The 576,716-nt window shown below is 43.0% G+C and overlaps 2 protein-coding genes, 2 long non-coding RNA genes and 2 other non-coding genes across 6 annotated transcripts; 2 read left to right on the top strand and 4 right to left on the bottom strand.

The window, feature by feature from the left end:
- Positions 1–85: 85 nt before the first annotated feature.
- On the bottom strand, positions 86–1,133 carry LOC126108689 (uncharacterized). Its single transcript, XR_007523592.1, has 3 exons — positions 670–1,133; positions 420–530; positions 86–311 (listed from the first exon to the last, which is right to left on the bottom strand). It is a non-coding gene; the product is annotated as an uncharacterized LOC126108689 (long non-coding RNA).
- Positions 1,134–41,471: 40,338 nt separating this feature from the next.
- On the bottom strand, positions 41,472–43,312 carry LOC126108688 (uncharacterized). Its single transcript, XR_007523591.1, has 3 exons — positions 43,152–43,312; positions 42,556–42,666; positions 41,472–42,448 (listed from the first exon to the last, which is right to left on the bottom strand). It is a non-coding gene; the product is annotated as an uncharacterized LOC126108688 (long non-coding RNA).
- A 59,809-nt stretch (positions 43,313–103,121) lies between these two features.
- Positions 103,122–103,196, bottom strand: Trnat-ugu (transfer RNA threonine (anticodon UGU)). The gene has a single exon. It is a non-coding gene; the product is annotated as a tRNA-Thr (tRNA).
- Positions 103,197–136,492: 33,296 nt separating this feature from the next.
- On the top strand, positions 136,493–157,163 carry LOC126108758 (peroxynitrite isomerase THAP4-like). Its single transcript, XM_049914106.1, has 3 exons — positions 136,493–136,746; positions 152,551–152,719; positions 155,281–157,163. Exons 1-3 carry the CDS (start codon positions 136,693–136,695, stop codon positions 155,343–155,345), a joined length of 288 nt encoding a protein of 95 aa, XP_049770063.1. The 5' UTR covers positions 136,493–136,692; the 3' UTR covers positions 155,346–157,163.
- Positions 157,164–207,476: 50,313 nt separating this feature from the next.
- On the top strand, positions 207,477–547,446 carry LOC126108819 (neuralized-like protein 4). The gene is made up of 34 exons (XM_049914183.1): positions 207,477–207,680; positions 239,986–240,087; positions 272,173–272,286; positions 290,600–290,753; positions 300,730–300,940; positions 303,997–304,132; positions 307,462–307,662; positions 312,247–312,387; positions 327,629–327,725; positions 334,377–334,476; positions 344,453–344,629; positions 348,535–348,625; positions 351,206–351,468; positions 361,397–361,590; positions 371,409–371,573; positions 376,026–376,225; positions 385,256–385,356; positions 399,975–400,101; positions 413,531–413,699; positions 423,997–424,163; positions 432,374–432,495; positions 432,586–432,702; positions 440,509–440,689; positions 453,465–453,629; positions 467,063–467,155; positions 467,231–467,350; positions 475,164–475,343; positions 480,109–480,387; positions 493,062–493,331; positions 503,952–504,213; positions 512,094–512,388; positions 528,531–528,688; positions 544,044–544,161; positions 544,820–547,446. Exons 1-34 carry the CDS (start codon positions 207,522–207,524, stop codon positions 545,046–545,048), a joined length of 5,658 nt encoding a protein of 1,885 aa, XP_049770140.1. The 5' UTR covers positions 207,477–207,521; the 3' UTR covers positions 545,049–547,446.
- Positions 524,368–524,442, bottom strand: Trnas-cga (transfer RNA serine (anticodon CGA)). The gene has a single exon. It is a non-coding gene; the product is annotated as a tRNA-Ser (tRNA).
- Positions 547,447–576,716: the final 29,270 nt, after the last annotated feature.

Raw genomic sequence — 576,716 nt, 5'->3', positions numbered from 1 at the left:
TTAGCTAACTGTGTTTTGGTACTTACGGTTACTAGAAACTTTATGTTCCCTATTTGACCAAGCTGTTAATCATTGACATGGACAGTGAAAGTGAGACTTGCGTTAATTGTAACATACCACAGAACTCTCAAAAATGGCATTTCACTAATTAAAAGAAAATACACACCACTCAGCTTATTGACACAGGTCCACTCATTCGAATGGCTACTATTAATTTTATCACATAATACCTTCAACGAAAAGAAAGATATTGCCTTCTTATGGTGTAGATAAATAATCAGGACATGCTGGCAATAGTGCTGGTATTGCACCTATAAACAAATATTAATTCTCAGTACCTTACCATATAAACCAAGAGTGTAAGAGATTCATCCAATAATTATATAACCTAACTCAAAGTCCGTAAACGACCAACTAACCTTTCCTTAAACGTGGACGATCAAGAGGCGTGTAATTAATCTTCCAGTCTTAGCATCATATGACGATGTACTTCTTTCTATTTCGTGTGCATGGAAATGCAGCTCACAAATCTGTTAAAAATAATGGATTACGTTACGTTAATATGAGAAAAGTTTGGCCTATGTATACAGGTTATGTTTACAAATCACAATTAACACTCAGACTAAACAGAACCATTTCATAGGTTTATTTACTAAAGCTGCTACTTACCACAGAGTGATCTGAAGGGATGAAATTATCACAGTGAACTGCTCTTATCCATTCTCTCCATGCATCTTCATCACGAGGGAAATGGAATGTACTGACTCTTTCCCGAGCAGTGTAATTGCCTCTACAAGCAGGCATAAAGTCTTCTTTTTTCCTTTACTGCATTTCGATTGCCCCCCCCCCCCCTTCACCATCGTACGCTGCTCTGCAGCCTACAGACGTTAAAAACGTAAGAAGAAAAGAAACAAGAAAAACAGGTGATAAAATGGTGACTTAAATTGTAAAACGGCGGAAAATTGTGGAAAGTAGGCATACAGCATCTACGTGGCACGTTTATATGTTGAACTACTATGAACACTATTACACTAACATTTCAATTCACAATCATATAACGTCTACACAGGCGAATCAACCACGACAGCACATGTGGCCTTGTGTTTGTTATGACCCGAGTGCTTACATCACGAGCGTCTCCAAAGACAGTGTAGCGGCCTTGTCCCTAGATGGCCATGCTAAAAGGAAAGCCATATCTTCTGTAGCAGCGTCTTGGGCTGACATCTGTTGGCGACACCGAGCAACACTGCAGTATTCAAGCGCTGCTAATTTTACTTCGCATTGGCAAGTTTAGCAGGAAAATATTGGAAGTAACATATATTATCGCAGGTATATCATTTAGTTATTTTTAATTTTCTAACAGAATTGCAATAAGTGGCCACATCTTTTGATTATATGTAAATGATATACTTCATACCCATCAATTTTTGTGGTAAGGTGCTCTTTAGATATGGTAACGTTACATATGTAATTGCTATAGCGGCACTCACGGCGTTATCGTGAAATTTTTGGAGGGCTCGGATACATTAATTCGTGCCTAAGAATTGGTGGAGAGATGTACTCGTAGTTTTCTGTATTTTCAACTACAGCCAGGAACTTTCTAGGTCGATCTATCGACCACGGCTTGGCTACACACACATATCCTTCTTGCAACGCATCTCCATCACAGCCGCAAATTGCGTCTTTCCCTTGTTGCATCTTGTTTATTTTTTTGTATCGAATTTCAAGCATACTTTCAAACTTACTATTTTAGATCCTTACTTCGACTATTCTCCAGGTTTAGGTGGACTATATGTAAACAGCACGATGCTGTCAGCCCAAGCAGGGGGATTCACTCAAAAATTATTCCCGCATTTCGTCTCATCCAGTGGAACTATCGAATTATGACGCAAAATTCCGCGGAAATGCCAAGAATATCAGCTTTCGTACCAACTGGGTCCGTACTAGTCTTCCCTCGCTCCTGTACTGAAATGACAATTTTTTCTTTCGCCTACGGCGCCAGTCTGTTCGTTGAGCTCAGCTTTGGAAATCCAGCCAGGCAGAAGACTGTGATTCTAACTCGGCCAGCTGCACGTAGTGTAGAGGAGTGACGCGAGAGAGCAGCAGCCGCCTGCTATGGAGAAAAGCCAGACTCGAGTCTTTTTCTTTACTCTACCAATATTTTGGTTAAATATGGTAACATCATTATTTATGTTCCTGTTGTGAGAATTTTGTGTGTTTTGGACCTCTTTAGCACCTGCCTGCCTGAACTTCTCATTGACACATTAGTCTAAAAAAGAGGTACATCCATGAGTACTAGTGTCCCCCCTTATGGATTTTGCAAACAACCCTGCCAGTTTACTCTTCCCTTTCCTATTGAGGTGTAGGCCATGCCTCGAGGAATCCCCCCTTATCGATAGCCTCGACAGGAACCGATCCGATGTCTGACAGAGTGGCCACCCTACGCAACTGATCCGACTCCATATTTACCCTCCTGACGGAGCGGTTCAACTGGGGCCGATCGTGCCGCACAAAAGCAGGCACCAGCCCAACATTGGTACGGGTCGTTGCCGAGGCTGTTTTCACCAGGTCACACTCGATACTGTAGCTCTGATCCCTATCGACACTGTTTCCCACTCCACCCACTATCATCACACGATCCTGCTTTGTGAATCCCTTGCACAAGGAACCTATATCCTCTACCACCTGGCTAAGACTTACACTTGGCTTGAAAAGTTTGTGGCCTGGTACCTGTCACCTAATTTTTCCTGCAAAATCTGGCCCACACCTCTTCCATGGCTGCTACCTAGCAACAGAACTTTCCTATTACTTTGTACTCTTTTTTTCTTAGTGAGATTCTGTTGCATCCTAACTACATCTACTTCTACTGGAGCCTCTTCCTTACTTAACTGTGGCAGCAAGGCAAATCTATCCGTTGTGCCAATTGGGAAACTGTCAGACACTCTCCTCTTTCTGTAGCCCCTGTTCCCAGCTACCACTTGCCACCGCTGTTTACCCTCCTCCCCCCTTAACCTCTTCAGTTCCAGCCCTCGCTCTGTCCAAATCAGCCTGAAGGGCTCTAATTTATCCTCCTGTTCAGCTATAAGCCTATCTCTTGAGCAAACGCTGCAAAAGAATGGAAGAGTCTCGTTTGCTTCCCCAATTCCCACGCCGCTACAATTTCCCCAATGAAACCAACAATACTCGGTGCGGAATCTTAAATTTTCTAATCCACGTTAATGCTTGAAAATTGCACTTACTTTACATAAAAGCAGTTGCTTTTCTATTCTGCCAGTTTGCTCTGCAGATGTTCATCAGCCGTATTATTCTTCATGGTGCATCCCTCTCTTCTTGCCTTCAAAAGTACAACTAAAAGCACAGCATTGTTGGTTCATTCAAGACGAAAATACCCAATATCTCCTACTTTAAATGAACATGTCACGAACTGCAGTCAGCTCTAACCTGTGCAGATGTGATGACGGCCATACTTTTGCTGGCAGCGACTCGACCTGCCATCTGTCTGCGGCAGTTGGTACTGCGGCCGGCAACTCCTGCCATCTCGCGCCTCTCCGGTACACTACGTGCAGCCGGCCAAGTGTCTTTTCCGCCATTACACCTCGTGCCGTCTTCTCCAGACATGGTCCCGCAACGTACCAAATTCGGAAGATTAACTTATCATAAGACCAATTAAAGGATGTTGATTGTTAGAACTGTTTCCAAAATCAATTACACATCAAAATGTGCTTCAGATTCAAATAGAGCAACTCTACAGTTATGCACAAGCAACAAACAAATAAAACTCATTGAACCTAAGGATGTGTTTTTTCATTTGTGGGATTTGAAGATAATGACTATCGACTGGATGGGCGGGACCGCCTCCGACTCCTCAAACTCCTCTCTGGCCGGACATGGGGGTTTCCATCCTCCACACCTACAAATCCTTAATCCGTCCCATCCTCTGTCATGCCAGTCCTGCCTGGATATCTGCCCCCCCCCCCCCCCCCAAATTCTATAAGTCCCTCCAGATCCTTGAGCGTCATGCACTCCACCTCGCCTTCCGTATACACCTCACGTCCCCCACGACAACAACAACAACAGGCTGTAGAGCAGCGTACTAAGCTGCTGCCAGCCCACCCCCTTCGGGAGGAATTGAAAATCAATAAAGGAAAAAAAAATATGCGTGGGGAACGAAATAAATAGGAGAGCGAAAATAACCTGGCCTACTCGGCAGTGTTTCCATCACTAATCGAATATACTGTGCCTCCGATTTGTACGAAAAAGTAAGTTAGGAGGCACTACGATTACCGCTTATGACTTTTAGTATCGAGATATGCCGGTCAACGTTAACTGCGAGAACTGGTCAGGAGCTGAAAGTTGGCCTCACAGCAATGTGGAGATGCGCACTGTCAGATGCTGTACTAAGACAGGGAGCTGCAGGAATTACGCATAGCTTCACATCCAAATCCAATAAGCTAGATGTTTCGCGCATTCACAAACATATCTGCATTGTGCTACTGAGTTCAGTGTGCCAAGTTTCCGCTACATCGTTTGACGCGGTTTCATAAACCACGCCATTCAAAAATTTCGAATTAGAACAATATCGTAGGGTATACGAACATTATTGGAGTTGACCGAATATGTAGAATACACTACCAAACTTGTACCTGGGTGTAAGAAATTCTTGCTACAAACCTTGTACAGACAGGGGCACGTACAGCAGTTTCATTAGTAAAAAAGCTATAACTAAACATTAGGACACACCAAGCGATTGTTTATTACCTCTAAGAGTTTCCTGTCAAAGTTGTAAATTGGAAATGAGGTGAAGTGACATGAGTGATGCTCCCGAGTGCTCTGTTGCTCATCGTCGCCGATAGATGGCACGCCGGCATGCTGCCCTGGTAAACACACCGCAAACGCAGCGCCGCAGAGCGGAGAGCATCTCAACTCACTGTGCTGGCAACACGGCTGCTTCACGGAAAACGAATAAACGAATTTTTAACACTAAACTTTTAGGCGTGAGCCATTACACACTGTGGTTAATATTCATAAGGCATTGCATGCTGTGCGAATTCTTTGTCCAAGTATGCTGATGTGTTAACACCATTTTAATAGTTGATCGACGTGGATACCTCAGAATTATGTGCCAGCTACACAGTCTATGGTTTCACCACATTCTTTAAGTTTTGTTATATTATCTTTTGTGTTTGTGTAGAAGTTTATTGTTATCTGACCAGTTACACAACGACTTAATTCCTTTTCATTTTTTACTTCTAATATTTCTTGTGTCCTATCTGTAATTACTATAATGCTATCAGCAGCAAGTAACACAGTTTATCCTGGTGTGACCAACAGTGGGAAGTCATAATGGAAATGAGAAACAGTGTTTGGCCTGACACACTCTGTTGTTGACATATTGGTGATCTGAAAGGTGTTTCACCATATAATTAGGGCCACTTGAGATCTGGGATATCTCTGCACTCTGTCTGCTAGGTAAGACCAAATCATTCATTAATCGCTAGTGTTTCAATTTTACCTTGAAGTATTTCATGATCAATCGTGTCAAATGCTTCACTGAGGTCTAGGAAAATATCTGTTACTTGTTCTCCTTTACCTAGAGCTAGCTATCACTTTTGTAAATTTTGCTATAACTTCTAGTGTTCACTTTCCAGACCTCAAGCCAAATTGTTCTTTGCACCCAAGTTACCACTTATGAAAATAACCCATAAGTCTGTTTTTCATAATAATTTCTATCACTTTCTTGAAAAGTAAGACAGCAATAAAACTGGTCTCTTGTCACCTATGTTTTCTGTATCACCTTTTTTATGCACGGGAAGGACTTTTGCTTACGTCAGGCAATCGGGGAGACAACCTGATGAGAACTCATTTATGATGTCTGTTAAGGGTGTTTTTGTGCTTCTAATGCAGGGGGACACCAAGAGTCTCCTTTCTGTGCCATATACATCACAATTAACTAGCAATGAGTTATCTAATTGTTCAGCACCCCACATAAAGGTATTAAGTTCACAGTTGAGGACAAAGTAGGCACCATTGTAAACTTACTAGACCTGACCATTAGAATAACAAGTAGTAGACATAAAATTGAAATTTATTGGAAGTCTACAACAGCATTCCGCCATCCACAACTCCTCTTGTCATCCCACAGCCCCAGAATGGCAGCATTCTGGTATGTTGTCAAGAGGAACAGCAACCCAACTGCAACACTCTGAAGATAAATGTAAACAAGAGATTGAAATAAACACCGGAGTAGCGGAATACCTGAAAAACACAAATAGTTGCAAAAGAATCGCAGCACACAAAACAAACGTAAAATAAGACCACCTAAACAGTACAATTTGTGGGTAGTATTTGGTATCAGACTGCCAATGTCGTGATACGTAAAGGCATAAACATGTCACATGCAACGCGATTGGGCAGAAAATAGTGCATCCTTGAACCACCGCAGATGTACAAATATCAAAGAAAACAGACTGAGTCCATCCTAATTGACAACATGGTACCAAAGCGTTTGTCATCTCTGGTCTTAACAGCAGCCTGCACCATTAGATTTGCAATACACATGTCCAATCTCTCTCTCTCTCTCTCTCTCTCTTGTATCACATACACTACGTTTTTGCCCCACTTCATATTTACTACGAATTTCGTAATTTGTGTTTCATTAATATTTTCTAAATGAACACTTGACTAGCGTACTCCCAGTACTCATTAGATCTACTTAAAATGACAGCACAGTTTGGATCATTGTCAATATAGTTGGCTATAACATGCTACAGGTGGAAGCCTAGCAAACCCATAGCTCTGGGATGACCAATATTTCGCTCTTCTTCTGTCACTCCTTTCATCCTCTATCTCTGAGTCCCAAACTGAATTGTTATTTATGTATAATTATATCATTTCTAGCAATATAATTACCACATTTCATGTTTTCAACAGGTCACCTGAACACACAAATGAATACAACGTTTGAGTTATGTAAACTTAAAAGAAGTCATGTTCAATTTTAAATACTTAATATCTATTCATGTGCTCAACCACAGATATGCACAATACTTTAAGACTTACTCAGACATAATGGTCTGTTTCACTATATGTTCTTAGTATTTTGAAGTAGTGTTTCTGCTGTATGTTGTTTGTATCTACCACTTTCCAAATATCGTCTTTGTTTAGAAAGTGTGTCAGTTTATTGTGCTGTATATGATGCACAAACTAGCCTGTGAAGACCAGAGGTATTCTATTGTAACTGTTTTATTTGTACATTTAGATTTACGTCCACGTTTTAGCCGGAGATCTCCACAGAGCCGTGTTCCAAAAAGTGATTTGTTTCCCTACAGGCAGTGCCTCAGGTTAGCCAAAAATCATAACATAATACAAACATCATATTAATACAAGTAACCCACCTGGTAATGGAGGTTTAAATCTTTGAAACATGGCGAGGAAATAAATTAAACAGTGACTGGTAACAGTAAACACATTGCTTCAGTTGAATTAACATAGTTACTTGAAGTGTCTTCAGAAGTATTGGGGTGAAGGGCTTAACTGAATCACTCAGCATGTCTTGTAGGACTCCGAATGCAAGTAAACAGAAACCACAGGAAAATGTAAAACAAGGGAAAGGGTTGTAGTCAAATTACAGCAGATAATGCGCGAGGGATTAAGAGTGGGAAATGGCACACTTCTAGGACTGGACGAATTTTGCTATTTTGGCAGAAATGCCCAAACTAGAGAGCATGAAAACTGCAGTGCGGCAGTGAAAAAACTGAGATGTTTACATCACGTAATTGTAAATATGAGTAGTGGAAAGTAATTTTTTAAAGAATTTTTGTGGAGTTTTACTAGGTATGGAAGTTAACTGTGGACAACAAATACCATAGACAGGAGGAGAAAGGTAGTTGCTTAAATGTGGTGCTACAGAAGAAAGCTGAAGATCAGATGAGTAGACTGGATAACCCATGAAGAGGTATTTGTTTTTGAATACGAGTCCCACAGGAAGTCCTCATATCCATATTTTCACCATGTGTCTTCGAATGCGAGGGAACCTTCCCTGATAAATCAACCGTTGATTCCCTTGGGTACATACCCTGCCCATCTGTAACACATTCCCATTATAGCTGTAATTATGTCCATCCCGCCGGTATGCTTCCTCGCCCATTTTTACTCTTCTGTATATTCAAGCTGTACTCTGAGGTCCAATAGTCCAGAAATAATACACCCAAAAACTTTCCATCTCAGAGATTGGAAATATATTTTGTACTCACTTAACTTGAAAGAATTCAGAAGACATGATGGTTATATGAGGTGCCTACAGCACTGAGTGATATTTTAATTAACAAAACACACAATGCTCGTTTAACTACTATTTAGGTTAGATTCTCTGCATGCTATTCAAAACTGCACATGCTCAACCGTAGGATGCTTACAACTAGTATAAAGACCTCACTTATCTGTACAAATATATCGAGAGGCAAAAATTTGTTTCTTTCAGAGTCTGGGAAGAAATTTTGTTTGTTATGACTGTAACTTACAAATGATTCACTGAAATGTTTATATTGTTATAAATATTTGTAGCTACAAATTGTAAACTCGGTCTCTCCGTGTCTCCACACATGACAACTCATCAGTCATGTATACAATGAAGTGGATGATGATAGATGAAATGTTTTGAAATCGCTACTTATATTTACCACAAATATGTCATTGTACCTATAACTACAGATATCACATGCTAATATATCTGAATCACAAACACATCCTTAAGGATGGCAACTGTTTGCAGCAAATTTGGAGGCCACAGTTCAAAATCCAGAGTTGTCTTGGCTTTATAAAAAGATAAACCTCTTGACTGGCAGGTTTTACTCAATTAATGAATAATAAAATTGTCAACCACCTCGAGTCACACATATAGGTAATAAACATAGTTATGTATCGACTGCTCACATATGCCCACACACCGGCACACACCGTCCCGACACGTAACTGACTGCTCACATATTCCCACACACAGGCACACACCGTCGCGACACGTAACCGACTGCTCACATATTCCCAAACACCGGCACACACCGTCCCGACACGTAACGGACTGCTCACATATTCCCACACACAGGCACACACAGTCCCGACACTTAACCGACTGCTCACATATTCCCACACACAGGCACACACCGTCCCGACACGTAGCCGACTGCTCACATATTCCCACACACAGGCACACACCGACCTGACACGTAACCGACTGCTCACATATTCCCACACACAGGCACACACCGTCCCGATACGTAACCGACTGCTCACATATTCCCACACACAGGCACACACCATCGCGACACGTAACCGACTGCTCACATATTCCCAAACACCGGCACACACCGTCCCGACACGTAACGGACTGCTCACATATTCCCACACACAGGCACACACAGTCCCGACACTTAACCGACTGCTCACATATTCCCACACACAGGCACACACCGTCCCGACACGTAGCCGACTGCTCACATATTCCCACACACAGGCACACACCGACCTGACACGTAACCGACTGCTCACATATTCCCACACGCAGGCACACACCGTCCCGATACGTAACCGACTGCTCACATATTCCCACACACAGGCACACACCGTCCCGACACGTAACGGACTGCTCACATATTCCCACACACAGGCACAAAAGGTCCTGACACGTAACCAACTGCTCACATATTCCCACACACAGGCACACACCGACCTGACACGTAACCGACTGCTCACATATTCCCACACACAGGCACACACCGTCCCGATACGTAACCGACTGCTCACATATTCCCACACACAGGCACACACCGTCCCGACACGTAACCGACTGCTCACATATTCCCACACACAGGCACACACTGTCCCGACACGTAACCGACTGCTCACATATTCCCACACACCGGCACACACCGTCCCGACACGTAACCGACTGCTCACTTATTCCCACACACCGGCACACACTGTCCCGACACGTAACCGACTGCTCACATATTCCCACACACCGGCACACATCGTCCCGACACGTAACCGACTGCTCACATATTCCCACACACAGGCACACACCGTCACGACACGTAACCGACAGCTCACATATTCCCACACACCGGCACACACCATCCCGACACGTAACCGACTGCTCACATATTCCCACACACAGGCACACACGGTCCCGACACGTAACCGATTGCTCACATATTCCCACACACCGGCACACACCATCCTGACACGTAACCGACTGCTCACATACTCCCACACACCGGCACACACCATCTCGACACGTAACCGACTGCTCACATATTCCCACACACTGGCACACACTGTCCCGACACATAACCGACTGCTCACATATTCCCACACACCGGCACACACCGTCCCGACACGTAACCGACTGCTGACATATTCTTACACACAGGCACATACCGTCCTGACACAAAACCGACTGCTCACATATTCCCACACACAGGCACACACCGTCCCAACACATAACCGACATCTCACATATTCCCACACACAGGAACACACCGTCCCGACACGTAACCGACTGCTCACACATTCCCACATACAGACACACACCGTTCCGACATGTAACTGACTGCTCTAATATTCCCACACACTGGCACACACCGTACCGACACATAACCGACTGCTCACATATTCCCACACTCAGGCACACACCGTCCCGACAAGTAACCGACTGCTCACATATTCCCACACCCAGGCACACACCGTCCCGACACGTAACCGACTGCTCATATATACCCACACACCGTCCCGACACGTAACTGACTGCTCACATATTCCCACACACCGGAACACACCGTCCCGGCACGTAACCGACTGGTCACATATTCCCACACACAGGCACACAAGGTCCTCACACGTAACCGACTGCTCACATATTCCAACACACAGGCACACACCGTCCTGACACGTATCTGACTGCTCACATATTCCCAAACACACTGGCACACACCGTCCCGACACGTAACCGACTGCTCACATATTCCCACACACAGGCACACACCGTCCCGACACGTAACCGACTGCTCACATATTCCCACACACATGCACACACCGTCCCGACACGTAATGGACTGCTCACATATTCCCACACACAGGCACACACTGTCCCGACACTTAACCGACTGCTCACATATTCCTAAACACAGGCACACACCGTCCCGACACGTAGCCGACTGCTCACATATTCCCACACACAGGCACACAATGTCCCGACATGTAACCGACTGCTCACATATTCCCACACACTGGCACACACCGACCTGACACGTAACCGACTGCTCACATATTCCCACACACAGGCACACACCGTCCCGACACGTAACCGACTGCTCACATATTCCCACACACAGGCACACACCGTCCCGACACGTAACCGATTGCTCACATATTCCCACACACAGGCACGCACTGTCCCGACACGTAACCGTCTGCTCACATATTCCCACACACCGGCACACACCGTCCCGACACGTAACCGACTGCTCACTTATTCCCACACACCGGCTCACACTGTCCTGACACGTAACCGACTGCTCACATATTCCCACACACCGGCACACATCGTCCCGACACGTAACTGACTGCTCACATATTCCCACACACTGGCACACACCGTCACGACACGTAACCGACAGCTCACATATTCCCACACACCGGCACACACCATCCCGACACGGAACCGACTGCTCACATATTCCCACACACAGGCACACACGGTCCCGACACGTAACCGATTGCTCACATATTCCCACACACCGGCACACACCGTCCTGACACGTAACCGACTGCTCACATATTCCAACACACCGGCACACACCATCTCGACACGTAACCGACTGCTCACATATTCCCACACACCGGCACACACCGTCCCGACACATAACCGACTGCTCACATATTCCCACACACCGGCACACACCATCCCGACACATAACCGACTGCTCACATATTCCCACACACAGGCACACACCATCCCGGGACGTAACCGACTGCTCACATATTGCCACAAACCGTCCCGACACATAACCGACTGCCCACATATTCCTACACACCGGCACACACCATCCCGACACGTAACCGACTGCTCAAATATTCCCACACACATGCACACACCGCCCCAGCACGTAACCGACTGCTCACATATTCCCACACACCGTCCCGACACGTAACTGACTGCTCTATTATTCCCACACACCGGCACACACCGTCCCGACAAGTAACCGACTGCTCACATATTCCCACACACCGGCACAAAAGGTCCCAACACGTAACCGACTGCTCACATATTCCCACACACAGGCACACACCGTCCCGACACATAACTGACTGCTCACATATTCCCACACACATGCCCACACCGTCCCGACACGTAACCGACTGCTCACATATTCCCACACACAAGCACACACCGTCCCGACATGTAACCGTCTGCTCAGATATTCCCACACACAGGCACACACCGTCCCGACACATAACCGACTGCTCACATATTCACACACACAGGAACACAACGTCCCGACACGTAACCGACTGCTCACATATTCCCACACACAGGCACACACCGTCCCGACATGTTACTGACTGCTCAAATATTCCCACAAACTAGCACACACCGTCCTGACACGTACCCGACTGCTCACATATTCCCACACACAGGCACACAGGGTCACGACACGTAACCGACTGCTCGCATATTCCCACACACAGGCACACACCGTCCCGACACGTAACTGACTGCTCACATATTCCCAAACACACTGGCACACACCGTCCCGACACGTAATGGACTGCTCACATATTCCCACACACAGGCACACACCGTCCCGACACTTAACCGACTGCTCACATATTCCTAAACACAGGCACACACTGTCCCGACACGTAGCCGACTGCTCACATATTCCCACACACAGGCACACAATGTCCCGACATGTAACCGACTGCTCACATATTCCCACACACTGGCACACACCGACCTGACACGTAACCGACTGCTCACACATTCCCACACACAGGCACACACCGTCCCGACACGTAACCGACTGCTCACATATTCCCACACACAGGCACACACCGTCCCGACACGTAACCGATTGCTCACATATTCCCACACACAGGCACGCACTGTCCCGACACGTAACCGTCTGCTCACATATTCCCACACACCGGCACACACCGTCCCGACACGTAACCGACTGCTCACTTATTCCCACACACCGGCACACACTGTCCCGACACGTAACCGACTGCTCACATATTCCCACACACCGGCACACATCGTCCCGACACGTAACTGACTGCTCACATATTCCCACACACTGGCACACACCGTCACGACACGTAACCGACAGCTCACATATTCCCACACACCGGCACACACCATCCCGACACGTAACCGACTGCTCACATATTCCCACACACAGGCACACACGGTCCCGACACGTAACCGATTGCTCACATATTCCCACACACCGGCACACACCGTCCTGACACGTAACCGACAGCTCACATATTCCCACACACCGGCACACACCATCCCGACACGTAACCGACTGCTCACATATTCCCACACACAGGCACACACCGTCCCGACACGTAACCGACAGCTCACATATTCCCACACACTGGCACACACCGTCATGACATGTAACCGACTGCTCACATATTCACACACACACAGGCACAGACCGTCCCGACACGTAACCGACTGCTCACATATTCCCACACACAGGCACACACCATCCCGACATGTAACCGACTGCTCACATATTCCCACACACAGGCACACACAATCCCGACACGTAACCGACTGCTCACATATTCCCACACACCGTCCGGACACGTAACTGACTGCTCACATACTCCCACACACCGGCACACACCGTCCCGACACGTAACCGACTGCTCACATATTCCCACACACAGGCACACTAGGTCCCGACACATAACCGACTGCTCACATATTCCCACACACAGGCACACACCGTCCCAACACGTAACCGAAATCTCACATATTCCCACACACAGGAACACACCGTCCCGACACGTAACCGACTGCTCACATATTCCCACATACAGACACACACCGTTCCGACATGTAACTGACTGCTCTAATATTCCCACACACTGGCACACACCGTACCGACACGTAACCGACTGGTCACATATTCCCACACACAGGCACACAAGGTCCTCACACGTAACCGACTGTTCACATATTCCCACATACTGGCACACACCGTCCCGACATGTAACCGACTGCTCACATATTCCCACACACAGGCACACACCGTCCCGACACGTAACCGACTGCTGACATATTCTTACACACAGGCACATACCGTCCTGACACAAAACCGACTGCTCACATATTCCCACACACAGGCACACACCGTCCCAACACATAACCGACATCTCACATATTCCCACACACAGGAACACACCGTCCCGACACGTAACCGACTGCTCACATATTCCCACATACAGACACACACCGTTCCGACATGTAACTGACTGCTCTAATATTCCCACACACTGGCACACACTGTACCGACACATAACCGACTGCTCACATATTCCCACACTCAGGCACACACCGTCCCGACAAGTAACCGACTGCTCACATATTCCCACACCCAGGCACACACCGTCCCGACACGTAACCGACTGCTCATATATACCCACACACCGTCCCGACACGTAACTGACTGCTCACATATTCCCACACACCGGAACACACCGTCCCGGCACGTAACCGACTGGTCACATATTCCCACACACAGGCACACAAGGTCCTCACACGTAACCGACTGCTCACATATTCCAACACACAGGCACACACCGTCCTGACACGTATCTGACTGCTCACATATTCCCAAACACACTGGCACACACCGTCCCGACACGTAACCGACTGCTCACATATTCCCACACACAGGCACACACCGTCCCGACACGTAACGGACTGCTCACATATTCCCACAATCAGGCACACACAGTCCCGACACTTAACCGACTGCTCACATATTCCCACACACAGGCACACACCGTCCCGACACGTAGCCGACTGCTCACATATTCCCACACACAGGCACACACCGACCTGACACGTAACCGACTGCTCACATATTCCCACACACAGGCACACACCGTCCCGATACGTAACCGACTGCTCACATATTCCCACACACAGGCACACACCATCGCGACACGTAACCGACTGCTCACATATTCCCAAACACCGGCACACACCGTCCCGACACGTAACGGACTGCTCACATATTCCCACACACAGGCACACACAGTCCCGACACTTAACCGACTGCTCACATATTCCCACACACAGGCACACACCGTCCCGACACGTAGCCGACTGCTCACATATTCCCACACACAGGCACACACCGACCTGACACGTAACCGACTGCTCACATATTCCCACACGCAGGCACACACCGTCCCGATACGTAACCGACTGCTCACATATTCCCACACACAGGCACACACCGTCCCGACACGTAACCGACTGCTCACATATTCCCACACACAGGCACACACTGTCCCGACACGTAACCGACTGCTCACATATTCCCAAACACCGGCACACACCGTCCCGACACGTAACGGACTGCTCACATATTCCCACACACAGGCACAAAAGGTCCTGACACGTAACCAACTGCTCACATATTCCCACACACAGGCACACACCGACCTGACACGTAACCGACTGCTCACATATTCCCACACACAGGCACACACCGTCCCGATACGTAACCGACTGCTCACATATTCCCACACACAGGCACACACCGTCCCGACACGTAACCGACTGCTCACATATTCCCACACACAGGCACACACTGTCCCGACACGTAACCGACTGCTCACATATTCCCACACACCGGCACACACCGTCCCGACACGTAACCGACTGCTCACTTATTCCCACACACCGGCACACACTGTCCCGACACGTAACCGACTGCTCACATATTCCCACACACCGGCACACATCGTCCCGACACGTAACCGACTGCTCACATATTCCCACACACAGGCACACACCGTCACGACACGTAACCGACAGCTCACATATTCCCACACACCGGCACACACCATCCCGACACGTAACCGACTGCTCACATATTCCCACACACAGGCACACACGGTCCCGACACGTAACCGATTGCTCACATATTCCCACACACCGGCACACACCATCCTGACACGTAACCGACTGCTCACATACTCCCACACACCGGCACACACCATCTCGACACGTAACCGACTGCTCACATATTCCCACACACTGGCACACACTGTCCCGACACATAACCGACTGCTCACATATTCCCACACACCGGCACACACCGTCCCGACACGTAACCGACTGCTGACATATTCTTACACACAGGCACATACCGTCCTGACACAAAACCGACTGCTCACATATTCCCACACACAGGCACACACCGTCCCAACACATAACCGACATCTCACATATTCCCACACACAGGAACACACCGTCCCGACACGTAACCGACTGCTCACACATTCCCACATACAGACACACACCGTTCCGACATGTAACTGACTGCTCTAATATTCCCACACACTGGCACACACCGTACCGACACATAACCGACTGCTCACATATTCCCACACTCAGGCACACACCGTCCCGACAAGTAACCGACTGCTCACATATTCCCACACCCAGGCACACACCGTCCCGACACGTAACCGACTGCTCATATATACCCACACACCGTCCCGACACGTAACTGACTGCTCACATATTCCCACACACCGGAACACACCGTCCCGGCACGTAACCGACTGGTCACATATTCCCACACACAGGCACACAAGGTCCTCACACGTAACCGACTGCTCACATATTCCAACACACAGGCACACACCGTCCTGACACGTATCTGACTGCTCACATATTCCCAAACACACTGGCACACACCGTCCCGACACGTAACCGACTGCTCACATATTCCCACACACAGGCACACACCGTCCCGACACGTAACCGACTGCTCACATATTCCCACACACATGCACACACCGTCCCGACACGTAATGGACTGCTCACATATTCCCACACACAGGCACACACCGTCCCGACACTTAACCGACTGCTCACATATTCCTAAACACAGGCACACACCGTCCCGACACGTAGCCGACTGCTCACATATTCCCACACACAGGCACACAATGTCCCGACATGTAACCGACTGCTCACATATTCCCACACACTGGCACACACCGACCTGACACGTAACCGACTGCTCACATATTCCCACACACAGGCACACACCGTCCCGACACGTAACCGACTGCTCACATATTCCCACACACAGGCACACACCGTCCCGACACGTAACCGATTGCTCACATATTCCCACACACAGGCACGCACTGTCCCGACACGTAACCGTCTGCTCACATATTCCCACACACCGGCACACACCGTCCCGACACGTAACCGACTGCTCACTTATTCCCACACACCGGCTCACACTGTCCTGACACGTAACCGACTGCTCACATATTCCCACACACCGGCACACATCGTCCCGACACGTAACTGACTGCTCACATATTCCCACACACTGGCACACACCGTCACGACACGTAACCGACAGCTCACATATTCCCACACACCGGCACACACCATCCCGACACGGAACCGACTGCTCACATATTCCCACACACAGGCACACACGGTCCCGACACGTAACCGATTGCTCACATATTCCCACACACCGGCACACACCGTCCTGACACGTAACCGACTGCTCACATATTCCAACACACCGGCACACACCATCTCGACACGTAACCGACTGCTCACATATTCCCACACACCGGCACACACCGTCCCGACACATAACCGACTGCTCACATATTCCCACACACCGGCACACACCATCCCGACACATAACCGACTGCTCACATATTCCCACACACAGGCACACACCGTCCCGGGACGTAACCGACTGCTCACATATTGCCACACACAGGCACACACCGCCCCAGCACGTAACCGACTGCTCACATATTCCCACACACCGTCCCGACACGTAACTGACTGCTCTATTATTCCCACACACCGGCACACACCGTCCCGACAAGTAACCGACTGCTCACATATTCCCACACACCGGCACAAAAGGTCCCAACACGTAACCGACTGCTCACATATTCCCACACACAGGCACACACCGTCCCGACACATAACTGACTGCTCACATATTCCCACACACATGCCCACACCGTCCCGACACGTAACCGACTGCTCACATATTCCCACACACAAGCACACACCGTCCCGACATGTAACCGTCTGCTCAGATATTCCCACACACAGGCACACACCGTCCCGACACATAACCGACTGCTCACATATTCACACACACAGGAACACAACGTCCCGACACGTAACCGACTGCTCACATATTCCCACACACAGGCACACACCGTCCCGACATGTTACTGACTGCTCAAATATTCCCACAAACTAGCACACACCGTCCTGACACGTACCCGACTGCTCACATATTCCCACACACAGGCACACAGGGTCACGACACGTAACCGACTGCTCGCATATTCCCACACACAGGCACACACCGTCCCGACACGTAATGGACTGCTCACATATTCCCACACACAGGCACACACCGTCCCGACACTTAACCGACTGCTCACATATTCCTAAACACAGGCACACACCGTCCCGACACGTAGCCGACTGCTCACATATTCCCACACACAGGCACACAATGTCCCGACATGTAACCGACTGCTCACATATTCCCACACACTGGCACACACCGACCTGACACGTAACCGACTGCTCACACATTCCCACACACAGGCACACACCGTCCCGACACGTAACCGACTGCTCACATATTCCCACACACAGGCACACACCGTCCCGACACGTAACCGATTGCTCACATATTCCCACACACAGGCACGCACTGTCCCGACACGTAACCGTCTGCTCACATATTCCCACACACCGGCACACACCGTCCCGACACGTAACCGACTGCTCACTTATTCCCACACACCGGCACACACTGTCCCGACACGTAACCGACTGCTCACATATTCCCACACACCGGCACACGTCGTCCCGACACGTAACTGACTGCTCACATATTCCCACACACTGGCACACACCGTCACGACACGTAACCGACAGCTCACATATTCCCACACACCGGCACACACCATCCCGACACGTAACCGACTGCTCACATATTCCCACACACAGGCACACACGGTCCCGACACGTAACCGATTGCTCACATATTCCCACACACCGGCACACACCGTCCTGACACGTAACCGACAGCTCACATATTCCCACACACCGGCACACACCATCCCGACACGTAACCGACTGCTCACATATTCCCACACACAGGCACACACCGTCCCGACACGTAACCGACAGCTCACATATTCCCACACACTGGCACACACCGTCATGACATGTAACCGACTGCTCACATATTCACACACACACAGGCACAGACCATCCCGACACGTAACCGACTGCTCACATATTCCCACACACAGGCACACACCATCCCGACATGTAACCGACTGCTCACATATTCCCACACACAGGCACACACAATCCCGACACGTAACCGACTGCTCACATATTCCCACACACCGTCCGGACACGTAACTGACTGCTCACATACTCCCACACACCGGCACACACCGTCCCGACACGTAACCGACTGCTCACATATTCCCACACACAGGCACACTAGGTCCCGACACATAACCGACTGCTCACATATTCCCACACACAGGCACACACCGTCCCAACACGTAACCGAAATCTCACATATTCCCACACACAGGAACACACCGTCCCGACACGTAACCGACTGCTCACATATTCCCACATACAGACACACACCGTTCCGACATGTAACTGACTGCTCTAATATTCCCACACACTGGCACACACCGTACCGACACGTAACCGACTGATCACATATTCCCACACACAGGCACACAAGGTCCTCACACGTAACCGACTGTTCACATATTCCCACATACTGGCACACACCGTCCCGACATGTAACCGACTGCTCACATATTCCCACACACAGGCACACACCGTCCCGACACGTAACCGACTGCTGACATATTCTTACACACAGGCACATACCGTCCTGACACAAAACCGACTGCTCACATATTCCCACACACAGGCACACACCGTCCCAACACATAACCGACATCTCACATATTCCCACACACAGGAACACACCGTCCCGACACGTAACCGACTGCTCATATATACCCACACACCGTCCCGACACGTAACTGACTGCTCACATATTCCCACACACCGGAACACACCGTCCCGGCACGTAACCGACTGGTCACATATTCCCACACACAGGCACACAAGGTCCTCACACGTAACCGACTGCTCACATATTCCAACACACAGGCACACACCGTCCTGACACGTATCTGACTGCTCACATATTCCCAAACACACTGGCACACACCGTCCCGACACGTAACCGACTGCTCACATATTCCCACACACAGGCACACACCGTCCCGACACGTAACCGACTGCTCACATATTCCCACACACATGCACACACCGTCCCGACACGTAATGGACTGCTCACATATTCCCACACACAGGCACACACCGTCCCGACACTTAACCGACTGCTCACATATTCCTAAACACAGGCACACACCGTCCCGACACGTAGCCGACTGCTCACATATTCCCACACACAGGCACACAATGTCCCGACATGTAACCGACTGCTCACATATTCCCACACACTGGCACACACCGACCTGACACGTAACCGACTGCTCACATATTCCCACACACAGGCACACACCGTCCCGACACGTAACCGACTGCTCACATATTCCCACACACAGGCACACACCGTCCCGACACGTAACCGATTGCTCACATATTCCCACACACAGGCACGCACTGTCCCGACACGTAACCGTCTGCTCACATATTCCCACACACCGGAACACACCGTCCCGACACGTAACCGACTGCTCACTTATTCCCACACACCGGCACACACTGTCCCGACACGTAACCGACTGCTCACATATTCCCACACACCGGCACACATCGTCCCGACACGTAACTGACTGCTCACATATTCCCACACACTGGCACACACCGTCACGACACGTAACCGACAGCTCACATATTCCCACACACCGGCACACACCATCCCGACACGTAACCGACTGCTCACATATTCCCACACACAGGCACACACGGTCCCGACACGTAACCGATTGCTCACATATTCCCACACACCGGCACACACCGTCCTGACACGTAACCGACTGCTCACATATTCCAACACACCGGCACACACCATCTCGACACGTAACCGACTGCTCACATATTCCCACACACCGGCACACACCGTCCCGACACATAACCGACTGCTCACATATTCCCACACACCGGCACACACCATCCCGACACATAACCGACTGCTCACATATTCCCACACACAGGCACACACCGTCCCGGGACGTAACCGACTGCTCACATATTGCCACAAACCGTCCCGACACATAACCGACTGCCCACATATTCCTACACACCGGCACACACCATCCCGACACGTAACCGACTGCTCACATATTCCCACACACAGGCACACACCGCCCCAGCACGTAACCGACTGCTCACATATTCCCACACACCGTCCCGACATGTAACTGACTGCTCTATTATTCCCACACACCGGCACACACCGTCCCGACAAGTAACCGACTGCTCACATATTCCCACACACCGGCACAAAAGGTCCCAACACGTAACCGACTGCTCACATATTCCCACACACAGGCACACACCGTCCGACACATAACTGACTGCTCACATATTCCCACACACATGCCCACACCGTCCCGACACGTAACCCACTGCTCACATATTCCCACACACAAGCACACACCGTCCCGACATGTAACCGTCTGCTCAGATATTCCCACACACAGGCACACACCGTCCCAACACATAACCGACTGCTCACATATTCACACACACAGGAACACAACGTCCCGACACGTAACCGACTGCTCACATATTCCCACACACAGGCACACACCGTCCCGACATGTTACTGACTGCTCAAATATTCCCACAAACTAGCACACACCGTCCTGACACGTACCCGACTGCTCACATATTCCCACACACAGGCACACAGGGTCACGACACGTAACCGACTGCTCGCATATTCCCACACACAGGCACACACCGTCCCAACACGTAACTGACTGCTCACATATTCCCAAACACACTGGCACACACCGTCCCGACACGTAATGGACTGCTCACATATTCCCACACACAGGCACACACCGTCCCGACACTTAACCGACTGCTCACATATTCCTAAACACAGGCACACACCGTCCCGACACGTAGCCGACTGCTCACATATTCCCACACACAGGCACACAATGTCCCGACATGTAACCGACTGCTCACATATTCCCACACACTGGCACACACCGACCTGACACGTAACCGACTGCTCACACATTCCCACACACAGGCACACACCGTCCCGACACGTAACCGACTGCTCACATATTCCCACACACAGGCACACACCGTCCCGACACGTAACCGATTGCTCACATATTCCCACACACAGGCACGCACTGTCCCGACACGTAACCGTCTGCTCACATATTCCCACACACCGGCACACACCGTCCCGACACGTAGCCGACTGCTCACTTATTCCCACACACCGGCACACACTGTCCCGACACGTAACCGACTGCTCACATATTCCCACACACCGGCACACATCGTCCCGACACGTAACTGACTGCTCACATATTCCCACACACTGGCACACACCGTCACGACACGTAACCGACAGCTCACATATTCCCACACACCGGCACACACCATCCCGACACGTAACCGACTGCTCACATATTCCCACACACAGGCACACACGGTCCCGACACGTAACCGATTGCTCACATATTCCCACACACCGGCACACACCGTCCTGACACGTAACCGACTGCTCACATATTCCAACACACCGGCACACACCATCTCGACACGTAACCGACTGCTCACATATTCCCACACACCGGCACACACCGTCCCGACACATAACCGACTGCTCACATATTCCCACACACCGGCACACACCATCCCGACACATTACCGACTGCTCACATATTCCCACACACAGGCACACACCGTCCCGGGACGTAACCGACTGCTCACATATTGCCACACACCGTCCCGACACATAACCGACTGCCCACATATTCCCACACACCGGCACACACCATCCCGACACGTAACCGACTGCTCACATATTCCCACACACAGGCACACACCGCCCCAGCACGTAACCGACTGCTCACATATTCCCACACACCGTCCCGACACGTAACTGACTGCTCTATTATTCCCACACACCGGCACACACCGTCCCGACAAGTAACCGACTGCTCACGTATTCCCACACACAGGCACAAAAGGTCCCAACACGTAACCGACTGCTCACATATTCCCACACACAGGCACACACCGTCCCGACACGTAACCGACTGCTCACATATTCCCACACACAAGCACACACCGTCCCGACATGTAACCGACTGCTCAGATATTCCCACACACAGGCACACACCGTCCCGACACATAACCGACTGCTCACATATTCACACACACAGGAACACAACGTCCCGACACGTAACCGACTGCTCACATATTCCCACACACAGGCACACACCGTCCCGACATGTTACTGACTGCTCAAATATTCCCACAAACTAGCACACACCGTCCTGACACGTAACCGACTGCTCACATATTCCCACACACAGGCACACACCATCCCGACACGTACCCGACTGCTCACATATTCCCACACACAGGCACACAGGGTCACGACACGTAACCGACTGCTCGCATATTCCCACACACAGGCACACACCGTCCCGACATGTAACTGACTGCTCACATATTCCCAAACACACTGGCACACACCGTCCCGACATGTAACTGACTGCTCACATATTCCCCCACACAGGCACACACCGTCTCAACACGTAACCGACTGCTCACATATTCCCACACACAGGCACACACAGTCCCGATACGTAACCGACTGCTCACATATTCCCACACACCTGCACACACCATCCCGACACGTAATGGACTGCTCACATATTCGCACACACAGGCACACATCATCCCGACACTTAACCGACTGCTCACATATTCCCACACACAGGCACACACCGTCCCGACACGTAACCGACTGCTCACATATTCCCACACACAGGCACACAAGGTCCCGACACGTAACCGACTGCTCACATATTCCCACACACAGGCACATACCGTCCCGACACGTAACCGACTGCTCACATATTCCCACACACAGGCACACACCGTCCCGACACGTAACCGACTGCTCAGATATTCCCACACAGCAGCACACACCGTCCCGACACGTAACCGACTGCTCACTTATTCCCACACACTGGCACACACCGTCAGGACACGTAACCGACTGCTCACATATTCCCACACACAGGCACACACCATCCCGACACGTAACCGACTGCTCACATATTCCCACACACAGGCACACACCATCCCGACACGTATTCGACTGCTCACATATTCCAAAACACAGGCACAGAAGGTCCCGACACGTAACCGACTGCTCACATATTCCCACACACAGGCACACACCGTCCCGACACGTAACCGACAGCTCACATATTCCCACACACTGGCACACACCGTCATGACATGTAACCGACTGCTCACATATTCACACACACACAGGCACACACCGTCCCGACACGTAACCGACTGCTCACATATTTCCACACACAGGCACACACCATCCCGACACGTAACCGACTGCTCACATATTCCCACACACAGGCACACACCATCCCGACACGTAACCGACTGCTCACATATTCCCACACACCGTCCGGACACGTAACTGACTGCTCACATATTCCCACACACTAGCTGTAGTTGCCGGTGGCGTCGTAGGGTGTCCGGGTCACGCGTGCGGAGGAAGGCACGGTAGAGACGACGGGATTCACGGAGGAGGAGGACGGCCTGTGGTGGTAAGGTAGGACGGTGGGGGTGGATGGCAACAGTAGGGACGTGGGCCTCCACGGCCTCAGACAAGGTCTGCTGGAGAAAGAAGGCGGCATGGGTGACATCATCGGGACGGCGGTAGGCGAGTGGGTGGCTATCGACCTGAGTGGAGTGGGTATCCCGGTAGGCATTCCAGTTGGCACGGGAATAGTCATGGATGTACTTAGGGGGAGGGTCATGACGAGGGTCGGGGCGGGGGCGACGACCGTCTGAAACGTTGAGGAGGACAGGGAGATGGTCGCTACCAATAGGCTCCAGGACATCCACCGTAATGCAACCAAGGAGGTTGGGGGAGGAGAGAATAACATCGGGAGTGGAGTTGGATTCGGGACGGGTGTGCTGGGGGATGGGGATGAGGTCGCCTTGAAGGGAGGAGAGGAACCGATGCCACCGCCGTAACTGGGCAGCGGAGCGACTATGGATGTTGAGGTCGGCGGCGATCACATAGGAGGAGAAGGTACGGTCGATGTGGGAGAGGAAGTCGAAAGGAGGAGGGGCGTTGGGGCGGACATAGATGGTGGCACAGGTAATGGTAAGGCCGGGGAAGAAGAGACTAAGGATCACGTGTTCGGTGGGGTCGGGAAGGAGAGGTTGGAGCCGAACGGGGATCTGGCGGTGGTGGCCAATGGCAACTCCGCCACGCGCAACTGGGAGGGGATTATCGGAGTGGTGGAGGAGATAGGGGGAGGTGGGGATGGAGTGGTGGGGTTGGAGGAATGTATCATTGAGGAGGAATGCATCCACACGGTGGGTAGCAAGGGTGTGCAGGAAGAGGTTCTTGTTGGCGGGAAGGGAGCGGATATTGTTGAAAAGGATACGATGCTGTCGCGCCATGATAAGGATTTAGACGAGGGTGTCAAGGCGGGAGAAGGTGAAATGGGGCTGGTTATTGGAATAGGTGGCGTACATTTTAAGGTGGAATATGGAACGGGTGGCGAGGGAGATCTGTTGTAGGGTGTGGGGGCGCTGAAAGGGATGAACGTTTTGGAGGACAATGGTGAGGAACCTGATGATGTCCTCAGCGGTGGGGGGGGGGACGAAGGGAATTGCCAGGAGGGGTGGGGGCGTCCAGGGTACGGACAGGTACGGTGAGTTCAGGAGTGGTGGGAGGGGGTCGGGCTTTACACTTTTGGGAGTAGGTGGGGTGGGGGAGGCTGCAGGTATTACAGGAGGGAGGGGATTGGAGGTTGGGGCACTGCCGGAGGAAGTGCGCTTGCCGACAATGTGGGCAGGTGGGGGCCTCGCGGCACTCTGCTGTTGGATGTGCATTATAGCGCAGACATCTCTGGCAGCGCAGGGATTGAGGAGGGGAACGGGAGGGGTCGACCTTGTACCGCTGATTGAAGAGGAGGGCACCCTCCTTCAGGAGACGGTCAATGGAGGGGGCGTCCTCAGAGAAAACCCGCATAAGGCGGGTGGGGCCGGTCGCGTTGAAAATGCGGCGGACTGCCCGCACCTCCAGCGTGGGATGGGCCTTGAGCTCCGCCAACACCTCCTCCTCCGTGATCGACGGGCTGAGCCGAGTGATCACGGCGGTGAGGGTCGGTGGGCGACGCTGGGGGTTGGGGTTGGCGGGTAGGAGATGGGGAGGGAGCAGGGGTAAGGGAGGCGTTAGGACCAAAACGGGTGATGGGGAGGCGGGAGAGGATGTCAGTATGGAGGGTTGGGCTGGGGGAGGAGATAAGAACAGAATCCCGTCTGGGAGTAAGGAGAGAGATGGGGTCGCCAGGGAAATGTTGGCGGAGGAGGAGGGATAGATTCCGGGCCTCGAGAAAGGAAGGATCGGGATGGGACAGGAGATATTTGTAGAAACTGGGTGGGGAGGAGGAGGAGGAGGGAGCAGGGCCTGGTGGGGAGACATCCATGGCATTTTGGGGTGGGGATGGGGGGCGGGGTGGAGCCTTTTTGGGAGCAGAGGAAGTGGGGGCGCCACTAGGGCGTTTGACGGCGGCAGATGGGCGGGTGGTGATATGAGGGACGGGAACGATGGGGAGGTGGTGGGAAGGGACAGGTCCTGGCACGGACGCAGCAGTCAGCGCCGGAGATGGTGACTGTGACGGTGCAGGCGAAGGTGTCAGTGATGGTGATGGTGACGGCGACGATGATGACGGTGGTGGCGGTGGTGGCGGTGGCGGCGGTGATGGCGACGGCGACGGGGAGAGCTGGGCGTGGGCAGTGGCCCGACGGGCCACCACCCTAGCCGGAGCTGCAGTGACAGGCTGGGGGAGTGGGGGGAAAGGTTCAGAACGAGAGGAAGAAGCGGGAGAGGGGGCGACAAAGAGTGAGGGCGAAGGGATAGAGAGGAGGGGAGGGATGGAAGGAGGGGGGTGGGACTGGGCACACCAAGTGATAGTGGTGGAGGCGGCGGAAGGGGATGTATACACGATGGCGGTGGTGGTAGTAGTGACGGTGGTGGTGGGGGCGGACATGACGACAAGAAGAAGAAAGAAAAAACACAGCACTAAAAGGACAGGACACACACTGGGAGACGACGGACGGCAACGGCGACGGCGACAGGCAGGAACGCTGCTGCCGCAGACGGGGCCGTGGCGGCGGCTGCTGCTGCTGCCGCTGCTGCTGCTGCTGGGCTGGCTGGCTGGCTGGCTGTGGCTTATTAAACTGATAGTTCGGTAATTTTCACATCTGTCAACACATGCTTTCTTTGGGATTGGAATTATTATATTCTTCTTGAAGTCTGAGGGTATTTCGCCTGTCTCATACATCTTGCTCACCAGATGGTAGAGTTTTGTCATGACTGGCTCTCCCAAGGCCATCAGTAGTTCTAATGGAATGTTGTCTACTCCCGGGGCCTTGTTTTGACTCAGGTCTTTCAATGCTCTGTCAAACTCTTCACGCAGTATCATGTCTCCCATTTCGTCTTCATCTACATCCTCTTCCATTTCCATAATATTGTCCTCGAGTACATCGCCCTTGTATAAACCCTCTATATACTCCTTCCACCTTTCTGCCTTCCCTTCTTTGCTTAGAACTGGGTTGCCATCTGAGCTCTTGATATTCATACAAGTGGTTCTCTTTTCTCCAAAGGTCTCTCTAATTTTCCTGTAGGCAGTATCTATCTTACCCCTAGTGAGATAAGCCTCTACATCCTTACATTTGTCCTCTAGCCATCCCTGCTTAGCCATTTTGCACTTCCTGTCGATCTCATTTTTGAGACTTTTGTATTCCTTTTTGCCTGCTTCATTTACTGAATTTTTATATTTTCTCCTTTTATCAATTAAATTCAATATTTCGTCTGTTACCCAAGGATTTCTATTAGCCCTCGTCTTTTTACCTACTTGATCGTCTGCTGCTTTCACTACTTCATCCCTCAGAGCTACCCATTCTTCTTCTACTGTATTTCTTTCCCCCACTCCTGTCAATTGTTCCATTATGCTCTCCCTGAAACACTCTACAACCTCTGGTTCCTTCAGTTTATCCAGGTCTCATCTCCTTAAATTCCCACCTTTTTGCAGTTTCTTCAGTTTTAATCTACAGTTCAGGACCAATAAATTGTGGTCAGAGTCCACATCTGCCCCTGGAAATGTCTTGCAATTTAAGACCTGGTTCCTAAATCTCTGTCTTACCATTATATACTCTGTCTGATACCTTTTAGTATCTCCAGGATTCTTCCAGGTATACAACCTTCTTTTATGATTCTTGAACCAAGTGTTAGCTATGATTAAATTATGCTCTGTGCAAAATTCTACAAGTTGGCTTCCTCTTTCATTTCTTCCCCCCAATCCATATTCACCTACTATGTTTCCTTCTCTCCCTTTTCCTACTGACGAATTTCAGTCACCCATGACTATTAAATTTTCGCCTCCCTTCACTACCTGAATAATTTCTTTTATCTCGTCATACATTTCATCTATTTCTTCATCATCTGCAGAGCTAGTTGGCATATAAACCTGTACTACTGTAGTAGGCATGGGCTTTGTGTCTATCTTGGCCGCAGTAATGCGTTCACTATGCTGTTTGTAGTAGCTAACCCGCACACCTATTTTTTTATTCATTATTAAACCTACTCCTGCATTACCCCTATTTGATTTTGTATTTATAACCCTGTAATCACCAGACCAAAAGTCTTGTTCCTCCTGCCACCGAACTTCACTAATTCCCACTATATCTCACTTTAACCTATCCATTTCCCTTTTTAAATTTTCTAATCTACCTGCCCGATTAAGGGATCCGACATTCCACGCTCCGATCCGTAGAACGCCAGTTTTCTTTCTCCTGATAACGACGTCCTCTTGAGTAGTCCCCGCCTTCAGATCCGAATGGGGAACTATTTTACCTTCGGAATATTTTACCCAAGAGGACGCCATCATCATTTAATCATACAGTAAAGCTGCATGTCCTCGGGAAGAAATGCAGCTGTAGTTTCCCCCTGCTTTCAGCTGTTCGCAGTACCAGCACAGCAAGGCTGTTTTGGTTAATGTTACAAGGCCAGATCAGTCAATCATCCAGACTGTTGCCCCTGCCACTACTGTAAAGGCTGCTGCCCCTCTTCAGGAACCACACGTTTGTCTGGCCTCTCAACAGATATCCCTCCGTTGTGGTTGCACCTACGGTACGGCCATCTGTATCCCTGAGGCACGCAAGCCTCCCCACCAACGGCAAGGTCCATGGTTCATGGGCCTCGTCTGTTTACCTCTTGGTTCAAGAATCATGAAAGAAGGTTGTATACCTGGAAGAATCCTGGAGATACTAAAAGGTATCAGATAGATTATATAATGGTAATACAGAGATTTAGGAACCAGGTCTTAAATTGTAAGACATTTCCAGGGGGAGATGTGGACACTGACCACAATTTATTGGTCATGAACTGTAGATTAACTGTATAGTACTGCTTTAAAGAGTGTGCAAGGCTTCTTGAAAGTTAACTCTCATTTAAACATTCTGACTTGTTAAGCCAGTTCTTGAACTTCATTTACAAAGTATTTAACGATGAAACTCGCCAACAGCAGAAGGAGACATGCGGCAGAACTGGAGATACTGTGAAGAAATAGCAGGTAAGTCTTCATGCGAATGTCTCGACTGACATTATGAAAATTCGTAAATCAAATCAGTGTGTACTAAATGCACCCCTTATTATTAATCACAATTACGATTAGGGAGTAAATGGTTTAGGGTGTAAGTATGACAATTTCAGTGTTATAATGTACAATTTTATATCCTAGCTGTGGCACATAAAGAGAAAATGCTGCAGGACAGATTGAATAAAATTATGCTGTGAGTCCTGTTTGTGGGCCAGTACAGTGAGAAAGATTTCCAAGTGCAAAGCAGCCAGTACTGATATTCTTGGATTGTACCAAAAGACTCACACTCTGAAGAAAAAGTTCCAACAGCATTTAAGCTTCATGTTAGATAATTTGTTCCTGTTTTCTTGCCAATTGGCAGTCATTGTCACCATTTACTATGTGGGGATAACGTAAGGTTATTTGCACTCGGTCGGGTCTGATGCTACACCCATCTGCTTAGGCCCGTGACATAACTGTGATGTGGTGTGTGATGTCATGGTGGGGTTTGATGTTTTTGTCTCTGTGTTTGTAGATGGTGTGCTGTAACATTTGGTGGCCCTCTCTTGAGTTGGATGTTGGTTAGTGAATTGGTTGACATGAATTGAATGTTTCAGGCTGCTATTGGAAGAGTTTGTGCTGGTTTACTGGTGAGACACTTTGAATTTACATATTATAGCCGATGGATTAACTTTTATGTTTGGAACAATCAGTGATATGTGTTTCTTATGGTCGGAGATTTAATATTAATTTTCTTTGTGTTTATGGCTACATACTAGCTACTTACAGATTACTGGCTGAAAAGTAATAATAATGAACATATTGATCTGTCACTGCTCATGTAACATTTACATCTACTTCTCAATAGCACAAGTAATCATTGTAGTGTTTTGTGCCACAAGATTTTTGTTAAATATCTATCTTCAGGGCAGATGTTGCCAGAAGAAGGAATTTCAGTTCAGATTTAATGTTGTGTAATGGTTTCCAGCAGCCAGTAGCCTTTAGTTTTATTATTCAGTTTATATTTATTATTTTCCCTTAATGTGTAATGTTCTGGTGGTCTAAGGATCTGCCACTGGAATTTCTCCCAGCATTGCCCAGGGTACGCCTGAGCGCTGACGACGACATTGTGTGTCGTATCTTCTTCATGTTGTGATCTTCACTGAGGCATCTTCCATGTACCCCCCTGTTTACCGTGTCTGGTTTTGAACCGACAAGCGATTTATCATCAGGTGGTACATATTTATTGCATATTTGCAGCATTGTTGTGGCTCATGTAGCTATGGCAAGAAAACGAAACATGTACGCATGTAATGTGGTGAGTAGTATGTACAGTTCACGCTGGGCCACAGCTGGGCAACTCCAACAATGCTGCAAACATGCAATAAATATGTACCATGTGATTATAAAGATTCAAAACTGGTCACGGTAAACAAAGATTGAAAAATAGAAAAGGTGGCTGGTAACTGTAATTTCTAGAGAGATTGATCCACGACAGTTACCATGCCCCACACATATAATGGACAGATACTAAAGGTTTTTAAATTTTTTGGCACCTGTCAGATTATATTAGTGGGAAAACAATACAAAACTTTTGTGGCTATTGTTGGACGCTTTCATGAGCCTTTGGCGATTTAGTGATAAAGGATTATTATGTTTTCTTCTAAATTTCGATTAAAACTATTTCGTGGCTGGCAGTCACCTGTGGTGGTGAACGGTTGCTGGTTGTATACATCATTCCACATACTTGGAACGAACAAGAGCTGCACGTGCAACACAAACAGAGCAAACATGTATTCAGATTACTTTTATTGTTATCGTTGTGAGCAGCACCACTTGATAACTTGGTATTTGATCGAATGCAGGAGTTCTTACTCCTAGGTACTTCATTTGAGATTGATTTGCACCTCACTGGCGACAGAGTGGTGTACTCTACATACAGAAATCGTGTTACTAATCAGTGTAGACTTAATTCTTTTCTGATTTGACAGAATGATGTTATTCTGCTTATGTTTGTCCTTTCCATTACTGCCATGTTCTATCAGAAACTATTCAATAATTCATTCAATATACCTTTGATTTGTTTTCAGAGACACGTCGCAAACTCAGCACAATAACAAAACGTCTACAGGATTGCACAACCAAACGTTTTCTGCCACCGCCCTTTATTTTCTGGGGTGGTTGCCAGGGATAGGCCGTGGCCAATACCCAAGAACATTATTTTATGTTTTACCATCTGTGGCAAATTAGTGTGTCTGGTATTATAGTAACATTATGGCACTGTCAATAGTAGTATGATAGATAGCTCTTGGATCAAACATAGTTCCCTTCTTTTGACAAAGTGGTACAGTGTACATAGAATAATATTTCTTTGGGTTGGTACACACAGTAACAAAACACTGTTGTAAAAGAGTGCACAAACACTTGCATCAGATCTACATTCATGAAGTAGTAATCCAGCATTAATATTTTATGATAATTACCTAAGACAAAGAGCTACAAAAAAGAACTCTTGGTTAAGTAGTTGTAAGCTTGTTTAGGAAGGACCTCATTTCAGGACAAGATACAAGAAAACGTAATAAAAGATATTTATTTTCACAGTTACATTTTATTTCCTGTACACCATTAAGGATAACATGTGTAATAAGTTGCATGAGCACAGTACCATTACTTCAGACTAAGAAACATTTATGAATATACACAAGTGGTACAACAGCCTGCCAAAATATTTTAAGAGCAGTAACTGAAATTTGTTTTAAGTAAAATTACAACATACATGTAGTGAATAAGCAACATGGATTTAGAACTTCTCAGTACCTTATGGCATAGTACAAAATAAAAGAACTGTGATTTTACAATTGAGAGGTAGCAGAACCCAAAAACTGAATTTTACAATACATCAAATGGCAACATTTGCACACCTATTGCAGTAAACAATATATTAAATCATGATACCACTATGAGTGATCAATATTTACACTGAAAAACAAATTTGTGCATTTTATGTACTCATGTAGAACCGAGAAAAATTGTTTGTGTAAACATATTGAAATTTTGCTTGTGAAATGTGAAGAGCAATGTTTTAGGGTCATTGACAAATCTAGAAAATTCGAGCATATCCTGTTGGGTGGCATGCTGAGCAGCTGGGTGGTCCAGCTGTCTCTCGGCCAGTTTGGCGGTGGCCATTCGTGTGGACACACAACTTGTTAGTGGTCGTGACCGTGTAGAATGCCAGAAAGTGGTTGCAGGTAACTTGCTAGAGCACACGACTGCTTTCACATCTGTCCCTTGCTTTGATGGGATGGGAGATGCCCGGGACAGGACTGGAGTGTGTTGTGGTATGGATCAGGTTTTGCATCTATTGCAGCATAAGCCCCATGGGGCAATTGATTCGGAATAGGGGCAGGGAAGGATGTCGCGTAAGTTGGGTAAGCAGTTGAATACCTTAGTTAGGGGGGGGGGGCGGCGGCGAGATATTTTTCATTTCATGACATATGATGAGAGGTTGTCAAGTTGCTGTCATTCTCCGAAGTATCACTAATGAACACTGATGATGACAGAAAAATTGTTATGAAGTATCATTAATGCAGTACAAGTCATCCAGTCGTACGATTTTAACAAAACTAAATTGTGTGGTTCCCTTAGTCTTGGATCAGTATTTATGTCTCCATGAATACATATTCTGTCCTTAGATCATTTTGCAAAAAAATAAAAAATAAATAAAAATAAAGGTCAATTTTCTTCAAGGACTGAGCAAATGCTTCAATATTAGTGTCTGGCATACAGTACAAAAATTTAGTTATCATTTTTAACATGGGTCGTAATGGTGCAGCTGCCTCCATTGCATTTTCTATGCTTGTATCACCCACAGTAAGGACACTGTAAGCCCACCAACGTGATTTATGTTTTCTCCTCTGTGGAGCCTCTTCAGTAACACATCAGTCTGAAGTCATAAAGCTGAAAATCTTAATGAGTACAGGATGGTGTTTGCTAAAAAAATATATGCCCCACCACAATTTTGGTTTCGTTTTTTCACATATTGCTTTCAACGTTTCATTGTTGGAAAAAAAATTTGCTTATAACTGTCAATATTAATTTGGTTTGTAAAAAGTGTAGTGATCTAGGACTTTGGAAAAGTATATGGAATCATTTTATGCATTTGCAGTGGCACTGATCCGTTTGTGGGTACAAGCATAATACTGAGCATCGTGGCAGATTGTGCAAAATTTATAACTAATGGCTCAGTCAGTTAATGAAGCAAGCCAGTTTGCGCATCCTTACCAAAAGTAGCTCAAAATATATTTCTCTGTTATTTGCTATAGTAAAATTTTTAATCAGACATAACTTTTAATTAACATGGTTTGAAACAAAAGTAATTGTATTTTTGCTGTCAGATCCTTAGGCTACAATTGTAACAATGATATCTGACCTAAATAACAAATGGGCAGATTTATGCCTACCTCTCATATGGATATCACTGAAAATCAGAACCAAAAGATGTCCATAGACAGAAAAAGACAGAAAAGAATTATTGGTAGTAGTTGGGGTGTAGTCGGAGCAGGCAGAGGGAGCCAGCTTCATCTGCCACAGTATGCCATGACTGACATGTATCAGAGGTCCATCCCCTGTGATACATGGCAGTTGCAGCTGATCTTCACTAAGCCATAGTTTATTAACACGTAATGCAGTTTTCTTGCCTATGCCTGACAGAATACTAGGATTACGAATATGACCTGACATTTATATTAAAGAATAATAATGAGTCATGACCACAAAGGGGTGAAGGTGGATTCGTAGCCAGTGGCACATCATTGTCCTCACATTGTGTACATTCAACAGAAGCTAGTTGCTTGATTGCATTGAATCCAGACACTCCCAGCAAAGTGATTTGCTCAGAACCACCCATAAAATAATCGCTGTTCGTTTCTTGTTCTGGCAGACTCTCGTAGAATGACTTCTTTGTGATAATCCAAATTCTCTACATTTGTTTGTTTTGCAATTTATTACTAATATAATTGTACATTTGTAATACTTTCCTATGAAAAAAAATGTGATTCTTTACTTTTTCGTGGATTTGTCTATGCATTTATAGTGGTAACAGTAAATATGACAAGACAGCAAAATAATATAATACTTAAATTCTTATATTAAGCATAAAATGTAAACAAGAACTGACATATTAAACTCATGTAATAATACCAGTTAGATGTTCTCAACTATTTATCATGAAACAAAGTAGAATTATTTATTGTATGTGGTTAAAAGGCAGTATACCATTCGACCACTGCATTTTTTGTAGTTACGTACAATATATGTTATGCACAAATGAGGTACAAGTCTTTTATCCTGTATGTGCTTTCTGAATTTACCTTGCAGTTCGTTTTTGTAACAAAAAGTGCACTAAATAGGGCACGAACATAGACATCGTGCTACTCTAGACATCACTACGTTACATCTAGCTCAAAATAACTTGGCACCCACGTACGACCAGTCTTGTTCTCAGCTCCAGGTGTGTCTATCTTTTTGTTCCAAAGGAGTGACCATCTCAGTCTGCAGTAATCTGCTGATCAGTGTACTGCATCCACTGTCAGCAGTTGCGTTAATTGTTAATGCGGTGATTTCCTTATTAGGCACTCCGGTTGTAACACCAAAAATGCAGGATGCATGGCACCTGATACCGTTATATAATTTTGCGGAATTGTGTGTAAATATTTGTAATTTAAATGCTTTCTTTTAATCACTAAGAAAGTATGGTTCATCTGTAAAGGAGACCACATATAGGACACTGGCGCGACCAGGATTAGTTAAAAACTATGGAACTGTATACAAAGAAACACATCAAAATTACTGGGTCAGAAGATATGAAATTTTACTTTTCCCATACATTATTGTAGCTGGTTCTAAAGTTTCGGTTAATCTTTACGTGTTTCGTTGTGTGTTGTCTACCCGATGTTTCACACTGTGTTGTTAATCACATACGCATGTTATTTTACGCAAGTGCTCTGGTTGACAGAAAGAGTCATCCAGTTTGTGTGCAATTTTTCAAGGATTAACAATAAATGACATATGATATGATAGAGGAGACAATTAGCTTCTACAGTGCGAGAAAAGAAACTGTGTGAGTGAGAAATCATATAGTCCAAAATTACAAGTCCTGATGTATAAAATATATTTTTATTCACAGAATACATGTGGCAGTAAGATGCTGATTACCAGGTAACTGTGTAGGCAGTACAGTTTACTATGTATCTTCAGTATTCGCTTACGCTCAGGAAACCTTATTTTTTACCTTTATATTTATTCTCATTACCAGTTCTCCATTTCGTGAATAGCCTGGTGACACACAATAATATTTGAAAGTGTTGATGTGTAAGAGAAAACATTAGAAAGGGTATCACGCAGATTGATACCACAACTCTCTGCTCATTTGTGGCAAGATTCCAATTTACAAAATAATTATTATGTTAGGAACAGTAATCTTTCACTCTAGATGATATAATATCTAAATGATTATGAAACAGTAACACATCAAACACATAAAAATCGATAAAATAGTAGAAGCATCTGAAACTGTTACATTGTCTTGTAATTAGCATATACTAAAACTGCATTGTAGCACATTGCTCTGTTTTGCTGTAACCCAAAACTGAATGTCTGAAAATAATAAGAGGGAAAATTGACTTTTGATCATTTTTAATTGTAATATCTAAATAGAGCAATACTATCAAACAACTGTTTGAAAACATATATAACAGGTGGGGTTGAGGTTCGCACTGTTCACTGTTGATCTGACATTTGCAAAGGACCGTCTGTGTATCTTTGAGTAGTAAAAATTTGATATCTATAAAAGCATATACTGTTTATTCACTTACTATGCTGACTGGACCTTAGATTCATATCCTATTCTTGTCAAAAATTTCGGGAAAATGAGGAAGAAAAGACAATTACTTGAGTTGCACCAGATATCTGCCAGCCAGCCATCTGAAGTGTTTACATTTCATCGAATTATAAATTCAGTAAGCTTACATCATTTTCACAGTCAAGAAATAAAAAGCATTTAGTACCAAGAATTTCTTTGTATCGTCAATAGATGGCTTAATGTGTAGAGTGGCCCCGCACCAGCAGTCCATGAGAAATGTGGGACTGGAGCAGTGCAAAATAGGTCAATCTTAAATATTCTATAGTACATAAATCTCTCAGTATCCATTATAGATGTGATACCTTTGACAATTTTTTACAGATGTGACTAATGTGTTCTTCCCAGGTCAACTTGGAGTCAATATGGACTCCTAAAAGTTTAACTGTTCAATTTCCTATATCTTTAGATAGTTCTGACAGAAAATGCTGGTTCTTGTCAGGTTTAGACAGAAGTTTGTTAGAGGAGAACCGTTTTACTGCAGCATTTGTTGTACTACTGAAGTGTCTTGATGAGTTGCAATAGCACATTACAGATTGGGGAATATGATGCGGCAATTGATATGCCAATTCAAAAAAGCTGTACAGAAAAGAAATCATTTCTGCAAAGAAAAAAGCTAATGATAACTATATTTATCACTCCAGCAGCAAATATAAAGCAGCATGGAAAATAGTTAAAGCAGAAACAGGGCTATTTGCAGAAAATTTACTTGTTCCTCTAAGTGCAGTTGAACTAAATAATAGTTTCATAAATTCTGGAGAATTAGCTATGACAGATGAAAGTAATTTAGATGATAGTGAAGACAGACTTCCGAAATTGCAGGAAACAGAGTTGACAGGTGACTTGCCAAAATTTGAATGGAGAACAATTTATCTTAAGGATATGCTGGATGTAGTCAGATCACTAAGCAACTCCACAACTGAGGACATCCATGGTTTTTCTAATTTTACCATAAAGAAAATATGACACTATATGCATTCCACTGTCTTACTTAATCAATAGGATGTTTACAGAGGGAACATTTCCAGACTGCCTTAAACTGACAATTGTATTGCCCATATACAAAAAGGGAGACAGAAATTCACACCAAAATTACAGGCCTATAGCAATAGTACCAATATTATCTAAAATTATTGAAAGTCCAATTAAACGATTTTTTTTAGTGTCACAACCGTCTCAATAAGGCTCAGTATGGATTCCGAACTGGGCTATCAACAATAAAAGCAGTTCAGGAAGTTGTCTTATCAATATTACAAGGTTTTGAAGAAAGGGAACATACCTATACAACTTTATTTGATTTAACTGTATATGACGGTAGTATCTGTTCCCGAAAGAACAGTTACCGTGGATGACCATGCAGCTTTGCTAGAAATGAAATGATAATTAAATGGACACCCTAGCTGCAAACAGGCGTTGATGTACTTCATTGGGGACATGTTGCAGCTAGGGTGTCCATTTAATTATCATTTCATTTCTAGCAAAGCTGCATGGTCATCCACGGTAACTGTTCTTTCGGGAACAGATACTACTGTCATATATAGTTAAAAAAAATATGGCTTCCCGGCCATTGACCTTCTTGTGCGAATGCACACGCTATGCCCGAACTCGTACGGGACTTGGTGGATTAATCTGCCACGAGTAATGAGAATGATGGGCAAACATCTATTAGGCGCACTACGAATGTAGTGGTGTGGACATGTTGGGAATGTGGATCTCACGGGGAGCGTGCAAGGGATAAGTCCCTGCAGACGCACTATCCTCTGTGTCCGCGGTGGCTCAGATGGATAGAGTGTCTGCCATGTAAGCGGGAGATCCCGGGTTCGAGTCCCGGTCGGGGCACACAATTTCAACATGACCCCAATGAAGTACATCAACGCCTGTTTGCAGCTAGGGTGTCCATTTAATTATCATTTTATTTGATTTAACCAAGGCATTTGACACTGCCTCACATAGCATTTTAATTAAGAAATTAGAAAAATATGGAATAACTGAAACAGAACTATTACTGCTGAAATCATATTTGACAAACAGAAACCAAATGATCTATATAAATTCAAACAACAAATCTGACCTTCTCAAGGTAAAATATGGAGTCCCACAAGGGTCTGTACTGGGACCTTTTTTATTCATTGTGTATGTGAATGACCTGCCCAACACATTACCATATAAATCTGTAATGTATGCTGATGACACAACTTTTATCACGTCACATAATGATGTGGATGTTGTCAAACAAATGAACAAATCCATGAAGGAAATGGCAGCAGTTCCACGAAAATAGGCTGTCGTTAAACAAAAATAAAACTGAACACATCCTGTCTTCCCTTAGAGATATTAATGATGGACCTAATGAAATCAGACATTCAGTAAAATTGCTAAGCATTTATCTTGATACCAAATTGTGCTGGAATACTCACACAGAAAAGCTGTGCAGTAGGTTGGAAAGATTTCTATATCTCCTTAGGAAACTGAAGCATTGTGTCAGTAAGGAGTGCATACTTATGGTATACCATGCCTATTTTCATACTCATCTGCATTACGGAATACTTCTTTGGGGAAACTCTGCTGGGGCAAAAGATGTTTTCCTCTGGCAGAAGAAAGCCATTAGATATATTTTTGGTGTGAGCAATTTAACTTCTTGCGGACAGTGCTTCATTGAGCACAAAATTCTTACAGTTCCCAGTCTATACATACTTAAAGCACTTATGCATGCCAAAGAGAATTCCCACATGTAGGAAAGCAGGTCAGACGTGCGCTCATATGAAACCAGACATAGGAACTTATTATACATCCTTGGACACGTTTGAGTAAAATCCAAAATAATTTTTTACATGCTGGCAAAACATTTTACAAAAATACATCACGTGGAACGAGGGAATTGCATGAGAATAGATTTAAAATGGTAGTAGAGACATGGTTGAAAGAGAAAGCATTCTATAGCATAGGTGAATTCCTACATGATGAAAAAATATGATTCTCTATTATTATAAATGTGATTGTGGTCAAAGGAACTGTAATTTATGTCATACAACCATACTGACCTTTTGTATAATCATATACCATATGTTATCTTTTGTGTAATCATTTGTACCACAATCTGTATAACTATGTAACTACTGACCTTATGTATAATCATTTGTATAACCATCTGACTGTGCCTACACAACACAACAGTTGTCTACAGGCAAATAAATAAAATAAATAATCACATTTAAGTTTCTTAATGACTGCATATGAGCAGTAACGACTTATGTAGTGGAGTACAGGCCACACATACTCATCCAATTCCTGTATATCAACATCTTCCACAACTACATTTAACTCTTCATTATATGTCACTCCTGGGAGGTCATTTATATCTGTCTCAGTAGAAAAAATGTCATCCTTGGCAATTACAACACCACCCATTTTTGGGACTTTAATATTAATGATACATAGCTTCATACCCTCAGAGTCTTTCTGTCTCAAAAATCTGTCTAATTGACACATGGTAATTACCACCACTCATCTGACAAAATTTACCAAACCTGCTTTCCAGGTCATCAGTTTGAACCTTGCCTGTTAGAAAGTATTGCCTCTTTTTCTCATTGTCGCAATACCTAGCCAGATCCACCAATGTGAGAGTGGTATGCCTAAGAGCTAAATGTGTTTATCTGCTAAGACCAATTAAACCCTGAGAATTTTCCTTTATTAACCAATTTGCAAACTGAAGTAGGAACTCCAGTATGTGCTTAGAATTCCTGGTTATTGGCTGCTGAATCCTATTTAATAACCTTTGACCTTTTAATAATGTTTTTACATTAACTGCATCCACCACTTGCAAATGATCTCAATGAAAGTTGCAGTATTCAGTATTGTGTTTAGAGCCTAATTCTCTCAGAGCAATAGCTGTTGTATGGTCAAAAATATGAAGAGCAAGTTTTACATTCTGCCTTTCTATGGTTCAGGGATACAGTGATTTAAGACATAGCTTGTTTGCAAATGTCAATAAATTTGCCTTTTACAGCAAATGAAGAGATTTCAAGCTGTTGAAAGACGCAAAACCATCACCCAGCTCATAATTAAAATCCGGAAGCTCTATAATCTCTTCTTTCTGATTCAGCCAGTTGTTTTTTATGCATTTTGATAGGTGCACACTATCGATAAGAAAATAAAATAGCCTACTTCCAGCACCTGGAGAAGGGTGTCGGTATTTAATTTTAAGTTCAGGTGGATCACTGAAGTAAGATACAGCTTTCTTATTAATGTTATTATTATGAGATACAATACCAACAACTTCAAACTCTATGCTTTCTAACTTCAATACAATATCTTTAAGGAAGGTGAAAAGAGCAGGAGCCTGCAAGACTTTGACCGGCAGAATATGAGCTACATCAGTGTACTGTGTATCCAAACCACGCACCACGAATACGTAGGCTGCAGATGCAAATTCACTACTATTGTAGGCCTGGCCAACTACGTTTCCCCCTTTGTAGCCCATTTGTGACTTTAAATGGATTTCATGCATCGAGAGGAGACCGCCCGGTCTTCTTCAGTTAAAAATATTACTGTCCTAGTTATGTATCCCAGAAAATGTGCAGGAACTTGTTCAAGAGCAGTATTACTAGCAAATCCACCACATATTCTAGTCAGAGTGGCAGGGCTAGACATAGTTATTATACCACTGCTTCTTAAAAACTTGTAACACTGAGGAGAAATAGAATGAACTAATGACCACAAAACTAAAATATCCCACGAATATCTTGCAATTTTCTTCTTGCATTTTAGCAATGGAATCTGTTCTTCCATAACGTTTATAATTTCATGTTTATCTGGCAAGTTTTCAGATAAATTATTCAAAATAGTGGTTATGAAATCAATACTCTCATTAGGTTCCTGATCTTCTCTGTTGCTAAATTTTAACTCGACAATATTAAGAATATTAGCCAACTGTGTTTTGGTACTTACGGTTACTAGAAACTTTATGTTCCCTATTTGACCAAGCTGTTAATCATTGACATGGACAGTGAAAGTGAGACTTGCGTTAATTGTAACATACCACAGAACTCTCAAAAATGGCATTTCACTAATTAAAAGAAAATACACACCATTCAACTTTTTGACACAGGTCCACTCATTCAAATGACTACTATTAATTTTATCACATAATACCTTCAACGAAAAGAAAGATATTGCCTTCTTATGGTGTAGATAAATAATCAGGACATGCTGGCAATAGTGCTGGTATTGCACCTATAAACAAATATTAATTCTCAGTACCTTACCATATAAACCAGGAGTGTAAGAGATTCATCCAATAATTATATAACCTAACTTAAGTCCGTAAACGACCAACTTACCTTTCCTTAAACGTGGACGATCAAGAGGCGTGTAATTAATCTTCCAGTCTTAGCATCATATGACGATGTACTTCTTTCTATTTCGTGTGCATGGAAATGCAGCTCACAAATCTGTTAAAAATAATGGATTACGTTACGTTAATATGAGAAAAGTTTGGCCTATGTATACAGAAGAATGCTGAAGATAAGGTGGGTAGATCACGTAACTAATGAGGAGGTATTGAATAGGATTGGGGAGAAGAGAAGTTTGTGGCACAACTTGACTAGAAGAAGGGATCGGTTGGTAGGACATGTTTTGAGGCATCAAGGGATCACAAATTTAGCATTGGAGGGCAGTGTGGAGGGTAAAAATCGTAGAGGGAGACCAAGAGATGAATACACTAAGCAGATTCAGAAGGATGTAGGTTGCAGTAGATACTGGGAGATGAAGAAGCTTGCACAGGATAGAGTAGCATGGAGAGCTGCATCAAACCAGTCTCAGGACTGAAGACCACAACAACAACAACAATGTATACAGGTTATGTTTACAAATCACAATTAACACTCAGACTAAACAGAACCATTTCATAGGTTTATTTACTAAAGCTGCTACTTACCACAGAGTGATCTGAAGGGATGAAATTATCACGGTGAACTGCTCTTATCCATTCTCTCCATGCATCTTCATCACGAGGGAAATGGAATGTACTGACTCTTTCCCGAGCAGTTTAATAGCCTCTACAAGCATGCATAAAGTCTTCTTTTTTTCCTTTACTGCATTTCGATCCCCCCCCCCCCCCCCCCGCTGTACGCTGCTCTGCAGCCTACAGACGTTAAAAACGTAAGAAGAAAAGAAACAAGAAAAACAGGTGATAAAATGGTGCTTAAATTGTAAAACGGTGGAAAATTGTGGAAAGTAGGCATACAGCATCTACGTGGCATGTTTATATGTTGAAGTACTATGAACACTATTACACTAACATTTCAATTCACAATCATATAACGGCTACACATGCGAATCAACCACGACAGCACATGTTGCCTTGTGTTTGTTATGACCCGAGTACTTACATCACGAGCGACTCCAAAGACAGTGTAGCGGCCTTGTTCCTAGATGTCCATGCTAAAAGCAAAGCCATATCTTCTGTAACAGCGTCTTGAGCTGACATCTGTTGGCGACACCGAGCAGCACTGCAGTATTCAAGCGCTGCTTATTTTACTTCGCATTGACAAGTTTAGCAGGAAAATATTGGAAGTAACATACATTATCGCAGGAATATCATTTAGTTATTTTTAATTTTCTAACAGAATTGCAATAAGTGGCCACATCTTTTGATTATATGTAAATGATGTACTTCATACCCATAAAGTTTTGTGGTAAGGTGCTCGTTAGATATGGTAACGTTACAGTGTTAGCTGCGTTCGGCATCAGCGATGATCGTATTTAATAATTTTTGGAGGGCTCGGATACATTAATTCGTGCCTCAGAATTGTTCATTTCAAATAATTTCGTCATGTGATTGAGTGACTGCGGGTGAAGTACACTGCGTGGAGACATGTACTCATAATTTTCCGTATTTTCAACTACAGCTAGGAACTTTCTTGGTCGATCTATCGACCACGGCTTGGCTACACATACATATCCTTCTTGCAACACATCTCCAGCACAGCCGCAAATTGCGTCTTTTTCCCTTGTTGCATCTTGTTTATTTTTTTGTATCGAATTTCTAGCATACTTTCAAACTTCCTATTTTAGATCCCTACTTCGACTATTCTCCAGGTTTCGGTGGACTGTATGTAAACAGCACGATGCTGTCAGCCCAAGCAGGGGGATTCACTCAAAAATTCTTCCTGCGTTTCGTCTCATCCAGTGGAACTATCGAATTATGACGCAAAATTCCGCTGAAATGCCAAGAATATCAGCTTTCGTACCAACTGGCTCGGGATTAGTCTTCCCTCGCTCCTGTACTGAAATGACAATTTTTTTCTTTCGCCTACGGCGCCAGTCTGTTCGTTGAGCTCAGCTTTGGAAATCCAGCCAGGCAGAAGACTGTGATTCTAACTCGGCCAGCTGCACGTAGTGTAGAGGAGTGACGCGAGAGAGCAGCAGCCGCCCGCTATGGAGAAAAGCCGGACTCGAGTAGTACGGATTGTCGCCGACAGATGGCAGGCGAGAGCTGCAGAGAATAAATCTCTGTGTAGGTAGAGTAAAGCCAAATTTCGGCCCACTGTGAGCTGATAATGCATTGACTTCCGCTGTACATTTACCGTGTCTAATAAAGAAGTACACTCAACCGTCTAATGCACTGCTAAAACTGATCAGTGGCTTCATACGGAACATGCAACAAAGAATTCTTTTTTCCTTTATTGTTATTTTAAACACCTTGTACAAAGGTGGGTTGACAGCAGCATAGTACGCTGCTCTTCAGCCGTGAGTGGTACAATATATGACATAAAGGAGGTACAGATAATACAATAAAAATGGCGGACAAAAACTGTAGACACGGAAAACAATATACTCGAAGCCATTCACGCTGGACAAGAAAAAACACTAAAACCTGTTGACACGGCGCACGAAACACAGACGACTGCGACGGCACAGGTGAACGGTGGTGGCGTGACGGCGAAAGAACACTAAACACAAACACAAAGGCACACAAACGAGATGATCTACGGCGCGCGAATGTCCACTGAGCGTGTACGAGTCCGAGGACCTGCCAAGAGAGGTGGAGGGGGGTTGGAGAGGGAGAGGGGAGAGCAGAGATGCCAAGGGCAGTGGAGATGGGGGGGAGGAAACAAGGGAGGAAGGGGGAGGGGAAGCCCGGGGGAAGAGGGGTGGGGGATCTGTATCCGTTCGAGGAAAAGGAGGAGGTGGGGAACGGAATTAGGTCGTACAGGATCCGTGTGGGGGAGGGGAGACGGATGCGATAGGCAAGGCGGAGAGCATGGTGTTCAAGGATCTGAAGGGATTTGTGAAAGGTAGTCAGGGTGGAGATCCAGGCCGGGTGGGCGTAACAGAGGATAGGGCGATTTATAGGTGTGGAGGATGGTGGAGGGGTCCAGACCCCACGTATAGCCGGAGAGGAGCTTGAGGAGACGGAATCGGGAGCGTGCCTTGGCATTGATTGTCCGGAGACGGGGGGGGGGGGGGGGGGGGGTCCAGGAGAGGCGACGGTCGAGGGTGACGCCAAGGTACTTAAAGGTGGGGGTGAGGGCGATATGACCGCCATAGATGGTTAGATATAAACCGAGGAGGCGGAAGGAAGGGGTGGTTTTGCCTACAATGATCGCCTGGGATTTGGAGGGATTGGCCTTAAGCAACCACTGGGTTGACCAAGCGGTGAACCAGTCAAGATGGGATTGGAGAAGGTGTTGAAACACTGCAGTGTGGGGTCGAGGGCAAGGAAGGCAGTTTCATCGGCAAACTGGAGAAGGTGTAGGGGGGTGTTGGCTGCGGCATGTCCGCCATATACAAAAGGTACGGTAGGGGGGAGAGGACGGAGCCTTGGGGCACACCGGCAGAGGGAGAAAAGGTGTAGGAATATGTGTTATGGATGGTGACATAGGAAGGACAGTGGGAGAGAAAGGAGCCGATCAGACGGACATAGTTAATGGGAAGGGTGAAGGTTTGGAGCTTGAAGAGGAGACTGGAATGCCATACGCGGTCAAAGGCACGTTCGAGGTCCAGGGAGAGGAAGATTGTGGAGGGACGGGAATTAAGCTGTTCGGAAAGGAGACGAGTGAGGTGAAGGAGAAGGTCATCGGAAGAAAAGGACGGCCGAAAGCCACACTGGGTAAAGGGAAGGAGGCGGTACTGGCGGAGATGCTGGTGGATGTGTCGGGTGAGGATAGATTCCAGGACCTTGCTGAAGACCGAGGTAAGGCTGATGGGACGGTAGGAGGAGATGGCGGACGGCGGTTTGTCAGGTTTAAGGAACATCAGGATACAGGAGGTTTTCCACAGGTCGCGGTAGTAACCGGTGGACAGGAGTAAGGAGTACATTGTAGAGCCTGGCCAGGGTGGAGAGAAAAGAGACAGGAGCTTCACAAAGGTGGAGGAAGGTGACACGACCGTGACCAGGAGCGGTGTTGCATTTTGTGCGGAGTGTAGCAATGAGATCCTGTGTAGTGATAGGGGTATTGAGATCCGTGTGTGCAATGTTGTCCAAGTAGAAACCAGGTGCAAGGGGAGGGACACAGGTGTCACTTCGATCGCAGACATCTAGGAAGAGGGAGTAATCGAACTGGGGATCATCGGGGATGGGAAAGACTTTGGGGAGGTAGGAGGCAAAGTGATTGGCCTTACTAAGGGTGTCAGGGAAGGTGTGATCATCATGGAGAAGAGGATAGTAGGGGGAGGGTTTAGTTCTGGTAAGGCGACGGAAGGCTGACCAGAACCTGGATGACTTTATAGGAAGGGTAGCATTTAAACAGGTGCATGTCTGTCGCCAGTCCCGGCATTTCTTAGCCGCGAGAAGGTTACGGATGTGTCGCTGGAGTTGCCGGTGGCTGCGTAGTGTGTCCGGGTCACGTGTGTGGCCGAAGGCACGGTAGAGATGGCGGGATTCACGGAGGAGGAGGACAGCCTGTGGGGGTAAGGTAGGATGGTGGGGGTGGATGGGGACAGTAGGGACGTGGGCCTCCATGGCCTGAGACAAGGTCTGCTGGAGAAAGGAGGCAGCATCGGTAACATCGTCAGGGTGGTGGTAGGTGAAAGGGTGGCTATCGACCTGGGTGGAGAGGGTATCCCGGTAGACATTACAGTCGGCATGGGAATAATCATTGACGTACTTCGGGGGAGGGTCATTACGAGGGTTGGGGCAGGGGCGACGACTGTCTGAAACGGTGAGGAGGACAGGGAGATGGTCACTACCAATGGGGTCCAGGACATCCACCGCTATGCAGCCAAGGAGGTTAGGGGAGGATTGGAGTTGGATTTGGGGCGGGTGTGCTGGGGAATGGGGATGACGTCGCCTTGGAGGGAGGAGAGGAACCGATGCCACCGCCGTAACTGGGCGGTGGAACGACTATGGATGTTGAGGTCAGCGGCGATCACGTAGGAGGAGAAGGTACGGTCAATGTGGGAGAGGAAATCGAAAGGAATAGGGGCGTTAGGGCGGACATAGATGGTGGCGCAGGAGACGGTAAGGCCGGGGAAGAAGAGACTAAGGATCAGGTGTTCGGTGAGGTCGGGAAGGAGAGGTTGGAGCCGAACGGGGATCTGGCGGTGGTGACCAATGGCAACTCCGCCACGCGCAATCGGGAGGGGATTATCGGAGCATTGAAGGAGGTAGGGCGAAGTGTGGATGGTGTGGTGGGGTTGGAGGAAGGTTTCATTTAGGAGGAAGGCATCCACGTGGTGGGTGGCAAGGGTGTGCAGGAAGAGGTTCTTGTTGGGAGGAAGGGAGCGGATGTTGTCGAACAGGATACGGTGCTGTCACGCTATGACAAGGATTTAAACGAGGGTGTCGAGACGGGAAAAGGTGAAATGGGCCTGGTTGTGGGAGTAGGTGGCATACATTTTTAGGTGGAAGACGGAACAGGCGGCGAGGGATATCTGTTGGAGGGTGTGGGGGTGCTGGAAAGGGTGAACGTTTCGGAGGACGATGGTAAGGAATCTGATGATGTCCTCAGAGGTAGGGGGGGGGTGAAGGGAATTGCCAGGAGGGGTGAGGGCGTCCAGAGGGCAGACAGAGACTGTGAGTTCAGGAGTGGCAGGAGGGGGTCGGGCCTTACATTTTTGGGAGTACGTAGGATGAGGGAGGTTACAGGTGTTACAGGAGGGAGGGGACTGAAGGTTAGGGCACTGCCGTAGGAAGTGTGCTTGCTTACAGTGCAGGCAGGTGGGGGCATGGCGGCACTCAGATGTCGGTTGTGCATTATACCACAAGCACCTCTGGCAGCAGAGGGATCGAGAAGGGGAACGGGAGGGGCCAACTTTGTAATGTTGGTTAAAGAGGAGGGCACCCTCCTTCAGGAGATGGTCTATGGAGGGGGCGTGTTTGGAAAAAAACCCGCATAAGGCAGGTGGGGCCAACAGATTTGTGAATGCGCCGAAGTGCACCCACATCCACATGGGGATGCGCCTCGAGCTCCGCGAACATCTCCTCCTCTGTGATCGTCGGACGGAGCCGAGTGATCACGGCGGTGAGGGTCGGCGGGAGGAAGGTGGGGAAGGGGCAGGGGTGAGGGAGGCATTAGGGCCAAAGCGGGTGACGGGGATGCGGGAAAGGATATCGGTGTGAAGGGTAGAGCTGGAGGAGGAGATAAGGACCGAGTCACGGTGAGGAGTGAGGCGGGAGATGGGGCCACCAAGAAAATGTTGTTGAATGAATAAGGTGAGGTTCCGGGCCTCAAGAAGGGAGGGATCAGGACGGGAGAGGAGATAGTGGTAGGAGGAGGGGGTAGAGGAGGAGGAGGAGGAGGAGGAGGAGGGGGCAGGGACAGGTGGGGAGACACGCATGGCATCATGGGCTCGGGACGGGGACGGGGCGGAGCCTTTTTAGGTGCAGAGGAGACAGGGGTGGCACTGGGGCGTTTGACGGCGGCAGAGGCGGTGTGGGGGCCTGGAGCAACTGGAAGGTAGCGTGGAGTGGCAGCTCCCGGTGCTGGAGTCGGCGCCGGATATGGTGAGGGCGAAAGCGATGGCGATGACGATGACGTAGATGACGATGAGGGCGAAGGGGAGAGTGGAGCACGGGCTGTAGCCCACCGGGCGACCACCCTGGCGGGGGCCGCAGAAACGGAAGGAGCAGAGGGAGGGAGTGGAGGGGTGGGATCAGAGGGGGCGCGGGAGGGAGGAGCCGGGGATGGGGGGACAAAAAGTGAGGGTGATGGGAGAGTGAGGAGTGGGGGGATGGACTGAGGGGGGAGTGATGCGGCACAACGTGATAGTGGCGGCGGTGGCGGAGGGGGTTGCGTAGATGATGGCAGTGGTGGTGGCTGACTGGAACAAACTGTCGAACATTAATTCACGAATACAGACGGCACTCAGAACTGTCGAGCCTCGGGTGGAATGGTGGCGTATTAAAGTAAATGTCGACAAGTGGGAAGCAGTTGTGTTTATGAGCGGACCAAAAATACTGTGCAAACATCAACACAGTAGACAGATAACACTACATACACACCCAATGCATTTCCAAGAGAAAGTCAGATATCTCGGTGTCTGGCTGGACCGGAAACTTACACGGGGGGACCACATCGAATATGTTGCCAACAGAGCGAGGCTCAAAAAACTCTACCCAATGCTCGACAGGGGAAAGCACACTGAATAGGACGGTGTCGAGGTCCGTATATGTGACACATTAGACCTCTGATGACGTACACAGCTCCCATCTGGGGATATGCAGCTCCTACACGACTGCGCCACCTGCAGATCATACAGAAGAAAGTGCTGCAAATCATTAGCAACACTCCACGCTACACACACACCGTGAACCTTCACAATGAATACCGCCTTGAAACCCTCAAGGAAGTATTCAAAAAACATGCCTCATGACTATACAGGAAATCGAGACACTCGAACAATCCTTTCATTCTTACTCTGGGACACAACGATCACAACCATAGGTGGGAGCATAAGCGGCCAAACACGCTACCAGCTAGGGCATGACCACCTACGGCAAGCTAACATACACCGACAAGCGACAAACGTCGGCAAGCCCCTGCGTCTCAGCGACGTTGACTGGAAATTACCAGCTGCCTTCAGAGCCGACCGACAGTCCACGGCAGGCAAACCGACGAGCTCGCCCACTGACGCACAAACCAAACGCCAACATCACCCTACACTGTGCATCCGATATATGCCCTATCGGATCCAAAACGATGACAAACCTAACTGTTGTAGGTTGCCGACGCTGATCGAGATATCAACACCGGCCCGCACGAGGCCGAAGGTATCGCCGTGCACGATGCCCCCTTGCAACAGTACGGGTCAAGATAGATGTAATGGAACTTGAATAGCGTATTTGCCTCAATCGGTTGCGGTAGAGAGATCGAGCTTTCAGTCCTGTCTGTATATTTACATAATATTCTGCATGAATAGTGGATGGGAGAGAGTAAAGCTATCGTTAAAAACGCACGCCACGCGATTTGCTACGATTTGGTCGGTCATAATAATAATAACATGCTTTTGAATACAATTAAAATATAACGGCGATACCTGTTTGGTGTAATTGGAAATAATATGTAGTAAATTAATGAGTAAGGTAGCCGATCCTATAAGAAGAGGTAAAATTGGGCATATTGAGCTGTTTTGCTCTATATCGACGAAGCCGATGATACGGCGTCATTTTTTTGGTTTACTCTTAGAAATAAACAAGTAAAGAAGTGCTAATTCTGCGTAGTGAAAAAATGTAGGGACGAGTTTAAAATAACTACGGTATACAATCAGAGTAACAAAAGGGCATTTAGTTACACGAAATTGCGGATAGCGAAGTGTGGTCATTAAATTGAGTACACCTACAGGGCGGTCAATTCTGGGATAAATCTATTCGCATCCCACGAGGGACGCCGGTATTAAGACCTTTTTTTTTTTTTTTAAATATATCGCGGAGAGCGGGCTCCAATTTATGAAAAGGACAAAAACGTCAACTTTTACGCGACCTCTTAATAATTGCAGCTCGGAAAGAGAAGTGTGTAATTGTCTTACGCCCAACAAACATTCGTGGAGGCGGTGGCTTAACTATAAGAGTCAATTACAAAATACTGTATCATTATCATTGACTGTTGGTGTCTAGCAACCAGCGCTGTTCATCAAAGGGTTTCCATGGAACTCGGGAGTTTGGGTTCAGGCATCAGAGTGTGAATGAGTGGTGAATGCGAAATAAAACTGTGAACAAAGTTACGTTAAATAAAACAGAAGACACAAGACAGTTTGGTCGTATCTGTTATTATTCCATAAACTGTAACATTTCTCATCGTTGTTCGGAGCCTTTATGGATGATCTTTATGACAATCTCGTTACGAGTTACGTTTTGGAGACCTGGTCAAGAGGGGGTAGTTGGCAGATCCTAACTACTGCAGCTATTCTGGAATCAGGTGCTACCGTGACCGTTGTGTGTTGTCAGTGACTTAAGGTTACCATATCTTGTGCTCTAAGATCGGCGCGGCTTTCCACTTGGTGTAACGGTGACTCACAGTAACAATGACAACGCCGACGACGAAGGAAGATACGGTAGACTACTCTACAATACATTACTTTTTCAAGAATTTTGGACAAGGCAGTCAGAAGAGAGATTGGGCGGTAGTTGTTGACATCAGACATAGCCCCCTTTTTTTTATGCAGTCGCATACTTCAGTCTATCTGGGAAAATACCCTGCTTCAGAGAGCTGTTACATATGTGGCTAAGAATCCCACTTATTTCTTGGGAACGAGCTTTTATTATCCTGCTGGAAATGCCATCAATTCCATGTGAACTTTTATTCCTGAGAAAGTTTATTATCTTCCTAATTTCAGAAGGAGAGGTTGGTTTAATTTCAATTGTATCAAATGGTGTGGGTAAGACCTCTTTTCTCTACAACATTTAAAAAATGAATATTCAAAATGTTTTCGGCTTCCAGCTTGTTGTTTATCAAGTTTCCATTCTCTTTGATGGTGATGCCATCATCCTGTACTCTTGGATGCCCTGTCTCCCTTGTAATAATATTCCAAATTTTTTTGATTTTGTTATCAGAGGTATTAATCTCAGACATGAAGCACATGCTTCTGTACTTTTCAATAACCTTTCTTGATGTAGCACAGTAGTTTTTATAATATTAGGCTGTTTCTGGGTCATTACTCTTTCTTGTTGTTAGATACAGTTCCCTTTTGTGGTTACAAGATATTTTTATTCCTTTAGTAAGCCAAGGTTTTTTGCATGGTTTCTTATAATTACATTTAACTACTTACTTGGGGAAACAGTTTTCAAATCCTCTTACAAGCGTATCATGAAATAAGTTATATTTTAAATTAGCATCGGGTTCCTTGTACACCTCATCCCAGTCTAACTGCTGAAGATTTTGTCTGAAATTTCTAATTGTTGAGTCATTCATTGAACGCGCAACTTTGGAGGGTAGTTTTGAATTACTGAATGGAGCTATGTCATATACTGTAGCTAGCTGAGCATCAAGATCAGAAAGGCCATTCTCAACACGACAATAATTTATGTTTTTAAACATATCTTGGTCTATAAAATTGTTATCTATCAATGTGCTGCTGTCCTTTACTACCCGAGTGGGAAAATTAATGACAGATGTCAAATTGAAAGAACCGAGCAAGACTACCAGGTCATTCTTCCTATTACACTCTTTCAGTGAATCAACATTGAAGTTCCCACAAATAATAATTTACTTTCCCGTACCTGATTGATAGCATGACAAGGCATCCAAGTTTTCCAGGAATAAATGAAAGTTTCCTGAATGGGGCCTATATACTGTTACAATTATAAAAGAGCCCTCCTTCAGTTTAAGTTGACAGGCACATGCTTCTATATGTTGCTCTAGACAAAACTTTTTTGTATCTAAGCTTTCTACACAGTGATAACTTTTGACATATGTGGCCAATCCTCCTCCCACCTGGTTCTCTCTACTCATATGTGCAGCTAGTTTATAACCACTGATATTTAACTTTTCCATATCAGACACAATGTGATGCTCAGACAGGCATTGTATAACTACTACATTATCAGATCGAATGTTGTCTCAACAAACCAGGAGCTCATCTACTTTATTCTTCAATCCCGGGTTATTTTGGTGAAAAATGGTAACATTACTGTTTACTTTACTTTTGTGAGAATCTACTTTTTTCTTTAATCTACCAATATTTTGGTTAAATATGGTAACATCATTATTTACTTTACTGTTGTGAGAATTTTGTGTGTTTTGGACCTCTTTTGCACCTGCCTGCCAGAACTTCTCATTGGACACTGATATTAGTCTAAAACAGAGGTACATCCATGAGTACTAGTGTCCCCCCTCATGGATTTCGCAAACAACCCTGCCAGTTTACCGTTCCCTTTCCTATTGAGGTGTCGGCCATGCCTCGAGAAATCCCCCCTTATCGATAGCCTCGACAGTAACCGATCCAATGTCTGACAGAGTGGCCACCCTACGCAAATGATCCGACTCCATATTTACCCTCCTGACGGAGCGGTTCAACTGGGGCCGATCGTGCCGCACGAAAGCAGGCACCAGCCCAACATTGGTACGGGTCGTTGCCGAGGCTGTTTTCACCAGGTCACACTCGATACTGTAGCTCTGATCCCTATCGACACTGTTTCCCACTCCACCCACTATCATCACACGATCCTGCGTTGTGAATCCCTTGCACAAGGAACCTATATCCTCTACCACCTGGGTAAGACTTACACTTGGCTTGAAAAAGTTTGTGACCTGGTACCTGTCACCTAATTTTTCCTGAAAAAGCTGGCCCACACCTCTTCCAAGGCTGCTACCTAGCAACAGAACTTTCCTCTTACTTTCTACTTTTTTTGAAACAGTTAGTTTCCTAGTGAGATTCTGTTGCATCCTAACTACATCTACTTCTACTGGAGCCTCTTCCTTACTTAACTGTGGCAGCAAGGCAAATCTATCGGTTGTGCCAATTGGGAAACTGTCAGACACTCTCCTCTTTCCGAAGCCCCTGTTCCCAGCTACCACTTCCCACCGCTGTTTACCCTCCTCCCCCCTTAACCTCTTCAGTTCCCCCCTCGCTCTGTCCAAATCAGCCTGAAGGGCTCTAATTTTCTCCTCCTGTTCAGCTATAATCCTATCTCTTGAGCAAACGCAGCAAAAGAATGGAAGAGTCTCGTTTGCTTCCCCAATTTCCATGCCGCTACAATTTCCCAAATGAAACCACCAATACTCGGTGCGGGATATTAAATTTTCTAATCCACATTAATGCTTGAAAATTGCACTTACTTTACATAAAAGCAGTTGCTTTTCTATTCTGCCAGTTTGCTCTGCAGATGTTCATCAGCCGTATTATTCTTCATGCTGCATCCCTCTCTTCTTGCCTTCAAAAGTACAACTAAAAGCACAGCATTGTTGGTTCATTCAAGACTAAAATACCCAATATCTCCTACTTTAAATGAACATGTCACGAACTGCAGTCAGCTCTAACCTGTGCAGATGTGCTGACGGCCATACTTTTGCTGGCAGGGACTCGACCTGCCATCTGTCTGCGGCAGTTGGTACTGCGGCCGGCAACTCCTGCCCTCTCGAGCCTCTCCGGTACACTACGTACAGCCGGCCAAGTGTCTTTTCCGCCATTACACCTCGTGCCGTCTTCTCCAGACCTGGTCCCGCAACGTACCAAAGTCGGAAGATTAACTTATCATAAGACCAATAAAAAAGGATATTGATTGTTAGAACTGTTTCCCAAATCAATTACACATCAAAATGTGCTTCAGATTCAAATAGAGCAACTCTACAGTTATGCACATGCAACAAACAAATAAAACTCATTGAACCTAAGGATGAGTTCTTTCATTTGTGGGATTTGAAGATAATGACTATCGACTGGATGGGCGGGACCGCCTCCGACTCCTCAAACTCCTCTCTGGCTGGACATGGGGGTTGCCCGCCTCTACCATCCTCCACACCTACAAATCCTTAATCCGTCCCATCCTCTGTTATGCCAGTCCTGCCTGTATAACGTCCCCCCCCCCCAAATTCTATAAGTCCTTCCAGATCCTTGAGCGTCATGCACTCCGCCTTGCCTTCCGTATACGCCTCCCGCCCCCCACGAGGATCCTCTATGACATCATTCCTTTCCCCCATCTGCTCCTATTCCTCGAACATATCCGCATCCTCTAAACCTCCCGCCACCTTGATCCCCCTCACCCCCTGGTTGCTCCTCTCCTCTCCCATCCCCGCCCCCTGCCACGTCTTCACTGTTGTGTCCCCCCTACCCTCCATCTCTACACCCTTCATCTCCTTTCCCAACGTGGGTCCCATCAACTACCCCTCCTGGATGATGTCCTCTCTCCCTCCATTTATCCCTCCTATCAACTCTGATCCTCACTCCCCCTCCTTTCCTCTGTCCTTTTCCCGGGATCCCTCTCCCCCCCTTCCATCGTCTTTCGTCCCCATCTCCCTTCTCTCTGCCCCCTTCTTCTCTCCCCCGAGTCCTTTTGCATTTCCCTCCTCTGCCTCCTCTCATTCCCTCTCGCGTCTGCCCTGCCCCTCCCCCCCTTTATTAGTCCTCTCCCTCCTTGGTTCCCCCCCCTTTTCGTTTTTTTTCCCTTCCTCCCTCCTTGTTCTTCCCCCTCCTCCAGGTCCCCCCCTCCCATCTACCTTTGGCTCGGGAGTGTCATCTTTGTGCCGCCCTTTTCGTGCAGTGTTTTACAGTGAGTGTTCCGTGTTGTGTTTTTTTTGGGAAGTGTTGCGAACGGCCATCATACTGTCGCTGGGTGTGCTTTTTATCTCTTGCGAACAGAAACCAGACTGTCGCCGTGTTTCTTTTTTTTTTTTTAATTGCGTATGTACTATGTTACTTGTCTGATTCCTGTGTCTTTTATTAACATTGCCAACCCCTTTTGGTTTCTGTTTTAACTTTCCGCATTTTACACTTTATGTCACCGTTTTATCGCCTGTTTTTCTTGTTTCTTTTCTTCTTCCATTTTTTAAAATAAAAGTCTGTAGAGCAGCGTACTAAGCTGCTGCCAGCCCACCCGCTTCGGGGGGGAATTGAGAATCAATAAAGGAAAAAATATATGGGCGGGGAACGAAATAAATAGGAGAGTGAAAATAACCTGGCCTACTCGGTAGTGTTTCCAACACTAGGCGAGTATACTGAGCCTCCGATTTGTGCGAAAAAGTAAGTTGGGAAGCACTACGATTACCGCTTATGACTTTTAGTATCGAGGTATGCTGGTCAACGTTAACTGGTCAGGAGCTGAAGGTTGGTCTCACAGCAATGTGGAAATGCGCACTGTCAGCTGCTGCATTAAGACAGGGGACTGCGGGAATTACGCACAGCTCCACATCCTAATCCAATAAGCAAGATGTTTCGCGTATTCACAAATAAATCTGCATCGTCCTACCAAGTGCAGCATGCCAAGTTTCTGCTACAACGTTTGACGCGGTTTCATAAATCACGTCGTTCAAAAATTGACAACATTAAAATATCCTTGACAAACGTTGCTGGAGTTGACCGAATATGAAGAATACACGGAGTTGACCGAATATGTAGAATACACTACCAAACTTATGCCTGGGTGTAAGAAATTCTCGCCACAAACCTTGTACAGACAGGGGCACGTACAGCAGTTTTATTAGTAAAAAAGCTATAACTAAACATTAAGACACACCAAGCAATTGTTTATTACCTCTAAGAGTTTCCTGTCAAAGTTGTAAATTGGAAATGAGGTGAAGTGACATGAGTGATGCTCCCGAGAGCACTGTTGCTCATCGTCGCCGATAGATGGCACGCCGGCATGCTGCCCTGGTAAACACACCGCAAACGCAGCGCCGCAGAGCGGAGAGCATCTCAACTCACTGTGCTGGCAACACGGCTGCTTCACGGAAAACGAATAAACGAATTTTTAACACTAAACTTTTAGGCGTGAGCCATTACACACTGTGGTTAATATTCATAAGGCATTGCATGCTGTGCGAATTCATGGTCCAAGTATGCTGATGTGTTAACACCATTTTAATAGTTGTTCGACATGGATACCTAAGAATTATGTGCCAGCTACACAGTCTATGGTTTCACCACATTCTTTAAGTTTTGTTATATTATCTTTCGTATTTGTGTAGAAGTTTATTGTTATCTGACCAGTTACCCAACGACTCAAGTCCTTTTCGTTTTTTACTTCTAGTATTTCTGGTGTCCTATCTGTAATTACTATAATGCTATCAGCAGCAAGTAACACAGTTTATCCTAGTGTGACCAACAGTGGGAAGTCATAATGGAAATGAGAAACAGTGTTTGGCCTGACACACTCTGTTGTTGACATATTGGTGATCTGAAGGATGTTTCACCATATAATTAGGGCCACTTGAAATCTGGGATATCTCTGTACTCTGTCTGCTAGGTAAGACCAAATCATTCATTAATCACTAGTGTTTCAATTTTACCTTGAAGTATTTCATGATCAATCGTGTCAAATGCTTCACTGAGGTCTAGGAAAATATCTGTTACTTGTTCTCCTTTACCTTGAGCTGCTAAAACTACTTTTGTAAATTTTGCTTTAGCTTCTACTGTTCACTCTCCAGACCTCAAGCCAAATTGTTCTTTGCACCCAAGTTACCATTTATTAGAATAACCCGTAAGTCTGTTTTTCATAATAATTTCTATCATTTTCTTGAAAAGTAAGACAGCAATAAAACTGGTCTGTTGTCACCTGTGTTTTCTGTATCACGTTTTTTATGCATGGGAAGGACTTTTGCTTACGTCAGGCAATCGGCGAGACAACCTGATGAGAACTCATTTATGATGTCTGTTAAGGGTGTTTTTGTGCTTCTAGGGGGAGACCAAGAGATCAATACACTAAGCAGATTCAGAAGGTTGTAGGTTGCAGTAGGTACTGGGAGATGAAGAAGCTTGCACAGGATAGAGTAGCATGGAGAGCTGCATCAAACCAGTCTCAGGACTGAAGACCACAACAACAACAATGCAGTTCCTTAGTAGACACATTGGAAGGTGATCAACATCTGCGGAAACTTTATTCTTAAATGCCTATACAATCGTACCGACTTCCTCCCCAGTGGCACTGTGTGTGGCAAGTAATTATTTGTTGCTGTATGTTGCATTTTTGTTAGCTTCTCTTGCAGTCTGGCTGCTATATAGCTGAAGTTTTATGTTCCTCTGATTTCGCTTTGTGATACAAATTTCTTGGTTTGCTACATTCCAAATTGCTTTCCTTTTATTGGTTGAGTTGTGTAGCGTCTTATCATGTTGGATTCGTTTGGTCCCTGCAGCAGTTTTCTGTATGTCCTTTCATATCTCAGAAAGAACTGTAAGAACGCTGGATCACTCTTATTTTCCTTAATAGATCTGAGATACAGGGTGGCACACACAAAACTGGCCCCTACGCTGGAAGGAATACGAATGGAAAAAATCAACGTACATCATCGCTTTCTTACATTTTTATTATATAGTTTCGTTATTAACCATGTAATTAACAGTATAAGTAACAGATTTAATTTTATTAGTACAATAAACATATTTTAGAAAGGAATTTAAAGTCTGTGTTCAAAACGTTCTCCTCCAACATCCGAGCAAGTTGTGCACGTCAAAGTGTGTTAAGGAAAACACTTTTCAGTAGTCTTTGAAGAATGTTCGAAATTTCTTCACATATGTCATTTTTTAATGTGTCAAGTGTTCTGGGACTGTTGCAGTAGGCTCTATCCTTTAGAAACCACCAGAGGTAGAAGTCACACGGTGACAAGTCGGGAGAGCGGGGTGGCCACAAGCCCTTACTAATGGTCCTCTCTTCTGTAAAACCAGTATGTCTTTCCTTGATGAGTCTTAATGTCTTTTGATCAAGTCCTCGTTCTTCCAAGATGTTACAGAGGGTCTGTCGATCAGCTGAATCGTACGCCTTCTCGAAGTCGACGAACGTACAGGTGATTGGAGAGCTTCGGGTTGCTCCATGTTTCGATAGCATCTTCGAATTAAAAATTTGGTCGACACAAGAACACCCTGGTCGGGAACTGGCTTGATAGTCACCAGGTTTGTTTTCAAGCTGTTTTTGTGGTCTTTGAAGAAGGCACATGGATAGACTTGTGTAGGTGACTTCAAGGAGAGAAATACCTACGTGGTTATTGAAATCTCTTCTGTCACCTTTCTTGTGTAACGGATGGATGAGTGCATATTTCCATTCTTCAGGTACCTTTTCCGTTTTCCAGATATCTATGATGATTTGTGTGAGCTCCTCAAGTGTATTTGGGGCTGTGCTCTTCACTAGTTCTGCAACTGTACCATCTTCTCCAGATGTCCTATTATTCTTGAGTCAGAAGATGTGTCTACTTATTTTTTCTTTAGTAGGTGATAAAGACTCGGGGTTTACTTGTGCGGGAATCTCTTTGGGCCACCTCGATGTGGGCTCCTGGCAACTGACTACCTCTGAGAAATATCGAGCCAATTCTCTACAATTATCTCGGATGGTCGGTGCGAGTTTGCCGTCTGGTTTTCGGAAACATAAGTTCTGAGGGGTGGATCCTCAAATCCTCCCTGCAAACGTCCTGTAAAAGTCTCGAGTATTGTGACCTCGGAAGTGTTTTTCTATCGAGTCCAACTGGTCCTTCGTGTGCGTCCTCTTTGTTTGTCTGATAATTTTCGGGACTTCCTTTCTGGTCTGAAGATAATGTTGTTGAGTCTCCAGTGACTTCTTAGGGTTATATTTCTGGAAAGCACTCTTTCGTTTTTCCAGTACTTCTTCAGATGCCGAGTCCCACCACAGGTGTTTTGTATTCTTCTTCAACGGTACTGCCTCTTTGGCTCTCTTGATTATCTACTGCCTGGCTTTTCATTTTCCAATTCTTCTTTTATGTTGCTTTCTTTGATCTTTTTGGTGTCGAATTTTTGAAGATAAGTTTTTTTGTGGTGGATTCTTTTCAGAATAAATTACACTTTGATCCGCCCTAGATAGTGGTCAGAGTGAATGTCGGCTCCACTTCGGACTTGCACGTCCTGAATTTCCTTCAGTGAAGGGTGTGTGATGGCCACGTGGTCGATCTGATATTATCTGAAAGACTCTACAGCAGAGCTACATCTCTGGAAATCAAAAGCTCTATATCATGAGAAACAAATAGATAATTCTAATAATAAAATAAAAACAATTTCGAGCATTGTAAAAAAAGAAACAGGAAGAGATACAACAAGCAAAGAAGATGTAAATAAAATCAGATATGAAGGTACCCCTAGTAGATAACCCAAAACTGTGGCTGACATTATTAATAAACACTTCCTATCAGTAACTCAACAGATTCGTTGAAAGCCCAATGTTTATGAGGCTTTAACTCTTTGTCAAGCAGTATACTGAAACACAATTTCAAAAATTCACCGTAATCCTGTCACTGTAGAAGAAATTCAAAAAATGGTCATGTCTCTAAAAAGTAAGAACTCTGCAGTGGTTGACAATATATCTAGTATTTTATTGAAATATTCTTCTGTGTGGATAAGGGACATTCTCTGTTATATTTTCAATGCTTCCCTTCAGAAAGGTGTTGTTCCCAATAGACTTAAGTAAGCCATTGTGAAGCCCCTGTACCAAAAGGGCGATAAAGCTGAACTAACTAATTATCGACCTATCTCTTTGCTGACAGACTTCTACAAAATTCTAGAAAAGCTAATACATGTAAGAATTACTGATCATCTCATGAAGAATGGAGTTCTCAGCAAGAGCCAATTTGGCTCTCAAAATGGCGCAGTCTTTGCACTTGTAAATGAAGTCCTAGAAACCCTTAATGGAAAAATACTTGCACTTGGTGTCTTCTGTGATTTGTCCAAAGAGTTTGACCTTGTTGATCACCAGATTCTCTTGCAAAAAGCAAAATTAGTAGGAATAAGTGGTGTTGCAGCCAATTGGCTACAGTAATACCTCCGAGACAGGAAACAAAAAGTTGTCTCGAATAGCTCGGGTGGAGTATGTGACGTTTCCTCACATTCTGAGTGGAGTTCCATTACATGCGGAGTGCCTCAGGGCTCAGCTCTTTTGCCACTATTATTCCTGATTTTTATAAATGATCTACCATCACGTACAAGTCTGCCGTGTAAATTTACATTATTTACTGACGATACCACAATTTTTATGGGCAGTAGAACATACAGTAATCTTGAGGAACTCATTAATCACATACTCTCAGATGTGGTTAAATGGTTCAAGGTGAATGGTCTCTCATTAAATTCCAGTAAGACCAGCTTTATTCAAGTCTGCATAAGAACAGAAAAAGTGAGAGAGATAAGAGTGACATGTGGTAATCAGCCAATAGAAAGAATGGAGACAACGAAATTTCTTGGAGTGCACATTGGCAAGAAAATGAACTGGCCTCCACATATTATAGACCTCTGTAACAGGCTCAGCTCTGCTATGGATTGTCACTACATGTGTTGAACCTAAAACTGCAAAGGTGGCATACTATGGCTATTTTCACTCACTCATTGAATATGGCGTTATTTTTTGGGGCAACCAGCCGTTAGCAAGGAAAGTGTTCATTGCACAGAAGCGAGCTTTAAGAATTATATGTGGATTGCGCCCAAGAGACTCGTGTAGAGACAGCTTTAGGAAATTTAAATATACACAACTACATGCAAATATATTTTTTCTCTCATGTGTTTTCTTTGTAAAAATATAGAGATATTTCAACCAAACAGTAATTATCACGATTCATAACAAGAGTAAGTTTAAGAAAGCACTAAAAATATTTCTGCTAGAAAAAGCTTTTTACAGTCTAGATAAATTTTTAACTAAATAAATTGTAAAATTTTACTATTATATAATACAAGTCGACATAATGCCACTAAGAATGTTATTTAACTTGAGCTCTGTATCTGTTTTCTGTAGTACTTTAATGTATTTTCTTTTTACTGTATTGCTGCTCAAAGAATTCACTGTATAAATTTTCATATAATCATGTACTCAAATGTCTGTATATGCTATAAGATTATCATACTGTACTTGTGAAAAACTGACTCGTTCCACGTCCTTGTGAACCCAACACAGTTCGACCTATGGAACACGAAATAAATCAAATCAAATCAAATCCGAGTGTTCGGTTTTCGAGGATGTTTCCTCAGGGAGGTGGATATTATTTTCGGATTCTTCTGTTGGCAATGTTTAATGAGTCTCATGCCATTGTTGTTGACGAATTTATGCGCCAGGAAATTGCCTGCAGTCTTTTGGTATTCCTTTTCTCTGCCAATCTGGGCACTGAAGTCGCCTAGTAATATGTTTGTGTCTTCAGAATGAGATTTTCACTCTGCAGCAGAGTGTGCGCCGATATGAAACTTCCTGGCAGATTAAAACTGTGCTCTGCCAACTGAGCTACCCAAGTTCGACTCACACCCGTCCTCACAGCTTTACTCGCAGGAGAGCTTCTGTAAAGTTTGGAAGGTAGGGGACGAGGTACTGGCAGAAGTAAAGCTGTGAAGAGGGGACATGAGTCGTGCTTGGGTAGCTCATTTGGTAGAGCACTTACCTGCGAAAGGCAAAGGTCCCGAGTTCGAGTCTCGGTCCGGCACGTAGTTTTAATCTGGCAGGAAGTTTCATCTTTGTGTCTTCTTTGGGGACTATTCCTATAATCTTCTCCAATTTACACTAAAACTGCTTTACCTTCTGCAGATCTCTTATTTTCAATGTTCGTGGTTTCATGTACATTAATTAGTGTAAATTTTTTGTTTACACCCTGTATGCACATTGTCATTAGTCTATTACTTGTGGGGTGACTTCTTTAATCGAATCAACTATGCTCTTGTGAGTTACTTCGTTACTATTTGCACGTGAAATGGATGAATTTTAACTTGTAAATTCTTCCAATCTCGTCCCTGCACATTATAGATGAGATTAATTTAGGGACTACAAAGAATTATGGCTGTTGCTGTGTGATATGTTAGTATCCTATGTGCTGACCCAAGCACCTCAGGGAAATAGTCTTCTGCCATAATTTGTAGTGTCTGTTGTCAACCAGGAACTGTATGCAATAACTGACATTCAAACCCGTTGTTTGCTTGTCCCAGTGTGGGCTTGCACGAAATAAGCGCTACACTGTTTCATAAGTGTAATGTATGTTCTCCAACGTAAACTACTCCTAACCGCCCCTCCCCCCCCCCTTTTAACTCCTCAGCAGAACTGCTCACTGAATAACATACAAAAAAAGTTTGTATTGATCTAGCAAGAACAGAGTAATACGGTATTTGTTTCACACATACTGTTTGAATTCTGAACTTAGGTTTCAACTATGCTGTGGTTCCACTTTCTCAGAGTTCAAATTATTCTCTGAGGGTACGCTTTTTGGTTTTACCTTTGGGTGACATTTCTCACTCTGAAGTCTGTTTCTTCATAGGATATTCACCTAAATACTGAGTAAAGAATTCAGTGCTACGCTGTGGAAGCACACAGCACAGCTGAGACCAATTCAGCAGGTGCTTAGTAATGTGTCTTGCAAATTTGTAGTAAAATTTAACACCAGCCTAGATACTAATCAAACATTCACTCCAAAAAGTATTAAAATGCTTCTGTACACTCGCATTGCTTTTAAATGTATTGTAATTTTTTATTGTTTGTTGTAATATGTTAGCCATTGCCTCTGTGTCTTCTGTCATTGGATATTCCACAACTTAAACATTAATTTAGTTTCATGGACCAAGTGCTGATGACAGGGTGTGACGGGGAATTAGGTGGTATTATTTTAAATTACTACAGTATATATATACAAAAACAAAGATGATGTGACTTACCAAACGAAAGCGCTGGCAGGTTGATAGACACACAAACAAACACAAACACACACACAAAATTCAAGCTTTCGCAATCAACCGTTGCTTCATCAGGAAAGAGGGAAGGAGAGGGAAAGACGAAAGGATGTGGGTTTTAAGGGAGAGGGTAAGGAGTCATTCCAATCCCGGGAGCGGAAAGACTTACCTTATGGGGAAAAAAGGACAGGTATACACAAAAAAGGACAGGTATACACTCGCGCGCACACACACACACACACACATATGCAGAGATCTCTGTCCAAACTCTTTGCCTTTACAAATGCCTGCTTGTGTCTGTGTATGTGCGGATGGATATGTGTATGTGGGCGAGTGTATGTATATATTTGTTTTTATGGACATAAGATATGTAAAATTGAAAGAGAGGGATTAACTCGAAAATAAAATCTTGAAGCTACTAATTTTTCTAGGACAGACCTTAATGTGAACAAAATACAATCAAGATTTGATGAAGCAGCCTGTATTCATTTTCCATCAAACAAATTAAAAGTTTGTGTTAAAACCTTTTGTTTGAGTAGCAATACAGTAAAAAGAAAATACATATTTTCTTAGAATCATTAAAGCACTACAGAAAACAGAGACAGAGGACCTACTGCTCATTAAAAAGTGAAAAGTTTCACTACTGCAACAGACAATGAAAGAATTTGATTGTTGCTTCTCTGGTTTGAATTATGTACAAACTGGAAGTGTGTGCTATTTCCATGCAACAATATTATTTAAGCTGGATATTCCCCAACGATGTAGAGAATGTGAACTTGAATGTTTGAAGGGATCTGGTATTACTCCAGCACAGCTGTACCTTGACAGCATGGCGTTGTCACTTCCTGCACTGGAGCGTCTGTTACAATAATTTTCAGTGAGGGATTTTGTACATTGCAGAAAAGATGTGCAATCAGTAATGAGAGTTTTTCTAGCTTTCACTTACTACCGAACATGATATTTTGGTTCCATCAGAACATTTCCACCTCGTTATGATTATGTTAATCAGATACTGAAAACGGAGTGGTAACTGCTGTGTGATGAGCGATTTGTACTTTGCTTCGGTGTGCACTACTCACCTCACCCTGACAAACAATAAAAATCTCACTGAAATTCATCTGGAGAGAATAGTAATGTTTCTTTCATAACACACTGAATGCAAAATGTGCATCGATGGGTTTTCACCACCACACTGGCGGGCAAGCAGCATCACGCTCTGCTGTGGCCGTTGGCAGTCAGAGTGTTAAATATAAAATTATGGGAGTAAACAAGTTAAACGAAGTACTTCATTCTATTGTGTCTAAAATGTAAAGAGATGTTTCCAAATATTGTATGAAATGTTTTGCAGGTCTCTAAATGATTCACTGAAACAGCGAAATAGCAAGCTAACATTTCGTACCAAATACAATGTACCAAAAGTCGTGGTTTGTTATCCACTCTGGGTAAACCTTCATCAGTCCATTGTCAATGAAAATATAAATTATATGTCATTATGATGTGAAATGTTTTACAGCGTCAGAAATTGTACATTATGACTTTTGCATTGATATACAAGAAGACAAAGTCTATTGCATTTCAAAATTCAGCATTTTGATTTGAATTTTCATGGGACTACATGTGCAAATTAACATTGAAACCACACTAATGGGTAGCTGTATCGTTTATATATTTAAGAAAATAAATTAATGAAAAGACAATTATTTACTGTACTGATGAAAATGGAAGAGAAATGTACACGCACTCTTACATGTTATTCTGTTAAAGGAAACCAGAGGACAAGAAACTGGAATTAACACAGCTTCCACTGCACCCTTGGCCATCTCGATTGTTGACTGGTAATGGTGTGAGCAGGGAGGGAAAACTGGACTAGGTGAGGCCATGTATAAAGCCCTGCAAACTTATTTTTCTAGTAGAAGTACCATTGCTGTGCACAGGTTAGAATAATAATAGTTAATTATCCTGAGATGTGTTAATATGTTTCCAGACGTTGCAGACTTGTAAGTTTCCTCTACAGTCTTTTGGTTTGTCATCTCTAACCATCATCACTGAGTGTAGCAAATGTGAAAGAAATCAGATGTTTCAATTGAAAATGTATAACTTTTGTCTTGTTTATTTAGAATTAATCATTGACATGTGTGTTCATCACATCCCTCACAGAACTGACCAAATACCCACTTCCAACGCGTCTGATCTGAAATAGTTTTCTGGAACTTAAATAAGTTGTTTCAACATTTGCTCTCATTGAATCTACCACTTGGAATAGCTGCTGACTTTCAAGGTGTTAATGAATTATTGGAAGGTTCTCTGTCGTGATATACATGCACCAGTAAATGCACGAGTGAATACATACAAAAGGAATAAACCCTTCCTCTAATATGCACATTGCAACTGGGGGGTTAAAAGTGTCTTACACAGACCGATAACTTCAAAGAGTGGTTGCCAATTTACGACTTTAGCTTTGTTTTAAATGTATGTAGATTCAAAAATCTAATATTTGTGTGTGCTGCAAGTTTATTGCGACACAATACAAATACCATTCAGGAATTTGAATATGAGTGGGAAGTCTATGTGAAACACATATAGTAATCTGTCATCATTATATATATAACAATTTATTGAAATTTACTGTAGCTACCAGATACAAACATCACAAGTATTGCCACCAACCTTCAAAGGACTTCTTCACGATCTTCCAAGTGCCGACAGAGTATTGCCTTTTAGTGCCAAAGTAAAAGGTTTGTATATTTTAGTACATTCTTGTAAATGCACAGAATGGTATCAGAAAAGGCAAATATACACAAACGGCTCTCTTCAATTTTTTAAACTTGTTTACAAAGCTGTTGAGGACAAGAAACTGATCTGTGGGTTGTTTATGGAGACTTCCAAAGCACATGATCTTATAACTCATAATCTATTGCTGTTAAAACTACACTCCTGGAAATGGAAAAAAGAACACATTGACACCGGTGTGTCAGACCCACCATACTTGCTCCGGACACTGCGAGAGGGCTGTACATGCAATGATCACACGCACGGCACAGCGGACACACCAGGAACCGCGGTGTTGGCCGTCGAATGGCGCTAGCTTCGCAGCATTTGTGCACCGCCGCCGTCAGTGTCAGCCAGTTTGCCGTGGCATACGGAGCTCCATCGCAGTCTTTAACACTGGTAGCATGCCGCGACAGCGTGGACGTGAACTGTATGTGCAGTTGACGGACTTTGAGTGAGGGCGTATAGTGGGCATGCGGGAGGCCGGGTGGACGTACCGCCGAATTGCTCAACACGTGGGGCGTGAGGTCTCCACAGTACATCAATGTTGTCGCCAGTGGTCGGCGGAAGGTGCACGTGCCCGTCGACCTGGGACCGGACCGCAGCGACGCACGGATGCACGCCAAGACCGTAGGATCCTACGCAGTGCCGTAGGGGACCGCACCGCCAGTTTCCAGCAAATTAGGGACACTGTTGCTCCTGGGGTATCGGCGAGGACCATTCGCAACTGTCTCCATGAAGCTGGGCTACGGTCCCGCACACCGTTAGGCCGTCTTCCGCTCACGCCCCAACATCGTGCAGCCCGCCTCCAGTGGTGTCGCGACAGGCGTGAATGGAGGGACGAATGGAGACGTGTCGTCTTCAGCGATGAGAGTCGCTTCTGCCTCGGTGCCAATGATGGTCGTATGCGTGTTTGGCGCCGTGCAGGTGAGCGCCACAATCAGGACTGCATACGACCGAGGCACACAGGGCCAACACCCGGCATCATGGTGTGGGGAGCGATCTCCTACACTGGCCGTACACCACTGGTGATCGTCGAGGGGACACTGAATAGTGCACGGTACATCCAAACCGTCCTCGAACCCATTGTTCTACCATTCCTAGACCGGCAAGGGAACTTGCTGTTCCAACAGAACAATGCACGTCCGCATGTATCCCGTGCCACCCAACGTGCTCTAGAAGGTGTAAGTCAACTACCCTGGCCAGCAAGATCTCCGGATCTGTCCGCCATTGAGCATGTTTGGGACTGTATGAAGCGTCGTCTCACGCGGTCTGCACGTCCAGCACGAACGCTGGTCCAGCTGAGGCGCCAGGTGGAAATGGCATGGCAAGCCGTTCCACAGGACTACATCCAGCATCTCTACGATCGTCTCCATGGGAGAATAGCAGCCTGCATTGCTGCGAAAGGTGGATATACACTGTACTAGTGCCGACATTGTGCATGCTCTGTTGCCTGTGTCTATGTGCCTGTGGTTGTGTCAGTGTGATCATGTGATGTATCTGACCCCAGGAATGTGTCAATAAAGTTTCCCCTTCCTGGGACAATGAATTCACGGTGTTCTTATTTCAGTTTCCAGGAGTGTATATGATTATGGTACCCCTGCTGTTTCCTATGAGTGGTTCAAGTCATAAGTAACTGATAGGAAACAAAGAGTACACATTTCTCGGGATGGTAATGTGTACCATTCTGAATATAAAAGAGTAAATTATGGGGTGCCCCAGGGCTCGGTATTGGGACCATTGTTATATTCTTGGTTGAAGGGCAAACAATCGATACGACACGGTATCCGAGCTGGAGTACCCCAGGGAAGCATGCTAGGGCCCATGTTGTTCGACCTGTACAATAACGACTTCCCAGCAACACAAAACACTACAATAGCCATCTAAGCAGATGATGCAGCCATCCTCGTGCAAGATTGGAAACCGTCGAACATTAATTCACGAATACAGACAGCACTTAGAACTGCCGAGCCTTGGGTGGAATGGTGGCGTATTAAAGTAAATGTTGACAAGTGCGAAGCAGTTGTGTTTACGAGCAGACCAAAAGTACTGTGCAAACATCAACACAGTAGACAGATAACACTACATACACACCCAATACGTTTCCGAGAGTAAGTCAGATATCTCGGTGTCTGGCTGGACCGGAAACTTACACGGGGGGACCACATCGAATATGTTGCCAACAGAGCGAGGCTCAAAAAACTCTACCCAATGCTCGACAGGGGAAAGCACACTGAATAGGAGGGTGTCGAGGTCCGTATATGTGACACATTAGACACATTAGACACATTAGACACAGCTCCCATCTGGGGATATGCAGCTCCTACACGACTGCGCCACCTGCAGATCATACAGAAGAAAGTGCTGCAAATCATTAGCAACACTCCACGCTACACACACCGTGAACCTTCACAATGAATGCCGCCTTGAAACCCTCAAGGAAGTATTCAAAAAACATGCCTCATGACTATACAGGAAATCGAGACACTCGAACAATCCTTTCATTCTTACTCTGGGAAACTACGATCACAACCATAGGTGGGAGCATAAGCGGCCAAACACACTACCAGCTAGGGCATGACCACCTACGGCAAGCTAACATACACCGACAAGCGACAAACGTCGGCAAGCCCCTGCGTCTCAGCGACGTTGACTGGAAATTACCAGCTGCCTTCAGAGCCGACCGACAGCCCATGGCAGGCAAACCGACGAGCTCGCCCACTGACGCACAAACCAATCGCCAACATCACCCTACACTGTGCATCCGATGTATGCCCTATCGGATCCAAAACGATGACAAACCTAACTGTTGTAGGTTGCCGACGCTGATCGAGATATCAACACCGGCCCGCACGAGGCCGAAGGTATCGGCATGCACGATGCCCCCTTGTAACAGTACGGGTCAAGATAGATGTAATGGAACTTGAATAGCGTATTTGCCTCAATCGGTTGCGGTAGAGAGATCGATCTTTCAGTCCTGTCTCTATATTTACATAATATACTGCATGAATAGAGGATGGGCGAGTATAAAGCTATCGTTAAAAACGCGATTTGTTACGATTTGGTCGGTCATAATAATAATAACATGCTTTTGAATACAATTAAAATATAACGGCGATACCTGTTTGGTGTTATTGGAAATAATATGTAGTAAATTAATGAGTAAGGTAGCCGATCCTATAAGAAGAGGTAAAATTGGGCATATTGAGCTGTTTTGCTCTATATCGACGAAGCCGATGATACGGCGTCATTTTTTTGGTTTACTCTTAGAAATAAACAAGTAAAGAAGTGCTAATTCTGCGTAGTGAAAAAATGTAGGGACGAGTTTAAAATAACTACGGTATACAATCAGAGTAACAAAAGGGCATTTAGTCACACGAAATTGCGGATAGCGAAGTGTGGTCATTAAATTGAGTACACCTACAGGGCGGTCAATTCTGGGATAAATCTATTCGCATCCCACGAGGGACGCGGTATTAAGACCTTTTTTTTTTTTTTTAAATATATCGCGGAGAGCGGGCTCCAATTTATGAAAAGGACAAAAACGTCAACTTTTACGCGACCTCTTAATAATTGCAGATCGGAAAGAGAAGTGTGTAATTGTCTTACGCCCAACAAACATTCGTGGAGGCGGTGGCTTAACTATAAGAGTCAATTACAAAATACTGTATCATTATCATTGACTGTTGGTGTCTAGCAACCAGCACTGTTCATCAAAGGGTTTCCATGGAACTCGGGAGTTTGGGTTCAGGCATCAGAGTGTGAATGAGTGGTGAATGCGAAATAAAACTGTGAACAAAGTTACGTTAAATAAAACAGAAGACACAAGACAGTTTGGTCGTATCTGTTATTATTCCATAAACTGTAACATTTCTCATCGTTGTTCGAAGCCTTTATGGATGATCTTTATGACAATCTCGTTACAAGTTAATTTTTGGAGACCTGGTCAAGAGCGGGTAGTTGGTAGATCCTAATTACTGCAGCTATTCTGGAATCAGGTGCTACCGTGACCGTTGTGTGTTGTCAGTGACTTAAGGTTACCATATCTCGTGCTCTAAGATCGGCGCGCCTTTCCACTTGGTGTAACGGTGCCTCACAGTAACAATGACAACGCCGACGACGAAGGAAGATACGGTAGACTACTCTACAATACATTACTTTTTCAAGAATTTTGGACAAGGCAGTCAGAAGAGAGATTGGGCGGTAGTTGTTGACATCAGACATAGCCCCCTTTTTTTTATGCAGTCGCATACTTCAGTCTATCTGGGAAAATACCCTGCTTCAGAGAGCTGTTACATATGTGGCTAAGAATCCCACTTATTTCTTGGGAACGAGCTTTTATTATCCTGCTGGAAATTCCATCAATTCCATGTGAACTTTTATTCCTGAGAAAGTTTATTATCTTCCTAATTTCAGAAGGAGAGGTTGGTTTAATTTCAATTGTATCAAATGGTGTGGGTAAGACCTCTTTTCTCTACAACATTTAAAAAATGAATATTCAAAATGTTTTCGGCTTCCAGCTTGTTGTTTATCAAGTTTCCATTCTCTTTGATGGTGATGCCATCATCCTGTACTCTTGGTTGCCCTGTCTCCCTTGTAATAATATTCCAAATTTTTTTGATTTTGTTATCAGAGGTATTAATCTCAGACATGAAGCACATGCTTCTGTACTTTTCAATAACCTTTCTTGATGTAGCACAGTAGTTTTTATAATATTAGGCTGTTTCTGGGTCATTACTCTTTCTTGTTGTTAGATACAGTTCCCTTTTGTGGTTACAAGATACTTTTATTCCTTTAGTAAGCAAAGGTTTTTTGCATGGTTTCTTATAATTACATCTAACTACTTACTTGGGGAAACAGTTTTCAAATCCTCTTACAAGCGTATCATGAAATAAGTTATATTTTAAATTAGCATCGGGTTCCTTGTACACCTCATCCCAGTCTAACTGCTGAAGATTTTGTCTGAAATTTCTAATTGTTGAGTCATTCATTGAACGCGCAACTTTGGAGGGTAGTTTTGAATTACTGAATGGAGCTATGTCATATACTGTAGCTAGCTGAGCATCAAGATCAGAAAGGCCATTCTCAACACGACAATAATTTATGTTTTTAAACATATCTTGGTCTATAAAATTGTTATCTATCAATGTGCTGCTGTCCTTTAGTACCCAAGTGGGAAAATTAATGACAGATGTCAAATTGAAAGAACCGAGCAAGACTACCAGGTCATTCTTCCTATTACACTCTTTCAGTGAATCAACATTGAAGTCCCCACAAATAATAATTTACTTTCCCGTACCTGATTGATAGCATGACAAGGCATCCAAGTTTTCCAGGAATAAATGATAGTTTCGTGAATGGGATCTCTATACTGTTACAATTATAAAAGAGCCCTCCTTCAGTTTAAGTTGACAGGCACATGCTTCTATATGTTGCTCTAGACAAAACTTTTTTGTATCTAAGCTTTCTACACAGTGATAACTTTTGACATATGTGGCCAATCCTCCTCCCACCTGGTTCTCTCTACTCATATGTGCAGCTAGTTTATAACCACTGATATTTAACTTTTCCATATCAGACACAATGTGATGCTCAGACAGGCATTGTATATCTATTACATTATCAGATCGAATGTTGCCTCAACAAACCAGGAGCTCATCTACTTTATTCTTCAATCCCGGGTTATTTTGGTGAAAAATGGTAACATTACTGTTTACTTTACTTTTGTGAGAATCTACTTTTTTCTTTAATCTACCAATATTTTGGTTAAATATGGTAACATCATTATTTACTTTACTGTTGTGAGAATTTTGTGTGTTTTGGACCTCTTTTGCACCTGCCTGCCAGAACTTCTCATTGGACACTGATATTAGTCTAAAACAGAGGTACATCCATGAGTACTAGTGTCCCCCCTCATGGATTTCGCAAACAACCCTGCCAGTTTACCCTTCCCTTTCCTATTGAGGTGTCGGCCATGCCTCGAGAAATCCCCCCTTATCGGTAGCCTCGACAGTAACCGATCCAATGTCTGACAGAGTGGCCACCCTACGCAACTGATCCGACTCCATATTTACCCTCCTGACGGAGCGGTTCAACTGGGGCCGATCGTGCCGCACGAAAGCAGGCACCAGCCCAACATTGGTACGGGTCGTTGCCGAGGCTGTTTTCACCAGGTCACACTCGATACTGTAGCTCTGATCCCTATCGACACTGTTTCCCACTCCACCCACTATCATCACACGATCCTGCTTTGTGAATCCCTTGCGTAAGGAACCTACATCCTCTACCACCTGGCTAAGACTTACACTTGGCTTGAAAAAGTTTGTGACCTGGTACCTGTCACCTAATTTTTCCTGAAAAAGCTGGCCCACACCTCTTCCAAGGCTGCTACCTAGCAACAGAACTTTCCTCTTACTTTCTACTTTTTTTGAAACAGTTAGTTTCCTAGTGAGATTCTGTTGCATCCTAACTACATCTACTTCTACTGGAGCCTCTTCCTTACTTAACTGTGGCAGCAAGGCAAATCTATCGGTTGTGCCAATTGGGAAACTGTCAGACACTCTCCTCTTTCTGAAGCCCCTGTTCCCAGCTACCACTTCCCACCGCTGTTTACCCTCCTCCCCCCTTAACCTCTTCAGTTCCCCCCTCGCTCTGTCCAAATCAGCCTGAAGGGCTCTAATTTTCTCCTCCTGTTCAGCTATAATCCTATCTCTTGAGCAAACGCAGCAAAAGAATGGAAGAGTCTCGTTTGCTTCCCCAATTCCCACGCCGCTACAATTTCCCCAATGAAACCACCAATACTCGGTGCGGGATATTAAATTTTCTAATCCACATTAATGCTTGAAAATTGCACTTACTTTACATAAAAGCAGTTGCTTTTCTATTCTGCCAGTTTGCTCTGCAGATGTTCATCAGCCATGTTATTCTTCATGCTGCATCCCTCTCTTCTTGCCTTCAAAAGTACAACTAAAAGCACAGCATTGTTGGTTCATTCAAGACGAAAATACCCAATATCTCCTACTTTAAATGAACATGTCACGAACTGCAGTCAGCTCTAACCTGTGCAGATGTGATGACGGCCATACTTTTGCTGGCAGGGACTCGACCTGCCATCTGTCTGCGGCAGTTGGTACTGCGGCCGGCAACTCCTGCCCTCTCGCGCCTCTCCGGTACACTACGTGCAGCCGGCCGAGTGTCTTTTCCGCCATTACACCTCGTGCCGTCTTCTCCAGACCTGGTCCCGCAACGTACCAAAGTCAGAAGATTAACTTATCATAAGACCAATTAAAGGATATTGATTGTTAGAACTGTTTCCCAAATCAATTACACATCAAAATGTGCTTCAGATTCAAATAGAGCAACTCTACAGTTATGCACAAGCAACAAACAAATAAAACTCATTGAACCTAAGGATGAGTTCTTTCATTTGTGGGATTTGAAGATAATGACTATCGACTGGATGGGCGGGACCGCCTCCGACTCCTCAAACTCCTCTCTGGCTGGACATGGGGGTTGCCCGCCTCTACCATCCTCCACACCTACAAATCCTTAATCCGTCCCATCCTCTGTTATGCCAGTCCTGCCTGGATATCTGCCCCCCCAAATTCTATAAGTCCCTCCAGATCCTTGAGCGTCATGCACTCCACCTCGCCTTCCGTATACGCCTCCCGCCCCCCACGAGGATCCTCTATGACATCATTCCTTTCCCCCATCTGCTCCTATTCCTCGAACATATCCGCATCCTCTAAACCTCCCGCCACCTTGATCCCCCTCACCCCCTGGTTGCTCCTCTCCTCTCCCATCCCCGCCCCCTGCCACGTCTTCACTGTTGTGTCCCCCCTACCCTCCATCTCTACACCCTTCATCTCCTTTCCCAACGTGGCTCCCATCAACTACCCCTCCTGGATGATGTCCTCTCTCCCTCCATTTATCCCTCCTATCAACTCTGATCCTCACTCCCCCTCCTTTCCTCTGTCCTTTTCCCGGGCTCCCTCTCCCCCCCTTCCATCGTCTTTCGTCCCCATCTCCCTTCTGTCTGCCCCCTTCTTCTCTCCCCCGAGTCCTTTTGCATTTCCCTCCTCTGCCTCCTCTCATTCCCTCTCGCGTCTGCCCTGCCCCTCCCCCCCTTTATTAGTCCTCTCCCTCCTTGGTTCCCCACCCCTTTTCGTTTTTTTCCTTCCTCCCTCCTTGTTCTTCCCCCTCCTCCAGGTCCCCCCCTCCCATCTACCTTTGGCTCGGGAGTGTCATCTTTGTGCCGCTCTTTTCGTGCAGTGTTTTACAGTGAGTGTTCCGTGTTGCGTTTTTTTTGGGAAGTGTTGCGAACGGCCATCATACTGTCGCTGGGTGTGCTTTTTATCTCTTGCGAACAGAAACCAGACTGTCGCCGTGTTTCTTTTTTTTTTTTTAATTGCGTCTGTACTATGTTACTTGTCTGATTCCTGTGTCTTTTATTAACATTGCCAACCCCTTTTGGTTTCTGTTTTAACTTTCCGCATTTTACGCTTTATGTCACCGTTTTATCGCCTGTTTTTCTTGTTTCTTTTCTTCTTCCATTTTTTAAAATAAAAGTCTGTAGAGCAGCGTACTAAGCTGCTGCCAGCCCACCCGCTTCGGGGGGGAATTGAGAATCAATAAAGGAAAAAATATATGGGCGGGGAACGAAATAAATAGGAGAGTGAAAATAACCTGGCCTACTCGGTAGTGTTTCCAACACTAGGCGAGTATACTGAGCCTCCGATTTGTGCGAAAGAGTAAGTTGGGAAGCACTACGATTACCGCTTATGACTTTTAGTATCGAGGTATGCTGGTCAACGTTAACTGGTCAGGAGCTGAAGGTTGGTCTCACAGCAATGTGGAAATGCGCACTGTCAGCTGCTGCATTAAAACAGGGGACTGCGGGAATTACGCACAGCTCCACATCCTAATCCAATAAGCAAGATGTTTCGCGTATTCACAAATAAATCTGCATTGCCCTACCAAGTGCAGCATGCCAAGTTACGGTTACAACGTTTGACGCGGTTTCATAAACCACGTCGTTCAAAAATTGACAACATTAAAATATCCCTGACAACCGTTACTGGAGTTGACCGAATATGTAGAATACACTACCAAACTTATGCCTGGGTGTAAGAAATTCTCGCCACAAACCTTGTACAGACAGGGGCACGTACAGCAGTTTTATTAGTAAAAAAGCTATAACTAAACATTAAGACACACCAAGCAATTGTTTATTACCTCTAAGAGTTTCCTGTCAAAGTTCTAAATTAGAAATGAGGTGAAGAAATACGAGTGATGCGCCCGAGTGCACTGTTGCTGATCGCCGCCGATAGATGGCACGCCGGCATGCTGCCCTGGTAAACACACCGCAAACGCAGCGCCGCAGAGCGGAGAGCATCTCAACTCACTGTGCTGGCAACACGGCTGCTTCACGGAAAACGAATAAACGAGCTTTTTAACTCTAAACTTTTAGGCGTGAGCCATTACACACTGTGATTAATATTCATAAGGCATTGCATGCTGTGCGAATTCTTTGTCCAAGTATGCTGATGTGTTAACACCATTTTAATAGTTGATCGACATGGATTCCTAAGAATTATTTGCCAGCTACACAGTCTATGGTTTCACCACATTCTTTAAGTTTTGTTATATTATCTTTCGTATTTGTGTAGAAGTTTATTGTTATCTGACCAGTTACCCAACGACTCAAGTCCTTTTCGTTTTTTACTTCTAGTATTTCTGGTGTCCTATCTGTAATTACTATAATGCTATCAGCAGCAAGTAACACAGTTTATCCTAGTGTGACCAACAGTGGGAAGTCATAATGGAAATGAGAAGCAGTGTTTGGCCTGACACACTCTGTTGTTGACATATTGGTGATCTGAAGGATGTTTCACCATATAATTAGGGCCACTTGAAATCTGGGATATCTCTGTACTCTGTCTGCTAGGTAAGACCAAATCATTCATTAATCACTAGTGTTTCAATTTTACCTTGAAGTATTTCATGATCAATCGTGTCAAATGCTTCACTGAGGTCTAGGAAAATATCTGTTACTTGTTCTCCTTTACCTTGAGCTGCTAAAACTACTTTTGTAAATTTTGCTTTAGCTTCTACTGTTCACTCTCCAGACCTCAAGCCAAATTGTTCTTTGCACCCAAGTTACCATTTATTAGAATAACCCGTAAGTCTGTTTTTCATAATAATTTCTATCATTTTTTTGAAAAGTAAGACAGCAATAAAACTGGTCTGTTGTCACCTGTGTTTTCTGTATCACGTTTTTTATGCATGGGAAGGACTTTTGCTTACGTCAGGCAATCGGCGAGACAACCTGATGAGAACTCATTTATGATGTCTGTTAAGGGTGTTTTTGTGCTTCTAGGGGGAGACCAAGAGATCAATACACTAAGCAGATTCAGAAGGTTGTAGGTTGCAGTAGGTACTGGGAGATGAAGAAGCTTGCACAGGATAGAGTAGCATGGAGAGCTGCATCAAACCAGTCTCAGGACTGAAGACCACAACAACAACAATGCAGTTCCTTAGTAGACACATTGGAAGGTGATCAACATCTGCGGAAACTTTATTCTTAAATGCCTATACAATCGTACCGACTTCCTCCCCAGTGGCACTGTGTGTGGCAAGTAATTATTTGTTGCTGTATGTTGCATTTTTGTTAGCTTCTCTTGCAGTCTGGCTGCTATATAGCTGAAGTTTTATGTTCCTCTGATTTCGCTTTGTGATACAAATTTCTTGGTTTGCTACATTCCAAATTGCTTTCCTTTTATTGGTTGAGTTGTGTAGCGTCTTATCATGTTGGATTCGTTTGGTCCATGCAGCAGTTTTCTGTATGTCCTTTCATATCTCAGAAAGAACTGTAAGAACGCTGGATCACTCTTATTTTCCTTAATAGATCTGAGATACAGGGTGGCACACATAAAACTGGCCCCTACGCTGGAAGGAATACGAATGGAAAAAATCAACGTACATCATCGCTTTCTTACATTTTTATTATATAGTTTCGTTATTAACCATGTAATTAACAGTATAAGTAACAGATTTAATTTTATTAGTACAATAAACATATTTTAGAAAGGAATTTAAAGTCTGTGTTCAAAACGTTCTCCTCCAACATCCGAGCAAGTTGTGCACGTCAAAGTGTGTTAAGGAAAACACTTTTCAGTAGTCTTTGAAGAATGTTCGAAATTTCTTCACATATGTCATTTTTTAATGTGTCAAGTGTTCTGGGACTGTTGCAGTAGGCTCTATCCTTTAGAAACCACCAGAGGTAGAAGTCACACGGTGACAAGTCGGGAGAGCGGGGTGGCCACAAGCCCTTACTAATGGTCCTCTCTTCTGTAAAACCAGTATGTCTTTCCTTGATGAGTCTTAATGTCTTTTGATCAAGTCCTCGTTCTTCCAAGATGTTACAGAGGGTCTGTCGATCAGCTGAATCGTACGCCTTCTCGAAGTCGACGAACGTACAGGTGATTGGAGAGCTTCGGGTTGCTCCATGTTTCGATAGCATCTTCGAATTAAAAATTTGTTCGACACAAGAACACCCTGGTCGGGAACTGGCTTGATAGTCACCAGGTTTGTTTTCAAGCTGTTTTTGTGGTCTTTGAAGAAGGCACATGGATAGACTTGTGTAGGTGACTTCAAGGAGAGAAATACCTACGTGGTTATTGAAATCTCTTCTGTCACCTTTCTTGTGTAACGGATGGATGAGTGCATATTTCCATTCTTCAGGTACCTTTTCCGTTTTCCAGATATCTATGATGATTTGTGTGAGCTCCTCAAGTGTATTTGGGGCTGTGCTCTTCACTAGTTCTGCAACTGTACCATCTTCTCCAGATGTCCTATTATTCTTGAGTCAGAAGATGTGTCTACTTATTTTTTCTTTAGTAGGTGATAAAGACTCGGGGTTTACTTGTGCGGGAATCTCTTTGGGCCACCTCGATGTGGGCTCCTGGCAACTGACTACCTCTGAGAAATATCGAGCCAATTCTCTACAATTATCTCGGTTGGTCGGTGCGAGTTTGCCGTCTGGTTTTCGGAAACATAAGTTCTGAGGGGTGGATCCTCAAATCCTCCCTGCAAACGTCCTGTAAAAGTCTCGAGTATTGTGACCTCGGAAGTGTTTTTCTATCGAGTCCAACTGGTCCTTCGTGTGCGTCCTCTTTGTTTGTCTGATAATTTTCGGGACTTCCTTTCTGGTCTGAAGATAATGTTGTTGAGTCTCCAGTGACTTCTTAGGGTTATATTTCTGGAAAGCACTCTTTCGTTTTTCCAGTACTTCTTCAGATGCCGAGTCCCACCACAGGTGTTTTGTATTCTTCTTCAACGGTACTGCCTCTTTGGCTCTCTTGATTATCTACTGCCTGGCTTTTCATTTTCCAATTCTTCTTTTATGTTGCTTTCTTTGATCTTTTTGGTGTCGAATTTTTGAAGATAAGTTTTTTTGTGGTGGATTCTTTTCAGAATAAATTACACTTTGATCCGCCCTAGATAGTGGTCAGAGTGAATGTCGGCTCCACTTCGGACTTGCACGTCCTGAATTTCCTTCAGTGAAGGGTGTGTGATGGCCACGTGGTCGATCTGATATTATCTGAAAGACTCTACAGCAGAGCTACATCTCTGGAAATCAAAAGCTCTATATCATGAGAAACAAATAGATAATTCTAATAATAAAATAAAAACAATTTCGAGCATTGTAAAAAAAGAAACAGGAAGAGATACAACAAGCAAAGAAGATGTAAATAAAATCAGATATGAAGGTACCCCTAGTAGATAACCCAAAACTGTGGCTGACATTATTAATAAACACTTCCTATCAGTAACTCAACAGATTCGTTGAAAGCCCAATGTTTATGAGGCTTTAACTCTTTGTCAAGCAGTATACTGAAACACAATTTCAAAAATTCACCGTAATCCTGTCACTGCAGAAGAAATTCAAAAAATGGTCATGTCTCTAAAAAGTAAGAACTCTGCAGTGGTTGACAATATATCTAGTATTTTATTGAAATATTCTTCTGTGTGGATAAGGGACATTCTCTGTTATATTTTCAATGCTTCCCTTCAGAAAGGTGTTGTTCCCAGTAGACTTAAGTAAGCCATTGTGAAGCCCCTGTACCAAAAGGGCGATAAAGCTGAACTAACTAATTATCGACCTATCTCTTTGCTGACAGACTTCTACAAAATTCTAGAAAAGCTAATACATGTAAGAATTACTGATCATCTCATGAAGAATGGAGTTCTCAGCAAGAGCCAATTTGGCTCTCAAAATGGCGCAGTCTTTGCACTTGTAAATGAAGTCCTAGAAACCCTTAATGGAAAAGTACTTGCACTTGGTGTCTTCTGTGATTTGTCCAAAGTGTTTGACCTTGTTGATCACCAGATTCTCTTGCAAAAAGCAAAATTAGTAGGAATAAGTGGTGTTGCAGCCAATTGGCTACAGTAATACCTCCGAGACAGGAAACAAAAAGTTGTCTCGAATAGCTCGGGTGGAGTATGTGACGTTTCCTCACATTCTGAGTGGAGTTCCATTACATGCGGAGTGCCTCAGGGCTCAGCTCTTTTGCCACTATTATTCCTGATTTTTATAAATGATCTACCATCACGTACAAGTCTGCCGTGTAAATTTACATTATTTACTGACGATACCACAATTTTTATGGGCAGTAGAACATACAGTAATCTTGAGGAACTCATTAATCACATACTCTCAGATGTGGTTAAATGGTTCAAGGTGAATGGTCTCTCATTAAATTCCAGTAAGACCAGCTTTATTCAATTCTGCATAAGAACAGAAAAAGTGAGAGAGATAAGAGTGACATGTGGTGATCAGCCAATAGAAAGAATGGAGACAACGAAATTTCTTGGAGTGCACATTGGCAAGAAAATGAACTGGTCTTCACATATTATAGATCTCTCTAAAAGGCTCAGCTCTGCTATGGATTGTCACTACATGTGTTGAACCTAAAACTGCAAAGGTGGCATACTATGGCTATTTTCACTCACTCATTGAATATGGCGTTATTTTTTGGGGCAACCAGCCGTTAGCAAGGAAAGTGTTCATTGCACAGAAGCGAGCTTTAAGAATTATATGTGGATTGCGCCCAAGAGACTCGTGTAGAGACAGCTTTAGGAAATTTAAATATACACAACTACATGCAAATATATTTTTTCTCTCATGTGTTTTCTTTGTAAAAATATAGAGATATTTCAACCAAACAGTAATTATCACGATTCATAACAAGAGTAAGTTTAAGAAAGCACTAAAAATATTTCTGCTAGAAAAAGCTTTTTACAGTCTAGATAAATTTTTAACTAAATAAATTGTAAAATTTTACTATTATATAATACAAGTCGACATAATGCCACTAAGAATGTTATTTAACTTGAGCTCTGTATCTGTTTTCTGTAGTACTTTAATGTATTTTCTTTTTACTGTATTGCTGCTCAAAGAATTCACTGTATAAATTTTCATATAATCATGTACTCAAATGTCTGTATATGCTATAAGATTATCATACTGTACTTGTGAAAAACTGACTCGTTCCACGTCCTTGTGAACCCAACACAGTTGGACCTATGGAACACGAAATAAATCAAATCAAATCAAATCCGAGTGTTCGGTTTTCGAGGATGTTTCCTCAGGGAGGTGGATATTATTTTCGGATTCTTCTGTTGGCAATGTTTAACGAGTCTCATGCCATTGTTGTTGACGAATTTATGGGCCAGGAAATTGCCTGCAGTCTTTTGGTATTCCTTTTCTCTGCCAATCTGGGCACTGAAGTCGCCTAGTAATATGTTTGTGTCTTCAGAATGAGATTTTCACTCTGCAGCAGAGTGTGCGCCGATATGAAACTGCCTGGCAGATTAAAACTGTGCTCTGCCAACTGAGCTACCCAAGTTCGACTCACACCCGTCCTCACAGCTTTACTCGCAGGAGAGCTTCTGTAAAGTTTGGAAGGTAGGGGACGAGGTACTGGCAGAAGTAAAGCTGTGAAGAGGGGACATGAGTCGTGCTTGGGTAGCTCATTTGGTAGAGCACTTACCTGCGAAAGGCAAAGGTCCCGAGTTCGAGTCTCGGTCCGGCACGTAGTTTTAATCTGGCAGGAAGTTTCATCTTTGTGTCTTCTTTGGGGACTATTCCTATAATCTTCTCCAATTTACACTAAAACTGCTTTACCTTCTGCAGATCTCTTATTTTCAATGTTCGTGGTTTCATGTACATTAATTAGTGTATATTTTTTGTTTGCACCCTGTATGCACATTGTCATTAGTCTATTACTTGTGGGGGTGACTTCTTTAATCGAATCAACTATGCTCTTGTGAGTTACTTCGTTACTATTTGCACGTGAAATGGATGAATTTTAACTTGTAAATTCTTCCAATCTCGTCCCTGCACATTATAGATGAGATTAATTTAGGGACTACAAAGAATTATGGCTGTTGCTGTGTGATATGTTAGTATCCTATGTGCTGACCGAAGCACCTCAGGGAAATAGTCTTCTGCCATAATTTGTAGTGTCTGTTGTCAACCAGGAACTGTATGCAATAACTGACATTCAAACCCGTTGTTTGCTTGTCCCAGTGTGGGCTTGCACGAAATAAGCGCTACACTGTTTCATAAGTGTAATGTATGTTCTCCAACGTAAACTACTCCTAACCGCCCCTCCCCCCCCCCTTTTAACTCCTCAGCAGAACTGCTCACTGAATAACATACAAAAACAGTTTGTATTGATCTAGCAAGAACAGAGTAATACGGTATTTGTTTCACACATACTGTTTGAATTCTGAACTTAGGTTTCAACTATGCTGTGGTTCCACTTTCTCAGAGTTCAAATTATTCTCTGAGGGTACGCTTTTTGGTTTTACCTTTGGGTGACATTTCTCACTCTGAAGTCTGTTTCTTCATAGGATATTCACCTAAATACTGAGTAAAGAATTCAGTGCTACGCTGTGGAAGCACACAGCACAGCTGAGACCAATTCAGCAGGTGCTTAGTAATGTGTCTTGCAAATTTGTAGCAAAATTTAACACCAGCCTAGATACTAATCAAACATTCACTCCAAAAAGTATTAAAATGCTTCTGTACACTCGCATTGCTTTTAAATGTATTGTAATTTTTTATTGTTTGTTGTAATATGTTAGCCATTGCCTCTGTGTCTTCTGTCATTGGATATTCCACAACTTAAACATTAAATTAGTTTCATGGACCAAGTGCTGATGACAGGGTGTGAGGGGGAATTAGGTGGTATTATTTTAAATTACTACAGTATATATATACAAAAACAAAGATGATGTGACTTACCAAACGAAAGCGCTGGCAGGTTGATAGACACACAAACAAACACAAACACACACACAAAATTCAAGCTTTCGCAATCAACCGTTGCTTCATCAGGAAAGAGGGAAGGAGAGGGAAAGACGAAAGGATGTGGGTTTTAAGAGAGAGGGTAAGGAGTCATTCCAATCCCGGGAGCGGAAAGACTTACCTTATGGGGAAAAAAGGACAGGTATACACAAAAAAGGACAGGTATACACTCGCGCGCGCACACACACACACACACACATATGCAGAGATCTCTGTCCAAACTCTTTGCCTTTACAAATGCCTGCTTGTGTCTGTGTATGTGCGGATGGATATGTGTATGTGGGCGAGTGTATGTATATATTTGTTTTTATGGACATAAGATATGTAAAATTGAAAGAGAGGGATTAACTCCAAAATAAAATCTTGAAGCTACTAATTTTTCTAGGACAGACCTTAATGTGAACAAAATACAATCAAGATTTGATGAAGCAGCCTGTATTCATTTTCCATCAAACAAATTAAAAGTTTGTGTTAAAACCTTTTGTTTGAGTAGCAATACAGTAAAAAGAAAATACATATTTTCTTAGAATCATTAAAGCACTACAGAAAACAGAGACAGAGGACCTACTGCTCATTAAACAGTGAAAAGTTTCACTACTGCAACAGACAATGAAAGAATTTGATTGTTGCTTCTCTGGTTTGAATTATGTACAAACTGGAAGTGTGTGCTATTTCCATGCAACAATATTATTTAAGCTGGATATTCCCCAACGATGTAGAGAATGTGAACTTGAATGTTTGAAGGGATCTGGTATTACTCCAGCACAGCTGTACCTTGACAGCTAGGCATTGTCACTTCCTGCACTGGAGCGTCTGTTACAGTAATTTTCAGTGAGGGATTTTGTATATTATAGAAAAGATGTGCAATCAGTAATGAGAGTTTTTCTAGCTTTCACTTACTGCCAAACATGATATTTTGGTTCTATCAGAACATTTCCACCTCGTTATGATTATGTTAATCAGATACTGAAAACGGAGTGGTAACTGCTGTGTGATGAGCGATTTGTACTTTGCTTCGGTGTGCACTCCTCACCTCACCCTGAAAAACAATAAAAATCTCTCTGAAATTCATCTGGAGAGAATAGTAATGTTGCTTTCATAACACACTGAATGCAAAATGTGCATCGATGGGTTTTCACCACCACACTGGCGGGCAAACAGCATCACGCTCTGCTGTGGCCGTTGGCAGTCAGAGTGTTAAAAATAAAATTATGGGAGTAAACAAGTTAAATGATGTACTTCATTCTATTGTGTCTAAAATGTAAAGAGATGTTTCCAAATATTGTATGAAATGTTTTGCAGGTCTCTAAATGATTCACTGAAACAGCGAAATAGCAAGCTAACATTTCGTTCCAAATACAATGTACCAAAAGTCGTGGTTTGTTATCCACTCTGGGTAAACCTTCATCAGTCCATTGTCAATGAAAATATAAATTATATGTCATTATGATGTGAAATGTTTTACAGCGTCAGAAATTGTACATTATGACTTTTGCATTGATATACAAGAAGACAAAGTCTATTGCATTTCAAAATTCAGCATTTTGATTTGAATTTTCATGGGACTACATGTGCAAATTAACATTGAAACCACACTAATGGGTAGCTGTATCGTTTATATATTTAAGAAAATAAATTAATGAAAAGACAATTATTTACTGTACTGATGAAAATGGAAGAGAAATGTACACGCACTCTTACATGTTATTCTGTTAAAGGAAACCAGAGGACAAGAAACTGGAATTAACACAGCTTCCACTGCACCCTTGGCCATCTCGATTGTTGACTGGTAATGGTGTGAGCAGGGAGGGAAAACTGGACAAGGTGAGGCCATGTATAAAGCCCTGCAAACTTATTTTTCTAGTAGAAGTACCATTGCTGTGCACAGGTTAGAATAATAATAGTTAATTATCCTGAGATGTGTTAATATGTTTCCAGACGTTGCAGACTTGTAAGTTTCTTCTACAGTCTTTTGGTTTGTCATCTCTAACCATCATCACTGAGTGTAGCAAATGTGAAAGAAATCAGATGTTTCAATTGAAAATGTATAACTTTTGTCTTGTTTATTTAGAATTAATCATTGACATGTGTGTTCATCACATCCCTCACAGAACTGACCAAATACCCACTTCCAACGCGTCTGATCTGAAATAGTTTTCTGGAACTTAAATAAGTTGTTTCAACATTTGCTCTCATTGAATCTACCACTTGGAATAGCTGCTGACTTTCAAGGTGTTAATGAATTATTGGAAGGTTCTCTGTCGTGATATACATGCACCAGTAAATGCACGAGTGAATACATACAAAAGGAATAAACCCTTCCTCTAATATGCACATTGCAACTGGGGGGTTAAAAGTGTCTTACACAGACCGATAACTTCAAAGAGTGGTTGCCAATTTACGACTTTAGCTTTGTTTTAAATGTATGTAGATTCAAAAATCTAATATTTGTGTGTGCTGCAAGTTTATTGCGACACAATACAAATACCATTCAGGAATTTGAATATGAGTGGGAAGTCTATGTGAAACACATATAGTAATCTGTCATCATTATATATATAACAATTTATTGAAATTTACTGTAGCTACCAGATACAAACATCACAAGTATTGCCACCAACCTTCAAAGGACTTCTTCACGATCTTCCAAGTGCCGACAGAGTATTGCCTTTTAGTGCCAAAGTAGAAGGTTTGTATATTTTAGTACATTCTTGTAAATGCACAGAATGGTATCAGAAAAGGCAAATATACACAAACGGCTCTCTTCAATTTTCTAAAACTTATTTACAAAGCTGTTGAGGACAAGAAACTGATCTGTGGGTTGTTTATGGAGACTTCCAAAGCACACGATCTTATAACTCATAATCTATTGCTGTTAAAACTACACTCCTGGAAATGGAAAAAAGAACACATTGACACCGGTGTGTCAGACCCACCATACTTGCTCCGGACACTGCGAGAGGGCTGTACAAGCAATGATCACACGCACGGCACAGCGGACACACCAGGAACCGCGGTGTTGGCCGTCGAATGGCGCTAGCTTCGCAGCATTTGTGCACCGCCGCCGTCAGTGTCAGCCAGTTTGCCGTGGCATACGGAGCTCCATCGCAGTCTTTAACACTGGTAGCATGCCGCGACAGCGTGGACGTGAACTGTATGTGCAGTTGACGGACTTTGAGTGAGGGCGTATAGTGGGCATGCGGGAGGCCGGGTGGACGTACCGCCGAATTGCTCAACACGTGGGGCGTGAGGTCTCCACAGTACATCAATGTTGTCGCCAGTGGTCGGCGGAAGGTGCACGTGCCCGTCGACCTGGGACCGGACCGCAGCGACGCACGGATGCACGCCAAGACCGTAGGATCCTACGCAGTGCCGTAGGGGACCGCACCGCCACTTTCCAGCAAATTAGGGACACTGTTGCTCCTGGGGTATCGGCGAGGACCATTCGCAACTGTCTCCATGAAGCTGGGCTACGGTCCCGCACACCGTTAGGCCGTCTTCCGCTCACGCCCCAACATCGTGCAGCCCGCCTCCAGTGGTGTCGCGACAGGCGTGAATGGAGGGACGAATGGAGACGTGTCGTCTTCAGCGATGAGAGTCGCTTCTGCCTCGGTGCCAATGATGGTCGTATGCGTGTTTGGCGCCGTGCAGGTGAGCGCCACAATCAGGACTGCATACGACCGAGGCACACAGGGCCAACACCCGGCATCATGGTGTGGGGAGCGATCTCCTACACTGGCCGTACACCACTGGTGATCGTCGAGGGGACACTGAATAGTGCACGGTACATCCAAACCGTCCTCGAACCCATCGTTCTACCATTCCTAGACCGGCAAGGGAACTTGCTGTTCCAACAGGACAATGCACGTCCGCATGTATCCCGTGCCACCCAACGTGCTCTAGAAGGTGTAAGTCAACTACCCTGGCCAGCAAGATCTCCGGATCTGTCCCCCATTGAGCATGTTTGGGACTGGATGAAGCGTCGTCTCACGCGGTCTGCACGTCCAGCACGAACGCTGGTCCAACTGAGGCGCCAGGTGGAAATGGCATGGCAAGCCATTCCACAGGACTACATCCAGCATCTCTACGATCGTCTCCATGGGAGAATAGCAGCCTGCATTGCTGCGAAAGGTGGATATACACTGTACTAGTGCCGACATTGTGCATGCTCTGTTGCCTGTGTCTATGTGCCTGTGGTTCTGTCAGTGTGATCATGTGATGTATCTGACCCCAGGAATGTGTCAATAAAGTTTCCCCTTCCTGGGACAATGAATTCACGGTGTTCTTATTTCAATTTCCAGGAGTGTATATGATTATGGTACCCCTGCTGTTTCCTATGAGTGGTTCAAGTCATAAGTAACTGATAGGAAACGAAGAGTACACATTTCTCGGGATGGTAATGTATACCATTCTGAATATAAAAGAGTAAATTATGGGGTGCCCCAGGGCTCGGTATTGGGACCATTGTTATATTCTTGGTTGCAGGGCAAACAATCGATACGACACGGTATCCGAGCTGGAGTACCCCAGGGAAGCATGCTAGGGCCCATGTTGTTCGACCTGTACATTAACGACTTCCCAGCAACACAAAACACTACAATAGCCATCTAAGCAGATGATGCAGCCATCCTCGTGCAAGATTGGAAACCGTCGAACATTAATTCACGAATACAGACAGCACTTAGAACTGCCGAGCCTTGGGTGGAATGGTGGCGTATTAAAGTAAATGTCGACAAGTGCGAAGCAGTTGTGTTTACGAGCAGACCAAAAGTACTGTGCAAACATCAACACAGTAGACAGATAACACTACATACACACCCAATACGTTTCCGAGAGTAAGTCAGATATCTCGGTGTCTGGCTGGACCGGAAACTTACATGGGGGGACCACATCGAATATGTTGCCAACAGAGCGAGGCTCAAAAAACTCTACCCAATGCTCGACAGGGGAAAGCACACTGAATAGGACGGTGTCGAGGTCCGAATATGTGACACATTAGACCTCTGATGACGTACACAGCTCCCATCTGGGGATATGCAGCTCCTACACGACTGCGCCACCTGCAGATCATACAGAAGAAAGTGCTGCAATTCATTAGCAACACTCCACGCTACACACACCGTGAACCTTCACAATGAATACCGCCTTGAAACCCTCAAGGAAGTATTCAAAAAACATGCCTCATGACTATACAGGAAATCGAGACACTCGAACAATCCTTTCATTCTTACTCTGGGAAACTACGATCACAACCATAGGTGGGAGCATAAGCGGCCAAACACGCTACCAGCTAGGGCATGACCACCTACGCAAGCTAACATACACCGACAAGCGACAAACGTCGGCAAGCCCCTGCGTCTCAGCGACGTTGACTGGAAATTGCCAGCTGCCTTCAGAGCCGACCGACAGCCCATGGCAGGCAAACCGACGAGCTCGCCCACTGACGCACAAACCAATCGCCAACATCACCCTACACTGTGCATCCGATATATGCCCTATCGGATCCAAAACGATGACAAACCTAACTGTTGTAGGTTGCCGACGCTGATCGAGATATCAACACCGGCCCGCACGAGGCCGAAGGTATCGGCATGCACGATGCCCCCTTGTAACAGTACGGGTCAAGATAGATGTAATGAGACTTGAATAGCGTATTTGCCTCAATCGGTTGCGGTAGAGAGATCGATCTTTCAGTCCTGTCTCTATATTTACATAATATACTGCATGAATAGAGGATGGGCGAGTGTAAAGCTATCGTTAAAAACGCGATTTGTTACGATTTGGTCGGTCATAATAATAATAACATGCTTTTGAATACAATTAAAATATAACGGCGATACCTGTTTGGTGTTATTGGAAATAATATGTAGTAAATTAATGAGTAAGGTAGCCGATCCTATAAGAAGAGGTAAAATTGGGCATATTGAGCTGTTTTGCTCTATATCGACGAAGCCGATGATACGGCGTCATTTTTTTGGTTTACTCTTAGAAATAAACAAGTAAAGAAGTGCTAATTCTGCGTAGTGAAAAAATGTAGGGACGAGTTTAAAATAACTATGGTATACAATCAGAGTAACAAAAGGTCATTTAGTTACACGAAATTGCGGATACCGAAGTGTGGTCATTAAATTGAGTACACCTACAGGGCGGTCAATTCTGGGATAAATCTATTCGCATCCCACGAGGGACGCCGGTATTAAGACCTTTTATTTTTTTTTTTAAATATATCGCGGAGAGCAGGCTCCAATTTATGAAAAGGACAAAAACGTCAACTTTTACGCGACCTCTTAATAATTGCAGATCGGAAAGAGAAGTGTGTAATTGTCTTACGCCCAACAAACATTCGTGGAGGCGGTGGCTTAACTAGAAGAGTCAATTACAAAATACTGTATCATTAGCATTGACTGTTGGTGTCGAGCAACCAGAGCTGTTCCTCAAAGGGTTTCCATGGAACTCGGGAGTTAGGGTTCAGGCACTCGGATATAGTCCGCATCAGAGTGTGAACGAGTGGTGAATGCGAAATAAATCTGTGAACAAAGTTACGTTAAATAAAACAGAAGACACAAGACAGTTTGGTCGTATCTGTTATTATTCCATAAACTGTAACATTTCTCGTCGTTGTTCGAAGCCTTTATGGATGATCTTTATGACAATCTCGTTACAAGTTAAGTTTTGGAGACCTGGTCAAGAGCGGGTAGTTGGTAGATCCTAACTACTGCAGCTATTCTGGAATCAGGTGCTACCGTGACCGTTGTGTGTTGTCAGTGACTTAAGGTTACCATATCTCGTGCTCTAAGATCGGCGCGCCTTTCCACTTGGTGTAACGGTGCCTCACAGTAACAATGACAACGCCGACGACGAAGGAAGATACGGTAGACTACTCTACAATACATTACTTTTTCAAGAATTTTGGACAAGGCAGTCAGAAGAGAGATTGGGCGGTAGTTGTTGACATCAGACATAGCCCCCTTTTTTTTATGCAGTCGCATACTTCAGTCTATCTGGGAAAATACCCTACTTCAGAGAGCTGTTACATATGTGGCTAAGAATCCCACTTATTTCTTGGGAACGAGCTTTTATTATCCTGCTGGAAATGCCATCAATTCCATGTGAACTTTTATTCCTGAGAAAGTTTATCTTCCTAATTTCAGAAGGAGAGGTTGGTTTAATTTCAATTGTATCAAATGGTGTAGGTAAGACCTCTTTTCTCTACAACATTTAAAAAATGAATATTCAAAATGTTTTCGGCTTCCAGCTTGTTGTTTATCAAGTTTCCATTCTCTTTGATGGTGATGCCATCATCCTGTACTCTTGGTTGCCCTGTCTCCCTTGTAATAATATTCCAAATTTTTTTGATTTTGTTATCAGAGGTATTAATCTCAGACATGAAGCACATGCTTCTGTACTTTTCAATAACCTTTCTTGATGTAGCACAGTAGTTTTTATAATATTAGGCTGTTTCTGGGTCATTACTCTTTCTTGTTGTTAGATACAGTTCCCTTTTGTGGTTACAAGATATTTTTATTCCTTTAGTAAGCCAAGGTTTTTTGCATGGTTTCTTATAATTACATTTAACTACTTCCTTGGGGAAACAGTTTTCAAATCCTCTTACAAGTGTATCATGAAATAAGTTATATTTTAAATTAGCATCAGGTTCCTTGTACACCTCATCCCAGTCTAACTGCTGAAGATTTTGTCTGAAATTTCTAATTGTTGAGTCATTCATTGAACGCGCAACTTTGGAGGGTAGTTTTGAATTACTGAATGGAGTTATGTCATATACTGTAACTAGCTGAGCATCAAGATCACAAAAGCCATTCTCAACACGACAATAATTTATGTTTTTAAACATATCTTGATCTATAAAATTGTTATCTATCAATGTGCTGCTGTCCTTTACTACCCGAGTGGAAAAATTAATGACAGATGTCAAATTGAAAGAACCGAGCAAGACTACCAGGTCATTCTTCCTATTACAGTCTTTCAGTGAATCAACATTGAAGTTCCCACAAATAATAATTTACTTTCCCGTACCTGATTGATAGCACGACAAGGCATCCAAGTTTTCCAGGAATAAATGAAAGTTTCGTGAATGGGATCTCTATAATGTTACAATTATAAAAGAGCCCTCCTTCAGTTTAAGTTGACAGGCACGTGCTTCTATATGTTGCTCTAGACAAAACTTTTTTGCATCCAAGCTTTTTACATAGTGATAACTTTTGACATATGTGGCCAACCCTCCTCGCACCTGGTTCTCCCTACTGATATGTGCAGCTAGTTTACAACCACTGATATTTACCTTTTCCATATCAGACACAATGTGATGCTCAGACAGGCATTGTATATCTATTACATTATCAGATCGAATGTCGTCTCAACAAACCAGAAGCCCATCTACTTTATTCTTCAATCCCGGGCTATTTTCGTGAAAAGTGGTAACGTTAGTGTTTACTTTACTTTTGTGAGAATCTACTTTTTTCTTTACTCTACCAATATTTTGGTTAAATATGGTAACATCATTATTTATGTTCCTGTTGTGAGAATTTTGTGTGTTTTGGGCCTCTTTAGCATCTGCCTGCCAGAACTTCTCATTGGACACTGATATTAGTCTAAAACACAGGTACATCCGTGAGTACTAGTGTCCCCCCTCATGGATTTCGCAAACAACCCTGCCAGTTTACCCTTCCCTTTCCTATTGAGGTGTAGGCCATGCCTCGAGAAATCCCCCCTTATCGATAGCCTCGACAGTAACCGATCCGATGTCTGACAGAGTGGCCGCCCTACGCAACTGATCCGACTCCATATTTACCCTCCTGACGGAGCGGTTCAACTGGGGCCGATCGTGCCGCACAAAAGCAGGCACCAGCCCAACATTGGTACGGGTCATTGCCGAGGCTGTTTTCACCAGGTCACACTCGATACTGTAGCTCTGATCCCCATCGACACTGTTTCCCACTCCACCCACTATCATCACACGATCCTGCTTTGTGAATCCCTTTCCTATTACTTTCTACTTTTTTTGAAACAGTTAGTTTCCTAGTGAGATTCTGTTGCATCCTAACTACATCTACTTCTACTGGAGCCTCTTCCTTACTTAACTGTGGCAGCAAGGCAAATCTATAGGTTGTGCCAATTGGGAAACTGTCAGACACTCTCCTCTTTCTGTAGCCCCTGTTCCCAGCTACCACTCCCCACCGCTGTTTACCCTCCTCCCCCCTTAGCCTCTTCAGTTCCAGCCCTCGCTCTGTCCAAATCAGCCTGAAGGGCTCTAATTTTCTCCTCCTGTTCAGCTATAATCCTATCTCTTGAGCAAACGCTGCAAAAGAATGGAAGAGTCTCGTTTGCTTCCCCAATTCCCACGCCGCTACAATTTCCCCAATGAAACCACCAATACTCGGTGCGGGATATTAAATTTTCTAATCCACATTAATGTTTGAAAATTGCACTTACTTTCCATAAAAGCAGTTGCTTTTCTATTCTGCCAGTTTGCTCTGCAGATGTTCATCAGCCGTATTATTCTTCATGCTGCATCCCTCTCTTCTTGCCTTCAAAAGTACAACTAAAAGCACAGCATTGTCGGTTCATTCAAGACGAAAATACCCAATACCTCCTACTTTAAAGGAACGTGTCACGAACTGCAGTCAGCTGTAACCTGTGCAGATGTGATGACGGCCATACTTTTGCTGGCAGGGACTCGACCTGCCATCTGTCTGCGGCAGTTGGTACTGCGGCCGGCAACTCCTGCCCTCTCGCGCCTCTCCGGTACACTACGTGCAGCCGGCCGAGTGTCTTTTCCGCCATTACACTTCGTGCCGTCTTCTCCAGACCTGGTCCCGCAACGTACCAAATTCGGAAGATTAACTTATCATAACACCAATTAAAGGATGTTGATTGTTAGAACTGTTTCCCAAATCAATTACACATCAAAATGTGCTTCAGATTCAAATAGAGAAACTCTACAGTTATGCACAAGCAGCAAACAAATAAAACTCATTGAACCTAAGGATGTGTTTTTTCATTTGTGGGATTTGAAGATAAGGACTATCGACTGGATGGGCGGGACCGCCTCCGACTCCTCAAACTCCTCTCTGGCCGGACATGGGGGTTGCCCGCCTCTACCATCCTCCACACCTACAAATCCTTAATCCGTCCCATCCTCTGTTATGCCAGTCCTGCCTGGATATCTGCCCCCCCCCCAAATTCTATAAGTCCCTCCAGATCCTTGAGCGTCACGCACTGCGCCTCGCCTTCTGTATACGCCTCCCGTCCCCCACGAGGATCCTCTATGACCTCATTCCTTTCCCCCATCTGCTCCTATTCCTCGAACATATCCGCATCCTCTACACCTCCCGCCGCCTCGATCCCCTCACCCCCTGGTTGCTCCCCTCCTCTCCCACCCCCGCCCCCTGCCACGTCTTCACTGTTGTGTCGCCCCTACCCTCCATATTTACACCCTTCATCTCCTTTCCCAAGGTGGCTTCCATCAACTTCCCCTCCTGGATGATGTCCTCTCTCCCTCCTTTTATCCCTCCTATCAACTCTGATCCTTCGCCCCCTACTCTGTCCTTTTCCCGAGCTCCCTCTCCCCCCCTTCCATCCTCTTTCTTCCCCACCTCCCTTCTCTCTGCCCCCTTCTTCTCTCCCCCGAGTCCTTTTGCATTTCCCTCCTGTGCCTCCTCTCATTCCCTCTCGCGTCTGCCCTGCCCCTCCCCTCCCTTTAATAGTCCCCTCCCTCCTTGGTTTCCCCCCTTTTCGTTTTTTTCCTTCCTCCCTCCTTGTTCTTCCCCCTCCTCCAGGTCCCCCCCCCCATCTGCCTTTGGCTCGGGAGTGTCATCTTTGTGCCGCCCTTTTTGTGCAGTGTTTTACAGTGAGTGTTCCCTGTTGTGTTTTTTTTGGGAAGTGTTGCGAACGGCCATCATACTGTCACTGGGTGTGCTTTTTATCTCTTGCGAACGGAAACCAGACTGTCACCGTGTTTCTTATTTTTTTTTTAATTGCGTATGTACTATATTACTTGTCTGATTCCTGTGTCTTTTATTAAGATTGCCAACCCCTTTTGCTTTCTGTTTTAACTTTCCGCATTTTTCCGCCATTTTATACTTTATATCACCGTTTTATCGCCTGTTTTTCTTGTTTCTTTTCTTCTTCCATTTTTTAAAATAAAAGTCTGTAGGCTGTAGAGCAGCGTTCTAAGCTGCTGCCAGCCCAACCCCTTCGGGGGGGGAATTGAAAATCAATAAAGGAAAAAAATATATGGGCGGGGAACGAAATAAACAGGAGAGCGAAAATAACATGGCCTACTTGGCAGTGTTTCCATCACTAAGCGAATATACTGAGCCTCCGATGTGTGTGAAAAAGTAGACAATTCCCAACATTCTCCACTGAAAAGAACAACCTGCATCCGAAAATCTTTATCAATAATTTCAAAAGAATGTTTCCACGTAGCTGGTCTGAACACGACCGACTTCAATTTATAGTATCGAATATTACCGGAGAAGCCGCATTATGGGCCGCCGAAGTAAGTGAAAGATGCCATACTTGCGCTGAGTTTCAACAACTTTTTTTGGCTAAATACTGGTCGTCGAGTAAACAAGAGAAATTAAGAAAAGAGGTTTACCAACCCGAGTATTTTAACAGTAAAAGGAGTACTTTAAGGCAATATTTCGAAAAGTACATAAAGAAGACACGTTATTGGATTGATCCGATTTCTCACAAGGAAGTAATCAGAATTTTGAAGGGAAGGTTGCCCATAAATATACGTGAAAAGTTAATAAATGTTCCCGACCACGATGTAGAACAATTCCTGCCGCTGATTGACTCTATAGATATGATTATGGAAGACGCAAGACAAATGAGTAGTAATCAAATGTCGACTTGTAGGGACGCAGCCTACTCACGCCTTATAAAATTCACATCAGTCTTTCCATTGTGTGCCAGCCTAGTCCGCTATAGCTCTGACGTCATAAATATTGCGCAGTACTTTAAAATGAAGTAAATAACCTGAAACGTTTCTAGCATGTAAGGAGTAATACAAAATCAATATGTGTTGGATATCAATTCAATAACTTTAACCATTTTCGAAATTTGCACGTTTTTCTGTAAAAATCATTGGCGCAACAGAATGAGCTAGAAACCTAAAAATTTATATTTAGATTCCTTTTGCATAATAATTTAGTAGAAACAATATTCTGGATCTCACAAATTAAAATTTTAGTTGAAATTCATGATTTTCTGGTTTTTGTCTTAGAAATTAAGGAAGCAATGTAGATTAAGTAGGCGAATAAATAAAGCTAGGATGTTTAAATTTAAGTAGAAGAGAGATCCGCTATAATCATAAAAATGTGAGAAGTTTCAACAGAATAACTATAAAACTATAGCTACAGCGTATCTCCAAAAAGCAATTTCAGAGCTCGTCTACTGCGTGTAGTGTAATTAAATTAATTCTCTCGCCCAAAATATTTGACTTCGCCACGTCAGACTTTTATTATGATTACTTACCTGTGTGCTGGTTGCACATTTAAATTGAGAGATTCATCGGCCATCAGCAAAGGAAGCAATGATTTATTCGATAACTTAAAGTGGTGCATTACTAGCCCAGCGGCAGGTCGGGAGAGCAGATTTGATCAGGCGTTCCTCTAGCCGTCCGCACCGCGGCTTTATATGTAAGAACGCTGCGCGAGAAGGAAGGCCCCAGTTCTCTCCAGACGCTGATTAGCGCACCACCTGTGCCGGGAGTCGCGTCGCGTCGGTACCGTTGATATAAACAGCCTCGGATGCAGTAATAAGTTACTGGGGATATGCGTAACCGTGAAATCGTTTTCGAGTGAAGTGTTAATTTTAGGATGACGTTAATGATCTATCTTTAGTTTGCGTATGTCGTATTTTCACGTGCCGCCGCAGGACAGACATTCTACCATTATTAGCGTGCCGTTTGATGAACATTATCATCAAATTATGACGAGCATTCACTTAAACATTTAATTTGAACAGTTATAGTTGCTTCAGCGCATTAGACTCAGAACTGCTCTTGTAGTTGGATTGTGTGGATCCTTTTTGGTCTGTGACTTTCAGAATATAGTGAACATTTTAGAGAGAATGGCTTTTGATTATGAATCCCAGACAATCTCCTAATTCCTCAGAGCTATAAGCTGTAGCTATAAATGTATTTCTCAGATGAAGTGGGCACTAGGAATTCTAATTACAGGCTTCACGTTTTGCTAACCCCTGGTTGCCAATATTGTAGTTAGAGAGCCAGTGTTGAGAACGGCAAACAACAGCATTAAATAAATAATAGGAACATTATTCTATTATTCCACCCGCCGCCCCACAGACTCACACTCATAGTAATACGAATAATTACAATAATAATTTAACTTCTGATAATAATAATACTGGAAACCAGGTCAAACCCGCATCACAGGAGCATGGACAACCTTCGTCCTATGGTTACAATAAAAACAATGATTATAATAAATATAGAAGAGATACTTACTGCACTAGAGGTATTTATGGGGGTAAAGTCAACCCAGTAAATCAGATTAATGCTGTACAACTTAATCGTAAACATCGATATGGCGACGCGAATGTGCATAGTAGTGATATTAATAAGAGTAACAGGTACCCAAGTGATGAACCCAATTGTATTCCACCTTGGGAAGATAATTCGAAGCATAATGTTCATCGGCAGGATGGAACAAATGCCTCGAGTCCTTATCCAGTTATACCAATGGGTGAAGGAGCCTCCAATGTGCGACGGGGTGAATACCATAGCTCGGATCATACTGTACGGATTGTGGAAGTTCATGAACCCCCACCGATGACTCAACGAGATAGATTGAACTAATACCAGTCACCAAATGCCTTCCTAGGATGACTGGAATGGAGAAGGAAGGCAGGCATCAATTTGAACTGGGAGTATTAAGGTACAATAATGATCAGGATATAAGGAATGAATTAATTGAAGAAAAACCTGAAGTTTCTAATAAATGCGGACAAATTTTCCAGGCAATAATTCCAACAAGTATAAATAATGATGTTGAAATATTAATTGATACTGGAGCGACTATTAGTGTCATGACCCTGGACTGTTTAAAACAGATAAGCCAAGGGGTAAAAATGCCCACTTTTCCTATCACAGGATGTACTGTGTCTGGCGCGTTCAGCGCCAAAATGCAAAGAGTTGTGAAACAGGTACGTGTCGACGTTACAATACGGGGGGCTCAAATAGAAGGTACATTCCTGGTTGTTCCTAAAATGACAGCACCATGTATCTGCGGTTTGGATTTTTTATGTGAGACCGGTGCAATCATTAATTTAGAGAAAGGTTTTGACAGCCACCTTGAGAAAGAGCCGAGTAATTCCAAATCAACTGTGTATGAATCTAATGGTAAAATATGTCAGTATTGATGATGAAATTGTGTATGATATCTGCCTTATTGAATGTTCTAAAGAAATGATGGATAAAATGTCATTGCAGGAAAAGGTGTTAGAATCAGAATATTTATATGTTATCCAAAGGGACGAATTGTACTACTTGTTGGAAGCATATCAGTCGACTTTTAGTAAATGTCCGGGTATAATAAAAGACTTTGAATACCATATAAAGACGTACGAGCATAAACCCTTTTGTCGTACTTCCTATTCTATCCCATGGACAAAGAAAGAAGTAGTCAGAAAGGAAATCAATAAAATGTTAGAATGGGGTATTATTGGATCCCCAGATTCCGAATATTGTAACCCTCTTGTGGCGGTAATTAAACCCAATGGTGACATCAGATTGGTGTTGGATGCCAGAGAGATCAATAAGATCATTATACCTGTACAAACGCGACCGGAGAACCTAGAACAGTTAGTACAAGCGTTTTATGGTGGCCGCTTCTTAACTTCTTTGGATATGCATAGTTCATATTGGCAAACTAGAATATCGAAAGAATCTCGAAATTATACTGCATACGTTTTTCTAGGCCAAACCGTCATGCCATTTGGGTTGAAAATAAGCGGTGGTGTTTTCATATCGGCATTAGATACCGTACTGGGCAGAGACGTTTTGAATGAAGTTACTTTATATGTGGTTTATTTGATAATTGTTTCTGAAACTTGGGGAGGAACATTTGGACTTATTAGGAAGAGGTTTTGCGAAATTTTTGGAATACAGAGTTACTGTAAATTTGAGTAAATCCAAGTTTGCTCATAACCAATTGAAATTTCTTGGCATATAATTACTCCTGAAGGGATAAAACCAAATCCTAAAAAGATGGATGCAATTAACAGACGTGCTTATCCAAACAATAGAACGGAATTAAAGTCGTTTATCGCCTTAGTTTATTTTTTTCGACGATTTTTACCAAATCAGTTAGGAAGCCAAGACTGCTTGTACGGTTGTTAAGAAAAAATGTCATGTGGGAGTGCAATACTGAATGCACGCAAGCTTTTGATAACATCCGCAATGCTTTGACTAATGCTCCACTGTTACATCATCCGAGACTCGATCAAGAGTTTTATATTGCTGCGGATGCTTCTGAAACAAGATTGGGTGCCACTCTTTTCTAGATGGACAATCCAGAAGATATCAGTACCATCAAAATAATTGGGTTTGCCAGCAGAACACTCTCTAGCTGTGAACGTGCATATTGTACTACTGAATTAGAAGTACTGGCCGTGGTCTGGTCCCTTAGAAAGTTTCGCTATTTTGTATATGGAAAGAAGATCATTGTATTCTGCGACCACAAAGCTTTATCTTTTATTTTAACGGGAAGGATGTTCCATTCACGTTTAACCTGGTGGGCCTTGTTATTGCAAGAATATGATATTACACTCAAATACATCAGAGGGAACGACAACATCATAGCCGATGCTCTTTCAAGACTACCGAAAAGAAAGAATGACGACGAGTGTGAAGAACGGACTATTGACTTTAAAGTCATGAATTTATCAAGGCAATATTGTGAGAGGCAGATTTCACAGCTATGTCGAGGTCTCCCACAACTGCAAGAAGATGATAAGTTGTGGAAAGCCATTAGACGTGCTGTTGAAAGCAAAACGCTAAGTCACTCTCAAGAACAGTATCAATTAAAATCCGGAATATTGTATTGGAGGAAGGATGAAGATGTTTGGAAAGTTTGTGTTCCAAATAAATATTTAGAATCACTCACTTGAATTGAGATCATTTTGGTGCCGCTAAATGTACAGCCAAAATAGCAAAATACTGCTATCATCCAAATTTGGGACGTCCAGCTACAAATATTCTTGTTGTTGTTGTTGTTGTTGTGGTCTTCAGTCCTGAGACTGGTTTGATGCAGCTCTCCGTGCTACTCTATCCTGTGCAAGCTTCTTCATCTACCAGTATCTACTGCAGCCTACATCCTTCTGAATCTGCTTAGTGTGTTCATCTCTTGGTCTCCCTCTACGATTTTTACCCTCCACGCTGCCCTCCAATACTACATTGGTGATCCCTTGATGCCTCAGAACATGTCCTACCAACCGATCCCTTCTTCTGGTCAAGTTGTGCCACAAACTTCTCTTCTCCCCAATCCTATTCAATACTTCCTCATTAGTTATATGATCTACCCATCTAATCTTCAGCATTCTTCTGTAGCACCACATTTCGAGAGCTTCTATTCTCTTCTTGTCCAAAGTATTTATCGTCCATGTTTCACATCCATACATGGCTACACTCCATAAAAATACTTTCAGAAATGACTTCCTGACACTTAAATCTATACTCGATGTTAACAAATTTCTCTTCTTCAGAAACGCTTTTCTTGCCATTGCCAGTCTACATTTTATGTCCTCTCTACTTCGACCATCATCAGTTATTTTGCTCCCCAAATAGCAAAACTCCTTCACTACTTTAAGTGTCTCATTTCCTAATCTAATTCCCTCAGCATCACCCGACTTAATTCGACTACATTCCATTATCCTCGTTTTGCTTTTCTTGATGTTCATCTTATATAATCCTTTCAAGACGCTATCCATTCCATTCAACTGCTCTTCCAAGTCCTTTGCTGTCACTGACAGAATTACAATGTCGTCGGCGAACCTCAAAGTTTTTATTTCTTCTCCATGGATTTTAATACCTACTCCGAAGTTTTCTTTTGTTTCCTTTACTGCTTGCTCAATATACAGATTGAATAACATCAGGGAGAGGCTACAACCCTGTCTCACTCCCTTCCCAACCACTGCTTCCCTTTCATGTCCCTCGATTCTTATAGCTGCCATCTGGTTTCTGTACAAATTGTAAATGGCCTTTCGCTCCCTGTATTTTACCCCTGCCACCTTTAGAATTTGAAAGAGAGTATTCCAGTCAACATTGTCAAAAGCTTTCTCTAAGTCTACAAACGCTAGAAACGTAGGTTTGCCTTTCCTTAATCTTTCTTCTAAGATAAAGTCGTAAGGTCAGTATTGCCTCACGTGTTCCAGTATTTCTACGGAATCCAAACTGATCTTCCCCGAGATCGGCTTCTACTAGTTTTTCCATTTGTCTGTAAAGAATTCGTGTTAGTATTTTGCAGCTGTGGCTTATTAAACTGATTGTTCGGTAATTTTCACATCTGTCAACACACGCTTTCTTTGGGATTGGAATTATTATATTCTTCTTGAAGTCTGAGGGTATTTCGCCTGTTTCATACATCTTGCTCACCAAATGGTATAGTATTTTCAGGACTGGCTCTCCCAAGGCCGTCAGTAGTTCCAATGGAATGTTGTCTACTCCTGGGGACTTGTTTCGACTCAGGTCTTTCAGTGCTCTGTCAAACTCTTCACGCAGTATCGTATCTCCCATTTCATCTTCATCTACATCCTCTTCCATTTCCATAATGTTGTCCTCAAGTACATCGCCCTTGTATAGACCATCTATATACTCCTTCCACCTTTCTGCTTTCCCTTCTTTGCTTAGAACTGGGTTTCCATCTGAGCTCTTGATGTTCATACAAGTGGTTCTCTTATCTCCAAAGGTCTCTCTAATTTTCCTGTAGGAAGTATCTATCTTACCCCTACTGAGATAAGCCTCTACATCCTTACATTGCAAAATATGTCAGAAGGCAAAACCCATAAACTATTGTCAGAAGATAGAATTACATCCTATCATGCCACAACAACCTTTAATGTTGGTGTCATGTGATGTCTGTGGGCCATGTCCCATGACATGTAGACGGTTCAAATATGTTTTGGCTTTTTATGATCTCTTTTCAAAATATGTGAACTTATATCCACGTTTGACCCACGTTACGCAAATTTATCAACAACTATATAACTGAGCTTGGCAAACCTATAATGATTTTGACAGACAACGCTGCTTATTATACAAGCAAAGTATGGAGAGACACTATGAAAGATCAAGGAATCCAGCACATTTACATCTCAAGATTTTACCCTTGTGGAAATCCGGTTGGGAGAATCTTCCGAAAGTTGAACTGATTTTTACGGACGTACATACCCAAACAACATTATAAATGGATCGATTGGATTTATGAATCTGAGAAAGTGTATAGTGACTTACCACACTTATCGACAGGTTATTCACCTAATCAAATAGTATTTGGTGAAAGTATTGTGCCAGAATGGATGAAGAAATTACCTGCGATAGAACAAAAGATTATCAAGAAAAAAAATAAGGTGAAGAAGGTCTACAAAAACCTCAAGCATCAAGCACAATTGAGAAAAACCCGGTTTGATAAAAACGTGAAGAAAGTAGTCACATATGATGTAGGGGAAGAAATTTTATTGAGAAATCACCCAAAAGCATCAGCCAGGAAAAGACTGAATAAGAAATGGCAATATTTATATACAGGTCCATACAAAATAATGAAAATACCTCATGAAGGGAGCTACCTTCTGGCAGATTGTGATACTGATGTAATTAAGGGCTTGTTCCCTCACAAAGACCTGAAGAAGTATTATCAATAATTAGCGAAATATAAATTCAAGAAACACTGAATGATACCAAGACTACACTCAGAGTGGACTAAATAAAAGCACCAGTGGATAAATACATACTTATATTAACTTACAAAGAAAATTAAAGAAAGTACCGAAGATTTCCATGAGATACCTTCTTGGTATCAACAACAGAGACGACGCTGAAAAACGATTTATCCTCTCACCGAACAACGAGGGTGGATGGTTTAAAAGTGGAATTAAGAGGAAAAGAAAAGGACCAAATCCTCTCTGGTTAAACATGACCGAGGACGCCAATCGTCTAACCCGGCTGTGATCCCTGCCTTGCACAGTCGGTTGAAGAACTGAGGACTTCATCCAAGAAAAAAAAAATGTGGTGTGAATATGAAGTGATTAGTGCGAAGTGTTTCTAAGACAACCTATAAACAAATGTGGAATTTAGTTAAGGGCATTTTGTCTAGGCCCATTAACTCAACTTAAATATTGTACAATGTATGTACTGACTTGTTGAGTGAATCTGAGAGTGAGTGTATTCGCCGAAACAAATACCCTCTCCTGTCACAGTACACAAAATATAAGCCTGTTGTGTCTGGAAACCTCTTCAAGACATCACAGTCTGGGGGGCCGTGTAACATTACGAGTCAAGATACTGTAACGGAACTTGAATAGCGTATTCGCCTCTATTGGTTACGGTAGAGAGATCGATCTTTCGGTCCTGTCTGTATATTTATATATAATATTGCACGAATAAAGGCTGGGCGAGTGTAAAGCTATCGTTAAAAACGCACGCCGCGTGATTTGTTACGATTTGGTCGGTCATAATAATAATAACATGCTTTTGAATACAATTAAAATACAACGGCGATACCTGTTTAATGTTATTGGAAATAATTGTAGTAAATTAATGAGTAACGTAGCCGATCCTATAAGAAGAGGCAAAATTGGGCATATTGAGCTGTTTTGCTCTATATCGACGAAGCCGATGATACGGCGTCATTTTTTTGGTTTACTCTTAGAAATAAACAAGTAAAGAAGTTATTTAACTATATATGACCATGCAGCTTTGCAAGAAATGAAATGATAATTAAATAGACACCCTAGCTGCAAGCAGGCGTTGATACACTTCGTTGGGGACATGTTGAAAATGTGTGCCCCGACCGGGACTCGAACCCGGGATCTCCTGCTTACATGGCAGACGCTCTATCCATCGGAGCCACCGCGGGCACAGAGGATTGTGCATCTGCAGGGACTTATCCCTTGCACGCTCCCCGTGAGATCCACATTCCCAACATGTCCACAACACTACATTCGTAGTGCGTCTAATAGATGTTTGCCCATCATACTCATTACTCGTGGCAGATTAATCTACCAAGTCCCGTACGAATTCGGGCATAGCGTGCTCTAAGATCGACGCTCCTTTCCACTTGGTGTAACGGTGCCTCACAGTAACAATGACAACGCCGACGAAGAAGGAAGATACGGTAGACTACTCTACAGTACATTACTTTTTGAAGAATTTTGGATAAGGCAGTCAGAAGATAGATTGGGCGGTAGTTGTTGACATCAGACGTAGCTCCTTTTTTTTATGCAGTCGCATATCTCAGTCTATCTGGGAAAATACCCTGCTTCAGAGAGCTGTTACATATGTTGCTAAGAATCCCACTTATTTCTTGGGAACAAGCTTTTATTATCCTGCCGGAAATGCCATCAATTCCATGTGAGCTTTTGTTCCTGAGAAAGTTTATTATCTCCCTAATTTCAGAAGGAGAGGTTGGTTTAATTTCAATTGTATCAAATGGTGTGGGTAAGACCTCTTTTCTCTACAACATTTAAAAAATGAATATTCAAAATGTTTTCGGCTTCCAGCTTGTTGTTTATCAAGTTTCCATTCTCTTTGATGGTGATGCCATCATCCTGTACTCTTGGTTGCCCTGTCTCCCTTGTAATAATATTCCAATTTTTTTTTGATTTTGTTATCAGAGGTATTAATCTCAGACATGAAGCACATGCTTCTGTACTTTTCAATAACCTTTCTTGATGTAGCACAGTAGTTTTTATAATATTTGGCTGTTTCTGGGTCATTACTCTTTCTTGTTGTTAGATACAGTTCCCTTTTGTGGTTACAAGATATTTTTATTCCTTTAGTAAGCCAAGGTTTTTTGCATGGTTTCTTATAATTACATTTAACTACTTCCTTGGGGAAACAGTTTTCAAATCCTCTTACAAGTGTATCATGAAATAAGTTATATTTTAAATTAGCATCAGGTTCCTTGTACACCTCATCCCAGTCTAACTGCTGAAGATTTTGTCTGAAATTTCTAATTGTTGAGTCATTCATTGAACGCACAACTTTGGAGGGTAGTTTTGAATTACTGAATGGTGCTGTGTCATATACTGTAACTAGCTGACCATCAAGATCAGAAAGGCCATTCTCAACACGACAATAATTTATGTTTTTAAACATATCTTGGTCTATAAAATTGTTATCTATCAATGTGCTGCTGTCCTTTACTACCCGAGTGGAAAAATTAATGACAGATGTCAAATTGAAAGAACCGAGCAACACTACCAGGTCATTCTTCCTATTACACTCTTTCAGTGAATCAACACTGATGTCCCCACAAATAATAATTTACTTTCCCGTACCTGATTGATAGCACGACAAGGCATCCAAGTTTTCCAGGAATAAATGAAAGTTTCCTGAATGGGACCTATATACTGTTACAATTATAAAAGAGCCCTCCTTCAGTTTAAGTTGACAGGCACGTGCTTCTATATGTTGCTCTAGACAAAACTTTTTTGCATCTAAGCTTTCTACACAGTGATAACTTTTGACATATGTGGCCAACCCTCCTCGCACCTGGTTCTCCCTACTGATATGTGCAGCTAGTTTACAACCACTGATATTTACCTTTCCCATATCAGACACAATGTGATGCTCAGACAGGCATTGTATATCTATTACATTATCAGATCGAATGTCATCTCAACAAACCAGGAGCTCATCTACTTTATTCTTCAATCCCGGGTTATTTTCGTGAAAAATGGTAACATTACTGTTTACTTTACTTTTGTGAGAATCTACTTTTTTCTTTACTCTACCAATATTTTGGTTAAATATGGTAACATCATTATTTATGTTCCTGTTGTGAGAATTTTGTGTGTTTTCGACCTCTTTAGCACCTGCCTGCCAGAACTTCTCATTGGACACTGATATTAGTCTAAAAAAGAGGTACATCCATGAGTACTAGTGTCCCCCCTCAAGGATTTCGCAAACAACCCTGCCAGTTTACCCTTCCCTTTCCTATTGAGGTGTAGGACATGCCTCGAGAAATCCCCCCTTATCGATAGCCTCGACAGGAACCGATCCGATGTCTGACAGAGTGGCTGCCCTACGCAACTGATCCGACTCCATATTTACCCTCCTGGCAGAGCGGTTCAACTGGGTCCCATCGTGCCGCACAAAAGCAGCCACCGGCCCAACACTGGTACGGGTCGTTGCCGAGGCTGTTTTCACCAGGTCACACTCGATACTGCAGCCCTGATCCCCATCGACACTGTTTCCCACTCCACCCACTATCATCACACGATCCTGCGTTGTGAATCCCTTGCACAAGGAACCTATATCCTCTACCACCTGGCTAAGACTTACACTTGGCTTGAAAAAGTTTGTGACCTGGTACCTGTCACCTAATTTTTCCTGAAAAAGCTGGCCCACACCTCTTCCAAGGCTGCTACCTAGCAACAGAACTTTCCTCTTACTTTCTACTTTTTTTGAAACAGTTGGTTTCCTAGTGAGATTCTGTTGCATCTTAACTACATCTACTTCTACTGAAGCCTCTTCCTTACTTAACTGTGGCAGCAAGGCAAATCTATCGGTTGTGCCAATTGGGAAACTGTCAGACACTCTCCTCATTCTGTAGCCCCTGTTCCCAGCTACCACTCCCCACCGCTGTTTACCCTCCTCCCCCCTTAACCTCTTCAGTTCCCCCCTCGCTCTGTCCAAATCAGCCTGAAGGGCTCTAATTTTCTCCTCCTGTTCAGCTATAATCCTATCTCTTGAGCAAACGCAGCAAAAGAATGGAAGAGTCTCGTATGCTTCCCCAATTCCCACGCCGCTACAATTTCCCCAATGAAACCACCAATACTCGGTGCGGAATATTAATTTTTCTAATCCACGTTAATGCTTGAAAATTGCACTTACTTTACATAAAAGCAGTTGCTTTTCTATTCTGCCAGTTTGCTCTGCAGATGTTCATCAGCCGTATTATTCTTCATGCTGCATCCCTCTCTTCTTGCCTTCAAAAGTACAACTAAAAGCACAGCATTGTCGGTTCATTCAAGACGAAAATACCCAATACCTCCTACTTTAAAGGAACGTGTCACGAACTGCAGTCAGCTGTAACCTGTGCGGATGTGATGACGGCCATACTTTTGCTGGCAGGGACTCGACCTGCCATCTGTCTGCGGCAGTTGGTACTGCGGCCGGCAACTCCTGCCCTCTCGCGCCTCTCCGGTACACTACGTGCAGCCGGCCGAGTGTCTTTTCCGCCATTACACCTTGTGCCGTCTTCTCCAGACCTGGTCCCACAACGTACCAAATTCGGAAGATTAACTTATCATAACACCAATTAAAGGACGTTGATTGTTAGAACTGTTTCCCAAATCAATTACACATCAAAATGTGCTTCAGATTCAAATAGAGCAACTCTACAGTTATGCACAAGCAACAAACAAATAAAACTCATTGAACCTAAGGATGAGTTCTTTCATTTGTGGGATTTGAAGATAATGACTATCGACTGGATGGGCGGGACCGCCTCCGACTCCTCAAACTCCTCTCTGGCCGGACATGGGGGTTGCCCACCTCTACCATCCTCCACACCTACAAATCCTTAATCCGTCCCATCCTCTGTTATGCCAGTCCTGCCTGGATATCTGCCCCCCCCCCCCCAAATTCTATAAGTCCCGCCAGATCCTTGAGCGTCACGCACTGCGCCTCGCCTTCTGTATACGCCTCCCGTCCCCCACGAGGATCCTCTATGACCTCATTCCTTTCCCCCATCTGCTCCTATTCCTCGAACATATCCGCATCCTCTACACCTCCCGCCGCCTTGATCCCCCTCACCCCCTGGTTGCTCCTCTCCTCTCCAACACCGCCCCCTGCCACGTCTTCACTGTTGTGTCCCCCCTACCCTCCATTTCTACACCCTTCATCTCCTTTCCCAAGGTGGCTTCCATCAACTCCTGCTCCCGGATGATGCCCTCTCTCCCTCCATTTATCCCTCCTATCAACTCTGATCCTTCGCCCCCTACTCTGTCCTTTTCCCGGGCTCCCTCTCCCCCCCTTCCATCCTCTTTCTTCCCCACCTCCCTTCTCTCTGCCCCCTTCTTCTCTCCCCCGAGTCCTTTTGCATTTCCCTCCTGTGCCTCCTCTCATTCCCTCTCGCATCTGTCCTGCCCCTCCCCCCCTTTATAAGTCCTCTCCCTCCTTGGTTCCCCCCTTTTCGTTTTTTTCCCTTCCTCCCTCCTTGTTCTTCCCACTCCTCCAGGTCCCCCCACCCCCCATCTGCCTTTGGCCTGGGAGTGTCATCTTTGTGCCGCCCTTTTCGTGCAGTGTTTTACAGTGAGTGTTCCCTGTTGTGTTTTTTTTGGGAAGTGTTGCGAACGGCCATCATACTGTCGCTGGGTGTGCCTTTTATCTCTTGCGAACAGAAACCAGACTGTCGCCGTGTTTCTTTTTTTTTTTTTTTTAATTGCGTTTGTACTATGTTACTTGTCTGATTCCTGTGTCTTTTATTAACATTGCCAACCCCTTTTGGTTTATGTTTTAACTTTCCGCATTTTACACTTTATGTCACCGTTTTATCGCCTGTTTTTCTTGTTTCTTTTCTTCTTCCATTTTTTAAAATAAAAGTCTGTAGAGCAGCGTACTATGCTGCTGCCAGCCCACCCCCTTCGGGAGGAGCTGAAAGTTGGTCCCACAGCAATGTGGAGATGCGCACTGTCAGCTGCTGTACTAAGACAGGGAGCTGCAGGAATTACGCATAGCTGCACATTCAAATCCAATAATCTAGAGGTTTCGCGCATTCACAAACATATCTGCATTGTGTTATTGAGTGCAGTGTGCCAAGTTTCGGCTACATCGTTTGACGCGGTTTCATAGACCACGCCATTCAAAAATTTTAATTAGAACAATATTGTAGGGTATACGAACATTATTTTTTTTTTTTTTTTTCCTTTATTGAATTTCAATTCCCCCCGAAGGGGGCGGGCTGGCAGCAGCTTAGGACGCCGCTCTGCAGCCTACAGATTTTCTGATAAAAAGCAGGAGAATAAACAATAATAAAAAACAGGCGATAAAATCGGGGACTTAGTGAGTAAACAGGTGAAAAGAAAATGGGGAAATTAAAACAAACAACAGAGGGAGGATGAAGCGAATAAAAATACAGACGGAGCAGACAGGGGAAACAATAGACAATTAAAAAACACGGCGACAGTCTGGATTCTGTTCGCAAAGTATATAAAAATGCACACCCAGCGACAGCATGGTTTCTGTTCGCAACACAACACTGAATAGTCACTAGAACACAGCACGAAAAGTCGGCAAAGGTGACACCACAGTCGAGAGCAGGTGGGGGGAAACTGGACAGGAGATGGGAAAACAAAAAAGGGGGGGGAAAGGAGAGGAAAAGCGAAGGGGGGGGGGGGGAAACCGGGAAAGGAGCTGATGGAGGATGAGAACCCATAGGAGGGGTGGGGGGCAGACGCGACAGGGAGGGGGGGTAGGCAGAGGAGGGGAATACAAAAGGACTGGGGGGGAGAAGGGAGGTAGGGAGAGGTGTAGTGGGGAGGAAACAGGACGGAAGGGGGGGGGGGAAGAGGGAGCCCAGGGAAAGGACAGAGGAAAGGAGGGGGAGGGAGGATCAGAGTTGATAGGAAGGATAAATGGAGGGAGAGAGGGCATCATCCGGGAGGGGGAGTTGACGGAAGCCACCTTGGGAAAGGAGATGGAGGGTGTAGAGATGGAGGGTAGGGGGGACACAACAGTGAAGACGGGGCAGGGGGCGAGGATGGGAGAGGAGAGGAGCAACCAGGGGGTGAGGGGGGTCAAGACGGCGGGAGGTGTAGAGGATGCGGATATGTTCGAGGAAGAGGAGCAGATGGGGGAAAGGAATGAGATCATAGAGGATCCGCGTGGGGGACGGGAGGCGGATACGGAAGGCGAGGCGGAGTGCATGACGCTCAAGGATCTGGACGAACATTATTGGAGTTGACCGAATATGTAGAATACACTACCAAACTTGTACCTGGGTGTAAGAAATTCTCGCCACAAACCTTGTACAGACAGGGGCACGTACAGCAGTTTTATTAGTAAAAAAGCTATAACTAAACATTAGGACACACCAAGCAATTATTTATTACCTCTAAGAGTTTCCTGTCAAAGTTCTAAATTGGAAATGAGGTGAAGAAATACGAGTGATGCTCCCGAGTGCTCTGTTGCTCATCGCCGCCGATAGATGGCACGCCGGCATGCTGCCCTGGTAAACACACCGCAAACGCAGCGCCGCAGAGCGGAGAGCATCTCAACTCACTGTGCTGGCAACACGGCTGCTTCACGGAAAACGAATAAACGAGCTTTTTAACACTAAACTTTTAGGCGTGAGCCATTACACACTGTGGTTAATATTCATAAGGCATTGCATGCTGTGCTAATTCTTTGTCCAAGTATGCTGATGTGTTAACACCATTTTAATAGTTGATCGACACGGATACCTAAGAATTATGTGCCAGCTACACAGTCTATGGTTTCACCACATTCTTTAAGTTTTGTTATGTTATCATTTGTGTAGAAGTTTATTGTTATCTGACCAGTTACACAACGACTTAAGTCCTTTTCAGTTTTTTACTTCAAATATTTCTGGTGTCCTATCTGTACACTGGCAATGGCAAGGAAAGCGTTTCTCAAGAAGAGAAATTTGTTAACATCGAGTATAGATTTAAGTGTCAGGAAGTCGTTTCTGAAAGTATTTGTATGGAGTGTAGCCATGTATGGAAGTGAAACATGGACGATAACTAGTTTGGACAAGAAGAGAATAGAAGCTTTCGAAATGTGGTGCTACAGAAGAATGCTGAAGATAAGTTGGATAGATCACGTAACTAATGAGGAGGTATTGAATAGGATTGGGGAGAAGAGAAGTTTGTGGCACAACTTAACTAGAAGAAGGGATCGGTTGGTAGGACATGTTTTGAGGCATCAAGGGATCACAAATTTAGCATTGGAGTGCAGTGTGGAGGGTAAAAATCGTAGAGGGACACCAAGAGGTGAATACACTAAGGAGATTCAGAAGGATGTAGGTTGCAGTAGATACTGGGAGATGAAGGAGCTTGCACAGGATAGAGTAGCATGGAGAGCTGCATCAAACCAGTCTCAGGACTGAAGACCACAACAACAACATCTGTAATTACTATAATGCTATCAGCAGCAAATAACACAGTTTATCCTAGTGTGACCAACAGTGGGAAGTCATAATGGAAATGAGAAACAGTGTTTGGCCTGACATACTCTGTTGTTGACATATTGGTGATCTGAAAGATGTTTCACCATATAATTAGGGTCACTTGAAATCTGCGATATCTCTGTGCTCTGTCTGCTATGTAAGACCAAATCATTCTTTAATCACTAGTGTTTCAATTTTACCTTGAAGTATTTCATGATCAATCGTGTCAAATGCTTCACTGAGGTCTAGGAAAATAACTGTTACTTGTTCTCCTTTACCTAGAGCTACTAAAACTACTTTTGTAAATTTTGCTGTAGCTTCTACTGTTCACTCTCCAGACCTCAAGCCAAATTGTTCTTTGCACCCAAGTTACCATTTATTAAAATAACCCGTAAGTCTGTTTTTCATAATAATTTATATCATTTTTTTGAAAAGTAAGACAGCAATAAAGCTGGTCTGTTGTCACCTGTGTTTTCTGTATCACCTTTTTTATGCACAGGAAGGACTTTTGCTTACGTCAGACAATCGGGGAGACAACCTGATGAGAACTCATTTATGATGTCTGTTAAGGGTGTTTTTGTGCTTCTAATGCAGTTCTTTAGTAGACACATTGGAAGTTGATCTACATCTGCGGAAACTTTATTCTTAAATGTCTGTACAATCGTACTGACTTCCTCCCCAGTGGCACAGTGTATGGCAAGTAATTATTTGTTGCTGTATGTTGCATTTTTGCTAGCTTCTTTTGCAGTCTGGCTGCTATATAGCTGAAGTTTTATGTTCCTCTGATTTCGCTTTGTGATACAAATTTCTTGGTTTGCTACATTCCAAATGGCTTTCCTTTTATTGTTTTAGTTGTGTAGGGTCTTATCATGTTGGATTCGTTTTGCTTCCTGCAGCAGTTTTCTGTATGTCCTTTCATATCTCAGAAAGAACTGTAAGAACGCTGGATCACTCTTATTTTGCTTAATAGATCTGAGATACAGGGTGGCACACATAAAACTGGCCCCTACGCTGGAAGGAATACGAATGGAAAAAATCAACGTACATCATCGCTTTCTTACATTTTTATTGTATAGTTTCGTTATTAACTATGTAATTAACAGTATAAGTAACAGGTTTCATTTTATTAGTATAATAAACATATTTTAGAAAGGAATTTAAAGTCTTTGTTCAAAACGTTCTCCACCAACATCCGAGCAAAGTTGTGCACGTCAAAGCGTGTTAAGGAAAACACTTTTTAGTACTCTTTGAAGAATGTTCGAAATTTCTTCACATATGTTTCCTTTTTTTTTCTCCTCAGGGAGTCACACCTAGTGATACGTGACTGGCGACCACGGGGCCCCGAGCTGAGTCCTGGCATTGCTTCCACTTACTTATGCCAGGCTCCTCACTTTTATCTTTCCTGTCTGGCCACCCTCGGCCAGCTCTTGTTCTTTTCCGACCCTGACGCTGTTAGCTTTCGAGGGCTAGGGGTCATTCATTTTCCAACCTATACTTCTCATGCAGCGTCTGCCCCGGAGCGGGCGGCTGCAAAAGGCGTCTGTATCCCAAGTTAGGGGCGGCCTCCAGAACTCCGGAAGGCGACGGAATACCACCGCAGATTATCTTCCCTGCATAATGCAGTCTCCATTTTATGCACAAAAAATGGCTTCCTCTCATGTTAAATCAGTGTCCGGAGGTAAAATAGCCCCCCGTTCGGATCTCCGGGTGGGACAACTTGAAAGGAGGCAAAAAATCAAAACGAGAATTGGTACCTGGAATGTCAGAACTCTGCTACAAGCAGGAAAACTAGAAAACCTTAAAAGAGAGATGGAAAAGAATCGTATGGACCTCGTAGGAGTTGCTGAGGTAAGATGGAATGGACATGGAGAGTTGCAGTCAGATGAATATGTATTCTACTACTCAGGAGGAGAAGTAAAAGGAATTAATGGAATAGGAATGATTACGACAAAGGAATTGGCTAAATGTGTGGAATATGTAGACTATGCAAATGACCGGGTTATTGGTGTAAGGCTGAAAGGAGCACAAAAAGATTTACTGATTGTCCAGGTGTATATGCCAACTTCAGAACATGATGACCAAATTGTAGAGGAAACGTACAATGTAATAGAGAGAATAATGGACGAAAATAAAAAATGCTGCAAAATAGTAATGGGAGACTGGAACGCCATTGTGGGAGAAGGGAAAGAGGGAAACATAGTAGGCAGTCATGGTCTTGGAAAGAGAAATGACAGAGGTGAATGGTTAATTGACTTCAGCAGGGAAAGGCAGCTGATAGCGGCAAACACATGGTTCAAGAACCATAAGAGGAGGCTCTACACTTGGAAATCACCAGGGGATAAATACAGAAACCAAATCGATTTTATACTGGTAGAAGAAAGATACAGTAATGGAATTAAGAAGGTGCACACATTACCAGGTGCAGATATTAATAGTGACCACAACTTATTTATGGCAGAAATAGAAATAAGAATGAAAAAACTGAAAAAGGCGACAATGGTGAAAAAGTGGGATTTAGAGAAGATAAAGTCTAACAAAGAACAAATTACAGAAATACTGTCTCGGGACTTTCTAAACACATTATGAGACAAAGAAGCACCTGATAATGCCAACGAGTACTGGAATGTGCTGAAAGAAGGAATCATTAAAGCAGGACAGCAAAATGTAGGATATGTAAAAGGGAAAAGGTAAAAAAAAAACATGGGTCACACACGAAATGATTTTCAAAATGGAGGAGAGAAGAAAATTGAAAAACAGGAACACTGAAGATGCAAGAAAGATATACCGAAGGTTAAATAACGAACTGCGAAGAGAAACAGAGCAGGCTAGGAAAAAACGGCTAAAAGAGGAATGTGATGAAATTGAAGAACTGGACAGGAAGGGAAGATACGACTTACTATACAACAGAGTAAAGACTATGACATGGGAACAAAACAGAGCAGGAAGTGCTACTATGGAAATTTTGAGTAAAGACGAAGAGGTAGTGTACAAAGATCGTGACGATGTCCTCCAGAGATGGGAAGAATATATAAAAGAGCTATATGACACAAATAGCAAACCAGAAACTCTGGAACTTGAATCACACAACAGTGTAAGTGATGAAGAGAAAGGACCGACCATCATAATGGAAGAAGTAAAGTCTGCCATTGCTGCAATGAAAAATGGCAAAGCAGTAGGTACAGATACAATACCGGGAGAAATACTAAAATGCTTGAACCACAATAGAATAAGAGAAATATTGAGGTTATGTAACAAAATATATAACAGTGGTGAATGGCCTGAGGACTTTTTGACAACAGTAATGATTCCATTACCGAAAAAACAAGGAACCAAGAAATGCAGCGAGCACAGGACAATCAGCCTCATTTCCCATGCAGCCAAAGTGACGTTAAGAATAATTAATAAAAGACTTGAAAAAGTAATAGTGGAGAATCTCGGCGACGAGCAGTTTGGCTTTAGACGGAATACAGGCACCAGAGATGCAATAGGGCTTCTACGAATCTTGGGAGAAAGGTTTATTGAAAAAGGAAGAGACCTATATACACTCCTGGAAATGGAAAAAAGAACACATTGACACCGGTGTGTCAGACCCACCATACTTGCTCCGGACACTGCGAGAGGGCTGTACAAGCAATGATCACACGCACGGCACAGCGGACACACCAGGAACCGCGGTGTTGGCCGTCGAATGGCGCTAGCTGCGCAGCATTTGTGCACCGCCGCCGTCAGTGTCAGCCAGTTTGCCGTGGCATACGGAGCTCCATCGCAGTCTTTAACACTGGTAGCATGCCGCGACAGCGTGGACGTGAACCGTATGTGCAGTTGACGGACTTTGAGCGAGGGCGTATAGTGGGCATGCGGGAGGCCGGGTGGACGTACCGCCGAATTGCTCAACACGTGGGGCGTGAGGTCTCCACAGTACATCGATGTTGTCGCCAGTGGTCGGCGGAAGGTGCACGTGCCCGTCGACCTGGGACCGGACCGCAGCGACGCACGGATGCACGCCAGGACCGTAGGATCCTACGCAGTGCCGTAGGGGACCGCACCGCCACTTCCCAGCAAATTAGGGACACTGTTGCTCCTGGGGTATCGGCGAGGACCATTCGCAACCGTCTCCATGAAGCTGGGCTACGGTCCCGCACACCGTTAGGCCGTCTTCCGCTCACGCCCCAACATCGTGCAGCCCGCCTCCAGTGGTGTCGCGACAGGCGTGAATGGAGGGACGAATGGAGACGTGTCGTCTTCAGCGATGAGAGTCGCTTCTGCCTCGGTGCCAATGATGGTCGTATGCGTGTTTGGCGCCGTGCAGGTGAGCGCCACAATCAGGACTGCATACGACCGAGGCACACAGGGCCAACACCCGGCATCATGGTGTGGGGAGCGATCTCCTACACTGGCCGTACACCACTGGTGATCGTCGAGGGGACACTGAATAGTGCACGGTACATCCAAACCGTCATCGAACCCATCGTTCTACCATTCCTAGACCGGCAAGGGAACTTGCTGTTCCAACAGGACAATGCACGTCCGCATGTATCCCGTGCCACCCAACGTGCTCTAGAAGGTGTAAGTCAACTACCCTGGCCAGCAAGATCTCCGGATCTGTCCCCCATTGAGCATGTTTGGGACTGGATGAAGCGTCGTCTCACGCGGTCTGCACGTCCAGCACGAACGCTGGTCCAACTGAGGCGCCAGGTGGAAATGGCATGGCAAGCCGTTCCACAGGACTACATCCAGCATCTCTACGATCGTCTCCATGGCAGAATAGCAGCCTGCATTGCTGCGAAAGGTGGATATACACTGTACTAGTGCCGACATTGTGCATGCTCTGTTGCCTGTGTCTATGTGCCTGTGGTTCTGTCAGTGTGATCATGTGATGTATCTGACCCCAGGAATGTGTCAATAAAGTTTCCCCTTCCTGGGACAATGAATTCATGGTGTTCTTATTTCAATTTCCAGGAGTGTATGTGCTTCATCGATTTAGAAAAGGCATTTGACAATGTGGTTTGGGACAAGCTGGCGACTATTATGAGGGAAAAGAGAGTGGACTGGAAAACCAGAAGACTTATAAACTCATTATACCTTAATCAAAAAGTTTCAGTTAAAGTGAGAGGAGAAAGTACAAACTGGATCAGACTAGGGAAAGGAGTAAGACAAGGATGCTGTTTATCACCTACCCTTTCAATCTGTACTTGGAAAATATGATTGACCAATGCTCATTAGATGACAAAGGAGTAGAAATTGGAGGAAGAAGAGTAGGGTGCTTGAGATTTGCTGATGACATGGTTCTTCTAGCCACAGGGGAAAAAGAATTACAGGATTTGGTGGACACCATTGCAACTGACGGAAAAAATATGGAAAGAAAATTAACATAAATAAAACAAAAGTATTGACAATAGGAGGAAATAAGGAAATAAAAATTGTGCTGAATGGAGAAACACTAGAACAGGTGCAAAATTTTAAGTATCTTGGAAGCAGGATAGAAACCGACTGGAAGTGCACCACAGAAATTAAAACAAGGATAGCAATGGCAAAAGAGGCGTTTTATAAGAAAAGGAGAATCTTCTGCAGCAGTCTGGACAGAGAACTCAGAAAGAGACTCATAAAATGTCTCGTATGGAGTGTTCTTCTATATGGCGCTGAAACATGGACTATGAGGAAAAAAGACAGAGAAAGGCTGGAGGCTTTTGAGATCTGGACATGGCGGAAGATGGAAAGAATAAGTTCGATGGACAGAGTAAAAAATGAAGAGGTACTGAGAAGAGTGGGAGAGAAAAGACAGTTACTAGATGTAATAAAGAGAAGAAAAAGAAATTGGATTGGGCATATATTAAGAAAGAATGACAGACTGATGAAAACAGTTTTAGAAGGTTATGTAGAAGGGAAAAGGAAGCGAGGAAGGAAGAGATTCCAGATACTGGATGACATGATGGGCGGTACAACATACAGCAGCCTTAAGAAGGAAGCAATGGATCGCAGAAAATGGAGAGGCAAAGGACCTGCTAATATAGCAGATAACTGATGATAACTGATGATGACGATGTCATTTTTAATGTGTCAAGTGTTCTGGGACTGTTGCAGTAGGCTCTAGCCTTTAGAAACCACCAGGGGAAAAAGTCACACGGTGACAAGTCGGGAGAGCGGGCTGGCCACAAGCCCTTACTAAGGGTCCTCTCTTCTGTAAAATCAGTATGTGTGTCCTTGATGAGTCTTAATGTCTTTTGATCAAGTCCTCGTTCTTCTAAGGTGTTAAAATAGGGTCTGTCCATCGGCCGAATCGTACGCCTTCTCGAAGTCGACGAACGTACAGGTGATCGGAGAGCTTCGGGTTGCTCCATGTTTCGATGGCATCTTCGAATTGAAAATTTGTTCGACACGAGAACACCCTGGTGGGAAACAGGCTTGATAGTCACCAGGTTTGTTTTCGAGCTGTTTTTGTGTTCTTTGAAGAAGGCACAGGGATAGACTTTTGTAGGTGACTTCAAGGAGAGAAATACCTACGTAGTTATTGAAATCTCTTCTGTCATCTTTCTTGTGTATGGATGGATGAGTGCATATTTCCATTCTTCAGGTACCTTTTCCGTTTTCCAGATATCTATGATGATTTGTGTGAGCTTCTCAAGTGTATTTGGGCCTGTGCTCTTCACTAGTTCTGCAACTGTACCATCTTCTCCAGACGTCCTGTTATTCTTGAGTCAGAAGATGTGTCTACTTATTTTTTCTTTAGTAGGCCATAAAGACTCGGGGTTTACTTGTGCGGGAATCTCTTTGGGCCACCTCGATGTGGGCTCCTGGCAACTGAGTACCTCTGGGAAATATCGAGCCAATTCTCTACAATTATCTCGGTTGGTCAGTGCGAGTTTGCCGTCTGGTTTTCGGAAACATAAGTTCTGAGGGGTGGATCCTCAAATCCTCCCTGCGAACGTCCTGTAAAAGTCTCGAGTATTGTGACCTCGGAAGTGTTTTTCTATCGAGTCCAACTGGTCCTTCGTGTGCCTGCTCTTTGTTTGTCTGATAATTTTCGGGGCTTCCTTCTGGTCTGAAGATAATGTTGTTGAGTCTCGAGTGACTTCTTAGAGTTATATTTCTGGAAAGCACTCTTTCGTTCTTCCAGTACTTCTTCACATGCCGGTACTGCCTCTTTGGCTCTCTCGATTATCTAGTGCCTGGCTTTTCATTTTCCAATTCTTCTTTTATGTTGCTTTCTTTGATCTTTTTGGTATCGAATTTTTGAAGATAAGTTTTTTTTGTGGTGGATTCTTTTCAGAGTAAATTTCACTCTGATCCGCCCTAGATAGTGGTCAGAGTCAATGTCGGCTCCACTTCGGACTTGCACGTCCTGAATTTCCTTCTGTGGAGGGTGTGTGATGGCCACGTGGTCGATCTGATATTATCTGAAAGACTCTACAGCAGAGCTCCATCTCTGTAAATCAAAAGCTCTATATCATGAGAAGAAAACAGATAATTCTAATAATAAAATAAAAACAATTTGGAGCATTGTAAAAAAAGAATCAGGAAGAGATACAACAAGCAAAGAAGATGTAAATAAAATCAGATATGAAGCTACCCCTAGTAGATAACCCAAAACTGTGGCTGAGATTGTTAATAAACACTTCCTATCAGTAACTCAACAGATTCGTTGAAAGCCCAATGTTGAAGAGGCTTTAACTCTTTGTCAAGCAGTATACTGAAACACAATTTCAGAAATTTACCTTAATCCTGTCACTGTAGAAGAAATTCAAAAAATGGTCATGTCTCTAAAACGTAAGAACTCTGCAGGGGTTGACAATATATTTTGGAATTTATTGAAATATTCTTGTGTGTGGATAAGGGACATTCTCTGTTATATTTTCAATGTTTCCCTTCAGAAAGGTGTTGTTCCCAGTAGACTTAAGTATGCCATTGTGAAGCCCCTGTACCAAAAGGGCGATAAAGCTGAACTAACTAATTATCGACCTATCTCTTTGCTGACAGACTTCCACAAAATTCTAGAAAAGCTAATACCTGTAAGAATTACTGACCATCTCATGAAGAATGGAGTTCTCAGCAAGAGCCAATTTGGCTCTCAAAATGGCGCAGTCTTTGCACTTGCAAATGAAGTCCAAGAAACCCTTAATGAAAAATGCTTGCACTTGGTGTCTTCTGTGATTTGTCCAAAGAGTTTGACTGTGTTGATCACCAGATTCTCTTGCAAAAAGCAAAATTAGTAGGAATAAGTGTTGTTGCAGCCAATTGGCTACAGTAATACCTCCGAGACAGAAAACAAAAAGTTGTCTCGAATAGCTCGGGTGGAGTATGTGACGTTTCCTCACATTCTGAGTGGAGTTCCATTACATGTGGAGCGCCTCAGGGCTCAGCTCTTGGGCCACTATTATTCCTGATTTTTATAAATGATCTACCATCACGTATAAGCCTGCCGTGTAAATTTACATTATTTGCTGACGATACCACAGTTTTTATGGGCAGTAGAACAGACAGTAATCTTGAGGAACTCATTAATCACATACTCTCAGATGTGGTTAAATGGTTCAAGGTGAATGGTCTCCATTAAATTCCAGTAAGACCAGCTTTATTCAGTTCTGCATAAGAACAGAAAAAGAGAGAGAGAGATAAGAGTGACATGTGGTAATCAGCCAATAGAAAGAATGGAGACAACAAAATTTCTTGGAGTGCACATTGGCAAGAAAATGAACTGGCCTCCACATATTATAGACCTCTGTGACAGGCTCAGCTCTGCTACGGGTTGTCACTACATGTGTTGAACCTAAAACTGCAAAGGTGGCATACTATGGCTATTTTCACTCACTCATTGAATATGGCGTTATTTTTTGGGGCAACAGCCATTAGCAAGGAAAGTGTTCATTGCACAGAAGCGAGCTTTAAGAATTATATGTGGATTGCGCCCAAGAGACTCGTGTAGAGACAGCTTTAGAAAATTTGAATGTACACAACTACATGCCAAAATCTTATTTCTCTAATGTGTCTTGTTTGTAAAAATATAGAGATATTTCAACCAAACAGTAATTATCACGAGCATAACACACGGAGGAAGAATGACATACACAGCGAGCATAGAAATTTGAGCTTGGCGCAAAAGGGGGTCCACTACACTGGAACAAAACTCTTCAATGCTCTTCCTTCTGAAATAAACACAGAGATTCATAACGAGAGTAAGTTTAAGAAATCACTAAAAATATTTCTGCTAGAAAAAGCTTTTTACAGCCTAGATGAATTTTTAACTAAATAAATTGCAATATTTTAATATTATATAATAGAAGTTGACACAATGCCACTAAGAATGTTATTTAACTTGAGCTCTGTATCTGTTTTCTGTAGTACTGTAATGTATTTTCTTTTTACTGTATTGCTGCACAAAGAATTCACTGTATAAATTTTTATATAATCATGTACTCAAATGTCTGTATATGCTATAAGATTATCATATGGTACTTGTGAAAAACTGACTCGTTCCACGTCCTTGTGAACCCAACACAGTTGGACCTATGGAACACGAAATCAAATCAAATCAAATCAAATTAAATCAAATCCAAGTCTTCGGTTTTCGAGGATGTTTCCTCAGGGAGGTGGATATTATTTTCGGATTCTTCTGTTGGCACGGTTTAATGAGTCTCATGCCACTGTTGTTGACGAATTTATGGGCCAGGAAATTGCCTACAGTCTTTTGGTATTCCTTTTCTCTGCCAATCTGGGCACTGAAGTCGCCTAGTAATATGTTTGTGTCTTCAGAATGAGATTTTCAATCTGCAGCGGAGTGTGCGCTGATATGAAACTTCCTCGCAGATTAAAACTGTGTGCCTGACGGAGACTCGAACTCGGGACCTTTGCCTTTCGCGGGCAAGTACTCTGCCAACTGAGCTAGCCAAGTTTGATTCACACCCATCCTCACAGCTGTACTCGCAGGAGAGCTTCTGTAAAGTTTGGAAGATCGGAGACGAGGTACTGGCAGAAGTAAACCTGTGAAGACGGGGCGTGAGTTGTGCTCAGGTAGCTCAGTTGGTAGAGCACTTACCTGCGAAAGGCAAAGGTCCCGAGTTCGAGTCTCGGTCCGGCATGTAGTTTTAATCTGCCAGGAAGTTTCATCTTTGTGTCTTCTTTGGGGACTATTGCTATAGTCTTCTCGAATTTACACTAAAACTGCTTTAGCTTCTGCATTCTTATTTTCAATGTTCGTGGTTTCATGTAAATTAATTAGTGTTGTTGCACCCTGTATGCGAATTGTCAAGAGTCTATTACTTATTGGGGTGACTTCTTTAATCGAATCAACTATGCTCTTGTGAGTTACTTCTTTACTATTTGCACGTGAAATGGTTGAATTTTAACTTGTAAATTCTTCCAATCTCGTCCCTGCACATTATAGATGAGATTAATTTAGGGACTATAAAGAATTATGGCTGTTGCTGTGTGATAAGTTAGTATCCTACGTGCTGACCCAAGCACCTCAGGGAAATAGTCTTTTGCCATAATTTGTAGTGTCTTTTGTCAACCAGGAACTGTATGCAATAACTGACATTCAAACCTGTTGTTTGCTTGTCCCAGTGTGGGCTTGCACGAAATAAGCGCTACAGTGTTTCGTAAGTGTAATGTATGTTCTCCAAGGTAAGCTACTCCTAATCCCCCCCCTTCAAACTCCTCAGCAGAACTGCTCACTGAATAACATACAAAAACAGTTTGTATCGATCTAGTAAGAACAAAGTAATATGGCTTCTTTTTGGAATTACAGTCAAAACTGGTATTTGTTTCACACATACTGTTTGAATTCTGAAGTTAGGTTTCGACTATGCTGTGGTTCCACTTTCTCAGAGTTTAAATTATTCTCTGAGGGTACGCTTTTTGTTTTTACCTTTGGGTGACGTTTCTTCATAGGATATTCACCTAAATACTGAGTAAAGATTTCAGTGCTAAGCTGTCTTCACCGACGTTTGCTGTGGAAGCACACAGCACAGCTGAGGCCAATTCAGCAGGTGCTTGGTAATGTGTCTAGCTAATTTGTAGCAAAATTTACCACCAGCCTAGATATTAATTTAACATTCACTCCAAAAAGTATTAAAATTCTTCTGTACACTCGCATTGCTTTTAAATGTATTGTAATTTTTTATTGTTTGTTGTAATATGTTAGTCATTGCCACTGTGTCTTCTGTCATTGGATATTCCACAACTTAAACATTAAATTAGTTTCACTGACCAAGTGCTGATGACAGGGTGTGAGGGGGCATTAGGTGGTATTATTTTAAATTTTACAGTATATATATTTTATGGACATAACATATGTAAAATTGAAAGAGAGGAATTAACTCGAAAATAAAATCTTGAACCTACTAATTTTTCTAGGTCAGACCTTAATGTGAACAAAATACAATCAAAATAGAAAATCTGAATGCGTTTTGAATTTTGATGGAATAAGTTACGGATAAGGCGGACTGATTGAGATCATGCTGTAATTTGACCGTGCATGGCAGACCGGGTCGGCAACACTACAAAAAGCGACTGTACGGAAATAGCATCAGAAACTAGTGGAAATTTACCTTATAACCTTGCTAGAAACGCAGTACTAATTACAATATAGTCTTCATGGCTGTCCTCCTAATTCTCTTGTAGGACGACCCGTCTTTCACTTTTCTCCGTCTGTTGAAAACTTCTTCAAGTTGTCACCGTCACGGTCAATTTACAAATTCGGCGATAACCATTTCGAATCATTATTGAAACAACTTCGTTTCGTAATATAATTTTAATTTCCACCCAAAAGCATATTTAACACAGCGCCGAAAAATACACGTCTTTCGTATGAAGACAAGAGAGAGAGTGTAATCAATTAGTTGTTAAAAACAAAACCCCTACGCAAAAGTAAAAAAAAAAGATCAAAATTATTTATAAAAATCGGTCGCTGGCGCAGCGCTCTTTTGCATGCGCGATGGTAAATTATATCTTTGTATGGGCGGAGGCGCGGTAATCAAAGCACCGTTACACGGTTAATGATTTGATTTATGTTCCATAGGTCCAACTGTGTTGGGTTCACAAGGACATGGAATGAGTCAGTTTTTTACAAATGCAATATGGTAATCTTATAGCATATACAGGCATTTGAGTACATAATTATACAAAAATTTATACAGTGAATTCTTCGAGTAGCAATACAGTAAAAAGAAAATACATATTTGCTTAGAATCATTAAAGCACTACAGAAAACAGACACAGAGGACCTACTGCTAATTAAACAGTGAAAAGTTTCACTACTGCAACAGACAATAAAAGAATTTGAATGTTGCTTCTCTGGTTTGAATTATGTACAAACTGGAAGTGTGTGCTATTTCCATGCAACAATATTATTTAAACTGGATATTCCCCAACGGTGTAGAGAATGTGAACTTGAATGTTTGAAGGGATCTGGTATTACTCCAGCGGAGCAGTACCTTGACAGCATGGCGTTGTCACTTCCTGCACTGGAGCGTCTGTTACAATAATTTTCAGTGAGGGATTTTGTACATTGCAGAAAAGATGTGCAATCAGTAATGAGAGTTTTTCTAGCTTTCACTTACTGCCAAACATGATGTTTTGGTTCCATCAGAACATTTCCACCTCGTTATGATTGTGTTAATCAGATACTGAAAACGGAGTGGTAACTGCTGTGTGATGAGCGATTTGTTCTTTGCTTCAGTGTGCGCTCCTCACCTTATCCTGACAAACAATACAAATCTCACTGTAATTCATATGGAGAGAATAAAAATGTTTCTTTCATAACACACTGAATGCAAAATGTGCATCGAAGGGTTTTCACCACCACACTGGCGGGCAAACAGCATTACGCTCTGCTGTGACCATTGGCAGTCACAGTGTTAAATATAAAATTGTGGGAGTAAATAAGTTAAATGGACTACTTCATTCTTTTGTTTCTAAAATGTAAAGAGGTGCTTCCCAATATTGTATGAAATGTTTTGCAGGTCTCTAAGTGATTTACTGAAACAATGAAATAGCAAGCTAACATTTCATACCAAATACAATGTACCAACAGTCGTGGTATGTTATCCACTCTGAGTAAACCTTCATCAGTCCATTTTCAATGAAAATATAAATTATATCTCATTATGATGTGAAATGTTTTACAGCTTCAGATATTGTACATTATGACTTTTGCATTGATATACAAGAAGACAAAGTCTATTGCATTTCAAAATTCAGCATTTTGATTTGAATTTTCATGGGACAACATGTGCAAATTAATATTGAAACCACACTAATGGGTAGCTGTATCCTTTATATATTTAAGAAAATAAATTAATGAAAAAACAATTACATACTGTACTGATGAAAGTGGAAGAGAAATATACATGCACTCTTACATGTTATTCTGTTAAAGAAAACCAGAGGACAAGAAACTGGAATTAACACAGGTTCCACTGCACCCCTGGCCATCTCGATTGTTGACTGGTAATGGTGTGAGCAGGGAGGGAAAACCGGACAAAGTGAGGCCATGTATAAAGCCCTGCAAACTTATTTTTCTAGTAGAAGTACCATTGCTGTGCACAGGTTAGAATAATAATAGTTATTTATCCTGAGATGTGTTAATATGTTTCCAGACGTTGCAGACTTGTAAGTTCCCTCTACAGTCTTTTGGTTTGTCATCTCTAACCATCAACACTGAGTGTAGCAAATGTGAAAGAAATCAGATGTTTCAATTGAAAATGTATAACTTTTGTCTTGTTTATTTAGAATTAATCATTGACATGTGTGTTCATCACATCCCTCACAGAACTGACCAAATACCCACTTCCAACGCATCTGATCTAAAATAGTTTTCTGGAACTTATATAAGTTGTTTCAACATTTGCTCTCATGGAATCTACCACTTGGAATAGCTGCTGACTTTCAAGGCGTTAATGAATTATTGGAAGGTTCTCTATCGTGATATACATGCACCAGTAAATGCACAAGTGAATACATACAAAAGGAATATACCCTTCCTCTAATATGCACATTGCAAATGGGGGGTTAAAAGTGTCTTACACAGACCGATAACTTCAAAGAGTGGTTACCAATTTACGACTTTAGCTTTGTTTTAAATGTATGTAGATTCATAAATCTAATATTTGTGTGTGCTGCAAGTTTATTGCGACACAATACAAATACCATTCAGGAATTTGAATATGAGTGAGAAGTCTATGTGAAACACATATAGTAATTTGTCATCATTATACATATAACAATTTATTTAAATTTACTGTAGCTACCAGATACAAACATCACAAGTATTGCCATCAACCTTCAAGGACTTCTTCACGATCTTCCAAGTGCCGACAGAGTATTGCCTTTTAGTGCCAAAGTAAAAGACTTGTATATTTTAGTACATTCTTGTAAATGCACAGAATGGTATCAGAAAAGGCAAATATACACAAACGGCTCTCTTCAATTTCCTAAAACTTGTTTACAAAGCTGTTGAGGACAAGAAACTGATCTGTGGGTTGTTTATGGAGACTTCCAAAGCATATGATCTTATAACTCATAATCTATTGCTGTTAAAACTATATGATTATGGTACCACTGCTGTTTCCTATGAGTGGTTCAAGTCATAAGTAACTGATAGGAAACGAAGAGTACGCATTGCTCGGGATGGTAATGTGTACCATTCTGAATATAAAAGGGTAAATTATGGGGTGCCCCAGGGCTCGGTATTGGGACCATTGTTATATTCTTGGTTGCTATTAATGACCTACCACAACAGTTTTAGACAGCTGATACTATATTATTTGCTGATGATAAAAAATTCATTATGAAAGGGAGGAATGATAATGTGATGCAGCCAAAAATCAACAAAACAGTAGAAGTGGGAGAAAAATGGTTTAAAGGTAACTGTTTCGTTGTCAATGACAAGAAAACTGTATGGAATCAACTTAAACGAAGAAACAAAAATAGGACCAATGCAAAATTCACATTATCGAAAAGCCAAATTCAGAAAGTGAATCACATAAATTTTTTAGGCTAATGGGTGGATGAGCATCTAAGATGGGAAAAACATGAAGAAATACTTGACAAAATATTAATCAAATACTGTTACATATTAAGAATGCCTAAAGATTGCTGAAAAACCGAAACAGTATTACGTGCTCATTACACGTAGATGCACAGTCTACTGAAGTATGGTATACTGTTCTGGGGAAATACTTCTTTTGCAAAGCAGACTTAGAGCACCAAAAGAAAGCTGTAAGATTAATAAGTAATACAGCTTACAGAGCATCACGAAGAGGTATCTTCAAGGGATTAAAAATCATGACCCTACCATTTATATTTATATTTTGAAGTTTCTGCTTCATTAAAAACCATCGAGTTTCAGCTTTGAATAGTGTAATCCGCAATTACCAAACAAGATACAGCGATGGCTCTCATAGGGATGTGCGCCTAAATCAATATGTCAGGACAGTGCTGTTTACAAACCTAAAATTCTTTACAGTGCATTGCCAGATAACATCAAAACATACCAAACATTCAAAAAAAATCAAAAATTCTACCAATATACAACAGCTTCTACAGCATTAATGAATACCTGAAATTTTGCTCAAACCTGTAGGTCTGCTTCAAAACTGTCTAAACAGAAATTGATTATTATCAATCATTTCCTAGATAAAACAAAATTTCTTTTATCTATGTGTGTATCTAATTATGTACCTGGAACACACGAGGCAATACTGACCCTACGACTTATCTTAGAAAATAGATTAAGGAAAGGTAAACCTACGTTTCTAGCATTTGTAGGCTTAGAGAAAGCTTTTGACATTGTTGATTGGAATACTCTCTTTCAAATTCTTAAGGTGCCAGGGGTAAAATACAGGGAGCGAAAGGCTATTTAAAATTTGTACAGAAACCAGATGGCAGTTATAAGAGTCGAGGGGTATGAAAGGGAAGCAGTGGTTGGGAAGGGAGTGAGACAGGATTGTAGCCTATCCCCGAGGTTATTCAATCTGTATATTGAGCAAGCAATAAAGGAAACAAAAGAAAAGTTCGGACTAGGTTTTAAAAGTCCACAGAGAAGAAATAAAAACTTTGAGGTTCGCCGATGACATTGTGATTCTGTCAGAGTCAGCAAAGGACTTGGAAGAAAAGTTGAACGGAATGGACGGTGTCTTGAAAGAGGATATAAGATGAACATCAACAAAAGCAAAACAAGGATATTGGAATGTAGTCGAATTAAGTCGGGTGATGCTGAGGGAATTAGATTGGGAAATGAGCCACTTAAAGTAGTAAACGAGTTTTGCTAATTGGGGAACAAAATAACTGATGATGTTCGAAGTAGAGAGGATATAAAATGTAGACTGGCAATGGCAAGAAAAGCGTAAGAATCGAAGCTTTCGAAATGTGGTGCTACAGAAGAATGCTGAAGATTAGATGGGTATATCACATAACTAATGAGGAGGTATTGAATAGAATTGGGGAGAAGAGGAGCTTGTGGCACTACTTGACTAGAAGAAGGTATCAGTTGGTAGGACATGTTCTGAGACACTGAGGGATCACTAATTTAGTATTGGAGGGCAGCGTGGAGGGTAAAAATCGTAGAGGGAGACCAAGAGATGAATACACTGAGCAGATTCAGAAGGATGTAGGCTGCAGTAGGTACTGGGAGATGAAGAAGCTTACACAGGATAGAGCAGCATGGAGAGCTGCATCAAACCAGTCTCAGGACTGAAGACCACAACAACAACAACAACAACCTGACTTTTGTGCCATAAATTACTATCCCTAGTTAACTAAAGTACTGGTATTTAATAGTTTTAGTGAAATCAACCAAGGCTTTTAACTAGCTTTTATTTTATCTATATGCACAAATATAATCTTTTAATCTAACCAAGCAGAGTAATGTTTCTGTTATAAAGGTGTGTTGATACCAATGATAAGCTTTTATACATGATGCAAATATGTAATATTTTATACTGTTCTCTACTTTGACAAGTCCAATATCATGAATGTGATAAGAAGGGCAGTAAATAAATAAAAATACTAGAATATTTGCAGTTATTAAAATATTTCGAGAATATCCAAAAGTTTAGTAACCCGGATTACATGAAGCACCACCAAGCCCATGCCAACAGGTTCTTATGTAGCACTTCCATTTCCTCATAGCTAATGAGACTGCCATGGGGATGAGTATTTGGAAAGCAAATATTTAATTCTTTATAGCAGTAAACTTCAGGTGCAATATACATATGTCCCATAATTCATGAGTACACGGACAAAAACTTTCACACCAGTTTAATATTTTGTGTGTGTGTGTGTGTGTGTGTGTGTGTGTGTGTGTGTTTTTGGCCAAGGCTATTATATATGAACATACTTTGTTTTCAAGAGCCCTAAAAGCAATTCCTTTCCAACATTTTAAAAATTAATTCTAAGAAAGCAAGCAAAATAAAATTTACAATAAAACAAATAGTAACAGAATAAGCAATTTTCACTTACGTTTACCAAGCTAACATACACGAAGAAGTGACAGACGTCGGCAAGCCCCTGCGTCTCAGCGACGTTGACTGGAAATTACCAGCTGCCATTAGAGACGACCGACAGTCCACGGCAGGGAAACCGACGAGCTCCCCCACTGACGCACAAACAAATCGCCAGCATCACCCTACACCGTGCATCTGATATATGACCTATCGGACACAAAACGATGATAAACCCAACTAACTGTTGTAGGTTGCTGACACTGATCGAGAGATCAACACCGGCACCCAGCAGTAGCCACCGAGCAACTGCACCGCACGACGTCAAAGGTATCGACACGCACGACACCCCCTACTGAGAAAGCCCACCCTCGCACGACCTATCGCAGGCATCGAGACATCTGCTCTTACCACCCGACCCGACTATCGCAGAGGTTTTTCTCCCTTGGCTCTTCCCTTGGCACTTTTTTTTCCTCTGTCCTTTAAACCGCTGCTCTCCGTTCGACTTTGAGTCAATCTATCTGCAGATGAGCTCGAATTAATGGTTAACCTTAACCAGACGTACGCGAAAATTGCAGTACCCACATGCTGCGACACCTCACTCTAGTGAAAACTAACCCTTATGCAGAGATGGCAGTGCACCTTTTGATTTGACCATCAAGACGGTGTGGGCACGGAGGGTCTCCACATTTGAAAAAAAATCGTATGGGACCTGTGCAGGGGCAATGTACCCAGTCACCGAGGAATAGAGGAAGGGGTGGAAGTGAGCAGCGTGGAGGATGGAGAAGTGGAGTCAGTAGAGGTGGACAAGCGTTAAATGGCAGAGGGAGTCCAAGACCCACCTAAGAGAGCTCCCGTTTAATTTAAGTGCAACAAATACGTATGCAGAGGTGGAATGTTCAGTGACAGGATCCATAGAATCTAAAAAGTAAGATTTTGTTGGACACAGGGGCGCAAGTGTCGGTGGCTACTAAGAGTTTAATGGGATGAAGGAAGTTAGACCCACCACATTCTAGGTTGCGTGGAGTGAGCGATAAGGAGGTCACGCCTTTGGGGTCAGCGACAGTTGACTTTCGCGTAGGGAAGTCCGATTTGATGCATCCGTGGAGGTAGTACCGTGGGTAAGCGAGGGCTACGACATGATCCTAGAAGTAGGTTTCTTGCATCAACGCCACGCCAAAATTGGCCTTCGACAACGAACTGTGGAATTTGGTGAAATGCTATTTCAGCTAGGGGAAACTGTTGTCGACGCAGGGCTGTCACGAGGGGTGTTCAACGTAATGAACAAACCAATTGAACTGCGTACATTAGCATTAAGGCTTAATTCGCACGAGTTTGTGTCTAGTGACACCAGGAACTCGCTTTGGGTAAGTGTGGAGTCGAATCTACCCGTGGGTGCAGTATGTGTCATTGAACCATTGGAGGATGATGAAGTTTTGGGTCCACTTGGTTGTTTTTTGCAACATAGTGTTGTACGCGTACAGGAGGGGAACGACAGGCGAGTAGTCCACGTGAACGTGGATAATTTTATCGCTGTAGACGCGAATTTGAGAAAAGCTTGGATGTATCAGATGACGAAGACTGGTGTTCGAGAGGTAGGCGATGCGATAAGCCACTAACTGCTGGTAGACTGCATTGCGTAACAAAATAAAGTATTTTAAAGCAGGAGAAAAAGAGCACATGGAAGAGTTGCTGTGGGAATTTAAGGATTTGTTTTTTCTGTGAGGGCCGTCACCAGCAACTCCATTAGTTCAACAAAGGATACCAACAGGGAAGGAACGAAGCACCTGTTTATCATAAACCATACAGAATACCGAGGCATCTGCAGCCGATTGTGGAGGATTTCATTGATCAGCAGCTTGCGGACGGTATTGTAGAGCGTAGCAATAGCTGCTGGGGAACCGGCACTGTCGTTGTGCCAAAAAAAATCTACGGATGGAACTAAGAAATACAGGTTCTATTGTGGCTACCGATACCACAATAATAAGACAGTAATGGACGCATACCCCATTCCAAACATATCAGAGACTTTGGATCACTTACTACAGTTCCACTACTTTCCTATGATGGATTTGACAAGTGTTTATGATCAGTTAGGTGTGGCTCCAGAGGATCGTCCAAAAACTGCTTTCTCTACTCCAGGAGGCCATTACCAGTACATCAGAATGCCATTCGGTTTGAAAACACTCCAGCAACGTTCCAGATGTTGCTAGACAGTGTGTTGAGGTGTTTGAAACCACGGCAGTGTCTCGTCTATTTGGATGACATTACAGTGTTTTCAAGTAGTATGGAGCAACATAGACAGCGGTTGAGGGAAGTCTTCATGAGATTTGAAATATTTAGGTCATATCATCAGTAAGGACGGAGAGCAAACAGATCTGAGGTTGGTAAAGGCTGTAAGGGATTTTCGGGAACCGGAAACAGTTAAGGAAGTGCAGTCATTCATCGGAATTCTCAGTTTCTATCGAAAGTTCCTGAAGGGTTTTGCAGATTTAACACAGCTGTTGGTGCGATTGTTACGGAAGGGTGTGAAGTTTGAGTGGACAGAAGTGTGTCAGAAAGCGTTTGACAAACTGAAAGAAGTGTTAACATCAAGTCCGGTTCTTGTGCTTCCAGATCTTGAAAAGGAATTTATTCTACCATGTGATGCATCGAATCAAGCATTAGGGTGCGTTCTTAGTCAGGAAATTGATGGGAAAGAACATCCGGCAGCCGAGTGCATCTAGGCAGTTGTATGCAGCAGAGAGGAATTACTCAACAACAGAGAGGGAGATGGCTAGCATAATCTATTATTATTATTATTAAGCATTACAATCCATGAAGGCTTTTTGCTGCAGAATGGACAATGTTGAACCACTTTGCTCTGTCTTTACAAGTAATTTGCCACTGTCTGTCATGTCCTAGTTTTCTGAGATCGTCTTGAATATTGTCCAAGTATCTCATGCGTGGGCGTCCAAGAGGTCGTCTTCCGGTGGGAATCTCTTCAGTCACTTTCTTGATGGTCCTGTTTGGTGGTGCTCTGATGACATGCCCTATCCATTTCAGTCTTTTATCTATGGAATCAAATATTTTAAATGTTATTTATATGGGAGAAGATTTCGGGTAGTGACAGATCATGCTGCGTTGAAGCGGTTGTTGGGGTGGAAGGACCTGTCCACTAGACTCGCTAGATGGGCTGTGAGGCTTATGTAAAATGTATCAGATAGCCGCAATTTAATGTGTACGACGGTCTTCTGTGCAGGGAAACGAATTCAGGACCAAGGGTAGCAGTGCCAACAAAGCTGAGAGGTGAGGCTTTAAAGGAAGCACGTGATCACGTGTTATCTGGTCATGGCGGGTGTTGAGTGACGAATAGGAGAGTGGTGGAGAGGTACTGGTGGAGAGGTAGAAAATTAGATGTGGAACAGTATGTCAAGAATTGTATACTATGTGCGCAGAGAGCAGATTTGAGTCGGAAACAGATACAGCTACAACGATTGCTGGATGCGACATGTCCATTCTCTGTGTTGGGGTTTGATGTCTTAGGACCTTTCAGGTGAACACTGTCGGGGAACAGATTCGTTCTGACAATAATAGACCATTTTGGAGGTATGTGGAGATAGTGGCTATGCCAAATAACCAGGCAGCAATGGTCGCGCAAGTGTTAGTAAACAAATTGATTTTGAAGTTTGGTGTACCAGAGACAATAATTACTGACCAAGGGACCAACTTCATGTCGGATTTAGTGAAGGAACTGTGTAAATTATTGAACGTAAGGAAATTGAGGACGAGAGCATTGCATCCACAGGCCAACGGAAGGACAGAACGGGTACACAGAACAATCGGGAAGCTGCTGAGTTTTTATGTGGATTCTCAACACAATCAATGGGATGAATATTTGAAGCATATTGTATGCGCATACAATGCAGAAGTCCATATAAATACCGGTTTGCCTCCGTATGAGGTAGTGTACGGGCGAAAAATGCCGTCACCGCCTGATTTAGTGAGGCTACAGAAAGGAAGGACCGGTGAATCTGTACGTCAATTTGCAAGGACAGTTCGGGATGTTTGGAAACGGGTAAAAAAGGCGAATGCAAATGCTTTGGAAGGGCAGGAAGACGCAGTAAGGCGGACAGGAAGTTTACCGTAGTATAGAGTGGGCAATGGGTAATGCCCCTACACACAAAAAGCTGAACCAGTTTTCGATTTAGTCAACCCAGTCGTTATTTCTCTTCACTTTAGTATTACTGTAGACAGGTTCCTACTCTGTCAAAAATTTCTGCTTCTTCTTTGCTGTACAATAAGTCCGTAATAACCAAATAGTCTGAAAACAAGATGTAACTTGATAATTCAATCGCATTTCAAAACCACTTCCGTTTACACGGGAGCCAAAATCGATTGCGGAGTTGGAAAACTGGAAATTAGGGGCGGATTTCCAGACTCGAGTTTGAAGTGTTACATGACTGCCCAGAAGTGGTATTGGTAAAATGGTAAAACGCTTAACGAAATCCGGTTTTGGGAGCCCCATGTAAATGGAGTGATGGAGGTTACAGTAAAACTGATCCGACATGGGGGAAGAACAGTTTAGGTTTCGGAGAAATGTAGGAACATGCATACCGCCTCTATGACTTGTCTCTGAAGATGATAGACTAAGGACAGACAAACCTATGTTTGTAACATTGGTAGACATAGTGAAAGCTTTTGACAATGTTGACTGGAATACATTCTTTGAAACTCAGAAAGTGACAGGGTAAAATACAGCAAGTAAAAGGCTGTTAACAAGTTGTGCAGAAACCGTACTCAGTTATGTGTCGAGGAGCATGGAAGGGTAGCAGTGGTCGAGAAGGGGGTGAGACAAGGCACGCGGACTGGCTGCGTGGTCAGAGGCGCCATGTCACGGATTGTGCAGTGCCTCCCACCAGAGGTGCTAGTCCTCCCCCAAGCACGGGTGTGTGTGCTGTTCTTAGCATAAGTTAGTTTAAGTAGTTTGTAAGTCCAGGGACCGACGACCTCAGTAGTTTGGTCCCTTAGTACAGGGTTATTACAAATGATTGAAGCGTTTTCACAGCTCTACAATAACTGTATTATTTGAGATATTTTCACAATGCTTTGCACACACATACAAAAACTCAAAAAGTTTTTTTAGCCATTCACAAATGTTCGATATGTACCCCTTTAGTGATTCGGCAGACATCAAGCCGATAATCAAGTTCCTCCCACACTCGGCGCAGCATGTCCCCGTCAATGAGTTCGAAAGCATCGTTCATGCGAGCTCGCAGTTCTGGCACGTTTCTTGGTAGAGGAGGTTTAAACACTGAATTTTTCACATAACCCCACAGAAAGAAATCGCATGGGGTTAAGTCGGGAGAGCATGGAGGCCATGACACGAATTGCTGATTGTGATCTCCACCACGACCGATCCATCGGTTTTCCAATCTCCTGTTTAAGAAATGCCGAACATCATGATGAAAGTGCGGTGGAGCACCATCCTGTTGAAAGATGAAGTCGGCGCTGTCGGTCTCCAGTTCTGGCATGAGCCAATTTTCCTCGGGCTACGCGTGAAACTTGCCCGCACGCGTTCAACCGTTTCTTCGCTCACTGCAGGCCGACCCGTCGATTTCCCCTTACAGAGGCATCCAGAAGCTTTAAACTGCGCATACCGTCGCCGAATGGAGTTAGCAGTTGGTGGATCTTTGTTGAACTTCGTCCTGAAGTGTCGTTGCACTGTTATGACTGACCGATGTGAGTGCATTTCAAGCACGACATACGCTTTCTCGGCTCCTGTCGCCATTTTGTCTCACTGCGCTCTCGAGCGCTCTGACGGCAGAAACCTGAAGTGCGGCTTCAGCCGAACCAAACTTTATGAGTTTTTCTACGTATCTGTAGTGTGTCGTGACCATATGTCAATGAATGGAGCTACAGTGAATTTATGAAATCGCTTCAATCATTTGTAATAGCCCTGTAATTCACACACATTTGAACATTTGGAGTGAGACAGGGTTGTATTCTAACACTGATGTTCTTCAGTCTGTACATTGAAGCAGCAGTAAAGGAAACCAATAAATATTAGGAGTAGGAATTAAAGTTCAGGGAGAAGAAATGAAAACTTTGTAGTTTGTCAGTGATGTTGTATTTCTGTGAGAGACAGCGGAGCATTTAGAAGAATAGTTGAACGGAATGGACAGCATCTTGAAAGGAGGATATAAGCTGAACATCAACAAAAGCATGACAACGATAATGGGATATGGTCGAATTAGATCATGTGATCCTGAGGGATTTAGATCCAGAAACGAAACACTTAAAATAACAGAAGAATTTTGCTATTTGCGCAGTAAAATAATTTGTGATGGCCAAAACAGAGAGAATATAAAATGTACACTGGCAATGGCAAGCAAAGCACTTCTGGAGGAGAGAAATTTGTTAACATTGAATGTGTTTCTCCCTTACCGTCTGCGCCCGTCCTGTCCGCCTCACCCCCACCCTCACCCACCACAATTTTCCGCTGTTTACAATTTCAGTCACCGATTTATCGCCTGCTTTTATTGTTTCTTATCTTCTTTCTTACGTTTTAAACAGTCTGTAGGCCGCAGAGCAGCGTAATAAGCTGCTGCCAGCCCGCCCCCTTCGGGGCGAATGGAAATACAATAAAGGAAAAAATAAATAAATTAGTTGTAGAAGTAAATAAGTTGTGGTAGTAGTAGTACTAGCAAATGCACAAGTTGCATTTCTATCAGTTGTCTTTAGCCAGAAATACCCAAACAACAGCAAATTAAGGCATAGAGACTATCAGTTGCATCAAATAATCCGTACACTCCTGCTGCTGATGATTTTCAAAAATCGCTGCTCAGATGTACTGGAATCGATTAACAATTGTTTCACTTAACTGGTCACAAAGAGATGTACACAAATATGAAAACTTACCTGGGAAATACAGAAACTGTGGCAGCAGAAGTGAAGAGGCATATAAAGTTTCCACTTTCACACAATAAGTACCGAGTCACATAGCAAGGCCGGATGAAATTTGTGGATGAAGTTCTGTTCCCATCGTAAGTATAGCACTTAAAGACACTGTCAACTTGAATTAGAATCACAAAATTATTCAACTATATGTTATATACAACGCTGTTGAATGCAATTCGACATAAACTACAAGGTCTACAGCTTTGCTTCTGCTATTTGAACTTAATTCAGAGTTAACACCATCTAAACTCTCACTTGCCGCCATTTTTAATGAACATTCAATGTGTTTCGCCACCACTGTTAACAGATGCTGATATTAAACTCTGCCAATCCTATGGGTTGCAAAGCTCAGTGTTCAAAATTCGTTTATTCTTTTTCCACGAGGCAGCCGTGTTGCCAGCACAGTGAGTTGAGATGCTCTCCGCTTTGCGGCGCTGCAGTTGTGGTGTGCCATCTATCGGCGACGACGAGCAACAGTGCGTTTGTGAGCATCTCTCATATTACTTCACGTCATTTCCAATTTAGAATTTTGACAGGAAACTCTTAGAGGTAATAAACAACTGCTTCGCGAACCAAATGTTTACAAATAGCTTTTTTACTAATAAAATTGTTGTACCTGCCCCTATCTGTATTATGTTAGTGGCGAGAATTTTTCATACCCAGGTACAAGTTTGGTCATGTATTCTACATATCTGGTCATCGCAAATTTAGTGACATAGATCAGCATAATTTCTACCATTCAATTTTTGTAAGGTGTGGTTGATGGAACCACACTCTGTGTTGTACCTGCTATTTGTTCCATGATGGGGTGTGCCATGGCCAGTAGTGTTTCGGGAATGTGACATAGGGTTTGCTGCTCTGCATCATTCCAGTTGTTCTCTGTACCAATACATCAGCTCGCTGTACGCACCTCCACATTGCTAAGAGACCAACCTTCAGCTGCTGAATAGCTATCGCAGCAGTTAACGTTCACCGGCATATCTCATACATAACTGGTAATCGTACAGTCTGAGGCGCTGGACTGTGCGGCTGATCTCGGCGGAGGTTCGAGTCCCGACTCGGGCATGGGTGTGCGTGCTTGTCCTTAGGATAATTTAGGTTAAGTAGTGTGTAAACTTGGGGACTCATGACCTTAGCCGTTAAGTCCCATAAGATTTCACACACATTTGGAAATCGTAGTGCTTCCTTTTTCGCACAAATCGGAGGCTCAGTATACTCGCTTTGTGTTCGAAACACTGCCGAGTAGGACAGATTATTTTCACTCTCCTAATTATTTCAGTCCTTGCGCATTCAGTCGATAATCATTATCTTCAATTCCCACAAATGAACAAAACTCATCCTTAGGTTAAATGAGTTTTGTTTGTTTGCTTGTAGCATAACTGTAGAGTTGCTCTATTTGAATCTTAATCACATTTTGATATGTAATTGATTTGGGAAACAGTTCTAAGAATGAACATCTTTTAATTGGTCTTATGATAAGTTAATCTTCCGAATTCAGTACGTTGCGCGACTAAGGCTGGAGAAGACGGCACGAGGTGTAATGGCGGAAAAAACACTTGGCCGGCTGCACGTAGTGCACCGGAGAGGCGCGAGAGGGCAGGAGTTTCTGGCCGCAGTACCAACTGCCGCAGACAGATGGCAGGTCGAGTCGCTGCCTTCAGTGCGGAAGTACGGATGGCCGTATTTACATCAGCGCAGGTTACAGTTGACTGTAATTCGTGACATGTCCGTTTAAAATAGGAAATATTGGGTATTTTCGTCTTGAATAAACCAGCAATGTTGTGCTTTTAGTTGTACTTACAAAGAGAAGAAGAGAGGGATGCAGCAAGAAGAATAATACGACTGATGAACTTCTGCAGAGCAAACTGGCAGAATACAAAAGCAACTGCGGTGTGTCAAGTAAGTGCAATTTTCACGCATTAACGTGGATTAGAAAATGTAGGATTCCGCAACGAGTATATCACATAGCAGAGACCTGCAGTATTTTAACTTATTGAAGCTCTTGACGTAATTAGTAGTAGATTGTTGAGGTTAAATTCAGACGTGCAGTATCGGTGCTTTCACAAGTGTAGAGTTGTTGGAAACAGAAAAATGTCATAACTGAGCCCCAAGACAGTCGCGTTTCAATTAGTGGTGTGCAAATCCTGAAGCATGGTTTTCTAATTTTACTTTATTTTTTTTTTTTTACTTGTGTTCAATTTATCGACACGGGACGTGACGTTTCAAAACGAAACAAGACAAACGCAAAAGGAAAGCAAACGGAATGAGGATAGCATAATTGATTTAATTTCTCGTTATTTTACTACTCTTTGTGTAAGATGTTACTGCAGTAAACAATCTCAAGTGCAACTACAGCTTCAGCATGTGTGTAAAATATTGCGATACATTAAACCGAACGGAAATTACGTACCAAGGAGTGAATGTTACTAAAGAGGAGATGCTAAGTTTTTAAATTAAAAATTAAATTGCTTACAAGCAATTCTGTAAGTGGAATGCCACAGATGAGAAGGTATTATTGTGTATTACTCGAACGTGTGTGTTGTCATTATCAGTAATATTTCTACACTTGTGTTGTTTTGCAGATGAACATCTTTTTCATTTTTAAATATAATTGTAACAGACAGTTACTAATTTTTTGCACCTTTAATACACAGCATACGTAATGAGATCAGCCAATTATAATTTCACCGATAAATCAAATCACATTATTCCAGAGCCATTTAAAACTGCGGAACAGATGGATTTGTGATACTTAAACCAGTGCTGCCCCCAACCTCTTTTTGTCAATGTGAACCACTATAGGTACGCAAGGCCATTGCAGAGAGGAAGATGTTTTTGAAATATGCCCCTAGGAAACATGTAAAATAGAAAAATTTTAGTTTTATAACTTAAATAACTTAAGTAACCTACACATCTTGTTAAATTATCTTTTGCTGCTGAATGACAACTGCCTCAAATACTATAGGAACACTTATGATTTATGGTTTCATTAACAGGATGTTAAACATTCTGGGCCACAAGCCTGATATTCTAATTGCAGACGTGAACAGATTTACCTGCCATATGCTGTGGGGGGAAAAACTAGTTTCGCTAACTATTTAAACAAAAATCAGTTATTATTGTACTGTAAATTTTAAGTGGGACAAAAGGTATAAAATATTTTCATCCAGCCCCGTACAGATAACCATGAAAATGAGTGGTGATGGATCATTAATAGCTCCAGAAATGCTTGTGAAACTTAAAACCATTAACATGGAGCACATTCAGTAGATAATTGATGTCTGAATAGTTCACCTGTTTGCTACTAAATTTAGGTTGCGATATTTCCATAATACGTTAATGTGCGGAAATATGTAAAAGATGTCTGCATTATTAATTCATCATGATATGCATATTTCTGGAAATACCGTGGACTTCTTTGATTCTAGTACTTTTTACCTCTCACTATCTTCTAAGAAATGTGCATTCAGGTCCTCACAAACTACCAACTGATTCAGCTTATTTGAGAGATAGCTCAGTAATGCATCTACACTTCTCCAAAATCACGGGAAGTCTTGTAGACCCCTGAAGAGTGTTATAATTAGATGTGTTTTATTCTGCAGTAATAACTAACAAGCTTTTACATTCCAGTCTACACAAACATTGTTTCTTTCTATATTTTTGCTTTTGTATTGCAACTCCTTCTCCTTTGAAGTTAACTGTACACATACATAATGCATGTAATCCATTATATTTAACTTCTCCACCACTGTGAGTTCACGGTGTTGAGAGAGGCACAAAGGGTCACACATCAGAATTTCGCACACCTAGACATAAAAAAGCTCATCTACCTCTCCACGGAGCATCCTAATGTTTTGACAGAACAAACGTTTAACTTAGGTGCAAACTGTACCATATTTTATGGTGCACTGCAGTTCTACTTCCTGTCAAAGCTGACTGTCTGTAATCCGATTCTAACCAAAAGATGTGTTGCATTACGCTTCCTGTAAGATGCTCGGGAAATACGGAATCGTCCGATCCCACCCGTCTACTTTGACCCATGACGTCACAAATATGGCGGAAACGACCATAAACCACGATACCAATATGGTGCATATAAAGTCGTTGCGTACACATTATGAGGACGAAAATACATCGAAAAACAAACACACACAGTTTCCACAAAAGGCCTAAATGACACTAACGGGACAAGCGCGGGAAATGGGGTGCTTTTGGGTAGGGGCAAACGAAATATAAACAAATTTAGGGATCCACCTCCATACAAAACCACACAAAACGACAAAAAAAAACCGACATCACAAAACTCTCCAAATACCACTAACCACAAAATCATCTGGAATCGGACACTTCCCTTGACCTATATAGCTCAACAGCAGCTCCCGATCCCATAAATTAGGATCAAACACTTCCCTTGGCCTATATAACTCAAAAACATCTCCCGATACCAATACCAACATACACAGCCATACATTAGGATCGAACACTTCCATTGACCTGCGCACTGTTAATTTTACCCCTCATATCCATTCCTGAACAAAAACAACAACCGATTACTTTTACTAAAATTACCACACGACGTACAGCGAACAACACTAAATTAACCTTCACGTAAAATCGTTAACTCACTGAAACGAATTCCACTACAAACATAGCCTACACTCGAACAATTCTGGATAATAAGCAAAAGCGAACTGAGCCCATTACAGCACACAAATGAAAACCCTGAACATACCACCAGAGAGCACAGCAAACCACAACACGACGACATCTACAAACACGCCAAAGTCACAAACCAAACTCCATGATGTCACACACGACAACACCCTTATGTTATGTCACGGGTCAAAACCGACGCGTGGGATCAGACGCTTCTGTCGACCCGATGCTCGTCTATTTTCACTCTCTACGCGTCACACTATTCAGATGCATGCTGTGATTAGTGTATCCACTTCTGCCAATTGGAGCGACAGTAACGTCACACACGAGACATTGTTCCAGTCGACAGCAGTTCACTCAGCACCCCGATGACGCGGCTGACAGCTGCGTTTACTCACGGCTGGCTGTGGCACTGCAAAACCTCCGCATTAGAGTGCGCTGTTACTGCTTCTATTTCTTCCACATCAGCTTCCGTACTCTGCTGTAACTTGTTATAACTACTTAAGTTAACCAAGTCCAAAAATCATTCTAGACTCTCTGATCCTCTCTCAGTGGCTTTGTGCATTTGTGACTTCTGTATAAGCTTTGTTATTTGAAGGAATGTAACAGCTGTTGAAGTTTTTTGAGGCATAGTAGATGTATGTGAATTTAGTGGCCTCAAAGGCTGACTGACTCCTGACTGATGATCAGAAAAGGAAAATAAGACACAAACTGGACAAGAACAAACACATGGTTGGAATTCCAAGAGGGTCAGCCAGCTTGCAGGTTTTCTTGCCTGTGATCAGTCTGACTGCTTTTCGTAGCGTCATAACTGCTGCACGGATGTTGTTGTGGTCGTGACCCTCGAGACTGGTTTCGTACGTATCTCCGATCTAGTCTCTCATGTACAAGCCTCTTCATGTCTGAATAACTGCTGCAACCTACATACGTGTCAACCTACCTACTGCATTTGAGGCTTTGTCTCTCTACAAAATTTTTACTGCCAACACTCCCCTCCGTTATCCAATTAACTGTTACTTTATGCCTCATGATATTTCCTGTTACCCTGATTGTACTTTTAGACAGGTGGTGCCATAAATTTTTCTCCACCGAAATTATATACCTCTTTATCGATTATGACCTCCTCCATAATTTTCACGGGATAATTCTATTTGTGGGTCTGCAAGTGATAAACTAATTGTTATAGTGTAGAAGTGCCACATCTATCCCTCATTGTTTTTATTTCATTTGTAGCGAATAGTTTTGGGATCCGCCACACTATTGAACTGGAATGAGACATGTTGCTGGTCAGAGTTGGCAGATCTTCATGAACATCAAGCTGGTAATAGAAAACAATATTGTATGTGTGGGATTTTGTTCAAATGCAAATACCTCCTCATTGGTGAGTGTCTACCCGTCTAATCTTCAGCATTCTTCTGCAGCACTACATTTAAACAGCTACTATTCTCCTCTTGTCTATGCTGCTTATTGTCCATGTTTCACTTCCACATCACGCTATAGTCCAGACAAATATTTCAGTCATCAGTTGGATTTATTTGTATTAATACGAGGTATGTCTTGTGTTAGGATTCTAGGGTAACTTGAGTAACTCCATGTGAAGTAACAAATCACTATTTAGAACTCATCCGTGTGGAGGTCACTGACTAAAACCTGAACATAAATCCAAATGTGCAAAATAAAATAACTAAAACGTAATGCCTCAAGTGGTCGCAGGCTCCTTTCTGTGTCATATACGTCACAATAAGCTGGCAATGAGTTACCTAATTATTCAGCACCTCCCATGAAAGTATAAATTTCACAGCTGAGACCCAAGTAGGTGACATTGTAAACTTACTAGACCTGACCATTAGAATAATGAATAATAGAAATCAGACTGAAATTTATTGTAAATCTACAACACCCACAACTCCTTTCGTCATCCCACAGCCTGAAAATCGCAGCATTCTGGTATGTTGTCAGCAGGAACAGCAATCCAACTACAGCACTCTGAAGATATATGTAAAAAAGAAATTGAAATAATAAATCACTGGTGTAGTAGAGCCCCTGAAAAACTCAAATGATTGCAAAAGAATCACAGCACAAAAAAAACAAACATAAAATAAGATCTCCCATGCAGCACCATGTCAGACTGCCAATGTCTTAATAGGAAAAAGACATAAACATATAATTCAACACACACCACAATATTGGGCAGAAAATCGGGCACCCTTCAAACACTGCAGACCCAGAAGTACCTAAGAAAACAGACTGACTCTATCCCAATTAACAACATATACGACGACATCTGTCATCTTCGTTATATTCTCTCTCTCTCTCTCTCTCTCTCTCTCTCTCTCTCTCTCTCTCTCTGTCTCTCTCTCTCTCTCATATACCACCTAATATTTACCACAAATTTAGTAATTTGTGTGTTTCATTGGTATTTTCTAAATGAGTATTTCACTCATTAGATCCAGTTAAAATGACAGAACAGTTTGGCCCTCATCACAACCTAGTTGGTTATAACATGCAACAGATGGTAACCTGACAAACGTTTAGCTCTGGCATAACCAAAATTCCGCTCTTCTTCTGTCACTCCTTTCATCCTCCATCTCTGGATCCCCAAACCAATTTGTTACTTATGTAAAATTTTAGCAATTTAATTATCACACATCCTGCTTTCGAGGCTGAGTGGAAGCATCGGCACCTGGTTTGATCGCTGGCATAAGGGTGTGGCTGTGTGCAGAGTCATTACAGCGCAGTGTTTGTGTCGGTTGTGTTTGTGTCGGTTGTGTTTGTGTCGGTTGTGTTTGTGTCGGTTGTGTTTGTGTCGGTTGTGTTTGTGTCGGTTGTGTTTGTGTCGGTTGTGTTTGTGTCGGTTGTGTTTGTGTCGGTTGTGTTTGTGTCGGTTGTGTTTGTGTCGGTTGTGTTTGTGTCGGTTGTGTTTGTGTCGGTTGTGTTTGTGTCGGTTGTGTTTGTGTCGGTTGTGTTTGTGTCGGTTGTGTTTGTGTCGGTTGTGTTTGTGTCGGTTGTGTTTGTGTCGGTGTCGTCTTGTTGCGTTTGGCGGTGGGTGTGGTGGAAGGTGTGTGAAGTCGTTGGCAGTGTTTGTAGTTCACGATGTAAGGTTTCGAAGATTTTTCACTGTGTTATCAATTAATTTTTTTTGTTTGTGTGTTTGGCATTTTCGTTAGGCGTTTTTGGTTTGCTGTTTGTGGTGCGGTAAGATGTTTAAGTTATTGTGTGGCTTTTGTTATTAGGTATGGACATGATGTGTGTGTGCGTGCATGTTGTAAGTAATTTTTTTATTTTTTTGTCTGCTCTTTACGAGTTGTGATGTTTTGTGTATTCGTAGTGTGTTGAATGTGTTTTAATTTATGTAGAGATGTTTGATACTTAGATTTTTGAGGTATTGTGCTTTTGGTTTTGGTTTTAGTTTTTGTAGTTGTAGGCATTGGTTTTTTGGTATCAATAGTTGTGGTTGACGTGAGGGAAATGATTGATTCCAATTTTTGTAGTTTTAGCTGTAGATGTTGGGGTTTTGGTATCATCAACTGCGGTTGATGATACCACCGCTGCCACCACCACCACCACTTCTGTACTACCATCTCACAAAAAATCTGGCCAGTCCGAAGACTTTGAGATATGGTGTACACAGAATTATCATGTTCTGATTTTATATCCTCTCTACTTTGATCATCATTATTCTGCTGCCCAAACAGCAAAACTCCTCTACTCCTTTAAGTGTGTCATCTAATCTAATTACCTCAGCATCACCTGATTTAATTCCATTACATTCCATTTTCCTCGTTGTGCTTTTGTTGATGTTTATCTCATATCCTCGTTTCAAGACACAGTCCATTCCCTTCAACTGTTCTTACAAGTTCTTTGAGTCTTTGCCAAAATTGCAATGTCATCGGCAAACCTCAAGTTTTTTATTTCTTTTCACTGTATTTTAATGTCTTCTCTAAATTTTTCTTTTGTTTCCTTTACTGCTTTCACAATGTACAGATTCAATTACATTGAAGATCGGCTACAACACTGTCACACTTGCTTCCCAATCACTGCTTCCCATTTGTGCCCCTTGACTCTTGTAACTGCCATCCTGTTTAAGTAAAATTTGTAAATAGCCTTATGCTTCCTGTATCTTATGCCTGCCACCTTCAGAATATGAAGGAACATGTTCCAGTCAACATTGCCAAAAGCTTCCTCTGAGTCTACAGTTGCTATAAACGTAGGTTTGCTTTTTCTTGACCTAGCTTCTAAGATAAGTCGTAGGATCAGCAATGGCTTGCATGTTCCTACATTTCTACAGAATCCAAACTGATTTTCTCTGAGGTCATCTTCTTCAGTTTTCCCCTACGTCTGTTTTGCAACAGTGTCTTATTAAACTGATAGTTTGATATTTTCACACCTGTGAGCACCTGCTTTCTTTGGAATTGGAATTATTATTTTCTCCTTGATGTCTGAGGGTATTTCGGGTGTGTCATAAATCTTGCCCACGAGGTGAAAGAGTTTTGTCATGGCTGGCTCTCCCAAGGCCGTCAGTAGTTCTAATGGAATTTTGTCTACTCCCGGGACCATGTTTGGACTTGCGTCTTTCAGTGCTATGTCGACCTCTTCACACAGTATCGTATCTGCCTTCTCATCTTCATCTATGCCCTTTCCCATTTCCATAATACTGCCCTAAAGTACATCGCCCTTGTACAGACCCTCTATACTCCTTCCACCTTCCCCTTCTTTGCCTAGAACTAATTTTCCATCTGAGCTCTTGACATTCATACAAGTGGTTCTGTTTTCTCCAAAAGCCTCTTTAATTTTCCCGTAGGTGACATCCATCTTATCACCATTGATTTATGCTTCTACGGCCTTACAGTTGTCCTCTAGCCATTCTTGCTTAGCAGTGTTGCACTGTTGATCTCATTTTTGAAATGTTTGTGTTCCTTTTTGCCTGCTTCATTTGCTGAATTTTTATATTTTCTCCTTTCATCAGTTAAATTCAATATTTCTTGTGTTACCCCAAGATTTCTACTAGCCCTCATATTTCAACCTACTTGATTCTCTGCTTGCTATGCTATTTCATCTCTGAGCCACCCATTCTTCATCTACTGTATTCCTTTCTTGTGTTCTTGTCAATTGTTCTCTAATGCTGTCTCTCAAAGTCTCTACAACGTCTGGTTCTTTCAGTTTATCCAGGTCCCACTTCCTTAAATTCCTACCTTTTGCAGTTTTTGTAGTTTTAACCTATAGTTCATAACCATTAAATTGTGGTCAGAGTCCACATCTGCCCCTGGAAATGTCGTACAATTTAAATCCTGGTTCCCAAATCTGCTTTACCGTTACATAATCAATCTGAAACCTTCCAGTGTCACCAACTCTCTTCAACATGGACAGCCTTCTTCCATGATTAAACCAAGTGTTAGCAATGACTAAGTAATGCTCTGTACAAAATTCTACCAGGTGGCTTCCTCTTTCATTTCTTAGCCACAATCCATATTCACCTACTACATTTCCTTCGCTTCCTTTGCCTTCTACCATATTCCAGTCCCCATGGACTATAAAATTTTGGTCTCCCTTAACTGTCTGAGTAATTTCTTTCCGCTTGTGCTAGATTTCTTCAATCGCTTCATCTGCAGAGCTAGTTGGCATATAAACTTGTTCTACTGTGGTAGACCTTCACTATACTGTTTGTAGTAGCTTATCCACGTTCCAATTTTTTTATTCATTATTAAACCTACTGCTGCATTACCCCTATTTGATTTTGTATTTATAACCCTGTATTCACATCACCAGAAGACCTGTTTCTTGTGCCACCGAACTTCACTAATTTCCACTATATGTAACTTCAACCCATCCATTTCCCTTTTCAAATTTTCTAACGTATCTGCCCAATTCAGGGATCTGACATTCAACGCTCCTAAATGTAGAACCCCAGTTTTGTTTCTCCTGATACTGACACCTTCCTGAGTAGTCCCTGTCCGGAGATCCAGATGAGGAAATATTTTGCATCTATAATATTTTAACCAAGAGGACACCATCGTTATTTAACCATACAGTAAAGCTGCATGCCCTGAGGAAAACTTACAGTTGTAGTTACCCTTTGCTTTCAGCTGTTTGCAGTACAAGCACAGCAAGGCCATTTAGCTTGATGTCACAAGGCTGGTTCAGTCAATCATCCAGACTGTTGGCCCTGAAACTACTGAAAAGGCTGCTGCCCCTCTTCAGGAACCACACGTTTGTCTGGCCTCTCAACAGATACCCCTCGGTTGTGGTTGCACCTGCGGTACCGCTATCTGTATCACTGAGCCATTCGAGCCTTCCCACTGACGGCAAGGTCCGTGGTTCGTGGGGGAGCGAGTACAGAGCTACACAATTACAGTCGCTGACAGCAGTCATTTCGAACACAGTCAAGAGTCGTGAAAACGTACACATTCAGTTCTCGCAGGAAGTAATGAGGATTTAGTTTCTTTCCAGGATAGAAATTAATATTTCTTTAAATAGCGTGCGCACATGTAACATATACCAAATTTATTGATATGCTACAGTGTTCTTACTCTGTGCCTTTTAAGTGCTTTCAAAAAATGTTGTCAGATATTTTATGAAACTGCCGACAACAACACCTTTATCGTTTTGTTTCAGGGTAGCGTCAAGTAATTGCACTGCACTAAAATAGCCGACTTCAGTCTTGTTCTATTTTGTTGATGTCGAAGACCAGGGTGTAGCATATCCTCCCAGTTCCACGTGGTTTGTGGTGACAATAGCTTTTCCACTGTTCAGTCTGATTCGCCCAGAAGTCAACAATGGAGTCTCTATTGATGGACTAAAAGCTCAGATTAGCAAAAGATGGTGAAGGAAATAAGGCCACGCATTTTGAAAGGAACTATCCCAGCATTTTGCTGAAGTGATTTAGGGGAATGATAAATCAGGATGGCTGGACGTGGCTCTGAACCGTTGTCTTCTGAATAAGATTCCAGTGTTCCAGCCACTGCTCCTCCTCACTCGGTACGATTTAGACATAGTAGCCTGTTCGGTGTTCTGGGTGATGTAGACAAAAAATTAATTACCTATTATCTCCATGTCAATAAATGCACACATGAAATTCTGATAGCTATCATTCTATAACTCGGAGCTGCAGCAGTACTAGCAGATGGAAAAATTGCATTTCTATAAATTATGTGTAGTCTGAAATATCCAAACAGCAATAAACAAAGAGGTGGAGAAGATTAATTGAATCGAGTAATCTTTACATTCCTACTGCTGGCGATTATTAAAATCACTGCTCAGTCTTACTGCTATGAGTTACAGGTTGTTTCACTTAATAGGTCAAAAGATAGCTATGAAAATATGGAAACTTATCTGAGAAATAAAGATACTGTGGCACCAGAAGTGAAGAGGCATATGAAGTTTTCACTTTGACACAATAAATGCTGAGTCACATAGCAAGGTTGGATGACATTTCTGGATGAAATGCTGTTCCCATCTTCACTACTTTTACGGACACTTCCATCTCGAATTAAGATCACAAAATATCTCAGTTATGTGTTACAAGCCTACTGTATACATACACTCACCAACGGCCGGATGCCAGAATGCATATCGACATGTACTACATGCGAGACACTTATTTCGGAATGCCACAAAGAATCCGCAATCTAAATGGTACATAAATGTCTGAACAGTACATGCATGCAGTTAACTTATACAAAATGTAGGGGCAAAAACCGTTTTAGTAATTTGAAAATAGTAACTGATAAACTGGGATTACGTTCAATAGAGTTAATGAAGTTGCCTTGATATTTAGAGTTACCTGACACTCTTATAGAAATTCGTGTTCTGATGGTAGCATACAGCCGGCACAAACAGTTGAAAATGATTAGCACCTAACTGTGCAAGTTCGAGAATTTATTTCGAGGTTGCTGTGGGATATACGTGTGTTGTTTATAATGCAAAATGTGAACATTGAATCCTTACAGAATCTGTCCCACCTACAAGTCTCATACCATCTTCCGATTTGTGAAACTTCACCGATCCACCTGCTCGTATAGTTGAGGGTTTAAAACATACCTATTTGTTCTTCCACGAGGAAGTCGTTTTGCTAGAAAGTCCGAAGTTGGCAGCAAGGTGAGTTTAGGTGCACTCCACTTTGCTGCTCTGCATTTGTGGCATGTTTACAGAAGTAGTAAAGCTCTGTATAAAGGAAAGCACGGCCGTCCTACATCCCTGCATTGGTCGCCGTTTGCAGCTCAGGATTGGCAGAGACCGCATCACGTGACATTAGAAGCCATCGTCGGCCCGAGCATTCTACATCTACATCCATACTCCTCAAGCCACCTGACGGTGTGTGGCGGAGGGTACCTTGAGTACCTCTATCGGTTCTCCCTTCTATTCCAGTCTCGTATTGTTCGTGGAAAGAAGGATTGTCGGTATGCTTCTGTGTGGGCTCTAATCTCTCTGATTTTATCCTCACGGTCTCTTCGTGAGATATACGTAGGAGGGAGCAATATACTGCTCGACTCCTCGGTGAAGGTATGTTCTCGAAACTTTAACAAAAGACCGTACCGAGCTACTGAGCGTCTCTCCTGCAGAGTCTTCCACTGGAGTTTATCTATCATCTCCGTAACGCTTTCGCAATTACTAAACGATCCTGTAACGAAGCGCGCTGCTCTCCGTTGGATCTTCTCTATATCTTCTATCGACCCTATCTGGTATGGATCCCACACTGCTGAGCAGTATTCAAGCAGTGGGCGAACAAGCGTACTGTAACCTACTTCCTTTGTTTTCGGATTGCATTTCCTTAGGATTCTTCCAATGAATTTCAGTCTGGCATCTGCTTTACCGACGATCAACATTATATGGTCATTCCATTTTAAATCACTCCTAATGCGTACTCCCAGATAATTTATGGTATTAACTGCTTCCAGTTGCTGACCTGCTATTTTGTAGCTAAATGATAAGGGATCTATCTTTCTGTGTATTCACAGCACATTACACTTATCTACATTGAGATTCAATTGCCATTCCCTGCACCATGTGTCAATTCGCTGCAGATCCTCCTGCATTTCAGTACAATTTTCCATTGTTACAACCTCTCGATACACCACAGCATCATCTGCAAAAAGCCTCAGTGAACTTCCGATGTCATCCACCAGGTCATTTATGTATATTGTGAATAGCAACGGTCCTATGACACTCCCCTGCGGCACACCTGAAATCACTCTTACTTCGGAAGACTTCTCTCCATTGAGAATGACATGCTGCGTCCTGTTGTCTAGGAACTCCTCAATCCAATCACACAATTGGTCTGATAGTCCATATGCTCTTACTTTGTTCATTAAACGACTGTGGGGAACTGTATCGAACGCCTTGCGGAAGCCGAGAAACACGGCATCTACCTGGGAACCCGTGTCTATGGCCCTCTGAGTCTCGTGGACGAATAGCGCGAGCTGGGTTTCACACGACCGTCTTTTTCGAAACCCGTGCTGATTCCTACAGAGTAGATTTCTAGTCTCCAGAAAAGTCATTATACTCGAACACAATACGTGTTCCAAAATTCTACAACTGATCGACGTTAGAGATATAGGTCTATAGTTCTGCACATCTGTTCGACGTCCCTTCTTGAAAACGGGGATGACCTGTGCCCTTTTCCAATCCTTTGGAACGCTGCGCTCTTCTAGAGACATACGGTACACCGCTGCAAGAAGGGGGGCAAGTTCCTTCGCGTACTGTGTGTAAAATCGAACTGGTATCCCATCAGGTCCAGCGGCCTTTCCTCTTTTGAGCGATTTTGATTGTTTCTCTATCCCTCTGTCGTCTATTTCGATATCTACCATTTTGTCATCTGTACGACAATCTAGAGAAGGAACTACAGTGCAGTCTTCCTCTGTGAAACAGCTTTGGAAAAAGACATTTAGTATTTCGGCCTTTAGTCTGTCATCCTCTGTTTCAGTACCGTTTTGGTCACAGAGTGTCTGGACATTTTGTTTTGATCCACCTACTGCTTTGACATAAGGCCAAAATTTCTTAGGATTTTCTGCCAAGTCAGTACGTAGAACTTTACTTTCGAATTCATTGAACGCCTCTCGCATAGCCCTCCTCACACTACATTTCGCTTCGCGTAATTTTTTTTTTTTTTGTCGGCAAGGCTTTGGCTATGTTTATGTTTGCTGTGAAGTTCCCTTTGCTTCCGCAGCAGTTTTCTAACTCTGTTGTTGTACCACGGTGGCCCTCTTCCATCTCTTACGATCTTGCTTGGCACGTACTCATCTAACGCATAATGTACGATGGTTTTGAATTTTGTCCACTGATCCTCAACACTATCTGTGCTTGAGACAAAACTTTTGTGTTGAGCCAACAGGTACTCTGAAATCTGCTTTTTGTCACTTTTTCTAAACAGAAAAATCTTCGTACCCTTCTTAATATTTCTATTTATGGCTGAAATCATCGATGCTGTAACCGCTTTATGATCGCTGATTCCCTGTTCTGCGTTAACTTTTTCAAATAGTTCGGGTCTGTTTGTCACCAGAAGGTCTAATACGTTATCGCCACGAGTCGGTTCTCTGTTTAACTGCTCAAGGTAGTTTTCAGATAAAGCACTTAAAAAAATTTCACTGGATTCTTTGTCCCTGCCACCCGTTATGAATGTTTGAGTCTCCCTGTCCACATCTGGCAAATTAAAATCTCCACCCAGAACTATAAAATGGTGGGGAAATCTACTCGAAATATTTTGCAAATTATCCTTCAGGTGCTCAGCCACAGCAGCTGTTGAGCCAGGGGGCCTATAGAGACATCCAATTACCATCCCGTGACCTTCACCCAAATCATTTCACATTTCGGATCTCCGTCAATTTCCTTCGATACTATTGCACTTCTTGTCGCTATAAACACGCCTCCCCCTTCACTGTCAAGCCTGTCTCTGCGGTATATATTCCAATCTGAGTTCAGGATTTCATTACTGTTTACGTCTGGTTTCAGCCAACTTTCTGTCCCTAGTACTATATGGGTGTTGTGACCGTTTATTAATGAGAGCAGTTCTGGGACCTTTCTATAGACGCTCCTGCAGTTTACTATTAGCACATTAATATTGTTATTCCCTGTTGCATTTTGCCTACTCCTGCCTTGCCACGTTTCAGGAGGCGTCTTGTCGGGCCTAGGGAGGGAATTCTCTAACCTAAAAAACCCCCATGTGCACTCCACACGTACTCCGCTACCCTTGTAGCCGCTTCCGGCGTGTAGCGCACGCCTGACCTATTCAGGGGAACCCTACATTTCTCCACCCGATAGCGGAGGTCTAGAAATTTGCACCCCAGATCTCCGCAGAATCATCTGAGCCTCTGGTTTAAGCCTTCCACTCGGCTCCAAACCAGAGGACCGCGATCGGTTCTGGGAACGATACTACAAATACTTAGCTCTGATTCCACCCCGCGAGCGAGGCTTTCCGCCTTCACCAATTCCGCCAACCGCCTGGACGAACTGAGGATGACCTCTGAACCCAGGCGGCAGGAGTCATTGGTGCCGACATGAGCAACAATTTGCAGTCGGGTGCACCCAGTGCTCTCTATCGCCACCGGCAGGGCCTCCTCCACATCTCGGATGAGACCCCCGGCAAGCAGACAGAGTGAACACTGGCCTTCTTCCCCGACCTTCCCGCTATTTCCCTAAGGGGCTCCATCACCCGCCTAACGTTGGAGCTCCCAATAACTAATAAACCCCTCCCCCCGTGTGCCTGCTCGGACCTTGGTGAAGGAGCAGCCACATGTCCACTCACAGGAAGAGCGGGCGATTGTGTGTGAAGCATGGGACGTGTTGTGTATTTTCGGAGTTTTAAGTAGAATAATGCCTCAGTGCTGTGCTTTCGGCTGTTTGTTTCGAGGCGAAAAGGGAGGAGAACTGTACAGGATTCCTTCGGAAGGGAGAGATGCGACAAGGAGGAGAATATGGCTGATGAAACTCAGCAGAACCTGATGAAAATCAGCAGAACCAACTGGCAACCCACAAGAGACTCTAGCTGGTGTGCAGTAAGCACAGTTTGTATTGATTAGCACAAATCATCTTAGGGCTTAAGACTCACTGTGTAATAAACTTGCTGTTTTTTGACTTACTTCGCGATCAGATTTGGTTCATCATTATACGTGGTTAGCCTAAAGCCGCCAACGTTGTTTTTAAAAGGTATGTCGATTTCAAGCCTTTTTTTTTGCCAAAAGTAGTGAAAATTGTGCGTTTCTAGTAGACCTGTAATGTACAGACTGCTGTAAGGGTGTATTTTTTGCAGCACAAAAGATGAAATAGCTAAACGTTGTTTTTTTGTTGCATATTCAGTGTGTAGGCCTAACTGTTGAAGATGAAAAATGCAACATTTGGATGTTTTAGAGTACGTTGTTGCATCCTCCGAAAATTAAGCTACTATGGCTAACTGTTTTTTAAAGACGAATTAACAATGTATTGTTTCCAGTAAGTTTCGTGAAAATAATTGGTGTGATAGTGATGTTCTTTGTCAAATTGCCTATTATTTGCTTTTAACAGTGTAAGTCTACCGTTTTAACAATCATTGAAATAAATGAAAAGAAAAGCATAGCTGAATTGCAACGTCAATCTTAACAGTACAGGATATTTTAATTACTTCTTTTAATACAGCTTCTTGTACAATCGGCAGTCTCAGATGGCAATACTAGGTAGGCCTACAATATGCGCATCACACAATACTTGTTGTTACACAGCAAACCTAAACCTACACAGGAAATATGAATCTTATGAAAAATAAACTTGAATGAATATACAATACATTGCCTGAAAGATGTTAGTTATCTCATGTAAAATGAAATTTTTTTCAATTACTTTGCAGGTAGAAGCTGAGAGACTGATCAATGTTGCAGTGTTTCTGTACAGCTACCGTACCTAATTCATGTTCCTCTGAGCTTCTTGCACTGCATGTAGTTGAGTAGTGTGTGCTCAGTTCTATCGATATTGCTGATTCGTATATTTCATATTATAAACTACTGCTATAATGAATAGTTTTGAAATTTTTATATCACAATGTTTGTATTTAAATTGGCTGATAGTACTGTTTCTGTTTACCAGACTCACTTCACTCCAGACCAGTTTGAAGCCAACAGAGCTGATGGAGTGGAAAAACTTAAACCAAATGCTGTGCCAACCATATTCTGTCACCGTAAGCCACCAGTGGTACGTAAAGCTACTGCTGAGAGGAAACCTGTGGGCCTACTAGAGAAACGTACTGAGGTTACGGGTAACTGGAAAATAACATTCAGTGCATCAGTAGCTTTTTACACATGTCATGCTGTCACTTGCTGCTGAATTGTGATGACACTCTGAAAATCCTGTGTGACTGCTAACAGTTCACATTAGTTGCTTTAATCCGAAGGACACACAAAATTTCCCTTTACAACATTGTGCTTGCAGACACTAGGCTTACTTCTATCGTAGAACTTGTCATAGGAATACTTTGTCAGTTGAGTACAATAAGCATATACCTTTCTAAAAGTTGTAGTAAATACGTGGCCCAGAGTTTCATCTTCAGAAATTATGTTTCCTACTCTCATTTTAATCCTGAGTTGTGTACAGGAACATACTCAAATATTTCATTCACAACAGCTGTATATTTTTCAAACTGGCATGTCCAGGGTCTGTTGATGGAGGGAACAAAATACTTTGCCACAAGGTAATTTAGTGAACAGGACCACATATCTTACATACACAGTCCACTTGTATTGGTATCTGATGAAAGAAACGGTAATGTCTTTCCTCAGTCCTTTCTGCTATATCATTCTACTGCTTGCCACTGAATACAGTATATACTGTATTTCTAATGTACAGTTAAACATTATACCTAAATGAGAAAATAGAAGCTTTGATTTGTTACCATAGCTGGTTAAAGTTTACTTAAGAGTTTCCCCTTGTCATTCATGTTTTTAAAACTTTGTAATCAGAGTTTTGCGTTTATTGGCAATATGTGCCACAACAGGTGCTAAGATATCTAATCTTGTGGTTAGGTTTGGCCGTGATAAATCATTTATTGCAAATAATGTTTACTTGCACTTAACTGTAATCCCCACTACAACCCACATCAGAAAGTACAACTGGTCACACAGCTAGTATAGTTTTTATATTCAAGCCTCACATGCTCTATTATGATTGAAGTGTTGTTGTGAATTCAGTATAATTGGTCATCTACAATTTCACTTTTTTTTTTTTTTTTGTCATCAGTCTACTGACTGGTTTGATGCGGCCCGCCACGAATTCCTTTCCTGTGCTAACCTCTTCATCTCAGAGTAGCACTTGCAATCTACGTCCTCAATTATTTGCTTGACGTATTCCAATCTCTGTCTTCCTCTACAGTTTCTGCCTTCTACAGCTCCCTCTAGTACCATGGAAGTCACTCCCTCATGTCTTAGCAGATGTCCTATCATCCTGTCCCTTCTCCTTATCAGTGTTTTCCACATATTCCTTTCCTCTCCGATTCTGCGTAGAACCTCCTCATTCCTTACCTTATCAGTCCACCTAATTTTCAACATTCGTCTATAGCACCACATCTCAAATGCTTCGATTCTCTTCTGTTCCGGTTTTCCCACAGTCCATGTTTCACTACCGTACAGTGCTGTACTCCAGACGTACATCCTCAGAAATATCTTCCTCACATTAAGGCCGGTATTTGATACTAGTAGACTTCTCTTGGCCAAAAATGCCTTTTTTTGCCATAGCAAGTCTGCTTTTGATGTCCTCCTTGCTCCGTCCGTCATTGGTTATTTTACTGCCTAGGTAGCAGAATTCCTTAACTTCATTGACTTCGTGACCATCAATCCTGATGTTAAGTTTCTCGCTGTTCTCATTTCTACTACTTCTCATTACCTTTGTCTTTCTCAGATTTACTCTCAAACCATACTGTGTACTCATTAGACTGTTCATTCCATTCAGCAGATCATTTAATTCTTCTTCACTTTCACTCAGGATAGCAATGTCATCAGCGAATCGTATCATTGATATCCTTTCACCTTGCATTTTAATTCCACTCCTGAACCTTTCTTTTATTTCCATCATTGCTTCCTCGATGTACAGATTGAAGAGTAGGGGCGAAAGGCTACAGCCTTGTCTTACACCCTTCTTAATACGAGCACTTCGCTCTTGATCGTCCACTCTTATTATTCCCTCTTGGTTGTTGTACATATTGTATATGACCCGTCTCTCCCTATAGCTTACCCCTACTTTTTTCAGAATCTCGAACAGCTCGCACCATTTTATATTGTCGAATGCTTTTCCAGGTCGACAAATCCTATGAAAGTGTCTTGATTTTTCTTTAGTCTTGCTTCCATTATTAGCCGTAGCGTCGGAATTGCCTCTCTCGTCCCTTTACTTTTCCTAAAGCCAAACTGGTCGTCACCTAGCGCATTCTCAGTTTTCTTTTCCATTCTTCTGCATATTATTCTTGTAAGCAGCTTCGATGCATGAGCTGTTAAGCTGATTGTGCAATAATTCTCGCACTTGTCAGCTCTTGCCGTCTTCGGAATTGTGTGGATGATGCTTTTCCAAAAGTCAGATTGTATATCGCCAGACTCACTTTAGTATATGGCATTAATTTTGCATTTCATAGTAGTAAGCGCACACCTGGAATAATACCACTCAGATTGTCATAATTTGCTTCTGTGCTTCGAAACTAACATTTTGTCACCTTATGTATCCTTAAATCGCATACGATAGTATATTGAGAAACAATCCCTGGCCACTTAAAAACATATTATAATGTTAAATGCTTTTTATTTTTGAATATTGTAATATTGCAAATTTGTGTTCCAGAGGCTGGACAGCCTTCAAATGTGACCACAATGGCATCAATCCTGCAGAGAACTTGGACCCAATAGAAGATGAAGTCACCACCCTGAAGAACGGAGTAAAACAGCTTCATGCTGAAATTGAAGTTTTAAACTGAAAACTCAACCTCTCTTCTTTTGTGCCTTTTACTAAAGACAACCTCCTCGCCGGTGTGCATGGTTTATTCGGCGCAGATTAGTTTGCAATATTAACAAAGGGGAAACACTGCAGTAAGGGCTGAAAGTTAGACTAACTTGTGGTGGTATAGGGTACAAAGTACTGCTGGAAAATAAACTTCCATTTCCTTCAGACAGAACCGTGAGATGTTCGCTACAGAATGTAAAATTTAGACCTGGTGTGCTGAAGGAGCTAATGAGTTCCCTGAAAGTCAAGCTTGCCCTCTTGTTACCAGGGGAGAAACACCGTGTTCTCGTGATGGATGAAGTTAGTATGACTCCATCATTCGAATATGATCGAAGCAATGGCTGCATCATTGGTAATGATACGACACACCTCCATCAAATCTTGCCCTTGCAACAACTACAGCTTCTCGTGCATTAGTTTTTATGCTGGGTCTACCTCAAGGTGGAAACAAATAATAGATTACCATTACAGAGGGCCATCTTTTCCCAGTTCTCATGTCAGTGCTTTAACCACAGCTTGGTTTGTAAAGACGTTCGTAAGTGGTCTTGCCTCATGACATCCAGAGCTCCAGTTGTGGCTCTGAGTTGTTCTGATGAACAAACATACAGTGAGGCTCTCTGTCATCTTTAGGACACTCTGTGATTATTTAAAAACTTGGAAATTGGCCTGAACAGTGCCTGGAAACCAATTCAGTCCGGCGTAGTTTTGATAACTGCCAGTATTTTGGAATTTTAGGACACATTCCTGAATGAGAAGAAATATAAATTTTTGCTGTCGAGTAGATTTACAAAAGATCCTTAGAAAATCTGTTTTCAATGGTCAGGTTCAAAAGTCCCATACCAGCACCACAAGAGTAGAAATTGGCACTGAGGGTTATTGCTCTTTCTCTGATCTTTATTACTGTCACAGATAATAATGAAAATAAAATTAATGGGGGAATCGCTAAGTGAAGATGAGGATAAGTGTTCTGAGGAAGTTGATGACCCCCTTTGTAACGCTGTGTGTGGTGATGAGCACCAGTCCCTCTACTATTTATGTGGTCACACTGTTAGGCAAGCTAAGAAGCGTCATGAACTTTGCAAATTTTTCGAGGGGAGCCCAATAGCGTCCAGAGAAAATGTCTGTATGTCTGTGAACGTGCTTTTACAACTAAAATCCTTTACAGAGACCTCACTTATTGAGCCACCAAGTGAGGTTTTGTGTGTATTTCAAAAGGCAGAGGTGTAGTTGAGAAGCAAACAACAAGATGTTACTCTCAGGTGAATTGTTGCTCTCTGATGTAGCCACTTCCGTGTTTTCCCAGCCTGCCACAGTGTACAGGAGAAAATAATTCAGTTTCCTGGCAACAAGAATTCATCTGCTTCTAAGGGAGGCAAATAAGATATAAGGTTTAGTAACACAAGGCAGTAGAAGCAGGCCATGAGGAAAGGAAAGTTGTGCAGAAACTGACTTCCAAAATCACTTTTTACTAGATGATTTGAAAAATTGACATACATTATTAGCATGTTGAGACATAAAATCTGTGTTAACGATTTTTCTTCAAATGTTCTCATTTTTCTTTTACGTACAGTTACTTTTATATTTTTGTTTTACGTTTCTTTCTCAGAGTGTGGAGTGCTTTTATTATCTCGTGTAATACTTGCTACATTCTGCAAGTAGAGTATACCCCTGTCAAGGGTTCAGAATGATGCATATATAAATAAAAACTTCATCTTTCAACCTGTGTACATATTTGACTTTTGTGATTTGCCATCACTTTTGTTTTTCTTGTAATTCATTTGCTTTCTTTAGTTTTTGTTTCTCTGAATTTCAATAGCCTTTTATACGTACGGTGTATCTACATCAATCAATACAGAAGGAAGTCTGTAAAGTTTCCCTCCCTTCTCAGCTCAAAAAGTACAGCCAAAGCCACAGCACGTAACATAACTGGAAGTGAAACTTTCGAAACTACAACACTTCTGCTGCATATGCAAACTAAGTTGACCATATGTGGGAAATGACTCTGACTCTACGTTTGCAGCCATTGCACTGTGTCAGCTTAGTTTGTGGAAATGGAGAGGTTGCCTGGGAGCGGCAGAAAACAGGCGTTACTGCGCACACGCAGCTGGGATGACGTGCACGGTGCTTGCTCAGCACGTACGCTTTTCCTCGCATTTGTGTTTGAAATTTCTTGCGTATTAAGGCGTCGTGTGAAGCACTGCGTCATGTTGTTCAGAGGGGACATAGGGAGTTATTGTACTTAGGGCAATTGTTTTACCATTTCCTATCCGGATAAGGAGTGCAAAAATAAGGAAGCAGGTCTGGCGTAATATTCAATTTACAACTAGAGTATTCAGCTCAAAGTACCCCAATATTTTTCTATGTGATGACTTGAACATAGATTTTATTTGTTTGTACCCTGCAATACTGCTATGTAGTATTTCTGATCAGGTTTCTGTCTTCACACACTGGAAAAAGCTAGTAAAAAAGGATATAAATTTCTTGCAAAAAAAGTGAATGAACTAGAAAGAAAGAACTAGTTACTTGTACACACTGGAACCATGGATAATAAGTTATTTCAAGACTATTTTAAAGTGTATAAAAAGTGTAAAAAGTTATCTGTGAAGTGCCGAGAAACTGTACAGTTGGCAGTGTATGTTGTGCTCTAGGAACAAATAGAAAGCCATGTGTGGAGTTACAGTAATGAGGCAATGTGCTGCCAGTCTATAATTTACCACAGAACGGCATTCTGTAAATTTAAGATGAAGACGACATAAATTATTAAATAACCACAAGTATAGAGGAGGTAACGGACAAGTGCTGAAACACGTCTCGATCGAAACACATTGTTTCACCGAAGGAAGACTTGTAAAATTCTGCTAAAGCTGTTAATATATTTGAAATGAAATACTTTATGCATAACTGCTTACCAAATTTGCCTGCTTAGTCATCTTCAAATGAATGTTTATGTATGCTGGTACACAGATAGTGTTAAGAGATATTATTATATCATAAAAGAAACAGGACATCGGAGAATGTTCCAAGTGCATGTGAAGTTCGTAAACCATACTAAAATACACTCCTGGAAATTGAAATAAGAACACCGTGAATTCATCGTCCCAGGAAGGGGAAACTTTATTGACACATTCCTGGGGTCAGATACATCACATGATCACACTGACAGAACCACAGGCACATAGACACAGGCAACAGAGCATGCACAATGTCGGCACTAGTACAGTGTATATCCACCTTTCGCAGCAATGCAGGCTGCTATTCTCCCATGGAGACGATCGTAGAGATGCTGAATGTAGTCCTGTGGAACGGCTTGCCATGCCATTTCCACCTGGCGCCTCAGTTGGACCAGCGTTCGTGCTGGACGTGCAGACTGCGTGAGACGACGCTTCATCCAGTCCCAAACATGCTCAATGGAGGACAGATCCGGAGATCTTGCTGGCCAGGGTAGTTGACTTACACCTTCTAGAGCACGTTGGGTGGCACGGGATACATGCGGACGTGCATTGTCCTGTTGGAACAGCAAGTTCCCTTGCCGGTCTAGGAATGGTAGAACGATGGGTTCGATGACGGTTTGGATGTACCGTGCACTATTCAATGTCCCCTCGACGATCACCAGTGGTGTACGGCCAGTGTAGGAGATCGCTCCCCACACCATGATGCCGGGTGTTGGCCCTGTGTGACTCGGTCGTATGCAGTCCTGATTGTGGCGCTCACCTGCACGGTGCCAAACACGCATACGACCATCATTGGCACCGAGGCAGAAGCGACTCTCATCGCTGAAGACGACACGTCTCCATTCGTCCCTCCATTCACGCCTGTCGCGACACCACTGGAGGCGGGCTGCACGATGTTGGGGCGTGAGCGGAAGACGGCCTAACGGTGTGCGGGACCGTAGCCCAGCTTCATGGAGACGGTTGCGAATGGTCCTCGCCGATACCCCAGGAGCAACAATGTCCCTAATTTGCTGGGAAGTGGCGGTGCGGTCCCCTACGGCACTGCGTAGGATCCTACGGTCCTGGCGTGCATCCGTGCGTCGCTGCGGTCCGGTCCCAGGTCGACGGGCACGTGCACCTTCCGCCGACCACTGGCGACAACATCGATGTACTGTGGAGACCTCACGCCCCACGTGTTGAGCAATTCGGCGGTACGTCCACCCGGCCTCCCGCATGCCCACTATACGCCCTCGCTCAAAGTCCGTCAACTGCACATACGGTTCACGTCCACGCTGTCGCGGCATGCTACCAGTGTTAAAGACTGCGATGGAGCTCCGTATGCCACGGCAAACTGGCTGACACTGACGGCGGCGGTGCACAAATGCTGCGCAGCTAGCGCCATTCGACGGCCAACACCGGGGTTCCTGGTGTGTCCGCTGTGCCGTGCGTGTGATCATTGCTTGTACAGCCCTCTCGCAGTGTCCGGAGCAAGTATGGTGGGTCTGACACACCGGTGTCAATGTGTTCTTTTTTCCATTTCCAGGAGTGTACATAATTTGGCTTAAAGTGCGCATTCATACTTTGATTCACAGTCGAGGACCTAGTATTAAGCTTTTCCGAGTAGTATTTGGGATGCTAGTTTTCTTGGAGTACCAGTACTGAGGTATCTCACGCCCGGTTCTTTATTACGGCATAATGCTATATACGACAGAAAATGAAAGTGTGCACTTGAAACTGAGCAAAAAGTTGAAATTAGCTAGCAGTGTGGAATGAAACACTTTGTTAAATAAAAAAAATAAAAAAAACTGCTTCTGCAGATAAGATCAATAAAAACCAAATTTCTTTAGCAAACTGATAGAAATAACTTCACTGTTCGTAAAGACGTATAAAGCTTGGTTGCCAATAACGTCGAAATAAAATCAGAAAACAGAAACTAATAAAATATTTTAGTCTACATGACTATGTGAATGTATTTTAATTCACTTCATAGCTCCCAGCCACAGAAATCCATTTTGTTTTCATTTGACGCAAGTCCTGTAAATGAGGGGAGAAAAGCAAAATCACTAAACATAAACATGGCTAACCTGGAGAGTATCCCTCACTACTCAGACTTTGTTACTCAGACTGCTGTGCACTTGCACAAATCTGGAAGCTCGGGTGTACCAGAATAATTTTTCTCTGCAGCAAATGGCTGGCTGCTCACTGCTGCTGCTCGTACAGCCAGCAGCCATGCACCGAGTACCCAGAAGTGGGAGAGGGCGCTACTCGTATGTGCGTGACCCCGCTCGCGACTGCCCAAAGAGACACCGTCTAGAAACGAGACTCACAGCGTGCGTCGTGACGTCACAGCGGTGGCCGTATGAATAATACAGGGGCGATTCTATAAGTCGGTCGAGGGGGGATGGCTAATTGTTGGGGGAATGGAATATTGTTTAACAAAAGGAGAGCTGGGGTCCTCCAATGACAAAATGGTAAAATTTAGTGTTGCTTAAAGTAGGTTTTGGTAATTGTTTTGGAGTTAAGGGTAAAAAATGTGTATTAATAAATAATAAGATCCAGAATGAGATTTTCACTCTGCAGCGGAGTGTGCGCTGATATGAAACTTCCTGGCAGATTAAAACTGTGTGCCCGACCGAGACTCGAACTCGGGACCTTTGCCTTTCGCGGGCAAGTGCTCTACCATCTGAGCTACCGAAGCAGGACTCACGCCCGGCCTCACAGCTTTACTTCTGCCAGTATCTCGTCTCCTACCTTCCAAACTTTACAGAAGCTCTCCTGCGAACCTTGCAGAACTAGCACTCCTGAAAGAAAGGATATTGCGGAGACATGGCTTAGCCACAGCCTGGGGGATGTTTCCAGAATGAGATTTTCACTCTGCAGCGGAGTGTGCGCTGATATGAAACTTCCTGGCAGATTAAAACTGTGTGCCCGACCGAGACTCGAACTCGGGACCTTTGCCTTTCGCAGGCAAGTGCTCTACCATCTGAGCTACCGAAGCACGACTCACGCCCGGCCTCACAGCTTTACTTCTGCCAGTATCTCGTCTCCTACCTTCCAAACTTTACAGAAGCTCTCCTGCGAACCTTGCAGAACTAGTTTTTCTCTTCGGCGGCCTCAGCTCCAAGGAAGTTTGCACCCTTCAGTTTTCCATGTTTCGGTGGCTAGGTGATCGGCTGGAGCTTCTAAACGGCGATGGAGACCTCGATCGGCGTGTTGGGGAGCGTCCTCTCCAGCGGCTAGCTTGCGGCGATGGTGACCTACGTCGTCCTGCACCCACATCTTCTTGTTCATCTTCGTCGTCCCGGAGTTGGCATCGGCTAAGATCGGTCTGATGTCTTCTGGCGCGGGCATCATCAAATATCTTTCACATTTCTCGACAATAGCGCACCACATGTCTCGGTCGTCCACAGTGGAAACATACTGGTCGGTTATCCCCAGACATCAGTCTTCCTCGGTGCCCGAACAGGTTCCTCGGTGCGACATTGTAGGAACGTAACTCCACCTGGGTCTCGACTTTTTCACCATTTTAAAGGGAAATGAAGAAGGAGAGATTGGGTTCAATGCATGTTCCACTTCCTCCCTTACGACCTCTTGAAGCGTCTCGGTTTTTTGCCCGCTGTGCAATCCAAGTGCCTTCTGAACTTCCTCTCTCACTATCTGATGAAGAACTCTTGTGAACTCAGTTGCTTCCTTCATCACATGCATCGATACGACGTTTGGAAGCCGTTCAAACTTCATGCGTGTAATTCTTTTTTGATGCATTGTCTCGATATACTGAAACCATTTTATGAAGTCGTCTGCTGTCCAAACTTCCTTCAGGAGTAGGGCTTGATACATGTCCTCAGCAACACCTTTCATGAGATGTGCAACCTTAACTGCCTCCTTCATTCTAGCATGCAGTATTTTACACAACCCCAAGACGTCTTGAATGTAGCATACTGTAGTTTCTCCAGGACGCTGTGCCCTGCACTTGATCTTCAGCCTCGCACTTCTGTCGTCGTGTGTCGCCGAAATACTCGCGCAGTTCTGCCTGGAATACTTCCCAGCTTGTGAGCGTCTCCTCGTTGTTCTCATACCATTGCTTGGCAGTGCCCTCCAAGTAGAAAAAATACGTTAGCCAAACACAATGTCATCCCGTTTGTTCAATTTGGCTATACGCTCATATACCTTCAGCCACTAGTTTGGATCTTGGCCGGAAGAATGTCTCATGTGGTGGCACACAGCTGCCGTCACCTTAACGCCCTCTTCTTCTTCTGTCTCCGGTAGACGGCGATCTGTTGAACATGGCTGGAACTCGGGTTTCTCGCCACGCAAACAGTGGTTCTGTCGTGGCCTGATGGGGGCCACTGTGTCGTCGATAATGTGCGCCGTCACAAGTTCCTATACCCGGCACCTCCACCAGAATAACGTCACCTAGGAGGATGAGTAATTAGCTGAATGACGAACACTAACTTCACATAACGAAGGTTTATTCAGCACTTGCAAATACAACAGGGCGGAGCGAACTGCCTCTGGCCAGAACACATACAGTATATATACAGGGTGTTACAAAAAGGTACAGCCAAACTTTCAGGAAACACTCCTCACACACAAAGAAAGAAAATATGTTATCTGGACATGTGTCCGGAAACGCTTACTTTCCATGTTAGAGCTCATTTTATTACTTCTCTTCAAATCACATTAATCATGGAATGGAAACACACAGCAACATAACGTACCAGCGTGACTTCAAACACTTTGTTAAAGGAAATGTTCAAAATGTCCTCCGTTAGCGAGGATACGTGCATCCACCCTCCGTCGCACGGAATCCCTGATGCGCTGATGCAGCCCTGGAGAATTGCGTATTGTATCACAGCCGTCCACAATACGAGCACGAAGAGTCTCTACATTTGGTACCGGGGTTGCGTAGACGAGAGTTTCCAAATGCCTCCATAAATGAAAGTCGAGAGGGTTGAGGTCAGGAGAGCGTGGAGGCCACGGAATTGGTCCGCCTCTACCAATCCGTCGGTCACCGAATCTGTTGTCGAGAAGCCTACGAACACTTGGACTGAAGTGTGCAGGAGCTCCATCGTGCACGAACCACGTGTTGTGCCGTACTTGTAAGGGCACATGTTCTAGCAGCACAGGTAGAGTATCCCGTATGAAATCGTGATAACGTGCTCCATTGAGCGTAGGTGGAAGAGCGTGGGGCCCAATCGAGACATCACCAACAATGCCTGCCCAAACGTTCACAGAAAATCTGTGTCGATGACGCGATTGCACAGTTGTGTGCGGATTCTCGTCAGCCCACACATGTCGATTGTGAAAATTTACAATTTGATCACGTCGGAATGAAGCCTCATCCGTAAAGAGAACATTTGCACTGAAATGAGGATTGACACATTGTCGGATGAACCGTTCGCAGAAGTGTACCCGTGGAGGCCAATCAGCTGCCGATAGTGCCTGCACACGCTGTACATGGTACGGAAACAACTGGTTCTTCCGTAGCACTCTCCATACAGTGACGTGGTCAATGTTACCTTGTACAGCAGCAACTTCTCTGACGCTGACATTAGGGTTGTCGTCAACTGCACGAAGAATTGCCTCATCCGTTGCAGGTGTCCTCGTCGTTCTACGTCTTCCCCAGTCGCGAGTCGTAGGCTGGAATGTTCCGTGCTCCCTAAGACGCCGATCAATTGCTTCGAACGTCTTCCTGTTGGGACACCTTCGTTCTGGAAATCTGTCTCGATACAAACGCCACGGCAATTGCCCCGTGCTAATCCGTACATCAAATGGGCATCTGCCAACTCCGCATTTGTAAACACTGCACTGACTGCAAAACCACGTTCGTGATGAACACTAACCTGTTGATGCTACGTACTGATGTGCTTGATGCTAGTACTGTAGTGCAACGAGTCGGATGTCAACACAAGCACCGAAGTCAACATTACCTTCCTTCGTTTGGGCCAGCTGGCGGTGAATCGAGGAAGTACAGTACATGCTGACGAAACTAAAACGAGCTCTAACATGGAAATTAAACGTTTCCGGACACATGTCCACATAACATCTTTTCTTTATTTGTGTGTGAGGAATGTTTCCTGAAAGTTTGGCTGTACCTTTTTGTAACACCCTGTATGCATAGCTACAGAACAACTAGTACAATGATTCTTGACAGTTGTGGATACCTCTAGAATGTACTCGAGCCGAATATAGAAATTAAAATTGTACATTCCAGGTGCGTTTTGAACCCAGGACCCTCCATGCAACAGTTTTGTATCATATCCACTACACCACATTGCTTCTCAGCTTCTGGTGTGAATATAGATATCTAAAGTGTTATGATATTTAGTAATAAATAAAAGATATTTTGTAATAAGTAAGAGATTTGCGTTTATCAATGCAAATGCACATTATTACGAAAATGAAAATATGTATAGTGAATTGAAGACATTACAAGCAATACAAAAAAAAGTATTATGATGGTTAATGTCGATAAGTAATTCACTTAGTTTAAGATGTTCCTTTAGGAAAACAGCAGAGCCAACATACACCCCACTTACATGGAACTCCCAAAACTGCATTTCATAAACCGATTTCCCCATACCTCTTTTGGTTGGTAATGTCAACACTTCAAAATCGATTCTGGAAATCCGCAAAAATTTTCGGCTAATATGGATGGAGTGGCTTTTCGATCAGTGAGGAATAAGTAGAAATATTAAACTAGCTGTTTACAAATTGTCTAATTGAAGATAAACAGCGACTGTGCTGAGTAAATCAGAAATTGTTACAACTGTTTTCCAGGTGCCGTATTTAACTGGGCTAGCAAATTGGCTCCAGATCTTTACAACTAAACACCATAGCGAAAAACAGTTCCCGAAATTCGGTTTTCGTTTCTCGAAAGATGTGTCGCAAATAAACGTAATGATACAGTTCCAAAAAATGTATATATTTGGATGTATGAGTTACTTGGATGCTATTTGCACGTGTAATGGATGAATTTTAACTTGTAAATTCTTCCAATCTGGTCCCTGTGCATTATAAATGAGATTAATTTAGGGACTATAAAGAATTGTGGCTGTTGCTGTGTGATAACTTAGCGTCCTAACGTGCAGTTGCAAACATCTCAGGAAAACAGCCAGTTTTGCTGCAGTTTGTAGTGTCTGTTATCAAACAGGAATTGTATGAAATTTAGTAAGTGTCATTCAAAACCGTTGTATGTTTCTCCCAGTTGTGGGCTTGCACTAAATAATTGCTAGTGTTTCATAACTGTATTGTATGTTCTTCAAGCTATGCTAGTTCTTTCGCCCCTCCCCCTCAACACTCTTCAGCAGAACTGCTCAGTGAATAACATACAAAAAAAGCTTGTATCGATATAGCAAGAACAAAGTAATTTGTCTGCTTTTTGGTATTACAGTAAGGGTACGTTTTTTGGTTTTAACTTTGGATGACTTTTCTCACTCTGAAGTCTGTTTCTTCCTAGGATATTCACCTAAATACTGCGTAATTAATTGGGCTAAGCTGCCTTCGCCTACCTTTGCTGTAGACATGCCGGCCGGGGTGGCCGAGCGGTTCTAGGCGCTTCAGTCTGGAACCGCGCGACTGCTACGGTCGCAGGTTCGAATCCTGCCTCGGGCATGGATGTGTGTGGTGTCCTTAGGTTAGTTAGGTTTAAGTAGTTCTAAGTTCTAGGGGACTGATGACCTCAGAAGTTAGTGTTCAGAGCCATTTTTTTTAAGACTTTAATTTTTTCATCTCTAACCATGATCATGGAATATAGGAAGAAATCAAATGTTTCATGAACCATGGACCTTGCCGTTGGTGGGGAGGCTTGCGTGCCTCAGCGATACAGATAGCCGTACCGTAGGTGCAACCAGTACAAAATGGCTAAGCAGGGATGGCTAGAGGACAAATGTAAGGATTTAGAGGCTTATCTCACTAGGGATAAGATAGATACTGCCTACAGGAAAATTAAAGAGACCTTTGGAGAAAAGAGAACCACTTGTATGAATATCAAGAGCTCAGATGGAAACCCAGTTCTAAGCAAAGAAGGGAAAGCAGAAAGGTGGAAGGAGTATATAGTGGGTCTATACAAGGGCGATGTACTTGAGGACAATATTTTGGAAATGGAAGAGAATGTAGATGACGATGAAATGGGAGATACGATACTGCGTGAAGAGTTTGACAGAGCACTCAAAGACCTGAGCCGAAACAAGGCCCCCGGAGTAGACAACATTCCATTGGAACTACTGACGGCCTTGGGAGAGCCAGTCCTGACTAAACTCTACCATCTGGTGAGCAAGATGTATGAGGCAGGCGAAATACCCTCGGATTTGAAGAGGAATATAATAATTCCAATCCCAAAGAAAGCAGGTGTTGACAGATGTGAAAATTACCGAACTATCAGTTTAATAAGTCACGGCTGCAAAATACTAACGCGAGTTCTTTACAGACGAATGGAAAAACTAGTAGAAGCCGACCTAGGGGAAGATCAGTTCGAATTCCGTAGAAATATTGGAACACATGAGGCAATACTGACCTTATGACTTATCTTAGAAAATACATTAAGGAAAGGCAAACCTACGTTTCTAGCATTTGTAGACTTAGAGAAAGCTATTGACAATGTTGACTGGAATACTCTCTTTCAAATTCTGAAGGTGGCAGGGGTAAAATATAGGGAGCGAAAGGCTATTTACAATTTGTATAGAAACCAAATGACAGTTATAAGAGTTGACGGGCATGAAAGGGAAGCAGTGGTTGGGAAGGGAGTGAGACAGGGTTGTAGCCTGTCCCCGATGTTATTCAATCTGTATATTGAGCAAGCAGTAAAGGAAACAAAAGAAAAATTCGGAGTAGGTATTAAAATCCATGGAGAACAAATAAAAACTTCGAGGTTCGCCGATGACATTGTAATTCTGTCAGAGACAGCAAAGGACTTGGAAGAGTAGTTGAACGGAATGGACAGTGCCTTGAAAGGAGGGTATAAGATGAACATCAACAAAAGCAAAGCGAGGATAATGGAATGTAGTCGAATTAAGTCGATTGATGCTGAAGGTATTAGATTAGGAAATGAGACACTTAAAGTAGTAAAGGAGTTTTGCTATTTGGGGAGCAAAATAACTGATGATGGTCGAAGTACAGAGGATATAAAATGTAGACTGGCAATGGGAAGGAAAGCGTTTCTGAAGAAAAGAAATTTGTTAACATCAAGTATAGATTTAAGTGTCAGGAAGTCGTTTCTAAAAGTATTTGTATGGAGTGTAGCCATGTATGGAAGTGAAACACGGACGATAAATAGTTTAGACAAGAAGAGAATAGAAGCTTTCGAAATGTGGTGCTACAGAAGAATGCTGAAGATTAGATGGGTAGATCACATAACTAATGAGGAGGTACTGAATAGAATTGGGGAGAAGAGGAGTTTGTGGCACAACTTGACTATAAGAAGGGATCGGTTGGTAGGACATGTTCTGAGGCATCAAGGGATCACCAATTTAGTACTGGAGGGCAGTGTGGAGGGTAAAAATCGTAGAGGGAGACCAAGAGATGAATATACTAAGCAGATCCAGAAGGATGTAGGATGCAGTAGGTACTGGGAGATGAAGTTGCACAGGACAGAGTAGCATGGAGAGCTGCATCAAACCAGTCTCAGGACTGAAGACAACAACAACAACAGTTGAAAATGTATACCTTTAGTATTGTTCATATAGAATGAATCATTAATATGCGTGTTCAACGTATCCTTCACATAATTGACCAAATAGACCAAATACCCACTTCCAACCCATCTGATCTAAAATACTCCTATGTAAGTTAAATAAGCTATCATCTTTCGCTCTCATGCAAGCTACAGCCACTGACTTTCAAGATATTAATGAATTATTGGCAGGTGCTCTATTGGGATATACGTATACCAGTAAATGTACAAGTGAATACATACAAAAAGAATATACCCTTTCTATTATATGTATATTGCAACTGGAGGTTAACAAAGTCTTCTACAGACCGATAACTTTAAAGAGTGGGTACCAAGTTATGTCATTAGATTTTGCTAAATGTACATGGGCGCGAAATTCTAATTGTTATGTGTGCTGGGTGTTTATTGCGACACTATATAAACACCATACTGGAATTTGAACATGGGTGGTTGGACATATGTGTGATTCATATATAGTAGTTGTCATGATAATATATTTCACAATTTATCTGAAATTTATACTAGCTAACAGACAAACATCACAGGTATTGCCACTTTCCTTCAAAGGCTTTCATCGTGATGTTCCTTGTTATTGCCACAGTGAAAGGTATGTATATTTTAGTACATACTAGAATATTTGCCGTTAGTAAAACATTTCGTGAACATCCAAATGTTTAGTAATACGGATTACGTCAAGGACTACCTGGACCATATAAACAAAGTCTTGTGCAGCACTACCATTTCTTCATAGCTAATGAGACTACCATGGGGTTAAGTATTTGGAAATCAAATATTTAATTCTTTATAGGAGTATACTTCAGGTGCAATACAAATATATCTCATAATTCATGAGTACACAGACAATAGCTTTCACATCAGTTTAATTTTTTTGAATGCACCTTGCATTATGCCAATCATATGAAAACCACTGACAGAAAGAAATGGTTATGTAATTATTTGTTTCCTAGAACAACAATACTTACCAAAATAGCAGTGTCTTCATCTACTACTGTCTTTCGTGCAAAATAAAATCACAAAGCTGTTATATTACGGCAGCAGTAGTCATTTGCATCCAAGATGTCTCTCTCACATGGCAACATATTAAAACATGTCTGCATCTGTGTAACTTTAAACTGTGCAGTGTAAGTTTTGTGTGAGGATCATTAATATTACATTTCAATATGAATAGGTTATGAAGAGACTAGTAAGCATACAGTTAAGTGTTGCCATGGTCCGCATGATTTTACTTTGATTATTAACACAAAACTAAATTGAAACTTCAATGACCCCACCTCAGATCTCCAGCACAGTGATTAATTTGGAAGTATGTGAAATGAGCAAGATGATAAGTACAACAAATTCTATAATGACATACTTTTATTAACTCAGTAAAATTCTCATAACTGCTTAACATATTAGAATAAAACGAATGTGGGAACATGTTGTAGGTGACACACAATTTGATGTCTGGTAGTTCAAATTGTCAGTTGGCTTCAGTAATGTGGCATGCACAACAGTAATATAAAGTTCAGTGGTTGTGAGTGATTTCATTCTGTTAACTCTGTGGCATCGGTAGGTCATATAGACCATAAACAACATAATCTTTGACTTAGATCACTCATCTGAACCGCCATATTAATTCTGTCAGTCTGCAGTTATATCTCGTGCAGTGTACATGTGTACGTCTACTGTAAATACGTATATTTATGCACAGACATTTGTGGAACAGTTTGTTCAGTACGGGAGGTCACTTCGACCCCCGACTCAGCCGTCATCTGGGACGTTCGCGACTCCAGTTGCAGTCGGGGACGGAAGGTTTCCCTCGACACGAGGTGGACTGCTTCTGTCTCCGTGTGGAGCACCGTCCAGGATTGGGTTTCCACTTCTTCTGGGACAGTGTCGATGTCTGTCTGCAGGACGTCTTCACTTCCTAGTGGTGTGCCTCCTTCTGCCACTGTGGCGACTTTGGCGGTCACGGGTCGTCTGCCGCCATCCATCCGTACTGAGCCAGCCTGACCCCCCTCCCCCTCCCCGCCACTGTCAAAGCTCGTGGGCCAGGTGGCCACACAGGAGATGGGGCTACCGGCAGACTGCTGTCGTTCGGTTCAGGACACGCGGCTACGTCACACCAATCTCCCCCTTTACCCCATCTTCTAGGCTGTCTTCTCCTCGGTATCGGACGAATATTGGCGGCGTCGGGGTTTCCTCCTCTGCCATCGTCTCTGCGAACCCTCGCCCTGCAATGAGACGGACCCTCCAGTCCTGACGCCTAATCCAAAGAGCCCTTCTATTTCCCAACCATTGTGCTCCCGCGATCCTCATTTCCGTCTTTTCTGAAGAACCCTCAACTGTAAATCACCTCTTTCGGGACGGAGCGTTCCTCTACCACCGCGAACACAAAGTAGAGCCTTCCCAATCCCGAGCCTGCAAATGCCTCGTCTACAACGATCGTTCAATTCGTGACTACAAAAACCCTCCTATCACTCCCCACTGCAAAGCTAACTACTCTTACCGGTACTGTTCCAGTCTTCGGTCCCCACACACCTGCAACACTCGCAACCAGTCCCATCCCAATTACTCTTACAAGTCTACAGCCAAACCTGCTCCCACCGAGCCCGACCAAGTGTCGCAATCGGACCTACTGAGTGACCACACCACACAAACAACTCTGTACCTCCTACTCCTACTGACAGGCCACCCCATGCAAACAACTCCGTACCTCCTACTCCTACTGGCAGACCACCCCACACAAACAACTCTGTACCTCCTACTCCTACTGACAGACCACCCCACACAAACAACTCCGTATCTAGTACTCCTACTGACAGACCACCCCATACAAACAACTCCATACCTCCTACTCCTACTGACAGACCACCCCACACAAACAACTCCATACCTCCTACTCCTACTGACAGACCACCCCACGCAAACAACTCCCTACCTCCTACTCCTACTGACAGACCACCCCACACAAACGACACCATACCTCCTACTCCTACTGACAGACCACCCCACGCAAACAACTCCTTACCTCCTACTCCTACTGACAGACCACCCCACACAAACAACTCCATACCTACTACTCCTACTGACAGACCACCCCACGCAAACAACTCCCTACCTCCTACTCCTACTGACAGACCACCCCACACAAACGACACCATACCTCCTACTCCTACTGACAGACGACCCCACGCAAACAACTCTGTACCTACTACTCCTACTGACAGACCACCCCACGCAAACAACTCCTTACCTCCTACTCCTACTGACAGACCACCCCACACAAACAACTCCGTACCTCCTACTCCTACTGACAGACCACCCCACGCAAACAACTCCGTACCTCCTACTCCTACTGACAGACCACCCCACGCAAACAACTCCGTACCTCCTACTCCGACTGACAGACCACCCTATGCAAACAACTCCGTACCTCCTACTCCGACTGACAGACCACCCACACAAACAACTCCGTACCTCTTACTCCTACTGACGGACCTCCCCACACAAACAACTCCGTACCTCCTACTCCTACTGACAGACCACCCCATGCAAACAACTCCGTACCTCCTACTCCTACTGACAGACCACCCCACACAAACAACTCATACCTCCTACTCCTACTGACAGACCACCCCACACAAACAACTCCGCACCTCCTACTCCTACTGACAGACCACCCCACACAAACAACTCCGTACCTCCTACTCCTACTGACAGACCACCCCACACAAACAGCTCCGTACCTCCTACACTTACTTACAGACCACCCCACACAAACAACTCCGTATCTCCTACTCCTACTTACAGACCACCCCACACAAGCAACTCCGTACCTCCTACTCCTACTGACAGACCACACCACGCAAACAACTCAGTACCTCCTACTCCTACTGACAGACCACCCCACACAAACATGTCTTTACCTCCAACTCCTACTGACAGACCACCCAACACTAACAACTCTGTACCTCCTACTCCTACTGACAGACAACCCCACACAAACAACTCTGTACCTCCTACTCCTACTGACAGACCACCCCACGCAAACAACTCCGTACCTCCTACTCCTACTGCCAGACCACCCCACACAAACAACTCCGTACCTCCTACTCCTACTGACAGACCACCCAAACAACTCCGTACCTCCTACTCCTACCAACAGACCAAACAACACAAACAACTCTGTACCTCCTACTCCTACTGACAGTCCACCCCACGCAAATAACTCCGTACCTCCTACTCCTTCTGACAGACCACACCACGCAAACAACTCCATACCTCCTACTCCTATTGCTGCAGGATCATCCACTTTGTCACCACTATTCTTCTAAACATCTGTGCATTTGAGCTCCCACATATCCTCTGTCTGGTCATCTCGGCAGTTCGTTCTGTATTTCATTTGCATTCCTCTGCTACATATTCCCAAAACCACACCCCCTTCTGTTTTCCCTGATTTCACATAAACAATTTCGACTTAATACAGGAATTGTAGACAAAAGGTGAGTGACTCTTCTTGAGAACAGCTTCGTTTCTGATATTACTGATGTGACAAAATTTTTGCTCTTCTATGTTTGTTAGAAAAGTACTTTCAGGCCTCATTTTAAGCCTGTTGAAGAACTAACAAATTTTTACAAACTTTTCTGATTGAAGACGCCAAAGCTTATTAGTCATTATTCCTGTACATATCAGTATGGCATTCTCATCTATGTGGTGTTAAACTTCCCAGTAGTAATAGTTGTTCATTGACAATAACAACAGTTTGTTGCTGCTGGTTACAGAGATGACAACTGAACCTTACATGTTAACTCTGGGTACTGATGTTTCACATGTCTAGCAGTGTTTTCGAAATGTAGGTTATTTGTTTTGTGCTCTACAGTTATCACCAATCAATCCAAACCTTCTCATTTGCAGCTGTGCTGCTCTAACAGTGAAGTGGCAACTAACAAGACCACTGAACCGCCTTTCAAAATCTGCACTGCAAGGCAGAGCTGTGCTGCATGACACACGAATCATGGGCAAGGAGTTCTTTTGTGAGTTTCATTATTGGAAATTACTACTGTTGAAATACACTACTGGGCATGAAAATTGCTACACCAAGAAGAAATGCAGATGATAAACAGGTATTCATTGGACAAATATATTATATTAGAACAGACATGTGATTACATTTTCACGCAATTTGGGTGCATATATCCTGAGAAATCAGTACCCAGAACAACCACCTCTGGTCGCAATAACGGCCTCTATACGCCTCGGCATTGAGTCAAACAGAGCTCGTATGGCATGTACAGGTATAGCTACCCATGCAGCTTCAACACGATACCACAGTTCATCGAGAGTAGTGACTGGCGTATAGTGACGAGCCAGTTGCTCGGCCACCATTGACCAGACGTTTTCAATTGGTGAGAGACCTGGAGAATGTGCTGGCCAGGGCAGCAGTCGGACATTTTCTGTATCCAGAAAGGCACGTACAGGACCAGTAACATGCAGTCGTGCATTGTCCTGCTGAAATGTAGGGTTTCGCAGGGATCGAATGGAGGGTAGAGCCACACGTCATAACATTTCTGAAATGTAACGTCCACTGTTCAAAGTGCCGTCAATGCCAACAAGAGGTGACCGAGATGTGTAACCGATGGCACGCCATAGCATCACGTTGGGTTCGCCAGTATGGCGACGACGAATACACGCTCCCAATGTGCGTTCACCGCGATGTCGCCAAGTACGGATGTGACCATTATTATGCAGTAAACAGAACCTGGAATCATCCGAAAAAATGACGTTTCGCCATTCGTGCACCCAGGTTCGTCGTCGAGTACACTATCGCAGGTGCTCCTGTCTGTGATGCAGTGTCAAGGGTAACCGCAGCCACGGTCTCCGAGCTGATAGTCCGTGCTACTACAAACGTCGGCGAACTGTTCGTGCAGATGGTTGTCGTCTCGCAAACGTCCCCATCTGCTGACTCAGGGATCGAGACGTGGCTGCACGATCTGTTACAGCCGTGCGGATAAGATGCCTGTCATCTCGACTGCCAGTGATAAGAGGCCGTCGGGATCCAGCACGGCGTTCCGTATTACCCTCCTGAACCCACCGATTCCATATTCTGCTAACAGTCATTGGATCTCGACCGATGCGAGCAGCAATGTCGCGATACGATAAACCGCAATCGCTATAGGCTACAATCCGACCTTTATCAAAGTCGGAAACGTGATGGTACGCATTTCTCCTCCTTACACAAGGCATCACAACAACGTATCACCAGGCAACGCCGGAAAACTGCTGTTTGTGTGTGAGAAATCGGTTGGAAACTTTCCTTATGTCAGCACGTTGTAGGTGTCGCCACCGGCGCGAACCTTGTGTGAATGCTCTGAAAAGATAATCATTTGCATATCACAGCATCTTCTTCCTGTCGGTTAAATTTCGCGCCTGTGGCACGTCATGTTCGTGGTGTAGCAATTTTAATGGCCAGTTGTGTCTTATGAAGTAAGTACAAATCACACAGCTGTCTTCTATATCACTTGCGCTCTTTTAAAATCTGGTTCCCAGGGAGTTACTCTGATCTACAAAAAAATACATTTCTGAACACCAATGTAGCATGTAGAACTTCAATTTGGACTAACACAAGAGAGTATAACCTGATACAGTTGTAGCCATAAATGTTAAATAAAATATCATAACTCTATGCACACCCTATCACACAGTCTCCAGAATAACCAGACTTAAAGTGATTTGGTAGCACACAACTACAGCTGCCGACAGTAGTCATTCTGATGACAGGCAAGCATCATATTAATACACACAGGAGGTAACAAGGATTTAGTTTATCTGCATGACAGAAATCAAATTTTTGTTTAACCCTTTGTTTCCTGACATAAGAAAAAAATTACTTTTTAACATTTTCTTTGCAGAATTTATGCTATTGTGGCCTCAAATGACGGTAGGATTTTTTGTAAAATTTTATTTTTCACAACATTTTTCTCTCCTGGTACTTAGAAGTACCGTCAGACTCCATGTACAGAATCACAACATGCGCAGAAAAATGCTCCAATTTTTATAACTTGTACCTTATTCCACATAAATATTAAATATTTTTACATTAGAAAATTAATTAACCGAAATATGATATTTCTGAATTTTTTTTAAATTTTGCATAAATTTATTCTAGAGCAACTTCACAATACATAGTAACTTAGCTATACATTTTTGACAGTATATACATATCACATATTTAGTGTTAGTGATACCTCATGAAATTGTAGGAAACAGTTCTTTTTCTCATTGCAGCACAAATACACTTTACATGTACTACATTGTGAATGTGGTCGCGACTGAATTTTATTTTTCGCACACATTTCGCATCGTCCTCTTTTACAACTGAACACTACAAAATGGTTTCCTCGTTTGCCAAGACGTACATCCTTCGGAACAGAAAAGTTATCCTTCCTTCTCTTTGGGAGAGTTATTTCATCTTTACCAGAGTTTCTCTTTTTGAGATTTGGCACTTGCTGTTCATTCATTAGCCCTAGTGCCACAGCACACCTGAATTCCAGCAGTGGCAGTGCCACATGTAGATAACTGAAAATGACGTAAGGATTGACAAAAGCAATATCTATTGCTCCCCAGAAGAGACGGTGCCACCATTTCTTTGATGGCTTGTCAAGACCATAAGTTGAATGTAATCTGTCTGCATGATCCACACCACCCATGTTTTTATTGTAATCACATACAATAACTGGACATGGTATAGTCCTACTAGTTCCATCTTTCTGTTTTCTTGTCACTATGCTCTGTTCAATGCCATTGAAGTTTGACGCAAAATATACTACTTTATTTTCCTTCCATTGAAATACTGTTAGGTCTAAAGATGACTCTCTGTGATTTGATTTAGACATTTTTCTTTAGGTAAATTCCCTGGCAAACCTTTCCTGTTTGTTCTAATTGTTCCACAGGCAAATGTATTTACCGATTTCTGTGTGAGAAAAAGTGGACAGAACAACTAGTGAGAGGTAACGCATTGTTGCTACAATAGTGTTTGCACAACCTGACGGTACTAATAAATCCGCTTTATATTTTCCACTTTATCTCATTCACTTGTAACGTAATGCTTCAAACTATTATAAAAAAACAAAGAAGGTAAATACGTACAATGGAAAACTCAACGGAAGTTTCAATAAATTGCGCACAAATTCAGGCAACACCATGGAAACAAGCACATACAATCTTCTGTTTTCACAGCAGCGCGCGAAAAACAATTTCAAGCTCTGACCGCCAGAGAGGTCTATGTATTGCACAATAACATCTATGAAACAGTAGAGCAGAGTTACTGTTACGACCGACAGGCTCTCAGATCACGAAACTTCACCACGAGAAAATAATTAGAGTCCAAACTTACTGGTACTTTTAAGTACCGTCAGGCAACAAAGGGTTAAATAATATGCACACATGTAACTGACTCAAAATCTATTTGATGTGTTACAGTGGTCTTGCTTTATGTCTTCTAATTGCTTTCAAAAACTGTTGTCAGATTGTCGATAAAACTGCCCACATCACCATTATCATTTTGTTTCAGGGTATCTGCGAGTAATTGCACTGCACTAAAATAGTCGATTTCAGTATCGTTCCATTTTGTTGATGTCGAAGACCTGAGTGTAGCACGTCCTCCTGATTCCAAGTGGGTTGTGCTGAACATAGCTGTTCCACTGTTCAGTCTGGTTCACGCAGAAGCTCCATGTCATTTCCTTCTGCAGGCTCTGCAGCACTATTGGTCGAAGCTGCTACAGCATCACTTTCATGACATGTGTTTCCATCTCTCTGAAATGTAACGGGTGATCAGAAAGTCAGTATAAATTTGAAAACTTAATAAACCACGGAATAATGTAGATAGAGAGGTAAAAATTGACACACATGCTTGGAATGACATGGGGTTTTATTAGAACAAAAAAAAAAGTGTTGCTAGACGCGTGAAAGATCTCTTGCGCGCGTCGTTTGGTGACGATCGTGTGCTCAGCCGCCACTTTCGTCACGCTCGGCCTCCCAGGTCCCCAGACCTCAGTCCGTGCGATTATTGGCTTTGGGGTTACCTGAAGTCGCAAGTGTATCGTGATCGACCGACATCTCTAGGGATGCTGAAAGACAACATCCGACGCCAATGCCTCACCGTAACTCCGGACATGCTCTACATTGCTGTTCACAACATTATTCCTCGACTGCAGCTATTATTGGGGAATGATGGTGGACATATTGAGAATTTCCTGTAAAGAACATCATCTTTGCTTTGTCTTACTTTGTTATGCTAATTATTGCTATTCTGATCAGATGAAGCGCCATCTGTTGGACATTTTTTTAACGTTTGTATTTTTTTGGTTCTAATAAAACCCCATGTCATTCCAAGCATGTGTGTCAATATGTGATTTATTAAGTTTTCAAATTTATACTGACTATTTGATCACCCTGAACAAAATAATGATTTAGACATAGATCACTGTTAAAAATCTCGTCAACAATGAAGTCGTTAGAGACGGACCAGAAGCTCAGATTCGCAAAGGATGGTGAAGGAAATAAGGTCATACACTTTGAAATGAACCATCCCAGCATTCTGCTGAAGTGATTTGGGGAATAATAGGACACCTAAAGCAGGACGGCGAACGCGGATTTGAACCGTTGTCCTTCTGAATACTCGAAATGATTCCAGTGTGCTGTTCACTGCCCCGCCTCATTCGGTATGTTTTTGACATAGTAGCCTGTTTGGTGTTCTGGGTGGTGTAAACAAAAAAAAATTAATTACCTAGTATCTGCATGTCACTATAAATGCGCTCATGGCGTTCTGATAGCTATCGTTCTACAACTTTCAGCTGCAGCAGTGCTAGCATATGGAAGAATTGCGTTTCTACAAATTATATTTAGTGTGAAATATGTAACCAGCAATAAACTAAGATTAGTTGAATCAGGTAATCTGTACAGTACTGCAGCTCGTGATTATGAAAATCACTGCTCAGACTTACTGCTATAAGTTAGAGGTTGTTTCACTTAAGAGGTCACAAAGAGACCTACACAAATATGAAAACTTATCTGAGAAATACAGATACTGTGGTAGCAGAAGTGAAGAGACGTATGAAGTTTTCACTTTGACACAATAAATGCTGATTCACATAACAAAGTTGAATGAAATTTATGGATGAAGTACTGTTCCCATCTTCACTACTTTTATGCACACTCTGATCTTGAATTCAGATCACAAAATATCTCACTTATGTGTAACATACAAGCATACTGTATGAATACACTGACCAATGGCTGACTAATGGTGGGGCGCCAGAATGCATATCGACACATACTACACGCAAGATACTTATTTCCAAAAGCCACAAAGAATCTGCAACCTAAATGTAACAAAGATAATCGAACAGTACATGCATGCAATTAACTTATACCAAACGCAAGGGCAAGTAGATTAAACGTAGAAACTTATAAACTGGAATTACGTTCACTAGATGTTAATGAATTTGCCTTGCTGTTTATTGTTGAGTAATGCTCTTTTAGAAATTCAAGTTCTAATGAGTCCATAAAGCCGACACATACAGTTAAAAGTGATTAGCACCTAGTTCCAGCAAGCGCGAGAATTTATTTCGAGACTGCTGTAGGATATACTATGAAGCACTGTACGTGTGTTGTTTAACATGCAAAAGGTGAACGTTCAGTCCTTACTGAATCTGTCCCGCCTACACGTCTCATGCTATCTTCCCATTTGTGAAATTTTGCCAGTCTCCCCGGTTGCATAATTGAGGGTTTAAAACACACCTGTTGGTTCTCCCACGAGGTAGCTATTTTGCTAGAACGTCCGAAATTGGCAGCATAGTGAGTCGATATGCACTCCGATTTGCGGCGCTGGAGCTGTGGCGTATTTATCAAGACAGCGTTTCGGTCTGCCATCTGTTGGCGACGGCAAGCAACATGTGCGTTGTGGAGCCTCTCGCATGTTTCTTGTCCATTTCGCATTTGGAAGCTGCACAGGAAAATCTTACAAATAACAAAACTCTCCTGCACGAAATCAGCTACTTACGCAGCTTTCATTAGTACAATTGCTACAAGCGCCCATGTCTCTACATTATTTTGGGTGAAAATATTTCATATTCATCAATTTTCGTAGCAACGTATTCTACATATTGATGAAGAGTAGTATCATAAATCGACTAATGCAATCAACAGACAAGCAAGCAAAGAAATAATTTTTGATTGGCTCGATGATGATGATGATTCGAGCCACGTAGTCAAAGATATAAATGCACGATCGGCTCGTAGGTGTTATATCGAGCCCCCTTGGAAACCTCGCTTATGGCAATGTTATACAATGTCGCAGAGAGAGGAGTTCGTTAGGACGGGGAAACGCATTCTTGCCCTAATGTTAGACACAAATGTAGCTATGTATGATGTGCTAACGGTCGTAGAGACAGGCAGTATATTTGAATGCCGTAAAGATAATGCTCATTCGATTCGTTGAATTGCCGTCCAGCCTTGAATGTCTCTCCATGTATCATCCTTGTACGCAGTAGTTCAGTGTACATCTCCACATTGCTGTCGCACGAACTTTCAGCTCCTGAACAGTTCTCGCAGGTAACGTCCACCGGCATATCTCGTTACTAAAAGTCATAACTGGTAATTGTAGTCCTTCCTAACATTGTTTTTCGGACAGTCGGATTCAATATACTCGTTTAGTGTTGGAAACACTGCCGAATAGCCCAGATCATTTTCACTCTCCTAATTATTTCCTTCCCTGCCCATCCAGTCGATAATCATTATCTCCAATTCCCGTAAGTGTAAAAAATCATCCTTAGCTTGCACGAGTTTTACCTGTTCGTTGCTTGTGCGTTACTATAGTGTTACTCTATTTGAATCTCAAGCATACGTTGATATGTAATTGATTTGGGAAACAGTGCCGAGAATCCAAATCTTTAACTTTTTTTTAGTAAAAATGAAACTCCTCCATCTATAATTAAGATTTTATATTTACTTGGCTACTAGATTCGACGTTGCATCGACGCCATCTTCAGGCCCGTACACTTCCATGAAATAAATTGTGTGTGGCTGAGTACTAGAAGTCTGCCATTCGTTTGGAGCACGTGTCGGTCTTACGGCGGCCTTCTATTACTGAGCCACACGTCGAAGTGTATGAGCCTGAAAATCGTGTTGCTGCAATTTTTTTTTCTTTATTGTGATTTCATTCCCCTGCCCCATATGGGCAGGGGAGGGCTGTCAGCGGCACAGTCCGCCGCTCTTCGGCCGAGTGACATGCCAAGTAAAATAAGAATAAAATGTTACATACGTAAGGCGATAAAAAAGGGGAACATAAAACAGAGTAGAGGGACAAAATGGAGGTAAAAACAGACTGATATGCAGACGCTCATGGGGGACAGTTAAAAAAGTCACCAGAGAGTTAAAAAATACAGTTGGCGATTCTTAAAACGCAGAGAAGACACTGAATGCGCATGCACAGGTTAAAAGTTGGCCACAGCATTAAAAACACTCCAGAACAACACACTTAAAACCCACTCGGAGCACACACGACGAAGAATAAAACTGCCAGGTGGGACCTGCCGAGGGAAAGGTCAGAGAGGATGGAAAAGGAGGGGAGAGCAAGGGGCAGCAGGGGAGGGTGTGGGACGGAGAGAGTAGGGGCGTCAGCAGGAGACAGGTGAGGCAGGAGATGAAGAGGGAAGAAAAATCAGGAGGGAGTGCAGAGACACTGGAGGGGAGCACAAGAGAGGGAGGGGGAAGCCGCTCAGGAGGAGGGAGGGGGAGGAGAGGGAGCCCTGAGGATTAGGCAGGGGGAAGGTGGGGTTAGAGTTGGTAGGAAGGGTAGATGTCAGGGCGAAGCTCATCATCCGGGAGTGGTAGACGGTGGAGGTTGCATTGGGAAAGGAGATGGAGGGTTGATGCAACGTCGAAACTAGTAGCCGAGTAAATATAAAATCGTAAGTACAGCTGGAGGAGTTTCATTTTTAATGAAAAAAAATATATCAGCTGTGTCCCACCTTCATCCAGTTTAAATATGGATGTACGAAGAAATCTTTAACTGGTCCTATGGTAAACGAATTTCCTGAATTTAGTTCGTTGCGGTAAGCTGTGGAGGACCAGGACTGGAGAAAACGGTACGAGGTATAATGGCAGAGAACCCACACCCAGCTGGCTGCACGCGAGAGGGCAGCAACGCCACGACTAAAACAAAAATTAGGGTACTCACAACTCTCCCACTATAAACACAGCCACTCTGTCCGAGAGGTACTGAGACGGCAATGCTGCACTGTGGCAAACGTTCAAACTAAATGAAAGGCACAAAATTCCCTGTGCCGCACATAACCCCAGCGTGCCGGTTAAATGTTAAATAGGTTAGGACTAATTACCTGGGACTCATTTGCAACACTATAAAATGCAAGGAATTTGATTGGGGTGACGAAATAAATTAGCCAAGCGGAAGTAAAAAGTAAATATAGCTGAAGTAAATATGCACTTGAAAATTCACCAACTCTACATTCATCTTTTCTGATTGCAAATTTCAACAACTGTTTTACATTACTTCAAATGACAAAACTTCTACACAAATGTACATAGACACAGAGAGAGCCTTGGACTTGTTTAACTTCAACAGTTCTATAAACTCGAGCAGAGTACGGAAGGTGATCCGGATGTGGGGCCTGCTGAGGTTTTGCCGCACTGTGGCCGGCCCCGAGTCGGCACTGCTTTCAGCTGTGTAAATAAAGTGCTGAGTGGGTTGTTTGTGACCAAAACAAAGTCTCATATCTGTTGCGCCAATTGGGAGCTGTGGTAACACTAGCTATGGCCCACACCTGGATAGCAGGGGGAGGGGCAGATCAGATGAGCACCTCACTGGAAGTGTAAGGGGGCCCATCTTTACATTACAGTCAGGTTACAGACAGACACGTTTGCAAGTAGTTAGAACTGAACAGGACCGTAATGTATCAAACATTTTACAGGAAAGTAAAATTAGTTTGTTTCATTAGAACATAAGGAAGGTGTGTGAAATTCCTGCACGTGTCTCAACACTGTGTAACCACAGGGAGGGAGAAATTTTCATGTAGAGTTAACTTGGAAAATCAGGGAGTTTCAGCACATGCAAAACTGGACACAAAGTCAAAAATATTGAAACAAGTACTTTTTGTGTGGATCACAACCTAGAAGCAAATGTTTGTGAGTTACTACTGCAGAATACTGACTATAACAGTGTACAGGGGTCTAGGAAACTTTCAGGAATTCAGGAGGAATCTATATGAATTATTGAGATACGCATTTCAGACAAAAAAAAACATTTAGTAGTTTCTGGATATTTCAGTACAGATTTTTGAAAAAGATTACAACAGTAAAAATGAATTGGTATCATTCTTTCGGTGTTTCAATCTGAATTTTGCACCTTGTGAGCAGCGATGTAGTAGGATCCAGATTGACAACATTTTCTGACAGTGCTCAGGCTAAAGCAGTGAGCACCACATTCTTAATGGACTATGTGATGATGATGATGATGATGATGATGATGATGATGATGATGATGCATAATTAATGAAAATAAAGAACATATCACTTTACGAATTCGAGATATGATCACACAAAGCAGAGAGGCTTGTTAATGACAACACGATACACTGTGTTAAGATTAACAGAGGTAGTATGGGATGAGGTATACAAAGGAAGTGATACTAATGTGAAATTCAATACAACTTACAGTGTGAGTCAAAACGGATTTTAAAACCTGATAGAGAATAACTTACAGAATCAGTAGATGCGTCATTTTGTAGAAAACAACGTCAAACTTCACTTGCATAGTGCATCAGTACCGGTACTCCATTTTGCCAGCGTAGTGCACAGTTAGAGTGGCTTCTTTCACTGGTCCAGAGATTTCTTGCTGTGTGTTACGGTTTAGGGAAACGAATTCTGCAGCAACTGTTTGCCATAAATTTTTCATTCTAAAGGAACTGCAAGCAGGCCTACAATTTACTCTCGGCACAAGACGGATTGTTCACTGTGACATAAAAAACCCTCGCTCACTTGCATGTCGGTGATTACGTCAAAGAGGTTAGGGAGAGCTTTGCCCGCAGTCCACAAAAATCAGTATGACATGTGTCTCACAAAAGTGGCATTCCACAAAAGAGTCTTTGGTGTGTACTGCATAGATGTATTCACAGCGGCACAGCACCATAGTAATATGGATACGGTCGCCCGTGGAGAATTCCTTGTGTAAACGTTGAAGTGGATTGAAGACAATGAGACATTCCTGAACACAATAATCTTCAGCAGTGTGTCAACATTTCATATAGTGGCATGGTGAACACCTACAACTGTAGTTTAGAATATGGGGCAGCGAAAATCCACATGCAGCCTTGGAACGCGGTCACGACGGTCCAGAGTTAATTGTTTTGCTCCCTTAGCAGATAGAAAGTCTATCTTCATCGTGGAGTATGTGTTGTGGTGTGTATGTGGATATACTTGAAAACGTCTCAGTTCCACAGGTTTATGACGATGATCGAGATGTGATGAAGTACTACCATCAAATAGGTGTAGCACCTCATTTCCTCACGGGAGTTCGAGATTTTCTTGTTAACTGCTTGCAGGTCGGCGAACCGGCCGTGAAGGGTCAGACTCAAGACGACCTTGCTCCCCAGACTTGACACCACTGGATTTCTTTCTCTGGTGTTTCATTAAAGGCCGTGAGTATGTTCCTCCCACACTAAACAGTTTTGTTTCTCCTGAAAAATCTAATCTACGCTGCTGTCGCACAAGTTACACCCAATTTGCTGCAATGGGCGTGGGAAGAAATTTATTACCGGTGGGATGTTTGGAACGGCACAGATGGTAGTCGTACCCAGCCAAAATGACACTTGATACTTTTGTGCAAAACTTGAGATTGCTTGCTTCAGAATGTTACATCTACCAAAAAAATGTGTGTGAAATCTTATGGGACTTAACTGCTAAGGTCATCAGTCCCTAAGCTTACACACTATTTAACCTAAATTATCCTAAGGACAAACACACACACCCATGCCCGAGGGAGGACTCGAACCTCCGCAGAGACCAGCAGCACAGTCTGTGACTCCAGTGCCTTAGACCGCTCGGGACATCTACCAATTCTGTAAGATATTTTAATACATTTCTGTATCATTCCAAAACTATAAAATCCTGTCTGACTCATCCTATATTCAACAGTAAATTTGCATCAATATTTGAAAGTAGCTTTCCTAAAAAAGTTATCCAGAAAGATAGTTCAAATAAACCCTGAGTTATTGCTAACTAAAGAGATTAAAACCTCATTTAAGATGAAGAGGGAAATTTCTTTGAAGCCCATGGTAAGTTAAGATCTGATGATACTCGTAGTCACAAAAAAAAAAAACTAATATTTGAAGGAAAGTCATAAAAAAGCCCAGAAATATTCATACCCTGACAAAAATTAATAATGCCAGTATATTTTGCATATTTCTGCTCAGTAATGTACATATTATGAAATAATTGTGTATAATAGTTAATATTAAAGAGGTGAACTATTCATGTATATCAATTATCTACTGCATGTGCACCATGTTTCACGTTTTAAATCTCAAAACCATGTCTATCGCTATTAAAGATTCACAATCACTCGCTTTCATGACTATCTGTATGGGGCAGGGAGATGATGTTTAATACATTTTGCCCCAGTTAAAAACGTATTAGAAATTGATTTTTATTGAAATAATTATTGAAGCTTGTGTTCCCCAGAACACATATCAGGTAATTAAGCTCGCTTCTTTAATACAAACACTTCAGTGTTAGTTTATGACCACCAGGCTGCTGGGCCAAAATGTTCAACAACCTATTGAGTAAACCATAAAACCGTAAGTGTTCTTATAGCATATCAGACATTTGTGATTTAGCAGCCAACGTTAGTATGGCTATGGCGATGTTATTCAGTCTTTATACTGAGCAAGCAGTAAAGGAAACAAAAGAAAATTTTGGAGTAGGAATTAAAATCCATGGGGAAGAAATAAAAACTTTAAAGTTTGCTGATGACATTTTAATTCTGTCAAGGACAGCAAAGGACCTGGAAGAGCAGTTGAATGGAATGGACAGTGTCTTCAAAAGAGGATATAAGATAAACATCAACAAAAGCAAAACGAGGATAATGGAATGTAGTCGAATTAAATCATGTGATGCAGAGGGAACTAGATCAGACAATGAGACACTTAAAGTAGTAGATGAGTTTTGCTATTTAGGGAGCAAAATAACTGATGATGGTCGAAATATAGAGGATGTAAAATGTAGACTGGCAATGAGTATAGAGTATAGATTTAAGTGTCAGGAAGTACTAGTATGGAGAGTAGCCATGTATGTATGCCAAACAAGGACAATAAATAGTTTAGACAAGAAGAGAATAGAAGCTTTTGTAATGTGGTTCTGCAGAGGAATACTGAAGACTAGATGGGTAGATCCCCCTAACTAATGAGGAGGTACTGAATAGAATTGGGGAGAAGAGGAATTTGTGGCACAAGTTAACTAGAAGAAGGGATCAGTTGGTAAGACATATTCCTAGGCATCAAGGGGTCACCAGTTTAATATTGTAGGACAGTGTGGAGGGTAAAAATTGTAGAGGGAGACCAAGAGATGAATACACTAAGCAGATTCAGAAGGATGTAGGATGCTGTAGTTACTTGGAGACAAAAAAGCTTGCACACGATAGAGTACTGTGGAGAGCTGCATTAAACCACTCTCTGGACTGAAGAGCAAAACAAAAACAACAGCATTTCAGACATTTGTGATTTAGCAGCCAATGATAGTATGGCTATGACATAAAAGTTACTGAAGTTGTCAAATTTTTCTACAGTATGTTAAATGTTTCCTCAGGAGAGATTTCAAACACATGTTTGTCTTAGCATGGGCCTTGTGTCCCAGTAGTGGCAGGTGACAAAGGTGGTTGGTGCAGCACTGGTTTAAGTTTTACTAATCCATCATTTCCCTTGGTTTCAAGTGGGTATGGAGTAAAATAATTCGACTAATCCGTAAAATCAATATTGGTTGATCTCATTATGGCTGTTGTGTATTAAAAGTGCCCATGAGAATTATATTTAGAAATGAAAAAGACGTTCATATGCAAAAGAACAAAACTTAAGAAATATTGATAATGACAATGCACGGTGTGCACATTTTAGAGTGATAAACAATGATATCTTCTCATCTGTGACATACTGCTTACTGAATTTCTCGAAATAGTTTTCCCCCATGAACCATGGACCTTGCCGTTGGTGGGGAGGCTTGCGAGCCTCAGCGATACAGATAGCCGTACCGTAGGTACAACCACAACGGAGGGGTATCTGTTGAGAGGCCAGACAAACGTGTGGTTCCTGAAGAGGGGCAGCAGCCTTTTCAGTAGTTGCAAGGGCAACAGTCTGGATGATTGACTGATCTGGCCTTGTAACAATAACCAAAACGGCCTTGCTGTACTGGTACTGCGAACGGCTGAAAGCAAGGGGAAACTACGGCCGTAATTTTTCCCGAGGGCATGCAGCTTTACTGTATGATTAAATGATGATGGCGTCCTCTTGGGTAAAATATTCCGGTGGTAAAATAGTCCCCCATTCGGATCTCCGGGCGGGGACTACTCAAGAGGATGTCGTTATCAGCAGAAAGAAAACTGGCGTTCTACGGATCGGAGCGTGGAATGTCAGATCCCTTAATCGGGCAGGTACGTTAGAAAATTTAAAAACGGAAATGGATAGGTTAAAGTTAGATATAGTCGGAATTAGTGAAGTTCGGTGGCAGGAGGAACAAGACTTCTGGTCAGGTCACTACAGGGTTATAAACACGAAGTCAAATAGGGGTAATGCAGGAGTAGGTTTAATAATGAATAGTAAAATAGGAATGCGGGTAAGCTACTACAAACAGCATAGTGAACGCATTATTGTGACCAAGATAGATACGAAGCCCACACCTACTACAGTAGCACAAGCTTATATGCCAACTAGCTCTGCAGATGACGAAGAAATTGAAGAAATGTATGATGAAATAAAAGAAATTATTCAGACGGTGAAGGGAGACGAAAATTTAATAGTCATTGGTGACCGGAATTCGAGTGTAGGAAAAGGGAGAGAAGGAAACGTAGTAGGTGAATATGGATTGGGGCTAAGAAATGAAAGAGGAAGCCGCCTGGTAGAATTTAGCACAGAGCACAACTTAATCATAGGTAACACTTGGTTTAAGAATCATGATAGAAGGTTGTATACATGGAAGAACCCTGGAGACACTAACACGTATCAGACAGATTATATAATGGTAAGACAGAGATTTAGGAACCAGGCTTTAAATTGTAAGACATTTCCAGGGGCAGATGTGGACTCTGACCACAATCTATTGGTTATGACCTGTAGATTAAAACTGAGAAACTGCAAAAAGGTGGGAACTTAAGGAGATGGGACCTGGCTAAACTGAAAGAACCAGAGGTTTTACAGAGTTTCAGGGAGAGCATAAGGGAAAAATTGACAGGAATGGGGGAAAGAAATACAGTAGAAGAAGAATGGTTAGCTTTGAGGGAGGAAGTAGTGAAGGCAGCAGAGGATCAAGTAGGTAAAAAGACCAGGGCTCTTAGAAATCCTTGGGTAACAGAAGAAATATTGAATTTAATTGATGAAAGGAGAAAATATAAAAATGCAGTAAATGAAGCAGGCAAAAAGGAATACAAACGTCTCAAAAATGAGATCGACAGGAAGTGCAAAATGGCTAAGCAGGGATGGCTAGAGGACAAATGTAAGGATGTAGAGGTGTATCTCACTAGGGATAAGATAGATACTGCCTACAGGAAAATTAAAGAGACCTTTGGAGATAAGAGAACCACTTGTATGAACATCAAGAGCTCAGATGGAAACCCAGTTCTAAGCAAAGAAGGGAAAGCAGAAAGGTGGACGGAGTATATAGAAGGTCTATACAAGGGCGATGCACTTGAGGACAATATTATGGAAATGGAAGAGGATGTAGATGAAGATGAAATGGGAGATACGATACTGCGTGAAGAGTTTGAGAGAGCACTGAAATCCCTGAGTCGAAACAAGGCCCCCGGAGTAGACAACATTCCATTGGAACTACTGACGGCCTTGGGAGAGCCAGTCGTGACAAAACTCTACCATCTGGTGAGCAAGATGTATGAGACAGGTGAAATACCCTCAGACTTCAAGAAGAATATAATAATTCCAATACCAAAGAAAGCAGGTGTTGACAGATGTGAAAATTACCGAACAATCAGTTTAATAAGCCACAGCTGCAAAATACTAACACGAATTCTTTACAGACGAATGGAAAAACTAGTAGAAGCCGAACTCGGGGAAGATCAGTTTGGATTCCGTAGAAATACTGGAACACGTGAGGCAATACTGACCTTACGACTTATCTTAGAAGAAAGATTAAGGAAAGGCAAACCTACGTTTCTAGCATTTGTAGACTTAGAGAAAGCGTTTGACAATGTTGACTGGAATACTCTCTTTCAAATTCTAAAGGTGGCAGGGGTAAAATACAGGGAGCGAAAGGCTATTTACAATTTGTACAGAAACCAGATGGCAGTTATAAGAGTCGAGGGACATGAAAGGGAAGCAGTGGTTGGGAAGGGAGTAAGACAGGGTTGTAGCCGCTCCCCGATGTTATTCAATCTGTATATTGAGCAAGCAGTAAAGGAAACAAAAGAAAAATTCGGGGTAGGTATTAAAATCCATGGAGAAGAAATAAAAACTTTGAGGTTCGCCGATGACATTGTAATTCTGTCAGAGACAGCAAATGACTTGGAAGAGCAGTTGAACGGAATGGATGGTATCTTGAAGGGAGGATATAAGATGAACATCAACAAAAACAAAACGAGAATAATGGAATGTAGTCGAATTAAGTCAGGTGATGTTGAGGGTATTAGATTAGGAAATGAGACACTGAAAGTAGTAAAGGAGTTTTGCTATTTGGGGAGCAAAATAACTGATGATGGTCGAAGTAGAGAGGATATAAAATGTAGACTGGCAATGGCAAGGAAAGCGTTTCTGAAGAAGAGAAATTTGTTAACATCGAGTATAGATTTAAGTGTCAGGAAGTCATTTCTGAAAGTATTTGTATGGAGTGTAGCCTTGTATGGAAGTGAAACATGGACGGTAAATAGTTTGGACAAGAAGAGAATAGAAGCTTTCGAAATGTGGTGCTACAGAAGAATGCTGAAGATTAGATGGGTAGATCACATAACTAATGAGGAAGTATTGAATAGGATTGGTGAGAAGAGACGTTTGTGGCACAACTTGACCAGAAGAAGGGATCGGTTGGTAGGACATGTTCTGAGGCATCAAGGGATCACCAATTTAGTATTGGAGGGCAGCGTGGAGGGTAAAAATCGTAGGGGGAGATCAAGAGATGAATACACTAAGCAGATTCAGAAGGATGTAGGTTGCAGTAGGTACTGGGAGATGAAGAAGGTTGCACAGGATAGAATAGCATGGAGAGCTGCATCAAACCAGTCTCAGGACTGAAGACCACAACAACAACAACAACATTTAAAAACTTAACATCTCGTCTTAAGTAACATTCATTCACTTTATTTTACAAGTTCGTTCTGATCACACAAATTTTTGCACTTCGCTATTACCAGTTTCGGCTACTGCCATCTTCAGATGTGTTACGAACAAAAATAGTGTGTAACCAACTAACCATTAAATTTGTGATACTGGTTAATCATGTACCCTAGCTGTAGTGCCATCTGCTGGCATCAGTTTCCTTGTATAAATACCAGACACATTCTGATCATCACCAGCACTTACTATGTACCTACATGTTTGTTTCGACGTTGATACTACATCACAATATTTCATAATGTGTATGGTTGCTGTACATGACTGTTAATCATATAAACACTTTTTACCTTGTTTTGTAAATAAAACTATCTGCCTTTTCCTGCTGCTAGTTACTTTTTTTCATCCCATATGCGTTTAGAAGGCGAAACACGTATGGGATAAATAAAATAACTAGCAGCAGGAAAAGGCAAATTTATTTACAAATCAAGTAATTATATGGTTGCTGTGGAGGATGGCCACACAAACAAACTTGTTACTTTTTATCTTTCTTATGAAGCATCAGGACTTGTGTACATTTAGTGTTAGCTAATTGAACTTAGTTGGTTACTAACTATTTTTGTTTGTAACAGATCTGCAGATGGCAGTAGCCAAAACCAGCAATAGCGAAGTGTTATAAATTGTGTAATCGAGACGGACCTGCAAAATAAACTGCCAAAAATATGATCACGGACTCATTTTGAGACTTTGTCTTCAATTGATAACATTCATTCCCTGACATGCAATTTCCGATAAGTCCCATGTACAGCAGTATTTTTCACACGTGTTTAAACTTCTATTTGAACTTCAGATCGTTTACTGTAATGGCCTCTTACAGAGACAGCTGTAAAATAACGAGAAATTGGGAAATACCGGTAGTGTGCTTTTCTTTTAAGTTTGTCTCGCTCTGTTTCGGTTCGTCACTTCCTGTATTGATGCACTGAACACAAGTAAACAAAAGAGAAAAGCATACTTCAGCATTTGCATACTACAAGTTGAAACGAGGCTCTACTTTGTTGTCTCAGATACACATTTTTTACTTTCCAACAAGTGTACGCCGATACTGCACGTTAAGAATTTAACCTCAACATTCTACAGCTAGTTGCGTCACAAACTTATACAAGGTAGAATACTACAGATCTTTGCTAGGTGATATACTCGGTGGGAAATGTCAAATTTTGTAATTCACATTAATGAGCAAAAATTGCACGTAAGGCAGCTGCTTTTGTGTTACGCTAGTGTGCTCTGCAGATATTCATAGTTGAAGTGAAATGTTTATATTAATCTCTCTGCTGTGTACTATATCTATGTCTTTGGTTGGTGCCATAAAATAAAATATATGTGTATTGTAGTGATGGGCTAAACTGCGATTTTCCGATATCAGTGATTTCTGTGAATGCTACTTTTGAGTATCTGTGATTCTTGACTGTGATTTGTCGCAGTTAAGAGTCGCAGTTAAGGAACATAGGTCGTGTATCCCTCCGCCACTGCTATTTCTGCTACTTCCGCGATTTCTGCTACTTCTGCGATTTCTGTGACTTCTGCTACTTCTGCGATTTCTGCTACTTCTGCGATTTCTGCGACTTCTGCTACTTCTGCGATTTCTGTGACTTCTGCTACTTCTGCGATTTCTGTGATTCCTGCGATTTCTGCGACTTACCACCAAATGAGAAAGTTACATCTGTCAACACAGAAAATTGCATCTCAACAAACCTGTCTTTGGCAAGTATGTTTTACGTTTTTTCTTCCGTTGGCTTTAATTTTGTATTAAAGAAACAACTGTGAAAATATTAATAGTGTAATTAATATGTAAGTAGCCGTACAGTACCGTAATAGTTTGTATTTAGAAAATGAATTCTAACATATTGTTATGTTCACAGGTACCTGAACTACATCTCAGTCACTCAGTAAAGTGATAACTCAAAATATTATTGTCAACAGATCTGAAGAAATTGCCACTGCGTCTTTAGACCGTTATCGTCAGACGAGAGGTTAGTTTCTAAGCGTTTCGATGGACTTAATTACTTCAGTGTGATCGTTCTTGCAAATGTGATATTCATTATAGCAAATATTAGCAATCTACTCTGTCAATTATATTGCTAGTAATTAATGACAGCAAAAATTGTTTAATAATCTTTGTGTTTTTGCAGACACAGTTCTGACTCTGATTACTGGTTGCTGTACGTATCTATCCACATCAAGGCTGTTTTTGAGAGAGACTCGTGAAGATTCAAGACAGTTCTTAGAGGATTTGCAGTTTAAAAGTGAAATAATTGTGAAATAAGTGTGTGAATGATTAAACTGTGTTTTATTGAAGTTGTTGTGCGATTTTAAAGGAATAATAAATGTCAAATGCAGTGAGTGAATAATAAAAATCTCATTTTCCACATGTTTAAGCCGCCCTATACCCATAATTTTCCGCCACTTACTTATTGGTAAACACTTGTTGGAGAGTGACATGCCGCCCCCCCCCCTTTCTCCACAATCTTGGTGTGACACTGACCTGTAACTTATCCCGAAGTCTACAATATCCATTTTGAGGCTGTTGATATGAAAGTGGGAAGTACAGATCTTCCAGTTAAATCAGGAATAGCTTAAGTGCATTACTTGAAAGTAACACAGGAAAAGCTTGCTTATGTAGGTGGTAGTAGTGTCGGCAAAAAGTTCTTGTGTGTGAAGTTGCCATGTAGAACACCAGGTGTAAAACTTTTCTCCCGAGTCTTGAACTGTGTCGGAACAAAAGTGAGGCATTCATATGACTGTTTTCATTTCTCTACACTTATACAGATGTCTGAGTTCTGCTGTGTTAACACTACAAAGTCCTGTAGGCATGTGGAGTATTAACCAAAACTGTCATATTGGAAGCAGAATCAAACACATTTGTTACGTTACTTGATATTTTCAGGAGAAAAAGGCAATGTTGTTTCTTATTAATATAATACATTCAGAGTCACTGCAGTATTTGACCAACCATAACTGATGCTGAATGTGCATGTCGTCATATAATATGAAGGGCTTATTTCAATAGTGGTACAAGTCCATTACCTCCACTTTTCTGTCTATAATGCTTCTGAAATTAGTGATCCAAACAAACATAAATAAAGGTTCATCTCTAGCAAGAAGCCATATGCTTGAATATTTCTGGTATCTCAAATGCAGATTTGTCAGCGCTCGTTTAACTTTAGGACTCTGTATCTCAAAATGAACAAAAATGGACTTGTACCACTATTGAAATAAGCCCTTCATATGCACACACAGCACATCGAACTCGTGAGGCACAAGGCTCTCATAACGAAGTACGTACGTCGGTCAACAGATGACACTAGGAAAAGTATGTTAACTGCGCTTTTTAGTTGCTACTTGCGACTCTTACTTGCGATTTGTCACAGAAATCGCAGTTTGACTCGGTAGCGAATAGCGTAGTATGAACTTTGCTCAATAGATGGCAGTGCTAACTGCGCTTTTTAGTTGCTACTTGCGACTCTTAGTTGCGACTTGTCACGGAAATCGCAGTTAGGCTTGATACCTCATAGCAGAGATGGACGTAGTACGAACTTTGGCCAAAAGATGGCACTGTTAACCGCGCTTTCTAGTTGCTACTTGCGACTCTTAGTTGCGACTTGTCACGGAAATCGCAGTTAGACCCGATACCGTATCGAAGAGATGGACGTAGTACGAACTTTGGCCAACAGATGCCACTGTTAACCGCGCTTTTTAGTTGCTACTTGCGACTCTTATTTGGGACTTGTCACTGAAATCGCAGAAAGCAGTGCTAAATTCGAGCAATAGATGGCTCACGTCTTTGAATATGAAATACTACTTGCGACTGCTAACTGTGACTGAAATCGCAGTTAGATTCTGTAAAGTTCCTACTGTGATATCTGTGACTTCTCAGTCACTGTGATTTCTAACAGATACGCGATTTCCTGCCCACCACTAGTGTATTGTTATAGCAGCTACGTCATGTGTATACTTTATGTTGTGCCTTTTAGTTGTTTCTTGAACTTTCTGCATGAGGTTATGGGCCCAGTACACGATTCAAGAAAGGAACTGGGTATTGCAATTTTGCATTTCGTGACGCCAGAAACGAGTTAGTGTGTGTTGTGTGCCATGCGCGGTTCGTATTGTATATCTGTGAACAATTGCTGCACGTTTCTCTTGTGGAATTTTTTCGGTTGTAAATCTGAACTGTTTTACGGGACTGCAATGGATTCTCGTGGTATAGAGAAGGTTTGTGGGGCCGAAAATTGGACTGTTTGGAAGTTCGCAGTACGAAATTTATTACGTGCGTCAGACGGTGCATACGAAGTGTATATTGGCGACGTAGAAAAACCGGCGGTTTTGCCAGCGGATGCAACATCGGCACAAATAGATGTGTTTAATGCTGCGCTAAAAACATGGGACGAAACTGATCGTGCAGCGAGTCAGATTATTGTTAGAACTGTAGACGGAAGAGTCATGGCGTTGTTAGTTGCATGTGAGAGTGCAAGAGATATATGGGACAAGCTAGATGCCGCGTTTAAACAGAAAACAAAGTAAGCTGCACATTCTGTTCAGTCAGAATTCTTCAATTTTTGCATGAGTTCAGGCGATGACATGGTGACACATCTCGCTCGTTTTGAAAACTTGGTTCTTCGAATGCAGCAACTCAGTGTGAAACCTGATGAATCATCGTTAGTGGCGCGACTACTTGACACAGTGCCTGACAGTTACGAAAGTCTGCGACAGTCGTGGTGGACAAGATCTGAAGATTGACAAACACTGAAACATTTAATGGACGTGTTAACTTCTGATGACACTCTTTGTGCTTCTCAGAGGGAGAAACGAGACGAGGTAGTTACACATTTTGCTACCAAAGCAAACATTAAAAATGCAGACGGCACCACTATGGGGAATATTACTTCCTCAAACCAATACGAAAAGTCTACAAACAAAAAGAAGCTCAAATGTTTCGGTTGTGGTCGATTTGGCCGCATTAAAAAAATATGTCCGAATGTGAAACACAAACAAAAAAAGTCCTCAACCAGAATAAAGTGATTTGCCTGACCACGCTTTCATTGGTGAAGTAATAAGTGCAGAATTGGATGAGGACTCGCGGATGGCTGATTGTGGAGTGCCGAATTATGTGGCTAAGAAAATTGAATGGTATACATCATTTACTAAGGTTGCAACACCACTGCAGATATGCATGGGCAATTATTCGACTAAGAATGGTTTTATTTATTTTGAAGCTTTTGTCGATGGAAAATGGAAGTTATGCCATATGGATAAACTTTTATATACTCCAGAAAGGTGAAGAAATCTCTTTTCTGTATCATCTGCTATGGACGAGAGATTATACTTTTATTCATAGTGAGCATTATGAAGAATTTTTGTGGTCAACTACCAAAAGCATTTCAGTATGTTGGTGGACAGGAATTTGTCAATACTGAAGTTAGAGATTTGATGAAATGAAATGGCATAGAACTCGTCATCACAAACCCTTATACTCCAGATCAGAATGGATGTGCTGAGTACACTAACAGAACAGTTGTGGAAATAATTCTAACCATATTGCTAGCTCAGTGCCTGCCTATGTTTTTGTGGGCAGAAGCAGTAAACACAGCTGTTTATGTGTTAAACAGAACTGATACAAGTCGTGTGGATGGTAAAACACCATATGAGGTATTCATCAGAAAGACGATATAGCTAAACAAACTTCATATTTTTGGGGTGAAGAGTTTTGTTCATATTGCGAAGAAAAAGCGAAGGAAATGGGATCCAAAAGGAAAACCAGGAATCTTTTTTGGTTATTCTGATGGCTTCCGAGTGTGGATTGAATCAGAAAAATGGATTATTCGGAGTAAGGATGTTGTTTTCGAGCCTGAGAAAACAAGTAGGACAATGGTGTTACTCCTAAGTGAAACAGGCAATGAAGAATTGAAGAATCGTGAAGATGCAAGTGTGTTTAAGGAACCTACAAAAGAAAGTTCTAGTGAAAGAGAAATAGGCAACAGCTGTAGAAACCAGAGCACCTTATTGAAATTATGCTGGCTGAAATAAATGAGGCAAAGAATTATAAAGAGGCTATTAATTCTGTAGACCATGAACACTGCAGAAGAGCAATGCAGGAAGAAATGACTTCATTGAAAGAAAATGTTATGTGGACTTTGGAACCTCTGCCACCAGACCATACGTCCATTACAAACTGTTTGGTTTATAGAATTAAGCGTAAGGCTGATGGTAAAGTTGATTACTGTAAAGCAAGACTAGTGGTTCTTGGATTTTGCCAACAAAAATGTATTGACTATAATGAAACGTTCAGTCCTGTTGCTAGATACGATACCATTCGAACAATTTTGAGTGTTTCTGCTAGTGAGCAACTTCAGTTGGCACAATTCGATGTAAAATCTGCTTTCTTGAATGGCTTCTTAAAAGAAGGGATATATACGGAGCAGCCTGAGGGATTTAGTGATGGAACTGACTGGGTATGCAAACTTCATAAAAGTTTATATGGGCTAAAACAATCTCCAGGGTGCTGTAAGCAATGGTTCATGGACTTCCTAATAAATTTTGGGCTTGTGGAAGGCGAGGCAGATCTGTGTTTGTTCCATCGAGAAAACTGCAATGACAAGTTGGTGGTAGTTCTGTGTACAGGATGGGAGTATGGGCAGCCGGTGGGCATTATGGAATGAATAGGATAATATTTAGATAAAGGCCATTTATTGGCGAAAGCATCTTAAAAAAGGGGTCACATAGCTAGGAGGCGAGGGTGAGCCAGATTGTAGAGTTTGGCAAAACATAGTTCGCGATGCTAATGAAAGTTGGAGTCAGCCAATCGGGCCAGTCCGAGCAGCATACTGTCTGCGAAAACTAAGTCCCCAGTGCCGCAGCATGAGGAGAAGCGGGAGATGTTCATTGCTATAGGGTGCCCATCCAAGAAAGCGGGAAGACAAGAGTACAAGAGAGCAGTCCCAGTGACGGGTGGCTGGGTATATTCGACACATCATGCAGCTTGCTCCAGCCTGATTGGTTGGGATCGAGAAAACAGTGCAGGCAGCACGGAATTTTCCAGAGCGATGCCTGGGGGGACGTTACCTTATCAGCATGTGAGGGAGGCTCTTGGCCCAGGTGCCCTTCCGCAGTGCTGGCTTCCTGTTACTAGACCGTGGGATGGAAGAATTTACAGGCAGCTAACACTGCCAGCCATGGATTGGCCGTAATGGAAAAATGGAAAGCTCATATAATAAAGTAAAACCTCCTACTGTCTGGCTCATCCTTTGCATCTGTATATTGATGATGGATTAATATCTGAAAGTAAGAAGAAGGATATTGAAGTTTTCCTAAAGGAAATTCAAGATGAGTTTAAAATTACTGTTGATCCAGTAGGATATTTCTTAAACACCTATATTGTATGTCATGATAATGGATCAGTAGAGATTAATCAAGAAAGTTATGCTAAAGATATTATTCGACGGCTTAACATGACAGAGGCAAATCCTGAGTCAACTCCAGTTGAGCAGTCAGTATCTGCAGCCAAACGAGTTAAGCAGTGATAAACCAACTAATGCTGGCTAGCTTCATCCTAATCCACAACTTTTTCACTTTTGAAGGCCAGACATACCAACAATTAAAGGGAGCAGTCATGGGTACCAGGATGGCCCCCTCGTACGCCAACCTATTCATGGGTCGCTTAGAGGAAGCCTTCTTGGATACCCAGGCCTGCCAACCCAAAGTTTGGTACAGATTTATTGATGACATCTTCATGATCTGGACTCACAGTGAAGAAGAACTCCAGAATTTCCCCTCCAACCTCAACTCCTTTGGTTCCATCACATTCACCTGGTCGTACTCCAAATCCCGTGCCACTTTCCTTGACGTTGACCTCCATCTGTCCAATGGCCAGCTTCACACGTCCATCCACATCAAACCCACCAACAAGCACCTCCATTTGACAGCTGCCACCCATTCCACATCAAACAGGCCCTTCCCTACAGCCTAGGTCTTCGTGGCAAACGAATCTGCTCCAGTCCGGAATCCCTGAACCATTACACCGACAACCTGAAAACAGCTTTCGCATCCCGCAACTACCCTCCTGACCTGGTACAGAAGCAAATAACCAGAGCCACTTCCTCAGCCCCTCAAACCCAGAACCTCTCACAGAAGAACCACAAAAGTGCCCCACTTGTGACAGGATACTTTCCGGGACTGGATCAGACTCTGAATGTGGCTCTCCAGCAGGGATACGACTTCCTCAAATCCTGCCCTGAAATGAGATCCATCCTTCACGAAATTCTCGCCACTCCACCAAGAGTGTCTTTCCGCCATCCACCTAACCTTCGTAAACTCTTAGTTCGTCCCTATGAAATCCCCAAACCACCTTCCCTACCCTCTGGCTCCTACCCTTGTAACCTGTCCCGTGCACCCTCCCACCACCATATACTCCAGTCCTGTAACCCGGAAGATGTACACGATCAAAGGCAGAGCCACGTGTGAAAGCACCCACGTGATTTACCAACTGACCTGCCTACACTGTGAAGCTTTCTATGTGGGAATGACCAGCAACTAACTGTCCATTCACATGAATGCACACAGGCAGACAGTGTTTGTTGGTAATGAGGATCACCTTGTGGCTAAACATGCCTCGGTGCACGGCCAGCACATCTTGGCACAGTGTTACACCGTCCGGGTTATCTGGATACTTCCCACTAACACCAACCTGTCAGAACTCCGGAGATGGGAACTTGCCCTTCAGTATATCTTCTCTTCTTGTTATCCGCCAGGCCTCAACCTCCGCTAATTTCAAGTTGCCGCCGCTGATAGCTCCTCACCTGTCTTTCAACAACATCTTTGCCTCTTTACTTCCGCCTTGGCTGACATCTCTGCCCAAACTCTATGCCTTTACAAATGTCTGCTTGTGTCTGTGTATGTGCGGATGGATATGTGTGTGTGTGCGAGTGTATACACATCCTTTTTTCCCCCTGAGGTAAGTCTTTCCACTCCCGGGATTGGAATGACTCCTTACCCTCTCCCTTAAAACCCACATCCTTTCGTCTTTCCCTCTCCTTCCCTCTTTCCTGATGAAGCAACCATTGGTTGCGAAAGCTTGTATTTTGTGTGTATGTTTGTGTGTCTATTGACCTGCCAGCGCTTTTGTTTGGTAAGTCACATCATCTTTGTTTTCAGATATATTTTTCCAACGTGGAATGTTTCCCTCTCTTATATATATATATATATTTCCCACGTGGAATGTTTCCCTATATATATATATATATATATATATATATAAGAGAGGGAAACATTCCATTTCCTAATGTTTCCCTATATATATATATATATATATATATATATATATATATATATATATATATATAGAGAGGGAAACATTCCACGTTGGAAAAATATATCTAAAAACAAAGAAGATGTGACTTACCAAACAAAAGCGCTGGTAGGTTGATAGACACACAAAAAAACACAGACACACAAATTTCAAGCTTTCGCAACCCAAGTTTGCTTCGTCAGGAAAGAGGGAAGGAGAAGGAAAGACGAAAGGATGTGGGTTTTAAGGGAGAGGTTAAGGAGTCATTCCAATCCCGGGAGCGGAAGGACTTACCTTAGGGTTTGAATTTTGTGTGTGTGTGTCTATCAGCATACGTTTGATATTTTGCATTGTTTGATTCATTAGTAATTTCTCTGTGCTTTCTTGATGCTTGGAGTTTATGACTCGACTTCACTGACCACGGTATCTTAACAGGACTAACCCCTACCTCTGTAGTTGACAGTGCAGTGTTACGTGGCTTTGTGCTTAATTACAGACTTACTATTTTATCAGTTGATTTGTTTTCCCCACGTAAAGCCCACGGTTTACATCCTTCTTCGTTGCTGAGCGATGTATCACTTTTCGTTCTGACGCTGCAACTCTTCCTTTCCTATATCTTTACTACTTTTTACCTATATAAATGATGAACTATTGGTTTTGCCGTTTAACAACTTTTTAGTAACTGTGGAAGTATTACAGGCACCGGGTCCCACCTAATGTGTCACCCGCCTATACGTTTTACAAGAACCTTTTTAAGACTCGATCGATCTGTTTACAAAGAGAAACCAGCATATCTCTTCTTTTGATGGCGTCCGACGTCGACCCAGGAAGCTCGACGCCCTCGTGGCCCGGGCTCTTCCGTGGCTCATGGTAGTTTGCAGCATTCGTTTCATTCCTTGCCCACTTGTCGCTAAGTCGGACTTTTGTGGTGATCATGGGGCAAAGTCTTCCACATTATCTGCAACATAAATAAACTTTCTTCCCACAATATTTCTGAAAACCCAAAAACAAACTTGAAGAACATAATAATAATAACTGTTCTTACAATTATTCGTATAAGTCTTGGTCGATTTAATGAGGGGTGGGACAGGCCTAAGCCTTGTGACACCACAACTGATTCAGGGTATTTAATTCTGCCTCTATTGATGCAAAATCTGCATCATCTGTACCATGGAGGCTTCACCTTGTTCAGATACTATCACTGCTGTTATTCTGTCAAAACATTTAGAGCACAAGAAGTCATCACTGGAAACAACTTCACTTTGAAACAGGGTCTTAAAATGAGAACACTGATACCCAATCTGAATAAAATCTGTTTTTTTTTGTCAGTCTTATATATCATTCTTTTATGGATATGCAAATAGTCAGCACACTTCACTCTCCTGTGGCCCCAGTCTGAAGACATTTCAAACAGGTCTTTTCACAAAACACAATGCAACTGTGTCAACTGGCAAATTTCTCACAAAAACACGGAACTCACTGGATGGCCTCAGATTTCTTAAAAAAAAAGAAGAAGAAGAAGAAGAAGAAGAAGAAGAAGAGAGAGAGTTAGTACTGAACAACTACAATACAGATACCAGCAATGAACAACCACGACAAAGAAACTGACAAGAAACTACAACAAAGTGTAAGAAATATCTGCAAAAATGAAAGTGAAAAGAAATAACTGCAACAATGAAAGTGATAAGAAATAACTGCAACAAATGCAATAGAAATAAACATTGTAGCAAAGAAATTAGTAAGAAACAACTCCAGTGACGACATACATTACCCTTGAAAATTAAAAAAAAAAAAAATTTTTTAAATAAAATCTGCCCAATTTAAAAGTGGAAGCTCTCCTTTACAGAGAATATAGTACTACATGGTACTAATCAACAGAAAAAATCTAACTTTTCTGGACTAGCATTTGTGAAAAACAAATTTTTTTCTGTAAATTATAAATAAATTCAAAAGGTGACAGTAAAAGAACTTTGAGAAATATGTATAAACGGAGGATACCACTGTAATCCTAAAGCAATTATCTTTCAAATAAAGAAACTCTAACAAAATATCTAGAACTGTTACAGAGATGCAGCATTTTAAAAATTTTCCGAAATTCGCATCTTCAAAATGTTGTTCGCAGTGTCGAGATGACCTGGAGGCCTGTATCTCGGGGCAGGAAGTTTTTTGGAGAAAACTAAAAAATACGGGTTTCTTACTTACTCCTCAATATTAACATATGCTAAATTCAATAACATCCGAGACTATGAAGGTAACCCCCCCTGCATGAAGTGATACGTATTATGCCGGTAGTGAAACACGGACTGCGGGAAAACTGGAACAGAAGGAACCGAAGCATTTGAGATGTGGTGCTACAGAAGAATATTGAAAATTAGGTGGCCTTATAAGGTAATGAGTGAGAAGGATCAGTGAGGAACGGAAGACACTGAAAACACTGACAAGAAGAAGGGATAAAATGATAGGACATCTGTTAAGATGTCAGGGAAAACTGTAGAGGATGGCCGAGATTGAAATACATCCGGCACATAATTGAGCACTCAGGTTGTAAGTGCTGCTCTGAGATGAAAAGGTTGGCGCAGGAGAGATCTGTTGCGACAAGTTCAAATACAGCTCGCACAGGAGCATTCGAACCCCCCATTTTTTCCACGCTCCTTATGGGAATGGATCAGGAATAAATTGTTATAACTGGTACAAAGGAACATACCCTCTGCCGTGTGCTTCACAGTGGTTTGCAGAGTATAGGTGCAGATGGGAAATGAAGCGTTTCCAATGATTACATTATACTCGGTGCAAAATTCTACCAGGCTGTTCGTACTATCAAATTCCAATCTCCAGCACAATTAACTTATCGTAGACCTGAAATGCCTGAATAATTTCTTTCACCTGATGATACACTGTTTCAATCTCTTCACAATCTGCAGAGCTAAGAGGCATATTAACTTGAACCACTGTGACAGATGTTACCTGCATACCTACTTCGGTTACAATAATGTGCTCACCACATTGGTCGTACTAGCTTACCTGCATTGCCATTGCCTTATTCAGTACTGGATCTACTCCTGCATTATCCCTCTTTGATTTTGTATTTATAATTGTGTACCCACACAAGCCAATTTCATTAATACACCCCAAGCTATCCATCAATCATTTTAAATTCTTTTAACTTAACTACTCGACTGAGACATCTAACCTTTCTCGCTACAAGCTGTACGACACCACATTTGTTGCTCCTGATGACAACATCCTCCACAGTAGTTTCCATCTGAAGATCTGAATAGGGACATATTCTTTCGGTCAATAGGAAAGACCGTCATGACGTCAGCGATAGTGCCACATTCTTTCGGGAAAAGTAATGGCTTTAGTTTCTCCTCACTTTCCTGAGTTCACAGTAACAGAAGAGTGAGCCCACACTGGCTGATGTCACAAGGCTAGATCCACATCTACATCTACGTTCTGCAAACTACTGTGAGGTGCATGGCAAAGGGTATGTGCCATTGTAACAGTTGTACATCTACGTAGATACTCTGCGACGCATCATACAGCACGTGGCGGAAATTACCCCATACCACTATTAAGTCTTTTCCTTTCCTGTTCCACTCTCAAACACAGCGGAGAAAAAACAACTGCCTATATGCCTCCATATTAGCCCTAATTTCTTGTATCTTATCTTTGTGGCCCTCGAACGCAATGTATGTTGGCGGCAGTAGAATCGTTTGGCAGTCAGCTTCAAATGCGGTTTCTCTAAATTTTCTCAATAGTGTTTCTCGAAAAGAATGTCACCTTCCCTCCAGGAATTCCCATTTCAGTTCCCAAAGCATCTGCATAACACTTACGTGTTGCTCAAACCTAACAGATCTAGCAGCCTACCTCCGACGTGCTTTGATGTCTTTCTTTAATTCGACCTGGTACGGATCCCAAACACTCTAGTAGTACTCAAGAATAGGTTGCACCAGCATCGTACATGCGGTCTCCTTTCCAAATTTCTCTCAATAAACCAAAGTTGACCATTACCTCCCCTACCACAGTCCTCAGACACTCGTTTCATTTCATATCGCTCTGCGACGTTACACCCAGATATTTCTAAGACTTCACCGTGTCAAGCAGGACACTAGTAATAACACTGAATCAGATCATAACAGGTTGGTTCTTCCTACTCCTCGACATTAACTCACTTTTCTCCCCACATTTACAGCTAGCTGGATCGTATTTCTGTATTCCTGAATTTCCCTGAACGTTTTTATACTTCCTTCTTTGATTGATCTACTGGAGTATTCCATCTGTTACCCACAGTTTCTTCACAGTTACCTCCTTTGTTCTTACATTTTTCCTTCCAAATGGACCGACGACCTTGCTGTTTGGTCCCATCCCCCCAAATTGACCGACCAATTGACCGTCCTTTCAACTTTTGTGATTTCATTTTTCAGAGATGTCCTCCTCTTCAACTCAATTGCCTACAGAGCTATTCATTATCACAGTATCTATAGCCTCAGAGAACTTCATTCCTTAATACTTCTGTATCCCACTTCTTTGTACATTGATGCTTCCGTGTGATTCTCTTAAACTTCAGCATAGTCTTGATTATTACTAAATTGTGATCTGAGTCTATAACAGCCCTTGGGTATGCCTTACCATCCAAGATCTGATTTCAAAATCTCAGCTTGGCCATTATGAAGTCTAATTGAAACTCTCTGTATTTCCCAGTTATTTCCTAGTATACCTCCTCCTTTTGATATTCTTGGACAGAGTATTCATTATTGTTAACTGATATTTATGCAGAACTTAGTTAGTCTTTCTTCTCCCTAATTCCTACTACTAAGCCCTTATTTTCCTGTAACCTTTTCTTCTATTCATTCCCCTACAACCACATTTCAGTCACCGTGGGTATTAGATTTTCATCTCCTTTTACATACTGGTATCCCTAGTCATCATTTAAGGCCGGTTCTTGAAACTTTGTTAGCAGACTTTCTCAGGATAGTTTACATCTACCTTCAAGATTCTGCCAGTTCAATTTCTTCAGCATCTCCCAGATGTCAACTAAACATGCAACCATTCATGCTGTCCTCCTCTCTATACATTCAGTATCCCCTGTTAGACCTATCTGGTACGGGTCCCACACACCTGAGCAATATTCTAGGCTGTGTCGCACGAGTGATTTGTAAGCAATCTCAACTTTGTCGACTGATTGCACTTCTGCAGTATTCTACGAATGAACCGAAGTCTACCGTCTGTTTTAGCCGTGACTGAACCTATATGATCATTCCATTTCATATCCCTACATAGTTTTACACCCAGGTATTGAGTTGTTTGATTCCAACTGGTACATTGATATTATAGTCATAGGCTACTATGTTTTTTGTTTTGTGAAATGCACAATTTGACATTTCTAAACACTTAAAGCAAGTTGCCAATTTTTTCACCACTTTGAAATCTTATCAAGATTTGACTGAATGTTGATGCTGTGGCTTTCAGACAGTACATCATTATAGATAACTGCATCATCTGCAAAAAGTCTTTGATTACTTTTAATATTGTCTACAAGGTCATTAATATACATGTACAGTATGGGTCCAAACACACTTCACTTTGATACACCTGAAGTTACTTCTACATCTCGTCTCATGATGGCTCTCCACCTTAGATAACATGCTGCTTCCTCCCTACTAAAAAGTTCTGTCACAAATTTCACTTGATACCCCATGTGATCAAACCTTTGACAATGAGTGTAGGTGTGGTAGTTGTGAGTCAAATGCTTGTCAGAAATCCTCTCTAACTGACTTGCTTGGCGCAAAACTTTCAGTACGTCATGTGAGAAAAGTGTGAGTTGGGTTTAACATGACCAATATTTTCAGAATCCGTGCTGACTGGCATTGAAGAGGTCATTCTGCTCACGATACATGATTATGTTTGAGCTCAGAAGCTGTTCTAATATTCTACAACAAATCAATGTCAAGGATATCATAAAGTAGTATTGTGGATCACTTCTACTACCCTTCTTGTAGACGGGTGTGGCCTGCGCTCTTTTCAAAGAACTGGGCACAGTTTTTTGTGTGAGGGATGGATGATAAACTATAGTTAGAAGAGGCACTAACTCAGCTGCAAATTCAGTATAGAATCTGACAAGAATTTTACTGGACTCTGGAGCTTTGTTCAGTTTTAATTATTTTAGCTGTTTCTCAACACCAATGACGCTAATATTTGTTTCATTCATCATTACAGTGGCATGAGGATTAAATTGGGGCAATTCACCTGGGTTTTCCTCTGTAAAGGAACATTTGAAAGTGGGGTTAAGCATTACATCTTTTGCTCTGTTACTGTCAATTTCAGTTCCAGTCTCATTCACTAGGCACTGGACACTAACCTTGGTGCTGTTGACAGCCTTTACAAATGACCAGAATTTCTTTGGGTTTTGCAAAATATCATTTGACTATATTCTGCTACGGTCGTCTTTGAAGGCATTGTGCATTGCTCTCTTGACAGCCCTATACTTCATTTTACATCTATTATGTAGTAATCTCTGTTTCTTTAGAATTTTCTTTATAGTGACTGTATACCTCAGTGGTTCCATCCCATTATGATCGTTCGGTTATCCACACTGTTGCTTGTGAAAGTACGGAATAGGCTGCCCCTCTTCAGGAATGACAGTTTTGTGTGGCCTCTACACAGATATTGCTCCATTGTGGTTGCACCAGCAGTATAGCCCTCTGCTTCATTGAGGCATCCACGTTGCTTCACCTCAGTAAGGCCCATTGTTCATATGGGGAAAAGGTTTTCATAAAACAATAATAGAACTTCACTATACTAGATCTTCAGTATTTACAATATGTACTGAAGACCTAATAATATTTTACTAAAAAAAATAATGGGGGCTTTGACAATGGCCTAAGTCAGAATCTGGACAGTAGCATGAAATAAATAAATAAATAAAAATAAATGTTAACTTTTGGATTCATTATGAAGTTGTTCAAAGAGTAAAGGGGCTGTGGACCCAAGGTCAAAGAAAATCATTGCAGTTTCCATGAACGTCTTCAGGACAGTGAGAGTAAATAGAATTTGGGTTTGTATGTTAGAGATTTTGAGTAAGCGGGTGTGGTGACAGGATGAGCGGTAAGATCATTGAGCCACGTGGATTGATTGATTAATTGATTCATCTGTAGAACAATATACATTGCATGGATGTCATCATATATTTCTTATAAAATAAACATATCTCTTTACAGTACATACAGCTCCTATACTTAGTTCTACTTTTTTAAGCATGTCAAGTATATGAATGCTGTTTTTTTCTGTGTTAGGCACTGGTGTGGTCAGTGGTGCTTGATGCATGTTGTGAGGCTATTTTAGGCTGGGTTGGATTTTGTTATGTGGATGGTAGTTTCTAATATTGTTAGCCTACTGTTTCTTTACAGTTTCAACTTCTCACGCTGAAGCTGCTTACTTTGTGTGGTGAGATCCTGGTATTTTCATACATTTTATGTTTTGTAAATTCTGGTTTAATAGCCTTTTCATGTTATATGCGAGCTTTTTCATGTGTTAATTGGTAGTATAAATTGTAGGTGTGAGTTGCCAGTATAATGTTTCTCATACAGTTATCGCGTATGTTGTGATGGTATCCGGCAATTCAGTTACCCTTTCTAGGTTAAGTGAAAGCGTCTATACTGGTTTTCGATTCTGATTCTGTTATGGCTTTGATATTGTGAGCTCATAGTCAGAAATCGTTACAACCAGTTGCAGTGTTCCACAACCATAACTAATAAAACAACCAGTTGCAATGTTCTACATCCGTAACTAATAAAAGCAATGTAGTCGTTTTCGCTAGTTGTCATAGTTCTCCCGTCTTTTCTTCTCCTTAGGAACCGAAATGATTTCGTAATCGACAATATGTTCGTTTTTCTCTCGAGGCATTCGAACATTGTGGCTGATAGTTTTATCCCTGATTTTTGCATCAGAATGTATAACTTCATTCTGGGCCCTAGATTAGGCTGCGCAGTTTATATGCGTCTATTTTTACTATATTGGCTGTGAAGTGCAGAGTTCATTCTAAATTCACCCTTATGCAGCTATAAGATCGTCATGTAAGTACCCTACCATTTTTGTCGGTAGCTAGATGAATCATTGTAAAGAGACACGTATTATACCTCACAATGTCCAAAATGTTGGTGATAGTTTCTGTGTACTTCCAAATGTGGTTAATGCACCGTGACGAACTCTTCGCAGATTACCTCTCGGTTCTCATTGCAGTAGCACATCAAACTACATACAGCACTTTAACTTTTAAAGCTAAAGCAGAATCTAAAAATTGTTAAAACTGTAGCAGCACCAGTACAAATTCCGCTTTATCTGTCGTTCAAGAGTTTTATTTGTGTTGACGAAACAGGAGAAATGAGCAATAACGACAACTTTCAAAGGTCATTTTACCACTGCGTGGCTGTGACAACGCAGGATTCATTTGTCACTACCTGCAGTACGCAGTTTGATATCGACCAAACTCGAGCAAAATAGCCCAGCAAATCACGAGCGAGCATTCAGGCCGGCATAAAATGGCCGCCGCGTAGGAGTTTGTGTGTTGACAGATCAGAGTAAGCATGGCTGTAGCGTTCCATAGCCGGTGCGGCGATAGAGTGACGCTGATAAATAGTAATAGAACAGCAGTCAGAAACTTTTCAGAGTTTAATAACGGGTTGGTGCTGAGCAGTCAGCCTCTTGCAGACAATCAGCTTTTTCAAGTTCGCATTGATAAGAAGGTCTGTTGAGCATTGTGAAAACCAATTTTTATGGCTTTTTAAAAATGTTTCTGCTGCAGTAGCTTATTCTGTCCATAAAACCTCATACATTAAAAAAAAATCATGTAGTTTCTTCCGACGGGCCGATTTTACTGGTTTGTTTTGTTCAATGTTCACTTGCCAATCGGTGCCGTGCGTTTATTTCTTTGTTGGCTTTTGCGATGTGTACAGAAAATCAATACTAATGCAAATTTATGTAAATTGTCAACACCTTGCCATATATGTCATTGAGAACGAAACTGTAAAACTGACACGTTGAACATCATATCGAGAAGCCGCATTTATGATTCAATAAACATGCAAATAAGTAAACATTACATCTTGAACAATAAGAATACTTAGATGTTACCTACTTTTGTGTTACGCAGCAGTTTTTCACCCAAGACCCGCAGTGATTCGTATAATTTATTAAACTTATTCGTTGTGCAGAATGCATTCTATCCTATTGCACATTCATTTGTGTGACATGGTATCTGTCGTTTCGGTACTGTCCATCACATCAAAATTTTCGTGACAGTGTATACGGCAGCTGAGCCCTAGAACGTAAAATAATGGATTTATATACAAAACATCCAATGCATTCCCGCGCAATAAAAACTTCTTTAGCTGCTGTACGATTTAGCATCGTACAAATTATTATTGCTATGTACAAATAATGGTTTATATAATTTCGAAACTAATTGAAATGTTTGTTATTCCAATTATCAAGAAAGACTTCTTTCATTAACAATGTTTTGACCTCATTGCCACTCACATATACAAACTACGAAACGTATATTTTGTTCAGACATCCGTTAGTGAAATTAGAGATTATCGACGTAGCAGTTTTATTTATTTATTTTTTTGACAAGGGCTATCAGAAGAGAGTAAACGTTTAGTTTTTATTTTAGGTTTTTTTTTTGTACAGCATAATTCCTGCCCTTTTTCCAGCACGTAGTCACAATCTTTGTGACAGCACAGCTGTAAATTACACTTCTAATAAGATAAATAGATGCATAAGATAAGGCACCCATTTGAGTCACAAATTTAAAACTGTTTTGTCTGTCAGATTAGTTTGTCTTTTCAGTAGAGTTCTCATTTAGGCCCAGTTCTAGGAATATACCTCAGGATAGTAACCACAGTGTGAGTTAAAGTATCTTCTAATGTAAAAGAAATAAAAATGTATTTGTCGGCTTTTGAATTCATCTTGGCCAGTTCTGCAAGTATTGTATATTCACAGTTTCATAACCCATTTGTGAAGTATTCCTGCTGCATCTATGAATCCAATTGTTTCTAACATACAATTTGCCAGCCAGTAGGTTGTGCTTTGGTTTGGATAGAACATCGCAGTATTGCCATTCTAATTTGACCTGTGACATTTATTGCTATTGATTTCCCTTCCCAGCAGTTTTTAATATCTATGTGGATGAGCTCATAGTAAGCCGGAACAAACTTTGTGTGTGGTATAATGCTCTCACCACAGTATAGATTAAGTAATATCTTAAATGCAGACAATGTTGTTATTGCACAATAGACAGGAGATAATTTACAAAGGAGGCTACACAGCTTAAGAAATGTAGTAGAAGGGTATGGACTGAAAATACCTCTACATAATTGTAAAATAGCATTTCTGGTGAAAAACATAACAAAATCAAAAATTGGAACCAGTGGCAAAATATTGGACTAGGTATTCATCTTAAGCTATCTTGGGTGTGAAATATCCCCATGTTATTGCCATTTGCAAACAAAACTTTGCAAATCTAAACTTGTATGTGAAACAATTTGTAGAACACTGAAACAGAAAACTGAAACTTTATAAAACAGTGACAGTTCTGATAGTACCATATTACATGCAAGTGACACGTGTACTCTCAAAGAAAAAGAGAAGGAAAATTGAGTTGAGTTGAAATATCTCAGGTTCATTGAAGACTGCATACTGGGCTACAAAAGACGAAACACAGAAATAGGACGAGCAACAGATTTTTGAATTGGAAAGTAAAATTAAAAAATTGTCAGCTGTTGTAACCATTTAGAAAGAACGCAGCAAAATCATCTGCCTAGAATTTGGTTTCCGGAACCATCTGTGTAGCATACTCGTGAAATGAAGGTGATGATGATGATGATCATCATTATTATCACACACATATAGGCCTCAAGAGAACCTTGCAAAGTGCCTACTTGACATAAGTTTTTATCAGGTGCCACACTTCTTACTTTATTACTTTTTCTGACCAATTTGTTCCTGTCTTGAATTTCTTGGCTCACTTTCCATGCTGTGGTTGAATGTTTGTGTGTCTTGTATATCAGAGTCTGTTATGGCAGTGTCCTTCTGGTCTTTTCTGAGATTGGTGAGCTATGTCATGTTCTTAATGCTTTCTTTGTACTCCAATATTTTAGTTTGTTGGGTGTCTGGGACTCTCTTGATGTAATCTTAAAGTTGACATGATATGTTTCCAGTCTCTTACGTGCTGTGCAGTGTTTAGCCATCTTCTGTCTTACTGCCCACTAGGATTTTGCTGACGATTCTTTTCTGATGAGTGACCAACATTTTTTTATGCCTATAAGTTTTCTGGCTTGGCTGTGTATTATTATTATTTATTATTATTAATTATAATCAGTTTTCTGTGTGCGTGCAAACACACACACACACACACACACACACACACACACACACACACACACACACACTCTTCATGGGCATAGCACATGCGGTTAGTCATCATTTGCCTGAAATGATTTAGGAAAACCTAAATTAGGGTGGCCTGACACACTGTCACCATTGGTGGTGCCAAAATGAGTGCTTGAGACTAGGTCTGTGAACCCGAAACTAGTCACAAAGAAATTAAATATAAATAAATTAAAAACAGTAAAAGCATGGCTGTAGAGCTTCTATTTCCAAAACAACAGTTTTCCATAACAAGTGTTTTCCATGTCTCCTGTCATGTGAAGTATGTGAGTTTTGCTCTCATACAGGGCAGCTGGTTTCGTAACAGCCTTGTACTGAGTTTTTCATTTGCGGTGAGGGAACATTTATTGATATTGTGAGTTTTTGTGTAGGCCTTAAAGAGTTTCTCTAGACAAATTCGTTGTGCTATTGTTTCCTTCCACAACACATACATATTTTTATTTAGGTTCTTGTGAAAGTATGATCTGCAGTCTAATGCAAGGTCTGAGTGAGGTTGAAAGGCACAGTTAGATTCTGAGTTGTGAAAACTGCCAATTGTGACAGTACATTTCTTTACACATTGCTTTCCTCAGCTAAACTATAATTAAAGTGTACTGCAGCTCTTTTGCTGCATGCTGCTGTTAACAATTCTTTATCATTGTTCATAGGCAATGAGAATTAATGAATCTGATGACTTACTTCAGCTGAATATACAAATCGATTAGTCTAGTGGAGAGTGCGCGATTGATGACTATTGACGTGGCTATTACGGGTTCTAAGGTTGGTTACTGGTTTTCATATTATTTTCCTGTGTTGTATTTTTCTCAGAATGTGACAGGATTTCTAGTTATAATGTTTTATATTACAGTGTTAGTATTGTTGCCAGTTGGTGAAGGCAACAAATGTGACTGGAGGAAAATTGGCTGTCGTGACAGACTGATCTGCAGTGTAACCTGATGATTGTTTCAAAAACTTTGAGGTACTTTCAGAACCTCAAGATTTCAGAGGTGACGGTTAGGCAGAAACCTGAGAGTACAACAACAAAAACAACCAATTATTGATGAAATTATTTAAATGGACAGATAAAAAATCTACTCACCAAGTGGCAGCAGAACACACACATAAGACTGTTGTGATTGGCAAGCTTTTGGGGCCAGTGACCCCTTCTTAAGGCAGAAGGGTTGAAGGGGAAGGAAGAAGGGTGAAGGAAAAGGACTGGAGATGTCTAGGGAAAGGGGTAGATTCCGGTAAAGTCACCCTGAATTACAGGTCGGGAGAGACTTAACATACAGGATGAGAAGGAAAGACCGATTGTCGGGGACTCCATCGGACGAGATGTGAAAACATGAGAGCTTAAAGGTGGAAGCAGGATAATGTGCAAGACAGAGATTACTACTAAAACATCGTGCACGAGTAAATAAGAGTGAAAAGCTAAGTGCATTGCATGTAACAGAGGTGGGAGGCAGGTGGTGAAAAATACATGGAAACGAAATGAAAGATGTATAAAATTAAAACGGAGTGAAGCAAAGAGTAATTACAGTGACAAAAAGCTGAGATGGAAGAAATTAACATAAATTAAGGTCAGGTGGGTGGTGAGAACCAAGGACACTTTGTAGTTCTACTTCCCACCTGCGGAGTTCTGAGAAACTCGTGTCTGGGGGAAGAATCCAGATGGCGCATTTGGTGGTCAACACGTGCAACCCGTAGTACAAACACTCCCCTTGTACATCGAGGTACCGAGCATTTCCTAGATTGTCTGAAATCCATGCCCGCCCCACTTGATTGTCAGCATTGATGCCACCTCCCACTATACCAACATCCCCCATGTACATTATCTGTCTGCTGCTGAACATTCCCTCAGTCAATGCCCACCTGATTCCAAACCCATGACATCCTACCTACTCACCTTAATCAACTTTATGCTTACCAACTACTACTTAACCTTTGAGGGGCAGACATGCGAACAGATCAGGAGTATGGTCATGGGAACCAGGCTGGCTCCTTCCTATGCCAATTTTTTCATGGCTCACTTGGAGGGGGCTTTCCTGGGATCCATAAGCCCCCCTGGTTTGGTTTAGACACATTTATGACATCTTTACGGTATGGACTCATCGTGAGGTTGACCTGCAAAAATTCCTGGAATCTCTGAATACCTGCTCCCAATTAATTTCACGTGCTCCTACTCCGAATCCCGTGCCACTTTCCGCAATGTTCGTCTTGTCCTCGCTGAAGACCAGCTACAAACTTTCGTCCACATTAGACCTACCGACAAACGGTACACACATTTTGACATTTGCCATCCTTCCCGTGTTAGACATTCCCTCCCATACAGCCTCGGCATCCGAGGCAAATGTATTTGTTCGGATGCAGACTCTATAGCAATACACCACCATTCTCATCACAGCCTTCACTGCATGTAATTACACCACCAGCCTAGTTAAAAAGCAGTTTTTCCAGGGCATCACATCCAATCCCGACACTGCTGATCCCTCCACAAAAGACCTTCAGAGCACACTGTTAGTGACTCAGTATTATCCTGGTCTGGAATGCATTAATCAGCTACTTCGACTGGGCCGTGACTTCCTGAAATTGTGCCCTGAAGTGAGATCCATTCCGTCTGAAGTTTCGCCCACCACACCTAGAATAGCTTTCCATCACCCTCCCAGTCTCCGCAATATTCTTGTCAGACCCTATGCTCCTTCTGCATCCATCTCCCTACCCTATGGCTCCTACCCCTGTGACCGTCCCCACTGAAAGACTTGCCCTATGATCCCTTTCACCACCACCACCACCACCACCTATACCAGCCCTGTAACTGGCAAAACATATACTATCAAAGGGAGAGCACCTGCAAAACGACATGTCATGTATGATCTATTACGTAAACACTGTTCAGCCTTCTACATCGGCGCGGCTACCACCAAATTATCAATTAGGGTGAATGGGCATAGGCAGAGGATGTATACTGGCGACACATGATGTCCTGTTGCAGAGCGTGCTCTACAATATGACATTCGTGACCTCGGCACCTGTTTCACCACACGCGCCATCTGGATTCTTTCCCCGGACACCAGTTTCTCAGAACTACAAAGGTAGGAACTAGAATTACAACACGTCCTCAGTTCTTACCACCCACCTGGCCTTAATTTGTGTTAATTTCTTCTGTCTCAACAGTTATTCACATTAACTACCCTTTTCTTTACTCTGTTTTGGTTTTCTACATCTTTCATTTCTTTCCCATCTATTTTTCACCGCCCCCTACCACCTCTGTTATGTACAATGCACTTAGCTTTCCACTCTTATTAACTCGTGCGTGACGTTTCATCAGTAATCTCTCTCTTGCATATTACCATGTCTTCCACCTCTAAGCTCTCAGGTTTTCAAAGCTCGTCTGACGCAGTCCCCGACAATCAGTTTTTCCTTCTCATTCTGTACAGTAAGTCTCCCGTGACCCGCAGTTCTAGGTGACTTTCCTGAAATCTACCCCTTTCCTTAGACCTCTCCAGTCCTTTTCCTTTACCCTTCTTCCTTCTTCTCCAACCCTTATGCCTGAAGAAGCAGCCACTGGCTCCGAAAACTTGCCAATCACAACAGTCTTTTATGTGTGTCATGCCGTTGCTTGACGAGTAGACTTTTTATTTATCCAGATTAAATTTTATGATATTTTATTTATATGACAGCATTGTGCACAGTGGGTCATTATGCAGCCAGAAATGGGGGGAGGGGGGGAGGGGTGGAAAAATAATATGTCCAATTTTTTTTATTCAGTTCTCAATATCAGTTGATGTATTATATGCCACGCATATTAATCCCATGGCTTTCTCACTTCACTGGCACCAGTTGCAACCCTCTGCCACTAGAGAGCTCTGAATTATAGCGTGTTAGTGTAATGCGACTTTGTCTGTGGGTGAGAAGCAGCGTGCTGTAATAGTGTTTCTAACTTAGAACACATGAAGCGCCCCCTCTTTAAGGGGAGGTTTACTATCTTTGGCCCCAAAAAAGTGTGTTCTTGGAGAATCAATGTCAAATTTGGCCAAAATGTTTAATGATATTTCCTCTACAAACAGGAATTTTTTCGACCTGAAATGTCGAAGAGCAAAGGTGGAGGTGCTGTCAGAATGAAACAAAATTTCGATGTAGACCTCCACGCGCAGTATGTCACAGGTCAGCCGGCTCGTCAAAAATCAAAATTGAATTGACGTTAGCGAAGAATATAAGATTTGTAGGAGTTGTACGTCGCTTCAGTTATTTGGACCGTAGGAAACAAAATGGTGGCCATTTGAAAGAATTTGGGTTTTTTCATCGATTTTTTTACTTCGTCGGCCAAATAAAAATATTTATAGTTGGTGGATCGGAATAAAAGTAGTACAACTCCTAGACAATTTAGTTAGCTTCGATGGAAACAAAGAATCATGCCAATTGTTTCAGTAGATTTGAAGTTACCAAGTTGTTGTTGTTGTTGTTGTTGTTGTTGTTGTGGTCTGCAGTCCAGAGACTGGTTTGATGCAGCTCTCCATGCTACTCTATCCTGTGCAAGCTTCTTCATCTCCCAGTACCTACTGCAGCCTACATCCTTCTGAATCTGCTTAGTGTATTCATCTCTTGCTCTCCCTCTACGATTTTTACCCCCACATTTCCCTCAGATACTAAACTTGTGATCTCTTGATGCCTCGGAACGTGTCCTACCAACTGATCCCTTCTTCTAGTCAAGTTGTGCCACAAACTTCTCTTCTCCCCAATCCTATTCAGTACCTCCTCATTAGTTATGCGATCTACCCATCTAATCTTCAGCATTCTTCTGTAGCACCACATTTCAAAAGCTGCTTCTATTCTCTTCTTGTCCAAACTAGTTATCGTCCATGTTTCACTTCCATACGTGGCTACACTCCATACAAATACTTTCAGAAACGACTTCCTGCCACTTAAATCTATACTCGATGTTAACAAATTTCTCTTCTTCAGAAAAGATTTCCTTGCCATTGCCAGTCTACATTTTAAATCCTCTCTCCTTTGACCATCATCCGTTATTTTAGTCTCCAATTAGCAAAACTCCTTTACTACTTTAAGCGTCTCATTTCCTAATCTAATTCCCTCAGCATCACCTGACTTAATTTGACAACATTCCATTATCCTTGTTTTGCTTTTGTTGATGTTCATCTTATACCCTCCTTTCAAGATACTGTCCATTCCGTTCAACTGCTCTTCCAGGTCCTGTGCTGTGTCTGACAGAATTACAGTGTCATCGGCGAACCTCAAAGTTTTTATTTCTTCTCCATGGATTTTAATTCCTACTCCAAATTTTTCTTTTGTTTCCTTTACTGCTTGCTCAATATAGAGATTGAATAACATCGGGGATAGGCTACAACCCTGTCTCACTCCCTTCCCAACCACTGCTTCCCTTTCATGCCCCTCGACTCTTGTAAGTGCCGTCTGGTTTCTGTACAAATTGTAAATAGGCTTTTGCTCCCTGTATTTTACCCCTGCCACCTTTACAATTTGACTTGAGTACTCCAGTCAACATTGTCAAAAGCGTTCTCCAAGTCTACAGATGCTTTCCTTAATCTTTCTTCTAAGATACGTCGTAGGGTCAGTATTGCCTCACGTGTTCCAACATTTCTACGGAATCCAAACTGGTCTTCCCCAAGGTCGGCTTCTACCAGTTTTTCCATTCATCTGTAAAGAATTTGTGTTAGTATTTTGCAGCCGTGATGTATTAAACCGTACCGTGTGATAAAAAAAGGTCATTTCGAGAAAAACGCGTCTGAAGTTTTGACTTCATATAAAGGCAATATTATGCAACTTACGTTCAATCTGCTATTCCGGGTCCATAAACTAGTCCTTCCTCTTCCTCACTGAGGGCGTTCTGCCTGATCTGCTCCATGCTATGCTGTTCCAGAGCTGCTTCTATGGCTGGTGACAAACGGTTTTTGGCTGCTCGAATCTGGTGGTCACCTGAATACTTGGCGAACTGCGTCAAATAGAGTCCCAGGGTGAAGTCCATCATTGTCACGGTCTTCAGAATTGCTGAATACCCTTCGTTGAAGCTGCTCACTGCCAGGAAAGTCACAGTCTTCGCACCAGAATGCAAATGCTTGGGGGCTAACTTCCAAACACACGTGTTCAAACTTTCATTTGAAATTTGTGTGTTTCCTCCCAAGCACCGGTACAATAACTCGTACTCCGAAAGAAATAAAAAACTGGTGCATTAAAAAGGCTGATTTCAGGCAGGTGCATTTTTTTGTTGAACCGCAAATAACAAACATTTCTGTTCCGTATTCAGAAAAACCATTTCAGGAGTGGATTCTAAACACTTTTATGGATCCAAAAATGCAATTAAAAAAAATATAGATTTTTGGGCCAGAAGACAGTAAACATCCCCTTAAGTGTGATAATGCTGGACCACACAAGAGCTCAGCGACATTTGCATTCATAGATTCTCCTCCGTCCAGTCCTGACTTTGCCCCATCCGATTTTCATCATTTCCAAAACTCGGAGGATTTCTCGTCGATAGTGAGCTGGCTGGTGTGACCGATAGGTTCTAGGCGCTCTAGTCCGGAACCACGCGGCTGCTACGGTCGCAGATTCGAGTACTGCCTAGGGCACGGATGTGTGTGATGGCCTTAGGTCAGATAGGTTTAAGTAGTTCTGAGACTAGGGGACTGACTACCTCCTTGATTGTGACGAAGTGGTGGGGTTGTGGTTTTGTCAACACAGTGAATTGAATTGAATTGAATTTTATTTGATCCTGTAAGATTACATTGTGTACAGTAAATGTACGTGTAATATAGGACATGTCAAAGTATTAACATTCTTTATCACTTATTTTTCTACACCTTTAGCTTACATTTTTACATCACTGATAATGAGTAACAATATATACAAATTTAATGGCATAAGTATTCTGCAACACTGTAAAACTCTTTTTCAATGAGATAGCCTTTAAGTTTCTTCGGAAAGTTGTCAAGTTCACTACGTTGCACGTTTTCAGGCAGACTTCTTAGCAGTCTGATACCAGAGTACTGGGGTCCTTTTTCTAGCATTTCCAGTCGGTGGGGTATGCTCCGTACTTCATTCTTCCTTCTTGTATTGTGGGTGTGTAAACTAGCATTTGTAATCCAGTCCTCACAACCTTTTGTGATGTACATTATTGTTTTGTATATATACAATGATGAAAAAGTTAAGATACCTAAATTCTTGAAACAGTTTCTGCATGTTTCAGAGGTCTTTCTTCTTAAGATGGTCCTAATTGCTTTTTTTTGTAATGTGAACACTCGTTTTGTCTCTTGTTTGTTTGAGTTTCCCCACACAGTCACTCCATACTGTAAGTACAGTTCGAAAAGTCCACGATACACTGTACACAGAAGGTTCTTGTCTGAATACTGTGATAGCTGCATCATTAAGAATATGACAGAGCTCAGTTTCTTACAGACATTATTAATGTTTTTTTTCCATTTCAGTTCATTATCCACAAGAATACCTAAGAATCTAGCAGATTCTACTTCTTCCAGCCTTGTTCCATCAACCTCTAAATCCATGTCTACAGCCTTTTCCTTGTTTTTAAACACTGCATACATAGTCTTTTTTAGGTTTATAACCAGTTCATTTTCCAACAGCCATTGAGCTGTGACATTTGCAGATATGTATGCTCTTCTCTCAAGCTGTTCCATATTTTGGTCACTATTTAGTATTGTCATGTCATCAGCATACAATATTTTCTTTTCTTCCTCCTCAACACCTATATCATTAACAAATACATTAAATAACAGTGGCCCCATTACCGAACCCTGCGGCACTCCATATTTGAACGGATTTGGTTTCTGATTGGTACGAGTTTCCTAATGATACATATTGCTTGCGGTTGCACAAATATGATTTTATCCATTCACCTGGTTGCCCCCGAATGCCATAGTTGCTTAATTTTTGTATCAGCATTTCATGGTCAATGGTGTCAAATGCCTTTGAAAGATCCAGAAACATTGCAGAGACAACCTTTTTCTCATCTAAGGACTGTAAAATGTATTCTGTTAGACACAATTGCTGATTCTGTAGATTTACCCTTTCTGAAACCATGTTGTGAGGTCATGAGAATGTTATGTTTGCCCAAATAGTTAACTAATCTGGTATACATAAGCATTTCTAGGATTTTTGAGAAACCTGATATCAGTGAAACTGGTCTGTAGTTGTTGGGATCATCCTTATACTCTTTCTTGTACACTGGCACTACCTTCGTTATCTTCAGTTTTTCTGGAAAAATTGCATCTCTGAAAGAACCGTTTGCTATGTTCAGCAGTGGTGTTATTATCTCCTCACATACCAGCTTTGTTACAAGATTTGATATTTCATCACCAGCTGATTTCTTGGACTTCAGTTTCTGCATAGTTTTCCGCAATTTGTCTTCCGTGACTGGTCTTCAGAACATAGTACTGCATGATCGTTTTGGTACCTTAATACCCTTCTGTTTTTGACTATTTCTTTCCAATTTTAGGTTTTCTACTACACTGATATAGTTATTATTCAGTATGTTTGCTATTTCCATACCATCTGTGACCACTATGTTGTCTACTTTAATTGACCTAATACCTTCTTCTTTGTTTGACCCATCTTTTTCCTTTCTTTCAGCATTGATTGCATTCCAAGCTGCCTTTGCCTTGTTTTTTGAGTTCGCTATAGTGGTGTCAATTGCTCTTGCTTTCGCTTCCCTTATTGTTTTTCTATACTTCTTTTTTAACATTTTATATTTTTCAGCTTCGCCCATCCGTCTCACATCCTGAAGTTTCCTGCGCTGTTCTAGTATTTCACTGGTAATGCACTGTGTTTGATCTTGCTGCCTTTATTGTCTCTTTACTTTGGGAAATGCTACATTAAAATGGTACTTAATTGTTGAAATAAATGCATCATATTTTTCATTCTACAGTGAATGAATCAGCAAATTGGTCTCTTGTTGGGAGAAATGTGTTTGTTGCCAGTGTGTGACTTTTGAGAAATAAATATGTGAACATGGAGGATAAAGTTACAGAATGTTAATAAAGTTTAAAAAGCTTTAATAATTTTTACGTAAAAATTTTGGAGGCATCGGTTGGTTCGTCAGAAGTGTCTGATTCCACCTGTCTGCTTTGAATCGTGATGTAATGGTGTGGTGTTTGTGTGTCGGTTGTGTTTGTAGATGTCATGTTGTATCAGATGGCGCGCTCAGGTGGTGGTTATTGATGTGCTAAGTTTAACGTATGGTATTGGATTTGCTCGAGTTTTGGTTGTCATCGTGCTAAAGTGGTTTTGCATTTAGGTTGTCGGTGTGGTAACGTGGGTTGTAGAAGTGTTTTCGATGGTTGTTAAGTTTTTTTTTTATTTGCTGTTTTTGTTAGGTCTGATTAATTTGATGTTTGTTGTGTGAAAAGAAGTATAATTATTTTCATTGCTTTTTAGTTAAGTATCGGTACGGCAGTGGAGTTTGTGAGTGAGTGTTGTAGGAGACATTTCTGTGCATGCGTGCCTGTGGCCGCGAACATTGGTGACGTTGCCAGAGGTTTTGTTGGCAAGTAATTTTTATTTATGTTTTATTCTGTAGTAATTGTGGTGTTTTGTCTGTTGCATATTTATGGTAGGTCAGTTGTACTTTAACTCATTTAGTGAATATGGGGTATTCGTTTTTTTGAGTTGTTGGCGTTTTGGTTTGATGTTCTAGGTGTTGAGTTTTTGGTATTAGTAGATGCAGTTGATCTATATGGTCAAGAGAAATGTCTGATTCCTGTGGTATTGTTGGTGTAGTGGAATGTTGTAATTTAATTTTTTTTTACATTAATTGTTTTAGGATGGAGCAACGTTTTTTTTAAATACGTGTAGTTGTATATTTAGCTTGTCCCTACCCTAAACCCCAGTTTTCCATGGGTGTCCCGTTACTTTCATTTTATTTTTGGTGCGAGATGTTATTATGTCATTTTTATTTTTGTTTGAGTTTGCTGACGTGTGTACGTAGTGATGTCGTCACCGTATTGTATATGATGGAAGTAGCTGTTTCCACCTTACTCTTGACGTCGTGGGTCAAAGCAGACTGTGGAATCGGCTACTCCTTTGATGCCCTTCAGTTTCCGGCATGCCTCGTAATTTGATACACTTGAAATCGTGACATTTACCGAAAGCTCTTTCCTCGTCAGTCTGATCTGACTCGTTTTGTCGTGTTCGTTTCCCACAGTTCATCTTGCAAACAGTCCACCGATTGCAGAATGCAAAAGAAGAGTCATAAGTAAACTTTTACCACATCCTCACTTAAAACCTGTATTTTCCCAATGTAGTTTGATATATTCAAGTCTTTAATAGGTTTGAAGTCATTAATAACTTTAACATCTGCTCTCAAAAACACCAATCGTATTTACATTTGTTGGTGGTTACGTACGATTGTATTAATTCACAGTCGTACTGATTCTTAGTGTCACTAGTCAAAGATGAATTTGTCGTGTTTCTCAATATTTTCCTTCTGTGAAGTAAGCCAGAGCCTGGATGCTCTCAGATTTGGAGCACCTAGACTGACTGATCCCCTGTTTGGAGGACTGTATCAAATACGTGTGCCTTATGCTGTTCCAGATATGCGAGGATTGATCTCCGTGGCCTGCAAACTAGCGTGTGTGAGGGACAGGTCACAAAGGTGTCAATTGTCACTTCAAAAACATAAAGTTATGTAATTACTCTTTTGTTTCTTTTTAGTTACTTGTCTGCAGTCCTTGTGCACACTGAAATCTCCTGACTACAATACTGTAGCGTGTCGGTAGAGTAGCTAAAGAAAATGGCCCAGTCTGTCAAAGTGGAGACTGGTTCGACAGTCCAGTTAATTTCGGCTCGTGTGGTGGCATGCGACTGTCTTGTCACGTGAGGGTTTCAGTTTGTAGTAGAACTACAGAATTCTTCCTAAAAGAAACAAAAAATAATAATTTTGTAACATTAGTTTTTCGACTAGGTAATTAAGACTTGACAACCACTTGTACACTGACAAGTAGAAGTAAAATCATCTAAAAGTTAATTAAATTTACCTGTATTAACAGAAACAGGAAGACTAGGCAACGTAAATCATTAAAATAGGCAGGCAAAAAGTATTGTAATCACCTAAAATAGGCAATAAAAGTCAATATATATAAACTGTGGAAACTCCAGGATGGAAAACAATAATATTAGGAAAAGGATAGATTGGTACTCACCAAATAACGGAGTCAATGAGTCGCAGACAGGCGCAGTTGCTGCCGTGCCTTTACCGCACGGCACCCCGCTCGTCACAGTCGCCACCACCTCCCTCTACACCGACATCCCCAGTGCCCGCGGTTTTGCGCTATTCGGCACTAAGTTTTCCGTCGATCCGACCGACTCCGAACCTCCGGCCTCGTTCCCGACTGTATTGTCGCTCACAATTACTTCCCTGAAGGCACCGTGTACAAACGAGTCTGTGGTACAGCAGTGGACTGTTGCGTGTTACCGGCCTATTTGTGAGCCGTCCAGAGCAATCCTCTGTAACTACCTAGAATAAACTGCTCCCTCGGTAAAGATTCATTGACGGTAACTTCGAGATCTGTGCAGAAGGTGAAGACACCTTCTACACATTCCTGCAGAACCTCCCCCATTCAGTTCAGCTGTTCCTGTCAACCCGTGAAGCCAGTTTCCTCAATGTCGACCTCCGTTTCGAGGACACCTACGTCGGTACCTCTGTTTGCATCGAGCCTGCCTACTGTCAGTAATACCTCCACTTCGACAGCTGCCACCCACCGTATTCCGAGAAGTCCCGTACGTACAGCCTAACCACCGGTGGCCGTCGCACCCGTAGTGTCGAGCATTTCTTCTCGGGACATGCCGTGGGTCTCACCGGAGCCTTTGCAGATCAAAATTACCCTCCGGACACGGATCGGAAACACGTCTCCTGTGCCCGGCCTCTCCGGTCACCCTCCACCTACCGACGCCCCACCGTCCGCTTACAGAAGAGCGTTCCCCTCGTGACTCGGTGCCGTTCGGGACTGTAGAAACCGAAACACACTCTCCTCCATTGTTTCGACTATCTCTCGTGGTGCCCTGAAATCGAGAATGTCCCGCCCACTATCCTTCCCACCTCTCCGACGGTATTATTCGGGTGTCCACCGAGCCTACGCGATACCCTAGTCCGTCGCCACTCGACCCCACCTGCCGACCCGTCGCCTCGTGGCTCGTATCCCTGTAATAGACGTAGATGCGAGGCCAGTCCCGTGCTTCCTCCCGCACCACCTACTCCAGTCCGCTCACCGGCACCACCGAGGCAGGCCTATCTGCGAAACTGACCACGTGATTCACAAACTGAGCTGCAACCACTGTGTCGCATTCTACGTGGGCACGACAATTGACGAGCTGTCTGTCCGCAGGAATGTCCGTGGGCATACTGCAGCCGAGGAACGGTCGGGTAACCCGGTCGACGAGTGAGCTGCCCGACACGACATTCTTCATTTTAATGACAACTTCACAGTGTGTGTGTGCTGTCTGGTTCCCTCCTACAGACGCCAGCTTTTCTGAATTGTGCCGGTCAGGTGTTGGAAATATAACATACTGCGTATAAAATTGTATGAAAGTTTTCAGAAAAGCAACTGACATAATACTGCCCTGTCCAGAATTTGAAAAATAATACTGGTATCGATAACTACTGTTGAGGAAAAGTAATGCTAGAGGAGGATGCCCCGTTGCAGCCTCCATTTGGACAGCTGGTCAAATAGTGAAATATCCAGATTTTTTCAGCAATCACATGTGGCAGTGTCGGGCTGTACTGTAAAGAGAGGGCAGGCGTATTAGTCCGGGAGGTTCCGCTCGACCACATCCGACCGCCACGAGGGAGTGCCGCCGTATCGTGCACTGAGCACACCGTAACCTGGCTTCACACCTCTGCCTGCCGTACGATAAAAAGTAACAAAGCCCCGGAGACATTCCGTGTCGTCCCGCACTAATTCTCGGATGCGAGTGGCATCCGGACCGGGGAGTTACCGTCCGATTAGTGTGCTGCCATTAACACCTCAGTTGTGTTTAGAGTATTGCCACGAGTGGGGAGTACGGGTGGCTGACTGTTTCGAGTTTCGTTCGGCACCGAATTGCGGTTCTCCACAGTCCCGGAGGTCCGCGTCCGACGAGAATGTTGGCGACTGGGGGAGAGGCGGTGCGGTTACTCTTGGCGCCGCGGCGTGGTCAGCTGCCGGGTGTGACTCGAGGTCACAGCTGGCAGCGAACGAGGGAGCTCTGAGGTGACACAGTACGTGACGTATATCCCGCACTCTCACACGTTACCTGTCGTGCGACAGTATACGTTCTCGACATTTTTCCGGCGTGACTATACCGGTCCACACGTTCCACACTCACCTGTGGACTGTCAGAGTTATACTGGGGTACTCCGACGGCCGGACATCTCCCCAGATGTGCCACCTGTAGAATGCTTGTGGATCGGCTCGGATGTCGTCTCCGGAGAAGAGAATTTGTGGTGCCTTTCCCAGTTGAATCGGTGCCCGTATCCGAGCCAAACTCTCGACCCGAGAAATTTCATTTCCTTTCTCCGTCTGCAAAGATACTCTGCAAGCCACTGTACGGTGTTTGGGGAGGGTACCCTTTACCGCTACTATAGTTCAATTCTTTTATCTTGGAAGTTCGCGCATGCCCGCCCAGATGTGGGAGATTGCTGCGTTGCCAGTTGCCTGCGCCAAGCAAACTTACGTTTAAGGGGGAACGCGCAGTTCGTGAAGTAAAGCCACCACGGCCGCATTAACCCTTTCGCTGCTACAGAGATGTGCTCCCCGCATTCCGCGCTGTGCGCGATTTTGTCATCACTGCACTGCTCGCCTGTTCAGACACTGGTGTTCTGACTGCTTTGTCACACTTATCATTCGATTTCACAGAAACTATTTGGCCCAAAAATTTGATTTTTACACATGTTCTTGACTGATACCTTCCCCCCATAAATGACTTAATTTTGTTTCGATGTTCAACACAGTTATTGTGCAGCATTAAATGTAGTAAACCACTGCACGAAATTTTGAAGAGTTTGCAGAGGTTAAAGTCCATAGCATCTACTTTCCGTATGGTCGATTTCAGTTGCCACTAGAAATTTCAAAAAATTACACTCAAACGAATAAAATTCGTGAAGTAAGACACTTTGATATTGTTTTTAAATAAAGGAAATATTAAACACAAAACAAGGTTTGAACTTGGAACCTTTCACTTAGCAGCCAAACAGTTTAACCATTGTGCTAACACAGCTCATTATTCAATGTAGTTCCTGGAGGAGTTTAAACTAGGACGCAAAATACCGACAGACACTGTTGGTACGACTGTGAATTACTCACGTTTTGTCGAAGTACAATAGGAAATAAACAATTACCGCTGTTCTTTATTGCCAAAAAGCGGTTAGTGAGAATGATACAAACACCTTACCTTGCTATCGCCTGAATTAGGAGGCTTATTGCTTGTTTGGTTTAATTAATTAATAGAATATGAAGCAATTGGTATAAAGAATGTTTTTTTCCAAACTTTCTATAAAAGAAATTTGGCTATCAACACACTGCTTTCGTTCAGTTACTTTATTTATGACTAAGCGTTTCTAAAACTGAAGACAGAGTGTCCATGGTCTGCACTGCAGTCGAACTCTGGCAACATCGTTCTCAGTCCATTGGCTGATTGTGTTTTGAGGCGTCAGATGCGCAGAACGAACCTAAACTCGGCCGCCGTCGTAAATGACGCACACTTTAGTAATTCCCTCCCCTGCTCCACGCGCAAATAGGGCGAGGGAAAAACAACCATCTACATGCCTCCATACGAGCCCTTAATCTCGTACCTTACCTTCGCAGACCTTACGGGCGATGTACGACGGCAGTAGAATCGTTAGGCAGTCGACTTCGAATGCCAGTTCTCTAATTTTTCTCAGTAGTTTTCCCCCAAAAGAACGTCACCCTCCATCTGGGGGTTCCCATTTGAGTTCCCGAAGCACCTCCGTATAACTTACGTGTTTTTGAACCTACTGTTAACGAATCTAGCAGGTCACCTCTGAATTGCTTCGATGTCTTCCTCCGGTTCGACCCGGTACGGGTACCGAACGCTCGAGCAGTACTCTAGAATATGTCACACCCGCTTCCTGTGTGCGGTCTCCTGTACGCGAGACCCTCTCTTACCGTAAACTCTCCCCCTAAACCGGTGCTACCGTTCACCTCCCCCCACCACAATTCTCACACGACCGTTCCATTTTGTATCGATCTGCAGTGTTACGTCCAGATATTTAAATGACTGGACTGTGTGTAGCGGGATACTAGCAATACTGTATCCGAGCATTACAGGTTTGTTCTTCCTACTCGTCGGCATTAACTTTCATTTTTTCCACATTTACCGCTAGCTGCAATTCTCTCGCATCTTCCTACAGTCACTCGACTTCGACACCTTGCTGCACACCACAGCAAATGAGCGCACGTTGCTGCCTACCCTGTCCGCCAAATCTTATACGTTTTCGGAGAACGGTGGCAGACTTACTACACTTCCCTGGACCACTCCTCGTCTCTGACGAGCACTTGTCGTCGCAGACCGCGTACCGGGTTCTGTGACGTAAGAAGTCTTCGGGCCACTCACGTATCTGACAATGTCACGTGTATGTCCGTACCTTTGTTAACGACTTGCAGCGGGGCACTGTGTCAAATGCTTCCCGCAAGTCTAGAAATATGGAATCTGCCTGTTGCCCGTCATCCGTATGTAGTGGTTAATAAAAAAATAAATGGGGAAGAGAGACCGTGAAAAAGGGAAAGAATGAAAAGCAAATTGGACTTCGTATTACAGAAAAGCTATCGGACTTCGTGATTCGGAAAAGCTACTGTTGGGGTGGTCCTTGTGGCGTTTTTGAGCAAAAATTAAACAAATTTCCACTACAAAAATTATTGAAAAAGAACAGAGAATAACAAAATGTAACTGACAGGGGGAAATGGCGTAGATAAGAGTTCATCCTTTACCACGTTAACACGTCTTCTTTCGTGCGGCGTCCAGGTCTTCAAAAATTTCCTACTTCATTTCTGCGTGAAAAGTCTGCTCCGAAATCTTGCAATCGTCCAGGAATCACTAATTTATACAAATGAAAATAATCTCGATACTGAATGCAATTTAATTTACTTTGCTACTTCTATCCTCCGAAGTTCATAACTTCCACAATATGTCTACACATTAAAGTCAGATCGAGACTAGCTAATAAGTTTTTTTTACGTCTTCATCAGATCACGTCTGCCTTGAGCTTCCGCTATCAAGAGACAAACCAGAAACGGATAGAAAAACAAAAAAAGAGTTACAATTTTAGTATTTTCTCTGCCATCGAGCGTTCGTACTGCTGCGACGGCACAATTCGTGTCTGAGGGAACGAGTGTAGCGCGGCAAAATTCAAAGTTCCGCTACACGTAGTTTGCAGAATATCGAGTGACGGAGGGGCGAGCCGAGATTCACACGAGTGGTGCTTCCTACAACTGTGCCGATTTGTGGACATAAGCTTCTCAGTTTCGAGAAAGTTTATTATATTCGAATTGAGAATATGTTCGAGGATTCTGCAGCAAAACTGAAGTAAGTGATATTGCTGTGTAATTGTGTGGGTCCATTCTCTTACCCTTCTTATAGACAGGAGTCACCTTCTTCGTTTCACTATTTTTGACGAGACAGTATATTTCTGTCCCCCCTCCCTGTCTCTGCTAGTGGTTCTCAGCCTGTGTCTACTCGTTAAGCAACCCTTCAGACTAAAATAGTTTTAACACTGAACTGCTGCCTAAAAGCGCTATTTAGTTTACCGAAATTCTGCCGGCGTGTATTTCGACTTTCGTTTTCCCATTGCCGTCCGTACACACTACCGTCTTCGGCAGCCCTAAGTTCTACTGTATAATCCGGGCAGCACGCGTCTGTGAAGAATACCGATTCGCTCCTCAGCTTTATTTAAGTCACACGCAGAATTAAGAAACTGTTCTTCCGTCGTGTTTGATTGAAAGAAGAGTAAAATCCTTCAATCAGTTTGTCTGCACCACCAAGTCATCTCAGAACTGCAGTCTCATAATTTATTTTCTGACGTAAATGCCCAGTGAACAGAAACACGATAGTTGCCCTTAAATCGGGGGTGGTGTAGAATTTGGCTGACGAGGTGTGCCGTTGCGCTCGATCTGGCTGGCGCATTTCCCACACCACCACGCTGCGCTGTGTGACTGTAAGGAGGGTGAAGACTGGGAAGCTGCATATGTGCCACATTTAAATCAGATTGCAGTCATATTGCATATGACCCAGATTTATATTTCACACTTCTTAAAGAAGGTTCAGTATTATGTAATTATTTTTGGAGCACTGCAGATGTAATACTTTTTTTCTAATACAGACTGTCAGTATAGGGAGACACTCAGATAATTTCACGCTTAAGTTGCCACATAATCATAACTTGTTTAGTTTTGTAACTGAAAAAAGTCTCTAACACACATGTATCAGTTGAAATATTATAGCGTGGACACGTGGCAACTATCTGAGGAAAGCAGTGTAGATGTACTAGACAGTTTTAATGCCAAATGCATTTGTCTTTCAAATGGGAATTACCTTGCAGGTCTAACATTTACATCTGCACGTGCACAAGGGCACTCTCAACTGACACGCCCAGCAGTCCTGAAAACAGTTTGAAAACAAATGTAAGATTTGCAGTGTGCTCAAAACGTTTAGGAAACAGTCCTCGTAATTCTTTTACGGCGACAGTGAATTCTTCAAACTTCACGCTTTCTTTAACGCCAGTGACCGTAGGAAACTGTACTGTCTGTCAGAATGTGTCCCTTTTATAATGCAATTTCTTTTAAATGCATCGCTGTCGAACCAGAAAGATGTTGCACTGCAGTATCTCAATGTGGGCGGTGAGCAGTAAGGTCCATTTAAAGTACGAAGTCTGCAATCCGTGCCAAATGTTCTAATTTTTGTCCCCGCACTAGTTTCAGTTCATAAATACAACAGCAGTGGTTTTAAATTGAAAAATTGTTCCGGGCATACAACTCGACTTAACCGACATACTTTTCATTAATACCCGAAGTCTATGTATTCTTTGTTCAATTCCACTGAAAACTGTTGCAGCTGACAGAGGAGTAACGTGTCCGACTTCGGAAATTTTACTGTTTGTACAACCAATTTCTTAACTTGCTCTAAGTCTCCAAACTTAGTACAAATTGCTTTTTGATGTAGAGAGCAATGAATCTCATCTGCCCATTGTAAATTTTTGCTCCTTCACTGTCAACAAAATCTTTAAATTCTTTCTGCACGGTATTATAATGTCGTTTCGTAGCAAATACGCAGTACCGGTCGCATACGTTTGTGGAGAATTCTCCTCCCTCTCATCTGTCACTGCCATTCATTTTAAAGGATCGTGACGATAGATCGCTAGAGTTCCCCTTTTTTTGTGCAGACAGCCACTTCACCTGTGAACGTCTTTACTACCGGGAGCAAATAAGGACGGGCAGATAGCACCGTATAAACATTGCCGATGCTGTGATTCTGCAGAACTTAGTCGTGATGACCGAAAAATGCGGCACCGCTATACCGAACGAAATGTCGTGCAGTTCCGGGCGCTTCGGAGGAGGACCGAGAGGAGCCGAGTGACGGGCCGGGAAGCTCGATCCGCACGTACTGCGTGCGTGAAATTTGGCACACCGTGGCCGCCTCTGCGTTAAATGGTACTTCCCAAATGTGTCCTCCAAGTGTCTGCATTGCAATTGAAAAGTTTTATATTAAAGGTTTGGATTCTGAGCTCAGTATTCTCGCACACTGTGGGAGATTTAATTAGTGTCGCTATCAGATTTTAGTGAGCTCCCTTAATCGATAATGGTATTAACTGGATTACCTTACCACAAATTCACGAGCAAACGATCACCTGCCAACTTAACCTAGACGTCACACTACACTACAGATCAGTCTGTCCCTACACCTAAGATTTAATAACTCACATTTGTAGGCTTCGCCTAATCGTAATCGAACTGTCATTTTCTGACCTAACAGAGATCTCGGGCTCTGTCCACTGCAGTCGCATTCTAAAAAGTAGTCAAATCGTTAACCCTTTCAGTTATAAATATATAAATATGAGTCATCCTGTGGTGCAGTTCTACTAGTCGTGTCTGTGCTTGCTAAGAAAATGGGATGAGAAGTTCCGTCTTATGCGAGACACCTTTTTTGTTTTGTTTCACCCGACCACGTTTCAGCACGTTCGTGTTATCGTCAGTGGGTTCAGTTTTTATTTTTAACTGTAAAATTGTTGTTACGTATTGTTGTGGTGCGTTCTCCTGCCTATTTACTTCGCCAACAACACAGGAGAACGCACCACAACTTCAAAACTGTAAGTTACAGACAGAAAAAGTGATACAGTCCTATTTCCGTTCGTAAATGCATAACAGACAGAAAATAAATTACGTTTTGCTGTTTGCAGATGACAAGTTGTATATTGTGTAGCAGAATAGCTACAAAAATAAATGGACAATAACATCGTGTAAGGTATGTTGACTAATGTTTACACCCACTTTTTGCCAATTAAGTTATAAATGCAACTTCTACATAATGTTGTAAACAACACAATTGTTTATATGTAACAACAGTTTTACAGCAAAAAAAAAAAAAAAAAAACCCACTGACGCTAGCACAAAAGTGCTGAAACGTGTGGGTGAAACAAAACAAAAAAGGTGTCTTGCGTAAGACGGAACTTCTCATCCCGTATAAATTTTTGCCCATTTGTATTCCAGGTTTGTTTATTGGCTGTTATTTTTATTTGTAGTTCACTGTTGCTGTTTCAGTTTACGTTTTGTCATTGGAGGCAGTGCGTAGACATGTGAAAACTACAAAATGAAGTATCGAGTGGAGAAATTGGAACATTTTGGAAGTATTCTCTTGTTTGAATCCAGTGGAGGGGTGACAGCAGCAGAGATGGACAGAAATATTTGCACTGCATTTGAGGATAATCCTGTCGGGCAGAGCACGACAAAGTACTAATTTTTTACGTTAGTGACACTCTTTATTCGGAAAGACCTATAGGGTTTGATAAATATCATTTAAACACCTTAAACCGTGTCATTGCACTTGAGAAGAGTCAAATGTGATGAACTATGATCATTCCACCATAATGTGACATTTGCACGCTACGGGGAAGGTTAAAAAATCAGGTGTGTGGGTTCTGCGTGCTCAGAGCCAAAACCGCAGTGTGTGACCGTATGAGCATCTCTGTTTTCTCGTCGTCAGTTGGCTTGTGAACGACACCGACCGTTCCTATCCTGTATCGTTACTGGTGACGAAAAATGCTGCTCTTAAGCTAACGTAAGAAAAGAAAATAAATGCTGAGCCCATACAAAGCAACGACTCCCTGTACAAACACCCGTGTAGCCACTCATTAACCGGGCACCACTTTTCCTATTTTCAGAGACCTGCTCCTCGCTAATGAATTGACGTACAGATCTAAATTTCTTATGCATCTGGTATGTAGACCACTTAAGTTGATATAATGTACAAAAAGTAGGATAAACCATTCAGATTTTTTATGAAAAATTTTGAAAAACGTGTTTTTCATGCTGTGCTTCAAAATTGACAGTAGACACTTCATCTTTTGCACTGTAATTCCTCAGTCCTAGTATCAAGTCTAAATAACAGTGAAAATATATATATATATATATATATATATATATATATATATATATATATATATATATATATATATATATATATATATATATATATATAATAGAGGGAAACATTCCACGTGGGAAAAATATATCTAAAAAGAAAGATGATGAAACTTACCAAACAAAAGCGCTGGCAGGTTGATAGACACACAAACAAACACAAACATACACACAAAATTCTAGCTTTCGCAACCAATGGTTGCCTCGTCAGGAAAGAGGGAAGGAGAAGGAAAGACAAAAGGATATGGGTTTTAAGGGAGAGGGTAAGGAGTCATTCCAATCCCGGGAGCGGAAAGACTTACCTTAGGGGGAAAAAAGGACAGGTATACACTCGCGCACACACACACACACATATCCATCCACACATACACAGACACAAGCAGACATTTGTTTGCCTTTACAAATGTCTGCTTGTGTCTGTGTATGTGTGGATGGATATGTGTGTGTGTGTGTGTGTGCGAGTGTATACCTGTCCTTTTTTCCCCCTAAGGTAAGTCTTTCCGCTCCCGGGATTGGAATGACTCCTTACCCTCTCCCTTAAAACCCATATCCTTTTGTCTTTCCTTCTCCTTCCCTCTTTCCTGACGAGGCAACCATTGGTTGCGAAAGCTAGAATTTTGTGTGTATGTTTGTGTTTGTTTGTGTGTCTATCGACCTGCCAGCACTTTTGTTTGGTAAGTTTCATCATCTTTCTTTTTATATATACCCCCCTGCGGGTTCGGGGGTTAGAATATTCCTGCCTGTCGTAAGAGGCGACTAAAAGGAGTCCCACATGTTTTGGCCTTATGTGATGGTCCCCTCTCGTGTTTGACCTCCATCTTTCTAAATTATTCCGAAGAGCGAGCCAATTGGGGAAGGGCGCCTTACATGGTGCACTGTATCCGTCGTGCAATTAGACCTTTCGCCGTCTTTCTCGTCGTTGCAATGGTGTCCCGCTCGTTTTCGATCTCTCGGGCGATTACCACACTGCACTCTGCAGTGTTTCTTTTAACTGCGACGACGACCTTGGCCATTTTTGCACCTAAGATCCAGCACGGTAGCCAGTCCGTTGTGGTGGGGCCGCCATGTACCCTCTTGGTTGTAGCCCCCTGACAACACAGGGATCGCTCTACTGATGCCTGCGCCGTTAACTCCCCATGTATGCCAAGGAGTAGATGCCTATCCTCCTGGGGTATCAGGACTCCCGGCAACGGCCATCCTGCCAGGTGGCCTTTGCTGTGGCTGGGTGGCGCCCGTGGGGAGGGCCCTTGGTCGGAGTAGGTGGCATCAGGGCGGATGACCCGCAATGAAGCGTGGTACATCATCTCTCGCTGGCGGCCAGCCACCAGCAGTCTCTAAGCGTTCTCGGGCTCAATTTAATGCTCAGAAGTACGATCCGAAAACGTTCCCCTCCCTGGCCACGCCGTGGGAAGAGCGTAAGTCCCAGGATGGAGGTAACAGTTATTCGCCCCGATTCTTAGTTTGCACGAGAGCTGATGGGGAGTCTTTTCTCTCCACAAAGCCTCAGTTCTTCGTCGAGCATTTAGAGGACAAGTTTGGGGAGGTGGAGGGCTTGTCTAAAATGCGCTCTGGCTCAGTACTGATACAAACGGCATCCTCCGCCCAGTCACGCAGGTTACTTGCTTGTGACAAGTTGGGGGATGTTAACGTTACTATTACTCCACATAAGAGTTTAAATATGGTCCAGGGTGTTATTTTCCATAGGGACCTCCTTTTGCAGTCTGATGACGAGCTGCGCGCCAATTTAGAACGTAGAGGTGTTCATTTCGTCCGGCGCGTTCATCGGGGTCCGAGGGACAATCAGGTTGCTACCGGTGCCTTCATCTTGGCCTTCGAGGGTGATACGTTACCGGAAAAGGTCAAGGTGATGGTCTACCGATGTGACGTCAAGCCCTATATCCCTCCCCCGATGCGGTGCTTCAAGTGCTGGAAGTTCGGCCATATGTCTTCCCGCTGCACTTCCAGCCTCACATGTCGAGATTGCGGACGCCCATCTCATCCCGATACTCCATGTGCCCCGCCTCCCATCTGCGTCAACTGCGGGGAGCACCATTCACCTTGCTCGCCGGACTGCAGAATATTCCAGAAAGAGCGCAAAATCATGGAATATAAGACCCTGGACCGACTGACTTATACTGAGGCCAAACGGAAATACGACCGATTACATCCAGTGCGAATGACAACTTCCTACGCCGCTGCTACAACACCTGTGCTAGCCCCAACAGTTTCGCGCCTTCCGGCCGGATCGACGAGTGGTACAACTCCTCCTGCCCCCTTGCCAGTGGGGGGCTCTACCCACCAGGTTGCTCCTGTGCCACCTACCTCAGGAGCAACACCATCCCCCCCCCATCGGGGACATCGGTCCCCACTACTAAGCCGGAGAAGTGTCCAACTTCTTCGGCTTCTCACGCTCGCAAGGGGTCCCTTGGGTCCCTCCCTTCCCAGGTTTCCACCGGCGGGAAGGCTGACGATCGACAGTGGCGTAAGTGCCCACAATCTGCAGGTCGAAGGGCTTCCCGATCCTCCTCAGTCCCGGAGACTGAATCGGTGAAGCCCTCCCAGCCAGTTAAACCCAAGGAGCAGCGTGAGAAATCAAAGAAGAGCAGCTCTAAGCCCAAGGAACGCGCGGTGGTAGCCACCCCATCGCAACCTTCTAGCTCTGCGTCTGGGCACGAGGTGGAGATTCTGGCGTCCGCTGAGGACCTCGATCTCGCCGGTCCCTCAGACGCCGTGAATAGCAATAGCACTAGCACGGGTGCTCAATCGGAGGCAGCAGGTGACCCAGCGGCGTAATCTGCCGTCCCAGTCCCGGCACGCCTTTCTCAGCCATGGACAAAACCATCCTCCAGTGTAACTGCAGCGGTTTCTTCCACCATCTAGCTGAGCTCCGCCAACTTATCAGCCTTCACCCTTTCCTCTGCATTGATCTGCAGGAAACTTGGTTTCCAGCAATGCGCACCCCCGCCCTCCGTGGCTATCGGGGTTATTATAAGAACCGAGCAGCTTATGAAAGGGTGTCTGGTGGCGTCTGCATCTATGTCCTTAACTCTCTTCACAGCGAGTCTGTCCCTCTACAAACAGCTTTAGAGGCTGTCGCTGTTAGGGTGTGGACACCGCAGGCTCTTACCGTCTGCAGTCTTTACCTTCCACCGGAGGGTGATGTCGCGCAGCATGTCCTGGCTGCGCTGATAGCCCAATTGCCGCCACCTTTCTTATTACTGGGCGACTTTAACGCCCATAACCCTCTGTGGGGTGGGTCAGTGGCAACAGGTCGAGGCGCCACCGTTGAGCATTTATTGTCGCAGCTCGATCTCTCGATTTTGAATGATGGTGCCTCCACTCACTTCAGTGTGGCGCATGGCACCTACTCCGCCATTGACCTTTCAATCTGTAGCCCTAGCCTCTTACCATCTGTCCACTGGAGTGTGCATGACGACCTGTGTGGTAGTGACCACTTTCCGATTTTTCTGTCACTACCACAGCGTCACTCTTCTGGGCGCCCTAGCAGATGGGCTATGAATAAGGCTGACTGGGACTTGTTCTCCTCCACTGCCGCTATTGCGCCTCTCTCAACTGATGCCATTGATGCGATGGTTACATCGGTCACCGCCGGCATCGTCACTGCCGCCGAGTCTGCCATTCCCCGTTCTTCTGGGTCCCCTCGGCGGAGGGCTGTGCCTTGGTGGTCGCCTGAGATCGCTGAAGTGATTAAAGATCGCCGGCGGGCGCTCCAGCGTCACAAGCGACATCCCTCCATGGACCACCTTATCGCCTTCAAACGGCTGCGTGCACGGGCCCGCCTCCTTATCCGCCAAGGCAAGGAGGAGTGCTGGGAGCGGTATGTGTCCACCATTGGACTCCATGTCACTCCATCGCAGGTCTGGGCCAAGATTCGACGGGTCTTCGGCTATCGGACCCCTGCCAGCATCCCTGCGCTCTCACTGAATGGAGCAGTTTGTACTGACTCCGACGTCATTGCAAACCGCTTAGCAGTGCATTTTGCTATGAGTTCCGCTTCTGCGAATTACCCCCAGGCCTTCCGCTCCATTAAAGAGCGGATGGAACGTCGGAGCCTTTCTTTTCTCACCACCGCTTCTGAACCCTACAACGCTCCATTCAGTGAGTGGGAATTTCAGAGTGTCCTTGCCGCTTGCCCTGATACCGCTCCCGGGCCAGATCGCATCCACTGTCAGATGCTGAAACACCTTTCAGTGGACTGCAAGCGACGCCTCCTCGACCTTTGCAACCGTCTCTGGGTCGAGGGTGAGTTTCCGTCGCAATGGCGGGAAAGTATTGTCATCCCCATTTTGAAACCTGGAAAGAACCCTCTGGAGGTGGACAGCTACCATCCCATTAGTCTCACCAACGTTCTTTGCAAGTTGCTTGAACGGATGGTGAGCCGGCGCTTAAATTGGGTGCGGAGTCTCGGGGCCTTCTGGCTCCGTCTCAGGGTGGGTTCCGTAAAGGCCGCTCCGTCACCGACAATCTGGTGAGCCTTGAGTCGGCCATCCGTACAGCCTTTGCCCGCCGTCAGCACCTGGTCGCTGTCTTTTTCGACATGCGGAAGGCGTACGATACGACATGGCGTCATCACATCCTTTCTACGCTTCATGGATGGGGTCTTCGGGGCCCTCTGCCGATCTTTATCAGAAATTTTCTGTCGTATCGTACCTTCCGCGTGCAAGTCGCGGCCCCGTATAGTTCCTCCCTCGTCCAGGAGAACGGGGTACCCCAGGGCTCTGTCCTCAGTGTCTGCCTGTTTTTAATTGCAATAAACGGTCTCGCTGCGGCAGTAGGAAATTCTGTCTCCGCTTCCCTGTATGCTGACGACTTCTGTCTTTACTATAGTTCTATTAGCATTGCAGCAGCTGAACGTCAGCTACAGGGCGCAATCCGCAAGGCGCAGTCTTGGGCTGTAGCGCGTGGTTTTCAGTTTTCGGCTGCCAAGACCCGTGTTATGCATTTCTGCCGGCGCCGAACGGTCCATCCTGAGCCGCGGCTTTATCTTGCCGACGAACTTCTTGCTGTGGTGGAGACCCACAGGTTTTTGGGTGTCCTTTTTGATGCCCGGTTGACTTGGCTGCCTCATATCCGGCAGCTTACACAAGCGTGTCGGCGGCATCTCAACGCCCTGCGTTGTTTGAGCCACACCCGCTGGGGCGCCGACCGATCTACCCTGTTGCGGCTCTACCAGGCGTTAATCCAGTCTCGCCTGGATTATGGGTGCCTAGCTTATGGCTCAGCATCCCCATCTGCGTTGCGGGTGCTGGACCCAATTCTCCACAGCGGGATACGCCTTGCCACTGGTGCTTTCCGCACCAGCCCTGTGGACAGCGTCCTAGTGGAGGCAGGTGTACCTCCACTGCGGTTCCGACGCCAACGTTTGCTGGCCGCTTATGCTGCCCATGTTTTTAGCTTGCCCGGGCATCCAAATTATCGTGTCCTGTTCCCGCAGTCAGTCGTCCATCTGCCAGACCGTCGGCCCCGGTCGGGTTGTCCGATCACCGTACGCATCAAGGAGCTTCTCTGCGGGCTTGGGTTTTTCCCAGTTCCACCTCCTTTCCGGGCGCCTCTGCGTACACCCCCGTGGTGTGTTCCTCGCCCTTGCCTTCGGCTCGACTTGGCACAGGGCTCGAAGGACTCGGTCCCTCCAGAGGCCTTCCGCCGCCGCTTTTATTCCATCCTGGCCACGTATCAGGGCTCTGGAATTGTTTACACCGACGGTTCGATGGTTGCTGGTCGTGTCGGGTATGCGCCAACTCTAGGGGACCATTCCGAACAACGGTCCTTGGCGGCTGGCTGCAGCGTTTACACTGCTGAGCTAGTCGCCATCTTTCGTGCCCTAGAGTATATCCGCTCCTGCTCAGGTGAGTCCTTCGTTATCTGTAGCGATTCCCTGAGCGGTTTACGAGCTCTCGACCAGTGTTTTCCTCGTTCTCGTCTGGTGATGGCTATCCATGAGTCCCTGCATACTCTTGCGCGTTGCGGCCGCTCTGTGGTCTTTGTGTGGACCCCCGGTCATGTCGGTATCCCGGGCAATGAACATGTTGACCGCCTGGCGAAAGAGGCCACGAGTAAACAGTCTCTGGACGTTGGCCTCCCAGAGACTGATTTGCGGGCAGTCCTCCGCCGAAAAGTTTTTGCGCTTTGGGATGCTGAATGGCGCAATCGGATCATGCCCAATAAACTCCGTGCCATCAAGGAGACGACGACTGTGTGGCGGTCATCCCTGCGAGCCAACCGCAGGGACTCACAACAGCACCTCCATTACGACAGCTGCCACCCATTCCACATCAAACGGTCTCTTCCCTACAGCCTAGGTCTTCGTGGCAAACGAATCTGCTCCAGTCCGGAATCCCTGAAGCATTACAGCAACAACCTGACAACAGCCTTCGCATCCCGCAACTACCCTCCCGACCTGGTACAGAAGCAAATAACCAGAGCCACTTCCTCATCCTCTCAAACCCAGAACCTCCCACAGAAGAACCACAAAAGTGCCCCACTTGTGACAGGATACTTTCCGGGACTGGATCAGATTCTGAATGTGGCTCTCCAGCAGGGATACGACTTCCTCAAATCCTGCCCTGAAATGAGATCCATCCTTCATGAAATCCTCCCCACTCCACCAAGAGTGTCTTTCCGCCGTCCACCTAACCTTCGTAACCTCTTAGTTCATCCCTATGAAATCCCCAAACCACCTTCCCTACCCTCTGGCTCCTACCCTTGTAACCGCCCCCGGTGTAAAACCTGTCCCATGCACCCTCCCACCGCCACCTACTCCAGTCCTGTAACCCGGAAGGTGTACACAATCAAAGGCAGAGCCACGTGTGAAAGCACCCATGTGATCTACCAACTGACCTGCCTACACTGTGATGCATTCTATGTGGGAATGACCAGCAACTGCACAGGCAGACAGTGTTTGTTGGTAATGAGGATCACCCTGTGGCTAAACATGCCTTGGTGCACGACCAGCACATCTTGGCGCAGTGTTACACCGTCCGGGTTATCTGGATACTTCCTACTAACACCAACCTATCCGAACTCCGGAGATGGGAACTTGCTCTTCAATATATCCTCTCTTCCCGTTATCCACCAGGCCTCAATCTCCGCTAATTTCAAGTTGCCGCCACTCGTACTTCACCTGTCATTCAACAACATCTTTGCCTCTGCTCTTCTGCCTCGACTGACATCTCTGCCCAAACTCTTTGTCTTTAAATATGTCTGCTTGTGTCTGTATATGTGTGGATGGATATGTGTGTGTGTGCGAGTGTGTACCCGTCCTTTTTTCCCCCTAAGGTAAGTCTTTCCGCTCCCGGGACTGGAATGACTCCTTACCCTCTCCCTTACAACTCACATCCTTTCGTCTTTCCCTCTCCTTCCCTCTTTCCTGATGAGGCAACAGTTTGTAGCGAAAGCTTGAATTTTGTGTGTATGTTTGTGTTCGTTTGTGCGTCTGTCGACCTGCCAGCACTTTCATTTGGTAAGTCACATCTACTTTGTTTTTAGATATATTTTTCCTTCGTGGAATGTTTCCTTCTATTATAACCATATTATATATATATATATAAAAAACATGCTGTGACTTACCAAACGAGAAAGGGCTGGTAGATAGACACGAAAACACACACACACACACACACACACACACACACACACACACACACACATCCTGACACAGGCCTGTTGTACTGTGATAATGCTATGGTACAATGTGGGTGCGCCCCTCTGAGTAGTGTTTTTAGGATGCCCCTGCTCTCCCTGTTTCCACACACCCCGTCCTGTTCTTTCCCCCTTCCTGCTGCCCTGATGTCCTTTTTTCCTATTTGTTTGCAAGTTACCCCTTCCCCACGACTAACGACTGGAGTATACTGTTCGTGTTGTGCCTCACTCGATTTCTGCCGTCCTAGATCGTGTGACTGATGACCTTGCCGTTGTGTGTGGTTTTTTAAAAGTTCGATGGTTGAGCCTTCCACTCAGTTTTTTATTACAGCTGAGCTACTGTGCTGGCAGATATTAAGCATCGCACAAGGTTTGAACTCGTAACCTTCCGCTTAGCAGCCCAACACCTTTACCATTACGCTAACACAGCTCACCGTGCTGTTTGGTGGCGGCCCACTGCTACGCCCCCTACTCCCTCCCGCCCCCCTTTCTTCCGCACCCCTCGCCCCCTTCCTCCCAATTGACCGACCGACCGAAACTTGAATCTATTCACTGCGAGTTGAACTACTATGTTTTCTGAGTGAGGAGCTCTGTTACGTTGGAAATGTGGTAGCACTGTTCAGAGGGGCAGTCCACAGAGTACAGCGCGTTAATATATGTTCTTTGTTTTTTCGCAGGACGACAGATCGTGTGAACGTTTCTCGAAACACAGATGCAGTACAACGAAGACAGTTCAAATTGTGCCATTCTACTCACTGTCGTTAATACCTTTCTCATTAAGAGACTTCCGACAGATGGAAATGGGAGCAGTGTTGCTACGGAAGCTCGTGCAAATGCTTTTTGAGAACAGTTGCAAGTAGTGCAGTACGTAGCTTTCAAACACAATAAAAATTGGTACACAGGATACACTTCTCAGACATCACACGAATTTAAGAATGTCGATACTGACTGCACACTACCTCTCCTCCGACGTCACGTGCAAGGTGGATGTCCCGTCATTACGAAGACACGGTGCACGGTTGTGTGAACTTGACAATATGTGCCGTGAAAAAAATCGTATCCCTCCACTTTAAGTGAACACATTTTGTTGTCGTCCTAGTTTTGGCAGATTGTTGTAAATAGTGGAGGAGAACGTTAGGGAAAAATGCTAGGAACTTGTGCACTAGTCTGATATTACTCTGGTCCTATTACATTTACTCTTTTGTGGTTTTCGATGCTGACGGTGTAGATCAGTTTCGACAGTCTTCAGCATTATAGATTTGGCAATTTTAAATTAATCTGTGCCCATTTTCAGATAAACTCCTGGAGCGGAAGTATCGAAATTGGTGTAACATGCTTGAACCCCGAGACAATGGAATTCCCATCTACTGCGTCGGAGCTTCGAGGAGGATCTTGGGTAAGTGAAATAAACTGTCGTGTAATGTCGGGCAAATTAAAACTTGGGGATTCTCGGATACCGTTTAGTAATAATACTGTTTGTTGTGGCAGTTTCACTATTCCAGAGGCGCTCTGCGTTCGGGACTCGAATCGCCGGTGCTCTGCTTTATTTTACTCACTTCTCATTAAATTGTGAAAGAAATATGCAACTTCTACTCTCTCTTATTTTTATCTACTTATTTAAAGCCATAAACACTTAATTTGCAGATGTGTACTGGTCCTGCTTTATAGTGTACGTTTGTCGGCTAAATAAAATTGTGCCCCCACGGTCAGGAGCATACGAAAACATCCTTTCCATTAGTCTTCATTCACTTCAGACGTTAATGATTTTCCCTACGTGTCAGAGAGAGTACTGAGGAATATTACAATACAAACTTTGTGGTGTATCACCATATTTAAAACCAATTTTGATATAACTATTTGGATTTCCCTGATTTAATTAATTTTGCTAATTTATGAATGTGATAGTTAAACAATTTTATTTCAATTTGTATGTTGCATAAGTTTCCTTGTCATTATTTTAACCTCTCAGATAGCTGTATTGCACTGTGTAGATTTTCCCAGCACGTTAACTATTAATATTCTTGTCAGGTCTGCAGGCAGACAGTACAGTCATTTAAACAGAATATTTCAGATGCAGGCTGGCCTCCATCTTTCAGTGCGATCGGTAATATTGCCGGAACTAATTTCGCGGTGAACCCAGTTAAAAGTTATTTGTCTGTGGACAACTTGGGGATGTCCTGCTCTTCCTCTGACATTAAGACGGTGACGAGACAACTTCAGCTGACCGTAACGAGGGTGGAAACTCGGCGCGATGTGGCCGGTGACCGTATTTACTCGAATCTGAGCTGCACTTTTTTTTCCAATTTTTGTAATCCAAAAAACAGCCTGCGGCTTAGAATCGAGTGCAAAGCAAGTGGAAGTTCTGAAAAATGTTGGTAGGTGCCGCCACAACTAACTTCTGCTGTCGAATATATGTAGCGCTACACAGGCATGCTTTTCAGGCACAAAGATAAATACTGGCGCAAAAACCTCTGCGTCAGTAAATAAATTAAAAAAAAAAAAAGTGGAAGACGTGCTTTTTTCTCCGCCCCGAGTTTCGACCACTGCATTTTCATACATTGTCCAACGAAGTAAATACAAATTCCGTATTGTTCACCTTCGAATGTAGCAGCATTTCAGTGTACTTTGAAAATTCGACTGCAAAGACTGTTTGGGATGTTTGTCAATATGGCCAACTCTACGTTCTGAATTTTTTACTACCTGTGACAAGAGATGGTTGCTAATAGGAACTTTTATGAATTGTGAATCGCATGCAGTAGACCTATTCTCTTCACCATAAGAATAGTACGAATATAAACATTTTTCCATGTATTTTTTCGTGTTTGCTGCTATCTCATTTAAATCTTGTCTGCCCAATAAACTACGAAACTAGAGTGAGACAACAGCAAACGCGGAAGAATATACATATCGTGTCATGTTTATATTCGTATTATTCTTATGCCTAATAGTAATACAGTCAGAAATGAAGCACGGCAGTTGACTAGATTTTTAAATCTAAGATGACTGTAATTTCTGTGCAGAATGTAATGTACTAAAGAGGCATCTGCAAAGATTTTCAAACAGAGAAAAATTTTCGCTAAACTCTTGTTCAGAACATCTTCTATCTTACGCAGTCTATTATTTGGTTCTTGTTGATCATTATCAAAGAAAGCAGCAGTGTAACTAACAACAAATATCAGTCTCTTGCCATTGTTTCGCTAATGAGAAGATTCCTCTCTCTCTCTCTCTCTCTCTCTCTCTCTCTCTCTCTCTTTTTTTTTATTAAAGAGCAGCGTTAGTGTGCACAAAAGAAACCCATGCTGCGAGCAGCAACATATCGTTAACACGCATTATTAGTATGCAACAAATGCATTACGCAGTACAGTAATGCCTTTTCAGCTTAGATTGATGTAAACACCTATAACAAAGAGAACGGCACTGATCAGATCCAAGAAAAATAGGCAATGAATTCAAACTAGATGAAGCATGTGAAAAAGGAAGGGTACCCGTATAAATAGGGACGGAGTGCGTGACGCATAGCAATGGCTACCTGGTAAATCTTAACTGCTAAGCTTACGACTCGAACCAAACTACTGTAGTTGTATCATCATTCATTCGACCTAAATTGTGTCTCGTATTACAATGGACCAACTTTGTTTCAATTTCGAGGTGGGGCCTAAAACTGTTCTCTCCCCTCAAATTTAGAGTCTCAAATTTCAGGTGTGGCTTAGATTTGGGAAAATTTTTTTTTCCTCGATTTTGAGTCTCATTTTTCAGTTGCAGCTTAGATTCGAGTGCGGCTTAGATTAGAGTAAATACGGTACGGTTCTCACTCGATAAAACTACTTGTGTCAGCTGTAACCGTGTTTGTTGCAGTTTGCACTTACAGGAGCTCACAACGGGGACACTATTTTAAGTTGTAATGACAGTGTGCACGTTTGAGCCGACTATTGTACTGGCTCCTGTACCTGGCAGGCCTGCAAATGAAATGCTTCAAATTGTCGAATATCTCGAAAAACCTCCGCGGGTAGGTGTGGGGAGCTGACAGGTCCTGCTACCTGCAGTTTTATAGACCATTCTCGAATCACTGCAGTGTGGTTTACAGATCGGCCCGTATTTCCTACCCAAAGGGGTTAGTTGCTACACACCCTGAGGCTGTTCCAGGTACTGCCTTGCAGTGTTACGTGGCTTTATGCTTAATTACAGACTTACAATTTTATCAGTCGATTTGTTTTCACCACGTAACGCCCGCTGCTTACATCCTCCTTCGTTGCTGAGCGATGTATCACTTTTCATTCTGACGCCGCGACTCTCCTTCCCTATATCTTTACTACTTTTTACCTATATAAATGATGAACTATTGGTTTTGCCGTTTAGCGACTTTTTAGTAACTGTGGAAGTATTACAGGCATCGGATCCCACCTAATGTGTCACCCACCTATACGTTTTACAAGAACCTTTCAAGACTCGATCGATCTGTTTACAGAGAGAAACCAGCATATCTCTTCTTTTGATGGCGTCCGACGACGACCTAGGAAGCTCGACGCCCTCGCGGCCCGGGCTCTTCCACGGCTCGCGGTAGTTTGCAGCTTTCGTTTTATTCTGCGCCCACTTGTCGCTAAGTCGGACATTTGTGGTGATCGTCGGGCGACGTCTTGCACGTTATCTGCAACGTAAATAAACTTTCTTCCCATAGTATTTCAGTAAACTCGAAAACAAACTTAAAGAACATAATAATAATAATAATAATAATAATAATAATAATAATAACTGTTCTTACAATTTTTCGTATAAGTCTTGGTCGATTTAATGAGGGGTGGGACAGGCCTAAGCCTCGAGACACCACAGCGTGCAGTGGCTGGTGATTCTGCCACGCCTCCTCGTTTCTCAACAGGCCCCGCAGATCTCCGTGTTCTGTCGTCGCCATTTAGTGCTGCAATCCACTCCAACTTTGAGCAGCTCTTCGGGAATTGACACCCGTGCAACCGAGCCAGTTCCCGGGTACGTGCTACCGATTGTCTCGAGGATCCAGACGTGTCGGACCTCCGAATACGGAGCCGGCGGTGGAAGTAATTGCTGCCTCAGTGTCTTCGGAGGTCCGAAGCGATTTCGGGTCTGACACACTGTGATAAAACTAGTACTCCAGACTACATTTCTTCAACTCTTTTTCTCTTCAGTATATACTACAGTTTCAGTGTTGTGTCTACATCTACACTACGCAGAGGGTACATTCCATTGTACATGTTATTCTTGTGAAGTATGGAGTGCAGGAAAAATATTGGAATGTCTCTGTGAGTACAATAATTGTTTTGACCCCATCCTCACAATCTCCCATGTGATCGATACGTGTAACGGTACGACACGGGTCGTGTTCGGTTAGTTTGGACGGTACGACATTTGTGAGGTACAGGTATGAAGTTTGACTCCCGGTCGAGCACAAACTTATAATCTGGTGGGAAGTTCTGAAGATGCAGATGATTACCTAATGGAAGGCGAGTAGATGACATCAGGTGATGTGCAGGTGTACCACAGATTGTGGGGTGTCGGATTAACGAGAAAATAAGAAATGTTGCCCGAAAACTATTTTTGTGGTCAGCCAGAAAGTGATGGAGAACATACTGACCATAATTTGCTGTCTGCAAGTCCGCATTATTCTTGTACTCACTGAAACAAATGTTTCCACACTCTTATTTACTCAACGGGATTTAGAAACTGTGATTATCATAAAAGTTTTGAATTGTAACTGATTCAATTATATTCAGAAAAAGTTCACATGCGAAACATAATAATATTCCTGACAACAATAATAATACAAAACACTAGTAGCAGCTCAAAGGGGACCTCCACGGTAAGTTCCAATTAAACGGTCTTTTGCCCTGACTTCTAGTAACCGAAATTAATTGCTCACCACAAAAGTGGAAAATAATCTCATCCATTGCCACGCGTTTTTGTTAACATCGTGGGTGGCACACAAACAGTTACTTCCGTGAATTATAAGTGGGGTACAGAGTACAGTCTTCAAGAGTTCACTTCCTATTTGTACCGAAAATGTGGGTTCAGTTGCAGCTCGTCTGTGACATCATCCGAGGCAGCGCGTGAGCCGGCGTTCGAGTCACGCGGACCGATCGGTAGCTGGGTGCTTCTCGGGCTGTATTTGTATACGGGCACAGCGGGCGGCCGGAGGGAACACTTGCCGTCATCCGCTCTGCCCCAGAGTTGCGACGTCTAAGTGGCCGCTTTCTCGGACACGAATTATTTTATAACACTGTCGTAAATCAATTTAGAATCTTTTTGATTTTTGTACGAATGGAGTTAAGTTGGCTTTAATCATAGAAAAAGTTTTAACTCGACTACATTTAAACTGTGCCAGCTAGAATTTTGAGAATGGAACTCGCAGTAGAGCATGGCCTCTGAACTACATCTTTAAGAGACCTTGTATTGATTGTTATTTACATCAAATTTGTGAAACTTGTTATATCTTCATTATATAATCGATGTAATCAAGTGATCTAATTAGAACCTTCTGTCATGAATATAAATGGCACATAATCTATTACAAATAAGTACATTTTTTTTCCAAATTTAGTTTTCAGGAATTAGTTGAAAACTATGAGAGGTAGCATAATGGGTCTCACAGTTAATGTTTTTATATCAAACTAAAGTTTCATATCGATTTTCATATTTCCAAGTCTATTATTCAACACCTTCAGTTTTTCGTAAAAATGCCGATTTTGACCAAATAATTGCTCGAATAGAGTTGAGACTTGTAAGAGTTTGTTTTGACATGTGTTTGCACATCTTGACCGATTTTTGGTTTTCTGGCTTTATTACTTAGTACCACTTGTTTTTCTCTTAAAACAATATACTTAGAGAAAATATACTGAAGCACATATTGACAAAGTTTGGAAAAGTTAGTTTAATTTTAAATTTCGTCTTAGATTACGGAGTGATATTTTGTGTGCTACACACGGGCACGTTACGGTGACGTGGCACTACTGCCAGTGAACTGGGGTGAGTCCCGGAACTCTTGCTCACCTCTGTATCTCTCAAACGATACAGCGCTCGTTTTGCCGTGCCGTTACAAATTTTTCAACCCCACCTCCCTTCCCTCCCTCCCGAATCTCTTGAAGCTTGGTCGAGTCTACTATCCACAAACTAATCGTCTTCTTGCTGTGTTCGATGGATAATCGTTTGGGTTTATTGTCCCCCCAAAAAGTAAATTTAAGTAATTAATGTTTTATTTGCCCCCAGGTATACGTTCATCCAGACGTCGATGGAAAAATTGGGAAAAAGATTTGTGTAGTTGCAGATTTTTGTACAACAGTAGAGGAGAGTGTAATGAACGACTTACTAAAAATCCTGACTGGTGAAGGGGGAGGTCATTTAAAAGTCACATTTTTATGTTTTTCTCGGCTATATCAAAAACTGCAGCACCCGGTGAGAATGTTTCCTAGTGCAAAATTAAATTGTGGGAGTGGATCGGAGAGTAGAGGTGAGAGGGATAGTGGGTGCCGGACAAAGACTGTGTATTTTCCTCCTTCGTAGGTCTGTAACTAAAGAATGAGCAGCAAGGCCGAGAGGGTCACTGCACTCAACTTGTAGTGTTTAATAAAAAAGAAAAAAAGAGAAGAAAAGAAAAGAAAGGGTTGAAAATGTGCGAAGAAATGGTGAATAAAAAGGGGGTTTTAAAATCGTAACTGACCGTGATAAAGGGAAAGAATGAAATGCAAATTGGACTTCGTATTAGAGATAAGTTATCGGACTTCGTGATTTGGGAAAGCTATTGTTGGGGTGGTCCTTGTGGCGTTTCTCAGCAAAAGTCAAACCAATTTCAACTACAAAAATTATTTGAAGGAGAACAGAGAATAACAAAATATGATTAACGGGGGAAATGGCGTAGATAAGAGTTCGTCCTTTACCATGTTAACACGTCTTCTCTCATGTGGTGTCCAGGTCTTGTTCTCCAAAAATCTCCTGCTTCATTTCTGCTTGAAAAGTCTAGCTGCTCCGAAATTTTGCAATGAATTTCATTGTCCAGGAATTACTAATGTATACAAATTAAAACCATCTTGATATTGAATGCAATGTATTTTACGTTGCTGCTTCCATCCTCCAAATTTCAGACAAACTTCCACAATACGTCTGCACATCAATAAGTTTTTTCGTCTTAATGCGACCAAGACTATTTGATAAGTAAGCTAAGCTTCCGCTCTCAAGAGACAAAAGATGGATAGAAAACAAAAAGAATTGCAATTGTAGTACCTTCATTTTCTTACATATTTTCTCTGCCGTCGAGCGCTCATATAGCTATGATGGTATAATTTATATCTGAGGGAACAAGTGTAGCGCGGCGAAATTCAAAGTCCCGCTACAAACTGCATCACTGCAAGGTGTCTCGCAAAGTCGTACCGACCCTCCGTTCCATGCCGTACGGATCACTGGTGACCCGGTGTGCAGACCTGTCCAGGTGGTGTTTATTTTCCACAAATTGCATTTAGATTACGCGGATGTGAATTACTAATATTACCAACGCAAGAAAGACGTATGGGCAGAATGGTAATATTAGCATGTGAACAGGAAAATTAAAGGACCTGTTTTTAATATTAATTCTACAAAGAGGCCAGTGAAATTTATATAATTGGAAAGGTATTTTGCCATAGATGTGCATGTGTGTACATAGCCAGTAACACCATGCCATTCGGCGACACCACAGCGGTGTCATCGGCATTGAATCGGGCAGTGGCCGGCGACAGCACTTTAGTAGCTTTTGCATTCTGTTGGTGTTTTGCTTAGGTGACAAAAAGTTACACACGTCAACAACTTTTTTGTTTCTATAAGTACTTGTGCACTTTCATCGTGGCAGACGAAAGAGACAGTAGGATTATTTACGATGAAGGTGCGGGCATCTTGTCTGTTTCAGACGACTTTCCCGATTGGGAAGAAGACATTGGATATAAAAAAAGTAGAAGTGAAGCAGAATCGTAGGAAGATAGCGAAATACGTCCCACAAGAATTCAGCGAACGCTACAGTTACCCACTGATTTGTCTGAAGCAGACGAAGGAGACAGTGAACAGTGGTCAGACTTAGATTTACCGAAGACCGATAATAAATTTGAAGGATTTCCGGGTCCAAACATATTTTCCAAAGAATGTATTAGCGATGATACCAACAAGTACTATAGTCGAAATTGCAATAGAAGGAAACTGGATGTAAAAAAAAAAAATGCCGAATCTGTCGACATTACGGGACCCGAACTTAGAAAATGGTTTGGGCTTGCTATCCGTATGGGAATTGTAAAAAAAAAAGGAAGGATCGATGATTATTGGCCAATAAATCCGTTGATTCACACACCGATGTTTCACAAAACGATGTCCCGCAACTGATTCGGACAAATATTATCATTTTTACATTTTTTCGACAGCAAAAATAAACTGGGTAATGCCGACCAGCTTGTCAAAGTGCAATTCATAATTGACTGTTTTTCCAAAACGTTTAAACAGACGTTTAACAAGTCAAAACATCTCAGTTGAGGGAATGATACCGTGGCATGGACGGTTAAATTTTAAAGTTTACAATCCGGCGAAAATTATGAAATATGGCATAGTTATTCGGATGCTATGTAATTCGAGTACGGGATACATTTCCTCATTCTAGATATATTCCTGCGCTGGACAGCCTTTAGCAAAAACAGTGATGTAACTGTTTACACCTTCTGATGGAAAGTGGCATCACCTCTGCGCGGATAATTATTACAACAGTGTAGAACTTGCAGAGTAGTCACTCGAAAAGGAAATTAGATTCTGTGGAACGACACGGCAAAATAGAGGATTTCCAGAAAATTAAACCGTGCAAAAGTCAATGCGTTCGAAGTTTGTCATCAACGGAAAGGTGACAAGCAGTGGGCGACGAGCCCAGTAATGCGAATTAGCCATGCCGGCGCCGAGCGAGTAAATTTGTGCGAGACCTGCGGACTGCAAAATGTTAAGAGTGATAAAAGGAAGTAGATGCTTTCGTATTCGTAACTCTGATGCTACCTTCTCAGTCACACATTAAAGTCTCCGATATGTGAACACGAGAAACAGGAGAGCTGTGAACATTTGCCGTGACTACCGATCGGGTGTTGTGGTAGTAATGATACACTAAGGTAAACGTGTTTCGTAAAATCTCATTCTGTGGAAGTTAGTGTTTACGTTGTTCATTTGCAGTGTAGCAGGTCAGTGTTGAGTGCACTAGATGTCGAGCGTCAGTGACAGACTGGAGCAAAGGTCATTATTTTGTCAGGGACGGTGGGAGAGAAAGCGACACTTTGGGGGCATCGGATGGGCTCCGTCCGTGGCTCAGTCGGTGAGGTGTGAGCGAAACATCGGTGGTTCCACTATCAGTCATTTATTGAGACATAAGATCCTTTAAACAAACAGAGTAATAGAGTGAGTTTCAATTTGCTCAATTCCTCGTCGCTGTGGAGCGGAGCGGGGTCGTAGCGTGCAGATTCTGGTGACCGTCGTATCGCAGTGGAGCGCCAGGCGGCGTATCTTCCATCAGTACTGCACCTGTGACCCTCCGTCTTCCCCACGTGAATTCGCTCACTGTGGTATTAACGAGTGGCTACGGCGTGGCACGGAGTGCACTGTCCCAGAATGGAACTGGCGACGTTCAGGTTCGGCTTCTTCCGGCGGGGTTTGTCAGCCCGTAGGTTCACAGGTGAGCCATTCGGTCCTCACCAGCCACCCGGGGAAGTACCACGCCAACTTTTTTCTGGTAACGTCTGGGACGGCATCTCCTGCGTCGACCTATTGGCCCGGTACTGACATCTGTCGAGCAGCATAGTGGCAGAGTCGATGCGACAGAGTCCGGTGTCCACTGACTGACGGTCAGACCGTCCATCCGGGCGACGTTTCTTCATCTCTTCTTTCTCCCCTCGAAGGACCTCCTGACTCTAGTTGGTCGTCGGTATTTATTAGGTGTCTTCGCCAATGTCGCAAAATTTCTACGGCAGTGACTCGTGAGCTAACAGGCGAGTTGTGGCGCCCTGAAAATATTCCAACTTGAGAGTCGGCGTGGCGACACGGTCCGCTCGGCGAGCCGGGGATCGTCGGCAGTCGCGTGGTGCGGGACGTTAGCCGGAGCGAGAGGGGCAGCCCCAGCGCGTGGCCCGGGAAACCGCGTGGCTGGGAAATTCCACTTCGACACTGTGTTGAGGGCTGTGCTTTGTGTAGGCGGAGGAGATTTGTATGCCGGGACTGCCGAAGGTGGCGGACTTTGTGAAACTGTAATGGCAGACATTTCATAGTTCACATAGAAATTAATAATAGCTGTAGGAATCGTGATACCTTAAAAAGAAACGTGGACATCACCATTATTTGTACGATGATTCTGGTGGTGTGATCAGATTTTTTCAGTATCTTTATTAGTTTAAAGTGTAGTGTCTGACTGTAAATTATACAAGTAATACCCAGCAATGATTTTCAAAAATCTAAACGGTTCATCCAATGTTGTTCAGCGATGTGTCTTTAGAAAGCTACTTGTGTAAACCTAAGTTGGTACGAATTACAGGCATGTAACTTGAATAGTACACGAGTTATTGGAGGTCAAAGTGGCCAATTACTGTTGATCGCGTCAGGTCATAAGTACTCCACAGTTACATGAAAAAAATGGTAGCAGCATGCTTGTAAATATATTTATTTGTCTGTTTCTTTGTTTATATCCTATATGTACTATTCGTGAAGAAATTGGTCAAATATTTAATGTGTTTTAGAAAGCACAGAGGCATTAGGCTACTGGCCTAATTTCGATTCTATTCCTTTGATATACATTTATTTAATCTGTTTATGTATTTAATAATCTGTGTCGGAGGGTGTTCATGGTCCAGCTGTAGGAATATTTATTTAATTTCACGTTATTTAAATGTAAATCCAGTATTTCGTACGTGTTTCAATATGTTTGTACTGTGCGTCGGCTCGGAGACACAGTGCTCATTACTACGGTAGGCAACTACCGAAGTCGATGGAGAGACTGTACGGGGGCGGGGGAGGCACAGGGCAGGAGAGTGACGGACGGTCGTGGGAAATACTTGGGAAGTGTTGGGCAGGTTGCGCGTGGTCGCGGGAGACTGGTGCAATAGTGAGATTTCCGTGGCTTTTGCAGCGAAGACGTAGTACGCGTTTAGAAGTGAATATTTCGCGAGCTGTGTTGTTCCTCGTAACTAATTACGTGCAGTAGGAATCTATTGTTTCCCTGTTATTCAACTTATATTTTATTGAAGTGCTGGACCATCGACACCAGTAAGTGTTTTGCAGTAATAAATGGCATACTTAAAGGTACTTCTGCTATCGTACTCATCATTTAAAGTCGTTAAAATAGTACCTGCAGATTTTATTTAATTGCAGTTGTAGTGTTATGTGGCTTTATGCTTAATTAAGGGCTTACTGTTTCATCAGTTGATTTGTTTTCACCACGTAATGCCCGCAGTTTTCTTCCTCCTCCTTGCTGAGCGATGTATCACTTTTCGTTCTGACACCGCGACTCTTCCTTCCCTATATCTTTACTGCTTTTTATCTATGTAAGTGATGAACTATTGGTTTTGCCGTTTAACAACTTTTTAGTAACTGTGGAAGTATTACAGGCACCGGGTCCCACCTAATGTGTCACCCGCCTATACGTTTTACAAGAACCTTTTTAAGACTCGATCGATCTGTTTACAAAGAGAAACCAGCATATCTCTTCTTTTGATGGCGTGCGACGACGACCTAGGAAGCTGGACGCCCTCGCTGCCCGGGCTCTTCCGTGGCTCGCGGTAGTTTGCAGCATTCGTTTTATTCCTCGCCCACTTGCCACAAGTTGGACTTTTGTGGTGATCATGGGGCAACGTCTTCCACAATATCTGCAACATAAATAAACTTTCTTCCCACAGTATTTCTGAAAACCCAAAAACAAACTTGAAGAACATATTAATTCTTACAATTTTTCGTATAAGTCTTGGTCGAATTAATGAGGGGTGGGACAAGCCTAAGCCATGTGACACCACACAGTCTTTCATTAATAAATTTCAGTGTTGCATTCAAAATTTGCAATTGCCGAGTGATAGGAACGTTTGACCATTCGATTCGTGTGTGTATTCATATTGTGTACTGTAGACGCGGCAGTATTTGGCACGTAATGCGGCATCTACGTATCCCAGCCCCTAGACAAGGAAACCGGCCAAAACTTTTAATATTTCAACTCCGAGTCTGAGGGTACGTAGTCGAGGGTCACACTTTTTTTTTTTTTGAAAGCCCGCTGAATTCCTCTTCGTCCGTCGATCTGTCGTTCTCACATCAGCAGAAATGTTACCGATGTCGACACGCGTGCCGGCTTTCCCCGTATTACCTCTAGGCAGGCATCATCTGCATCACCCCGCCGTCCTCCTCTGCATCGCCAGATACGTCACGCGCACCCGAGTTCGGTACACCGACGTGCGAACTGTGCCGGTCGTCCTTCTCCTCGGAAGTGTAGCCCGTCTGCTCTGTCGTCGATCTGTCGAAGTGCCGACTGCTGCCGCGCAAACTCCGCCGGTAATCGGCCTCCTCGTTTGACTGCTGCCACTTCTGAATATTGTGGCTTAATGTGTTACTTTCTGAAATGTTCACTTAATCTATAATAATTGCTTACGTATTTTTCTGCCGGATCTCCGCTTCGAACGACCGCACGTAACACACAGTCAGTATATGTAATTATTATACACTCTACAGCAGTAACGCGCGTACATCGGGCCGCTACAGTGCAACAGTTGCTAGGTGGACGATGGCGTCAGCAGCGGCAATCGGAATATCGTAGTAAATAAGTCTGTAAATGACACCGTATATTGACATCGTTATTCTACCTACTTTTATGTAAGAGTAACTTCGTAGTCATTTGCTACCGTTACCTGTTAATTTGCAGTAGGTTCCTAATTTTTGATTTCTTCATTTTGAGTAACTAAGATTTCTAACATCCTTTATTATATGGAAACTACATTTGTTTTAGGCTCTGCCTGAAGAACACTAATGGACGAGAGTGAAAGACACGGCACTATACGAACACAATTTTTAAATAGAGAAGGTAACAGGAATGTGGATATTTAAAATTATAATGCAGCCCTTTTTGGTGAACAGTTCAATTAAAAGTGCACTTGAGGTAGTTCGACATAATTTTGACAGCTACAATTTCAGTCTGCCGAATTTACAGTGCAGGTTTCAAAATGCAGAATGTTTCACGTCGTAGGTTGCCGTACGTGATAACGGCAGCAGTAATACGGTGTCGTCATCGGAAGTTAATTTGCCGGCGTTAATATAAAATTTGTTTTTCGAAGCACTTTATCGCGGATGCAATTTGAATGATTCAAAAATTCTAGATAAATCAAAGAATTATTTGAATAATAACCGTAGCTGCAATGCAACATCTGATAGGGTCAGTTCTGATCTTTGATTTTCTACATGTAGTCTTCGACCATGGTGGTGGTGGTGGTGGTGGTGGTGGTGGTGGTGGTGGTGGTGGTGGTGGTGATGATGATGATGATGACTGGGCTAGTACGCATCTGCAGTCACGGTAGCCACATCTGTGTCGAGCCAATCCATCAGCACAGTTGGTCCAATTTCGGCCACAGGCAACACTAATCTGTGCGCACTATTCTGCACAGTTAGAGGGGTCACGCTGTACAGCAGCTGTCACTTTCCCTGCTGAGAGCACTGCTCACCCTTCATTTTGCAGGCTGACTGTATCTCCCAAGCATTTCCTGTCCAGTTCTCTTAATGTGAGTAGACAAAGTACCTTCACTCAAATCACGTCTATGTAGCAGAGTTATTTTTAGTATGTTAAATGATTATTAATATACTGTTTATTACAATCCCTCACGGTACTGTAGAATACACGATTTTCCCCCTATTTGACTTTTTTTCTTTCTCTTCGTCGACCGGGTTAGTCGTGCAGTGTATACGAAGTCTGGGGTATGAAAGGAAGGGAGAAACGCAAAGTACGAGCTAGTGAGACGAGATGAAATTCTTGAGGAATAGTATTGGAGTCACAAAGATAGACAGGTTAAGAAATGAGAGGATCAGAGAGTTAATGACGGTGGAACCATTACGGGAGGAGATAGAGAAATCGAGGCCGAGATGGTACGGGCACGTTAAGAGAATGGAGGAGAAGAGCATACCGAGGAGGATACGCGAGATGAAACGGGAAGGAAAAAGACCGAGAGGAAGACAGTGTGTCAGATGGCTGAAAGGAGTAAAGGAATGTGGCCGAAAGAAAGGAGAAGACGGGACCGACGTGAAGATGGATAGGACTGTGTTCCAAACAGACCGTGCCAGAGGCTGGAAACTGCCAGAGCAGATGACTGGGCTACTACACATCTGCAGTCACGGTAGCCACATCTGTGTCGAGCCAATCCGTACGATTTCGTCGGTCTTCCAGATTGGCGTGACACGATTACGACATTCCTGCTGCCGAAAACGAATTGTAGTTGGCAATCGAAAAGTTTCCCGTGTATAAGCAATGTAGTGCAACTCCGGTGCAGGTATATAAGCACCGACACGTAGGCGAGGGATCGGTGTGCCGTCGGCGTCTTTATGACGTGGGTGTGCTAAATGCGGAAATGGGTTCTGTGGCGACACCGTTACCGAGTGTGTCCGAATGGGACCGATGTTCCGTTATTCTTTTCTCGGCTACTAAAGGCCGAACACCAGCAGCGACCGTCGGGGACCGGAGACACTGTACGAGCGGCACGTAAGCGGAAAACTGCTGATAGGGAACGGTAGGACGAGGTCCGCACCGGTCGCAATTCGACGAGAGGTGCCGGCCGCTCTCGTCTTCCTCACTGTGGAATGCTACCGTACGACACCGGAGAAATTACGGCGTGCAGTCGAGGTAAAACTTAGGAGAAAACTGCAACGAGGGTCGCAGCTTCTTCGTGACGCCTGTTCCCGTATCACAAATGTCCGGTGTTGCCACAGGTTCTGGAAGTTGGGGAATGTCGGGGAATTTCAAATCTGTTAGGGAAATGTCAGGGAATTATGAAAAAAACACTGTAAAAGTCTCATTTTTGTCTCAGTAGATGAAATGGTTTGTTTATTGAGACTTCACGCATCGTTGCTGGCTGGGCACAGCTTTAGTACGTGCGCCACTTCCCTGCTCCCTCATTCCCACTGCTTCTCCCCTTCCTACCACCCCCCTCAGCTTGCGGCCACTGCTGCGACCACTCCTCGCCACTAGCATGGCAGCTGCCGACGAGAGGGAGGGAGGCGTGAGGAGCGGTTTGTTTGGATCCGATTTTGCAGACGGCAGTCATCTGCCAGGGTGGATACGACCCGGAACAACCGGGAGATCTGGGAAAAACCCGGGAATTTTTTCATCCGGAAGAAAACCGGGATAAACCCGGGAATTCTTTTGGAATTCCGGGAATTTTTCATTGTTTTAGTTTTCAGTTAAATTTTTGGAATTTTGATTGGCAAGAACCAGTACTCTATATTACTGTATCCTGCTCCTGTAGAATAATACTGCAGGAACAAAACATGAACGAGAGGGAAAAAAAACGAAAATAAAACTTAAGTCGCAAAGGGAATGCGCTGTATACAACAAAACACTGTGCTCGTACAAGCGTGTGCCAACAGCAAATTGTGTCAAAGGCTTTAGGAAGACAATGCAATGCTTCTCGACAAGAGATTGCCTCCGATGAGCGTGAGGTGACAGCTGTTTGCGTTATTTTTGTTTTAATGCAAGATCTTTTAATGTTTTACACTTACGTACATACGGCCTTCCTGCGTCCTCGTAGCTGCGCAAGTGCGGTGACACCTGTTATCTGGCGCTCTCTGACAACTGCTGAGCCGAACCTATTTCTAACAGGTCACAGGAAAATATTGCGAATGGTGGTTTGAAAAGCAGTACTTTGAAAGTTAATTTCCTTTTATGCAAGATGAACTATGTGTGAGAATGTACGACGAATTTCTTAAATCGCAGAGCATTTGACTCTCATTTAAAAATCAACTCTTTGGGGACGACCATCTAGTAGAATTTCTAGCCCGTAAGATCAGACATTTATGTCGTTATTAAAAATTTTACTGGCAGATTTATGTGATATATCATAAAGTGTAACACGCGGAAAAGAAATCGACATTATATGTTGAAGTTTAGCTTCTCTTGCAGCTTATTAATATTAGAGACCAATATTATATATGAAAGCTTTGCTTTTCTTGTAGCAACAATATGTATATTAATTTAAACCATTAACTTTCCTTATTTGTGTGTTCGCTCTACTGAAGACCGATCATGCTATCGGTTGACTTCATCACGTGTCCTACGGGTCGTCAGCTGGCGAGATCACGTGACATGCGCTACAACTGGGTTACGAATGCACATCGCAATCTCGATTTCAATGCTTCGGAAAGTAACATGCGGTGTTTGGTGGAATTCGAATTTATACTTTCGTAACACGAAAATATGAAGCGTACATGTTGCTGCACATCAAAGATCTTTCCGAAACGTGTTTTGTTCCCCGAGTTTCATTTTCTAAAGTGCCGGGTAATTCTACATCAGTGTATAACACCATAAAGGATCAAAGGATTGATTAGTTTTACAGTGCCGAGGAAAAGTAAACTGTCACTTAACACGGAAAAAGTGTATTTTCATCTGGGAGGAAATGTATTTTCAACCGGGAAATCAAGGAAAAATATGGGAATTTCTTTTCCTTGTCCATGTATACCCCCTGTCTGTGCACGAGTTGTCTGTGAGTGATTTTGTGTGTGTGTGTGTGTGTGTGTGTGTGTGTGTGTGTGTGTGTGCGTGTGTGTGCTCTTATTTCCTCACAAATGCTGTGACCAAAAATTAGATTGAGAGAGTGCGATTGTCTTTTCTGTGTGCCTGTCTGTGGCTCAGTGATCATCTTTAAGGTGAGTCGCTACCTATCCTCATTATTATTGATTCTCAGAGTATTTCGACAAGTTATCTGTTACACAGCTCGATCAGTGGTGTCTCATTTCGCCGACACGCTGTGTGTGGCTTCTGAATAGCTGGCCAGACGAGTCGATTTCCACGACGGGCCAAAACCGCGTGCCGTTTCTGCCCGCGTCTCTTAACGGGTACGGCCTGGCGATCTGAAGCCCGTCGTTACCCGACAGTGTGTGGGCCCTGCCTGTCGGATGCAGTCTCACCGATCTACCGGCATGTCGGTTCCGTTCGTGTGCGGCATAATGTGGCAGGTTTTCGTGCTTTATCCCCAGACCCGGGACCGTGGTGCTCCTCCGCAGGCCGGAGGCCGCGGGTAATTTGATTTCGGGAATTGCGAGTGTCTCGCCGCAAGTGCATTGTACGGTGCAGAGTTTTATTGACATTTTATTTATTCTGGTTTGTTTTGGCATCTCAAAAGTGGTTTATATATTAAGAAGTACGGACGATAAGAAGAAGAAAACTGTATCGGTCACTGGCAGTTCGTACGCTATGTAATCGTTTTTCTTGAAAGAAAAATCTCACAATATCTGTAAAAATAATAGGTATGACACAGTGGGTAATAACTGACAATAACGAACACAGTAGAACCAAAGTTTTATTTACGGTCACCTACAGTGTCAGTTTACACAATTCTTCACCGCCTTATACACTTCTTTCGAAAGGCCTACTTTTTTCTGAGGTTATTTCTGAATTCGGTGAAGGTATTTTAAATCAGTGTTGCGACTTGATGGAAATGCTTATTTTTGTCACCAAATATGTTTAATTTCCTTCATACAAAATGACATCAGAAGTCTTAATGAAACACACATACGATTTGGCTCACTTTTTCCATCTAAAAACAGTTCATTACAAAAGATGTTGATGTTGGTACTTAAAATTTTTGCTCGCATCTGAAAATGCCATCTGATTGCAAGTGTTTTTAGATGTTTCCTCAATTTGCACCATTATTTCTTGTACCGTAGCTGCAAAGACAGATTGTCAACTTACGTCTTAACTTATCCTTGAGATCTCAAAATTTTTCAGGGAAAAATGCTAAAACTTGTCTAGAAATTGGGGAAATATCAGGGAACTTCACTTGGGGAAACTTGTGGCAACCCTGATGTTATAACTCGAAAGTTACGCCACCTCTAGTGGGGACACTAGTGTGTCCACCCCGTACTCCCTCTCTCTCCCCGTGTTATTACGGCGCCTCGGGTCCCTCAGAAAAGGCCTCTAAGGGTCGACGGTTCCCGTCGTGAGAGGTCTCTTCGACCTAGTGTGTCGGTGGGACGATACGCGTTGACAATATCGGTGTTTTTGTCCTGTTGACATTCCAATTTTGGACTGTGCAGCTTTCGAACAGAAATTTTTTGATCGCCCCTTATACAGTGTGATACCCTGCTTTATCAGTGAGCTGTGCCAATTTTCTTTGACGATGTGCTGCGATACTGTGGTGTGCGGACTTTCACGTGAATCGGAACTCTAGGGATATGCGTGCAATGAAACAAAACATTAGTTACTTAACTTCTTTTCAAGGAGGTGGTAATTAAAACCTCGTAGCCTGCCAGGAATGAAAGCGAAGCATCCAGATGTGGAATAGAAAATGAAGTTATATTTCACTTGTTAAGAGATAGCGTTGTGTGACAATACTTCTGTGATCACAGTATCATGTTAGATTAAGAAACGACTCAGCAGCTTCAGCCCACTTACCAGGCAGACTTCCACCCCTTCTTAGGGTTACCAGACGTCCACATTTATGCAGACTTGTCCTGATTTTCAACGTGAAATGTAACGCCCACATACATATTTGTGATTTCTGTTAACGTCCGCATTTCTTTGTTTTGGGAATGAAGATCTTTTGATTTTGGTTTTTGTGATGTATCGTCAACAATTTATGAATTTTTTACCACGGTCATTGAATTACATCATTTGTTATTAGCTTAAATTCAATCTGTTACTCACAAAATCGAAAATACCGATTCGTATCGCATACAAATTATGTACCTTTTACCTTCGAGATAGCTGCTTCGACCGTAGGTAGTATCTATGGTCAAAGCATAGCTGCAATTGTCTATGTGCTGTTTGTTTTTGTGTGACACACATGTTTTTAGCGAATTTGTCGATCATCCAGCTGCATCTCTACTTTCCGTATTCATCTTATTGGGTAAGTTTCGTGAATTTCAAAATACAGCTTATGGCACAGAGTTATAGTTAAGTTTAGTAAGTGAAGACGTTTTCATGGTTTAGCTGAACAGTACGTTTTGATCATTCTTTGTTTAACTTTTGTTTAAGATAATTTCTAATTGTGCTAAAGAGGAAGTGTGCATTTACGGATAAAGTCCGAGAAAAATATCCACGCTTTTGTCCTGGAAGAGTTCAGTGGGAAGCAGAATGTTTGGTTTGTTGCTCAGAGACCTACGTATCTATAGCAAATCACGGCACCAGCAATCTGGAAGTGCACGTGAAAACAGAAAAACGTATGAAGTGTGTTAGAGGTGCAAGTTCGTCAGGTAAAGTGAGTAATTTTTTTTTTTTTTTTTCAAAACCCTGTGCTGAACTGGACACTAGCATGAGTACTGCTGAAGGAACTCTTGCGTACCATACCACAGCAGCTACAAATCTGTGGACTGTTGAGAGAAATTTTCCACGACTCGTCCATATCATCAAAAATCACATGTGTACATACCAAAACTGAAGCAATAGTGAATTCGGTTCTAGCACCTCATTCACTAGAATGCATCATGAAAGATCTGGAGTGCATTCCTTTTGTTGGTGTCTTGACAGATGCTAGCAACCGTGGGAATATTAAAATGATCCCCATTATAGTTCATTACTTTGATCACAGGACTGGAGGACTGCAAATTAAACTTCTAAATATACAAAGTAGACCAAATGAAACTGCAGAAACTATTTCAACATATATCACTGATACATTAAAAAAAGATGCCGTGACTTACCAAACGGGAAAGTGCTGGTAGATAGACACAATAAAACACACATACACACAAACACACACACAAAATTCAAGCTTTCGCAACATGCGGTTGCTTCATCAGGACAGAGGGAAGGAGAGGGAAAGACGAAAGGATGTGGGTTTTAAGGGAGAGGGTAAGGAGTCATTCCAATCCCAGGAGCAGAAAGACTTACCTTGGGGGGGAAAAGGGACAGCTGAAAACAGCTTTCGCATCCTGCAACTACCCTCCCGACCTGGTTAACCAGAGCCACTTTCTCATCCCTTCAAACCCAGAACCTCCCACAGAAGAACCGCAAAAGTGCCCCACTTGTGACAGGATACTTTCCGGGACTGGATCAGACTCTGAATGTGGCTCTCCAGCAGGGATACGACTTCCTCAAATCCTGCCCTGAAATGAGATCCATCCTTCACGAAATCTTCCCCACTCCACCAAGAGTGTCTTTCCGCCGTCCACCTAACCTTCATAACCTCTTAGTTCGTCCCTATGAAATCCCCAAACCACCTTCCCTACCCTCTGGCTCCTACCCTTGTAACCGCCCCCTGGTGTAAAACCTGTCCCATGCACTCTCCCACCACCACCCACGTGATTTACCAACTGACCTGCCTACACTGTGAAGCCTTGTATCTACATCTACATCCATACTCCGCAAGCCACCTGACGGTGTGTGGCGGAGGGTACCTTGAGTACCTCTATCGGTTCTCCCTTCTATTCCAGTCTCGTATTGTTCGTGGAAAGAAGGATTGCCGGTGTGCTTCTGTGTGGGCTCCAATCTCTCTGATTTTATCCTCACGGTCTCTTCGCGAGATATACTGCTCGACTCTTCGGTGAAGGTATGTTCTTGAAACTTTAACAAAAGCCCGTACCGAGCTACTGAGTGTCTCTCCTGCAGAGTCTTCCACTGGTTTGGGGATTTCAAAGGGATGAACTGAGAGGTTACGAAGGTTAGGTGGACGGCGGAAAGACACTCTTGGTGGAGTGGGGAGGATTTCGTGAAGGATGGATCTCATTTTAGGGCAGGATTTGAGGAAGTCGTATCCCTGCTGGAGAGCCACATTCTGTGTGGGAATGACCAGCAACAAACTGTCCATTTGCACGAACGGACACAGGCAGACAGTGTTTGTTGGTAATGAGGATCACCCTGTGGCTAAACATGCCTCTGTGCACAGCCAGCACACCTCGGCACAGTGTTACACCGTCCGGGTTATCTGGATACTTCCCACTAACACCAACCTGTCAGAACTCCGGAGATGGGAACTTGCCCTTCAATATATCCTCCCTTCCCGTTACCCACCTTGCCTCAACCTCCGCTAATTTCAATTTGCCGCCCCTCGTACATCACTTGTCACTCGACAACATCTTTGCCTCTGTACTTCCGCCTCGACTGACATCTCTGCCCAAACACTTTGCTTTTACATATGTCTGCTTGTGTCTGTATATGTGCGGATGGACGTGTGTGTGTGTGTGTGTGTGTGTGTGTGTGTGTGTGTGTGTCCCTTTTTCCCCCTAAGGTAAGTTTTTCCGCTCCCGGGATTGGAATGACTTCTTACCCTCTCCCTTAAAACCCACATCCTTTCGTCTTTCCCTCTCCTTCCCTCTTCCCTGATGAAGCAACCGTGGGTTGCGAAAGCTTGATATTTGGGTGTGTGTTTGTGTGTTTTTATTGTGTCTATCTACCAGCCCTTTCCCATTTGGTAAGTCACAGCATCTTTTTTTAATATATTTTTCCCATGTGGAATGGTTCTTTCTATTACATTTATATCACTGATACGCTTAACAAGTTTAAAATTAAGTACAAATGTGTGGCGTTTGGTGCTGACAATTGCAACACAATGTTTGGCGGCATTAAAGGGGGGGATGGAAATAATTTATTTGCTAATCTAAAGATGGTACTTAGCAAGATATTGGTTGGACTGGGATGTCCTGCTCATGTGCTTAATAACTGCACTAAGCACGGAATTGACCTCCTTGAAATTGACTTACAAGGATTAATAATGAAAATATGTAATCATTTTTTGATATACACTGTCCGTGTAGAGTCACTAAAGAAAATTTGTGATTTTGTTGAAATAGAGTACCAACAACTTCTCAGCTATAGCAAGACTCGATGGCTGTCACTATTTACAGCTATTCAGAGACTTGGAGATTTTTTTCTCGCTCTGAAATCCTCCTTTCTGTCTCAAAACAAACCTCCAACAGTCCGAAAGAATTTTTTATGGACCCTATCAATGAGCTATATCTATGGCATATCCAATCATTAGTTGACATTTTTCATAATTATATTAGTATCTTAGAAAAGGAAGGAAATACCCTTTTCGATGTCACAAATGTACTATATTCCCTTCGTGGTGTTCTTCAGCACAGAAAAGATGAAAATTTTATATGTTTGAGTGTGGAAGAAAGATTGTTTCAAATAGAAAATGATGGTTATCCTGTGAAGGTGAAGGATTTTAAGTGCCATGTTGGTACCCTCTATGAAGGATGTTTGGAGTACCTGAATATGCGGATGGAAGCATTTCATGAATTTTCTTGTTTTAAGCAGCTCGATTTTTCAGATATATCGTGGTCTTACGTGGAAGAATCGATCAAATTTTTGTCGAATAAATATATTAAAATTGATGATGAAAAGTGCTTTGATCAGTTTTCCAGTTTAAAAAAATTTATAGCCACATATGATGGAAAATCAGAACCGGCCCACAAGAAGCGGTGCAAGTATGTTGAGTTGTGTATCAGTGAGGAACAGTTTAGTGAGTTAATTAAAATTACAGAACTCTTCTTTGCATTTCCAGCCCATAATGCTTGTGTGGAGAGGTGGTTCTCCTTAATAGAGGCACAGCGGACAAAGGAGAGAAGTAGACGCACTATTGACACTACGTGTAGCTAGCGAGGCGGCGCAGTGGTCAGCACACTGGACTCGCATCCAGGAGGACGGCGGTTCAAACCCGCGTCCGGCCATCCTCATTTAGGTTTCCTGTGATTTCCCTAAATCACTTCAGGCAAATGTCGGGATGGTTCCTTTGAAAGGACACGGCCAATTTCCTTCCCCGTCCTCCCCTAATCCGAGCTTGTGCTCTGTCTCTAATGACCTCGTTGTCGACGGGACGTTAAACACTAATCTCCTCCTTCTCCTGTATTGACCCTGTAAAGGGGATTGCAATGGTGAAATTTAATTTTAGAAATTTGTATTGCAAGAACTTTTTTAAATATTTGTGTCAAGAAAATGAACTTAAAAGTATCAGTCAAATGGAAAATACGTAGGTGTGTGACATGTGTGTAATGTTTTTATTTTTTTCCTTATGTAATAAATTTAAGAAAGAGAAAGTGTCCTCTTTTTTTCATCCTAAAATATGGAAAATGTCCTCTTTTCGGCATTCCGAAATCTGGTAACTCTACCCCTTCTGGCTCGACGGGTGCGTGCTACGCTTGTTAATATTTTTAAAAATATCGGGAGTTCGATATATCTGTATTTAAAAAAGTATCTTTATCGGCTATCGACACATCGAAGAAAAGTATCACTGTATTCGAGAAAAAAGTATTGGCATACCGGTCTATAAAAATATCAGCTGCACATTATAAACATAATACAGGTTTTAGAGCTGTATATTTAAGTACTGATTTATTATTAGATATTCTGTACATCGACAAGCTAGCAGCCTGCCCATCAAGAATTGAAAGGAACACAATGCACGTTCGTGCTCAGTGATAATCTGTTTGCTTGCATTGGTAACTGCACATAAGTGGCACAATAAAAGGTATCTGATGAGTCTGTCGTTCTGTTTCGTCACGTATTGGATTTGTTCGTAACACTTTGTGCCGACTTACCTGTTTTTTCATTTCCGCAAACACCAGAGAACTAGTAGATGTAGTGACAAACTTGTGCAGCGAAGCTAAACGTCACGTTCCTGTCGGTAGCACCGAGCAAAGATTGTTTTCTTGACGCACTTTTTTTGACGCAACTTGTGTGCCGTTCCTTCGCATCGGAAAACTCATTGTTCTGTTCGCACCGCCAAACTCCCCCCCCCCCCCTCCCCCCCCCCCCATGCAATTGGACTACTACTTTGTGTCACCTGTACTTGATTGACAGAGTCAAAGAGAGAGACTGACCATGATGAAACCTCAAAAAGTAGTAAGACTCCTTCATGCAGTGAAAGTAAAATTATGTTCTGCTATAGTTTCAAATATATACTGAAAATTGCAGAAAATTAAAAATATCTGCCCTCAAACTGCAATTTCGATATTGACATATCAAGGGAAAAGATATTTCCCCTATATATCAACAGACCTTACGCAGGCTCAGATTCGATCGGGAAGGGTGTCGTAAGGTCATCGTGTTTTCTGCCGAGATAAGTCAGTCGGGAACTGTCGTAACTCGCCCTCGATATCCCCGATACTGACATTACGACTCGGTCGACGCGAGTACCTCATTATCTCGTACACACTTCTCAGACACGAGTGCCGTGTCTGGATGGGCACCGTCCTGTCGAAAAAAGGTACCTCTGTACTGTCGTATGAAAAGACACGTGAGGATGCGGTCGCTACCGGGTGTGACCCGAAGCTGTACCCGGTGGCTCTCAGATCTGTGGTGCCGAGGGCGATGTCGCTCCACATCTCCGAAACGTCGGCAGAACGGGACTTCTCGCTCGGTTGCCGCCTTACTCCTTGACGGCGGTTGTCTGGGTAGCATAGAAATCCGATTCGTCTCCAGACGTGGTGCGACACATTTGTCGTCAGTCGGTCCTTCCGGGCCACGCCAGCACTACGAATGCGGCTGTTCGTGTTGTGGCGGTAGTGGCAGCCTGTGTGTTGTAGCGGGACTTTGTCGGTTGAGCGATGAATCTACTTCACTTAACTCATCTGCCGAAACTCTCTCTACCTTACCACGTTCCATTGTAATAGGATGTATAATCGTAAGTCAAAAATGGAATAATATAAGTCTGATTAATAAAGATTTGACTCAAATTTAGGTTGAAATATTTTCTCGTCAATGTAAATGGTTGCTCTATTGCAAACAATGCAGCAGGGCGGACAAAATTTTTCGTAACAAATTCACGATCTTCATATGCTACGACAATACTGTAATTACCACAAACTACAATAGAGATAGATAATTTTGGAAAAATCTAAAAGAAAACTACAGGATGTGTGGAAAGGGAAAAATTGATTCTGCAATTGGCTATTGAATGCTTGAATGAAACATAATTGTGTGACTCACCATTAAATTTTCTGTCCTGCAGCGGCTGGTCAATCACTTCTGCGTAAACCATATTCGTCAAAATATGGATTTTCTTAATACATCTCCATTGGATAGTCACCAAAAGGTCTCAAAATAACAGTTTTGCAGCAATATATGCTATGCAAAGAAAAACAGATTGAATTACTTACAAAAATTATTTACAATATTGTTGTATAATCATTTGCTTAGGTACAATTAAGTTGGTCTTTTAGTTAGTATTTAAACATCAGGATTTTTGGTTATTCTCTGTTGGGAAAAAATACAAATTAAAGTCTCAAATTTGCTCAAAAAGACACATCTAAAAATTGCGTCCTGTCGCGGGAGCCAGCTGTAGTGGTTAATAAAAAAGAAAAAAGAGAAGAAAAGAAAAGGTTGAAAAGGTGGGAAGAAATAGTGAATAAAAAGGAGGTTTTAAAATCGTAAATGACCGTGAAAAAGGGAAAGAATGAAATTCAAATCGGACTTGTGATTCGGAAAAGCTATTGTTGGGGTGGTCTTTGTGGCGTTTCTGAGCAAAAGTCAAACCAATTTCCACTACAAAAATTACTTGAAAAAGAACAGACAATAACAAATGTGATTAACAGGGGGAAATGGTGTAGATAAGAGTTCATCCTTTGCCACGTTAACACGTCTTCTTTCGTGCGGCGTCCAGGTCTTCAAAAATCTCCTACTTCATTTCTGCATAAAAGTAGTAGCTGCTCTGAAATCTTGCAGTTGTCCAGGAATCACTAATTTATACAAATTAAAATCATCTTGATACTGAATGCAATTTATTTTACGTTGCTACTTCCATCCTACGAATTTCATAACAACTTCCACAATACGTCTACACATTAATAAGTTTTTCCGCCTTAATCAGACCAAGAGTAGCTAATAAGTTTTTACGTCTGCATTAAGCTTCCTCTCTCAAGAGACAGTAGACGGATAGAAAAAAAAGGAGTTACAATTTTTTGTACCTTCATTTTCTGCCGTCGAGCGCTCGTACAGCTGCGACGGTATAATTTATATCTGAGGGAACGAGTGTAGTGCGGCGAAATTCAAAGTCCCGCTACAGTGTGTGACAATAAACTCTGTAGGCCGAATGCTGCCAGGCTCTCCGACTGACGGAGAGTGTTGTAGGGAGTCGACTGTTCGTTCCTGAACGGAGGGGCTACGATATGCTCGATGCGGAACATGCCGATCCTTCCACGTGGTGGTCAGTTGTGGTCGACTGGAACCTAAAAAAAGTACACCTGTCCTGGGCTTCACTTCTTTTGTCGAACAATGTAGTTACACCTTCCAACATATCACTGTTGTGTAGGAGGCGTGATCAAAAAGTAACGGAAATTGTTTTTCTCAAAGTAACTTTACTTATTCGCTGACATTAACTCTGTGCCGCTCAAACAATCACCCCCATATATAAGACACTTGTGCTGTCACATTTTCCAGTATCAGAAGCTCTTCTCTAACTCACTTTTTTTTACGGTATTCTGCTCCTTTGGAAAGTCTGTTTTTATCTCGTCAATGGTGGCAAAACAGTGTCCTTTTGCAATTCCCTTCGTCCTTGGGAATAGAAAGAAGTCGTGGGAGACTGTGTCAGGCGAATACAGTCGCTGAAGCGATGTAGCGTTCTTTTCTTTTTTCCACCCAAAAAATTATGAACTAATACCGAGGTGTGAGTAGGGGCATTATCGTGATGCGATTTACACGAGTTGTTTCACCACAGTTCCAGTAGTTTTCTTTAGATTGATTCACTCAACTCGTGCACGACTTCGAGATAGTTTTCCTTATTTACCGGATGGCAATAAGGCAGGAACTTCTGACGTACTGTCCCACTGTAATTGTAGAAACCAGTGAGAAGAACCTTCACGTGTGATTGAAATTGTCAAATTTTTTTCGGGTAGTTTGTCGGCCCGACAGGGTCTCAGTTTCGGCTTTGTGCTCTTATACGCGTGTTTCGTCACCCTTTTTAACCCTCTTTAGAACTTCTCGATCGTCGTCGACTTGATCCTGCAATTTTCGAATAATGTCCTTCTACCGATGTTTTTGGTTGAAATTAGAGTGTTTTGGAACAAACTTCTTTGCTTTGCATTCGTGCCCAAAAAAAAAAGCTAGGCACAAGTGAAAGCATATGCAGACTTAATAGGCAAACTCTCTGATGGCGATTCAGCAATTCTCCGGAACAGGTTTCTTTACTTCTTCTGTATTGTCACCAGTAATTGATGTGCTAGGATGTCCGGGAGAGTCCCAGTCTTCGACATCTTCTCGACCCTCTTTGAAACATTTCTACCACTACTAACTTGTAGTAGATTTGCTGAGAGCCACTGTCAAATGCAGTGCTCCACTGTAGTTCATTTTTCGAGCAAAATATAATGCAAACTTTTTGATCCATCTTTTTTGAAAGTAAAATTTCGCCGAGCACTCAAAAACACCAATAACCTTTTCAACTGTCAGCAGTAAATTAAGTGTTAAAAACAGGTGAAATATGAATGTACATCCGGAACATGTGTACCAGGAAGATTAAAAAAATAAAAAGGTCGGATGTATGGAGCCCGTGAAATTAAAAATTTCCTGTTGCTTTTTCATCACATCTCGTAAGTGATCACATCTGCTGAGCACTTTTACTGTGTTCTGTCAGTAGTATCAGCTATAAAATATCACCAAACACTGGTTTCTTTACGTATATTTTCTGAACTTATAACATCAATATACGTTCTGCAGTGAAAATAGAGTAGCCGACACACATCCCACACTATTTTAAACACAAGTGCACCCAAAACACCTGGCTTTGTTAATTCTGTGACTCTGCTAACTGTACTCTGCCTTTTGCTTTTTCTTTTCTTGGTCCTTTGTATGTTTGTTATTACTCCTCAAGCGAATCACGCTTTAGGAAATTTAAAGTTCTCGTAGATTCTTTTCAGCCTCTGTGAACAGTTCCCCTTTGGTTTTTCTTATCTTAAAAGTGAGTTGCTACCATTTAAGATGTCGTTTCTGGGCCCCTTCGTGACACGTGACCATAAAACACAATCCTTATCTCCGTTTACGGAGTAACTTCGATTTTATATTCTCCAATTTTAAGTTTTTCTCTATTCTATGCCATAAATTCCTACCCCTGTGGAAAGCCCATAAGATCGATGCTAGAAATTCCCCGATTTTACATTTCTTCATAGTACAGTTTACCTCGGTTCTAAGTTCTCGCTTCACATCTCGCTCGATTGAACGAGTTAAGAGTGGCACAAAAGACAGACAGGTCGCACCGCGGATGGTGGCCGAGTTAAGGGAATATTTTAGACCATTGTGGAGAGGGAAGGTGTGAGAGAGGAAATACTGACATAATCCACGATCAGTGTTGCCGACACAACTTGCAATATTTAGCTTCGATGCGCTGTTACGGAACGACTACTGCCGAGTTGCAGCGGCACTGGAAAAAACGAGACAGTCGTCGCAAAGTGTTTGGGGCCCAGCTAATACTTAACGAAGGGGCCCACCCACCACCCTTTCGTGTGCCACTTACAACTCAGTCTCATCCTTTTGCACGTATTTTGGATGTACTGTGTTTAGATACAGTATCAGTCGTCAAGCTTTTAAATTCGAACGCTGAGTCTCGTAGAACACGCTCGGCCAGTTACAAATTCTTTGAAGAGTTTTTTACTTGCTGTTACACATCTGTGATTTTTTAAAGAACTGATTAAACCCAATATCACAGATTATTGTATAATCATTGTATTGCACATTTAATTTCCTTCACTTAGATAGATTGTATATGAAATATTGGAGAGTATTTCGATTTTAATCATATGTGCCAAGTAAATTTGCTTATACTCATATTCGAGGTGGGGGGTTTAACATTTTCCTCGATTCTGCCTTATCCTCAGTTTTGTGTGTGTTTTTTTTTTTTTTTTTTTTTTTTTTTTTAGTCTGGACTGCACAGAAACGTAAAATAGGAGTTTCTCTGTATATTGTTCTGTACTCGTCTGTTTCAGAATTTTTCTGAAAATCTTTCTTTGGTCGTAAGTATGTCCATTAGACAGTTCTTGTTCATTGTCATAATCTGTGACGTGCAGATTCTTCTGTCAAATGACAACACAGTAGTGCCTCTTTTTGGCATTTGAGGACAAAGATTTCTTATTGTAGGTGTGTGTGTCATGAAGATCCTTCTGTGATAGCTTATGCTCTATCCAGTCACTTACGTGTTTAAACTTTCCTTTTTTCTTTTTTTCACGTACAGTAATCTTGGCACTGATTTTGTGTGCCATAAAGTGTGTCTTTCCAAAGGGGATTTGAAGCCCAGCCTTCGCTGTCCGTGTCTTTGGTCGGTTAAGCTGTTTTACTGCAGTATCTACGCAGTCTGGAAAGATTATCTACAGAGGCTGTCTGCCTCCGAAGCGTAGCGGTGGCGTTGCCGCCTACAGTGCACGGGGCCCGGGTTCGATTCCCGGCAGGGGACTGGGTGGTGTTTGTCCTTCGTCGTCACTGACTCGCAAGTCACTAAAGTGGCGTCACCTAAAAAGGACTTCCAATACGGTGGCTGAACTCTCCCAAATGGGGCCTCCCGGCCAACAATGCCATAAAATCATTTCATTTCATCTACAAAGACTAAACAGTTGATTGTAATGTTCACAAATCTGTAGCCTAGATTCACTCCATTTTCTAATCTTGAATTGTTCATTTCTTTCCATCATTCTCAGATCTTTCCTAAAAATGAAGAGCAGACATGGTTGTCCATTTGCATATATTATTATTATTATTATTATTATTATTATTATTACACACATAAAAAAAAGTTTTTCGTCACCTCAGTTCCAGAACCTAAAGACAGTATTCAGCGAAAATGGATATTCCATCTCGCAGATTAACAGGGCACTAACATTTAAAACTAAGAAGCAGGAAGTGAATAAAGAGGAGAACATGCCGGAACAATCTTTAGCTTTTCTTACTTTCGTTGGCACCTTGTGGGATCAGTTAAGGACAGTCAGTTACTATGAAAGGCCGGAATTTACAAGATACCGTGCCAGTGTGGTATGGCTTACATAGATCAAACCACACGCACCGTGAAAGAACGCTGCACTGAACATCGACGTTACACCCGCCTTTTGCAGCCGAGCAAGTCCGCTATTGCTGAACATTGTATTTCTACCGGACATTCAATGGAGTATGAGAAAACAATGATTTTGTCCACAGCAACGTCTTTCTGGGACTCCATTATTAAAGAATCCGTAGAAATACGACTGGCGGAAAATCTGTTAAACCGTGACAGTGGCTACCAGCTGCACAGTGCACGGAATCCCATCATCTCCACGATTTGCTCAAATCGAAGACGACAGTGCGTCTGCAGCCGTGGCAAACGGCAACGCAGAGGGCGACTGAGTTCCGCTATTCCACCAGCAAGGGCACTGCCGGCGGGCAGTGTGGTTCAACTATCAAGTTTTCGACGCATGCACAGAATAGTTACAGTACGCTATATATTGTGGAACGGAGGACGTTTTTGCCAGTCTGCGATGGCTCACCTGAAGATGACTGGCAGGTGCCCAGTTGAAATATCGTGCGAAGTATTGAACGACGACCGGCTGCAAGCCCGAAATTTGTTTGAACAGTCAATTTGCTGGGAAAATTTTAAAGTTCACATAATTTCTGTCTTTTTTATTGCTCATGAAAACCACACACTGCATGTTGTACCACCGTACAAACAGACCAGCAGAGGTGGTGGTCCAGATTGCTGTACACACCAGTACCTCTAATACCCATCAGCACGTCCTCTTGCATTGATGCATGCCTGTGTTTGTCATGGCATACTATCCACAAGTTCATCAAGGCACTGTTGGCCCACATTGTCCCACTCCTCAATGGCAATTCGACATAGATCCCTCAGAGTGGTTGGTGGGTCACATTGTCCATAAACAGCCCTTTTAATTCTATCCCAGGCATGTTTGGTAGGCTTCATGTCTGGAGACCATGCTGGCCACTCTAGTTGAGCGATGTTGTTATCCTGAAGGAAGTCATTCACAAGATGTGCACAATGGGGGCACGAATTGTTGTCCATGAAGGCAAATGTCTTTATAATATGCTGCCGATACGGTTGCACTGTGGGTCGGAGGATGGCATTCACGTGTCATACAGCCATTACGGCACCTTCCGTGACCACCAGCGGCCTACACCGGCCCCACATAATGCCACCCCAAAACAGCAGGGAACCTCCACCTCGCTGCACTTGCTACACAGTGTGTCTAAGGCGTTCAGGCTGAACGGGTTGCCTCCAAACACGTCTCCGACGATTGTCCGGTTGAAGGCATGTGCGACACTCATCGGTGAAGATGCCAGTTCTGAGCGGTCCATTCGGTATGTGGTTGGGCCCATCTGTACCGCACTGCACCGTGTCATGGTTGCAAAGATGGACCTTGCCAAGGACATCGGGAGTGAAGTTGGGCATTGTGCAGCCTATTGCACACAGTTTGATTCGTAACACGACGTCCTGTGGCTGCACAAAAGCATTATTCAACGTGGTTTGGTTGCTGTCAGGGCTCCTCCGAGCCATAATCCGTAGGCAGCGGTCATCCACTGCAGTAGTAGCCCTCGGGCGGCCTGAGCGAGGCATGTCATCGACAGTTCCTGTCTCTCTGTATCTCCTCCGTGTCCGAAGAACATCGCTTTGGTTCACTCAGAGACGCCTGGACACTTCCCTTGTTGAGAGCCCTTCCTGGCACAAATTAATGATGCGGACAGCAATCTAACTGCAGTATTGTCCGTCTAGGCACGGTGGACCTATGGACAACACGAGCCATGTATCTCCTTCCTGTGGAATGACTGGAACTGATCGGCTCTTGGACCCCCTTCATCACAGAGGCACTGCTTGTGCATGGTTGTTACATCTTTGCGTTGCTGATTGCCACAGCCGTGGACGCACTCTGTCGTCTTCGATTGGAGCAAATCGTGGAGATGATGGGATTCCGTGCACTGTCCAGCTGGTAGCTGCTGTCACGGTTTAGTGATATCTCTGAAGAGTCAAAGGGAGTGTGTCTGTGATACAATATCCACATTCAATGTCTGTCTTCAGGGCTTCTGGTTACCGGGTTGATGCAAAACTCTTTTTGATGTGTGTATTATTATTATTATTATTATTATTATTATTATTATTATTATTATTATTATGATTGTGTTATTGTTATTATTATTATTATTATTATTATTATTATTATGATTGTGTATCTTAAAATAAATGATACTAGCTGCCCCTAAATGTCATTTAATTTACTTTTCATTGAATGTGAACCAGTTTTTTGCAGTTATCTCGTGTTCTAACACATGTTTCTGCATTATTTGTGGCAGTTTTTGTCAGTGTATGTAATATGGTATAGTGGCGCTGTAGCCTGGCCTTTTTGGTTGCAGATTCTGTCAGGGACTTCAGTGCTCAAAGACGGCCAGTCTATCGTGGAGGTGTATGGCGAAGACTTGGAGAAGCTGTCTGAAGGTGACTGCGTCGGGGTTATGCGTACCTCAGAGGTGAGCTGAATATTTTTCACTGGCTGATATGATGTGTACGTTCTCTGATTTCATTTGTGAAGCTGAAATGCAACGTCCCCAACAAAAGTAATAAATTTGAAATGTGAAGTATCTCTCCCTTAATTATCATCATCTTCTTCTTCTTCAGAAAGTGAGATAAATTATGCTTTTACCACATATCTATTATTATTATTATTATTATTATTGTTATTATTATTATTATTATTATTATTCTTTCCTTTCTCAGACGTTATGTCTGGTTAAAAATGGAAAGTGACGCGGACCTTGATCTAGCGTGACTTCCTTTTAACTGCATAGTATACGTTACATTGCATTTAGGAACTATCAGGTAGTTGAACACGTATCAATAATTACGGATTTCTTTAGTTGTATATATAAGTTTGGATGTAGTTGTATTGCATTGATGTACTGGTGGATATTGTGTGGTATGACTCCCAAAGTTGATAGTATAATTGCTATAATGTCAACTTTATCCTGATGCCACATGTCCTTGACTTCCTCAGCCAGTTGGATGTATTTTTCAATTTTTTCTCCTATTTTCTTCTGTATATTTGTTTTATTGGGTATGGATATTTCGATTAGTTGTATTAATTTCTTATTTTTATTGGTGAGTATGATGTCAGGTTTGATATGTGGTGTTGTTTTATCTGTTATAATGGTTCTGTTCCAGTATAATTTGTACAGGGTTATTACAAATGATTGAAGCAATTTCACAGCTTTACAATAACTTTATTATTTGAGATATTTTCACAATGCTTTGCACACACATACAAAAACTCAAAGTTTTTTTAGGCATTCACAAATGTTCGATATGTGCCACTTTAGTGATTCGGCAGACATCAAGCCGATAATCAAGTTCCTCCCACACTCGGCGCAGCATGTCTCCATCAATGAGTTCGAAAGCATCGTTGATGCGAGCTCGCAGTTCTGGCACGTTTCTTGGTAAAGGAGGTTTAAACACTGAATCTTTCACATGTTGTTGTTGTTGTTGTTGTTGTTGTTGTTCTTGTTGTTGTTGTAGTCTTCAGTCCTGAGACTGGTTTGATGTAGCTCTCCATGCTACTCTATCCTGTGCAAACTTCATCTCCCAGTACCTACTGCAACCTACATCCTTCTGAATCTGCTTAGTGTATTCATCTCTTGGTCTCCCCCTACGATTTTTACCCTCCACGCTGCCCTCCAATACTAAATTGGTGATCCCTTGATGCCTCAGAACATGTCCCACCAACCGATCCCTTCTTCTGGTCAAGTTGTGCCACAAACTTCTCTTCTCCCCAATCCTATTCAATACTTCCTCATTAGTTATGTGATCTACCCGTCTAATCTTCAGCATTCTTCTGTAGCACCACATTTCAGAAGCTTCTATTCTCTTCTTGTCCAAACTATTTACCGTCCATGTTTCACTTCCATACATGGCTACACTCCATACAAATACTTTCAGAAATGACTTCCTGACACTTAAATCTATACTCGATGTTAACAAATTTCTCTTCTTCAGAAACGCTTTCCTTGCCATTGCCAGTCTACATTCAATATCCTCTCTACTTCGACCATCATCAGTTATTTTGCTCCCCAAATAGCAAAACTCCTTTACTACTTTAAGTGTCTCATTTTCTAATCTAATTCCCTCAGCATCACCCGACTTAATTCGACTACATTCCATTATCCTCGTTTTGCTTTTGTTGATGTTCATCTTATATCCACCCTTCAAGACACCATCCATTCCGTTCAACTGCTCTTCCAAGTCCTTTGCTGTCTCTGACAGAATTACAATGTCATCGGCGAACCTCAAAGTTTTTATTTCTTCTCCATGGATTTTAATACCTACTCTGAATTTTTCTTTTGTTTCCTTTACTGCTTGCTCAATATACAGATTGAATAACATCGGGGAGAGGCTACAACCCTGTCTTACTCCCTTCCCAACCACTGCTTCCCTTTCATGTCCCTCGACTCTTATAACTGCCATCTGGTTTCTGTACAAATTGTAAATAGATTTTCGCTCCCTGTATTTTACCCCTGCCACCTTTAGAATTTGAAAGAGAGTATTCCAGTCAACATTGTCAAAAGCTTTATCTAAGTCTACAAATGCTAGAAACGTAGGTTTGCCTTTCCTTAATCTTTCTTCTAAGATTAGTCGTAAGGTCAGTATTGCCTCACGTGTTTCAGTATTTCTACAGAATCCAAACTGATCTTCCCCGAGGTCGGCTGCTACTAGTTTTTCCATTCGTCTGTAAAGAATTCGTGTTAGTACTTTGCAGCTGTGGCTTATTAAGCTGATTGTCCGGTAATTTTCACATTTGTCAACACATGCTTTCTTTGGGATTGGAATTATTATATTCTTCTTGAAGTCTGAGGGTATTTTGCCTGTTTCATACATCTTGCTCACCAGATGGTACAGTTTTGTCAGGACTGGCTCTCCCAAGGCCGTCAGTAGTTCTAATGGAATGTTGTCTACTCCGGGGGTCTTGTTTCGACTCAGGTCTTTCAGTGCTCTGTCAAACTCTTCACGCAGTATCGTATCTCCCATTTCATCTTCATCTACATCCTCTTCCATTTCCATAATATTGTCCTCAAGTGCATCGCCCTTGTATAGACCCTCTATATACTCCTTCCACCTTTCTGCTTTCCCTTCTTTGCTTAGAACTGGGTTTCCATCTGAGCTCTTGATGTTCATACAAGTGGTTCTCTTATCTCCAAAGGTCTCTTTAATTTTCCTGTAGGCAGTATCTATCTTACCCCTAGTGAGATAAGCCTCTACATCCTTACATTTGTCCTCTAGCCATCCCTGCTTAGCAACTTTGCACTTCCTGTCGATCTCATTTTTGTATTCTTTTTTGCCTGCTTCATTTACTGCATTTTTATATTTTCTCCTTTCATCAATTAAATTCAATATTTCTTCTGTTACCCAAGGGTTTCTACTAGCCCTCGTCTTTTTACCTACTTCATCCTCTGCTGCCTTCACTACTTCATCCCTCAAAGCTACCCATTCTTCTTCTACTGTATTTCTTTCCCCCATTCCTGTCAATTGTTCCCTTATGCTCTCCCTGAAACGCTGTACAACCTCTGGTTCTTTCAGTTTATCCAGGTCCCATCTCCTTAAGTTCCCACCTTTTTGCAGTTTCTTCAGTTTTAATCTACAGGTCATAACCAATAGATTGTGGTCAGAGTCCACATCTGCCCCTGGAAATGTCTTACAATTTAAAACCTGGTTCCTAAATCTCCGTCTTACCATTATACACTCCTGGAAATTGAAATAAGAACACCGTGAATTCATTGTCCCAGGAAGGGGAAACTTTATTGACACATTCCTGGGGTCAGATACATCACATGATCACACTGACAGAACCACAGGCACATAGACACAGGCAACAGAGCATGCACAATGTCGGCACTAGTACAGTGTATATCCACCTTTCGCAGCAATGCAGGCTGCTATTCTCCCATGGAGACGATCGTAGAGATGCTGGATGTAGTCCTGTGGAACGGCTTGCCATGCCATTTCCACCTGGCGCCTCAGTTGGACCAGCGTTCGTGCTGGACGTGCAGACCGCGTGAGACGACGCTTCATCCAGTCCCAAACATGCTCAATGGCGGACAGATCCGGAGATCTTGCTGGCCAGGGTAGTTGACTTACACCTTCTAGAGCACGTTGGGTGGCACGGGATACATGCGGACGTGCATTGTCCTGTTGGAACAGCAAGTTCCCTTGCCGGTCTAGGAATGGTAGAACGATGGGTTCGATGACGGTTTGGATGTACCGTGCACTATTCAGTGTCCCCTCGACGATCACCAGTGGTGTACGGCCAGTGTAGGAGATCGCTCCCCACACCATGATGCCGGGTGTTGGCCCTGTGTGCCTCGGTCGTATGCAGTCCTGATTGTGGCGCTCACCTGCACGGCGCCAAACACGCATACGACCATCATTGGCACCAAGGCAGAAGCGACTCTCATCGCTGAAGACGACACGTCTCCATTTGTCCCTCCATTCACGCCTGTCGCGACACCACTGGAGGCGGGCTGCACGATGTTGGGGCGTGAGCGGAAGACGGCCTAATGGTGTGCGGGACCGTAGCCCAGCTTCATGGAGACGGTTGCGAATGGTCCTCGCCGATACCCCAGGAGCAACAGTGTCCCTAATTTGCTGGGAAGTGGCGGTGCGGTCCCCTACGGCACTGCGTAGGATCCTACGGTCTTGGCGTGCATCCGTGCGTCGCTGCGCTCCGGTCCTAGGTCGACGGGCACGTGCACCTTCCGCCGACCACTGGCGACAACATCGATGTACTGTGGAGACCTCACGCGCCACGTGTTGAGCAATTCGGCGGTACGTCCACCCGGCCTCCCGCATGCCCACTATACGCCCTCGCTCAAAGTCCGTCAACTGCACATACGGTTCACGTCTACGCTGTCGCGGCATGGTACCAGTGTTAAAGACTGCGATGGAGCTCCGTATGCCACGGCAAACTGGCTGACACTGACGGCGGCGGTGCACAAATGCTGCGCAGCTAGCGCCATTCGACGGCCAACACCGTGGTTCCTGGTGTGTCCGCTATGCCGTGCGTGTGATCATTGCTTGTACAGCCCTCTCGCAGTGTCCGGAGCAAGTATGGTGGGTCTGACACACCGGTGTCAATGTGTTCTTTTTTCCATTTCCAGGAGTGTATAATCTATCTGATACCTTTTAGTATCTCCAGGGTTCTTCCATGTATACAACCTTCTATCATGATTCTTAAACCAAGTGTTAGCTATGATTAAGTTGTGCTCTGTGCAAAATTCTACCAGGCGGCTTCCTCTTTCATTTCTTAGCCCCAATCCATATTCACCTACTATGTTTCCTTCTCTCCCTTTTCCTACACTCGAATTCCAGTCACCCATGACTATTAAATTTTCGTCTCCTTTCACTATCTGAATAATATCTTTTATTTCATCATACATTTCTTCAATTTCTTCGTCATCTGCAGAGCTAGTTGGCATATAAACTTGTACTACTGTAGTAGGTGTGGGCTTTGTATCTATCTTGGCCACAATAATGCGTTCACTGTGCTGTTTGTAGTAGCTTACCCGCATTCCTATTTTCCTATTCATTATTAAACCTACTCCTGCATTACCCCTATTTGACTTTGTGTTTATAACCCTGTAGTCACTTGACCAGAAGTCTTGTTCCTCCTGCCACCGATCTTCACTAATTCGCACTATATCTAACTTTAACCTATCCATTTCCCTTTTTAAATTTTCTAACCTACCTGCCCGATTAAGGGATCTGACATTCCACGCTCCGATCCGTAGAATGCCAGTTTTCTTTCTCCTGATAACGACATCCTCTTGAGTAGTCCCCGCACGGAGATCCGAATGGGGGACTATTTTACCTCCGGAATATTTTACCCAAGAGGACGCCATCATCATTTAATCATACAGTAAAGCTGCATGCCCTCGGGAAAAATTACGGCCGTAGTTTCCCCTTGCTTTCAGCCGTTCGCAGTACCAGCACAGCAAGGCCGTTTTGGTTGTTGTTACAAGGCCAGATCAGTCAATCATCCAGACTGTTGCCCTTGCAACTACTGAAAAGGCTGCTGCCCCTCTTCAGGAACCACACGTTGGTCTGGCCTCTCAACAGATACCTCTCCGTTGTGGTTGTACCTACGGTACGGCTATCTGTATCGCTGAGGCACGCAAGCCTCCCCACCAACGGCAAGGTCCATGGTTCATGGGGAGGATCTTTCACATAACCCCACAGAAAGAAATCACATGGGGTTAAGTCGGGAGAACGTGGAGGCCATGACACGAATTGCTGAACACGATCTCCACCACGACCAAACCATTGGTTTTCCAATATCCTGTTTAAGAAATGCCGAACATCACGATGGAAGTGCAGTGTAGCACCATCCTGTTGAAAGATGAAGTCGGCGCTGTCGGTCTCCAGTTGTGGCATGAGCCAATTTTCCAGCATGTCCAGATACACGTGTCCTGTAACTTTTTTTTTTGCAGAAGAAAAGGGGGCTGTAAACTTTAAACCGTGAGATTGCACAAAACACGTTAACTTTTGGTGAATTGCGAATTTGCTGCACGAATGCGTGAGGATTCTCTACCGCCAAGATTCGCACATTGTGTCTGTTCACTTCACCATTAAGAAAAAATGTTGCTTCATCACTGAAAACAAGTTTCGCACTGAACGCATCCTCTTCCACGAGCTGTTGCAACCGTGCCGAAAATTCAATGCGTTTGACTTTGTCATCGGGTGTCAGGGCTTGTAGCAATTGTAAACGGTAAGGCTTCTGCTTTAGCGTTTTCCGTAAGATTTTCCAAACCGTCGGCTGTGGTACGTTTAGCTTCCTGCTTGCTTTATTCGTCGACTTCCGCGGGCTACGCGTGAAACTTGCCCGCACGCGTTCAACCGTTTCTTCGCTCACTGCAGGCCGACCCGTTGATTTCCCCTTACAGAGGCATCCAGAAGCTTTAAACTGCGCATACCATCGCCGAATGGAGTTAGCAGTTGGTGGATCTTTGTTGAACTTCGTCCTGATGTGTCGTTACACTGTTATGACTGACTGATGTGAGTGCATTTCGAGCACGACATACGCTTTCTCGGCTCCTGTCGCCATTTTGTCTCACTGCGCTCTCAAGCGCTCTGGCGGCAGAAACTTGAAGTGCGGCTTCAGCCGAACAAAACTTTATGAGTTTTTCTATGTATCTGTAGTGTGTCGTGACCATATGTCAATGAATGGAGCTACAGTGAATTTATGAAATCGCTTCAATCATTTGTAATAGCCCTGTATTCATCATTCTCCAGTACATTTTGTGGTGCATACTTGTATGTGGGAACGTGTTTTTTTATAAGTTTATGTTGTAAGGCAAGCTGTTGATTTATTATTTTTGCTACATTGTCATGTCTTCTGGGGTATTATGTATTTGCTAGTATTGTTCATCCGCTTGTGACGTGATGTACTGTTTCTATTTGTTGTTTACAAAGTCTGCATTTATCTGTTGTGGTATTGGGATCTTTAATAATATGCTTGCTGTAATATCTGGTGTTTATTGTTTTATCCTGTATTGCAATCACGAATCCTCCCATCTCACTGTATATATTGCTTTTTCTTAGCCACGTGTTGGATGCGTCTTGATCGATTTGTGGCTGTGTTAGATGATACGGGTGCTTGCCATGTAGTGTTTTCTTTTTCCAATTTACTTTCTTCGTATCTGTTGATGTTGTGTGGTCTAAAGGGTTGTAGAAGTGGTTATGAAATTGCAGTGGTGTAGCAGATTTATTTATATGAGTGATTGCTTTGTGTATTTTGCTAGTTTCTGCTCGTTCTATAAAGAATTTTCTTAAATTGTCTACCTGTCCATAATGTAGGTTTTTTATATCTATAAATCCCCTTCCACCTTCCTTTCTGCTTAATGTGAATCTTTCTGTTGCTGAATGTATGTGATGTATTCTATATTTGTGGCATTGTGAACGTGTAAGTGTATTGAGTGCTTCTAGGTCTGTGTTACTCCATTTCACTACTCCAAATGAGTAGGTCAATATTGGTATAGCATAAGTATTTATAGCTTTTGTCTTGTTTCTTGCTGTCAATTCTGTTTTCAGTATTTTTGTTAGTCTTTGTCTATATGTTTCTTTTAGTTCTTCTTTAGTATTTGTATTATCTATTCCTATTTTTTGTCTGTATCCTAGATATTTAGAGGCATCTGTTTTTCCATCGCTTCTATGCAGTCGCTGTGGTTATCCAATATGTAATCTTCTTGTTTAGTGTGTTTTCCCTTGATTGTGCTATTTTTCTTACATTTGTCTGTTCCGAAAGCCATATTTATATCATTGCTGAATACTTCTGTTATCTTTAGTAATTGGTTGAGTTGTTGATTTGTTGCTGCCAGTAGTTTTAGGTCATCCATCTATAGCAAATGTGTGATTTTGTGTTGGTATGTTCCAGTAATAATATATCCATAATTTGTATTATTTAGCATGTTGGATAGTGGGTTCAGAGGAAGGCAGAACCAGAAAGGACTTAGTCTCCTTGGTATATTTATCACCATACACCTGAATCCAAGTAACAGTCAATATAATGGAGTCATTTGGATTCACCAAATTCCAAGAAATGCAAAACGTCGATTTCAGTGAAGAATATCGTGGCTTCTGGTTTTTGGGACAGACAAGGCGTTCTTCTGTTGGAATTTATGCCTCCTCGAACGACAATTAATGCTGCTGCATATTGCCAGACGTTGAAACATCATCGAAGGGCAATTCAAAACAAAAGCAGGGGAATGCTGACAAGTGGAGTCCGCTCGCTTCGTGACAACGCTCGGCCTCACACAGTGCTCGTAACCGAAGCACTGCTCAAAAAATTCAAATTGGACGTATTGGACCATCCGCCATACAGCCCGGACCTTGCGCCCACAGACTCCCGTGTCTTCCGTTGCCTGAAGTCACGCCTCGGTGGAAAATCATTCTACGACGATGAAGAGATCAAAGATGAAGTTGAAATGTGGTTCCGAAAACAGGCGGTGTAGTGTTTCCTTTCCTCGGGGTTCTGCCGTGAAAATACAAAATAGAAAATCTGATTGGGTTTTAAATTTTGATGGAATAAGTTACGGATAAGGCGGAGTTCGTATTACTGATTGAGATAGTGCTGTAATTTGACCGTGAATGGCAGACCGGGTCGGCAACACTACAAAAAGCGACTGTAAGCAAATAGCATCAGAAATAAGTTGAAATTTACCTTGTAATTCTGTTAGAAACGTAGTATTTATTATAATATAGTCTTCGTGGCTGTGTCTGGAATACATCTTAATTTTCTTGTAGGATGTCCTTTTTCTCATTGTTTGCTGGTCCTCTTGTTTCCCGTGTGATGAAAATTTCTTTAAGTTGTCGCTGTCAGGATTAATTTATAAATTTGGCGATAAGCATTTTGAATCACTACCGAAATAACTTTGTTTCGTAATATAGTTTTAATTTCCACTTAAAAGCGTATTTAACACAGCGCCGAAAAATACACATCTTGAACGTATGAAGACAAGAGAGTAATCAGTTAGTTGTTAAAAACAAACACCTACGCAAAAGTAAAAAAAAGGACAAAATTATTTATAAAAATCGGTCGCTGGCGCAGCGCTCTTCTGCAAGTGCGATCGTAAATTATATCTTTGTATTGGCGGAGGCGCGGTATTCACAGTACAGTTACAGCGGCAACCTTCTATGACTGTGGGATACAAAAGCTTGTGCACCGACTTAACAAATGTTTGGATAACGGGGGTGATTATGTTGAAAAATACAAAGTAATCCAGTTAATAAGATGCAACTGATGTTTTCTAAATAAATGTTGTATTTAAGGACTGCGAGCCATCGTATCTTTACTTTTCAAAATGCCCTCCTACTACAGTCTTCACAAACTGTTTCCAAATCGTCGGATCGGACGCAGAGGCCCCTATTTTTGCTGACCCGTTTCCCCAAATTTGACGCCCGTAGACTAATTTCTGTGGGTAAAGCGAGAGACCCCGTCTACGAGGACATACCGACTAAACCCGACGGTGCGGAACGACGTATTACTGCAGCCTGCTCGGACACCTCCGCTGAAATGCTACCACGTGTGCAGCAGTCATCCCGTCCCGTACCGGACTGGAAGGTTGTATTCCTACTGCCGGTAGTAGCGCTGAACACGAGCTGCGGTGGTCTGTTGTCTCGTTACTGGTCAGAATCCACATAACTAGTGTGTGCACTCGTACTGTTCTGTTGTGTGCGCTACCAAAGGGGTCATACAGGTGTCAGTGTGGGGACTTTTCAAAACACTGCATCTCATAAACGACTCGCACTAGAATACTGCGACAAACGTCACTGGCATTCTGATTTACCCTTCTCTTTAGTTTACTAATCACTATAGGCATTGGTCCATTAAAAAAAAGTGTACGTTTACACAAAAAATACACTTTCTAAGTATTATTACAGTCTGTCGATAAGAGCCCGTGACTATCAATCCGTTCTGCAAAAACCGCACATTGACACCACTTTTCATTTCCGCAATATTTGCAATGTGAGCTTTAGGCGATTCATTCTGAATGCTTACTATAGCATTTATGATGTGAGGAACAAACCGTACAGAAACCAGGATCAGAGCTCTAGAAGTAAATACCTCTGAGTAGTGAAGCAACTTAAATCACTTAATAAAAGCAAGTCTTCTGGTCCAGACTGTATACCAATTAGGTTCCTTTCGGAGTATGCCGATGCATTAGCTCCGTACTTAACAATCGTACACAGCCGTTCACTTGACGAGAGGTCTGTACCCGAAGACTGGAAAGTTGCACAGGTCACACCAATATTCGAGAAAGGTGGTAGAAGTAATCCACTAAGATACAGGCCCATATCGTTAACGTCGATTTGCAGCAGGATTTTAGAACGTATATTGTGTTCGCACATTATGAATTACCTCCGAGAAAACGTTCTATTGATACACGGTCGACACGAATTTAGAAAGGATCGTTCTTGTGAAACACAACTAGCTCTTTATTCACATGAAGTGCTGAGTGCTATTGACAAGGGATTTCACTTCGATTCAATTCTGTATTCCTGGATTTCCAGAAAGCTTTTGACACTGTACCACACAAGCGGCTCATAGTGAAATTGCGTACATGTGGACTATTGTCTCAGTTATGTGACTGGATTTGTGATTCCCTGTCAGAGTCACAGTTCGTAGTAATTGACGGAAAGTCATCAAGTAAAACAGAAGTGATTTCTGGCATTTGCCAAGGTAGTGTTATAGGCCCTTTGCTGTTCCTTATCTGTAGAAATGATTTGGGAGACAATCTGAGCAGCCGTCTTCAGACGACGCTGTCGTTTATTGACTAATAAAGTCATCAGAAGATCAAAACAAACTGCAAAACGATTTAGAAAAGATATCTGAATGGTGCAAAAAGTGGCAGTTGACCCTAAATAACGATAACGCAATAAATCGGTCTAATCTAAATGCCGTAAATTCAACTAAATATCTAGGTATTACAATTACAAACAATTTAAATTGGAAGGAACACATAGAAAATGTTGTGGGGTAGGCTAACCAAAGACTGCGTTTTATTGGCAGGACACTTAGAAAATGTAACAGATCTGCTAAGGAGACTGCCTATACTACGCTTATCCGTCCTCTTTTAGAATACTGCTGTGCAGCGTGGGATCCTCACCAGATAGGACTGACGTAGTACATGGAAAAAGTACAAAGAAAGGCAGCACGTTTTGCATTATCGCAAAATATGGGCAGAGAGTGTCACAGAAATGATACAGGATTTGGGCTGGAAATCATTAAAAGAAAAGCATTTTTCGTTGCAACAGAATCTTCTCACGAAATTCCAATCGCCAACTTTCTCCTCCGAATGCAAAAGTATTTTGTTGACACCGACCTACATAGGGAGGAACGATCATCACGATAAAATAAGGGAAATTGGAGCTCGTACGGAAAAATATCGGTGTTCATTCTTTCCTCGTGCTATACGAGATTGGAATAATAGAGAATTGTGAAGGTGGTTCGATGAACCCTCTGCCAGTCTCTTAACTGTGTTTTCCAGAGTATGCTTGTAGATGCAGATGCAGATGTAGATGTAGATGATCACGTCGAATCATCAGGCGTAGGTGGATTCCGTAGCTGCGGGGTGCGAAAACCTTGCGAGGAAGGGAAGACTTCGTATAGGTGTGCTTCTTGTGACAAACGGGGTTGCAGCGAATTTGTTGTTACACTTTCCTGTATCGGCACAGATTGTAAAGCTCAGTCTACAGATGACGACGATGCGTAGGTACTTAAAAGGAATGGATTTACTTACACAGACAGGTGAACAGGTGGTCGAACAGTGAGGGCTCTTGAGTGGGTGTCAGAGGCCGATGTTAAAAAATGGAACTGGAAATTTGGACAAATACGGAGCTTATACAGTGTGTACCAAAAAACACCGACAAGCTTTACAGACAAGTTCCTTATGCCGAATCGAGAAAAAAAGGTCTGGTAAATGTGGGCTCTAAAGTGCGTAACTTAAAGACAGGGTGTATATGAACCGGGAGCTCTGGGAAAAACCCGGGAATTTTTTCATTGGGGAGAAAACCGGGAAAAACCCGGGAATTGTTTATAATTCTGGAAATTTTTCATTGTTTTGGTTTTCAGTTAAATTTTTTTGAATTTGACTGCTAAGAACCAATACTCCAACAAATTATATTACTGTATCCCTCTTCTGCAGAATAATACTGCAGCAACAAAACATGAACGAGGGGAAACAAACGAAAATAAAACTTAAGTTGCAAAGGAAATACGCCGTACACAACAACAAAACACAGTGCTTATACAAGTGTCTGCCAACAGCACAGTGTGTCGAAGGCTTAGGAAGACTATGCAATGCTACATAACAACACATTGCCTCCGATGAGCGTGACGTGACAACTGTTTGAATTGGAGTTGTTTGAGCAGTTGCGGGTGGGCTTTTGCGCATGCGCAGTATAGTCGCGTATGAGTTATACCTTGTCCCACTTCTGGTTACAGAAGTGTGGCTGGGCGCCACTACCTAATATTGCCCCAGTTCAGAAATACAGTAAATCTGGGGCTGATGCACAGAGCAATCAGAGTTGTGGTGGGGAGGTGGGTCGTCTCCACATGACCCGTGTTTAGGTTCAGTGATTTTGTTGTTTCATCTTCGTTTATTGCTCTCATGTTAAATTATGATGAAACGGATTTTTGTGGCCGGGAGCTATCAAATGAATTAAAATACGTTCGCTTAGTAACGGAAGGCTAAAATATGTTATTAGTTTCAGATTTTATTTCCACTTTTCTGATATTCAAGCATTAATCGCCTTGCACAACAATTAAGTTATTTTTGTCGACTTGCTAAAGAGATTTCGCTTTTAATCTTTTCTGCTGAGGCAGTAAATTTATTTGAAACGAAGTGTTTAATTTCACACTCTTGGCGGGTTTCAACTGTTTGCTACATTTAAAGTGCATGTATGGCATTATACCATAATAAAGAACCAAACATGGGATAATACAACACTGGTACTCCAAGAAAAGTTACATCCGAATATGGACATACGAATGTGCACTTAAACCAAATTATGCATTTTAGTGTGGTTCACAAATTTCCGATGCTCTTTGAGTATCCTCTGTTATCTTGTATCTTTTGTGACATAATGTGAGATCTTTTAATGTTTTACACGTACGAACATACGGGCTTCCTGCGTCATCGTAGCTGCGCAAGTGAGGTGACACCTGTTATCTGGGGCGCTCTTGCAACTGCTGAAACGAATCTATTTCTATCAGGTGGCGGGAAAATATTGCGAACGGTGGTTTGAAAAGCATTACATTCAAAGCAAATTTCCTTTTGCGCAAGATGAACTATGTACGATGAGTTTCTTAAATCACAAAGCGTTTGACTCCATTTAAAAATAAAGTCTTTGAGGACAACCATTTAGAAGAATTTAGAGCCCAGATCAGACATTTACGTCGTTACTAAACATTTTACTGGCACATTTGTGTGATGTATCTTAATTTAAACCATTAACTTTCCTTATTTGTGTGTTCACTCTACTTAGGAGTGATCTTGCTATTGGCTGACTACATCACGTGTCCTGTGCTGTCATCAGCTGGCGAGATCACGTGACATGAGCTATGACTGGCTTACAAAAGCGCGTCGCAATCTCGACTTCAGTGCTTCGGGAAGTAACATGCGGTGTTTGGTGGAATTCAAATTTATACCTTCGTGATACGAAAATATGCAGCATACATGCCCCCCCCTTCCCAGGAGTTTCGTTGTCTAAAGTGCTGGGAAATTCTAAGTCGGTATATAAAACCATAAACATTCAAAGGATGTACAGTGCTGAGGAAGAGTATACTGCCACTTAACTCGGAAAAAGTGTATTTTCACCCGGGAGAATGTGTATTTTCAACCGGGAAAAATCCGGGAATTCTTTTTTCTTTGTCCACATATACACCCTGTAAGAGCTATAAACTCTCGTTCAGTAGAAGGAACGTCGTTTACTCTAGTGAAGATGACCAAGTGCTTAAAGCTCTCTAAGTTATGCATTTTAAAGCTAATGTTTACACTACACTTTTTTCTTGTTGTGGTGTAATGAATCTCTCCTTAAAGCTCGTCGGTGTTTTTGGGCACCCTGTATTACAGTATACGGGATACAGGGGGTGCACGTAGAGTAGGAAGTTAACCAGGTATAGATCAGTCCGTACGATCAGACAAACCGAAGAAAGTGGGCAGTGGGAGAGGAGGCGGTTCGTGCCGAGTTCTGTCGGCAGAGGGTCGTGCGGTGTGGAGACGGAGGCTGTGCCTTCGGAGAAAGGCGTGTGTTCTGCTCGAAGGCTCGATAACGAGTGAGGGAGAAGTGGCGGAGTTCTGCCCCAGGAACCCTCCAGTGTCCGCACGTGTGACCCGCCTCCCGCACTCACTCTTCGGCTAAACCGACAGTGCGAACTTGCTAGCGACTTTGGCAGAGGGCTGAAAGCGTGTCTTGCCGACAGCTTCGGACAGAACTGCTGGAGTTCTGAAAGGCGGGCAAATTGGGTTGTGTAGGGACAGCTGAAGTTACTCTAGGAGAAAACTGGTGAAGATTTGACTGGGGCTTTGAAACAATTTTTTTTTAAATTGTTCCCCTGAAATATTCTGTGATTGGCTGCCATCGTTTACACTGTGATGTTTACTTGTAGATACTGTCTATCAAAGTGCAGACCAGTTTTAGGCTGTGGTAACAAGAGGATTCTGCGTTCCCTCTTCTCACTCACATGTAGAAAAGTTATTTTGTACGGAAAACTTTTCGGCTTGACTGTATCTTTATAAAAATTTGAGATTTCGTTGTGCTACCACAAACAGTGTTCATGTATTTCCATATTTTATTTGATTAGGAAAAATAATTAGAAAATATTCAGTGTTTTGAATTAAAGCAAAATAACAGACCATCAGAGTGACTATTTGTTACAGCAAAACTCGTGCGTCCCGGAAATCGAGAATCTCGATGACTTTAATCTGTTATTGATATTAGTATTGACAAACTATTGGTCCTGGGAATTCAGAGACTTTTGAGAATGTATTAATCTTGATAGTCAGGTAATAAAGACATATTTCTGTTGTGTTATAGAATTACAAATTAATAATATTCAGATTTTTTTTGCTTTGCTTGTTCTGTAAAACGTTACTACTTGTCAAATTTTATAATTCTAGGTCAGCAGGAAGTATCCTGCACGTTTTGATTAGTGAGTACGTGAGAGTGTCGAAGTATGTGACATAAGTCACTGTGTCTTTTGAGTGGATTGACTTAGCTTACATTTATTACACTGCTGAGGGACCGTAAACTGTAATAAGAGACAGAAATTTCAACTTGATACGTGTTCCTTTTTCCTGAGAAAAGGGGGTACTAACAGATGGACAGAGGGACAGTCTCATAATAAGTGACCAAACAAAATTTTTTTTGTCACGTGATATAATTACGGATTAACAATTTTCTGATTTTTCCCCCTTTAGTTTTACAGTGAAACCTTAATTCTTGCCAAATTTCAGTATCCTAGGCCAACGAGAAGGACCCCGTAGATTCTGACGAGTGAATTTTCGAGTATTTAAGTACGCAGCACGAATGGCCGTATCTTTTGAGTGCATTGACTTAGAAGGTTAATTTTTTTACATTGCTAAGGGACCGTAGATCTCAGTATGTGACACAAATGCCAACTCTATACAGCTGTCTGTTCCCGAGTAAATGGGTTCTCAGCTGTCGGATAGGCAGACACGTGGACAACATGGCTGTTCTGTGAAGGTTTCATTTCCAGCAGTTGAGGTACCGAACCTTAAAAATACTAAGATGGGATGTTTTTGTCCCAATGACAGTTTACGGGATTCGAAAACTCCGGCTGTTCCAGTGTGTAGGAGTAAAAGTTCGAAAGTGAGTGTAAGATTTAAAAGATACTCAGAAACGCATCTGCGTGATGTACGGTTACCTACTTCAGACAGTACAGATTGCTTCTGGTTAATAAACCCTATTTAATTTATTTACACTAACCACATTGTCCCCGAGACAACAGGCAGTACGAGACTGCGGGAAAGAGAGAGGCAGTGTCCTCGTTTTCAGCCCGACACGTACGAGATGCTCGTTATTCACGTAGACCTCGAGAAATTTACACGAGCTGTTTCGTCTAGTGTTCGACCGTTAATGTCACTCTAGGCACTAGTGCGTCATTGTTACTTGTTTGAAACGGTATAAAGTGGGCATTCCCGATACTGAGCTCTCTCTACACTCGTTCAGCTGTCGCCTCAGCCATGTCTGGTAAGGTGTGTGCTCGTGCCGGCAGCAGACATTACAGTTTTCGAACCGCTGTTTAAAAATCCTTAAAAGAATATTTACTTATGTTCAGAAGAAGAGTGAAGTCAGTAGCAGTCATTATGCTCCCACATTCTGAGGTTAATTGCGTGCTCGAGACACATTCTGTTAACGAGTCATCATGCCTCGGGTCAGGAAAGTATAGCCCCGTATGTCCAGCAGGGGTGTCGTTTATGCCACAACAGTTTAATTAGTCGAGTAAAATGTTGGGATCGACGCAGGTAAAGGCTCTGGTAAGTTTATAAAATACACCTGCAGGGTGCGGTGCCTCAGTTCTTAAGAACAGAACCCTTGTGGGGTGACTTTGTCGTCTGCCTGTCCACGTGACTGACTTAAAAAAAAGGAGCTGAGGTCTATGGTCCCCTGGTGGTGTAAAAAATTGAAGTTTCTAAACCAGCACAATCGAAAGATACAGCTACTTATGTCACGAATTTTGATACTCAAAAACTCACTCATTAAAACCTACAGGACACTTCTCATTGATCTAGAATCATGAAATTTGGCAAGAATTAAGGTTTCACAGTACAACTAAAGGAAAAAAATCCGAAAATTTATTGTTGTATCACATGATTTTTTTCCTTCTTTTGTTTGTTTGTTTATTTATTTATTTATTTATTTATTTATCTCCTGACTGTCTGGGTGTCCGTCTGTTAAGATCCCTTTTCTGATAAATGTATCAATTTGAAATTTGTCACATACTAAGGTCCCTTGATAGTGTAATAAATGTGAGCTTCTGATGCAGTGCAATCAAAAGACATAGCCAATTGTGTCACACACTTTGACACATGCAATCTGTCTCGTCAAAGCCTAGAGGGTACTTCCTGTTGACCTAGAATCATAAAATTTGGCTGCAAGCAAGATTTCACAGTAAAAGTAAAGAGAAAATCTGATGTTGATTTGTAATCATATCACAAAAAATATTGCTTTGGTCATTTGTTATCCGAGCTCAAAGTTAAAACATTCTCGAAGGTCTCGGAATTCCCGGAGCCGGCGATATTGCCAGTATCGAAGTCAATAACGGGCAAAAATTGTCGAGAGTCTCGATTCCTTGGACGGATGAAGTGTCTACATGTTGTAGTGGTTAATAAAAAAAAGAAAAGGAAAAAGAGAAGAGAAGAAAAGAAAAGAAAAGGTTGGTGGGAAGAAATGGTGAATAAAAAGGGGGTTTTAAAATTGTAAATGATCGTGAAAAAAGGAAAGAATGAAATGCAAATCGGACTTCGTATTACAGAAAAGCTATAGTTGGGGTGGTCCTTGTGGCGTTTTTGAGCAAAAGTGAAACCAATTTCCACTACAAAACTTACTGAGAAGAAACCGATAATAACAGAATGTAACTGACAGGGGAAAGTGGCGTAGATGAGAGATCATCCTTTACCAGGTTAACTTGTCTACTTTCGGGCGGCGTCCAGGTCTTCAAAAATCTCCTTCATTTCTGTGTGAAAAGTCTGCTCTGAAATCTTGCAATAGTCCAGGAATCACTAATTTATACCAATTAAAATCATCTTGATTCTGTATGCAATTTAATTTACTTTGCTACTTCCATCCTCCAAATTTCTTAACAACTTCCACAATATGTCTACACATTAAAATTAGATCAAGACTAGCTAAAAATTTTAATTTTAAACGTCTTCATCAGATCACGTCTGCCTTAAGCTTCGGCTATCAAGAGACAATAAAGAAACGGATAGAAAAACAAAAAAGAGTTACAATTTTAGTATTTTCTCTGCCGTCAAGCGCTCATACCGCTGCGATAGTATAATTTTTATCTGAGGGAACGAGTGTAGCGCGGCAAAATTCAAAGTCCCGCTACAGTGTACACGTAATTAAGTTTGTATGGAAGTCTCGGAGCCTGAATCGGGACTCCGGCCATTCTTTATTGCTACTTTCCACAGCTGCCAAATGAATTTCCTTTTAGCTTTGCCGACACAAATTGTCTGTCCATCGTGTGTGAAACGCTGCCTCGATCCATTTCAGGGTGAGCTGGTGTTCTACGTGAACGAGGAGTCGCAGGGGGTGGCCGCGAGAGACGTTCCGAGCGGCGTCTACGGCTTTGTCGACATGTACGGGAAGTGTGCACAGGTGACAGTCATCGATGACGACGACGAGACCCGTGGAGACTCTGACGACAGTAAGTGCGCTGCCTGTCGCTAATTGCAGCTCAGCGATGCCCGATTCCGTGTCCCGGCCGACTCGGCAAAGGAGAATTTGCTGTGTGACAAACTGCCTCTGAGAATTTTTTTGTATTTGACATTTAACTGCGGTATCCACAGTATTTGCTGAAACACGAGCACATATTTGACGAGCGTCATTTAAAATCGTACTAAATACACGGACTGTAATTTTACAGGAAGCGAGAAAAACGTTTCGCTGCATGACCTAATGAAATATGTCAAAATTCTCATCGGTCGAAACTAGGTATTTAGATTGTATTCCAGAATTAGTCGCGATTGAAATTGTTTCCCGATGCACGAAGACACCATCTTAATTTTTAAATTACACTTAATACATTTTAAACTAATTCACTGAAGAAAATACATTTTGGCGCAATCATGTTTTCATGTAATACGATCTGAAATGTTCATTTCAGTTTTTTATTCATTTTGTTGTTGGAGACAGCCCATCATGTAAAACAATTAAGTTATTAACATCTTCCAAAAAGAAACAAAAACAGTCACTGTTTCAAAAGGCTTTATTTGCTAATGACCAGCTTTCTCCTCCGAAAGCAAAAATATTTCGCTGACGCCGACCTACGTAGGGAGAAACGATCGTCGTCATAAAATAAGGGAAGTCTGAACTCGGATGGTAAGATGTAGGTGTTCGTTCTTCCCTCGTGCTATACAAGATTGGAATATTAGAGAATTATGAAGGTGGTTCGATGAACCCTCTGCCAGGCCCTTCAGTGTGATCTGCAGAGTATCTATGTAGATGTAGGTGCTTGAAAATTCAGTGTAGATTACCCGGTCTACACTCGTGCAGTGGCTCATAATGAGGGCAGTCGTGACTTTAGGCAAACTTTAAGCGCAGTTTCAAAGCTTTGCGAAACGTTGTCTCGCTCACACGGTTAACTTGAAATATTTAATGCATGAACTCCTTTGTAAAGTAATAAAATGTTGGAGCCCTTTTGTACATAGGCATTTGATACCATAAAGGGTTGGGGATTTACTGTTTCTATTCCAACATTTCAAAAGCTTTGATTCTCTTCTTGCCTATAATGCTTTTCAACCACATGCCACTTCTGTGTGGGACTATGCTCCAGCCCCATACTTTAGGAATGGATTTCTAACCCTTTAATTTAAACAAGGTGTCAGTGAATTTCTTTTTTTCCAGAAATTCTCTTCTTACTATAGCTGGTGTGCATCAGTATCGGATTTTACATATATAAATCATTGATTTAATATACAGGAGACCCATGAATATAAGTAATATAAATTAGGCACATAAAAAGAGGTGAAGAAAAAAAATTAATCATTTTTTGACCATCAGTACAAATTTGTTACATTACTCTATGAAGATGTATTTACCATCGTTTTGATATTCTGTGACTGAATGCTAACATTTTTACCCAAGGATGGCATATAATTCTCTTCTCGGCAGATGTAGTTTCATTACATAGAAGTTTCTCTTTGTCAGTATATTATAAATTTTTATAGCTTTATACTGAAGGCTCTGGGAATAAAGCTTTAATATGCAACACAATTACATGAGATTTTCTTTGTTCCTAGAATCATAAATTTGTTGAAAACTGTTTCCTAAAGGTACTTCTGAATTATTATTTTATACGCAGACTAGTTAGAGGCAATAAACCCCCAATTCTTTACATAATTGGTCTCCCATGTATAAAGTAGCTTGAAGTGTTTGATTACTTTGCAAATCAGTTAATGTGTTAAATATTTGACGTTAAGCAGGTAATTGAGGAAGTTTGAAATTAAAGTTTGTTGTAAGTCATAAGTGCCCTTATTACAAAACACTGGATGAATACAGTCTGAGAATTTGCACTCCATTTTAAGCAAAAACTAGTTTTCAGTGCATCTCAATTTTTACGATGTCACATGTCTTGAGCTGTGTGTCGTAAGAAAAATAATGTTGCTGGTACATTCAGTGATGATGTATGTAGGTACTGTATGCAGTGTGCTGTGAATAAAGTTCGGAGTAAAAAATTAAAACATCCTGAATTTGAAGCCATTTTGACTATTTTTCAGCCTTGACTGTTTCAAGAAATATGTGACGATTTCTTAAATTACCGCGACCAGTCACAAACTTTGTCAACTAGTGTATTACTTATTTATCTGGCGACATGTTTCGAGGGAATACCTCATTTTCAGGCTAAATGGCATTACAAAACCTTTACAGTAAGGTCATACTGGTGTTACATAGTCTTTTCATAAATGCTGTGGTCATCCTGTGGAAGAAGAGAAAACTTAGTAAGAGCTGATGTCGCTTTGGAAGCTGGACTGATGTTTGTATGACCTTATTGTAAAGTTGTTTTTGTAATGCCATTTAGCCTTAAGATGAGGTATTCCATCGAAACATGTTGCTAAATAAATAAGTAATACAGTAATTGACAAAGTTTGTGACTGGTAGCAGTAATTTAAGGAACCTTTACATAAAAAATACTGCCTGAAGCCAAAGTTAGATTGTGTGAGCAGAGAAAATGTAATAAGCGATACACTTCTTTCTGCTTTTGTCATTTTTTGGGGTGTGTCAGTGCTAGAAATTTCCGTAAAGGTTTTAAATTATGTACATAGTTTCTAATTGTAATACTTCCTTGTTGTGCTAAACTTTTTAAGTTCAGATTATACAGTGTTGTACAGACAATTTACTTGTTTATTGTAAATACGTAACACAGAGTAATAAATTGTTGTTATGAAAAACTACATACTGAACTTTCAACAGGTCAGTAGTCCACAGGAGGTGCTAAAAATGTTCACTGTGAACTTCGATACATGATTCGGCACATCTCAACACATTTCTGAAAACTTTTGCTATTTCAATTGATGACATTTCAGCAGTCATGTTGTGAATGTTTGTTTCCATCTCTTTAGTTGTGTATGGGTTGTTACTATTGATTTTGCCCTCTAAATTACCCCACAAATAAAAACAGGGTGTATGCGCCCCAGGACAAACAGGAAATCTGGGAAAAACCCAGAATTTTTCATCCGGGAGAAAACTCGGAAAAACCTGATAATTTTTCGTTATTCAATTTTGTAATTTTGCCTGGTAAGAACTGATACTCTAACAAAGAATTTCACTTTAGCCTGCTGCAGAATAATACTGCAGCAATAAAACATAAATGAGAGCAAAACACTAATGTAAAACTTAAGTTGCGAAGAAAATATGCCATTTACAACAACAAAACACAGTGCTTGCATAAGTGTTCAGTGACAGCAAAATGTGTCAAAGGCTACAGGAAAAAGATTGTGCAATACTTCATAACGACTGCTTTCGATGAAGATTTCTAACAGGTCACGGGAAAATATTGCAAATGGTTGTTCGAGAAGCATTACTTTCAAAGTAAAATTCCTTTTACGCAAGACAGATTATGTTACACATGAGAATGCGTGATGAATTTCTTTTTTACTCTCACTCAGAACTTAACACTTAGAAAAATTGTGGACCCTGTGACAAGACATTTGTGTCTTCATTTAAAATTTTACTGGCATGTTTGTGTTTAATATAGATAAAGAGTAACACTTGCAAAAAATTAAGAATGAGATGAAAACTGAAAACAATGTTATATGTGACAGCTTAGCTTTTCTTGCAGCTGTACTAGACATATACTACACTAATTTAAACGATATACTTTTCCTCTTTGTGTATTTGCTCTACTTAACAGTGGTGTAGTTAATGGCTGACTACACCAGGTGTCCTATGTTCTGAATATCTGCTTTCATTTGCTGGCAAGATAACGTGGTGTGAGCCACGATTGCCTGACAAAAGAAGATCGCAGTATGGATTTGAGTGCATAGGAAACTAATGTGTCGTGTCTGGTGGAATCCGAATTTATAGTTCCATACAAAAATATGCAGCGTGCACGTTGTTGCGAAAATAGATCTTTCCATCTTTTTGGTATGTTTCGTTTCCTAAAGTGCCAGGAAGTAGCGTATAAAAGCTACACCCTTCAAGGAATTGATAACTTTTGCAATTCTGAGGGTATTTTCACCCAGGAAAATGTATATTTTCACCTGGTAAGAAGTGTATTTTTATCCAGGAATTTTTTTCCTTGTCTGCGTGTACACACTGAAAAATCACAGGTAGACAGATCGGGTCACCTGGGAGGCCATAAACGTGCGGAAACTGTACGTTCTTTCCGAAAGCTTCACGGACACGTGACATCGAAGCTCGTGAAGTATATATATCGTAACACAGTCTGGTTGGAAAAACACACCGGCTACTATCGTTCTTCCTCTATCAGCTGCACTATGGATCATTGCACTAAATTTGTCACGTACACTTGAGAGAGTTCACGGTGATGTTAAAGAAAAAGGGGCCTACAGCCCATTGATCTGGAACTGCACACCAAACAGGTACTTTCACATCATGTAGAGCCATCTCAGAGCATTCCCTGGGATTGTCTGTTGACCGGTAGCACGTGTCATGAGAGTAGACGTACCCACCAAGGTGAAATTGTCTTTTGTCTGAGTTGAAGTCAAGACTTGGATCCAGACAACCAACAGAGACATGAGTGAGTAATTGTCTGCAGTGGTGTATGTAATTCGTGTATAATTTGTAGGTTTTCAATGTTGGCTTCAGTCTTACTTTATATGCTCGTTTATATAACAGCTTCCGCACATCCTCGCATAATGTTCGTTCGATGTTTAGTTGGAGGATAGACGTCTAGTTGATTTCTGTGGACTTCTTACTGCAGTCTTGTGAATACGTTCAGTATTTTCAAACAACGGAAACTCCACGTAGGAATATGAACAGTGTAGGAAAAGACAGATTGCTCCTTACCATAAAGTAGACACGTCAAGTTGCAGACAGGGACAATTAAGACACTTACATAAAGCTTTCAGCCACAGCCTTCATCAGTAAAAAAAACAAAAACACACACACACACACACACACACACACACACACACAGAGAGAGAGAGAGAGAGAGAGAGAGAGAGAGAGAGAGAGAGAGACAACCGCCAACTGCAGCCGGGCATTCCGGCCTGAGATGCTGTAGTTGGTGGTTGTCTGTCTGTGTGTGTGTGTGTGTGGTGTTGTTGTTGTTGTTGTTGTTGTTGTTGTTGTTGTTGTTGTTGTTGTTGTTGTTTTTTTTTTTTTTTTTTTTTTTTTTTTTTTTTTTTTTTTTTTTTTTTTTTTTTTTTTTTTTTTTTTTTTTTTTTACTGATGAAGGTTGTGGCTGAAAGCTTTATGTAAGTGTCTTAATTGTCCCTGTATGAAACTTGACGTGTCTTCTTTACAGTAAGTAGCAATCTGTTTTTTCCAAAATTGTTAAATATTCTTGGTGAACAGACTTTCTTTGCAAAATTAAGTCTAGCGTTAGCGAGGGAACCTTTTGCTATGACTTAACTGATCAGTTTCTGCACAACACTTTTTGCAGGAATAGCTCTCTCCGGATATTTATCACGAACCTTTCATTTAACGTTTTAAATGATTTACATCCAAAAAAGGTTTAGACAGTAAACAGTTCGATCGCAAAAGGTATTGCGCAGAACTGTACTCACAGCAAGCTTCAAACTGACTTCTGAAAATGCAGCACTGATAACTAAGTATTCACAAGTGCAAGACTGTTTAACTAGTTTGCCAAACAGCTTATGTGAGAAGACCTCTATAAATTTATTCTACACCTACCCCAGGGCTTTTGGCAGAAGTGCATTCCTAATTTTGTAATTTTTATGGGCAGTTTGGAAGTTGTTTTAAACTGTGTCAGTTACATCTTTGTCATACTTACTTTTAATCCATTTAGATAAAACCGGTGTTCTAAGGTGTTTAGGGTATTAGTGATTCCATCACGAATTGGTTCAGTGGTTTTAGTTTGGCCACCGTCAGTTTTCTTGCTGCCCAAATGGGAAAACTTTTCCACCACTTCTAATGCCTTGTTTGTAATCTGATTTCCTGATTTCATTTGTCTACACTCCCATTGTCCTTTTCGATGTTTGTCTTATAGTGATATTTATGCTGTAGGAAAGTTCTTGTGTTGTTGTTGTTGTCTTCAGTCCTGAGACTGGTTTGATGCAGCTCTCCATGCTACTCTATCCTGTGCAAGCTTCATCATCTCCCAGTACCTACTGCAACCTACATCCTTCTGAATCTGCTTAGTGTATTCATCTCTTGGTCTCCCCCTACGATTTTTACCCTCCACACTGCCCTCCAATACTAAATTGGTGATACCTTGATGCCTCAGAACATGTCCTACAAACCGATCTCTTCTTCTTGTCAAGTTGTGCCACAAACTCCTCTTCTCCCCAATTCTATTCAATACCTCCTCATTAGTTACGTGATCTACCCATCTAATTTCAGCATTCTTCTGTAGCATGACATTTCGAAAGCTTCTATTCTCTTCTTGTCCAAACTAGTTATCGTCCATGTTTCACTTCCATACATGGCTACACTCCATACAAATACTTTCAGAAATGACTTCCTGACACTTAAATCTATATTCGATGTTAACAAATTTCTCTTCTTCAGAAACGCTTTCCTTCCCATTGCCAGTCTACATTTTATATCCTCTTTACTTCAACCATCATCAGTTATTTTGCTCCCCAAATAGCAAAACTCCTTTACTACTTTAAGTGTCTAATTTCCTAATCTAATTCCCTCAGCATCACCCGACTTAATTCAACTACATTCCATTATCCTCGTTTTACTTTTATTGATGTTCATCTTATATCCTCCTTTCAAGACTTTGTCCATTCCGTTCAACTGCTCTTGCAAGTCCTTTGCTGTCTCTGACAGAATTACAATGTAATCGGCAAACCTCAGTTTTTATTTCTTCTCCATGGATTTTAATACCTACTCTGAACTTTTCTTTTGTTTTCTTTACTGCTTGCTCAATATACAGATTGAATACCATCGGGGGTAGGCTACAACCCTGTCTCACTCGCTTCCCAACCACTGCTTCCCTTTCATATCCCTCGACTCTTATAACTTCCATCTGGTTTCTGTATAAATTGTAAACAGCTTTTCGCTCCCTGTATTTTACCACTGCCACCTTCAGAATTTGAAAGAGAGTATTCCAGTCAACATTGTCAAAAGCTTTCTCTAAGTCTACAAATTCTAGAAACGTAGGTTTGCCTTTCCTTAATCTTTCTTCTAAGATAAGTCGTAGGGTCAGTATTGCCTCACGTGTTGCAACATTTCTGCGGAATCCAAACTGATCTTCCCCGAGGTCGGCTTCTACCAGTTTTGCCATTCGTCTGAAAGGAATTCGCATTAGTATTTTGCAACTGTGACTTATTAAACTGATAGTTCGGTAATTTTCACATCTGTCAACACCTGCTTTCTTTGGGATTGGAATTATTATATTTTTCTTGAAGTCTGAGGGAGGCCGTGTTGCGGGATAACTCCCGTCCGTGTAGCTGAGAGGAGCTGCCAGTCGACGGGAGATTGCAGACGGCCCAGGTTGTGAAGCGGACACCGTGATTGAGCTCGTCGTCATGCTCCGTCACACGTCGTGTCGCAGTTCGGTCTACTTCGTTCTCGACCTCGACGACAGTTCGAGGGGGCCGTTTGTCCCAGTGGATGGACGGTCGGTAGCCGTTTCAACGTAACGGGCTGTGCAGTCTTTGGAGCAAAGTTGGCACACGACACGGCTGCTTTCACAGGTAGCCCAGCCACTGACGGGGTAGGATAAGCCCGTGACGGGACCACAACAGGAAGTGCCGGGTGGGTGGATCGCTCAGGTCTCGCACCTGAGTCTTCCACTGGGATACGATCCCTGTGGCAAAAGGTTTGAATTGGGAGTGGCATAGTGGTGGACTAGGATGTTGTGAAGGTCGGTTGGGTGACAGAACACCCCTTTAAGAAGGGTGGGAATGATCTCGGGCGAGACGTCACTCGTGTCGGGGCAGAAATAATCGAAGCTCGGGCGAAGGATGCAGTTAGGTCATTCCGGTCTGGGACGATACCGGGTGCCGGGAGTGGGGGTGCTCCTTTCCGGCCAATTCTCAGAGGGTGGTGACAGGTTTGGAGGTGTGCTGGGACGCGACACGGGAAACCTGCTCGTGGGCTAGGTCGGGGAGGAGGGGGTAATGCCCATCTGTGAAGGCCTTCGTGAGATCCTCTGTGTACCGGGGCAGGGAGTTATCGTCACTGCAGATACGTCACCTGTGGAAGGCCGGTCTGTACGGGAGGGATTATTTTGGTGTGAGACGTACGACAGCTGACGAAATGCGGGTAATGTTGGGATTTGGTGGGTTTAATGCAGACAGAGGTGTGGCTGGAGCTGTCAGTGAGGTGGATGTCGATGTCCAGTGAGACGGTGTGTCGGGTAGATATCGAAGTGGCATTTTTCGTATTCTGTTGTCTAGTTACTACTTACAGGAATCAGATTCCTGTGGAATACACAGTTGCGAGACTTGTCCGATCCACCCACCCTGCATTTCTTATTCCATTCCCGTCACAGTCTTACCCTACCCCGTCGGAGGCCGGGCCATCTGTGAAAGCAGCAGTGTCACATACCGACACTTCAGCAAATGCCGCAGTGCCTTTTGTGTCGGTACGACTACCGTCCGGCAGTCTGCGGGTTGAATGGCCACCGCCAAATAGTTGTCGAGAACAGAGGGGACTGTGCCGTGGCTCGGCACGCGGCAGCGGCAGCGGCAGCTTTGTGACCTGCGCCATCTGCAATCCTTCAGTCAGCAACCGTGGAGTTATCCCTACTACACATCCTCTGCTCCCGTCACTCTCTCCGCATTCCGGTCCCTGTGTCACCTGCCTTTCTTCCTCTGTCTCCCTTCCTTCTTAGAGTCCTTATGCTGCCTCCGTTGACTTTTTGTAGACTTCAGGGTTTTCTTCGCCCGGGTCTCGCACGATAGGCTCCCTGATCTACAGCCGTGTAGAACGGTCCGTTTGAGGAAACGGGGACTGATGACCGAGTAGTTTGGTTCCTTTAATCGTCCGACCGACAACCGCCGACCACCCGAGTTGCCCTTCACGTGTGCCACGTCCTGCACACCTCTACAGTTACACCTGCTGTCCGTGCCCCGTGCATTCCGAACTGGCAAACCAGCCTCCTTCCCAGCCAATAGCCACCCACTCCCAATCTCTCTCCCTGCCTCTCACGTTCCTCTCTCTCAATCCACCCCATCTGACACCCCCCCCCATCTGACACTACCCCCCCAAACTAGTGCAAAACAACATTGGCACTGTGTCTAGGTACCGCCATGTGTGCAGGTGTGTGCGTCTGCGTGTGTGGTTTTTTTTTTGCATAATACCCGTTTGACAAAATACTTTCCATACTTTCCAAATGCTGTCATTTCCCCAAATCCTGTTTTGAAATGTCAGACTGTTTGAGATATTAGTAATGTTGTGGATACTTCATTCTGGCTTCATCAACGGCACACACAAATGAACGTGCTACGTAAGATCAGTTTTCTCGAGATTGGTTACAAACAGATCCTTCCAACTGAGTAAAGAGAAAATTTCGATACGCTAGCTAAATTCCGTAGCAGCAACGTATTATACAATATGCACCAAATTCAAAATCGAGACACTTATTTTTCGTCACAGAATTTTCGAATTTCGTGCAATATTTTACGTAAATGCAGATATCCCAATAACTGTGACTATTAACGAAGTGACGGACACTTCATCGCGAAGGTGACATATAAAGCTATAAGCATTGCAGAAATAAATTTTGTTACCAAAAAGTCTCTGAGAGATTGTTCGAGAAAGGCTGCAGGGCGTGTGCCTCAATTCCGTCATCGCGACGTGTCGCTGACCGTCCGGAAGCGGCAGACTGTGTCGGCCTCCGTTTTGGAGCAAACGGACGAACCTGTCGAACAGTTTGGATGAAAATTGGTCACCGTGCACCGGCTAGCGTATCCTTTGCAGTCTCTCAAGTTGAAGTTCATTTAATTTAATCCTACCATTGTGCTGCGCGTAAGTGTGTCGCCTGTCGAGAGAACGAGAGGTGTGACGCGTCTGCCCCGCAGGATCCGACTTCGACGTCGAGCTGAGTGCGAGTTGCGGAACGTACGAGCCGGCCGACGGGCAGCAGCAGCCGGCACTGGTGACGGACCTCGTCGTCAACATGAACGTCGCCAACACTCGGCGCGACGTCATCGCGTTTGAAGAGGAGTCGCCGCCGGCGTCCGTAGTCGCCGCGGAGGACGTGGAAGTGTCGCCCCCTCCGGACAGGTTGAGGTGAGCTGCAGACGTCGCGATGCCGAGGCTCCGATACTGGCAGCCGTGTGCCGGTAGTGGGTGTAAAGTTTCGAAACGAGTGTGACTGCCCGGCTGACTGTGTTTAACAAACGAGTGGCCAGTCGATTATTTTTACCGCCAGTTCTTCTGTCGAATGGAATTGACGCCTCTGTCCATGCCAGGTGTACAAATTTTCTCAATAGCTTTCCAGGTGGAACTGCTTTAGCGTACTCGTTCAGTCTTTTTGTCGATATGTGAGCTGTGGCTCGGATTGCCAACTTTTTTTTAGAGACAGTTAATGCATCCAGGGTGTATACACTCCAAACAATCGGGAAAAACACGGTAATTTTTTTAATCTGGGATAAAGTGTGGAAAAACCCTGCAACTTTTTAGGATTCCGGGAATTGTCCAGTGTTTCAGTCTTCAGTTAAATTTTGGTGGTTTTGACTGGTAAGAATTGATAGTCTAACTATGAATTTTACTGTATCCTGCTACTGTAGAATAATAATGCAGCAATAAAATGTAAACGAGAGAATAAAACCAAAATGAAACTTGAGATGCAAAGGAAATGCACCATTTACAGTAACAAAACACAGTGCACACACGAGCACCTACCGAAAGCAAAACCTGTCGAAGGCTTTAGGACGGAGACTGTGGAATACTTCGTAACAGCAAACTGCTTCTGACGAGTGCGACATCACAGCTGTTTACATTACGTTCGTTTCGAGCAGTTGCCAGCGGGCTGTTGCGCGTGGGAAGCTGAGTTGCGTACGAGCAGCTCCGTCTCCCATTTCTGGCTTCTCGGAGTGCGGCTGCGGCAGTAGTGAGAATCGGTCACGCTACGCAGAAAAAATTTTCTGACGCACCTGAGCTGCCAGATTCGTGGATGCACAGAGCAGTCTGGGTCGTAGTGGGAAGGGGGGCGGTCGCCCTTGTTTACGTTTAGTGATTTTGCCGTTTCCTCTTCGTTTACAGTTCACACGTCAAATGAAAACGAAATGAATTCCTGTGGCCGTGACCTATCGACTGAATTAAAATACATTCACAGAATTATTGAAGGCTAAAATATGTTATTAGTTTCAGTCTTCTGATTGTATTTTATTTTCACATTTTTGGCAGTTGGGCATTGATCGCCTTCCACGACAGTGAAGTTTTTTGTTGGTTTGCTAAAAAAGTTTGGCTTCTACTAATCTTTTCCGCAGATGCAATCAATTTATAAGAAACGAAGTGTTTCATTCACACTATTGGCTAGTTTCAACTGTTCATTGAATTTAGAGTGCACGTTTTCATCTTCTGGCATGTATGGCATTATGCCTTAATAATGAGACAATACAGTACTGGTACTCTGAGAAAATTTGCATCCCAAAAAGTGCACTGAGAAGCTCAATATGAGTTTGGGGCCTATTTCATTGTGAATCTGGACGTACAAATGTGTCCTTTAAACCGAATTATGCATTTTAGTACAGTTTACGAAATTCGTTTGCTCTCGGAGTATCCTCTGACGTCCTATTTCTCGTATGACGTTATGTAAGATTTCTTAATGCTAAGTGTATATGAACACGTCAGCTTCCTATGTCATTGTAGCTGCCTACCCACAGTAACGCCTGTTTTCTTGCGCTCTCTGGCAACTGTCGAAACGAACCCAAATTTTTACTAGCACATTCGTGTGTGTATTGTAAAGTGTGACACTCGTTAAAAAGACCGAAGTTATACGTGAAAGCTTAGCTTTTCTTGTAGCTTATTAATCTTAAAGACCAATATTATAAGTGAAAATTAAGTGTTTCTTGTAGCTACTCTGTGTACATTAATTTAAACCGCAAACTCTTTCTATTTGTGTGTTCACGCTACTTAACAGTGATGTTGCTATTAGCTGACTACATCACGTGTCCTATGCACTGAATATCTGCTGCCATTGGCTGCCGAGATGATGTGAAGTGAGCTATCATTGGCTTACAATAGTATATTGCAATCTCTATTTCAATGCTTCGCAAACTAAAGTGCTGTGTTTGGTAGAATTGTAATTTATACTCTCGTAATGTGAAAATATGTGGTGTATCGTAATATGAAAATATGCAACTCACGTTTCTGCACATCAAAGATCTTTCCAAAACAAATTTTCTTCTTTGCTGCCATAGAGAGGCGAGGCGGACTGAGTCTTCCCTTTTCCGCGTGGGAGGCGGATTAGGCACTTTGTGTGTCTCATAATACTGTAACTGGGAGAGACCTGTATAATATTTTAATCGTGTGTAGCAGACCGGCAACTTCCCCGACTAGTGCAGACAGGCAATTCCGGCACACCTCCTCGGTCCCGGCAGTTACCGGAGTGTCACCTCGACGAGCTGCGAAGGAAAGACCCTGGAGTGCGCGGTTAACCGTCATCCGGCCGGGTCGGTAGACCGGGCAGTTTCTCGGTGCGGGTTCCGGAGATTTAGGTCCCCTCTCGACAACCCGACTCTGCCGGAGGCGGCTATTCGGCAGTCTTTCCTACGTGAACGTCACCGTATCCGCGCTTTCTTCTGTATCGATAAAACGTACGACACGGCTCGGAGACGCAGTATTCTCGCCCAACTCCGTCGACGTGACACCCGCGGCTGCCTCCCCGTCTCCGTACGGTCCTTCCCGTGTCGGCAGTTTTGTAGGACCCGAGTCGGTGACGTACTGTCGGGTCGTTTCGAGCAGGAGAATGTTGTCCCTCGGGGCAGTGTTTTTAAGTGTTGCCCTCTTTGCCATCACCAGTAGGGAGTCCTGTAAAGTGCTCCGTATTTGTGGAAGATTTTGCAGTTTTCTGCTCCTCCTCCAGTGTAGCAACAGCGACCTGTCAATTGCAGCTTACGATTCAGAGATTAGAGGAGTGGCCTGCAAAGACGGGTTTTCAGATCGTAAAGTGCCTCTGCCACGGGTCTCAGGGAACGGGCAGGTTGCGTCTGCTCCAGTTCTGTAGGACTTTTGCGTGTTCGCAGCTGGGCTATACGTGCACAGTGTACGGCTCAGCTGGGCCTTCTTAGCTGAAGATTACCGGTGCCGTCCACCGTCAGGCTGACCGCAGGTGCCCACAGGTTCCACGAGCGCTGCGGCAGCCTGGTGCGCATCTCCTGCGGCGGTCGCAGCGCGGAGAGGAGGCGGCCGCTCGACGAGTTCAACAACGGCGTCGTCATGACGCACCGCCCCCTGCACGACGACGAGCTCTTCGAGGTAAGTCCGGTATTACACCGTCGTATTTCTCTGTCGAAGTTGGTACGTCAAATATTTGTGTCGAAGGAGTTTGACGGTGTAATAGGGGACTCTGTCAAATCTCGCCCGTCCTCAGACGAATACGATCCGACCTCGAGCCTCGCCGTAGATTCGGTCGTAAAATCCGCTCGTCTTCTGTTCGCTGCAGTGTGAAATGTTACCACTCGGATTGCTAGCGTCGCTGCAGCTTCCTGTCACCGGTAGTGTGTTTGTAAACGTGGCTGCGAATTATAATTCGTGCGCGCCGTCGACTACGAAATAAATAAAAATGTATGGAGCTGATGAGGCACTTAACGACATTAGATTAAGAAGACCAGAGAGCTACAAAGAAACTGCAGAGGTCACTAGCCATGAGACACGGCCCAGGTGCACGGCTGACGACATAAAAAAGAAAATTAGTGGCCATTTTTTTATATATACCGGGTGTTTACAAATGAGTGTCGGGGCTTTAACACTTCATAATATTTAATATATTAAACTTACATTTATAAATTATATGTCAAATGAAAGAGCAACTCGAACAGTTTTACCGAGAACCTTCTAAATGTTGTAGCTGAGTTATTCCCAAACGTTCATAAGTGTGTCTTCAGTGATGATAGCAACAGCTGCTTCAGTCCGCTTTCTTAATTCGGGGAGGTCTGCTGGTAGCGGAGGAACGTACACACGATCCTCGGTGAAGCCCCACAGGAAAAAATCGCACGGTGTCGTGTCGGGTGAACGTGGAGGCCGTGCAAAGCGAGCCCTGTCATTGGGTCCCTTGCGGCCTGTCCGGCGCTTGGCTATAGACCTGGTGTGTGCCGTGTGACAAATGGTGTTCACATTCAACATTTATAAGGTTCTTGGTTAAACTGTTTGAGTTGCTCTTTCATTTTACGTATCATTTATAGCTGTAAGTTTAATGTAATAAATATTATAAAGTGTTAAAACCCCGATATTCATTTATAAACACCCTGTGTGTGTGTGTGTGTGTGTGTGTGTGTGTGTGTGTGTGTGTAAAAAACAAAGATGCTTTAACTTACCAAATGAGAAAGTGCTGGTATGTTGATAGACACAATAAAATAAAAAACACACACACACACACACACACAGTGTGTCTGTGTCACCTATTTTCAACAAAGGCCTCGTTGATTGAAAACTTATATTGTGATGGTCTTTTTGTTGTGCCTGTCTGTGAATTTGCATCTCTGTTGTTTGGTGAGTAGCAAATTTCCTTTTCATAGTATTGTTACATTCCACCCTGGATTTTCTGTTGTTTGACAAAGCTGTGTTGTTTGACAAAGCTGTGTTGTTTGACAAAGCTGTGTTGTTTGACAAAGCTGTGTTGTTTGACAAAGCTGTGTTGTTTGACAAAGCTGTGTTGTTTGACAAAGCTTTGTTGTTTGACAAAGCTTTGTTGTTGGAGTCTTCAGTCCTGCGACTGGTTTGATGCAGCTCGCCATGCTACTCTATCCTGTGCAAGCTGCTTCATCTCCCAGTACTCACTGCAACCTACATCCTTCTGAATCTGCTTAGTGTATTCATCTCTTGCTCTCCCCCTACGATTTTTACCCTCCACGCTGAACCCCCAATACTAAATTGGTGATCCCTTGATGCCTCAGAACATGTCCTACCAACCAATCCCTTCTTCTGGTCAAGTTGTGCCACAAACTTCTCTTCTCCCCAATCCTATTCAATACCTCCTCATTAGTTATGTGATCTACCCGTCTAATCTTCAGCATTCTTCTGTAGCACCACATTTCGAAAGCTTCTATTCTCTTCTTGTCCAAACTAGTTATCGTCCATGTTTCACTTCCATACATGGCTACACTCCATACAAATACTTTCAGAAACGACTTCCTGACACCTAAATCTATACTCGATGTTAACAAATTTCTCTTCTTCAGAAACGCTTTCCTTCCCATTGCCAGTCTACATTTTATATCCTCTTTACTTCAACCATCATCAGTTATTTTGCTCCCCAAATAGCAAAACTCCTTTACTACTTTAAGTGTCTAATTTCCTAATCTAATTCCCTCAGCATCACCCGACTTAATTCAACTACATTCCATTATCCTCGTTTTGCTTTTATTGATGTTCATCTTATATCCTCCTTTCAAGACACTGTCCATTCCGTTCAACTGCTCTTGCAAGTCCTTTGCTGTCTCTGACAGAATTACAATGTCATCAGCGAACCTCAAAGTTTTTATTTCTTCTCCATGGATTTTAATACCTACTCCGCATTTTTCTTTTGTTTCCTTTACTGCTTGCTCAATATACAGATTGAATAACATTGGGGAGAGACTACAACCCTGTCTCACTCCCTTCCCAACCACTGCTTCCCTTTCATGCCCTCGACTCTTATAACTGCCATCTGGTTTCTGTACAAATTGTAAATAGCCTTTTGCTCCCTGTATTTTACCCCTGCCACCTTTAAAATTTGAAAGAGAGTATTCCAGTCAACATTGTCAAAAGCTTTCTCTAAGTCTACAAATGCTAGAAACGTAGGTTTGCCTTTCCTTAATCTTTCTTCTAAGATAAGTCGTAGGGTCAGTATTGCCTCATGTGTTCCAACATTTCTACAGAATCCAAACTGATCTTCCCCGAGGTCAGCTTGTACAAGTTTTTCCATTTGTCTGTAAAGAATTCGCGTTAGTATTTTGCAGCTGTGACTTATTAAACTGATTGTTCGGTAATTTTCACATCTGTCAACACCTGCTTTCTTTGGGATTGGAATTATTATATTCTTCTTTAAGTCTGACGGTATTTTGCCTGTCTCATACATCTTGGTCACGAGATGGTAGAGTTGACAAAGCTACAGTTTGCATACCTCACAGAAATGCTCAATATATGTAAAAACTGCATCTGATTTGACATTTTCCATAATTTATCTGAAATCATCACTCAGAAATACACCAAAAAGCCTTTTAAATTAATCACAGTATATTTATGGGCAGCTCAGGGTGTACAGCCAGATGTCTTGTAACAAAGGAAAAATGTAACATCTCCCTTTGCAGACACACTGTATTGGTATTGCTAATGTCTCAGTAATTTGTGTGTCTTTCAGTTGTCATCTGACTGTGGTCTGAGAGGATGAAAACCAGTTAGAGATGTAATAAAAAATACTCGCAGAACATTGTGAAAATTGTTTCCTCGTTCATATTCTGTTTTTTCTCTGACCAGTTAGCAAAATTTGTGGAGTCGCGCCTCAGTGAAAGCAGTGCAGTCGCACTGCAAGCTGGGGGAACACGCAATCTCCAGGGCAGTGCAGCTGCGGAGTCGGTGCTGAGCTGAGGGCGCACTTTCTGCCGCAGATCCGCATCGACCGGCTGGTGGACAAGTGGTCCGGCAGCATCGAGGTGGGCGTGACGACGCACGACCCGGCCGCCCTGGCGTTCCCCGCCACCATGACGAACCTGCGTACGGGCACCACCATGATGTCCGGCAGCGGGATCCTCACCAACGGGAAAGGAACGCGTCGCGAGTACGGCGAGTTCAACCTGGACGAGCTGTGGGTGAGTATCTCGAGGCTCGAGAATACGGCTCGGCACTATCGGAGCTGCCTTATTTCCACCGTTCGAAGCCTCGCTAGTGGCCCTTCTACGGTATGTTGCGGAATAACTACCTTTTCTCGGCCACCCCCATTTGATATTAATGAAACGACCACAATAGCATTTTGCACATTTATTATGTCATGTGCGGTATCATTTAAAAGGTCGTCAGGTTAGCTGCAGTAAGAGAAGTGAGAATTAGGCTAAGAGCTATAGTAAGTTGCATGTGTAAGTGAATGCAAATCACGCTGAGCAAAGAAGAAAAGCTGAATGGTGGAAGGAGTGTATAGAGGGTCTATACAAGTGCGATGTACTTCAGGGCAGTATTATGGAGATGAAAAAGGATGAAGATGAAGATCAAATGGGAGATTTGATACTGCTTGAAGAATTTGACATAGCACTCAAAGACCTAAGTCGAAACAAGGCCCTGGGAGTAGACAACATTCCATTAGAACTACTGACAGCCTTGGGAGAGTCAGCCATGACAAAACTCTTTCATCTGGTGTGTGCAAGATGTATGAGACAAGCAAAATACCCTCAGACTTCAAGAAGAATATAATAATTCAAATCCCAAAGAAAGCAGGTGTTGACAGATGTGAAAATTACCGAACTATCACCTTAATAAGTCACGGCTGCCAAATACTATCGCGAATTCTTTACAGACGAATGGAAAAATTGATAGAAGCCGACCTCGGGGAAGACCAGTTTGGATTCCATGGTAATGTTGAAAGAGACAAGGCAGTACTGACCCTACGACTTCTTAGAAGATAGGTTAAGAAAAGACAAACCTACATTTATAGCATTTGTAGCCTTAGAGAAAGCTTTTGACAATTTTGATGGGAATACTCTTTCAAATTGAAAGGTGGCAGGGGTAAAATACAGGGAGCAAAAGCCAGTTTACAACTTGTACAGAAACCATACGACAGTTATAAGAGTCAAGGGGCACGAAAGGGAATAAGTGGTTGGGAAGGGAATGAGACAGGGTTGTAGGCTATCCCCAATGGTATTCAATCTGTATATTGAGCAAGCAGTAAAGGAAAGAAAAGAAAACTTTGGAATAGGAATTAAAATCCATGGGGAAGAAATAAAAACTTTGAGGTTGGCCCATGACATTGTTATTCTGTCAGAGACAGCAAAGAACCTGGAAGAGCAGCTGAACGGAATGGACAGTGTTTTGAAAGGAGGGTATAGGATGAACATCAACAAAAGCAAAATGAGGATAATGGAAAGTAGTTGAATTAAGTCAGGTGATGCTGAGGGAAGTAGATTAGGAAATGACGCACTGAAAGTAGTAAAGGAGTTTTGCTATTTGGGGAGCAAAATAACTGATGATGGTCGAAGTAAAGAGGATATAAAATGTAGACTGGCAATGGCAAGGAAAGCGTAAGAATCAAAGCTTTCGAAATGTGGTGCTACAGAAGAATGCTGAAGATTAGATGGGTAGATGAAGTAACTAATGAGGAGGCACTGAGTAAAATTATGGTGAAAAGAAATTTGTGGCACAACTAGATTCAAGGGAGGTGTCAGTTGGTAGGACACATTCTGAGGCATCAAGGGATCACCAATTTAGTATTGGAGGGAATGGTGGAGGGTAAAATTTGTAGAGGCAGACCAAGAGATGGATACACCAAGCACATTTAGATGGATTTAGATTGCAGCAGGTACTGGGAGATGAAGAGGCTTGGACAGGATTGAGTAGCAGGGAGAGCTGGATCTTTGGCTCAGAAAACCCCTATCAATCATGTTTCATTGAATGGTTCACACGCTCACACTTTTTGATGGCCCAGCATTGAAATCTGCAACAATTTGCAGAAGGCTTTGTGCTTCGATCACGTTGAATGATTCTCTTCAGTCGTTGCTGATCCCGCTCCTGCAGGATTTTTTTCCAGCTGCAGCAATGTCGGAGATTTGATGCTCTACCAGATTCCTGATATTCACAGTACACTCGTGAAATGGTCATACGGGTAAATCGCTACCTCTGAGATGCTGTGTCCCGTAGCTCGTGTGCCAAGTATAACATTACGTTCAAACTCACTGCCAAGTATAACATTACGTTCAAACTCACTTATATCTTGATACCACCTTGCCATTGTAGCAGCAGTAAGTGATCTAATAACTGCACTAGACACTTAATGTCTTACATAGGCATTGCTGACTGCAGCGCCGTATTCTGCCTGTTTACATATCTCTGTATTTGGATATGTGTGCCTATACCAGTTTCTTTGGTGCTTCAGTGTAGTTTGTTCTGTTAGAGGTTTATAAAACATTGGGTCCGTATGGCCCCTGGGAGAAGGTGATAGCTGTCTGCAAGCAGCACGGTAAATGTGATTGTGTGCAAAAAATCACACACAAATTAATAACTTTGTTTACTGTGTAAATTATTGGAGACGGAGACCCTGGAGTAACTTCTGAATGGTGAGCTGTCTGATGAGGTATTTTTGAAATTTTCAGATGGGCAAATTGAAAACTTGGAATCGCAAGACACAATTAATAATGAGAGCTGTGCTGGGGTCATGGAATATTGTCCAGTGACAGCAGAATGATGCTAATGTTTCTAATGAGACAGCTGACTTGAATGATGTTCCGCAAGCTGAAAGGTCCATAATAAAAATACGACAATTACAGTAATATGGAAAAGTTGGGACCGTGATTTCTCTGACTTTGACACACAGTGCAATGCAAGTTTTTCAAAACCTTATGAAGAATTGATAGCCATATAGTACTTGCAAATTCTTTTTTCCTGATGACATGTTAGCACAGATTGCTCAAGAAACAAGTATGTATGTAACCCCAAAAATACTAAACAGTAAAATTACTAATTTGTGAGAAACGGAGAAACTTTTTGGGATACTTCCTTCCTATAACTTCTACTGGACTGAACATAGAAACGTTGAAATAATTTCAGAGGTTATGTCTAAGTTTGACAACCTGCAAACTACATTAATTTTGTAAATAATGGTAATCTTCTGCCGAGAGACGAGCCAAATCACAGTAGGCTTTTCAGAGTTTGCCCGTTTATCACTGTCTTAGAACAAAATCTAAAAAAAGTAGGAATTGATGAATATCTGATTGTAGATGAAATAATTATTCCTTTCAAAGGACACTCTTCACTGAAGCATTTTGTGAAAAATAAACCTCGTAAGTGGGGAATAAAATTACTTGCAAAAAGCAGCAGCAGTGACATACTGCACAACTTTGAAATGTGAAGTATGTAGGAAAAGGCATTGCCATAGCAGCCTGGGAATTAGTGGTGGTATTGTCACAAGTTGTATCTGACCATAAAAAACAGACTTCCTCGCATCAATTTTTAGTAGCTCTGAGGAAAAGGGGTATACAGACATGCTGCAAAGTTATGTCCAGTACAGTGGCGGGGCCTATCCCGAGCTCAGAGAAAAATCGTAAGAAAACAGGGCAAAATAGATGCAGAGAATTGTATAGCTTGTGTCAAGTGGTTTGACAATAGAAATGTGCACCTAATGTCGCTTTACGCTAGGGTTCAGCCCTTGGATACTGTGAAAAGATGGTCAGTTAAAGAAAAAGCTTATATCAGTGTGAGCAAGCCGTTACTGTCAGAAAGTACAGTAAATTCGTGGAGGGTTTTAATCTTCTGGATATGCTTGTTCAGTGTACAGAATAAATATCAGGGCAAGAAGATACTTTCTCAGAATCATCTTTTATCTTATGGACGTTTGTTGTCAATGCTAGACTTCTTTAGAAACGACAGTGTCAATAGCTGAAGGAATAACTGATGCCTGTGCTCCCCTTTCAGCTGGAAATAGCCAGTGCATTACTTCAGAATGCAAAAGTTGTCCTGCACCCATTAATGATCAGGCTGACAGTAGCAACAGACAGAGGTGCGAGCTCTGTGCGAAAGCACAGTCCCGCACGGGGTGCTCGATGTGTGATGTGGCACTGTGTCTTCGTGAGAAGGGAAATTGTTTCTCAGTGTACTGTAACAGTTGATTGTTTTCGTGCTTACTTTGTTCATTTTGTTGCATTGCGCTATAATGCACTAGTGACGAATTTTCAATTTACCTAAGTGCATTGTGTACCGTGCGACACAAAATTCGATTTACAGATAGTAAAGAACACCGACCCAAATCGGCTACATTCTGCTGTTTCTAAACAGAAAGAATGCCTCGTGTGTACTGCCTCGATGTCGTTTCCCACATTCGTTAAGTGACTTTTGTGTTACATGCTACTTACAGTTTTTTCATCAGTTGGAAGAATTTCCCCATCTCGTATTCCCACCGGGTCGGTACGACTCGCCGGAGAGGAACCAATCGCTGTACCAAAAATTCCACAAGCGTTATCTTTTTTATGTTTCTGGAAACATTTGAAACTGTAAAATAGCATAAGTTACGATTTTTCTACATTCCTATTAAAATTTAATTCTGCTCCCTCAACTCCAATTCCTTATCGAAACTAGTAACTAGTGCCCCTTACTGCTTGCTCCGTGCACTGATTTAACGTCACAGAAGTTACTCCAGAACACTGTCTCGTGTGTCTGTGCAGTTTCGGCTCACGGAATGCCGTAAATTTCCACAGGAGGGCGACCGCATCGGCATGGTGCGCAAGGCGAACGGCAACCTGCACTACTTCATCAACGGGCTGGACCAGGGCGTGGCCGCCAGCAAGGTGCCATCCCGCGTCTGGGGCGTCGTCGACCTCTACGGGATGACTGTCAAGGTGCGGCTCGATCTCTCTCGTGCGCCGTCTCGACCCTCCGGCCGCAGGCGATTCGTAATTTCTGCCCCGTCTGCACGTCGGAAGTCGCGATTTTCGCTTCAAATACTATTTTGTTGCTCCAGAATGCTATATGCTGCTATTTTCTTATCAGATCTCTTTCTGTCGTTCCGCAATATTGGCGGTTGCCATTTTCGTGTCTGAAAGCCAGGAGCCCATTTTACGTATTCTCGAGTCCCACTTAAATACTACATATATACCTTCTTGTACTGGCAGTTTTTTAAACCGTATTCCTGAGCTTGTGTATGGAACCTTGCTTCAAGATATACAGCTGTTTCAAAAATTATTTATAAGTTTATTGTGCTTTCATATTATTGTACGTGATTTTTGCATTTCCTGCACCATTTACATTAAATTTCAATTAAATATCAAGTCTAAAGTTTTTTGTTCACTTGTTACGTTTTTTTAATTCTGTCCTTACAGCTACTGTAATTATTGAATAAAAATGCCGTGCAAATTTGTATGGAAATATCAGAAAGTTACCTGTGTCACAGGGTTAATGTAAATCCCACAGTGGAGGAGTCTCTCGAGGCATATGGAACACGTCCGACTATGTGTCCCGTCTCCTATGCTACTCAGTTGCCGTTTTTATCCAATACTGGTGACCTCGGCAATGCTTCACATTTGGTAAATATGTATGGTTGGGAATTAAAGTCAGTTAAAATGAATGGGTAAATTGCTTGCAATCATTGATTTTCATCGGGTGTGAGAGATACCTATCAGGCTGCAAGTTACGGATGATTCAGATTTTGCAGTAGTATTCTAATTATAAGCCGATAAACCGTAAATACTACTTTCCTGTTTTCTGTGAAACTTGCAGAGAGGAAGAGCACAAAACAGCACATTGTTGTGTATATAATTTATGTTTCAAATGGTACATAAGGAGAAAGAATATATATGGGAGAAACAATTTGTCTCATTGATTAGGTCTCCAGCTATCATAGTTAAAACTGGCTGCAGGAAAAAAAATGAAAGCACTTATTTTTACAGAACAGAACAGCATTTTCTTTCACACAGTCAGTTTTAACAGAAAATGTGTACATTGTTGTTTAAAAGTATATACATTCCGGGTCCGTCTGAATATTAATTAATGTATAATATAAAAAGTGGAAGTACAGCAGCCAAGAACGTTTCAAATGTTTCTGCCAACAACATTTCCCCATTACATATATTTCTTAAATAAATGTATAGACAATTTTCCTCCATATTTCAGAGTATCGGGTAAACATTTGAAGCAAATCAGTAAAGTACTTGTTGTGATTTTTGTTAACGATGACAAATGATGGCTTGACGTCATATACTAGTACAAGTTTCAAACTCGGTATTTGTGTAACTTTTTGCACCAGAGTATAAAACTCCATTCTGAAATTGAGGGGGGGGACACTTCAAACAGAGAATTTTTACGCCTATACTATGTAGGAATTAAAATCCATGCAGAAGAAACAAAAACCTTGAGGTTTGCCAATAACACTGTAATTCTGTCAGAGACAGCCAAAGACTTGGAATGACAGCTGTACGGAATGCACTGTGTCTTGAAAGGAGGATATAAGATGAAAGTCAACAAAAGCAAAACGAGGATAATGGAATGTAGTCGAATTATGTCGGGTGATGCTGAGGGAATTAGGTTAGGAAATGAGACACTTAAAGTAATAAAGGAGTTTTGCTATTTGGGGAGCAAAATAACTGATGATGGTCGAAGTAGAGAGGATATCAAATGTAGACTGGCAATGGCAAGGAAAGCGTTTCTGATGAAGAGGAATTTGTTAAAATCGAGTATAGAGTTAACTGTTTGGAAGTCTCTTCTGAAAGTATTTGTATGGAGTGTAGCCATGTATGGAAGGGAAACATGGACAATAAACAGTTAAGACAAGAAGGGAATAGAAGCTTTTGAATTATGGTGGTACAAAAAAATGCTGTGATTAGATGGGTAGATCACGTAACTATCAATGAGGTACTGAATAGAATTGGGGAGGAGTTTGTGGCGCAGCTTGACTAGAAGAGGGGATCAGTTGCTATGAAACCATTATGAGGCATCGAGACAACACCAATTTAGTATTGGAGGGCAGCGTGGAGGGTAAAAATCGTAGAGGGAGACCAAGAGATGAATACACTAAGCAGATTCAGAAGGTTGTAGGTTGCAGTAGGTACTGGGAGATGAAGCAGCTTGCACAGGATAGAGTGCACTGGTGATGTTAAAGTCTTGGAAATAGGTCCTACTTATTAGATATCTTGTTAGTACGTCAAGATAAATGATCCTTTAAGACACGATATATTTTCGTAACTGTGCTTTAGCTGTGAAGCTTTTATTCAAAAAATAATGTACAGGTGCAGTCTCTGCACCATTGTGGTCTGATTGTCACGCTGTTAGTAGGCAGAGTGAAAATGGCTGATACTGGTTCTGGCTCTGTTGTGAATAACGAACACGAACACTGTTAAAAAGTGACCTGAAGCAGGTTATTCGGAATGTCCTTTGCAAGTTTACAAAAGAATGTACTTTGAATTTTTCCGAGGACCTGTATTTGCTGCAGTTACGGCACGTATATCTCAAACAGGGAGCATAAATGAATTGGTAGCATTACAGATTGTGATTTATTTGCTTATTGACACGTCAAGTTCCGTAGAACCAAATTGAGGAGCAAATCTCCAAGGTCCTGGAACGTGTCAGTACCTGAAATTAACCCATAAAAGTAATTACAGATAAAAATAAAATGTTTATGAACCCAAAAAAAAGTTGAGTCATAAATATAACATAAGAATCAGCTTAATTTTTCAAGTAACTCCTCAACAGAATAGAAAGAGTGACCCATGAGGAAACTCTTCAGTTTCAATTTGAAAGCGTATGGATTACTGCTAAGACTTTTGAATTCTTGTGGTAGCTTATTGAAAATGGATGCAGCAGTATACTGCACACCTTTCTGCATAAGAGTTAAGGAAGTCCGATCCAAATGCAGGTTGGATTCCTGCCGAGTATTAACTGAGGGAAAGATGCTTATTCTTGGGAATAAGCCGATACTGTTAACAAGAAAGGGCAATATATATATATATATATATATATATATATATATATATATATATATATCTAAAAACAAAGATGATGTGACTTACCAAATGAAAGTGCTGGCAGGTCGACAGACACACAAACGAACACAAACATACACACAAAATTCAAGCTTTCGCAACAAACTGTTGCCTCATCAGGAAAGAGGCAACAGTTTGTTGCGAAAGCTTGAATTTTGTGTGTATGTTTGTGTTCGTTTGTGTGTCTGTCGACCTGCCAGCACTTTCATTTGGTAAGTCACATCATCTTTGTTTTTAGATATATTTTTCCTTCGTGGAATGTTTCCTTCTATTACAACCATATATATATATATATATATATATATATATTTAAAAAGAAAGATGATGAGACTTACCAAACAAAAGCGCTGGCAGGTCGATAGACACACAAACATACACACAAAATTCTGGCTTTCGCAACCAACGGTTGCCTCGTCAGGAAAGAGGGAAGGAGAAGGAAAGACAAAAGGATATGGGTTTTAAGGGAGAGGGTAAGGAGTCATTCCAATCCCGGGAGCGGAAAGACTTACCTTAGGGGGAAAAAGGACAGGTATACACTCGCGCACACACACACACATATCCATCCGCATATACACAGACATATATATATATATATATATATATATATATATATATATATATATATAAAAAGAAAGATGATGAGACTTACCAAACAAAAGCGCTGGCAGGTCGATACACACATTTGTGTGTCTGTCGACCTGCCAGCACTTTCATTTGGTAAGTCACATCATCTTTGTTTTTAGGTATATATATATATATATATATAGACACACACACACACACACACACACCTAAAAACAAAGATGATGTGACTTACCAAATGAAAGTGCTGGCAGGTCGACAGACACACAAACGAACACAAACATACACACAAAATTCAAGGTTTCGCAACAAACTGTTGCCTCATCAGGAAAGAGGGAAGGAGAGGGAAAGACGAAAGGATGTGGGTTTTAAGGGAGAGGGTAAGGAGTCATTCCAGTCCCAGGAGCGGAAAGACTTACCTTAGGGGGGAAAAAAGGACAGGTATATACTCGCGCGCGCACACACACACACACACACACACACACACACACACACACACACACACACATATCCATCCGCATATACACAGTGGTGCTGAGACTGCACCTGTACATTATTTTTTGAATAAAAGCTTCACAGCTAAAGCACGGTTACGAAAATATATCGTGTCTTAAAGGATCATTTATCTTGACGTACTAACAAGATATCTAATAAGTAGGACCTATTTCCAAGACTTTAACATCACCAGTGCACTCTATCCTGTGCAAGCTTCTTCATCTCCCAGTACCTACTGCAACCTACAACCTTCTGAATCTGCTTAGTGTATTCATCTCTTGGTCTCCCTCTACGATTTTTACCCTCCACGCTGTCCTCCAATACTAAATTGGTGTTGTCTCGATGCCTCATAATGGTTTCATAGCAACTGATCCCCTCTTCTAATCAAGCTGCGCCACAAACTCCTCCCCAATTATATATATATATATATATATATATATATATATATATATATATATATATATGATGAGACTTACCAAACAAAAGCAATGGCAGGTCGATAGACACACAAACATACACAAAAAAATCTAGCTTTCGCAACCAACGGTTGCCTCGTCAGGAAAGAGGGAAGGAGAGGGAAAGACAAAAGGATTTGGGTTTTAAGGGAGAGGGTAAGGAGTCATTCCAATCCCGGGAGCGGAAAGACTTACCTTAGGGGGGAAAAAAGGACAGGTATACACTCGCACACACACACACATATCCATCCGCATATACACAGACACAAGCAAACATTTGTAAAGGCAAAGAGTTTGGGCAGAGATGTCAGTCGGGACGGAAGTACAGAGGCAAAGATGATGTTGAAAGACAGGTGAGGTATGAGCGGCGGCAGATTGAAATTAGAAATTAGCGGAGATTGAGGCCTGGCGGATAGCGAGAAGAGAGGATATGCTGAAGGGCAAGTTCCCATCTCCGGAGTTCAGACAGGTTGGTGTTAGTGGGAAGTATCCAGATAACCCGGACGGTGTAACACTGTGCCAAGATGTGCTGGCCGTGCACCAAGGCATGTTTAGCCACAGGGTGATCCTCATTACCAACAAACACTGTCTGCCTGTGTCCATTCATGCGAATGGACAGTTTGTTGCTGGTCATTCCCACATAGAACGCTTCACAATGTAGGCAGGTCAGTTGGTAAATCACGTGGGTGCTTTCACACGTGGCTCTGCCTTTGATCGTGTACACCTTCCGGGTTACAGGACTGGAATAGGTGGTGGTGGGAGGGTGCATGGGACAGGTTTTACACCGGGGGCAGTTACAGGGGTAGGAGCCAGAGGGTAGGGAAGGTGGTTTGGGGATTTCATAGGGATGAACTAAGAGGTTACGAAGGTTAGGTGGACGGCGGAAAGACACTCTTGGTGGAGTGGGGAGGATTTCATGAAGGATGGATCTCATTTCAGGGCAGGATTTGAGGAAGTCGTATCCCTGCTGGAGAGTCACATTCAGAATCTGATCCAGTCCCGGAAAGTATCCTGTCACAAGTGGGGCACTTTTGGGGTTCTTCTGTGGAAGGTTCCGGGTTTGAGGAGATGAGGAAGTGGCTCTGGTTATTTGCTTCTGTACCAGGTCGGGAGGGTAGTTACGGGATGCAAAAGCTGTTTTCAGGTTGTTGGTGTAGTGGTTCAAGGATTCCGGACTGGAGCAGATTCGTTTGCCACGAAGAGCTTCAAGGAATCCTCAGAACCATAGGCCCCCTACAAAACCTTTCACCTGACTCCATCAACCTCCTGACCCCACCAACACCCCACACCCCTACCTTCTACCTTCTTCCCAAAATTCACAAACCCAATCATCCCGGCCGTCCCATTGTAGCTGGTTACCAAGCCCCCACAGAACGCATCTCTGCCTACGTAGATCAACACCTTCAACCCATTACATGCAGTCTCCCATCCTTCATCAAAGACGCCAACCACTTTCTCGAACGCCTGGAATCCCTACCCAGTCTCTTACCCCCGGAAACCATCCTTGTAACCATTGATGCCACTTCCTTATACACAAATATTCCGCATGTCCAGGGCCTCGCTGCGATGGAGCACTTCCTTTCACGCCGATCACCTGCCGCCCTACCTAAAACCTCTTTCCTCATTACCTTAGCCAGCTTCATCCTGACCCACAACTTCTTCACTTTTGAAGGCCAGACATACCAACAATTAAAGGGAACAGCCATGGGTACCAGGATGGCTCCCTCGTACGCCAACCTATTCATGGGTCGCTTAGAGGAAGCCTTCTTGGTTACCCAGGCCTGCCAACCCAAAGTTTGGTACAGATTTATTGATGACATTTTCATGATCTGGACTCACAGTGAAGAAGAACTCCAGAATTTCCTCTCCAACCTCAACTCCTTTGGTTCCATCAGATTCACCTGGTCCTACTCTAAATCCCATGCCACTTTCCTTGATGTTGACCTCCACCTGTCCAATGGCCAGCTTCACACGTCCGTCCACATCAAACCCACCAACAAGCAACAGTACCTCCATTACGACAGCTGCCACCCATTCCACATCAAACGGTCCCTTCCCTACAGCCTAGGTCTTCGTGGCAAACGAATCTGCTCCAGTCCGGAATCCTTGAATCATTACACCAACAACCTGAAAACAGCTTTTGCATCCCGTAACTACCCTCCCGACCTGGTACAGAAGCAAATAACCAGAGCCACTTCCTCATCTCCTCAAACCCGGAACCTTCCACAGAAGAACCCCAAAAGTGCCCCACTTGTGACAGGATACTTTCCGGGACTGGATCAGATTCTGAATGTGACTCTCCAGCAGGGATACGACTTCCTCAAATCCTGCCCTGAAATGAGATCCATCCTTCATGAAATCCTCCCCACTCCACCAAGAGTGTCTTTCCGCCGTCCACCTAACCTACGTAACCTCTTAGTTCATCCCCATGAAATCCCCAAACCACCTTCCCTACCCTCTGCCTCCTACCCCTGTAACCGCCCCCGGTGTAAAACCTGTCCCATGCACCATCCCACCACCACCTATTCCAGTCCTGTAACCCGGAAGGTGTACACGATCAAAGGCAGAGCCACGTGTGAAAGCACCCATGTGATTTACCAACTGACCTGCCTACACTGTGAAGCGTTCTATGTGGGAATGACCAGCAACAAACTGTCCATTCGCATGAATGGACACAGGCAGACAGTGTTTGTCGGTAATGAGGATCACCCTGTGGCTAAACATGCCTTGGTGCACGGCCAGCACATCTTGGCACAGTGTTACACCGTCCGGGTTATCTGGATACTTCCTACTAACACCAACCTATCCGAACTCCGGAGATGGGAACTTGCCCTTCAGCATATCCTCTCTTCTCGCTATCCGCCAGGCCTCAATCTCCGCTAATTTCTAATTTCAATCTGCCGCCGCTCATACCTCACCTGTCTTTCAACATCATCTTTGCCTCTGTACTTCCGTCCCGACTGACATCTCTGCCCAAACTCTTTGCCTTTACAAATGTCTGCTTGTGTCTGTGTATATGAGGATGGATATGTGTGTGTGTGCGAGTGTATACCTGTCCTTTTTTCCCCCTAAGGTAAGTCTTTCCGCTCCCGGGATTGGAATGACTCCTTACCCTCTCCCTTAAAACCCATATCCTTTTGTCTTTCCTTCTCCTTCCCTCTTTCCTGACGAGGCAACCATTGATTGCGAAAGCTAGATTTTTGTGTGTATGTTTGTGTTTGTTTGTGTGTCTATCGACCTGCCAGCGCTTTTGTTTGGTAAGTCTCATCATCTTTCTTTTTAAATATATTTTTCCCACGTGGAATGTTTCCCTCTATTTTTTTTATATATATATAAAGACAAAAGGATTTGGGTTTTAAGGGAGAGGGTAAGGAGTCATTCCAATCCCGGGAGCGGAAAGACTTACCTTAGGGGGAAAAAAGGACAGGTATACACTCGCGCGCACACACACACATATCCATCCGCATATACACAGACACAAGCAGACATTTGTAAATATATATATATATATATGTTATAATAGAAGGAAACATTCCACGAAGGAAAAATATACCTAAAAACAAAGATGATGTGACTTACCAAATGAAAGTGCTGGCAGGTCGACAGACACACAAACGAACACAAACATACATACAAAATTCAAGCTTTCGCAACAAACTGTTGCCTCATCAGGAAAGAGGGAAGGAGAGGGAAAGACGAAAGGATGTGGGTTTTAAGGGAGAGGGTAAGGAGTCATTCCAGTCCCGGGAGCGGAAAGACTTACCTTAGGGGGAAAAAAGGACGGGTATACACTCGCGCACACACACACATATCCATCCACACATATACAGACACAAGCAGACATATTTAAAGACAAAGAGTTTGGGCAGAGATGTCAGTCGAGGCAGAAGTGCAGAGGCAAAGTTGTTGATGAATGACAGGTGAGATATGAAATTAGCGGAGATTGTGGCCTGGTGGATAACAGGAAGAGAGGATATATTGAAGAGCAAGTTCCCATCTCCGGAGTTCGGATAGGTTGGTGTTAGTAGGAAGTATCCAGATAACCCGGACGGTGTAACACTGCGCCAAGATGTGCTGGTCGTGCACCAAGGCATGTTTAGCCACAGGGTGATCCTCATTACCAACAAACACTGTCTGCCTGTGTCCATTCATGCGAATGGACAGTTTGTTGCTGGTCATTCCCACATAGAATGCATCACAGTGTAGGCAGGTCAGTTGGTAGATCATGTGGGTGCTTTCACACATGGCTCTGCCTTTAATTGTGTACACCTTCCGGGTTACAGGACTGGAGTAGGTGGTGGTGGGAGGGTGCATGGGACAGGTTTTACACCGGGGGCGGTTACAAGGGTAGGAGCCAGAGGGTAGGGAAGGTGGTTTGGGGATTTCATAGGGATGAACTAAGAGGTTACGAAGGTTAGGTGGACGGCGGAAAGACATTCTTGGTGGAGTGGGGAGGATTTCATGAAGGATAGATCTCATTTCAGGGCAGGATTTGAGGAAGTCGTATCCCTGCTGGAGAGCCACATTCAGAATCTGATCCAGTCCCGGAAAGTATCCTGTCACAAGTGGGGCACTTTTGTGGTTCTTCTGTGAGAGGTTCTGGGTTTGAGAGGATGAGGAAGTGGCTCTGGTTATTTGCTTCTGTACCAGGTCGGGAGGGTAGTTGCGGGATGCGAAAGCTGTTGTCAGGTTGTTGGTGTAATGCTTCAGGGATTCCGGACTGGAGCAGATTCGTTTGCCACGAAGACCTAGGCTGTAGGGAAGGGACCGTTTGATGTGGAATGGGTGGCAGCTGTCGTAATGGAGGTACTGTTGCTTGTTGGTGGGTTTGATGTGGACGGACGTGTGAAGCTGGCCATTGGACAGGTGAAGGTCAACATCAAGGAAAGTGGCATGGGATTTGGAGTAGGACCAGGTGAATCTGATGGAACTAAAGGAGTTGAGGTTGGAGAGGAAATTCTGGAGTTCTTCTTCACTGTGAGTCCAGATCATGAAGATGTCATCAATAAATCTGTACCAAACTTTGGGTTGGCAGGCCTAGGTGACCAAGAAGGCTTCCTCTAAGCAACCCATGAAGAGGTTGGCGTACGAGGGGGCCATCCTGGTACCCATGGCTGTTCCCTTTAATTGTTGGTATGTCTGGCCTTCAAAAGTGAAGAAGTTGTGGGTCAGGATGAAGCTGGCTAAGGTAATGAGGAAAGATGTTTTAGGTAGGGTGGCAGGTGATCGGCGTGAAAGGAAGTGCTCCATCGCAGCGAGGCCCTGGACGTGCGGGATATTTGTGTATAAGGAAGTGGCATCAATGGTTACAAGGATGGTTTCTGGGGGTAACGGATTGGGTAAGGATTCCAGGCGTTCAAGAAAGTGGTTGGTGTCTTTGATGAAGGATGAGAGACAGCATGTAATGGGTTGAAGGTGTTGATCTACGTAGGCAGAGATACGTTCTGTGGGGGCTTGGTAACCAGCTACAATGGGGCGGCCGGGATGATTGGGTTTGTGAATTTTAGGAAGAAGGTAGAAGGTAGGGGTTGCGGGGTGTCGGTGGGGTCAGGAGGTTGATGGAGTCAGGTGAAAGGTTTTGTAGGGGGCCTAAGGTTCTGAGGATTCCTTGAAACTCTGCCTGGACATCAGGAATGGGATTACCTTGGCAAACTTTGTATGTGGTGTTGTCTGAAAGCTGACGCAGTCCCTCAGCCACATACTCCCGACGATCAAGTACCACGGTCGTGGAACCCTTGTCCGCCGGAAGAATGACAATGGACCGGTCTGCCTTCAGATCACGGATAGCCTGGGCTTCAGCTGTGGTGATGTTGGGAGTAGGATTAAGGTTTATTAAGAAGGATTGAGAGGTAAGGCTGGAAGTCAGAAATTCCTGGAAGGTTTGGAGAGGGTGATTTTGAGGAAGAGGAGGTGGGTCCCGCTGTGACGGAGGACGGAACTGTTCCAGGTAGGGTTTAATTTGGATAGTGTCTTGGGGAGTTGGATCATTAGGGGTAGGATTAGGATCATTTTTCTTTGTGGCAAAGTGATACTTCCAGCAGAGAGTACGAGTGTAGGACAGTAAATCTTTGACGAGGGCTGTTTGGTTGAATCTGGGAGTGGGGCTGAAGGTGAGGCCTTTGGATAGGACAGAGGTTTCAGATTGGAAGAGAGTTTTGGAGGAAAGGTTAACTACTGAATTAGGGTGTTGTGGTGCCAGATTGTGTTGATCGGAATTTTGAGGTTTTGGAGGGAGTGGAGCTGGAAGTGGGAGATTGAGTAGATGGGAGAGACTGGGTTTGTGTGCACTGAGAGGTGGTTGAGGTTTGCTGGAAAGGTTGTGAAGGGTGAGTGAGTTGCCTTTCCGGAGGTGGGAAACCAGGAGATTGGATAGTTTTTTGAGGTGAAGGGTGGCATGCATATATATATATATATATATATATATATATATATATATATATATATATATATATATATATAAGAGAGAGAGAGGGGGGGGGGGGGGGGGCAGGTCGATAGACACACAGACATACACACGAAATTCTAGCTTTCACAACCAACGGCTGCTTCGTCAGGAAAGAGGGAAGGAGAGGGAAAGACGAAAGGATGTGGGTTTTAAGGGAGAGGGTAAGGAGTCATTCCAATCCCGGGAGCGGAAAGACTTACCTTAGGGATGGAAAAAGGACGGGTATACACTCTCGTGCGTGCGCGCGCGTGCACACGCACACACATATCCATCCACACATATACAGACACAAGCAGACACATTAAAAGGCAAAGAGTTTGGGCAGAGATGTCAGTCGAGGCGGAAGTGCAGAGACAAAGATGTTGTTGAATGACAGGTGAGGTAATCCTACTCCCAACATCACCACAGCTGAAGCCCAGGCTATCCGTGATCTGAAGGCTGACCGTTCCATCGTCATTCTTCCGGCGGACAAGGGTTCCACGATAGTTTTACTTGATCGTCGGGAGTATGTGGCTGAGGGACTGCGTCAGCTTTCAGACAACACCACATACAAAGTTTGCCAAGGTAATCCCATTCCTGATGTCCAGGCGGAGCTTCAAGGAATCCTCAGAACCTTAGGCCCCCTGCAAAACCTTTCACCTGACTCCGTCAACCTCCTGACCCCACCGACACCCCGCACCTTCTTCCTAAAATTCACAAACCCAAAGATCCCGGCCGCCCAGTCGTAGCTGGTTACCAAGCCCCCACAGAACGTATCTCTGCCTACGTAGATCAACACCTTCAACCCATTACATGCAGTCTCCCATCCTTCATCAAAGACACCAACCACTTTCTCGAACGCCTGGAATCCTTACCCAATCTGTTACCCCCGGAAACCATCCTTGTAACCATTGATGCCACTTCCTTATACACAAATATTCCGCACGTCCAGGGCCTCGCTGCGATGGAGCACTTCCTTTCATGCTCACCACCTGCCACCCTACCTAAAACCTCTTTCCTCATTACCTTAGCCAGCTTCATTCTGACCCACAACTTCTTCACTTTCGAAGGCCAGACATACCAGCAATTAAAGGGAACAGCCACGGGTACCAGGATGGCCCCCTCGTATGCCAACCTATTCATGGGTCGCTTAGAGGAAGCCTTCTCGGTTACCCAGGCATGCCAACCCAAAGTTTGGTACAGGTTTATTGATGACATCTTCATGATCTGGACTCACAGTGAAGAAGAACTCCAGAATTTCCTCTCCAACCTCAACTCCTTTGGTTCCATCATATTCACCTGGTCCTACTCCAAATCCCATGCCATTTTCCTTGACATTGACCTCCATCTGTCCAATGGCCAGCTTCACACGTCCGTCCACATCAAACCCACCAACAAGCAACAGCACCTCCATTATGACAACTGCCACCCATTCCACATCAAACGGCCCCTTCCCTACAGCCTAGGTCTTCGTGGCAAACGAATCTGCTCCAGTCCAGAATCCCTGAACCATTACACCAACAACCTGATAACAGCTTTCGCATCCCGCAACTACCCTCCCGACCTGGTACAGAAGCAAATAACCAGAGCCACTTCCTCATCCCCTCAAACCCAGAACCTCCCACAGTAGAACCCCAAAAGTGCCCCACTTGTGACAGGTTACTTTCCGGAACTGGATCAGACTTTGAATGCGGCTCTCCAGCAGGGATACAACTTCCTCAAATCCTGCCCTGAAATGAGATCCAATATTCACGAAATCGTCCCCACTCCACCAAGAGTGTCTTTCCGCCGTCCACCTAACCTTTGTAACCTCTTAGTTCGTCCCTATGAAATCCCCAAACCACCTTCCCTACCCTCTGGCTCCTACCCTTGTAACTGCCCCCGGTGTAAAACCTATCCCGTGCACCCTCCCACCACCACCTACTCCAGTCCTGTAACCCCGAGGGTGTACACGATCAAAGGCAGAGCCACGTGTGAAAGCACCCTCATGACAAAAGAACAGAAAATATATCCCAGGCAGAGTATAGTGTGAGTGCTCCGCTCTCTCTTCCACGAATTTCTTCCGCAGATCGGATTGAAACCTTTTGAAACCGTGAGCCACCGGTTACCCACCTGTGCTCTATATGCGCCTGTCCAGAGGTAAATGACCGTAATTCCTCATTGAGATATGACACATTGCTTTTAATCTAGTTTACTGAATATATGAGGTCTGATCACAAAGTAATGAGAAGTTTTTAATTTTGCAGGCATAATACTGTAATCTGATTGTCAATTGTTTTTATCAGTGCACATGTTCCTCGGCTGTGTTTGCTTTTTCAGCTATTTTGAATGTTTCGTTTATTGTCTACAGTTGTAAAGGGTATACGCGTTTTCGAGTGCTGAGTGAATTTTTACTTTTGGAAAAGATAGACCAAAGAATTCTTTTGGACAATGAAGTAAAGTGCAGCACGACGATTGGAATGTCGACTGCAAATATTGCCAAATCTACTATGAGAGAGACGAGAGTTTACAAGTGGTAAAGAGGGTAGAGATGATGTTAAAAATGATGACTGCCCTGGACGCCCTAGCTCATCAACTAGTTGACAGTGTGGAAGCGCTAAAGAAAGTGGTTCTGGAAAATCGTCGAATCATCATCAGAGAGGTTGGTGGTGATGCTGGCATAGCCTTTGGCTCGTGCCAATTAATTTTTTTAAATGTTTTGGCACAAAATATGTTTGTAGCGAAGTTTGTTCCGAAATTGTCAAATTCCGACCAAAATCGTCGTCCTGTAGACGTTGCTCTGGAATTGCCAAATGAAGTCGACAGTGATCCAGAACTTCTAATGGAGGCTATACAGGGTGACGAAACACGGGCATAGGCGGTACGATGTCGAAACTGAGGCCCAGTCGACCCAACAGAAACTGCGCAAAGAGCCCAGACAGAAAAAAATTACAAGTTCGATCACACGTTAAGGTTCTTTTCACTGTTTTATTACAATGGGATGGTACATCGAGAGTTTTTCCCTTAAGGTCAATAAGGAATGCTACATGGAAGTTACGTGCCAATTCCAAGAAGCCATCTCAAAAATAACAACCAAAATTGTGGCAAAACTACACGTGGAAATTGCATCGTAATAACGCCCCTGCTCACACTTCAATGCTCATTCGTGATTTTTGGCAAAAAACAAAACAGTTACGTGGCCTCTTTCTATTTCTGAGACTGGAGGGAACTGTGAAAGGAGATCATTTTGCCACCATTGATGACATAAAAAGAGAATCGCTGAAGGAGCTTGAAGACCGTAATGAAAATTGAGTTCCAGAAGCACTTCGAAGATTGGGTTGGGTTGTTTCGGGGAAGGAGACCAGGCAGCGAGGTCATCGGTCTCATCGGATTAGGGGAGGACGGGGGAGGAAGTCGGCCGTGCCCTTTCAAAGGAACCGTCCCGGTATTTGCCTTGAGCGATTTAGGGAAATCACGGAAAACCTAAATCAGGATGGCCGGATGCAGGATTGAACTGTCGTCCTCCCGAATGCGAGTCCTGTGTGTTAATCACTGCGCCACTTCGCTCGGTCCCAAGATTGGGAAAAAATGTTGCCACAGGAGTATTGTATCTAAGGGTGATTACTTCGAAGGGGACAAAATTGATGTTGACGAATAAAGGTGCCTTAAGAGAAACAAACATTCTCCATTACTTTTTGCTTATACTTCGTATGAGTGTTTCAGAACAAAAAGTCTCAATTGCAAAAATTATTTAATGTCAATGATGCATTTCACCCCTTTGGGGCACTATCAGACTGTGTGAAAGTAACTGGATACGTGACCCATCAGTCGTAAAACCACTATAATGTAAAATAGTCACAGAGGTAACCAAATATATAATTTGTTCGTCACGAAACATCTGAACCCTGCGGTGGGTCCCGAGCATGCCAGCTAGTTTTACACAATCTGAGGATGCCCCAAAAGGCTGAAACAAGTCATTGACATTTAATAATTCCACAACCGAGAATGTTTTTGTTCTGAAACACTTTTAAACCAGTTGCCATAACAACTTGTCGGGACGGAAGGGGAAAATTCTTCTTATAAATTTTTGCACTCGTTTTAGTCGCTACAACGCCCTCACGGGCATCGGACCGGTAGTCCGATTCTACATTCGGCTCTCTCTCCACTGCAGGTTTCCATCGTGGACAGAGACGAGCGAGAGGAGCAGAACCTGATCACACGGAGGAACACGACGCAGCGGTCGCAGGCCGCGCTGCACAGCCTCAATGGTGAGTGGCCGCCGGGAGGCTGGCGACTCGCGACGCCCGGCGTTCGCTCTGTCTGTGCGGTGGGCTGCCGCAGAGAGGTGCCGCCATGAGGGACGGACACTTCTCGTCCTTTCTGTCGAAATACCGGACAATTCAGAGAACAGATTTCAGTTGCTTATTGTGGACAAACTGTGTAAAAGATAGGAACACATTGTGCAGGTCATTGGATAGAGGGAGGTTCAGAGTTGTGTCACAGCTTCTCTTCTTCTTCTTCTTCTTCTTCTTCTTCTTCTTCTTCTTCTTCTTCAGTAGCGCTACAGCCCTTGGTAAGTCTTGGCTTCTTCAACAATCTTCCTCCACACTTCTCGGTTATTTGCTGCACTTTTCCACCCCCGGACTCCCATATTGGTGATATCCACTATTACCTCGTCGATCCGTCTTCTTCTGGGTCTCTCTTTTCGCCTAACTGAATGGATCCTACCTTTCGTAATTTTCTATGGAATTCTATTCTCTGCCATTCTCTCCAAGTGTCCTAGCCATCGTATTCGCTGTGATCTCACAAATTTCACTATGTCCCTGCCTCGTATTAACTCTTGTAATTCGGCATTGTAGCGTATTCTCCGGCCTATTTCCTCCCTTATTGGCCCGTAGATTTTGCGTAGTATTTTCCGCTCAGTGCTTCTCAGTGCATTTTTATCGTGTTCTGTCAACGTCCGTACCTCTGAGCCGTATGTGATAACCGGGCAGACTAGGGATTTATATATTAGCAGTTTAGTTTTTCTTGTAACAAGGCTATTTTTGAAAAGCTGGGTATTTGCAAAGTAAGCCCTGTTTCCTGCTTGTATTCTTTCCCTTACAGCGTTTCCAATACTGTTGTCATTTGTTATTAGGGCTCCCAAGTAGTTAAAAGAGGACACTCCACTGAAGCATTTACCATTGATGTTTAGGTTTTTAGGGGTTCTTCTGGCCTCAGATTGTGACATTACCATATATTTTGTTCTGTTTTCATTTACTATGAGGCCAATTTTTAAGGCTTCCATTTCCATTGCCCGGTATATTTCTAGGGGTGTATTGGTATTTCTTCCTACTATAGCAGTGTCATCAGCGTATGCACATATCTGGCTAGTTTTCATAAATATGGTGCCTCTTTTGTTGGTTTTATTTACTGCACTATGCAGGGCTATATTGAATAGGACAGTGGAGAGACTATCTCCTTGTTTCACACCTTTATTAAAGTCAAAGCTTTCACTTGTTCTGCTAAGGACCTTTACTTTTGCTCTTGTCTCTGTCACTGTCATTCTGATTAGTCACAGCTTCACTGTTGCTCGTTTTTGGCAACACGGTGACTACACCGCAAGAGGACTCAGTTTGTGTGTCGGAGTTTGTGCGAAGTCGATCTCTCGTTAAAGTGTGACGTCTGTCGCACTGTCAGTGCGGCGAGAAGCCACCTGTGCACGAGCAGATTTGACTGACGTACAAAGTTTTCAGAAGTCGGTTGCTTACACGGAGGGAAGAGCGTCTGTTGGTCACGCATGTCCGGCAAGTGTATCCGAGGTGCTTTTAGGCAGAGCCCTTGGAAGTTGACGAGACAGGCAGGCCACAAACTTTGACTTCTCAAACGACGGTGTGGCACGCTCCGAAATGACGCCTCCGTACAGAGCGTTATGAGCTGCAGTTACCGCAACAGTTGTGTCTGCCGGGTCACACGAGGTACGAACTTTGCATTTTGGTTCGCTGGGACACGACAGTGGACACCTTTTCTGAACAACGTAGCTTTTCAGACAAATCGATATTTCCTATATCGAGTAAACTAAACTGCCGTAATGTAAGAGTTTGTGGGTTACAAAATCCTGGCACTCGTGTGTTTTGCGCTCTCTCTGTTCGATAAATGAAGCACAGTCGATTTGTGTGTGGAAATACTACTGTTTTGATGTTCTCCAGAAATGCGTGGTGCTCGTTCGAAGCTATAATATAGTATCTGTGTGAACAGCTTCGTCTACCTGGTGATGTCCGCAATGTGTTTCTATCTTTTATAGTTTGTCTGTGATAAACAATCTGTTATTCCTTTTTGAATTGCCCTGTAATTTCGTATCAAGATATTTTTTGTAATACTGTATTTTGTATCTGACCTAGATGTAGTTCTCATTCTTTTCAGCATACACTGCCTGAAAAATAAAATTAACACTGAAAGTTGAAGAGGAAACGAGATGAAACTTCACAGGTTGTAAGTGTATCTGATGTTATTTCAGCAGATAAAAAATTGAGTCCAATTGACAAACAACTCAGCAGTACAAGCCCACTTATCAGTCGGTGACAAAAACTCCCTCCCGCTCGGACACGTGCACCGTTTTAATTGTAAAGGCCATCAGAGCTATCGTATCCTCCCCCGACGCGAGCTGCGCCAACTGCCGTAACCGGACCTCGACGTAACGGATACTGCCACTGTGATCGAGTCTGTGTCTGATCTGGTCTCACACGTTTTCCCTCGGGACAGATTTGGCAATATTTCCAGCCCCAGGAGTACACCGTTATGGAGAGGGCGGCCCGTAGAGACGTCTACCGCATTCGTACGAGCGCTGTGCCGACACGAAACGGCACTGCGATACTGTCACGGGTGACGCGACACGTGAGGATGTAGGACGTACCGCCGTTTCGCCGAGAGTTCTCTCGGTCGCTGTCGTACGCGGTTAGAAGTTGTATCCGACTGCTGCAAATACCGCGATGCTAGTAGTAACTCTGACGTGCCTCTCCAAAGTAATGGAAGAATGTGACCTCTCCCGGGTCACTGTCGTGCTCACCGAATAGGATCGTTCGCGGCGGTGCAGAGTGCAGTGCCGCGCCATTCGCGAGCAGTCCGCGCTTCCCGCTCACGGCACCACTCCGAACTTATCCGTCCGTGCAGACGTGCGGTACGGTAATTCCGTCGGTCGGCTGCTGCCAGTCTGCGACCGACAGTGCGGGACGACGGAGAATGCAGCAGGGAGTCCCCTCTCATTCTCGGATGTCGGGAGGAAACGCGGCGGGCTTACGGTGCACACTACGCGTCGTACGTCGGTCCTCTCTCGTGACATTCGGACACGGTCGACTGGAATCTCTTCGACGATTTTGCCGAGCCTGCAGTCTGACGTCGGACCACTGTCACGTCCGAATGCCTTACGAATCTGGGTGTCGCACATTTCGACCGGCCGGCAAAATGGAGTCTGACAGTGAGGCCTCTTTAATCTCTCTCAGGAGCTGATAGCGGCGTCTCACATGAGTACACAGCACCTCCGTGTCCTTCACGGCGATCACTCGTTGCCCGATGCCGTCTGTGCTACTCGTCTGCTTTGCCGGGCCCGATAGCGGCACTACACGAGGACAGCACTAGTGGAGTGCGTCGGCTGTTCTACCGATCACAGAGAACTGCAACTCTGTAACTGCAGACGGTGCGTTTGTGTACACAGTTAAACTGACAGCTGACCGTGTCCTGTGGGTGCCGGACTTCTTCGTCAGCTGGCGTAAACAAAACTGAAAGGTTATTTACAGTGAGCTCTTATGTACGTTCAGACACCCTGCTACATCCTTTTTAGTATTGGCGTGTGGTTATTTACAGTTTTTTAAATTTTCAGTTGACATTTACTTTTATGCAGAAACTTTCAGTTAAACAAACTGATAGTTCTGTTGGCTAGATGCATTATTTCTAAAGAAGTATCCACATCTATCTTGCAGTGTGTGTGTGTCAAAAGTCCGGGAACACTTTTAAAACTTTACTGTAGCCGAATGAGTAGCATTAAAAAGGAACAGTATACTTAATTTGAAGGACCGAACTTGAAAGTTTTTTCAACAGCGTTCGTTTTACGTACGCTCCACACGGGAAGCACGTGCCGTCCTACAGACGTCGACAGGACAGTCGAACTCTCATGGTCCCTGGGCCGAAACGTCTTCGGTGACCGTCGCTGTTGCTTGTGAATTTTCATCCTTTTCAATTTCACAGTGTCGCCTGGAAGAGGAGGGACAGAAACGAGATCCTTTACACTGTCCCGTAAAAAGAAATCACGAGTTGTGATATCTGTGGGCCTAGGAGGCCACTTAAGCGCAGACTGATTTGTTGCACCACCTGCAATTGGGTAAGACTGTTTTGAGATATGCCCTAAAAGGTCTAACTGGAGGACAAAGTTCTTTGATTTTAACAGTGCCATTAACCGTATGAGGGAAAGACTCTTCAGTAACACTTCATTCTTTAAAGAAGAAAGACCCATAAAGTTTCTTAAGAGACGTGGCACAAAGAACATGGACTTTCACAAAATCTCTGTCACGTTCGACAGTGTTGTGCAGGCATTTCTGTTCCCCAAATGCTGCAATTGTGTCCGTTTACTTTCGCATTTGTATGAAATGCTGCCGTATTTTTTCACGTACAGTGCACGGCAAAACAAGAATCACTACTCTTTGTCCTTAAGTAATACCTTTTGCATAAACTGTAGCCTGTACAGTTTCACGTTTAACTTTTTTCGCTAAACACGCTACACGGCCATCGTCGACATACCGAACTCGTGTGGAGCTCTGCGTGGCGGTTTTGCCGGACTCGGTGTGAAAGCATGTCTTGCTAATTTAATTTTGTCTGCATTCACACGTAGCTGACCATTCCTCTTCTTGTCACACGAGCACCCGGATTCAAAAATCTTTGATGCCAGCTGTAGAATCCATTTTTCAGTCAGTGCCGCTTTCTCATCCTCCGCCCGACCACATCACGTTTCACCACTGTTCCGGTGTCGATCCCTGGCGATTTGCGACAAATGCGAGCTGCCGTTTCCGACGACTTAGAGTTAACAGCGGCACCCACGTGTGGTGCCAGTTCCTGTGCCCTGCAGAATCTGTGTTCCTACAGATTGTCTACTGTGTCAAAATATGGACGGAACAGTGTCCCGGCACCAAATGTTGCCGTCAGTGCCAAATGTAGACGTCTGCGTGCGGTGGTGGAATGTCGGACGCGGACGGAAACTGTCGCTATCCGCCGTATTAAAACTTGGCCGTGAGCTTCAAATGTTGTATTATTCCCAGTTACAGTGCCGCGTTCCTCTCCGTCTGCGTCACACGGTCCCGCGTAGCCGAGTACGCCACTTCGCTTTCCACAGAACGGCTCGGCACCGAACGGCTACCCGAGCGACCCGCGAAACGTACTACGGAGTGCCGGCCTCGTCGGGCTGTGGCGTTACGACGACATCGGGACCGCACCGGCAGCCGACTCGGCAGTATTCGTCCCCGTCGCCTCGGCACCGCGTGCCGGGAGCGCAGGGCGGCCCTCTGCGCGCTTCTTCGACGTCGCGGTTGAGATCGTGGCGACGGTGAGTGCCCGCGGTCCGACAGCCTCGGGATGCCTCGGGCGTGTGTCGGGAGCCGAGTAGACTGCCCGCAGTAGTGAGCTGCGGAGTGGCCCGCCGCTGTCTGGCTACGGACCGCACGTCGTCCTCAGAGAGTCGAACCGGCGACCTGCTGTGAGTGCTGGCGCCCCATCTGCTGTTGCGTGTAGCCAGTGGTGTAACACGCCCCACTGTCCGGGAGAGCTGCCACACTCGAACGAATCTCGTTAGAAAATTGGCACCTGTTTATACGCGGCCGTGCGCCTCCGTTTTGCTAACGTGCCGCTTAGTCGTGTACTCGCAACACCCGGTTTGCGCCGGCGGTCCCCCTTCTGCCTGTAACTTGTACCACGTGAACCGCTGCGTTTAGTCTTTTCGGCGGATTGACGTCCCTGTGGCCTCCTTTCTAGTTCGCAACTGCCGGTAAGCGTAACTTACTGTCGGCAGGCCCACAACTGGCTGTTGCTTGTGCACTCAGAAATATTGCACCGAATCAAGATTTTCCTTATCTTAAACTGTGGTGCCGCTACAACTGGTAGATGTGTCTAGCAGATCCCGTGTCGAATAGATCCGCGATTTGTTGCACTGTCAGTCTGGCACCAGATTTCTCCGGTCGCAGTCGTCGAAGGTGGCCGGACGGTCCTCAGTTTGTCTGTAGTGGACTGTCACGCTGTCATTTGACCGCTCGCGTGAACGTCGGACACGGTCAGACGTGTGAGGCCGAATTCCTGCACCATTGCCGAAATCGGAACTGTCGCCCGTCTGGCGCCAACCGCCGTACCCCGTCCGAATGGTATCGGCTCTCGACGGTGTCGCACCTCGCACTAAGCACTTGCCGACCGCGTCTCACAGAGTCTCCCGTTCGACCGCAGTTAGCCGGAGGGGGAGGCGTGTGGTGCGCTCACTGTACGTCTGCACCGTCGGCGCTCCACTGTCCCGTGACGAGTCGGTGTGTAGACCGGTCGGTGAATCCCCAAATGCGTGCTAACTTCGACCACCTACTTTTTTTTTCACATTACTTCTTCTGTATTTTATAAATTGTAGTGTACTAATTAGTTTGTTAGCCTCTCATAGAAGCCACAATGTTCACTAACACAAATACCACTAAAATTGAAGAATGCTCACGGTCATCACATTTTAATCTGAAAATCGGTCAAAGTATACCCAGTTTACAGTGCAACCAAAAGTGCCACGGGAATGGCATTTCACCTATTTGTGCCTCGTCGAGGAAAGAGAGCGATATCCCGGCAGCTGTCGGAGCGGTAGTGGCTGTACGGTCTCGTAAGAGGGATATCTCCGATGCTAGTACTCGAGACGGTGCCTTTTGTCTTTGCAGATCTGCCCGAGGAGGACAACGTGGACCGGCTCATGTTCCACCCGAACTGCGGCACGCACGCCGCCGTCATCAACAACCACAGGACGGCGCACAGGCCGCAGTGAGTGACCCTCAAACTTTCACGTTAGTGAGCTCTCCTGCTGTACGCTCGTCGCCCAATTTATACATTTTCGTGAAGTATCTGACGACGTACCGAATTAACACTGTAGTTAACAAATAGCGTGTGACTCGGCCAAATGTGTGCGAGAAATTGTGGTCTGTGCTACAAAATGAGTAAATCGCGGAGCTTCCCCCAGATCAGGAGAGATCATTATTGCAGTTCCTTAAGCCTCAGTCCTAGATCCACTCTGTCGTTTCTTGTGTGTGGAAATGACCTTCCCAGAGGGAGCTCTCTCTCTCTCTCTCTCTCTCTCTCTCTCTCTCTCTCTCTCTCTCTCTCTCGTGTGTGTGTGTGTGTGTGTGTGTGTGTGTGTGTGTGTGTGTGTGTGTGTGTGAGGGGGGGGGGGAGGGGGAGGAGGGGGGGGGGGGCAGAAAAGCTTATTTCTTGTCCAGCCACAAATCGTCAGCACGGCATCTTTAGAGACAGTTTGGGCGGGCCGGGTAGCGTTCCACGTCTCGCACCACGTTTGCACTTGTCGTCGTCCACATTCCCGTGACCCCACCCGATCGTGTTTGTTTTCACCGGGGCCACCCCCGTTCTCGAGTGGTTTGGAGCCATCCGTGTTTTCCAGTTTGTTGCGGTACCGTCAGACACTATCTGTGCCGGTGGACGACCAGGTTTGCAGTTCTTCGGTGGCTCACCGGGGAACCTTTTACGAGATAGTAGTCATCCGGGCTCGCGTTCGGTGCCGGAGAGTGGATGTCGATCTTCGACGGTCCTTCTGAGCCTGTCCGTGAATTTGTGAGATGTTCTTCATAAATTTGGACTCTGAAGGCCCACAGCTTTGTTGAACTTGTGTACGGTTGCAGCTGTAGAGAAGCACAGTACTTGTGCCACGGTTCTCGGGTTAGTAGGATTTGCTCGGTGTTTGCTGTCTGTGTGTTTCCACAAAATTTATTTCTGGAGGCCGCCTTGAGACAGTGTCTATATGTAAGAGATCTGTCCAGTTTCACACTCGACAGGTTTGTTTATCTGTGTGCTCCGGTGTTGTATTACTGCGGGAAACGTCGAGTTTTCGCTTAGAGATCGAAGGTGGAAGGCGTGTACTCGAATCTTCGAAAGATTTGGCTTAGAGGAGTTAGTTTGATAGTAGACTGACAAGTTCCTCAGTGCTTTCTGCAGTGTCAGATCTATAATCTCGAAAGTCCTCCCTGAGCTGCGACTGCTGGGTCATCTGCATTTAGGAAATTCTCAGTACAATTAGGTGTCGACTGGTCATTAGTCTGCAGATTAAAAAGTGAGGGGGCCGGGACACTTCCCTGAGCTGATCTGTTTCTTTGCTTTCTCTGTGGGCTCTCCTTTCTATTGGAATGACATGAAGTTGTCTATTTTGTGAGAGAGACTCAGTGATATTGGCAAAATACTGATCTCTGAAATTGTTAGCGTATGCGCAACTTAGGCCAATCGATGCTAGCTCTGCAATTTTTTTATTTTTGTACCCTTCTTCAGTGCGTTCTGTCAGGTATAGAATTTGACCTACCTTCGAGCAAATCAGTTACTGACCAGGTAAATTTGTGTTTCCTCATTAATTGTTTGTCAAGCAGAATTAGTGCTTTTTGAGGGTTGTGGAACATTATTATTATTATTATTATTATTATTATTATTATTATTCACGTATGGGCCCAGTAGGACCACGCGAGGTACAATCCGTCAATGTCACGTTTGACGGTTGGCCTTTCTTTGTCCCCAAATTTGTTTCATCCTTTCAGAATGAAGTTTCTTTCTTTCGTCAGACCACATTGTTCCAGTTCTTTTTCTAATTTCCCTCTGACCGACTTTCCAGTCACATCTCTTTTGTCTGAACATTTTCCTATCTGCAAGGTCTGCCTGAGTTTTACCGGCTGCTTTAAGATCCTCCTTAATCGCAGCAATCTATTTCATTGGCTCAGTTTTAGCCTTACTTCTGTTTTCGTAGAATTCTACTATCTGCTTTGTCAACCCAGTGGGTGCCATTCTTTTAGTGTGCCCAAAAAATTTAAGTCTTTTCTTCAAATTAAAGTTTCTGATCCATAAAGACACTCAGGTTTGATTACAGTGCTGTATTGCGTTAGTTTACTGAATTTAGAAAGTGATTTTTTATTATAAATATTTTGCGTTAATCTGAATGCAGTTGCCATCATTTGACAGTGAACTTCTTTTGCAGCTTCTTCCAGACCGTTTTCTTGTATGATTTCCCCAACTATTTAAACTGAGATACCCTTTTCATTTTTCCGTATTTCGTGTTCAAAAACTTTGGTGCTTGTTTACGGCATGTCATGTATTCAATTTTTTCGAATGATATTTGTAGTTCTACATTTCCCGAGACTTCTTTAATAATTTCAGTTTGTTTTTGAACTGTGGTAACATCCCTAGTTAAAATTGCCAGATCATCTGCCAAAGCGAGTCAATCTACTCTAATATCACTTCTACCTAACTTGATTGATTGGTCTATAATTTGAATCGACTTTTGCTCTCGCCATTCTGTAATTACCTTTTCCAAAACACAGTTAAATAGTAATGGAGAGAGTCCATTCTCTGTCTAACACCAGTCTTCATTTAAAAAAGGTTCAGAAATCTCTCCCAAGAGTTTAACTTTAGATCTAGTATCAGTTAACATTTCCTTAATCAGTGTTAGAGTTTTATTATCTAGCCCTTGTTGCTTTAAAATTTGGAAAAGAGATTCACGATCAACTGGGTCGTAAGCCTTTTCAAAATTCACAAATGTACAGACAACATTGTAACTAGAAATACTTGGGTGTCCGAGCGTTAGTTTTTCCGGACAGGTTGTTCCGGACAGGTTCTGTTTCATCTAAAGCCTGCTTGATATTCACCAATTTTATGTTCTAGCTGTTCTTGGGCTCGATCAAGTAAACACTGCGAGTGAATTTTGTACATGACTGGGAGAAGAGAGATTCCTCGGTAATTATTAATATCGTTTCTATCCCCCTCTTTTTGCAATGGATGAACTAGGGCAGTTTTCCAGTCCTCAGATATTTCTCAGTTTTCCAGATATGTCCTACTAGTTGAGTGATTTCTTTTTATAGTCTTCGGGCCAGCTGATTTTAGTAATTCTGCGATTATACTGTCTACTCCAGGTGCTTTATTGTTTTTAAGTCTCTTAATTTGTTTAGTTATTTCAATTTCGTCAGGTGCTGTAGAGTTAGGGTTGGTGTTATTGGTTTGCTGTGGCTGGAGTTTATTCACTGGTTCTGGACAGTTCAGTAGTTTTTCAAAACGCGTTCATAAATTTCAACAAACAGAGAGCAACATAGAAAATTGTAAATAAAATTATTGTTGACGAGTGTTCTAGAAGTCCCCCCCCCCCACCCCCACCCCCACTCTCGGTCTGTCTGTCTCTCTCTCTCTCTCTCTCTCTCTCTCTCTCTCTCTCTCTCTCTCTCATCTTGTGTGTGTGTATGGGTGAGAAAGATCTACAACGTATGCAGTTCTGTTGTGTAAGATTTGTGGAATGAGCATGGAGTACTGTGCACATCACCCTATCCTCCAATCAAGATGCCCCACGACTGTAGTATGACACGGTTTGTTTTTAATTTTAGATTAAGAGCGAGACTAATGTAACGTTTGTGTGTGTGTGTGTGTGTGTGTGTGTGTGTGTGTGTGTGTGTGTGTGTCCGTCCCATTTGTTCACATTTATTTATCGGTAACAGCAGTGGTAAATAATTGTTTCTGCTATGGCCCCAGATTGAAATGTGTGAAAAGAGGAACCCTTATTTTCCACAGGTAAGTCCCACGAAGCCATGTGAAACGGCCTTGGGGACGGAGGGGGAAGGGCAAAACTGTGAAGATCTTTTTGTTAATATAGTGTATATTAATTATTATTTTAGTTGTAAATTTTCAAAATGATGTTGATTGTTATAGATGATGATTTTTTTCCTTATATTTTGAATTACATAGGTACATAACCAGTAGATCTTAAATTGACACTGAATCAAACTGAAGGCTTTTGTAGCAACCTTTTATATATTCCTTCTCGTATCTCTTCTCCACCAGTGAGTCTTGTCGTAATCTATTCTGAGTCCCATTTAGGTAGTCCAGATCCCACACCCAAATGACAGGACACTCCACATGTATCATAAACGTTTTTCTGGTGTGAAAGTTTTTGAGGTTAATATCATATTTCTATGGAAGACACGTTTTTCTTGGAAAATTCTGTTTCTTAATCTTCTTTTGATTCTTCCATCTGTACTGACCCGAGCTTCCTAATAATTGAGGTTTAATGTAAGAGTACGGAGGAAAAGTCACCCGTAACCCCAGTTCAGGGAGACTTACCGGATGGGACAACGAGGACAGACTGATTCTCAGTCTTCCCCTCCCATCCTGTCTGGTAAGTTCCCCTGACCTGAGGGTTCTGGGTGACTTTTCTGAAGTCTACCCCTTTTCCTAAAACTCAGCAGTCCTTTTCCTTCACCCTTCTCCACTCCCATCAACTCTTCTGCCGGAAAGGGGAACCGCTGGCAGGTGTGTGCACGCACGTGCGTTCTCCTACTGTCGTGTGACAAGTAGATCTTTTTTTTATCTATCCAATTACATTAATTGTCAAGAAATGATTATTTTCATAGTTATAACATTTGAATGTGTGTGAAGTGGTTGCAGTACAGGGTGTATACGTCCCGAGACAACTGGGAAATCGTGTAAATTATATGGTGAATATTAAAATTGAATGACATAATGCTTAAACAACAAATTAGCTATTTTGTTTACCTACTGTATGTGAACTGCAAATAAAAAAGGGATCAGAAGAAAGAATTGGACAAAGTGCAAGTACGACACTTGTTCTGAGACTTCCGTACAGACTTAATTTTATATATGGTGATAGCTTTGGACAATGTTGACTGGAATAATCTCTTTCATATTCTGAAGCTGGCAGCAGTAAAATACAGGGAGCGAAAGGCGATTTACAATTTGTACAGAAACCAGATGGCAGTTATAAGAGTCGAGGGACACGAAAGGAAAGCAGTGGTCGGAAAGGGAGTGAGACAGGGTTGTAGCCTCTCCTCGATGTCATTCAATCTGTATATTGAGCAAGCAGTAAAGGAAACAAAAGAAAAATTCAGAGTAGGTATTAAAATGCATGGCGAAGAAATAAAAACTTTGAGGTTCGCCGATGACATTGTAATTCTGTCAGAGACAGCAAAGGACTTGGAAGAGCAGTTGAACGGAATGGATGGTGTCTTGAAGGGAGGATATAAGATGAACATCAACAAAAGCAAAACGAGGATAATGGAATGTAGTCGAATTAAGTCGGGTGATGCTGCGGGAATTAGATTAGGAAATGAGACACTTAAAGTAGTGAAGGAGTTTTGCCATTTGGGAGCAAAATAACTGATGATGGTCGAAGTAAAATGTAGACTGGCAATGGCAAGGGAAGCGTTTCTGAAGAAGAGAAATTTGTTAATATCGAGTATAGATTTAAGTGTGAGAGAGTCATTTCTGAAAGTATTTGTATGGAGTGTAGCCATGTATGGAAGTGAAACGTGGACGATAGTTTGGACAAGAAGAGAATAGAAGCTTTCGAAATGTGGTGCTACAGAAGAATGCTGAAGATTAGATGGGTAGATCACATAACTAATGAGGAGGTATTTAATAGAATTGGGGAGAAGAGGAGATTGTGGCACAACTTGACTACAAGAAGGGACCGGTTGGTAGGACATGTTCTGAGGCATCAAGGGATCACCAATTCAGTATTGGAGGGCAGCATGTAGGGTAAAAATCGTAGAGGGAGACCAAGAGATGAATACACTGAGCAGATTCAGAAGGATGTAGGTTGCAGTAGGTACTGGGAGATGAAGCAGCTTGCACAGGATAGAGTAGCATGGAGAGCTGCATTAAACCAGTCTCAGGACTGAAGAACACAACAACATGGTGATACTGGTGGCTGTGGCTGTGGTTGTGATTTGATGTGGCTCAGTGGCCTGGTGCAATTCCTTCCGTTAGATGCCACTGTATTGACTTCTTGTTTCTAACCTACACCAGTTATACAGCCTGGGTGCGGGGTCTACACTTCGACGTGGAATCCGAACTGCACTTCGTTATGGGTGACTCGTCACACTGTCGAGATGTGAATGCTACATTAAACCGGAGGCAAAAATATTCAGAGTCCAGTGGATATTCGATCCCACTATCTCTCGTTTTCCAGACATGCGTGTTACTGCTAGACCCCTGGGCCTGATGTGTAAGTAGACAGTGTCAGTAGAACTCTTTAGGGCTGTCGATCACATTGTAGTGCTTAATAAAAAAAGAAAAAAGCGAATAAAAGAAAAAAGGTTGAAAATGTGGGAAGAAATTGTGAATAAAAATGTGAGTAAAAAGGGGGTTTTAAAATCGTAAATGACCGTGAAAAAAGGACAGAATGAAATGCAAATCGGACTTCGTGTTACAGAAAAGCTATAGTTGGGGTGGTCCTTGCGGCGTTTTTGAGCAAAAGTTAAACCAATTTCCACTACAAAACTTACTGAAAAGAAACAGAGAATAACAGAATGTAACTGACAGGGGAAAGTGGCGTAGATGAGAGATCATCCTTTACCAGGTTAACTTGTCTTCTTTCGGGCGGCGTCGAGGTCTTCAAAAATCTCCTTCATTTCTGCATGAAAAGTCTGCTCCGAAATCTTGCAATAGTCCAGGAATCACTAATTTATACCAATTAAAATCATCTTGATACTGTATGCAATTTAATTTACTTTGCTACTTCCATCCTCCGAATTTCTTAACAACTTCCACAACATGTCTACACATTAAAATCAGATCAAGAGTAGCTAATAAGTTATTTTTAACGTCTTCATCAGATCACGTCTGCCTTCAGCTTCGGCTAACAAGAGACAAAAAAGAAATGAATAGAAAACAAAAAAAATAGTTACAATTTTAGTATTTTCTCTGCCGTCGAGCGCTCATACCGCTGCGACGGGATATTTTTTATCTGAGGGAACGAGTGTAGCGTGGCGAAATTCAAAGTCCCGCTACAACATTGTCACTATATAAAACTATCCGGTGTTGCGGCCAAAGTCGTGAGTGGCCTTCTTCAGGGTTTTGTGCTGACCTGCCTGGTGAACGAGAGAGACTGCAGATCTTATACAGTAGCAGAGGAAACAGTTTACGTGATTTGGTAGGGTACTCGAGCTAGGAGGATGGGTGGTAGGCATACTTTATTGGCCTTTGTATTATTCCTTGTCAGTGGTGGATAAAGATGTGGCCAATTGTTATTTGCATTATTTCTTACCGTCGGTGGAAACAGACAAATTAGAAACGGGCAGTATCTGTGAGTGACGTAGCGCCGTTTACGCGTTTCCAGGCGCAGGCCGAGGCGAGCCCGCGCTCCGTGTTCGCACGATCACTGCGGAACCCGTTATGCCCGTGTGGGTCCCCCTGCATTCACTCCCCTCCCGTAGCGTTGTCACTGCCGGCATTCACGATGCTGCAAGCCTATACCCACTGTCTCAAATAGAGGGGACGGGTGAAAGCTTGCGGCATCGTGAATGCCGGCAGTGACAGCGCTACGGGAGGGGAGTGAATGCAGGGGGACCCACACGGGCACAATGGGTTCCGCAGTGATCGTGCGAACACGGAGCGCGGGCTCGCCTCGGCCGGCGCCTGGAAACGCGTAAACGGCGCTACGTCACTCACAGATACTGCCCGTTTCTAATTTGTCTGTTTCCACCGACGGTAAGAAATAATGCAAATAACAATTGGCCACATCTTTATCCACCACTGACAAGGAATAATACAAAGGCCAATAAAGTATGCCTACCACCCGTCCTCCTAGCTAGAGTACCCTACCAAATCACGTAAACTGTTTCCTCTGCTACTGTATAAGATCTGCAGTCTCTCTCGTTCACCAGGCAGGTCAGCACAAAACCCTGAAGAAGGCCACTCACGACAGTGGCCGAAACGTCGGACAGTTTCATATGCCGATACTGTGGTTGACAGCCCGGAAGAATTTTATCTAGAGTGACGGTGGCCACGGAAATGTACACTAATGTGTAAGTAGATAGTTCGTCTGTAGGTATCGACAAGTGAGTTTGGAATTATCAAAATATGTGGCGTATATGACCGCATCTCTCGATTGCATCGGCTCGGAAGCTTAAATTAGTTACACTATCGAAGGGTCGTAGACTTCGTTACCTGATGTATTTTATTTCGACTAGATACCTCTTTCTCTTCCCGTTCCTGAGAAAAAGGGGTCTTATCGGACGGGCAGATAGCCGGACCGACCGAACTCCGCTTAAAAATACTAGTATTGTAATTAGGAGTCGTATAAGGACGAGTTTGGTAATACAACATTTTTCTGTTAGAATATCAAATTCTTTGTTCTTTCCCGAATCCAAACTGCGTTTGTGTTTTCCTCAGGTTCTGTACCTTATCAGTCGAAACGGAACTTTTGTGGGATCACTTTGTTGTCTCTCTGTCACTGTTAAGATCTCCTTCTCTCAGAAACTGGTAGCTATCTCAAATTGAAATTTTAAGGATTACAATCCCTTGGCGGTGTAAAAAATTTGACGTTCTGAGGCAGCACGATGAAAAGACAGTGTCATTTGTCACACGTTTCAGTAGTCGTAAACACGCTCATCTGAACTGGTAGGACCCGAACCGTGAAATTTGCGAGAAGCGAGGTTGTACAGCGTCACTGAGGGGGGAAAACGAAAGAATTGTGAATTTGTAATTATATCTCATCAGAAAATAAAGTTTTTGTGAAAGAAAATGCAAAATTACAGAGAAAACTTTAATTCCAAACGTGTTATTAAAAAAGTTTCTTCAAAGTGTCAGATTCCCGGAACCGTTATCCTGCCAGTATCAGTATTGATAACGAACAAAAATTGTTGAATTCTCATTTCCAGGTGTAGTGGTTAATAAAAAAGAAAAGAAAAAAAGAAAAGAAAAGGTTGAAAATGTGGGAAGAAATGGTGAATAAAAAAGGGTTTTAAAATCGTTAATGACCTTGGAAAAGGGAAAGAATGAAATGCAAATCGGACTTTGTATTACAGAAAAGCTATCGGACTTCGGAAAAAATATTGTTGGGGTGGTCCTTGTGGCGTTTCTGAGCAAAAGTCAAACAAATTTCCACTACAGAAATTATTTGAAAGAGAACAGAGAATAACAAATGTGATTAACGGGGGGAAATGGCGTAGATAGGAGTTCATTCTTTACTGTGTTAACACGTCCTCTCTCGTGCGGCGTCCAGGTCTTGTTCTCCAAAAATCTCCTGCTTCATTTCTGTGTGAAAAGTCGTACCTGCTCTGAAATCTTGGTTGCAGCTTCCACCCTCCAAATTTCATACTAACCTCCACAATACATCTCCACATCAATAAGTTATTTCGTCTTCATCTGACCACGACTAGCTAATAAGTATGTTAAGCTTCCACTCTCAAGAGACAAGAGCGGGTAGAAAACAAAAAGAGTTACAATTTTAGTACCTTCATTTTCTTATATATTTTCTCTGCCGTCGAGCGCTCGTACAGCTGCGACGGTATAATTTATATCCGAGGGAACGAGTGTAGTGCGGCGAAATTCAAAGTCCCGCTACACAGGGATAGATGAGATGTCTATGTACACAATTAACATTATAAGATAGTACGTAATGCTCATAATGGGAGTGCTACTTGCACACGGCCAATTTTTATTTCGGGTCTTCCTTACTACAGGCGTGTATGTGACCTTCGGAATGAGGCTTACGAAACTTCTTAGCACAAAAAAAATTAAATTTTCACAAATGTAACACGGTCAGGTCAAGTCTAAATTTCCATCTGTTGTTTCACAAGTTGTGAAGACACTGTGCGTTAAACGGTAAGTCGCAGCTGCTCTCTCTCTGTGTGTGTGTGTGTGTGTGTGTGTGTGTGTGTGTGTGTGTGTGTGTGTGTGTTTTTTTTTTTTTTTTTTTTTTTTTTTTTTTTTTTTTTTTTTTACGACTCTGCATCTTTCTGCCCAGTGCGATGGACGACTTCAACAACGGCGTCGTGCTGACGAACCGGCCGCTGCGGCCGGGAGAGCTGTTCGAGGTGCGGCTGGACAAGATGGTGACCAAGTGGGCCGGCTCCATCGAGATCGGCGTGACGATGCACAGCCCCGCGGAGCTAGAGTTCCCCTCCACGATGACCAACGTGAGGTAGGTGCGCGGCTGCTGCCAGCTGCTGCGTGTGCTGCTTCCTTCCTGTCTGCTCTGTGGCAGTGAGAAGGCAACAACTGCACCTTCTCTCTTCACTGTTTCACTCAAATGCTTAAAAAGTAATGGACAATTTCACGCTGACTATTATTCTGATACAGTCGGCTGGAATACATCTAAACCTACACTCTGTGATCAAAAGTACCTGGACACCCCCAAAAACATAAGTTTTCCATATTACGTGCATTGTGCTGCCACCTACTGCCAGGTACTCTATATCAGCGACCTCAGTAGTCATTAGACATCGTGAGAGAGCAGAACGGGGCGCTCCGCGGTACTTGCGGACTTCGAACGTGGTCAGGTGATTGGGTGTCACTCGTGTCGTACGTCTCTACGCGGGATTTCCACACTCCTAAACATCCCTAAGTCCACTGTTTCCAATGTGACAGTGAAGTGGAAATGTGAAGGGACACGTACACCACAAAAGCGTACAGGCCGACCTCGTCTGTTGACTGACAGAGACCGCCGACAGTTGAAGAGGGTCGTAATGTGTAATAGGCAGACATCTACCCAGACCGTCATGCAGGAATTTCAAACTGCATCAGGATCCACTGCAAGTACTGTGACAGTTAGGCGGGGTGTGTGAAAACTTGGATTTCACAGTCGAATGGCTGCTCATAAGCCACACATCACGGCGGTAAATGACAGACGGCGCCTCGCTCGGTGTAAGGAGTGTAAACATTGGACAATTAAACTGTGGAAAAACATTGTGTGGCGTGACGAATCACGGTGCACAGTGTGGCAATCTGATGGCAGGGTGTGGGTACGGTGAATGCCTGATGAACCTCGTGTGCCAGCTGTGTGGTGCCAACTGTAAAACTCGGAGGTGTTTGTGTGGTCATGTTTTTCATGGAGAGGACTTGCATCCCTTGTTGTTCTGCATGGCACTATCACAGCACAGGCCAACTCTGGAGTCTTAAGCACCTTCTTGCTTCCCACTGTTGAAGAGCAGTTTGTGGATGGTGACTGCATCTTTCAACACGATCGAACACCTGTTCATATTGCACGGCGTGTGGTGGCGTGGTTACACGACAATAAGATCCCTGTAATGGACTGGCATGCACAGAGTCCTGACCTGAATCCTACGGAACACCTTTGGAATGTTTTGGAACGCCGACTTCGTGCCAAGCCTCACCGACCAACATCGATACCTCTCCACAGTGCAGCACTCCGTGAAGAATGGGCTGCCATTCCCCAAGAAACGTCCCAGCACCTGATTGAAAGTGTGCAAGCGAGAGTGGAAGCTGTCATCGAGGCTCAGGGTGGGCCAACACCATATTGAATTCCAACATTACCGATGGAGGACGCAATGGACTTGTAAGTCATTTCCAGCCAGGTGTCCGGATACTTTTGATCTCACAGTGTACATCTGTACTCAGCAAACCACTTTGAAGTGCGAAGAGTACGTCCCATCGTACCAGTTATTAAGATTTCCGTTCGCATACGAGGTGTGGTCGGAAAGAACCGGAATTTGTGTTTTTCTCAAAGAATCTTTATTTATTCGTCAATGTCAACTGTATCTCAGTCAGAGTAATGACCCTCAGCTTTAGTACACTCGTGCGGAAGCCTTCTCCAGTCTCGGAAGCACTCTTGGAACTCACTTTTCATTACGGTGTCAGTCTCATCTGTGGTGGCAAAACGATGTCCTTTCACGGTTCTCGTTAGCTTTGGGAATAGAAAGCAGTCGCAGGGGCCCGTGTCTGGCAAATACAGTGGCTGAGGCGACTTAACGGTTTTGTTTTTTTAGCCAAAAAACCATGAACAAGCATTGAGGTGTGAGTGGGAGCATTACTGTAATGCAATTTCCAGGAGGAGTTTTGCCACAACTCTGGTCGTTTTCTTCAGATAGCTTCAGGGAAACGGCACGTTACTTGCAGACAGTATTGCTTGCTTACTGTACGACCATGAGGCGAGAACTTGTGATGCGCCCTATACCACTGCAATAAGAGAAAACACTGGAAAGAAGCATCACATTTGATGGAACTTGTCAAATTTTTTTTTGTCTCGGTCCTTCGAGTAGTTTCCACCGGGACATTTGAGCCTCAGTTCAGACGTTACACTTGTATACCCATGTTTCGTCACCTGTTACAACCACCTTTAGAACTTCTGGATTGTTGTCGATTTCAATCAGCAGCTCCCGAGCCGTCTCTGTGTTCGAAATTCCACAGTTTTGGAACAGACTTTGCCGCTTCACGATTTGTGCCCGAGACTTCTGAAAAAATTGCTCAGCACGAACCAAAGGATATGCCGTCTTCTGATGGTGATTTTGTGATTTTTCAGAACCCTTTTCTTTGCTTCTTCCACATTGTCATCAGTAATTGTTGTGCTATGGCATCCAGAGCAGTCATCATCTTTGATGTCGTCTTCATCCATTTTTAAATGTTTGTACCACTCGTCAACTCTTGTCTTACACATAGTAGATTCGGCAAAAGCCGCAGTCGACATATCGAATATGGTGCTGCACTTTATTTGATATTTGAAGAACAATTTAATTCAAATTCTTTGATCCGTCTTTTTTGTAAGTAAAAATTCTCCAATCACCTGAAAACACACAACCTTTTTGACTGTCAACAGTAAACTAAATATTCAAAATGGCTGAAGATGGAAACATACATCAGGAATAGGCATATGAAAAAGATAAAAAAAATTGAAAATTGTACGTATAAATCCCGTACAATTACAAAATGTCCGTTACTTTTTTAAGGATGTTTTATTGGATAATTAGAATAGTTGTAAGTTTAGAATTTTAGGATTGTAACAAGAAAATCAAAAACTTACTTTAGAGTTGACTTTCAATTGACATTTAATGTAAATAATGGACGAAATGCAAAAATTGCGTTTAAGGTATAAAAGCAGGATAAACTTGCTGTCTTAATGTAGTGTTCCATACAAAAATTCAGGAATATGGCTACAAAATTGCAGCAGTAAGAAAGTGTATGTGTATGTATGTTAGTAAGAAAGAAGGAAATGCAAAAACTGACTGCTGATGTTTGATGGGAAAATAACGATTACCAATGTTCCAGGTCACTGTAGAAGGATTTGACAGCAAAATAGCTGCCTACGATGTTCCAGGGTGAAAAAAAAGTGTTAGACTGGAAAACTGCAGCTTCCGATTTGCTAATACGGCAGAAATTGTTTTCCGTGTGATAATTGTGGGCCCTGTGAAATTGTTAGGAAAGAACTGAACACACGCACGCACATCGCCCGCAGCTGGAAGGTCGAATGCCTGCACGTGTGCTGTAATTAGTCCGGTGTCACCCTCACGATCTCTGTGGAAGCGATATATAACAGTACGTTTCCAGATTCGTCAGCAAAAGCAGGGTTTTTGAACCTTTGTAAGCATGCTCTGCACTGAGATTGTTGCACACTTCAGAATTGTCCCGCTATCTAATCTGCCCTCTCATCTGACACAGACACAGACGCGGTCGTTTACATCTCCTCTTTGTGACTGGACACACTAAAAGTGCAGCTGCAGCCCAGGGCTCTCTCGTCACGACCTCTCTCTTTGCGCACAGACCTACGACGGGGGAAACTCTCGCGGGGAGTTACTTCTCGGGTCCCGCAGAATTCCTCACCCTGCCATTTGTAAATGCTGCAGACGTATGCTCTAGCGAGACTCCCGCACACTCGCGGAAAGTACTCGCAGGTAACTGTCGGACGGGGGCTACCGGCCCGGCGAATATTTGCAAGCCCCCCATCCCTCCCCCAGCCCCTAGCCCCCTTCCCTGTGCGGACGACTCTGCAAGTACTGTCTGAAAGTACCGAACAGTCCGGTAGCAAAAGACTCGCGTGCGTCCCAGTCTGGAGAGTGTAGACTCGGCTAAACCGTGCGGTTTCCTCCTGTGCAGGTCCGGGACGTGGATGATGACCGGGAACGGAGTGATGCACAACGGGTCGACCGTCATCCACGAGTACGGCCAGAACCTGGACCGGCTGCAGGTACGGCGCCGCTCCGCTCCCCGGCCACACCGGGCGAGCCGAGTCGTCGACGACTGGTAGCTCTGATTTGTAGCAAATACATTTAGAACTGTTTCATTTGCTGTAAGTACCCACTCTCGATTAACTGCTGAGAATATTGTGTAAGGCATTAAACTGAGGATATATCTATCAATAAGCACACGTTACATCCCCCTCGTGGCTGCACCACGGGGTTTTACGGTAGTTTCCTTTTAACTGTTAAGGTAGGTGTGTTGTGCTCTGTGAGCGTCATTGTGCTGGCTGACTAACTACGTGCCTGTGCTTAGAGGAGGACCTTCGTGTGCTCTCACTTACTCGGGTTCTGTACTTCGGAACCCTTCTGAATTGACTGTGTGAATATATTCATTTTTTACGAGATGTCAAATACGAGATCTGGTCAAAAAGTTCTGGAACATTCGTAATAACGCGCCAGTGGTGTGTTCGAGCAAAATGCATTTGGCATCCTTGCACGAGATTTTGTTTACTGTGTAACTGCCCGATGTTTCACTATTGTCAGTTGTTGTTGTTTGGCGCTGTCTTTAGAGTCGCACAGTTTGCAATTTTCGAGATTGCAGAGTTAGAAGAATAACATGTCCACATTTAATTTTGCGTGAAACACGGGAAAAACTTCACAGACACATACCGAATGATGCAGTAAGCCTACAATGGTGAGTGCTTGAGCTGTACTCGGTGTTACAAATACCTCACACGGTTTAAAAACAGCCTGACGGAAGTTGAAGGTGACCCTCGTTCGGGACGCCCTTCGACGTCTACCGACTACACTCAAATTGGGAATGTTCACAAAATTGTGCGTGCCAATTGGAGACCGACTGTCAGAGAGATTGCAGAAGAATGTTACACTTCAGTTGGATCGTGTCACGAAATCCTGGCACGGAGTCTCAGAATGCATCGCGTTGCCGTCAAGTTCGCCCCGGGGCTCACGAATCACGACCGGAAAGATGTTCCTTGAGAGAATTGTAGCTGGTGATGAGAAATGGTTAAGGTGCTGAGACTAAGGTTCGATCTTCAGAATGGATCGGCAAAGGTTCTCAATGACAAAAGAAAAGAAGCTCATCGAGTCACGTCAAATGTTGTAATCATGCCGATAGTTGTCTTTGACTTCAAAGAGATCAGTTCTTCGTGAATTTGTGCTCTGGGGACAAACTATTAATCTATGATACCTTTGGGACACATTATGGTGCCTGCCAGAAAACGTGAGAAGGAAACAGGTATAAATGCATCACGATAATGCACCCGCACATTCTTCCCTGTTGGTGAGTGACTGTTGCACAAAAAACAAAAACCCTGTGCTGCCTCATCCTCCATTACTCTCCAGTTATCTTTTGATTTTTGTGGCAATCCAACCCTTGGAATAAAAATCTTTAAATAACAGCAAGACAGTCTGTTTTCTCCATTTTGGTGAAGCTATCTGACTGTGAAGCTGCAGTAAAAATGTTCCATTCTTTCCTGGAAATTTACCAGATTTATCAAACCACTCTAATAAACAGGAGTTGCTCGTAAACCTATGCGAGGGGTATATTTTGATCGGCTTTGAACATGTTGTACTGTAGAGCAAAATAAGACACACACATTTTATTATATGTGTGGTCCTTTAACATTGTTGAGACAATAACAGATGAAAATAAAAATTCAAATAAAAGTGCTATGGTTTGTAGCGTAAATTACCGCGGTTCCACACAGATTTGTGGGTAAATTATTATTATTATTATTATTATTATTATTATTATTATTTTTTAATCTACTCCCCCTCCCCACTATTTTGTTTTTCATTTCGACATTTAAGTAATATTAAAATACATACCATCGTGAATACCAAATTCAGTCGTATATGATGAAGTGATATTCCTAAGAATGACTCTTGCAATGAAATTGCAATCATCCAATGCACTTGGCATGCAAAATCGAAATGCAGTCAGTATCTTTTTACTTTAAGAATTCTGCGCGTCTTCATTATTGTATGGATTTACACTACATCTACATCTACATCTATACTCCGCGAGCCACCTTACGGTGTGTGGCGGAGGGTACTTATTGTACCACTATCTGATCCCCCCTTCCCTGTTCCATTCACGAATTGTGCGTGGGAAGAACGACTGCTTGTAAGTCTCCGTATTTGCTCTAATTTCTCGGATCTTTTCGTTGTGATTTTTTGGAAAAAAACTTTTTCAACAAATCTGTGTGCATAGTTGTTCTTTATATGTGTTAGGATTTCAGTGGTATTCATTCAGATATATTAAACTCAATATTTTTCAAGGGGGTGTTTCACTTCCTTTATTGCTGTACAGAGACGTACACAGAAAATGTGTCTCTTATTTTGCACTACAGTAATACATATTTGACACCAATTAAAGCCGAAGTGTATCCCTCGGGTAGGTTTACTTGTTAGTGTAACTGAAAGTTGTGTGTTTTACTTTGCTTTTTTTATAATCTCCAAGTTTGTTTGACGGTTCTGTTAGTTTAAACGAGACTCGTTCTAGTAGCCCGTAAGTTTTCCTCCGTATAACGGACGGACCGAGGACACGACTCGCCCCGTGCCGACAGGTGGGCGACCGCGTGGGCGTGATGCGCACGGAGGAGGGCACGCTGCACTTCTTCGTGAACGGCGTGGACCAGGGGAGTGCGGGGGCGGGCGTGCCGGAGCAGGTGTACGGCGTGATCGACCTGTACGGGCAGGCGGTGCAGGCGACCATCGTCGACCCCGCCCTGGAGCACATGTGCCGCTCCGCCTCGGACACCACCTTCAGCACCACCAACCGCACCGACGCCGCCACGGCCGGCGACGGAGACGGCAGCGCCTCGTACAGGTAACGAGTGGGAGCACTCCTCCCGGGGACGGGCGAAAGTGTGTGCCGGACCGGGACTCGAACCCGGGACCTCTCGCTTACTGGGCAGACGCGTCGGCCACTGCGCCGTCCGGACGCAGGTTGTATCGAAAATGCACAGAGTATCTTGGAGCACTCACAGCTTTCTTTCCTTTCCGCTCTCCTCCACCTTCAATTTACTTAATACGTATCACTGCTGTGGATTCTGCATCACGTCAGTTCATTCGCACAGATCCGATAGAACAGGTAGCACACATTTGTACAATTGATTTGCCTCGACTGGCAGTGAACCCTCGACCTTCGGTGTGGGTGCACAGTACCTTTTGACCTCTGAGCGGGAACCTGAAATTGCCACGTGAGGAGGACGTGGATGGGGACTCGGGCGTAGTTGGCAACGTGTGGGAGAGTGTGCCGAGATAGTGCGTGCATTCACAGTCGACACTGTGTTCGGACGGTGCAGTGCTTAATGCCACTGCCTACTAAGTGGCAGATAACAAGTTTGACTCCCTGTCCGGTGCACATTTTCACTCGTCACCACTGACTCTCCACAAAGTCCCGGTGCTGCTAATATCGTCAGCTTCTTCCCTTTCCTTTCCTCCTTTTCTTTCCTTTCCTTTTCCATCTCCCCCCCTCTCCAACTTCAGTTTACGTGATATCTATCGGAACTGCGGACGTCCGAAAGAACGAGATACCACGCATTGGTGTAAGTGTAGTATAACTTGTTAAAGGGAAGTGTATCGCGTTCCTGCAGATTGTCGTACGATGGGCACTTCTCGAGTCTTTTTGAACGACACCCAGATGGCGCTGCAGAGATGTAGCATTACTGTTGATTTATAACTTGCAGTTGTTATTGCTAGAGCAGTGACAGCTGAGAAATTGGTGGCAGAGTTGTTTGTTTACAATGCAGTGTTCTACTTTATCTGGCACGTGTCACTAAAGATACATTCTTTGTTACCTTTTTGTGTATCTCTACCGTGATCTCTCGATTGGCGTGGCAGGCTTCCTCTCCGACTGTGTGATAATTGTTATCGGGAAACTCGGTACGACAACTGAAATTGCTGTCGGAGAAATGTACGTAGTTGTTTGACATTTGAGAGGGTGGCCCTCTTTGAATGCTTGAAAAATAGCCAATTTGCCTCATTCCCCCCCCTGCCGACAGTAAATTGAAAAGTAATGCTAAATCCAATGATATAGTTTTAATCTTTACAGTTTTGTCTTTAAGAAATAATTTCTACCTTCACATTGCACAGTCCCTGTAGCCACTGCACCAGGTGGGACAGCGCCTCGCACCCGCAACATTTGTCATCGACAGCAATTCCCGAAGTCTTCCTGTTTGACCTGCAGCAAAATTATTTTGTAAGAGTCATTTTCAGGATATTTTCTATCACTATCCATAGGACAATTGAAAAATATGACAAGAAGATTGAAGGGTCGAAAAGAAAAACCGTGACAAAAGTGTGAACTGAAAATAGAGTTTTGAAGATATCCAAAACAGCTACGTATATGCGATGATAGAGAATCGAATTTAGAATGCCGGCATCACATTCCGAACAAAATCGTACATACCTTTCTCGAGTTCTGTTTACCGCCAATTTCAAAAAATGGTTTTAAGAAAAACAGATTTAAAATTTTGGGTTGCAGTTTTTGCAGTTGCGTCAAACGTACCTCTAGCGTGCGGTCTCTGGACCGTAAGGCAGTCCTTCGAGATCCGAGAGGTGACCCCCTCCCTCCACCTTCTCTGTCACCGCGGTGGTCCCGCGGTCCTCGTCGAGAGCTTCTGATGTCTGCTGCTCGATTTTATTTATTTATTTATTTATTGTTCTGTGGGACCAAATTAAGGAGAAATCTCCATGGTCATGGAACGAGTCAATACATGAAATTATAACACGTTAGTAGAAACGGATAAAATGAAATATAAAACACATATTCAGGCGACAAGTCGTAAGTTTAAATAAAGAAAATCAACAATGTAACACTGGAATTTGCTTAATTTTTTAGCTCTTCCAGGAGCTCCTCGACAGAATAGGAGGAGTGAGCCATGAGGAAACTCTTCAGTTTAGACTTAAGAGTTTGGGCTACTGCTAAGATTTTTGAGTTCTTGTGGTAGCTTATTGAAAATGGATGCAGCAGAATACTGCACTCCTTTCTGCACAAGAGTCAAGGAAGTGCACTCCACATGCAGATTTCATTTCTGCCTAGCATTAACTGAGTGAAAGCTGCTAACTCTTGGGAATAGGCTAATATTGCTAACAACAAACAACATTAAAGAAAATATATATTGTGAGGGCAATGTCAGAATTCCTGCAGAAGTAGTAAAGAGCTGACCCAATCTCAGATTCGGGCACATTCATAATTAACTTTATGCCTGGTGAGACACTGTTAAAATTATGTGTCAACTATTTTTTTCTGCTGCAAATGGTTTTTGGAGACACTTTTTTTACAAATCCGCTTGTAACCGATAAGTCTCTCATGAACTTGTGATAAGTGTATCAGATTGTTGTTATTATTATTATTATTATTATTATTAATTTTTTTTTTAGAAAGTGTTGTAAAAAAATTACAGGATATTCTGAATATGCTTGTCGACTATTATTCCACATAATCACCATTCCAGTTAAAATGTGTAGTGAGGTGCGGCACGAGCTTCTCTCTCGGACTGACAGTGGGGTCGAGTGTGCCTCCGTCATTTGCACCCGTGTCTTTGAATAACGGTTTCCGGCACACTCCTCAGTATTTGCAGCCGAGCTGTTCGCCTCGTATCGGGCCACGGAGTGCGTCTGGCGACGCGGCCTTTTCAATAGTTTCCTCTGCACAGACTCGCTCGATGCCCTTCAGAGTCTGTGTGCTGCACACTACCCGTCTCTCGGTGCAGCGCGTCCAGGAAAACTCTCTCTCGCTCGCTCTCGGTGGAGCCAGTGTCACGTTTCTGTGGGTTTCTCGTCGTGTCGGTCTGCCGGGAAACGAGTCTGCAGTCCTTGTACCTCGGCCCGCCAGTTCCCGTATTCCGTCTGCCGATCTCGGTGCCGCCGTCTGTCGGGAGTCGGTATCTCTTCGGCACCGCCAGTGGTCCTCCCTTCACGGGAATAAGCTCCCGTGCATTAAGCCTCTCCCAGCACCTCGGACGACCTCTTCCCGGCCCTCCCACCGGGAGGAGATTATTTTGACTCGGCTGTGTATGAGGCACTGCCTTTGTACCCGTCGTCATTTGCTGAGTGGCGCTACCCCACCACTTTGTGCACATTGCGCCCAAATTTTAACTGTCTGCCACTTCTTGATGGAATGCCACTTTTTTTTTAACCATTTACATTCCCGTTTGTGTTTGCCGTCTGAGTTATCAGCTCTCCCTCCCTCCCTCTCTCTCTCTCTCTCTCTCTCTCTCTCTCTCTCTCTCTCCTCCTCCTCCTCCTTCTTCTTCTTCTTCTTCTTCTTCTTCTTCTTTTTAGCAATATGGGAAAGGACATTTAATTTTCAGTTTTGGACCTCCGTTTCTGTATGGTGTCTTCTTTTTTTTTTAACGTGTGCCTGTTCTTAGCTGTCTTCTATTGTCAATTGTGGCTGACGTATAGTCATTTACCTCCTCTCTGTGTTTGTGTTCTATAGTTTTTGACTTGAACGCGTATGACCCCAGTTGTTTTTTGCACCCTACAGCAAAACAGAACAAACAAAACTATCTTCTCTATACCCTCCTCGAAGAACTCTGCCGCGAGCTTCTTCCCACACTTCAGAACCCCTTCCTGCACGCGGTCTTCAGTTTAAAATTTAATTCCTCTGACGTGTGCCTTCAGGGAGATGAAAAGATGATGATGTGAAGGCACCAAATCAGCAGAATACTGGGGGCAGTTCAGAATACCGTAACCAAACATGTCCGAGACCGTTCCGACGGCCAGGGCCGTGCGAGGACGGGCGCACTCCTCTCGTCGGCATTTCCCTCGACTCGTTTTGACTGACTGCTCTGTTTTTGGGCGGCTGTGTGATCGTAGGTCCTTTCTCACAGACGAACGTGCAAGGAGGCGACGGACTGTGCTTGCACCAGATTAGGAGCACGGGGTTCTGCAGGATATTGTGACGAGCCCTAGTACGAGGTCCAGGCGAGTGGCCCTCCGACACGGCGTGCGTGAGCCACAGTAAGATTAAGTGTGTCCTGCGTGACAGCCGCTGCTGCCCCTGTCACTTGGCAATCCCACGGAAGCCACTTCAAATGTCTGTTGTGACGTGGATGTCTGTACTGTGTTCTGGGACAGTTTGTTATTGTTGCATGCACAGCATCCATTTACAGACACACAGGACCTTTTTTGCTCCGTTTCAGACAGGAATCTGTCCCTGCAGTTTGTCTGTTTTATTAGTGTTCACTCTGTGTGTGTGTGTGTGTGTGTGTGTGTGTGTGTGTGTGTGTGTGTGCGCGCGCATCTCAGTGCTCATTAGAATATTGTGTAGAAATTTAAAGTAAATCAGTCAAGAACTTTTAGATTCTTAGTAATAACATGTCTCCTTTATGCATTACACATTTGGTGTACAAGATGATTCTTATTAACATTTAAAAATCCCCAAAGTGAAGTAGATGATGCTGAGATAAGGTATTTAATATAAGATAAGACAAACAGGGGCTGCAAATGTCAGGAAATACCCCAAAAGTGGATGTGAAATGTTGAACATGTGACGTCATCAGATGACGTACCTTGCCGAACGTGTAGCAGTTGGGCGTGCCGATCGTGCACTCCCCAACAGGGGGCAGTGCTACACATTGCCCTGCAAGACTGCTCCACTTTTGAACACCTTTCATAAATGTTATCTTTAATAAATGTAGAAGTTACAATATTATCTACCTCAATGTTAGCAGGCAAAATCTCTCTCTCTCTCTCTCTCTCTCTCTCTCTCTCTCTCTGTCTCTCTCTCTCTCTCTAATTTTTATGTTTTTTATTTTTTTTGTTTTGCCAACTTCTATTTAGTAAGGATGATGTAGCTCGTTTACTGGTAGTGATGCAGTTCACAAACTTACGCCTAATTACTCGTGATACGATATGGTAGTTTTTTGCTGTGCTGTACTCTGCAGTTAACCAGTAGAGACTGCAAGACTGGTAAATAAAATAATGAATATGACCTCACAGTAAACAATTGTCTGAAACAGTGTAAAAGCACAGCACCCGCCAGGCACAGGACTCGAACCTGAGCCCCACCTGCTACAGTAGAGCACTCGAGCCCGGTGGCACGGCGACGCGACTATTCGACTCGTGTCGGGATGGTCAGATGCGACAGACCGGTAGAAACATTAACGAGTATTACCCTGTACGTATATTTTAAAATGGGTGTATAAAAGCACGTGCATATTCGAATGCAGCATTGTCATAATTTCAAAGGAATCAGTGGAGAACTTTCAGAGATTTGAAATTTGAAACAAACATACAGTTACTTTTTTATATCAATTTCGCACGTAATTATTACTTATATATGGCACTGTAGTAGGTACACAAAACCGCACATATTCGAATGTGGCATTGTGTCAAAATTTCAAAGCAGTCAGTGAAGAACTTCCAGAGATTTACAAATTTGTACAAATTTACATTTACGTTTTTATTTGTAGAGATTGCAGCGAAGACTGCGACACGAAAGTGAGCCAAAAGCCCACGAGGAATGCGAACCTTGTCAGCTCGGTTTAGATATAAATTACAGAATGATATTCGTCGACGAGCCGAACGTTACAGTCACTGCCCACTGCGAGATTGAATGCCACTGTGGAGTTGTGGGCACGTCACTCAGTAAAGCGAGTACGAGGCATTACCCGAAAGCTCCTGGAGTGTGTTTGTAGGCAGCTGGTGAAGTCTCCCTAGTACAACAAAATGCCACCAGGAGGCACCTTGCACACAGTGGCAGCTCTTGCACAATTTCAACAGGTGTCCTGAAACCCGGTGGCCCGTAGCCTTTTGACTGAGAGGGTAGTGATCATAACAAAATTGAATACATTAAACTGAACTGTCCAACTATATGTAAATTTTATAATTAATAGGTTAACACTGTGAGGAAGGAAAAAAAAAGGCAACTTTGGGACTCGAACCTGAGCCGACGAATTGCCAGTCAGTGTGGTTGACCACTGGGCTATGGAACTGACGAGTGAACCACTGTTCAAAATTCCCTCACACTTTGCGTGTAAATCTTCAGAAAACTTGAGCACTATTGACCTGTATACGTGTCCCGTTCTGCCGACTTCCTCACTGCTGCGGACAAGTTACTTCCGTATCTCGGTGAATAAAAATGTTTTAGAGCATTTATCGTACAGTATAAGTGCCTCTTTGTGTGCTACATTTGCAAAAGACCTCATTTCGATATATTGAACCGTTCACGAAATATGACAGTTATTGTGACAGCACAATTTCAGATGCACGGGGGCAAAATGGGAGTGTTGTGAGACATTGTTCACCTGATGTAAAAACCGATATCTCCAGAATGAAGTGGGGTATCATTCCGCTCTCAATTATAAATAAAATTTCAAAATATTATCTACATTTCGTACATAGCAATATGTGGGTTAAAATCGACTGTAAGCGAAGTTTACTCGATGCTCAAATATTTTGCAATGTACGGTTTTCAGCCCATACCTGCACAGTACAACGTGCAGATTTGAGTTACTTCAGAAGTTAGAATTTACACAGAAAGACCAGAATTTTGCTCGTTAGTGTTTGTCGAGAAAAACCAGATTTTTGCTGGTTAGTCTTTAAGAGTCACCTGTGATTACCTTCCGGCTCGCATCTATCCAGAGCACATACGTTCTACCGTCACGGTGGCCGAGCTCCAAATGCGATTTGACCTCCACAGAGTAATTCTTCTAGTCCCCAAATACGTGTGGACGTTCTGTCATCTGATCGGCTGAGAAACACAACGGCTGCTCCAATATCAGAACTGTGATAGATGTGCTATTCTATGCCTTTTACATTTGACCGATCAGAACTGAATACCTTTACTGAGCAATTCATTAAATGAACAAATTTAGAAAACCCACAGATATCGTAACTCCTCCTCTAACCAACTAAATTATCGTAAGTATTGTTTTCTTATAAATTTTCCCTGGGCTTATCACACAGATGTGCTGTCTAGAAGCAATTCTCGTACCGACATACTTCATTAATAGACGTGGCAGTATTCTTTTATTGTACTCAAACTAGCTGAGAAAAATGGTGTTGCGTGGATCAGAATATGCGGCACGTGAGACGGCCTGAAAATGTTCTAGATATGAGAAGCATACAGATGCATATCTCATTAAGGGTATTACGAATGCAGTTGTTTTGTTAGTAAGGTAGGTCGGTTGCAATGCGTAGCAGTGGGTGAGTGTGGTGGGCAAAAATGCACGAAATATAGAGCAGTAAATGCTCTTAGCTAAAGCTAAATAATATACACTGAAGAACAAGAAGCTGATACAACTGCCTAATATAGTGTAAGGCCTCTGCAAGCACGCAGAAGTGCCGCAACACGACATGGCGTGGACTCGGCTAATGTCTGAAGTAGTGCTGGAGGGAATTAACACCACAAATACTCCAGGATTGTCCATAAACCTGTAGGAGTACGAGGAGGTGGAGATCTCTTCTAAACAGAATGTTGGAAAGCGTAGCAATTCAGGACGTGTGGGGTGTCGCACTGTCCCACTGGAATTGCCAGAGTCCGTCAGAATGCACAATGGACACGAACGGATGCATGTGATCAGACAGGATGCCTATGTACGTTTCACCTGTCAGAGTCGCGGCTAGAAGTATCGGGGGCCGCGTAACACTCCAGTTGCACACATCCTACACCATCACATAGCTGCTACCGACAGTTCCCTGCTGACTTGTAGGGTCCACGGATTCGTGAGGTTGTCTCCATACCCGTACACGTCCATCCGTTCGATATAATTCGAAACGATGCTCGACCGACCAGGCAACACGTTTCCAGTCATCGACAGTCCAGTATTGATGTTGACGGGCCAGGTGAGGTGTAAAGCTTTGTGTCCGTGCAGTCATTGAGGGTACATGAGTGAGCCTTCGGCTCCAGAAGCCCGTATCGATGATGTTTAGTGGAACGATTCACACACTGACACTTGTCGACGGCCCAGCATTGAAATCTGCAGCAATTTGCGGAAGGGTTGCACTTTGTTAGTCATTGGTGCCATTCTTGCAGGGTCTTTTTCCGGCCGCATCAATGTCGGAGATTTCAAGTTTTACCGGTTTCCTCGTATTCGCGGTACACTCGTGGAATGGTTGTACGGGAAAATCCCCACTTCATCGCTACGTTGAAGGTGCTGTGTTCCATTGCTCGTGCACTGATTCACTTAAACCGTGACAACCTGCCATTGTAGAAGCTGTAACTGATGTAACGACTGCACCAGACACTTGTCTTATATAGGCGTTGCCGATTGCAGCGCCGTATCTCTGTATTTGAATATGCGTGCCTATACCAGTTCCTGTGGCGCTTCAGTGTATGGCTTGTAAACTGTATTGTACATGTGAAAATGTTTGTGTTGTTTCACTCGCAATGTAATGTAATGGTGATACAGTCCTCAACGTGTTTCATTCGTACTGTGATGGGTGGAAGTGGGTGATTGTTGTTGGCAGATATCTCAGTGAAATGTGCAATGTGAGGCACTTAGTTCTGGTAGAAAAAGCCGTATTCTTTATTACTTTTGAACTTTCTACATTAGTGAATAAACTTGCTTATACGATCTCCACCTCATTCCATTCATACTGGCTTTAATATTACATTACACAGATATATGTATATTTACTTTATTTCATTAGGCATTAGTGAAGTGTGTGACAAAAATGTGCAAAGTTATGAAAAGTATTACACTCGTGAAGAATAACCAAAATGTGGTGTTCGGTTCGATTATTCATTTGTTACTTAAGAGTATTTTTGTCTTTGTTCATCTGGATTTTTTTGTGTGTGTCCGTGTCAATTGTCGGTAAAGTGTGATTGAGAGAAACATTACTGAGAGATTAAAAACTGATCTGTTCGTTATTACGCGTTGCTTTTAAAGTCCGAGCGAAGTAACAAACACATTATGACACGTACAGTTAAGTTCGTAAGCCACAGTGTATATAGCTTTTCGTAAGAGTAATTAGTGAACCATATTTCATGGATTTTTGCCCACCATATTCACAGACAGCCACGCACTGCAACCGAGCTCCCTTACTAACAGAACGAGCCCGAGGGCCGAGTCCCGCCACAACCACGAGTGGGGGTGGCAGTGGGTGGTCGCAGCGAAAAGTCTGTCGGTACTTAAACACGCGAGCCTTTGTGTATAGATGTAGATAAACTGTGCACTGACACTAATAAGTAAACAGTTAAGTCAGTAATAGTCAATAGAAGTCATAATATTCGTAGGAAAAAAGTTTCATTTCCCCAAATACATTATTTTGACTACTTAAAATTTCATAATCTGTACGTAGCGACACTGTTCGGCTACAGCCGTCACTGTTAGGAGCTGCTGCCGGCTCGTGGTGCACGTCTGTTACGGGAGCTGTGATTCGCCGTCTGTACAGAGCTGTCTGCTCTCGTCCGACTCCTGCGGGCACGAGGTGAAGGTGGAGGTGCCGAGCCCCACCACGTCTGTGTCTCGGTCGCCAAATTCGCCAAATCTGAACCCGACGGGAGACGTCTGGGAAGGTACGGGGCCCGAGGTCCACGCCCGCAGACCGCCATCCCGTAATACCCGGGAATTGCGCGACCTGTGCGTAGGTATCCGTGCTGTGTGGTATCGCTGCCGTTTTGTGTTCGAGTGGTGGACCCGTTTGCTACCGAGCGGGCGGTAACAATATTTTGTTTCAGCTGTGCGTGTTCAGTCTTATAACCCTGAGAATCTTCACCACCGGTGCAGTTGCAGCTGCCGAGAATTCGACTCCCGACAGTGTGAGGTCCGTCACTCACGGTCTCTCGGTTCTACCCGCAGTGACCTGCGCTTCCGGCACTCGCACGGCAAGAAGGCGCGGCTCTCCAACGGCGGCACGACGGCGTCGCGGCCCCGCGCGTTCGGGGAGTTCAACGACGCCATCTTGGTGAGCAACCGCCCGCTGAGGGACGACGAGATCTTCGAGGTGGTCGTGGAGAAGACTGTGGACTGCTGGCTCGGCTCCATAGAAGCCGGTGAGTCTCCAGAAGTGGGAGCTGCGCTGTGACGTTTGCTGTCGGGTGGAAAGTGAACTTGTGTGGATCGCTCAAAATATGCCCGGAGCTAGTAAATCTGTCAAAAAGAAGCTTTTGCCGAGTTGTAACGTGCACACGTTCGGCAGGCGTATCGCCTCTGGACTTTTCACTGTGGTAGTTACACGCGTCGTCCCCAAATTGAGCGTTTTTGTACATTCGGTAGGTAGGTCAGACGTTTGTGGGACTTGACGGCGGGCCAGGGTTTTGCGGTGCTCTACCGTCTTACTATTTGACAGAGTTCCATACGTTTTGTGTCATCTGAGTCATCTTTTAAGGCTTCTTTTTAAAAATGTCACAGTAAAAATAGATAGCTCCATTAAAAAAAGTCTTTGTAATAATTTGACAGGAATAAATGTTAAAAATGACTTCCATACATCAGAAAATTGACCACATTGTCCACTGTATCGTAGCAAAAATCACATCTCGATATACGACTGTTATTCGGAGAGTGAGTGTCGTGCAAACATTGAAGAATACACAGACTTCTGGCGCGCCTCGCTTGTCAGACAGCGCCATTTACATTTGTATTGTCGGAGTGTACAGCCAGGTCACATATCGACACCTCTGTCGTGACAGGTGGCGGTGAGTAAGCGAGCTAATGTCCTTACAATAACATCAGTTGTCCACGTGTGTCTCCCTTTTTTGATGAGCTGGTATAACAGTAGGGGGGAGAGTGGGGAGGGGGGGGATGGAGATTATAGCGTTGCCACAAGTTTGGAAATTCAAAATGTGTCGGGGCAAAGTCAGGGAATTTAAAAAGAAAGAAAGAAAGAAAGAAAGAAAGAAAAACACTGTAAAAGTCTCATTTTTGTCTCGGTAGATGAAATGGTTTCTTTATTGAGATGTCACAAATCGTTGCTGGCTGGGCACAGCTTTAGTACGTGCGCCACTTCCCTGCTCCCTCATTGCCACTGCTCCTCCCCTTCCTACCACTCCCCTCAGCTTGCGGCCACTGCTGCGACCACTCCTCGCCACTAGCCTGGCAGCTGCCGACGAGAGGGAGGGAGTAGGAGCTGTCGAGACAGACGCGGCAGCAGGGAAGTAAACGCTTTTGTGACATTTAAGAGTTCCTAACCGGGAGTGAGTTTTATTATATCATTCGTCTGCTTTGATAGTTTAGTTTCTCGAGTTTCTGCGTGTAAATTTAATATCTAACTGCCGCAGTTCTCACGTTTTCGTTCGTGTCGGAAAGTAAACCAATTTTGTGACATATTGCGAGTTCCTAATCGGGGGCGCATTATTTAGTTTCACCTGAATGCTTCGGTAGTTAGGTTTTTGAATATCTGTGTATTATTAGACACAGTTCCTGCGTTTTCATCAGGGTCTACTGTAGAGTTGCGCTGCACGTAAGGCCTCCCCGATTTGTCTGACAAACACGTTCCAGGTGCTGTCTGACGCTGACACTGTCACTGAGCCAGATGCTGTCGCCTGTCCTGTTTCAGAGGAAACCACTCGCCCTGCAAGATCCGGGGTGGGATTACTGGTAGTTGGGAGAGCTAACATTAGGCGCGTTGTGGGGCCCCTTAGGGACTCGGCTGACAAGAAGCATAAGGAAACCGATGTGCACTCCTTGTGCATACTGGTTGGAGTCATTCCAGATGTGGAAAGGGTCTTCCCGGATGCCGTGAAGAGCACAGGGTGCAGCCAACTGCAGGTGGTTGCTCACGTCGGTGATGTGTGTCACTTTGGATCAGAAGACACTCTCCCTGGTTTCGAGCGGCTAACAGAAATGATAAAGGCTGCCTGGCTTGCTTGCGAGATGAAAGCAGAGCTCACCATCTGCAGCATAGTCGACAGGACTGATTGTGGGCCTCTGTTACAGAGCCGAGTGGAGGGTCCGAATCAGAGGCTCGGACGGTTCTGCGACCGTGTAGGCTGCAGATTCCTCGACTTGCGCCAAAGAGTGGTTGGGTTTTGCGTTCCGCTGAATAGGTCAGGTGTCCACTATACGCAGGAGGCGGCTACACGGGTAGCGGGGGCTATGTGGTGTGGACTGGGCGGTTTTTTGGGTTAGAGGGTCTCGGGGAAAACACGAGAAGGGCTTCAGTCACAAAGGGTGCAGGCTGAACACAGGAAAAACATAGCTACAGGAACCATTGATATAACAGTTGTAAATTGTCGTAGCTGTGTTGGGAAAGTACCAGAGCTCCGAGCGCTAATAGAAAGCACTGATGCTCAAATCGTTATAGGCAATGAAAGCTGGATGAAGCCGGATATAAGCTCAGCCGAAATTTTTGCGAAGAACCTGACAGTGTTCTGAAAGGATAGGCCAAACACGGTTGGCAGTGGCATGTTCGTTGCTATTAGAAGTAGTTTAACTTGTTACGAAGTTGAAGTAGATACTTCCTGTGAGTTAGTATGGGCAGAGGTCATTGTTGGCAACCGGAATAAAGTAATAATTGGATCCTTTTACCGACCTCCCAATCCAGATGATACAGTTGCTGAAAGGTTCAAAGAAAACTTGATTTCGATTTCAAACACGTACCTGACTCATACGATAATACACTCCTGGAAATTGAAATAAGAACACCGTGAATTCATTGTCCCAGGAAGGGGAAACTTTATTGACACATTCCTGGGGTCAGATACATCACATGATCACAGTGACAGAACCACAGGCACATAGACACAGGCAACAGAGCATGCACAATGAGATATGTAAGCTGTAAGAGAACCTGAGACCAAAGAGCAGTGTTGACTGCAGTACGAACTGTGCCGCAGTAGCAGTAAGTTGTTGCTAGCGAGCAGTCGCCTGTCTGCGCTTGTCAGTCCTGTCTGGTGTACTATGTTCGCTGGGCCGGTCGCAGTGCAGCGATGCCGGAGCCTGAGTATCTTATATATATATTACTCCTGGAAATTGAAATAAGAACACCGTGAGTTCATTGTCCCAGGAAGGGGAAACTTTATTGACACATTCCTGGGGTCAGATACATCACATGATCACACTGACAGAACCACAGGCATATAGACACAGGCAACAGAGCATGCACAATGTCGCCACTAGTACAGTGTATATCCACCTTTCGCAGCAATGCAGGCTGCTATTCTCCCATGGAGACGATCGTAGAGATGCTGGATGTAGTCCTGTGGAACGGCTTGCCATGTCATTTCCACCTGGCGCCTCAGTTGGACCAGCGTTTGTGCTGGACGTGCAGACCGCGCGAGACGACGCTTCATCCAGTCCCAAACATGCTCAATGGGGGACAGATTTGGAGATCTTGCTGGCCAGGGTAGTTGACTTACACCTTCTAGAGCACGTTGGGTGGCACGGGATACATGCGGACGTGCATTGTCCTGTTGGAACAGCAAGTTCCCCTGCCGGTCTAGGAATGGTAGAACGATGGGTTCGATGACGGTTTGGATGTACCGTGCACTATTCAGTGTCCCCTCGACGATCACCAGTGGTGTACGGCCAGTGTAGGAGATCGCTCCCCACACCATGATGCCGGGTGTTGGCCCTGTGTGCCTCGGTCGTATGCAGTCCTGATTGTGGCGCTCACCTGCACGGCGCCAAACACGCATACGACCATCATTGGCACCAAGGCAGAAGCGACTCTCATCGCCGAAGACGACACGTCTCCATTCGTCCCTCCATTCACGCCTGTCGCGACACCACTGGAGGCGGGCTGCACGATGTTGGGGCGTGAGCGGAAGACGGCCTAACGGTGTGCGGGACCGTAGCCCAGCTTCATGGAGACGGTTGCGAATGGTCCTCGCCGATACCCCAGGAGCAACAGTGTCCCTAATTTGATGGGAAGTGGCGGTGCGGTCCCCTACGGCACTGCGTAGGATCCTACGGTCTTGGCGTGCATCTGTGCGTCGCTGTGGTCCGGTCCCAGGTCGACGGGCACGTGCACCTTCTGCCGACCACTGGCGACAACATCGATGTACTGTGGAGACCTCACGCCCCACGTGTTGAGCAATTCGGCGGCACGTCCACCCGGCCTCCCGCATGCCCACTATACGTCCTCGCTCAAAGTCCGTCAAGTGCACATACGGTTCACGTCCACGCTGTCGCAGCATGCTACCAGTGTTAAAGACTGCGATGGAGCTCCGTATGCCACGGCAAACTGGCTGACACTGACGGCGGCGGTGCACAAATGCTGCGCAGCTAGCGCCATTTGACGGCCAACACCGCGGTTCCTGGTGTGTCCGCTGTGCCGTGCGTGTGATCATTGCTTGTACAGCCCTCTCGCAGTGTCCGGAGCAAGTATGGTGGGTCTGACACACCGGTGTCAATGTGTTCTTTTTTCCATTTCCAGGAGTGTAGTTGGTGGTCACTTTAATTTACCCTCGATATGTTGGCGAAAATGCATGTTTAATTCTGGAGGTACACATAAAATATCATCCGAAATTGTGCTAAACACATTCCCTGAAAATTATTTAGAGCAGCTCATGAGCCCACGCGAATAGTAAACGGTTGTGAAAACACACTTGACCTCTTAGCAACAAGTAATCCTGAGTTGATAACGAGGATCAAAACCGATACAGGGATTGGTGAACACAGGGTTGTCGTAGCGAGAATGAATATTGTAATGCCCAAGTCCTCGGAAAAAAAGTGAAGATTATACTATTCAAAAAAGCAGATAAAAATTCACTTGACACCTCCCTGAGAGACAATCTCCACTTTTTCCAAATTAATAATAAAGGTGTAGACCAGATGTGGCTTGAATTCAAAGAAATAGTATCGGTAGAAATTGAGAGATTTTTACCAAATAAATTAACAAACGATGGAGCTGATCCTCCTTGGTACTCAAAACGGGTTAGAACACTGTTGTAGAAACAACGAAACAAACATGCCGAATTCAAACAGACACAAAATCCCCCAAGATTGGCGATCCTTTACAGAAGCTCGAAATTTAGCACGGACTTTAATGAGAGTTGCTTATAACGGTTCCCACAATGAAACTTCGTCTCGAAACCTGGCAGAAAATCCAGAGAGATTCTGGTCATTTGTGAAGTATGTTAGCGGCAAGAAACAATCAATGCCTTCTCTACACGATAGCAATGGAGATACTATCGAAGACAGTGCTGCCAAAGCAGAGTTACTAAACACAGCCTTCCGAAATGCTTTCACAAAAGAAGACGAAGTAAATATCCCAGAATTCGAATCGAGAACATCTGTCAACATGAGTAACGTAGAAGTAAATATCCTCGGAGTAGTGAAGCAACTTAGATCACTTAATAAAAGCAAGTCTTCTGGTCCAGACCGTATACCAATTAGGTTCCTTTCAGAGTATGCTGATGCATTAGCTCCATACTTAACAATCGTATACAACCGTCTTCTTGACGGAAGATCTGGACCCAAAGACTGGGAATTTGCACAGGTCACACCAATATACAAGAAAAGTAGTAGCAATAATCCACTAAATTACAGGCACGTATCATTAATGTTGATATGCAGCAGGATTTTACAACATATATTGTGTTCGAACATTATGACTTAACTCGAAGAAAACGGTCTATTGACACACACAGTCAACATGGGTTTAGAAAACATCGTCCCTGTGAAACACAACTAGCTCTTTATTCACATGAAGTGCTGAGTGCTATTAACAAGGGATTTCAGATCAATTCCATATTTCTGGATTTCTGGAAGACTGTTGATGTTAGTACTGAAGATTTTTACTCACATATTTAGAAATATGGAAGTCCTTACATTTTTGTCAACATAGGGACTTACATTCCCTTGTGATCTCAAAATCTGTTGGGGAAAAATCCTATAACTTGTCTGGAAATCAGAGAAATATGAGAATTTCCCGTGAAAACTTACAGCAACCCTGGATTAGATCCCTGCCTTACGCCTCTTTTAATCTGAGCAGTCTCAGGCACTTCACCCTCGAGCGGTTAGGCCCGTGTATTAAGTGCGCCAACCGCAAACGAAATTGTTTTGGACCACTCCAGTGTTGTTTCAGAAATACGAGTCGACACAGATTCCTCCGGTATTGCTTCAACTAACACAGTAATAAATTACATTGTCGTATGTCCGATTGAGCAGCAGTAACATAAAATAAAACTGCAAGATGAGTGAGGAAAAATTTATGATCCGTGCAAGAAAATTACCCAGATTACCGGCTGACAACACAGTCTCGCAGTGAGGCAGTTCTCCAAGAGACGATTAGTAATCAAATAACCGTTAGCCGGGATCTGATGCAACTGCTCTGTTTAATGCATAGAGTGTCTCATTACTGTGAGGTAACTCTTGTACATGGCAACAGAGCGATTCATTTCATTGTTGTTTAGCTAAACAGCATGTTAGCTCATATTACAAAATTTATTTTATTGTTGTTTAATTAAACCGAGATTAAACTGTGATTTTGCTCATCCACATTTATTTTGGTAACGTAAAGAAGGCTATTATTTAGACACGTCCATGAACCATGGACCTTGCCGTTGGAGGGGAGGCTTGCGTGCCTCAGCGATACAGATGGCCGTACCGTAGGTACAACCACAGTGGAGGGGTATCTGTTGAGAGGCCAGACAAACATGTGGTTCCTGAAGAGGGGCAGCAGCCTTTACAGTAGTTGCAAGAGCAACAGTCTGGATGATTAACTGATCTGGCCTTGTAACAATAACCAAAACGGCATTGCTGTGCTGGTACTGCGAACGGCTGAAAGCAAGAGGAAACTACGGCCGTAATTTTTCCCGAGGGCATGCAGCTTTACTGTATGATTAAATGATGATGGCGTCCTCTTGGGTAAAATATTCCGGAGGTAAAATAGTCCCCCATTCGGATCTCCGGGCGGGGACTACTCAAGAGGATGTCGTTATCAGAAGAAAGAAAACTGGCGTCCTACGGATCGGAGCGTGGAATGTCAGAACCCTTAATCGGGCAGGTAGGTTAGAAAATTTAAAAAGGGAAATGGATAGGTTAAAGTTAGATATAGTGGGAATTAGTGAAGTTCGGTGGCAGGAGGAACAAGACTTCTGGTCAGGTGACTACAGGGTTATAAACACAAAGTCAAATAGGGGTAATGCAGGAGTAGGTTTAATAATGAATAGGAAAATAGGAATGCTGGTAAGCTACTACAAACAGCATAGTGAACGCATTATTGTGGCCAAGATAGACACGAAGCCCACGCCTACTACAGTAGTACAAATTTATATGCCAACTAGCTCTGCAGATGAGGAAGAAATTGAAGAAATGTATGATGATATAAAAGAAATTATTCAGATAGTGAAGGGAGATGAAAATTTAATAGTCATGGGTGACTGGAATTCGAGTGTAGGAAAAGGGAGAGAAGGAAACGTAGTAGGTGAATATGGATTGGGGCTAAGAAATGAAAGAGGAAGCTGCCTGGTAGAATTTTGCACAGAGAACAACTTAATTATAGCTAACACTTGGTTTAAGAATCATGATAGAAGGTTGTATACATGGAAGAACCCTGGAGATAATAAAAGGTATCAGATAGATTATATAATGGTAAGACAGAGATTTAGGAACCAGGTTTTAAATTGTAAGACATTTCCAGTGGCAGATGTGGACTCTGACCACAATCTATTGGTTATGACCTGTAGATTAAAACTGAAGAAACTGCAAAAAGGTGGGAATTTAAGGAGATGGGACCTGGATAAACTGAAAGAACCAGAGGTTGTACAGAGTTTTAGGGAGAGCATAAGGGAACAATTGACAGGAATGGGGGAAAGAAATACAGTAGAAGAAGAATGGGTAGCTTTGAGGGATGAAGTAGTGAAGGCAGCAGAGGATCAAGTAGGTAAAAAGACCAGGGCTCTTAGAAATCCTTGGGTAACAGAAGAAATATTGAATTTAATTGATGAGAGGAGAAAATATAAAAATGCAGTTAATGAAGCAGGCAAAAAGGAATACAAACGTCTCAAAAATGAGATCGACAGGAAGTGCAAAATGGCTAAGCAGGGATGGCTAGAGGACAAATGTAAGGATGTAGAGGCTTATCTCACTAGGGGTAAGATAGATACTGGCTACAGGAAAATTAAAGAGACCTTTGGAGATAAGAGAACCACTTGTATGAACATCAAGAGCTCAGATGGAAACCCAGTTCTAAGCAAAGAAGGGAAAGCAGAAAGGTGGAAGGAGTATATAGAGGGTCTATACAAGGGCGATGCACTTGAGGACAATATTATGGAAATGGAAGAGGATGTAGATGAAGATGAAATGGGAGATACGATACTGCGTGAAGAGTTTGACAGAGCACTGAAAGACCTGAGTCGAAACAAGGCCCCCGGAGTAGACAACATTCCATTGGAACTACTGACGGCCTTGGGAGAGCCAGTCCTGACAAAACTCTACCATCTCAATGAGCAAGACGTATGAGACAGGCGAAATACCCTCAGACTTCAAGAAGAATATAATAATTCCAATCCCGAAGAAAGCAGGTGTTGACATATGTGAAAATTACCGAACAATCAGTTTAATAAGCCACAGCTGCAAAATACTAACACGAATTCTTTACAGACGAATGGAAAAACTAGTAGAAGCCGACCTCGGGGAAGATCAGTTTGGATTCCGTAGAAATACTGGAACACGTGAGGCAATACTGACCTTACGTCTTATCTTAGAAGAAAGATTAAGGAAAGGCAAACCTACGTTTCTAGCATTTGTAGACTTAGAGAATGCTTTTGACAATGTTGACTGGAGTACTCTCTTTCAAGTTCTAAAGGTGGCAGGGGTAAAATACAGGGAGCGAAAGGCTATTTACAATTTGTACAGAAACCAGATGGCAGTTTTAAGAGTTGAGGGACAGGAAAGGGAAGCAGTGGTTGGGAAGGGAGTAAGACAGGGTTGTAGCCTCTCCCCGATGTTATTCAATCTGTATATTGAGCAAGCAGTAAAGGAAACAAAAGAAAAATTCGGAGTAGGTATTAAAATCCATGGAGAAGAAATAAAAACCTTGAGGTTTGCCGATGACATTGTAATTCTGTCAGAGACAGCAAAGGACTTGGAAGAGCAGTTGAACGGAATGGATGGTGTCTTGAAAGGAGGATATAAGATGAACGTGAACAAAAGCAAAACAAGGATAATGGAATGTAGTCGAATTAAGTCGGGTGATGCTGAGGGAACTAGATTAGGAAATGAGACACTGAAAGTAGTAAAGGAGTTTTGCTATTTGGGGAGCAAAACAACTGATGATGGTCGAAGTAGAGAGGATATAAAATGTAGACTGGCAATGGCAAGCAAAGCGTTTCTGAAGAAGAGAAATTTGTTAACATCGAGTATAGATTTAAGTGTCAGGAAGTCGTTTCTGAAAGTATTTGTATGGAGTGTAGCCATGTATGGAAGTGAAACATGGACGGTAAATAGTTTGGACAAGAAGAGAATAGAAGCTTTCGAAATGTGGTGCTACAGAAGAATGCTGAAGATTAGATGGGTAGATCACATAACTAATGAGGAAGTATTGAATAGGATTGGGGAGAAGAGAAGTTTGTGGCACAACTTGACCAGAAGAAGGGATCCGTTGGTAGGACATGTTGTGAGGCATCAAGGGATCACCAATTTAATATTGGAGGGCAGCTTGGAGGGTAAAAATCATAGGGGGAGACCAAGAGATGAATACACAGAGCAGATTCAGAAGGATGTAGGTTGCAGTAGGTACTGGGAGATGAAGAAGCTTGCACGGGATAGAGTAGCATGGAGTGCTGCATCAAACCAGTCTCAGGACTGAAGACCACAACAACAACAACACTAAGTATGCCACACGCCCGCTCGTGTTACGAAAGCGACCTGCCTTCCGGAGGGGTATGCGTGCGAGTTGCCGTTAGCGAGAATGTTCGGTTTGCAGGGGTAACATCCGTACGGCCAGACGAGCTGGAGCTACCGTGCACGATGACGGACCTGGAGCACGGGACGTGGATGCTGTCGGGCAGCAACGTCATGGTGGACGGCGTCGTGCTGCGCAAGGACTACCCCTGTGACCTGGACGAGGTGGTCGTCGGCAACAGAGTGGGTCAGTATCGTCCACTCAGTGGTGTCTGTCAGCAATCTTTTCATTCAGCATATTTTGTATTTGCACTTCAGTGACATTCTCATAATTTCTGGTATAGGGATGAATGAATTTTCTTGAAATAAAAACACTGAAATTGCATCCTTGTTTCTTTCTTTATTTATTTATTCCTTTCTTTCTTCTCCTTTTTCTTCTTCATCTTGTCCTCGTCCTCCTCCTCCTCGTTTATCTTCTCCTCCTCCTTTTTCTTCTTTTTCTTCTCCTTCTCCTTCTCCTCCTTTTTAAGTCTTCTGAGGTTGATGTTTAATTTCTGAAAAAAGATACACAATTAAATTCCTTTAATCATACACAGTGTAGTATCTACCACATCTATGATGAGCCAACTCTTAATGACTAGGAAACCTTCTCATTACGTCAGTTACAGGCTCATTTTCAAAGGTTTTGACTTCAGTTATTTTCTAATTATTGTAGTAAAGGCTCTTTATTTCGCAAATCGCATTATTTTGTGGCTGTTGACTGTCAGTCAGCTAAAACGGTGCAGTGTCGCCACGATCTTGTAAAACCACATGGGGCAAAAAATGAGAGATGTGTATTGCAGTGTTTCCCAACCGAGTTGCTGAAGTGTAGCCTTTGTCCACTTGCCAATGTGAGAGCGGGTGTCACTGTGCGACGTGACGATTCTGTCCGACAGCATCTGGACGGGCCGGGGGCACGTGGCAGAGCCGACAGCATAAACGTCCCACGTATCCCCCGCTGAAGAAATCTGAAGGTGTTCACACACTTCCCGGTAAGGCACAGTGATGTTCTCATTCGACTGCGCGGTCCCTCTGCTTGTCGAATTCCTCGAGCGTGGAACCGCAGGACAACTAGGACACTTTGTAGAAACTGTGACATGCTGTAAAGTCAAAGTGCCCGGCAATGCTGTTCACCTGAAAAAATTTTTTATATTTCTCAGGTCGACACAAGTTTTTACCGTACATTACGTTGCACTAATCAGAATTTACATATTATTAATTGTTCAAAAAAGGTAGGCGAAACTATGCTAAACTAACAACAAATGAAAGAAACATACCAAAAATGCAGAACAACAAATGAAAGAAACACACAAAAAATACAGATCTTAAGAACTAAAAATTGTAAAACATGTGAAACGAGGGTTGCCCAGAAAGTAATGCACTGTGTGTGTGTGTGTGTGTGTGTGTGTGTGTGTGTGTGTGTGTGTGTGTGCGCCACCCCCCACCCCTGCCCTTCAACAGTTCTTTATTAAACATAATAAGAATTACACACACGAAAGAATGGTGTTTTATCTACACACCCTATTTTTCCACATAATCTTCCGAAAGTGTGCAACGACGAGTCGTTTGCCCTGGCGGTACCGATTCTCGTCCTGGCGGCGGAGACAGTGCTTCGCTGTGTGAATCGCCCCGTCGTCAACAAAGTGTCTTCCACAAATGGCATCCTTTAATGGCCCAAACCGGTGGAAGTCTGAGGTTGCCGGGTCAGACACGTCAGGTGTGGTGGCCGCGGACGGTCTCCCCGACCGCCGCAAACTGCGGAATTCTGGCTCTGCCGAACCGCCTTCCGACGACTTCACCCTCCGTGCCCGGCGACTGACTGTGCTTCTGTCGACAGCTGGTGTTCCGGAGACTTCACACGAGCGTTTGCGAATATTCTTCACAGTTTCTTTTTCTGCAGTGAGAAATTCAGTGACGGCACGTCGCTCGCAATGTACACGGCCTATAGGTGCCATTGTGAAATTGTCCCGCAGCTGCGCTATCTGTCGGAAGTAACGGAAACTTGGTGCGCTCACTTGGGAGACTTCAAATAATACGCATGTAACGTTTCACATTCGTAGCATTGTTTCCAACAGAGGAAAAAAAAAAAGCGATACATTACTTTCTGGGGAGCCCTCGTACGACCTCTGCCAGTGCCGTGACATATATGTAATTTTATCGTGATAGTTTTTTATATCAATTTCAAAAAAATTTGAATTAAAATGTGTTTTCCTGCCGAATTAATTAATGTATAAATTACAGTACAAAAATTACGAATCGTTTACCGAGTGGAGATTCTATACGTAACTACTGGGCGCCGTATCTCTAAATACACCTAGGGTCCGAACGATATCCGTACGTCGGCCAAATCGTGCCGCTTCACTCTTCGGACCGACGCGTCGGCATTCGTCGTACTAATTACAGTTTGTACGATGCGAGTGCAGATGCAAACGACAGTCGGCTTCCACTCCGAACTAGTACACCGGCGGTGCTCGTGTCACGTCCGTTACATTCGAAGTCAGACGGGAGCACCGAAACACTTTCAGTGTGCGGTGATCGGCTGCATTACGGGCTTACGTACCCGGCTGTGAGAACCCCGGGGTGCCCACTCGTCGGCAGCGGCTCTCCGGCACGGTGTACCTGTGGCCGGCCCCCCGTCGAGGTGAGCGCGCCGTCGAACGTACACCCGTGACTGGACCGTTACAGACTGCCGTGTCACACTGTGTGCTCTTCGGACTTCTCTGCTGTCGCTGACATATTTATGATGCCGTCGGCAAACCTCAAAGTTTTTATTTCTTCTCCTCGAACCTTAATTTCATTTCTAAATTTCTTCTCAGTTTCGTCTAGTGCTCTCCAGGGAACGTATACATTGTAATCGGGGATACTCTACAATCTCGGCTCGCCCTCTTCTCGACTACTGCTCACCTTTCTCGAACCTCAGCTCTTAATAACTGCTATCTAATTTGTGCAGAAGTTGTAGGTAACGTTTGGAATGTGTGGTTTATTCCTTCTATCTACAGAATTCAAAGACACTGGTCCAATAAACATACTCCAAAGTTTTCTCAAAATCTACAAATACACAGTGGTTAGAATCAAACTTCCATTACTCGAGAAGGACCCCGTGAAAAACAAGTGATCGTAGGACAGTGAAACTTTCTGGGAACATTTGTTAGGACGTGCAGTGGATAATTTACGAATAAACTGTCAGTAGAAACTCCATTTGGTTCCCAGTCGAGATAGTAACATTTGTTAATGTGCACCGTGTTTACATTCCAGATTACTAATGTGATGTCTGGATCCTTGACAGCCTGGAACTGCAGCAGAGGTACCGTTCCTCAAATGGTGGGCTGTGGATCACTCGGCTGCTGTGACGCAGCTCGTGCGGTGCCCGAGGGTCGCGCACCGTGTCCCATGTTCTCGGCTACGGAGACAGTAACTTTTTCGACAATTTTTGGTGCAGTTGGTCGTTGACCTTTCCCGGGAGCAATTTCCAAATTGCCAGTAAATATCAACTTCCGAAATGTGTTCTTCAAGACTGGAGCAGAAACAGGACCTCTCCGTATTCCTGTAATGCCTCACATTATTGTTGACAAAATATCTGCTCACCTCGTCCAGACCCGTGTTGACTGTCTGCGATTGTACTGCACACTCGTACGTGCATTTCAGGGCAGTGTTACTGAAGTATTTTTGACCCCTCTTCTTACGTGTTTGGATCTGAGACTGGACACCCACTTTTGACCCTGACATATTGTGTGTTATAAACCTTTCATGTAACTCGGTTGCCACTATCGTTATTCTTTATGGGAAGATCCTGCAAAGCAGTATCTCCATAGAACCGTGCCTAGTCTTGGAAAGTTTTGAAGTTATTGGTAGAAGGGAAAGTTATATCTACTCCAATTATGAAATGACATCAACATTTCATCATTGACTGTCTCGTATTTATTTCGACGGATGTGCAGATCTCGATTACCTCGTAACTCGGAACAGATACGATATAAATCGAATAAGACATCTGCCTCGGAGGCTCAACGTGAAGTAAGTGACATCTCATTTTAGAGCCCCTTTTGTTCGTTGCCGAGTTCATTCTCGGAGAGGGTGTCCGCTCCTCGACAGTCGAGACACTGCCGAGCCGCGGTGTCGAAACGTAAAAGCCCCCGCGCGTGACAGGTGACGACGTTTACTCGTCATTGTGTCCTGACGGTTACTCGAACTGCACGTCTCTCTCATTACAACTCTGCACAAATGTGAAATGAAATGACCTCGTACAGTGTGTGCTTTGAAACTCATTCCCTACTTAATACTACTTTACTATTTTGTCACGATCCTCTTTCCTTATTATAAATACGTAGTGGAAAATGTCATTTACCTAAATGGCATGTAACACTACAACACTAACACTACCAACAACACATATCCTGCAGCACACAGTCTGAACGTCATTCCTGTCAAGTTGGCTACTTGTGCAGTAAATAGTTTCCCGTATACACTAGCTCGAGTAGCAAAACTTCAGTCGTAACCGCCCTGCACTACGAATGTAGATCTGCAGTACGACCGTAAGTGTACTCGTGTAAATGTTTCCAGAGCTCCTCCCGATCAAAGAATTAGCCCAAATGTGGCCGTAAACGAGTTCTCCACTGCGACTCGCCCGTCCCCGCCACTGATCCGCGGTTCCCGCACGCAGGTATGGCGCGGCACTCGGACGGCACGCTGCACTTCTACCTGGACGGTGTGGACCGCGGGGCGGCGTGCGGCGGCGTGCCCCCGGGCGTGTACGCCGTCATCGACCTGTACGGCCAGTGCGCGCAGGTGTCCATCGTGCAGCCCGAGCGGCCGGCGGGGGCCGCTCCCGGCAGACTCACTCTGCCCGACCGCCCCCACCAGGTAACGCCACTCGCTCCCGTCACTCTGCCTTCTGTCGGGATTATTTGAAATTTTTTTTTTTAGTGTTTGAACAATATCTGATAAAAGAAATGCCTGTTTTTGCTCAAATTGTACAGAATTATTTTACTAAATGTGCAGGAAACAATCCATCAGATGATAAGGACCACAAAAGGTCATGTAGGTATTACATTGTTCCCTTATATTTTTTCCTCTTTGTCTCCTGTAGTGGCTAATAAAAAAGGAAAAGAAAAAAAGAGGAGAGAAGACAAGAAAAGGTTGAAAATGTGAGAAGAGAGCGTGAATAAAAAGGGGTTTTTTAAATCGTTAATGACCACGAAAAAGGGAAAGAATGAAATGCAAGTCGGATTTCGTATTACAGAAAAGTTATCAAACTTCACGATTCGGACTTCCCTTCGCAGACATGCCTTCGCCCTAGCCAAATTACACTCGCATATTTTATTTTCTCAGGCTTGTCTGACATTTGGCATTACCCCCGAAGGCTGCAACCCTTCTTTCCATCAGTCCCTATACCACTTCCAAACTGAACAATCCATTGCCCTCACCCACCTAATCCTTCACCTACACATCAACTCAGCCAATGAACACACCCGTCAACTCCTATCCTTAATAAAAGTCCTCAATCTTTCCTCTCCCACATCCACACCGGCTGTTCAGAGCATCCTCCTACAGGCCAACCGCAAATTAAAACAGCATGCCACCCTCCACCTCAAAAAAACTATCCAATCTCCTAGTTTCCCACCTGCGGAAAGGCAACTCACTCACCCTTCACAACCTTTCCAGCAAACCTCAACCTCCTCTCATTGCACACAGACCCAGTCTCTCCCATCTACTCAATCTCCCACTTCCAGCTCCACTCCCCCCAAAATCTCAAAATTCCAATCAACACAATCTGGAACCACAACACCCCAATTCAGTAGTTAACCTTTCCTCCAAACCTCTCTCCCAATCCGAAACCACTGTCCTATCCAAAGGCCTCACCTTCAGCCCCACTCCCAGATTCAACCAAACAGCCCTCTTCAAAGATTTACTTTCCTACACCCGTACTCTCTGCTGGAAATATCACTTTGCCACGAAGAAAAATGATCCTAATCCTACTCCTAATGATCCAACTCCCCAAGACACTATCCAAATTGAACCCTGCCTGGAACAGTTCCGTCCTCCGTCACAGCGGGACCCACCTCCTCTTCCTCAAAATCACCCTCTCCTAACCTTCCTGGAATTTCTGACTTCCAGCCTTGCCTCTCAGTCCTTCGTAAAAAACCTTAATCCGACTCACATCATCACCACAGCTAAAGCCCAGGCTATCCGCGATCTGAAAGCTGATCAATCCATCGTCATTCTTCCGGCGGACCAGGGTTCCACGACCGTCGGGAACACCCCACTAACTGAATTATTAACTCTGAAAGCCGGGCAGTGTATCGCTTTCGTGTGTGTGTATTGATACTACTACACATTTCATGTCATGAGGGTAAATTCTGACAGGGTGATTACACAAAATGAGGACAATCGGGAGTATGTGGCTGAGGGACTGCGTCAGCTTTCTGACAACACCACATACAAAGTTTGCCAAGGTAATCCCATTCCTGATGTCCAGGCGGAGCTTCAAGGAATTCTCAGAACCTTAGGCCCCCTACCAAACCTTTCACCTAACTCCATCAACCTCCTGACCCCACCAACACCCCGCACCCCTACCTTCTTGCTAAAATTCACAAACCCAATCACCCCGGCCGCCCAGTCGTAGCTGGTTACCAAGCCCCCACAGAATGTATCTCTGCCTACGTAGATTGACACCTTCAACCCATTACATGCAGTCTCCCATCCTTCATCAAAGACACCAACTACTTTCTCGAATGCCTGGAATCCTTACCCAATCTGTTACCCCCGGAAACCATCCTTGTAACCATTGATGCCACTTCCCTATACACGAATATCCCACATGTCCAGGGCCTCGCTGCGATGGAGCACTTCCTTTCACGCCGATCACCTGCCACCCTACCTAAAACCTCTTTCCTCATTACCTTAGCCAGCTTCATCCTGACCCACAAGTTCTTCACTTTCGTAGGCCAGACATACCAACAATTAAAGGGAACAGCCGTGGGTACCAGGATGGCCCCCTCGTACACCAACCTATTCATGGGTCGCTTAGAGGAAGCCTTCTTGGTTACCCAGGCCTGCCAACCCAAAGTTTGGTACAGATTTATCGATGCCATCTTCATGATCTGGACTCACAGTGAAGAACTACTCCAGAATTTCCTCTCCAACCTCAACTCCTTTGGTTCCATCACATTCACCTGGTCCCACTCTAAATCCCATGCCACTTTCCTTGACGTTGACCTCCACCTGTCCAATGGCCAGCTTCACACGTCCGTCCACATCAAACCCACCAACAAGCAACATTACCTTCATTATGACAGCTGCCACCCATTCCACATCAAACGGTCCCTTCCCTACAGCCTAGGTCTTTGTGGCAAACAAATCTGCTCCAGTCCGGAATCCCTGAACCATTACACCGACAACCTGAAAACAGCTTTCGCATCTCGCAACTACACTCCCGACCTGGTACAGAAGCAAATAACCAGAGCCACTTCCTCATCCCCTCAAACCCAGAACATCGCACAGAAGAACCACAAAAGTGCCCCACTTGTGACAGGATACTTTCCGGGACTGAATGTGGCTCTCCAGCAAGGATACGACTTCCTCAAATCCTGCCCCGAAATGAGATCCATCCTTAACGAAATCCTCCCCACTCCACCAAGAGTGTCTTTCCGCCATCCACCTAACCTTCGTAACCTCTTAGTTCACCCCTATGAAATCCCCAAACCACCTTCCCTACCCTCTGGCTCCTACCCTTGTAACCGCCCCCGGTGTAAAACCTGTCCCGTGCACCCTCCCACCACCACCTACTCCAGTCCTGTAACCCGGAAGGTGTACACGATCAAAGGCAGAGCCACGTGTGATAGCACCCACGTGATTTGCCAACTGACCTGCCTACACTGTGATGCATTCTATGTGGGAATGACCAGCAACAAACTGTCCATTCGCACGAATGGACACAGGCAGACAGTGTTTGTCGGTAATGAGGATCACCCTGTGGCTTAACATGGCTCGGTGCACGGCCAGCACATCTCGGCACAGTGTTACGCCGTCCGGGTTATCTGGATACTTCCCACTAACACCAACCTATCTGAACTCCGGAGATGGGAACTTGCTCTTCAATATATCCTCTCTTCCCGTTATGCACCAGGCCTCAATCTCCACTAATTTCAAGTTGCCGCCACTCATAGCTCACCTGTCTTTCCACATCTTTGCCTCTGTACTTCTGCCTCGACTGACATCTCTGCCCAAACCCTTTGCCTCTGTATAATTCTGCTTGTGTCTGTATACGTGTGGATGGATATGTATGTGTGTGCGCGCGAGTGTATACCCGTCCTTTTTTTCCCCCTAAGGTAAGTCTTTCCGCTCCCGGGATTGGAATGAGTCCTTACCTTCTCCCTTAAAACCCACATCCTTTCGTCTTTCCCTCTCCTTCCCTCTTTCCTGATGAAGGAACCGTTGGTTGCTAAAGCTAGAATTTTGTGTGTATGTTTGTGTATGTTTGTGTTTGTTTGTGTGTCTATCGACGTGCCAGCGCTTTCGTTTAGTAAGTCACATCATCTTTGTTTTTAGATATAGAAAATGTATCTGGTTATAAATTTACAAAAGTACACGGACATTATTTTTCTTCTCTGTTGTGAATCTGCTTGTTTACACGTACGAGCACCATATTGCAAATTATGGTAAATTTTGTGAAGTTATTAATTACTAAGTTAATTAATAATTGCTGTATGTCAAACTGTACAGAAACATTAAGCTAACAAAAGTGTATAGTTGCATTTTAGAACGAAAAGTGGTAGTCTCTATGAACTTGAAATTCAGTCGACACAGGAGATAATTAATTTCAGAAAAAATACAATGTATTACTTGAAAGCTGGAAGATTGTGCTGGAGAATGGTATAGGTCATTGTATAGAAATACAATACAAAATCAGTACTCATAGCTATATGAATATTTTCAGTTAATGATGCTTTGTAATGAGTGTGCTCTCTTGCCAAACTGATAACACCGTGGATTCAGAACAATCAAATGAATGATTTGATTGATAAAGTTAGATTTAGAGCTAAGCCTGCCTATGGAACTGTAGTTTTCATGTGTCTACTATACATACTACACAAATGGGTATTTTGGAAATATAATGAATTTGGGAAAAAATTTGCTTACTATTGGGGTAGGGAAACAAAACGATGGGGGCTACCCGACTGCTTCGTCTTAAACTCCCCCTTCCAGTCCCACACTGGTAGTCTGTGCGCCTGCAGTCACAGTCGGGAATCTGTTCCCTCCACCTTCTATTGTGTGTACCTCCCTCGGGGTGCATTTTTTGGCCGTACGTCGACTGGGTCTTTCTTGCTCCTTAATCTGTCATGGATTGTTTTGTGCAGTTTGTCCTCGTTTTGTGTAATCACCCTGTCAGAATTTACCCTCATGACATGAAATGTGTAGTAGTATCAATACACACACACGAAAGTGATACACTGCCCGGCTTTCGGAGTTAATAATTCAGTTATTGGGGCAGGGGTGTTGATAACTTTAAAAAGGCTTGGCTGCTAACAGTTACATATTGTCTGTAGTTGTTATAGATTTATCAACTTAATTATGTAATTATGGAAAGTTACGAGGGTAGTTTGAAAGGTTCTCGGAATGGATTAGAAAAAAAGTACATACATCACTGAAACATGTTTTATTTTTCCATGTAGTCTCCTTGTAGATTAATGCACTTCGTCCAACAATGTTGCAGTGCCTCGATCCCATCTCGAAAATGAGTTTCCTCCAGGCCTGCAAAATAGTTATCAACTCCGGCTATCAATTCTTCGTTTGAAGTGAATGTTTGTTCACCAGAAAAATTTTCAGTTTTGGGAAGATATGGAACTCTGATGGAGCTATACCAGGTGAATAAGGCAGGTGTGGCAGCAATTCATACCTTAGTTCGTGTAATTTTGCCACGGCGATTTGGCAAGCGCGAGCAAATTCACACGTTTTCAATTGGTGATCCTCCGTGACCATTTTGTGCACTTTTGCAATGATTTCTGGAGTAGTGACAAATCTCGCTCGACCGCTGTGAGGACTGTCATCTGTGCTCTCCCGACCAAATTTAAATTCATTTGTCCACTTGGCAACAGTTGAACATGAAGGAGCAGAGTCCCCCAGTTTATTCTGGATATTGGCACGAATGCCCTTTGCTTTCATACCTTGCTGTTCGATGTACTTAATCACTGCTCGAATCCCGATCCGCCCCCACCCCCCATCTTCACAAATCACTACGCGGGAACAACAACAGATCCACGTCACCGTCACGGCTCTCTCCTGAGAGCCCTGACGTGGCACGTGTTTACAGGCAACAGTCCAATGAATATCACGCAAACAACTCGCCGCGTCAGCGCCAACCTCTCGTGGTGATTCTGAGAACTTTTCAAATCACTGTCGTACTAAAGAACGACATTTTTCAATTTGATGTTTTAAAACATTGGAAAACATATTGTTTACATTTCAGTAATCATTATAGATTGTAATGATTTTCTTCACGAGTACGCACTAAACCTGTTGGTGGACGATTCCACCACCACTGGTTAAAAGGTAGTAACAAAACTGCTTTGAATCCGAGCAATGTCACAATCTCGAGGCACCTGTCTGTAAGGTGTTGCAGTTTTCCCGATGAAGTGATGTGACGAGATGTTCATTTGGCCTATCTATTCATCTTAATAATACACGCACTGATTCGACGATAGTAATACCCGTCTTCTTCATTATTGTTATTAATTTTCCCCGTCCCCCTGCCACGAGTAAAGTGTTAAAGGCGGATGAAATTTTCGGTGATTTTGTGACATTATCTTCGTTTGGTGATTTTATTAGTCTTCTTAGGATTCAAAACACTGCGTATATCTTGTTTTTTTAGTAGTTTTCCCAAAAATGCAAGCAAATAGATGTTTTGTCTGTTCCTTTGTCGATTGTTAAGTTACGATAAAGACGTGTGTGGCACAGATGGTGTCGTTCAGTTAAACGGCGAGTGAAACAGAAAAACTGATCGGGTGGAAGTGTTTGTAAATGTTCCGAGTACTAGTAGCCCAGATTTGCTTAGCACGATTGCAGTAAGAAGGAAAATGAAAAAGTTAAACTAATATTTAGCCTTTTGCAGTTGACCTGAAGTTTTTATTTACAGTTGTTTTTAGTCCTAGAAAATCTTCTTTATTTTTGGCTAAAAATCAACTGAAATATTGCGTCGAGGCCTAAATTGGGCATCTGACGTCTAAAAATTTTCCGGGGTAGGGCCACCGTGACAGCCCCTTCTCCAGGTTGTGGCCACTTCTCGAATCGGCATCTACAGACGGGAAGGCCGGGTAATGCAGATCCCACTACGGGACGCACCCACTTGTAATGAGGGCGAGCGCAGCAAAGATGGAAGGAGAGCCACCGGAGAGGGCAGTTGAGAAACGGTATTACGGCTCTTCTCGTTTCTTCCCCCGAGCCTCAATTTGGCTATCGATGACTCTTCCCCCTAACGTATGAGGTTTCCCGCTGCCTGTCCCTGACCTCAATTGCACGGTACGGGCAGCGGACGAGCGGCAGGCGGTGTGGGCGGTAGGCGCCTGCGAATCTCCCGCACTACTCTCTCCCGTGACTGCCCCGTTAGGGGCTTCAGTCTCTGGCGAGCTGCAGTCAGATAAATGGGGCCTCTCCGATCGATTCTTCCGCAGGGAGGGAATTGCAAAGTATCTTTCATTTTCTGCTAGCTGTCGGGTGTATTGCAGCAGAAATTCGTTTTTTGGAGGACGAGCCAGTCGCACTGAAAAAACCTTAAGAGTGGCGATGCCGTGAGTGACTTACGGAATTGTTTCCCGAGCTGAAGAAGTGGCTGGGAGGGGACAGCACTTCCAAAGTAACAAAAAGCTTCGAGACGATGTTGAGACTAGTTTCAGTTCTTCGGCATAACATTTTGTGGAGAGGGCGTCAGAAAATTGGTTTGCAGGTACAGCAGGTGCCTCAGTCTTTACGGTGATCGTCAAAAAGTAACTGCAGGCGTACATAGCTTTAGTACTCCTGCCTCCATTTCTTAACATTCACCAGCCTGTCTGAATCTCTTCCCCAATGAAGGAACTATTACTCCTGGAACACAGGATAGTTTTTTGCTTTTTAATGCTTTAAATAATGAAATACTGCTCAGTTAAGGTTTTGCACGCACAGCACAGTGTGTTTCAGGGAACCATTACCATAGCAGCTAACAGAACGGGCTGTCAGAAATTGTGGCAAGTATGGGGGGGTTCTTGGGGGCCCTCCCCCAGAAAATTTTAAAAATTAGAATTCCGATTCAGGCCTCTGACCGCTACATTCCAGTCACTGTCTGACTCTATATAAAGAGGATTTTCAAGGAATAAAAACAATTATAAATAAAAAAAATCATCTGAAGAGGAAAAAGCTAAAAATTAGTTTAGTAAATATCAAGGGTACTTCAGAAACATTTCTGTAATTTTCAGATACTGCAAAAGCAATATACACTCAACATAACTAAAACAATACTTATGATCTTATTTTGCACTTATTTAACAGTGTCTGTGCATGCATGCACGCATGATGCATGTATAAAGAAATGACATTGTAAAATAAGTATTAAAGCCTAGACAGGCAAAATGACAGTAATCACATTGAACACACAGTCTGATTCTTTCTATTGTGGGAATTTGAGTAATGTTGCAAGCGTGAGGGGATGCAGACAGTGTGGTATGTGTATATTTAGACCAGTTTGTGGAGTGTGCACGGGCATACCAAGTGGTTATTGTGACCACACGCAATAGGCGGGAAATACGGGGTCGAGTCCTGGCCTGGCAAAAACTTTCCTGTGTCACCAACAGGCAGTACATGTATACCTAAAACAGCTGATGACAAAGAATTAACATTGAGTAAATCCATTCTTATATATGCTGTTTTTATGGATTCTGAAGAGACAAATAAAACAACTGAACACAGATGATATCACAAACTTACAAAACATACCATGAGTGTATAATAATTTAATCCTCGCACAATTAAAAAAAAAGTTTGAGAGAGACAGCCATTGCTATAATAGTGCCAGGGTGGTGCGTATTGTTAAATACAGATAAATAGGTGCACCGCGCATATTGCGATGTCACCTGGACAGAAAAATCGCAACAGCTTATGGGCAAATGCCTCAAACCTCGTGACGTTGCTTGCTTCAAAAGCAATTTTATTCCTCTTCTTTAAACACATGTTGAACAAGAAAATTTTTGTTATCGCTTAGCATAACCTGTCTTAAAAACCTGTGGATTCGTTTGGATTTGCTGCCTACTAAGGAATGAAATAATTACAGTGTATAAAACATTTCAGTGGCACATGGTTAGTGAAATGTAAACAGTGTCTTCTCCGATTTTTCTGGAATATCACTTCTCGTAACTCTGTAGTGACATTCGTACTTCTGTAACAATTACGGACAATCTGTTGATATTTGGCAACTGTGCATTACCATTGTAGAGTGAAATAAATCCCTGAAATCTGGTGTAACTGGTGCAGAACTGGCTAGAAATCCTGTCTCCTCAGAACTCTGTAATATTTTTCAGAAAATTTTCCTGTCGGTGCCATATATCTGGCCCTCATCTGAGGAACATAACATGAGCCTGCCTGATGAGTTTCTACATCCTTTGGGAAAACCTTTTCCTTTACTGTATCCAAAATTAGTGGCAGGAGCTAAATTAGGCTATAGTGTCCACCACATCTCGGCATATACGTGCTGGGAATGTTGCAGGATATACAGAGCCTGTGTATATAAGCCACTCCGTTTATCACAGTTTTCTCCTGTCTTACGGCTGTACGAAGTTCACTTGCTCACTGTTTGTAGTACGTGTCGATAGATATTATTCGTTCACATCCGTACGGCAGTGTACTCACGGTATTTGTATTTGCGAACAGCTGACAACGGAGACGACTCCGACGACCGTGGGTGGCGGCAACGCGAGCGAGACGCTGGGCCCGAGCAGCCAGACGGCGGTGCCCGCCGACTCCTGCCACAGGTGAGGCGTGCGGCGGAGGGCGCGTGCGGACTCGCTGTCGGACGGCACGGTGTTCGAGAACATCGGTCGTGCTGAACTAGACTCTGTTTTCTGCTGTGACATCTTGAAAGTTGTGGATCGAGGTGGTCAGTCAGAAGGAATATGTCTCGACTTGCTGTAGTGTTTCCTTCCCTCGGGGTTCTGCTGTGAAAATACAAATTAGTAAATCTGATTGGGTTATGAATTTTGATGGAATAAGTTACGGATAAGGCGGACTTCGTATTATTGATTGAGATAGTGCTGTAATTTGACCGTGAATGGCAGACTGGTTCCGGAACACTACAAAAAAAGGACTGTAAGGGAATAGCATCAGAAATAAGTTGAAATTTACCTTATAATTCTGTCAGAAACGTAGTATCTATTATAATATAGTCTTCGTGGCTGCATCTGGAATACTTCTTGACTTTCTTGTAGGATGTCCTTTATTCATTGTTCGCCGGTCGTCTTGTTCTCCGTCTGATGAAAATTTCTTGAAGTTCTCACTGTCTGGATTAATTTATAAATTTGGCGATAACCGTTGCGAATCACTACTGAAATAACTTGAAGACGCCGTGTGTTCGTTTCGTAATATAGTTTTAATTTCCACTTAAAATCATTCTTTAACATCAATGCCGAAAAATACACGTCTTAAACGTATGAAGACAAGATAACAAGAGAGTAATCAACTAGTTGTTAAAACAAGCACCTACGCAAAAGTAAAAAAAAAAGGATCAAAATTACTTACAAAAATCTGTCGCTGGTGCAGCGCTCTTCTGCATGCGCGATCTTGAATCACATCTTTGCTCTGGTGGAGGCACGGTAGTCAAAGTACCGTTACATTGCAAACGGCTCTCGGCTCAGCCCGGTGCCGATAGTTCCGAGGAGCGTACAATAAGTAATGTGACCTTCTTTTTTTTTTTTTTTTTTTTTTTTTCCTTCAACCAATTTCAGTTGAAAGAATGTTAAACTGGTTGTAGGACATCGTGGAATGTTCCCACTCAATCACCGATAGGTTTTGAGAAGTTCCGATAGGTGGCGCCGAAATGCTGCCTGTAACGGAGGCGCGTTCCGAGCGGCAACCTGCGATCGGGGTTCTTTTGGCAGAAAACGGAGTGTGTCGCACATATTCGTGCCCACCGGGTTCGTCGCTGTCCCACCTTCCGATCTCCACCTGTCCGGCCCGACGGAGGATGCACTCTTTGAGACGTAGTGTGTGGGCGGCAGGGAGGTTATCGGTGCAGCGATATGTCGGCTATGACGTCGACCGGTAGAGTCGTACCGCGCGGGCACACGTGGCTATCGAATCAGATGGAGATTATGTTGAAAAATGACATTTGTAGCTGTAAGATTGGGAAATAATGTGGTGTATTGGAATTCTGAATAAATCTGACTTGCTTTCAGAAAAAGGTGTTTGATCGCTTATTGAATGCCCCTCGTATTAATGAAGGTGTGATTATGCAGGATGTCAAAGGAGCAACGGTCAGTGTTCAGGGATATGACTGGAAGCATTTGAAGGAAAGGGCTTCATATGGAGATATTCTCCATTCCGAACGGTTTCTGAGATGGATCACATTTAATATGCATTGTAACTTATTTTCTTCAGTACATTGTCAGTTTTACGCAACAATTAGTAAACATTACGACACGCTTTTTCAATGCACATTACATTTCAGAGGTTGTGCAGTTCACAATTAATGTTCAGGTGTTCCACTGTCAACTTCACCATTTCCGCACTCTCGGTAGAACGTGTCGGGTCACTTGTCCGGGTGCCTCTCCATTTTCCCTAATCGGGGCAGCAGTGTCCACAATGTAACTCGACAGTTCTTATGTACGCCTCAGACTTCATCTGGTACTATGTACAAAATTCTAATGGTGAGAAATGTGGTGATCCAGGTGACCAATTAATCGTAGTACTATATGGCAAAATATCCAACGATTAGAGTAAGTGTAACTGAGATGTCGATTCACACGTCTGATAAAATGTGGAGCTGCTCTGTCGTGCCAGAAGTACGTTGCAGTCCACGTGGCCAAAGGAACGTCATCAAAATGTACGACAAACGAATTTTCCAAAAAATGCGAGTAATTCTGACCCACCACTCACTCTCATAAAATGTATATGTTGACATGTTTCTAATTGTATGCAGCAAACGTTGATCGAAAAACTGGTTTCTACTGCAGCGTGTGGATTTCCCTGCAACCCTCAACAGTTATTGCATACGTTATTACCTCCATTCCGTGTAAATGTGCCTTCGTCAGTGAACACTATTAATGGAAGCGAGTGACGGTTGTAATTTGACAGGCGACAAAATTTGAGTTGCGGGACTTCGTCACCGAAGTGGAGATTGTGGACACGTGTTCAAGTTTTTGCATGTAGTGCTCAACATCGACATTGTCGTAGCACGTAGATATGCGTAGAGTCGCCGTGTGCCAGAAGTGGGACTACGCTGCACGTTTCAGCAGTGTGTAGCTGTAGGTTGTCAAACTACACGTTCGGAAGAAAAATGGGAACTGTAAAGAATTGTAGTGTTTAATAAAAAGAAAAAGAGAAGAAAATAAAAGAAAAAAAAGGTTGAAAATAGTGGGAAGGAATGGTGAATGAAAACGGGGTTTTAAAATCGTAAATGACCATGAAAAAGGGAAAGAATGAAATGCAAATCGGACTTCGTGATTCGGAAAAGCTATTGTTGGGGTGGTCCTTGTGCCGCTTCTGAGCAAAAGTCAAACTAATTTCCACTACAAAAATTATTGAAAAATAAACAGAGAATAACAAAATGTTAACATATCTTCTTTTGGGCAGCGTCCAGGTCTTCAAAAATCTCCTTCAATTCTGCGTGAAAAGTCTGCTCCGAAATCTTGCAATAAGTTTCATTGTCCAGGAATTCCTAATGTATACAAAACCATCTTGATATTAAATGCAATTTATTTTAGTTGCTTCTCTCCATCCTCCGAATTTCATAACTTCCACAATGTCTACACATTAATAAGTTTTTTCGTCTTAATCAGATCACGTCTGCATTAAGCTTCCGCTCTCAAGAGACAATAAAGAAACGGATAGAAAAACAAAAAAGAGTTAAAATTTTAGTATTTTCTCTGCCGTCGAGCGCTCACACCGCTGCAACAGTGTAATTTTTGTCTGAGGGAACGAGTGTAGCGCGGCGAAATTCAAAGTCCCAGTCCCGCTACAGAATACCTGTTTTGTAAAAAAAAGAATGCTGAAAACTGGTAAACACTCTACAGTCAGGAATTCGACGTGCCTGAAAGCTCAGACAGTATTCTGAGATGGCAGCAGCAGGAGCACTACTGTCGCAGAAGCAGTGAACGTACACCGTATCTGCATATTCATTGCTGCTGTAAATGTGTGCTATTTTAGTCATTTGGAATAGGGCAAATTTCCTGACGAAGTTTCTCCCTTCAAATTGGTATTCCCATCGTATTCCCGGACACTGACTACTTGTCTCAGAACGCCTCGTATTGGACAGGCTCGTTCATGGATTTTCTCGAGCAACTGACAGTGGACAAAAATCTGTTTTACAGCCACGGGGCCACTAGTGGGAAATAACAGAGTTACGAAGCTCGTATTTCTTTTAAGCGCCGGAAACTCCGGGTCGGAATATCGACAGTATTACGAAAACGTCAGCCTACTACTCGGCATACTGCTCCTTCCCCGAAGCCCCATCCTGCCGCTGCCGGGCAGTCCAGATTCGCCTCGCCTTGCCCGTGCCCGCTGCCCCTCCCCCTTCCCTGCCGTGCTCTGTATTATCGCTCCCATCCTCCATCTACATCTACATCCATAGTCCGCAAGCCACCTGACGGTGTGTGGCGGAGGGTACCTTGAGTACCTCTATCGGTTCTCCCTTCTATTCCAGTCTCATTGTTCGTGGAAAGAAGGATTGTCGGTATGTCTCTGTGTGGGCTCTAATCTCTCTCATTTTATCTTCACGGTCTCTTTGCGAGACATACGTAGGAGGGAGCAATATACTGCTCGACTCCTCGGTGAAGGTATGTTCTCGAAACTTCGACAAAAGCCCGTACCGAGCTACTGAGCGTCTCTCCTGCAGAGTCTTCCACTGGAGTTTATCCATCATCTCCGTAACGCTTTCGCGATTACTAAATGATCCTGTAACGAAGCGCGCTGCTCTCCGTTGGATCTTCTCCATCTCTTCTATCAACCCTATCTGGTACGGATCCCACACTACTGAGCAGTATTCGAGCAGTGGGCGAACAAGCGTACTTTCACCTACTTCCTTTGTTCACGGATTGCATTTCCGTAGGATTCTTCCAATGAATCTCAACCTGGCATCTACTTTACCGACGATCAACTTTATATGATCATTCCATTTTAAATCACTCCTAATGCCTACTCCCAGATAATTTATGGAATTAACTGCTTCCAGTTGCTGACCTGCTATATTGTAGCTAAATGATAAGGGATCTTTCTTTCTGTGTATTCACAGCACATTACACTTGTCTACATTGAGATTCAATTGCCATTCCCTGCACCGTGTGTCAATTCGTTGCAGATTCGCCTGCATTTCAGTACAATTTTCCACTGTTACAACCCCTCGATATACCACAGTGTCATCTGCAAAAAGCCTCAGTGAACTTCCGATGTCATCCACAAGGTTATTTATGTATGTTGTGAATAGCAACGGTCCTACGACACACCCTGCACCACACCTGAAATCACTCTTACTTCGGAAGACTTCTCTCCATTGCGAATGACGTGCTGCGTCCTGTTATCTAGGAACTCCTCAATCCAATCACACAATTGGTCTGATAGTCCATATGCTCGTACTTTGTTCATTAAACGACTGTGGGGAACTGTATCGAACGCCTTGCGGAAGTCGAGAAACATGGCATCTACCTGGGAACCCGTGTCTATGGCCCTCTGAGTCTCGTGGACGAATAGCGCGAGCTGGGTTTCACACCATCATCTTTTTCGAAACCCGTGCTGATTCCTTCAGAGTAGATTTCTAGTCTCCAGAAAAGTCATTATACTCGAACATAATACGTGTTCCAAAATTCTACAACTGATCGACGTTAGAGATATAGGTCTATAGTTCTGCACATCTGTTCGACGTCCCTTCTTAAAAACGGGGATGACCTGTGCCCTTTTCCAATCCTTTGGAACGCTACGCTCTTCTAGAGACCTACGGTACACAGCTGCAAGAAGAGGGGCAAGTTCCTTCTCGTACTCTGTGTAAAATCGAACTGGTATCCCATCAGGTCCAGTGGCCTTTCGTCTTTTGAGCGATTTTAATTGTTTCTCTATCCCTCTGTCGTCTATTTCGATATCTACCATTTTGTCATCTGTACAGCAATCTAGAGAAGGAATTACAGTACAGTCTTCCTCTGTGAAACAGCTTTGGAAAAAGACATTTAGTACTTCGGCCTTTAGTCTGTCATCCTCTGTTTCAGTACCATTTAGGTCACAGATTGCCAGGATATTTTGTTTTGATCCACCTACCGCTTTGACATAAGACCAAAATTTCTTAGGATTTTCTGCCAAGTCAGTACGTAGAACTTTACTTTCGAATTCATTGAACGCCCCTCGCATAGCCTTCCTCACACTACATTTCACTTCGCATAATTTTTGTTTGTCTGCAAGGCTTTGGCTATATTTATGTTTGCTGTGAAGTTCGACACATCTATGTTTCAGAGTGGCCGCAGGTAGTGGTCGTGTGTGTGTGTGTGTGTGTGTGTGTGTGAGAGAGAGAGAGAGAGAGAGAGAGAGAGAGAGAGAGAGGGGTTATAATACTATTGGCTACTACTAAATTAGCAACACACCAGTAGTGTTAATTCTGTGAAACGATGTTAATTTGTCTGTTATCATGGTTGTAATTGTTAAGGTATCGGACACTTTTTGTTTCTCTAAAAACTTCTACTGAACGGAAGCAGTAGCAGGACAAACAGGAATCGCGTCAGTCTTTCAGTCTTCTGTTGGTATATATATATATATATATATATATATATATATATATATATATATAATGTGACTTACCAAACAAAAGCGCTGGCAGGTCGATAGACACACAAACATACACACAAAATTCAAGCTTTTGCAACCAACGGTTGCTTCGTCAGGAAAGAGGGAAGGAGAGGGAGAGGCGAAAGGATGTGGGTTTTAAGGGAGAGGGTAAGGAGTCATTCCAGTCCCGGGAGCAGAAAGACTTACCTTAAGGGGAGAAAAGGACAGGTATACACTCGCACACACGCACATATCCATCCACATATACTCAGACACAAGCAGACATTTGTAAAGGCAAAAAGTTTGGGCAGAGATGTCAGTCGAGGCGGAAGTAAAGAGGCAAAGATGTTGTCGAAAGACAGGTGAGGTATGAGCGGCGGCAAATTGAAATTAGCGGAGATTGAGGCCTGGCGGGTAACGGGAAGAGAGGATATACTGAAGGACAAGTTCCCATCTCCGGAGTTCTGGCAGGTTGGTGTTAGTGGGAAGTATCCAGATAACCCGGATGGTGTAACACTGTGCCGAGGTGTGCTGGCCGTGCACCGAGGCATGTTTAGCCACAGGATGATCCTCATTACCGACAAACACTGTCTGCCTATGTCCGTTCATACGAATGGACAGTTTGTTGCTGGTCATTCCCACATAGAAGGCTTCACAGTGTAGGCAGGTGAGTTGGTAAATCACGTGGGTGCTTTCACACGTGGCTCTGCCTTTGATCGTGTACACCTTCCGGGTTACAGGACTGGAGTAGGTGGTGGTGGGAAGGTGCACGGGACAGGTTTTACACCGGGGGCGGTTACAAGGGTAGGAGCCATAGGGTAGGGAAGGTGGTTTGGGGATTTCATAGGGACGAACTAAGAGGTTACGAAGGTTAGGTGGACGGCGGAAAGACACTCTTGGTGGAGTGGGGAGGATTTCGTGAAGGATGGATCTCATTTCAGGGCAGGATTTGAGGAAGTTGTATCCCTGCTGGAGAGCCACATTAAGAGTCTGATCCAGTCCCGGAAAGTATCCTGTCACAAGTGGGGCACTTTTGTGGTTCTTCTGTGGGAGGTTCTGGGTTTGGGGGATGAGGAAGTGGCTCTGGTTATTTGCTTCTGTACCAGGTCGGGAGGGTAGTTGCGGGATGCGAAAGCTGTTTTCAGATTGTCGGTGTAATGGTTCAGGGATTCCGGACTGGAGCAGATTCGTTTGCCACGAAGACCTAGGCTGTAGGGAAGGGACTGTTTGATGGGAATGGGTGGCAGCTGTCATAATGGAGGTACTGTTGCTTGTTGGTGGGTTTGATGTGGACGGACGTGTGAAGCTGGCCATTGGACAGGTGGAGGTCAACGTCGAAGAAAGTGGCATGGGATTTGGAGTAGGACCAGGTGAATCTGATGGAACCAAAGGAGTTGAGGTTGGAGAGGAAATTCTGGAGTTCTTTTTCACTGTGAGTCCATATCATGAAGATGTCATCAATAAATCTGTACCAAACTTTGGGTTGGCAGGCTTGGGTAACCGAGAAGGCTTCCTCTAAGCGACCCATGAATAGGTTGTACGAGGGGGCCATCCTGGTACCCACGGCTGTTCCCTTTAATTGTTGGTATGTCTGGCCTTCGGAAGTGAAGAAGTTGTGGGTCAGGATGAAGCTGGCTAAGGTAATGAGGAAAGAGATTTTAGGTAGGGTGGCAGGTGATCGGCATGAAAGGAAGCGCTCCAATGCAGTGAGGCCCTGGATGTGCAGGATATTTGTGTATAAGGAAGTGGCATCAATGGTTACAAGGATGGTTTCTGGGGGTAACAGATTGGGTAAGGATTCCAGGCATTCGAGAAAGTGTTTGGTGTCTTTGATGAAGGATGGGAGACTGGATGTAATGGGTTGAAGGTGTTGATCTACGTAGGCAGAGATACGTTCTGTGGGGGCTTGGTAACCAGCTACGATGGGGCAGCCGGGATGATTGGGTTTGTGAATTTTAGGAAGAAGGTAGAAGGTAGGGGTGCGGGGTGTCGGTGGGGTCAGGAAGTTGATGGAGTCAGGTGAAAGGTTTTGTAGGGGGCCTAAGGTTCTGAGGATTCCTTGAAGCTCTGCCTGGACATCAGGAATGGATTACCTTGGCAAACTTTGTATGTAGTGTTGTCTGAAAGCTGACGCAGTCCCTCAGCCACATACTCCCGACAATCAAGTACCACGGTCGTGGAACCCTTGTCCGCCGGAAGAATGACGATGGATCGGTCAGCCTTCAGATCGCGGATAGCCTGGGCTTCAGCAGTGGTGATATTGGGAGTAGGATTTAGGTTTTTTAAGAAGGATTGAGAGGCAAGGCTGGAAGTGAGAAATTCCTGGAAGGTTTGGAGAGGGTGATTTTGAGGAATAGGAGGTGGGTCCCGCAGTGACGGAGGACAGAACTGTTCCAGGCAGGGTTCAATTTAGATAGTGTCTTGGGGAGTTGGATCATTAGGAGTAGGATTAGGATCATTTTTCTTCGTGGCAAAGTGATATTTCCAGCAGAGAGTACGAGTGCAGGACAGTAAATCTTTGACGAGGGCTGTTTGGTTGAATCTGGGAGTAGGGCTGTAGGTGAGGCCTTTGGATAGGACAGAGATTTCGGATTGGGAGAGAGGTTTGGAGGAAAGGTTAACTACTGAATTGGGGTGTTGTGGTTCCAGATTGTGTTGATTGGAATTTTGAGGTTTTGGGGGGAGTGGAGCTGAAAGTGGGAGATTGAGTAGATGGGGGAGACTGGGTTTGTGTGCAATGAGAGGAGGTTGAGGTTTGCTGGAAAGGTTGTGAAGGGTGAGTGAGTTGCCTTTCCAGAGGTGGGAAACCAGGAGATTGGATAGTTTTTTAAGGTGGAGGGTTGCATGCTGTTCTAATTTGCGGTTGGCCTTTAGGAGGATGCTCTGAACAGCCAGCGTGGATGTGGGAGAGGAAAGATTGAGGACTTTGATTGGGATATGAGGACTTTTATTAAGGATAGGAGTTGACGGGTGTGTTCATTGGCTGAGTCGGTGTGTAGGTGAAGGCTTAGGCAGGTGAGGGCTATGGATTGTGCAGTTTGGAACTGGTATAGGGACTGATGGAATGAAGGATTACAGCCAGAGATGGGAACTTTAAGTGTGAGGCCTTTGGGGGTAATGCCAAATGTCAGACAAGCCTGAGTAAATAAAATATGGGAGTGTAATCTGGCTAGGGTGAAGGCATGTTTGCGGAGGGAATGTAAATAAAACTTAATGGGGTCGTTGTGGGGGTGTTGTGAGGGTGACATGGTATTAGAAGGTGGAAAGTGTAACATGAGGTTGAAATGAAAATGAAAATATATAGGGAGAGATAAAGGTGTGAAAAAAGTCGAAAAAGTGTTGGTTTGAGATGAGCTATGTTGATCCTGTGCTGAACTTAGGTTGGTGAACAACGATGGGTACAAAGGTTAGGTAGTTGTGTTGCCTCCAAAACACTTTGAAGGGTGGAGAAGTGTAGGAAAATTTCGATAAAAACTGCGTGTAAATGTATTCAAAGGACTGGTTATGTGCCGGCAGATTATGAAAATGAGGCAACAATTGTCTGACGAAGAAATAATAACGTATAAACGGGAATGGAAATAAAACGAAAGCTGTTGGAAATAGCTGAAATTGTTGATTAATGGGTGAAAGGAACTGAAGCTGTGAAATAGTATTCACGAGGTTACACGAAATGTTTGTAAACTGGGAACAGTGGATTTTATAGCAGTGGTAATGTTGAAAGCGTTAAAAATTTTTAGGTTATGGTTTGGAAGTAAATTACGTATTATTGAGTATATTTATGCAGGATAAAATGTATGGTAGATTACGGAAAAAAGGGAAGATGAACACAAAGTGAAACTACTTGTACAAACAAAAAGAGAAAGTAAGATGACAGAAAAGATTTCGAATTGTAACAGTGACAATAACAAACGTAATTGTTGGGTTCAAATTAATGATATAAATAAAATAGAAAGAAACATTCCACATGGGAAAAATATATTAAAAACAAAGATTCCATGACTTACCAAACGGGAAAGCACTGGTAGAGAGACACAATAAAAAAACACACAAACACACACACAAAATTTCAAGCTTTCACAACCCACGGTTGCTTCATCAGGAAAGAGGAAGGAGAGGGAAAGATGAAAGGATGTGGGTTTTAAGGGAGAGGGTAAGGAGTCATTCCAATCCCGGGAGCGGAAAGACTTACCTTAGGGGGGAAAAAAGGTCATGCGAATGTACAGTTTGTTATATATATATATATATATATATATATATATATATATATATATATCTGCCCAAACTCTTTGCCTTTACAAATGTCTGCTTGTGTCTGTGTATATGAGGATGGATATGTGTGTGTGTGCGAGTGTATACCTGTCCTTTTTTCCCCCTAAGGTAAGTCTTTCCGCTCCCGGGATTGGAATGACTCCTTACCCTCTCCCTTAAAACCCAAATCCTTTTGTCTTTCCCTCTCCTTCCCTCTTTCCTGACGAGGCAACCGTTGGTTGCGAAAGCTAGATTTTGTGTGTATGTTTGTGTTTGTTTGTGTGTCTATCGACCTGCCAGCGCTTTTGTTTGGTAAGTCTCTATATATATATATATATATATATATATATATATATATATATATATATATATATATATATGACCGTGCAGCTTCTCTAGAATAAATGATAATTAATTGAAACCCTCAGCTGCTGACAGTTGTCGATATACCTTGACAGGGACAGCTGAAAATGTGTGCCCCGACCAGGAGTCGAACCCGGGTTCTCCTGCTTACGTGGCAGAAACACTATCCATCTGAGCCACCAAGGACACAGATGAATATCGTGACTGCAGCGAGTTACCCCTTGCGGAGGATTTAGTGAAGCGGAGGGTATTTGCGGTGTGGGCGTTTCAAAAGATGGCAGAAGGTGACGATTGGTTGCGTAACGTGTTGTGGACCGACGAAGCTCATTTCACGCTCCGAGGGTCTGTCAATGCACACAACTGCATAATTTGGGCTACCGAAAGTCCTAGAACTGTTGTGGAAGCTGCATTGCACGATGAGAAAGTCACGGTATGGGTTGGATTTACCACATCTACCGTTATCAGGCCTTTTTTCTTCGAGCAAATGCGTGATTCTGGTTTTGTAACTGCTACCGTGCGTGACGGGTGAGATTTACGCCGATATGTTTCAGAATCGCATCATCCCCAGCCTGGCTGATAAACACCTGCTGGAATGTACGATATTTATGCATGATGGCCCTCCACCCCATATTGCTAGATGCGTGAAAGATCTCTTGTGCGCGTCGTTTGGTGACGATCGCGTGCTCAGCCGCCACTTTCATCGTGCTCGGCCTCCCAGGTCCCCAGACCTCAGTCCGTGCGATTATTGGCTTTGGGGTTACCTGAAGTCGCAAGTGTATCGTGATCGACCGGCATCTCTAGGAATGCTGAAAGACAACATCCGACGCCAATGTCTCACCATAACTCCGGACATGCTTTACAGTGCTGTTCACAGCATTATTCCTCGACTACAGCTACTGTTGAGGAATGATGGTGGACATAATGAGCATTTCCTGTAAAGAACATCATCTTTGCTTTGTTTTACTTTGTTATGCTAATTATTGCTATTGTGATCAGATGAAGCGCCATATGTCGGACATTTTTTGAACTTTTGTATTTCTTTGGTTCTAGTAAAACCCCATGTCATTCCAATCATGTGTGTCAATTTGTACCTCTCTATCTACATTATTCCGTGATTTATTCAGTTTTCCAGTTTATACTGATTTTAATCACCCGGTATGCACTGATATGAAATTTCATGGCAGACTGAAACTGTGTGGCGGATTGAGATTCAAACTAGGGGCCTTTGCTTTTTACAGGCAAGTGTTCTGCCAACTGAACTACCCAAGCATGACTCACAACCCGTACTCACAGCTCCTCATCTCCTGTGTGTGCACATCACACACATTTTTAATCTGCCAGGAAGTTTGACATGTAAGCTAATTACAGCACATAATATTCCTTAGCAGACAAGCTGTATCCATTAAGTTCAGCTTTCATGATTAAAAGTGCATTTTTTGTGTAACTTCAAACCAATGTTGCACCACATGCGTACAGCTGGGAAGAAATAATTACAAGTATGAAGTGAATGTACTTATCTTTCTGCGTGTTGATAGTTCATGGATTATCTTAACTAAGCACCTGAACCACTGAATAATATCTGAGCACACAGAAAACATGACTGACTTAAACTGCAGTAGGCATGTTTCGTGTCTGTCTGTAACCTAGTTGTTCGCACCGCATTTTTGGCAACTTAATGGTACAAAAGAATAGTATTTGTTACTTAAATTAATATTTTTTAACTTAATGTAAAATTTATATTCGGTGTTTCTATAATTTGAAAGTTTCTTTTGTAGACAATATTTTTGAAAGAATTAGTTTTTCAATAGAATAGTCATTCTTACGTCAGTAGACCATAGTGTTCCCATTAAAGTATGTGATGAGTAATTTAAATAACTTTTGTCTTTGCAGAAATCTTACGTAAATCTCTATTTTGCTTATGCTGTCATTTAAAATGAGATGACAAAGCTTTATTGCTGTATGTTATACAATGTGATGCTTGCAACAATAACACAAAAGGTCTCCTTCTGTTAGATAAAACCCATACTGAATGAAGTGATTACCTGTATTGCGTCATGCATAAAATAGACCAGAGACTAGGAGAAGTTACTTCATTAACGTAATTTTGCCTGTCCCTCGATACATTTGAGGAGGCACTTATTTTTCCTGACGTGTAGTACTGTGTTAACTATCCTCTGCCGTGTGCTTCACATTGGTTTGCAGAGTATAAATGTAGATGTAGATAATGCACCAGTATTCGTCTTTCATTGTGCAGGAAGAGTGGCACAGTGTGTCCAAACCTGTGCTGTGAACAACTGGATGGAGTAAATCAATGTTTAATTGAAAAGCACCCAGCAGTTGTCAACAGGAGGGATACTATTCTGCAACACAATAGTTCAAAATGGCAGTGTGTGACATGAACTTTGAGAAAAAAAAATTAATGAATTCGGGTGTGATCACCCGATACCACATTTTTGGTTTTCCATTTGTTGCGATGGCTACAACATTTCCTGAGAGTCAAAAATTAGAACATTTGGATGGTGTCCCAAAAATTGATTTTTATAGATCTGGCATTTAAATTTGTGCACTATATGGAAAAAGGTTATTGGGAATGAGGACAATTACAGTGTCAATTAAAAATAAAAAAATTGTTAAAAATTTCTGTTTTAATTTACCATATACACACAAATAATTGGTGGATATTTTTTCCCGAATTTAAGGATGAGAAACTGGGTGCACAGATTTTTTGTCGTAAGTTTAGTACTGCTGTGCTTCCGACAATAAATCCCGTCGTACTATGTTGCGGCCTCAATCTGTGACGTGTCAGTAGCAGGTTAGAAATGAAGCATTAACTGCATAGTAACTTGTCAATTATGGCTACAAGTTCTCGTTATCACCCGTACGCGGCTAAAGAAAAACTAAAATTTACTGAAGATGCAGAGAACATCAGAAACATGGCAGCTGGAAGAAAGTATCGTGTGAGCGAGGGTCGTACTCGCAACTGGCAACAAAACAAACTGTGGCTTTGAGAAATAAACGGTAATCGCCAAACATTTCACGGCCGACAGGCGTAGTGACCGGACCTCGAAAAAGTCTCGGCGATTATATAGAGGAGAAGCGACAGTACGGATCTGGAGAAATGTGCCAACTCTGAACAACAGCTTTAGCCAAAGAACTAGGCACAGACAGTTTCAAAGCTAGCCCGGGGGCAGTCTGTCGAGTGTTTTCAGTTGAAACGGAAGTGTCTTCCAGAGGAAAACTACCATCGCTCAATGGCTTACGGGCAGTTAGGAGGAAAAAGTAGTGTATATTCACGGATACGTGATAAATTTGTGCCGTGAACATTCCTACGTTCTATTGCAAATCTGTAATGCGCATCGAAAGGGGAATCCGGTGTCACGATAACAAACTGGTGGCAGTGAGAAGCATATGTGTACAGTGTCGTGTGTAACGGGCGATAGGTCAAAGCTGCAACCTTACACGATATTTAAGAGGAAAACTACTCCAGAAATATCAGTGAACGGCATGTCGACGAGAGCAAATCCTGAAAAGTGGACAGACAGTGAACTCGCGGTTGACCGGCCGGTGCTCGTTTTGCAGTGTCTCCTTGTGTGTTGCTGAATTTATATAACGTGACAGTCGTGGACAACTCCTGTGGACATACACCAGGAAGGTGTGTGACAAAGTGAGGAAAAGGGAAAACTGATTCAGTCATTGTTCTTGAAGAGGCCGGACATCCATCCTGCAAGCACCAGATGGGCATGCATGAAAATCGGGCATTCAAAGCTGTGCTTAAACAGCAATACACGCAACGAGTGACACACACACACACACACACACACACACACACACACACACAGAGCACAAAAACAAATTAAAGCCAACTCCGCATTATTCAGTCACACCAATTATTTGTGTATATACGGTAATGTAGAAAAACAACATTACGTTCTGGTCACCTTAATATTATAAGTCTGATTTTCGTGAAGCTTTGAAACCCCCAGCAGCTATGTAACCGGGTTGGTGTGTTTCCGTTTCCCAGGTTTGGTGCCGTCAGCGGGAAGAACGTAGTACTGCGGTCCGGCGGCACAGTCGCCACCCGACTGCGCGGCTACTCGCACGCCCTGGTGTTTTCTTCCGACCCCCTAGAACCCGACGAAACATTCGAGGTAAGTTTCTTCTAAAATTTACGAGCGCCGTTCGGTTGCTGTGAATATAAATTATTATGTTAGAGACAATCCGTGTATATTGAGCTATCTGACAGAATCTTCTCTCACTTTTTAACACAGTCTCCATTTTCTCGAACAAATTTTTTCCCACCACTTAATAAGTTGTAAAATTCCACCACAGTAGAAGTTACGACGACGACGAACGAATCGTCACCGATGCGAATGACCGGTGGCCAATGCTAAATAGAAATGTACAATTCCTCTTTGCATATACAGCAGGTTTGTCAGTGAAGTTGATAAGTATCTGGCTGCGCGCTCTGGGTCTACGGTGACTAAAACAATTAGAAGTCTTCGGTAAAAAGTAATATATTGTACTTGACTGTCGGTACAGGAGTCTTCGTAGTCAGGAGGAATATAATTACAAACAGAGAGTTACAGAGGCATCAAATAGGCCGTACTTAACTGAGCATCTTGTTACAGGTTGCTTCCTATCAGCTGAACGCTATACTACTTTCCTATTCGACGTCCCGAGCCCACACATGCAACTTGTCGCGAGCCGCAGTGCGGCGCTAGTCTCGACTCGCGGGTCCGGCGATACTAGTACGGACCGTGGTCGATAACTGCGACCCCTAAAGAGTGTGGTATCGAACGTCTGTACCGCATTCCTCCCCCGCAAATACGGCTTATGACTGCCGGGTGGAGGGCCGCACACTGACGTAGTTAAGGAGGTGGGGAGTCCGGCTGCAGACGAGGCGTGCCCACCCGCACCCTGCCGTTCGGACCGAGGGGAGGCAGGAAATGCCTGGAAACTACTCCAGGGTGCGACAGTTGGTCCTGTCACGGTCGCCAGTTGATGTGGTTAATAAAAAAGAAAAGAAAAGAAAAGGCTGAAAATGTGGGAAGAAATGGTGAATAAAAAGGGGGTTTTAAAATCGTTAATGACCTTGAAAAAGGGAAAGAATGAAATGCAAATCAGACTCCGTATTACAGAAAAGCTATCGGACTTCGTGATTCGGAAAAGCTATTGTCGGGGTGGTCCTTGTGGCGTTTCTGAGCAAAAGTCAAACCAATTTCCACTACAAAAATTATTTGAAAGAGAACAGAGAATAACAAAATGTAGTTAACAGGGGGAAATGGTGTAGATAAGAGTTCATTCATTACCGTGTTAATATGTCTTCTTTCGTGCGGTGTTCAGGTCTTGTTCTCCAACAATCTCCTGCTTCATTTCTGCATGAAAAAGTGCAGTAAATTTCATCCTCCAGGAATTACTATGTATACAAATTAAAACATCTTGATCTTGAATGCAATATATTTTACGGCTGCTTCCATCCTCCAGATTTCATACAAGCTTCCACAATACTATATGTCTGCACACGAATAAGTTTTTACATCTGAATCGTACCAAGATTAGTGAATAAGTTAAATTAAGCTTTCGCTCACAAGTGACAATAGCGGGTAGAAAACAAAAAGAGTTAAAATTTTAGTACCTTCATTTTCTTACATATTTTCTCTGCCGTCGAGCGCTCATGCAGCTGCGACGGTATAATTTATATATGAGGGAACGAGTGTAGCGCGGCGAATTAAAAGTCCCGCTACATTTTTATTGTGCCTATCGCGACTCGGCATCTCCGCTGTATGGTGAGTAGCAACTTTCCTTCTCTGGTATTACTACTAGTTGTTTCTTTTCCTGTTCCACTCACAAATAGAGCGAGGGAGAAGTGACTGACTGTGTGCCTCCGCATAAGCCCTAATTTCTCGTATCTCATCTTCGTAGTCCTTACACGCAATGTACGTCGACAGCAGTAGAATTGTTCGGCAGCCAGCTTCAAATGGCAGGTCTCTAAATTTTCTCAATAGTGTTTCTCGAAAGGAACATCGCCTTCACTCTGGAAATTCCCATTGGAGTGCCCGAAGCATTGCTGTAAGACTTACGTGTTGTTTTCCTTTGTCATATCATTTTAATCATATCAGCTTCTTAATGTGCTCTAATATTTCTTCCTATCATTTTTTTTCCATTTGAAATATTTGTTTGTGTGATTTTAATCAATCTTGTGTAGTAATTTTGATTTAATTGCTTTCGCTGTATCATCCTATTTTTTCATCCGTTTTATTGCAGTCATTGTTTCTATTCCTCATTTTCCTTTAATTTTGTTGTGCTTATAATACCTTATTTTGTTTAAATCTTCATCTCCCGTATTGGAATTTAGGTTATGTTTTTAATGTTTGTATGATGATAACCTCCAAAAAAAAAAAAAAAAAGAAAAGGATGTCTTGTAATGGAAAATACAATTTTGACATTACTGGACAGTCAGTATAAACAGATTATTTTGTCTTTTTTTTTTACCAGTAAATCTGCATCTTCAGATATTTAAATATTATAATAAATAAGTATAATTAAATTCGCATTCCCAAAAATTCCTAGTGTAGAAAGGATGGTATAAAGAAAAAATGAGAACAAATGAAAAAATTCATACAGTTTTTAAAATGTGACAAAGGAATAGAAATAAAAAGCTACATTTATACCAGTTCATTGAATAAAAATAATGATCGATGTCATTTTGATAAATATTTAGTGGTAAAAAAATTTAAGGCACCTGATGAGATTTGAACCCTTGACTGTGGAGACATTACCCTAACCATTACTCCATGCAACCAGTCTACATAATCCTTCTCTTTTAGCACTATAGAGTCTCGCATAAATTTCCCAACTTTTTTCTGTCGATTACTCACAAAAGAGAACTCACCAGGTTGAATGGCTGCTGGGTGTGATACCTGAGATCTTAACAGACGTCATCGTATAAGTGGTTTCAAAAATATCGGACTGACGGCTGGGGCCTCTCCTTGTAAGAAGAATATATATGGAGGAGCAGCATGTGCTTCTCAAATCAGTTCAAAAATATACCTCACTTTTTCAAAATTAGTAGTGCAGCCTGTCTTCAACTGAGTGGCAACTAAAATATTGGACCACAGCTCTTCCGATACAAATAACTTCTGCTTGCCCTCTCCTGATTCGGCACAGCCTGCCAGCCTGCCTACAGAAACTCAGAATAAGATGCAGCTCCATTCACAAAAACGTGCACCGCATTGGCTGCCAAATGACAAGCCGACTGCCTCAGTACACTGCTTCCTCGTAACTGCCAGTTTCCAGCAGACTCTTTCCTTCCTTCCAGTTCAATGCACCCTCATTGCACCACCAGACCCTAGTCATTCACTGGCAGATATATCCACTCCAAAGGTCACCAGTGAAACGTAAATACCTCCCACGTAACAGGGGTATCGAAATAGACAGGCGAGTGGTCAGAAAATATGACAGAGATGTTCCCAGTAACTATGTGCAAAAATATGTAATCAAAAAGAAAGGAAGGCTGTCCAGTTTGTGGAAAAAAAGACAGGCCACACCCATCTACAAGAAGGGCAGTGAAAGTGATCCACAGAACTACCATCCAGTATCCTCGACATTAATTTGTTGTAGGGTCTTGGAACATATCCTGAGCTCGAACGTAACGAGACAACTCGAACAGAAAGACCTCCTCAGTGCCAACAGGCACAGATCCCGAAATCGTCTATCGTGTGAAACCCGACTTCTGCTTTTCTCGCATGACGTACTGAAAGCTTTGGATCGAGGCAGTATTTCTTTATTTCTGAAAAGCATTTGACTCTGTACTACACCTACACTTAACTGTCAAAAGTACGATCTTGTGGGGGTACCGAGTGAAATTTGTGGCTGGATTGAGGACTTTTTCGTAGGGGGGATGCAGCGTGTTATCTTGGACGGAGAGTCATCATTAGATGTAGAAGTAACTTCAGGTGTGCCCCAGGGAAATATTGTTGGGACTCGTGCTATTCGTGTTGTACGTTAATGACCTTACAGACAATATTAATAGTAACCTCACGTTGGTTTGCAGAGGTGCACTTATCTGTGAAATAGTGCAGTCTGAAAGAAGGTGCAGGAGTTTTTAGTCTGATTTTGATAAGATTTCAAACTGGTGCAAAGAGTGGCAACTTGCTTTAAATGTTCAGAAATGTAAAATTGTGCACTTAAGAAAATGGAAAAATGTTGCATGGTATGACTATAATATCAATGAGTCGCAGTTGGAATTGGCCAACTCGGTGGAATAGTGTAGAAGTACGATCAGTTTATAAAGGAGATTGCTTACAAGTGACTCGTGCGATCCATCCTACGATAGTTCTCAAACGTATGGGGCCCGTACCGAATAGGACTAATAGGGGATATCGAATGTATACAGAGAAGGGCAACAGGAATGGTCCCAGATTTGTTTGACCCGTGGAAGAGTTTCACAGCGATACTAAAGGAACTGAACTGTAAGACTCCTGAAGATAGATGCAGATTATCCCCACAAAGTCTATTAACTAACTGTTAAGAACTCGCTTCAAATGGTATACCATAATCCGCTACGTACACTGTGTGATCAAACATATCTGGACACCTGGCTTGAAAATGACTTAAAAGTACGTGGCGTCCTCCATGAGTAATTCTGGAATTGAATACGGTGTTGGCTCACCGTTAGCCTCGATGACAGCTCCCACTCTCGCAGGCATACATACGGTCGGGTATTGGAAGGTTTCTTGGGGAATGGCAGTCCATTCGTCACAGAGTGCTGCTCTGAGGAGAGAGATCGATGTCAGTCGGTGAGGCCTGGCACGAAGTCAGCGTTCCAAAATATTCCAAAGATGTTGTGTAGGATTCAGGTCAGGACTCTGTGCAGGCCAGTGCATTACAGGGATGTTATTGTCGTGTAACCACTCCACCACAGGCCAAGCGTTACGAATAGGTACTCAGTCGTGTTGAAAGATGCATTCGCCATCTCAGATTTGCTCTTAAACAGTGTGAAGCAAGAAGGTGCTTAAAACATCAATCTAGGCCTAAGATGTGATAGTGCCATGGAAAACAGCTAGGGGTGCAAGCCCCCTCCATGAAAAACACGACCACACCGTAACATCAATGCCTCCGAATTATACTGTCGGTACTACACACACTGGCAGATGACGTTCACCGGGCATTCGCCATACCCACACCCTGCCATCGGATCGCCACACTCTGTATCGTGATTCGTCACTCCACACAATATTTTTCCACCGTTCGATCGTCCATTGTTTACGCTCCTTACACCGAGAGAGGCATCATTTGCGATTTACAGGCAGGATGTGCGGCTTATGAACAGCCACTCGACCTTGAAATCCAAGTTTTCTCACCCCTCGCCTAACTGTCGTAGTACTTGCAGTGGATCCTGATGCAGTTTGAAATTCCTGTGTGACGGTCTGGATATATGTCTGCCTACATTATGATCCTGTTCAACTGTCGGCGGTCTCTGTCAGTCAACAGACGAGGTCGGCCTGTACACTCTTGAGTTCTACGTGTCCCTTCACATTTCCACTTCACTATCTCATCGGAAGCAGTGGACCCAGGGATGTTTAAGAGTGTGGAAATCTCGCGTACAGACGTATGACACAAGTGACAGCCAATTACCTGACCACGTTGGAAGTCTGAGTTCCACGGAGCGCCCTATTCTGTTCTCTCATGATGTCTAATGACTACTGAGGTCACTGGTATGGAGTACCTGGCTGTAGGTGGCAGCACGATACACCTAATACGAAAAACGTATGTCCAGATACTTTGGATCACATAGTGTGTCTCTCACAAGGAGATAAGATCAGAATAATTACACACACACACACACACACACACACACACACACACACACACACATGCACGCACGCACGCACGCACGGAGGCATACAGTCAGTCATTCTTCCCGCACTCCGTATGTGAACGGAATGAGAAGAAAGCCTAATAACCGGTACAGTAGGATATACCCTCTGCTGTGGATTTCCCAGTGGTTTGCAGAGTATAGATGAAAGTACAGATATAGAATTGACAGACACCTTTCAATATGTGGGACTTGGCGACAGCTGTTGGAACCCCACAACAGAGAGTGAGTTTTGTATCAGATCTACACCTCAGAATATGTGGTACACAACTATTTTTTATGTTTCAATTAGGAAACTGGTGGAGGGAATAGAAAGGGTGGAACAGTTAAAGAGGAGTGAGGGAGGGGAAAAACTAAGGGGTATTGGCAGAGGGGAAAGAAGGAAGGGATTTATGAACATAACAGATCTGCAGTCGGTAAAACACCTACGTAAAAAGGGTCCTATTCTAAAATTATAAGATTTTTCCCTCTTTCCTTTCAGTTTGTATTGTGAGGTCATCTTTGGAATTCTTGTTTCTCCCATCCATTCCAGATGTTCCTTAGAGTTTTTTGTTTATGTTTTTACGTCCTTCTGTCTTGTGATTTACTGCAAAAATATTCAGTTTTCGGCTCATATTTTCATTGGGAATCCTGTCTAACTTAGTGCAGCCTTTGACTGCTCGTAAAAATATCATTTGAGCTGCTCAGAGATAGCTGAAATCCTTCCTGCTCGTAACCCTGGAGTCACTGTCGTACAGCCGTCACAGCGTAGAACATCATTTTTGTCTCTCTTTGTGTATTTTTTAATGTTCCACTTACAGTGGCACATAAGCTCTGATAATTATGTAGTTTGATACATCCTTACTGTCATTGAAATTAGTACAGCTTCCTAGGTAACTGAAGTGCTGAACTCATTCCAAAATCTTATCTTCAATCACAGTTTTGTTTTGGACTGTGTTATTTCCCGTGGGATCCTGCTGCTGCAGTTTTATTTACTACTGCCTTAAAGTTATAATGCATTTAAATTTAGTTTCTCTAGTCCATCTTCAGACTTTGCCATTAGTACAATGTTGTCAGCATATAATAGTGTGTTAAATATATTTACTGTTTGGAATACAGATCCCTTCTGGCGCTATCTATTTTCACGTAAGTTTGTCTTTAAAAATAAATGGAAAAGAATACGCGATATATAATTTCCTGGAAGCTCTGTCCGTCCGCCCTTTCTAATGCTTTTTCAAAATCTGCGAAAGCCAGATAGGTCAGTAAATTAAATGCTCTGCTTTCCGGTATTATTTGTCGCACAGTAAATATATTATCACTGCGTGACCTGCCTCTTGTTAAGCCACTTTTTCATTCTAGAAGTAAAACTTCTGTAATAATCTTTAATACGTTATTTAATACATCTGAATATAGACCGAGGTGACGAGTTCAATACGCACATACACAGACGGGGGTAGCGTCGCGCACACGAGGTGTAAAAGGGCGCTGCATCGGTGGAGCTGCCATTTGTACTCGGACGATTAAACTGAGAAGGTTTCAGACACGATTGCGGCCGCACGACAGCAATCGACAGACTCCGAATGCGGAACGGTAGTTGCAGCTAGAAATGTGGGACTTTCGATTTCGAAAATTGTTAACGAAATCGATATTCCGATACCCACAGTTTCGAGAGCGTGCCGAGAGTGCCAGATTTTAGGCACCGGCCCTCACCTCGGGCACCGCCGTGGCCGACGGCCTACGTCCGACAACACGGAGCGGCGGAGTTTTCGTAGAGTCGTCAGTGCTGACGGGCGACCGACACTGCACGAAGTAACTGTAGAAACGAATTTGCGGCGTACGACAGACGCGTACGTCACGACTGCGTCGGTGACATTTTTCACTAGAGGGCGGTGGCGGCAAGTGACCGACGCGGTCGCCTCCGAACGACACCGCGACGTTCCCCGCGGTGCCCCTCCCGGGCTCGTGGCGGTACGGGTCGGACTCCGGGCGGACGGAAAGCTGCGGCCCGGTCGGACGAGTCCCACCGTGTCGGCGAGAGCTGGCGGTAGAGTCGGAGTGCGGCGCAGACCTCGCGGAGCCGCGTCGTCGACGGGGCACCGCGAGAGCCGGCCGTGGCTCCCCGACGGTGCGGGCCGCGTTTACAGGGATAGGACCGGCTGCCAGTTACCTCCGGCTCGTCGGAGCCCATTCTCGGCCGTTCGCCGACTCGACTTTCGTAGACGACGACGGAATTGTTACGTACGTCGGTGTGCCGTGTCACCGGAACGCGGTCGTCCGTAATCGGTTCGAAAACATTCCGGACGATTCGAGTGAACGATTTGACCACCGAGGTCTCCCGACACGAATCCCCTCGAACGTTTGCGGGATGTAATCGAGAGTTCAGTTCGGGCACAGAATCCTGCACTGCACCGGCGACACGGACGGCTGTAGAGGGGACCCCGGGCCAGTACTTCTGCCGGGGCTTCCGAAGAGTTGTAGAGTCCGTGCCGCACCGCACGAGGCGAGAGGAGCTCCGCCAGGGTACGGGGAGGTGTCCCGCGACGTCTGTCACCCGAGTCACTTTTGCGGGTCTAGATTATCGGATTGACACCTGTGTAATTTGAAGATTTGTGGAGACTCCCTTGTTTGAACAGTGATAATACTTGTGTCGTAAGCTATTCTTATAAAATTTTGGTGTTCAGCCGTCAGGTGTCGATCAGAAGTACCGTATTTACTCGAATCTGTGCCGCACCTTAAAAATGAGACTCTAAATCGAGGAATAAAATTTTCCCAAATCTGAGCTGCACCTGAAATTTGAGACTCGAAATTCGAGGGGAGAGAAAAGTTTTAGGCCGCACCTCCAAATCGAAACAAAGTTGGTCCGTTGTAGTATGAGACACAGTTTAGGTCAAATGAATGACGATACAGCTACAGTAGTTTGGTTCTAGTCGTAAGCTTAGCAGTTAAGCTTTACCAGGTAGCCATTCCTATGCGTCAGGTGGTCCGTCTCTATTTATACGGGTACCCTTCCTCTTTCACGTGCTTCATCTGGTTTGAATTGATTGCTTATTTTTCTTTGATCTGATAAGTGCCGTTCTCTTTGTTATAGGTGTTTACGACCTGTCGCCGCTCGTGGCATGTCTTGGTTTTGTGCGCGCTAACACCGCTTCCAATTTAAAAAAGAGAGAGAGAGAGAGAGAGAGAGAGAGAGAGAGAGAGAGAGAGAGAGAGAGAGTTAATGATCAACAAGAACCAAATAATAGACTGTGTATGATTTTTCTCCGTTTGAAAATCATTGCAGACGCCTCTGTAGTACATTACATTCTGCACTGAAATTAGAGTCATCTTAGATTTAAAAATCTAGTCAATTGCCGTGCTTCATTTCTGACTGTATTACTATTAGGCATAAGAATAATGCGAATATAAACATGACACGATACATATATTCTTCCGGGTTTGCTGTTGTCTCACTCTAGTTTCGTAGTTTATTAGGCAGACAGGATTTAAATGAGATAGCAGCAAACATGAAAGAATACATGGCAAAATGTTTATATTCGTATTATTCTTATGGTGAAGAGAATATTGCATGTGATTTACAATTCATAAAAGTTCCTATAAGGAACCATCTCTTCTCACAGGTAAGAAAAAATTCAGAATGTAGAGTTGGCCATATTGACAAAAACCCCAAACAGTCTTGCCAGTCGGATTTTCGTAGTACATTGAAATGCTGCTACATTTGAAGATGAACAATACGGAATTTGTATTTACTTCGTTGGATAATGTATGAAAATGCAGTGGTCAAAATTCTGGACGGAGAAAAAAAAGCTAGTCTTCCACCTTTTTGTTGTTACTTTAGTTACTGATGCAGAGGTTTTGGCGCCAGTATTTATCTTTGTGCCTGCAAAGCATGCCTGTGTAGCACTATGTATATTCGACGCCAGAAGTTAGTTGTGGCGACACCTACCAACATTTTTCAGACTTCCGCTTAGTTTGCATTCGATTCTAAGCCGCAGGCGGTTTTCTGGATTATAAAAACCGCTAAAAAAGTGCGGCTTAGATTCGAGTAAATACAATAAAATTCTCAACTTGAGCAGTAATCCACTAAGTTTAATTAACACACTATTAATCCTGTCATGTCATGGGCATTTGTGCATTAATTATGTTGTCCGTTTCTTGTAAGGTAGTTACATTTGTGTTCACGTATCTAGAGTACAGACCAATGAAACTATAAACTGTAAAACTTAAGTAGTGGAGTTATAAAAGTGGTATTACGCGAAGCATTCAGAATTACAGGGAATACCGTGTAACAGTTACAGTTAATTGCATCTGCTTCTGTGTGACGGTGTCACACAGTGTGCACGTTTTGCAGTGTGTGGGGAAGCCGGTGTGCACGGCGACTCGCTGCCGGGCCGAAGCGCCGCCACTCTCACTTCTCGGTGAATGCGGCTGTCGTCTGTGTGAGCGTTGTGTAGGGGTAGACGTCTGGAAGTGGCAACGGTGTGCTGTCGGTAAATTCTTTCTGTCGATTTAATGTGTTGTGGGCTCTTGTCAAAATCTCGCTTTCTTCCGACCCTGTCCCTCAGGTTCATTGTGTAGTATTTCTGGATGTGTACTGATGGTTCCATCAGATTGATTTGATGTTAGATGGTGCTCACCAGATCTGTTTTATTATTGGGTATTAAAGTGTGCTGCCAGCCGTGGTGGCTTTGCGGTTCTAGGCGCTTCAGTCTGGAACCGCGCTGCTTCTACGGTTGCAGGTTCGAATCCTGCCTCGGGCAAGGATGTGTGTGATGCCCTTAAGTTAGTTAGGTTTAAGTAGTTCTAAGTTCTAGGGGACTGATGACCTAAGATGTTAAAGTCCCATAGTGCTCAGAGACATTTGAACCATTAAAGTCTGCTGTCTGAAACACACTTCAAATGTCCCGCCTGTATGACCAATGTAAGGATTTCATCAGATTCCACACTTCAGTCTACGCACACCTGTTGCTATGAATTTTGAGTTTATTTATTTTTTATTTGTGCACTGCTTCAGTCTGAAGTGAAGAGTGTCTTTACTCTAGTGCCCTTTACACCCATTGGTACTATGAAACTGTCAAGCAGTTTTTTTGACACTTGTCCTTTATTATTTGTGTGTGTGTGTGTGTGTGTGTGTGTGTGTGTGTGTGTTTGTGTGTGATTTTCTTGTCTTCTTATTTACCTGTTAGTGTAGAACCATTGATTTTATGTTGGTGTTGCCTTTTTATTTACTGTGGCAACTTTATTACTGTTGAAACCAGATACTCTTTATTATAGCAATTTCTTTTTTCCTCTCTTGCTTTCTTAATGACAGTTTCTTCTTCTTCTTCTTCTTCTTCTTCTTGTCATTGTTTTCCACGTATTACTTTCTTTGCTGATCCCCCTTTTTTATCTTTCCAGTGCACCTAATTTTCAACATTCAACATGTAACATTGCAAGCTTGATTAATTTTCTGTGTCGATTATGAGATATTATTGTTCTACATATAATATTCAGAAGTTGGTTTTATAAAGATCAAAACCGTGGTCAGGGGGTTTAAATGAACTTTCCATTTGAAAATGTTTGACTGTTCATTATTTCTTTCAAATCTTTTTTTCTGGTTTTCCAAAAGGTCACGGAACACTACCATACAATGCTGTGCTGCATACAAACGTCTTTAGAAATTTCTTCCTCAAATTAAGGCCTGCTTTTGCTACTGGTATGTTTTACGTCGGCAGAAACACTCGTTTTGCCGGTGCTAGTCTGCTGCTTATGTCATCCTTGCTTTGTATGCCACATGTTATGTTGCATCTGGGGTAGCATAACTACTAAACTTATTCTACTCTATGGTCACCAATACGGATATTACGTTTCTCACTAATGTATTCTGATTTACACTACTACTCATTACTTACATCTTTCTTCGATTCACTCACAATCGAAATTCTGTGTTCGTTAGAGTAATCGTTTAATTCGACAGCTCACTTACAATGACGATATCAGAGTCATCGGCGAGTTTTACTGTCGATACCCGTTACCCAGAATTTTAATCCCACTTCTGAACCTTTCTTTTCTTTCCATTATTCTTTCTTCAATGTATAGATTGAACAGTAGGAGCAAAAGCCTCTATCCCTGTCATATACCTTTCCTAATCTGAGAACATTGTTGTTTGTATTCCATTATCATTGTTCCCTGTTGGTTCTTGTACATATTGTACATTATCCTCCTTTCCCTTTAGCTTACTGTATTTACTCTAATATAAGCCACACTTTTTTTCCGGTTTTTGTAATCCAAAAAACCGCCTGCGGCTTAGAATCGAGTGCAAACTAAGCGGAAGTTCTGAAAAATGTTGGTAGGTGCCGCCACAATTAAATTCTGCCGTCGAACATATGTAGCACTACACAGGCATGCTTTGCAGGCACAAAGATAAATACTGGCGCCAAAACCTCTGTATCAGTAAATAAATTTGTAAAAGAAAGGTGGAAGATGAGCTTTTTCTTCGCCCCGAGTTTCAACCACTGCATTTTCGTACATTATCCTACGAAGTAAATACAAATTCCGTATTGTTCATCTTCGAATCTAGCAGCATTTCAATGTACTACGAAAATCCGACTGGCAAGACTGTTTGGGGTTTTTGTCAATATGGCCAACTCTACATTCTGAATTTTTTCTTACCTGTGAGAAGAGATGGTTCCTTATAGGAACTTTTATGAATTGTGAATCACATGCAGTATTCTCTTCACCATAAGAATAATACGAATATAAACATTTTGCCATGTATTCTTTCATGTTTGCTGCTATCTCATTTAAATCCTGTCTGCCTAATAAACTACGAAACTAGAGTGAGACAACAGCAAACCCGGAAGAATATACGTATCGTGTCATGTTTATATTCGCATTATTCTTATGCCTAATAGTAATACAGTCAGAAATGAAGCACGGCAATTGACTAGATTTTTAAATGTAAGATGACTCTAATTTCTGTGCAGAATGTAATGTACTAAAGGGGCATCTGCAAAGATTTTCAAACGGAGAAAAATTTTCGCTAAACTCTCGTTCAGAACATGTTCTATCATACGCAGTCTATTATTTGGTTCTTGTTGATCATTATCAAAGAAACCAGCGATGTAAGTAACAACAAATATCAGTCTCTTGCCATTGTTTTGCTAATGAGATGATTCCTCTCTTCTTCTTCTTCTTTTTTTTTTTTTTTTTTTTTTTTTTTTTTTTTTTTTTTTTTTTTTTTTTTTTTTTTTTTTAATTGTAAGCGCACAAAAGCAAGCCATGCCGCGAGCAGCGACAGGCCGTAAACACGCACTATCAGAATGCGACAAACAATGCATGACACAGTACAGTAATCCATTTTCAGCTTGGAGTGATAAAGCTTAACTGCTAAGCTTACGACTCGAACCAAACTACTATAGCTGTATCGTCATTCATTCGACCTAAATTGTCTCATATTACAATGGACCAACTTTGTTTCGATTTGGAGGTGCGGCCTAAAACTTTTCTCTCCCCTTGAATTTCGAGTCCCAGATTTCAGGTGCAGCTTAGATTCGAGTAAATACGGTGCTCGTACTATCTTCAGGAGTCCAAATAGAGAGAGAATGCGCCTTTGGCGCATTCTCTCTCTCTCTTTCTATCTCTCTCTCTCTCTCTCTCTCTCTCTCTCTCTCACACACACACACACACACACACACACACACACACACACACACACAGTGCTGAGAACAAACTTTGTGTGTCAGATCTGCTTGCGCGAGCTGGCCCCCCACTGGTCGGGCACCGTGCGGCTGGGTGTGACGACGCTGGTGCCCACGATGTCCGGCTCCGGCTCCGGATCTGGATCCGGTGGTCCCGGCTGCCCACCTGTCGCTGCCCTGCCGGCGGTCAGCGCCGACACTTGGTACCTCATACGTGAGTGCGGCTCTAAGATATTTGGATATTTGAGAAATGTTGTTTGTTATACTCTTCCTGGGACGTCCACAACTATTGCTAAAATTTCACGTGATTGAATTTGCACCAGTTGTAATTGGCAAATACTCTATTTTGATAAAATCGTACACACGACCTGAGTCTCAGTGTAAATCCCGTCTTGCAGCGCTACAAAATGCATGGGAAGCAGCCAGTCGTAGTATATAAAATTATTACGTTGGTGCATAATATTTTTATTTCTTCCCATGTTGGTATTCTGGTTTACATTTACTCATTTTGAGAAGGTGAATGGAGCTGGGGATGCTAGCAAATGGAGTGCCGAGTGGAGAAACCGGAACAGTTCCGACATTTTCTTCTGTTTGTGTTTAATAGAGAGGTGACAGTCAGGGACACCCGGAAACATCTGCGCCGTGTGTGGGGGGTAATGTCACTGGACAGAGCACAGCGAGGAAATGGTTTTCGCATTTTTGAGGAGGTCGTTTTGACGTTAGTGAATTTCCACCTTTGGGAAGACCTTTGGGGTTTGACAGAGGTCATTTAAATGCAGTAATCGACAACGATTGACGTCATTGTACTCAAGAACTGGCAAAACTGATTACCTGTCATCGTTCCACCGTCGTGTGACATTTACGTGCTGTGGGGAAGGTTGAAAAATCGAGTTTGTGTTTTGTTTTGTTTCAGGGCGCAAAAACAACTAGGGTCATATGTGCCCGTGTCAAAACTGTCAAACGCGAAGACAGAGAGAGGAGTTAAAAACAACTACGCGTCAATCCCAATCGACAGAAGAGGAGACACCTAAAAACCGGGATGCACAGAAGGGTCTATAAAATACAGAGAAGCAGACGTCCGGAACTAAAAATTAAATGTCCTTCGACGTATTGCTACGACAGGTAGAAAGTAAAACGCAGTCGACAGCCCGTGCGTTTTTCGCTGAAACGGCTGATAACTTACCAAAAATCACAACAGTCAGTGGGTTTCCGTATGTCCACTTCTCGTCGCTCTTCGTCAATAGGCTCTCGGACGACATTGACCGTTCGTATTGTACTTCATTATCGGTAATGAGAAATGGTGTCTTTATGCTAAGGTAAGGGAAAGAAAGGGATGGTTGAGTACAGACAAAGCAGAAACTTCCCATATAAAGGCCTGTGCCTGCAAAAAGTAATGGTACATATCTGGCAGAACAGTGACGGTGTGATGTACTACGAATTGCTTCCCCGAGGTGTGATCATCACTCCTGACACTTATTGTCAACATCTGAGACATCTTGCGGACACAATCAGAGAACGACACTACTCCACAATAATGCCCGCCTGCATTCTGATAGACTGGCGAGAAACACTGTACGGGAGTCGGGTCGGGAAGTCATTCCGCATCCACCTTATTCGTCTGATCTCGCTCCCTCACAGTTTCACCTTATCTGCCCTCTATCAGACAGTCTTCGAGGAACTTTCAGTGCGGACGAAAATTCGCTCCGAACATCATTCGACGATTGTTCCCCTCAAAACTGCACAATTTCTACAGTCGTGGAATCGAAAAGTTACCCCTGCATTGGCAGACTGTTGTAAATAATGAAAGAGAATATATTATTGATGTCTAAAGTTACTGTTATGTGTACTATGATGTTTACTAAACTTGTGCAAAAACTCCGTGACATTATGGAACACACCGACAATTTAAATTAAAAGGATCCGTACAGATGTGAACGTCAAGTCGTGCTTTAATTGCGTGTGAGAAAATCATAGAAGTAATGTAAAAATCTAAATTTATCAAGTAACATCCCAAATCCTGTGTGGATGAGGTACAAAGAAGTACTCAGACAGACAGTACCGCACGAGGTAAATGGGACGAGACCAAAAGAGCGGGACCGAATCAGAAAATAAAAACTCGTTGCCAGACTAGTGCAAACCTACGAACAAACTGAATAGCAGGACGTGCAGCACAGGTGTAAGGAACGGAAATGGAGATGTAAACATCACAGAGTGCCCATTTGTGAACCTCAAAAGCAGCTTACCGCATAAATGACCGGGCCGGTGCACACCGAGGATGCCCGGCGAGCCCATTCGGGAGACTGCAGTGTGAATCGCGGTGAGGCACCTCAGTACGTGTACACGTCGTAGAGCGGCTGCCGCTACGAGTAACCCTGAGGGTGGGAGGGGCCACCGGAGAAATCGTAGCTGACACCGCAGCCACACTCTACATTTTCTCCCGAATGCCTCTCGCCGGTAATAATACTGTCGTACGGATGGCGTTAGCTGAGATAGGCCTGCTACGGAGCAGACAATAAAAGCACGACGAGCAATGTATAGTGCAGTTGTTAAGAAATAAAAATAATAAAAATGTGTAATGAAATTGTCAGGAAATAAAAGTAATAAAACCGTAGTACAAAACATAAAGAGACCAAACTGAAACACCACAAACTAAAGATAATGGTGCAATATAAATCAAATATATCAATAAAATTAGTTAATTGAATATAATAGAGAGAAACATTCCACGTGGGAAAAATATATCTAAAAACAAAGAAATGTAACTTACCAAACGAAAGCGTTCGTATGCCAATAGACACACAAACACACACACAAAATTCTAGCTTTCGCAACCCACGATTGCTTCATCAGGAAAGAGGGAAGGAGAGGGAAAGACGAAAGGATGTGGGTTTTAAGGGAGAGGGTAAGGAGTCATTCCAATCCCGGGAGCGGAAAGACTTGCCTTAGGGGGAAAAAAGTATAGGTATACACTCGCGCGCACACACACACACACACACACACACACACACACACACACAAGCAGACATATGTAAAGGCAAAGAGCTTTGGCAAAGAGTTTGGCCTTCAGTATATCCTCTCTTCCCGTTACCCACCAGGCCTCAACCTCCGCTAATTTCAACTTGCCACCACTCGTACCTCACCTGTCATTCCACAACATCTTTGCCTCTGTACTTCCGCCTCGACTGACGTCTCTGCCCAAACTCTTTGCCTTTACATACGTCTGCGTGCGTGTGTGTGTGTGTGTGTGTGTGTGTGTGTGTGTGTGTACCTGTCCTTTTTCCCCCTAAGGTAAGTCTTTCCACTCCCAGGATTGGAATGACCCCTTACCCTCTCCCTTAAAACCCACATCCTTTCGTCTTTCCCTCTCCTTCCCTCTTTGCTGATGAAGCAACCGTGGGTTGCGAAAGCTTGAATTTTGTGTGTGTGTTTGTGTGTCTATCAACATACCAAAGCTTTTGTTTGTTAAGTTACATCATCTTTGTTTTTAGATATATTTTTCCCACGTGGAATGGTTCCCTCTATTATATTCAGTTAAAATTAGTTAATTGGATAGGCAAAAAATCTACTTAGCAAGCGGCGGCAGAACACACTCGTAAAAGACTTTTGTGATTGGTGAGCTTTCGGAGCCGGTGGCTCCTCTTTCGTGCAGAAGGTTGAAAGGGAAGGAGGAATAAAAAAGGATACTTATCATATGGTAAGTCTCCCCTGATCCTCGGTTCTGGGTGACTTCCCTGAAGCCTGCTCCTTTTTCTAGACCTCTTCAATCCTGTTCCTTCACCCTTCTTCCATCCCCTTCAACCTTTCTGCCCGAAGAAGGAGCCACAGGCTACAAAACCTCGCCAGTCGCGACAGTCTTTTACACGTGGTTCCGCCGCCACTTGGCGAGTAGATTTTTTTATCTGTCCGATTAAATAATTTCATCAATAATTGGTTGTTTTTGTTGTTACACCAAATATGCTGAGTATGTCGTACCGAGAATAAAATGCAGTGGACGCAGGTAGCCCAGCGCGACATGCGAGTTGACCTACATAATTACAATTCAGTACATCTCCTGTAACAGATATGTCAATGTGACTAGTTACTGTGAGAAAAAACTTGGTGTATATGTAGGTAGGTGCAGGGCTACACATTAGGTGTAGCAGAGCAATGGAAAATTACGTACAAATCCATTAAAAGGAAAACTGAGCACGGCTCTGACAACATTATGCGTCACCTCCCAGTTGTCTGACACGAGACTCGAGAGATAGGGGGATGAGGCGCTACAGGTACGAGTTAGACATTGCAAATAGTTGCTGAGCATTCCATTATGCTGAAATTCAATTTCCTCATTTAGACTACTGTCCGGATGTTTCAGCTTACACTTCACTGTTTGTAACCCTTCCAAAATGTCAAGCACCAGTCCTCGTAATTGTACACGCAAGATTCCTAAGTCAGCTTTAACATTAGACGATCCGTGCATGTCGCGTGCCAAATGCACTGCTAGAGCTGACTTACGATTACGAGTGGCACTGCGTTGTGCGAACCTAGTTTTGGAAACTTCTCTCTCTCTCTCTCTGCCAGGTATGTCTACACCCACACTCCGGCATTTAATACCGTAGATATCACCAGTATTACACAGGGTAACTAAACGCCCTTCACGACAGGCGTAGTGTAATGTGGCCTATTCGTGAGAATTACCTACGTTCCACTGAGGACACTCCTGTCGGGAAAAGTAGACTGTGTGCATCCCGACACGTGATCGGTGCAGGCAGTGCGTGCTTAGTGGCGTAACGCGGCCGGGGTGAGGCACGGCACGGCACGGGGAGTGCGGTAGCCTCGGTGACGCACCCTGTACGTGTCGCGGACACCTCGGAGGAAACGGGTGTACTACCCTGTAAATGCCCGCGACGAATGGAGATCGTAAATCTCGGATCTTAGGTAGAGTTTGATGTGGTCGGATTAGTAGATTGGTGTATCTGAATTTATGACTTACTTATGCTCGGATCTGTGTTCACGATTGACGTACACGGTTAAATCGAAACAGAAAATTATCATTGAAGACGTGTTTGTCATTTGGTACCCGGAAGTAGTGGGCGTTACCCTGCCTGTAGACAAACAGAGTTGAGAGGAATGAGTTTGGGCACGCGTGAGAACAAAACAAAAGGGGACCGTATTGTGCAGTGTTTCCTTTCCTCGGGGTTCTGCCATGAAAATACAAAATAGAAAATCTGATTGGGTTTGAATTTTGATGGAATAAGTTACAGATAAGGCGGACTTCGTATTACTGATTGAGATAGTGCTGTAATTTGACCGTGAATGGCAGACCACGTCGGCAACACTACAAAAAGCGACTGTAAGGAAATAGCATCAGAAATAAGTTGAAATTTACTTTATAATTCTGTCAGAAACGTAGTATCTATTATAATATAGTCTTCGCGGCTGCATCTGGAATACTTCTTAATTTTCTTGTAGGATGTCCTTTCTCTCATTGTTTGCGGGTCCTCTTCTTCTCCGTCTGATGAAAATTTCTTTAAGTTGTCACTGTGAGGATTAATTTATAAATTTGGCAATAACCATTGCGAATCACTGCTGAAATAACTTCGTTTCCTAATATAGTTTTAATTTCCATTTAAAATCCTTGTTCAACACAGCGCCGTAAAATACATGTCTTGAACGTATGAAGACAAGAGAGTAATAAACTAGTTGTTAAAAACAAGCGCCTACACAAAAGTAAAAAAAAAAAAAAATCAAAATTACTTATAAAAAATCTGTCACTGGCGCAGTGCTCTTCTGCATGTGCGATCGTAAATCATATCTTTGCACTGGCGGAGGCGCAGTAGTCAAAGTAAATTTACAGTTGGAAGAAGAACAGTCAAAGGTAGCTCGGACCACATCACACTGAATGATCCGTCACACAGTGATCTCTACTCGCGGTGTCAAAGTCGAGTCGTCACGTGCACACGTGAAAAAGGGAAACACCGTACGGGTGTGATGTTTCCCATTATTTTTAGGTTCCGAAAGGGCAGGAGTAACACGGACAGATCTCAAAAATCTCCCCAGTTTATCGAATACGGGACCGAAGTAAGGGATCGTACTAGAGTTCTTCTGAGCCACCTCACAGAGTAGCCTTTGGAGGGTACTGCTCTGTTTTCTGGCAGTCGTTTTTTGATTGCGGTTCACACGGCGTATCTCTCGGTTGCCGAGATATGTGGCCGGTTGGACACTTACCTCTAAGTGACTTTTGAGGTCCAAATATTTGCATTCTACGGCTGTTGTTGCCCTAAGTTTAATTTCTTAAGGCTGTGCCACACGTCTAGTCATTCACTGTCAGTCCGTAGGTTACATCAGACTAACGTCGAGTGTTTACCGTATTTACTCGAATCGAAGCCGCACTTTTTTTCCGGTTTTTGTAATCCAAAAAACCACCTGCCGCTAAGAATCGAGTGCAAAGTAATCGGAAGTTCTGTAAAATGTTGGTAGGTGCCGCCACAATTAACATGTGCCGTCTAATATATGTAACGCTACAGGGGCATGCTTTGCAGGCACAAAGATAAATACTGGCGCCAAAACATCTGCGTCAGTAAATAAATTAAGGTGGAAGATGAGATTTTTTTTCCGCGCCGAGTTTCGACCACTGCATTTTCATACATTATCCGATGAAGTAAATGCAAATTCCGTATTGTTCATCTTCAAATGTAGCAGCATTTCAATGTACTACGAAAATCCGACTGGCAAGACTGTTTGGGATGTTTGTCAATATGGCCAACTCTACATTCTGAATGTTTTCCTACTTGTGGCAAGAGATGGTTGCTAATAGGAACTTTTATGAATTGTGAATCACATGCAGTATTCTCTTCACCATAAGAATAATACGAATATAAACATTTTGTCATGTATTCTTTTGTGTTTGCTGCTATCTCATTTAAATCCTGTCTGCCTAATAAACTACGAAACTAGAGTGAGACAACAGCAAACGCGGAAGAATATACATATCGTGTCATGTTTATATTCGTATTATTCTTATGCCTAATAGTGATACAGTCAGAAATGAAGAACAGCAATTGAGTAGATTTTTAAATCTAAAATGACTCTATTTCTGTGCAGAATGTAATGTACTAAAGAGGTGTCTGCAAAAATCTTCAAACAAAGAAAAATTTTTGCCAAACTCTCCTTCACAACATCTTCTACCACGCGCAGTCTATTATTTGGTTCTTGTGGATTATTATCAAAGAAACCAGCAGTGTAAGTAACAACAAATAGCAGACTCTTGCCATTGTTTCGCTAATGAGATGATTCCTCTCTCTCCTTTTTTTTTTTTTAAATTTGAAGCGGCGGTAGCGCGCACAAAAGCAAGACATGCCGCGAGGGGCGGCAGGTCGTAAACACTCATTATCAGAATGCGGCAGACAATGCACGACACAGTACAGTAAAGCATTTTCAGCTTAGGGTGACGTAAACACCTGTAACAAAGAGAACGGAACTTATCAGATCAAAGAAAAATAGGCAATCAATTCAAACCAGACGAAGTATGCGAAAAAGGAAGGGTACCCGTATAAATACGGACGGAGCGCCTGACGCATAGCAACGGCTACCTGGTAAAGCTTAACTGCTAAGCTTACGACTAGAACCAAACTACTGTAGCTGTATTGTCATTCGTTCGATGTAAACTGTGCCTCGTATTACAATGGACCAACTCTGTTTCAATTTGGAGGTGCGGCCTGAAGTTTTTCTCTTCCCTTGAATTTCGAGTCTCAAATTTCAGGTGCGGCTTAGGTTCGAGTAAATACGGTATTCGTCGATCTGTTCCGCCCCCGTTCACGTGGCACGGTACTGGTCGACTCGAAGTACTTTCTCGTGCCTCGCCCGCACACGATGTAATGTGCTACTCGATAAATTTCCATTACTCGTACGGTTTTCCCGTACGCGTGTGAGGCAGAGTATGATATATTTCCTCGAAGCATTTTGCTCTGACAGTCGTGTTTGTTGCTGTTGTGTATTCGTGCCTTTCACCTGAGCCTGCAGGCTCCTTATAAGTCGTGGGATTTTTAATGGCAGTTTTTTTATTTTAATTCTGGTAATGAATATGTACTCGCGAAATCGCACGAGTTGCTCTTTGCAGCTGTGCGTGTTCGATAGGCGTGGGAGTGCCAGCTACCGGAGGCGACCCGAGGCTGGTGCCTCTACTTTTCAGCCGACAGCACAAGTCACTAGCTCCGTACGTGGAATGCTTACAGTACATACAATCTGACGCTGTGTTTTATATTTCTCGTACACATACAAACGTTTCGAGTGGCATACTACCTGTTATTGCATTCACTGTCAAATGTGCGGCGTCTTGAAAACTTCTAAGACAAAGCTGTACAGTAGAGAGCTACTACCTTTAAGTCGTGTATTTTAATGTCGATTAAGTGGACGATGTGCCCATGTACTAGACACATTCACCACATCAGATATAGGTAACGTCGTTCTACTGACAATACCTTCCGAAGAAGACTGTCGAGACCCCGATCGAGGTTTTATAAAGCTGTATTTTACAACTGGTGGACTGTTATTTGCAGTTCATTGAAGCTCGTGCATTCACACTCGGTAAAGCGCAGCCACGTCAGTTGTCTCGAGACTATCCAGTAAATAAGCCTTCCCCCCCCCCCCCCCCCCCCTCCCCCCTCCCCCTTCTGTTCGTACCTCCCAATTTTTAAAACTGAATCTCCCGATTTTTGGTTTTAGAAAGTTGGCAGGTATGTGGAACATTTGTTCTGTTCCCTACACTTTGTGTTCCATCAGTCCCAGCAATCACTACATTGTCCCCGGAGTCTTTCACGGCGTCACGACTGGCTATAATCTTCTGTAATTTCAAACCACGTCATTTCCGATAAAATTCTGTAGCTTTCTGTGGTTAGCTCCGCCGTTGTCATCAGGAGTAAAACTACCGACTGCCGGGACTGGCACTTATACACTTAGGATTACGGTCGCTGGCACCGATCGCAGAGGGCCGAAACGTGTGCGGTAGGTGACTGGACAGCTCTCGGCAGCTCCGGGATGATGTCTGGTGGCAAGAGTGCCCCGTGCTACGTTTGAAACTGCCACTCCCGCCTCGCTACGAGAATTGAGCATCCGCTGTTGCTTCCTTTCGACATCCGGAGCCTGCCCCTGTGTCCTACTCGTTGTGTAGCCCTGGCCTTTGTCGAAATAGTTGCTGTTCGTTTTAATCTCAGCTACCGCTTTTTTAACTGAGTCCCAGTATGTCATTGCGCGAGCCGAGACCCTCGTGTTCTCAAACTGTTATTTTGTGTCCATTTTCGAGGCACTGCTCGGCCGTGGCCGACTCGCTGAGATCCCTTCGCTTAATACGTATCTCGTGCTCGGTACGATGCTCCGCAACCGAGCGAATTGCCAGGCCTTTGTAGATGCTACCGGACTCGTGAGGGCGATGTACGCACCGGACACACTGAGAGTTATATCGTATTTAACAGGGCGCGACATATCTCTAACCTCTGGAGTGGCCCGAAACACTGGTCTCGATCCACGTCCCTGTCGTAAGAGTACTAGCTCGGTGCTCGTTGCCCCGTAGTACGGCAGGAAAGCTGCCGGCTCGGCCCCTTCTCCTAATTCGGAGGCGTCCTCCTTTGGTGGCACCTGAAAGCGTGTGCAATTTCTCTTTCTCTATAGCCGCTCTCCCCGAACACGTGCCTCGAGTGCTACAGTTCGGACCGTCGTCAGAAATAACTTCGGCTCTGTGTATTAACGTGTTCGGGACCACTTTCTCGTGTGTAGGGTGGTGAAAACTACCGGTGATCAAATCTCAATCATTGTGCGGCGGTTTCCCGTACACCGAATGACCGAGCCGTCATTCTGCCTTCCTCTCGTTTAAAACACTTGAGGACGGTAACTCGCCACCTTCTCTGTCTCGCCAGTAAATTTAATGTCAGTACGGACAGTGTTCGTTTGATCCACGAACTGCTGCAGTGTATTTTCAGTGTGAGGCCGTACGAGTAATGTGTTACTGATGTACCCGAGGGAGCTCCACGAAGAAATTCACGATTGCAGAAGACAGTGGTGAGCCCGTTGCCGTGCGATCTGTCATTTCGTAATATTCGTCCCAGAACGAGAAGTACGTAGTCATTAAAACTTGACGGAATGACGACAATTCCGGGTGGAAACTATCGGACCGAAACATCTGGCACGTCTCGTACTGGCACCCTCGTGAAAAGTGACACCACGCCCCGACCGAACGCTACTCCGTTTCGACCCGTTTTCATTTTCTCGAGTGTTTCGACAAATGTCTGAGAGTTGATGACACGGCATTAACACTGACCCAGTTTTGGCACCAGTAATCCCGCACCGCCGTGGCATTTACCGAGCTGCCGCACCACGCGGCGCACCGTCCGTTAACGGGACGGACGAGGAGAGGAGACGGCAGTGCCGCCGCGAGTACCCTCTGCCGTACGCCGTGACGCGGATCACGGCTTTACGGCTCCGGGTAGCTCGCTACGGCCCACTGTGTACTAACTGAGTTTGCATTGTGTGTGCCCTAGGCAACGAGGTGCAGAAGAACGGGCGCACGCTGCAGCACTGCTACTGCCCCAGCCTCGAGTGGCTGACGGTCGGCGACCGCGTGGGAGTCCGGCGCGCTGCCGACGGGGCCCTCAGCTTCTCGCTCAACGGCGAGGACGTGGGCGTCGCCGTGCCGTACGTGCCGAAGGTAACTGCCGGCGGACGGCGACAGTTGCGCCCTCGGCGGGGATCTGGTCGTGTCGTTTTTCCGGTAGAGTTCTGTTCTGCCTTACTGACAGTGTAGTGCGATTGTGACTTCGTGCAAATTTCCTTACGAGAAATTCGGACCACTGGTGTGTCACTCTGACGGGCAACTACGGGGTGTCTGTAAAGCTCCTTGCCATTTTCCAGTCGAACACTTTACTGCTGATTAAAATGGTGTGAACGTACATTGAGAAATTTCGTAATAGAAATTTGATGCTGTTCAGTACAAATGGAAGCATGAGCCCCAGTGTCCCTTTGTAGCCTGAAGTACTCACAAGCATACCTGACCTCGTTCACTCCACAGCTGCAAAAAAGACAGTTTTTCAACTGTCGAAGGTTATCGATTTTTGGTCGATATTCCTCAGACTAGTGAAAAGTGTCTGTAAGATGGTGCCCGACATAATACTAATTAATATGTCTTTGGTGCACTCGACTGGCACCTATACGAATTAATATATCTCATTTGTCTGTGCAGATAAATCATGTAGGTACCTACACAAATAGAAGTGGAGCTTTTTGATAAGTGTGCTCTGGGAGACATATCTGAAGATTTTCTCAAATCCAGAAGACTTGCACAGGTTATTTTCTTACTCTCAGAAGTAACATAAATTTCTGCGATGATGGTTTGAACTTATTTTAAAGTGGAAATATGAGGTCTGAAATCGTATTGTGGCGAGCTAAGTGGATTATATTGATCAAATTGCTCATTCGTCTGTTTGTACATACAGCAATTGATAAATTTTGATATGTTTGGTACGAGTGAGATGTGGCAATAGTTATCAGGAGGTGCTTTATCGTTTTTCGTGTGGATAGGTGTTAAAATAGTAATTTTGAGGCAATCTGGAAGATTTCTTTGTAAGGCATACAGTTGGTGATTAGAATTTCTTTTTAACTTATTATTATTATTATTATTATTATTATTATTATTATTATTAGTTCTCCTCCTACTCCCCCATTCCTCTCCCCCCTGCCCCCAATCTCTCACGTTGCCTGGATTCTTGTTTATTGTTGTTGCCAACAAAACCTTTACTGGGAATTGAAGTTGCTTAAATTGAATGGATGAATGAGTTGGGATCATTGGAACAAGGGGTATGAGAGACCATTCCTGTCACTGGATCTGTGAGAATAGTAGCTTCAATCACAGTATTTCACACAGTTTTAATCTGTGAAAGGGCAGGATTACAAAGTTTTGGACCATTCAGATTGCGTAGTTGTATCCTAATCGTAAGCTATAAATACGACATTCCTGTTTCTCCTTAAATTCAACTGCAAGAAAGAAAACAAAGCACCATATTGTTGTTTCAAAATTGTTGTTTCAAAATTGTTGTTTAAACTTATATGTGAGGAGAAGCAATTTGTGTAATGGTTTAAATGCCCTACTACCGTATTTAAAACTGACTCCAAGAAAGAAAATGAAACCACAGCCGTCATAAAGCTTACCGTCTGGCATGAGCAATGTTTAATAATGTGTGTGTTGCTGTTACTATCATCATCATCAACAACAACAACAACAACAACAAGTTGTGCAGTTCCCAGCCAGTGTCTGGAAGTGTAGGGCTCTCCCGTCTTCTGTCTCCCACCATCTCTACAACTCCATATTGATCCAGTCTTCTCTTCTCTCCGTCTATGCAACAAAATAAAAGGCTGATTGTCTTCAAGCCATATGCTTTTGCTTCCTTTTACATAAGATTCATCCTCATTGGTGGCTTTTTGGGATCTCATTACTGCACGTTGCCTGCTACACGTGTCACAGTCATCTGCAGAGTATACATGTAGATGTAGAATTATCTGTCTATCTCAGTGTCTGTTTGCCGAGTACTTTGTCTTTAATTTTTTTTTAACTTTTATAGTCATTTCTAATTAACTCGCACCTTTCTCAATTTCTGTAATCTGCCTAATGTTGTGCTCAGTTGAACAGTGGAAAATACGGGATGGATGCATGAACTATCGCAGCTAGTAAGCCACTACTGCTCTTACTACCCATCCCACTGTCGCAGAGGTTTTTTTCCCACGGCACGAGCCATGGCACTTTTTTCCCTCTGCTCTTCAAATCGCTACCCTCACTCGCGTTTCGTCCACTATCTATCACCTGATGGACCGTGTTAATGCGTAGCCTTACCCAGACGCACGGACAACATCACAGCCCAGCATCCTGTGATCCACCCACTAGATAACTAACATGTTTACGGAGGTGACAGTAGAACTTTTGGTTTGGTCACCACGTTGGTGCGGGCGTGGAGGGGCCCCATCTCTATAAAATACGGGATGGAATAATAATAGGAAAAGGACAGATTGCTGCCCACCACTAGAGGCGGCATTGAGTGGAAGACAGACAAACTGAAGAAAGCTCTTCGGTGCTGAAAATCGTAACGGCCTAAAGCGTACTGTTATCGATTCTGAGATTGTAGCGCGTACAGGTGCTCCCGACGTGTGTCGGTCTCTTGTCGAATTATTTTTATCTGTATCTGCCGGTCCACATTGTTTATACGAACATTATCCAAAAGTTGCCTCACAAATTTCTCAGATACCGATTGCCGTAGGGGACGAAAGCACGGAGCGTAATTTCGTTGCTTTGCACTGCTCGGTTGTCATCTTCCTTGTTCCACCCTCAATGAAGCGAGGGAAAACAACTGTTTATAAGCCTCCGTACGACCTCGATTCCTCTCGTCTCGTCTTCGCAATCCTTTCACGTGTACATCAGTGGCAGTAGGATTATCTCGCAGTCTGTCGCAAAAGCCTGCTCACTAAACTTAACAGTGGTTGAGGTAGTGGAAATTTCTTTACCTGTCAGTAAACTATTATAAGAAAATGAAACGCATACTGCCACCTTTACGAATTTATTTTTTGTGTAGATACCAGTTTCGGCACTTCAGTGCGCCATCTTCAGGTTTCAGTTCGTGCCGAAGGGGTTATTGCGGTACATATTTACGGTGCATCGGTGGCCGACGTAACTGGCTTACGCGGACTACCTGTAACTGTGGTATTGGTACTCCGACCGTTGACGGGCAGCTGATTATAGTGCTAACATCGCAGCTACAGCTAGTGTCCGTAATCGGTTATGTCGGCCACTGATGCAGTGTATATATGTGGGTAGAGGTAACGCCTTCAGTGTCAACTGAGGCCTGGAGGTAGCGCACTGAAGTGCCGAAACTGGTAGTTGCACGATAGGTAAGATCGTAAGGACGGCTGTAGGCGTTTCATTTTCTTAAAATAGTAAAACGCCGTGGTACCCGAGAAGTCCGATCGAAAGGATGGACGTACAAAAACCTATTGGTATACGGTTTAGCAAGGACACCTTTGAGTTTCTTCAGTGCATTCCTTTAATCTGATCTGTTGGGAATGCAAACACTTAAAGCAGTACTAGAGACTCGGTCGCCCCAGCGCCGTGTACGAGGTCTCCTATATGTGTCAGCTACACTTTACTAGAATCCTTCCAATAAACCGAAGGTGACCATTTGCCTTCACTACAGATGACCTACGTGCCCATTCCATTTCATGTCCCTTGGCAGCATTGACCCTAAATATTTAAGAGACATAACCGAGTCGAGCAGCACAGCACCTAGAACGACAATCGGTCACTTCCGTCAATTGATGATGGAACTTTCAGTGTCGAGATGAGAGTGGCGACAAACACGGTGTAATACAGTCTCTTTGGGCACGCTTTATCGGTGGTGTTGCCGTTGTACCTTCGTTTCCTGGAGATAGGTTTCTGAATTGACGGTCGCATAGTCGTCTGTGGTAATTCCTTTCTTATACGAGCGTCATCCACAAAGTAATGGGTCAGACAGTTCAATGAAGGACGTGATTGAGTTTATAATGAAGAACGAAGTGGACGCCCGTCTGTGGTTACTGATGAACTGGTTCACACAATTGAAGAGAAGATTAAGCACAACTGTAAGTTTACACTTAGTGCCCTCGCTATTGAAGTTCCGCAAATCTCACGATCTGTCCTCGGTGGTCGACACTTCGACGATGGTGGCGAGCTGAAAGGACACGTTACCGGGCGGTCGAATACACAAGCGGCAACCTTCTACGAAGAAGGCATACAAAAACTTGTTCCGTGCTGTGACAAGTGCCTACAAAATTTCGGAAGCTGTATAGGAAAGTAATTTAACAGTTGTAGATTTTTGTACAATAAATATTTTTTCTATATCTGTACACGTTTGTTTTATATAACCAAATGAAACTTACTTTGTGGATGACCCTCGTTTATTGATAACTTTTCCACAGTTGTCAAAGTGTGGCCCCTTCCCGTGAACTCCTGCACCTTGTCGTTTTGTGGTAGTTTTGTATTGGTAACACTACATCTCGACACCTGTGGTCAGTTTTTCTGTAACCCTTTCAGACATCAATTTTTTGTGGAGGAAGGACAATTTTTCTTTGGTTTTAATGCTCTCGGGTGTTTTTTTCATTGTTTTAGATGAAAGATTTATGCAAAAATGTGTACCCATTTTCAAAGCATGCAAAATAACAATCATTTGTACAATGGAATACAAGTAACTACCCAACTACTTCCAGGTATTCCGGCGGTCACAAACTGCTGTGCACTGCTACACTGACTTGTTGATGTATTTTTATAATGGTGCTCAAAAGCTGGCAGGACTTTTATGTGATAGAAACATTGAACACTGACATGTGTGTACATAAGGTTTCCACTGTGGAAAAATATTTCTGTTTCTACTAAGAGACAGTGAAATTTAATGTACACAGTTGAAGCGAGTGGGTACGAAAGGGGTAAGAAATGGTCTACATTTTGCATTTCAGTTCAGTTGCAGCGAGTGCCACCGTTCTCGTTCGGTAGTTGAGGTGTGCGGGACATACTCTGCACACACATTTCTCTGCTTCAGGACATTATGCATCGAATGCACTTCATTACTGCATTAACATAACTCGTAAGCCGGAAATAAAGTTAGTCTCAGACCTTTTCAGACGGATAGCGCGTCGTTGTGTAATATATGTAAAAAATTTCTTAATAGGATCAAATACAGATTTAGAATAGCTACTAATCAAATTTTCACTGACATTAACAAGTTGTTTAAAGCTAATTCACTGTCTTTAAACTTTCAGTACAATCACTATATGCAGTTCAGAACCTGTAAAAAGTTTTCCTTCCAGCACGTGTGTAACATACGAAGACGTGCAGATCGAAGAGGTTGACAGTGTTAAATTACTGGGATTAAAACTCGATAATAAATTCGTTTGGGAAGGGCGTATCACAGAATTGCTTAAGTGCCTAAACGAGTCTGTATTTGCAGTGAGAATGGTGTCAGATGTAGGAGAGGTAAATATAAAAACACTTGTATACTTTGCTTACTTTCATTCTCTTATGTCATATGGGATCATATCCTGGGGCAACTCATCAAACCGAGCAAAACTTTTTAGGGTGGAAAAGCGTGTGATAAGAATAATTTGTGGTGTAAATTTGAGAACGTGGTGTAGGAATCTGTTCGAGGAACTTTGTATCGTAACCTCTCCTTCTCAGTATATTTATTCCTTAATCAAATTTGTTGCAAGTAATACATCTCTATTTCCAACCGATTGCTCAATGCGTAGTATCAATACTAGGAATAAGAACAATCTACAGAAAGACCTTAAATCACTTATCTTGGTCCAAAAAGCGGTCCAATATTCAGGAACACACGTTTTCAATAAATTGCCACCAACCATTAAAAACGTGGTTTCAGATCGAGAACGGTTTAAACAGAGTTTGAAGGACTTTTTGATAAGCAACTCCTTCTACTCTATAGATGAATATCTTACAGAGACTGTTAAGCCAGCTTAAGTAAAAATGTGTGTTAGATTTCAGTTTTGGTAGGACTCGGTCACAACAGTCGAGATTAGGTATTTCGTGCGTGATAAATTTATTAATAGTGCATAACAATGTTTCATTCTCACAGCGTGTTAATTCTGGAAATATTAGCTGTTCCAGTTGACCACATCGTATTCACCTATTTCGAAAAATCTCCTGACAAATGTTTTATGTTATACTTTCTAACGTGTCCCACACCCACGACAGGGTGTATACGACCGGGGACATCCGGGAAAAACCCGGGAATTTTTTCGTCCGGGAGAAAACCGGTAAAAACCCGGGAACTTTTTAGAATTCCTGGAATTTTTCATTGTTTTAGTTACCAGTTAAATTTTTGTCATTTTGACTGATAAGAACCAATACTCTAACGAAGGATATTACTGTATCCCACTTCTGCAGGACAATACTGCAGCAACAATACATGAAAAAGAGAAAAAAACAACGAAAATTAAACTTAAGTCACAAAGGAAATGCGCTATATACAACAACAAAACACTGTGGTAACAACAAATTGTCTCCGACGAGCGTGACGTGACAGCTGTTTACATTAGATTCATTTGAGCAGTTGCGGGCGGGCTCTTGCGCATGCGCTGTTGAATCGCGTGTGAGTAGTACCTTCTCCCAGTTTTGGCTACCGATGTGTGGCTGGGCACCACTACTTAATATTGCCCCGGTTTGGAAATATCATAGATCTGGTGCTGATGCACAGAGCAGTCAGGTGGGTAGTCTCCACGTGACCCGAGTTTACTTTCAGTGATTTTGCTGGTTCCTCTTCGTTCATTGCTGTCACATTAAATGAAAACAAAACGGATTTCTGTGAGCAGCAGCTGCCAAATGAATTAAAAAAAATACATTTGCATAATTACGGAAGGCTAAAATATGTTGTTAGTTTCAGGTTTTATTTGCACGTTTCTGACAGTCGAGCATTAATCGCCTTGCAGAACAATGAAGTTATTTTTGTCGGTTTGCTGAAGAGGTTTGGCTTTTATTAATATTTTGCACAGACGCAGTCAATTTCTTTAAAACAAAGTGTTTAATTTCACACTGTTGGCTAGTTTCAACTGTTTGCTGCATTTCAAGAGCACCTTTTCCATCTTCTAGTTCGAATGGCATTATGCCATAATAAAGAACCAAACATGACATAATACAGTACTGGTGCTCCAAGAAAATTTACATCCGAATCTGGACATAATGATTGTGCACTGTAAGCTGAATTATGCATTTTAGTATGGTTCACGAAATTCCGATGCTCTAGAAGTATCCTTTGATGTCTTGTTTCTTTTATGAGATAATGCAAGATCTTTTAATGTTTTACACGTACGAATATGCGGGCTTCCTGCGTCATCGTAGCTGCGCAGGCGCAATGACGCCTGTTACCTGGCGCCCTCTGGCAACTGCTGAAACGAACCTATTTCTAACAAGTCGCGGGAAAATATTGCGAATTGTGGTTTGAAAAGCGTAACTTTCAAAGTAAATTTCCTTTTACGCAAGATGAACTGTGTGCGGGAATGTAGGAAGAATTTCTTAAATCACAGAGCGTTTGACTCATTTTAAAATCAACTCTTTGAGGACAAACATTTAGAAGAATTTTGAGCCCAGAAGATCAGACATTTACGTCGTTATTAAAAATTTTACTGGCACTTTTGTGTGATGTATCTTAAAGTGTAAGACACGCAAAAAGATCAGCATTACATATGGAAGCTTAGCTTCTCTTGCAGCTTAATTATCTTAGAGACCAATATTATTTATGAAAGCTTTGTTTTTCTTGTAGCAACACTATATATATTAATTTCAACCATTAACTACATCACGTGTCCTATGCTGTCATCAGCTGGCGGGATCACGTGACACGAGCCACGACCGGCTTACAAAAGCGCATCGCAATCTCAATTTCATTGCTTCGGAAAGTTACATGCACTGTTTGGTGGAATTCAAATTTATACCTCCGTAACACGAAAAAATGCAGCGTACGTGTTGGTGCACATCAAAGGTCTTTGCAAAGCGTGTTTTTCCCCCCCTGGGTTTTGTTTTCTAAAAGTGCCGGCAAATTCTACGCCTGTGTAGAAAATCGTAAACATTCTAAGGACTGATAAGTTTTACAGTGCCGAGGAAAAGTATACTATCACTTAAAACGGAAAAAGTGTATTTTCAACTGGGAAATCCGGGAAAAATTCTGGAATTTTTTTCCCTCGTCCACGTATACACCCTGCACGAGAATCGACTAATCTTTTTGGTCTGCAGAACGAAAACTGAATCTAATTTAATCTGTAATCGAAGAAAGGCGAAGATCGGGTTTCGTCGAGCTCGGACACGGTACGATAATCGCGCGTCTCCCTCCGGTACAGAAAGTCTACGCGGTGGTGGACCTGTACGGCAAGGCGGTGTCGGTGGCGGTGACGAGCGTGGGCGGGCGCGCGGGGGCGGTCCCCGCCTCGCCCGGCCCGGTCGGCGTGCCACCCCTCGCCGCGCCCGAGATGGCTTCCTCGCTGACGGCCGGCGGCACCGGCAACGGCGCCGACGGGGAGGACGGCGACGGCGAGGACGCGGCGGGCGGCAGCGGCAGCGGCAGCGGCGGGCCGGACGACAGCCTGCGCTCCAGCCGGCTGCACGACTCGCTCGAGATCCTCCTGGACACCGCCGAGCCGGCACAGCCCGCAGCCGACAGGGCTCCACTGTGAGTGTGCCGGCAGCTGCACTGCTCAGTTACAGACTCAACTGTTTTATCAGCCGATTTGTTTTCACCACGTAACGCCTGCTGTTTACGTCCTCCTTCATTGCTGAGCGATGTATCACTTTTCGTTCTGACGCCGCAACTCTTCCTTTCCTATATCTTTACTACTTTTTATCTATATAAATGATGAACTATTGGTTTTACCTTTTAACAACTTTTTAATAACTGTCGAAGTATTACAGGCACCGGGTCCCACCTAATGTGTCACCTGCCTATACGTTTTACACGAACCTTTTTAAGACTCGATTGATCTGTTTACAAAGGGAAAGCAGAATATCTCTTCCTCTGACGTCCTCGCGGCCCGGGCTCTTCCGTGGCTCGCGGTAATTTGCGGCATTCGTTTTATTCCTCGCCCACTTGCCGCTACATCGAACTTTCGTGGTGATTGTTGGGCGACATCTTCCACGTTATCTGCGACATAAATAAACTTTCTTCCCACAGTATTTCTGTAAACCCAAAAAACACACTTAAAGAATATAATAATAATAATAATAATAACAACTGTTCTTACAATTATTCATATAACTCTTGGTCAATTTAATGAGGGGTGGGACAGGCCTAAGCCTTGTGACACCACACAGAGTTACTTTAAATGTTCGGGACTGCAAATTTCTACATTTGACAAAATGCAAGAAATGGTATCCCAGACCTACACAGTCGGAATCGGTCAGCTCTTACAAATACGTGGATGCGACAATTTGTGGGTACGAGATATCGAACGGTCGCACGGGTGCAGTCGTAGTGAAACTGTAATACGTCAGTAGCTGTCCGGTCACATTAAGCTGACCACTGCCCTTGTACGAAGTCAGTGTGCAGTAACACAGTAACAACTCGCAGATGGCAGGAGGCGGCATTAGCAGTATAGGCCGCACGGAGCATCTCGGGAGGACACGGGAAACGGTGCATTTGTCGTCTAAATGTGCAGACGGAGCAATTTATCTGACGTCCGAAAGGGCACGGTCGTCGGCTTTCGGGCCGAGGGTGGAAGTTCTTTCTGTACGGCTAAGTTGTAGACTATTTGCGTGCCACCACTACCGTGTGTGGCAAAATGGTGCCGAGGCGGGAATGTCGCGTCACGGGCGACAGGTGACGGGGGCAGACGGTGGCTGCTGAGGTGTCTTTGGACAAATAGGTGTGAGACTGTCGAGCAACTGGTTGCACGGACAAACCGACGGACTACCGACAGTGTCTCTGCGACAAGCGTTCGGCGGACGTCTCCTCGTTCACTCCCTTCTTGCAGTCTGAGGAGGATGTAGAAAAACAGTTGTGCAGCCCATTCTAGAATATTCTTCTAATATATGGGACCTGTACCAAATAGGACTAACAGGGGACATTGAACGTATATGAAAAACAGCTGCTCAAATGGTGACACGTTTCTTTGACCTGTGTGGTCTATTTCCGTATTATGTTTAGCCAGATTCGGGACATTTCCAAATAATTTCACAAAAATTCAGTACTACGAATAAAAGTCGGGGCATGACAAAATTGTCTTCAGTATACGTTAATAATAATTTATTTTCACATAATGTACCTGCTGCTCTTGAGATGTTAAAAACACTGTTTCGTGTACTATTTGCATGTAAATATAAACACAAATCTGCATTGGACATGAATTTACAGACTCATTGGTACTTCAGTGCTACTTCTTAATGGTGTGTATTACACACTAAAAGTTTTTTTTTTTTTCTGTAATAATCACATTGTACAGAGGCTAACAAATGTGATTTTATCATTGTCAGAGCATTTACAGAACTTCAGTCTGCTTTTCTCAACTCTCAAGTGTCTACAAATCTTTAATTATTGAAAACATCCCTTGGATGGATGCAGTAGAACACAAATGTTAGTGAAAATTCAACACAGCTTCACCGATAGGTTGTTACCAATTTTTGATCTCAAAGCGTTAAATTGAAGTGCAGCTTTGTTTGACGAACTTCATGTAATGTGACTCTTCAATTTCTCCAGGCGTATTTTATGACTAAATAAGTCTCGGGTGAACAGCCCGGTATGAGTGTGTCTTATGCACACTCATACCAGGCTGTTCACTTGACATTTATTTCGTCAAACTTCAGGTAAATTACTATTTCGGTGCATTCTCATTGTTCGCTACAAAATTCCCACCACAAACTGTACACTCGGCCTTCTGTTTAATAAACGAGGATTCTCGCTGTGTCTTACTGTGTCTTACTGTTCACTTTGCATTTCTGTTTTCAGTTTATTAAACTCACATCCCTGAGCACTGGAAACATTTAAACTACTGTACAACAGTACAATACACCAAAGCTGGGACACACGCAGTTGTTTATGAGACTGCAATATCGTCGATTTTCTGAAAGAATCGTTATGTTATACTGAACTTGACAATACTGCAACATACATCCTTCTCCATCTGCCTAGTGTATTCATCTCTTGATCTCCCTCTACGATTTTTACACCCCCACCCCACCCCACCCCCTCTCACCCGCACTTCCATCCAGTACTAAGTTGGTGATCCCTCGACGCCTCAGACCGTGTCCTATCAACCAATCACTTATTCTACTCAGGTTGTGTCACAGATCAGAGTTTTCTCCCCTCTGCCATTCAGTACCACCTCATTAGTTACATGACCTAACCATCTAATCTTCAGTATTCTTATGTAGCACCACATTTCAAAAGCTTCCATCCTCTTCTCATCTAAACTGTTTATTGTCCATGTTTCACTTCTGTACATGGCAACACCCCAACCAAATATCTTCACAAGAGACTTCCGAAGACTTAAATCTATGTACGGAGTTAACAATATTCTTTTCTTCAGAAACTCTTTCTTTGCCATTGCCATGCTACATTTTACATCCTTTCTTCTTCAGCCGCCATCAACTTAATTCCGTTATCCTGGTTTTATGTTGTCGATGTTTATTTCATATACTCCTTTGAGGACACCGCCCATTCCATTCAGCTGCTCTTCCAACTCTTTTGCCGTCTCCGCCAGAGTTACAGTGTCTTCGACAGACCTCAAAGTTTTTACCTGTTGTCACTTAACTTTAAATCCTACTCCCTTCTTTGGTTTCTTGTACTTCTATACACTTCGTATGTTTTACATAAATGTATGGCCAAGGTCTAAAAATAAATAATATCCTAATTTTGTAGGGTGCTGTAGATGGGAGATTAGTCTGCTGAAACCGATAAAGCAAAATAAAAATACCTGTCGAAGTGTTTTCCTTGACAGTTTAGGGTTTTATGTAGTTGCTGGACCACTACTCATAGTTGGAGCCGAGTCAGAACACTCCACGAGATCTTTCAGCTGACGTAATATCTGACGTATTTACCTTTTTCTTTTAATCCGGTTGCCGCAGTTGATCGTCTCGAAGTAGAGGTCCTGCTAATCGGTACCTCTGAACTCCCACGTGTATCCGAGGAAAGACTTGACTTCTCCTCGTTTTGCAGCTGTTATTGGAACAAAATAACATAACTTCTACTGGTACTGTCGAAAAGCACATCCTCTACTTCCATTTTACAAGCCTGTATTTCCTCGAACGGGTGTGCACATCATTAGAGTGACTCGTGAATTAGAGAAGAAGACTCACCGTGATGTTCAACGTTACGGTATGTTTCATTTGTCTTACAATCATCTTGTCCTTTGTTTTCATTATTGGAGAGTGGGGTTGCTATCTGACAGTCTGGCCCTGCCCACAGCAGGTGAAGCCGTTTACTCGCCACCACAGCTTGCCATTTTCTCCTATTCCACACCTCCCGTTTGACGTCTGCACTAAGTATAAAAACGCACACCTCTGCACGGTACGTGTTCTGTGACTTACTCCCTACTTACTATTTTTCTGACACACAAACATAACAGAGACTTCAGTCATCAATAGAACATTCTCTTTCTCTGTTTACAACAGTTTGCCAATGCCGGGGTGACTTCTCGATTCGGTGACTGTGGAAATCGCAGTCTTTTGAGGCGAAGAACTGCTTCAGCCACGTTCGGAGCCCATTTTCATCCGGAAAGACAGTTCCGTGAAGATTGTCAGATGTTGTTGTTGTTGTTGTTGTTGTTGTGGTCTTCAGTCCTGAGACTGGTTTGATGCAGCTATCCATGCTACTCTATCCTGTGCAAGCTTCTTCATCTCCCAGTACCTACTGCAACCTACATCCTTCTGAATCTGCTTAGTGTATTCAACTCTTAGTCTCCCTCTACGATTTTTACCCTCCACGCTGCCCTCCAGTACTAAATTGGTGGTCCCTTGATGCCTCAGAACATGTCCTACCAACCGGTCCCTTCTTGTAGTCAAGTTGTGCCACAAACTCCTCTACTCCCCAATTCTATTCAATACCTCCTCATTAGTTATGTGATCTACCCATCTAATCTTCAGCATTCTTCTGTAGCACCACATTTCAAAAGCTTCTATTCTCTTCCTGTCTAAACTATTTATCGTACATGTTTCACTTCCATACATCGCTACAATCCAAAAACGCCTTCTTTGCCATTGCCTGTCTACATTTTATATCCTCTCTACTTAGACCAACATCAGTTATTTTGCTCCCCAAATAGCAAAATTCCTTTACTACTTTAAGTGTGTCATTTCGTAATCTAATTCCCTCAGCATCACCCGACTTAATTCGACTGCATTCCATATCCTCGTTTTGCTTTTGTTGATGTTCGTCTTATACCCTCCTTTCAAAACACCATCCATTCCATTCAACTGCTCTTTCAAGTCCTTTGCTGTCTCTGACAGAATTACAGTGTCATCGGCGAACCTCAAAGTTTTTATTTCTTCTCCATGGATTTTAATACCTACTCTGAACTTTTGTCTTGTTTCCTTCACTGCTTGCTCAGTATACAGATTGAATAACATCAGGGAGAGACTACAGCCCTGTCTCACTCCCTTCCCAACCACTGCTTCCCTTTCATGTCCCTGGACTCATAACTGCCATCTGGTTTCATTACAAACTGTAAATAGCCTTTCGCTCCCTGTATTTTACCCCTGCCACCTTTAGAATTTGAAAGAGAGTATTCCAGTCAACATTGTCAAAAGCTTTCTCTAAGTCTACAAATGCTAGAAACGTAGGTTTGCCTTTCCTTAATCTAGCTTCTAAGATAAGTCGTAGGGTCAGTATCGCCTCACGTTTTCCAACATTTCTGCGGAATCCAAACTGATCTTCCCCGAGGTCGGCTTCGACCAGTTTTTCCATTCGTCTGTAAAGAATTCGCATTAGTATTTTGCACCTGTGACTAATTAAACTGATAGTTCGGTAATTTTCACATCTGTGAACACCTGCTTTCTTTGGGATTGGAATTATTATATTCTTCTTGAAGTCTGAGGGTATTTCACCTGTCTCGTACATCTTGCTCACCAGATGGCAGAGTTTCGTCAGGACTGGCTCTCACAAGGCTGTCAGTAGTTCTAATGGAATGTTGTCAACTCCCTGGGCCTTGTTTCGACTCAGGTCTTTCAGTGCTCTGTCAAACTCTTCACGCAGTATCGTATCGCCCATTTCATCTCCATCTACATCCTCTTCCATTTCCAGAATATTGTCCTGGAGTACATCGCCCTTGTATAAACCCTCTATATACTCCTTCCACCTTTCTCATTTCCCCTCTTTGCTTAGAACTGGGTTTCCATCTGAGCTCTTGATATTCATACAAGTGGTTCTCTTCTCTCCAAAGGTCTCTTTAATTTTCCTGTAGGCAGTATCTATCTTACCCCTCGTGAGATAAGCCTCTACATCCTTACATTTGTCCTGTAGCCATCCCTGCTTAGCCATTTCGCACTTCCTGTCGATCTCATTTTTGAGACTTTTGTATTCCTTTTTGCCTGCTTCATTTATTGCATTTTTATATTTTCTCCTTTCATCAATTAAATTCAATATTTCTTCTGTTACCCAAGGATTTCTTCTAGCTCTCGTCTTTTTACCTACTTGATCCTCTGCTGCCTTCACTACTTCATCCCTCAAAGCTACCCATTCTTCTTCTACTGTATTTCTTTCCCCCATTCCTGTCAATTGTTCCCTTATGCTCTCCCTGAAACTCTGTACAACCTCTGGTTCTTTCAGTATATCCAGGTCCCATCTCCTTAAATTTATAACTTTTTGCAGTTTCTTCAGCTTTAATCTACTGTTCATAACCAATAGATTGAGGTCAGAGTCCACATCTGCCCCTGGAAATGTCTTACAATTTAAAACCTGGTTCCTAAATCTCTGTCTTACCATCATATAATCTATCTGAAACCTGTCAGTATCTCCATGGTTCTTCCATGTATACAACCTTCTTTTATGATTCTTGAACCAAGTGTTAGCTATGGTTAAGTTATGCTCTGTGCAAAATTGTACTAGGTGGCTTCCTCTTTCATATTCACCTACTACGTTTCCTTCTCTCCCTTTTCCTACTGTTGAATTCCAGTCACCCATGACTATTAAATTTTCGTCTCCCTTCACTACCTGAATAATTTCTTTTATCTCATCATACATTTCATCAATTTCTTCATCATCTGCAGAGCTAGTTGGCATATAAACTTGTACTGCTGTAGTAGGCATGGGCTTCGTGTCTGTCTTGGGCACAATAATGCGTTCACTGTGCTGTTTGTAGTAACTTACCCGCACTCCTATTCTTTTATTCATTATTAAACCTACTCCTGCATTACCCCTATTTGCTTTTGTATTTATAACCCTGTATTCACCTGACCAAAAGTCTTGTTCCTCCTGCCACCGAACTTCACTAATTCCCACTATATCTAACTTTAACCTATCCATTTCCCTTTTTAAATTTTCTAACCTACTTGCCCGATTAAGGGATCTGACATTCCACGCTCCGATCCGTAGACCGCCAGTTTTCTTTCTCCTGAGAACGACATCCTCTAGAGTAGTCCCCGCCCGGAGATCCGAATGGGGGACTGTTGTATCTACAGAATATTTTACCCAAGAGGGCACCATAATCATTTAATCATACAGTAAAGCTGCATGCCCTTCGGAAAAATTACGGCCGTAGTTTCCCCTTGCTTTCAGCCGTTCGCAGTACCAGCACAGCAAGACCGTTTTGGTTAGTGTTACAAGGGCAGATCAGTCAATCATCCAGACTGTTGCCCTTGCAACTACTGAAAAGGCTGCTGCCCTCTTCAGGAACCACACGTTTGTCTGGCCTCTCAACAGATACCCCTCCGTTGTGGTCGCACCTACGGTACGGCTATCTGTATCGCTGAGACACGCAAGCCTCCCCACCGACGGCAAGGTCCTTGGCTCATGGGGGGGGATTGTCAGGTAAAGAGTGGAAAAGCTGAAACTGAGGCGCGAGATCACGTGAAAGAGCGGAATGACTTGTCTACCCAACTCGTGTACAGTGTTTCCTGTCAGTGTAGCAGAATGCGCGCAGGCGTTATCGTGAAGTTGCGTCACTTCACGCGGTCTCCCCAGTCACCGTTCTCGGATTGCATCTGCGAGACATCTCAGTTGTCGGCAATAAATGTCGGCAGTGACGGTTACACCTCGAGAAAGCAATTCGTAGTACACCACTTTCAGTGCTCCTCGGCTGCACAACATTATCTTTTGTGAATGTGGGCAGGTCTCTGTACGGCGAGTTGCTGCTCTGTTTGAACTCGACCGTTCCTTTATTTTATTTACGTTAGCATAAAGTCCGAGACTGTAGCACTGTCGTGCAAAACAGACACACTACGAACTTATGCGCCGACCTAACAATTGGTGATCGTAAAGTTGATTATTTCTAAAATGATCTAATAATGTCGGCACACGAAGTGTGTATATGTCGTATGTCGTAATGCCCAGTGAACCGACGGGGTCGGAAGGCGACACCTGCGAAGACGTCCCGGTCGTCAGGGAAGCCGCGGCGGACGACGGCGCCGCGGAGCTGGCAGTGGGCGCCGCGCCGGCAGAGGACCGCTTGGAGAGGACGAAGGGCTCCGCCGGCGCGTCGTCGTCCGACAAGGGCCAGCTGTCCTCCAGACAGGTGAGTGCGGAGACCGCGCCCCTCCCGTAGCTGCCGGCCGTGCCGCGTGTACCCGTCACCGAGCCGCTTCGTTCACCCGGCCTCGCCTTTCCTGGGCAACTCGTGCCGGTCTACCGTATCTTCCTTCATCGGCGGCGATGTCGTTGTTGCCGTGAGGCACCGTTACACCAAGTGGAAAGGCGTACCAATCTTAGAGCACGAGATACGGTAACCTTAAGTCATTGACAACACACAATGGTCACGGTAGCACCTGATTCCAGAATAGCTGCAGTAGTTAGGATCTACCAATTACCCCCTCTCGACCAGGTCTCCGAAACTTAACTCGTAACGAGATCCCTTCGAAGCAAATTGTCATAACGATCGTCAATAAAGGCTTTGTACAACGATAAGAAATGTTACAGTTTATGGAATAATAACAGATACGACCAAACTGTCTTGTTTCTTCCGTTTTATTTAACGTAACTTTGTTCAGTTTTATTTCGCATTCCCCACTCATTCCCACTCTGATGTGGAGTATATGCGAGTGCCTGAACCCTAACTCCCAAGTTCCATCGAAACCCTTCAATGAACAGTTTTGACAATGTTGACTGGAAAACACTCTTTCAAATTCTAAAGGTGGCAGGGGTAAAATACAGGGAGCAAAAGGCTATTTACAATTTGTTCATAAACCAGATGGCAGTTTTAAGGGTCGAGGGGCACGACAGGCAAGCAGTGGTTGGGAAAGGAGTGAGACCGGGTTGTAGCCTCTCCCCGATGTTATTAAATCTGTATATTGAGCAAGCAGTAAAAGAAACAAAAGAAAAGTTCGGAGTAGGTATTAAAATCCCAGGAGAAGAAATAAAAGCTTTGAGTTGAACGGAATGGACAGTGTCTTGAAAGGAGGATATAAGATGAACATCAACAAAAGCAAAACGAGGATAATGGAATGTAGTCGAATTAAGTGAGGTGATGCTGAGGGAATTAGATTAGGAAATGAGACACAAAGTAGTAAAGGAGTTTTGCTATTTGGGGAGCAAAATAACTGATGATGGTCGAAGTAGAGAGGATATAAAATGTAGACTGGCAGTGGCGAGGAAAGCGTTTCCGAAGAAGACGGATTTGTTAACATCGAGTATAGATTTAAGTGTCAGGAAGTCGTTTCTGAAAGTATTTGTATGGAGTGTAGCCATGTATGGAAGTGAAACGTGCACGATAAATAGTTCGGACAAGAAGGGAATAGAAGCTTTCGAAATGTGGTGGTACAGGGGAATGCTGAAGATTAGATGGGTAGATCACATAACTAATGAGGAGGTACTGAATAAAATTGGGGAGGAGTGTGTGGCACAACTTGACCAGAAGAAGGGACCGGTTGGTAGGACACACTCTGAGGCATCAAGGGATGACCCATTTAGTATTGGAGGGCAGTGTGGAGGGTAAAAATCGCAGAGGGAGACCAAGAAATGAATACACTAAGCAGATTCAGAAGGATGTAGGTTGCAGTAGGTACTGGGAGATGAAGAAGCTTGCACAAGATAGGGTAGCATGGAGAGCTGCATCAAACAAGTCTCAGGACTGAAGACCACAACAACAACAACGTGTGTAGAGTCCACTCTTACTGTTAGGAGATTGTTTGAACGGAAGTTTCCAGGTGTTAGAGTTCAGAGTTGGATGGAGTTTACAAATTAGTGAGAAGATTTCACGAAACGGGAAGTGTTCGAGATGAGAAACTTAAATGACGAAGTACGGTGCTCGCAGGAGCGTGTCACGATGACATTGCGTACCACCTGGAAAATTCCTGTAAAAAGGTCTCTCGGACATCTTTTGCAGCAAACACAAATATTGTACACCTCTGTACAGAGAGATGTTATCCTGAAACGGATCCTTACCTTATTCGGGCTTTAGACGAAGCTCGTTTCCATTTACATAGATACGTCGGTTCCCAAAACTGTCGACATAGGAGTGCAGATAGGCCTGTCACGTTTTACGAGGAACCCCTTCGCAATCAGGAAATAGGAGTGGGATGCACAGTTAGTGGTGACAGAATAATGGGCCCAATTTTCTTTAATGACACTGTTACGAGCAAAATATATGTGCGAAGCATTTTGTGACCAGCTTTTAATGAACTGAATGAAAGAGAACGAAGCTTCGCATTTTTCGACAGGATTTGGCGAGGGCCGATACGGCCGATGTTTCTTACCGCACAATTCGCGATGTGTTCGGCGAAAGAATGATTAGTAACAGTATGTGACCGGCTAGAAGCCACGATTTAACTCAGTGTAATTTTTTATTTGCGGGGTGCACTGAAGGACAAAGTGTATGTGACAAATCCTCATCCGATAGAGGAACTCGAGGATAATATCCGTGAATCGGTTAATTCGATATCTCGGAGAGAATTACATCGTGTGATTAATAATTTCTCAATATCCTTTTCTTTTTTACGGTGACGTGTCAGAGACAAGTCAGACACATTTTAACATTTCGACATGCACTTGAGAATGGCTTCGAAGCTGAAACCTTGACTGTGTAAAATAAATGAACAATTAAGAGTCAAATGTCAGAAATTTCTATCAAAAAATTCTATTAGAGTGTGGCCCCCCTGTGCAAGAAAGCTCACGAAGAGCACTTTGTTTGTGAAGCATTTGGTTTGAGGTTCATCTTAGATTCTTTCAGGTGGGAAAGTGCCACAGCTGATATTTTTATCCAGTAAAATTACAATCAGAGTTTTATATGCACAGCTGCTATTCTGTTTCTACAGGGTGAAGCGAAATTTGCGCACTCGGGCTTCGCAGTGCGACTCCTCCGTGCCGGCGATAAAAAAATGTCACACAAAATTTCATGTGGCTGAAAAACGATGTTAAAGAGTGGCAATATGGCATCACTGTGACCACATGTACGGTAACTATCTCTAACAGCACAAATAAGTAGTGCTGTACAGTCGGTGCAGTGGATCGAGTTTTGGGTTAGCGTGCAGGAGGTCGACGGTTCGATCTCGGGTTGAGGAGAGGGTTTTTTATTTGGTAAATGTAGTCCAGGTGGTACGGTATCTGGCATCTTAATTGGCAACAGCGATTGTAGCGGGTCCTCTAGAAAACATTTGCACTTACATACTACAATCGTAGAGATGGAAGATTGGTCAGCCCTTTCCACGTTGTAGGCACGATTTTATTCTATGTATTCTCCTCCAGTGATCTCATCGATTAGTACCAACTATTATTCTTGCCTTATTTTTAGGGCCTATGTTACCAGTAGAACTAGCAACATTCTTTGCCAGTAATATCCAAACTTGATTACTATTTGCGTGTGTTATCACCGTGGTCCCAATAATTACGACTTTCGACGCTGTTTAGTACATATCTAAATGCATTATTATTATTATTATTATTATTATTATTATTCTATCAATGGGATTGTGGAAACCTCGTGTCTATTACTGTTAGGCAAACAGTGTAATTTGAAACCCAAATTTCACAATTATGTACAGAACAATCTCTCTCTCTCTCTCTCTCTCTCTCTCTCTCTCTCTCTCTCTCACACACACACACACACACACACACACACACACACACACACACACACACACACACACATATATATATATATATATATATATATATATATATATATCTAAAAAGAGCTGGCAGGTCGATAGACACACAAACAAACACAAACATACACACAAAATTCTAGCTTTCGCAATCAACGGTTGCCTCGTCAGGAAAGAAGGAAGGAGAGGGAAAGACAAAAGGATGTGGGTTTTAAGGGAGAGGGTAAGGAGTCATTCCAGTCCCGGGAGCGGAAAGACTTACCTTAGGGGGAAAAAAGGACAGGTATACACTCGCGCGCACACACACACACATATCCATCCGCATGTGTGTGTGTGCGAGTGTATACCTGTCCTTTTTTCCCCCTAAGGTAAGTCTTTCCGCTCCCGGGACTGGAATGACTCCTTACCCTCTCCCTTAAAACCCACATCCTTTTGTCTTTCCCTCTCCTTCCTTCTTTCCTGACGAGGCAACCGTTGATTGCGAAAGCTAGAATTTTGTGTGTATGTTTGTGTTTGTTTGTGTGTCTATCGACCTGCCAGCGCTTTTGTTTGGTAAGTATCATCATCTTATATATATATATATATATATATATATATATATATATATATATATATATATATATATATGAATATAATAGAGGGAAACGTTCCACGTGGGAAAAATATATCTAAAAAGAAAGATGATGAGACTTACCAAACAAAAGCGCTGGCAGGTCGATAGACACACAGACAAACACAAACATACACACAAAATCTAGCTTTCGCAACCAATGGTTGCCTTGTCAGGAAAGAGGGAAGGAGAGGTCTTTCCCTTAGCGGAGGTTGAGGCCTGGCGGATAACGATAAGAGAGGATATACTGAAGGCCAAGTTCCCATCTCCTGAGTTCTGACAGGTTGGTGTTAGTGAGAAGTATCCAGATAACCCGGACGGTGTAACACTGTGCCAAGATGTGCTGGCCGTGCACCGAGGCACGTTTAGCCACAGGGTGATCCTCATTACCAACAAACACTGTCTGCCTGTGTCCATTCATGCGAATGGACAGTTTGTTGCTGGTCATTCCCACATAGAACGCTTCACAGTGTAGGCAGGTCAGTTGGTAAATCACGTGGGTGCTTTCACACGTGGCTCTGCCTTTGATCGTATACACCTTCCGGGTTACAGGACTGGAGTAGGTGGTGGTGGGAGGGTGCATGGGACAGGTTTTACACCGGGGACGGTTACAAGGGTAGGAGCCAGAGGGTAGGGAAGGTGGTTTGGGGATTTCATAGGGATGAACTAAGAGTTTATTTAGATTAGGTGGACGGCGGAAATACACTCTTGGTGGAGTGGGGAGGATTTCATGAAGGGAACTTGCTCTTCAATATATCCTATCTTCCCGTTATCCACCAGGCCTCAATCTCCACTAATTTCAAGTTGCCGCCACTCATACCTCACCTGTCTGATGAGACTGGGGTTGCTTCCGGGTTCCTGTTCCGTCAGCTTTGCGACCGGTGTGTGAGGAGACACCCTCCTCCCTGCTGTCGAATAAATAATCGACAGAAATTAAACTCGAAGAAAGTGCACTTGTTTACCTTACATTATTAAGTAAGTGCAGCTGGTTATTAGGAGATACGTAGAACGAGGGGAAGGCAGCCGCTCTGCCTACGCCTACGCCTACACCTACCTACATACATCAATCTTCTATATGTGGGTGGTCATCATTCCCTTATTTTGCATTTTATCATCATCAGCATCTGATTATGCCTTTCAGCGTTCAGTCTGGAGCATAGTCCCCCTTATAAAATTTCTCCATGATCCCCTATTCAGTGCTAACATTGGTGCCTCTTCTGATGTTAAACCTATTACTTCAAAATCGTTCTTAACCGAATCCAGGTACCTTCTCCTCGGTCTGCCCCGACTCCTCCTACCCTCTACTGCTGAATCCATGAGTCTCTTGGGTAACCTTGCTTCTCCCATGCGTGTAACATGACCCCACCATCTAAGCCTGTTCGCCCTGACTGCTACATCTATAGAGTTCATTCCCAGTTTTTCTTTGATTTCCACATTGTGGACACCCTCCTGCCATTGTTCCCATCTACTAGTACCTGCAATCATCCTAGCCACTTTCATATCCGTAACCTCAACCTTATTGATAAGGCAACCTGAATCCACCCAGCTTTCGCTCCCATACAACAAAGTTGGTCGAAAGATTGAACGGTGCACAGATAACTTAGTCTTGGTACTGACTTCCTTCTTGCAGAAGAGAGAAGATCGTAGCTGAGCGCTCACTGCTTTAGCTTTGCTACACCTCGCTTCCAGTTCTTTCACTATGTTACCATCCTGTGAGAATATGCATCCTAAGTACTTGAAACCGTCCACCTATTCTAACTTTGTTTCTCCTATTTGGCACTCAATCCGTTTATATTTCTTTCCCACTGACATTACTTTCATTTTGGAGATGCTAATCTTCATACCATAGTCCTTACGTTTCTGATCTAGCTCTGAATTATTACTTTGCAAACTTTCAATCGAATCTGTCATCACAACTAAGTCATCCGCATATGCGAGACTGCTTATTTTGTGTTCACATATCTGAATCTCACCCAGCCAGTCTATTGTTTTCAACATACGATCCATAAATAATATGAACAACAGTGGAGACTGGTTGCAGCCTTGTCTTACCCCTGAAACTACTCTGAACCATGAACCCAATTTACCGTCAACTCTAACTGCTGCCTGACTATCCATGTAAAGACCTTTAATTGCTTGCAAAAGTTTGCCTCCTATTCCATAATCACGTAGAACAGACAATAACTTCCTCCTAAGAACCCGGTCATATGCCTTTTCTAGGTCTAGAAAACATAGATACAATTCCCTGTTCCACTCTTAACACTTCTCCATTATTTGCCGTAAGCTAAAGATCTGGTCCTGACACCCTCTAAGAGGCCTAAACCCACACTGATTTTCATCCAATTTGTCCTCAACTAATACTCGCACTTTCCTTTCAACAATACCTGAGAAGATTTTACCCACAACGCTGATTAAAGAGATACCTCTGTAGTTGTTACAATCTTTTCTGTTTCCGTGTTTAAAGATTGGTGTGATTACTGCTTCCGTCCAGTCTGATGGAACCTGTCCTGACTCCCACGCCATTTCAGTTATCCTGTGTAGCCATTTAAGACCTGACATTCCACTGTGTTTGATGAGTTCCGACTTAATTTCATCCACCCCAGCCGCTTTACTGCACTGCAATCTACTGACCATTTTCTCCACTTCCTCAAATGTGATCCTATTTCCATCATCATTCCTGTCCCATTGTACATCGAAATCTGAAACATTACTAATCGTATTTTCACCTACATTGAGCAACTCTTCAAAATATTCCCTCCATCTGCCCAAGGCATCCACAGGATTCACCAGCAGTTTTCCTGACCTGTCCAAAATACTTGTCATTTCCTTCTTACCTCCCTTTCGAAGACTGCTAATTACACTCCAGAATGGTTTTCCAGCAGCTTGACCCATAGTCTCCAACCTGTTTCCAAAGTCTTCCCACGATTTCTTCTTGGATGCTGCAATTATCTGTTTGGCTTTGTTTCTTTCTTCAACATAACTTTCTCTGTCTACCTGGTTTCTGGTATGTAGCCATTTTTGATACGCCTTCTTTTTCCTTTTACAGGCTGCCTTGACTGTATGATTCCACCAAGCTGTTTGCTTCATCCTACTTTTACACACTACTGTTCCAAGACATTCTTTGGCCACTTCTAGTACTGTGTCCCTGTACCTCGTCCATTCCTTTTCCAATGACTGTAATTGACTACATTCAACTAACTGGTACCTTTCTGAGATCGCTGTTATGTACTTGTGCCTGATTTCCTTATCCTGAAGTTTCTCCACTCTTATCCTCCTACATATGGACCTGACATCCTGCACTTTCGGCCTCACAATCCCAATTTCACTGCAGATTAAATAATGATCAGTGTCATCAAAGAATCCCCTGAATACACGTGTGTCCCTCACAGCCTTCCTGAATTCTGGTCTGTTATTATATAGCCAATGACAGATCTGGTTCCCTTGCCTTCCCAAGTATACCGGTGAATGTTCTTATGTTTAAAAAAGGAATTTGTGATTACTAAGCCCATACTGGCACAGAAACCCAAGAGCTGTTTCCCGTTCCTGTTGGCCTCCATATCCTCTCCACATTTATCCATAACCTTTTCATACCCTTCTGTTCGATTTCCAATCCTGGCATTAAAATCACCCATGAGCAGAACACTGTCCTTGTCCTTTACTCTAACAACTACGTCACTGAGTGCCTCATAAAAACTATCCATCTTATCTTGATCTGCCCCTTCACAACGCGAATATACTGAAACAATCCTAATTTTCTTGCTAGACACTGTCAAATGTATCCACATCAGTCGTTCGTTTACGTACCTTATTGCAACTACACTGGGTTCCATTTCTTTCCTGATGTAAAGCCGTACACCCCATTGTGCTATTCCTGCTTTGACTCCTGACAGGTACACCTTGTATTCTCCCACTTCCTCTCCTTTCTCACCCCTTACCCGAATGTCACTAACAGCTAAAACGTCCAATCCCGTCTTACTTGCAGCCTCTGCCAGCTCTACCTTCTTCCCAGAGTAGCCCCCATTGATATTAACAGCTCCCCATCTCATTACCATTTGTTTGCCAAGTCGTATCTTAGGAGTCCCTGGTTTGTCAGTTAGAGGTGGGACTCCGTCATCTCCAAAGGTTCGAGGCATTTTGCTCTGATTGTTGCCAGCATCATATTTGAAGTACCAGCGAAGCAGGTTGCTAGCCTTACTTGCCCCGAGTCCCATTGGGTTTTACCCCTAATGGCTGAGGGACTAACCGGTGGATTTGGTAGTCTTTGCCGTCTGAGCACAAAGGTGACCACGACTCAGAATATGTCCGAGACGCCCAGCCTTATTCCAAAGTAAGTGGTATCCCGACTGTCGGGACCACTTACTTGGCCACTCATACGTTGCCCGTGGTTCATGAACTAGGACATGATACCAGGAACCCACACCATGAACCACTTTTCGTCAAAAAATTTCCATTATTTTTATAATTATTAGATGAAAGGGTAATTGCTAGACGAAAAGGATAATTGCTCAATATCTGTCTGTTGCTGCTCCTCAACGAATTTCTCCTTTGCATAGTATTGTGGCTCACGGTAGAAAACAGTGCTCGCGTCTGCCGAGTATGACGAGGCTCGATAATGTAATTTTGGACACTGCTTCCAAATGTTTCTTAATCGGCTTTGTTATTTTCTTCATTGTTCACAAATTACTTTTGAACTGTAAGGAAAACATTAACCATATTTTTACTAGACAAAACCAATTGAATTCACAGTCCAAACTCCACGTCTACTTCCAACTCGCTACTCCTTAACGGACTCTGTGCTCCGTACTATTTGTTGACAGTTACGAAGATATACAAAGATTACATTCAAAGATATTCACTATGTGATCAAACGTATCCGGACACATGCCTGAAAGTGACTTAAAAGTTCGTGGCGCCCTCCGTCAGTAATGCTGGAATTCAGTGTGGTGTTGGCCCACTCTTAGTCTTCATGACAGCTTCCACTCTCGCTTGCATACGTTCAGTCAGGTGCTGGAAGGTTTCTTGGGGAATGGCAACCCATTCTTCACGGAGTGCTGCACTGAGGAGGGGTATCGATGTTGATCGGTGACGCCTAGCACGAAGTCGGCGTTCCAAAACATCCCAAAGGTGTTGTATAGTATTCAGGTCAGGACTCTGTGCAGACTGGTCCATTACAGGGATGTTATGCTACTGTAACGACTCCGACATAAGCCGTGCATTATGTATAGGCGCTCGATCGTGTTGAAAGATGCAGTCGCCATCCCCGAATTGCTCTTCAACAGTGGGAAACAAGAAGGTGCTTAAAACATCAATGTAGGCCTGTGCTGTGATAGTGCCACGCAAAACAACAAGGGGTGCAAGCCCCCTCCATGAAAAACACGACCACACCATATAACACCGCTGCCTCTGAATTTTACTGTTGACACAACATATGCTGACGGATGATGTGCACTGGGCATTCGCCATACCCACACCCTGCCATCGGATCACCAGACTGTGTACAGTGATTCGTCACTCCACACAATGTTTTTCCACTGTTCAATCGCCCAATGTTTACGCTCCTTACATCGAGCGAGGAGTCTTTGGCATTTACGGGCGTGTTATGTGGCTATGAGCAGCTGATCGACCGTGAAATCAGTTTTCTCACCTCCCGCCTGACTGTCATAGTACTTGCAGTGGATCCTGATGCAATTTGGAATTCCTGTGTGATGGTCTGGGTAGAAGTTTGCCTATTACACGTTATGACGCTTTTCAACTCTTGGCAGTCTCTGTCAAGTCAGCAGACGAGGTCGGCCTGTACGCTTTTGTGCTGTACCTGTCCCTTCAAGTTTCCACTTCACTATCACATCGGAAACAGTGGACCTAGGAATGTTTAGGAGTGTGGAAATCTCGCGTACAGACGTATGACACAAGTGACACCCAGTCACCTGACCACTTTCGAAGTCCACGAGTTCCACGGATCGGCCCATTCTGCTCTCTCACGATGTCTAACGTCTGCTGAAGTCGCTGATATGGGGTACCTGGCTGTAGGTGGCAGCACAATGCACCTGATATGAGAAATGTATGTTTTTGGGGGTGTCTGGATACTTTTGATCACATAGTGTACGTGCTGAGACAGAGGCTGTAATTATTACGTACGAATTATCAGGTGCAAAATGGCAAGTTCATCACATACAGTCCTTTCTGAGGAAGAGATTGTTGACCTTTAAAGGAATCTCTGTATGAAGACAGGAATGACAATGATTTTGATGACAGTGATTCATTTGTAAACAATTTGAGTGAGATGATTATAAAACAGTCCACCCTGTAGCGTGTTTCAACAAATATCAAATAATGAAAAGTTTTGTATTGTAATGCTTTTGTAAATACATTCAAATGAAAGCACACTTCACATTTTAATGTACACAATATTTGTCAGTAAGGTGTCTCATTGTTTCCACAAAGAGAGAGGCACAATTCTCTATGGTGCGCTTGCTGCCCAGGTGACAGCACTGTAGATAAGAATGCACACACACATCCCGTGCATTATGGAGTATAACAACTTAGCTTTAAATTATGGTGTATCGGGTCCTTCAGTACTTGACAAAAAATAAGGAGGTAAGTTGGAACAGTTCCATTACGACCTGCATGTGAGCTCAGATTTCTCATTCTAGCAGTGATCATTTCACAATACTCATAAATGAGTCGCACAAATGTTTTGTCGTGGATGAATTACGTGTCCTTCAATTGTTCCTATGAGTCTCAGCCTGACATCTGCTTTTCCTACAATTTGTTTTATCTACATCTGCACGACTGATTTGTAGTTCACAAATAAGTACACCGCAGAGGGTCTGTTGAACCACCTTCGAGCTGTTTCTGTGTTATTCCACTCTCGAACTGTGTGTGGGAAACGCTGTCACTTAAACTTTTCTCTGTGAACAATTATTTCTGTTATTTTATTATGATAATCATTTCTTCCTATGTAGGTGAGCCCCCACCAAAATATTTTCGCTCTCTGAAGTGGAAGTTGGTGACAGAAATTTCACAAGAAGGTCCTGCCCCAGTGAAAAGTGCCTTTGTTTCAATGACCGCCATCCAAATTTGTCTATCTTATCCGCGATCTGTGGTACTCTCTCCCCTATTTCATGAAAATACAAAATGAGCTGTCCTTCATTGAAGTCTTTTGATGCCCTCTGTGAATCTTATCTGTTGAGGATCCCATACCGTGCAGCAGTACCCCAGAAGGAGGCAGACAAGTGTGGTATGTGTGTCTCTTTAGTAAATCCGTTGCACTTTCCTGCCAATAATTCACAGTTTTTACTTCACTTTACTCACATCATTATCAGTGTGGCCATTCCAGTTTGTTATTTTTAATTGTAGTCCTATTTAAAGCTTTAGTTTTGTGTGATTTATTGTGTAACCAATATGTAGTAGATTCCTTTTCTTACTTGTGTGGATGACTTCACACTTCATCATTTAGAGTCAATTGCCACTTTTCCCACCGTAGAGGTATCTTGTCCAAATCACTTTGCCATTGGTTTTGATTATCTGTTGACTTTAGAAAACTGTAAATAATAGCATCGTCTGCAGGCATTTCTGTAGATCAGGAATAGCAGTAGACCTATACCACTTCCTTCGGGAATCTAAGAAATCACTCGTGTTTTACTCGATGACGTTCTGTCAGTTATTATCGACAATGACTTTTGTGACTGGAAATCAGGTTTCTGAGTCACAAAACTGAGACGATACTCCGTAGGCATACAATTTAATTAGAAGTTGCTTGTGAGGCACGGTGTCAAAAGCGTCCTGGAAATATAAAAATACGGAATCAGTTTGAGATGCCCTGTCAATAGTTCTTATTACTTCGTGTGAATAAAGGGCGTGTTGTGTTACACGAGAGCAATATTTTTTGAATCTGTGTTGGCTATTTTCCAATACATCATTCTATTCAAGGTAATTCATAATATTGGATGCAGTGTGTGTTCCAGAGATGTATTGCAATTTGACATCAGTGATACGGGTCTGCAATTCAGTGGATTCCCTCCGTTTCCTGGTTATAGTACGGGTGTGACCTATGCTGCTTTCCAGTCTTTAGGCACATCCTTTTTCATTGAGCGAGCAGTTCTATACGGTCGCTAAATACGGAGGTACTGTATCGGCAAACTCCGAAAGGAACCTGACCCTTATACGACTGTGGAACGGACCTCCGGTGTACGACTGTCGATCCCGTGCAGCTCTTCTCGCATTCCGTTGCCGTCTTCTGATATTTGTTGCGAGAATTTTAAGGAGACGAAATCCTTCCGAGAAAATTGATATCGGCAATACGGCCTTATCGCGACGTGTAGGTGTCTCGCGACACTTGTCGAAAAACGAGAATGACCGCGGCTCGTTTTGCAGATGCTACGTAGCCCCATTTCTACGACAGCCCGTGTCGAACTGCGTCACCTGCGTACGAAGTCGTGTTGCCGTGTGCCCAGACTGCGTCGTACCATCAGTCGGACCTGCGTGTATTAGACGGACCTTTCCGTCATCTCTCCTATGTTGACTTTCTGTTTCTGCAGCTGTTAAAGAGATGTCAACCTTACGAGTAGCACTCGTGTTTGCACTCGCGCCACATCGACGGTCGGGTAACTCCGTACTACTGTCCCGTTATGCCACCGTCGCAGGGCCAGTCGGACGCCGAGGCGGAGAGCCTGATGTCTTTCTGGAGCGAGCGCTTCGGTCGCAACATCGAGCTGGGGCCCGGCGGGCGGACGGCGCGCCGCACGGCGTCCTACAACCAGGGGCTCGTCGTGTCGGACCGCCAGCTGCCGCGGGACCACGTCTTCCAGGTACGTGTGGGCGCTGTGCGGCACAACGCTGCCTTCTCTTTATTTATGTATTTTATTCATTTATTTATTTATTGTTCCGTGGGACCAAATTGAGGAGAAGTCTCCATAGTCGTGGAACGAGTCAATACACGAAATTATAACACGATAGTAGAAACAGATAAAATGAAATATAAGAAACGTATTCAGGTGACAATTTGTAAGTTTAAATAAAGAAAATCAACAATGTAACACTGGAATTTGCTAAATTTTACAGCTCTTCCAGGAGCTCCTCGACAGAATAGGAGGAGTGAGGCGTAAGGAAACTCTTCAGTTTAGACTTAAAACTGTTTGGGCTACTGCTAAGATTTTTGAGTTCTCTTGGTAGCTTATTGAAAATGGATGCAGCAGAATAGTGCACTCCTTTCTGCACGAGAGTCAAGGAAGTGCATTCCACATGCAGGCGCAGAGGTTCTGGAGGAATGGGGTAGGGTGTCTCCACCCTCAGTCCGTATCGTGAAGATGTCTTCAGTGAACCAGAACCGGGTGAGCAGTTTGAGATTGTCGGTGGTCAGAAAGGATTTCTCTAGACGTCCCACGAATAGGTGGACACAGGTCGGTGCCGTGCAGGTGTCTTGCCGTACTCCAGATTTGTTTGTACACGATGTCTTCAAAGGAGAAGTAATTGTGGGTGAGGATACAGTTAGTCGATCGAGGTGATCGGGAGGGACGTTGAAGGGGATACGGTTTCCACTGTAGGGACCAGGAGGAGGAGAGAAGGTCTTTAACGAGTCCTGCAGAACTGAATTTGCAGATAGGGCGAGGGTAAAGTTTTTGGAAAGGACTGATACTTCTGCGAGGCTAAGGCCGTTGGACGAAAGGTTTGTGACTGTGTCTCGGGTCTGTTTAGTTCCCGGACTCTGTGCGGCAGGGTAAATGTAGTCGGTCTGCGAGACGAGGATTGTCGTCTGTGGTGGGACGTGGAGGTTGTTGGAGAGGTCGTGGACAGTGGTACTCGAACGCAGCAGGAGGAGTTGAGAAGAGTGGAGAACTTTTTGAGGTGGCGTTGTGAATGTTGCTCTAGTTCCTGGGGGGCAAGAGTTTCAATGTGTGTTGTGGGTTCCAGCAATTTGGGGTTGCATAGCAGGAGAATTTTATGGATGGAGAAAAGGTGTTGCAAGGAAGTTTGAGACTGATTGCTTTGGTTTTGCAGAACTGTGTTGGTGAGGGCTAAGGATTGGCAGAATTCAGAACAGGTGGATGTCATTGTGGAAGGATGAGTGACAGCCAGAGATGGGTAATTTGACGGTAAAGCCATTTGGGGGGATTCCACGAGCCGAGCAATGACGCAGGAGCAGTATGTGGGGCTGGGTTCTGGCTAGGGGTAAGGAAACTCTTCTTTATCGGTACAGATGGAAGGAGTGAGGACCCACGACGGTAGAAAAAATGCAGAAAAATGTGTAAATAATGTAGGATTACATCCAAAAAAAGTTGCAAAAATACTCTAACATGTGGGGAACGAGATAAAATCGGAGGGAGTAGGCTTATAGTGACAGGCAAAAACCAACTGAAATTGGCATGAAGTCACAATGAAATCAAAGAAAAAAGAAAAATATTTGTTATGCGTGTTGCAGGTCCGTGGGTGGGTAAGTGTGAAGAGGGGCGATGGCAAATGTGACTAGATTAGACGAAATTAGTAGGTATGAACTGAAATACAGAGGTGAAGGAATGGGTGGTGGGGAGGGGTCGGTAGGACGAGATAAAAGTTCGTGTGACACAGGAAGGTACCGAAAATACAGAGTGAAAACACACGGGAGTGACATAGGGAGAGTGATCAAATTGAAGGTTAAGGATTAATACAGGGCTTCACAACATACGTGTTCGCGGAGCAAGCTGTGAGCAGCGAGGCACGAGCACGGAGCGTCGCGAGCACGCTGCCCCCTCTACAGGACCAGAGCGGAGAGTGGGGAGAGTCACGTGGGGCACACAACAGCTGCCGCCAGTCGATGTAAATCCGCGGCCACCTGCAGGGATATCGCTCACGAATTATTACTGCCACAAATGAAACAAATAAAGGAGAATGTACACGTGCCACATAATTTTATTAGCTTAGTGTATGCCTCTACATTCGTATTAATTTGTGAACTGTTACACAATAAAAGGTGTCACTGAAGTGTGGGATTCTCGGTTATCCTGTACTTTTTGCCCTTTATAATTGCATCTATGTTCGGAGTAATTGTTCTTGTGCATTGTAGGCACAGTGTGCAGTTTAAATTTCGATCAGGCTATGCGTTTCTCAGGCGCGTCTTGTTATATTTCATTGCAGAGAACAGTTGTTCACAAACATACAGGGAACTGAACATTGATATTATTGTAGCCGCCAGTTTATGCAGACGAGGAAATCCATCCTGAGGGAAGTGTCTAGAATTCCAAAATGTTTTTCTTGTTCTGAAATTTGTCTCTGTATTCTCTGTCACAGTGCAGGTAAATAATTTCTAGTTGCAGCTCAGGACAAATTTCTTCAATATTCGCTGAATATGGACAGGAGAACAGATCAAAATCACTGCCTAGTGCTGTCAGATCTTGAAAGCGTTGATCAAATTCTTCCTTAAGGGCAACTAAACTATGTGAATAACGTTCAGTCTTTGTGAACATCTTGCATGGATGATAATTTAGGAAAATGAGCTACATTTCCTGTTGCCAGCTGACGCACCCAAAGTGTCAATTTCATTTTAAAAGCTCGTATTTGATCTATGAAATGAGTAATTAGCAGATCTTTACCTTGTAGTGAAATGTTCAAACCATTCAGATGGCTAGTTAAATCTGCTAAGAACGCGAGATCACATTTCCATGAAGGCTCTTTCAATTCAGGAACACACATGTTATTTATTTCCATGAACATATTTATCTCATCTAATAGGCAAAAAAATCGATTTAATAATTCGCCACGACTAAGCCAGCGGACCTCGCTGTAATAAGGCAGGCTACAATATTGGCTTTCTACATCCTCAAGAAAGCTTTTAAATAGTCTGTGTTGTAGCCCATACTTCCTTATATAATTGGTTGTACGAACAACAACACTCTTCACATTTTTTAGAGTGATACTCTTTGCACATAAGTTTTCCTGGTGGATCACACAGTAAACGCCCCTTATTTCATTCAGCACGGTCAGTTTTTGCACTTTCTCCTTCAACAGTGCAACGAAACCTGATTTTTTTTTTTTCCCCCTGTCATCGCTGGTGCACCGTCTGTAGACACTGAAACTAAAGAATTCCACGACAATCCTATATTTTCAACACTTTCTTCAACACTACTAAAAATATCACCTCCGGTTGTAGTGTTCTTCACGGCTACATCGAGGAGCTCCTCCCTCACCTGAAGATCTCTATCGACACCTCTAATAAATATGGCAAGCTGCGCTGTTCCAGTGATATCAACACTTTCGTCCAGAGCTAGAGAATACGCCATAAAATCTTTACACATATTTGCAAGCTGGCTCTGGACGTCATCTGTCATGTCCTGTGTGCGACGCATAATGGTCGTGTTAGATAATGGCACATTCCGAAACTGTTCAACTTGAGATTGACACAAATGTTCTGCTGCAACTACCAAACATTCTTATATTAAGTCACCATCAGTGAAGGGGCACAGGGATTTTGCTAAAAGCAAAGCAATTTTGTAACCCACTCTGAGAGCTGCCTCAGTTGATTTTTCTTCGTCGTCCAGATCTTCTTCGGATAGCTTCCTTTTAAGTTTAATAACTTCCTGTGCACAATATGGTCCATCACATTTTCCACTTCCGTAGTCTTTCGCGTGGTACGACTTATAATGTCGCTGCAAATTAAATTTCCTAAAAGAATTCAGCGTTTTGTGACATACTAAACATTTTGCAACACAATTTTTTTCTTTAAACAGATAAAATTCCTCCCAATGGGGGTTGAAGTGCGAAAGCATGGCTGGGGTTACACAACGGTGGCTTGACATGATTCTTAACCAGCGAAGTGGCTGTTAACAGCTGATCGTAGTACTTTAAACGTTACACAGTCGGCGCGAATTCAATAGGCACACTGCCGCCCTATTCAAATGTGCGCGCGCGCATTTCCCCTCCCTCCCTACTCTGCAACCTTGCACCTGCTCGCGAGCACGTGCCTGAGCAGACGTGAGTACTCACGCTCAAAACCGGCCAGTTGTTAAGCCCTGGATTAATAATATCGGTGGGAGGAATGTGACACGTGAGATGCTGCACCCACAGGGAGTACGGTCTTGTAACAGTGTCGTGTGTGGCTTAGACAGTCGATACAGCACGGCTCGTAAGAGTACACGGTGCAGTTTTGAGGCGACAAGTGAGACACGGGAGGGAAAAAAAAAGTGAGAGACTGAGTATGGTAATATTTTAGAAAATAGTAGCAAAGGAAAACAACATTGGGTTACAGGATGGAAGGAAAACTGTTAGGCAAAATCAAGCAGTGGAAAATTCAGGATGGAATAATGACAGTATTATGAAAATGATGAATTTGTACTCACTATAAAGTGGAGATGCTGAGTAGCGGGTAGGCACAACAAAAAGACTGTCAAACAAGTGAGCTTTCAGCCAAAAAGGTCTGCAACAGATTTGGACAAAACACCCAAAAAGGTCTTCAACAGAGAATATGCAGACACTGACTAGGATGGTACACACAGTAACAATGTTTACTCTGTGTTTTGGTGAAGTGAAAAGCATTTGTTACAACCAAAATTCTGTAAATTGTATGTAATATTTGTGAGTGGATCTCAGTAACTCATCAGAATGCAAAAGAAAAAGAATTTGCCCAGCAAAACATAAGTAATAGCAAATGTATGCACAAAATATCCGGGCACAACAAAATTCACATTAACGTTGCTCGATTGCAGACGAGAGGGTATCAGTACAGGATAATGTACAAATAGGCCTATAAAGCCATATAATGTAAAATTAACAACCGTGTGCAGGCCTAATTTTCATAGATTGGTTATCACGTAAAATATATTCACATTTCACAGAATTGGATAAAGAAAACCCTCTGATGATTGCACAGAGGTTTTTCGGTCACATGCAAATACAGAGTTTAGTGTAACAGGTGTGCCTTGTATGCAATAATATTACCAAGTATTTTGGTGTGATTAAATGTCACTCTTAACATAATCTCGTCTTGTATTGAAAATTGTACACACTGAAATTTATTCCAGTACTAACATTTTTATAAGGACTTTGTCAGTCTTATATTTTTATATAAATTATTTGTTCAGTAACATATGTATTATTTCTGCAAAATTGTGATACTTGTCAGAGCTCAGAAATCTAAAAGTTGGCAACTAACTTACTAATGTGCCAAAGTGTTGTGACAGAGATATTTGAAAATACTTCAGAATAATTGTACCACGACCAGTCACAAACAAAACACTCGTAGTATGTGGAACACACCGAGAGTCCTCTCTGCATCTTAAGTGGGCATTGGTGGAACATAACTGAAAGATAAAAATCTCAGCTTACCTGCTGGGTCAGTGTGAAGTTCTGCCAATGCTGCGTGTAAAATTATGAAGAAAATTAATACTTGGTTACAGTAATTGTCTGATAGAAAAAATTATGGAACTGATTCTTGTCATTTAGTACGCCGAGCCTTGTAACAATAACCAAAACGGCCTTACTGTGCTGGTACTGCGAACGGCTGAAAGCAAGGGGAAACTACGGCCGTAATTTTTCCCGAGGGCATACAGCTTTACTGTATGTTTAAATGATGATGGCGTCCTCTTGGGTAAAATATTCCGGAGGTAAAATAGTCCCCCATTCGGATCTCCGGGCGGGGACTACTCAAGAGGATGTCGTTATCAGCAGAAAGAAAACTGGCGTTCTACGGATCGGAGCGTGGAATGTCAGATCCCTTAATCGGGCAGGTAGGTTAGAAAATTTAAAAAGGGAAATGGATAGGTTAAAGTTAGATGTAGTGGGAATTAGTGAAGATCGGTGGCAGGAGGAACAAGACTTCTGGTCAGGTGACTACAGGGTTATAAACACAAAGTCAAATAGGGGTAATGCACGAGTAGGTTTAATAATGAATAGGAAAATAGGAATGCGGGTAAGCTACTACAAACAGCATAGTGAACGCATTATTGTGGCCAAGATAGATACGAAGCCCACACCTACTACAGTAGTACAAGTTTATATGCCAACTAGCTCTGCAGATGACGAAGAAATTGAAGAAATGTATGATGAAATAAAAGAAATTATTCAGACAGTGAAGGGAGACGAAAATTTAATAGTCATTGGTGACTGGAATTCGAGTGTAGGAAGAGGGAGAGAAGGAAACGTCGTAGGTGAATATGGATTGGGGCTAAGAAATGAAAGAGGAAGCCGCCTGGTAGAATTTTGCACAGAGCACAACTTAATCATAGCTAACACTTGGTTTAAGAATCATGATAGAAGGTTGTATACATGGAAGAACCCTGGAGACACTAAAAGGTATCAGATAGATTATATAATGGTAAGACAGATTTAGGAACCAGGTTTTAAATTGTAAGACATTTCCAGGGGCAGATGTGGACTCTGACCACAATCTATTGGTTATGAACAGTAGATTAAAACTGAAGAAACTGCAAAAAGGTGGGAACTTAAGGAGATGGGACCTGGATAAACTGAAAGAACCAGAGGTTGTACAGAATTTCAGGGAGAGCATAAGGAAAAATTGACAGGAATGGGGGAAAGAAATACAGTAGAAGAAGCATGGTTAGCTTTGAGGGAGGTAGTAGTGAAGGCAGCAGAGGATCAAGTAGGTAAAAAGACGAGGGCTAGTAGAAATCCTTGGGTAACAGAAGAAATATTGAATTTAATTGATGAAAGGAGAAAATATAAAAATGCAGTAAATGAAGCATGAAGCAGGCAAAAAGGAATACAAACGTCTCAAAAATGAGATCGACAGGAAGTGCAAAATGGCTAAGCAGGGATAGCTGGAGGACAAATGTAAGGATGTAGAGGCGTATCTCACTAGGGGTAAGATAGATACTGCCTACAGGAAAATTAAAGAGACTTTTGGAGATAAGAGAACCACTTGTATGAACATCAAGAGCTCAGATGGAAACCCAGTTCTAAGCAAAGAAGGGAAAGCAGAAAGGTGGAAGGAGTATATAGAAAGTCTATACAGGGGCGATGCACTTGAGGACAATATTATGGAAATGGAAGACGATGTAGATGAAGATGAAATGGGAGATACGATACTGCGTGAAGAGTTTGACAGAGCACTGAAAGCCCTGAGTCGAAACAAGGCCCCCGGAGTAGACAACATTCCATTGGAACTATTGACGGCCTTGGGAGAACCAGTCCTGACAAAACTCTACCATCTGGTGAGCAAGATGTATGAAACAGGCGAAATACCCTCAGACTTCAAGAAGAATAGAATAATTCCAATACCAAAGAAAGCAGGTGTTGACAGATGTGAAAATTACCGAACAATCAGTTTAATAAGCCACAGCTGCAAAATACTAACACAAATTCTTTACAGACGAATGGAAAAACTAGTAGAAGCCGAACTCAGGGAAGATCAGTTTGGATTCCGTAGAAATATTGGAACACGTGAGGCAATACTGACCTTACGACTTATCTTAGAAGAAAGATTAAGGAAAGGCAAACCTACATTTCTAGCATTTGTAGACTTAGAGAAAGCTTTTGAGAATGTTGACTGGAATACTCTCTTTCAAATTCTAAAGGTGGCAGGGGTAAAATACAGGGAGCGGAAGGCTATTTACAATTTGTACAGAAACCAGATGACAGTTATAAGAGTCGAGGGACATGAAAGGGAAGCAGTGGTTGGGAAGGGAGTAAGACAGGGTTGTAGCCTCTCCCCGATGTTATTCAATCTGTATATTGAGCAAGCAGTAAAGGAAACAAAAGAAAAATTCGGGGTAGGTATTAAAATCCATGGAGAAGAAATAAAAACTTTGAGGTTCGCCGATGACATTGTAATTCTGTCAGAGACAGCAAAGGACTTGGAAGAGCAGTTGAACGGAATGGATGGTGTCTTGAAGGGAGGATATAAGATGAACATCAACAAAAACAAAACGAGAATAATGGAATGTAGTCGAATTAAGTCGGGTGATGTTGAGGGTATTAGATTAGGAAATGAGACACTTAAAGTAGTAAAGGAGTTTTGCTATTTGGGGAGCAAAATAACTGATGATGGTCGAAGTAGAGAGGATATAAAATGTAGACTGGCAATGGCAAGGAAAGCGTTTCTGAAGAAGAGCAATTTGTTAACATCGAGTATAGATTTAAGTGTCAGGAAGTCATTTCTGAAAGTATTTGTATGGAGTGTAGCCATGTATGGAAGTGAAACATGGACGGTAAATAGTTTGGACAAGAAGAGAATAGAAGCTTTCGAAATGTGGTGCTACAGAAGAATGCTCAAGATTAGATGGGTAGATCACATAACTAATGAGGAAGTATTGAATAGGATTGAGGAGAAGAGAAGTTTGTGGCACAACTTGACCAGAAGAAGGGATCGGTTGGTAGGACATGTTCTGAGGCATCAAGGGATCACCAATTTAGTATTGGAGGGCAGCGTGGAGGGTAAAAATCGTAGGGAGAGACCAAGAGATGAATACACTAAGCAGATTCAGAAGGATGTAGGTTGCAGTAGGTACTGGGAGATGAAGAAGCTTGCGCAGGATAGAGTAGCATGGAGAGCTGCATCAAACCAGTCTCTGGACTGAAGACCACAACAACAACAGTACGCCGAGAAGGAATGTGTGTATAATCCCCTTGTCTTGTCAAATTAATGCACAAGAAACTAATTGCAACGGCGTTACTTGATCTGAAAAAATAAATAAATTTCTACCGCAGGTAATAATGAAATCTTTTCAAAAAACGATTGCAAACAAGTTAACTGCAACGGAATTCCACGCTTGTGTAGACACCAGTATTTATTACAGTTACCATTAGCTTTCTAATAATTCGGTTAATTTTCTTTACAAATTTTAAGTGACGGAGATTTGTTAACTGACTCAGCTTTGTAAATAATTATAATCATGCAAATGATGATCTTTGTTCAGACACATCTTACCCTATAAGAATAAACCGAAAAAGAGCTACGTACACCACGTCCAATGATATAAACTGCTTTTCACTTATGCTTCTATGTAGAGATGAAGTAACTGTTGTTGATCGCTGATATTTGAGGTGCTTGACTTGTAATTCCCCCCTCCCCCCTCCTCCCATCCTTGTTTCAAATGACACAGCTGTTGCTGCCAATAATTACTGCCTGACGTCTCATCCAAAAAACATCCTAGCTGGTTCAGTGCTGCTACAATATGCCGTCATCTGCTTGCTTGTATTTTCATTTTTCATACACTGGGAAAAAGGGAGGGGGGGTGCTTAAAACAGTGTTGATATATGCTGTTGTCCGCATCACCCCTACTTTTAAACTTCTTATCCCAACTCTTTTGCAATAAAGTAGCACACATATAAGACCAATTAGAAATCACCAAGAAACACACACACACACACACACACACACACACACACACACACACACAAGGTGAAATGAAGAGTGCGATACCGATCAAGAAGAGTAATGTAAGCCGATAGGTAAAAAGCTCTAAGCAATGGCAGAACACAGACATAAAAGGAGGTAATAATCGGGCAACCTTTTGAACTAGAGGCTCCTTCTGGCAAAAGGGTTAAAGGGGAAGGAAGAGGGGTGAATGAAAAGGACTGGAGAGGTCTAGGAAAAGGGGTAGATTTCAGAAAAAGTCACCCAGAACCGCTGGCCAGGAGAGACTTACAATATGGGATGAGAAGGAAAGACTTGTTGTTGGGGACTGCAGCAGACGAGATTTGAAAACCTGAGAGCTTAAAGGTGAATCACGGGGTAATATGCGAGACAGAGATTACTACTAAAAAGTCGTGCACGAGTTAATAAGAGTGAAGAGCTAAGTGCACTGTATGCGACAGAGGTGTGAGGGGGATATGGCAAAAAATAGACAGGTCAAGAAATGAAAGATGTAGAAAACCAAAATGGAGTGAACAAAGGTATAGTTACTATGAAGAAATGCTGAAGCAGAAGAAATTAATGTAAATTAAGGCCAGGTGGGTGGTGAGAATTGAGGACTTGTTGTAGTGCTAGTTCCCAATGTCTAGTTCTGAGAAACTGGTGTCGGGGTGAGGAATCCAGACGCCACGTGTGCCGAAACGCGCACCGAGGTCACGACTGTCATTTGTAGAGTGTGCTCTGCAACAGGACATCGTGTGTTGCCAGGCCAGCTACCCACTTCTGTCCACATTAAACCTACCAGCAAACAACTGTACTTACATTTTGACAGTTGCCGTCCTTTCCGTGTCAGACGTTCCCTCCCGTACAGCCTCGGCATCCGAGGCAAATGTATTTGTTCGGACGCAGACTCTTTACGGCAATACACTACCGTTCTCATCTCGGCCTTCACGGGACGTAGTTACCCCACCGGCCTAGTTCGAAAGCTGATTTCCCAGACCATTACACACCACCCTGGTACTGCATATCCCTTCACAAAATAGCTTCAGAGCACACCGTCGGTGACTCAGTATTTTCCCGGTCTGGAATGCGTTAATCGACTACTTTGACAGGGCCTTGACTTCCTAACATCGTGCCCTGAAATGAGATCCGTGGTCTGAAATTTTTCCCATCACACCTAGGACAGTTTTCCGTTGCTCTCCCAGTCTCCACAATATTCTTGTCAGACCCTACGGCTCCTATCTATGGGACCGTCCCCATTACGAGATATCCTGTGCACTGTCGTACCACCACCTGTACCAGCCCTGTAAGGAAGAGCCACCTGTGGAATGCCACATGTTCCTGTTGCAGACCGTGCTGTACAATATTACAGTCGTGAACTCAGTTCCTCTTTCGGCACACACGCCACCTGTATTATTCCCTCGGGCACCACTATCTCTGAACTCCACAGTGGGAACTAGCATTACGACGCATCCTCGGTTCTCGCCACCTACCTGATCTTAATTTACAGTAATTTCTTCCGTGTCAGCACTTATTCGCAGAAACCATTTCTTTCTTTGCTCCCCTTTAGTTTTCTACATCTTTCATTTTTTGCCATCCCCTCCCACATCTGTAATGAACAATACACTTAGATTTTCACACTTGTTAACTTGTACACAATACAAGGTGTCCGAAAAGTCTTTCCCTGATTGCATAAATTGATAACTCGGGCTAGAAGTAAGACACAAATATGAAACTGGTGTCTAATTGTTTACAAACTATCAAAATATTTTTCACACATCAGTAAACTTCCACTTCCACTGTTGCCCAATGACAGTACACGTCGATATGACTTTGCGGTCGAAATGCTGTCACGTATTGAGGACGATGATGGTTATCTCAGACGAATTGCCTTTTCCGACGAAGCGACGTTTTTTTGTCAGTGGACTAGTGTATCGCCATAATGTGCGCATTTGGGGTCACAACCCCCTGGCGGGGTCACGGAGTGCACCAGAGGCAGTCCAAAGATGAATGTTTGCTGCGCGCTATTGCACGATCGAATTATCGGGCCATTCTTCTTCGGTGAGGCTACCGTCACATCTGCAGTGTATCTGGACGTGTTGCAACTGTATGCTGTTCCTCGGCTGCTTCAGTATCACCTCGGTGTCTCGTTTCAGCAAGACGGTGCACCGCCTCATTGGGGTTTGGACGTCCGCGCCTATCTCGATACGACCTTTCCCGGGCGGCGGATTGGTCGTGATGGGGCAACGGTTTGGCCTCCACGCTCTCCTGAGGTAACCCCGTTAGACTTCTTTTTATGGGGTTATGTCAAGGACGAGGTCTACCGAACACGTGCACCAGATCTCGAAACCCTGCGGCAACGAATAACCACAGTCGTCGAATCGATCCCTCCAGTGAAGTTGGCTAATGTGTGGACGGAAACTGAATATCGCCTAGATGTGCTACGTGCTACCGAGGGTGCTCATGTGGAAGTTTACTGATGTGTAAAACAAACTTTGATAGTTTGTGAACAATTAGACACCAGTTTCATATTTGTGTCTTACTTCTAGCCCGAGTTATCAATTTATGTAATCAGGGAAAGACTTTTTGGACACCCTGTATTTTGGTAGAAATGTCTGTCTTGCATGTTGGCTTGTCTTCCATCTTCAAGCTCTCAGGTTTTCAAATTGTGCCCCATTCAGTCCCCAACAGTCAGTCTTTCCTTCTCTTCCCATCTGGTAAGCCTCCTCTGAACCGCAGTTCTGGGTGACTCCTCTGAAATCTACTCCTTTTCCTAGACCTCTCCAGTCCTTTTCCTTCACCCCCCCTTCCTTCCCCTTCAACCCTCCTGCCGGAAGGAGTAGTCTCCACCTCCGAGAGCTCGCCTAATTGTAACCTTCTTTTACGTGTGTGTTCTGCTACCACTTGGTGAGATTTTTTACCATCCGATTACATTACATTGTCATCGATTGCTTCTGATCGAGCAGAATGTAATCTTACGGTCTGGAGTTATAAAAAATAGTATTAAGGATGGTGATGTTGGAATTATACCTCCAGAACACAGAAAGTTTCAGAATTGAGAACCAGAGACTGTATACAGAATAAGAACAACAGTTTCTGTAACGAACGCGGAGGATGTTAGAAACTGTTGTTCGGGAAATACTTCGGTATTTCTACACAGCCGAAAATATACTGTAGTGGAGAATAAAAGGGTACAACTTCTCTGTCTGTGGTCTTTATTGAAAGTAAGACAGCAGCTCGGAGCTGCAACAAAGCACACAAGAGCAGGCAGTGTCGAGGGGTGGTCTCCGAGGGTGGGGAGGAATTCCAGGGATATAGGTTAGGCTCGGAGGTATCTCACCCTGTAGTCATTCGTCCCACTAGGGCCTTCGCTTGCCAAGTAATTAATGAAAGATTATTTCGTGACTAAATGTTGTAAAATGTAGGCGGAGATGTGGCATAAACACCACAAAATGACACGCACTAAACTTACCGAAAGAGAAATGAATGATTGGAAGATAAAATAAATGGAAATAAGAAGGTAAAATTGACGATTAATATGACAGAGTGGAGGATAAAAAATTTAAAAAATTACGTTTAAACTATTTAATTCAATTAAAATAATGATCAAAGTCATAATAGTAAAGATCTAAAACTAAAAATTTCTAAGCTCGATACAGGATTCGATTTGCCAACATTCGGCACGTCAAAAATGTATTGTAAGTGCTACGCATTGTCACCGATCTGGATAAAACTATTATTTTTGAGCCTCTCAGACACCGTAAGAAATACTTTCCTATCAGTTACTCTCAAAAGATAACCGACTGGGACGAGTGGCTGCAAAATGTGACAGGTGGGCCTCCAGTATACGCCACCGTACAGACGATTTGAGAAAGTCGATCACGACCCTGGGCACCTCCCCTTATACGTTCTAAAGTGGGCTGTCGCCTCGCACCAGAATTACAGGGCGTCTGACACTCGCAGGTCCGCATAGAGGCAACCGATCCGCGCTGGGTGTCGTCGCTGCTGGTCGGGGTGACGGCGGCACTGCAGCCTCCGCCTCCGCCTTCGCCCACGTCGACTCCTGCCGCGGGGCCGCCTCCGGGTCCCGTGCCGGGCCCTTCGTCCGCCCCCACGCCGCCGCCGCCGCCGCCCCCGCCGCCTCGGCCCGCCGCACCACAGCGCTCGACGCACTTGCCCGTCACCGCCCTCGGCCTCGGCAGGGACACGTGGGTCATCTGTGGCGACTTCGTGCTCAGGAACGGCATCCCGGTAAGTACGCGGCTGCGAAGCGACGAGCCGCACGTTGCGGACTGTCGTCGTGGCCTCGAGTTCGACACTCGGTCGTAAGCAGCTCTCCGGACTAGTCTGTCCTGTGTGAGGCTCTGCACCCCTGCGTAGCTATTCGGGGTTGCCACAGGTTCTGGAAATCGGAGAATATCGGAGAATCTCGAACGTGTCAGGGAAATCGGGGAAATTTGAAAAAAAAAAAAAAAAAGAAGAAGAAAAAACTGGAAAAATCACATTTTTGTCTCAGTAGATGAAATGGTTTCTTTATTGAGATGTCACAAATCGTTGCTGGCTGGGCACAGCTTTAGTACGTGCGCCACTTCCCTGCTCCCTCATTGCCACTGCTTCTCCCCTTCCTACCACTCCCCTAAGCTTGCAGTCACTGCTGCCACCACTTCTTGCCACTAGCCCGGCAGCTGCCGACGAAAGGCAGGGACGCGTGAGGAGTGGTTTGTTTGGATCCGATTATGGAGACTGCTGTCGTCTGTGCACGAGTTGTGTCAGTGAGTGATTGTGTGAATGTGTGTGTGCTCTCTTTTCTGGCAAAAGCTATGCCTGAAAATTCAGTTGTGAGTATGATTATTTTTTCTATGCACCTGTCTGTGGCTAGGCAATCATCTTTAAGGTGAGTTTCTACCGATCCTCATTATTATTCCAGAATGAGATTTTCACTCCGCAGCGGAGTGTGCGCTAATATGAAACTTTCTGGCAGCTTAAAACTGTGTGCCAGACCGAGACTCGAACTCGGGACCTTTGCCTTTCGCAGCAAGTGCTCTACCGACTGAGCTTCCCGAGCACGACTCACGACCCGTCCTCACAGCTTTACTTCTGCGGAGTGAAAATCTCATTCTGGAAACACCCCCCAGGCTGTGGCTAAGCTATGTCTCCGCAATATCCTTTCTTTTAGGAGTGCTAGTTGTGCAAGGTACACAGGGGAGCTTCTGTGAAGTTTGGAAAGTAGGAGACGAGGTACTGGCAGAAGTAAAGCTGTGAGGGTGGGTCGTGAGTCGTGCTCGGGTAGCTCAGTTGGTAGAGCACTTGCTCGCGAAAGGCAAAGGTCCCGAGTTCGAGTTAATCTGCCAGGAAGTTTCTCATTGTTGTTGATTCTCAGAGTACTTTAACAAGTTACCTGTTGCATAAATTGATCATCGTGGTTTCATTCTGCCAGCGTGCTGTCTGTGGCTCGTGAATATCTTGTAATGTTATGTCAGCCTCACTGCCCTTTTTTTTTTAAACTGATTTGTGCCTGCAGGATGTATACGACCCGGTACAACCGGGAGAAAACTGGGAAAAACCTGGGAATATTTTAGAATTCTGGGATATTTTTTTTGTTTTGGTTTTCAGTTAAATTTTGGTAATTTTGACTGGTAAGAAATAATACTCTAACAAAGGATATTACTGCATCCCGCTACTGCAGAATAATACTGCAGCACTAAAACGTGAACAAAAGAAAAAACTAAAATAAAACCTAAGTTGCGAAGGAAATGTGCCGTGTACGTACAGTGCTCGTACAAGCGTCTCCCAGGAGCGAAATGTGTCAAAGGCTTTAGGAAGACTGTGCAATGCCTCATAACAACAAATTGCCTCCAATGGACATGACGTCACAACTGTTTACATTAGATTCGTATGAGCAGTTGAGTCGTGCATGTACATACTCCCGCTTCTGTGGCAGTTAGCTGTATAAGCAAGGAGCAAGATGCTACCCGGAAAAATTTTACTGGCGCGTGCAAGCTGCCACATTCACTGGGAGTGAACTGGGGTATCTGCCCCGGGCAGCAATTTCAGTCGAGCATTAATCGCCTTGCTGAACAATGAAGTTAGTTTTGTCGGTTTGCTAAAGAAATATGGCTTTATTAATCTTTCCCGCTGATGCAGTTTGATTTGAAACTAATTTTTTTTAACTAAATTTTTTGCCAATATAGGTGTCCGCTTAGTCTACACCTACATCAATGTGATTACTCTGCTATTCACAGTAAAGTGCTTGGCAGAGGGTTTAATGAACCACCTTCAAGCTGTCGCTCTACTGTTCCACTCTCAAACGGCACGTGGGAAAAATGAGCACTTAAATTTTTCTGTGTGAGCCCTGATTTCTCTTGTTTTATTCTGATGATCATTTCTCCCTATGTAGGTGGGTGGCATCAGAATGTTTCCGCAATCAGAGGAGAAAACTGGTGATTGAAGTTTCTTGAAGATCCCGTCGCAACGAAAAACGCCTTCGTTTTAATGATTGCCACTCCAATTCACGTAGCATGTCTCTATCTCCCCTATTTCGCGATAATACAAAACGAGCTGCCCTTCTTTGTACTTTTTCGATGTCATCCGTCAGTCCCACCTGATGCCGATCCCACACCGCACAGCAGTACTCCAGAATAGGGCGGACAAGCGTGGTGTAAACAGTCTCTTTGGTAGACCTGTTGCACCTTTGAAATGTTCTGCCAGTGAATCGCAGTGTTTGCGTTGCTCTACCCACAATATTATCTATGTGATCGTTCCAATTTAGGTTATTTGTACTTGTATTCCCTAAGTATTTAGCTGAATTTACAGCCTTCAGATTTGTGTGACTTACTGCATATTCGAAATTTAACTGATTTCTTTAAGTACTAGTGTGAATAACTTCACACTTTTCTTTATTCAGCGTCAATTGCACCATACAGATATCTTATCTAAATCATTTTGTAAGTAGTTTTGATCATCTGATGATTTAACAAGACTGTAAATGACAGCATCATCTGTAAACAATCTAAGACGGCTACTCCAGTTGTCTCCTATGTCGTTGATATAGATCAGGAACGATAGTCTTGCCTAATGTTGAAATTGCTGTGCCAACGAATGAGCCAGGTGAAACCTTTGTGGATGCTTGTGTGATGTCCTTTGAAGCCTCAGTTCTGGCTACCAGTACTTCCAAGTTCAGCGATGTTGTGTTTTCTGCTCATTATTGATATTTTTAAGGGAATACGAGCAGGGACTAAGAATTTATCACTCTGAATGATATGTCACTGTGCTCTGATACTTTTCATCGAGCAGAATTCATTTGATGTTTGTGTGGTTGTGGTTAGTGTTGCTTTAATTGTTGTTCTTTAAATGTATACGTTGTTTTAAGTGCTGCGCTGATTAGCCGAGGAACTGTTAAGTTTGGTATGCTGATGATACATCGTTGTCATTTCACTGTCAACAAGTCTATCAGTGTTAGTTATATTTGTGAGAAGTGGAATGGAATGCCGTATAAGCGTACTCATTCCAGTGGCAACTATTTCCGTAAGTTGCGCGTCGGTTAGTAGTAATAGGGTGACGTTGCTCGTGATTATATAGCAGTGCATCTGGAATCGAATGGACGTAGTTCACCAGGTTTTTCTAATACATAATAATAGGTGGTGGTGCACATACTAATTGTCCTTCCACAAAGTGTGAGTAATTGTTCGTGCTTCAGTAGGTTTCCAGGTTATGTTTACCTGAGTGTCACTGATTTCTGAAGTTGTTAATAGGGCAGTCACTTGGGTATCTAGCTAGAGATCAAATTTGTTGTAGCATTAGTGTTGTAGTTGTATCTTTCATTTCAACCTTTCAATGGTTGACACTTGCAACTCACATTTAGGGGCCTTAAAAGAATTCCAAATTGTAGTGCTACTAATGGCTGATATATCTTACGACATTTGAAGCAACTCCCTCGCTTTACTTAGTTGTTATTTTCCATACGAGGTTATACTTCACGGTAGGTGAAGTTGACCGCGGTCGCGTTTCTAAGGACATTGTGAAACGTGTATAACCTGAAGTATTTCAGAGCAATAATTGGTGTGTGCCTTAATTGCCTCGGTTGGTTGACTTGGGGATGAACACCAGCCCCCCTCTCATTTATTGCTCCTCCGACTGAACACTACCCTCCCTTCTGTTACCAAATTGACGAGGCCTCGAAGGGACAGTATCTATTGTATCACCAGTTCCTCTTTTAGCTGACCACTCAAAAATGTCTTGTCTTCCTTATTACGTTCATTACCTGTTCGTTAACAACAGTATGGAAAGGATAGATTGCTAATCACCACATAGAGGAGGCATAGGGGAGCCCCCGCACCCTCTCTGGGGACCTCCCTCACACCTCACACCCTCTTCCATAACCCCTACACCCCCTCTGGGGACCTCACCCACACCCTCTGACCCACCTGTACCCTCTGCCCCCCATACCCTCTGCCCCCCCATACCCTCTGCCCCCCCATTCCATCTGCCCTCCCCCCACTCCGGTCACTGGGCCCCATGCCATCTGGTGCCTGGATGCCCACTGCCCCCCTACCTGCCCCCCTCCCTACCTGCCCCCCCTCCCTACCTGCCCCCCCTCCCTACCTGCCCCCCCTCCCTACCTGCCCCCCCTCCCTACCTGCCCCCCCTCCCTACCTGCCCCCCCTCCCTACCTGCCCCCCCTCCCTACCTGCCCCCCCTCCCTACCTGCCCCCCCTCCCTACCTGCCCCCCCTCCCTACCTGCCCCCCCTCCCTACCTGCCCCCCCTCCCTACCTGCCCCCCCTCCCTACCTGCCCCCCCTCCCTACCTGCCCCCCCTCCCTACCTGCCCCCCCTCCCTACCTGCCCCCCCTCCCTACCTGCCCCCCCTCCCTACCTGCCCCCCCTCCCTACCTGCCCCCCCTCCCTACCTGCCCCCCCTCCCTACCTGCCCCCCCTCCCTACCTGCCCCCCCTCCCTACCTGCCCCCCCTCCCTACCTGCCCCCCCTCCCTACCTGCCCCCCTCCCTACCTGCCCCCCCTCCCTACCTGCCCCCCCTCACTACCTGCCCCCCCTCCCTACCTGCCCCCCCTCACTACCTGCCCCCCTCCCTACCTGCCCCCCCTCCCTACCTGCCCCCCCTCCCTACCTGCCCCCCCTCCCTACCTGCCCCCCTCCCTACCTGCCCCCCTCCCTACCTGCCCCCCCTCCCTACCTGCCCCCCCTCCCTACCTGCCCCCCCTCCCTACCTGCCCCCCTTCCCTACCTGCCCCCCCTCCCTACCTGCCCCCTCCTCCCTACCTGGCCCCCTCCATACACACACCTCTTGACCTACCCCATCTCTCTCTCTCTCTCTCTCTCTCTCTCTCTCTCTCTCTCTCTCTCTCTTTCACATTTTCTCCTTTTCGTTAGTAATACCTATTAGCTAATGCTGAAAATGTTCACGAATGCTGATGATTATTGGGTATTGCTTGGGTCACTTTTTAATTCGTATTGACCATAGGGAGTAGAAGCTGAGACCACTTTTCAAAATCCTGCAGTAAATGCAGGAAGTACAGAGCTTAGCATATTATGCATTTCTATAGCTAAATACAACACTTCTACAATTAATGTGAAATATGTTCTTGCTCTCATTTACAGTAGCTGTTTCAATTAATATTCCTTTTGACGGAAAATTTCATTAACTGCTTACCTCTCGAGCTGAATGTAAACGTCAAGTTGATAGGTAGAAATGTGACAGATTAATATGTTTTTGGCATATTTCTGTATACATCTTTTGTTCGCTGTGACTTCGTGGGTGTTGACACTGCACACTGTTACCTCAGTGACATACCCCACATCTCCGAGCCAGGACATAATAGCACGGAAGAAATGCAATGCCCACTAGGTACAACAACTTGTCACAATGCTGCAATTTTATCCCACCTCGACGATGGCTGTATCCGTTCAAGTGCAAAGACGATGAGAAAAACCTACGAACAGTATCCGATTCCAAACTATTTAACTTGCGAACCGTTCCTATTACTGCAATTGTTATCTGTGTGTTTGGTAGATGTTGGGTAACACATCACTCTACTGGAGTGACATACAGCACAATATTTATAAAATAACTAATGTTGCTTTTGTTTTCACAGTGTAAATAATACATAATAATTCAGGGTTTATACAACCCGGGTCAACCGGGAGATCCGGGGAAAACCCGGGAATTTTTTCATCCGGGAGAAAACCGGGAATTGTTTTTCATTGTTTTGGTTTTCAGTTAAATTTTTGTGATTTTGACTGGCAAGAACCAATACTCTAAAGAAGGATATTACTGTATCCCACTACTGGAGAATAATACTGCAGCAACAAAACATGAACTATAGGGGAGAAAAAAACGAAAATAAAACTGGAGTTGCAAAGGAAATGCACCATATACAACAACAAAACAGTGCTCATACAAGCATCTGCCAACTGAAAATCGTGTCAAAGGCTTTGGGAAGACTTCAATGCTTCATAACAACAAATTGCCTCCGATGAGCGTGACATGACAAGTGTTTAAATTAAGAGTCGTTTGAGTAGTTGCGGGCAGGCTCTTGCACCTGCGCAGTTTAGTCGCGTATGAGTAGTACTTCTCCCGCTTCTGGTTACAGAAATGTGGCTGGTCGCCACTACCTAATATTGCCCCAGTTCGGAAATTAAGTAAATCTGGGGCTTCCGCTTAGTAACGGAAGGCCAAAATATGTTATTAGTTTCAGATTTTATTTCCACTTTTCTGACAGTCAAGTATTAATCGCCTTGCAGAACAATGAAGTTATTTTTGTCGGTTTACTAAAGAGGTTTGGCTTTTATTAATCTTTTTTGCTGGGGCAGTCAATTTATTTGAAATGAAGTGTTTAATTTCACACTCTTGGCTGGTTTCAACTGTTTGCTGCATTTCAAATGCATGTATGGCATTATGCCATAATAAAGAACCAAATATGAGATAATACAACACTGGTACTCCAAGAAAATTTACATCCGAATATGGACATACAAAGGCTTAGCCGAATTATGCATTTTAGCATGGTTCACGAAATTCCGATGCTCTTGAAATATTCTCTGATGTCTTGTTTCTTTTATGACATTATGTAACATCTTTTAATGTTCTACACGTACGGAACATACGGGCTTCCTGCATCACCGTAGCTGTGCAAGCGCGGTGACGCCTGTTACCTGGCGCTCTCTTGCAACTGCTGAAAAGAACCTATTTCTGACAGGTCGCGGGAAAATATTGCGAATGGTGGTTTGAAAAGCGTTACATTCAAAGTAAATTTCCTTTTGCGCAAGATGAACTGTGTGCGAGAATGTACGATGGATTTCTTAAATCACAAAGCGTTTGACTCCATTAAAAATCAACTCTCTGAGGACGACCATTTAGAAGAATTTCGAGCCCAGATCAGACATTTACATTGTTGTTCAAAATTTTCTTAACTTAAACCGTGAACTTTTCTTATTTACGTGTTCGCACTACTTAAGAGTGATCTTGCTATCGGCTGACTACATCACGTGTCCTCTGCTGTCATCAGCTGGCGATATCACGTGACACGAGCTATGACTGGCTTACAAAAGCACATCGCAATCTCGATTTCAATGCTTCGGAAAATGACATGCGGTGTTTGGTGGAATTCAAATTTATACTTTTGTAATACGAAAATATGCAGTGTACGTGTTGCAGCACATAAAAGGTCTTCGAAAACGTGTTTTTCCCTCCCTGAGTTTCATTCTCTAATGTGCCGGGAAATTCTACGTCGGTATATAAAACTGTAAACATTCAAAGGATTGACGAGTTTTACAGTGCCGAGGAAGAGTGTACTGTCACTTAACACTGAAAAAGTGTATTTTCACCCGGGAGAATGTGTATTTTCAACCAGGAAATCCGAGAAAAATCCGGGAAATTTTTTCTTTGTTCACATATACACCCTGTAATTTGTTTTTGTTGTTGTTTATAACAGTGCCTGTATTTTTGTAGTAATTTGGTAGTGTCAGAGGGTGACTCTGCAAGATCCCCCTCCTCCGTTCTCTCACCCCCGGTGTCTGTTTACGAGTTGCTCACCGGCTGCCGGCAGATCCGAGGGCAGTACGGCCCCAACTTGGACTCGCTGGGAGTGGGGGACGTGGTGGGCGTGTCGGTGGACGCGGCCGGCCGGCTGCACTTGTGGGTGAACGGGGCGGACCAGGGGGTCGCCGCTCAGGACCTGCCCGCGCACCTGCACGCCCTCGTCGACGTGTACGGCCAGTGCCAGCAGGTGGGTTTGGTTTTTTAGGGACAACTACTGCAGTGTTACGTGGCTTTATGCTGAATTACAGACTTACTATTTTATCAGTTGATTTGTTTTCACCATGTAACGCCTGCTGTTTACGTCCTCCTTCGTTGCTGAGCGATGTATCACTTTTCGTGCTGACGCCGCAACTCTTCCTTTCCTATATCTTTACTACTTTTTATCTATATTAATGATGAACTATTGGTTTTGGCGTTTAACAACTTTTTAATAACTGTGGAAGTATTACAGGCATCGGGTCCCACATAATATGTCACCCGCCTATACGTTTCACACGAACCTTTCGAAACTCGATCAATCTGTTGACAAAGGGAAAGCAGAATATCTCTTCCTTTGACGACGTCCGACGACGACCTGGGAAGTTCGACACCCTCGTGGCCTGGGCTCTTCCGCGGCTCGCGGTAGTTTGCGGCATTCGTTTTCACACTACTCTCTTCTGGCAAAAAAACCACACGTCACCAGTACAAACTGTTCCAGAAAAATTAATTGGGCGATTGTCAGGTGGAATAAACTTTATAGTTTCGTGAAATATCCTTGAACTAACTTCAGCTGAATATGTATTTTGAAATAGACCTTAATAATCAAATTTATTACTTCAGTCTATTATTACGTTACTACAGTTGGTGTAAGCTTATTAAGTGCAACAATTAACTAGGATAACCAGTCTGAAATTTACAATTCACTGTCTATGCAAATAATTTGATAATTAACATATTTCCTCTTGATAATGGCATGACACACTCGGTTCAATAAGGTAAGGATCGGAAGGAACGTACATCAATTATTTCATTTCTGAAACATGTAAATATATAGAGGTGTGGTTTTTTTGCTAAGTTACAGCAGACAATATGGTGAATTTTCTGACATGTACAGGTAGTGACACAGAGGCATCCTCGTATAAAATCTCCTCGGTGTTCAGACGACAAATTAAAACTTGAGCTTTCAGAGATTGTTTGTCAGAGATGACTGACTGGAGCGAAACACGTTTCCTTTATAGTGACGTTTAACATGGTCATCGGTCGCGTAACGTTACTTGGAATTCTAGCTTCCACCATTTCCGTACACTGTCAGGGCGGAGTTGAGCGATCTGTGAAATTCTTGCAGGATTTTGTATAAAGAATTTTTAATGTTCGATAGTCCAGATCGCAATATTTTAACGGTCATCGATTACTACCGTATTTACTCGAATCTAAGCCGCACTTTTTTTTTCCAGTTTTTGTAATCCAAAAAACCGCCTGCAGCTTAGAATTGAGTGCAAAGCAAGCGGAAGTTCTGGAAAATGTTGGTAGGTGCCGCCACAACTAACTTCTGCCGCATAATATATGTAGCGCTAACACAGGCATGCTTTATAGGCACAATACTGGTGACAAAATCTCTGCGTCAATCAATAAATTTTAAAAAAAGGTGGAAAACGGGCTTTTTTCTCCACCTCGACTTTCGACCACTGCATTTTCATACATTATCCATCGAAGAAATGCAAATTCCTTATTGTTTATCTTCGAATGTAGCAGCATTTCAATGTACTATGAAAATCCGACTGGCAAGAATGTTTGGGATGTTTGTCAATATGGCCAACTCGTATGTTCTGAATTTTTTACTACCTGTGAGAAGAGATGGTTGCTGACACGAACTTTTATGAATTGTGAATCACATGCAGTATTCTCTAAACCATAAGAATAATGCAAATATAAACATTTTGCCATGTATTCTTTCATGTTTGCTGCTATCTCATTTAAATCCTGTCTGCCGAATAAACTACGAAACTAGAGTAGACAACAGCAAATGCGGAAGAATATACATATCATGTCATGTTTATATTCATATTGTTCTTATGCCTAATAGTGATAGTCAGAAATGAGGCATGGCAATTGACTAGATTTTTAAATCTAAGATGACTAATTTCTGTGCGGAATGTAATGTACTAAAGGGGCGTCTGCAAAGATTTTCAAACGGAGAAAAATTTTCGCTAACTCTCGTTCAGAACATCTTCTATCATACGCACTCTATTATTTGGTTCTTGTTGATTATCAAAGAAAGCAGCAGTGTAAGTAACAACAAATAGCAGTCTCTTGCCATTGTTTCGCTATCGATTCAAACCAGACGAAGCACGTGAAAAAGGAAGGGTACCCGTATAAATACGGACGGAGCGCCTGACACATAGCAACGGCTACCTGGTAGAGCTTAACTGCTAAGCTTACGACTCGAACCAAACTACTGTAGCTGTATCGTCATTCGTTCGACCTAAATTGTGTCTCGTATTACAGTGGACCAACTTTTTTTCGATAACTATAAAGTGACGAGATATCACACCCGGCCCACAGTCGCCTCCCTAGAAAGGTAGAGTGTTGTAGTGGCGCTCGACTTTGACTTCGGGAGCTGACGTCACTGGGAAACGGTGTCGTGTGGACAGAGGGATTCGCGTGTGCAAATGCGGGAAATCGGTAATGTGAAGGTATGACCGCACAAAAAAATTACCCAGTAGAAATCTGCAGGTGCAGTAACATTTTCAACAGACAAGGAGGTTATTATCTGAGTTGTGCCTCCAGATGAGCGGTTGAGACAGTGTTTTCGAGGAAATTTAAATCTTAGGGAGAGATTCGAAGCTGGGGTAGTCTCTGTTGCCCTTTCGGCCGTCAGTCACAGTGCATTGCGGTAGGTTGGGGGCGTACTGCCACATTACCAATTTTCCAGATTTGCGTGTCCGAATTCCAGATGACGTCACACTAGCAATGTAAGTCAGACGCTACACATTTAATGGTCTACATCGTCATATTTTCCCGTTTCTCGAACACCGGTATGTCTGCTAGTAGCTTTTAATATTTATCTCTGTACGTCCATCCGTTCAGAGATGGCTGCGGGACTCGGCTGTTCGGTACAAAATGTCAAATGAAACACCTTTCAGTTTTCTAGTTTCCAAACTTATATTATTTGGATACTAGTTTTAGTGATCTACTGTGCCACCTTCAAGCCCTCGACTGATGTGTAGAAAGGTGCACTGTAGCGAGCAGAAATCTACTAATACCAGTATTGCCGGCCCCCGTTTCGACCAGAAACTGAGGTGGAATCCCGTACACGTCGGTCAGGGGCCTGAAGGTGGCATAGGAAATCACTGAAACTGGGAGCCAAATAAAATAAGTTTGGAAAGTAGACACCTGAAAGGTGTGTCATTTGACGTCCTTTTACATTTATAGCTGCCAAGTTGACACCCTACCTCCCTCCTCGTAATTGAAATTGTATACTGTTTTCTACTACAGAAAAGGACTTTGACGATGTAACGCGTGTCGTGTCAGTAAACAGTGATGAAGTGACGGTTCTGCGATTGTCCTGCCGTCAGAGAGGTGTCACGAATGTCTGCCGTACCGTATGGAAAGAACTCGGATGCACCTCGTTCGCGAAAGTTAAGTGCGAGAAATCGGTATACGGCGTGCTGCTCCTGTTATAACGGTACTTTGCGGGCACGTGTGTCAATTAGCATCATATTAATTAAAATCGGGGAAGAATTAAAAAGGGGAAAGTAATACGAAAGGTTAATAACTGCACAGTATTACTAAGAAGCAGTATAATGAAACGTAATAAAAAGCAAAGTAGCAAAGACCAAGCGGGACAGAAAGATATAGGGGCACATTTGTTTTTTAATACATATAAAAGAACATGTAACACATTATTGAGCTCTCTACCTTCAGTTATCGCGATCGGGCTAGTCGATGAAAAAGTGGAACGTGACTGCGAAATTTGTTAAGGAGATTATTTAAAGACTCTTCAAGCACGTTTAAAATACATTACGTGTGACGAAGTAATCAGAGACATTTATTGTCGGGTGGAGTGAAAATGAATCCGACAACATAATTCGAACTTTGTGTTAGCTGGGAAAAATACCCTTGGGAAACTATTATGGTTGTGGAACCCACGAAAGTTGTGCACAACGGAAAGCTATATATTTTATAAAATGGTGAAACGCGTGTGCGCGGAACATTAATAGAATCTTATCCTTGGACAGTTGCGGGGGTAACTGATATAAACAATGCGCCAGCATAAAAAATAGTTCGCTTATTAACTACCAGATATTAATTAACGGGGACCTAAAATACTAAAAAAGGATAGGATCATCACCTCCAACCCCCAATTCGTATTTCATATTTAATTAGTGAAAAGAAAAGTGTTAATAAGCAAACTACATTTCAATTTTATCCACGATTTTGGCTTCATTACGAGGTCTTGACTACAGGATAAACAATATCTGTGGAAGTTGTATGCAACGTATCGTCATAATATTTAGCCAACCAATATTGTGGGACACCAAAAATGTAAATGCATGAAATTGTTCTTACAGCGGATGTATAATGTGCGAGTGTGACGAACTATATTGAGAAACTGAACATCCATTACGTACGGGCATGTTTATCTGCGAAAATGGTCCTTGTCAGTACATCGGCATAGAGTTCGAATAGAATCGCTGGAACATTGCAAACCATTCAGATTAATCGAACATCAAAATACGCATAATGCTGGTACCACCAGGATGTGTTGTTTCTCTTCACCCCCGTGGCAGTAATTGAATTAAGAGTCAGCCGGGAAATACATTTAAATCGATTGACGGCCATAGAGTTAAGCGTCACGAATTTTCAAACGTCCACTGCCACGTATGAAGGCGAGTGACACCATGAGTGTTAACGTCGGTCGAGGGATGCCGTCGTGATCGTATTGAATGACACGGAGTGGTTACACCGTCCAGGTCCGCATCGTCGGCGGCCCGGGCGAGAGCGCAACGCCCGACGAGGCTCCCGCCCTGCCGCTCGGCACGGAGGAGGACGACGGCGCGGAGGCGGTAGCCGCGGCCGAGCAGGCGGGGGTCGGACCGCCCGCGGCGGCCGCCGCAGCCTACGTCGCGGAGGTGGACGACGCGGAGGACCGGGACGGCCTCAGCGAGAAGGCGGACCTGGAGTGCGACGAGAAGGAGAAGGTGGAGGCGCAGGCCGAGGCGAAGCGCGGGGCCGGCGCACAACAGGACGAGGTGAGTGCGTCTTCCCACTGTTCCCCGCGAGCGGGTCTAGGTATACGGGCCCCACTCTACTTCTCTACGAGTCCAACTCTTATAGTGAACTGTTTACTAGTCTCTGTTGTGCCGGTGTCCGCAGATGCTATAAATGCATCAGACGACTCGAGATTGCTCTCGGAGTATAAAATGTTCGAACGGCCTACGAGAATACAGGCAGATATTTTTGTCCGATGTTGTCGTGTTCTTCAGTCCGAACACTGGTTTGGTGCAGCTCTCTGTGCTACTCTATCCCGTACAAACCTCGTCGTCTCCGAATAACGACTGTAACTTACATCTTCCTGAATCTGCTTACTGTTTTTGTCTCTGTCTCCATTTACAATTTTTACCTGTCTCACTTCACCCGGTAGTAAACTGGTGATCTGTTAGTGTGTCAGAATGTGTCCTGTTGACCTATCCCTTCTCCCGGTCAGGTTGTGCCACAAATTTCTTTTCTCCCCAGCTCCTTTCAGTACGTCCTCGTCAGTTACCTGATCTACCCGTCTAATTTTCATCATTTTTCTGCAGCCCTGCATATGAAAAGCTCCTATTCTCTTCTTGTCTAAACTGATTCCCTCCTTCATTCTAATTCTATCACATATTTCTATTTCCTCAAGTTCCACTTACGAGGGAAGGCCACGACGTTTGGATTACAGATTTACTTCGAACTTCGTTCACTTTTAATAGTCTACTACAACAGCATAAGGTACGTGCAGGAAGGCATATCCCCTAGATAATTTTGAGAAAAGACAAAAGAGAAGTAGTTTTATGTGTCAGTGATACAGCGGTGCATTGCGACATTGAGCACGATGTACCACAGTATCATTAGGTATGTGGTCAGTGTCGAACCTCCACAGTCGGTGGATCGAATCTCGCTCGAGATTTTTTTTTTTCCCCCCCACACTAGTCTTATTATTTTGTACGTACTACATTTGAAAGGAAATGTGATAAAAGGTAAATCTATTTGTATGATTTTTTCCAATTTCCAGTGTATAATACATTTATAATTCACGACAAGTAAATGACCAGACACGAAAAGTATCCTTGTAATTTATACCTGCAATCGTGTAAGATACTGAGAACTCCTTTGCACCTGGATGCTTCAATCTGCAGACACAGGTTTCGAGAACGAGGGACAGACTTGGAAAGCATGAGTCAAAAATCAATAAATAAAGGTGTAAGTAACCTTATCAAGTTATACAGTGAGTTGGATATGCCGGAGTGATAAACGATTAATTGCTGGGTGTGCTTTTGACATTGTAAGTTGCAGGAAATATTTTTTGTACATACTACGTAGAAGAATGCAATTTTCCTGTATGCGCAAGGAGTCTTTAGAGACTGTAAGGAAAAGCAAAGCTTGTCCTCATTTTCAAAAGTTTCTCTTTCTTCCAACAATGTGACTGCAAACACAACCTTTTCATAAATATAAGTGCCAAAAACTGACGATGTAGAATCGAATTTATTGTAATAAAATGTTTACGAGAAGTAATTTCTCGTTTGCTGTTAGTCAAATATGAACAAGTCTGAAGATGCTTGATAAAGTTTTTAACATGCCAATAACAATAAGCCACATAATGTCTGTTGTAATAATAAAAATTAGTAAATAGCAATATAAATTTGGAATGTTGATAAAATTTTGTGTAAATACATGTCTTTTCATCATATTACCTTTCAAATGGACTGATGACCTCAGAATTTAAGTCCCATAGTGCTCAGAGCCAACTTTTCAAATGTAATATGCACATAATAATATGACTAATGTTGAAAAGTATAAATTAAAAAATCTTGTCTGAATCTCTGCACACTGCTACATCATTGACATCTAAAACTACTCTTGTGATTTTTCCGAAATTGCCCTACAAGTGCTTCTTTATACTTGCATATAATGTTGTCCTAATGGACTATTAAAAGTGTACAAAGTTTCAAATAGATCTGTGGTCCGAACATTGTGGCCTTTCTTTGTTAGTACTTCATTTGTTATTCAATACACCCACATAATCTTCAACATTTTCTTGTAGCACTACATTTCAAATTTCCCATTCTCTTCTTGTCTGAATTGCCTATTGTCCATGTTTCGCTTCCATACAAGACTACACACCAGACAAATACCTTTAAAAAAGACTTCCTAACTCTTAAATCTGTATTGCGTATTAAAAAATCCTCTTTTTCAGAACTGCTCTCCTTGCAGTTGCCAGTCTGCATTTTATATCCTCTCTACTTCTGCGATAATAACATTTTTCTTGCTCATATAGCTGAACTGATTACTACTTTTAGAGCTTCATTATGTAATATAATTTGACTATATTACACTGTTCTTTTTTTTGTGGATGTTCATCTTGTTTTAGGCATTCACTAAACAATTCTTCCAAGTCTGTGACTTAATTACTATGTCATCAGCAAACCTCACAGTTTTCATTTCTTCTCCTTTAACTTTAATTCCTACTCCAAATTTTCCTTTGGTTTCCTTTACTGTTTGCATAATGTATGGATCAAATAACCTAGGGGATAGGCTACAACCCCATCTCACTCCCTTCTCAGCCAGCGCTATTCAATCCTGCCCTCAACCCTCATACCTGCCATCTGCTTCCTATGTAAGTTGTAAATAACCTTTCACTCCCTATATTTTACCCTTGCTGCCATCAGAGTTTCAAAGAGTATAACACTTTCAACATTGTCAGAAGCTTTTTCTAAATCTACAAATGCTATAAATGTAGGTTTCCCTTTCTTTACATTATCTTCTAAGATAAGCCATAGGGTCAGTATTGCCTCACACGTTCTATATTCCTCTGGAATTCAGACTTGTCTTACCCGAGGTTGGCTTTGTCATTTTCTCCGTTCCTCAGTTATATTCACATCTGTCAACACTTGCCTTTTTTTGGCATTGGAATTATTAGATTCTCATGAAGTCCGAGGGTATTTCACCTATCTTGTCCATCGTGCACACCGTGAGGAATAGTTTCGTCACGGCTGGCTCTCCCGTCGATACGAGTAGTACTGACTTGCGTGTTTCTATGCTCTGGCAAGTTCAACTTGCAGTGTACTGTTTCCCATATCATCTTCATCATTTCCTCTTCCTTTTCTATAATATTGCCTTCAAATTTATTATACTTGTGTATAGCCCCTCTGTATTGTCGTGTCAGCTTTCCCTTCTTTGCTTAGTACTGGTTGTCCATTGGATGTCTCAACATTGATACAGCTGCTTCTCTTTCCTCCAAAGGCATCTTTAATTTTCCTGAAGCAGTATGTACTTTTCTCCTCGCTGTTAATGATTCTGTAGACTTGAGTTTGTCCTGAAACCATTCCTGCTTAGGCACTGTGCACTTTCTGTCAGTCTCATTTTTTAAGTGTCTGAATTCGCCTACTTCATTTGCTGTATTTTTATATTTTCCTGTTTTGTCAATTAAATTCAACGTCTACCTTGTTATCCGAGGATGTCTACTAGTCCGTCTCTCTTTATCTATTTGGTCATCTGCTGCCTCTACTATTTTATGCCTCAAAGCTCCTCATTCGTCTGTCCTGTGCTTCAGTCAGTCGTCACCTAGCACTCCGACCGAAACTCTCGACAATGTCTCGTTCCTTTCAAAATATCGAGGTCCCGTCTCCTTAATTTCCTACTGTTCTGCAGTTTCTTCAGCTTTGTGTGCAGCACAACCAGTAAATTGTGAAGTTCATTTCATCCGAGATGGGTACAGAAACCAGTTTCCATAATTATGTGAAAAGACAGTCTCGGTGGCAAATTTATTTTTATTATAGATAACACGTTTTCTGGTTAAGGCTTCTTCAAATTTTAAAAGGCTGACATGTGGTACTTTGATAGCCTTTTCAATATCTGATGAAGTCTTAATCAGGCAAAATGCATTATTTGTAATAAAAATAACTTTGCAACCAAGCCTGTCTCTTTGTACAACAAATTGTGGTCAGAGTCCATATTTGTTCTGGGAAATCCCTTGTCTCCAAAATTCAAGAAATATACTGAAATTCGTAGATACCTTTAGTGTCTCTTAGCATATCAGAAACCTGCTCACAAAGTAGTAGGGATCGGAGTTATGGTAACCTCTTTGGACTAGTCAAACTTGACTGTTTTAGAGCAGTGTTACGCTTTACATATCGTATCTCAAACAATTGAACTTATTGAAAAGCATTCAATGTATTTTCTTTTTCTGTGTTAATTACTAAAATACCTTCTTGACAATGAATATTTCCATTATTTCACAACACATTTACTGTGTATGAGGGTGAGAATATGAGGGAGGGGGGGCTTTTCTTATTTTTATTTATTTATTTATTTATGTAATAGAGGGAAACATGCCACGTGGGAAAAATGTATCTAAAAACAAAGATGATGTAACTTACCAAACGAAAGCATTGGTATGTTGATAGAGACACTAACAGACACAAACACACACACAAAATTCAAGCTTTTGCAACCAAAGGTTGCTTCATCAGGAAAGAGGAAAGGAGAGGTAAAGACGAAAGGTTGTGGGTTTTAAGGGAGAGGGTAAGGAGCCATTCCAATCCCGGGAGCGGAAAGCCTTACCTTAGGGGGGGGAAAAAAGGACAGGTAGGCCCAACCTCTTTGCATTTACACATGTTTGCTTGTGTCTGTATATGTGTGGATGGATACGTGTGTGTGCGCGATTGTATACCTGTCCCTTTTCCCCCCTAAGGTAAGTTTTTCTGCTCCCGGGATTGGAATGACTCCTTACCCTCTCCCTTAAAACCCACATCCTTTTCTCTTTCCCTCTCCTTCTCTCTTCCCTGATGAAGCAACCTTGGGTTGCAAAAGCTTGAATTTTGTGTTTGTGTTTGTTAGTGTCTCTATCAACACACCAACGCTTTCGTTTGGTAAGTTACATCATCTTTGTTTTTAGATACAATTATTTATTTATTTATTTTTCATTCAACTCATATTCTACAAATATCATATCAAAATTTTGTAGTCTGCGTATTCTATATAACTCTTCAGTGTCTCTAAGCAAGCCAAAGCTAAAAAAAACACACACACACACACACACACACACACACACACACACACCAGCGCAGTGGCATTGTGTCAGCTGGACACAATGCTAGGAGTCTGGCATGGTATGTTCTATTTAGTGAATTCTCACTGCTATTCGTAAGTTATTTACTTTCTACCACAACTTTTCACATCATATTTATGTTATTAATTTATATCTATACTACTGTATAGAAAGAAGTCATCATTTAATATTGTTAACAAAATTAATTCCAATACCAAAGAAAGCAGGTGTTTACAGTTGTGAAAATTACAAAACTATCAGTTTAATAAGTGACGGCTGCAGAATACTAACACGAATTCTGTACAGAAAAATGGAAAAACTAGTAGAAGTCGATCTCGGGGAAGATCAGTTTGGACTCCGTAGAAATGTTGGAACACGTGAGGCTATACTGACCCTACGACTTATCTTAGAAGATAGATTAAGGAAAGGCAAACCTACATTTCTAGCATTTGTAGACTTGGAGAAAGCTTTTGACAATGTTGACTGGAAAATCTTGACTGGAATACTCTCTTTGAAATTCTGAAGGTGGCAGGGGTAAAATACAGGGAGCGAAAGGCTATTTACAATTTGTACAGAAACCAGATGGCAGTTATAAGAGTCGACGGACATGAAAGGGAAGCAGTGGTCGAAAAGGGAGTGAGACAGGGTTGTAGCCTCTCCCCGATGTTGTTCAATCTATATATTGAGCAAGCAATGAAGGAAACAAAAGAAAAATGTGGAGTAGGTATTAAAATCCATGGAGAAGAAATAAAAACCTTGAGGTTTGCAGACAACATTGTAATTGTGTTAGAGGCAGCAAAGGACCTGGAAGAGCAGTTGAACGGAATGGAAAGTGTCTTGAAAGAAGGCTATAAGATGAACATCAACAAAATCAAAACAATGATAGTGGAATGTAGTTGAATTAAATCAGGTGATGCTGAGGGAATTAGATTAGGAAATTAAACACTTCAAATAGTGAATGAGTTTTGCTATTTGGTGAGCAAATTAACTGATGATGGTTGAAGTAGAGATGATATAAAATGCAGACTGGATATAGCAAGGAAAGCGTTTCTGAAGAAGAGAAATTTGTTAACGACGAGTATAGATTTAAGTGTCAGGAAGTCGTTTCTGAAAGTATTTGTATGGAGTGTAGCCATGTACAGATGTGAAACATGAGCGATAAATAGTTTCGACAAGAAGAGAACGGAAGCTTTCAAAATGTGGTGCTACAGAAGAATGCTGAAGATTAGATGGGTAGATGGTGTTAGGGTCATTCCATGTCAATTCAACACAGTAAAGTAACATTTTCAACCTGATCAAACTCAGATTTCTTTCAAATTTGGTGCATTCAATGACCCAGATAATAGATGGAAAAATACCAATTTGCAGGTGTGTGTGTTACAACTGTGAAGAAAGTTATACGAGGGCAGTTCAATAAGTAATGCAACACATTTTTTTTCTGAAACAGGGGTTGTTTTATTCAGCATTGAAATACACCAGGTTATTCCCCATTCTTTTAGCTACACAACACTATTTTTCAACGTAATCTCCATTCAATGCTACGGCCTTACTCCACCTTGAAATGAGGGCCTGTATGCCTGCACGGTACCATTCCACTGGTCGATGTCGGAGCCAACGTCGTACTGCATCAATAACTTCTTCATCATCCGCGTAGTGCCTCCCACGGATTGCGTCCTTCATTGGGCCAAACATGTGGAAATCCGACGGTGCGAGATCGGGGCTGTAGGGTGCACGAGGAAGAACAGTCCACTGAAGTTTTGTGAGCTCCTCTCGGGTGCGAAGACTTGTGTGAGGTCTTGCGTTGTCATGAAGAAGGAGAAGTTCGCTCAGATTTTTTTGCCTACGAACACGCTGAAGTCGTTCTTCAATTTCTGAAGAGTAGCACAATACACTTCAGAGTTGATCGTTTGACCGTGGGGAAGGACATCGAACAGAATAACCCCTTCAGCGTCCCAGAAGACTGTAACCGTGACTTTACCGGCTGAGGGTATGGCTTTAAACTTTTTCTTGGTAGGGGAGTGGGTGTGGCGCCACTCCATTGATTGCCGTTTTGCTTCAGGTTCGAAGTGATGAACCCATGTTTCATCGCCTGTAACAATCTTTGACAAGAAATTGTCACCCTCAGCCACATGACGAGCAAGCAGTTCCGCAAAGATGGTTCTCCTTTGCTCTTTATGGTGTTCGGTTAGACAACGAGGGACAGGAGTCACAGCTGTGCACGGCCGGCCCCCACGCTGGAGATCAGTCAGTCTCGCTTGACCTTGCGGCGATGATGACACACGCTTTGCCCAACGACTCACCGTGCTTTTGTCCACTGCCAGATCACCGTAGACATTCTGCAAGCGCCTATGAATATCTGAGATGCCCTGGTTTTCCGCCAAAAGAAACTCGATCACTGCCTGTTGTTTGCAACGCACATCCGTTACAGACGCCATTTTAACAGCTCCGTACAGTGCTGCCACCTGTCGGAAGTCAATGAAACTATACAAGACGAAGCGGGAATGTTTGAAAATATTCCACAAGAAATTTCCGGTCTTTTCAACCAAAATTGGCCGAGAAAAAAAATGTGTTGCATTACTTATTGAACTGCCCTCGTAGGTCTGTAAAGTTTGGAATTAGTGTGAAATTTACGTGTGTCTGTCACAACATAAATAACTGTAATTCAGTTACAGGAATGAAAATGGTACCATTGGAAAGCTAACTAATAGACCTTTACATTGATATGCTTCATGGCAAGTTTCTGAGAATTTTCATACTAAAGGTCATTGACCTTGACCTTTGACCTTGAATATCTCAAAACATCCTATCTTCAATTTTTTTTTTTTATAATTTAATCACCCCAGTATATGGTAAATATCAAGATGGCACACCAAAGGCGTCATGCTCAAAAAATTATTTTGTCAGCATCAATACACTACCAAAATGAAGTGGGTAACACACATATATGAAACACTAATTATGATAAAGTACTGTCCATAAGTAATATTGTGCAAAAATGTGGTTTACATTATTGTAGTGGTATTATGAATTATTTACATTACATTAAATTATTTACATTACTGTTGTAATGAAAAGGCAATGAAAAGTTATTAGATGTCTCCTCACAATTCTTCAACTAAATTGTTGATGTTTGCCAGATCTGATGCAGGGAGATTGTACGTCCCTCCATTTGGTGTCACTGGATCCACTCTCGTGATAATGTCACGTTTTCTGATGAAACGCAAATGACAGAGATGGTCCGTCTGCAGGCAACAACTTGACCTTTACTTCGTCTGTTTCTTCACAGGTTTGGAAGACATATGCAACCCAACAATGACTGTCATACATGCAGGCAGCAAATCCACGTCTATTTGTTAACAGCATTTCATTCACCATAGCAATCACTGACCCTTCTCTACTCACAAAAGAAGCAGAATATGTCTTTGTCATTACTAAACCTTTGTTGACAGGTATTACACAACGAAGCTTATGGGTACCTCGAATTGTCCTTGTATTTTTGAAACATTGTTTCAGCTTGGCTGTATCTTCGTGGGAAACTGATGAATAATGGAAGACACACGAAGGAATATTTTCCTTGCACCACTCAAACAACTGTCGTGATGTCAAAATACAATTTTTCGTAAGGTCGTATGAGGCTGGCAAGTCTTGCTAATCTCTTTACAGTCCCTGCTACCCCATCACAAGATCCTCCACCGTGCGCTGTAGCAAAAAAATGCCATTCTGCTGTAACTTCAAAATCATCTTGATGATAGGACAGATTCATAAAGTTCTTTCTGTTTTTCTATTGGGCAGCACATCCATCTGAAAAGTAATAAATGTGGTTTGGTTTTGAAAACTGACAATTTAAGAAATTGATGAAATTTCTCTGGAAAGAATAAACATGCACTGTATCATGCTGAAGGCAGTCAGATATTTCCACATATGATACATGTCGTATTTCATTAGTGCTCAAGTCTGTGTAGTAAGCTACAAATGGGTGAATTGTAGCCTGTGAATTATTCCAGTGGAATCCTTGTACCTCATCCTGAATGGTGAAGGAGTAATTCTCTGCAAAGTCACAAAAAACAAGAAACTCATGTACTTAGAGAACTTCTTTAGTGGTTTTACAGAAATGTGACTGCTGCTGATAGATAAAGGAGTGCGGTAGGAACTGTTGCAACCTCGATGCAAACACCTCGACAAAATCATCTCTCGACTTCGTTGTAGCCTCTAGAACTACCCTGCCTGTAGTTAACCGACACTTATATGCAATTTCGTCAATGCAGTTCTTATCAAACAGACCGTACAGATAATCAATTAGTCTTGTCACACCTGGACAATAGGGGCTGGTAGTGGAAGATTACATGCAACAAATGCTACACAGTGCTTGTATGATGGTAATGTGTATTCTTCACTCTTTGTTAGTGCTTTATGTTTATAACCTTCAATCATTAACTTGAAATTCTGGTGCAAGACACACACACAAACAGCGCGGTTTCCACTGGCATTGGCAAGAAAACACGGTGCTTTGGTCGCAACTCACAAAATTTGGAGAATCCAATATTTATATCTAGGTATTTATCTTTGGAATATGCATACAGTTCCTTAAGGTTGTGCAACATAGTGCTTTTGTTTATGTACTGTAATTCTGTTTTCTTTCACAGATACAAAAGTCTCTTCTTCCTGGCATCATAGGGCTCACATCATGATCACAGTAAAAATCACGCACACACTGAACAGTTTCCTCACATAAAGTCCTACCTGGCTTTGGATTTGGTGTCACTAATATACCATGTTCTGCTACTAACTGTTTTGCTCTCCGTACCATGTAATTTGAAGCAGAAAAGTCTTTCATAATTTTCCTTAATACTCCAACTCTTTGGAAATACAGTTAGAATTTGTCGCACATACGGTCTGAATTGTGAAACTTGTCTTTCAGCTGGGTGATAATTTCACTTTCTCCATTTTCACTCTCTCCTTTTTTTAGTTGTGCCACATGAGTATACTTCCAACACAGAGGCTATTTTTTTCAGTTTTTGCTTTGGGTACTTTTTCTCACTCCAATTCCTATTTTTCTTCACAGGAGATTCACCTAAATACTGAAGGCTACTATTTAAAGCATTGAGTGCCAGATCTGATGCTACTTCATCTTCACTTAAATCTTATGTGGAAGTACCTGGCACAACTGTGGCAACATCTGCAGTGATTGTTGGGTTTTGCGATATTTTTTTCTACATTTACTGCAAATTTTTTCACTCAACAATAGATTAAGATATTTGTTGGTCATCCACTCCTGAACATTCCTTAAATTCTTCTGCACTCTTGCATGACATTCTCCCCTAAACAGATTGCAACAATACAATTTTGACTTGAAATCCATTTTTTAATAAATATTACTTTACGGTACATTTACACTGCACTTTGTTAAACAAGCCACAGCCATAAAACATGTGAAACAAAACTTGCATCATATATAGAGATCAGTGGCCTAATGGGGACTAGTTGAAATAAGTCTCTCTGATTGGCTGTTCACTAAAACAGGCTAATGTTGATTGGTTGAAATAAAAGTGTCTCACATTGGCTGTTCACAGCTAGAAATATAAAGAACTGCTCTGAATAAAAGTAACAACTGCTACTGGCTGGTGTTACAGAAAAAACTGGATACATAAGCTGCTTACTGCTTGTTTATGGTCTACTTAAGTTGACAAAATAATTTTTTGTGCATGATGATTTTGGTGTACCATCTTGATATTTACCATAATTATAGTAACATACTGGAGCAATTAAATCTATTCTTTCCAAAGAAATTGAAGATGGGGGTGTTTTGAGTTATTCAAGGTCAAAGGTCAAGGTCACTGACCTTTAGCATGAAAATTCTCAGAAACCTGCCATGTGACATATCAATGGAAAGATCTATTTGTTAGCTTTCCAACGGTACCGTTTTCATTGCTGTAACTGAATTAGAACCAGAATTACAGTCATTTATGTTGCCGCAAATGTGTAAATGTAGCACAAATTCCAAACTTTTCAGACCTGTAATGTTCTTCACAGTTTTAATATACATCTACAAATTGTGGGGAGGGGGGGGGGGGGGGGGGCTCGCGAACAGCTGTCGACGAGTGGTTCCGCTCCCACCGTCCCCAGTGGCCACGCACAGCAGAGGGAAGACTTGCCAGCAGTTCACCTCGCACAGGAACAAATGACGTCTGGCGAAGTGACGATCTTAACTTGCGGGTAGGCCCCAACTGTGACGTGCGTTATTAATGATGTACCTCTTCTTTGCCTTTTATTCTTTGCGTCGATGCCTTGTAATGCTGAACAAATTTCTACTTCCGGACTCAATTGTTTCACCCTGCAGTTTGGGCGTGCACCGATACAAAAGACACTGGCAGATTAAAACTGTGTGCCGGATTGAGACTCGAACACGGGACCTCTGCCTTTCGCGGGTGAACGCTCTACCGTCTGAGCTATCTGAGCACGACTCGACGCCCGCCCTCGCAGCTTTACTACCGCAAGTACCTCACCGCCTACATTTCGAACTTCACGGGAGCTCTCTCGTGAAACTTGCCGGACGAGCACTCCTGGAAGAAAAGCTGTTGTGGGAATGTAGGATAGCCACAGACTGGAGGGGTGTTTCCAGAATGAATTTTTCACTCTGTGGCAAAATTGTGCACTGGTACGAAACTTCCTGGCAGATTAAAACTGTGAGCCAGGTGCAGACGTAAGAATAGGAGATGAGGTGCCCGTAGACTAAAGCTGTGAGGACGAGTTGAGAGTCACACTCGGGATATCGTAGTTCGAGTGTGTGCCGAGATGAAAAGTGAAAGGTAAACGCAGTTTTAATCTGCCACAGAGTTTCGTATGAGGCATATTTTATCCCATAGTGAAAATTCATTCTAGAAACACTCCACCAAAGCCGTGGCTAAGGCATGTCTCTGCAATATCCTTTCTTCCAGGAGCACTAGTCTAGCAAGTATGAGATGAGGTACTGGCAGATGTAAAGTCGTGAGGACGGATCGCGAATCGTGCTCAGGTAGCTCGGTGGGTAGAGCAGTAGTCAGCGAAAGGCGAAGGCCCCGTGTTTTGTTTCAGATTTATTTCTTTTCCAAATCGTATATGTAAACGAGGAAAGCTGCAATATATTTTTAACTTCGACCAAATAATATGTGAAGCCCAGGTTGAATTATTAGCACGTATATTGACGTCTCAAATATTCGTCAAATCAGTTACATTAAAACCTCCCACCAATGTTCAGGATCAGCTGTAGAACCTCAAAGAACATTTCATTTGTTTATTATAGGTTAGCGTCCATCATTCGTATATTTATTCTTACAAATGTGGCACATGTTAAAGGTAGACCTTAATTTTTGTGGGCGATTAGGTACTTCCTCTCGCAGAGTTACTGCGACTGCCGTCCTGCGTTCGAAGACTCGCCCCGTCCTTCCACGTGACTCACTGTGTGCAAATGAAAACGATCGCAAACGACACTTGTACATTTACACCTGACGCTTCAGTTTAAAAATTTTTATTTGCAATTAACGTTTTTCGAGAAGCATTACGAGGCACGTTAAAATGAAAGATCTGAAATTAGTTTCACACCGGCCGGGCGACCTCCACGACCGTCACGTCTGCCGTATTCTGTGTCGGCAGGAACTCTTCGCGAGTGGCAGAGACCCGCCGGCGTCGCTGTCGAACACGCGGGCCCCGGCGTCTCCGCCGCGCTCGCTGCCCGCCACCCTGTCGGACAACGACGTGGCCAACGGGCAGCTGAAACAGCAACAGCAGCAGCAGCTGCTGCACGGCTCGGCACCGGTCATCACGCCGACAGCCGTGGCGAAGAAGTCGGTGCCGCCGTCGCCCGTCAGTGACAACTCTGTCAGCCAACAGCAACAGCAGCAGCACGGCAAAATCGTCACACAGGTGAGCCGCTTTGCCCGGGACTGCAAAATGGACTTCTCGAATAATTATTACAGTTGACTTGTGCGTCCGAAATCTAAAAACTGAGAATTCCAAAGTATTAATTGCCCCACATAAAAATGTAACAGATTCATTAAAAGAAATTACTAGTATGTAACGTGCAATGTTTGGCGCTGTCTCGGATAGATTCTTGGGCATTGCACAGTATTTGTATGATGCAGCTGCTTGTTCATCTTCAAATTGTGACTGTGGCTAGCTGATATGTCTGCCAGCTTTGTATGCCTCTTAACCAGAAAGGTCCCGACAGGCGAGGCTACGAGGGTAGTCCATAAATTGAGGTCTCCGATGCTTTTTCGTGTAGTAAACATCATTTTATTTCAAAATGAATTGCACATCCTGAAAGCTCGTACTTTAACTATTTTTGAGTGTAGTCCCCATCACGATCGGTGCCGTTTTGGAGACACACCAGAAACGTTTTCCTACCTGCACTGTACGACTCTCCCACCGATTCGTGCAACCGAGCGAGGTGGCGCAGTGGCTAGCACACTGGACTCGCATTGGGGAGGACGACGGTTCAATCCCGGGTCCGGCCATCCTGATTTAGGTTTTCCGTGATTTCCCTAAATCGCTCCAGGCAGATGCCGGGATGGTTCCTTTGGAAGGGCACGGCCGACTTCCTTCCCCGTCCTTCCCTAGTCCAATGAGACCGATGACCTTGCAGTTCGATCTCTTCCTCCAAACCCAACCCAACCCGACTCGTGCAGGAAGGAGCAGCCGGCTGCCTTCAACTCTTCGTCACTCGTCATGCACGTCTTTATGGCCGTCTGCGAACTTCCTGCACCACCTACGCACATTTTTTACATCGGTACACATTTATGCATACACGTCGGTCAACTGGCGATGTATTTATAAGGAGTTGACTCCTTAAATCACAGACATCTAATCACAGAATGCAAATCGATCGCGGTGGGACTGCTAATATTTCCCTTCCACCATTAACGGCTGCTACGCTGAGAATGACTGTCACAGAGAGGTGGGGACTTTTGAGAATAGTGGTACCTGAAACGAGGAAGACGGTGCTGTTGCCAGATTTAAGCTAGCTCCTCAGTCACGACGGGAGCTCGTCGGAGACCTTACTTTTCGGACGACCCTCGTATTTAGAAAGTGAGGTGAGAGTTCTTACAAAACATAAACTACCACAGATTCTTTCAAAAAACTGTTTCCATTTGGTTCCGTACATCTTTATTTTTCTACATACTTCGCATATTTGTCGAAGCATTTTTCGTAACGTTCTACAAGCTTTTGTATCCCAAAGTTATAGACATCTGTAGCTGGTGAGTATAATCAGCCTTTAAATGCTTCTTCCGCCTCACTCCTCGTCGCAAAGCGCTTGATGCCGAGAAACTCATTTAGGTATCACTCGGTGCCGTATGTGGGCTGTACAGTGGGTAGACAGTCGGTTGCCGTCGAAAATATCTCGCCAGATTTTGTGTGTGGGTGGCAGAATGGGGTGCGACCCTGTCGTGCACCGACAACACTCCAAACCTCTGAGGACGCACATCTCTGATTCTGTATCTCACATCAAAGTTTAGTCAGGATAGCACAGTAAGTGACTGTGATTGTCGTCATCCCCCGTCGCGTAAACACGACTGACGAGACTCCGTCTCTGTCCCGAAACGCGGTCGCCATAACCTCCCGTGTCGGTTCGTCGAGATCGTCTGCTCGGCCTTAACTTTCGTCGGCGATCTCGTGTGACGCCATTCCGTCGAGTGACATTTAGACCCCGGATTGATGTGAGTAATCCACGTCTCGTCTCCTGTGAAAATGTTCTCCAAAAATTGATCACCGTCCTTACGATATCAGTCCCAGTAATGGAGATCACGAGCCGTTCTTTCCATTTTGTGTTTCACAGTAAGCAGGCAGGAAACCCGATATGCACACCAATTGTGAAATTGCAAGTGTTCAGAGACAATTTCGAGCAAAGTTGTTATATTCACATTCGGAAATTCCAGTGCTGCTGTCAAAGTTGTGAACTGCCCACCTTCGAGAATCTTTTCGTCCACCGCTCTCGCAGATCTTCCGGAATTCCGGACGGTCGCCCGGCCCGATCTCGGATCACCGTGGACATTTTCCCGTCTCTCCCCGAAAGTTCTCACCCCTCCCACACTTGCCGTCACTCGACACAGTGGGGCGACACTCCTCGCTTATCTGTCGACGAATTTCTGCAGCTGCAAAGTTCCTCGATTTGAAAAACCGAGTTGCTGAGTGCATTTCAGTGAGCAGGCCGATCTGCTGACACTGGCACTGCGAACGGCACACGGCGACAATACCGATGCAAACTGCAGCATTCGAGGACCGGGGCGTGTCGGGAGTCGGCGTGTGCGCGCGTTTCGATATTCGCGCGGCATTCGATTAGCTACAGTGAATCGCACCTTACTCGTACCTTCCAAATAATCCGAATACTGCCACAGAGGACTTCGCATCCGGAGCCCCGTGTCGGAGAAATGTGGTCGGTCGACAGTGTCCTCAGCACTGCAGTGTACGGGGCTACTATAAATGGTTCGTTCATTTCCTGAGTTCCACATTTTCCAAAGTGTTACCTGCACAGATGTGAGCAGTGTGCGAACAGGAGCGTCAACACGGTGGGGTTTGCACTGTGCGGCCCCTCGATAACGCGGTGACTGAGCGAGAAAACGTGGTTAGTGTCACGTTATATGCGAGATGTTTATCTGTTATAACAGTGCAGTGTGCATTCGGAAAGAATTACAAAAAATAACTGTAGTGTAAACAGAATATTTCGTCTCAGTACCGACAGTTTAGGCGCACACGTCGTCACGGTAAACGGAAAAGTAGCGGTCGAGCGAGTGTGCCAGATGTGACTGTGGAGAGTGTAGTGTTTCCTTTCCTCGGGGTTCTGCCGTGTAAATACAAAATAAAAAATCTGATTGTGTTTTGAATTTTGATGGAATAAGTTACGGATAAGGTGGTCTTTGTATTGCTGATTGAGATAGTGCTGTAATTTGACTGTGCACGGCAGACCGGGTCGGGAACACTACAAAAATCGGCTCTAAGGAAATAGCATCAGAAATAAGTTGAAATTTACCTTATAATTCTGTCAGAAACGTAGTGTTTATAATAATATAGTCTTCGTGGCTCTGTCTCTAATACTTCTTAATTTTATTGTAGGATGTCCTTTTTTTTTCATTATTCATTAGTCCTCTTGTTCTCCGTCTGATGAAAATTTCTTTAAGTTTTCACTGTCTGCACTAATTTATAAATTTGGCGGTAACCATTGCGAATCACTACAGAAATAACTTGAAGACACCGTGTGATCGTTTCGTAATATACACTCCTGGAAATTGAAATAAGAACACCGTGAATTCATTGTCCCAGGAAGGGGAAACTTTATTGACACATTCCTGGGGTCAGATACATCACATGATCACACTGACAGAACCACAGGCACATAGACACAGACAACAGAGCATGCACAATAACGGCACTAGTACAGTGTATATCCACCTTTCGCAGCAATGCAGGCTGCTATTCTCCCATGGAGACGATCGTAGAGATGCTGGATGTAGTCCTGTGGAACGGCTTGCCATGCCATTTCCACCTGGCGCCTCAGTTGGACCAGCGTTTGTGCTGGACGTGCAGACCGCGTGAGACGACGCTTCATCCAGTCCCAAACATGCTCAATGGGGGACAGATCCGGAGATCTTGCTGGACAGGGTAGTTGACTTACACCTTGTAGAGCACGTTGGGTGGCACGGGATACATGCGGACGTGCATTGTCCTGTTGGAACAGCAAGTTCCCTTGCCGGTCTAGGAATGGTAGAACGATGGGTTCGATGACGGTTTGGGTGTACCGTGCACTGTTCAGTATCGCCTCGACGATCACCAGTTGTGTACGGCCAGTGTAGGAGATCGCTCCCCACACCATGATGCCGGGTGTTGGCCCTGTGTGCCTCGGTCGTATGCAGTCCTGATTGTGGCGCTCACCTGCACAGCGCCAAACACGCATACGACCATCATTGGCACCAAGGCAGAAGCGACTCTCATCGCTGAAGACGACACGTCTCCATTCGTCCCTCCATTCACGCCTGTCGCGACACCACTGGAGGCGGGCTGCATGATGTTGGGGCGTGAGCGGAAGACGGCCTAACGGTGTGCGGGACCGTAGCCCAGCTTCATGGAGACGGTTGCGAATGGTCCTCGCCGATACCCCAGGAGCAACAGTGTCCCTAATTTGCTGGGAAGTGGCGGTGCGGTCCCCTACGGCACTGCGTAGGATCCTACGGTCTTGGCGTGCATCCGTGCGTCGCTGCGGTCCGGTCCCAAGTCGACGGGCACGTGCACCTTCCGCCGACCACTGGCGACAACATCGATGTACTGTGGAGACCTCACGCCCCACGTGTTGAGCAATTCGGCGGTACGTCCACCCGGCCTCCCGCATGCCCACTATACGCCCTCGCTCAAAGTCCGTCAACTGCACGTACGGTTCACGTCCACGCTGTCGCGGCATGCTACCAGTGTTAAAGACTGCAATTGAGCTCCGTATGCCACGGCAAACTGGCTGACACTGACGGCGGCGGTGCACAAATGCTGCGCAGCTAGCGCCATTCGACGGCCAACACCGCGGTTCCTGGTGTGTCCGCTGTGCCGTGCGTGTGATCATTGCTTGTACAGCCCTCTCGCAGTGTCCGGAGCAAGTATGGTGGGTCTGATACACCGGTGTCAATGTGTTCTTTTTTCCATTTCCAGGAGTGTAGTTTTAATTTCCACTTAAAAGCATATTTAACACAGTGCCAAAAAATACACGTCTTGAACGTATGAAGACGAGAGAACGTATGAAGACGAGAGAGAAATTAAACTAGTTGTTAAAAACAAGCACCTACTAAAAAAAAAAAAGATCAAAATTACTTATAAAAATCTGTCGCCGGCACAGCGCACTTCTGCATGCGCAATCGTAAATCATATATTTGTACTGGTGGAGGCGCGGTAGTCAAAGTACCGTTACAAGAGGATGGGGAAAAGTTTCGTATGCCGTCAAAAAAAAACTGAGTCTGTGCGAGCCGCAAACTGGGCGTGCCGCAGCAAACTGTGTGCAAGCTTTTGCAGCAGCGATTACATTTCAAACCGTACCGTCTGCAGCTCGTACGACAATTAAAACTGGAAGATTACAGGTGGCACATTTGATCGTGCAGCACAGTACGAGAAGCACACACAGACGGACATTTCTCCTTACAGCTGATATTCGGTAACGGTGCAACTTCTCCTGTATCATCTTAAGTTATTCACCTCAGTGTGAAAGTGTGAAAATCTTCAAGAAATTTTGGAGCACGAACGAGATTTGCACAAGGTTAATGCCTTCTGTTCTGTGACACAGATAAAGCTGTACGGGGCATTTTTCCTCTGTGAGAAGACCGTGAAGGGCACCTCTTACACCTGTACGTCACTGTCGTGGCGGTTTCTATCTAGACGACGAACTTCCGCTTCGCGAGATTGGACGTACTGTCGGAGGCGGTGTGGCTCCGCTCGGTCGGCTCCCGGGTCGCGTGCCCTGACGTCTCGCGAGTATTTCCTTTACAGTTACATTGAGAGCGACGTTTGTGTTCCCCAACTGCCGAGAACACGGGAACGGCTACGATAATGCAATGAGCCTCGGCGGGGGTGCGCTACGTAAGGTTCTGATGTTTTGCGGACGACGAGAGACGGTGTGGTATTGGGTTGCGAGGCACTCACATTTCTCGGTTCAGTTAACTTGCATGCCGTGTTAGCCGATCCTCTTCTCTGGGTAATCGGCTACTTCGATCTCCCCGAAAGCTTCTGCTCCGAAGACTGTAGCTTGTTGAAGGAATTTTTTAAAATACTTCTCTATCTGTGAAATAATTTTGGTACTCGTAGAATACTTTTCGGTCCAACCACTTTATATTTTCAATTTGTCACAGACAATAACTTCTGCAAGCTAACTTGATCCTTAAACATTAGACTTATTTACACATATTCAAACAACCAAGACTTGAAGTAATTCAAAAGTCTCTAGTCTCAAGCGAGTCCAATACATGACTGTACATAGAAATCTGTATTCGATCCATTTGTCTTTCTACAGCCAACACAAGCACTAAAGAGCACAGAATACTACATAAAGTTTCCTTGTTTTTCTCGACCCGTACACGGGGACTCTGTGGACAACAGCAGGTACTCGTCTGCTGCTGTTAGGCCGCTGGGTCTGTCTTTTAATCATAACTGCTCTCACCCTCCATCCCCCCCCCCCCCTCCCCCCCCGCCCCCGCCCCCCATGAAATTCTCCTGTTTGCAAGTTCTGCTTGCGTTCGCCGGCACAAACAGGTAGGGACACTGTGCGCGCACTCAATAGTGTTGTGTGTAATAATTTAATAAAATAACAAAAAAGGTTGTGGACACCCTTACGAGAAAAAAATTTATATGTATCAGTTCGTTGATGAACTCTCACTGTGAAGTGTCCATACATATTGTAAAGTACAACTTTTTACCTTCAGTTTCTTGTGAGCCTTGTAAAGTGTATTATGTTGCCACTGCTTTCAACAGTTATTTAGACACTTATGATGTTAAGTCTTCTCGGTTTAGAACTTACTGTAGTTGCAGTATTCTGTGATGAATTAATTCCCAAACACGTGTGCATTTTATACTGTGTATTTTGCGTGTAGATTACACAAAATACTGCTTCACCTTCTCGTACAAATCGAGAGGTTTACACAGCTCTCACATTCGTCAAGACGAGAGAAGTGACTATCTTTAAAAGGTAACAGAAAACAATTGTAAAGATTCAGTTTCACTTTTTCAGTAACGAATCTGACATCGTCATTGGTCGTGCTGTGTCTGTTACATAAAATCACAGTCACGTTCGTCTAATAAGTAAGTGCTGCTTCTTACACATTCTTACATTTATCAGTTTTTTTACCTACTAACAAAGGGAAGCCACAACATTGGGATCACAGATTTACTTCAAACTTTGCACGCCTCTAGTAGGCCAATAGAACAACATAATGTGCACAATTCTTGCAATTCCGAGAAAATCCTGAGAGATGTTTCACGGGTCTGTTGTTTGCCAGATGTACCTGTATGTAGGTGCCAAATGCTGGAGTTAAGTGTTTGGCATTTGAGCTACGGAAGACGAACTTGTACAAGCTGACGGTTTGACTCCTGCTCAAAGTTAATTTTTAATCTACATTTTTTCATCACTCCTCATATTATTTAATTTATATGACATATGAGACGTAATATAATTTTAAAAAATGTTGGATTTGCATAAAATTTCAGTGAATTTCTTGTTATCTGACTGCATGCTATTTTTAATTGAATTTAATTATTAGAACATAATAGAAAGAAACATCCCACCAGGGAAGAATATATTAAAAAACAAATTTGCTGTGACTTACCAAACGAGAAAGTGCTGATAGATAGACACAATAAAAAACACACGCACAAATTTCAAGCTTTTGCCACCCTCGGTTGCTTCATCAGGAAAGAGGGAAGCAGAGGGAAAGACGAAAGGTTGTGGGTTTTAAGTGAGAGGGTAAGGAGTCATTCCAATCCCAGGAGCAGGAAGACTTACCTTACGGGGAAAAAGGGACAGGTATACTTACACTCTCTCTCTCTCTCTCTCTCTCTCTCGCACACAGACACACTTCCATCCGCACATATACAGACACAAGCAGACATACGTAAAGGCAAAGAGCTTGGGCAGAGATGTCAGTCGAGGCAGAAGTGCAGAGGCAAAGATGTTGTCGAATGACAGGTGAGGTACGAGTGGCGGCAACTTGAAATTAGCGGAGGTTGAGGCCTGGTGGATAATGGGAAGAGAGGATATACTGAAGGGCAAGTTCACATCTCCGGAGTTCTGATAGGTTGGTGTCACTTGTCACTTGTCACTCAACAACATCTTTGCCTCTGTACTTCTGCCTCGACTGACATCTCTGCCCAAACTATTTGCCTTTACATATGTCTTCTTGTGTCTGTATATGTCCGGATGGATATGTGTGCGTGTGTGCGCGCGAGTGTATACCTATCCCTTTTTCCCCCTAAGGCAAGTCTTTCCGCTCCTGGGATTGACTCCTTACCCTCTCCCTTAAAACCCACATCCTTTCGTCTTTCCTTCTGCTTCCCTCTTTCCTGATGAAGCAACCTTGGGCTGCGAAAGCTCGAATTTTGTATATGTGTTTGTGTGTCTATTAACATACCAATGCTTTCGTTTGGTAAGTTACATCATCTTTGTTTTTAGATATAATTATTAGATCAAATACATTTATAACTATCAACAAGTAAATGAAGAAACACATCGTGTTTTTCTGAAAATGTACACCAGTTGTGATCTACGAAATCGTTTGCACGTACAATCTGGTAAGTTACCCGGAACTACTTCACACCTCGACACTTCGAGCTGCAGACGCGGAGGCGGGCCCTGTTTGGCGGTTAACCTGTGTAGTGGTGAGACGTTGCTAATGTAGCGAGAACGAATAGTGTAAGTGCAATTTTTTTTTAATATCACATAATTTACACTCGTAATACAACAGTGGATTTACTCGGAATTCCAGAGTAGTGCGTCTTACTACTTGCACATTACATTGTTTTAATGGCCTACTAAAGGGGGTACAAAGTTTGAAGTAAATCTGCGATCCCAACATCGTGGCCTCCCCTCATGAGTAATGTGACGCACCATTTCTTGTGTATGAAAGTATACTGATAGTCATACAGTGTTTCAACATACACTACAGCAGGGGCGGTCAGGAATCCTGCAGCTGTGCGGTGCGCTTGCTCGTGTGCAGTTGACAGGTGTTCTGCGTCCACACAGGGGCGAGCTGGCCACCCGCTTCTCCCCCCCTCTCCGCTCCTTCCTCTGTAATGCGTTTTGTTTCCTACTGGGCTTTGTTGAATGAAGGAATAAGGTTAGTACTAGTGCTTGAAAGAAATCGTGGTTTGAAAGAGTACCTATTACCTACGATACGTTTTATTTAATTATCATAGGTGGAGTTTACAATACGTTTAATGTCTGGAACAAAATTTCTACATACAGACAAAAGCAAACTTAAACTTTCATCACCAATGTTGGCTCTTAACCGAGACTTATTAATTTTTATAACAGAAAAAAATCTCTCACAAACGTACGTCAAGCCAAACATTGATATTTTCTTCACGGCTTCACGATGGAGACGAGGAAACTCTTGCTGTGGAAAGTCGTGATAAAAGTCTATTACACGTCTTGCCAAAAGGAACTTGTCTCCCAGACGAGAATTACACTGTAGATGTATTAATTGCATTTGCAAATTGCGATGAATATCGTCTACAGAAACAGCAAATAGTCTTGAGAACCATTGAAAAGCTTGGGATAAATATGACATATCCCCAAATGGCTTGAGAAATTCCTCTTTTATTGCACTAAGTACGGAAACACATTCTTTGCAATTCTGTTCTCGCGCAGTAGACAGAGTAGGGAAATGCACTGCATTCCCTGACGAGAGCTGTCGTTCCCGCAGCTCGAGATTGCTAGTGAAAGCTTGCACCTTTTCAATCATTTCACAAATTAGCTGATTTTCTCCTTGCAAACTTGTGTTCAATGCATTCGTGTGTCTGATAATGTCCACTAAAAATGTGAGGCCGGCAACCCACTAACTTGGGGTCGTGCCTTGCTTTGTCCTTTAAAAACTGATTTATTGGTGTTCTCAGCTGAAAAAATCTTTAGAGTACATTACTGCGGCTAGGCGAGCGAACTTCACTGTGGTACGGTATGTCACCAGCTCTTCCCCAATTTCAGCTAAGTATGTGCGCAACTGTCTATGCCTAAGCCAGTGGGATCTCAAATAATAAACTGCCCGAGTAATCACTTGCGTAACGTCCCCCAGTTTTGCTGCTTTTGTACAGAGTACTTCATGGTGCAAAATGCAGTGGATGCTGTACAACGATTCTTGTGTACGCTGTAGCTTTTTTCTTAGTAGTCCAACAAATCCCATTTGTTCCCCTTTCATTGCAGGTGCTCTGTCTGTTGTCACTGACACCAAACGTTCCCAATTTAAGCCATTTGAATCGATAGCTTCTTCAACGGCTTTTAGGATGATTCTCCCATTCCTTTTCAAAAGACAGCAAATCTCCACTTCTCCGTTTCGTCGATTCACTCTGCATTTTCCGGTTCTTGAAAGACAACGTTCACTACATAGTGGTCGCTTCGCATCGACGTCTGCAGCTTAGCTCGGTACTACACTGCCGCCACCTGCCGGCTGTCGCCACTGAACTAGTCGACGGTTGCACGTGAGCAGCACACGTGTGCTCACGAGCCGCGTGCGACGTTTGCCCGCCCCTGCACTACAGTAAGTTTTGTGTTTGTATATATGTAGACTGAAGTGACAAACGAAAACTTGTACTCGGTAGAAATTTTCATTTGTGTCTTCAGTCTGCATACGCACATCATAGATGTTTGAGGCTCGGAAGGTCTCTGGGACTGTATAGTTTCAGTTGACTAAGTATTTTATGTATTTGAACTACATTCAGCTCCATCCTAGATAATCAGTTAAGGTACTCACTGTCGAGCTCCTCAAACGAATAGATCGATCTACCGGAAGAGCAGTCACCGGGAGCCGTTTTCCGCAGGTGTCCGGAGGGACCGCCTCGCGGCGCGCCACGCCGGCCTCGACTCCAGGCGGCGGCGGGCTGGACAGCTGGGCGGCGGGCACGCCCCCCGCCGGCACCCCGGCCGCGTCCGCGGCCGCCCCCGCGTCCGCCAGCTGCCCGTCCTCCGGAGGAGGCCGACTCTGCGCGCCCGCGTCCGCAGGCGCCCCGCCGGCCGCCCCGGCCAGGAAGTGCGACTACCACACGGTGTGCGCGCGCTTCCGCAACTTCCTCGGCTTACCAGGTGTGTCCTCGGTCTTCTACTCGGCACAGTTTCTCTGTACTGCTAAACGACTATCCTGAAATCGGTTACACTGACAATATTTTTAAGCACCTTACAGTAATGGGCTACTGTAGCTTGATTGTTAGTATTCCTAACATTTCGACATAATTCCCGCTTTGTTCTACACGATATCCTTATCCCACTAGCCAGCCACCTGGGCTGGCTATTACTGCTAGTACCCCGTTTAGAACATTCTAATGGAAAGCAATTCTTGAAAAGTGTGAGAAATGTGTTATGTAAAGCATTATATTTATCATCTCTGTTATCGTCACTGTAAAACATCCTGCCACTCTTCCTTGACAAAGTTAAAAAAAAAACACTCTTATTGCTGTTGGATTAACTTTCCTACATAGTTTATAATTACATGTGGCATTTCTTTTAGTACAGAAGTCTGTTAGTATTAAAATTTGTGCATCACAGTCTGAAAGGCCATTCGTGCTTTCACTGACAGAATGCCCATCTAGTAATGAATAAAAATATTGTCTGTGGCTGTGCTACTGTTCCCCTGCACTCTGTTTGGAAAAATACAGTCTGTATCAGAACATATGAATTTAGGATATGTACCAACATCCTTTTTCTTGCACCATCATACACAAAATTTATATCGAAGTCGCCACATATAACTAATTTCTGGTACTTCCTACAAAGTGAATCGAGAGCCCTCTCTAGCTTGAGCAGAAGTGTTCTGAAATCAGACTTAGGGGACCTATAAACAACAACAATTAGAAGTATACTTTCACAAAAATTCAACTGCCCCTGCACAACATTCATATGTCTATTTAGTGCAGTGCCACAATAGGTCTGTGGCCACAAACGGAATATTGTTTTTTATGTAACTGTGTTAAACTACCGAGTGCTCGGGATAGACTTCGGGATTTCTGGTAATGGCCAATGTGAGTAAAGATTCTCTTTGCAGTAAGTACTTGATTTTTGAAGAAAATTACATTCAACATAACTGATGGAAATAAAATATAAGGCAAGTAAAGGGAGATACCTCTGCCTTTCGTGTCATCTCGTCTTAAACAATAGGTGCCAAACACGACTGTAACTGTCGGTGCCTGTAACTGCTGTCGCATTTGAAGGTTACTGCAGTTCTGTGATCTACATTTGTGGCTAACCGACACTACTTCTCGGGTCTCCTCAATATAATTATGACTCTGATAATTGCAGTGTGTACCGACGAGAGTGGATTAGCGGGGCTATCCTCGAGTGCCTTTTGTCGAGACGGTGAAATACCGAGGTTCGTAACGCGCGCGGCATCGGCGTTGAAGTGCTGTGGGGAGTGTCGCGTTTGTATTCGAGTAACTCCTCACTGGCCCCCAACTGATACCATTAAAACATTTACCTTTAGGTTTTGAAATTAAAATTAGCATACTACCAGTTACATAGTTAGTCAGGTGGGGGTGATCAATACATTTTATAATCCCCTACCACACCTGCTAAGTTCCAGACTGTGAATGTAAACAAGGTAGACTTTTGATTGCCAGAGGTTATGTTACCCGAGTGGCAATTTGGTGGGGTCAAGGAGGGGTGGGGGCGGGTGGGGGATGGAAAGATTCATATCCTTGATAAATGACAAAAAAACCTTGTTTCACAATGCGTCTAGTATCTGGCACACACTGACTTTGAGACACATCCCTGTTGATATTTGAATACTTTCTAAGTTGATTTCTGAAGGCGTGCACAGTGTACACGATCTCTCTATTGGGGAACCCTCGTCGCATCTGGAAATAAACTTTCCTCTAGATAAAAGGCGACGGGGCTACAGGAGCTGAGCAGAGTAAAGCCGAACAGATATATACCGATCGCTGTCTGATTATGTGGTTTGTTGGCTTTGCAAATGATAAGCATTGTTATAATTAGATACAAAACCTTTAAATTCAGACTACCAGATTGGAAATAAACAACTAACAGGAATAACAGGTAAGAAGGGTTACGTATTATCTTCTCGGTGTATCTTGGAAAATGAAATATTCACAAAAAATTTTTGGCCAGATCACTACACTAGTATGGGCCAGTTGTACAGTCCCCGGCTAGCAGCCGCTTAAATCCTAATTTGCAAGCAGTGCAGTTAGCACATTGTATGAACGTGTAACGACACCTGATCGGAGAATAATCGTGGGATAACTAAATCGGTGATTCTGGCAGGGTTAGTGAAGTTAACTGGCAAATAACTTTCGACAGTGGCAGGAATAGTTACAGAATTAGTGATGACCAGATTGTCTGTTAGAACGACAAAGGAGAAGAAATGAGGACATGACACAAATGTGAAAGAATATGACGATTCCAAATTTATATAAAAATTTTGTTCTACTACTTTTCGATCTCGTGTTTGAGAAATTGGAGCGTATGAATGAAATGTGAAAGCTTTTGATATTGATACTTCCTGAATTGTATTCTGTCGTCTTATAAAAATGATCATTATTGCCAAAGCAGTCTTGTTTACTTGGTGTGTGTTACAAAATTGCTACAACATTAGAAAGGCCTATTTTGTTTTATCTGGCAGACAGTGACAAAATAGAGGTAATCAGATCGAGAAACCACACCAGTCTTGGGTGTTATTTCTGTTAAGAGCTTTTTCAGTATTAGATAACGACATTTTGATTGTTCGTGTAGCAAAACGTTTGACAAACTTTGAGGTAATAAAGTCTTCTGCAGAAAGGAAAGCACGCCATGTAAAGCTGTAACAAGATTAGAGAGTAAAAAATGCCAGGAGCTAAGGATTGAAGAAATCTGTACTGTTTTGCTTGTCTCTTGTCCTTACTGGTTTTATGTATCCTATATTTAATGTTATGTCGCCACAAAACAGCAAGTTATAAGCTAGTAGACAATAAAGAGTGCAAATTTTCTGAAGATTTCTTGCTCTCCTAATTACAAATAATCCCATCCAGTATTAATTGCAAGGGGTTTTGCTTTAACAGGGGCAGGATGTCAAACCGGACGGCTGGGAGCAAGAGAGGCACCACAGGACATTTTAATTTCCACTGTCCTGAATGTAGTTCGATGGCAGCCATTACAAAACATATACGTTCAATTCCACAGAGCGAAATTCAGTGACGAACGATAGAAGAATGCTCTGTGAACAGGCGTGGCACTGCAGATCAGCACACTTGAGACCAAATAACGTGTCTTACATTTCCTCCAACATATATGTTTTATGTATTATCTCAAACGCTTGAAAGGGGGGGGGGGGGGGTGCTGCTGTCTAGTATTGCACCGGTTCAGAAATATTGTGGACGAGGCTCATGCGCAGAGCAGTCTGACTTATAGTGCGGGGAAGTGGGTAGTCTCAATGTGACCCGTATTTACGTGTAGTGATTACTGTTTCCTCTTCGTTTAATGTTCTCACACCAAATGAAAACAAAACGGATTTCTGCGGCTGGTAGCTATCAAGTGAATTAAAATGTATTCACATAATTATGGAATGTTTTAAATATGTTATTAGCTTCAGATTTTATTTTATTTCCACCTTTTGACAGTCAAGCATTAATCACCTTGCAGAGAAATGAAGTCATTTTTGTCAGTTTGCTAAAGAAATTTGGCCTTTATTAATCTTTTCCACTGAGGCAGTCAGTGTATTTGAAACAAAGTGTTTAATTGCACACCATTGGCTAGTTTCAACTGTTCACTGCATTTCAAGTGCGCATTTTCATCTTCTAGCACGTATGGCATTATGCCATAATAAAGAACCAAACACGAGCTAATACAGTACTGGTACTGTACCGAAAACCACACTGAAAAGCTTCGTGTCAGGTCGAGACTTACGTCGTCAGGAATCTGGACATACTGAATGTGCACTGTAAGTGTGCACTTTAAATGTGCACATTTAAATGTGCACATTTTGTACGGTTCACGATATTCCGATGCTCTTGAAGTATACTCTGCTGTCTTCTTTCTTTTATGACATAATGTAAGATCTTGTAATGTTTTACACGAACCGACATACGGGCTCCCTTCGTCATCATAGCTGCGCAAGCGTGGTGGCCCCTGTTATCTGGTGCTGAAACAAACTTATTTTCTAATGGCCGTGGAAAAATGTTGTGAATGGTGGTTTGAGAAGTGTTACTTTCAAAGTAAACTTCCTTTTATGCAAGTTGAACTATGAGAAGGTACGATGAATTTCTTAAATCGCAGAGCCTTTGACTCTGATTTAAAAATCAACTCTTTGATGACAAGCCATTTAGAAGAATTTCGAGGCTAGAAGGCCAGTCATGTATGTTGTTATTAAAAATTTTACTGGGACGTTTACAGCTTATTAACCTTAGAGACCAATATTATGTTGTAGCAACACTGTGTATATTAATTTAAACGATTAACTTTTCCTATTTGTGTGTTCGCGCTGCGTAACAGTGTCGTGCCTGTTGGCTGACCACGTCACGTGTGCTACGCTCAGAGTATCTGCTGTCGCCGGCTGGCGAGATCGCAGGACGTGAGCTGTGGTGGCTTACAAAAGCGCATCGCAGTCTCGATTTCAATGTTTCGGAAAGTAATTTGTGGTGTTTGGTGGAATTCAAATTTTTACTTTCGTAATACCAAAATATGCAGTGTACATGTTGCTTCACATCAAAGATATTTCCGAAACATGTTTTTTTCCTTGACTTTCGTTTTCTAAAGTGCCGGGAAATACTACACCAGCGTATGAAACCATAATCATTGAAAGGATTGATAAGTTTTGCAGTTCCGATGGACAATATACTATCACTTAGTACGGAAAAAGTGTATTTTTAACCAGAAAATGCGGGAATTCTTTTCTTTCCTTGTCCGCATATACACCCCGATTCGAGTAGTTATTTTATAAACTCTGGGAGTAACGCAGTAAAATAAATTTACAAAAATAATTATGATAAATCTTTATACATATTAACTAGTACACAATCAGAAACTGATCACTTTCCTGAGATATCTGCTTTCCGTTAACATGTAGGTACATATCAAAGTTAATCGATCGATGACAACGTATCGAAATCATTTATGGAAAAAAATTTAATATTATTACGTTTTGTAGTCGAGTATAGTTTTTCTGTTACATGTGCAAAAACGCGGAGCTGTAGGCCTCGTAGGACTGCAGATATTGTAAAAGTCTTCAATATTTTGTGCTTGTAAACATTAGCAGCATACATAGGCTTACTGTGAAATGGCAAAAAAAATTTTAAAGATTGCAGTAAATTTCAAAGATTGTGAGTAAACACTCAATCGACCAGTGCACGACCTGCTACAGATTATACCCAACCAAAACACGTAAGAACTGTGTCTGCTGAGATGCAAACTGCTCTGGAACCGGAGGTAATATGTCTGTAATAGTTCAGCAATGTGTTAAGAATATACGAAACTGAGAATAAATTGGGTGCTGCAGTCCCAGTGGGCTTCAAATGGTAGAGGATAGCAGTAAACCCTCAGTTCTACAAAGAATTGTACTCTTACAAGTCAGACAGCTTCAGATCTGCTGTTGCTTTACAAATGAGTTAATGTGTTAAATTTTGGTCTTTAAGCGTATAAGCAGGTTTGAACCCGTGCTCAATGTTTGTCGGAAGTTGCTAAGGGCACCCATTATGAAACACTCGGTCATCACAAAGAGAGTACTCCACAGTCCATTTTAAACAAAAGCCAGGTTTTTCGCACACCTCGTGTTCGTGACGACAGATATCCAGAAGTGTGTGTTCTACACTTGTTTATAAAGAGGTAACGAGTTGAAACGTTGCACCTGCTGCTGACGTTTGGCTGCCGAAACAGCAAAGTGACAAACTTCCACCATTTTGTGGTGGGTGTCGGCAAGGAAAAGTTTGCTAAAGGTACAAAATCGTGCGTAAAGTTTGTCAGAAGTAGCTAGGTGCTCTTTCACTTCAACGTCGTCGTCGTCGTCGTCGTCGTCGTCGTCGTCTCCTCTTGGTCTCCCTCTAAGATTTTCACCCTCCACGCTGCCCTCCAATACTAAATTGGTGATCCCCTGATGCCTCAGAACATGTCCTACCAACCAGTCCCTTCTTCTTGTCAAGTTGTGCCACAAACTCCACTTCTCCCCAATCCTATTCAATACCTCCTCATTAGTTACGTGATCTACCCATCTAATCTTCAGCATTCTCCTGTAGTACCACATTTCGAAAACTTCTATTGTCTTCTTGTCCAAACTATTTATCGTCCATGTTTCACTTCCATAGATGGCTACACTACATACTAACACTTTCAGAAACGTCTTCCTGACACTTAATACTCGATGTTAACAAATTTCTCTTCCTCAGAAACGCTTTCCTTGCCATTGCCAGTCTACATTTTATATCCTCTCTACTTCGACCATCATCAGTAATTTTGTTCCCCAAATAGCAAATTAAGTGTCTCATTTCCTAATCTAATCCCTCAGCATCACCTGGCTTAATTCGACTACATTCCATTATCCTCGTTTTGCTTTTGTTGATGTTCATCTTATATTCTCCTTTCAAGACACTATCCATTCCGTTCAGCTGCTCTTCCAAGTCCTTGGCCGTCTCTGACAAAATTACAATGATATCGGTGAACCTCAAAGTTTTTATTTCTTCTCCATGGATTTTAATACCTACTTCTTTTGTTTCCTTTACTGCTTGATCAATACACAGATTGAATAGCATCGGGGAGAGGCTACAACCCTGTCTCACTCCCTTCCCAACCACTGCTTTCCTTTCGTGCCCCTCGACTCTTATAACTACCATCTGGTTTCTGTACAAATTGTAAATAGCCTTTCGCTCCCAGTATTTTACCCCTGCCTCCTTTAGAACTTGAAAGAGAGTATTCCAGTGAACATTGTCAAAAGCTTTCTCTAAGTCTACAAATGCTAGAAAAGTAGGTTTGCCTTTCCTTAATCTTTCTTCTAAGACATTCACTTAAATAGGTAACATACGCACCGTGAGTCACACTCGAGATGCACCCGCATTTCCTAACTGTAATAGCTGTTATATGCTACTCGTCTCGTGTTAAACATTTTGTGTAAAATTATATCAGACATTGATGGGTTAAGTGTCAAATGCTTCTCGTGAGTTGAGAAATAATACATTCGCCCTATTCCCTCAATCCACGGACTCGAAGACACCGCGTAAGAAATGTGCGAGTGGGGTTTCGCGTAATGAGTTTTTTGACGATTGCAGTGTTACGTGGCTTTATGCTTAATTACAGAATTACTGTTTTATCAGTCGATTTGTTTTTACCACGTAACGCCCGCTGTTTACGTCCTCATTCTTTGCTGAGCGATGTATCACTTTTCGTTCTGACGCCGCGACTCTTCCTTTCCTATATCTGTACTACTTTTTACCTATATAAATGATGAACTATTCATTTTGGCGTTTAATAACTTTTTAGTAACTGTGGAAGTATTACAGGCATCGGGTCCCACCTAATGTGTCACCCGCCTACACGTTTTACACGAACCTTTTTAAGACTCGATCGATCTGTTTACAAAGAGAAAGCAGAATATCTCTTCCTTTGACGACCTAGGAAGCTCGACGCCCGCGCGGCCCGGGCTCTTCCGCGGCTCGTGGTCGTTTGCGGCATTCGTTTTATTCCTCGCCCACTTGTCGCTAAGTTGGACTTTTGTGATGATCATGGGGCAAAGTCTTCCACATTATCTACAACGTAAATAAACTTTCTTCCCACAGTATTTCCGTAACCCCAGAAACAAACTTAAAGAACATAATAATAACTGTTCTTACAATTATTCGTATAAGTCTCGGTCGATTTAATGAGGGGCGTAAGCGTTGTGGACACCATACGATCCTCAGAGGTGGTCACCTCTGTCGGAAGTCCCGCATTATGTCGGACCTCGGATCGTGTGTGGCGAGACGTGTGTCCTGTATGAGCCCTCGCATTTCTCCCAACAGACGGCTTCTTCCTGCCGGGCGACGCGGGCTCCTGCTTCTGCGAGCAGTGCGTGCGCCGGCTGCGGCCGCCCTCCCCGCCGCCCGGCCTGACCGTCCGCCGCAAGTCCTGCGTGGCGGCGGCGCCCGCGGCAGCGTCGGCCGCGGGGACGCCGACCGGGGCATCCGACCCGGCCGTTCCCGCCGCACCGACAGTGGTGGGGACCGGCACTGTGGATGCCGGCTCCGGGACGGCGGTCGCGGACGTGGCCGCCTTGCAGTCTGCTGAGATACTGCTGCAGATAGCTGGCTGGTGCAGGTACAGTTCTCTCTCTCTCTCTCTCTCTCTCTCTCTCTCTCTCTCTCTCTCTCTCTCTCTCTTTCTCTGTAGTGGTTAATAAAAAAGAAAAAAAGAGGATAAAAGAAAAGGTTGAAAATGTGGGAAGAAATGGTGAATAAAAAGGGGTTTTTAAAATCGTTAATGACCGTGAAAAAGGGAAAGAATGAAATGCAAATCGGACATCGTATCACAGAAAAGTTATCGGACTTGGTGGTCCTTGTGGCGTTTTTGAGCAAAAGTTAAACCAATTTCCACTATAAAAATTATTGAAAAAGAACAGAGAATAACAAAATGTGATTAACAGGGGGAAATGGCGTAGATAAGAGTTCATCCTTTACCATGTTAACACATATTCTCTTGTGCGGCGTCCAGGTCTTGTTCTCCTAATATCTCCCACTTCATTTCTGTGTGAAAAGTAGTAGCTGCTCTGAAATTTTGCAGTTGCCCAGCGATCACTAATTTATACAAATCAAAACCATCTTGGTATTGAATGCAATTTATTTTACATTGCTACTTCCATCCTCTGAATTTCATACCAAGTTCCGCAGCACGTCTGCACATCAATGAGTTTTTTCTGTCTTAATCCAACCAAGACTAGGTAATAAGTAAGTTAAGCTTCCGCTCTCAAGAGACAACAGCGAGTAGAAAACAAAGAGAGTTACAATTTTTGTACCTTCATATTCTTATATATTTTCTGTGCCGTAGAGTGCTCATACAGCTGTGATGGTATAATTTATATCTGAGGGAATGTGTGTAGTGCGGCGAAATTCAAAGTTTTCTATGTTGTGCATATTTTAAAATTCAATTACCTGGATCATTACTATCAAACTTTCTTCTCTAGAACCGATGCTGAAATTGTGGGGTAGCACCTCGGGCCGTGTGTGTACCGATCTTATTATTAATTGGTAACCTACGTGACTCGTTACGAGCCACCGACAGAGTACCTGTATTAATAAAACGACGATTTCTCGGCTGCCCCGACACCCCCGAGTGCCAGTCATTAAGGTGCGTTGAACGGAATACTTTGTACAGACTTTTATCTTTTGGATTGCTGTAAACATTAGTGATCTAACAGTTGTGACGCTTAGTTATGCAGTGGGCTCTCGCACGTTGTAGTGTTACCTTTTTATTTTATCTCTTCTTCTCATTAACTATTGAAACAACATCACTTCGACATGTAATTCTAATTTTCACCAAAAGCACATTCAACACAGCAGGAAAATACACGTCTTTCGTATCAAGACAAGAGAGAGAGAGTCCTCCTTTAGTTCTTAAAAACAAAAAACTACGCAAAAGTAAAAAAAAAAGAACAAAATTATTTATAAAATCGGTCGCTGGCGCAGCGCTCTTCTGCGTGCGCAATCGTAAATTATAACTTTGCGGAAGTCAAAGTACCATTACAATGCCTCCTCTACTGACACGCTCCGCAAGCGAGCGTGGCAGTATAGAAAATTTACATAGATACATACATATATGAGAAAATAAGAAATTTACATATTACAAAAAATATTTCTGAGCACAATGCACTTTGCATATCAGTCTTTGTATACAGTCTTTTTGGTGTGTATCTTCTTTAGGAGTCGTAACATTAATGTCTTTGAATTGCAGCGTAGTATCGTTGCTTAGCACAGCGTTTGAAATTTGAATTCAGTCCACATGATTCATGTTTACAATGGAATTAATTCGAACAGTAAATGTTTCTATTATATTGCTCCAATGTCTTTAAACGTAGTATCGGGTTCTGAGTGTGTCTGTACTGCCTGGATCTCTTACGTGTGACTTGAAGAAAATCCAAAGTTTGTTCAATCTGCCAACACGAAATTGTGATCTCCAGCAGTCGAATTTTGGTGGCGTCTATCGGGGTATAAATGGTCAATGAGGGCACAGGAAACACCTCACTGCCTACGACAGGTGATGAGCTTGTCTTTTACACCAACCTGAAGACCTGCCGGCTTCCACAACACCATACACTTCAAAGCATATTGACACTACGTAAATATTTCTTGACCAGTGTTCCATCACGTTGGTTTCTTCTTTGCATTTTCAGTTCCATTTATATGAATCATGTGCTACATGCACAAGTCCTTTGCAGTTCATTAACATCTCCTTAAAATACATTTCTCGATACAATAAGTACATGAACATACAAATATTTACAATTAATCATTACATGAGATACATTGTTGTCATATAGTACATATACAGAATTAAATGAAAAATATAGTCTTTTTTTTTACGTTACATTCAAGATCATTGTGCTGACATGTGAATTACATTACATTTAGATTGAAATATACATTTTATTTGTAAGCTCAATTTTTTTTTTTTCCCCCGTTACACTTCCAACATTTGAAGATAATTGTGGCAACTCGCTAGAATATTCAACTTAAAATTCATCTTGCCTCCTGGAATAAAATTTACACATATTTCAAGCTTCAAGACAGCCCTCTGTAGGAGGATAGGTTCATGGGATGGTTGCTGACTACTTCACAAGTACCAGTAAAGTGATCCCCTACAATGGACCACACAAAATAAAATATGATAAAGAAAATTACATGTTAACTTAATATAACGTAACAGTTCCTATACCTAATACCGCTTCCGAGTGTGGTGTCCCCATCATTGCCGTTTCTGAGAGTGGCACCCCTCCATCACCGCTTCTAAGAGTGGCGCCCCTCTAAATATCTTAGGATCCTACAAGTATGTACAAGTATCTAGTTCAAGTCAATCATGTTCCTATAAAGTTTGTGTAGTTCATCTCCTTTACTTAATAAATAAATAAATCTTCTTAGATAATTGCTGCTGCGTTCCATGCTGTATATCCATTCTGTAGTTACCTTGTGGTACCTGTAAAATTCTATTCATAAATAAATATGTGTGTATGTCTCTCCATACTATCAGATAATCACGAATTATATAATGTCCAATATTTCATCAACATGTATAAATTTTTCTAAGGAAGGGATGAGAGTATGAGCCGCAACAGAGGACTGACGTTTTGTTTTCTCCTTATTCTCTTTTCTATTTAATGGTGCATCAGTTCAGTTCAGTAGATGAGCTTTAATTATGTCATTAGATGACTTCTAAATATGTTCTCTTAAATAATTCTTCCAATCTGAAGTGTCAAGCCTACATAACTCCAAAAATTTTATTACAAGTTCCCAATAGATTAGTGTTAAAGTGTTATAGATTTAAATCTTCTGGTACATTTCCAACAGTGGCTGCTGTAAATAATTCTTTCCACATAAATCTATACTTTCACCTTTAGTTATAAGAATATATAAGACACCACATAAGTTATTATCTCAGGCATACCAATCTTTCAATAAATAATATTCTTTCCATTACTTTCATTCTGTATTCCATGAGTACATGTGATATAGCGTTCAAATCTAGTTTCTCTCCTCTCAACATATTCTCAATTACTCATAACATTCTCACCTCTCCATTATTCATTCTTCACAAAATAACATATACTTATTCCTCAGCATTATATATATATATTTTCCTCTTATTCATCACCACTTACTTTTTACTTCAACAACAACAATAATAATAATACCCTTTTCTCATCTTATATTCCATTTACCTCTCTCCATATTACTATTTATCCTCTTACTAAACTAAAATTACATTCACTCATCTCATTCAGTCACTCACATCACTCATATCAACATTACTACTATCACATGCCCCCTAAAGAAAATACTTCTGTTCAGTTCTCTGCCTCTTCTAATGTGTATATGCCTCAATAGCAACTCCTCTTGTAACCAAATATCTTATTAGCTATTGGATGGTTCACATTGCTTTCTAGACTTACCTGCATTCATTAGATTGTAAGTATCTGTATAACTTAAATGTAGGCTCATCATAACTGTATATCATATTAATTATCTTCTCCTCAGAAGCTAACATTTTACTGTATGTATTTTTTCAAATGTCTGTGTGGATGTAGACCTCTAGGTTTATGTGTTAATGGATATTCTAATGAATAACAGCCAGGGTGTGGAATATTTGCAATTCGGTATGGTCCAGAGTATAAGATCTGCCATTTCCTGTTTAAATGTTTCAGTTTTGTGGGTTTAGGATGTGTTCTTAGTAAAACTAACTCATCAACTTGAAATGTTTGTGCTTTCCTGACACCTCTGTCATATTTCTGCTTTCTTTCCTTAGCTTTGTCACATAATGTTGTGTAAGCTTGTCTTACCTTTTCTTCTAAACTAACATGATTTGTTGTTGCTGTAAATTTAGGTAGAGGGTCTGTCCATTCATTTATTTCTGTTTTATTCTTAATTAATTCAGTTGGTGTGTATCCAGTAGAAATGTGAGTTAAATTGTTCACTATTTGTTCAAATGGTGCTAGGTATTCTACCCATTTTGTGTGCTTCTCTGGTGTGTGTGTTCTCATAAACTGTCCAAATTCTCAAAATGTTCTTTCTACTGGGTTACCTGCTGCGTGAAATCTTGAAATTAAAATATGTTTAACATTCTGTTCTTCAATAAATGTCTTCCATTTTAAACTGGTAAAATATGCTGCATTATCCGTGATCATAACTTCAGGTTTTCCTATTCTTACAAAATAATCTGTTAATAGACGTCTGGTAATAGCAGTGGTAGAAACTGAACGTAAAGCATATAATTTTAAATACTTTGTGAAAACATCTAACACAGCAAGGATGTATTTCATTCCTCCACGTGCTTGTGGATAGGGTCCTGCAATATCTAAAGAAATTAGCTGTAATGGCCTCTTAGGTATGATTGGGTGCAATTCATTCATGCTTGTGCGATTAGAATATTTTGCTTTCTGACATATGATGCATTTCCTAATATTACTCAATACTCTTCGCCTTAAATTTGGAAAGTAGCAATATTGTATAATCTTATCTGTACATTTGGTTACACCATAGTGTCCCCAAGTTCTGTGTGTAAATAAAATAAAATCATCAACATGAGCTTCAGGTAAGCAAACACACCAATGCTGTGATTCAGGGTTTCGTCGGTGAAATAATACTTCTTTGTGTAACGTGTAATATTTTTCAAGATGTGGGTCTGTTCCTGCACGTAATTTATTCTTTATCTGGATCCACCTGGGATCATTGTCCTGCAATATGGCTAACATCCTGCACATGTTTTTGTAGTAAGGTGCAAATGTACCGTCACACATGAGTAAAATTTTAAAATCTGTTTAAGTTTTTACCCTGTGTTAACTCTATTGTCAGTTGTTGTTGGTTTACGGTTAAATGACATTTCCCTTTTCCTAAATCTATGATTGCTTGATATTCATTCAAAAAGTCAATTCCTAATATGCAATGCATAACTAATTTGTCTACTACCAGAAAACCGTAATTGAGTGGTATATTTGAAAATGTGAAGTTAATTAGCACTTGAAATTTCACATTCTTTGATTTGTTACCGGTGGCACTTATAATGTGACAATTCTGTACTGGCAATGTTTGTATGTTCATTATTTGTTTGAGTTCATTATATAAGGACATTGAAATGACACTTGCTGCTGCTCCTGTATCTAACATTACTTCCACTTCATAACTACCAATCATAACTCGTGTTATAGCCTGAATAATCTTCTTTGTTTTACTAGTACTACTAAAATCTACATCCTGATATAATTCCTTTTCTATTTTCTTACTGTCATCATATCGGAGAAAACAAATCGTCGGTTCCGTTGCGCTCTGCTCCCTACTGACCGTAACTCGAGCGCTTAGCTCGGTCGTCGTTCGTTTTCCGGCAAATTCGGTTGTTGCTGCGGGTTGGGTTCATTGCCCAACTCAATAATATTTACATTTCTGTTGCGCGTCACCCAAGTATCAGCTGTTTGGTTGTTGACGTTACCCCGCGTCGCATTGGGAGTTCCGTTAGGTACAAATTGAGGGTTGCTGTATTGCATGTGTCGTGGCGGTTGTCCATTGTGATTTCCCCATACATTATTTCGCCCATGACTGTAACTGGTGTTGTCATTACTGTTATTCCTGCAATACATGTTTGGATGTTGTTGGATGTTGTTTCTCTGAAAATATCCTGGATGGTACCTGTTATCCTCTCTTTGATCTCTATAATTTCGGTTCCTTCTTCTGTTGTTGTTATTTTGAATATAACTGTTATTGTTCTGATTGTAATTATTGTTCGGATAACCATTATAGTAATAATTACTGTTTCCTTGCCAATGCTGCGAGTTGTTTCTCCTAATATTGAATGGATTTGTCCCAGTGTAGTGTGAATTGTTTCTTTGAGTGTTTTGTTGTGGTGTCGGAGGCGGATTCCAATAGCCTCTGTCATTTCTGTTGTGCGTACGCGAATTGCTTGGATGGATCGGATACAATTGATTGAAATTCCTGATCTCATCTCTGTAAACAACATCTATCTCATCAACATAACTGAAAAAATTCTTTATGTTGTCCTCGGACACTCCTATTAATTTATCACGGTAAGGAAATGGTAAGTGGCTTTTAAGTGTTCTAATTACATCTGGTAAATCTGCTGGTTTTGTCCAATATAATGTTTTGTCTAGATAGCGTTCAAAGTATTGACGTAAAGTCTCTTTCTTCGGGTTGTAAATTTCTGGATTGTATACTTCTCGTTTTAAACTTTGCTGTTCTGTGATCGACCAGAATTCCTCAAGAAATGCTTGTTCAAACTGTTCAAATGTTAAACATCGTCTTTTAATTGCTGCTCCCCACTTAGCTGCTCTTCCACGTAACAAATTTGTAACATATCGAATTTTGTCGGCTTCTAACCAATGTCTCGGGAAAATACCATCAAAAGAGCGGATAAAAACAATCGGATGCACTTTGTCTTTCTCATCACACGAAAATGTCTGAAAGTATCCATGTCGTACTAATGTTTCATCAGCTACTCCCGATGGTATTATGGGTCCTGCATTTTGTGTCGAACTGTGCATAGTATGTGGTGATGTCTGATAGTAATTTTGATTCTGTGGTAGCATTGAAAATGGTTCATTGAGATTTGTATTACTCATTGGTAATTCTATTTTCGGCTGTGTGCTGGGTCTAGCATTATTATGAGTCTCATTTATGTTTTGGTTGTCTGTTATGGGTTTTGGTATCACTGACGAACTTGGTATTACATTCTCTTTAAGTTTACGTACCTCTTTCTGAATATTATCTGTTTCTCCCTTTACTTGTTCCTTTGTCTTATCTAAAATGATCTGTGTCATTGTCTCAAACTTCTCATCTAAATAATCATCACATAATTTGCATTCATGTACAAGTTTTTCTGCTAGAGTTGTGTTATTCTTTAAAGATGCTACATCTGCTCTGTCTTCAAGCTTTTCTAACTTTTCCTGTAAGGATTTCTGCTCCAATGTTACATCATTTAATCGGTCTGAAAGGTCTGTAATCGTCAGGTCTAAGTGTTCTTGGTTTGTTTTTACGGAATTGTGTGACTGTCGTAATTCGTCAACTTGGGTACTGGTTTTCTGTTGTTCAAAAACTACTGTTAACAATTTCTCATTACATCTTTGTAAGTCAGTTTTTGTCTCGTCACTGAATTCCACAAATACCTTTTCTTGTCTCGTAACCTTGTCTGATAAGTCAGTAAATTTCCTTCCAAGACTACTGGTGGTTTCTGTCAAGTCGGCAATTTGTCTCGATTGTTTTTCAAAATTTTGTTTCATGTCCCGTGTCAGTTCATCGAATTTAGTGTCAAATTTCCCAATGTCACGTTCTAAATTGTCATTTTTCTCGTCTAAAGCGTCAAATCTTTTGTCTAAAGTGTCAAATTTTCTGTTTTGGTCACCAAGTAACTTCAGAATCTGGTTGAGCATGTCAGAGTCCTGTGTTTTAGTTTCGTCATTTTTTCGTGTCTGATTGATGTCTGGTTCTGACGTTGACGTTGTCAATGTCACGTTTTGTCGCGTAGTACTCACTCTCCATTCGCCTGTATATCTGTTTAAATATAGGGGTTGTTGTCTTAATCGATCCGGTAAAATTATGTCTTGAACATCCTCCCTATTAAGTTCAATATTCATTTGACTGTCGGACATGTTTTGCAATGAGTCACTTTCACTAAGCTCGTCCGCGGAAACAATTTCTACGCGTTTAGCGTCCATCTTGCGATTTTCATAATTAATTGCAAATAAAATTTTCCAATGGTAAAAAAATTTTTTTTAAATACGATATGTTGAAATCTGAAATTTCTCTTATGGAAATGGATATTTCTATATGATTTCTAATTAGAAATTGAATTATAAAATTGGCACTGAAATTTCCCTCTCACAAATAAATGACTGTGAATATGCTCTTCACTTATCATTTGCAATAATAGTAGTAAATCAATTTTAACTACAAATTGAAAAAATAATTTCGAAATAAATGGATCGGAATAAAGGAAGTACAGATGGCTGCTTGAAACTGGAAAAAATGTAAATTGCTATACTCACCATTTTTTTTTTTTCAGTCTTATGTTGCAAATGTAGCGTCAAATATATAGTTTTCAATCCCAAATTTTTCTTTCGCGTCCGTGCAAATTATTTTATGGAACGTTATCCTTTTTCCCCCCCTTCTTTTTTTTTTTTTTTTTTTTTTTTTTTTTTTTTTTTTTTTTTTTTTTTTACCAAATTAATTTCCTCAACATGAAAATGAAAATTAACACAAATTAATAACAGGGAAAACAATATTGTTGTAAATTTCATGCACGTAACATTACAATTGAAATGAATGAGACTTAGTCCAAATTCATTTTCTGATAGCCAAAATTTATAATAACTGCACTTGTATCAGATCCAAACTGCACTTGTATCAGATCCAAACTGCACTTGTATCAAATCCAAACTGCACTTGTATCAAATCCTAACTGCACTTGTATCAAATCCGAAGATTGCACGTCCTGTCACCAGGACGCCAATTGTAGTGTTACCTTTTTATTTTATCTCTTCTTCTCATTAACTATTGAAACAACATCACTTTGACATGTAATTTTAATTTTCACCAAAAGCACATTCAACACAGCGGGAAAATACACGTCTTTCGTATCAAGACAAGAGAGAGAGAGTCCTCCTTTAGTTCTTAAAAACAAAAAACTACGCAAAAGTAAAAAAAAAAAGAGAACAAAATTATTTATAAAATCGGTCGCTGGCGCAGCGCTCTTCTGCGTGCGCGATCGTAAATTATAACTTTGCGGAAGTCAAAGTACCATTACAACGTTTTATGTGTGTGTGGAAATGAGTTTGATTAATAGTTGAAAATGTACATTTAAATGCACAACCGAATACGAGACATCGTCACAAAAGTTTGGAAGCTGATTTAAAAGCTAGTTTTCTTCTAACCACTGCTTTGTATTACAACAGTATTCATTAACTGTGTGTTTCTTGCTACAAATATACCTAAGTACCACATTTTGAGACAAGTATCTCTGAAATGTGTATGCATAAATCGGTGTTACTTTCGCATCAAAATTTATACCGACTGATCGCCACGAGTCACTCGAGCCCACAAGTTGTCAGTACTTGAAGACGAGCAGTAAAGTTGTCCCACCTCTCGCACCGTCTAACTGTGTACGGCAGCGCTACTTACCTCGTGGTCTCGAGGTAAGTGGCCAGCTTTACTTAGCGCGTAACCGAATTAACCGACGTGAATTAAAATGAGGCACCTCGTAAAACTTTAGTGTGTCTGTAAATATTTTTGCTTGTAACTGAGCAGGGAAACTACAATCTTAAGAGGCCCTTAACATTTGTCGGTATTTGTGATTTCACTGTTAGATGGTAGGTGCATATTATTTGCATTGCCCAGCACAGTTGCCCGGTTTAGCCTCTTAAGACTATTTTTTATGGGGCTGTATAAAACAACTAGTTTGCAGGGATTTTTCCCAGGACCATTGTTCAGCTGAAGGACAACACTTGTCGAGCTGTCGGCAACACGCACGTCAATATGCCGGAAAGAGTTGAAGGAAACTTCAGAGTTCAATTAACGCAGTGTATTGAAAATAATTGATGCCATTTGGGTGATGATATCTTTGAAACTGTGTAAAAGTAAAATTTAAGTGTTGTACTTTGTGTTGTTCAAAGTATTAAGTGTATATAATACATCTGCATACTTTTTTAATCGAATTTGTAAATAAGCAAGTTGCTCTGTCCCACGCTTTATATACATACAAAGACCAAACAGTATTTAGAGAAAAAATATCAAATCTTCGTGCAACCTTCGCCGTGTTTCGTGAAAATACGACCTCCGTCATGTGTCTCGAAAATAGAGCACACAATAAAAACGACATTAAGAAGACAGAAAATCTACTTGTGTAATGTGATTGATCACGGACAGAGTACAAAGGTTATATACCGGTCTACTATGTCCCAATCCTGACATATGCATCCAAAACCTTGGTTATGAAAGGAAGAGAGAAAAGCAAAGTAGAAGCTATGGAGATGAGATGAAATTCTTTAGGAACAGTACTGGAGTGACAAAGATAGACGGGTTAAGAAATGAGAGGATCAGAGAGTTAATGAAGGTGGAAGCATTACAGGAGGAGATAAAGAAATCGAGGCTGAGATGGTATGGACACGTTAAGTGAATTGAGGAGAAGAGGATACCCGGGAGAATACACAAGATGAGACTGGAACGAAAGAAATCGAGAGGAAGATGGAGAGACAGATGGCTGAAAGGAGTGGAGGAATGCGTCCAGAAGAAAGGAGAAGACTGCACCGAGGTGAAGGCAGAGAGATGGTGGCAAGACGGAAGACGATGGAGAAGCTTGCGTTCCAAACAAACCCGGTCAGAGGCTGGAAACTGTCCAAGATGATGATGATGATGATGATGATGATGATGATGAAACAGTGTAATGAAAGTATAGCCGCCATGTTAGCAGATGGTGTCACCATTCCATTTTTATACGTGTGCCGTCTTTACTGTGCTCTACACATTAAAACTCTACACTCTACACTCGGCACTGTGATCCGATTGTCAGTGTGGCCAAACTGGTCACGATGTGGTGAGTGGGCAGTTTACACGCCGGCGTGTCTGGCGCCCCTGTCTCACGTAGTTGACAGTGACCAGATAGTTGCACCTTAAATTGGGCTTCAGTTGACGGTTTGGTCACTTGACTGAAATATTGAGAAAAATTCTATTTGATCACTATTTCAACTCAGTTATTCCTTCACATTTCGTTTATTGATTCGTCAATTTATTTGCTTTCTGGCAGAACAGAGTAATGTATTTCCAGTCTCGTTTATGTTATTCATTTCTTCGGCTCATTTCGCGAGGAAATACGGTGCGTATTTTAATGACTTGAGTTAAGGTTACCAGTTTTGTTCACAGATTTGTTTTACTTCCCCACAGACCAGTTCAGGTTCGAGCACATGCACGACGATCTCCTGCAGGCCAGAGAAACCCATACTGCCATTTATAGGACATTCGTGCTCCGTAAAGTAAGCTACCCGTCAGTCCTCACAGAGACCACTGCGCAAAAAGAGCAGCCGGCGCACTGTCGGAAGAGCAAGCGTTTCCGATTTCCTGCAGACGCAGTTTTGCTGCGGCACAGGTAACGGGCTCGTCACAGTGTGCAACTGAAATGGTGCGGCAGTCAGAGTGTGCGGTACAGTGAGTTTCTTGTGGGTGAAACTTCTAAACGGCGCACGGGTTCACCGCGAAACGCTGGCAGTGTGTGGACGAAATGCAGTGTCGCGTCCGGCCGTAGTGAACCGACGTTGACAATTTGCCGACGCCACACACACGCGCTCGTGCAGTGCCGGTCGCGAAATCCAGACTTTGGACTGTGTAATTTCCACCTTTTTGGCAAGCTAAGAGAATGTCGAGGGGCAAACGGGTGTTCTGACAGTAAGGGTATTCGTACAGTGGTCCTGGAATGGCTCGCTGACACAGGAGGGGATTTCTAATGTCAGAGAATTCAACAGTTGGTAGAACAGAATGAGATTTTCACTCTGCAGCGGAGTGTGCACTGATATGAAACTTCCTGGCTGATTAAAACTGTGTGCCGGACCGAGACTCGAACTCGGGACCTTTGCCTTTCGCGGGCAAGTGCTCTACCGACTGAGCTATCCGAGCACGACTCACGCCCCGTCCTCACAGCTTTACTTCTGGCAGTACCTCGTCTCCTACCTTCCAAGTTTCCCGAGTTTGAGTCTCGGTCCGGCACACAGTTTTAATCTGCCAGGAAGTTTCGTATCAGCGCACACTCCGCTGCAGAGTGAAAATCTCATTCTGGAAACATTCCCCAGGCTGTGGCTAAGCCATGTCTCCGCAATATCCTTTCTTTCAGGAGTACTAGTTCTCAAGGTTCACAGGAGAGCTTCCGTAAAGTTTGGAAAGTAGGAGACGAGGTACTGGCAGAAGTAAAGCTGTGAGGACGGGGCGTGAGTCGTGCTCGGGTATCTCAGTTGGTGGAGCACTTGCCCGCGAAAGGCAAAGGTCCCGAGTTCGAGTCTCTGTCTGGCACACAGCTTTAATCTGCCAGGAAGTTTCAGTTGGTAGAACGTTCAGATGTCGTTTACAGAGATGTGATGTCTGTGTTCAAAATTAATATTGTGTTCTTGTGTCACTTTGAGGTGCAGTGCAGCATTCAATAAAAGTTACTCGGCCCGGCGTTAATGTGTAACGTACTTCTCGAAGTTGTCTCGTGTATGTTTAGTACCTGCTACTTCATCCCTGTTTGTACGAATCCCACACACTTGGGCACTGTTCTCAGGTGGATTGAAAGAGTGTATTGTAGGCAGTCTCCTTTCTAGATCTGCAGTATTTTCCAAGAATCCTGCCAGCCTTTCCAACAGAGTGTAACTGGCAAATTGTGTAGCTGGACTGAGCCCATATGAACCTTCCGAATGATGTCTCACCCTGATGCTATTTGTGATAACTTGTACATTAATTATATCTTTTTTTTTTTTTTTTTTACAGTTGTTTTTCTCAGAGTTTCTCGAAGTAATGGACTTGCTGTGGAGTACCACAAAATTGTGGTGTGTGACTTCTTCACCATCTGCAGAGGGTCCGGGGCTGTAAGAGAGCTCCAAACCCCTTAAATAACTCCTGTATATTTCGTGATATGGGCGAAATACCCTCAGACTTCGAGAAGAATATAATAATTCCAATTACGAAGAAAGCAGGTGATGACAGGTGTGAAAATTATAAAACTATCAGTTTAATAAGTCACAGTTGCAAAATACTAACATGGATTCTTTACATAAAAATGGAAAAACTGGTAGAAGTGGACCTTGGGGAAGATCAATTCGGATTCCGTAGAAATTTTGGAACGTGCGAGGCAATACTGACCTAAGACTTATCTTAGAAGATAGATTAAGGAAAGGCAAACCTACGTTTCTAGCATTTATAGACTTAGATAAAGCTTTTGACAATTTTGACTGGAATACTCTCTTCAAAAGGGAGGAGTAAAATACATGGAGAGAAGGACTACTTGCAATTTGTACAGAAACCATACGGCAGTTACAAGAGTAAGAGGGGTACGAAAGGGAAGCAGTGGTTGAGAAGGGAGTGAGACACAAAAGAAAATTTGGAGTAGCAATTAAAATCCATGGAGAAGAAATAAAAGTTTGAGGTTCGCCGATGACATTGTAATTCTGTCAGAGACAGCAAAGGACTTGGAAGAGCAGTTGAACGGAATGGACAGTGTCTTGAAAGGAGGATATAAGATGAACATCAACAAAAGCAAAACGAGGATAATGGAATGTAGTCGAATTAAGTCGGGTGATGTTGAGGGAATTAGATTAGGAAATGAGACACTTAAAGTAGTGAAGTAGTTTTGCTATTTGGGGAGCAAAATAACTGATGATGGTCGAAGTAGAGAGGATATAAAATGTAGACCGACAATCGCAAGGAAAGAGTTTCTGAAGAAGAGAAATTTCTTAACATCGAGTATAGATTTAAGTGTCAGGAAGTCGTTTCTGAAAGTATTTGTATGGAGTGTAGCCATGTATGGAAGTGAAACGTGGACGATAAATAGTTTAGACAAGAAGAGAATAGAAGCTTTTGAAATGTGGTGCTACAGAAGAATGCTGAAGGTTAGATGGGTAGATCACATAACTAATGAGGAGGTATTGAATAGAATTGGGGAGAAGAGGAGTTTGTGGCACAACTTGACAAGAAGGGATTGGTTGGTAGGACATGTGTTGAGGCATCAAGGGATCACCAATTTAGTATTGGAGGGCAGCGTGGAGGGTAAAAATCGTAGAGGGAGACCAAGAAATGAATACACTAAGCAGATTCAGAAGGATGTAGGTTGGAGTAGGTACTGGGAGGTGAAGGAGCTTGCACACGATAGAGTACTGTGGAGAGCTGCATCAAACCAGTCTCAGGACTGAAGACCACAACAACAACATATTTGAGAACCATTGTGTAAGAACATTTTACAGTTGCGGGTGGACAGATCTCTTTTCAACTCGTAACTCACATAAATTGTTAGATACAATCGTCTCTGTAGGCAGGACGGGAGTTTTGTTAAGCTCTGTTCGACTGCTCCCACACGTCGTCACTGTCGGCACTGCCTCTCGCTCCGTGCCTCCCGGGACTTTGCAGAGCTGGGGTGCCGAGTCGGAGTGACTCGACCACCGCGGGCAGAGATCCTCGACAACTGCCATGCCTCGACGACTCTCTGTGCTCGTGCTTCTCTCGCCGCAACTGCACGTACGCGAGAGTGCAGAGTGCGCTGTGGGAAGTTCTCGTCTCGATGTTTTTACACGCACATTTTTCGTCTGTCTGAGAGGAAGGAGTGAAAAGTTTTGTTCTGAATGGACGGTATGTCGTACCAGAGTGACCTTCCATTTCACATCCTGACACATTTTTACACCCAGGAGTTTGTGTGAGCTGTCCGATTCAAATTGTGACTTGTCCGTATAATATTGAAGTGCACAGTTTTGCAGTTCCAAACATTTAAAGCGAGTTGCCTATATTTGTAAAATTTTCAAGTCTTATGAAAATCTCACTTGATACTAATTGTCATGATTCCAGGGGAAGAGAGACCCTTTGCCGAGACATCGACCTTACTCGGCACGTAGGCGACGGTGAATTAATAATATAAGAATAATTTGACACGATTGTTAGATTGGCTGGGTGACCTGTACACTAACGAGGAGAGGTACCCAGTAGTGGGATCGACTTGCTGAAACCGTCTGTACAGTTATGTAGTTAAGGTCCTAGGCACTCAGCCTGGTGGGCACTCATTTGAGAGTAATCAGAAGTCACATCATTTTAATCACCGTATAAACTTTCCAATCACACTCTTTTCTTTTCTTAACATTGTTTTTCCACTTGTAATCTTTGTCCATGTGAATTTAATTCTTATTATTTATCTCTAATAATATGTAAACATTTGAAAATGCTGATCTATTGGTTAAAAACAAATAGAAAATAATCTATTTATAGTGACTTTGCACTGTAATCAAAAATGAATTTTTGTTGGAATATGTACTCTTTCTCTCTCCCTTATTTATATCAAACAAACATTTAAAATGTGAATTCTTATTGCACTGTGGACAAAATAATGCAGGTGAAGATGTAAACAAGAGAAGAGTCTGTAAGCAAAAAAGAAATTCAGACAAAATGAGGAATAGAAATAATGTGTGCAGTAACACGGACTAAAATAAGATGACAAGACAAAAATAGAGGACGATAAAATGGAGGAAATTAAATGAAAGTTACAGCATAAAAATAATTAAAATCACCGGAAAAAAGATTCCGAGCGGAGAAAGAATCGTTAGAAGAAAAGAGAGCAAATGGAGAACTTAATACAGGGATTGAAATGATCCTACAGAGGAAGAGAAATATCAAAATGACTTTGGCCGAAATGTAATTTTATAACAATTTTAAAAATTTCATAGCATCTGACAAGATTGAAAGCAGGAATATTTTGCACGTGAAGACTGTACCTGAACCACTGGACTACATAACCAGTCTCTGTAACATTCTTTATTTAAACTGGTAGAACATCACTCAAAATCGAATTTTTTTTTTTCCTATTACTCACGCACACGAGTGTCCGCAGGGTGGGATACCCGGGACGTCGACCTACGTCACCGTTCGGACAGTTTCAAAAAGTCGATCCGACCACCGGAGCCACTCCTGGTAAGTGCCGGAGTCTCGACAACAGCCACACGGCCCGGCCCTCACACCGCACCCTCCTGCCGACAGGTTCCCCCTGAAGAGGCGGCCGAAGCCGTCTCCCCAGGAGGGCGGCGACAGCGCGGGCGCGCTGCCGCAGCCGTGCGCGGGTTGGCACGTCGCCTTCTGGGGCGCACGCCTCGGCGACGTGCGGCAGGTGCTGGACCGCGGCGAGCTGTTGCTGCCAGGTGAGACTCGCCGGCTGAGGAAAATAGTCAGATGTGTGCATTCACCGGGGCCGTCCAGTGAGTAAAGAATGTTTCACAATACAGAGGTACTCTTTAATAATAATAATAATAATAATAATAATAATACCCGTGGAGGCCTGGGAAAAGAATAGGCCTCTGGTATGTTCTGCCAGTCGTAAAAGGCGACGAAAAGAACAAACCACTAATAGGGCTAACCCCCGTTTTAGTGTGATTAGTTGGTTCAGGACAGAACTAAAGAAGCCTTGGACAAGCGCCGTCATGGTCAGGGATGACGCTTGAACCCTGTGCCCGCCCACAGTGGTAACGACACTGCTAGCCAACTGGAAAATAATTTAAATCCAAATAGAGGTGTTTTGCAGGATATGCTTCCTGCAACCACTCTAGAAGGAAAACAAAGACAGAGGATGAGGGGGTCAGATGAAGTTAACCGATACCTCGTGTTCTGTTATTACCAAGCAACAAACTTACGAACAAACACAACTGGATACAGATCACAAGTATACACAACATTTATTACCAGATACCCAGAATTAAAATTTTTAACAGAACAACGACTAGCTGATCAGATCCCTGTAATAATAAAAAATAACAGGATACCTCAGTCAGAATTAGAAAACATCAAACAACAAGTACAACAAATATTGGAACAAAATAATGTGCAATCAGAAGAAGAAGAAAATACAGTAATGGACTCAAACATCCCAGAGCAAACAAACAAAGAACAACACGCATCAATTAAACAATCAGAGGAAAACGAAATCTGAAGACAGCCACAAGAACAAGCACAAATAGAACACGAAGTGACACACATGTTAGATATAGAAGAAAAATTTCAGCTGACAAATATAGAATACAAAGACACATATACAGACATTAGACCATTCTTGCATAGACTGCCAAATAACCCACAAGTCGAAACAACAATAACAACTATCAGCACAATCATACACAACGAAATAAATGAAAATACAACTATGGAAGAGTTACAACTACTGATTTATACAGGAGCACTCACTACACTAAATATACACACTAGGCAGAGATCAGAACCAACCAAGACACAGAAGAAACCCACAAAACCAGCATGGCAACACAGGCTACAGATCAGAATAGAAAAACTGAGAAAAGACATCGGACAGCTAACACAATTTATAAGAAATGAAATATCTGACAAAAAACGAAAAAGGTTAGGTAAAATCTCACAACAAGGACCGATAGAGCAGTTAAATGAAAAGAATCAGAAATTACAAGCATTGGCCAAACGACTTAGAAGATACAAAAAAAGTGAAAACAGAAGGAAACGAAACCAAACATTCAACACAAACCAAAAGAAATTTTACCAGACAATAGATAACACACACATTAAAGCCCCCTGCGGGTCCGGGGATTAGAATAGGCCCGAGGTATTCCTGCCTGTCGTAAGAGGCGACTAAAAGGAGTCCATCCCCCTCACGGGGGTAGTTAGCGCCTGCGTCCCGAGACGGACGGTTCCATGACCTATAATCGTGGTCTTTTTGGTTTTTCACTTCTCGTCTCTTCCTTCCTTTTGTTGGTTCCTTTCTTTGCTCTTCTCCACCTCACTGTCTTCCTTACTCTTTCCCTTGATTTCTCCTTGCCTTCTCATTGCCTTTTTCTCCTTGCCTTCTCATTGCCTTTTACTCCTTGCCTTCTGATTGCCTTTTTCTCCTTGCCTTCTCATTGCCTTCTTCTCCTTGCCTTCTCATTGCCTCCTTCTCCTTGCCTTCTCTGGTCTCCGCCTTGGCGTTTGAGACAGTCTGTCCTCTTTCTCCCTCTCTCTCTTCTTTTTCCTCTTCTTCCTTCCTCCCTGTGCGTGCCTGAAGGCCGACCCACGCGTTCGCACGCGTAGCCGGTGACGGGGTAACGCGTAAGTCCCCGCCCTGGGTAGACATGTAAGGCACGCGCGTACCCCCTGGTAAAGGCCAGGCCCGGGGAGGGGTGATTGCCTGAGCTGATACCTTCTGACCATGCCGATTGGTCCCTCCGTCTGTTTCTCGGGAGGTGTGACCTGAGGTGTAAACATTCACCTAAGGCGGGAGTGCCCTCTGAGAGGGTCCCCACAAGGAAGGAGCGCGCCATCGGAGACGCTGGCAATCATGGGGGATTCCTCCGCAATGGATTCCACTCCATCTCTCTCGACTTCTGCCCAAAAACGGAAACGTGACCAGCCACCAGTGACAAAAGTACTACCACCTGCCCCACAGTTCCTCGTTGTTTCTCGATCTGAGGACGGAAAGGATTTTTCCTCTGTCAACCCTTTCGTTATTCAGAAGGGCGTAGATGCCATAGCCGGATCTGTCAAATCTTGTACCAGGTTGCGTAACGGCACCTTATTACTAGAAACTGAGAGTGCCTTTCAGGCACAAAAACTGGTTCGGGCCACCCTCCTGTACACGTTCCCTGTCCGGGTGGAGGCCTACCGAACTTTGAATTCGTCTCGTGGTGTAGTCTATACTAGCTCCCTTGACGGATTGACTGACGAGGAGCTTCAATCTTTCCTCGCTGAGCAGGGCGTGACGGCTGTCCATCGGGTCATGAAAAAGGTCAACAATGACCTTGTACCGACCCGGACACTTTTCTTGACCTTCGATAGTGTTAAGCTGCCATCGCGCATCAAGGCGGGCTACGAGGTTATTTCTGTTCGCCCCTATGTCCCGACACCTACGCGCTGCTACCAGCGTCAGCGTTTCAATCACACTCGACAGTCTTGTTCCAATGCGGCTAAATGTGTCACCTGTGGCAGGGATGCCCATGAGGGTGACTGTCCACCTCCGTCTCCTCGTTGTGTGAACTGTCAGGGTGACCATGCCGCATCCTCCCGCGACTGTCCTGTCTATAAGGAAGAACGCTGTATCCAAGAAATTCGGGTCAAAGAGAAAGTGTCCACCTCGGCTGCTCGCAAGCTATTGGCTAGTAGGAAGCCCACGCTGCTCCCAGCGGGGAAATACAGTACTGTCCTCGCCTCTCCTCGGACTACCCGGGAGGTAGCAACCCAGACATGCGATCTGACCTTTAGCACCACGGTCGTCCGTTCGGCCAGTGCTAAGATCGCGCGGTCGACGTCTCCTCTTCCTCCCATCACCCCACAGACACCAGCCCCTTCCTCAGCTTCTGCTAAGTCGAAGACCCCGAAGTCAGATGCACGGGCCTTCAAGAAGGAACCATCCCGTGCAGACTTCCTCCGTCCCTCGACCTCCCAGCCTTCGACCGGTACTTCCACCAAACGTCCTTCCAAAAAGGCGCATAGGAAGCACAGTTCTCCTTCTCCGCCACGGCGCATTTCTTCTCCTGCGCCACCCAGCGGTTGCCGCCCCAGGCCGTCATTCGTTTCGCCTGGCCGCACCGCTGGTAGCCGTACATCTGGCCGTTCACCGGCAGAGGAAGCTCCCCCTCCCGGCCATCCTCCCAAGATGGCCGATGACCCTATAGACCCCATGGACGATGACTGTCCGCCTACTGATAGCGGCGGCAGTGCTCGCTCGAAGCCAGGCCCTAAGCGGCCTTCGAGGTGACCCCTTCTCTCATCTTCCTTTTCTTACGATGGCACTTATTAACTGGAATATTCGCAGCATTCGCTCCAACCGAGAGGACTTGAAGTTGCTGCTCCGCTTGCATCGTCCGCTCGTCGTAGCCCTCCAGGAAACGAAGCTACGCCCATGCGATCAAATTGCCTTGGCACACTACACCTCTGTGCGTTTTGACCTACCCCCTGTGGTAGGTATCCCAGCTCATGGAGGGGTTATGTTGCTGGTCCGGGATGATATTTACTACGATCCCATCACGTTGCACACCGGCCTGCAGGCAGTTGCCATCCGCATTACTCTCCCCACTTTTACGTTTTCCTTTTGTACTGTTTACACTCCATCGTCATCTGCCGTTACCAGGGCAGACATGATGCAACTTATTGCTCAGCTACCTGCACCATTTTTGTTAACTGGAGACTTCAATGCCCACCATCCCCTTTGGGGCTCTCCAGCATCCTGCCCGAGGGGCTCCTTGTTAGCAGACCTTTTCAACCAGCTCAATCTTGTCTGCCTCAATACTGGCGCCCCTACTTCTCTTTCGGACACATCTCACACCTATTCCCATTTAGACCTCTCTATATGTACTCCCCAACTTGCACGCCGGTTTGAGTGGTATGCACTTGCTGATACATATTCGAGCGACCACTTCCCGTGTGTTATCCATCTCCTGCAGCATACTCCCTCTCCGTGCTCCTCTAGTTGGACCATCTCCAAGGCAGACTGGGGGCTCTTCTCTTCCTGGGCGACCTTTCAGGATCAAACCTTCACAAGCTGCGATCGTCAGGTCGCACACCTCACGGAAGTCATTCTTGCTGCTGCTGAATATTCCATCCCTCACCCTACTTCTTCTCCACGTCGCGTACCAGTCCCCTGGTGGACCGCAGCATGTAGAGACGCTTTACGTGCTCGTCGACGTGCTTTACGCACCTTTAAACGCCATCCTACAGTGGCGAATTGTATTAATTATAAACGATTACGTGCTCAGTGTCGTCGTATTATTAAAGAAAGCAAGAAAGCCAGCTGGGCTGCTTTCACAAGCACCTTCAACAGTTTTACTCCTTCTTCTGTTGTCTGGGGTAGCCTGCGCCGGCTATCTGGCACTAAGGTCCACTCCCCAGTTTCTGGCTTGAAGATCGCGAATGAAGTCCTTGTGGCCCCTGAGGCTGTCTCCAATGCCTTCGGCCGCTTTTTCGCAGAGGTTTCGAGCTCCGCTCATTACCACCCTGCCTTCCTCCCCCGCAAACAGGCAGAGGAGGCTAGGCCACCTGACTTCCGCTCCTCGAATTGTGAAAGTTATAATGCCCCATTCACCATGCGGGAACTCGAAGCCGCACTTGGCCGATCACGGTCCTCCGCTCCAGGGCCTGATTCTATTCATATTCAGATGCTGAAGAACCTTTCTCCTGCGGGTAAAGGTTTTCTTCTTCGTACATACAATCGCATCTGGATTGAGGGACATGTTCCCGCATGCTGGCGCGAGTCTATTGTTGTCCCGATTCCTAAGCCGGGGAAGGACAAGCACTTGCCTTCCAGTTATCGACCTATCTCGCTTACCAGCTGTGTCTGTAAAGTGATGGAGCGAATGGTTAACTCTCGATTGGTTTGGCTGCTCGAGTCTCGACGCCTACTTACCAATGTACAATGTGGATTTCGTAGGCGCCGCTCTGCTGTTAACCATCTGGTTACATTGTCGACCTTCATTATGAATAACTTCTTGCGGAAGTGCCCGACCGCGGCTGTGTTCTTTGATTTGGAGAAGGCTTACGACACCTGTTGGAGGGCGGGCATTCTCCGCACCATGCATACATGGGGCCTTCGCGGTCACCTCCCTCTTTTTATTCGTTCCTTTTTAATGGATCGACAGTTCAGGGTACGTGTGGGTTCTGTCCTGTCCGACACCTTTCGCCAGGAGAATGGGGTGCCACAGGGCTCAGTTTTGAGCGTCGCTGTCTTCACCATCGCGGTCAATCCAATAATGGATTGCCTCCCAGCTGATGTATCAGGCTCTCTTTTTGTGGACGATTTTACCATCTATTGCAGCGCGCAGTGTACACGTGTCCTGGAGCGCTGTCTTCAGCGTTCTCTTGACCGTCTTTACTCCTGGAGTGTCGCCAATGGCTTCCGTTTTTCTGCCGAGAAGACGGTCTGTATTAACTTCTGGCGCTACAAAGAGTTTCTCCCACCGTCCTTACGACTCGGTCCCGTTGCTCTCCCAATCGTGGAGACAACCAAATTTTTAGGCCTTACATTTGACAGGAAACTTAGCTGGTCTCCACATGTGTCATATTTGGCCGCCCGTTGTACCCGTTCTTTAAATGTCCTCCGTGTTCTCAGTGGTATGTCGTGGGGAGCGGATCGAACCGACCTACTTCGTCTATATCGGTCGATCGTCCGCTCCAAGCTGGATTATGGGAGCTTCGTATACTCCTCTGCACGGCCATCCATCTTACGCCGCCTCAACTCCATACAACATCGGGGTTTACGACTTGCGATCGGAGCATTTTATACCAGTCCCGTAGAGAGTCTTCATGCTGACGCTAGCGAATTGCCACTCACCTACCGGCGGGATATACTGCTTTGTCAGTATGCCTGTCGGCTACTGTCAATGCCCGACCATCCGTCTTATCTTTCCTTTTTTGACGACTCTCTTGACCGTCAATACGGGTTGTATGTCTCTGCCCTGCTACCCCCTGGCGTTCGCTTCCGTCGCCTCCTTCAACACCTTAATTTTTCACTTCCTGCAACCTTTCGAGTGGGCGAGAGCCGCACGCCACCTTGGCTCCAGGCTCAGGTCCGCGTTCACCTTGACCTCAGCTCGCTCCCAAAAGAGGTCACCCCCGGTTCGGTCTACCACTCCCGTTTTTTGGAACTTCGTTCGAAGTTCATCAACATGACTTTCATTTATACAGATGGCTCTAAGACCAATGACGGGGTCGAGTGTTCCTTTATTGTCGGGGCACAAAGTTTCAAATACCGGCTCCATGGCCATTGTTCGGTCTTCACAGCTGAGCTCTTTGCCCTCTACCAGGCTGTTCTTTACATCTGCCGCCACCGACATTCTGCTTATGTCATCTGCTCAGATTCTCTGAGCGCCATCCAGAGCCTCAGTGATCCGTACCCGGTTCACCCTTTCGTACACCGGATCCAACGCTCTCTTCAGCAGCTGGTGGATGTCGGTTCTCCGGTTAGCTTTATGTGGGTTCCTGGCCATGTCGGTATCCCTGGGAACGAAGCTGCAGATGCCGCGGCCAAGGCTGCGGTCCTCCAGCCTCGGACAGCTTCTTGTTGTGTCCCTTCGTCCGATTTTAGCAGGGTCATTTGTCTGCGCATCTTATCGCTGTGGCATGCCGATTGGGCTGCACTTACCGACAACAAGCTTCGGGCCTTAAAACCTCTTCCCGTGGCTTGGACGTCCTTGTCACGCCCTTCTCGGCAGGAGGAGGTCGTTTTAGCCCGGTTAAGAATTGGACACTGCCGGTTCAGCCATCGCCATCTGCTGACGGCTGCGCCGGCGCCGTTCTGCCCATGTGGGCACTTGCTGACGGTTAGACACATTTTAATGTCCTGTCCAGATCTTAACACACTGCGCCTCGATCTTAACCTGCCTAATACTTTCGATGCCATTTTAGCGGATGACCCACGAGCAGCTGCTTGTGTTCTTTGTTTTATCAATTTGACAAACCTCGCTAAGGACATTTGATGATGTTGTTTTTTAATCCTATGCCTGTCAGTCTGTCTTTTATCGTGTTTTCCCTTTTAGTTGTTGTTGTCAACTTGTGCCTCGCGGTGCATTCTTAGAGTAGTCAGGGCGCTAATGACCATTGAAGTTGTGCGCCCTAAAACCACAAAAAAAAAAAAAAAAAAAAAAAAAAAAAAAAAAAAAAAAAAAAAAAACAATGTGATAATTTTGCAACATGAAGTCACCCGAGCAATTAATTCTACTCATAATTGGAAAGCCCCTGGAAAAGATAAAATAGCAAATTTCTGGCTAAAGAAGTTCACCTCAACACATTCACATCTAACTAAATTATTTAACATACCTAAAAACAAAGATGATGTGACTTACCAAATGAAAGTGCTGGCAGGTCGACAGACACACATACGAACACAAACATACACGTTTGTGTTCGCATGTGTGTCTGTCGAGCTGCCAGCACTTTCATTTGCTAAGTCACATCATCTTTGTTTTTAGGTATATTTTTCCCTCGTGGAATGTTTCCTTCTATTATAACTAAATTATTTAACAGTTACATTGCAGACCCATACACATTCCCTGATACACTTACACATGGAATAACTTACCTGAAACCTAAAGATCAAGCAGACACAGCAAACCCAGCTAAATATCTCCCCATAACATGCCTACCAACAATCTACAAAATATTAACTTCAGTCATTACACAGAAATTAATGACACATACAACACAGAACAAAATTATAAATGAAGAACAAAAAGGCTGTTGCAAAGGAGCACGAGGATGTAAAGAGCAACTGATAATAGATACAGAAGTGACATATCAAGCTAAAACTAAACAAAGGTCGCTACACTACGCATACATTGATTACCGAAAAGCTTTTGATAGTGTACCCCACTCATGGTTACTACAAATATTGGAAATATACAAAGTAGATCCTAAATTGATACAGTTCCTAAACATAGTAATGAAAAATTGGAAAACCACACTTAATATACAAACAAATGCAGATAATATCGCATCACAGCCAATACAGATTAAGTGTGGAATATACCAAGGAGACTCATTAAGTCCTTTCTGGTTCTGCCTTGCTCCGAAACCACTATCCAACATGCTAAATAATACAAATTATGGATACAATATTACCGGAACATACCCACACAAAATCACACATTTGCTATACATGGATGATCTAAAACTACTGGCAGCAACAAATCAACAACTCAACCAATTACTAAAGATAACAGAAGTATTCAACAATGACATAAATATGGCTTTTGGAACAGACAAATGTAAGAAAAATAGCATAGTCAAGGGGAAACACACTAAACATGAAGATTACATATTGGATAACCACAGTGACGTCCGCCGCTCGTGGTCTCGCGGTAGCGTTCTCGCTTCCCGAGCACGGGGTCCCGGGTTCGATTTTCGGTGGGGTCAGGGATTTTCACCTGCCTCGAGATGACTGGGTGTTTGTGTTGTCCTCATCATTTTCATCATCATCCAGGAAAGTGGCGAAATTGGACTGAGCAAAGGTTGGGAAATTGTACGGGCGCTGATAACCACGCAGTTGAGCGCCCCACAAACCAAACATCATCACACAACCACAGTGACTCCATAGAAGCGATGGAAAAAACAGATGCCTATAAATATCTAGGATACAGACAAAAAATAGGAATAGATAATACAAATATTAAACAAGAACTAAAAGAAAAATATAGAAAAAGACTGACAAAAATACTGAAAACAGAATTGACAGCAAGAAACAAGACAAAAGCTATAAATACTTATGCTATACCAATATTGACCTACTCATTTGGAGTAGTGAAATGGAGTAACACAGACCTAGAAGCACTCAATACACTTACACGTTCACAATGCCACAAATATAGAATACATCACATACATTCAGCAACAGAAAGATTCACATTAAGCAGAAAAGAAGGTGGAAGGGGATTTATAGATATAAAAAACCTACATTATGGACAGGTAGACAATTTAAGAAAATTCTTTCTAGAACGAGCAGAAACTAGCAAAATACACAAAGCAATCACTCATATAAATACATCAGCTACACCATTGCAATTTCATAACCACTTCTACAATCCTTTAGATCACATAACATCAACAGATATGAAGAAAGTAAATTGGAATAAGAAAACACTACATGGCAAGCACCCGTATCATCTAACACAGCCACACATCGATCGAAACGCATCCGACACGTGGCTAAGAAAAGACAATATACAGTGAGATGGAAGGATTCGTGATTGCAATACAGGATCAAACAATAAACACCAGATATTACAGCAAGCGTATTATTAAAGATCCCAATACCACAGCAGATAAATGCAGACTTTGCAAACAACAAATAGAAACAGTAGATCACATCGCAAGCGGATGTACAATACTGGCAAATACAGAATACCCCAGAAGACATGACAATGTAGCAAAAATAATACATCAACAGCTTGCCTTACAACATAAACTAATAAAACAACACGTTCCCACATACAAGTATGCACCACAAAATGTACTGGAGAATGATGAATACAAATTATACTGGAACAGAACCATTATAACAGATAAAAGAACACCACATAACAAACCTGACATCATACTCACCAATAAAAAGAAGAAATTGACACAACTAATCGAAATATCCATACCAAATACAACAAATATACAGAAGAAAACAGGAGAAAAGATTGAATAATACATCCAACTGGCTGAGGAAGTCAAGGACATGTGGCATCAGGATAAAGTTGACATTGTACCAATTATACTGTCAACTACAGGAGTCATACCACACAATATCCACCAGTACATCAATGCAATACAGCTACATCCAAACATATATATACAACTACAGAAATCTGTAATTATTGATACATGTTCAATTACCCGAAAGTTCCTAAATGCAATGTAACATATACCGTACAGTTAAAAGGAAGTCACGCTTGATCAAGGTCCGCGTCACTTTCCAATTTTAACCAGACCTAAGGTCTGAGAAAGGAAAGAAGATAATAATAATAATAATAATAATAATAATAATAATAATAATAATAATACAGAAACTGAATTTACACATTTTGAAACATACTTTCTTTACTTTTCCACACAGGTTCCTTTGACATTGAGGCATTTGTCGTACCTCGGCACTGATCATCTGTGCCCTCTCCGTACCGCCCGGTCATTCGACCGTATCTGGTCGCAGTGGCGCCCTCGGGTCTCCACGGTGTGCCGGCGAAGTGCTCTTTCGATTTTGGAAATGGGAAACAATCTGACAGTGTCGGATCCGGAAGGTAGGATGCTCGAGGTTGTTCCGCCGGAATTGCTCGAGCGGCGAGGCTCGTGTCTGCCGGACGGTATGCGGATGTGCACTGTCGTGCGACGGAATAATTTCCCGCGAGAGCTGGCCTCTTCGGCAGTTCCGGATAGCCTGGCGACAGTGTTCTAGAGTAGCACGGCGTGCGTCACTGCTTTTTGTCGTGAAACAGAATGCAAAACTGACAAGTATGACTGCTTTTTTGACAGTTGCTTCATTTGGGGTGGGGTATAAGAGACCCGTGTTTCATCTCCTGTAACGATCTAGTCGGCAAACATTTCACCGCCGCTTTCGTAACGCTCCGAGAATGCTAACACGGCACACATTCTCGCAGGTTTCTGGCTGTATGTGAGCACGTGTGGGCCTCTGCTCGAACGGGGTTTGCGGTACCTCGAGTGCCGAGTCACAATTTGGTGCGCAATTGAATGACGACCTCCCTGACACCGGTTACGCAGGTCGCTAACCGATATTCGTCTGTCCTCTCGAACGGTGCTATCCGCCTTGCGTTTTGGCCTATCTTTGGTGACCGAAGTTTGCCCCGACCTATCTGGCTCGTGAACGTATGTTCTCCCATTCTTAAATGTTATGTCCACTTTCAGACACTGTTTGCATTCCTTACACTTCACCGTAAATGGCAATGAGTCTTCGGAAAAATTCACCGGGTCTAACATTATCCACCTGCAGAAAACAAATAACTCCTCGGCAACTCGCACACGGTGGTATTCGTAGCGCCACAGTTCGGGACGCAGCTGTCTCTGACGTACCATGTGACGAGGTCCGACTTACGACTCTTGCGGCAACTGCCTGCGTCACACGGCACCAGAAGCCGACGGGCGGCTGCCACGAGATGGGCAGACGGACTGTGTGTGTGCAAATATTCTTTGCTTTCTGGATGGTCCTTGTAGTTTAACTTAATGTGGTACACTTAATACGACTAGACTTTATGAAAGGCTACTGTATTACGCTGACAATTGTAATCATAAAATAACTTTGAGCAATATATATTTAATGATTAATACTATGTCTTCGCTTATGTTGTGTCTGTATGTTGCATTACACTGTCGTTCAGACACGCACGCGTGACTGAAGGGCTGTGTAATGTAATGTAGACAATGTGACATACGGAGGTCTGGCTAAGTCCAGGAGGGATGCATGGATAGCCAGAATGGTCGAGGTGACCACTTCAATAAGCAGGAACTTCTGCTTCGACTCGTTGTTTGGCGCAGATTCCGTGTGTCCGGTGCCGATTCCGTGTGTCACTAGCAAAATATGCAGCTGAGAGCCGTGTCTGCGATTTGCAACCTGTTCTGTAATTACATTTTATAAATTGTGGAAATATCATGTAACAGCTTAAGCTGCTGTTAAATTTATTCTTTATTGTCCCAGCAATTTTGGGCAAAGTCTATTATCGAGCACAGATTTTTGTTAACTGCAAGACTTGCATACGTACAAACATACATACATTACATTACTGTACATAAAAAACCCAGCCCGAAGTATAAAAATTAAAAATACTTTTTATTCACACAAAAGGAATCACATGACGATACATTAAATACAGATGCCACATTTTTGACGTGTTTTCGTTATGTGTATATGTATGTAACTGTTTCTGTAAACAGAAATCTGTGCAGCATAATGGTGTTAGACCAGAGACAGTCATACAATAATCAATAAATTCAACAGCACTTAAGATGTTACATGCTCTAATTTCTACAATTTGTCAACTGCGGCCCGCATCTCGTGGTCGTGCGGTAGCGTTCTCGCTTCCCACGCCTGGGTTCCCAGGTTCGATTCCCGGCGGGGTCAGGGATTTTCTCTGCCTCGTGATGGCTGGGTGTTGTGTACTGTCCTTAGGTTAGTTAGGTTTAAGTCGTTCTAAGTTCTAGGGGACTTATGACCACAGCAGTTGAGTCCCATAGTGCTCAGACCCATTTGAACCATTTTTTTGTCAACTGCGGAACACGATCGACAAAAGATATTTCGTTACTGTTTCTGGTTTGTTTATAATTAGGCAATTTTTTATAAACATTTGCTAAACTGGATTGTAACACTGGTAATGTGTGTCAAACATTCTAACAACACAGTGGAAAAATAGTTAAAACGAAACAGTGCGCACACACAGAATATCGAATACGTTGACCGAAGAAAGCAAATTGCGGCTTGGAGGAGGAGTTGTGCGACGTGAACAAGAGTTGGTGGTCACGTTTCTACATGTGAAAGATAACGTCAGTCTCGTAAGAGTGGCGCTAGTGATGCCGCTACGAGGGTGCAAATCGTGTACGCTTCGAATACGTGTCGTCGTAAGCGTCACTTACCTCCGATATCGCACGTGGCGACCCGACATTAGTCGTGAATGGCTCTGAGGCGACAAAGGTACCGTTATCCACACCTCACTCGGTTTGAACGAGGTCTCGTAATAGGGCTACGGGAAGCTGGACGTTACCGCTGCAGTATTACAGAAATACTCGGGAGGAATCCGTACACGATTGCCGGCAGTGGCTATCACAACAGTGTACGGTCTCGAGGAGACCCGGCTCCGGATGGCCGCGTGGCGCTACCGGGAGGGGAGACCGTTGCGTTCGGTGATCTGAATGGCAGCTGACACCGCAGTGACACAGTGAACTGCTACAGATCAGTTACTTTGAGGACAGATCTGAGCCAGAAACCCTGTAGCGTGTATTTCACTGATCACCAACTACCACCACTTGTGAGTCGAGTGGTGTCGAGCGAGACCTCGCCGGAAGGCAGGGTAGAGGTCTGTCGTATTTTCTAATGAGAGCTGGTTCTGCCTCGGTGCCAGTGACGGCCGTGTGTCGATTAGGATGAGGCCGGTCGAGGACCCTTAGCCGACACGTCTGCGTGCCGGACACACTGAATCGACACTGGGAATTACAGTCTGAAATGCGATTCTGTGTGACGGCAGGAGCACCCGCTCGGTTACCGTATTTTCTCAAATGTAAGCCGCACTCGAATATAAGCTGCATCTGAAAAAGAGACTCGAAATCAAGGGAAAAAAAATTATCCGATTCTAAGCCGCTCCTGAAATTTGAGACTCGGAATTCAAGGGGGGAGAGAAGTTTTAGACCGCCCCTCCAAATAGAAACAAAGTTGGTCCTTTTTAATATGAGACACAATTTAGGTCGAATGAATGACGATACAGCTACAGTAGTTTGGTTCGAGACGTAAGCTTAGCAGTTAAGTTTTACCAGGTAGCCATTGATATACGTCAGGTGCTCCGTCTGTATTTACACAGGTACCCTTCCTTTTTCACGTGCTTCGCCTGGTTTGAATAGATTGCTATATTTTGCTTTGACCTGATAAGTGCCGTTCCCTTTGTTATATGCGTTTGCGTCACTCTAAGCTGAAAATGCATTACTGTACTGTGTCGTGCACTGTTTGTCGCATTCTGATAGTGCGTGTTTACGGCCTGTCGCCACTCGCGGCACGGCTTGCTTTTGTGCGCGCTACCAGAGCTTACAATAAAAAAAAGAGAGGAATTGTCTCATTAGCGAAACAATGGCAAGAGACTGCTATTTGCTGTTACTTACACTGCTGCATTCTTTGATAATGATCAATAAGAACCAAATAATAGACGGCGTATGATAGAATTTGTTCCAAACGAGAGTTTAGCAAAAATTTTTCTCCGTTTGAAAATCTTTGCAGACGCCTCTTTAGTACATTACATTCTGCACAGATGTTAGTCATCTTAGATTCGTGCTTCATGTATGACTGTATCGCTATTCAGCATAAGAGTAAAACGAATATAAACATGATATTATATGTATATTCTTCCACGTTTGCTGTTGTCTCACTCTAGTTTCGTAGTTTATTAGGCAGACAGGATTTAAATGACATAGCAGCAAACACGAAAGAATACATGGCATAATGTTTACATTCTTCTACCTTTTCTTTTAATTTGTTTATTGACGCATAGGTTTTGCCGCCAGTATTTATCTTTGTGCCTGCAAAGCATGCCTGTGTAGCGCTACAATTTTAGATGGCAGAAGTTAGTTGCGGCGGCACCTACCAACATTTTTCAGAACTTCCGCATACTTTGCACTCGATTCTAAGCCACACGCGTTTTTTTGGATTACAAAAACCGGAAAAAAAGTGCGGCTTAGATTTGAGTAAATACGGTATTCCACGCACCCTGACTGCAAATCCGTACGCCAGTCTCTCGATTCGACCCATGGTGCTGCCATTCGTGAACGGCATTCTGGGGAGCGTTTCCCGACGGCATAACACTTGCTCGCATACTACTGTCGTAACACTACACACTCCACTGCGTGTCGAACGTCGCCTCGGCCTTCTCGATCGCGAGATGTGTGTGTAACCGAACACGTACGGGGCACCATCGGACGATAACTCCGGTGTCGTCCACAGACGGCATTAACCGACCCTGTATCGACTGACCGAGTGCGACGGGCACGGGAGTCCGTCTCACGTACTGACATCCAGAACACGTACCACACAATGTGTCCACTTTTGCTTGCTTGCATTCGACGTTCTGGTGGTTACACCAGTTATTAATGTACCTGTATTTCACATTTGCAATGGCTTATGTTCATCACTTACATATGTTACTTAGACAGTGGTATACTCTCGAAATTACGTTACTCTACATTAATTATTTATTGGTGTTCCAATTTTTTTTTGTTTTTATGTTTTTATTTATTTTTTTATTTTTTCCCCCTATTAGTGTACAAGACGAGCTGTAGAAATAGTTTTCCAAACTAATGACTCCGATTTGCTTTGGCGGTGGACAGGTGAGCTGGGCCTGCAGCGGATGCGGGACAAGTCGGACTCCGAGGGCTCGCAGCTGGTCTTCTCTCCGGACATCCGGCACGCCGTCAGCAAGACGTTGCCCTGCCGCAAGAAGTCAGAGTGAGTTTTGGAGCGGGCCACATTTGTAGCGCGAGAATGTAGTACACTTATCCGTTTAGTGCTCGCTTATCGGGTGGGCAGAAACGAGTCGATAGCGAGGTCGGAGCTGAGTGGGGGACTTGGAATTGGGCAAAATTTTCTGGATATCCTAGGATAAAGGTGCACGGTTGAGGAACTGTGGCTCTAAAACGGCACCGAAACAGGGACAGGTACGACGTGGAAGCCCGTACGTTGAAACCAATATCCCCTGGCTCCTGCCCCTTATACAATGAAGGCTGTCACTCACTAAATAACTGAAGATGATGGGTTCGACTCCACATCCTAGCGAGGCAATCGAGCTGAAAGGGCAAAGATTTGATAAAATTTCAGTTGCGATCTAAAGACCTTGCTGTCTTGCACGGACACCATTATCGACAACAATCTCATCACCATTCTCAAATATGGCTATAGTCATCAAATGTTGTCATTATCATCGTCACGAAATGTTGTCGTCGTGGTCATCACCCTCATTGAATCGTCACGTCGTCATCGTCTCCCTCATCGAGTCATCCTTATCTCGTAGTCATCCTCGTCAAGTTGACATTTGTGTTATCCTAATCATTATAATCATCATTGAGTCTTCGTCACTCGAGTCGCAGTACAATTCTTCTCCTCGCAGATTCCTGGACCCCAAGACGCGGCAGCGGTACCGTGCGTGGGCGGCGTTCCAGGTGCTGGTGCAGCCGGGTACGTACAAGGTGTCGGCTGCGCGGGCGCCGGCCCAGGCGGAGGCGGAGGAGTGGGTGACCAAGGAGCGCGGCACGACCGTGCTGTCGGCGCTGCTGCTGCGACTGCGCCCGGCCGACGATGACGCGGCGCCCGCCACGTCCGCCGAATGCCGCGGCTGAGCCGGACCGTTCTCCGCTCCGCTCCGCTGGTTTAAGCTTTCTCGTTTCTCTCTTACCGCACCAGTATTTGCAGACGCCGCCCCTCCCGACAGGGCACGCCGACCGTGCCGTCGCGCGAGGTTAGACGTGTGGCGCGGTCGGCGTTTAGCTTCCGGCCTAACTGCAGTTGCCGCGCTCGCCTGTACGAGCACGCCGAGCGCTCCGTCTGGAGGTGTATCTGGTGACTGGGAAGACCGGACTGCTGAAATACGTACCCCTATGCCTGGATACGGACTTGAAATAATGAAGAGTGAGGTATGACGATGACGATCCACCCCCGCCCGATTCATTCCCACTGAACTGTGCACGTGGAAATGTTTCCTCGTCATTCGATATACGTCCATAAGGGTCTCTTATAATTTTGTTTTCGTGTGCCTCTTTACAGATTTACGATAAGAGACATTATTTAAAACATAACACAGTTTACTGAAATGCAGACTTTCACGGCCGGAAATATCGTGTCCATTATAATTACCCGGGCTGTTAAGCTGTGGTCGGGTGACGAATTCTGTGTCAGTTCCCAATGTTTCGTCTCCGACTGCGGGAGACACCTTCGAGGGGGTTCGTAGCTCGCTACTGACTGAGCCGGTGGGTGTGTCAGACCTTTCGTCGAGCTACGGACTCCCTCGAAGACGTCTCCCGCAGTCGGAGACGAAACGTTGGGAATTGACACAGAATTCGTCAACCAACCACGGCATAACAGCCCGGATAATTACAATGGGCATGATAACACAGTTAATGAACAGCTAGCAGGCTTGAGGGGTGTATATGAATGGGAAGACTGACTACACTTTTCTAAAAGGTGAGAAATGTATGACTTAGTGTGTTAAAACACAAGTGGAAGATATATGCCCTCTATGAGTTTAGAGAGAGATATAATCACACCAGCCTAAAGAAAAAAAAGGTGCGCATGAGTGTGGCCTGCAGCCGCCCCCCCCCCTCCCCTTACACACACACACACACACACACACACACACACACACACACACACACACACACACACACACACTTATATATATGTACACACTTTAAATTTTTACACGTAATGCAATAAGACACACAGAGAGAGAGAGAGAGAGAGAGAGAGAGAGAGAGAGAGAGAGAGAGAGAGAGAGAGAATGCATAGCAATATCTGCCTGAAGGACTTGTTAAATTACATTTTACTTTGTCACCCAGAAGTTCTCATTAAAAACAAAGAATCTTGTATAAGAGATGACGGTAATTAGCCAGTTTGAGGTGTCCCTAATGTATTGGAAGACAGGGTGTATTATTCAGTAGTTGACAGTATTACGAAACGGACAGATTGCTAAATCAAATAGATTCTCATTTTGATGCATTCATTCATTACGTAGACACGTGTAATTGTGTTCTCCCGAGAGCTGAGACTAGTCTCTCAGTAACAGGCAACCGCTTTCAGTTCCTACACTTAATACTCATGTAAAATTATAGACGGCATTTTGTAACCGGAGCAAAGCGGCGATCGGTGTAAGGGTCTAAAACTCGAGTAGAGAGAATCTCGATCACGTTTTCAGATTTTTATTCGCCAGCAACTAGTTTCGGCCATTTCCTCGGACCGCCTCCGGGCTTTTCTCTGCCGTAACGGGTGCCGGTGGCGGCAGACGGAGAGAGATCCGTAAAAGTGAGGATCTCGCTGTAGTCAGGCCGGTCAGAAAAATTAGGCACCGGACGTCGATAAGTAGTCATTCGTAGAGGGCAACTCGCTGCCGAGGCACGGGTGCCGACGACTAAAGTTCCGGCCGCAAGCCTACGGTGTGTGCCCCGCCTGTTCTCCCGCACTGTTCTACGATTCTGTTCCGTCCGAAATATTCTGTTAAAATGAAGGGATTTTAATACGCGAACCATTTTGTACCATACAATTATCGTATTTCACTTTAAATTCGAGTAACACGTGCCCGCCGACAGAAATTACGTTTGTTACGTAACGGCTCACCCTCGTACAAAGTACAGTTCCGAACTTCGAAATAGTCACTTCGCTCACACACGTACGTATTCCACTCCCTTTTCACTTTTACGTACGATCGCGAGAAGCGTACGCGTTAGGGTTCCACCCTGTAAGTGCGCTCTGGCTCGACCGACTCGCCCGTCGGCACCGACGGTCCCCGGGTGCCGGTGTCTCCCTCCCCCGCACTCACTTTTGGTGCCACGTGCACCGAAATTGGCCGCCGTACGACTGCGAAATGTAAACTGGCGAAGTGCTCCTTTTTTATTGCAATTTACCTGCCTTCGTGGCCGACGTCTCCGATGCGCAGTCGTACGGCGGTTCTCGACTCGGGGTCAGCCGGTCCGTATTTCGGTGCCGGAAAAAGTTTTCGGCAGCACTATTTTACCGGCGGAGGGAGGAGACAATGCGCAGTCGTACGGCGGTTCTCGACTCGGGGTCAGCCGGTCCGTATTTCGGTGCCGGAAAAAGTTTTCGGCAGCACTATTTTACCGGCGGAGGGAGGAGACGTGGCGGTGTGACATTCCCGATCGCCAAACTCTGCACCTGTGTTCCGGTTTCAATACCGAACCTGTGCACAGTGTCTCGAGAAGTGACGGGGATGTCGAGTTCGGTGGCCGTGTCGGTTCTGTTAGGGAGGAGCGGGAGGTGTGCTGGCAGCGGCCTGCACCCTCTCCCTCCTCTCGTCGTGCAGCATAGACATGGCAAAACACACACAGTATTACAAATATTGTGGTGGAGCGTGTTGTAAATAAATAAACAAAAGAAAAAAACCATTAACAGTTCCACTGTGATGCAGCAGAGGAGTGTAAGGGTACATTCAATCTCTCCAGTATAGGACCGACATCTGTACTCTTACATTGTCGACAGGTGCAGACAAAAGAGAGCTTTCAGAGTTAGAGCACTGCATGCCGCCTCCCTTTTCCCTCCCTCTCTCTCTCTCTCTCTCTCTCTCTCTCTCTCTCTCTCTCATCCAGTCGCACACAACACAAAAACCAAGCTGTGGCCCTACATTCTGCTGGCTGGACACACAGTGCCGGGATTGCACTTCAGCTGGTGGGGTGGCGGTTATGTCGACGAGGGTGAGTAAGAAGAAAAGAGAAAGGGCGGAGGGGAGGGATGTAGGTAGGTAGCAGGCAGGAAGAGAGGGCGGGGGGTACAGGGGGGGTGCTGTCGGCTCGGAGGGGGACGGCAGGGTTGCCGGCTGGGAACGTAGAGGACACGTGTGGTAGGTGCACGGACTAGGTACGTGATATATGGGTACCGGAGCCCGTGTCGTACAGTGCACGACGAGGGTGACGACAGGTACGGATCGGAAGATGGTGACGGGACAGGAGGACGGGGAAGCGTCGCACGCGGCGTTTCGGGACCGCCGGTCGGTGGAGATAGATGCCGAGAGGTTTACAGGAGCGAGTGATATTTTGTCAGGATATCTCCCGTCTGCACGGCCCAGTAAAGTGGGAGCTGGAGGATAGGATACGGACGGCTCGCCCCGCGAAGCGGCCGCCGAACTCGAGCGTCTCGGGCGCGGCACCGCATTGTGCCGCCGGGTGTTCGACTCTGTTCTCGGCCACAGTTTGGCAGTGGCTGCCAGTTCTGGTGGGCTACTCGTCAGCTGCCTGCAAAAAAAAAAAAAAAAAAAAAAGGAAAAGAAAATAAAATAAAAAGTGCAGTAATTGCAGCAGAGTTTGCAGACGAGATGGCGGCTTTCACACGTGGCCCTAACTCTTACGTGGCCCTAACTCTTACGGGATAGGATAGTCCTGTGACGGGACTGGAATAGGGAGGATTGGGTAGGTTTTGCACCTGGGTCTTCAGCAGCAGTATATGATCCCTGTGAGTAATAACTAGACAACAGAATATGAAAATTTGATAAAAATGTCACTTCGGTATCTCAAATACCCGACTAAGTATTAGGGCCCACCGTGGCGAGCGGAATACCTGTTACGTATTCCTCACTGACGGAGAAATAAATTAACAGAAATATGTGTATTGGCAACATTCTGACAGAAACACCCGGAATCTCGATCCTCGTTCGTCGTCTGTCCGAGTGGTGCGGGTCAGTTGTGTCCTGCCGAGTAAATGAAATCGGTCATTGTGTCTGAGCATTGGCTGTTTATTTTTTAAACAAATTTTCCAAATTATTCATTGGCCCCAGTAATATCCTTTCAACTGGAAAGAGTAAAAAAGAATCTGATATTTTGTACAATACAATATTTGCACTTGCCTAGTGTACAAGGCTGTTAGTATTAAAGAGAATTTTTGGAGAATCGCAGTTGAAAAAATAAGGTTTTTTTTATAGATATATGTATCATCCTGCATGTATCTGCATTTTACCTAAACATTAAACGACACTAACTCTGTGTCCACAATGTACATCCCAGCGCTTGCACGAGTGTGTAAGAGTATTTACCTTTACGATTATTGTGGCAACTTTTCATTTCGATCTGTTACACTTTTTACGTGAGATTATTCGTATTCTGTTTCACACAGACTGATGATTAAAAATAATTTGTGTGACATTACTGTCTGAACCGAAATAGCAGCTCTGTGTGTCCTGAAGTCGTTTGTCTAAAGTTGTAACCTATCGCTTGTCAATCTCCTCTGCACCGTGGTAGTCTGACGTTCTAATTATCGGCTTAAAGTATTGGTGCTTTGTCTCGAGGTATTTGTCGATTGAATTCGCTGTTATGAAAACTTTAAAACTAGTTGTAATGTAACTTTTGCAATTACCTACAAAGTAGCTGAATTTGTAAATTTTGTTTCAAACGTGATGGGAGCATGGAATATGAAATGTTGTGTCTTATGTCCATGTAAGAGAACTGTATTCTCACACACTGAACCTTTTTCCTATCTTTCAGCTCATAATCTTTGCCTGCACTACTTTGTATGATAAACGTTTATTTTAAATTTAGTGTTTGCCAGTAAACTTAGGCACATACTAAATGGTTTTGCACAGAAACCTAGCTGTTCTCTTCGTACGAGGAATACTGTCGAACGTAGATAGAACATTAAGCTTCTGTTAAGAGGATGTAAATCAGGGCTCCAATTGTGCTCTCTGCAAAGAACTGAGTTTAGTTTCCACATTAACAAGTAATACTTATTTTCTGAAACATAAATATGGTTTCTAATTTTTACGGATATGTGCAACATAAACATCTTTCTTTAACCACATGTTCTATTGTGCTGATTTTCAATGTAAGCAAGCACTACACTGTGCTTTATTTAATTCAATAACTTAGTGCAGTGCTATCCCAATTTGTCTCCGGCCCTGTCCCCTCGTACTGTGCCGACGATATGATCTGACAACTTGCCTACATTTTCAACTTGCCTGTGGCTGTAGATTAGATTGTGAGCTGCAGAGGGCTAAAAAAATTATTAAGTACATACACTTCCAAAGGTGCATTTTTTAAAAACTTGTTTTGCAAAAACTTGCAAATTTTTTGATGCACACTGTCTTGTTTTTGTGCATAAGTGTTGCAAAGCTGTATGTAAAATTTGATGTTCATACTGTGATTTATTGTTAAATACGTCTGTGTTATGTTAAAATAAAGTATTGATGTTAAAGGCAATGAAAACTATTTTGGTTTACACGGACGGTCCACTAATTTGTCAGAAGCAGCACGACGAGTAAATTATTTGTGGTACAGCGCGTGAACTCCACTCGAATAAATCTTTGTGGTCATTTGCTGTAAGCATTTGGGCTCGTATCAAAACTTTTGTGGCAATCTGTGATTTTTTAAATCAAATCAGTCCGTTTGGTATTAACTTTTCTCTTAAGAAATTTATCTTCTCTTGTCCATTTGTCCTACTGTATCCTCTGTTTCGTACCTCTCTTTGTGTGACTTCCTTATTCGTGGATCTGACACAATTAACAACAGGCCTTCACATAAAATTATATTCCTTGCTCTTTGTGTTCCATTTAAAGAGTTGCAAAGCATTTAATACCAATCCATTGAAAGGGAATGTTATCAGTTTTCAGAACGAATTTTTGCCTTTAATTTGTATTATATATTTTGTCTAAATATTCACTCAGGTGGTCCGCTCTATCCGTGTATTCACAGTCGAGATTAACACAGAATGGTTTTCAGATTTTTATTTTCCTCCTTGGCTGTGTGTTCCACATTGTGACTTTATCCAGAGGTCTTAAACCTTGCATTTACTGTCACAAAATTGCTGGCACCATCACTTGTACTTTTCTGCCACTGATGCAGTTACAGGTAACCTCTAATTTGGCTACAATAATTAATTTGAGGCATTCCACTTCTAGTTCTACATGCATACTCGCGAGCCACTGTACGGGAGGGTACCCCGTTGTAGTGTTTCCTTTCCTCGGGGTTCTGCCGTGAAAATACAAAATAGAAAATCTGATTGGGTTTTGAATTCTGATGGAATATGTTACGGATAAGGTGGACTTCGTATTACTGATTGAGATAGTGCTGTAATTTGACTGTGCATGGCAGACTGTGTCGGCAACACTACAAAAAGCGACTGTAAGGAAATAGCATCAGAATTAAGTTGAAATTTACCTTATAATTCTGTTAGAAACGTAGTATTTATTATAATATAGTCTTCGTGGCTGTGTCTGGAATACTTCTGTATTTTCTTGTAGGCTGTCCTTTTTCTCATTGTTTGCTGGTCCTCTTGTTCTCCGTCCGATGAAAATTTCTTTAAGTTGTCACTGTCAGCATTAATTTATAAATTTGGCGATAACCATTTTGAATCACTACTGAAATAACTTCGTTTCGTAAGATAGTTTTAATTTCCACTTAAAAGCATGTTAAACACAGCGCCGAAAAATACACGTATGAAGACAAGAGAGTAATCCATTAGTTGTTAAAAAAATACCTACGCAGAAGTAAAAAAAAGATAAAAATTATTTATAAAAATTGGTCGCTGGTGTAGCGCTCCTCTGCATGCGCAATCATAAATAATATCTTTGTATTGGCGGAGGTGCGGTAGTCAAAGTACCGTTACAATGCCGCTTCTACTGACACGCTCCGCAAGCGAGCGTGGCAGTATAGAAAATTTACATAGATACATATATATGAGAAAATAAGAAATTTACATATTACAAAAAATATTTCTGAGCACAATGCTCTTTGCATATCAGTCTTTGTATACAGTCTTTTTGGTGTGTATCTTCTTTAGGAGTCGCAACATTAAGGTCTTTGAACTGCGGCGTATTATCGTTGCTTAGCACAGCGTTTGAATTCAGTTCACACGATTCGTGTTTACAATGGAATTAATTTGAACAATAAATGTTTCTATTTTATTGCTCCGATGTCTTTAAACATAGTATCGGCTTCTGAGTGTGTGTGTACTGCCTGGATCTCTTGCATGTGACTTTGTAGCGGGACTTTGAATTTCGCCGCACTACACTTGTTCCCTCAGATAAAAAATATCCCGTCGCAGCGGTTTGAGCGCTCGATGGCAGAGAAACTACTAATATTGTAGCTTCTTTTTTGTTTTCTATTTGTTTCTTAATTGTCTCTTGATAGCCGGAGCTTAAGGCAGACGTGATCTGATGAAGACGTTAAAAAAAAAAAAAAAAAAAAAAAAAAAAAAAAAAACTTATTAGCTAGTCTTGATCCGATTTTAATGTGTAGACATGTTGTGGAAGTTGTTAAGAAATTCGGGTGATGGAAGTAACAAAGTAAATTAAATTGCATACAGTATCAAGATGATTTTAATTGGTATAAATTAGTGATTCCTGGACTATTGCAAGATTTTGGAGCAGACTTTTCACGCAGAAATGAAGGAGATTTTTGAAGACCTCGACGCCGCCCGAAAGAAGACAAGTTAACCTGGTAAAGGATGATCTCTCATCTACGCCACTTCCCCCTGTCAGTTACATTTTGTTATTCTCTGTTTCTTTTCAGTAAGTTTTGTAGTGGAAATTGGTTTAACTTTTGCTCAAAAACGCCACAAGGACCATCCCAACTATAGCTTCTCTGTAATACGAAGTCCGATTTGCATTTCATTCTTTCCTTTTTTCACGGTCATTTACGATTTTAAAACCCCCTTTTTATTCACCATTTCTTCCCACATTTGCAACCTTTTTTTTTCTTTTTCTTTTATTCTCTCTCTTCTTTTTCTTTTATTCTCTCTCTTCTTTTTTTATTAACCACTACAACTTGAAGAAAACCCAAAAGTTTGTGCATTGTGTCAACACAAAATTGTGATCTCGAGCAGTCGAATTTTGGTGGCGTCCACCGGGGTATAAATGGTCAATGAGGGCACAGGAAACACCTCACTGCCTACGACAGGTGATGAGCTTGTCTTTTACACCAACCTGAAGACCTGCCGGCTTCCACTACACCATACACTTCAAAGCATATTGACACTACGTAAATATTGCTTGACCAGTGTTCCATCACGTTGGTTTCTTCTTTGCATTTTCAGTTCCATTTACATGAATCGTATGCTACATGCACAAGTCCTTTGCAGTTCATTAACATCTCCTTAAAATACATTTCTTGATATGGTAAGTACATAAATATACAAATATTTACAATTAATCATTACATGAGATAGTTACATTGTTGTCATATAGTACATATACAGAATTAAATGAAAAATATAGTAAATTTTTACGCTACATTCAATATCATTGTGCTGACATGTGAATTACATTGCATTCAGATTGAAATATACATTTTATTTGTTATAATTGTGGCAACTCACTAGAATATTCAACTTAAAATTCATCTCGCCTCCTGGAATAAAATTTACACATATTTCAAGCCTCGCAACAGCCCTCTGTGGGAGGATAGGTTCATGGGATGGTTGCTAACTACTTCATAAATACTAGTAAAGTCATCTCCTACAGTGGACTACACAAAATAAAATATGATAGACAAAATACATGTTTACTTAATATAATGTAAAATTTCCTATACCTAATACCGTTTCTCAGTGTGGTGTCCCCACTATTGCTGTTTCTAAGAGTGGTACCCCTCTATTACCGTTTCTAAGAGCGGCGCCCCTCTAAATATCTTAGGTTCCTACAAGTATGTACATCAGTGTGGTAAGTGTATATATATATCAAGTCAATGATGTTCCTATAAAGTTTGTGTAGTTCATCTCCTTCCTTTCATGAGTATCAAGAAATATAAATAAATGTTTTACTTAATAAATAAATAAATCTTCTTAGTTCTTGTCAGATAATTGCTGCTGCGTTCCATGCTGTATATCCATTCTGTATTTACCTTGTGGTACCTGTAAAATTCTATTCATAAATAAATATGTGTGTATGTCTCTCCATACTGTCAGATAATCACAAATTATATGATGTCAAATATTTCATCAACATGTATAAATTTTTCTAAGGGAGGGATGAGAGTGTGAGCCACAACAGAGGACTGACGTTTTGTTTTCTCCTTATTCTCCTTTCTCTTTTAATGGTTTAATGGTGCATTAGTTCAGCACAGTGGATGAGCTTTAATTATACCATTAGATGACTGCTAAATATGTTCTCTTAAATAATTCTTCCAATATGAAGTGTCAAGCCTTCATAACTCGAAAACTTTCCATTCCCATTATATTAGTGTTAAAGATTTAAATCTTCTGGTATATTTTCAACAGTGACTGCTGTAAATAATTCTTTCCACATAAATCTATACTCTCACCTTTAGTTATAAGAATATATAAGACATCACATAAGTTATTATCTCAGGCATACCAATCTTTCAATAAATAATATTCTTTCACTACTTTAATTCTGTATTCCACGAGTACATGTGATATAGCGTTCAAATCTAGTTTCTCTCCTCTCAACATATTCTCAATTACTCATAACATTCTCACCTATCCATTATTCATTCTTCACAAAATAACATATACTTATTCCTCAGCATCATATATATATATTTTCCTCTTATTCATCACCACTTACCTTTTATTTCAACAACAACAACAATAATAATAATAATAATAATAATAATAATAATAATACCCTTTTCCCATCTTATAATACATTTACCTCTCTCCATATTACTATTTATCATCTTATTAAACTAAAATTACATTCACTCATCTCATTCAGTCACTCACATCAACATTACTATTATCATATGCGTTCTAAAGAAAATAATTCTGTTCAGTTCTATGCCTCCTCTAATGTGTATATTGTAGTGTTACCTTTTTATTTTATTATCTTCTCATTAACTATTGAAACAACATCACTTTGAAATGTAATTTTAATTTTCACCAAAAGCACATTCAACGTCGCCGAAAAATACACGTCTTTCGTATCAAGACAAGAGAGAGAGAGTCCTCCTTCAGTTCTTAAAAACAAAAAACTACGCAAAAGTAAAAAAAAGAACAAAATTATTTATAAAATCGGTCGCTGGCGCAGCGCTCTTCTGCGTGCGCGATCGTAAATTATAACTTTGCGGAAGTCAAAGTACCGTTACAATGCCTCCTCTACTGACACGCTCCGCAAGCGAGCGTGGCAGTATAGAAAATTTACATAGATACATACATATATGAGAAAATAAGAAATTTACATATTACAAAAAATATTTCTGAGCACAATGCGCTTTGCATATCAGTCTTTGTACACAGTCTTTTTGGTGTGTATCTTCTTTAGGAGTCGTAACATTAATGTCTTTGAATTGCAGCGTATTATCGTTGCTTAGCACAGCGTTTGAATTCAGTCCACATGATTCATGTTTACAATGGAATTAATTCGAACAATAAATGTTTCTATTATATTGCTCCAATGTCTTTAAACGTAGTATCGGATTCTGAGTGTGTGTGTACTGCCTGGATCTCTTACGTGTGACTTGAAGAAAATCCAAAGTTTGTTCAATCTGTCAACACGAAATTGTGATCTCCAGCAGTCGAATTTTGGTGGCGTCTACCGGGGTATAAATGGTCAATGAGGGCACAGGAAACACCTCACTGCCTACGACAGGTGATGAGCTTGTCTTTTACACCAACCTGAAGACCTGCCGGCTTCCACAACACCATACACTTCAAAGCATATTGACACTACGTAAATATTTCTTGACCAGTGTTCCATCACGTTGGTTTCTTCTTTGCATTTTCAGTTCCATTTATATGAATCATGTGCTACATGCACAAGTCCTTTGCAGTTCATTAACATCTCCTTAAAATACATTTCTCGATACAATAAGTACATGAACATACAAATATTTACAATTAATCATTACATGAGATACATTGTTGTCATATAGTACATATACAGAATTAAATGAAAAATATAGACTTTTTTTTTACGTTACATTCAAGATCATTGTGCTGACATGTGAATTACATTACATTTAGATTGAAATATACATTTTATTTGTTAGCTCAATTTTTTTTTTTTCCCCCGTTACACTTCCAACATTTGAAGATAATTGTGGCAACTCGCTAGAATATTCAACTTAAAATTCATCTTGCCTCCTGGAATAAAATTTACACATATTTCAAGCTTCTAGACAGCCCTCTGTAGGAGGATAGGTTCATGGGATGGTTGCTGACTACTTCACAAATACCAGTAAAGTGATCCCCTACAATGGACCACACAAAATAAAATATGATAAAGAAAATTACATGTTAACTTAATATAACGTAACAGTTCCTATACCTAATACCGCTTCCAAGTGTGGTGTCCCCATCATTGCTGTTTCTAAGAGTGGTACCCCTCTATTACCGTTTCTAAGAGTGGTGCCCCTCTAAATATCTTAGGATCCTACAAGTATGTACATCAGTGTGGTATGTGTATATATATATATATATATATATATATATATATATTTAAAAAGAAAGATGATGAGACTTACCAAACAAAAGCGCTGGCAGGTCGATAGACACACAAACAAACACAAACATACATACAAAAGATGGGAACTTGCCCTTCAGCATATCCTCTCTTCTCGCTATCCGCCAGGCCTCAATCTCCGCTAATTCCTAATTTCAATCTGCCGCCGCTCATACCTCACCTGTCTTTCAACATCATCTTTGCCTCTGTACTTCCGTCCCGACTGACATCTCTGCCCAAACTCTTTGCCTTTACAAATGTCTGCTTGTGTCTTGTATGTATGGATGGATATGTGTGTGTGTGCGAGTGTATACCTGTCCTTTTTTCCCCTTAAGGTAAGTCTTTCCGCTCCCGGGATTGGAATGACTCCTTACCCTCTCCCTTAAAACCCATATCCTTTTGTCTTTCCTTCTCCTTCCCTCTTTCCTGACGAGGCAACCGTTGGTTGCGAAAGCAGATTTTGTGTGTATGTTTGTGTTTGTTTGTGTGTCTATCGACCTGCCAGCGCTTTTGTTTGGTAAGTCTCATCATCTTTCTTTTTAAATATATTTTTCCCACGTGGAATGTTTCCCTCTATTATATATATATATATATATATATATATATATATATATATATATATATATAGTTCAAGTCAATCATGTTCCTATAAAGTTTGTGTAGTTCATCTCCTTCCTTTCATGAGTGTCAAGCAATATAACTAAATGTTTTACTTAATAAATAAATAAATCTTCTTAGATAATTGCTGCTGCGTTCCATGCTGTATATCCATTCTGTAGTTACCTTGTGGTACCTGTAAAATTCTATTCATAAATAAATATTTGTGTATGTCTCTCCATACTATCAGATAATCACGAATTATGTAATGTCCAATATTTCATCAACATGTATAAATTTTTCTAAGGAAGGGATGAGAGTATGAGCCGCAACAGAGGACTGACGTTTTGTTTTCTCCTTATTCTCTTTTCTATTTAATGGTGCATCAGTTCAGTTCAGTAGATGAGCTTTAATTATGTCATTAGATGACTTCTAAATATGTTCTCTTAAATAATTCTTCCAATCTGAAGTGTCAAGCCTACATAACTCCAAAAATTTCATTACAAGTTCCCATTAGATTAGTGTTAAAGTGTTATAGATTTAAGTCTTCTGGTATATTTCCAACAGTGGCTGCTGTAAATAATTCTTTCCATGTAAATCTATACTTTCACCTTTAGTTATAAGAATATATAAGACACCACATAAGTTATTATCTCAGGCATACCAATCTTTCAATAAATAATATTCTTTCCATTACCTTCATTCTGTATTCCATGAGTACATGTGATATAGCGTTCAAATCTAGTTTCTCTCCTCTCAACATATTCTCAATTACTCATAACATTCTCACCTATCCATTATTCATTCTTCACAAAGTAACATATACTTATTCCTCAGCATTATATATATATATTTTCCTCTTACTCATCACCACTTACTTTTTTACTTCAACAACAACAATAATAATAATACCCTTTTCTCATCTTATATTCCATTTACCTCTCTCCATATTACTATTTATCCTCTTATTAAACTAAAATTACATTCACTCATCTCATTCAGTCTCTCACATCACTCATATCAACATTACTATTATCACATGCCTCCTAAAGAAAATACTTCTGTTCAGTTCTCTGCCTCCTCTAATGTGTATATGCCTCAATAGCAACTCCTCTTATAACCAAATATCTTATTAGCTATTGGATGGTTCACATTGCTTTCTAGACTTACCTGCATTCACTAGATTGTAAGTATCTGTATAACTTAAATGTAGGCTCATCATAACTGTATATCATATTAATTATCTTCTCCTCAGTAACTAACATTTTACTGTATGTATTTTTTCAAATGTCTGTGTGGATGTAGACCTCTAGGTTTATGTGTTAATGGATATTCTAATGAATAACAGCCAGGGTGTGGAATATTTGCAATTCGGTATGGTCCAGAGTATAAGATCTGCCATTTCCTGTTTAAATGTTTCAGTTTTGTGGGTTTAGGATGTGTTCTTAGTAAAACTAACTCATCAACTTGAAATGTTTGTGCTTTCCTGACACCTCTGTCATATTTCTGCTTTCTTTCCTTAGCTTTGTCACATAATGTTGTGTAAGCTTGTCTTACCTTTTCTTCTAAACTAACATGATTTGTTGTTGCTGTAAATTTAGGTAGAGGGTCTGTCCATTCATTTATTTCTGTTTTATTCTTAATTAATTCAGTTGGTGTGTATCCAGTAGAAATGTGAGTTAAATTGTTCACTATTTGTTCAAATGGTGCTAGGTATTCTACCCATTTTGTGTGCTTCTCTGGTGTGTGTGTTCTCATAAACTGTCCAAATTCTCAAAATGTTCTTTCTACTGGGTTACCTGCTGCGTGAAATCTTGAAATTAAAATATGTTTAACATTCTGTTCTTCAATAAATGTCTTCCATTTTAAACTGGTAAAATATGCTGCATTATCCGTGATCATAACTTCAGGTTTTCCTATTCTTACAAAATAATCTGTTAATAGACGTCTGGTAATAGCAGTGGTAGAAACTGAACGTAAAGCATATAATTTTAAATACTTTGTGAAAACATCTAACACAGCAAGGATGTATTTCATTCCTCCACGTGCTTGTGGATAGGGTCCTGCAATATCTAAAGAAATTAGCTGTAATGGCCTCTTAGGTATGATTGGGTGCAATTCATTCATGCTTGTGCGATTAGAATATTTGGCTTTCTGACATATGATGCATTTCCTAATATTACTCAATACTCTTCGCCTTAAATTTGGAAAGTAGCAATATTGTATAATCTTATCTGTACATTTGGTTACACCATAGTGTCCCCAAGTTCTGTGTGTAAATAAAATAAAATCATCAACATGAGCTTCAGGTAAGCAAACACACCAATGCTGTGATTCAGGGTTTCGTCGGTAAAATAATACTTCTTTGTGTAACGTGTAATATTTTTCAAGATGTGGGTCTGTTCCTGCACGTAATTTATTCTTTATCTGGATCCACCTGGGATCATTGTCCTGCAATATGGCTAATTTCCTGCACATGTTTTCGTAGTAAGGTGCAAATGTACCGTCACACATGAGTAAAATTTTAAAATCTGATGTTTGTTCTGTCACATCTGAAAATTCTTGTAGGCCTTGTGGCAAACGAGATAGAGCATCGGCTATAATGTTGGATTCTCCTTTTATATATATAATATCAAAATCATATTCTTGTAGTGATGCACACCAGCGTGCAAGACGTGGATGTAATAACTTGCATGATAGCAGGAAAGAAAGAGCTTGATGATCAGTATAAAGCTTAGTACGTTTTCCCCATAGAAAGTAGCGAAACTTGCGAAACGCCCATACTATGGCAAGTGTTTCGCGCTCGGTCACTGAATATGACTTTTCGCATTCAGTGAGAGTGCGGCTAGCAAAACTTATAGGTTTGATGACTGTTTGTTCATCTTCTACATGAATTTGGAATAAAAATGCTCCGAGCCCATAGGAACTTGCATCTGTTACTAGGCAAAAGTCTGACGTCATGTCAGGATGACATAACAACGGTGCATTAACTAAAGCATTCTTAATTGCTTCAAAATCTGTCTGACAGAACTCTGTCCATTTCCAAATATTATTTCTTTTGAGTAAAGATAGAAGATGTGGACTGTTAAGAAGGTGGTAGGGTACAAATTTCCTGAAGAATGAAGATAGACCAAGAAAGGCTTTGAGTTGTTTACGATTCTGTGGGGATGGAAAATTCTTTATTGCATCAATTTTTCTTGAGTCTGGATAAATGCCTTCAGTTGATATGATGTGACCAAGGAATTTGATTTCTCTCCTCCCTAATTTCGTCTTTGATAAATTGATAGTGACACCTGCATCAGAAAATTTAGTCAGAAGTTGCTTCAAAAGATTTACATGTTCTTCCCAAGTAGTGGTGGCAATGACAATGTCGTCAACATAAACTGTGATTTGCGATAACAATTGTGGTCCAAGAACAGCATCTAAGGCTTCAATAAATACTCCAGCACTCACTCGTAGACCAAAGGGTAGAACACAAAATTGATAACTACGTCCCTCACATAGAAATGCAGTGCATTTACGACTGTTTTTATGGAGGTTCACCTGCCAAAATGATGAGCGGAGGTCGATATTGGTTAAATACTGTACATTATGAAATTTTAAAAGTTGTTCTTCCAAATTAATAGGTCGTGTGTTGATTGGGATTATAACTTTGTTAATTTCTCGTGCATCCAGCACTAATCTTACACTACCATCCTCTTTATTAACTGCTAGGATCGGACTGCAATATGGTGAATGTGACCTTTCAATGATACCCCAAGCTTGCATTTTTTCAATCTCTTTCAAAACTGCGGGTTTCTTTGACCAAGGAATATTATAATATGTTCTACAGTATGTTTTGTGTGGTTTAACATCCATCTCATAAGTATAGCCTCTAATAATTCCAGGTGTCTCCACAAATACCTCAGCAAATTGCTGCAAAACTTCAAGTAATTCAAGTTGTTGTTCCTTCGTCAGATATTCAGATTCTGTGCATTTCTCATATAAATCATTAGGTTTAATTCCCTGAGATACAGCTTCATTAAAAGTTAAATCACATATGTTTATCGCTGGTGGATACACAAAATGTAACTGTTCAAATTTACCTTGTTTACTGTTTAAGTTTTTACCCTGTGTTAACTCTATTGTCAGTTGTTGTTGGTTTACGGTTAAATGACATTTCCCTTTTCCTAAATCTATGATTGCTTGATATTCATTCAAAAAGTCAATTCCTAATATGCAATGCATAACTAATTTGTCTACTACCAGAAAACCGTAATTGAGTGGTATATTTGAAAATGTGAAGTTAATTAGCACTTGAAATTTCACATTCTTTGATTTGTTATTGGTGGCACTTATAATGTGACAATTCTGTACTGGCAATGTTTGTATGTTCATTATTTGTTTGAGTTCATTATATAAGGACATTGAAATGACACTTGCTGCTGCTCCTGTATCTAACATTACTTCCACTTCATAACTACCAATCATAACTCGTGTTATAGCCTGAATAATCTTCTTTGTTTTACTAGTACTATTAAAATCCACATCCTGATATAATTCCTTTTCTATTTTCTTACTGTCATCATATCGGAGAAAACAAATCGTCGGTTCCGTTGCGCTCTGCTCCCTTCTGACCGTAACTCGAGCGCTTAGCTCGGTCGTCGTTCGTTTTCCGGCAAATTCGGTTGTTGCTGCGGGTTGGGTTCATTGCCCAACTCAATAATATTTACATTTCTGTTGCGCGTCGCCCAAGTATCAGCTGTTTGGTTGTTGACATTACCCCGCGTCGCATTGGGAGTTCCGTTAGGTACAAATTGAGGGTTGCTGTATTGCATGTGTCGTGGCGGTTGTCCATTGTGATTTCCCCATACATTATTTCGCCCATGACTGTAACTGGTGTTGTCATTACTGTTATTCCTGCAATACATGTTTGGATGTTGTTGGATGTTGTTTCTCTGAAAATATCCTGGATGGTACCTGTTATCCTCTCTTTGATCTCTATAATTTCGGTTCCTTCTTCTGTTGTTGTTATTTTGAATATAACTGTTATTGTTCTGATTGTAATTATTGTTCGGATAACCATTATAGTAATAATTACTGTTTCCTTGCCAATACTGCGAGTTGTTTCTCCTAATATTGAATGGATTTGTCCCAGTGTAGTGTGAATTGTTTCTTTGAGTGTTTTGTTGTGGTGTCGGAGGCGGATTCCAATAGCCTCTGTCATTTCTGTTGTGCGTACGCGAATTGCTTGGATGGATCGGATACAATTGATTGAAACTCCTGATCTCGTCTCTGTAAACAACATCTATCTCATCAACATAACTGAAAAAATTCTTTATGTTGTCCTCGGACACTCCTATTAATTTATCACGGTAAGGAAATGGTAAGTGGCTTTTAAGTGTTCTAATTACATCTGGTAAATCTGCTGGTTTTGTCCAATATAATGTTTTGTCTAGATAGCGTTCAAAGTATTGACGTAAAGTCTCTTTCTTCGGGTTGTAAATTTCTGGATTGTATACTTCTCGTTTTAAACTTTGCTGTTCTGTGATCGACCAGAATTCCTCAAGAAATGCTTGTTCAAACTGTTCAAATGTTAAACATCGCCTTTTAATTGCTGCTCCCCACTTAGCTGCTCTTCCACGTAACAAATTTGTAACATATCGAATTTTGTCGGCTTCTAACCAACTCGGGAAAATACCATCAAAAGAGCGGATAAAAACAATCGGATGCACTTTGTCTTTCTCATCACATGAAAATGTCTGAAAGTATCCATGTCGTACTAATGTTTCATCAGCTACTCCCGATGGTATTATGGGTCCTGCATTTTGTGTCAAACTGTGCATAGTATGTGGTGATGTCTGATAGTAATTTTGATCTTGTGGTAGCATTGAAAATGGTTCATTGAGATTTGTATTACTCATTGGTAATTCTATTTTCGGCTGTGTGCTGGGTCTAGCATTATTATGAGTCTTTTATGTTTTGGTTGTCTGTTATGGGTTTTGGTATCACTGACGAACTTGGTATTACATTCTCTTTAAGTTTACGTACCTCTTTCTGAATATTATCTGTTTCTCCCTTTACTTGTTCCTTTGTCTTATCTAAAATGATCTGTGTCATTGTCTCAAACTTCTCATCTAAATAATCATCACATAATTTGCATTCATGTACAAGTTTTTCTGCTAGAGTTGTGTCATTCTTTAAAGATGCTACATCTGCTCTGTCTTCAAGCTTTTCTAACTTTTCCTGTAAGGATTTCTGCTCCAATGTTACATCATTTAATCGGTCTGAAAGGTCTGTAATCGTCAGGTCTAAGTGTTCTTGGTTTGTTTTTACGGAATTGTGTGACTGTCGTAATTCGTCAACTTGGGTACTGGTTTTCTGTTGTTCAAAAACTACTGTTAACAATTTCTCATTACATCGTTGTAAGTCAGTTTTTGTCTCGTCACTGAATTCCACAAATACCTTTTCTTGTCTCGTAACCTTGTCTGATAAGTCAGTAAATTTCCTTCCAAGACTACTGGTGGTTTCTGTCAAGTCGGCAATTTGTCTCCATTGTTTTTCAAAATTTTGTTTTATGTCCCGTGTCAGTTCATCGAATTTAGTGTCAAATTTCCCAATGTCACGTTTTAAATTGTCATCTAAAGCGTCAAATCTTTTGTCTAAAGTGTCAAATTTTCTGTTTTGGTCACCAAGTAACTTCAGAATCAGGTTGAGCATGTCAGAGTCCTGTGTTTTAGTTTCGTCATTTTTTCGTGTCTGATTGATGTCTGGTTCTGACGTTGACGTTGTCAATGTCACGTTTTGTCGCGTAGTACTCACTCTCCATTCGCCTGTATATCTGTTTAAATATAGGGGTTGTTGTCTTAATCGATCCGGTAAAATTATGTCTTGAACATCCTCCCTATTAAGTTCAATATTCATTTGACTGTCGGACATGTTTTGCAATGAGTCACTTTCACTAAGCTCGTCCGCGGAAACAATTTCTACGCGTTTAGCGTCCATCTTGCGATTTTCATAATTAATTGCAAATAAAATTTTCCAATGGTAAAAAAATTTTTTTTAAATACGATATGTTGAAATCTGAAATTTCTCTTATGGAAATGGATATTTCTATATGATTTCTAATTAGAAATTGAATTATAAAATTGGCACTGAAATTTCCCTCTCACAAATAAATGACTGTGAATATGCTCTTCACTTATCATTTGCAATAATAGTAGTAAATCAATTTTAACTACAAATTGAAAAAATTATTTCGAAATAAATGGATCGGAATAAAGGAAGTACAGATGGCTGCTTGAAACTGGAAAAAATGTAAATTGCTGTACTCACCATTTTTTTTTTCAGTCTTATGTTGCAAATGTAGCGTCAAATATATAGTTTTCAATCCCAAATTTTTCTTTCGCGTCCGTGCAAATTATTTTATGGAACGTTATCCTTTTCCCTTTTTTTTACCAAATTAATTTCCTCAACATGAAAATGAAAATTAACACAAATTAATAACAGGGAAAACAATATTGTTGTAAATTTCATGCACGTAACATTACAATTGAAATGAATGAGACTTAGTCCAAATTCATTTTCTGATAGCCAAAATTTATAATAACTGCACTTGTATCAGATCCAAACTGCACTTGTATCAAATCCAAACTGCACTTGTATCAAATCCTAACTGCACTTGTATCAAATCCGAAGATTGCACGTCCTGTCACGGTCGCCAATTGTAGTGTTACCTTTTTATTTTATTATCTTCTCATTAACTATTGAAACAACATCACTTTGAAATGTAATTTTAATTTTCACCAAAAGCACATTCAACGTCTCCGAAAAATACACGTCCTTCGTATCAAGACAAGAGAGAGAGAGTCCTCCTTTAGTTCTTAAAAACAAAAAACTACGCAAAAGTAAAAAAAAAGAACAAAATTATTTATAAAATCGGTCGCTGGCGCAGCGCTCTTCTGCGTGCGCGATCGTAAATTATAACTTTGCGGAAGTCAAAGTACCATTACAATATGCCTCAATAGCAACTCCTCTTATAACCAAATATCTAATTAGCTATTGGATGGTTCACATTGCTTTCTAGACTTACCTGCATTCATTAGATTGGAAGTATCTGTATAACTTCAGTGTAGGCTCATCATAACTGTATATCATATTAATTATCTTCTTCTCATTAGCTAACATTTTACTGTATGTATTTTTTCAAATGTCTGTGTGGATATAGACCTCTGGGTTTATGTGTTAATGGATATTCTAATGAATAACAGCCAGGGTGTGGAATATTTGCAATTCGGTATGGTCCAGAGTATAAGATCTGCCATTTCCTGTTTAAATGTTTCAGTTTTGTGGGTTTAGGATGTGTTCTTAGTAAAACTAACTCATCAACTTGAAATGTTTGTGCTTTCCTTACGCCTCTGTCATATTTCTGCTTTCTTTCCTTAGCTTTGTCACATAATGTTGTGTAAGCTTGTCTTACCTTTTCTTCTAAACTCACATAATTTGTTGTTGCTGTAAATTTAGGTAGAGGGTCTGTCCATTCATTTATTTCTGTTTTATCCATAATTAATTCAGTTGGTGTGTATCCAGTAGAAATGTGAGTTAAATTGTTCACTATTTGTTCAAATGGTGCTAGGTATTCTACCCATTTTGTGTGCTTCTCTGGTGTGTGTGTTCTCATAAACTGTCCAAATTCTTGAAATGTTCTTTCTACTGGGTTTCCTGCTGCGTGAAATCTTGAAATTAAAATATGTTTAACATTCTGTTCTTCAATAAAAGTCTTCCATTTTAAACTGGTAAGATATGCTGCATTATCCGTAATCATAACATCAGGTTTTCCTATTCTTACAAAATAATCTGTTAATAGACTTCTGGTAATAGCAGTGGTAGAAACCGAACGTAAAGCATATAATTTTAAATACTTTGTGAAAACGTCTAATACAGCAAGGATGTATTTCATTCCTCCATGTTCTTGTGGATAGGGTCCTGCAATATCTAAAGAAATTAACTGTAATGGCCTCTTAGGTATGATTGGATGCAATTCATTCATGCTCGTGCGATTAGAATATTTGGCTTTCTGACATATGATGCATTTCCTAATATTCCTCAATACTCTTCGCCTTAAATTGGTAAATAGCAGTATTGTATAATCTTATCTGTACATTTGGTTACACCATAGTGTCCCCAAGTTCTGTGTGTAAAGAAAATAATATCATCAATATGAGCTTCAGGTAAGCAAACACACCAATGCTGTGATTCAGGGTTTCGTCGGTGAAATAATACTTCTTTGTGTAATGTGTAATATTTTTCAAGATGTGGGTCTGTTCCTGCACATAATTTATTCTTTATCTGGATCCACCTGGGATCATTGTCCTGCAATATGGCTAACTTCCTGCACATGTTTTTTAGTAAGGTGCAAATGTACCGTCATACATGAGTAAAATTTTGAAATCTGAAGTTTGTTCTGTCACATCTGAAAATTCTTGTAGGCCTTGTGGCAAACGAGATAGAGCATCGGCTATAATGTTGGATTCTTCTTTTATGTATATAATATCAAAATCATACTCTTGTAGTGACGCACACCAGCGTGAAAGACGTGAATGTAATAACTTGCATGATAGCAGGAAAGAAAGAGCTTGCTGATCAGTATAAAGCTTAGTACGTTTTCCCCATAGAAAGTAGCGAAACTTGCGAAACGCCCATACTATGGCAAGTGTTTCGCGCTCGGTCACTGAATATGACTTATCGCATTCAGTGAGCGTGCGGCTAGCAAAACTTATAGGTTTGATGACTGTTTGTTCATCTTCTACATGAATTTGGAATAAAAATGCTCCGAGCCCATAGGAACTTGCATCTGTTACTAGGCAAAAGTCTGACATCATGTCGGGATGACATAACAATGGTGCATTTATTAAAGCATTCTTAATCATTTCAGAATCTGTTCATTTCCAAATATTATTTCTTTTGAGTAAAGATAGAAGATGTGGACTGTTAAGAAGGTGGTAGGGTACAAATTTCCTGAAGAATGAAGATAGACCAAGAAAGGCTTTGAGTTGTTTACGATTCTGTGGGGATGGAAAATTCTTTATTGCATCAATTTTTCTTGAGTCTGGATAAATGCCTTCAGTTGATATGATGTGACCAAGGAATTTGATTTCTCTCCTCCCTAATTTCGTCTTTGATAAATTGATAGTGACACCTGCGTCAGAAAATTTAGTCAGAAGTTGCTTCAAAAGATTAACATGTTCTTCCCAAGTAGTGGTGGCAGTGACAATGTCGTCAACATAAACTGTGATTTGCAATAACAATTGTGGTCCGAGAACAGCATCTAAGGCTTCAATAAATACTCTAGCACTCACTCGTAGACCAAAGGGTAGAAAACAAAATTGATAACTACGTCCCTCACATTGAAATGCGGTGTATTTAGGGCTGTTTTTATGGAGGTTCACTTGCCAAAACAATGAGCGGAGGTCGATATTGGTTAAATACGGTACATTATGAAATTTTAAAAGTTGTTCTTCCAAATTTATAGGTCGTGTGTTGATTGGGATTATAACTTTGTTAATTTCTCATGTGTCCAGCACTAACCTTAACACTACCATCCTCTTTATTAACTGCTAGTATTGGACTGCAATATGGTGAATGTGACCTTTCAATGATACCCCAAGCTTGCATTTTTTCAATCTCTCTCAAAACTGCGGGTTTCTTTGACCAAGGGATATTATAATATGTTCTACAGTATGTTTTGTTTGGTTTAACATCCATCTCATAAGTATAGCCTCTAATAATTCCAGGTTTCTCCACAAATACCTCAGCAAATTGCTGCAAAACTTCAAGTAATTCAAGTTGTTGTTCCTTCGTCAGATATTCAGATTCTGTGCATTTCTCATATAAATCATTAGGTTTAATTCCCTGAGATACAGCTTCATTAAAAGTTAAATCACATATGTTTATCGCTGGTGGATACACAAAATGTAACTGTTCAAATTTACCTTGTTTACTGTTTAAGTTTTTACCCTGTGTTAACTCTATTGTCAGTTGTTGTTGGTTTACGGTTAAATGACATTTCCCTTTTCCTAAATCTATGATTGCTTGAGATTCATTCAAAAAGTTAATACCTAATATGCAATGCATAACTAATTTGTCTACTACCAGAAAACTGTAATTGAGTGGTATATTTGAAAATGTGAAGTTAATTAGCACTTGAAATTTCACATTCTTTGATTTGTTACCGGTGGCACTTATAATGTGACAATTCTGTACTGGCAATGTTTGTATGTTCATTATTTGTTTGAGTTCATTATATAAAGACATGGAAATGACACTTGCTGCTGCTCCTGTATCTAACATTACTTCCACTTTGTAATTACCAATCATAACTCATGTTATAGCCTGAATAATCTTCTTTGTTTTACTGGTACTATTAAAATCTACATTCTGATTTTTCTATTTTCTTACTGTCATCATATCGGAGAAAACAGATCGTCGGTTCTGTTGCGATCTGCTCCCTATCGACCGTAACTCGAACACTTAGCTCGGTCGTTGTCCGACAAATTCGGTTGTTGCTGCAGGTTGGGTTCATTGCCCAACTCAATAATATTTACATTTCTGTAGAGCGTCACCCAAGTATCAGCTGTTTGGTTGTTGACATTACCTCGCGTCGTATTGGGAGTTCTGTTAGGTAGGAATGGAGGGTTGCTGTATTGCATGTGTCGTGGCGGTGGTCCATTGTGATTTCCCCATACATTATTTCATCCATGACTGTAACTGGTATTGTCATTACTGTTATTCCTGCAATACATGTTTGGATGTTGTTGTATGTTATTTCACTGAAAATATCCTGGATGGTACATGTTATCCTCTCTTCTTTGATCTCTATGATTTCGGTTCCTTCTTCTTTTGTTGTTATTTTGAATATAACTGTTATTGTTCTGATTGTAATTACTGTTCGGATAACCATTATAGTAATAATTACTGCTTCCTTGCCAATGCTGCGAGTTGTTTCTCCTAATATTGAATGGATTTGCCCCAGTGTAGTGTGAATTGTTTCTTTGAATGTTTTGTTGTGGTGTCTGAGGCGGATTCCAATAGTCTCTGTCATTTCTGTTGTTGTGCATACGCGAATTGCTTGGATGGATCGGATACAATTGATTGAAATTCCTGATGTCATCTCTGTAAACAACATCTATCTCATCAACATAACTGAAAAAATTCTTTATGTTGTCCTCGGACACTCCTATTAATTTATCACGGTAAGGAAATGGTAAGTGGCTTTTAAGTGTTCTAATTACGTCTGGTAAATCTGCTGGTTTCGTCCAATATAATGTTTTGTCTAGGTAGCGTTCAAAGTATTGACGTAAAGTCTCTTTCTTCGGGTTGTAAATTTCTGGATTGTATACTTCTCGTTTTAAACTTTGCTGTTCTGTGATCGACCAGAATTCCTCAAGAAATGCTTGTTCAAACTGTTCAAATGTTAAACATCGCCTTTTAATTGCTGCTCCCCACTTAGCTGCTCTTCCACGTAACAAATTTGTAACATATCGAATTTTGTCGGCTTCTAACCAACTCGGGAAAATACCATCAAAAGAGCGGATAAAAACAATCGGATGCACTTTGTCTTTCTCATCACATGAAAATGTCTGAAAGTATCCATGTCGTACTAATGTTTCATCAGCTACTCCCGATGGTATTATGGGTCCTGCATTTTGTGTCAAACTGTGCATAGTATGTGGTGATGTCTGATAGTAATTTTGATCTTGTGGTAGCATTGAAAATGGTTCATTGAGATTTGTATTACTCATTGGTAATTCTATTTTCGGCTGTGTGCTGGGTCTAGCATTATTATGAGTCTTTTATGTTTTGGTTGTCTGTTATGGGTTTTGGTATCACTGACGAACTTGGTATTACATTCTCTTTAAGTTTACGTACCTCTTTCTGAATATTATCTGTTTCTCCCTTTACTTGTTCCTTTGTCTTATCTAAAATGATCTGTGTCATTGTCTCAAACTTCTCATCTAAATAATCATCACATAATTTGCATTCATGTACAAGTTTTTCTGCTAGAGTTGTGTCATTCTTTAAAGATGCTACATCTGCTCTGTCTTCAAGCTTTTCTAACTTTTCCTGTAAGGATTTCTGCTCCAATGTTACATCATTTAATCGGTCTGAAAGGTCTGTAATCGTCAGGTCTAAGTGTTCTTGGTTTGTTTTTACGGAATTGTGTGACTGTCGTAATTCGTCAACTTGGGTACTGGTTTTCTGTTGTTCAAAAACTACTGTTAACAATTTCTCATTACATCGTCGTAAGTCAGTTTTTGTCTCGTCACTGAATTCCACAAATACCTTTTCTTGTCTCGTAACCTTGTCTGATAAGTCAGTAAATTTCCTTCCAAGACTACTGGTGGTTTCTGTCAAGTCGGCAAATTGTCTCGATTGTTTTTCAAAATTTTGTTTTATGTCCCGTGTCAGTTCATCGAATTTAGTGTCAAATTTCCCAATGTCACGTTTTAAATTGTTATTTTTCTCGTCTAAAGCGTCAAATCTTTTGTTTTGGTCACCAAGTAACTTCAGAATCTGGTTGAGCTTGTCAGAGTTCTGTGTCTTAGTTTCGTCATTTTTCCGTGTCTGATCGATGTCTGGTTCTGAAGTTGACGTTGTCAATGTCGCGTAGTACTCACTCTCCATTCGCCTGTATATCTGTTTAAATATAGGGGTTGTTGTCTTAATCGATCCGGTAAAATTATGTCTTGAACATCCTCCCTATTAAGTTCAATATTCATTTGACTGTCGGACATGTTTTGCAATGTGTCACTTTCACTAAGCTCATCCGCGGAAACAATTTCTATGCGTCTAGCGTCCATCTTGCGATTTTCGTAATTAATTGCAAATAAAATTTTCCAATGGCAAAAAAAAAATTAAAATAGGATATGTTGTAATCTGAAATTTCTCTTATGGAAATGGATATTTCTATATGATTTCTAATTAGAAACTGAATTATTAAACTGGTACTGAAATTTCCGTCTCACAAATAAATGAGTGTGAATATGCTCTTCACTTATCATTTGCAATAATATGTAGTGGTTAATTAAACAGAGGAAAGAAAAGGTTGTAAATGTGGGAAGTAATGAGTGAATAAAAAGTGGGTTTTAAAAATCGTTAATGACCGTGAAAAAGGGAAAGAATGAAATGCAAATCGGACTTCGTATTACAGAAAAGCTGTTGTTGGGGATGGTCCTTGTGGCGTTTCTGAGCAAAAGTCAAACCAATTTCCACTACAAAAATTATTTGAAAAGAACAGAGAATAACAAAATGTAACTGACAGGGGGACGTGGCGTAGATAAGAGTTCATCCTTTACCATATTAACGTGTCTTCTTTCGTGCGGCGTCCAGGTCTTCAAAAATCTCCTACTTCCTTTCTGCATGAAAAGTCTGCTCCGAAATCTTGCAATCGTCCACGAATGTCTAATGTATACAAAACCGTCTTGATATTAAATGCAACTTATTTTCCGTTGTTTCCCTCCTCCAAATGTCATACAAACTTCCACAATACGTCTACACGTTAATAAGTTTTTTTCGTCTTTAATCAGATCAAGACTAGCTAATAAGTTTTTTACGTCTGCATTAAGCTTCCGCTCTCGAGAGACAATAGATGGATATAAAACAAAAAAGTTAAAATTTTAGTATTTTCTCTGCCGTCGAGCGCTTATACCGCTGCGAAGGTATAATTTATATCCGAGGGAACGAGTGTAGCGCGGCGAAATTAAAAAGTCCCGCTACATCGCCCCCTCGACTGTCCCGCTAAAATATTTAGTGTGGCAGGCTAGCAAACAATATAATACATATACCTAAATGTCAATATATACATATTTTCTTAGGAAAGGCCACGTGCCTTCATAGGGGATAATCTTTGTCAATACTTACATTCTAAACTTATACACTAAATACAATTGTTACAGTTTTGATCCTTTTTACAAAATTAATATACATATATTTACATAGTTTGTTCGAGCAAGCTGCTCGCCAGCGCAGTTAATGTTGTACGCTTCCAGCGTTGGTTTCCCAATGCATCTCTGGCAGCACGTAGTCTTTGCGCATGCGCAATAGCATCACTGAATTTCGCGTGCGGCAGTTTCAAACTCGCCGTGTTATGACAGTCTTGCACAGTATTCACTTTCACATAGTGTTCATTACAAGTTGTTATTCCAGCGTAAATGGCATGCTAAGTCCGGCGACACCATAAGATTGAGCGTGTGCGTGATCTGAAGCCAAGTCCGTGTCTTCTGTTACGACACAACACTCCAGGTCCTTGTGCGTTTTCACGACTATTGTTCTCGGGGCATATGTGGTCGATGTAGTTTTTAGCCTCCACATCGCCTACGACAGGTGCTGAGTTTGTTGTATCCAAAGCATCTGAAGGCCGGCCAGGAACAACGGCGTCGATGTTCGCAAAGGTAGGTGTTTCATCACGTTGTTTACACTCGCCAACAAACGTTCATATTCAGTGTGAAAATCCTCATTATCGTCGAAGTAAATTGCAGTTTATATCGGTTTACAAACAGTTACCTGGTTTATACACCATAAGTTTCACAAATAACACAATTATAACGTTCACAGTTTGCAACACTTTTTGCCATATTTACATTGTTAATTATGAAAGCTTATTCTTCGTGGTCACATTTCAAAATATGTTTACAATATGCATTTCAAAATATGTTTACAATATGCAAAGTTTTAACACATGTACAAATACATATAATTTTACAAGAATATGCATGTTTAATATTTACGCTGTTATGTTAAACATATTTTAATTTCAAGATTTCACGCAGCAGGAAACCCAGTAGAAAGAACATTTCGAGAATTTGGACAGTTTATGAGAACACACACACCAGAGAAGCACACAAAATGGGTAGAATACCTAGCACCATTTGAACAAATAGTGAACAATTTAACTCGCATTTCTACTGGATACACACCAACTGAATTAATTATGGATAAAACAAAGAAATGAATGGACAGACCCTCTATCTAAATTTACAGCACCAACAAATCAGGTTAGTTTAGAAGAAAAGGTAAGACAAGCTTACACAACATAATGTGACAAAGCTAAGGAAAGAAAGCAGAAATATGACAGAGGTGTCAGGAAAGCACAAACATTTCAAGTTGATGAGTTAGTTTTACTAAGAACACATCCTAAACCCACAAAACTGAAACATTTAAACAGGAAATGGCAAATCTTATACTCTGGACCATACCGAATTGCAAATATTCCACACCCTGGCTGTTATTCATTAGAATATCCATTAACACATAAACCCAGAGGTCTACACCCACACAGACATTTGAAAAAATACATACAGTAAAATGTTAGCAAATGAGGAGAAGATAATTAATATGATATACAGTTATGATGAGCCTACATTTAAGTTATACAGATACTTACAATCTAATGAACGCAGGTAAGTCTAGAAAGCAATGTGAACCATCCAATAGCTAATAAGATATTTGGTTACAAGAGGAGTTGCTATTGAGGCATATACACATTAGAGGAGGCAGAGAACTGAACAGAAGTATTTTCTTTAGGAGGCATGTGATAATAGTAATGTTGATATGAGTGATGTGAGTGACTGAATGAGATGAGTGAATGTAATTTTAGTTTAATAAGAGGATAAATAGTAATACGGAGAGAGGTAAATGGAATATAAGATGGGAAAAGGGTATTATTATTGTTGTTATTGTTGTTGTTGTTGTTGTTGTTGTTGAAGTAAAAGGTAAGTGGTGATGAATAAGAGGAATATATATATATATATATATATATATATATATATATATATATATATATATATATATATATATATATATATAATACCCTTTTCCCATCTTATATTCCATTTACCTCTCTCCGTATATACACACACTTACTTACTTATCGCGAATGGACCCAGAAGGATCACGCAAAGCTTTCTGACGTCGTTTCTTCCATACTTCTTTCATTCGTTCTCCATGTTTTCTTTTTCTTTCTTCTGTCCATTTTGTTCCTGGTCTCTCTAGTGCTTCCTTCTCCGACAATACAATCCACTTTTCCACCTTATTTCTAAAAGTTTTTCTATCTTTGACATCTTTAAGTTCAATATTTGCTTTTTGTAAATCTATTTTTACTTGGCTAATCCATGGTGTTGTTGATTTGACTTTTTCTATGTAAGTGAGAATTCTGTTGGTGAGTCATGTGGGGGGAAGTCTAGTGACATGTCCATAAAATTTTATCTTCGCCTTCTTATGTCTGCTGCCAGGTTTGATATAGTTTCTGTGGTTCTTCTTGATTGTATCCGGTATCCTTCTTCTGTTAATTTTGGACCTAAAATCTTTCTCATAATTTTGCGTTCTTCTTTTAGTATTTTTTCTAAGTCACATTTTGTGTGGAGTGTGACCGTTTCACTAGCATATAGTGCTGCTGGCTTAATTACTGCGCAGTAGTGTCTGATTTTTGTGTTCGAGGAGATGCATTTTTTATTGTATATTTCATGTGTCATACCATATGCTCTCTTCATTTTCTGTTGTCTGATCTTCTGTGCAACTTTCTCTCCTCCGGTTGGCTCCAAAATTTCACCTACGTATTTAAAATGTTTTACTCTATTTATTTTTCCATATTTTGTGTTCAAACTGTGTGTATGGAATTCCATACAGAAAAATTCTGTCTTTTGAAACGAAATTTGTAAACCTACTTTATCCGCGCATTCCTTAAGGATCTCTATTTGTTTGGTGGCGATTTCTTCATCATCTGCAAGTATGGCCAAGTCGTCCGTGAATGCTAAACAAGATACCTCCACTTGTCTTTGGTTCTACCAAGATGGATTGGTTTCCAGTAGGATTGATTTTTTAATTCTTTTTCCCATTCCTTAATGACTTTATCCAGGACTATATTAAACAGAAGTGGAGATAGCCCGTCACCTTGACATACTCCAGTTTTTATGAGAAAAGGTTCAGAGATTTCTCCCCTGAATTTAACTTTAGATACAGTGTCTGTCAGTGATTCTTTGATAAGCCTTAGTGTTTTGGAGTCAAGTCCAAGTTCCTCTAAAATGTTAAACAAAGATTGCCGGTCAATTGAGTCATAGGCTTTCTTAAAATCTACAAATGTACAAATTATGGGGGCATTTCTAATTGCTTTGTGTTTTAATATTGTCTTTAAATTAAATATTTGTTCTATGCATGAGCGACTGGGCCGGAAGCCTGCTTGATAATCACCAATTTGGCGTTCCAGCTGCTCTTGTGTTCTTTTCAGCAGGCATGTTGAGAGAATTTTGTAGGTGACTTGTAAAAGTGAGATTCCCCTGTAGTTATTGACATTTATTCTGTCTCCTTTTTTATGTAACGGGTGAATAAGGGCACATTTCCAATCCTCTGGTAATTTTTCTGTTTCCCATATTTTTGTTATTATTTTTGTGAGCTCTTGCAAGGTCTTTGGTCCTAGGTTTTTTAATAGCTCTGCAACAATGCCATCTTCGCCAGATGTTCTATTATTTTTTAAGTTTTTAATGTGACATTTGATTTATATATATATATATAAAATGCTGAGGAATAAGTATATGTTATTTCGTGAATAATGGATAGGTGAGAATGTTATGAGTAATTGAGAATATGTTGAGAGGGGAGAAACTAGATTTGAACGCTATATCACATGTACTCATGGAATACAGAATGAAAGTAGTGCAAAGAATATTATTTATTGAAAGATTGGTATGCCTGAGATAATAACTTATGTGATGTCTAATATATTCTTACAACTAAAGGTGAAAGTATAGATGTATGTGGAAAGAATTATTTACAGCAGCTGCTGTTGGAGATATACCAGAAGATTTAAATCTATAACACTTTAACACTAATCTAATGGGAACTTGTAATGAAATTCTCGGAGTTATGTAGGCTTGACACTTCAGACTGGAAGAATTATGTAAGAGAACATATTTAGCAGTCATCTAATGACATAATTAAAGCTCGTCTACTGAACTAAACTAATGCACCATTAAATAGAAAGGAGAATAAAGAGAAAACAAAACCTCAGTCCTCTGTTGCGGCTCATACTCTCATCCCTCCCTTAGAAAAATTTATACATGTTGATGAAATATTTAACATTATATAATTCGTGATTATCTGACAGTATGTAGAGACATACACACATTTATTTATGAATAGAATTTTACAGGTACCACAAGGTAAATACAGAATGGATATACAGCATGGAACGCAGCAACAATTATCTAAGAAGATTTATTTATTTATTAAGTACAACATTTATTTATATTTCTTGATACTCATGAAAGGA

The sequence above is a fragment of the Schistocerca cancellata genome, chromosome 11 (assembly GCF_023864275.1).
Source record: "Schistocerca cancellata isolate TAMUIC-IGC-003103 chromosome 11, iqSchCanc2.1, whole genome shotgun sequence".
Taxonomy (NCBI): domain Eukaryota; kingdom Metazoa; phylum Arthropoda; class Insecta; order Orthoptera; family Acrididae; genus Schistocerca; species Schistocerca cancellata.
This window is presented reverse-complemented; position numbering and strand designations above follow the sequence as displayed.

Bases quoted from the DNA above. Each gene is read 5' to 3' on its own strand.
- LOC126108819 (XM_049914183.1), top strand. From the start codon at position 207,522: ATGGCTGTAGCGTTCCATAGCCGGTGCGGCGATAGAGTGACGCTGATA. The intron at 300,941-303,996 runs GTGAGCTGCAGA...AGGTGCCCACAG, and splicing joins CCCCCTCCGGACAGGTTGAG to GTTCCACGAGCGCTGCGGCA. The intron at 361,591-371,408 runs GTGAGTCTCCAG...TTCGGTTTGCAG, and splicing joins GCTCGGCTCCATAGAAGCCG to GGGTAACATCCGTACGGCCA.
- LOC126108758 (XM_049914106.1), top strand. From the start codon at position 136,693: ATGAACTTCTGCAGAGCAAACTGGCAGAATACAAAAGCAACTGCGGTG. The intron at 136,747-152,550 runs GTAAGTGCAATT...TCTGTTTACCAG, and splicing joins AAGCAACTGCGGTGTGTCAA to ACTCACTTCACTCCAGACCA. The intron at 152,720-155,280 runs GTAACTGGAAAA...TTTGTGTTCCAG, and splicing joins GAAACGTACTGAGGTTACGG to AGGCTGGACAGCCTTCAAAT.